Source organism: Saimiri boliviensis, chromosome 4 (assembly GCF_048565385.1).
Source record: "Saimiri boliviensis isolate mSaiBol1 chromosome 4, mSaiBol1.pri, whole genome shotgun sequence".
NCBI classification, from domain to species: Eukaryota; Metazoa; Chordata; class Mammalia; order Primates; family Cebidae; genus Saimiri; species Saimiri boliviensis.
Window position 1 is genome coordinate 11,646,784 of NC_133452.1, and position 576,716 is coordinate 12,223,499.

The following is a 576,716-nucleotide window of genomic DNA, read 5'->3' on the forward strand; positions in this document are numbered from 1 at the left end:
TTTTGTTTGTTTTGTTTTCGTTTTTGAGATGGAATCTCACTCTGTCACCCAGGCAGGATTGCAATGGCACAATCTCGGCTCACTGCAACCTCCTTTAAGTGATTCTCCTGCCTCAAGCCTCCCAAGTAGCTGGGATTACAGATGATTGCCACCATGTGCCGCTAATTTCTGTATTTTTAGTAGTTACAGGGTTTCACCATGTTGGCCAGGCTGGTCTCGAACTCCGCACCTCAAGTGATTGGCCTCGGCCTCCCAAAGTGCTGGGATTACAGGCATGAATCACCATGTACAGCAATTGGAGATAATTTACCTCTAAATTTTGTAGGTATTTTTCCATTGCCTCTTGGATTCTAGTATTGCTGTTGAGAAGTCCAAAGTCATTACAAATCCTGATTCACTTTATACAGACCAATTATATTTCTCTCTGGAAGGGTATAAGAGTTTCATTTTGTCCACCATGTAATGACATTTCAAGATTGTGTTATACATTGGTGTAGACTTTTGTTCTGACAATCTAAATATTTCAGCTTGAAGACATTTTCTTGAATTGTTTATTTGATAATGTCCTTTCCTCTCTTATTGCTGTTGTCATGCTTACTATTTATTTCTGGAACTCCAATTAGTTACATCCTGAATTTGTCCTCTAATATCTTAACTACTTTTGATTTTTTTTTTCTGTTTGTTCTAGTTTTGTTATTTTCCAATTCTTCTACTAAGATTTTCATTTCTACTATGATGCTGTTAGTATCCAAGAGCTTTGATTAGTTCACTGAATAGTTCTGTTCTTGTTTCATGGATACAATATCTTCTTTTCTTCTCTTTCAAAATTAATGATAATGTTAAAATATCTCCTTTTCCCTTTGTAATTTATTTCCTCTAATTTGTTTTTTAATGATTGTGTTTCTATCTTTCTTGTTAGAAGTTTTCTTCAGATGTTGAGTATTTTGGTTGAATCCCCTATTTAAGAGTAGAGTGCTAAAATGCTTAGAAGCCCTGTATGTATATTAGGAGCAGGTGGGGGTGGATGTTGACAGCAGGCTTTCTTGTAGGTAATATGGCTGAGCTATTTCCTTAGGGAACTCTTGGTATCAATATTGTTAGGTCTTTCCTCTTAGACTGGTGTCCAAAGGTCACCCACTTGGAATGTGACTGTGTGACTCCCCATCAATGGGCAGAATCTTGAAACTGAGCTGCTTTTGTACCTTTCTTGGACAAGTAAGATGGGTTGGAAATTACACTGTATGTCTTCTGGTACTAGACTTAACAGGTATTATAGTCTGTTTCTTTGTAAAGAAGTGTGGATTTTCCTATCGGAGAGACCATGTGAAGAGAGACCCTGAGGATGGGGGCTATATGGAGAAGACCAGAGATGCCCCTGTCCATAGCCAGCACCGACTGCTGGACATATGAGCAAGGCTATTGTGAATGTTCCAGCCCCAGCCTGGCTCTCGGCTGAAGGCAAGCACATGAGTCACACTAGGTGTAGAAAGAGAAGTAAATAAAGGTTCCTCTTCAAATTCTCTTAGCCTATTAAGAATAGATAGTAGTCTGTTTCTCTGGGTTAATCTACTCAAAGGCTTTTGTTACATCTGATAGCTAAAATAAAGAAATCAGTGTATTTTGTGTTCTTCGTTCTTACATTTCAGCCTAGGTATCTGCCCTGACATGCCTGGATAAGCTCAGGCAAGGCTTATGTCACAGCTTGTTCCTCTTTCCTTAGTTAGAAGTATTTTTGCTTCTCTCAGCATTCTGTAAGCTACTTCCTCTTTTCCTTTGTTCTCCTCTGCCCTTACCTCTTCAGGAAAGTTTTAAGTTGTTAGCCAATCGGGTATAGCCTAGAATGTGAGGTCTGGTTCCAGCCAATGGAATCAGGACACAGCAATAGGGCCGGATGCATTAGACATAAATATGCCCATTCTTCCTTTGCGAGGAATAAACCCAGATTCTTAGCAACATGAGGGAAAGAGAGACTTGCAGCGCTGGTGGCCAGGCAACCTCAGGCACGGGCCAAGGTAGGAAACGTTGCAAGAGGGTGACAAAGTACATCTTTGGTGGTCAACTTCTGGAGGATGGATGTGTGTATGCAGACGTGTGCAAAGGACCTTCAGAAGGGAAAAGGGAGGGAACAGGTCAACCTTCCAGGGCTGGAAAGGTGAAACAGTCCTAGCTTGAGGGGTTGGGCCGACCAGGGGCAGAAAGGCAGGACATCCCTAGCTTAAGGGTTTGGGTCTTCTACTGGTTTCAGAAGATTACACCCAAGCAGTACCTGATACGGGTAATGCTTCCAGTAAAACAAAGACAGGAAGTAAAGCTGACTCCAGTGATCAGATTCCTCCTGACAGCCCTTTAGGGCGTATGCTAACAAATTAGAAGGAAAACAAAAGGATTAAGCCTAAGAAAAAAGCAACAAATGATGAAATATTGCTGTTTTATTTGGACCAAAGAACTGATCCTCAAGCCTACAGTTGTCTGGCCAAAATTTAGGTCGGCTAAGGATTGGGGCCATCAACTTCTGATAATGTATATCAATAACAAGAGCCTGCCTTACAAGAGGAGATAGGCTATGCCCTCTGTTGGCAGCAGGGGCCTGCCCTCCTTCACCCATTAAGTGAGGGAGGGAAACAACCAGAGAGTAGAACAAAGTTAGGATAGGCCTCGCCTGACAAGGGTGAAGTTTTATACATGAGCAACCCTCATGTAAGTGGGACTCCCTAGATCGTATCCCTTGTTCCCACCACCACCCACCGGTCCTCCACTCCCGGCTCTTGCACCCCCACTCACACCCGCCGTTCCTCCTACCACGCTTCCTGTTTTCCTGAGCCAGCCGAAGCACCACCTGGGTGGGAGACACAACAGTGTGAAAGAGATGTCCAAGAGTTTTCCTTTTTCTCCTCTAAGGAATTAGCTTCAGTTTCAAAGCTTTTTCCTCTAAAGGAAGTGCCTCAAGGATGGGGTGCGGTTGGCTTTGTGAACTGCTTCTTTGCCTCTGAGGTCCGAAGTCTGAAAAGAGAACTTCAGCCATTACTAGATGACCTCAGAACACATTGATCGGTTCTTAGGGCCCCAATCGGAGTAAGTGCTTATTGGACGGAGTCAATGTCCATTTTAAGTTTGGTTGGTTGGTTGGTTTTTTTTTTTCAAGGGAGGAACAGAACATGATCTGTAGGGCTGCTATGGCAGCCGGGACCTGAGATCATCCTGCAGGCCGGGATGTCCCAGCTGCAGATACAAAGTTTCCAGCTCAAGACCCACAGTGGGAAAACAATCTTGCAGCCCATGGAAATAACATGAGAGATTTAAAAGAAATGATTTTTAAAGGAATTCGAGAGTCAGCCTCTTGACCTCAACATCTCTCTAAAGGTTTTGATGAACAAAGCCTTCTAGAACAAGGAATGTTAAAGCTGCATTTTGTTTTGTTACAAATAGCTGGCCAGATACGGAAAAGAAGTTACAAAAACTAGGCGGTTTGAAAAACCGGTCAGTAGAAGAGCTTTTAGGCGAAGCCCAGAAAGAGTATTTGCAGAGAGATAAAGAAAAGCTAAGACAGAAAGCAAGAAATCTTTTAGCGAAGTTCTCCAGGGCAAATGATGCCAAGGGCTAAATTTAGACCCATGCCAGCAAAGTTTGCCAAAGGAGGTGAAAGAGGAAGGCCCTAGAATTCTAGGATGCAAAAGGAACGTAGGCACGGCCAGTATTTTAAGGGAGAAGGTCAGAGTAAAGGTTGCAAATGTTGTGGATGCAAAAAGAAGGAAGAAGGACAAAGCGGCCCTAGGTTAGAGGCCAAGGTGTGCAAGTAGATGACGCTGAAACGCCCTCAGTTGGCTGTCTAAAGTATTGATTGATGATATTTATATATCATCTCACACACCAGGTAGAAGCCATTCCTTTCTGAAAGGCAACTGCCAGTAATGTAGTAAAGGCATTAGTTGAACATATACCTAGATTTAGACTAATAGAAAATACTGATTCAGATAACAAGACTCATTTCACTGCACATATTATTAAGAAGGTGGCCCAAGTGTTAGACATAAAACAGTACTTTCATATTCTCTGCCACCCCTCCTCCTTTAGAAGAGTAGAAAGAATGAACCAGGTCAGGCACCGTGGCTCATGCCTGTAATCCCAGCACTTTGGGAGGCTCAGTTGGGCGGATCACAAGGTCAGGAGTTTGAGACCACTCTGACCAACATGGTTAAACCCCTTCTCTAGTGAAATACAAAAAAAAAAAAAAAATAGCCTAGCATGGTGGCAGGCACCTATAATCCCAGCTTCTCGGAAAGCTGAAGCAGGAGAATTGCTTGAACTCGAGAGGCAGAGATCACAGTGAGCCCAGATCAAGCCATTGCACTCCAGCCTGGGCAACAGAGTAAGACTCTATCTCAAAAAAAAAAACAAACCCATTTGACTAAATTTCTTTTGGAAACACGGTTACCATGGACCAAATGGTAACCATCACGTTACTGAAGATAAGCACTCCTTCTCAGACACATATTGGTCTATCCCCATACGAAATGTTGTAGGGACTACCTTACCTACATTCCTCAGCTGATGTTCCCGTATTTGAAACAAAAGATCAATTTCTTAAAAATTACATATTTGATATATTTGGTCTCTCTTCTACCTTCTCTTTTCTTGAAAGTAAAAGTCTTTTAGCACAGGCACCACTTTTAGAGTTTCCAGTGCACCAGCATCAACCTAGGGACCAGGTTTTCATCAAAGGACAGAAAGGAAGGAAGCTCAGGCCAGCCTAGGAAGGACCCTACCGCGTGTTACTAACCACTGAGACTGCTGTTCATACAGCGAAGGGGCAGACCCATCACATTTGAGTCAAGAAAGCATCATCATCTCCAGAATCATGGGCTGTCGTTCTGGAGTCGAGCCCTACCAAGCTGAAGTTAAAGAAAGTTTAATTTTCATATATCATTTATATTGCTTCTTTCCTTTCCTTATTCTGTCACTAGCTCCTTTGTTATTAATGTAACTAAGTCTGAGTCACCTCAGACCATTGCCTCTGATGCTTGTTCTGTCATACCTTGTGGAGGTATCAAAGATCAACAACAGCTAATTGTTTCAAATAAGTATTTGAAATGATTTATGCCCTGGCCCTCTAATTGATACAGCTACTCCTAGTTCCCATCATTGTGGTCACCTGCAGCTGAGACTCTGATTTTCTGTTTCTACAACCTGGCAACCCTGTAGCAGCTAAGACTATGTTCTTTAGACCACTCGGGACCAAGGTTAGACTTCCACAGGAGGAGTTTGTGCTGATTTAAAGCCCTTCCTCTATTTCACTAAAGGAACTGCCCCGTCCAACCCTCAGTCTTGTCAATGGCACCCTGTCCTTCTCCCTGTCACCACTTCCGCCTGCCCTTAGTCACTTCTGTAGTATAAGGATTGATGTAAATGGAAAGGATCCCTGAGGCATTTTTTAGACACACGTTGGTCCCCCTTATTCTCCAACTTCGGTGGTCTCAGGCTAGGCCCGACACCAGTTGTCCCGCCCCTAATGATAAAATTAAGTTGTCTATTGTAAAAGCAGAAGACCTAAGGCACACCGTAGCCATTGAAACAGGACACCAACATGCAAATGCCTGGTTGGAATGGATTAAATATTCCGTCTGCACCTTGAATAAGAGCCATTGTTACGCTTGTGTGCATGGCAGGCCAGAGGCCCAGATTGTCCCCTTTCCACTTGGATAGTCTCTTCGTCAACCAAGTATGAACTGTATGGTGGCTCTTTTTCAGAATCCCACAGCCTAGTATAGTCCGTCATGCCAAGCTCTCTCTCTGCTGTTTCCTGAAGGTCAACATCCTGCAGCTCAGCCCCCTAAGGTAATCCAGCTTCCACCTCTAAATGCCAAGTTTACTTCGTGCCTCGCTCGGCAAGGGGAGAATCTGGCGTTCCTCAGGAGTGCAAAAGGATGCAAAGAACTCAAGCCCTTCCAAGCGCTTACTCATCACTCCACCCCCAACCATCCCAAGCAGATACATGGTGGTACTGTGGAGGACCTTTACTGGACACTCTACTGGAGCGGGACTCGTGCTCTAACCCTATTGGCTGTCCCTTTCACCCTGGCATTTCATCAGTCAGAAGGTTAAAAAGATAACACCAGAAACCAAGAGACACTCCTTCTGAGTCCTTTGATCCTTAAGTTTATATAGATGCCACTGGAGTCCTGCAAGGAATGCCAGATAAATTTAAAGCACGAAATCAAATAGCTGCAAGGTTTGAATCTACGTTGTTGTGGTAGGTAACCATTAATAAAAACATAGACTAGATAAATTGTATTTATTACAGTCAACAATTCTTTGTGAATTACACTAAGGATGCTATCAGAGGAATAGCTGCACAATTAGGACCCACCAGCCAAATGGCTTGGGAGAACAGAATAGCCTTAGACATGTTATTAGCAGAAAAAAAAAAAAAAGGCGTTTGTGTCATGATAAGGACTCAGTGTTGTACCTTTATTCCAAAAAATATTACCCCTGATGGAACTCTAACCAAAGCATTACAAGGTTAGTTTAAACCAAAAGCAAGTTTAACAGCTTTATCTGATGAACTCGCCAAGAATTTTGCAATCAGTGACACTTTTACTAAAATTATAGAAAAATGGTTCAGCGAATAGAAAAGAATTCTGACTTCAATTCTCACCTCATCCACTCTTGTTATTGGTGTACTCATTCTGGTAGGATGCTGTCTGATCCCTTGTCTTCAAGGCTTTGTAAGAAGCTTGTCTCTACTATTCTCACTAAACTGTTTCCTAACCCTCCTCCATCCTATTCAGAAAGATTACTTCTTTCAGAAGACGAAACAGAGCAACTAAGCCAAGACATGTTAAACAAGTTTGAAGAGGAATTATAAAATAAAAGAAGGGCAAATTGTAGTAAGTGAAATAAAGATTCCTCTTCAAATTCTCTTAGCTTATTAAGAATAGATAGTAGTCTCTTTCTCTGGGTTAATCTACTCAAAGGCCTTTGTTACATCTGACAGCTAAAATAAAGAAATCAGTGTATTTTGTGTTCTTAGTTCTTACATTTTAGCCTAGGTATCTGCCCTGATATGCCTGGATAAGCCTGGGCAAGGCTTAGGTCACAGCTTGTTCCTCTTTCCTTGGTTAGAAGTATTTTTGCTTCTCTCAGCATTCTGTAAGCTACTTCCTCTTTTCCTTTGTTCTCCTCTGCCCTTACCTCTTCAGGAAAGTTTTAAGTTGTTAGCCAATCGGGTATAGCCTAGAATGTGAGGTCCAGTTCCAGCCAGTAGAATCAGGGCACAGCAGCAGGGCCAGATGTGTTAGACATAGATATGCCTGTTCTTCCTTTGTTCAGTGCACTCTCATGGCAAGACTGCTGGTGAGCAGTGCCCTTTCTGCAGAAAGTAAAAGAAAGCCTTGCTGAGAAAACTTTTGTCTGAATGCTGATTCTTCCCTGCAACATCAGAAGATAAACTCTCATTCCCAACATTAGGGAGCAACATACAGGGCAAAGGAAATGCCCACTCAAGTCCTACAGACCGACAGTCATGATGTCGTTGAGGTTTTGGGTGAATGGGTTTGAGGGTGATTCGTTTTTCCACAACAGAAAACTGACACAGCTGGTCTAGTTCTGTAGAGGATTCTTCCAGTTCTCACTGGAGGGTAAAAGTCTGGGTGCCAGCATTCTGGAAGCAGAATGGAGGAAGATGGATCGCAGTTGTTGGGGTGGTATAACATTTGTAACGTGTGCAATTTTTTTGTTTTTTGTTTTTTGTTTATGAGACAGAGTCTTGCTCTGTTGCCCAGGCTAGAGTGCAGTGGCACAATCTCAGTTCATTGCAACCCTGCCTCCCATGTTCAAGCCATTCTTCTGCCTTAGCCTCCTAAGTAGCTGGGATTATAGGCATGAGCCACCACGCCTGGCTAATTTTTGTATTTTTAGTAGAGATAGGGTTTCACCATGTTGGCCAGGCTAGTCTCAAATGCCTGACTTCAGGTGATCCACCCACTTCAGCCTCTGAAAGTGCTGGGATTACAGGCATGAGCCGCCAGGCCTAGCCAATGTGTGCAATTTTTAATGTATATAGGATTTAAATTTTGTACATATATTCATCCATGTATCTCCCACCAAGGTGAAGATATAGGCCAGTTCCAACATCCCAGAAAGTTCTGTCTCATCTCCTCCTAGTCACTTACCTTCCAGTTACAACCACTCCTCTGGCTTCTACCATTATAAATGTGTTTTGCCTGTTTTTGAACATGATAGAGTCATAGAATGTTGATACAGTTTGGCTGTGTCTCCACCCAAATCTCATCTTGAATTGTAGTTCCCATAATCCCCATGTGTCGTGGGAGGGACCTGATGGGAGGTAATTGAATCATGGGGGCGGTTGCCCCTATGCTGAACTTGTGATAGTCAGTGAGTTCTCAAGAACTTTCCCCCCTTTGCTTGGCACTCCTTCCTGCCACCATGTGAAGAACGATGTGTTTGCTTCCCCTTCCACCATGATTGCAAGTTTCCTGAGGCTTCCCCAGCCATGCTGAACTATGAGTCAATTAAACATTTCCTTTATAAATTACCCAGTCTCAGGTATGTTTTTATTGGCAGCATAAGAATGGACTAGGGGGTGGGGAGTTGGGGAGAGATAGCATGGGGAGAAATGTCAGATATGGGTGATGGGGAGGAAGGCAGCAAGTCACACTGCCATGTGTGTACCTATGCAACAATCTTGCATGTTCTTCACATGTACCCCAAATCATAAAATGCAATAAAAACTAAATAAATAAAAATAAAAATAAATAAAATAAAATAAAAAGAATGGACTAATACAAATGTGCACTCTTTGGGGTTTGGCTTTTTTTGCTGAATATTATGTCTGTGGGATTTTGCATGTTGTTTCATATAGCCATCATTTTTAAAATGGTTATATAGCCGGGCGCAGTGGCTCAAGCCTGTAATCCCAGCACTTTGGGAGGCTGAGGCGGGTGGATCACGAGGTCGAGAGATCGAGACCATCCTGGTCAACATGGTGAAACCCCGTCTCTACTAAAAATACAAAACATTAGCTGGGCATGGTGGCGCGTGCCTGTAATCCCAGCTACTCAGGAGGCTGAGGCAGGAGAACTGCCTGAACCCAGGAGGTGGAGGTTGCGGTGAGCCGAGATCACGCCATTGCACTCCAGCCTGGGTAACAAGAATGAAACTCCATCTCAAAAAAAAAAAAAAAAAAAAAAGGTTATATAACATTCAAATAATTTATCAGCACCATGCCTACTCAGTCTTCTTAGGATTTATGCAGATGTCACCAGGCCAGCCCCCTGTCACTTGTCACTCTACTTATTCAACTTCTCACTTAAGCATATGACAAGAAAACAAACAAAAGCCCCTCACCTACAAGCGGGTGCAGACTGTGTAAAAACGGCTTCTCTCATCCGTGCCCAGTCCCTGTGCATTCTTCCTCGCAATCCTCCACAGCAACGCCAGACATATCCCTCTCCAACGCCAGAGACGAGGTTTCCTGTTGTCACCTGTGACTCTGCCTTCCCTCAGTACTTAACATTTTCCACAATGGAAAGTACACTGCATAAACTATTTGGAATCCTGCCTTTCTTTTTTTTTTTTTTCTTTTTTTTTTGAGACAGAGCCTCGGTCTTGTCACCCAGGCTGGAGTGCAATGGTGCATCAGCTCACTGCAACTTCCGCATCCTGGGTTCAAGCAATTCTCCTGCCTCAGCCGCCCAAGTGGCTGGGATTACAGGCACCTGCCACCATGTCCGGCTAATTTTTGTATTTTTAGTACAGACAGTGTTTCATCATATTGGCCAGGCTGGTCTCGCACTCCTGATCTGAGATGATCCGCCCGCCTCGGCTTCCCAAAGTGCTGGGATTACAGGAGTGAGCCACCGGACCTGGCTGGCTTTTCCACTTAACAATAAAAGTGAAGCATCATTATAAAAACTTTTTAAAATATCATTTTCAATGTTGCATAGCATTCTAACTCAGGGATGTATTGTAGTTCAGTCTCTTATTGTTCACTAGTCATTTGAGGTTTTTGCTGTTATAAATAATGCTGCAATGAACATCTCTGTGCACAAAACTTTGAATTTCAATTATATCTTTAGATTCAGAAATGAAATTACTGAGTCAAAAAGAGTATAACATTTGTTTGTTGTTTTTTAAACAGAGTCTCACTTTGTCAACCAAGCTGGAGTGCAGTGGGGTGATCTCAGCTCACTGCAACCTGCGCCTCCCACTTTCAAGCAATTCTCTTGCCTCAGCCCCACAAGTAGCTGGGATTATAGGCATGTGCCACAACATTCAGCTAATTTTTGTATTTTTAGTAGAGATGGGCTTTCACCATGTTGGCCAGGCAGGTAGGTCTCAAACTCCTGACCTCAAGAAATATGCTTGTCTTTAACTGAAAACAGACATCCAGTCAGGAATAAGAGGGACTAAAGGAATCAGGTGAACACCAAAGAAAATTAGTAAAATTAGTCTTAGGCATAAAGATAGCCAAATAACGAAGTGTTTTTTGTATATTTAACTTTTAATGTAATTACAGTAAATTACAGTGAACTCAAATCCACTCCAGGAAGTTGAAAGAACACACAAGCATGCAAGGGCATGTGCAAAACCAGAAGCTTTCTTTCCAACTAAATAATACTGAAGCCTCAGGCTTGTGATGGAGAAATCAACAAATAGGTCTTACTTACTGATAGAGACTAACAAGAAATTACTGATAATCGTCAATCACAAAGCTACCTTAAAGACTCTAGGAAAGTGAGTGGCTCCTTTTCTGATTTGGTTAAACCTGGTGAAAGTATCTTATTATAATGACAGAGTAGTCTTTGAGACTTGATCATATTGTTTGGATTTGTTGACCATCTGTCTCTCCCACTAGACTATAAACTCCTAGAAGGCAGGAACTGATACTTACTCAATTCTGAATTTTTAGCACCTAAAATGGCCTAGGACATAATGGGTATTTATATAAATGTTTATCAAGATTAAAAGAAGGTGGCTCATGCCTATAATCCCAACACTTTAGGAGGCTGAGTTGAGAGAACTGCTTGACACCAAAAGTTTAAGAACAGCCTGGGCAACACAGTGAGACTGTCTCTACAAAAATTTTGTTTTAAAATTAGCCAGGTGTGGTGGCCTGTACCTGTAATCCCAGCTACTCCAGAAGCTGAGGTGAGAGGACCACTTGAGCCCGGGACTTCAAGGCTGCAGTGCCCTATGATTGCACCCCTGCGTTTCAGCCTGGGCAACAGAGTGAGACCCAGATTCTAAAAAATAAAATTAAAAAGTGTCTGTCTCATCTTTGTTCCAATGTCCAATTAAAAGTTAAGATCATGTTAATGAGGTTTTGAAAAATGTGTGAGGCCAGCAATTCTTCATACACTGTCCATCTGAGTGAAATACACTGCTCGCCTAGATGAAAATTACACTGAATATAGTGTGTAAATATATTTTTGATGCATCTTTAAAAGGTGTTGGTAGCACAAAAAGAGAGGAAATCACCACTTAAAATTAACCCTTTGCATCTTTAAAAAATTTTTTTTTGAGACAGTGTCTTACTCTGTCACCCAGGCTGGAGTGCCGTGGTGCGATCACAGCTCACTGCAGCCTTGACCTCCTGGGGTCAAGCAATCCTCCCACGTTAGCCTTCCAAGTAGCTGGGACTACAGGCATGAGCCACCATGCCTGGCCAGCATCTCTGACTTTTTGAAATATAAAATCATGGGAGACCTCAGAGTGCTGTACAGTTACATTCGGTTCAGGCTCCATTGGGCTTACTGCTTTATTTGTTGATTAGATTTGAAAGGGCATTTCTTCTGAGAACATAAGGGACTTTGCAAAGGATTATCAAACCCAAAATACTCTTCAGATAATTTACATCCACTGAGAGCGATCAAATAAAGTCAGGTCGTAAGAAAATCTAACTAGAAAATGAGATGGAAAAAGCAATGAAGATGGTTGGTATAATTTACTACTGCTGAATCATAGCTAAATGTGCAATGCTTGCTCTACTTTCCATAAGAAACCACACAATAAGGCTGGGCACGGTGGCTCACACGTGTAACACCAGCACTTTGGGAGGCTGAGGCAGGCGGATCATGAGGTCAGGAGATCGAGACCATCCTGGCCAACATGGTGAAACTCCATCTCTACTAAAATACAAAAAAATTAGCCGGGCGTGGTGGTGTGCACCTGTAATCCCAGCTACTCGGGAGGCTGAAGCAGGAGAATCACCTGAACCTGGGAGGCAGAGGTAGCAGTGAGCCGAGATCACGCCACTGCACTCCAGCCTGAGTGACAGATGGAGACTATCTCAAAAAAAGCAAGAAACTACATAATAAGCGCCTCTCTGTGTGTGTGTGTGTGTGTCTCTCTCTCCCTCTCTTTAGAGGCAGGGTCTCACTCTGTCACCCAAGCTGAGTGCAGTGGCATGATCATGGTTCACTGCCACCTTCAACTCTCCTGGATTCAAGTGATTCTCCTGCCTCACCCTCTCAAATTGTTTTACTCTAGGTTCTAGACTTAAGAAAGTGATGAAGGCAATGTTCATAATGCAATTTAAATTTAAAATGCGTCATATCTGCAGCCATCACATTGTAAACAGGGCAAAAGAATGAAGGAAATCTGATCTTCAAAAACGGTTATCCCGGCCCGGCGCGGTGGCTCACGCCTGTAATCCCAGCACTTTAGGAGGCTGAGGTGGGCGGATCACGAGGTCGAGAGATCGAGACCATCCTGGCCAACATGGTGAAACCCCGTCTCTACTAAAAATACAAAAATTAGCTGGGCTTGGTGTCGCACACCTGTAGAGCCAGCTACTTGGGAGGCTGAGGCAGGAGAATTGCTTGAACCCGGGAGGCAGAAATTGCAGTGAGCCAAGATCATGCCACTGCACTCCAGCCTGGCATCTGGCGATGGAGTGAGACTCTGTCTCAAAAAACAAAAAAAACACTATTCTCCCATTTAGCAAAGAAATGGCTTAGGTCATTAACGTATGAGTAAAGTTCTGACATACATTTATGACGTTTCACTGAAGACATATTTTCGTTGTTTCACTTTTGTCTTGTAAAATATGTAAATGAAAATAACCAACATTCATGTTGGAGCTATGTTTACCAATTACAGTCATAGGTTGGCTGCAAGACCACATTTGGCAAAAATCAACAAAAGCATCAGCTATTAACTCTGGATATCTGGAGTTATAAGAAAGAGTATTGTATATTTTGTTACTATAATCATGTACCACACATCCTATGTATCAATACAATTTATAATGCTCAAGTAAGGTATATTTATTCATTCCAAGTTTGTTTGTACGTTTCTGGAGAGCTGGTTGTTAGCTGTTTACCAGCACACCACTGCACTTGCCAATTAATAACCCTCAGCTGAAAGTATTGTTCTCCTGAACAGGGTACGAGAAGGGGATGGAGCCCAGAAAACAGTGAGCACTGCACGGGAATCAGAGATCGCTGCACGGGGAGTGGGGGAGATGCTGTTGATCCAGCAGCAAGGACGTGGGCAGGCTGAATAATTTAAATTATTGTGAATACAAAGAAGGCTGAGTTCTGATCAAGGTGCCATTTACATTTTATACTCACCACCTGCTATTGCGAGGCTCACCGGCATTGGTTTTTGTTTATTTCCACAAACATACAACAAAAAGATTCTCCAGATAATCTTGGGGAACCTGACCCCCGGGCCTGGACAAAATGGACCCATCTTTGGAGCATCATCTCCGTCATGGGAAGTTGACTGCAAATGAGAAAGGAAGTTAACAGCCAAGGACGGGGCAGGCGCTGCCACACAGCCTCACCTGGGCTCGTCTGTGACTCATTCCCTGGAACGGAGGCTTCTATCTGAGGTGCTTGCTTCTGCTCCTTAGTGAGCTGGCGTTGGTTCTCTGTGGTTCAGGATGCTTCGAGGAGCACTTCTCAAGGAGGGGCTGCATCCTTGTGGCTCTGAGATTCGCTTCTGACTCTTTTTCAACACACACTGCTTGGATTAGAGGAATGCCACTTAGGATTTTCTATCTCAGGTTTTCCCATCTTTTAACTGGGACCAAACCTTTGCAGGGGAGGAAAGATTTCTTTTCCTCATCCATTTACTAAGGTCATGGCTGGGAGCCCCTATCAACATGAGAAAACCATACACATTTTATTTAATATAGCCATGCACCTCATAAAGATGCTTCAGTCAACAACAGACCAAATATACGATAGTGGTCCCATATGATTATAATACCATATTTTACTTGTACCTTTCCTACGTTTAGATACACAGATACTTACCGTTGAGTTTCAGTGGCCTGCAGTGTTCAGCACAGTGGCGTGCTGTGCAAGCTTGCAGCCTGGAAGCAATCAGCGGGCCCACAGAGCCAGGTGTGCAGCAGGTTGTGCCTCTAGGTCTGTGTAAGCGCCCTCTGTGAAGTTCCCACGGTGAGAAAATGGCCTAGCGACGCATTTCTTAGGACATCTCACATCGTTCAGTGATGCAAGTTTTACATCACATGAGAAACTTCAGAAATTAGAACCCAAAGAAACAGACGCCTGTTTTTTTGGTCTGATTTGTGATGGAGTCTTGCTCTGTTGCCCAGGCTGGAATGTAGTGGTGCGATCTCAGTTCACTGCATCCTCCACCTCCTGGGTTCAAGAGATTCTCCCGCCTCAGCCTCCCAAGTAGCTGGGATTATAGGCGTGTGCCACCACACACAGCTAAGTTTTGTATTTTTAGTAGAAATGGGGTTTCACCACGTTGGCCAGGCTGGTCTTGAATTTCTAACCTCAAGTGATCCACTCACCTCAGCCTCCCAAAGTGCTGGGATTACAGACGTGAGCCACTGTGTCTGGCTGACACCCGTGTATTTTTACACTGCTAAGTCTGATGAAGAAGTGGACAGGTATGAGGGACACCTGGACAAAAGGGGTGTGATCCGTGGGGAATGAGGGGGGGGACTCCGCAGGGCCCATTTGTGCAAATTCTTCTCCGTGCCCCTTCTCTGTGTCTTCAGAGATGGAGAGTTCCTCTCCTCTGGGGACAGGGAGGATACCTGTGGAATGAGGGTCCTGGGCCTGCTGCAGGGGCCAGGGGGTGAGGGGAAGGTGAGAGTGACCTTCCTGCTTCTGCTGTTTCCTCAAAACACCAAGGTGCCACATTCTGGGGTGATGTGTCCTGAACCCTGTCACCTTCCCCAAGAAGGACTTGTGGGGGCTTCCTGCTGTCAGAACAAGCTGCACTGTGGTTTGAGAATCTGCTGTTCCCATGGAGTTGGCTGTGGGTGTCATCTTTACCTTTGCTTTATTTTTTGAAAGTACAGGTATCCAAATAGAAAGAATGGAAACCCATCCATTCTTGCCATTTAGACGGGAGAAAACTTTGGCTAATGAGATGATGTTTAGCTGTGTCTCTACAGGTACTGAGGATTTTTTTTAGAAGTACCAGGCTCCAGCCACGTGTGGTGGCTCACACCTGTAATCCCAGCACTTTGGGAAGCTAAGGCAGGCGGATCACGAGGTCAAGAGATCAGGACCATCCCGGCCAACTTGGTGAAACCCTGTCTCTATTAAAAATACAAAAATTAGCTGAGCATGGTGGTGCACACCTGTAGTCCCAGCTACTTGGGAGGCTGAGGCAGGAGAATCTCTTGAACCCAAGGTTGCAGTGAGCCGAGATCATGCTGCTGCACTCCAGCCTGGGCAACAGAGCAAGCTCTGTCTCAAAAAACAAAAAAGAAAAATGAAAAATGAAATGAGATAGGCCAAGTTAGCAGAACCAGAGACATGGCCACCAGCTCACTGTGGTCCGGTCAGGGTGCCTGTAACGCTCTCACAGTCAGCATAGAGGACTAGGTCAGGAACGGGACAGAAGAGCCAGGCTTTTGCTGCTTCTGACCGCCCGGCAGACAGACTCTAAGCAGCAGGCTACACGGAGGCACCAAGCAGGTCTGGGCTGTGTGACGTTCTCAAGAGGCTGCTTTGGTCTGGTCTGACCCATCTGCTCTTCCTGGTAGCCATTTGTGGAGAAGTGTGGGCTCTGTCTTCCACAAAGTCTGTTGTGCCCATTCCCCCGCCATCCTCCCAGGAGCTCAGCTTGGCTTACACCAGCACCTGCTGGCAAGTGTGGGTGTTAGAAAACAAGAATGTTTACAAGTTCATCCTGTGGGAGGGAGCTCTGGATGCAAGGGTGAGACCCGCTGGAGTGCAGCACATGGGAACAGATGGGCTGGGGGCACAAGGCTGACTCCACATGGCCTAAGATGGGCCAGGGATCCTTAGGGTTTCATGAGCTGAACGCTCTGTGGCTTTTAGAGAAACTTCCCTTCCCAATCCACCTGAATCTGTAAGGTCATCAAAGGAACCACTCAGCGATGAAGAGATTTTTCTTCCACCAATGCAGGAAATGGGAACTAGGCCAGAGCTGGTTATTCTAAAGGGGGATGAAGGCAATCTCTTTCTATTAGAGGAATGTTTTCTCTCAAGTTTTTTTTTTTTTTTTGACAGTTTCACTCTTGACGCTCAGGTTGGAGTGCAACAGTGCAATCTCAGCTCACTGCAACCTCCGCCTCCCAAGTTCAAGAGGTTCTCCTGCCTCAGCCTCCCGAGTAGCAAGGATTACAGGCATGCACCACTATGCCCAGCTAATTTTGTATTTTTAGTAGAGACGGGGTTTCTCCATGTTGGTCAGGCTCATCTCGATCTCCCAACCTCAGATGATCCACCTGCCTCGGCCTCCCAAAATGCTGGGATTACAGGTGTGAGCTACTGCACCCGGCCTTCTCTCAAGTTTTGTAACCTAAAGGAAACTGATGAGAAACTGGTGAGAAACCACAATTCTGGGACGGAAGAGGCTCCTGCAGTCAGAAGCAGGTACTTGAGGAAGGCAGGAAGTGGGACTCAGAGGACCCTATGGGCTTAAGCACAGAAAGAAGTTATCACGTGAGGGTGTGTCTTCTTATCATAGGGGTTGGGGGTGCATGCATGTGACATGCATGTACTGTGGTGTCTGGACTGCCTGCCTTTTTACTGGGGAGAGAAAGAAAATATAACACTGGCCAAGCCCCAGTTTCAGCGACCCTAGACACTGAAATGAAAGAAAATGCCCCTGCTACTGGGTGAAAGTGCAAGATTCTGATCAGGGGTTCCTAGAAGACCCTCAAAGTAACACAGGAGATACTGAGTTGATTCATGTGAAAAGAGGAACCACAGACCAAATGAGCTGGAGGATGAACCAACAGAAGACACAGAGACTCTCGGTTCCCAGGACAGAAGGGGAATGGATCAGGGCTGGGCACTTCTCTACTTTTGGAGAAGAGTAGAAAGAGGAAGCACTAGGTTCTGTCCGTACCCTCAGGGTTGAAGACAGTGGGAAATGGCTGGCACAACTGGGAGAAGGCAACATGACTGTTTGCCTTTATCATCCAAGCTCCCTGCTCTTTCCTGAGACGAGAGCTATCCCGAAGCTGTACCTCTAGTGAGAATGCTGCGTAATCACCAGGTGCAGGGAGAGCCTGGGAGCCAGCCAGAGCTAAGTGGCAAATGGGATGCCGGGATTCCTAACAGTGACCTGGAGGAATGCATGGGCAGGTCAGAGGGCAAAGAGCAAGACGCTCTGCAAGCTGTCTGTATGCCGTCCTGAGTGGTGGTTGAAGCTTAAGAAATTCCTATGACTGCCGGGCACGTGGCTCATGCCTGCAACCCCAGCACTTTGGGATGCTGAGGCGGGTGAATCACCTGAGGTTGGGAGTTCGAGACCAGCCTAACATGTTGAAACCCCATCTCTACTAAAAATATAAAATTAGCCGGGCATGGGACAGGCACAGTGGCTCACCCCTGTAATTCCAGCACTTTAGGAGGACGAGGCGGGCAGATCACCTGAGGTTGGGAGTTCGGGACCAGCCTGACCAATATGGTGAAACCCCATCTGTACTAAAAATACAAAATTAGCTGGGTATGGTGGCACAGGCCTGTAATCCCAGCTACTTGGGAGGCTGAGGCAGGAGAATTGCTTGAACCTGGGAGGCGGAGGTTGCAGTGAGCCAAGATCATGCTATTGCACTCCAGCCTGGGTGACAAGAGCAAAACCCCATCACAAAAATAAAATAAATAAATAAATAAATAAATAAATAAATAAATAAATAAGCCCAGCATGGTGGTACGTGTCTGTAATCCCAGCTACTTGGGAGGCTAAGGCAGGAGAATCGCTTGAACCTGGGAGGGGGAGGTTGCAGTGAGTTGAGATAGTGCCGCTGCACCCCAGCCTGGGTGACAAGAACAAAACTCTGTTTAAAAAAAGAAAGAAAAAAAAAAAAAAGAAAACACTATGACTTATCTGTCCTTAAGACAAACTAAATAATACTCTTTTATAGTTTTCTAACTCCCCAAAGAGCATCTACCTTGCCTCAACAGTGAGTTTCAAAGAAAAGGTCTTGAACTTCACTGAAGGGTGCCATCGTCACTCAAGAAAAGCATGGAGAGAGGAGGCGTTTACATCCTCTGCAGCACAGGCGACACATGCCTTGTCGGGGGAAGTGATGGAGGATGCAGGAGACCCAGAAGGAAAGCAGATGGGGCCCCTTTCCACACCTAATGCCCAGTTCCCGCTGGGGCCTGTTCCACGCTGGGGCACCTTCTTTACTTGAAGCGATCACTCTGCCAGAAACTCTGAAATGGGTTCTAAGAATGAGCCGGTAGTTCACACGGATGGCTTCGTATTCTTCAGCGCATAGAGCAGCTGTTTCTATGAAGTGTAGAGAAACAAATCCACACAGACTGGCTTCTTTGTGAAGCCCGGGTGAGTAATAAAGCCGGTGAGCTGAATGTTCACTCTTTCCAGAATTCACTAACAAGAACACACCTCTCATTCTATAAAGTGGATGAGCTCACTTGATGAGGGGGGAGGGGTGGCCCATCTATCATACTTGTGTTCATGGAAGATGACTAAGTGTAAGTAGCCCATAGCGCATCACAGGCAAGTCACTACCACACACCAGAGTGAGAAGCTGGGAATAAACTAGGTTTATTCACTAATGTGACCCAGAAATCTTGGATTCTGTTTCAGGATTGGTTTTTGGCTGTAGAATCCAGAAATCATTTCAACCTCTCAGTGCTTCAATTTTCTTCTGAAAGAAAGTGTGGCAAAAGGTACCCACTTCATAATGGAGTTGAGATTTCATGCGACAGTTATTTCTCTTCTCTATCAACTCAGTATCTCCTGTGCTACCTTGAGGGTCTTCTAGGAACCATTGATCAGAACCTTGCACACAGTAGCAGGGGCATTTTCTTTCATTTCAGTGACTGGGGTCACTGAAACTGGGGCTTGGCCAGTGTTATATTTTCTTTCTCTTCCCAGTAAAAAGGTAGGCAGTCCGTGCGACAGTTATTTCTATTCTATATAGCACCTGATCTTTAGGTGCGATATAAAATCAGAAATTATGTATCTTTCATCCTTGGAAAACTACAATGGAATCTCCATCCAACAGTTATTTCTCTTCTATAGTGAGTTTGGGGCCTAGGCTAGGAGAGCAAAATTGATTCCTTATTCTTCGAAAAACACCAAAAAGGTAGTTCTGTGAATGTACACGTGCGCTATCACAGATAAACCCCCCAGGGTCACAGGGAACCTTAGGGCAGAGAAAGGAGGCTCACTCAGCACTCACGAGTAACAACAGTTAACAGTTAGTTACATTAGCACTTAGAGTTCAATTGCTTAAAACCTAGGTTTAAGTTTCCTACAAAGTAATAAATGTGTTATTGGCACCTCTGATCTTTAGGTGCTATACAGATGCATTTTTAATCAAGTCCTCTTTTAAAAAGCCATGAAAAACCAATCGTAAACCAGATCACCAAGAAGACAGCACCATCTCTGACTTCCCCAAGTGGGTAACACAATGACCAGGATCTCCGGGTCTCGAGTTGCTGCTACTGGCAGTTTCCGAGGGACCCAGGAAGCAACTGGAGGGTCGGGAGGTCATGCCAATGGAGGGAGGTGATTTCTCCTCAAAAGGCTCAAGAATTCTGCACATAATTTTTCTGTTTTGATCTGCAAAATTTTATTAAGCAATAGCTGGACAACTCTTACAACTTCAAATCATCAAGAAAAAAATAAGGAGATTAATCCATCTCAATAATAAAGACAGAAAATAACTTGGACAAACCACGTCGTTTTGAATGCAAACCATTAATGCCTTCTAGAATATCTCCTGCACAATCTAATACACAAAGTACGTAAGAAGAGAGGCAAAGAAGGATGAGCTCATTAAAACGCATCTGGGAATCGCAACAGATCTTGCTTGGAGAGTAAAACAAAGCAGGATGCTGAATTAAAAAACCAACAAACCAACACTGGAGGAACGAGGTGCACAAGCAGTGCACGCCACTGCCGAGGTCTGGACATGAACATGCTGGTGGTCTAGTTTGGTCTGGGACCTATGCACCTGCATCGCGCACTTAAGGTCAAAAAAAAAAAAAAGGGGGAAAAGAAAATGCCAGTAGTAATAAACTCAGAAATTATGTCCAAATTTACAGTACCAAAATAATGTATTTATAAACAAATGCAAAAACTATACCCCTTTGGTAAATAATACAGTGCCTTTTCAGTCAAACGCATAACCCATGCTTTTCTACAACACGAAAAGATTTTTATCTACAATAAACAAGATCTTAGAACCCCTCCCCTCCCCTTAAAAAGAACTGTAAACAGAAAATGTAGGTACAAGTAAAGTTACACAAAAATTGCACAAAGCCAGATAAAATGGAAAGAAAGTAAGCCACAACCCATCAGAGTTTTATCAGCCAGAGGTAAGGAATCACACAAATGCTGAAGAGTTCTGAGTTGTGTGCTGCTACAGAAATCCCAGGAACTCAAACGACATTTTGGACACATTTTTGTCTCCACTAACTTTGCTTAAAACCATTGACTTGGCCAAGTGATACAGGCCCACAGTGACACCATGGACTCCTTCTCCACAGTTGCGGGGCAAAACTTTCCTTTTCAAGACGACTTTTGAATTTGAAGACCGAGTAACACAGCAGAGCACACAGGAATTTGAGGTGGCCTAGGTATATATATTCCTGTGGTTTGGGGGACAAGCAGTGATTTATTTCAGGGCTATTCCCATGGATGTCCAGCTGAGCAGGGCACACCTGTGGAGACTCCTGTCTTACCAGAATACACAGAAGAAGAATCAGTACTTCTGTGTATTCTATGAGGACAAACACTTAGAGGTGCACTTTCTAAATCCAAATCATTTAGAGGTGCACTTTGTAAAGATAGTACTCTAAATGCACTGATTTATATTCAGTACATAGCTCATTAACACAGGAAAAGAAATATTTCTCCACACAAAGGCAATGTTGTGAAATCTACTTCCCATGAAAAGTGGAATGATGAGACTCCAGCGCGGCGCTCTTAGGCTGTTAGAGCTCTAAGGGAGTGTAGAGGGTTGTCCAGGTTGCCCCTTTCATTTCACAAATGGAGGACTAGCCAGCCGCAGGGACTTGCCCAAGATCACCCTCCAACCTTGTGGCAGAGCAGGCTTGACCCTGGGGTTTCCTGACTTTTTGCTATGATTGCAAAATGAACGTAACACGTTATTGCAGGTCCTTGTGGGACACTTGACAAGGGAGCAATGAGTATGGATAAAAAGATAAGCCTGCGAAATTCTTTGATTTATGCTGCCATTAGAGCTTTGAGATTCTCCTGCTTCTTTGGCCCCAGTTTTTCTCAGGATATACATTCAGTAGGTATACTGTACACAAATCTATGCTTTTGGTTTGATGAGGTTAGAACTAAAACAAATTTAGAATTGGTTATATTTGTTAATACGCCACACTTCCCTCAAAAAGTCATAGATTCTTTATACAGTTAACCTTTCACTGGACTGTTTTTAAATTTAGGGATTCACTGAGGTATCTTGATATTCATAACTATTAATAGGCATAACATTTTTAGAAATCTCTTGCATAAAGTATTAATTTTAGTAGTATTTAGTCAACAGACTGACTGAAGGAAAGCACAATTGAAAATAAGACCACCACCATTAACTGAAAAGTTACCCTCTGAGCGCCGCGCAGCCCGCAGCTTACGTCTGCCTTGGTACAGGAGGGCAGCCTGTCCTTCAGGCCCCTGGCTAGAGGGGAGGTGAGCAGTGGCTGCCGGGTCACTCCGGTACAAGCCCATGTGCACCAAACATCTGAGACAGAAGCCTGTGCCTCCAAGTGGGGAAAACATCTTTTGGGGAGTGAGCTAGAAATTCAGAAGCTTAGTTAATTATTTGCTAAAAAAATCCATTTTTTTCTTCTCGCATATATTTGTAGCTTTCATTTCAAGGATTTCTTCCTACATTTACTCTTATTAAACAAGCTTTAAAATGGGCTTCTTCAGGGTCCCTATGTCTCAAAAACAATTAAAACACAAAAAGTGAAGCTTATGACTTAATAATTCCTTCCTCTGCTACTCTCATTCTAATAGGTCTCCCCTTGTCATTTCAGATTAACCTTTATTTTTAAATAAAAATAAAAGTTTCAAAAGAAGAGAGAATATTATTTGAGTGTTATCTCAAAGAAATAGTCTCCTTTGCAAATAATAACACAAAATTAAAAAAAAAAAGATTTTTAAACAATAGAAATTTTTTTCCCAATTAGACGTTACAAATTGTCCAGCAAAAAAACTATCAGCTGGGTGTGGTGGCTCACGCCTGTAATCCTAGCATTTTGGTAGGGCGAGATGGGCGGATCACCTGAGGTCATGAGTTCGAGACCAGCCTGGCCAACATGGTGAAACCCCATCTCTACTAAAAATACATTAAAAAAAAAAAAAAAAAAAAAATATATATATATATATATATATATATATATATATATATATATATTAGCCAGGTGTGGTGGCAGACACCTGTAATCCCAGCTGCTTGGGAGGCTGAGACAAGAGAATCACGTGAACCTGGGAGTTGGAGGTGGCGGTGAGCTGAGATTGTGTCACTGCACACCAGCTTGGTTGACCGAGTGGGATTGCATCTCAGAAAAAAACAAAAAAAAACTTCTATCATATCCTCTTTATTTCTTGCAGCAAAAGATACTGCGACCAAGTAAGTTGTTTTTCTAAATAAATAATTAAATGGTCACAACTCACCAAAACATAACAACAAAATAATTCCTAAGAACACTATGAAAAGCAAGATAAATAATTATCTCTTAGACAATAAAACAGGGGACTTGTATTTAAATTATCTGACCAGCTATAACCCATATTGCACAACTAATAATAAGCACGGAAACACCATACCAAGCTACAGAAACTCATATTAAAAGAATTAATTCTGATAACATTGCTAAATTTGTTCTGGAAGAGTGAACCCACTAAAAATATCAGGTCCAATACTTTTAAATATTAGAATGGGAAACTCTGGTGTTAAATGGGAGCTCTCTGCCGCATGAGAAGCCTCGTCAGTATGTCTTCGGGGTTTGGAGAGAATCATGAATGATGTTGTGTCATCTTGTTCTGGGAAAAAAAATGGGCCAGTTTCTTTTCTCGTTTTTAAACCACAACAGCGGATTAAAACACCTTTTCAATTTGAAAATACTTTTCTGTGGCATCTTCTACTTGTCTGTTTTCAGATAAAATCCAAATTTAGAACCCAATGCCAGCAGACAGTGCCTGTGCTCCTGCACAGCAGGCCCAGGAGAGGGGCCTGGTCCTAAGGACATCACAGTAAGAACTGAAAAACAAAGCAACAACACAAGACTGGGTTCTGTCATCAGGGCTTGAACACCGCCCATGTGCTCTCTCGGGGAGGAGGAAGTGGGAAGAGAGATTCTAGGTAGTTTTTGTTTTTACAATTAACAAAGTGTGATCAACCAACTACCTAGGTACTACAATTTTAACAATGTTTTCTCAGTGGTTTGGTTCCTTAGTAAACAGTCTGTACAGTTAATAAACAACTTTTTTTCTGAGAGAAGATCATGAAAATTTTGTCAAAGATTTTAATACCCTGGTGAATACTTAAAATATGTTTTTGTTATGTTTCTAATTTGATAGAAAGCATTTGTGGTCAACTAAATTTTAATGTAGCCAAGAGGAGCAAAGGAGGGGTTTCCAATCAAGTGTCGTCCACACTTTTAGAACAGGAAGGCCTAGAACAGGATATCTAACGGGAAAGATCATGTTTACAGAAATGCATTCCAGATTAAAAAATAAAAGAGGCAGAGAGAGTAGAGGCTTTCTCGGCACGTGGGGATCTAGTGACTCCCAGCACGTTGTTTGAGAAAACTGCTACCACTACCACAGGCCAGGATCTTCCCGTTTTTGTGTCTCATCTTTTCCCAAAACCAGTCATACTGAATGATCATCACTGATCCTACGCAACTTTGACAGATGATGAAACTAGTGGAGTCTTTCAATGTAAACATCCTCCGAAGAGGAGTGTAGCCCTTGTACTGCTGCTACAGGTCACATGCTGAGTCACACTGCTGTCTGCAGAGGGATGTGACCCTGTGCACATATACAGTGTCTTCTTCACCTTCGTCCTCTCCCCAACATCCTCAATAAGCAAATCTCATTTCTACCTGGTGAGAACCCCCGTTAAGAGCCTACTCTGTCAGTCCAACACAGTGCATCTGCCCAAATGTCCTTTGTTAATTAAGTCACCTTTTGGGGAGTAACATCATTAGCATAAATTAAATGCCATCCCCACCCTGTCCCCTAAGAACCTGTATCTTCAGGATTTTTGGCTGTGTTTTGTAAAAGCTTTTTGCTTTTACACTAGTGGTGATGTCAGAGGAGTACCAAAGGCTAAATGTCGTAGAGAATGCACAATAATGCATCCCCCTATGTCTAAAAGAATAGCAGGCTATAAGGCAGTCTGTCTTTATTCTGAAGGGCCCAGTGGAGCATTACCACAGCCAAGCTACATTTCCTGAAGGAACATCAGGTGTCTGGCACGCTTTGCTTCCAAATGCCGCTGAAATGAAACAAACAAACAAACAAACAAACAAGAACAGACACTAAAAGGTAATAAAGCCCAACCAAATAAGCGACGACCACAGGTCAGCGCCCTCTCCTGGGCCTGCCGGGCTTTTCCAGTTTTACTGTTGCCTTCTGGTCCTCCCAGGCATCTGGCCCCTTGAGGGCTCCTCTGGCATCTCCGAAGACCTCTTCCCAAGGCTGTCTGCATCTCTCTCCTCCCCACAACTGTCTGTTCATTTGAGGCGCTGAGTCACGTTGGCCAGGGCGACTGCAAAGGCCTGCACGGCTGAGAATGGGTACTGGAAGTCTAGGATGTACGCGTTGCCATCAATCCGTCCAAACTGCATCACCTGGAGGCGGGCAGGGGAAGCAAAGACACTAAAGAACAAGGTGGGCAAGGCGACCGCCGGGTCTGCGCGGCTCTGATGGAAGCAGACAGCACAGTCTAGGAGATGCTTTTGCTAACAAAAGTGACTGAATCTGGTGAAGCCTCTAGATCAAACTCCAAGTTTGTAGGAAATAAGGAGACTGAGGAACACGGTAACACAACGAAGACAATGAGCAAGGTTCAGAGAGTGGGGACAATGGCCTCCAGCTCCTTCCATGAACAGTTACCTGTGGGGCACAACAGCCAACGTTTGGGTGATGGGCACACTAGAAGCCCACCCCCCATTACGCATGTAAGGTCCATGTAACAAGCACATGTACCCCCGAATTTAAAAGGAAAACCAAAGAATGTGGGGAATGCTACAGGCCACATGAAGTGGTTTCTTCACCTAGGGAGTGGAAAAGACAAAGAAAAGCAGAGAGAAGCTCCAGCAGGCCGGAGGCTCCAGAAGAGAAGTGGCACGGCCACTGTCCAACGCTGCTGCCTCGGGGAGGGACTTGCAGCCACCTCCTCACCAGCTCCTGTGCCCATATCCCAACAGACAGGCGCCACGGCCTAGCACACCAGCCACACTCATCACCTCCGGTCCCCCCACCTCTGTGTGCTCCACAGCGGCGGGGACTCTGCCTTCCTCACTGCCCTGACTCCAGTCCTATAGTAGGGGTCGACAAACTTTCTGAGCGGCTGATGATAAGTAGTATTTTAGGCTTTGTGGGTCATACGGTTTTTACCATCATCCTCTGCTCTGCTGCTATCCGGCCAAAACAGCCAGGGATGATACTTAGGTGAATGAGTGTTGCTGTGCTGCAACACAACTTTGTTTACAAAAAGAGGCAGCTGGCCAGATTGGCCCAAGGGCCAGTTTGCCAACCCTTGGGCTTAGAGTATTGCCAGACACACAGCAGGTTCCCAATAACATTTATTGAGTGAATTAATGAAAATATGAATTTAAATAGAGAGGGGAAAGGAATTTGCAGGATGGTGAAGGAGGGGAGCTGGCAGCAGGACAGATCAAGCCTTAGGAAGAGCTAAGGACCCAATGTATTCAGCTGCACCAAGAGGATTTATCTGGTCTGAGAACTTGGCAATGACTTCCCTATACAGAGAAATACGCAAACGAGCAAACAGTCAGAAAACAGGCAGGCAGTATGCACAGGGGAAGAAAAGTATGCAAAAAGGGAAATGTAGCTAAGCCATAATATATGGGTCCAACTGACTGGCATAACAAGGCAGCCAGTGACCAGTGATTTAATGGAGAAGGAAAAGCTTCATACTTGTGTGTGTTTGTGTGCATGGGGTGAGCAAAACTAACCCTCGCACTCCATAGGAAGTCACTATCTGATGCCAAAAAGAGAAAAGTCAATGAGTAGAAGTAGAAACATTCTTTACAAATATGATGGCAGGCCAGGTGCGGTGGCTCACACCTGTAATCCCAACTTTATGAGAGGCTAAGGCAGGAGGATTGCCTGGAGCCCAGGAGTTTGAGACCAGCTTGGGCAACACAGTGAGACCCCCATCTCTAAAAAATAGATATAAATAAAATTAGCTGTAGTCCCAGCTACTTGGGAGGCTGAGGCAGAAGAATCGCTTGAACCTGGGAGGTGGAGGTTGCAGTGAGCCGAGATCATGCCACTGCACTCCAGCCTGGGTGACAAAGACTCTGTCTCAAAAAAAAATAAAGATAAAAAAAAATATATATATATATATTATATATATATATATGTGTGTGTGTGTGTATACATATATGTGTATGTGTGTAATTAGTTGGGTGCGATGGTACACACCTGATCTCTCAGCAGCCTGGGAGGCTGAGATGGGAGGACTGCTTGAGCCCAGGAGGTTGTGATTGTGCCACTCCACTCCAGCCTGGGTGACAGATCAAGACCCTGTTTCTCAAAAAACAAATATGATGGCAAACCCCAGAGAAACCAAGAGTTGGAAGCAGCCGCCTCTGGGAGGGCAGGCAAGGTGAGTGGTGGGGCTGGTGGAGCCAGCTCATTTTCTTCACAGGTCTCGTACAATCATTTGACTTTAAATACTCAATCTGTGCATGACTTCCATTACAAATACAAGACAGCAGTGGGCACACTAAAAATCATAACCCATGAGCTCCACCCAAGAGGTATTCGTTGTTTACCACACTTCCCATTTGGCCTTTTGGAAAACGCTCCTTGAGGCTGAAGCACTGATGGCCCTCACCTCCTGGGCCCACAGTACCACCCGGTCTGAGGTCTGTCTTACCTGCCGCCCCTCTAACTCGATCTGGAAGTTCTTGGCGGACTCCTGGGTCACCCGCCCCCCGAAGTCCAGCTGGTAGACCTGGGTGGCCTCATTCCACAGCGGCTGCTTGTTGGCCATCACATACACGAAGCCTTGGCTGCCCAGCCGTCCGTCCTCCTTCTCGCTGGCCCGCCGGCACTTGGCCTCCTCCAGCTCACCCGCAGCCCTCGGGGCACGCTTGCTCTTCCAGCCCTTCCTGCTGCCCTGGCTCTGGTTCATGAGCTCATCCCCGCTGATGAACAGCTCAGGCTCGCTCTCGGAGCTGTCCTGGAACTCGTTCGTCTTATTCAACTTCTTTGACTTCATTTGGTCTTTCTGACTCTTCACTTTTTTCTTCTCTCTCCCCAGGTGTGGGCTGGAGATAAGGGAATTAAAGTCACTCAAAGTCCTGGCCTCCTTCCTCACTTTGCCCTCAGTAATGGCCTGTACGCTTCCCTCCTCTGCTCGGCTGTCCAGGCGCTTCCGGTTCTTCTTTCCAAATTTTTCTGTCCGCTGGGGGACGGGGCTTTCGGTCAGGGAGAGGACTTCCTGGAAGTTGTCCGCGGTCTCTACCATCACCTCTGTGCCCATGTGGCTCTGGAGGTCAGCAGGCGGTGGGGACACAAGGGGCTTCTCCACCACCAAGTGTGGCTTTGGGGGGAGCGTGCCCTGGAGGGTCTGCACGGGCGGGCAGGCGCTGTAGGAACTCCATGGGTGCAAGGCGACAGGTGGCAGCTGTAAACTAGAGCACGTGCTGCTTCCTGGGTACATGGGGGGCAGGGCGCAATAGGAGAGGCTGGGTGGGTACACCGGCTGAAGGACCACAGAAGGCTCCTGTTGTGCAAACTGTGTTGGGGACAGGGCGTCTTTGGGAGAGCAGGGAGCCTGCACTCCGGGCAAAGGGGGGTTGTTATAGCTTCCTGGATACGGCACTCCCATCCCATAGCCTGTTTGGAAAGTGGCAGTAGGGCTGGCGGGAGACTTGGGGGAGATGAAGGGCACTCGAGACACGTCCAGGTGCTGGCCTTGACTCAGCATCAGAGGGGACAGTTTTAAGGGGTTGGGCCCTGAAGTCTGTGCTGTCCTTTCTTGAGGAACCCAAACGTCCTCACCCAGCATGGGGTCCCACTGGTAAGGGGGTGGCCGTTTCAGGGTGACAGCAGCTTCAGGCAGGGGCGGGTGCCTCAGGGGCTTCTCAAGCGGACAGTGCTGGGACAGGGCCTCGTCCTCTGTGAAGGCGGAGTTGACATAGTCGGTGCGGTCGCGGGAGCTGTCGGGCGGGCTCAGGAGGCTGTAGGAGGACTGCGAGGCCAATGGGGAGGCACTGGCGGCATGGGCCAAGGCAGCCCCGGGCTGCGAGCCAGGCCCTGTGCCACTGCACTGGCTGCAAGTATACAGGGCAGGTGGGGGCCGCGCTGGGAGCTGTGTCACCACCCCCCCGGACCCGCCCTTGGGCTTGGCCAGGGGCTGCAGGGGGGCCCTCGGGCTGTCAGCCAGCTGGGCCATCTTGAGTGCAGCCTCGCGGTTGTTCCTCCGCAGGGTAGCGTGGATGAGGCTATTGTCGGACCTCTGGGCAGCCCCACGCCCCTGGGCAAGCTGGCTGGCAATTTCGGGATATGGGGGTGGGTCCCCGGTGGGGATGGAGTAGCGAGGGACGGTCAGGCGGTTCAGGGTGGCACTAGTGCAGGGCTGGGGGACCTTCTTCTCAGTGGCTGTGAGCCTCAAGGTGGCAGAGCTGCCCGGGCCGGGGAGGGTGTAGGTGTTCTGGGAGCACAGCATCCGGGTTCGAGGCCGGCACACCTCCTCCACGTTGCCACTGCTGTCGAAGGTGGTGATCCTCTCATAGCCCAGGGGCGTCTGGTAGTGCACTGACGTGGGGTAGAGGGAGAAGTCGCCCTTCTTCAAGCACACATCCACTGGGGGCTGTGGGGGCGGCAGAGGAGGTGGGGGTGCTGCTGTGGTGGGGGCGGCAGGGATGGTTCCTGGGTACGGGGGTGGAGGGTTCATCTTTGTCACCTGGACCTCCTGGGGGGCACTAAAGACCACTGCGTCCCCCTCAGCAGCCAGCTGCGGTGGTGGCCGCAGGGCCTTGGCTGATTTCTGCAGGTGTTCGTGGTCTCGATCTCCATGGCCCGCCGTGGACAGCTGCATGGGCCCCTGCGGTGGTGGGGGAGGCAGGGACAGTGGAGGGGGGTTCTGAATGATGCGGCCCGTCTCCACGCTTCCGAAAATCACCTGTCCAGGGTTGGAGTACCGGTTGGAGACTGGGTACTGGGTGGCACTGTCACCTGCATGTTCTGCTGCCCCTACAGCTGTCGTCTGGTTGGTCAGGACATCTAGCTGCACGTTCTGATTGGCCAGTAGGGACTGCACCAGCCCTATGCTCTGCGTGGGCGACATAGCCTGAGCCGAGCTGTGGATCGGTGCAATAGGGATGTTCACGGTACAGGGTGGGCTGTTCTCAGGGACACCAGATGCTCCTGTCACTGGAAGAAAATGAGAAAAAGGAACTGCTTACAAAAACACGGCCATTAAACCGGGTCAGGATAAGCAATACATCTGGGACTCAACCACTCTCCTTCTGCATACAAAATGCAGTTGCCAGAGACTGAGACATGTCTGCTTGGGGAAAGCTGGCCTGCTCACACAAGTAAGCTGGGTTCTGCAGGGCAGCCTGCTGCTGCCTGTTAGCTAAGGGTACTGGTCAGAGCTTTCCAACTAACTCACTTTTGAACCTTCTGAACTTGACACCAGTGCCTCAATGGCACCATCACAGATAATTAAATGCCCGAAGAAGCTTTTTACTGATGATATTTATAAAATACACACCCTTTTAGGCAAGAAGAGGGTAATGGTACAGGGAGAACCTCTCCTGAGGACTCGCAGTACCTAGGCCTCTGCATAGGCCTATTCATGATTATGGGATGGATAATGTGGAAAGTATCACGCAACAGATGTGTATAAGAAACGTTTGTACATTAGGTTTCTGTAAATAGAAGCATGTAAAATGTAGTAGAAAAAACAATGAAAAGAATCTTCTAGTGAATCTGAGTATCACATGAAGGATCATTTCCTAATTTTTTTTTTTTTTTGAGACAGAGTCTTGCTCTGTTGCCCAGGCTGGAGTACAGTGGCTCGATCTTGGCTCACTGCAACCTCCACCTTCTGGATTCAAGTGATTCTCCTGCCTCAGCCTCCCCAGTAGCTGGGATTACAGGCCTGTGCCACCACGCCCAGCTAATTTTTGAATTTTTTTTTTTTTTTTTTTTTTTTGAGATGGAGTTTCGCTCTTGTTACCCAGGCTGGAGTGCAGTGGCGCGATCTCGGCTCACCGCAACCTCCGCCTCCTGGGTTCAGGCAATTCTCCTACCTCAGCCTCCTGAGTAGCTGGGATTACAGGCACGCACCACCATGCCCAGCTAATTTTTTTGTATTTTTAGTAGAGACGGGGTTTCACCATGTTGACCAGGATGGTCACGCTCTCTTGACCTCGTGATCCACCCGCCTCGGCCTCCCAAAGTGCTGGGATTACAGGCTTGAGCCACCGCGCCCGGCCAATTTTTGAATTTTTAGTAGAGACGGGGTTTTGCTATGTTGGCCAGGCTGGTCCTGAACTCCTGACTCAGGTGATCCACCCACCTCGGCCTCTCAAAGTTCTGGGACTACAGGTGTGAGCCGCTGTGCCCGGCCTTTATCTGCTTTTTAGTATTTCTAACAGTGTGTAAGATAGAGCCACGCTGAATTAAACCCTGTAAATATATCCTCCTTGTACACAGTGGGAGTTTAACAGAGCCTGTGTCTGAACAGCAATCTACAGACAGGTGCTCAGAGCCACTGTCCGCACTGACCTGTTTAAAGTGCCCATTGAGCACTCTGCAAGTGGCTCCTCTAGGCCCTTTGTGCTACTCTGTGGCTTTTGCTCAGAAAAAAACTGTCACCAATCCAGAAATCGGAGGCATGGCGTAAGTACTAGGTGGCAGCTAGTCTATGATTAGGAAATGTGACTTAACAGGTGAACTGTGAAAGCTAGTTGACTTTCCATCAAAAGAACTACCGTATCAAGCCAGTTAGTTTGTCATAAGCTAAGCTGGCCCTTCCTTGGGTTCTCCTAGTGAGACACATAACTCTCCTCTGGCTGCACAAATTTGGGTCTGTCTCAGGTTTTCTATCACTCCTGTTCAGATGCCTCTTCCAGAAGCTCTCTCATCTGTATGAAACACTGACGGCAGGCATCTTTCACTTTAAGGAAGAAGAGTCTCTTTGCTGAGTCACCATCATTAAATGTAATCCCTGAGACAATATGTTCCCTGCTCACACTGGGAAGCACAGACAATAACGACAGCGGCATCAGCTAAACTTCGGAGAGAGCTGTGTTAGTCGCATTTTGGGAGAACAGGGAAAGCATTGGGGGAGAGTTTAAAAGCACTTCTAATTCCAAGATTCTGAAAGTGCAGGGGATGCACTAGAAAGCTCAGGTATGGGAGCCTTCACCAAGTTACAGGTATTTATGTGGTTGTAAATTGGCCTATTAGGACCACATAAGCCTAGGACATTTGCTAACCCATGCAGGAGAGGTATACCATCAGAGAACCAGGATGGCCATTGTTGGAAGGTGCAGTAGAAATCATTTTATTCAGGTAAAAAGACTGGGCTGTCAGAGAGGTAAACAGCTCCCTCAAGTTCAGAGCTCAAGTGAGGGGCAGGGCCTGAGCTGGAACGTGTGGCCCTCTATGTCCACTGTGAGGACCAGTCCCTCTGGCCACAAACATCCAGATACTGGAGAAGTCGTGGTCCATGTCGGGGTTCTCCTAGCTCAGAAACCAGGGACTTCCAGAGCTCTGCTTGGTTAGAAGTAGAGAAGTCTGTGTATCTAGAAAATCTCAGGTGGACTTTTACTTAGAAAAATAAGTTATTTTCAAGTACCAATTGAAAATAGGTACACACAGCTAACTGGCAGACTAATTTGGAAGTCACTACAATCTATTAACTGAACTAAAATCCCCCCTCCCCCGCCCTGCTGGGAAAGACATTAACTGAAGATGCTAGAGTTATCTATATTTACCATTTGAAACTGGAATTTAAAAATCGTATATACCAGATTTTATCTTGAACTCAGGCCAGGTCCCTGTGCACTGAGACATGCACATTATGGCAGAAGAAAGGAGGTTACAGGTAAAGGGTTTTGTGTCTTGGACACAGGGCAGATTTGAGAAACTGGGTTCTGTGGGTACTGCGGGAATGCTGGAGTGAGACAATATCTCATCAGGGGTTGAAAGGACGAAGCCTGGCCTAGATCAATGAGATTGGTCAGTTTTGGTTTTATTTAGTTCTGATCAGTTCTGCAAACTTATCTTAATCCAGACACATGACTAAGAGGACAGCTATGAGGATAAAGTCAGATGTGAGAACTGGGACTCCCTCCCTCCAACACTGGTACCAATCCATGACTTTTCTCCTGGGACCCACCAGCACATCTCCCAACCTTACTGAGGCAGAAACACTTTTTCCAAACCCAGGAAGCAGACGGAAATCCTCAACAACTGACCACTCTGCCCCTGCCAGCACGATTCACTGATAGCGGGATCGTGACAAACAAGCTGACGTTATGTGAACACACCTGGTAAATCATCTTCATCTTCACTGAAAACATTTGGGTTGAAGACAGGCAAATTAATATAGTCCATGGAAATTTTCCGAACTTCTGGGAGATAAATGGTCATCTGCCGCGGCTGGAGATGCAGGAGGCTGGTTTTATAGATTACTGGTGGGGAAAAAGAAGGGCACAATTAACAGAGACACACCAGAGCAGAGCCAAAGTGTCAAGAGAGTCATGGGAAGAAGAGAGGGCTGCAGTTTCCCTGTCATCAGAAGGCAGATCTGTGCAGGCAGGGCCCAGAGGCTCAGAGGAGCTCTCCATTTCTCCCTGGTCCTCAAGGCGGCCATACTAGCCATGGTTCGGGATTCAGTAATAGCATCTCCCTGGTCTAGCTTGGCCTCCTTGCCAATGGTTTGTCTACAGAACTACAAATTTCAGATGTTAAAAAAAATTTTTGCCAGGCGTGGTGGCTCATGCCTGTAATCCAAGCACTTTGGAGGCCAAGGTGGGTTAATCACCTGAGGTCGGGAGTTCAAGACCAGCCTGACCAACATGGTGAAACCCCGTCTTTAAAAAAAAAAAAATTTTTTTTTAGACACAAATCATTTCTTTTAGAATGAGCTAGGATATAAAAAGATATTTTTTAAAAACCTCATTTGCAATCAGAAGGATGATTGAATGGAAACAGTAAAACGCAGCCTTCGTTTCAGCTGGAACCTTGCCTTACTGGCTTTCAATTTTAATCTAATCACCAGGATAGGGATTTTTTTTTTTTTTTTTTTGAGACGGAGTTTCGCTCTTGTTACCCAGGCTGGAGTGCAATGGCGCGATCTCGGCTCACCACAACCTCCGCCTCCTGGGTTCAGGCAATTCTCCTGCCTCAGCCTCCTGAGTAGCTGGGATTACAGGCACCCGCCACCACGCCCAGCTAGTTTTTAGTATTTTTAGTAGAGACGGGGTTTCACCATGTTGACCGGGATGGTCTCGATCTCTTGACCTTGTGATCCACCCGCCTCGGCCTCCCAAAGTGCTGGGATTACAGGCTTGAGCCACCGCGCCCGGCCCAGGATAGAGATTTATAAGGAATTTCCACACGGTTGTTTTTTTAAACTTCAAGATTTAATTTGATTAACAGGGACATTTAGGAGAAGGCCTAGATTGCAACTAAAATATTTAGAGGAAGAAAAATATGTTTAAATATAATGAATCTGAATTTAAGTTTCACAGTAAAGTTGGGATGAAACTGCCCTGTGAATTTGCTTTTGTGTTCAAGAGTCTTTCCTGTGAGACAGGTAGCACACAGCTTCTTTATTCTAGCTCCATGGTGGTCACCTTGACACCGGTGGCTGGCCTCCTTTGTGTGGGGCCTGCTGTGCCCAGTCGTGCTGCAGGTCAGCCACTAGAAGCATCTTTGCAGCGTTGGACCTCCGACTGGTATGGGCTAAGGCGAGTTTTCCTACCCCACAGTAGGGAAGGCCTTACGCATGTGTTTCTCTCTCTTCCCCACAAAGGAAAGAGAATATGAATTTTGGTTTAAAAATTCTGTGTGGTTCCGTAAGACTTAAGTGCTATTCTTTGTTGTTCACGTGGACAAAGCAATTAAAAAAAAAAAAATTCTAGGAGGGATTTAAAAAAAATCACATCAGTTATCTCCAGGGAAGAAAACTAGGTGGCTGATGGTGAGAATGAGAGAGATTTTTTTACTGTATAAACCTCTGAATCTTTTGGATTTTGTAGAATCTACTGTGTATTGTTAAAATGCCAAAAATTCAAAATAAAAAAATTTCATGAGCCAGATCTAACTGAAGGAAACAAATTATCCAACGTGGGGAATAGCACTCACTTTTTAAGTTCACTGGAGTGTCATATATTGTTTTTGAAAAGATCATTTAATGGGGTACCACCTACCTTCTAGAATCCAAGAGTTAATTTCTGTTCTCTAGTATTAATAGAATCAAGTGGACAATTATTTTAGCTTGACAAAGTAGCTCTATGGACCAAAATGCTCTTTTTAAAAAGGTCAGGCTGGGCATGGTAGCTCGCGCCTGTCATCCCAGCACTTTGAGAGGCCAAGATGGGGGGATCACTTAAGGCCAGGAGTTCAAGAGCAGCCTGGGCAAAATATTGAGGTCCTTTCTCTACCAAAAATTTTTACAATGAGCTGGGCATAGTGGCACGTGCCTTGTTGATGGTCCTAGCTAGTACAGGCTGAGGTCGGAGAATCACTGAAGTGCAGGCGCTTGAGGCTACAGCAGGCTGTGACGGCACCACTACACTCTAGCATGGGAGAAGAGCCAGACCCTATCTCCCTGCACCCTAAAAAAGGGCAGCGTGTGTCTCAAAGGCTCTTACATGCTCTTATTTTAAGATCTTTACTGGCTTATTTATGGACCTACTCAACATCCAACAATGAAAAGACCTATTAAGTAAATTCTCACTTCCATTCCCTTTTTCAATATTTACCATAGGCAGATGGCTAAGTTCTCAGCTTACGGATGTGGGAATAATCATAAGAGTCAAACAGTGGTTATTAAAAATCAACTTTATTTATCAATAGGGCACTAATGAGTAACTGAACAACAGGCATCGTGGTCATCAGAGTTTCCGGGTTGTTGAAAATATTATGAGGAATTTGCATTATGTACAGGGATAGCCTATTGTGATTCCCTAAGTCAGTTTTATGTTTTACTTTTATTCCTCTTTTTCTTTGAGCTCAAAAACTTCAAGTGAAAAACTCAAATGCAGTGCTATTTAAAAAATCTCTGAGATGCCTCAGAGCAATAGGTCTTTCTAACATCTGATCTGTAAGAATAGTTTATTTTAAAGGATCTGTGTATGAGGTGTGTGCAGCAACTCATACACAGATTCAGAATTTCTCAAAAACCATTTTTAGTAGGTTACGCAGAGCATGTTCGAAATGGAGGGCCGCAGTCCCCTGGCTGAACGAGCCTTGCAGAGAGAACGCATACAGCGTGCAATGATTCAGCAACCGGGGAAGAGGCGGGGAGCAACACAGCTCCTCAAATCACACAGGGACCTCCCCAACAGAAAGAAGCTGCTCTGGAAGGACCTTCTGCCATTTTCATGTCATCACTGTCTCTGAGTAAATATGACAAGGTACTGCAACTTGTTTGGGCAGGAATGTAGATCAGAACACACGTTCGTGTTCTGGCCCGGCTTTCACTCCCATTGCTCAGTTTTCCTCTATGTTTCAAACTTGTCATGGACAGGGTATGTATCTGGTATTGAGAAATGAAATTTATAAAAATTTACCACTAAGAATTGTACCAACAGTCAGCTAACATCTTATAGTCTCTAATGCTTTCTTTTCCACTTTCAGTTTACCAAGAATCTGCAAACAGCAAAAGGCTTAGAAGTCAAAGTACCTCGAAATCGATGAGGGCAGTGATACAAATTTTTGCTATTTCTTATTGTTTTAGTTTAGTTTAGTTTTGTTTTTTGGTGAGACAGAGTCTCACTCTGTTGCCAGGCTCGAGTACAATGGCGTGATCTCAGCTCAATGTAACCTCCGCCTTCCGGGTTCAAGTGTTTCTCCTGCCTCAGCCTACCGAGTAGTTGGGATTACAGGCGCCCGCCACCATGCCTAGCTTTTTATTTGTATTTTTAGTAGAGATGAGGTTTCACAATGTTGGCCAAGATGGTCTTGATCTCTTGACCTCATGATCTCCTCGCCTCGGCCTTCCAAAGTGCTAGGATGACAGGTATGAACCACCATGCCTGGCCTATTTCTATTGTTTTTATAAGTCAGGCCTTATATCAAAAAATGAAAATGCCACTGGTGACCAGGTGCGGTAGCTCACACCTGTAATCCCAGCATTTTGGGAGGTTGAGGTGGGCAAATTGCTTGAGCTCAGGAGTTTGAGACCAGTATGGACAATGTGATAAAACCCTGTCTCTACCAACAATACAAAAATTAGCCATGTGTAGTAGCACAAACCTATAGTTCCAGCTACTTTGGGGGCTGAGGCAGGAGGATCACGTGATCCCAGGTCAAGGCTGTAGTGAGCTGTGATTGTGTCACTGCACTCCAGCATGGGTGAGACACTGTCTCAAAAATATAAAAAGATTTTTAAAAAACAAAATAAAATGCCACTGGCAAAATGCCCCTTTGAGTGAGAATTCTAATTTTTGTGAAATCATTGTGGCTGAAGTTAAGGTTTGGAGGTAAAATATATACTAATCTTTTGCTGTTTTAAAAGCTCACCTTCTACTTTAAACCACTAAAGGCTGAAACTGGACGTTTTCATTTGTTCCAGCTAGGACAACGACAGAACAGAACATGATTTTTACCTGCACCGAGGTTGGTTGGCAGGAAAGCAGCCAAGCCCACAATCTTAAATTTGGTTCCCCAGATATTAGACGTGACCTGAGCAAGATAGTTGTGCTGTGGTGGGGGGGGAAGAAAAGAACAAAGAAGAATCACAATCTATTTCCATATTTTCAATTGGTCACTTAGTAAGAATGTTAATATTTATTGCTTAACAAGCCGCGAGTGTGCACTGCCAGAAACACCCCTTCCCTACCTCATCTGCCATTTGCAAGATCAGAAGCTAACCAGGACGGTCAGGCAGGCAGCCATGAGTTGGGGCACATCGAGCTGGGGCAAGGTGGGGCTGTGTCCCAGTATGTCCACAGGTGTGTGATTTAAAGAGGCCTAGAAAGGTATCTAACTCTGAACCCACTTTTATCCTTGATATTTCTCCTGAAAACATCAGTTGCATTGATACCATTATGTCCTGAAACTACTCATCATCTGTTTTCTCATTCAATTAAATTTTTACAAATTTAATAAGTTATTATGCCCAAAGTATATATGTTTGTGCATGCATGTGTATGTATGGAAGGGCAAAAAGAAAGATGGACAAAATATAGCCCCGCAAGGAGCTTATAACCTGATGGAGGAGATAAGGCTTATAATGTACATAAAGAAGTCACTGAGCAATGTCATAAGGGAGTTCCACGCCAGATGTGTCAGCTACTCCTAGCTGAGCCAGGGCAGGAGGCCTTCACAGCAGCGGTGGTGGTGGAGTTCTGTCTCGAAGCATGGGGCAGAAACAAGGACGAGGAGGTGGGGTGGTGACAATCTAGGCAGGCAAGACCTGGGGCAGGTGAGAAGCAGGTGTGGCTGCAGCACCTGGAGGGTGAGGGGCCACTAAGGGGCCAGGAGGGAAAGGCAGGCGGGGCTGGCCTGTGGCGGCTCTGATGGAAGTGGGAGGTTGTCTCCCACCGTCACTGCAAGGTCAGAACCAGCTGAGGGGCACAGGTGGAGGAGCCAGAGCTCCACTTGAGGGCAGCTCCTGAGGTAGCAGGTGGCCTGCAGGATGTGGAGCAGAGCTCGGAGGAGGCCGGTAGTGGCAGTGAGCAGGGCGGGCTGTGGGTAGAAAGGGACCCTCCAGGCATAGCCCCCAGGAGGAGGAGAGTGAGGCAGGGCAGCTTCGGGCTCCTACCTGAGTGATGTCTTCAAAAGGAAACTCTCTCCGAGTCAGGCTGGGCGAGCCCACAGAGGGCTTGCGCAGGGGCAACCGCGGGGACCGGGAGAGCTCCTGAGCAGCCCGGGGCAGCTTGGGGGACTTGCGGGCCTCAATGCTGATCCTGGGGAGGCAAGGCCAGGAGGGGTCAGGCACCCATGGTGGGAAAGGTGAGCATGGCCCTGACTCCAGCACTCTTTTTCCTCTTCTGGACAGCCGGCCTGGGTGCTGGGCTCTCACCCTGCAGCCAGTGCCCTAATTTAACAAAGCTCTCCCTTGCTTTTGCTTTACGAATATGAGGAAAGAATGGCAACTATACATTGAATAATACGCATTTTAAAATAGATTGAGAAACTGGGTGTGGTGGCACATGCCTGTAGCCCCAGCAGGAAGACTGCCTGAGCCCAGGAGTTCAAGGCTGCAGTGAGCTATAGCTGCATCATTCCACTTGAGCCTGGGCAACAAAGCAAGACCTCGTCTTGAAATAGTAATACTGAGTATATACTGAAATGAGATCCAGCGATCTATCTGTAAGGAACTTAAAGAATTAACTGTCTTTCACTCTCTGCTGCGTTGGAGCAAGTGTGGCCTTCTGCCAGAGGCCTGCACAATCTGTCCTGGGAAAATGGCAGGTGGAACAAGTCATTTCTTACCCAAGGCCAGTGATTTTTAAAATTTCTTCTGCAACAGTGTGAATTTCAACAAATTTATCTAGTATTTCACCATCTGCAGTATTTAAATCAAATTGTCAAGTTTTTCAGCTACTTTTTTTGAGATAAAGTCTCACTCTGTCACCCAGGCTGGAGTGCAGTGGCACGATCTTGGCTCACTGCAACTTCCACCTCCTGGGTTCAGGCAATTCTTCTGCCTCGGCCTCCTGAGTAGCTGGGATTACAGGCATGCACCACCATGCCCAGCTAATTTTTGTATTTTTAGTAGAGACGGGGTTCACCATGTTGGTCAAGGTGGTCTCAAACTCCTGACCTCATGATCCGCCCGTCTCAGCCTCCCAAAGTGCTGGGATTACAGGTGTAAGCCACTGCGCCCAGCCTCTGGCTACCTTTTGATTGGATGTTCTATCTCTGCTCCTCAGTCCCTTTATTTATAACATGGAGACACATAGGTTTAATGACAGTCTACCCCAAAGAGAGTGTTATAAAAATGAGTATGGTAAGGTTTAAAACATCCTATGAAAGAAGTGCATTAAGTCTCCTATATACTGCTTTCAAGCCCGATGATAAACTCTGGGATTCCGAGGAATGGGAGGATGGCAGATTGAGCTCACTAAAGCTACGATCTGGGACAATTAGCCTGGCTGCTGGGTCCAAATGGTGCAAGGACAGCAGGAGGAGGTCCAGTCACAGGAAGATGGCAACTGAAGAGGACATTTACAAGTGAAAAATTTAGCTGCATGCATTAAATGTCCGCTCTGCTTACATAATGGAAAAAAAGCACCTTGGAAATATAGGAACGTTCATAACGTTACACGCAATTTTAATAAGCTCTAGAACAAAGATGAAAAAAGACATTAATCAGATTGCTGGAGTAACTGGATATCTGCATATTTAAAAAATGAGCATTTACCTCTAATTCATACCAAACACAAAAATTAACCTATAAACATGAAAGCTAAAACTAGAAAGCTGCTGGAAGAGAACCAAAGAAGGTCTTCGTGAACTTAGGGTAACCAAAGGTATCTTGAACGGGATACAAAATAGCACTAACCTCAGAAGAAGCACGTGACATGCTGGACTATATGTCCAGCCATACATATATCTGACAAAGGATTCAAATCTAGACTAAAGGAAGAACTCTTACAACTCAGTACGAGAAAAACAACCCAATAATAAATTGGGCAGAAGACTTAGACACTTCACAAAAGAAGATAGCCAAGTGGCCAAGAAACATGTAAACTAAGCAGTATCCATCACTGGAGATGTTAGAATTAAACTAAAATGAGATGCCATTACACCTACCACAACAAGGTCAAATTATTTCTAATAAACGACAACAAAGCTGTCAGGATAGAAGCCGGGACTCTCGAGGAATTCCCGCTTGGTGCAGCCACCCTGGAAGACTGCTTGGCAGTTTCGAATAGAGCTGAGCATGTATCTAACTCGTCCCTGCAGCTCCTTTCCTAAGTTTATGCCCCAGAGAAATGAGCACACATGTCCACAAAAAGACTTGTGTAAGAATGTCGATAATAGATTTGTTAATAATAGCCTCAAACCGGAAACTACCAAATATCCATTGACTGATTAACAAAATAAACAAATTGTATAGTATAATCGTTACAATGGAATACCATGGAGCAATAAAGAAAAACAAACTGCTGATAGATGCAACAACGTGGCTCTCAAAATCATTACGCTGAGAGGAAAAAAAAAAAAAAAAGCCAGATACAAAGAGAACATATTGTTTGACAGTATTTACATGAAATTCAAGAACAAGCAAAGCTGATGATGGAAGTCAGCACAGTGATTACTTCTAGGGAGTGGGCATCAAATGGAAGGAGCGTAAGTGGACCTTCCTTTATCTTGAACTGGGGGTGTACCTGTATGTAACTTATACCTTAGTTTTTCATGGCATCAGAAAAAAAAAAAATCGCAGAATTAAAACTAGAAATCTTGGTGAAGAAAAAGGTTCTACAGTGGATGCGATGTGTTGATGTTTCCCAGTTATGGCACTCTAGGCATCTTATCTGGCATTCTCTTCACATTACATTCACTGGAGAACCGTTTTCTTCCTTTTCTCAAACTATAAGAAAAAACACATTAGCCAGGAAGTATAGCCACACCTCTGCCACCCACCATCATTGCTAACCCCTAGAGAAGTTCTGAGGGTGTAGCAAACTTCTACTGGGTGTCTTTGTCTATCCCAAAGGAAAAACAAAAACAAATAGAAGTTGTAATTATTCCAGATAGAATCTTCTGGAAGAAAAGGCAGGGAGGATGCTCTTGCTCTTGCCTCTTCTGGTCAGTTTCAATGGGATTCTGTTTGCAGGCACAAACACACATGTTCAGAGGCACAGGAAAGGAGGCTCACCCCTGAAGACTGAGATTACCTTGGGAGTTTGGGTGATTTGCTAGCTCTGGAGATTTTGGGAGATTTCTTGGCAGCCCAGTCATCACTCAGCTCAATGTCACTGGAGTCTGAGCAGTTGCAGCTGTCGATCACAGTAGAAATCAAGCTGTTCCCATAGATTTCATCTGGTAAAACACCAACCAGCAGATTTTAAGGGAAGTTCTATCAATTAGCCCCTACCATTGATCATTACTATAAACTACAAGACAGATGGGCTCCACAGGCTATCATTTTAGACCTAGAGGTTGAAACAGGAAGAAGCTTAGCATTGTTTTTCTCTTTTACATTTTCTCAGCAGAAGTAGGCAATGATTTCTACTATTGTCAAAATGGGCAGGGTATTTTCATGTCTCTAGGAATGTACAAAATAGACATTGTTTGCTAACAGCTGAAACCAAACTGGCTGTGCTGTTGTGCCTCACAACACACAGGTGCTCACCTGGGTTCATGTGGACTTTCAGGTAGCCCCAGAACTTGGGCTGAGTGACGGGTTTTCGGACTCACTGATTCCCCTGAGGACCTGCTTCTGACCTGGGAAGGCCCTTGCTGATGACAGGCCTGCTTGAACTAAAGTCCTGACAGAGCCAGGTGCACTCCACTTCGGTCTGAGATGCTATAAGGCCCCTGAAATTGGCACAGGTCTCGTGGTGGGGGCCTGGCTCTCCCGCCTGGCAGAGCTGCTTGCCTGTGGAGCAAAGGCCTGTGTGGTGGGAACTCCCAGGGTGGCTCTGGGTTCTTTTGTGGGTGCTCTGTATGGGGTCTTCAGGCAGACGGGGAGATAATGTGCAGAGCAGGGCGACTGCAAAACAGTGGGGCAATGTTCCTCCTCCATGGAATTCCTCTCCCTTGCTGCCCATCCCCACCTGCTATCACATCCCCTCACCACTCAAATCCTCCACACATCCCCCTCTACCGCCCCAGGTCTGTCCTCAATGTGAGGACCCCATCCTTCCAGATGACTTTGTTTTGCTGATGAAAATCTCATTGCCTCAAGGCTCTAAGGGCCTTGCCAGGTAATAAAAAAGTGGAATCATTCAATCACAATGAAATAATTCATGTGAGTGATTTTACCATCCAAAAGGGCTGTTTATATTCTAAAGGATGAGTTTCTTAATCCAAACCAATCTAGAAGTTTCTGAGCATTTTGTTGGTGGCATCTGTGAACAGGGGCAGAAAAGCTTGGCAACACAAGCTCCTTGGAAAGGAGGCTGGCCCCAGGCTGTGTCCCCCACGTCACCCGCTTCTTAAAGCACTCACTGAATCAGGAGGCAGGACACCCAGATCCAGCAAGCCTTAGTGAAGCCACAGTGGTGTGTGCTTGGTTTCAAGCAAATAAAAAGGCTTAACGGATGAGCTCTGAGCACTGTTTCATACGATTTAATTTAGGAGTCACTGGATCAAAGGAATCTCAAGTCATGACTCAAGCACGCACACAAGTCTACAGAATGTGCCTGTGTGTGTGACTCGAGGAAACCCAGTAAGACACTGCCCACTCAGCTCCTGACTCACTCATCAATGCCAGAATCCCTCAAATACCATGTTCCAGGTCATTTTCTCTAGCCCTTCACTTATAACTCCTCTTTTATTTTTTCATAGAGATGGGGTGTCGCTATGTTTCCCAGGCTCGTCTTAAACTCCTATACTCAGCCTCCCAAAGTGCTGGGATGACAAGCACTGAGCAGCGAACTGCATCTGGCCATAACTACTATTTTATTGTCTGTCACCACAACCAGTGCAAATTCCACAAGGGAAGGAAAGTCATCTGTCCTGCCTCCTGCTTTAACCCCAGAGACTAGAACAATACCTGAGACTTGACAAATACTTTCTGAAAGAATGACGATTTTAGGGGTGGCATGAAACAGGCGTTCTGAAAATATGTCCAGTGTCGTAATTACACACGTGCAGGCACTGCCACTCTGACATCTGTCATCAGCACTAGAAATTCCGTGCCTGACATTAACTCCACATTTGGGGAGGCCAAGGTGGTGGTTGGGTGTACTTCATACCTCTAGAGATTCTGTGTCATCAATTTATCACGGACGTTCTGGAAAAAACATCTAAGTTCTAGAAGAACATAAGCTGGGATTGGTCTTTGATAATCTAAGGCTTAACTACAATGTCTTGGGCTTTATATCTCCATTCTGTCAGTTTTCAAGAATCTGCTCATTTTTTCTGGGTTGAAGGCTTTGTGGGTTTTTTTAGTTTTTCTTTTTTTTTTTTTTTCTTTTTAAGAGACAAGTGAACATTTATTTTTGTGCCTTTCTTCCTATGTGTATTTCAAGTCTTTTTTTACAACAAGGCCCCAAGAATCTCCAGATTCAATTATGTCCCTGGGCTCAGATGACTGCTGCAGGAGTTAGAGTTACTCATTTACCAACATGAAACCTGAGGATAGAAGATGCAACAAAGCAGGGCTCCTTCCTCCATGAAATGTGTTGATTTCAGACGAGGCGGCAGCCAATATAGAAAATGCCAGAATTTTCCCTTGGAAGTGGACTGTGATGAGGGGTGCTTGCCATGAACATAAGCTACTGTGTTTTCTTTTCTTTTTTCTTTTGAGACGAAGTTTTGCTTTTGTTGCCCAGGCTGGAGTGCAATGGTGCGATTTTGGCTCACCGCAATCTCCGCCTCCCAAGTTCAAGCGATTCTCCTGTCTCAGCCCCGCTGAGTAGCTGGGTTTACAGGCATGCACCACCATGTCTGGCTAATATTTGTGTTTTTAGTAGAGATGGGGTTTTACCATGTTGGTCAGGCTGGTCTCGAACTCCCGACTTCAGCTGATCCACCCGCCTCAGCCTCTCAAAGTGCTGGGATTATAGGTGTGAGCCACTATACCCATCCAGCATTGTCTTTTCTTTGAGCCTTCCTTTCTGGTTTTTTGAAGATAAAGCAGGAAATAATCTTCTCTGAAGATACTTGATAAAAATTCCCCAAAAACTAAAAACACATGCTTCCACTTAATTGATAAAAATTTGTTGCAGTTTGGCACCTGGGTCTAGTTCAGCTGGCCGATGAGCTGACTGATGTGCTCACCCTGATAGCCAGGTGTGCCCATCTCCTTGAGGAAGACTATTCTATTTTTGGTAGCATGACGGGCCACTGAGAGGTGGAAAGGGCATAAGAACCATGAGATCTCCTGGAAGTGCCTCCCCGGGAAGGCAATTTCATGAACGAGGTCTTCCAAGCAAATGACACCAAACTGGCCCAGGTGCTCCTCAGTCACAGTGTTGTCTGTCAGAGGGACGGTCTTATTCTTGGGCTTGGCTTGTCCGCGTTTCAAAATGAGTTACTGGACAGACCTTAAATTTGGAAATCTCCAGGTCACATAAGGTTCCACTATATGCAGCATTTTTAGGTTCTGGGGGGTGACTTTTACAAAGACACCATGAAAAATTTTCTTCAGGCGAAGTCTTGCCATGGTTTTCTGCACCAGTAAACTCACGCCATCAATCCTTTCGATGCGTACAACAAAGGCCAAGGAATGTTTATCTGGCAATTCCAAGGCATGAGGTTTCCCTTCTAGTCGTCTGACTTGTACCTTGTCACATGTCTGCCACTGGGAATCATGTGGGAATGATGATTCCAGTCACTTAAACCTGGGCCCTTTTCCTTTCCTCTGCTCTTTCTTTGCCAAAAGTGTCTGCATTACCTGGGTGGCTTTGAGCGCCTGATAAGCCTTTCTCTTCTTCAGGAGATTTTCTGGAACCAAAGGGATTTTTCTTTGCTCTTGCTCTGCCATTTTTCTAGTATTGCAGCTACTCTGTGTTTTTTTTTTTTTTTTTTTTTTGAGACAGAGTCTCGCTCTGTTGCCCAGGCTGGAGTGCAGTGGCATGATCTCGGCTCACTGCAATCTCCACCTTCTGGGTTCAAGCAATTCTCCTGTCTCAGCCTCCCAAGTAGCTGGGACTACATGCGTGCAACACCACACCCAGCTAATTTTTGTATTTTTAGTAGAGACGAGGTTTCACCACGTTGGCCAGGATAGTCTTGAACTCCTGACCTCAGGTGATTTGCCTGCCTTGGCCTCCCAAAGTGTTGGGATTACAGGCATGAGCCACTGCACCCAGCCATTTTTTGTATTTTAGTAGAGATGGGGTTTCATCGTGTTGCCCAGGCTGGTCTCAAACTCCTGAGCTCAGGCAATTCTCCCGCCTTGGACTCCTAAAGTGCTAGGATTATAGGGGTGAGCCACCACACCCAGGTTCCTGAATTAGACATCTTTTTAAAATAAAATCTTTAAAAACTGTTTAATGGCTTTTAAGTATACGCTCTGAACCTGCTTAGGGTGCTATAACAAAATCCCATAGACTTGAGTGGCTCCAAAAATAGAAGTTGTTTCCTCATACTCTGGAGGCTGAAAGTCTAAGAGTAGGGTGCCCGCATGGTTGGATTCTGGGGAAGGCTTTCTTCTTGGCTTGCAGTCGGCTTCTCCTCAGTATATGTGCATGAAGAAAGATGTCTCTTTCCTTGTCTTTTTATAAGGCCAAGAGTCCTATCAGATTTGGACCCCACCCTTATGACCTTCTTTAATTTTAACCTCCCCCTCCAGAAGTCCTATCTCTAAATACAGTGACACTGGGTAGGGCTTCCCAATATGAATTTTGGGAGTGCCATGGGGGCACAATTCAGCCCACAGGATTCTACCCCTGTCCACTCTCAGACTCCCATGCAAAATATATTCCTTCTATTCCAAAAGCCCCCAAAGTCTTAACTTATTCCAATATCAACTCTAAAGTCCAGAGTCTCATTTAAATATCACCTAAATCTGATTTCGGTGAGACCTGAGGTACAATTCATCCTGAAGCAAAACTGGTCTCCAGCTGTGAACCTGTGAAACCAGAGAAGTTATGTGCTTCCAAAACACAATGGTGGGACAGGCATAGGATAGACATTCCCATTCCAAAGAAGAGACACTGGAAGTATGGAAGTGGTGACAGGTTCCAAGCAAATCCAGAATCTGGCAAAGAAAATTCCACTGGATTCTGAGGCTTGAGTAGAGGTCCTCTTTGGTTCGATATCCTGCCCTCCAGGCCTACTGGGGTGTCAGCATCACCCTCACCGCTCTGGCGGGGGTCCTGTCCCCAAGGCTCTGTGCAAAGGCCATCTGGCCTGCGGAAACCAGGGAGGTGGACCTGATGATCTCTGAATCACCTGCATGGTTATTTTTTCCTCTTCTTGAAGAACGGTGCATGTTAGTGGCCAAACAGCTCCATCATCCCAGCTGGTCAAATATAACAAGTCCAACAGCCTTCCTTCCTCTCATCCTGTTTCCATCCACTTCAGTTCAAACTGGCAGTTATCTCTGCTCATACAACTTCATAAGCTCTTTATCAAATGACAGTCCAGCCACCACTTTGGTATTTTCTTCAAAATGTATTCAGCACTTATTTTTCTGCAATATGAATAGCCTAAACCTTTTCTAAATCCGAACCTTCATCTTTTATCTTAATAATTCCTTCTTCCATTCATCTTTCTCCTTTTGCATTTTACTATAAGCTATCAGGAGGAACCAAACTGCTCCTTCAATACTTCTTAGAAATCTCTTCAGTTACAAATCCAATTTAATCACTTGTGTGGGGAACGTTCCCGTGTGAGACCCCCAAAAGGCGTGGGTCTCACTATACGGTGAGCTTGATCCCAAACACAGTTTCCTGCTGGAGACAGTCAAACTATGAGAAAGAAGGAACTGAAAGATGGATGATCAGTTTCTACTATTAACCACGATGACATTTGGGCCTAAACTATGCGGTTCTGCTAGACTGAGTGGCTCCATACCGGCAACCAGTTTCTGCTTTTAATTTTTATGACTCTTTCTTTAAGAATAGCTCTAACCTTTTCTTTACTTGCATGACTTGCATGACATTATCTTGTACCCTAGATAATGGTTTGATGACTTAGCTTGTGACTTTCTGATATTGCTATCTGAACAGAGACCCCTTCTGGAAAAATAGATAAAACACACCACCTGGTCACTTTTATGAGCTGTGATCATAAACCTCCTGCACAACAAAATGTACTTGGGACTTTTTGATTTTGTAACTTTCTGTCCCCTTTTATTGTTCTTCGCATACTGTGAGGATGATGTCATTTACTTTGATCTTAAGATATATAATGAGACCCTGGACAAGAATAAACTTGCTGTTTGGGCACTGCCTATTCAGTCCTCCAGACCCTGCTTTCTGTCTCTCTTTCCTTCCGTGCACTCTCTCTTCCAGGTATTGGGACCCTCTTGCAGGTCGAGAGATCCCTGACAGACGTGCCGTCCCGACTGTCCCCGACAACTTGCAAGTTCTACCTTCCACGAAACACTGGAACACAGTTTACCCAAATAACTTTGCTCTATAACAAGGACCACCTTTACTCCAGTGTTCAATGTGTTCTTCATTTCCCACTGAGACCTCACCAGAATTGCCCTTAGCATTCATATTTCTAGCATCCACCTCAGAACTCTTCCAGCCTCGATCCATTACCTGGTTCCAAAGCTTCTTCCACATGTTTAGAGACTTGTTACAACAATACCCATTTCTTGGTACCGAAATCTGTATTAGTCAGGGTTCTCCAGAAAAAAACAAACAAATCAGTATTATGTGTGTGTGTACGTACACACACACACACACACACACACACACACACACACTCTAACTGGCCCATTAGATTATGCAGGATGAGCAGTCCCAAAGGTAGGGTGCCGGCACCTGCTTCCTGGTGCAGGCTTTGCCCCTGGCTTGCAGATAGCCGCCTTCTTGCTGTGTCCTCCTATGTCCTCTCCCTGGCGCTCTGCATGGCGAGAAATCTCTTTCTCCTTCTGTTCTCATAAGGCCAGTAACTAAATCAGATCAGGACCCACACATAGGAACTCCTTTAACCTTAATCTCCCCTAAATGTTCTACCTTCACATTGGGTGTCTGGACTCCAGTATATGAATTTTAGGGGAACATGATTCAGTCCATAGCAAGCTCTGGCTAAATATTCCTTTAGAAAATGTGTGGGCCAAGTGCAATAGCTCATGTCTGTAAATCCCAGCACTTTGATGGGTCAAGGCAGGAGGATTTCTTGAGATTAGAAGTTTGAGCCAGCCTGGGAAACATAGTGAGACCCTGTCTCTATAAAAAAACAAAATTCGCCAAGTGCGATGGTGCATGCCTATTACAGTCTCGGGAGGTTGAGGTGGGAGGACCACTTGAATCCAGAAGTTCAAGGTGTGCTATGATCATACCACTGCATTCCAGTCTGTCTCTTTAAAAAAAAAAAAGCAGGGAGGTGGCAGTAGTAGAGGGAAGTGGCTGGGCATGGTGGCTCACACCTATAATTCCAGCACTATGGGAGGCCAACATTGGAGGATCTTGAATCCAGGAGGCTGAGGCCAGTTTGGGCAACACAGGGAGCCCCCATCTCTACAAAAATAAATAAAATAAATGAGTCACATGTGGTGGTGCACGTGTGAGATCCTAGCTACTTGGGAAGCTGAAGTGGGAGGGTTGCTTGAGCCTAGGAGTGCAAGGCAACAGTGAGCAATGATTGTACCATGGTACTCCAGCCTGGGAGACAGAGTAAGACCCTGTCCAAAAATAAAAATAAAAAATAAAATAAAAATAATGGGACTCAAGGTATCTACTAAAAATATACACGCTGGTAATTTTGAGGAACATATCTGCCAAGGCACTTGACAGTGGATCACAAACTTCCGTGCATAAAAATCACCTGGGAAACCCATTAAGTTGCATGTTTCTAGGCCCCACCCGGCCCTAATGAAACATAATCAAAGGGTGAGCCTAGGAACCTGTTATTTAAATAAGCATCCCGGGCGATCTGCATGGAGCTGGTGGTGCATGGAACACATTTTGAGAAACAATGATATGGCAGCCTGAATGAATTAATCAGCTTTTAACGATAAGAAATTCCTGGACAGGCACAGTGGTTCATGCATGTAAATCTTAGCACTTTGGGAGGCCAAGGTGGAGACTGCTCGAACCCAGGAGTTTGAGATCAGCCTGGGCAACATGGCGAAACCCTATTGCTACAAAAAATACAAAAATTAGAGAGTGTGGGCCGGGCGCGCTGGCTCAAGCCTGTAATCCCGGCACTTTGGGAGGCCGAGGCGGGTGAATCACGAGGTCAACAGATGGAGACCATCCTGGTCAACATGGTGAAACCTCATTTCTACTAAAAATACAAAAAATTAGCTGGGCATGGTGGCGCATGCCTGTAATCCCAGCTACTCAGGAGGCTGAGGCAGGAGAATTGCCTGAACCCAGGAGGCGGAGGTTGCGGTGAGCCGAGATCGCGCCATTGCACTCCAGCCTGGGTAACAAGAGTGAAACTCCGTCTCAAAAGAAAAAAAAAAAAAAAAATTAGAGAGTATGGTACACACCTGTAGCCCCAGCTGCCCAGGAGGTGAGGTGGGAGGATTGCTGGAACCTGGGAGGTTGAGACTGTAGAGAGTTGTGACGGCACCACTGCACTGTGGCCTGAGCATCAGAGCGAGACCCTGTCCCCTCATCCCCCCCCAATAAAAAGAAAAAATCAATTCCTGGTTTCTGAATGTCAGGACTCTCTTCCTCCTCTGAAACAGTCTGTATATGTCATTCAGGTAGCAATTAGTCATATCGTGCCTTGTGACCTATCTTCTATTTGTGTCATCATGTATTTAAATCTTGATTTTTTTAATTAAACTTTTCAAGTGCTTACATTGTCTTATCACTCAAAAGGGTTTCCAAACTCCTTGAAAGCAGAGATGCCCTGCTATTGCTTAATAATAGGAGACTCAAGTACCCCACACAAGGTAGGCACTGACGAAATATCTGTCAGTGTGCTTTGCTTGATAGTTTTTAATTCTTTTAATTATAAAAATAGAACATCTTATTCCCCCAAAGGACTGTGGGCAACTGAGTGGGTCTGTGTTTGATACGAGCTGATAAGCATGAACAAGAAGGAAGAAGGCATTTGGGGTAGCCGGGCCAGGCTTCGGGCAGGCTTCGTCTTTGGGTACTCCACAGCACAGCCTCCTGCCCTGCCCACTTCTTCAGTGAAGGATTTATGCACGCGTGGGGAAATAAACAAGCTCTTTACCTAAGTTATCGTCAATATTTAATCTCGATACAGATTTTATAAAGTTGTACCCAGGGGAGGAACCTTAGACATCGTGAGAACACCTGCTGCAAATCTGGGCTCAGGGCCTGCCCCACGGCCCCCACCCCAGCCATCTCTAACCATCAGTAACCCTTCTCCTTTCCCCTGAAACCATGTTTTCCTCCCATGTGAACATGTCCTTCTCTCTCCTGTTTTTCCCACTGCACCCTCCCTCCTCCTGAATCTGTCCTCTCCCTCCTTTCAGTCTGCCTCCCTACCAGCCCCAATTATGCTAGTTGCTTTCTTTGTTCTTGGTACTAGCTTGTCACAGGAGTCAAAAGACAGAAAAAACGGACTAATAGCTAATATTGACAAGTAGTGTTACTGTTTTCAATTTCTCACGGTAGCATGGGTAGTAGAGTGTCACTGCAGATGCTGGGTAAATAAAGGCTGCCAGGCAGAGGTGGGGCAACTGTGTACAGCACTGAGTACAGGTCGAGAGTGAGCAAGCCCACCACACTGTGACTTGGGATGACTGCTCGGGCCACATGTCACACTAGCTCCAGGCCATAATGAGATACAGGGCCTAGACTAATGGGCAGGGGAGTGAGCTGGAGCAGAGGAAGCATGAACTAATGCAAACAAATCCAGTTCCACTGGGGGCACAAAGACGACTCAGTTCCTTCCCCTCAGGCCCACAGAATTCAGCGGGGCAGAGCCTGGAGCACGATGACTAAGTGTGCTGTTCATTCTGCAGTAGGTGACGGGCAAAGTTTCACAGGGAGGTGGCAGACTGAGCTGGCAGTGACTGATGGGTCCACGGACACTAGGCTAGCACCAAGTGGCACACATACACACAAAAGAACGGTCCCTTCCCTCTGAAGCTTATGACCTAGGATCCCAGAGAAGTGAGCAGGGAGCACCCTGAATACATTAACTGAGCAATGAAAATCAGCGTAGGGAAAGGGTTTTTTTTTTTTAAATTTAAAGATGGGGTTTCACCATGATGGCCAAGCTGGTCTTCAACTCCTGACCTCAGGTGATCCACCCAGCTCCGCCTCCCAAAGTGCTAGGATTACAGGCGTGGGCCACGGGCCCGGCAGGCAAAGGTTTTTAGGACAGGGTGGTGATTGTCATTAGTAATCAGCTAAAGGCAGTTAACACTGGATTAGGGAGAGGCAGGAGGCTGAAGGTTTGAAAATTTTAATTTTATCATCCACTCTGGGAGGGCAGGAACTGCATCTTTTGATTCTTTTTAAGTTGCCTCAATATTACATAAAGGCACTCGATGAATATTCAGTAACTGTGAAGAGGAAACCCTCACTCCCAGGAGGCCTGCGCCAGCTTCCTCTGGCCTGAGAGCCGATGGTTCCTCTACCTACAGCCCCAGCTATCCACTGCTCATGGAATATGATTAAAAATCTGTCAAAAAGGACCTTTAGACAACCGTTCGTTTCAATGGGATTTTGGAAATGTTGTAGCTTCAAGGATGTTCCACACTAGCCACCACAGGCTCACATTCCATTAGCAGGCATTCTCTTTGCATGGGGTGTAAGGCCTACCAGCCCATGCCCACAGAAGAACAAGGTCCCAGTCCCCTGGGCAAGGGGCCCACCTGGTTTGCTGTCTGTCCGCGGGTCCATGATGACAAACTCCGGCCGCAGCTTGCTGACGCGCCGCCCTTTGAGGATGGGCACGAGCCCGCCCAGGTACTCCAGGTACAGTGTGTAGCACGGGCCACCCACCTCCGGGTCGTCCTCCGTGCGCTTCATGGTGCAGTGGAGACGCTCGTTGCCGGCTGAGGGGTAGCTGACGAAGTCTCTCATGTTGTTCGGATCTGGAATTGGGGGCTAGAGGATAGGGGAAGAAAAGGAAGAGCTGGGACTCCAGAGAGGCAGAGAGGGAGAGAGCAGCACGAGGCAGGTCAACTAAAAACGCCACTGTTCCAGAGAGAGCACAGGCTGGGGCCCTGGGGACAGGCTAACTATGTGGTGTAGAACAGTGATTTACAATGGTAGGTGCATGTCAGAATCTCCTGGGAGCTTTCAAAACATATCTAAGCCAGGATCCCACCTCAGACAATGAAATCAGGATCCAAAGGGGAGCCCTGGGCATGTTTTCCAATGCCATGCAATACACCAGGGCTGAGATCCGCTTGTGTAGAACCAATAGTATAAGGCAACTTGAAAAAAAACAACAACAAACAAACAGCCAGGCATGGTGGCTCACACCTGTAATCCCAGCACTTTAGGAGGCCAAGGTGGGCAGATCTGAGCTCAGGAGTTCGAGACCACCATGGACAACATGGTGAAACCCCGTCTCTACTAAAATACAAAAAATTAGCTGGGTGTGGTGGCTTGCCTGTAGCCTCGGCAACTCGGGAGGCTGAGGCACGAGAATCGCTTGAACCCCAGAGGTAGAGGTTGCAGTGAGCCACGATTGCACCACTGCACTCCAGCTTGGGCTACAGAGTGAGATTCCTGTGTCAAAAAAAAAAAAAGAAAATTAGACTTTAAAGGGGCACATGGTCTCAGGACCTCCTGAGTGCTATGTCATGAGCAAAATAAATAAATAAACAAATAAATAAATATATTTAAAAACCCCAACAGATTCTAAAACTTTCATTTAGGAAAACTTTGTTTCAGGAAAAAAGTAACCAACAAATGGGTCTGCTACTCAGAAGCAGAGACAGATAGAATACAAAAGAAAATCCCTTGGGAAAACCCAAGGTTAGGGGGACCCACACTTGAACAGCAACTGGCAGATACATGCCACACGCTGCCTTCTAGAGTTCTCACTAGTATAAAAGGTGGCTGACTTTGAGTGCTGGGTGGGGTGGCTCTCCTCAGCACAGTGCTGAGAGCAGGTCCTAGAAGTGAGCTGTGTCTGATCCTGATTTTTCCCTCAACTTGCTAGGGAGCAAGTTACTTAACTTCTCCTAACTTGTTTCCTGCTTTCTTAAGTGGGAGTAATGGCAGCATCTGTCAGGAAGTCAGGACTGAACAAGACAGATTTTTTTTTTTTTTTTTTTTTTTTTTGAGACGGAGTTTCGCTCTTGTTACCCAGGCTGGAGTGCAATGGCGTGATCTCGGCTCACCACAATCTCCGCCTCCTGGGTTCAGGCAATTCTCCTGCCTCAGCCTCCTGAGTAGCTGGGATTACAGGCACGCGCCACCATGCCCAGCTAATTTTTTGTATTTTTAGTAGAGACGGGGTTTCACCATATTGACTGGGATGGTCTCGATCTCTTGACCTCGTGATTCACCTGCCTCGACCTCCCAAAGTGCTGGGATTACAGGCTTGAGCCACCGCGCCCGGCCACAAGACAGATTTTTAAAAATTAACTGGTGCAATGCTTAGCATATAGGAAATGCTGAAGAAATGGTCATCCCTTTGATTTTCAGAGGGACACAGAAGTCATGCCAGGAATACCAGCTTTGCTATGAGAAAGACAATAGCCACCACACAGAAGGAATCTCTCGTGGACATGGACCATCATGTTTGGACAGACTGCAGACCTTGCAGCACATGACAGGACCCTGCACAGCTGCACATGACCCCTGTGTGCTCGCTCTGGTACCCTCACCTGTCTCTGCCCTGGTTCTGTGAGGAGCCAGCATAGGGGAGGGAGGGAGAAGAGGAAGGTGTGGAGGGCTTTACCTTGATGGTGGGGATGAAGGCAGTGGAGAGGTAGGAGCAGAGGCGAGGGGGCAGGGTCAGCTTGCTGACATCCTTGTCCTCACGCAAGGTGCTGGCGATGGCCTGCTGGCATAGCAGTTGCAGGCTGGACACCCGGTGCTCCACACGTACCACGTACAGGGCTGGTCCTGATGCCATCAACAGCCTCGAGTCCCGATGACCCCAGCAGATGGAGATGATGGGGCGCTAGCAGGTAGTGAGGGGCAGACAATGCATAAATTTTGCTCTTGTGGGAAGCAAGAAGGAATAATGTACACTTGTCTTGAGCAAAATAAACTAAGCTGTTTTGACGATACTGGTTTTAAAAGCACAGTAGAGAACGTTAGACGCTGTATTATGAAAATTCAGTATGTTTATTAAAAATTGGTTAGAGGGCTGGGCGTGGTGGCATGAGCCTGTCATCTCAGCGTTTTGGAAGGCCAAGGTGGGAGGACTGCATGAGGCCAGGTGTTCAAGACCAGCCTGGGCAATATAGCGAGATTCTCATCTCAATAATGAAACAAAATAAAAAAAATTAGGTCCCCAGGCCAGAGCATTAAAGCACTGGAATAATTTTATAAAGTTCACTCACCTGTATTATATCTCATTTAATTTGGGGTCATGAAACCTGACTGAGCTCTTGGGTAGTAAGGTTTCTATTAGCAGAGGCAATTACTTTGTGGTGCAGTAACCCATATTCCTTACTGAAGTGCTAGTTATCTGGATTCCCAAATTACCCAGGGCTGGTTCCCATGGCTTGGGGAGGTGGTGATGAGGTAGACCAGATGGCCCTTCCCTTCTGTCCAGAGTCAAATCAACACTGGACTTGGGCTTACCAGCTGTGTGACTTGGGGACTATTCCCTAACCCCTAAAAGCCTCCCCCTTTTCTTATGAATCAAATGGGGGCTCTGGGAGGATTACAGGAGGTGATGCAGTCACAGCCTTTCTGGGGCCATCACAGGTTATAACCCACAGTCACTGCATTTTCAGCCACCCTTGGCACTGACAGGGCAGGGAAAGAAGCTCTCTGGAAAGGTGATTGAGGAGAACACAGTCCTACGGCAGCCTCGCTAGTCACGGCCATCACTATCTCCACAGGCCAAAATGCAGATATGCAATTTAGAAAATTCTTCTAACAATAATAATAATAATAATAATAATAATAATAATCCAAAGCTCAGGGTGCCATCTAGCCAAGGAAGAAAGACAGGTGAAGGGTCATGATGGAGAAGCAGCAAGAGATTTGCTCATTCTGATCCAGACAGACAGAGCACTAATTTAATGAGGTCTTGAGGGGTTTCAAAGATCACAAGTGGGAACACCAGATGTTTTTTTTTTTCTTTGAGATGGAGTCTCGCTCTGTCACCCAGGCTGGAGTGCAGTGGCGCAATCTCGGCTCACCGCAACCTCCAACTTCCGGGTTCAAGCAATTCTGCCTCAGCCTCCCGGGTAGCTGAGGTTACAGGCACGCATCACCACGCCTGGCTAATTTTTGTATTTTTAATAGAGACGTGGTTTCACTATATTGGCCAGCCTGATCTTGAATTCCTGACCTTGTGATCCACCCGCCTTGGCCTCCCAAAGTGCTGTGATTGCAGGCATGAGCCACTGCGCCCAGCCTACCCGATCTTTTACATAAATACAGATAGAAACAGAATCTTCATGACACTTTAGTGACAAACATCAAGAGAAAGGAACATATGAAAACATGAAGACACAAGTTTCAGGTTCAGCTAATCCTGGTTTCAACTTCAAAGCAAAATTCCAGGCTGAAGATGATTCATCTTCCCTTTCTGTCACATGAGGCCAGGCAGCTGCAGGGGGGGATGATGGCCACAGCCCCCAGTGGAGAGCCGTTTGTTGGCCATGGTCTGGAAAACTCAAGTCTAGGGGCTTCTGGGACACTTCCAGGATGTGTCTCCTTATGAGATGATTCCACACAGGGGTAGCCCTCATAGAGGGGGCTTACTAACTTACAGAAAGACATAACCACTGCTGAAGACAGGGCAAACCAACACAAAAAATACGCAGAAAAATTTCTCTGCTATCATCAACCCCTAAAAGTGCAGCTTAGGACAGAGGCTCTATTAGTACCAAAATCTTCCTTAATCTTAAAGATACACCCCTGTCCCTTTACCCCTGAGCCCCCTTAGACAATATTCGCAACTTAGAGCTCAAGTCACAAAAACGTGGTTTTATTTCTGTTTTTAACTTTTAGATTGAAAAGTGCACATGCAGGTTTGTTATACAGGTAAACTGTGTGTCACAGGGATTTGGTGTATAGATTATTTCATCACCTGGGTAATAGGCATAGTACCCAATAGGTATTTTTTCTGATCTTCTCCCTCCTCCCACCTTTCACCCTCAAGTTGCTCCCCCTCCCAGTAGCCATGTACTCTTGTTATTTAGCTCCCACTTACAAGTGAGAACACATGGTAATTGGTTTTTTGTTCATGCATTAGTGTGCTAAGGATAGTGGCCTTCAGCTCTATCCATGTCCCTCTAAAGGACATGATCTTGTTCTTTTTTGTGGCTGCATAGTATTCCATGGTATATATGTATCACATTTTCTTTATGTAGTCTACTGCTGATGGGCATTTAGGTTGATTCCATGTCTTTGCTATTGTGAACAGTGCTGCAGTGAACATATGCGTGTATGTGTCTTTGTGGTAGAACAAATAGTCCTTTGGGTATATATCCAGTAATGGCATTGTTGGGTCAAATGGTAGTTCTAAATTCTTTGAGGAATTGCCACACTGTTTTCTACAATGGTCAAACTAATTTACACTCACACTAGCAGTGTATAAGCGTTTCCTTTTCTCTGCAACCACGCCTACATCTATTATTCTTTGATTATTTAAATAACGGTCATTCTGACTGGCGTGAGAAAGTATCTCATTGTGGTTTTGATTTGCATTTCTCTAATGCTTCGTGATGTTGAGCATTTTTCGTATGCTTGTTGTCCGCAAGTATGTCTTCTTTTGAAAAGTATTTGTTCATGTTCTTTGCCCACTTTTTAACAAGGTTGTTTGGAAAAACAATTTTCAATCAGCACAACCTGACTGGCCGCAGAAACATCAGACACTTCTTCCATCTAATTTCCCATTCCTCTTTAGTCCAACTATCTGAAAGGCAGACACGCTGGATTTATCTTCTGCTCCCTGCCCCCCACTCCTAGTTCTGCTTTTCATAGTCTACATAGCAGTTGATGACATATGCTACATAAAATTATCCTAAGCATGTGTCTCATGTGTCTTGTACCGAGAACTTAAACCACTCATACAGACCTTCAACTAGATGAAGATCAGCTCTGTTACCTTTATATGTATAATTACCACCAATCATGACAAAAAAAAACCTTGTCTGAAAAACTATATTCCAACAGCAAGCACATCAAATGCTCACATCCGTGAATTCACTGTATCTGCTCTACTGTCACACATGGATATCATTATTCTCATCAGAGGCTAAAGCAGGTTAGGTATCTCGTTACGGTAATAAATGGTGGAAGAGCTGTGATTTTCATCCATCCCCAACTCCACCACTGGTCCTTATCTTACTTACTCTCTGAAGTGTCAGCATACTGATAACACAGCCTAAAGAATGCGTAATACCCCACTGAAAAATTTAACCATCTGTCAATCACATATAAAATAATAAGCTCAAATGGCCCCTTAGACCATTTGGTCAAGGCTACTTTACTCAGAAACAAACCAAACATGTCTACAGAAAAGGCAAATAGACAAGAAGAGAAACAGGCGGTTTACACAGCACATAAGTAAATGATCTGCGGGATTCATGACGGTGGAAAAGAGCCCGTAGGTAAGTAGCCAGGTAGCATTGTTAGATGAACACGGAACACGGTTGGTGGCACATCAGGAAAGTGAGGGAGGGCAGTGTGATTTCAAACCAGGTAGCACATTCGTTCAGGCGAGTTCATTCTCAGCCAAGGAGTGAGAAGACTTGAAAGATTCAAGGACGGAACACTAGAACCTGGGAGCAAAAGGGCTGAAATTATTCAGCCTGGAGAAGTGATGCCTGCGGGGTCTCAAAGGAATAATTATCTGTGGCAATGTGGCCAGGAAATCCCCTCTTCTAAATTAAATTAATTAGGCTGCAGTACTCACTCACTTGCCCATGTCAGTGAAAGCTTACTCTGGGGAACGGGGAGATACACTGATTTAATTTAGTTTGTGTAGCATATAGTCCATGTAAGATGATACAGCAGCAAAATAAATGCTGGTACCCTTGCCATAATAATTTTTAAGACGGTGCTAGAAAAACAGGGAAGGAGTGACAGATAACGAGAACTGCCCCTCCCACTTGTCTGAAAAGTTTGGCTCATCACTGACCGGGAAAAATGAGCGACTGTGATTACTGTTTGGTTAGAGGTCAGGCAGCGGGGCATGACTTCTCAGAACCCCTGTGAGTCCACAGAAAGTCCCTAACAGGTCATCTTACTTTTTAAAAGTTACAATTCTGCTGCTGTTATTTTTTCCTCAGCTGTTTACTGGTATTTCAGCCTATAAAGCCCTCTATACAAATGTCTGTAGTTTTGGTTAAGAACAAAAGTCCAATGAGGCTAACTGCCCATGGCCACAGTCACGGAGTGGGTGTTCACTAATTCTAGTTCTGATTTTGCTGCCTCACCATCGTCGCTTTCCATCACTCTGTCCTCTAGGTTCACAGGTGAAGGAAGAACGTGAAGCCACTGTCTGCTGACCCACAGATCTTGCCCATGCTGAGTGTGTCTCCATCCTGGGAGCCTCCACCTACTGAGCTGAGCCGCAGCAGAACAGCACAGCTCTTCAAAGCTCCCAGACTCCTGTCTCTGTTTGAACAGCTGCTGTCTGCTAGGGAAAAACTCGGCTGTAAGTTTGTGGTCTTAATCTCTTTCTCAAATCACGGAAAATGACTATTTTTAAAACTGATGGCTAGAACTGTGAAGCGGATGACATTCAAATCTTAATTTGCATAGGGAGGTTCACACATTTTACACGTCTAAATGTGAGGCAAAAGCGCAAGAAACTGAGCTGCATTTCAAGGAGCGTGAGTCTGGGGGAACAGGGGGAACCCTTGCTCAGCTGGAGAGGACGCGCTCTAGGCCAGGCACTGGAGGGAAGCGGCCCATGGAGGCGGGCAGGTTTCTCCTCTGGCTTCTCCTGCTCCGTGCTAAGGCTGAGCCCTGGAAAGGAGCAGGGGTGGGCTGGCTCTGCCTCACCTCCCACCATGGAGTTTGTCAATCAAGGCCCAGTGCCAGCTCCTTACTCTGACACCTCTCTTCCTGCTACTACACAAGACGCGCCATGTATCCAGCCAATCATTTTTTCAAATCTACTGAGCTGTCAGTCATTAAATAAATATTTGCTAAATGTATACAAATGGACAGACACATGCTAGGTATAAGGGAACTGACAGTGAATAAAGTACATTCCCTGCCCTTATGGAGTTTACATCCTGGCATGGCAGGGAGAGAGATAAATACAGGTTAAGTCTCCTTAATCTGAAAATCTGAAATCCAAAATGCTCCAAAATCTGACTTCCGGAGTGCCAATAAGACCCTCAGAGGAAATGTTTACTGGAGTATTTAGAATTTTCACATTTGGGATGCTCACCTGATATAATGCAAATATTCTGATATCCAAAAAAAAAAAATCTGAAATCCAAAGCAATTCTGGTCCCAAGCATTTCAGATAAGGAGTACTCAATCTGTATCTTAGAATCTGTGACAGGAAACCTCTTGATAATGTGAGATAATGAAATTCCATGAAGTAAAAAGACTGCTGACAGAAGGCCAGAGCAAGAGCAAGGGGGTCTTTCTGAAGACAGGCAGCAGGGAGGCTGCCCTGGAGGTGGTCTGAACAGAGGCCTGGTTGAGAGGAGGACTCTATTTAATTGTAATTGAAAGCTTCCTCACTATATTACTATTGTTGTATATAGCAGTGAGTGGGAGTCTTCTAAAAACGTAGGAGGAACAAAACCCAATGACACTGGTCCTGGGCAGGGAAAACAGGCAGTGCAAGCACTGGGTTTCCGGATGACTGAGGCCTCGGGCTGAAGACTGGCTACCCGGCCACTGAGGAGGCAGATTTCTGGGACAGTCAGAGGCCCTCCAGCCTCCTTCTTCACCCTTTGTTGGATCTTTCTGTAGCTCCCTCTAAAACAGATGGAGGATCTGTCTTAAAGAAAACGCACCTAGTAGGATGAAATGTTTTACGGTTGTATAAACATGTACAAAATAGTTCACTTTAAAACAGATGAAGAGCCGGGTGAAGTGGCTCATGCCTGTCATTCCACATTTTGGGAGGCTGAGGAAGGAAGATTGCTTGAGGAAAGGAATTCAAGACCAGCCTGTGCAATACAGCAAGACCCCGTCTTTACAAAAAAAGTTTTCAAAATTAGCCAGGTGTGGTGGTGCACACCTGTAGTCCTAGCTACTTGGGAGGCGGAGGCAGGAGGATCATTTGAGCCCAGGATGTCGAGGCTACAGTGAGCTATGATCATTTCACTGCACTCTAGCCTGGGAGACAGTGAGACTCTGTAAAAAATTTTTAAAAAGCCAGGCACAGTGGCTCACGCCTGTAATCCCAACACTGTGGGAGGCCAAAGCAGGAGGATCATTTGGGGTCAGGAGTTCGAGAATAGCCTGACGAACGTGGTGAAACCCCATCTCTACTGAAAATACAGGCATAGTTGTGCGTGCCTGTAATCCCAGCTACTTGGGAGGCTGAGGCAGGAGAATCACTTGAACTTGGGAGGCAGAGGTTGCAGTGAGCCGAGATCGTACCATTGCACTCCAGCCTGGGCAACAGGAGCAAAACTCTGTCTAACAACAAAAGCAACGAAAAACCAGATGAAGTTGGTGACTGGTCACCATGCGACTACATTGGTTGGAGCTGTAGACAGTTTTGAATATGAAGTTATAATTGGCTACCAACTAAATTGTAGTTTAAAGGCTAGTTCAGTGATCAGTCAACCAAATTTCAGTTTTAAAAGAACACAATCATCCTTGTATTTTGTAAGCAGACAACACCCACGAAAGCCCTTCTCATCTACTTACGAGAAAAAAATGGGAAAAGCACAACGGTGGCAACTCCAGAAGAACAGGCAGAGTGACTAGGTCAAAGAATGCAAGTCTGTTTTTGCTACAGAATTCGCCACCAAGAGTACAGAAGTCCATGACCACACATGCAATCTCTTATTTGATTTTTTAATTCCCACTTCTTTTTCCACCTTCTCTTCTAATTTTTTACCCAATATCTCACATTAACAACGGAATCTTACAGAATATAGGGTGACTTCTCCACAGACCTTCAATGCCAGAAGTCCATAAAACAAAACAAAACAAAAACCTGGCCATAAATTACTGAGTCCTACAAACTTCAGTCAGTAGTGCCAACTCTAAAAGCCTAGTATATTTTCAGATATGCGAGATTATATAGGGAGTCACAGATAACAGCTAGTGAGATAAGTTACAGAATTTTACATTACAACATGTAGGACAGGAAGGAAAATAAATTATAGCATATTTGCCTTAGAAGCGCTCCAGTCATAAGTATTCCTGTTACAAGTAAATCAGGAGAATCAATCTTAAAGCTGCTGCTGCTGCTGCAAGTTCGTCCCAGGCAATGGCTTTGTATGCAATAACCTACAATCTAATTAACTTGGAAATACATTATCCAATCTAAATTGCATTTAGTTCTTTTTATAAGCAGTCCAATAAATCGCCTAATTTCCTTTCTGCTATAAAAATGTCCCTGCCTTTGGACTCCTTGAATAGCACAGCATAGATCACATGTGATTTTAGAATCATTAGACAAGAGTTAAACTGGTGCTAAATACAATTAATATTGTACTTGATTTTTAATGGCATCATTATTTAACCTTGTATTATTGAGGCAATTTTTTTCAATAGTTGAAATGGACCCCCAATGAAAAAAAGAATCAATAATTTATTGAAATGCTGAGGTACTGTAGAGATATTTTTCTTCAAAGGAAGATCAGTCAAGGCCTTTTCTCTTATTTCTGAGCTCAAACATTTTAATTCAGGATCCATGTGAGTTTCATGTGATGGCTGATGAGAACTTTTGCAATGGTTAAGGCCATCGAACCTACAGTCTAGGCACTGGTCAGAAAAAGGAAGCCTCTGACTTCAGGAAAATAACCCAAGTAGACAGAAAAGTGTAATACATGCCAGAGGTGTTAAGCACCCTGAGGGTTTACAGAGGGGAGCCTAAATCCACTGGGCAGCTTTAAAAGAAAATGTGACTGAGCTGGCCCTGAGGAAGATCTATCTCCTCAGCTAAACCAGCAGGAAGAACATTCCCTGTGGAGGGAACAGAATGCTATTAGCAAGGGGGCCCTAAGTCAAAGTGGGGACAGTGCTGTGTTTCAGTACTTGAATTCACAAATATCCTAATAATCGTAAAAGCCTTATAAAGAATCAGCATGAGATTGATTATAAATGCCACATAGCCTACAGGTTCAAACAATCAACAGAAAGATGAAAGAAAGCCTATGTTGACACCACTCCATCCATAAACCCACAGAAAAAATATTAACTAAGTACCTACTATGTTCTAGGCAATGCACTGGCAGTGGGGCCACAAATAGAATTGAGTTAATCTCGCCTTCCTTCAATCCCAAATCCACAGGGACTCCAATATTTATGTTTATGTTGCCGATGCCCTGACCTTATACATATGGCCTTGACTCCGTTCTACTTCAGCTCTTTCCTGGGTTCACTTAGAATGACTTCACTTCCAAAATTTAAAGTCCCTGTCCAACCACAACTTCCCATTTTGTTTTTATCACCGCCTCTTGAACATGTCTTTTCATGACTTTACACTTCCTAGGTGATGAAGTATCTAACCACCGATGCCATGGCGGCCCAATTCCACAATATCCTTTGCGGTTTCCTAGACTACTTCTACTTCTTGGCCCTTCTACTACACTAACCTTTCCAGTTTCCAGTTTTAGGCAATTGGTAGTACTGACTCCAGGGTTACAGTGAAGGCATGAACATGAAATTTATTACCTTGAATGGCTCGTGGATGGCACTCTATGGCACCCCTGCCAAACGTTCCCTGTGCTTTTCATCCTGCCTTTAGTTCAGTGAGAAGACAGGTGCTGTGCTGTAATATGTGCTTTGGCTCCCTCCTTTACTTAAAAATCCTTTGTCTCTTTCTACAATCTCTCCTTCTTTTCTGTCTCTTCCACATTAAACCTCCCTACTGCCCTCAAACCCACATCTTCTAACCTGCACTGGGCTCTTGTCCCTTGCTGTTCTTTTTCTTGCTTCCTTATTTCTTCTTTTTGCCCCAAAGCCTTATTAATTGTGTATGAACATAGTCATGCCTCTCCGTTTCAAGTTATCATCCTCTCTCCGTCTTCCCCTCAAACCCTGTCAAAACAGTAGTTTATATGTGCTGCCCCAACTTCTTCACTAGCCGCTTGGTCGCCCATTCTTTATCCTGGCTGTCACAGCTGTATCTCCAGCACCTAGAACAATGCTTGGCATACAGATGGCTCAATAAAGACTGACTGACTGAATGAAAAATCTTTTACCATGTGACTTCCATCACTATTCTACTGAGACCATTCTTTGAACTTAAAACCTCAAAATCCAATTTTTCATGTCTACTTTTCAACTGCTGTTCTCTTGATTGACATATTTCCCTTAATGTTTCTTTTTCTCTCTCTCTCTCTGTCTCTTTGTCTTTCTTTCTTTTGTTCGTTCTTTCTTTCATTCATTCATTCTTTTTTTTTTAAATGGAGTCTTGCTCTGTAGCCCAGGCTGGAGTGCAGTGACGTGATCTCAGCTCACTGCCGCCTCCACCTCCCAGGTCCCGGTTTAAGCAATTCTCCTACCTCAGCCTCCCGAGTAGCTGGGATTACAGGCATGAGCCACCACGACCACCTAATTTTTGTGTTTTTTAGTTAGAGACAGGATGTCACCATGTCGGCCAGTCTGGTCTTGAACTCCTGACCTCATAATCTGCCCGCCTCAGCCTCCCAAAGTGCTGGGATTACAGGCATGAGCCACTGCACCTGGCCGCGTTAATGTTTCTTTATGACGTTCCTCTTCCATCTCCTTCCTTGTGCTGCTTGATAAATGAAGACTATCACTCCACTACCCAAAGTTCCATGCTTGGCCCTTTCCTCATTTCCCCTTTTTCTACTTATTCCTTTGGCATTAAATTCATTTCAATTCTCAACTACGGCTTCCATGTGGATGACTCCAAATTTTTGTCTCCAACCCAGCCCCTTGCCTCAGTTCCAGTCCCACATCTGCAACTGCCTTCCACCCTTAGACGTGTGGCTGCAACCAGTAACTAAGATGGTCTTTGGCCAGGTGTAGGCGGCTCAGACCTGTAATCCCAGCACTTTTGAAGGCTGAGGTGGGTGAATCACTTGAGGTCAGGAAATCGAGACCAGCCTGGCCAACATGATGAAACCCCGTCTACCAAAAAATACAAAAATTAGCCAATGTGGTGGCACATACCTGTAGTCCCAGCTACTTGAGAAATGGAGGTGAGAGAATCTCTTGAACCCAGAAGGTGGAAGTTGCAGTGAGCTGAGATCATGCCACTGCACTCCAGCCTGGGTGACAGAGTAAGATCCTGTGTCCAAAAAAAAGGTCTGCTTTCGCTGGTACCGACCTCCTCCTCCTTCTCCCAGTCCTTCAAGAGCCAAACCTCTTATAATCTCTGTGAACTCTGTGTCTCTCTTCCACTCTATTTTCACTTTTCTGGTTTCTCATCCTCATTCCTTCTTACTGAGATAACAACACTGCTGTCAGATTAGTCCCCCCAGAGTCCTGTCTCACCTCTCCCTTGCTCATAAAATAAAAATACAAAACAAAAGGCTAAATGAAGTTTAACACCTTGGCCAGTGCTATGTATGGTCTGAATGTGCCATAATTCTTGTTGTAATCTAGCCCCCACGGTGGTGGTATTAGGTGGGGCCTTTGGGAAGTGATTAAGTCATAAGGCCTCCTCCCTTACAAACAGGATTAGTGCTTCTATAAAAGAGGTTAAAGGGAGGCGCCTCTCTGCTTTTACCCCTTCTACCATGTGAGAACACAGGCACAAGGTGCCATCTATGGAGTAGACCAGACACTGAATCTACCAGTGCCTTGTTCTTGGACTTCCCAGCCTCCAGAACTGTGAGAAATAAATTTGTATCATTTATAAGTCATTCAGTCTAAGGTATGTTCTTATAGCAGCCCAAACAGACTAAGACATATTTGGTCCTAAGACACTTTTCTAGTCTTACTTTCTGTTGTTGCCCCTTACATAACCTATGCTATAATCAAACTATATTCTATTTCTAAAAGTGATTTATTATTAGTTTTTTTTTTTAAAAGAAATCATGTTATGACAGCCAGTGGCTAAAGAAACTAAAAAATAATATGAATGGCAAATAATTTTAAGTTATCAGATCTTTGGAAATTACATAACTCACCAAGTAATTCACAGCAATAAGGTACAATCTTAAGGCTCACTGATTCATTCAATCAGCATTTGCTGAGACTCTACCATACCGTTAGTCAAGATCTGTTTCAGGCATGGTGCAAAGCTTGGAAAAAAGCAGGCATCTGGTAAACTGAGAAACAGAAAAGTCCAGTTTGGCAGGGTCAGAGGAGAATGGAGTGGTAAGGGCTAATTCTAGAGAGGATGAGAGGATGGAGGGCCAGACTGTGGTGATCTTTTGAAGGCACAATGAATTTTTGAACTTTATCCTAAGGGCAGTAAGAAGCTACTGATCTGACTTGTGATTTTACAAAGGCTGTGACTGCAAAGTGAATAACGTTTGAAAGGGAAAGGCATGGCTCAAACACTGCAGGTAAGATGAGGGTGGCTTGGACTAAGTGGTGGCCACCGAAGACAAAGGATGTAGACACAAAGACATCTTGGAGGTAAAAATACCCACTGGGATTCAGTGGACAGGCTGACTGTGACTTCCGGCTTGAGCAGCTGGACCACAACCTGGAAGAAGAGCGTATCTGTGAGGTGGAATATTCTGAGGTTTGGGCATGTTGAATTTGCAATGCTTATGAGATGGCTGATGGGTCTGTAAAGGAAGCAAGTGGGTCTACACAGGCCTCTTTCCTAGGCTTCGGACCTTCATTGAGACTGGAATTAAAGCTATAAGAGTGGTTGAAATTGTCTGAGGAATGCAGAGTGAGAAGGGAGATCAGGCAGAGGTAGAAAAATACCCCCAAAGAGCAGGTGTAAGACTCTTTTCCTCCAGGTTGTCAAAGCACCAGGTAAATAGTCCTACTTCAAAATCAAAAGCATTTCTGTGTCATTACTTGCCTGTCTTCCTTAACCAGCTAGCGAGCTCCTGGGGGTGTGGAGCATGTCTCCCTTGCTTAGCTCGGAAACACGAGCACTCAGAGCTCAGTGCCAGCCACACAGTGGCTCCTCAAAATATCTTTGCTGGATGGTTGAACAAATGAGTGAACAAATATGCTTATTTGCCCAAGAAGATATTACACTGCTCAAAGACACAGTTTAATCCTACTTCCTAAGAAAAATAGATTTGAACAGACATTTCTCCAAAGAAGATATGTCACAACATCACTAATCAACATTAATCCTTAGGGAAATGCAAATCAAAACCACAATGAGATATCCCCTAACACCCAAGAGGATGGTTACTCTAAAATAAAAAAAGTCCAGGAAAAATGACAGTGTTGGCAAGGATGTGAAAAAACTAGAATCCTTGTGTAATGTTAGTGAAAATGTAAAACAGTGCAGCTTGTAAACCAAAATTAAAATCCTAAGGCCCCTATCGCCTGAATGGACCCTCTCTTGGCCAAGGAAACTCCAGAAAAACCTTAAAAACGGAATTCCCAGCCATGACAGGCAGGGAGGTTGGACACACATCATTGAACTCCCTCCCTTCTGGAGTTTAGGCTTAAAAGACCTGAGTAAATATAAAAATAGAGATCATAAGGCTGACAAAAGACTCGATGGCAACAAGATAGCAAATTCTTTTTTTTTTTTTTTTGAGATGGAGTTTCGCTCTTGTTACCCAGGCTGGAGTGCAATGGCGTGATCTCGGCTCACTGCAACCTCCACCTCCTGGGTTCAAGCAATTCTCCTGCCTCAGCCTCCTGAGTAGCTGGGACCACAGGTGCGCACCACCATGCCCAGCTAATTTTTTTGTATTTTTCAGTAGAGACGGGGTTTCACCGTGTTGACCAGGATGGTCTCAATCTCTTGACCTTGTGATCCACCAGCCTCGGCCTCCCAGTGCTGGGATTTTAGGCGTGAGCCACCCTGCCCGGCCCAAGATAGCAAATTCTAAACAATACTTAAGGCCAGGCAAGGGAAGCCTTAAGCCATGCCTAAAGGCCACCAATCTCGCTAAATGGCTCATATGTGGCTGACTCTTGACACAGCACACCAATGTTTTAACTTAAAATATTCCTTTCTGCTGACTCCTAAATTCTATACAAAATTTTGCTCCTTTAACTAATTGTAGATTAAAGATTTTCTGAATCTACTTGTGACCTGTATACTCCTCTGTCTCCCCCTGGCTTCAAGATATTCCACATTTTCAGGTTGAGCCAACGTATACCCTCCACATGTTGATTTATGTCATTGATTGTAACTCTTGCCTCCCCGAAATGTACAAAACCAAACTGTAATTCAACTCCTTCGGGTGCATTTTCTCAGGACCTCTCGAGACTGTTTCACTGGGCCAGGGTCACTGATACTGGCCCAAAATAAACCTCTTTAAAATATTTTACAGAGTTCAGTCTTTCTGTTAACAAGCTGCCATGAAAAAACAGTATGGCAGTTCCTCACAAAATTAAAAATAGAATTACCATATGATCCAGCAAGTCTACTTCTGGGCACAGATCCAGAAGACTTGAAAAGCAGGTTCTCAAAGAGGTATCTGTATACCCATGTTCACAGAAGAATTATTTACAACAGCCGAAAGATGGAAGGAACCCAAATGTCTATCAACTGGTAAACAAAATGTGGTATATCCATACAATAAACATTATTCAGCCTTAAAAAGAAAGAAAATTCTGACACATGGTACAACATGGATGAACCTTGAGGATATTATGTTAAGTGAAATAAGCCAGTCATAAAAAAGATAAATACTTGTAAACCAAAAATAAAATTCTAAGCCACCCAACCAGCTGAATGGGTCTGCTGTTGGCCAAGGCGATCCCAAAGGAGTCTAGAAAACTAGTTCAGGCTATGACAGGAAGGAAGGTTGGACATGCCTCCTTATACTGCCCCCGCCATCCCTTTGGGGTTCAGGCACAACTGACCAACATTAACATTAAAATAGAGGTAAGACTGACAAAACAGACTCTGTAGCAATAAGATACCAAATTCCAACCTGATTCTGATACAGCATCATACAACAGATAGCAGGCCCAAAGGAAATCAAAGTATTTTACCCAAAAATACATTTCATTGATATATTTTGAAATGGCCCTGCAAAGCCATCTTTTGTAGGGGAGATTTGCATTTTGTAGAGAATCTCCTTCCTTTTCTATGACTTTTCCTGATCCAGCAGACATTTAACGAAGAGTCTGACACCTTTTAAGGTCTGAAAGGAGACATTTACCATTTATTCACTCTGAAGCCTGCTACTGAAGTGGCTTCATTTGCATAACAAGAATCTTGGTGCTGGTCACAGTGGCTCACGCCTGTAATCCTAGCACTTTGGGAGGCCGAGGTGAGTGGATCGTAAGGTTTGGAGTTCCAGATCAGCCTGGCCAATGTGGTGAAAATACAAAAAAAAACCCCAAACAACAACAACAAAAAACCACACCAAAATACTAAAAATACAAAATAAAAAAAAAAATTAGCTGGGCATGGTGGTGTGTACCTGTAATCCCAGCTACTGGGGAGGTTGAGGCAGGAGAATTGCTTGAACCTGGGAGGCAGAGGTTGCAGTGAGCTGAGATTGCTCCACTGCACTCCAGCCTGGGGCAGAGCAAGACTCCTTCTTGGGGGTGGGGTGGGGCTAAGAGCCTTGGCCTCCACAACCCCCTTAGCTTCACTCAAGCACTTTTTCTCCTGACTTCAACTCTTTGGGCAAAGCTTAACTCTTTCAACCAATTGCCAATCAGAAAATCTCTGAATACACCTATGACATGTATGTGCACCTGCTTCAAGACGTCCTACCTTCCCACAGGCCGAACCAACATATACCTCATGAGTACTGATGTATGCCTTTGCCTGTAACTTCTGTCTCCCTAAAATGTACAAAACCAATCTGTGACCTGACTACTTAAGGCGCCTATTCTCAGGACCTCTTGAGACTGTGTCATAGGCCATGGTTGCTCATATTTGGCTCAGAATAAACCTCTTTAAATATTGTAGGGAATTTGGTTTGCTTTGTCAACATATTGCATAATTCTACTTACATGACATATATAGAGTCAAACTCATAGAAAAGATAGTAAAATGGTGCTTCTCATGGACTGGGGGGAGCAAGAAATAGGGAGTAGCTGTTTAATATGTGAAGAGTTTTAGTTCTGCAAGATGAAAAGGTGCTGGAGACTGGTTGTGAAATAATGTAACATATTCAATACTACAAAACAGTACATTTAAAAATGGTTAAGATGATAAATTCTATGTTGTATGTATTTTACCACAATTAAAAGAAGAAAATCTATATTTAAATATTTAATACGTGCATCTAATTACAGATTTCCCCAAATCTGGGATACCTGACTCTCTGACGAGCTGAGTAATGTTAGGACATAGATGCTTGTTCATTATCACCTCCACTACCAGCTCCCTCCTGGGCATGCCTCTATTAAGCCCTGCTGAGAATTTCACCCTCCACTATAACTGACCCAAACATCAAGTGGCCTAAAGATTTCTGGGAAATAGAAACAAATAGAAAGGGGGCCCGTCCGTGTATACTTTCTTAAAGACTTTTAAATTTTAAAATTATTGCTTAACAATAATTTAGTTAAAATATAAAGGTTCATCACAGGCATAACAAACATAAAATCAAGAGTGTGACAGGATTCAGGACATGCTTCCTCAGATATGACTGTAGGAGACCAGAATAAGCCACCACAAATCTGTCTCTTTGGCATAAGAATAATTTTGAGCTGGTTATTTTGAGATACACATAGGGTAAAGACACAGGGTAGGCTGGGAGCTCACGCCTGTAATCCCAGCAGTTTGGGAGCCCAAGATGGGTAGATCGCCTGAGGTCAGGAATTTGAGACCAGCCTGGCCAACATGGTGAAATCCCGTCTCTACTAAAAAAACAAAACAAAACAAAACAAAACAAAACAAAACAAAACAAAACAAAACAAAACAAAACAAAAACTACAAAAATTAGCCAAGTGTGGTGGCAGGTGCCTGTAATCCCCAGCTACTCAGGAGGCTGAGGCAGGAGAATTCCTTGAACTCAGGAGGTGAGGGTTGCAGTGAGCCGAGATTGTGCATTGCACTCCAGTCTGGGCAATAAGAGCAAAACTCCAGCTCTAAAAAAAAAGTCACCCTTTTGTAAGAGAAATTACATCTATAAAGAAAATCTCCATTTGTAAGGGCCTCTCTCTCTATACCAGGAAGAGAAGGATGACTGGATTTCTGGAGACTTTTATAAAAAAAGGAGAGAAGGCATTGGGTTAAATCTGCAGAACTAATATCACCTGTGCTTTAGGAGGCTTTTCTAAACTGGACCTTTTCCCACACTCTTCTTTCTCTGTTTCTGCAAAGCATTTAAGCCTGTAGTCTATGACAATTTTTTGAGCTGCTCTAGAGACTTCCTCATTTCTTTGGGTTAGCTCCTGAGTAGGCAGGAGATGTACATGTTATGAAACTTGTTTGTTTTCCTGTTAATCTGTCTTTTGTAACAGGGAGTCCCAGCTAAGAATTCACTAAGAGTAGAGAAGAAAATTATTCTTCCTCTCCTACAACTGAGTAAGTGAAGAAGCACCAATCACGTCTGCAACTTTCTGATTTCTACTTCAGACTGATGATAAACACCAGCTTTCTCTGCTTATTTACTATGTGCTCATCTGACTGGGAAATGGAATAAAGAATTCTGGTTAAAAAGCAAAAACTGCTGTCTCCATTTTTCCTGGTTTACAAACCACAACTTAACTATATTGTAAAAAAAAGATGAAAATAAAATTTGTCAACGATAATTATAATAACCTATTCACAGTATTTAAAAGAAACTAGAGGAATAGTCATACAGTGGTGCCACTCCTGAAAGCAGATACTAATGAAAATGTACCTGGTTCCTAAGAACACTCTTACCTGCACAAGAGTGTCCAGTGTGAAGATGTGCTCCCCACGAACATTGTAGAACTTGACCATGGCACTCTTCAGAAGGGGACCATTGGGAAGCTCTCCAAGCTGGGCCTGCCGTTCCATCCCAGCAACTGCCAGCAAGTCCCCCTGTGTGCACCACTGGGCCACCACCTCTGAAACAGAGGAGAGAGGGTCAGCACAAAGACATGGCTCTCCTTAAACAGACACTCAGCAAGGCTACTGCCTGTCTTCAGTAGTTTACAAAATACAGACACTGAGCAAAAATAACAAAATTTTTTTTTTTTGAGACAGAGTTTTGCTCTTGTCACTCAGGCTGAAATACAATGGCATAATTGGCTCACCACAACCTCCACCTCCTGGGTTCAAGCGATTCTCCTGCCTCAGCCTCCTGAGTAGCTGGGACTACAGGCATAGACCACCACACCCAGCTAATTTTATATTTTTAGTAGAGATGGAATTTCTCCATGTTGGTCAGGCTGGTTTTGAACTCCTGACCTCAGGTGATCTGCCCACCTTGGCCTCCCAAAGTGCTGGGATTACAGGTGTGAGCCACAATGCCCAGCTGATATATTAATGTTTTAGCTCAAAAATACAACGACCCATTTCTCTGAAGATGATGGATTCTATTAAAAACAGTCACATGAATGGGGATTGTAGTTTCCTGAAACACGACCAAATTAGGTAGAAATCAAGATATAATAAAGTTGGCATGTTAAATATCTATCTCCAATTCCTGTATTTCCATAATGAGACTCGCAGAACTCCCTTGTTTTTTAGAGAAAGCAAGACAATAAAACCTCTGACTGTATATTCATATAAGTGCTTGGCCCACTGTGGTGTCCTCCATTCCCAGGGATGACTCAGAGAGTTTATAAATGCCAAACATAAAAAGGAAATCGAAAACAAAGCCTAAGTTTATATTCACTTGATTTCTGGGCACTACTGGGCAGATAAGGTTCATATAAAGGACACCGATACATATGAGAATGCTGACTTTTATTAGCCATTTGATGATGTTGTGGGGCTTAGAAAATAAATACCCCTGCTGGGAGATAGTTTTTTCAGTGAAATTTCCACACTGGAAATTCAATGCCCACCTACAAACTACTCAGTGCTATAAGAAATGGTTACTGCCGGCCATGGCGGCTCACACCTGTAATCCTACCACTTTGGGAGGCTGAGGCAGGCAAATCATGAGGTCAAGAGATCAAGACCATCCTGGCCAACATGGTGAAACCCCGTCTCTACTAAAAATACAAAAAAATTAGCTGGGCATGGTGGCGCATGCCCGTAGTCCCAGCTACTAGCAAGGCTGAGGTAGGAGAATTGCCTGAACTCAGGAAGCGGAGATTGCAGTGAGCTGAGATTGTGCCAGTGCACTACAGCCTGGGTGATGGTGCGATACTGTGTCTCAAAAAAAAACAAACAAAAAAAAAAAAAAACAGAAATGGTTATTAAAAGATTTATCCTATCCCAGTGTGAACAATTTACTTATTTCTTGCTGGTAAAACAAAAGCTACTAGTATTAATAAGATTCACTACATATTTTTTCTCCCTCAAGACCCTAAAATCATAATCTAGTTTATACAGAAATCTCTGAATCTAAAACTAAAGTGGCCCACTTTGCAGAGAAGCTGAGTGGAACTTAAAGAAAAGGCTCGCCGGGCGCGGTGGCTCAAGCCTGTAATCCCAGCACTTTGGGAGGCCGAGGCGGGTGGATCACAAGGTCAAGAGATTGAGACCATCCTGGTCAACATGGTGAAACCCCGTCTCTACTAAAAATACAAAAAATTAGCTGGGCATGGTGGCATGTGCCTGTAATCCCAGCTACACAGGAGGCTGAGGCAGGAGAATTGCCTGAGCCCAGGAGGCGGAGGTTGCGGTGAGCCGAGATCGCGCCATTGCACTCCAGCCTGGGTAACAAGAGCGAAACTCCGTCTCAAAAAAAAAAAAAAAGAAAAGGCTCTGCCCTGAAGGGCACATATTTCAGAGGTGGGGCTAGAATTCAGTGGTCCCAGGCTCTATCAGCACACACATGACAATACCCCCGTTATTCATGCATGGTCATGATTTTGATGCTGCTACCAGAACATTATGAGGTTGCTGAAGCTCTTTCACCTCTCTTGAAAACTGGAATGGAGTGTGTCTCCTGGGGCAACATAGTCTTCCAGACCAGGGAACCCAGAACTTTCTCATGAAATTAGTTGCAGAGCAGAAACTAGGGAGACAAAGGGCTGAGCCAAAGCAGTTATAGATGAACAGAAAACAGAAAAAACAAAACAAAACAAAACAATTCTCACAATCAGGAAATGAAAAATCACATAAAAGAATCGAAAACATCCTGTGGATTCAGATTCTTTTACAGATGGGAGGGGAAGCTAGGATTCGTGCACATATTAAATATGCTCTGGGCATTCAATGTCTAGGTCTGTCTCAGGGAAAAGCCTGCTTGCCACCAGGAAACTGAGATGACGTTCTCTGGAGAGCAGCTTTGGGTACATGAGGAAACCAAAAGGTGAAGCAACTAACATAAACAGTCAAAGTAAGAAGAAAGATGACGGTGTCTCAAGCTTCTTAGGACAGAACTATCATTGTAATACTGTAGAAATAAAGCTGATGACATGACATTTCCACAGCTCCTCACCTGAGCGGCCCCATTCTTGTATTTATTTTAAAAATAAGATATTTTTAAAAATTGTATTGCAAGTTGGCTTTCCCCAACAGAAAAGTGGCTTGTTGCCCCTGCAGAGCTGATCTAGACGCATGATGCTTTCAGAGACTGCTCAGAGACTCAGCAAGCCACGTGGGGCACTCCCAGGCTCTGTCTACTAGATGGGCTCTATCTGTCGGATGCAAGAATATACCCAAATGTTTATAAGCAAACTCTCAGGGACGTCTTTTAATGCAGGTGTAAAGTTATAATGAGATGGCTGTCATCTGCAAAGGCGAATCACAATGACTCTTTCTTTTTTTTTTGAGACAGTCTCGCTCTATCGCCAGGCTGGAGTGCAGTGGTGCTATCCAGTTTCAAGCAATTCTCTTGCCTCAGCCTCCCGAGTAGCTGGGACTATGGGCACGCACCACCATGCCCAGCTAATTTTTTGTATTTTTAGTAGAGACAGGGTTTAACCATGTTGGCCAGGATGGTCTCTATCTCTTACCCTCATGATCCGCCTGCCTTGGCCTCTCAAAGTGCTGGGACAATCACTCTTTCAAAAAAGATTAAATTCCATACAAATAATGCTATTTCGTGTTCTAACGATTATGGAGCTAGATACATCAAGCGATATAGCAATATACGTGAGGGCCTCTGATGATTTAGCATAAAGCATTCCTGAGATACACGACAGGCAAAGCTGTGACCAGGGATATAGGCTATCTCATAAACCACTAGCACGAAAAATTCAGCAAAGGAACTAAGAGAGAACAACCCTGAATTGTTCAGTGTCAGCCAGGAGTATGTGAGTTTTCTGCAAGAGCTGAATTCCTAAGGCAAGAGTTTAAAATTTTCGGAAATTAGTGGGAAAAATGAAAGCAAAAGAAAATACTCATTCAATTTCTAGATGTCAGAAGGATACAGAAGCCTAGATATAGTCAGGACAGAACTTTTTTGTTTCAGAAACTTTTTGTAAACCATGCCTGTCTTATTAAAAAAAAAAAAAAATCCCCAGTATCTTTGCCCAAGGATTTAGCAATAATTTTGTTTGAAGCTCTGATTTTTAAATTTGTTTCAGAATACAACCTGAAAGAACAAACTAATGCTCTATTCAGTAGGCCTCTATTCCCTTTTCCGAAAGCTTGTGGCCCGGAGTCTCTAATCTCGCCCTCCCAGGCAAACAGGGAGTTCTGAAGCACACAAGGGGTCCGAACTCCGGAAGCATCTATTTTTCTCACTGATTTTGGGAGGTGTGGGTTTTTGGTCTCTTAGGTGCTTTACACAAAGAAATTCAGCACACGTACACTATTCTCCTTTAGGCAGAAAATCTTATGAATCTCTTTTTGTAAAAGTCTGGAAACTTATATGAAGTCAGTGAAAATTAAGTTCTTTTGTGTTAACAAGAAGCCCTTAAGTGGTGTTAGTGCTGGGTCAAAAAGAGGCAACTGAATTTTAACAGAAGAAGAAAGGTGAGCTTATCAAGCACGACTTACATTGTAGCTACCACTTGGAGCCTGAGGTTACCCAGCCCTTTGTCCCTTACATTACCATGTGTGTGATTCACCTCCTTATTAGTCATTAGACACATATGTTGTATATGTGCATATACGCCTGCATGTGGAGAAGTCGGGGGTGGAGGAAAGAGAAACGAATTAATTAGCCAAGTGTGTGATGATAAAATAACAGGTACTTTTTTTTCTTTAAGAAGTATGTTTTGGCCGGGCGTGGTGGCTCACGCCTATAATCCCAGCACTTTGGGAGGCCAAGGCAGGTGGATCATGAGGTCAGGAGATCGAGGCCATCCTGGCCATGGTGAAACCCCATCTCTACTAAAATACAAAAAAAAAAAATAAAAATAAAAATAAAGCCAGGCTTGGTGGCGTGTGCTTGTAGTCCCAGCTACTCAGGAGGCTGAGGCAGGGGAATTGCTTGAATCCGGGAGACAGAAGTTGCAATGAGCCAAGATCATGCCACTGTACTTCAGCCTAGCGAAAGAGTAACACTCCATTTCAAAAAAAAAAAAAAAAAAAAAAGAAAAAAAAAACTATGTTTCATTGCAAGGACTGAAAAAAGGAGCATGTACTCAGTGAGAACCACACAGGCAAATCTTATCCGGTCTGTCTGCAGGAGTAGACGGCGTCAATGACTGAAACCGCCCTGCCTCAAAAATTCCCTCCTTGGCTGGGCGTGGTAGCTCACGCCTGTAATCCAAGCACTTTGGAGGCCAAGGTGGGCGGATGACCTGAGGTTGGGAGTTCAAGACCAGCCTGATCAACATGGTGAAACCCCATCTTGGGGAAAAAAAAAAAATTCCCTCCTCATTTTCTCAGTTGTACTCAATGAAATGATAAAAGAGAAATTTCTGCAAAACAAAAAACAAACAAAGCCCAGGGGTTGGAGCTTTTAATTTCAAGGCACGTGTGGGATGAAATGGGTGCCTCTGGGAGCTTGCTTTACCATTGAGGGATGAACTGGCTTGGCCAGAAAATTCCTGAACTCATGTTTGAATTATTTCTACTCAGGAAAAAGTATAAGAAAGGATAAAAACCACAAGCAAAGATAATCAATTCCCTGCTTATTGTATGATGAACAGAAGTCCCCGATCTGAAGGAAGAGAATCTGAGGAAGGCAGAACTTCCTCAGAAAACCACTGACAAGCAAAACCTGAGCCTAACCCTCCCCAGATCCTGGCCTTTGACCCACAGACACATCGGCAGTGAAAATGAAGTGTGCTGACTGATGCAGAAGAGGCCTGGGCAGGGACTAAGAGTTATGTGGAATTCTAGGTTCTTTTGCTCAGGATGTAAATTCCAGTGCTGGTGATACGCTAAAACAATACTGTGAGTCACCTTCCTTTGCTGCAAAAATTCTTTAGTGAGATATTCCTCTAAGACAATAACAGAGAAAAACCAAGTGGATTGGAGATCTTTTTAATTTCCTCTATGAGACAAATGGCTGACCTGTCTGTAACAGAACAAATAACCCCATGGCTAAAAACATTGCCATGTGCCATCTCTGACAGTGTTCTGGTTGTCTCTTTCCAATATTTACCAACATAACCCCTAAGATAGTGGATAAACAAGTAAGTTACAAAACAAAAATGATTGCTATTCACACATAAAGGTGGAGTCCTTAAAACATCCCAAGAGAGAAAAGGTAAATTGCCTACATATAGCACCGCCGGGGCAAAGAGAACAAGATCCGAACTATGGTGCTTTGGCACACTGAGTCTTTTGAATTAAAGGCAACTGGAAGGCCTTAGAACAGGGGTGTCCAAACTTTTGGCTTCCCTGGGCCACACTGGAAGAAGAAGAATTGTCTTGGGCAATTCACTAACAATAGCTGATGAGCTTAAACAAACAAACAAAAAATTGCAAAATAATAATAATAATAATAAAATAAAATCTCATACTGTTTTCAGAAAGTTTACAAATTTGTGTTGGGCAACATTCAAAATTGTCCTGGGCTGCAGGCTGGATGAACATGCCTTAGAAGCTGTTTCAGAACCCAAAATTTTGGATCTCTTGCTTTCCCCAAAACACCAGGAAAGATTTAACCACCAGAGAAGAGAATAAAAGTTGTCAAAACCTTTAGACACAATGCAGAGTTTCACCCCTCACCTTCCCATAACTTACGAGTCCCATTCAGTTCCTAAGAATTATTAATAAGATAATGTCTACCTCCTGGGTCCATTCATTTCCCCTGGAAATCACTTACTACTAATCACAATTGCCTACCCACCTCCCCATTTCACTCTTTCCCATGGGAAGGGTATAAAACCTTCAGCCATGTGGGCTTTCTTTGAGTCTCTTACTTTATGGGGCTCCTATGCTTATTTACATTAACACATTTCTACGCCTTTTCTCCTACTATCTGTCTACTGTCAGTCATTTCAGGGAACCTTCAGAGAGGACAGAAGGGAAGCTTTTCCTCTGTCCCTGCAGCACCTAGTAGAGGGCACCAGCTCATGTCTACTTAGTCTAACTTTCTGAAACTGGGAAGACACAGAACAGCATCCTGCAAATAATTTTTTTCTTTTATTTATTTTTCTTTCTTTTGAGGCAAAGTCTTGCTCTGTTGCCTGGGTTGGAGTGCAATGGCATGATCTTGTCTCACTGCAACCTCTGCATCCCACATTCGAGCGATTCTCCTGTCTCAGCCTCCCGAGTAGCTGGGATTACAGGCATGCACCACCATGCCCGGCTAATTTTTGTATTTTCAGCAGAGACAGGGTTTTGCCATGTTGGCCAGGCTGGTCTCAAACTCCTGACCTCAGGTGATCCACCTGTCTTGGCCTCCCAAAGTGCTGGGATTACAGGCGTGAGCCATTGCGCCCTGCTGAAAGCATCCTATAAATAACTGAAAAAATTTTTAGGTTAGATTTAGATATCTAGTTAGGCAAGAATTAAAATAAACTTATCTGTAGTTTTAGAAGAAAACTCAAGAAAAAAATTTCTCATTTGAGAGGGCTCCTTTGGGTCACCTTCAAAGCTACTTAATGTATGCTTTTACCTATATTGCACATATGGTTGCAACACCTTAGAAATGCTGCTCCAGGCTGGGTGCGGTGGCTCATGCCTGTAAGCCCAGCACTTTGGGAGGTCGAGGCAGGCAGGTCACCTGAGGTCAGGAGTTTGAGACCAGCTTGACCATTATGATGAAACCCTGCCTCTACTAAAAATACAAAAATTATCTGGGCATGGTGGTGCATGCCTGTAATCCCCCACTACTCGGGAGATTGAGACAGGAGAATCCTTTGAACCCAGGAGGTGGAAGTTGCAGTGAGCCAAGTACCACACCATTGCACTCCAGCCTGGGCCACAAGAGTAAAACTTCGTCTCAAAAACAAACAAAAAAAGAAATGCTGCTTCCAACACCTAATTTATAGACATAGTACAAATGATATAGTCAAGGAATAAAAAATGCTTCCATAAGCAGGTAAAAATTGGAAAAATTCCCCCTGTAAAGAATAAAAAGGAACTGAGTGGTAATTATATTATTTTCAGCCTTCACCAGATATTTGCTAGAGAAACGAGTTCAGGATTCCAAAACTAGAGGCAGGTTCTCAATCAAATTAATGAACTTGGTTAAAAGGTTTAAAAATAGAATTTTGAAGAAAAAAGTTGAGCTTGGATTATAAATACATTAGTGAAGTTATGTTGACCGTCCTTGTGTTTTAGCTCCATGAAAGACAGAACATTCAAAAAAAATTTTACAGATAAGCAAATAATTTAAGTTCATCATCACCACAAAAAACATGTATTCAGCTCCTACTGGGGCCTATGTGTGGAATAAATGACTTATACATCGGTCATGTCCCTCAGGAGTTACAGCCTAAATAATTCCTTATAATTACAGTCCTGAAACAGTAGATTGGGATACCCAAAAGAGGGTGTGTAATATGCTTCTAAAAATGTTCTATAGTTTAAAAACAAAATAATTACTTGGGGGGAGGGTACAGAGGCAGGTATGATTCTTGCCAACCAACAGTTAAGTACAGAGACTTGATTCTTTACATCCCTGTGATTGCTGAATAATTAAAGCAAACAGCAGCAGCACGCGCTAATGACTCCCTAGAGAGATGGTCAGTTTTGAATGACAGTAGTTAGTTATCAAAGTTTGGTATCAAAGTTCCTGGCTAGTCTCCTACATCCTCATTCAGATTATGGGAGGTCCCTTAAACATCAAGGGTCAGAAGCAGCCCAGGTATTCAGTTTTAAAACCTTTTTACATTGTACCATTCAACTCTGAAGAGACAGATTGTTTTTCCAAAGAACTCACATCAATGGGGTCATAACATCATCAGTACTCTCGAACTGCAACATTCACAACACTCCAAATGCCTATGCCCATTGATTTTCTTTTGAGATAACAACACTCATAACAGCTATCAGGAAGGTATCAGCACTTGACTGCTGCCCTTCACATCAATGCCCCAGTCTAGTAATTGCAGAACCTCCACAAGTCTTTCAAGGTAACTTTATCACACAATGATCGGTTTCTTAATAAGCCTGCCAGATTCTCAGAATTACAGGGACTTCTGTGTAAATAATGTCTTGTGCACCATCTGCTGCCTTAGGGATGGCAGGTGCTGCAGTCCGTTTATTGTGCAGACAGGCGTGAGCCAGATGCAAACATACTTGTACACCTGATAGAGGATCATTCTTGTCATAGTGAGGAAAAGAGCAGGTGAAGATGAAGACTGAGTGTCAGGAATCTCCCTTTGAGATTAGACTAGGTATGGACTTGGCTGGGCGTGGTGGCTCACACCCAGAATCCCAGCACTTTGGGAGGCTGAGGTGGGTGTATCACTGGAGCTCAGGAATTCCAGATTAGTCTGGCTAACATGGTGAAACCCCGTCTCCACTAAAAATACAAAAATTAGCCAGGAATGGTGGTGGACGCCTGTAATCCTAGCTACTCGGGAGGCTGAGGAAAGAGAATCGCTTGAACATGTGTAGGGGGGTGGTTGCAGTGAGCTGAGATCACGCCATTGCACTCCAGTCTGGGTGACAGAGTGAGACTCCCTCTCAATAAATAAATAAACAAATAATAAAATAAAGACGAGGTATGGACTTGTCAGATAAGCAAAGGAGTGAAGAGGGAGTGGCTTTAGTTAACAGACTCTATGAAGCCCAGAAGAGGTCACCAGAGAGGACAGGAGTCAGTAAGTACAGGGTGCATGAGACCAGCCTTGAGGTAAACACTCACAGGCCTGGTCTGTAGGTTTGGGGTGTGTGCAACGTTTTGTACCTTTCAGCCCTGAGCGGATGACTGTGGGAGACAAGTCATCGTAGTTGTTCATTAAGCTGATGTCTCCCGAGGTGAAGCTGACGGTGAGCAGAGGCTTGATGTTCTGCACTGGGATGGGATACGCTGCCGGACCATCTGCAGGAACACAAGTGCCAAGTGAAAAGGAGGCAAGCACATCACCCAAATCCAGGTTCCCAAAGTTGCCATCTTGCATGGTGCCTTAGAAATTGCCTGACAATGCAGATCCTACTCTGGATTGGGATGCCACCTGAATGAAGCATTCTGTTTCATTCAGGAACCACACAGGGACCATCAGCTGTTACCAACAGAGAATTCTGGAGTAAGAAGCAGGATACTAGAGACACAGCCCTGGGAGCAACTGCTGAGTGGTGAGAATATGTGTGAAAGTTTATCAACTTGTATGTTAATATATTACATGGTTCTAATGATGTATAGACATAAATTATTTTAATGTCCTACAACATCCAAGGACAGTAGGAGGAGGGATGAAAACAGTTTCTTTGGTTTTTTTTTTTTTTTTTTTTTTTTTTTGAGACGGAGTTTCGCTCTTGTTACCCAGGCTGGAGTGCAATGGCACGATCTCGGCTCACCGCAACCTCCGCCTCCTGGGTTCAGGCAATTCTCCTGCCCCAGCCTCCTGAGTAGCTGGGATTACAGGCACGCACCACCATGCCCAGCTAATTTTTTGTATTTTTAGTAGAGACGGGGTTTCACCACATTGACCAGGATGGTCTCGATCTCTTGACCTCGTGATCCACCCGCCTCGGCCTCCCAAAGTGCTGGGATTACAGGCTTGAGCCACCGCGCCCGGCCCGAAAACGGTTTCTTAATTCTGGTCCAAGAGAGAGAAAAGTTGCTTTTCAAGACTAAATTCTCTTTCACTGAATGTTACAGGAAATCAGCAGCCATAGCGGCCAGCCCAGATTTGGAGAGAAGGCTGGGCTGGATGTGGCTCTTAGAGGCTTGCTGCACCTGCAGAGCACGGCCAGCAGATGGAAAACCCTGCCCTGGAGCTTCATGCAGACATTAAGGAAGGGGCCATGATGGACCATGGACTACTTGGTCTTTTACAGGTTGTTTGAAAAAGCAAAAGTAAGCCCTTTCTAGATGCCTGGATAGATCAAAGTTTTCAGAAGGCTCCTGTAGGCTTCACAGCCACACTGGGCTCATGTCGGCAGCCCTCGAGGTGGGCCTGCCTGCTATCTACCTGCAGAAGAAGCCCCCAGTGATTGCTCTGCTTTACCTCTTGACGCTGCACTGTGCCAACCTCTGCACTGAAACTCCCTAGGCCACTAAGAAGAACACTGTTACATACATACAACACCTGGCATCCTCTAAACTGCCCCACTGCTTCTGAGAAGGGCAACTGCTTCGAGGAGCAACTGGGGACTGAATTCTGTTCTGAGACTCACTCTGCACTTGCTTTATAAACTTGGTCTCTGGACCTCGTTTTTCTCAATAATAAGATGGGGGTAAGTAAATCTGGATTCGAACCACTTAAGAGGAGTTCTGGTTTTTTTTTTTTTCTTTTCTTTTTTTTTTTTTGAGATGGAGTTTCGCTCTTGTTACCCAGGCTGCAGTGCAATGGCGCGATCTCGGCTCACTGCAACCTCCGCCTCCTGGGTTCAGGCAATTCTCCTGCCTCAGCCTCCTGAGCAGCTGGGATTACAGGCACGCGCCACCATGCCCAGCTAATTTTTTTTTGTGTTTTTAGTAGAGACGGGGTTTTACCATGTTGACCAGGATGGTCTCGATCTCTTGACCTCGTGATCCACCCGCCTTGGCCTCCCAAAGTGCTGGGATTACAGGCATGAGCCACCGCGCCCGGCCCGAGTTCTGTTTTAAGAGTATGCTGAGTTCATGTGATGAAGACACTGATTTTACTATTATGAGGCTGAAGAAATATGACCAACACATCTCTTAAGGCTGGTATCCTGTTAGGAAAGGGGATGGTTAACTCCTAAATTGCTTTATGGGTGTTAGGAACACCCGTAAACACCCCCCAAGGCCTACTGGTCCTAAAATGCTTCCACTAATCCACTAATCTCAGTTGTTTTCATGTGTGAATGTCTTCTCCTAACATGAATAAATGAATGAGTATGTGTGTATACACACACGTGTCTGTTGCTGGGAAGCATAACGTGCTGTGACAGGAAAGAGAAGACAACATGAGAGCACTGCAGGTTCCAATACAGGCAGACACTGAGAGAGGAGAAAATTTTTATAATTTTCCCAGAACGGCCCTTCACAGGACGACATACTCCACGGTGGCAGGAAAGGTTAGAAACCACCCACTGTGCCCTTTGACCTTGAAGGGCACCGAGCAGTGTGAGCACAGATGTGCCGGGCTAAGGATAGAAGCCTGTGGCACTGTGACCACTTCTAATCAAGAAGCCAGTCCCATGCCCCAAAACGAGGTGGTCACAGCTAGAGAGGAAGGCTAAACCTTCTATACCACTGTAGGATGACTACAGTTAACGATAACATGGCTGAGTGCGGTGGCTCAAGCCTGTAATCCCAGCACTTTGGGAGGCCGAGGCGGGTGGATCACGAGGTCGATAGATGGAGACCATCCTGGTCAACATGGCGAAACCCCGTCTCTACTAAAAGTACAAAAAATTAGCTGGGCGTGGTGGCGCTTGCCTGTAATCCCAGCTACTCAGGAGGCTGAGGCAGGAGAATTGCTTGAACCCAGGAGGCGGAGGTTGCGGTGAGCCGAGATTGCGCCATTGCACTCCAGCCTGGGTAACAAACTCCGTCTCAAAAAAAAAAAAAAACCAAAAAAAAAAATAACATATTATATAGCTTCAAATACCTAGAAAAAGGATATTGAATGTTCCTAATACAAAGAAATGATAAATGTTTGAGATGAATACATGTTTACTAAAATGATCTGATCACTATACATTATATGTATCCAAATATCACAATGTACCTCATGAATATGCACAATTATTATATGTCAATTTTTAAAAGACAGATGGTTACAGAGGATGGGATGCTGGTGAAGAGCCAACTGAATAGGCCAGGGCTGTACACCGATTCTGGAGACCTGCTAGAGGTTATGGTGGCGGGAGTCTGAAGTTATCGCCACCAAGAGTATTCAGTACCAAGTGGGGTATACAGAGAGGCAGCAGGTCTTTTTGACCTGAGGAGGAAGAGAGCTTCTGCCTGAAATAAAAAGCATAGTCAGAAATGTGGAGTCATCTGCCCAAGGTGCTGGCCTTCATTACGGCAGAACAAATCCTTTTCTCATGCAACTAAGGCCGTGGGCTTTAATAACATTGGGGATTTGGATATACCACATATTAAGTTATAATAATAGCAGAGAATTTTTCATCTTTAGCTTTCTTTATTGTCACTAAGCAGCTAAGCTCCGTAATACCTCAGGGACACAGGAAGAGCCATGTGTCTCACTTTATATCTGGGAAAAGCTAAGCCAATAAAGTATAATCAACTCGACCAGTGATTCTGAGAAAAGGGACAGGAGCAGGGAGACAGTCACAGCTAGATGAGGCCAGTCCTACGCTGCATTTCAGCTCGAGAACTCTTCCCAGGAAGCCGGGGGCCATGGATGTGGTGACCCTTCACCCTCCCTCCTCTGCATTGGTCTGCTCCCCTTCCATGCCCTTCTCTTTCCTTCTGGTCAACAGCAAGGAAAGCAGGGCCAATGAGTACCTTGGGGAGGGGCGTAGTCATCTGAGTCCGTGTCGCTCTCGCTGCTGTCCTCCACCAGGAAGATCGGGTAGTTCCAGGACATGCCGAGGACGCCGTCTGACTCGTGCAGGAGGATGTGGGCCAGCATCCTGCCGTGGCAATCCATGACGATCACCTGCCCATCGGCCGTGCCGAACAGCACCTGCAATCCAGGACGGGGACCTCTGACCAAGCGGCAGCAAGGGCCAGTTTCTGGCACACCTTGTTGTCTCAGCTTGTTTTAGGAAGACAATATATATTTAGAAGTAAAAAATGCTAGTTAAGTAACTGCACGGTGACAGAAAACATTAAGTAAAACCTCTGCTGGCTATTCCTGCAAGAATTTTAGTCCTCTAATACTGACATGTGACTAACAGCAGAATGAATATATTATATTGCATGGACGTTTTCAAATAATACTAGCAAAATCACTGTTATACTATTTGTAGGGGTTTCGCTTTGTGTTTTTGATTGGAGGAGAGGGATTAAGAAAATATTCATTTACTCTTCTGGAAAATGAAGCAGCAGCAGAGATTTGTTGTTATAGTTTTCTCAAATTTAGAAGAAAAAGCTTAGGTTTATGTTTGACCAAAGAGAACATACATTCGGTTATGTAAGCATGTTATCTAACCATATTTGGAAAAGAAGGTGCTCTGAAACAATGTTTCATTTCTAATGTTTAATGTTTTACTTCACTGAGAATAATGGTATTAATGTATTAATTTATAATTAAGGATGTAGTAGTGGTGTTAAAATATTAAGTACTTACTTTGCACTAAGCACTATGCTTAATGCTTTACCTCATTAACTGTCAAAACCATGAGTTAGGTACTCGATTTGCTAGCGTGGCCCCCAGGTGGGCTTGCCATCACAGTGTGCTGGGGGCTGCTCCCAGACATCTTCCTTGGCTTCACCCATCTCAGAGCACATACTCAGGACCATGTTGGGTAGTACAGGTAGGTACATGGCCAGAGCTAAAGAACAATCTGGCAGAGGAAGACTGGATGCTCGCCTCGATGACAGCAGCAAAGGAGCACCTCACAGCTGCTGAACACCCCCTGCATCCCTGCTGTCAACTAACCAACAACACTAGTGGCACCAGCAGTGGGACACCCTGAAAGGAATCTTGGGACCTGGGCAGCAGGACTTCCACCGAGATGCATCACATTGCATTATATTCTGCTTTGTGTGGTGGTCTTTGCAATTTCTGCATTGGCTGCTATTAAAAATTTCACATCTTTTGTTTCTAGTGAGATCTGTCTATCCATCAGCATCTCATTGCAACAATCATGCAAGTTATCTCCATTTCACAAACACAAAAATAACTCAGAAGAGGCCAAGTAGGCTGAGAAAGTCATTAAGTGATCAAGCCAGGGCCGTCTGACTAGAAAGGCTAGAATTTACCCAAAGGGCAAGCCGGTTAAGGCTTTTTCCATTTTTGCTTCTTTTTACTTGAGATCTTAATGTTAAGCTCCTTGAGGGCAGAGATGGTCCATAGCCACATCCTTGGCACCTAACGGAGCTTTGTGTACTATGCAGGCATTCAATCCACATTTATCACTAGATTAAATGCATTAAAGTCAGTGACCAGCAAAAGGCAATTGTAGGATATAAATACTGATGACTGAGAGACTGACTGCAGAAAGTTCACAGAATTCACAGAGCTATTTTAGAATAAACTTTTCATCAAATATTCCTTTAAATATGATCTATATTTTAATGAATGAACACTAAAAAAAGGCTAAAACAATATGCCTCCAGAGGTAGCAATTAATTCATTACTATATGCTGTTTTCAGAAAGACATAACTACTAGGAACACCATGGAATTCATTTAGAAAAAGTTGAAATTTTAGCTGTCAACAAAAAAAAGTATCTGATGGCATATTTACAAATACAAAGCCTTCATGTGACACAGGCATAGGGATCAAGACACTGGAGCATGGGTCACAGACCTGCTGAAGCCCTGGAAGAGGCAGATTTTTTTTTTTTTTTTTTTTTTTTTTGAGAATGAGTTTCGCTCTTGTTACCCAGGCTGGAGTGCAATGGCGCAATCTCGGCTCACCGCAACCTCCGCCTCCTGGGTTCAGGCAATTCTCCTGCCTCAGCCTCCTGAGTAGGCTGGGATTACAGGCACGTGCCACCATGCCCAGCTAATTTTTTGTATTTTTTTAGTAGAGACGGGGTTTCACCATGTTGACCAGGTTGGTCTCGATCTCTTGACCTCGTGATCCACCCGCCTTGGCCTCCCACGTGCTGGGATTACAGGCTTGAACCACCGTGCCTGGCCCGAGACAGATGTTTTTAATGTGCTTGATGAGAAGTTTTCAAAGACAATACATATAAAAAATGACTTCTTGTAACTTTAATTGAGCTGTACCCATTGCCACATTTATCAGTATTCTCATCCTTTTACTGTGGGATTGTCTGATTTCTGTCTGACCCCTAGTTACACTATAGGCTTTTGAGGCAATGGACTGCTATGGACTGAATATTTATGACCGCCCCCCACCGAACTCCCCAATTCATGTTGATGGTATTGGAGTTGAGGTCTTTGGGGGATGATTTGGTTTAGACAAGGTCAGGAGAGTACGGCTCCCATGATAGTATTAGTGCCCATGTAAGAGAAGTCTGAGTGACCTGAGACTTGCCAGCCTCCAGAGTTGTGAGAAATCAATGTCTGTTATTTAAGCCCCTCGGTCTGCGGTATTTTCTTACAGCTGCCCAGGCTGAGACCTGAGCCACATCAGCTTTGCTTACCAGTACCTCGTGAGGCCCTATCACGGTATACAACACACAAGACTATTTGCAAAAAGGGAGGAAATGCCTCTGCATTGAAAGGTCTGTTGAATTAAAACTCATTTTTCCCTTTTAGAGAAGAAAGGACAGACGAGCGAACATTCATATAATTCCTGAATAAAGGACTGATTAAATTATCAGAGTTTAGTGTCACATTAAAGCAAAACAGAATAAAAAGGGCAGGCCCCAGATTCCCTACCACTAATTCATTCCAACTATAGCTCCTACAGGAAGACAAAACACTATTAAGATCAGAAACAATGGGAAAAGCAGCACTGACAGTTCAGTTGTCAAGCAATGATGGAGGAAGTTACTCGGTTTTGGAATGAGTATGTCACAGATAACTGAAGAACAGTGATACAACATGAAATCAGATTTTTAAAAATCTCTTCCATTACAAGTTCTTTTCATGCCTAATCTCTTTTAATGAGATAAAGCTTATGTGAGCAAAGGACTTCAGAAGAACAAGACCGAGAGTCTAATAATAATGAATACATATATGGCAAGCACATCGATCTCTGCTGCTTCTGCTCCCTAATTCTGGTCAAGTAATAAATGTGTTCTGAGTGGGCTGGTGCTCCTGTTTCTAGAATTCTCTGTGCTAGTGCTCCCCAGGTTTGGCTCTAGGCCCTCTTCTTTCTAGAAAACCACAATCATCCCTACAGCCTGAAGGATCCCATTCATAGCTGACTCCCTGCTCAGGCCTCTGTCCTAAGCCCCAGACTCTCATATTCGACTGCATTCCTGGTATCTCCCCTAGATGTGCCAAAGCCCCTCAGTGTCAACGTGTCAAGATGAAAGGCATGACTGAATCCTTTCCTGAGCAACACACACATCACCAGACTCTGTCAACCAGGGACTGAGGCTTGTGCTTTATCTCTAATGTCTAGTACACCATCTGGCTCACAGCAGGTGGCCAGACATCATGTGTGAAGGCTTCTGGGCCCCGCCGCACAGAATTAATCTTGCTCTAACCACGGTTCCCATAGAACTCTGAACTTGGCTCTGGTTTTGCAGCCTGTCTCCCAGTAAACCACAAGCATCTCAAGGGCAGGTCTGCACTCCCAGATTCTCATTCACTCAGTGACTCAATGCCTATAAATAAATTTCTGCCCAAATCTTTGCCCAACTTTTCCTACAAATGAAGGAGCAATTTCCTTTCATGTTTATACTATAAACCAATTCTCCCATAAAACTAACCCTCAAAACACTTTCAAGGATGGATCATGTACATTTCTGTCCCATATTTGCCTGCCGTTTCCTCTGATGAAGTGTAGGCTTCAGGTATGGACGAGGCCACTGCTTCCTCTGTAATGCATACTCCAGGACCAAATAAGCAGCAGGGACATACGGGTCAGGCCATACTTTGCAGCCTTGAATATACTCACTGCAGGGCGGTTTCTAATAGAAACACTGCCAGGCACCATGGCTCACACCTATAATCCTAGCACTTTGCAAAGCCGAGATGAGAGGCTCACTTGAAGCAAGGAGTCTGAGCCAGCCTGGCCAATAAAGTGAGATCCTGTCATTTACAAAAAACAACAAAAAAATGTATCAGGGCATGGTGGTGAGCGCCTGTAGTCCTAGCTACTGGGAAGACTAAGGTGGGAGGATTGCTGGAGCCCAGGAGCTCGAGGCTGCAGTGAGCCATGATTGCGCCAATGCACTCCAGCCTGGGCTGAGATTTTGACACATACGAAGCAATGCAATTATGATATCCACATATAATCTCTTCATTTCATTGTACTCCCTTCTAAACTATTTTTAGATGCAATTATTTAAAAATAAACACAATTATTATCAGTAGTTTAAAATAAACCAAGCCACAACCAAAAGGAGGAGAAGAAAGGGTATAAAATCATTCAAAAGATTTTTATTTTGGAAGTAGTGGTATCTCATCAATACCTTTATCTTTGGACTCCACCCATCTAAATTGTTGACTAAAACCATGTTGGGAAATGTCAGCTTCAATAATACATGCCTCCAAAAATGTTCACGCTTGTGTAATAGAGTTTAATTTGTAGCACTGGAACTAGTTCCCGAAGGAGGTGACTTTTCCCCATTTACTTGCTTTTATGATTGAAGGCTGAGGGAATACATTAAAAAACTGATTACAAATCCCCCTTGGTGACTTTAGCACCACTGGTGGCTCGCATGTGTAGCTGCAGACAGAGAAATGAAAAAACAGCCATAATGCCCCTCTTTTTCTTTGGAAGGAACCCTTTTTGTTCTGAGATGCAGCTAAAGTTAAAGAAAAAAATGGTAAGACCTCTCTGTTGGGTTTTAGAACACTGGCCTTCAGATGGGCTTCAAGGCCAGACCTGAATATTTTGCAACTAAAGAAACAGTCACTGAAATCAGACAGCTGTAAATGACAGAACTGCTCAGTTGATTAACAGAGTATTTCCTGTTTTTTTTTTTTAAACATGAAATGTAATTTCACAGTTGACTATAATAATCACTCCTAAATCTGTATCGTCAGACTAAACATGTAATTTTGAAGTCATCTCTTGACTGAAGAAAAGACCACTTGTAAACTAACCTATTAAGATGAGAGACTCTCTCACATCTAAAGACTTTCAGAAATCCTTCAGATATTCTGCATCTGGTCTCAAATTTAATGTTAAATGATTCCCATTACCAAAATATTTTCCAAATCTTTTGAGCTCCATTTTTAAGTTTATTCACCCTTCTAAGATACACCCATACATCAATCTCTGATTACAGGACTAATAAGAAATGCATTTAAGGCCAGGCATGGTGGCTCATGCCTGTAATCTCAACACTTTGGGAGGCCAAGGCTGGCGGATCATTCGAGGTCAGGAGTTCAAAACCAGCCTGGTCAACATGGTGAAACCCTGTCTCTACTAAAAATATAAAAAGTAGCCGGGCACGGTGGTGAATGCCTGTAATCCCAGCTACTCAGGAGGCTGAGGCAGGAGAATTGTTTGAACCCAGGAGGTGGAGGTTGCAGTGAGCAGAGATTGTGCCATTGCACTCCAGCCTGGGGAACAAGAGCAAAACTCCACCTCAAAAATAATAATAATAATAATAAAGCATTTAACTGGAATATCTGCAGAAGGGTACACAAGTAACTGGAACATGTCACCTCTGGTCAGCTTGGGAATAGGAGGGGCCTTTTCATCATACATCCCGTAAAACATTTAGAATTTTATACCACGTGAATATACTATTAAAAATACATCGAAATACACATTGAATGAGGAAGAAAGGCATGCTTCAGGAATACAGCCTACATCGGCTCCTTGAAGTAAGCACAACTGCCCAGGGTAGCCAATCACCAAGAAGAAGCCAATCACCAAGAGGCCTAGGAAGGTGCATGTGTACTTTGAGCAGAGGATGCCAAGTGATGCTGGAATCTGCTTGGCCTGTTGGTATGTAGTCCGAGCATGTTGGGAAAACATCCTTTCCTCTGCAAAGAATTCGGCCCTGGGAGTCAGCTAGTGGGGCTCATCCTACTTTGAGTCCCAGCACCTTAGTAAGGTTCATCATTCTGCTTCTCAAGTGTCAGACTCAAATCCCTTCCCATTTCAAAATGTTACAACTCTTCAAAATACCTATTTCTAAACATGACGAAAACAGTAATTTTCTTCCCATGGCTACTGACAAACTTCTCAACAAACGAGCTGAGAGAAAAGGATTTGCTGATCTGTGCTACCAGTGGCAGCTGGGGAATAGTGGTGCGAGCAGACCCAACAGCACTTGTGACCTGTGCCAATGACAAGCCAAGCTGGACACGAGCTAAGGTAGGAAGGACAACATTTAATCCATAATAACTGCTGCAGCAGGGAGAATGAGGGAGGAGGATGGAGGCATAGGCAGGAGTCAGGGAAGCAGAAATAAATGAAAAGCAGGAAGGGGGCTGTCAACACGATTAGGCTCTCTGGCTGTACTAACTGGAGCTTATCAAAATCAGGCCCCTGCTCTCTCACAAAGCCTGGGAGATGGGCCCTATCAAACAGCTGATTCTCTTGGCAGCCTCTTTCCCAGGCAGGAACATAAGAGCTGGGCAGTCATTCTCAGGACACAGCCTTGAGTTGTTAGAAACTATGCAGTGTGTGTTCCAGGATGTGTGTGTGTGGGAAGAGAAAAGATGGTGTGGATGAAACCATTTATGCTGGGAGTCTGCAATTTTTAGAGGCCAAGGTTGAGGTCAGCTGAGAAGAGGGCTCGGAGAGGTCTGATCAGAGTGTGATGCAGAAGTCGGCCTTTGTCTTGGTAGTGAACACATGTGAAACAGCACATCTCACCCCTCCTAAAACATACAAGGACATAATCGATGCCAAGGGCAGGGGCTGTAGAGCAGCAATGCCATGTGGAACCCTAGGAAGACTGATTTTGTATTTCATCATCTGGCTAAATGCTGGCATTTAGGCAAGGTCCCTGTGTCAAAACCAAGGCCATCATCATGCTGTGGTATTGATAAAGATACATGAAAAAAATCTAACATTGGGCCAGGCGCGGTGGCTCAAGCCTGTAATCCCAGCACTTTGGGAGGCCGAGGCTGGTGGATCACGAGGTCAAGAGATCGAGACCATCCTGGTCAACATGGTGAAACCCCGTCTCTACTAAAAATACAAAAAAATTAGCTGGGCATGGTGGCGCGTGCCTGTGATCCCAACTACTCAGGAGGGTGAGGCAGGAGAATTGCCTGAACCCAGGAGGCGGAGGTTGCGGTGAGCCAAGATCACGCCATTGCACTCCAGCCTGGGTAACAAGAGCGAAACTCCGTCTCAAAAAAAAAAAAAAAAAAAAAAACAGACTTTAAGAAGGTGTATATAGGCCAGGTGCAGTGGCTAATGCCTGTAATCCCAACACTTTAGGAGGCAGAGGCAGGTGGATCATGAAGTCATGAGATCGAGACCATCCTGGTGAACATGGTTAAACTCCATCTCTACTAAAAGTATAAAAATTAGCTGGGCACCTGCCTGTAATCCCAGATACTTGGGAGGCTGAGGCAGGAGAATTGCTTCAACCTAGGAGGCAGAGGTTGCACACTCCGGCCTGGCGACAGAGTGAGACTCCATCTCAAAAAAAAAAAAAAAAAAAAAAGGTGTATATAACAAGATATATATAACTTTAAGAAGGTAACAAGAGCTAGCATATATTAATAAACTCCTTTCATCTTTTATTCTTAATCTATTCAATGTAAATTTTTTTAAAAAATTGCATTTTAGGTTTTGGGGTACATGTGAAGAACATGCAAGACTGTTGCATGGGTATACTCATGGCAATGTGATTTGCTGCCTTCCTCCCCATCACCTATATCTGGCATTTCTCCCCATGTTCTCTCTCCCCAACTCCCCACCCCCCACCGTCCCTCCCCTATTTCCCCCGACAAGCCCCAGTGTGTGATGTTCCCCTCCCTGTGGCCGTGTGGTCTCACTGTTCAACACCCACCTATGAGTGAGAACATGCGGTGTTTGATTTTCTGTTCTTGTGTCAGTTTGCTGAGAATGATGGTTTCTAGGTTCATGCATGTCCCTACAAAGGACACGAACTCATCGTTTTTGATGGCTGCAAAGTATTCCATGGTGTACATGTGCCACTTCCTGTCCAGTCTATCATCGATGGGCATTTGGGTTGGTTCCAGGTCTTTGCTATTGTAAGCAGTGCTGCAATGAACATTTGTGTGCATGTGTCCTTATAGTAGAACAATTTATAATCCTTTGGATATATACCCAGTAATGGGATTGCTGGGTCAAATGGAATTTCTATTTCTAGGTCCTTGAGGAATCACCACACTGTCTTCCACAATGGTTGAACTAATTTACACTACCACCAACGGTGTAAAAGCATTCCTATTTCTCCACATCCTCTCTAGCATCTGTTGTCTCCAGATTTTTTAATGATCGCCATTCTAACTGGTATGAGACGGTATCTAGGGCCGGGCGCGGTGGCTCAAGCCTGTAATCCCAGCACTTTGGGAGGCCGAGGCGGGCGGATCACAAGGTCAAGACATCGAGACCATCCTGGTCAACATGGTGAAACCCCGTCTCTACTAAAAATACAAAAAATTAGCTGGGCATGGTGGCGCGTGCCTGTAATCCCAGCTACTCAGGAGGCTGAGGCAGGAGAATTGCCTGAACCCAGGAGGCGGAGGTTGCGGTGAGCCGAGATCGCGCCATTGCACTCCAGCCTGGGCAACAAGAGGAAAACTCCGTCTCAAAACAAACAAACAAACAAACAAAAATGAATCTAACTCAGGTATCTCAATGTGGTTTTGATTTGTATTTCTCTAATGACCAGTGATGATGAGCATTTTTTCATGTTGGCCTCATGTATGTCTTCTTTTGTAAAGTGTCTGTTTATATCCTTTGCCCACTTTTGAATGGGCTTCTTTCTTGTAAATCTGTTTTAGTTCTTTGTAAATTCTGGATATCAGCCCTTTGTCAGATGGGATGGAGTTTCATTCTTGTCACACAGGCTGTAGTGCAGTGGTGCAATCTCGGCTCACTTCAACCTCTGCATTCCAGGTTCAAGCAATTCTCCTGCCTCCCCCTTCCCAGTAGTTGAGATTACAGCTGTGCACCATCACACTCAGTTAATTTTATATTTTAGTAGAGACGAGGTTTCACCACATTGTCTGGGCTGGTCTCGAACTCTTGACTTTAGGTGATCCACCTGCCTTAGCCTCCCAAAGTGCTGGGATTATAGTCATGAGCCATCATGCCTGGCCTATTAAATGTAAATCTCAAGAAATATTTTTATTTAGCATATATTATAATTCATTAATACTGAGTGTTCTAACTGTTGATTCATCAATCACCTGAGTCCAGAGAGTCATGCCAGTCAGACAAAACACTGACAAAATGAAAAAGTACAAACACAGTAGCTGCACCTGTTTCTGCTAAAGAAATGTATTTTATTCCACAAAGTGCTCAACAGAATTTCTCAAATACATGCAAAAAGAAATAACTAAAAACGAACCAGTATCAATCGCTGGATAAAGATAGCCCTGAAGGGTGGGCGGCTGTCTCCCAGCCTCTTTCCTGAGCAATTCACTCTCCTAACTGTGATTCCTGGCCGGCCTCCTTGCGGATTTTGACAAGAACCATTCCTATATATGTTTAGTTCAGGGCTTAAAATAAAGATGGGCTTCCCTTGTGTAGTACACACACTACTAAAAAGTGCAGATCTGATGGCAGGGAAGAAAAAGTATCACTTATTGTGTTGGTTTAAACTAAATCTCACTGCAAAGCTGAGCCCCTAAGACCTACGAGCAGCAGCTCCACACTCCCAGCCTGTTAACCTACTTACAGCACACTCACCAGTCATTAACAAGGGTTTTCAGTGTAGGAGCTGACCGCTGAGGTTATACTTAAGTGGGTTTGTGGGTTTTTTGTTGTTGTTGTTTTTGAGACAGGGTCTCACTCTGTCATCCAGGCTGGAGTGCAGTGGCACAATCACAGCTCACTGTAGCCTCAACCTCCAGGGCTCAAGCAGTCCTCTCACCTTAGCCTCCCCAGTAGTTTAGACTACGTGTGTGCCCCCACACCCAGATAATTTTTGGTTTTCGTAGAGACAAGGTTTGGCCAGGTTGCCCTGGCTGATCTCCAACTCCTGGGCTCCTGTGATCTGCCTGCCCTGGTCTCCTAAAGTGCTAGAATTACAGGTGTGAGCCACCACGCCAGGCCAGATTTATTTATTTATTTATTATTATTATTTTTTAAAAGACAGGGTTTCACCATGTTGGCCAGGTTTGTTTTTAAAAAAAGAAACACTCTAGTACAGGAGCTTGCGTGAGAGAGATTACCATGTTCTTTTTTTGTATTGAGCACAGTAACTTTTAAGTCTTTGCAGGGAAACTAAAATCTACACAGTGCCTATCATCACAATCTTAAAGGACTAGGTGTATCAGAATTCAAAACCAGCAGGCTCCTGGAAGGAGGTGAGAGCTGCTCTGCAGCTCTGGGTGGGTGGAGGGAGAGAGATGCTCTAGGAGGAGGTGGAACTGTTTAGGGAGGAAGAGAGAGGCTCTGTGAGGGAGTGAGAGCTGCTCTGGGAGGGGCAGTTGTTGAGGCTGAATTGTGCTTACAGTCAGCCTTAAAGGGACAGCAGAGGAAAATGTTTTCTTAGGGCAAACAGAAAACTCCTTGCAAATAATGAATTATGACTTTTTGCTTTGTGAAGTTTGACTTCTTTTCCATCAAAGAATAGCCCTCTTGTATGTGTTAGCTGACATGCATACATCAAATATCGGTAAATTACTTTTATTATAAAACTGTAGGCCGGGTGCAGTGCCTCACGCCTGTAATCCCAGCACTTTGGGAGGCCAACGTGGGCAGATCACGAGGTCAGGAGTTCAAAACCAGCCTGGCCAACATAGTGAAACCCCGTCTCTACTAAAAACACAAAAATTAGCCAGTGTGGTGGTGCACACCTGTAATCCCAGATACTCAGGAGGCTGAGGCAGGAGACTCACTTGAACCTGGAGGTGGAGGCTGCAGTGAGCTGAGATTGCACCACTGCACTCCAGCGAGACTCTGTCTCAAAACAACACAAAACAAAAAAATACTGTGGTATTTTTAGGTGAGAAAGCAAAGGGTTATATGACTGTTGTAAAGTTCCCTTTCTACATCCTTTTCTTTCTGACTGCCAGACAAAGGAGGCCCTCAGAAGGAACGAATGCCTCCCTGGTGCTGCAGATGTGCTCCTCCAGAGCCAGGAGCAGAGCCAGTCCCCACCTCTGTGCTTCCATCCAACAAGAACCTTCCTCCAAGTAAGGAACAGATGAGGCGTGATAATGGCTCTGTGGTTATGGGAGGAAATGACATGTTTTGAGATTCACACTAAAATATGTACTGGTGAAATGATACGCTATCTGGGATTCGCTTTAAATATAGCAAAGAAGAAAAAGGGCTAAAAAAATGTAAAATATGTGGGTTCCTTATTTTTGATATGTTACTGAACATTTCCATAATCGAATTTAAAAATTACACAACTAAAAATCCATATGGAATCATTTTTTTTTTTTTTACAGATGGGGTTTCACTATGTTGCCCAGGCTGAAATGCAGCGGCTATTCACAGGTGCAATCCCACTGCTGATTAGCATGGGAGTTTCAACCCCTTTTAACGGGAGTTTCTGACTTGTGCCGGTTCACCCCTCCTTAGGCAACTTGGTGGTCCCCTGAACCCAGGAAGTAAACCGTATTGTAGATAACTGAACGACAGCACACCACAGCCCAGAACTCCTGGGCTCAAGGGATCCTTCCTTAGCCTCCTGAGTAGCTGGAGCTACAGGCACATGCCATCATGCCCAGTCAGAATTATTTATTACTGGGATACTTTGGGGAGCTAGGAAATCTCCTTGAATTTTAATCTGGTACTTTGGTCATGACTTTATCTTTATTTATTTATTTATTTGAGACAGAGTTTCGCTCTTGTTACCCAGGCTGGAGTGCAATGGCGCGATCTCGGCTCACCGCAACCTCCGCCTCCTGGGTTCAGGCAATTCTCCTTCCGAGTAGCTGGGATTACAGGCATGTGCCACCATGCCCAGCTAATTTTTTGTATTTTTAGTAGAGACGGGGTTTCACCATGTTGACCAGGATGGTCTCGATCTCTTGACCTCGTGATCCACCTGCCTCGACCTCCCAAAGTGCTGGGATTACAGGCGTGAGCCACCGCGCCCAGCTGACTTTATCTTTTAAAAGTGAATGAATTATTCTTTTCAACTGACCAACGTTCTAATGTGTACCTGCATATGAGTGTCTATGACAGTTCATTTTTTATCCCTTAATATTGCTGAAAAGACATCTGCATACTAATTATTTTTAAATTTTATTTTTATTTTATTGTATTTGAGACAGGGTCTCGCTCTGTTCCCCAGGCTGGAGTGCCGTGGCGCTATCACAGCTCACTGCAGCCTCGACCTCCCAAGCTCAAGCAATCCTCCCCACTCAGCCTCCTGAGTAGCTAGGACCACTGGAATGTGCCACTGTACTTGGCTAGTTTTTAATTTTTTGTAGAGATGGAGTCTTGCTACATTTCCCCACTTGGTCTTGAACTCTTGACCTCAACCAATTCTCCTGCTCTGGCCTCCCAAAGTGCTAAGATTACAGGCATGATTTTAGGCCTAACTTAAAATTTATTTTTAAACCACTGGAACTAAATGAATTAAAAATTCTATATCAAAATATTCTTTTTAATAATCCTGTTACACTAATTACTTAAGTCCTGATTCCACTCCACTCCAAATAGCAAATAAAGGTTATATTTCTTGCAAAACATGTATGTGAAAAAACTTTCATCTCACAGATGTCCCAGAGGTGCACAGGCATTCAGTAACTGTTACTGCTTCTCTCCCCAAGTGACCTGACAGTGCTTAGCTGCTGTGAAGACACAGTGGCCTCAGGGACATGATCACACTAGCACACATCAGATCACACAGGGTGCCAAACCTCCTTAGCAGACGAGAAGGGACTTTTGTATCCCAAAGCAAAAAGGATAAACCTCTCCTCCTTCTAGATTTAAAAAACACAAAACTAAATACCATCAGCACTGAAGCTAGAGAAGAAAATGCCATTGACTAATATTGCATGACTGTTTTAAAGTTCCCTTTATACATCTGAAAAGCTAAAAGCTGTATTGTGGTGACTATTTGATACTTATCAGCCCAGAGTCTTTCTACTTTATTTGAAATCATGCTTTAACAGTGTCTAAGAAAAGATCTGATTTAAAAATAGTATTTATAAAGAAATATTACCTCTATTCACATAAAACTAAAATCTAGATATTACTAGGAAAAACATGTATGAGGTAAAGAATTCTCATTTCAAAAACAACTGCCTTCTAAACAGGGGCAATTTCTACAGAAAATTCTTTAAATAGGGAGATTCCTGTAGGTGGGTAGTTAAAATATAATCATGCTTTCAAAAAGTCACTTTCCCTACATTCTTTCATCCACTATATAAAGTGAAGAATACCTGTACCTGTATTTCAGGAGAACCATTAACCCCTTCAAGTGACACATTCTGGTCAAGTTATATGAAACCTTAAATACTTTCAGTTAAGCTGGTTTGAGCACAGTCATCTATAACCTTTAAGTATAAATAAATAGTCCTGGATAGAAAAGTAGGAAATGGAATCAACAGGACCTGGTGACTAACTGAAGGGTGGAGGTACAGAAAAGAGAGTTCAGGCTAGGCATGGGGGCTCACACCTGTAGTCCCAGCACTTTAGGAGTTCAAGGTGGGCAGATCACTTAAGGTCAGGAGTTCGAGACCAGCCTAGCTAACATGGCAAAAACCCATCTCTACTAAAAATACAAAAATTAGCCTGGCATGGTGGTGCATGCCTATGTAGTCCCAGCTACTTGGAAGGGTGAGGCATGAGAATGGCTTGAACCGGAAGGTGGAGGTTGCAGTGAGCCGAGATCGTGCCACTAGGCGACAAAGCAAGACTCTGTCTCAACAGAAAAGAAAAAAAAGAGAGAGTCCAGTGCAATTTCCAGTTTGGGGCATAAATGATGAGCAAGAGAGGAGTGTAGCTGGGGGAAGAGTGGTGGGGTGGAACTCAACATCCTCTCCACCCTGCCTCTCCAACGGGGCACATTGGACTCGAGCAATGTCTGTTTATGCAGAGCTGCTCTGCAGGCATGGTGGTGGTGACAGTGATAGTGTCTTGGTGTGAAGGATGAGAGCGATGAGAGCAGGATGGGTGTGGGGAGCCAGCAGTGGACAGGAGGGAGCCGATGCAGCCGTGGAAGTGGAAGAAATCATCCAAAGGATGGAAAAAAGCGAAGAGGCTTGAGGTTGGAACCTTGGAAGAGGGACCGAATGGGAAAGGCATGCCATGCCAGAGCCGGGGAGGGAGATGGCAGGGATGGGAGGAGGCGAGAGCCAGCTGAGAGAGCCACTATCAGAAAGGACATGCCTGTATGTGTTGATAGGGTCAGAAGATGCCAACCAAGGTAGCCAAGCAGAGGACGGAAGCACCAGCCTGCCAAGGAGACCACACTTGAGGTCAGGAGCCCAGAGAGAAGCATGCTCCGGGCATCCTGGGGCAAGAAACACCACTGACGGGGGAGTGAAGCTGCCAATGCCTGGAAGCCCCACACAAGAGTCACATCTTTGCCTGACCCAGGACAGGGGGCCACCCTGACTGTGGGGGAAATGGGTGTCACCAACTTCCCTAAGCTTTGACACCTTGAAATTCTCTTAAGATGATTTTAAAAATGGTTCATGCACCCAAATTATGTATGTGCCGCATTCCAGGAGCTCTGTGGAGATGGGTTATCAAGGATGACATAGGGCCAAAGCCACAGCCTGGGAAGAGTTCTCTGCAGAAACCATTGTCCCCCACAGCAGAGAAATGCCCCGGGGCAGCTTCTTGGAGCTCCCCCAGGAAGGGCAGGAACAAGGAGACAGTTTTCTTCCCATGCCATTTTATGTGTGTGGTAACTTTGATTCAGAAGTTACTACAAAATTCTTCCTCATTCAAACTGGAGTCTCAAATTGAAGTTTAGGGTTCTTCTTCTGACCTATCCTCAGTGGCCTCAGTCTCATCAGCTGGTCACCACCCTAGGAGGACCGCACTCAGCCTGGAAATGCTGGGTGGCATATTAGCATGTCTACCTTTTACATGGAAACACAGCTCAGGTTCTCACTGTATTCTTTAGTTGAAAGGCTTTCCAAGTGAATTGACGGTTAGCTAAGATCCAAAACACGCTGGAAGAATATTTCAAAATGTCAATGTCTCAAATAACTTTCACACATCAAGGGGCAAGGTATTCTCCTAAACCCCAGGATAACACAGAGGCAATGCAACATTCTCTCCTTGCATACCCTGCTGTGATGCTGGGTGTTTCCAGAACTGCAAAAGCTTCACTGCTGCAACCTTACTCTGGATCAACTTAGGATGCAGATATTTTTCCTAGCCATACTTACAATTTATTTGACATTTTTTATTTGTGTCATTCTGGTTTGCTCCCAAGCCCTACAAAACCTGTTCTATTTATAAATATATCCTGAGTTTATCAAGCTGAGTTTATATCACTACTTCTTCAGTAAATTTTCTTTTCTCCAAAATGTTTTCTGTCAGTCTATTATAGACTGAACTGTGTGCCCCAAAATTCATATTTTGAATTTTGTTGAATAAAATGTGTTGAACCCCCAATGTGACTATTTTTGGAGACGGGGCATATCAAGAGGTAATTATGGTTAATGAAGTAGTATGGGTGGAACCCTAATAGGATTGGTGTCCTTACGGGAAGAGGAAGAGACACCAGAAATGTGGGTGCACAGAGAAAAGTCCACGTGAGAACACAGTAAGAAGGCAGATATCTGTAAGCCAAGGAGAAGAGGCCTCAGGGGAAATCAAACCTGCCAACACCTTGATCTTGGACTTACAGCCGCCATAACTGTGAGAAATACATTTCTGTTGTTGAAACCGCCCAGTCTGTGATATTGTTGTGGCAGCCCAAGCAAACTAATACCGAGTCCTCACTCACTAAATAAATTCCAGGTAGAATTACATTCCTTTCTTGCAATTTAATAGAAGACAACTTTTAGCCTGAAGTTGAACACATCCTTTGAACAAATTAGCTGTTTAAGTGTAGATGACATTAACAACATGATGTGAAAAATTGCCCAGACTGGAGTGCAATGGCGCAATCTCGGATCACTGTGACCTCTACCTCCTGGATTCAAGCAATTCTCCTGCCTCAGCCTCCCAAGTAGTTGAGATTACAGGTGTGCACCACCATTCCCAGCTAATTTTGTATTTTTTTGTAGAGACAGGATTTCACCATGTTGGTCAGGCTGGTCTTGAACTCCTGACCTTAAGTGATCCACCTACCTCGGCCTCCGAAAGTGCTGAGATAACAGGCGTGAGCCACTGCACCTGGCCTGAAAAGTAACTTTTGTTTTTACAAAGGTTAAATCAAATTCAGCAACCCTGAGACATTATATACTTTTCAGTGTGGTTCAGTATAAAGAATATGTTACCAGGCTGGACGCGGTGGCTCATGCTTGTAATCCCAGCACTTTGGGAGGCTGAGGCAGGTGGATCATGAGGTCAAGAGATCGAGACCATCCTGGTCAACATGGTGAAACCCCGTCTCTACTAAAAATATAAAAAATTAGCTGGGCATGGTGGCGCGGCCTGTAGTCCCAGCTACTCGGGAGGCTGAGGCAGGAGAATTGCCTGAACCCAGGAGGTGGAGGTTGCGGTGAGCCGAGATCATGCCATTGCACTCCAGCCTGGGTAACAAGAGCGAAACTCCATCTCAAAAAAAAAAAAAAAAAAAAAAAAAAAAGAATATGTTACTTTTAGAGTATTCTTACCAAAATTGTTTACTCCAACTCTAATCTAGACTTAACTTCCAGTTTATAGGAAATACAAGGGCCAGAAGTAAAATGATACTATGAATAAACAATCAGACAAATCTAGAGTGTGAGGACAGGCAGCCACACTGACCTCATAAAAAAGTCAATTTAAAAAAAGGAAACTGTTCTAGACTAAAAGCCTGAAGAGAGAGAACAATCAACTGCTGTACATGAATTAAATTGGATCCTGGTTCCAAAAAACAAAAAAAGAAAAAGCGTATAAAATACATTTTGGTAACCATTAGGGAAATACAAAGATAGTCTAGATGCCAGATAATGTCACTGCTAATTCCTTAGGAGAGCCTGTGCAGGCGAATGGCTTTATTCTCAGGATACACATGTTGGAATATATAAGGCTGATGTGCCACAATGTCTACAACTTACTTTCAAAAACAAGTACTACAAAAGCCTGTACGTGGGGAGTAGTAAGGAAACAGAGTGTGCAAATATGGCAAAATGTTTCAGGAAGGTGTCTTTTCTCAAATTTTCTGTACATTTGAACACATTCATAATAGAAAGTTGGGGCAATTAGCCCAAAACATCACCTCTATCTGGATCAGGGTGTGAAGAGGAGAATCCACAGATGGAATACAATAAATTCTCAAAGCTGTATGCAAAGTGAGCTATATAATCATATGTGATATATAATGTACACATGTGCATTCTTCCAGGTAAAAGGTTCAGTTTCTATCTGATACTCATCTAAAGTAGTCTATAACACCACAAAGGGTAATAAACCATCCTGTAGAATGAAAAAAAAAATATGACAAATAGGAAGATAGCTACACTTCAAACTTGATGCTTGAAAACATATACTGCTTATTATTATTATTATTATTTTGGAGATGGAGTGCCACTCTGGAGTGCAGTGGTGCGATCTCAGCTCACTGCAACCTCCACCTCCTGGGTTCAAGCAATTCTCTTGCTGAGGCAAGAGAAGTTACTCAGCCTCCTGAGTAGCTGGGACTACAGGCGCAAGCCACCACGCCCAGCTAATTTTTGTATTTTTAGTAGAGACAGAGTTTCACCATGTTGGCCAGGCTGGTCTTGAACTCCTGACCTCAGGCGATCCACCTGCCTCAGCCTCCCAAAGTGCTGGGACTACAGTCACGAGCCATCGTGCCCAGCCATGTACTGCTTGTATTTTTTAAAGTTGACAGGAAGTAGCCTAAAATACCATTATAATCCAAAATAGCTCAAGATGAGAGGAAGAGGTTTACTCCTGGAAGCTGTTTTAACTCACATTGAAGGCAGAAAGTTCTCAGGGAAGCAGGAGGAGATTCAGCCGGCTTCCTGCTGCTCTACCTTCATGTCCACAGTTCAGAGCCCCCTGAGCTGCAGGGGTGCTGCTTTCCACATCAAACTTCTGACATTACAAACATTAGACTGGTGCACAACCTGTCTTTGTACTCTTTTTTCATTAATAAAATCAGACCAAGCAAGAGATTTGAATGAGTGGCAGAGATGAGATTACTGTTCAATGTCCCAGTTCAAACAGGACTGACAGTACCTGATACACATATTCTCTGTGTTCAATTCCAAGGGTCCTTATTGCTTCAGTGACCTGCAAACCCTTTTTTTTTTTTTTTTTTTTTTTTAAGAGATGGGGTCCTGCTGTATTTCTTAGGCTGGTTTCGAGAACTCCCGTGCTCAAGTGAGCCTCCCACTGCAGCCTCTGACTAGCTGAGACTACAGGTGCCTGGCTGCAAACCTTTTATTTAAAGGCAGTGGGGGTACTTTCCTAGAGCAAAATCCCACCTCTTAGTAAAAGCAGTCATCAGGACAGAGGTTGGGGCCAAGTGCCAATTGCTTGCCACATCAGTTCTTTCCTCCCGCCAAGGTCCACAGAGTCAAGGCCAGGTACGCCAGCACAGCCTCCATTCATCCCACGGCCATGGTCTGACTGATTCCTCCCAACCCATGAGTCCCCCTTCACGTTCCACAGCAGCAGTAAACCACTCCCTGTGGCACATCAACACCAGGGTGTCGATACCCTGGAACTCTGCTCGGGCTGCTTGCAACAACGTCCCCCAGATTCAACTTGGGAGTTGCAGCCAGCCCTTCCAGGGAATTCCTTCCCAACACGTTGCCAAGCCATGGCAGCTGTGTTCTGTGTAAGGAGAGGTCTGTCTCCACAACAGGTTCAATTGTACTTCAAAGGCAAGAACCACATCCCTCTCACTGCTGTATCCCCAGTGGGTCTCCGGCCTGTCCTACATGTGCAGTCTGTTGGGGACACTGCCTGGCACAAGTCATCAGAGGACCATTAGATGAACCTCACAGATGGCTCACGGGTTCCATCACTCTAGGCAAGGAAAGAATGTAAAGCCAAGATTTCCACTCATAGATTCTTAAGGGCCTTCACGTCTGTTCCTTCATTTATCATAACAAAAGGCCTGGGAATTAGGCAGGAAATAATTCACAGTCCTTGTCACATAGAAGAAACTGACACAGGGGAGATCAGGTGCCCTGGGCAAGGTCACTTAATGCAACACACTTTTCCTTGAGGAGACTCTGGAGGTAGTAAAAACCTATAAAAATATACTTTTATAATAAACAAATCTAAGCATTTCATATAAATACACACAAATAGTGAGGGATAATTGGAAGTCTTTGGGGGAAAGCAAGGGATAAAACATGGAGTTGAAAATACCTTTGCAGAAATCTCCTAATACCAATTTTGAGAAGAGAAAAATTATTTGTCTTTTCACTTGAAAAATGAAAACATTAAATACATAGTGACCAGAGGAAACCAATTCAGTTAAAAAAAAGTGGCTCAAAAATGAAGGTTACAGTTCCATATTATACTGCTTGCTTTTTACCAATAATAAACTTAAATCTCTGGCATAAAACATTCTGGCATTACATGTATTCTGCTATACTTGGAAAACACAAGTTTTATATTTACAAAGGTTTTAACCAGTCAATCCTGATATCTAAAAAATAAATTATCTTTTATTACTTTTATTTTGTTTTATTTTTGAGCCAGAGTCTTTCTCTGTCGCCCAGGCTGGAGTACAATGGCATGATACCAGCTCACTGCAGCCTCCACCTCCAGGGTTCAAGCAATTCTCCTGTCTCAGCCTCCAGAGTAGCTAGGACTACAGGCACACGCCACCACGCCGGCTAATTTTCATATGTTTTTTAGTACAGATGGGGTTTCACCATATTGGTCACGTTGGTCTCAAACTCCTGACCTTAGGTGATCCACCTCCCTCAGCCTCCCAAAGTGCTGGGATCCACACGTGAGCCACCGTGCCCACCCTCCAAAATGAATTATCAATATAGAATTTTATTGTTATTATATGTTATTTTCTCATTTAAGTCAAACAGGCACATTAAAGAAAATTTTGAAATTTGATTTTTAAAAAATGAACCAGAGGCTCATTGCCATAAAAGAGCTGCTTGTAGTCTTTTGATTCACTTCCCTCTAGCTCTTTTTACCGTGTGGATGAGCTTCTTTGCTGTCTATGATGTAGCAATATACCACATATCCTATTTCCTATCCTATTGTTTTTTTAGATTAGTACTAACTTAGTGGATACATAGTATCAACTGCATATTTATGCAAATAATAATAAAACCCCAAATTTTATTAATAAAATAAAATTGTATGAATATTTTATATAATTAAAATGTTAACTTAATGTTACCATACTGGTGGGAAACACTGTTTCTCTCCAATTTGTGGTTCATTTAAAATTTTTGTTTTAATTTTTACCTGGACAGTTTTATTGTTCTTTTCCTTTGTGATTCCTCAAGCAGCTTTTGCACCAGCTCCCTGCTCCTGCCCCTTTCCTCCCTCCCAGCTCCCATGGTTTTAACATCACATACCCACATTCCAGAGGTGTTACCTGTTGGTCATCAGGAGTCCATATGCCGCACGTAATTTGACTTTCCAAGTTGATTTCAGATGACCAGTGTCTTTGTCCACTGACAGAACCAACCAGGACAAACCCATCTCGATAGGAAATAAGTGCTTGAGTCCCATCATGGCTCCACGTGAAATCACTCACCTTGGGAGACACACAGAAAAGAGTCAATTTGTAATCTGAAAAGGAAAGCACTTTTATCAAAGTCTAGACATAGTCATTAACTCAGCCTTTTGGCTAAGATGGAGATGGCCTTAAAATATAACATATCTTATTTGAAAGCTATAAGAAAAACTATTGAGGCCAGCTGCAGTGCCTCATGCCTGTAAACACAGAACGCTGGGAAGCCAAAATGAGAGGATCACTTGAAGCCAGGAGTTGGAGCCCAGCCTAGACAACATGGCGAGATCCTACCTCTATAAAAATTTTAAGAATTAGTCGGGGCCGAGTGCAATGGCTCATGCCTATAATCCCAGCACTTTGGAAGACCGAGGGAGGCAGATCACTTGAGGTCAGGAGTTCCGAGACCAGCCTGGCCAACATGGTGAAAGCCTATCTCTAGTAAAAATACAAAAGTGAGCCAGGCATAGTGGCACGTGCCTGTAATCCCAGCTACTAGGAAGGCAGAGGTGAGAGAAAGGCTCGAACCAGGGAGCCATTCTCATGGCTTGTAATCATCACCTCATCTCAATGCCGGTTGCAGTGAGCCAAGATCATGCCATTGCACTCCAGCCTGGGCAACAGAGAGAGACTCTTTCTCAAAAAAATTAGTCAGGAGTGTCGTGGACCGTCCGGACGGGTAGGCACGTCTGCCCGGGGGTCTCTCGACCTGCAAGAGGGTCCCAATACCTGGAAGAGGGAGTGCGCCTGAGAAAATAATAAAGACAGAGAGAGAGAAAGCGAGGCGTCTGGAGGGCTGATAGGCTGTGCCTAAACAGCAAATTTTATTTTTCAAAGGCCAGGAATAAATACACTTTCATGGCTCTGGTTTACGTCATAGTAAGAGGAATGTAAATGTATGCCTCACATGGCCTATACAATAGAGAAGTCAGATACACAATGGTTGCAAGACGAAATGTAAATGTATACCTTACATGGCCTATACAATTGAAAAGTCAAATACACAATCAGTGGTTGTAAAAAGTAACAGAATTTCCTGTAATCACAAAGCTTGTTTACATCCAGACATTATTCCTCCTGGCTGCAGGTGTCTCTGGTTTTGCTTATCAGAATATCTTTTATCCGGATTGTCCTTTGTCTACTCCTAACTCAACTCAATTTCCCCATTCAGGAATCTCTGAGTCAGGAATCAAAGCCATCCCTTATGGTGGCATTTTGCTTTGCAAATATTGACAGTTAAACCATTATCTAAGGTGCAAGGCAGTCTGGTAAGTAAGGTTTAAGGATTATACTTAAAGTCATAAAAAGGTTAAAAGCAGGAACCGGTTGCCGGCAGGGGGTAACTCGGTCTAGCAGCAATGCATAGTTTTAGGCCCAAAGGATATTGTGGTTGATATTAGAAACTGATCATTCATCTTTCAGTTCCTATATTCCGGATAGCTCGACTGCCTCCAGTAGGAAACTGTGTTTGGGATCAAACTCACCGTATAGTGAGACTCACGCCTTTTAGGGGTCTCACACGGGAGTGTTCCCCACACAGGAGCAGTGGCACACACCTGTGGCCTTAGCTACTTAAGAGGCTGAGGTGAGAAGATTGCTTAAGCCTAGAAGGTTGAGGCTATAGTGAGCTATGATTGTGCCACTGCACTCCAGCCTGGGTGACAGAAGTAGGTATTGTCTCTAAAAAAATTTTTTAAGAAAAATGACTGAAATGGACTTTAGTGCATACTGTGCATCAACAGTGTTCTATGTGTTTCATGTACATTAATTCATTAAGCCTCAAGTCAATAACCTGTGGAAGGCATAGTTCTCGTCTACAGAGAAGACTCAGTCAACACAGCAGGCAAGACAGAAACCAGAAAAATCCTAGGGATATCTGGCTACAGGGTCCTTCCTTTCAACCACTGTGATACTGCTTCTCACTTACGGTTAGTAATAGATTCTTCATCACTGTCTTCTGGTCCCTTACCAAAACAGTAAAGCTGTAGGTTTCTGATTATATTCTCTCTCAGTCTTGCTAACAATATCCCCTCAATCAGAATGAAGAAAAAAAAATCTAACTGAAAACACTACTTCATACCTGGGTGTTAAGTTTACCAAATGCATTTACTACATCTAGTCAAATGTATTTTTCCCTCTATTAATCTACTGTTGTGGTAAGTTATTTGTATGGATTTTAAAATATCATACTATTCTTGCATAGCTAGCAGAGTCCAATTTGGAGTATTGTCTTTTATATACACAATTGAAGCTGATTTGCTAGTGTCTTTAAATTTTCTGCATCTGTGTTCATGAATGTAGCAGACCTGTGATTTTGTATTTGTAACGTGAGTCTCTGGATTTAGCAGGGTTATGCTACCTCTCTCAGGATGAACTGAAGGAGTCCCTCTTTTTGTAATGCCTAAAAGAATTTGTATAAAAACTGAGATGATTTGTTGCTTGAAAGTTTGGTAGATCAGGTTGGGACCTGGAGTCAAAAAAAAAAAAAAAAAGAAAAAAGAAAGAAAGAAAGAAAGAAAAAGGAAAAAAAAGAAAGTTTGGTAGAACAAGCCTGCCAAATCATCTGGCTATGCATTTTAGTAATGGGAAGATTATTAACCATGTCTTCAATTTAATAGTTCTAGACTAAACTTTCAAGGTTTTTTTTTTTTTTTGAGTTGCCCAGGCTGGAGTGCAGTGGCATGATGTTGGCTCACTGCAACCTCTACTTCCCGGGTCCAAGTGATTCTCTTGCCTGAGCCTCCTAAGTAGCTGGGATTACAGGCACACACCACCACACCTGGCTAATTTTTGTATATTTAGTAGAGATAGGGTTTTGCCATGTTGGCCAGGCTAGTCTCCAACTCCTGACCTCAAGTGATCTGTCTGCCTTGGCCTCCCAAAGTGCTGGAATTATAGGCATGAGCAACTGTGCCCAGTCTAAACTGTCAGGCTTTCTACTTCTTGAGTCAGTTCTGACAATTTTGAAAAGGAATTTGTGCTTTCAAAACTGTTGGCAAGTAGTTGTTAGTATTTTCCTTTAAAAAATCAACTTTATTAAGGCATAATTTACATGCAGTAACGACCCTCCTCGCTCCAGGCAGTCAATCCCCAACCCTAGTCCTAGGCAAACAGTGATTTCTGTCACTGGTTGTTGATTCTAGAATTTTGCATATGGAACCATATGGTATGTTCAACTTCAGTGTCTGACTACTTTTACTCAGCATAAAGATGTTGAGAGTTATCTGAATTGTGTGCATCAGTAGTTCATTTCTTTTTACACATTATTCTGTTATATGAATACACCACAATTTGTCTATCCAAATTGCTATTCAGCAAAGTTTCTGGATACAAAATCAATGAACCAACAACAGCCAAACCAAGGGCCAAATCAGGAACAAACTCCCATTCACAACAGCCACAAAAAGAATAACACACCTAGGAATACAACTAGAGAGGGAGGTGAAGGATCTCTACAAGGAGAACTACAAAACACTGCTCAAAGAAATCAGAGATGATGCAAACGGAAACACACTCCATGCTCATGGGTAAGAAGAATCAATATCATTAAAAGGGCCATACCACCCAAAACAGTTTACAGATTTAATGCTATTCCTATCAAACTACCAATGACATTCTTCACAGAACTAGGAAAAAACTATTTTAAAATTCATATGGAACCAAAAAAGAGTCCTAAGAGCCAAAGCAATCCTAAGCAAAAAGAACAAAGCTGGAGGCATCATGCTACCTGACGTCAAACTATGCTACAGTGCTATAGTAACCAAAACAGCATGGTACTGGTACAAAAACAGACACATAGACCAATGGAATAGAATGGAGAACCCATAAATAAGGCTGCACATCTACAACCATCTGATTTTTGACCAAGCTAACACAAACAATGGGGAAAGGACTCCCTATTCAATAAATGGTGCTGGGATAATGGGGTAGCCATATGCAAAAGACTGAAACTGGACCCCTTTCTTAGGCCATATCCGAAAATCAACTCAAGATTATAAGACTTATATGTAAAACCCCAAACTATAAAAACCTTGGAGGATGACCTACGCAATACCATTCTGGACACAGGAATGGGCAAAGATTTCATGATGAAGATACCAAAAGCAATTGCAACAAAAGCAAAAATTGACAAATGGGATCTAATCGAACAAAAGAGCTTCAGGACAGCAAAAGAAACTATCAATAAAGTAAATAGACAACCTATAGAATAAGAGAAAAATTTTACAAACTATGCATCTGACAAAGGTCTAATATACAGCATCTATAAAGATACTTAAACAAATTTACAAGAAAACAACCCCATTATCAAGTGGGCAAAAAATATGAATTGACACTTTTCAAAAGAAGACATACATACAGCCAACAAGCATGTTTAAAAAGGCTCAACATCACTGATTAGAGAAATGTAAATCAAAACCACAATGAGATATCATCTCAGATCAGTCGGAATGGCTACTATTTAAAAGTCAAAAAATAACATGCTGGAGAGGTTGCAGAGAAAAAGGAACACTTACACACTGTTAGTTGGGTTGTAAATTAGTTCAACCATTGTGGAAAACAGTGTAGTGATTCCTCGGAGACCTAAAAACAGAACTGCCATTCAAACCAGCAATCCCATTACTGGGTATACACTCAAAGGAATAGAAATTGTTCTGTCACAAAGACACATGTACATGTATGCAGTAGACTGGTTAAAGAAAATGTGTATATATATATATATACACACACACACATATATATACACCATGGAATACAATGCAGCCATAAAAAAGAACAAGATCATGTTCTTTGCAGGAACTTGGATGGAGCTGGAGGCCATTATGTTTAGCAAACTAACATAGGAACAGAAAACCAAATACAGCATGTTCTCACTTCTAAGTGGGAGCTCAATGACAAAAACACACGGACACATTGAGGGGAACAATAGACACTGGGGCCTATCGAAGGGTGGAGGATGGAGGGTAGAAGGAGGGAGAGGATCAGGAAAAAGAACTAATGGGCACTAGACTCAACACCTGGGTGACCAAATAATCTGTACAACAATCCCCCATGACACAAGTTTACCTATGTAACAAATCTGCACATGCACCCCTGAACTAAAAAGTTAAAACAAATTGCTAGATAGTTGGGTTGTTTCCAGAATTTAGTTATTAAGAAACTATCATGAACATTCATGCATTCACGTGCAGGACTTTTTGTGACACGTGATTTTATTTCTCTTGAGTAGATACCTAGGAGTGGAATTGTTAGGCTATATGGTAAATGTATGTTTTACTGCACAATAAATCAGTAAACCATTTTCCAAAGTGCTTATGTCAGGCTGGGCGTGGTGGCTCATACCTGTAATCCCAGCACTTTGGGAAGCAATTCCTGGCCTTGTTGACCTTGCACCACATGTTCCTGGCAACATGGTTGCCCCCACATATCCCCACATGTATAGAACATTCAAGGAGCCCTGCATTTGTATATTAAAAGGCCAGAGTGGGAGGGCCAGCTTTTTCTGCAGGCTACATGAGCGACGTGCCTGGTCGAACCAATCCTCTGAGCCCTAAGCGAATCAGACATCACCTCCTCCAGCTTCTGCATATATACCTGGTTGGTGTCCACTGATGAAAACAAACACTGATGTTTGTGATCAATTACATATTGCTTACTGAGAGATGACGGCAAGGAACATGCTGCTGTTCCAAGGCAGAAAACTGCTTATGGCATTATAGAATAGTAAGCAATATGTACCAGTCATGCACTAGTGGAACCTGTTCTTAAAACTTAAAGAATGCTTTCTAGTTTATTTTTAACTAGTAGTGAACAGGAGCTAGCTGCTTACCTAATTTATCTTTATCTTTAATAAATGGTGCTGGGAAAACTGGCTAGTCATGTGCAGAAAGCTGAAACTGGACCCCTTCCTTACACCTTATACAAAAATTAACTCTAGATGGATTAAAGATTTAAACATAGGGCTGGGCGCGGTGGCTCAAGCCTGTAGTCCCAGCACTTTGGGAGGCCGAGGCGGGTGGATCACGAGGTCAAGAGATCGAGACCATCCTGGTCAACATGGTGAAACCCCGTCTCTACTAAAAATACAAAACATTAGCTGGGCATGGTGGCACGTGCCTGTAATCCCAGCTACTCGGGAGGCTGAGGCAGGAGAATTGCCTGAACCCAGGAGGCGGAGGTTGCAGTGAGCCGAGATCGCGCCATTGCACTCCAGCCTGGGTAACAGGAGCGAAACTCCATCTCAAAAAAAAAAAAAAAAAAAAAAAAAAAGATTTAAACATAAGACCTATCACCATAAAAACCCTAGAAGAAAACACAGGCAATACCATTCAGGACATAGGCATAGGCAAGGACTTTATGACTAAAACACCAAAAGCAATGGCAACAAAAGCCAAAATAGACAAATGGGATCTAATTAAACTTAAGAGCTTCTGCACAGCAAAAGAAATAATTGTTAGAGCGAACCGGCAACCAACAGAATAGGAAAAAAAATTTTGCAAGCTACTCATTTGACAAAGGACTAATATCCAGAATCTACAAAGAACTAAAACAGATTTACAAGAAAAAAACAATCCCACCAAAAAGTGGATGAAGGACAGAACAGACACATTTCAAAAGAAGACATTTATGTGGCCAACAAACATATGAAAAAATGCTCATCAACACTGATTAGAGAAATGCGAATCAAAACCACATGGATATACCATCGCATGCCAGTTAGAATGGCGATCATTAAAATCTGGAGACAACAGATGCTGGAGAGGATGTGGAGAAACAGGAACGCTTTTACACTGTCGGTGGTAGTGTAAATTAGTTCAACCATTGTGGAAGACGGTGTGGCAATTACTCAAGGATCTAACGATAGAAATATCATTTGATCCAGCAATCCTATTACTGGGTATATACCCAGAGGATTATAAATCGTTCTATTATGAAGACACATGCACGCATATGTTCATTGCAGCACTGTTTACAATAGCAAAGACTTGGAACTAATCCAAATGCCCCTCAAGGATAGACTGGATAAAGAAAATGTGGCACAAATAACCATGGAATACTATGTTGGCATAAAAAAGGATGAGTTCATGTCCTTTGTAGGGACATGGATGAAGGTGGAAACCATCATTCTCAGCAAACTGACACAAGAACAGAAAATCAAACACTGCATGTTCTCATTCATAAGTGGGTGTTGAACAATGAGAACACATGGATACAGGGAGGGGAACATCACACACTGGGGCCTGTTGTGGGGGGAGCGGGGGCTAGGGGAGGGATAGGAAGGGGTGGAGGGATTGGGGACGGATAGCATTAGGAGAAATACCTAATGTAGATGATGGTCGGGGTGGGGGACAGATGCAGCAAACCACAATGGCATGTGTATACCTATGTAACAGTCCTGCAAGATCTGCACATGTACCCCAGAACTTAAAGTATAATAAAAAAAAGAAAGAAAAACTAAGGCATGTACCCTGTCCACAGAACCATAATAAATATTCAACATATGTTAAACAAATTAGTTTTTAATTTTTGTGAGTACATATTAGGTATATATATTTATTCCTCAGTATCAAGTCTTCAAATTAAAATGTCTTTACATGACTCTTAAGAAAAACATAGGACACCTGCTCACTAAAAATAATCACTGTTCACAAAGAATAAATACACGGCTCAGAGTCTGCTCTGGGCTTTCAGCTGGGAAATGCTGTCAGTCCCCTGATACCCCACTCTGATTTCCCCCTTTTCCACTTTATTTTTGTTTCCGTTTCTTAATTCCTTCAGCGTCGCCTGGATTGGGGTCTCCATGCCCAAGCTGGTCTCGGCAGTCTGCTGCAGTCAGGAACCTCCTCTTTCAGCTTTGGAGCTTCCCCTCGCTCTGTCTCTGTAAGAAGGAGCCTGTTCCTTCTGCCTTCTTCCTTCTTGCCTATTCAACTCTCCGCTCCTTAAAACCTCTCCACGTGTGTCCGTGTTGTTTATCCACACGGCATGAAGACCAAGAACCCTGATGTTCCTCTACTTACTGCCTTTCTGGACCAAACTCATGCAGGGTATGCGGTAAGAATCAAGGTTTTCTTTTTAAAAAATATAGATATTCAATTGTTTCAGCACCATTTGTTGAAAAGATTATCTTTCCCCCAATGAACTACTTATGCATCTTATAATTACCTTTGGTTATCTTGTCATCTCTATTTATAGCTATGCCCCACTTTTATTATAAAATTGTTTATTTCTGTGTTCTCTTTTCTTCTCTTGATCAGTTTTGCAAGCAATTTATCTATTTTGTTGATTTGTTTCCAAAGAACAATTTTTTGGATTTGTTGATCTCTACCTTATCATGTTTTCCTTATTGTACTAATTTTCACTTTCATTTTTATTATTTCTTTTTCTCTCATTGGATTTACTCTCCGGTTAAATTAATAATGTTTTAAGATAAACACATATCTGACCAATGATCACAGTTTTATTGCTAATATAAGTAATTAAGGATATACATTTTTCTCACAGCACCACTTTAATTATGGCTCACAAATTCCGGTACATAATTAAGGACTAAACTATGATTTTTTTACCATGCCCAAATTTTTATCTAAGGGGTCTGGGAAGTCATGCCCCCAAAATCATAAATTCTCATCAGATAGGTTGGGTTTTACTTAATCCTATATATCATGATTTACTTTCCAACTTGACTCTGGCATAACATTACAAGACCAAGAAGAAAATCAAAATATTTTACCCAAAAACATGCTTGTTTGCTATATTTTGAAATGGCCCTGCAAAGCTGTTATTTGCGGGCAAAAAAAAAAATTTCATCTGTAAAGAATCTCCATTAACGTAGCTAGATCTTTTTCTTCCAGACTATCCCAGTCCTAGAGATTACCTAAAATCTTAATAGGAAACATCTGTCATCCTATTGTCTCTAAGGACAGCCACTATAAGACTTCAAAAGAACTTTGGGCTGCACAATCTTTATTTTAGCCTGAACAGTACCTTTCTTTCTTTCTTTTTTTTTATAATAAGAAAAAGAATAAAGAAGAGGAAGAAAGAGAAAGAGGAAGAGGGAGAGAGAATGGGGGTATTGCTTTATTGCCCGGACTAGAATGCAGTCTAAATATACCTATAATTGTCCTTAATAATGGAGACATGAAAGAAAATGAGGGAAGAGAATAACAAACAAGGAGCCAATCAACATTTCGTTTAAACTTCTAAGCTGATACGATGTGGTACTGATAAGAGTGTATATTTTGTGTATTTAAAATGGAGAGTTCTATAAATGTTAATTATGTTTACTTGTTCCAGATCTGAGTTCAAGTCCTGGATATCGTTGTTAATTTTCTGTCTCATTGATCTGTCTAATGTTAATATTAAAGTTTCCCACTATTATTGTGTGGGAGTCTAAGTCTCTTTATTAGTCTTGTATGTCTGGGTATTCCTGTATTGGGTGCGTATATATTTAGGATCTTTAGCTCTTCTTGTTGTTGCATTGATCCTTTTACCATTATATAATGTCCTCCTTTGCTTCTTTCGATCTTTGTTGCTTTAACGACTATTTTATCAAAGGCAAAAATTGTAACTTCTGCTTTTTATTTATTTATTTTAGCTCTCTGTTTGGTTGGTAAATCTTTCTCCATCCCTTGTTTTGAGTCTTTGTGTATCCTTGAATGTGAGATGGGTCTAGATGCAGCATACTGACGGGTTTTAGTTTTTTAACCAAATTACCTGTCTGTCTTCGGATTGGGGGATTTAGTCAATTTAAATTTAGAATTAATAATGATATATGTGAGTTTAATACTGCCATTGAATATTAGCTGGCTATTTTTGCCCATTAGTTGATGTAAATTCTGCATTATATTGATGCTCTTTACTTTTTGGTATTTTTTAGAAAGGCTGATACTGTTTGTTCCTTTCTATGTGTAGTGGTTCTTTCAGAAGCTCTTGTAAAGCAGGTCTGGTGGTGATGAAATCTCTGAGTGCTTGCTTGTTCACAAAAAACTTTATTTTTCCTTCACTTACGAAGCTTAGTTTGGCTGGATGTGAAATTCTTGGTTGAAAGTTCTTTTCTTTAAGGATGTTGAATATTGGTCCCCACTCTCTTCTGGCTTGTAGGGTTTCTGCTGAGAGATCTGCTGTAAGTCTGATAGGCTTCCCTTTGTAGGTAACCTGACCTTTCTCTCTGGCTGCCCTTAGTATTTTCTCCTTCATTGCAACCCTGGTGTATCTGATGATTATGTGCCTTGGAGTTGCTCTTCTTGAGGAATATCTTTGTGGTGTTCTCTGTATTACCTGGAGTTGAATATTATCCTGCCTTACTAGATTGGGAAAATTTTCCTGAATAATATCCTGAAGCGTATTTTCCAGCTTGGATTCATTCTCTTCGTCACATTCAGGTACACCTATCAAGCGTAGATTAGGTCTTTTCACATAGTCCCATATTTCTTGGAGACTTTGCTCGTTCCTTTTTATCCTTTTTTCTCTAATCTTGTCTTCTTGTTTTATTTCATTGAGTTGGTCTTCGACCTCTGATATCCTTTCTTCTGCTTGATCAATTTGGCTGTTAAAACTTGTGCATACTTCACGAAGTTCTCGTATTGTGTTTTTCAGCTCCATCAATTCACTTATTTTCCTCTCGAAATTGTGTATTCTTGTTAACATTTCGTCAAACCTTTTTTCAAAGTTCTTAGTTTCTTTGGATTGGGTTAGAATAAGTTCTTTTAATTCACAGAAGTTTCTTATCATCCACATTTTGAAGCCTGCTTCTGTAATTGGAACACACTCGTTCCCCATCAAGCCTTGTTTCGTTACTGATGAGGAACTGGGATCCCCTGCTGAGGGAGAGGCGTTCTGATCTTGGGTATTCTCAGCCTTTTTTGGCTGTTTTCTTCCCTTCGTTGTAGATTTATCCATCTGTGGTTTTTATAATTACCGTCTTTGTAACTGGGTTTCTAAGTGGACGTCCAACTTATTGATTCTCAGCACCAAAATCTGAGCAACCCACTGCGCCGACTATATCAGCGGCGTTAAGATTGATGGTGGTTTTCTGACTCTGCAGCAAGAACCGACGCTCCGAGGCACCAGCAAAACCACCTCGCCGGTCACAAGAGTCGCACTGGCGACCCGTGGGGCTCCTCCGCTGGGAATCTCCTGGTGCATGAGCAACAAGAATTCATGTGAAGGTATGGCGTCCTCTCGTTCTTTGCGCTTTCACTGGGAGCTACAATCCCGAGCTGCTAGTGATCAGCCATCTTGGATCTCTCTCCTGAACATTACCTTTCTATCAATCCTGGGTCTTTAGACAAACTCAACCAATTGTCAACCAAAAAATATTTAAATTCACCATTACCCAGAACCTCCCCTAACCCTTTGAGTTGCTCTGCCTTTCTGGACCAAACCAAGGTATGTCTTATATGTATTTGACTGATGTCTTACTCCTCTCTAGAGTGTATAAAACCAAGCTACAGCCTGACCACCGTGGGCACATGTTCTCTGGACTTCTTGAAGGCTGTGTCATGGGCCTTGGTGACTCACATTTGACTCAGAATAAATCTCTTCAAATATTTTACAGAGTTTAACTCTTTTTGTTGACATAGTGTTTTCATTATCACTGAGATCTACAATTTTATAAATGTCTATTAAATATATTCTTTAAACCATGAGCTATTTAACAATATATTTTAAAATGTCTAAACAGACAGGGATCTCTTATCTTTCTGTTACTAACTTCTGACCCAGCTGCACTGTAGAGATCTTGGTCTATAATCATGACACCTGACACTGGAAATCTGCTGAGGTTTTATTTACGTCCTAGAACAGGGATTCGTAAGCTATGGGCTATGAGACAAATCTGACCTGTCACCTGTTTTTGTACAGCCCACAAACTGAAAATGATTTTAAGTAGTTGAGAAGAAAAAAATTAAGAGAAGAATATTTTGTTATTTGAAATTATATAAAATTCAAATTTCAGTGTTCATAAATCTAAATTTAAATTTCATCAATAAAAATCTTTTGGAAATCTGATTTCCCTCTTGTTATATAATAATACCTATATAATATCCTCAATTTTGGCTCCTGGTCCACAAAACCTAAAATATTTACTATCTGACCCTTCAGAAAAGGTTTGCAGAATCTTGTCCCGGAACATGATCAGTTTTATAAGCCCTCCATCTGTGCTTGAGAAAGTGTCTGTTCTCTAATTGGTGAATTAAGAATCTATACATGTCCTTCAGGTCAAGCTTGTTAAATGTGTTGCTCAGATCATCTACAACTTTGCTGACTGTCGTTAAAATGTCTGAGCACGTCAATGGATTTATAAAATTTCCTTTCAGTTCTATTAGTTTCCTTCATTTATACTGATGCTATTAATAAGTGTATACATACTAAAAATATCTTTTTGGTAAACTATAGCTTACCAAATAATGCTTTCTGTCTTCTATGAACTAAATAATACTTTCTATCTTCAAATCTACTTTATCTGATACTAATAAATGGTTACATCAGCTTTATTTTTGTTGTTGGTATTTGGAAGATTATCTTTCTCATTCTTTACATTTATGTCCTTCAGTTTGAGGTATGGCTCTAACAGTATATACTGTTATCTAGATTTTTACAAATTTAACCTGTTAAGCTTTACCTTTTGATTGGTGAATTTAATCCCTTTACATTTATTCTAATTATCGTTGTATCTGTTCCTGTTTCTACTACCTTGGTTTACTTTTTCCATTTGTCCTACATTGTGCTTCTTTTTAATCTTTTCTAACAAAACAAATGCTATCTATAATCCTCACTGTTGTTTGCAGTTATAAACACTTAGCTTTAAAAAAAACCTCCTAGACAAGGATGCCCTCTCTCACCACTCCTATTCCATATAGTACTGGAAGTTCTAGCCAGAGCAATCAGGCAAGAAAAGAAAATAAAGGGTATTCAAATAGGAAAGGAAGAAATCAAATTGTCTCTATTTGCAGACGACATGATTGTATATCTAGAAGACTCCATCGTTTCAGCCCAAAATCTCCTGAAACTGATAAGCAACTTCAGCAAAGTCTCAGGATACAAAATCAATGTGCAAAAATCACAAGCATTCCTATACACCAATAACAGACTTAAAGAGAGCCAAATCAAGAACGAACTGCCATTCACAATTGCTACAAAGAGAATAAAATACCTAGGAATTCAACTAACAAGGAACGTAAAGGACCTCTTCAAGGAGAACTACAAGCCACTGCTCAATGAAATAAGAGAGAACACAAACAGATGGAGAAACATTCCATGTTCATGGCTAGGAAAAATCAATATCATGAAAATGGCCATACTGCCCAAAGTAATTTACAGATTCAATGCTATTCCTATCAAGCTACCAATGACCTTCTTCACAGAACTGGAAAAAACACCTTAAACTTCATATGGAACCAAAAGAGAGCCTGCACAGCCAAGTCAATTCTAAGCAAAAAGAACAAAGGAGGAGGCATCACACTACCGGACTTCAAACTATACTACAAGGCTACAGTAATCAAAACAGCATCATGGTACTGGTACCAAAACAGATATATAAACCAATGGAACAGAACAGAGGCTTTGGAGGAAACACAACATATCTACAACCATCTGATCTTTGACAAACTTGACAAAAACAAACAATGGGGAAAGGATTCCCTGTTTAATAAATGGTGCTGGGAAAACTGGCTAGCCATGTGCAGAAAGCAGAAACTGGACCCCTTCCTGACACCTTACACCAAAATTAACTCCAGATGGATTAAAGACTTAAACATAAGACCTAATACCTAAAAACCCTAGAAGAAAATCTAGGCAAAACCATTCAGAACATAGGTGTAGGCAAGGACTTCATGACCAAAACACCAAAAGCATTGGCAACAAAAGCCAAAATAGACAAACAGGACCTAATCAAACGCCACAGCTTCTGCACGGCAAAAGAAACAGTCAGTAGAGTGAATCGGCAACCAACAGAATGGGAAAAAATTTTTGCAGTTTACACATCTGACAAAGGGCTGATATCCAGAATTTACAAAGAACTAAAACAGATCTACAAGAAAAAAACAAACAAGCCCATTCAAAAGTGGGCGAACAGACAGTTTACAAAAGAAGACATACAGGAGGCCAACAAACATATGAAAAAATACTCATCATCACTAGTCATTAGAGAAATGCAAATCAAAACCACATTGAGATATCATCTCATGCCAGTTCAAATGGCGATCATTAAAAAATCTGGAGACAACAGATGCTGGAGAGGATGTGGACAAATAGGAACACTTTTACACTGTTGGTAGGAGTGTAAATCAGTTCAACCATTGTGGAAGACAGTGTGGCGATTCCTCAAGGACCTAGAGATAGAAATACCATTTGACCCAGCAATCCCATTACTGGGTATATATCCAAAGGATTATAAATCGTTCTACTCTAAGGACACATGCACACGAATGTTCATTGCAGCACTGTTTACAATAGCAAAGACCTGGAACCAACCCAAATTCCCATCGATGATAGACTGGACAGGGAAAATGTGGTACATATACACCATGGAATATTATGCAGCCATCAAAAACGATGAGTTTGTGTCCTTTGTAGGGACATAGATGAACCTGGAAACCATCATTCTCAGCAAACTGACACAACAGCAGAAAATCAAACACTGCATGTTCTCACTCATAGGTGGGTGTTGAACAACGAGAACACATGGACACAGGGAGGGAAGCACTACACACTGGGGTCTGTTGGGGGGAAACGGGGGAGGGATGGGAGGTGGGGAGGTGAGGGGAGATAGCATGGGGAGAAATGCAGCAAGTCACACTGCCATGTGTGTACCTATGCAACAATCTTGCATGTTCTTCACATGTACCCCAAAACCTAAAATGCAATTAAAAAAATAAATAAAAAATAAATAAAAACTCTGTGATATTATTGGATATATTACATTTCAGGTAATGAGAAACTAAATGAACAAACACTAAAAGAACATGAACTTTTGGCTGTTTTTAAAGCAGGGGTTATAGGTTTACATTGTGTGATCAGCAATGTCTCTATCATGACAATGGCATGGTTTGTGAGATAGCTCTTGAACAGCTGGTCTGAGATTACTGAAAAAAGTTTCCTCAGATCAACTCAGAACCTTGACTATACTGACTATGTTCCAACCAATGACACTGTCTAGTTTTTTTCATTAACATAAAACAATGTTTTTCAGAAACAATACATTACATTCTGGAATAAAATTTAAAAGCTCTCTCATTTTGCACAGATAATGCTATTTACTTGCATGCATTTTAACTATGTATCTTAAAAAAGATTTGTACTAAGAGAAAAAACTATTTCAGGAAATCTTAATTGACAGCCAAAACGCATTTCCAGTAAAAAGTAGCTTCTTAGAGATACCAGCAATTTTACGTAACAAAAAACAGATAAAAGAGGATGTTCACATGAACTAATTGGGTTTCTGTTTGTCTAGAGACTTGGTCTTGCTTTGTCACCCAGGCTGGAGTACAGTGGCATAATCATAGTTCACTGCAGCCTCAAACTCCTGGGCTCAAGCAATCCTCTGCTTCCGTCTTCTGAGTATACCTGGGACTACAGGGTTGTGCTACCACACCAAGCTAATTTTGAAAACATTTTTGTTGAGATGAGGTCTTGCATATTGTCCAAGCTGATCTTGAACTCTGGTCACAAGAGATCTTCCTGACTCAGTCTCCCAACTAGACACTTGGCCCAATTTGGGTTTATTAGGACAACATAAAGTGATAAGAATAAATCACAACTGGAAAAACAAAACCAGAGAAAACCTAGTATCAAATTGCTTTAAAAAAAGAAAGAAAGAAAAAAAAAGGCCAGTCATGGTGGCTTACACCTGTAATCCCAGCACTTTGGGAGGCCAAAGAAGGCAGATTATGAGGTAGGTCCAGAGATTGAGACCATCTTGCCAACATGGTGAAACCGTCTCTACTAAAACACAAAAAATTAGCCAGGCATAGTGGCACACACCTGTAGTCTCAGCGACTCAGGAGGCTGAGGCAGGGGAACTGCTTGAACCTGGGAGGCAGAGGTTGCAGTGGGCCAAGATTGTGTGACTGCACTCCAGCCTGGTGACAGAGCAAGACTCCGTCTAAAAAAAAAAAAAGTGGTCGCTAATGCCTGTAATCCCAGCACTTTTGGAGGCGAAGGTGGGTGGATCACCTGAACCCAGGAGTCCAAAAACTGCCTGGGCAATGTGGTGAAACCCTGTCTCTACTAAAAGTACAAAGAATTAGCCAGGTGAAGTGGCATATGCCTGTAATCCCAGCTACTCAGGAAGCTAAGGCATAAGAATTGCTTGAGCCTGGGAGGTGGAGGTTGTAGTGAGCCAAGATCATGCCACTGCACTCCAGCCTGGGTGACAGAGAGACCCTGTCTCCAAAAGAAGGGGCAGAAACCCCAGTTCTTGTGGTTGTTTCTCAACTGCAGAAGGTTGCAGTGTTCTTGCTTTACCAAAGAGAGTTCTTAGACATGGATTAATTGAAGCTGAGCAGCAGGCTGACCACGCCATTGACCCAGGCAGCTTTTCATCAGACTGTCTCAGAGTGTGTGTGCCTGGCACAGCCACCCCTAGTGACTAATACTGTAAAATAATGCATGTATTGTTCCAAACTCATTTTTGAAATAAAGGACTCTTAATCATTTCTTGAAAAACTGTTAAAGCATCTCTTAGCTTTTGCCAAATGTTTGATTACTTTGTGAAAATGAAAGGTATACTATATAATGAAGATAATCTGTCACTTCTTCTAAAAAGTAGTCTTTTTCTCTGAGCTGGTTTCAAAGACACTCCTCTTCTGAGCCACAGAACTTTTCCTGGTGTACAAAGCCACCACTCCCTTGACCAGTGATTCACTGTCTCCACTGTGCGGTGTCCTTTTAATTTGGATAAGATCTGACTCCAACACGATTAAAAACAACCAAACCTCCCCCAAAACGCCAGCGTCTAATGATGACAGTTGTTCCATGGGTTCTAGGATTTGAAAAATCTGAGGTCCCAATTGTACGAAACTCTAAATGATATCACAACATACAGTAATTACTTTAGTCAAACCTGATAGGGGCAGGCATTTGTGAGATTCTGGGGGCTTCCAGGTATTCTATGGCCCAGGTAAGCTCATTTGCCTCTAGGGCTGAACTCATCCTCCCCTTCTTGTTTCTAATATTTTCTCTAAACTCTCAATGGAAAGAAACACAAGGAATGTGCAGGGTGGTGGTGACTGTACAGCTGCTGTGGAGATGACAGAGGGCCCCTGCTCTTGACCACAGGTCCATCCACAAAAAGATGTCTACATCTGTGGCTCAACTTCAAGAAGGCCAGTTAATGGTCACAGGGCAGGCTTTGCCTCTTCCTTTTCTCACTCCAAGGAGGCCTGAAGGAAACTAGTAAGGCCTTATCAGTGAGTCAATATTATTACACTTACTCCACCACGTCAACTCAGAAAAAAAGAATGCTCTGTTTTCACACAGGGCCTTCTGTGATGATATCTAACAGAGATCCTCGGCCTGCTAACAGTCACTGACAATAATATCTTTATTCATTGTAATTTTATGTCACTTGACTGAATTGTAGCTTGGGAAGCTCACAGCTTATTTAAGCAACAGGAAGGAGAGGGAAGAATGAGAATCCAAGTCCCTTAGAAGTGTATGGAAAGGCAGCAACAGGGAAATCATTCTGAGAATTAAAATAGTCCAAGAAGCTCCTCATTAATTATTAATTGACACCCCCTAAGGACTCCAGTTCTTAAGTCACAGTTTTGTACACACCCCAGGATGGGAGCTGCCTGCTCAAACATGTGTCCTTAAACCCATATAAAAGGTGCACCATGAAGCTGTCCCATAAACCAGTTTATGGAACAGTTCTAGAAACAACGCAGCTCAGCAGGGTATCCTGAGTGCAACTGTTTCCTGAGAGTTCAGACAAACTGCATCAGAAAGGAAGAGCTGGAAGATGACAACAGGTGGTTGTGCTAACTGAAACCTGCAGAAGAGACAGTAGCACCCTTCCCTTGTTAAGCAGATTGTGAGAAGTCACGTGGCGTTCTCTGTGAAAGACCGATGAGATGACGAAACAGAGAAGACACTTTTTGAAAGGGGCAAAACCATGGTATGCCACAGGCCCCACATTTAACACGGAATCGTAATACTGAAGGGTGAAAAATGATTTCACAGATCTAAGTAAAGTTTAAAAGTTGGAGAGTTCTCACAACAGCAGCATGGTTGAAAAGGAAGCATGATCCTGCACTCTCTTTTTATCCAGTGTCATACGCAAGAGAAATGAAAAGCAGGATTCTAATTTGATTGATTTCTTCTCCCCATAGCTCTGGAGCGTGCTGGCTCTGGAATACCTGTCTGGGTGACCTGTACCCTGCAGCCTTTCACTGGCAGAGCTGCGCCTGCCACTCACCTGTGCCCCACGGTCGTTGACCAGCTCCACAGACCACCTGCCCTCGTACTGAATCCACACGAATATGCCTCCATCCGCATCGCACGTGGCCAGTTTCTGGTAGGGCTCATTCCACCTCACCAGCACAACCTAGAAAACCACCAAGAAGACATTTACCACAGGAAATAAATCCATGGGCTGGGGTTATTTCTGTGCCATGATCAGACTTGAAGAACTAATTAGAATGCAATCAGTAAAGGGAAAAGACTGGGGCCGAATGTGGGGATCGGGGAGGGAAGGGCCAGAGCTCACACACGAGAGTCTCACAGGGAACCAGCCCCACTGACACGGCTACCTAACAAAGAGAGAGAGCGCGAACATGTTCACCACTATAAAACAAAGAAAGGACCCGGGGCTCATCTGCACCCAGCACCTGCCTCTCACAGATGATCCTTCATCTGCTGGTCCTGTGCTGTGGGGAAATTATTTTAACAACATTTACTATGGATTTGAATCAGGGTATTATTTATTTAGTATGCAAAGAGGAAAGGGTGAGTATTATTTAGGTTCATTTTCCCCCGAAGCAAAATTTTCTGTATCTTTTCTGTTCTACCTTATTTCTGAATAGTTTAGCATCTAGATGTGGTTAATTTGGGGGAAAAAATACATATTTGAAACACCTATGTTGTTTACAAATTATCACAGAGGAAAGATGAAGAAATTATAAGCTTCAACATTTCTGAGTAAAAGAACTTTGTTTTTTAACTTGAAAAATTCTGATCATTTATCTAAAAGGGTAGAAACTCTGGTAGGTGGCTTCTGAGAACAGGTGAATGCTGGAGGAGTCGGAGGGCAGCCTCACAGAGCCCAGTAGAGTGGCAAGGGACCGAAGGTTATGGAATGGTCCCCAACCACCACGAGCCACAAAGCCAGCACAGCAGGGCTCACCCTGGAGAAGGCTCCCTGAGGCTGTTCCTGACTGGCCCACCCTGGCACTTACGAATGAATTCAGTCTGACATTCAGCACACATTTTTTACGTTCATGCTATGTGACTAAGAGTTGGTTGGTGACTACAAAATACCCCCGCTGCTCTCAGGTAAGTTCCAGCTGGGAAGTCAGAACCTCCAGACACGCAGCTAGATACTGACATACGCCAATTAAATGAGAGCTATTATTAACCAGCAAGAGTACTCTTGCTATGAATAAAAAAAAGTCTGGAATCCTTGTCTGCTCCCAGCATTTTGTACCTTATAGCTAATTATAATAGCTGTGAACATGTGGCACTGGTGTTAATAGTTTCCAAATTCTAATTTATATCTGAAAATAAAAAGGACTGATGGTCGAAGACTTCCACAATGCCCAGGCCCTCTCCTCATACCCTCTCCCAAGTATAATTTCTGCTTTCAGATCAACGCATAAACCCCATGACTTCTCAGCGCGATGCCATGGACACACCTGATGTTCGGTCTTTAGACTTGTGTCAAGGGCAGCAGAGGGCTAGGAGGAACCCCTAAAAACCATCTGATTTAGTCTGCCTTGAGCAGTCTTGGTTGGCCACACTTGGTGTAAAATGTGTAATAAAATCAAATTTTCCAAGAGGAAATTATTACCCACTTAAAGTGTGAAGAATATCATAGCCCTTTTTCAAAATCGCAAAAATCAGAGGCAGCTGTGAGGGTGCGATCTTTAAGACCTAGCGATCACTAGGAAACCTGAATCCAGTTGATGGCTCACCCCTCTAAAAAGCACCGTGCATGGATGTGGACACCAAGAACTCCCAGGTGGCTCCATCTAGCTGTATCCTCTCTGTTGAGACCCTATTCCTTGCTCTGGTCATACCTCCGGGGATGCAGTGCTTATGTAATCCGGCATAACTATCAGCTTGTGGACAACTCCCTGGCCCCCCAATCTGTGCTTCTTGAGGAAAGGGACAGAGGCATGTTCACCTTTAAATACTGACGCACAGCAATTTTGAACATGCTGTGCAAACAATAATACATCATTAGAAGTTATAATCCTTGTTTTATATATTTGAACTATATAGAAGGTATTGAAAACTATTTCAAGTAGTTTACTTTCAATTCCCAGAGGCATTTGAACAACAGCATATACTGCCTGTCTGCCTGTCTACCTATGATAAACCAGACACTGTTAGGTGCCTCTGCCTGCCTGTCTACCTATGATAAACCAGACACTGTTAGGTGCCTCTGCCTGCCTGTCTACCTATGATAAACCAGACACTGTTAGGTGCCAAGGACAGCGATTAAGATGTCTTGTCCCTGCGGAATTCAGTTTCCTATAGTTCTCTGTACACAGACACAGGGGGGGCTCAACACAGGTGGGGGGCAGGGTGACAAAGCCAGATTCACTTTTTAGCTTAGTTTAAAAAATCCTATATTAAAATTACTGAGTTTTTAAAGTTAGACCAACATCAACAAAATCCTCAAGTGACACTGAATGTGTCATAAAATTTGGGATTTCCAAATGGTAAATAAAAGCCAGCTTCACAGACTTCCTTCAGATCTGCCAGTGATTTGACCCAAGCACTACAATCTGCAAGTGTGTATGTGGCTACAATTTGGTCTCCAACACATTAGTTATTTAAGCCCACAGTCATTCATGTACTTCAGAATGGCTACTGTGGAATGGAACATGACAAAGTAAGAACATGATATTGGCTGGGCGTGGCGGCTCATGCCTGTAATCCCAGCATTTTGGGAGGCCAAGGCGAGTGGATCATGAGGTCAGGAGATTGAGACCATCCTAGCTAACACAGTGAAACCCCTCTCTACTAAAAATACAAAAACGTGGCCAGGCGTGGTGATGAGCACCTCTAGTCCCAGGTACTCAGAAGGCTGAGGCAGGAGAATCACTTGAACCCAGGAGGTAGAGGTTGCAGTGAGCTGAGATCGTGCCACTGCACTACAGCCTGGGTGACAGAGTGAACACTCCATCTCAAAAACAAAAACAAAAACAAAACAACAACAACAAAAAAACCCCACGATATTCATGACTAGTTTTAAAATTATTTCCTTATTTAAATGTAGTATCAATGAGTACTCATCTACTATGACCCTCTCTGTAAACTAATACTTGATGACAAGATGTCATACTCCAGAGGAGAGAGGCTAGTCACATTATCTGCATTTTTGCCTTTATCATCCATCAACAACAAACCTCTTCTTCATGGAAAAGCCTGCAAGGTCACAGCATAACACAGACACAAAAGAGTGGAGACAAAAAATATTTTTAAATGATTTCTAACGTGAAATCAAAGATTTCTTGGTCTTAGGACAACACAGTTGCTGTTGTTGGATAAATGAAATGTTCACGGACTCAAATTCATCTTTCAGAAATTCTTAAATCAGTTGAGATGCAGCAGTAAATGGAAACATGGTACCCACTTACACACTTCTTTACTTTGAGTTCCAACTAGTATGAATGAATAGGTGAGTAGCAACCTTAAATTAGACACAGAAATCTTTCCAGTGATTTTTGGTTTAAAAAGAAGGCCAAACTGCTAATGCTGTTATTCTCATTTTCTCTCCTGTCTACAATTCACAGCTGCAGCCTTATCTCCCAGTAGCTTACTTCCTGTTCTCTAAATCCCTCCAGCCTATTTGGCAACATTAGAACATACCAGAGTGTTGAGGAATTCCAACTGGAAGCCAGCTCCGTTCTCAGTTGCCTGAATTTTGTGCCATCGGGCTATGGATCTGCCCAGTCATCCAGAGATACAGCTTCCCTTCCCTTTTAAAGAAAATGTGACTCTCCTTGACTCTGAGCACCAAAGAACTTCTCTCTTGGGGTCTTAGCTATAAGTGTGTGTTCTTTGACTAAAAAGTCAGAGGAAAAGGTTAGTTTTGACCTAGGCCTTTAATGGTTCAAAAAAATACCAACCTATTACCTTCTCCAATATAAGACATGTTCTCTCATTTTAGAGTGTTACTGTTATCAGTAAAGCTATTAAAGGTAGGAAAATCTACACAAAAAAACATAGGGCAGAACTGCTAAAAGCCTATTTGGGCCATAATCTAAGGTTCTAAGTCGGTCACATCACTTCTTACACCTAGAACTATTTAGAGGAAAAGCAAAACAAGCAGCCCTTCGCCCATCCCAAGGATGTTCACCTTCTGAGTCAAGAGCCGTCCACATAGTGTTGATAGACAGGAAGCCACCTGAGGGAACAATGAGTGTCACCACTATTCAGGATTTCTTTTAACCTAAAACAAATGTAATTTGAACGAATACTAAATACACACAGCTCAAGTAAGAAATCTCTGTGATTATCACTCTGTTCTTATTCTGCAATTTATTAAGTGAACCAGCAACAACTACAATTGTGCAAGAAAAACAAAGTGATTGCCAATTACATTTTAGACACATTTGGTCATTTTGACAAAGAACCCAAAGCATCCTGAAATAGAAGCTGGAAGAAATTCAACTAGAACAATGGTTCCGCAGACTGCTGCCCCCAGAGATGTCACCGGGAGGTCAGTGCTGAGGAAGGCAGTCTCTGGAGTCAGGCTGCTTGGTCTGACTCCTGGTCTCGCACCCACCAGCTGCACAGCTGTGGGCCACCGGGACCCTCTTGCTGCCCCTTTCCTCATCTGTTTGATGCAAGCCACGGTAGCACACCCCTCGCTGAGCTGTGGGGAGTATCGTAAGGAAGGACCTCAGACCAGGGATAGGCACACGGCAAACATTCAGCAAATGAGAGCTCTGTGTTATTTATTCACAAACAAGAAATTCCAGAAGATAAAGACTGGTTCAGCACAATATTTACATATATAGTTTCCTCTTCTTTAATAAAAGGCAAACGTTTTGAAAGGTAATCTCCCTTTCTGGACCTGCCTCCTGCCCCTTGCACCTACTGCCCAGCTCTGTAACTTTAGAGCAACATTACCACATGCGTCACAGGAACACCCTTCTGCCCCTTGGTGCTGCAAGTTCCAGGCACTCCTGCTCGCTCTGAGTGCAGCACCTTCTGCACAGTCCCGGTGCATGCAGCACACTGCGCTCCCTCACACAAACACTCCACACCCGGCTGAGAGCTTTGTAGCTTTTGTTCTATTAAACTGTTCTTGAAAAATGATTAACCGTATCTGTCCTCTCTCTCTCTCTCTCTCTCTCGCTCTCTCTCAAAAGCAAGATGTTAAAACCGGTTCAGATGAGATGGGGGCAGGGGAGTGTAACAGCTTTATTGAGACAAAATTCACATATCGTACAATTCACCCATTGTCAGTGTACAATGCAATGGCTATTAGTCTATTTGCATAGTTGTAAATTAAAATATATTTTAGAACATCTGCATCATCCCCCAAAGCCCTGTACGTTTTAGCTACCACCAACCAACCCCAACAATATTTCCCTCCAGCCCTAAGAAACCAATTTTTCTCTGTTGCTACATATTTGCCTACTCTGGACATTTCAAACAAAAGGAATCATAAAATAAGTGGTCTTTTGTGACTGGCTTCCTTCTCTCAGTATGTTTTCAAGACTTATTCACATTGTAGCATATATCAGTGCTTACTTTTAAAATATAGCCCAGTAATATTCCATTGTATTGAGAGACCACATTTTGTCGATAGATTCATCAGCTGATGACCATCTGTGCTGTTCATCAACTTTTAGCTATTATGAGTAATACTGCTATAAAATTCTGTGTACAAGTTTCTTATACAAACGTATTTCCTTTCTCTTGGGTCTATGCCTAGGAGTGGAGTTGCTGGGTTAAATGATAATTCTATGTTCAACTTTCTGAGGAACTATGGGACTGGTTTCCGACTGTGCCAATTTACATTTCCACTAGCAATGGATGAGGTTCCCAGTTCCTCCAAATTCTCTCTTATACTTGCTGTTACCTGTCTTCTAAAAATGAGAGCCACCCTGGTGAGTGAGCAGCAGTTTGATTTGCATTGCCCTGATGGCTAACGATGCTGAACATCTCATGTGCTCACTTCTCAGGTGGTCATTTGTGTATTTTTTGAGAAATGTCTACTCAGATCCTTTGCCCATTTTTAGTTAGGTTATCTTTTCTATTATTCAGTTGTAGGAGTTTCTCTTAAGCCCTCTGAAACACTAACTACCTCTGAGGAAAATTTTAGGTTTTATTTCCAGATAGCCAAATTTATTTCTCTCATTTAAATGTTCACAAATCCGGCTGGGTGCAGTGGCTCACGCCTATAATCCCAGCACTCTGGGAGGCCAAGGTGGGTGGATCGCCTGAGGTCAGGAGTTCAAGACCAGCCTGGCCAACACGGTGAAACCCTATCTCTACAAAAAATACAAAAACATTTAGCCGGGTGTGGTGGCACTTGCCTGTAATCATAGCTACTTGGGAGGCTGAGGCAGGAGAATCGCTTGAACTCAGGAGGCAGAGGCTGCAGTAAGCCGAGACCATGCCACGGCACTCCAGCCTGGATAACAAAGTGAGACTCTGTCTCAAAAAAATAAATAAATAAAAAATAAAAAAATAAAAATTACAAATTCAGTTCTCATTCAAACACAATTCAATTAATCTCAGTTAGTTGACAAGAATCCGTGAATGAAATGGTCTAGAGACAATAAAGGAATTCAGAAAATACAGATAGATCTGTGTTCAGAGCTCCGGAATCCGGGGATCAAGGTTCCTCTAACTAGTTCTGAACCTGCATGTGCTGGGGGATGACCTTCTAGTCCCAGATTCTTTAGGACACTTTTCAGGAAACACAGCTACACATTCCTTCCTGTATTTTCTAAACTTTTTTGTTAGAAAATAGTGTATCTTCTTACCGGATAGACCTTATATTATTAGCCAGGCCTGAATTAGTAAAAAGAGAAGTCCACACCAAATCTCCTGATATGAATGCAAAATTACCATTCCAGCCTTCTCACCTCTAAGTGGCAGCAAGATTCTTCCATTAAAGCAAGATAAAACAATGTTGAAGAGCTACATTATAATTACGGTCTGCAGGAAACCCAACAGTTAATACTTTCCCCTTTTGACCATATTTAGGCATTCATCTGCTTCAAAATCCAGTGGAATAGTACTCCCTATGACTCTAACTTCCATTCTTTTCCACTAATCATAGCTGCTGTTTTTTGAGTAAAAATTCTATTGGAAGGTATGTTCAATCACATGCTCCATTCATTGAGCTTGCAAATCACCTTGAAAACTTGTGATTTGAAAACACAAATTCACATTTTTTCTCATCACTACTTTCCACTCACTCTCAACTAAATACCCTTGGTGTATATAGTAGTTATTAGTGGTTAATTTAGAGCTAACACAGACATCATAAACTAACCACTCTGGCTCACAGATGAGGAAAGGTAGGCTAATGAGGTGAACAAACTTTCCTAAGGTCACAAAGCAGGTCCAAGGTCAGGTCAGGGTCCAGCTCAGAGGCCCCGTCTCCTCTCTCTAGTTCAGGGTACCTGTCAACCAAGATGGTGTCTGTGGCCGTCAATCACTCAGCCAATGCATATTCAGGAAGAACCAAACAGGTGCACTCAGGGAGGAGGGAGGACACACACAGGGAAGAGATGCCTATCCTCAAGGAGCACCTGCTGGAACACTCAGAGGAGCCACCTCATTCTTTGCTTTTTAAGCGTGTGTTCTTGCTGTCATACTTCTGCAACGCAAAAATGTCCTAGAAAACAACTACCAAATAATTCTGGTTCTGAGGGGAGAAAATAAAATCACACTAAAAAGAAATAAACTAAGATGTTAGTGGTAGTATGTTATAAATTTTTATTTAGGCTTTTCCTTATTTTCTGATTTTCCCACAATGAACTTAGTTTACTTCCATCTTCTCGCACTTCTGAAAAAACTATCTTGGTTAGACAGTGAATCCGAACAATGCATTTTAACAACAATAAAAATTTAGGTCATTTTACATAATTTCTCATAGCTTACTTTATCTTCACAAATATCTTAGAAGGAGGTATTGCCATTACTATTACCTTATTTCAGACTAGTGAAGCTGAAAAAAAGGTTAAAATCTCTCCACAGACTTTTTAACTTAAAAATCTTAGGCAACATTTATGACGTATATAACAGTTTTTTAAAAAATTTACTATGAAATATTCTCATTCAGCTTAAGAAAATATCACCAGTACTATCAAGAGCACTGTGTATTCCTCTCAGACCTCAATCTTTTCTTGTCTGAGGAAAAAAATGACTTTATAGACATTTCATGTTTTTAATTCACAGGCATTTTTATACCTTAGTTATGTATGTTCATATCCTCAATACATTATTCTTATGGGTTTTTATTTTAAATATTATAGAAAAAATTTAACATACACCAAAGAAGAGCAACTGGGTTTCATAACCTACCGTGTATCTACCTACCATCCAGCTTTAAAATTATCAATATCTTTGCCTGCTATGAGCTTTAAAAAACTATATATTCTCTTTTTTTAACATTACGGAGTACATGAGATGTTTTGATACAGGCATTCAATATGAAATAAGCACATCATAAGATAATGGGGCATCTATCCCCTTAGGCATTTATCCTTTATGTTACCAAAAATCCAATTACACTCTTAAAGTACTTTTAAAAGGAACAATTATTATTGACTATAGTCACCCTGCTGTGCTAACAAATACTAAGTCTTATTCTTTCTATTTTTTGTTTTTTATCCATTAACCATCCCCACCCTCCCACCCCAACCTCCCACCACCCTTCCCAGCCTCTGGTAACTATCCTTTTTCTATGTCCACTAGATCAATTGTTTAGATATTTTGATTCCACAAATAAGTGAGAATGTGCAGTGTCTTGTCTTTCTGTGCCTGACTTATTTCACTCAACATAACCATCTCCAGTTCCATCCATGTTGTAGCAAATGACTGGACCTCATTATTTTTTATGGCTGAGTAGTACTCAGTTGTATGTATGCATCACTTTCCTTCCCTCCCTCCTTCCTTCTGTCCCTCCCTCCCTTCCCCCTCCCCCCCCCACCTAGTACTCAATTGTGTGTATGCAACACTTTCCCTTCCCTCCCCACCCCCACTCCTCCCTCCCGCCTCCCCTCAGTTTTGCAGTGGCGAGATCTCGGCTCACTGCAACCTCTGCCTTTCTGCCTTTCAGGTTCAAGCGATTCTCCTGCCTTAGCCTCCCGAGTACCTGGGATTACAGGTGCCCACCATCATGCCCAGATAAATTTTTTGTATTTTTCGTGGAGATGGGGTTTCACCAGGTTGGCCAAGCTGGTCGTGAACTCCTGACCTGAGGTGATCCGCCTGCCTCGGCCTCCCACAGTGCTGGGATCACAGGTGTGAGACGCTGCACCCAGCCTGTCACATTTTATCATTCATCTGTTGATGGACAGTTGGATTGCTTCCAAATCTTAGCTACTGTAAACAGTGCTGCAACTGGAGTACACATCTCTCTTTTATATACCGATGTCCTTTCTTTTGCATATATACCCAGCAGTAAAATTGCTGGATCATAAGGTAGCTCTAACAATTTGGAGGTGCTGAGGAACTGCCAAACTGTTCTCCATAGTCTGTACTAATTTATATTCCCGCCAACAGTGTACGAGGGCTGTCTTTTCTCCACTTCCTCACCAGCATTTGTTATTGCCTGTCTTTTGGATATAAGCCATTCTAACTGTGGTGAGATGATATCTCACTATAGTTTTGATTTGCATTTCTCTGATGATCACTGATTATGACCAACTGAGGGTAAATTCCATTAATCCTTAACGGTCTTCCTCTTCATTCCCTTTTGCCAACTCGCTATGGTTTAAAAATGAACTTGGCAGGGCCTCCATGCCTGGAGCACTCCTGAAATGGGAAGTGACGCTGAGGCTGCAGAGAGGCCGCTACAGCTTAAGAGCAGTGGGGAAGGAGGCTGTCCAATCCAGAAAGCTCTACCTGAGGTGGGTACGGGAGGGAGCCTGGTGCTTCTCCAACGTGCATCTTGAGTGAAGACTTGACACTAGTACAGGATTTCCTTCAAATGTCACTTGCTTTGTGAAAATGTCTCCAACTCTCCTAGGCAAGACTGACTGCTTCCTCCTTGGTGATCCCGAGGCCCTCCGCATGCCCTCCATTAGTTCACACTGCATGTCTAGAAGCCCCACTGCATGTAAGAGGCATGGCCAGACTTTCTGAGCAGAGAATGTGGCCTCCTCTTTTCCCATGGGGAGTCAATAGGCTCAGTGATGCTTACTGGAACAAGCAGGGCATTAACAAGAGCATTCTGGGTGGAGGAAGAGTATCGATAGCGAGGGAACTCAGTGTTACCTGGGAAGAGGACAATAGTGGTCTGAACTAAGTGGGGGTTTTATTCTGGGAAAAGCAGTAATGGTAGCTAACACTTACCATGGCACTTTCCTCCCTCCTTGATAAACCCTCTTTACTTGGCATCTTCGGTCAGGTTTCGAATCTTAGCTAAAAGCCTGAAACAGGGGTTCTTATACACTGAGTGATATACTCCAAGCTCTCAGGAAAAAGGCAGTATGGGTAGCGACTGGGGCTGGGGAAAGAGGAGGGAAGGAAGGTTGTGAGAGTGAGACCAGTTCCCTCAGCCCCACACCACAGCAAGCTCTCAGGGTAACCTGCACCAGTCAGTCCCACTTGGATGCAAGGGGCTGCCTCTTGTGCTCCTGTCAGTCATCAACTGCCGGTCACTGGCTGGGGATGGGGTGGGGCTGGTGGGTAGGAGAGGGAACCAGGTGGCAGCTGCAGCCCCAGCGGCCTACAGTCACTGGGGATGGGGGATGGGTACACACAACAGTGCCCACAGCACTTGGGTTCCAATATTCCCTCTCGGTCTTCTCTTTTCTAGGTCTTCTTCCATCCTCTAAACACTGAAGGGTTTAGACTCTCAGGGCTCAGTTGTAATCTTACTGTCTTTAGTTTACACTAATTTCCCAGTGATCTATCTGATCTAGTCTCACCTTAAGATCCAATGTTTAACCATCTAATAAGCACTGATAACTTCCAAATTCTTATCGTCAATCCCTGAACTCCATACTCTATCCAATCTCTCTACTTGGCATCCCTACTCGATTGTCTAATAGGCAACTCAATTTTGCACACCCCTAACAATTTTCTCTTGATTTGTTTTCCTCTAGGGCTATTCCCCCACAGTACTCTCCCTTGTTAATGACCTGTATCTGCTGTGAAGAGTCCTAGACAGCTCTATTTGGGTTGCAAAGCAGACTTCCCTCCCTGCCCTACAGGCCCATTAGCTGTGTGGGGGGCCTGTCTGGGCAGAGACATGGTGTTGCTGCCTTCCAGGTTAAGACAAGGCTTCAGGCAGTGCTGGATTCCTTCTGTAAGACATACATTAAAAAAAACAAAGCCAGTGCAAAAGAGATGACTCTTAGCTTGACCTTTATCACCCCAACTTTGTTTTAATAGTGGTTGAAACATGTAACTCCAATACACTTTTTAAAAAAATTTAATTAAATTGTTTTTTTTTTTTTTTTTAGAGACAGGATTTCATCATGTTGACCAGGCTGATTTGGAACTCCTGATCTCAGGTGACCCACCAGTCTTGGCCTCCCAAACTGCTGGGATTAGAGGTGTAAGCCTCCACGCCCGGTCCCACACACTTTTTACATATGAACTTAGCACTCCTAAAAATTATCTTTCCATAAAAGACACTCAAAGGATTTGTGAACGTGTTTGAAAACACTGATGCCTATATGAGTATTAGCTCTTTGAGTTACTCCCAAAGGGTAAACGACTTTTACAAAGTTTCTAATAAATTTTAAATTTTAGAATAGTTTTAGATCTACAAAAAATTTTTGAAGACAGTATATAGGTCCCATATGCCTCACACCTAGTTTCCCTTATTATGAAACGATTATTAACATCTTACATTATCATGTATCTTTGTAACAATAAACTAATACAAATATATTATTATTGACTAACATCCATACTTTATTCAGATTTTCTTCGTTTTTACCTAGTGGCCTTGTTTTTCTGTTCCAGAACTTCATCTAGGATACCATAGTGTATTTAGTTAACATGTTTTTTTAGTTAGAAGCTCTTAAATGCAAAAGTTCCGCAGATGTTCCTTGTTTTTGGTAACTCTAACAGTTTTCAGGAGGACTGAGTAGGTACTTCGCAGAAAGCCTCTCAACCGGGATTTGTCTAATGTTTTTCTTACACTAGATTATGGGTCTTAGAAGAGGACCACAGAGGTGACGTGCTTTTCTCATCACATTGCATCAGTGGTATCACCATGCCTTATCACTAGTGATACTAACTTTGATCACTGGCTGCAGAAATGTCAGGTTTCTTTGCTGTAAAATAACTGCTCCCCGACTCCCCATGGTTCTCTTTGGATGGAAGTAACTGCGCAGTCCACACTTAAGGGAAGATGAGTTCTGCTCCACCTCCTTGAGGGTAGAGGACCCATGTAAATTATAACTCTTCTGCCAGGGAGATTTGCCTATTCTTCCCATTTATTTATTTTATCAGTATGGAGTCATGAATATTTATCTTATACTTCGGGTTGCAGTGCAGTATAAGTTCATTTAGTTTGTTGTTCAGATTGTCCACTTATCATATAAAACTTCTCATGTTTTGGATTTTCCTAATACAAGGAAAACAGATGTTTTAACTTACAGGTTTAACCTATACATTAAAAGAGATTTTGAAAAGATACCTCAATCTAATGCAATTTATGGACCCTTTTTTGGATCTGACTCTTGTAACTAAAAAGTCAACTAAAAAGTTGACTCCTGCGTCCCTTTGATATTGCCAACTCCATCAATGTGTACTTATTTTGTTTTCTGAAAACTACATCTTACTTTCTGATACACCTTACTTCCTAGCCAAGAATGAGACAATTTGAGCATCAAAAATAATTCATATAACGCATCAAAACACATAAGCTAAAATCCATGAGTCCATGGTAACCCCCCAAAAATAAAATCCTCACTGTTAACCTTTGAAGAATGATACAGAACAAACTTATTACTCTGAAAACCAATAAGTGAATGGAAACACCAAAACCCACATTTATCCTGCCATTACTTGCTAACAGTACTCCATAAGAACTGAACAGTTGATGAAACAGTTTTTCTTTGTGTAAATATTCCAGTTCATAAGGAATGACAAAATTAGGATAGCATCATTTTGCAATGGCTAAATGATGCAACAGCCTTAGGCAATGACTGTCAAAGGCTATTGAAATTATCAGGTGGAGGCCGGGCTCGGTGGCTCAAGCCTGTAATCCCAGCACTTTGGGAGGCTGAGGCGGGTGGATCACGAGGTCAAGAGATCGAGACCATCCTGGTCAACATGGTAAAACCCCGTCTCTACTAAAAATACAAAAAAATTAGCTGGGCATGGTGGCACATGCCTGTAATCCCAGCTACTCAGGAGGCTGAGGCAGGAGAATTGCCTGAACCCAGGAGGCGGAAGTTGCGGTGAGCCGAGATCGCGCCATTGCACTCCAGCCTGGGTAACAAGAGCGAAACTCCGTCTCAAAAAAAAAAAAAAAAAAAAACATTATCAGGTGGAAGACTGATGGAAATGTAGTATGAATGAATCAAACTGATAAGTCCTAACTCACTGATCCACTTTTAACATCACACACACACACAAACCCATATTACACATCTTCTGATAGAGGTGCATGCAGTAGTCTCAAAACAAAACCAAAAAAAGTCAAACTTCAGCCACTAGATAGATGTAACTAGTTTACAAAAAATAAAGAAAATGGAAAAATACATTGAACAACTTTGTGGGGATTTAATCTGGAAAATCCATTTATCATATAAAATTTCTCATGTTTTAGATTTTCCTAATACAAGGAAAACAGATGTTTTAACATACAGGTTTAACCTATACATTAAAAGAGATTTGAAAAGACATATTAATGTAATGCAATTTATGGACCCTTTTTTGGTGGATCTGACTTTTATAACCAAAAAGTAAAAACTACTCATTTTTTTCTAAAAGGTAGGAGGTTTGAACAGACCCTTCACCAAAGAAGAAGATATACAGATGGCAAATAAGCACATGAAAAGATGTTCAACATCATTAGTCATGAAGGAAATGCTAATTAAAACCACAATGAGACAACTCTATACCTAAGAATGGTTAAATTAACTTTTGAGAATGCTTAGCATTTATGTAAGTCCTAGTTTTTCATAATTGATCTTTGTATTTCTCTGATGTAAATTTCAAAAGTATTAAGCTAGGTCTAATAGTGTCTTCTAACAGAAAGGCTAAAGGATTTAGACTTCATTGGTAATGGAAAGCCACATAAGGCTGTTACTCTTTTTTATATATGTATACTTTATACAAATAGCAAAGAAGTATGATACATATTACACATCAGGAGCATTCTTTTTGAGGCTTATGGTTACATTTTGGTTAGTATCCATTCAATTTTAAGGTTTATTACAGCCCAGCATTTATTAGAGTCAGTCAGTGCACCTGGAAGAGGAACTGGAGAACATATCAGTATCAAAAGATTTGGGTGTGTGTGTGGGAGATGTGGGAGATTTTAAAAAGCATATTAAACATAATTGCTTTGCTTTAAAAAAAAAAAAAAGCTCCCTATTGAAGTACAGAATATACAGGCTTTAACTGATTTCTAGTCATTTTCTTTAAAATTTAAAATATTTAAATTTTAAATTTAAATTTGAAATTTAAGAAAGAAAGACAAGACGGTTTAATTAAAAAAAAGAATTTTAAGAAACACCAGCTCCCATAACAGAACTAATGTATCTCAGAAAACATGACTGATGCACATAATGAAAAAGCTCAAAACCAAAGTGTCACATGAACCGACTTGAATTTTAAAACTGTATTAATGTTTCCTTTTACTCATAGGTATTTCTTCTCGGTCAACTTCCCAAAACACCCATAACTGAAACAATCCAGCTGTATACCTTGGAATTAATACATATACCTTAACAAGTAATAGGTATCTAGTTAGTGAGCCGGATGAGGAGTGTTTTAAAAAGATGGACTCATAGCTTGATTTTAAAAGTAAAGGGAAAGGCAAAAAAAGAAAAAGGTATCATGTTTGTTTTTATAGGAGAATGGGCAATTTTGTTTTCGTGCTTTTCAGTTTCTTCATCTAGTCCAGCTGTCTAGTTGGAGCCGTCCAGCTGGGATGTGTGCCTCTTTTTGTTGAACATTTCTCTCAACTCAGTCTTCCCTGAGCACTGCTCTGGGGTGAGAATGTCCCTCTCTAAGACACACTGGAGGCCCACCTGCTTAAGCATTTCTGGAACAGGATGGGGGTTTTGAGTTTGGAAAGGGATTCTCTGAAAACAAAGCAAATTATTGTTTGCAGCTTTATTTGCCAATAAAGCTGCAAATAAAAATTACCTTAAGTACCAAAAGAGTAGGATTAGGGAATCTTAAATTAGAAAATAAGATTTTCAAATAAAAAGCACTAGCACTCATAAATAATCAGCAAGGTCATTATTGTCTATTAGCAAATGATAAATTTTTTCCCTTTGCATTCAGACGTGATTCAAATTTGCAGCAGAGATCCTAACCCAGATTACAAGCTTCACACTGATCATCCACTAGTGTAGAGTACTGGATTGGCACAAAAGCAATTGAGGTTTTTGCCATTATAGATGTGGATACAGCCTTGATCTAAGCAAACATATCTCTGAGCTATGCAATATCATTCAGACATTTAAAAAGATTATTGAATTTCTTAAATTCTCTCCCAGTATCTACAGAAAAGAAAAGCATGAAGCATTAACCAGTCAATCTACCATATTAACAGGCTTTCAAGGTCTGCCAGACAGCCTCACATGTTTCTATCATATAACTTATTATTTAAGCCCCTGCTAAATCATCATACGTGATTCAAAATGTTTCATTCTGAAACAAGAGAGTTAACCTCTATATATGTATGGAAATGGACAGATTACAAAAGGACCTGATTCTCAACCCCATGGCATGGTATCTGGAGCAGGCATCATCATCTCCATTTTACAGATAAGGCAACTGGGGTTCAGAGGTTAACTGGCCCAAAGAACCCAATCAGCATAAGGCAGGCAGGGCCAGGCCCAGGAGCCAGTGTATCCATTCCGAGTCCAGTACGTTCTCCTCTTTTAAAAATAAGGTAGGTCTGAATCATTTGATGGTCCTGTTGTTTGGCAACACCTACTCATCCTACGAAAATGATTATATTTGTGCAGAATGCTCACATTTTTAAAATTAGAAAGCTGGAATTTCTAGCCTACAAACTTCTGATCATCCAAAATGAGCTACGAAAAGTATTCTGAGAAAACCAGAAAAAAGTCTTGGGGCAGAACTAGAAGACATAAGCACACATTTTAAGAAGTAATGTTGACTATGAGAGAGAACTTTCTAACAAGGAGAGTGGTCTATCAATGTCTTCAAAGGGGGCCTGGAACACAGCAGAGGCCTGAGAGCCACCTGTGAGAGGTGCTGGAAGCAGTTCCTCCAACTGGGGGCTTGCTGGCCTAGAAATGGAGGACTGCACATCATCACCCAATGCAAGGCCTGAAGCCAGAACACCATGCAAGAATTAAATATGTTCTTGACCTTAGTGATACTGTGGTGTGATGGCTTCAGGGGGAAAAAAAATGCTAATCTTAAGCATCTACCTACTGCTAATCCTTCACCAAATTTGCTAAAGGAAAATTCAATTAGTAAAGTAGTTGTCTATTTTGATTAAAATTTTATGTTTTAAATGTTATAAGTCTTATCTATCAGGTATGTATTTTAGTCATCATTTACATTTAATCTGATGATTTCCAAGATGTTTTTTTTCATTTCTTAGAGGAGTTAAGATAGGAGGATTCTCTATATTCTGCTCTATAAAATCTCTACCACTTAGCCCACCACGTTTAGCATTTGGATAGGAAATGGCACTGCTCTATACACACAACTACCACCTTTGACTGGAAGCCAGGTTTGCTTGGCTACCAACAGAGGCTAGATCTTAGCTTAGCATCTGACACCCCCAACTATCAACCCACACCAAAGCATGCCTCCGAGTCCCGCGTGAGCAGAGCAAAGCTAGAATCGGGAAATTCTTCTCCAGTGGCAAAAGAAAATGTGAATTCCAGTTTGGGTTTTAGCATTCCGTGTCTTCATTTTGCCTGAAAAGTCAATTTGACCTGGATACTTTCTAAGGATTCTTCTAGTTCTAGTATTTCAATTCATTGGATCTTATTCAATCAAATACTAATCAAATACAACATGCCCATTCCTAAGGGTAATATCTCAAAAAACTTAAAGATTCACCACTCAAGAAGAAAATCCAGCAGCTGGATCATAACACAATCACCTGGAAGCAGGAGAGCTCTTTTTCTGACAGCCTGGATTTGTGAGTTCAGGAATCAAGAGGTGGAGGCAGGTGGAGGCAGGAGTGGGGCAGCTCATTGCCCTAGGGATCCACTGGCAAAATCTTGCTTCCTGTCCTCACTTCGTTATGCTCCGCTGGCCTATAGGTCTGAGTTCCAAAGGAAGAAATACTTCCACCAGGAGATACAACAATGATTCCATGGAGCTGGAAGCTAAGGCTGCTGCCCTGGCCACTTTTGGTTCCTCAAACCTCTGAATCAACAGGCAAAAGAAGGGAGTTTCTGTGCTGGCTGCAGTGACTGACCCTGACAATCATGTGGACACTGGATTACTAACCCACTATGGAGGTAAGGAAGGGATGTCTGCGATACAGGAGAGCCCTTTCTTAGGGCATCTCTTTGGTTACCATGCCCTGGGATTAACATCAATGGAAAACTGCAACAACCCAACCCTGGCAGAACTAAGAATGACCTAGGCCCTTCAGGAATGACAGTTTGGGTTATGGTCACTGCACCAGGTAAAGGAAACATGACCAGCTGAGCTACTTGCTGAAGGCAAAAAGAATACAGAACAGAAAGTGGAAGAAGGTAGTTATAAATGCCAGCTATGACCATGCAGCCAGTTACAGAAACAAAAACTGTTATCGCCACAAGTGCTTCCTCCCTATTTTGTTATGTCTTGTGTGTGTAACAGTTAATCCCACAATGAATGTGTGTTCACCTCTTCTCTCTAATAAGTAAGCTCCTGATGCCCCTATCCAGTAACTCCATTTCTTGGCATCACCTTTGCACACGCTAATAATCTTGTTTTCAAATGATTAAAAAGGAAAAAAAAAGAAAGATTAAAAAGAAAAACAAATGATTTTACATTTCTGTATTTCATATTTAAATGAAACCACAAACTCATAGCCAGAGGATACCCTTCTCTCTCCTCTCTTCTGTCACAAGGCCCTAGAGTGAGGGAAGAGCAGTTCTTTTTAACCATCTAGGATTTCTTTGAAGAAATCCACAGGAGCCCTCCCTTGATGATGTCACTAACTGAGCTTCAACACAGTCCCTGGATAGTTTTGCTAAGGGCCTCTCTCAACCACACAGCTCTTCAGGTTCCCTAAGTATGGCTTTCGGTTAGATGGGGGAACCACAGGGGTGTCTTCCCAACGTTCTCACCTGTTGGCAGCAGGACGGCACAAACTAGCTGGTACTGACTGCTCATCAGACAGCACAGAGGGAACACAGCAACCCAGAGGAACATCTTCAGTGAAAAGCAACTGCCAGAGAATCATTTTCGCTCGGAAGAATTCACAAAGACACCATATATATGAATGCTAATCACCAAGTCGATTTTATCCATCAAGATGATTTTCTTTTCTTTTCTTTTTTTTTTTTTTTGAGACAGAGTCTCACTCTGTCACCAGGCGCCAGGCTGGAGTGCAGTGGCACAATCTCGGCTCACTGCAACCTCCGCCTCCTGGATTCAAGCAATTCTTCCCCCTCAGCCTCCCAAGTAGCTGGGACTACAGGCGCACACCACCACGCCCAGCTAATTTTTGTATTTTTAGTAGAGACGGGGTTTTACCATGTTGGCCAGGATGGTCTCGATCTCTTGACCTCGTGTTCCACTTGCCTCAGCCTCCCAAAGTGCTGGGATTACAGGCTTGAGCCACCGCGCCCGGCCAATTTTCAACTTCTAGTAACAGTCAGAGCAGTTAAATGGATTCATTTCTTCTCAAAAGTTATCTGTATCTGTCTTCCATGCTGGAGGAATGGGCGACAAACCTCACCCTAACAGACATGACTGCTGGCCACTTCCTGTTTCCCAAAACATTCCCTGGCTCAATAACACACCCTTCCTTATAAGCACAGGGTAAGAAAACAGAAACAAGGATGAAAAGATGGAAAGGAGGGAACCCAAGGAACGAATCCAAAGGTACTGATATTCACATCCACAGCTCATCAGCTTTCTTGTCCCGTCTGTGATGGTGCAGAGGGATTGCCAAGACTGAATCCCAGTGCCACTACTTACTGTGGCTTTGGACGAGGTCCTTACCCTGGTAGGATGGTGAGGATTAAACGAATTAATTCGGTTAACATAGAGCAGGGCCTAACAGATATTAGGAGCTGAGTAAGGATTAGCTCTTGTTGTTATTCCAGGTACCTTTCTATAATACCAAAAAAAGAAAAAACAAAACAAAACAAAAAAACAGGTGGTTGGAGGAACGTGAACGGTGCAGTCTTAGCTTTAAACACAAAAATTTATGTGAATTTTTTATGAGTAAAAGGTTGTACATATTTTTAATATAAAACGTTCTCACCAAAGGATTTTTTTCTTCTTGTGATTTTTTTTTTTAATAAAAATTCAAAGCTGGGCCAAGCCCCTTGGCTTCTTATTCCACAGGAGAGAACTCTCTCTACTGATCCCTGCTGTATTCCTTCTTCTCACCACAGCAGAAATGTTTTAAAGATTAAAGAATCAAAGCAGAAATTTTTACTCATTATTCCAGAGGTGGTGAGCATCCGAGAGTAGCATGAACAATAACAATATCTACTTCCTTTCAGGAGACAGTTGTCCTTTGCACTCTCCTCCAAACTTAGTAACAGATAAGCTGCTAGGTGGAGGCTGGTACTTCTGCCACCAACTGCGATGCTAGCTTCCCAAGATGACAAGGACCGAACTATGATGCTCTCATGTGATTGCGGCCTGCTGCTACTGCCCTTTTTCACCTGTGGCGGATCAGCATACATTCGCCACGTGCCTAAGAGATCCCTGGCCTAACATCTTCCAAGCATCTCACACAGAACACTTCAAACCTAAGAAGCAGGTATGGTTAGAAACTATCACTCAATACTTATGAAAGGGCTATGGAGCTTTCTACCATCTTTCTGCAGAAGTCAGGATCTTTTAACACCACAGGAGATTCTGCTAGGAAGAAAAATCTAAATGAAACCTGATTTGTATTGCAGTGGACATTCTGGTCTTAAAGGACATCCAATATCCTAAAAATACAATGAACTCACCACATGAAAGTTCCAGCAAACTGAAGAGAGATGAAGCATGAGTGCAGATTGACATTTCTGCATCAGACACTATTTGGTGGATAAGAGCTTTTGATTCTCCCAACCACCATGATGCAAATGTTACCATTCTTATCTTACAAAATAGGAAACTGAGACTTAGAGAGGATAGGTGCTTTGGCCAACATCCCACAGTCACACAGTGGTGGCATCAACCACTTAAACCGAGATGTAATTCCTAAGTTTACATTTAAAGACAACACACACATGAGTGAATCCTAATGAGAAGAGGAGTTGTTGTTTTTAGCTAGAAACCTAAACTAGATGACTGACTACTAAAGATCTAAGCGATTAAGGAAAAAGGAACATACCTGAACAATGAGCTGCCCAAATTAAAATAAATACCAGTCAAACAAGGCTAATTCGAAGTGTCCCTGGAGACACTCACTGCAGAAAAAGGGCCAGAACAAGGAACTTATCCTGGTGGACAGACTGCAGCACGGGAGCGGGGACAGTAGAAGAGGAGGCTAAACAGAGAGTGAGCCACAGTCCTCACCTGCTTTCAAGCACAGCTTGGGAGCTCAGTGGATGGGGTGGGCTGCAGGGAGTTGGTGTAGCTCAACTAGCATATAGCAAACCACTGGGAAGATATATATTTTTTTTTTTTTGGAGATGGAGTCTTGCTCTGTTACCCGGCTGGAGTGCAGTGGCATGATCTAGGCTCACTATAAGATTTTTAATGATTTACATTTCCAGTTAACGATCAGCTTTCCAGCAATGGCTGGATATTCATTCCCACAAGTTTTCCAGTAATCACTTTTGTTCATGTCAGCCACTTGAGAACAAGACCATAAATACATAAACTTGTTTTAAGTAAACACAACACAAATTCTCGAGATGTTTATTGTGTACTGTGATATCGGCTGTTATTCTCCCAACATAAGTTGTCAAAAAACTCCAAAGGCCAGCATTCTGGCACAGAAATAATCTGCTTTCTAATAACTCCAGTAGTCATCATTTATTTTTGGATATAGCTACAAAACTAACCTGAAGACCTTATGAAATCAACTGCCATTTCAAAATGTATTCTGTACACTTTCTAAACGTAAGGCTTGAAAGCTAACAGCTTAGTTCAGACCTTTAATATGGTATTATCTTCCTAATAAACATGTCTTTAAAAAACTGATATACAACAAAATGTACAATCTTTTAAAGTTTTCAAAGATACTACAACAATAATGTTTAAAATGCTGGAATCTTACCCTCTTTAATTGAGAAGTGAGAAAGTTCAGTTAATTTTAATATGACTATGATTCCTCATTCAGAACACCACAGTCTTCATTTGTTTTCTCAGTGTGTACTTCCCTCAGTTGATACAAATAATCTTATAACAGTAACGACAGTCAACACTATCTCCCAACTGAATTAAAAGAAAAACCAATCTGTGACTCCATCCACGTCCTCTCTAAACTTCCATTTAATTCAAACAACAGCTGATCATTCACCTTGTGCCAGGCGCTGGAGATACTAAATGTTGCAGTCCGGTGTTGCCACACTGGGAATAGGACAAAGCTGAAGGCTAGCTGAAGGTTGGGGAAGGGGTGGGAGAGGGGTATGGAGGCATGGGATACCAGGAAAGAAAAAGCTCTCTATGGGGAGTAAACTCTGAGCTAGGTTTAGGCAATGTTTTGTTTTTCTTTTAGACTTCTGGGAAGCTCAAAGCAGCTCAAATAAATTTATTTAACTCACCCCCATAATATCCACGGGAACCTTCATAAGTTTCCCATAAATCAGGGGGCATTTTGCACACAGAAAAATATACAAGTTTTGTCTAAGACCTTTCCAGCACTTATTTGTAGAGCTAGCACCAACATTCAGAATCCAAAACATGAGTGCAGAATACCACACTGCTTTTGACTTACTAATTTTCAACCATATTGAGATATAGATGGGAAACACTCTTACAGAAACCAATGATCACTCAAAATTATAAAGAAGTTCTATACATTTTTTTAAATTAAAAAAAAAAAAAAGATGGCAGGCGTGGTGGCTCACACCTGTAATCCCAGCACTTTGGGAGGCCGAGGTGGGTGGATAATGAGGTCAAGAGATCGAGACCATCCTGGCCAACATGGTGAAACCTCGTCTCTACTAAAAATACAAAAATTAGCTGGGTGTGGTGGCGCGTGCCTGTAGTGCCAGTTACTCGGGAGGGGCTGAGGCAGAAGAATTGCCTGAACCCAGGAGGCGGAGGTTGCAGTGAGCCGAGATTATGCCACTGTACTCCAGCCTGGAGACAGAGCACGACTCCACCTCAAAAATAAAAAAAGAGAGAGGAGGTGTTGTATCCACCTACTAGAACAATTCCAAAAGTACAGAGCCAGTCACAACACTAGCACCTGAGATGAAACGAATGCAGAGCCAGCACTCAGATGCACTATAGACGTGGATGAGCATCTTCATGTCCAGAGCTGACTCTACCTGCCAAACGCTTAGAAGGGCTTGACCACAGCCTAGGCCCACAGCTTCACTCCACATGGGTTTTCTGCAGTGCTTCCAGATGAAAGAGGCTTGGCACAACTCCATTTTTCATCATTAACCATTGTCTAACATTCACATTTTACTTCTTGGGTTGTGGGTCACTTCACACTTCTGACCCACAACATGTTCCACAGATAAAAGCAAAGAGTGTGTGCACACATATGCACTATGTTTTATAAAGTTCTTGTTAGTTGCCAGGGAAAAACAGCTTCATAAAAGGAGGCTGGCCAGGTGTGGTGGCTCACGCCTATAATCCTACCACTTTGGGAGGCCCAGGTGGAATGATGGCTTGAGCCCAGGAGTTCAAGACCAGCCCAGACAACATGGCGAAACCCCATCTCTACAAAAAATACCAAAATTAGTCAGGCATGGTAGTGCATGCCTGTAATCCCAGCTACCTGGGAGGCCGAGGAGGGAGGCTCAATTGAGCTCATGATGTCTAGGCTGCAGTGAGCTGTGATCATGCCACTTCACTACAGCCCAGGTAACAAGAGAACCTGTTTCAAAAGAACAACCACCACCACCACCACCACAACAACAAACCCAAACAAACATAAAAAGTGGCCAACCTGGAATTACCTGAAGGTTTATCTTCTCAATCCAGAAAAGCTATTTTCTGCTTACTTACTTCAGTACATAGCCTAAAATACCTGTATCAATGGTTCTCTGCTAAAAACTGAAGTGTCATGATTCTTTTACATTATACAGTACATTGTAAATAGAAATTTACACAAAATGAACACAAATTATGAGTGAAAAAAGGTTTCTGATCAAATTCAATTATGATTCTTTCATACTTTGAAAGGCTAGAAACGAAATTCTGTATTCCCTAAAATACTACCAGAATGATTTAAGTCATTTCCGACCAATGCAATTATTTACAGAAAGTACTGAATTGTCTAGACTCCAGAATTAATAGGTAAACAACAGTGGGCTAAATCCCAACTAAAATGTTTAAAGGATAGTGGAGATGCCTGAGGTACTTCTTACATATTATTGAGCTCTTAATGTATATGAGACAGCACGCTGAAGCCAAACAGACAGCTAAACATGGTGCATGTGGCTCACATAATCAGAGGATGCTCAGGATAGGGAGAAACAGGCAGGTAAGTAATTAGCTGAGTTCAGTGCAATCTAGAAACATGCAAAGTGTTCCAAATGCAGGGTCCAGCGTCAAGAGCTTTCTTACTCACATATCTGCAAGAAAGGAAATGTAAGATGTCTCTCAACATCCAAAACAAGGGAAGCTTTAGCACCCCCCACCCCCCACTAAAACACCAATTATCTAGGGTTCCTTAAACAGGCAAATGACTTCCTTCTACTAGCACTCCTTCCCATTTACAGTGAAAACTGGAGTAGGTTTATTAACAACTGCAAACAGAAATCTATCATTACACATTCCCTAACCTATTTAACACTTAAGATTCCCCCTCAAAATATTTCTCACTGGTTGATTTTCTGGGTATATGTGCTGCTACTGTGTAACTTAGCATCGGCTCTCAGTCATCAACCTGAATTACCTGGAATATACCTTCAATTTTTTTTTTAACTTAAAGTCCATTTTGTCAACTCTGTGTTTGCATTTAGTTACATGCTATGATTTATTAAAGCTCAACTTTCGCCCATTTTGCTGAAGAATCCATTATTCTACATATATCCGCTGCCTGTTGGCAGATGCAAGTGTAACATTCTTTTTGAAAGGAATTATCAAAGGCAGCATGGATGGTCAAATAATTCAGCTATCAATAAATTAAAAACAGGAGTCAATTATATTCCATCATGAGTAGGGTTAATAAAAAAACTGGACACATTTTTTATCAGCTGGGTGACTCTGGTGAGTTATATAACTTCACTGAGCCTCAATTTTCTCCTTTGTAAACAAGGGTACCAGCACTTAACTTACAGGACTACTGCAGAGTGTAATGGCTAAAAATAATAGTAACTACTAATCACTCTGGACTTACCACCTACCAGCTTCTTCACAAACATCTCAATCCCTATGTAAAACCTGTATAGGGTCATAAGGACCATTCCCATTCTGAAGATGAGGCACCAGTCTGTCCCAAATATATCAGCAAGTAGCGACAGAGAGGGATGACCCCTGGGGTGGACTGGACCCCGAAGCCTGTGCTCTGCATCGCCCTTTCTCTGACCAGTGCCTAGACAGCACAAGTCCCCAGAAACAGCATCCACACTAACAGCCACTACTGTGAAGCAGCACAGCACACGGTTTTCTTGATGTTCCTGAGAAATCCTTGCCCAAGTGCAGCCTGGGCATCTTGATCCCATTTTCTCATAATCAGACCAAAGTCATGCTTCTTCCTTCCTTTTGGGCCCCCAAGCCCACCTGTGCCCATCTGGAATCCCATCCTCTTCCTCGGTTCCACCGCATTCACTCCCACTCTCCTCCTTTCTGCACCTTGCTCAGTAATCCTGAAATCCCACACCAAAATGAGCACTCCCAAGGGTCACTTCCCTTGAGAAATAATCAGGTTCACTCCCAGGCCCTCAACTATCATCTGGGGGTCGGAGTCTCAAATGCCGGCAGATCTATCACTTCTGAGCACCGAGCACCCCACATGGATCATGGGGCCTCAGGGAGAAAAGCTGGAGGCACCGAGAGGCTGCTGGTCCCTGCCCTCCGCTGCTCCAGGAGAGAACGGGGACTGGACACTGAGGCTGGCTCACGCCACCTGCTCCTGCTCTCCTGAGAGCCTCCTTCTACACATTGTTGGGACAAGAGTCCCCATCTCAGGCTGTGGAACTCTGAAAACCTGTGACTGACTAGAAACTGTGTTCCTGTGGCCAGTGGTTCTCCCAGGTGAGTCTCAAAGTCAGCAGCACCAGAACTCACCTGAGGACTTGTGAGAAATGCACATTCTCAGGCCCCTGCAGCCCAACAACATCACGAACTCTGGGGTAGGGCCAGTAATCTGTGTTCTGGTAAGTCCTCCAGGTGACTCTGATGAAACCTGTTTAAGAATTGCAGTGCCCTCTGGAGGCAGTGGATCCACTGAACCCATTTAGTGGAAGGTGCTTCAGGAGCGGGTGCTGAAGCACACCAGGCCTCTACCACATGCCCTGGGGCTCTCTGGAGAGGCCTGGGCAGAAGAAAAACAAACAAAAACAGGAGAGAAAGGCAATGGGAGAAAGGTTCTTTGTACACATTTGGTGCATAATTATTTCCTCAGTGGAAACACGAAAGGGGAGATTCACTTCGTGAAATTCTTGGTAAGAAAAAAGAGGTAACTTGAAAAAGAGACAGCACTGTGATGTTAATAAAGTCAAGGAAAATCTGGATCTTTACAATGAGGACACTGAAGGCTGCCGCTGTCCCGTGTGCTTTGTAGAACACGGTCCCACTGTCCTGATGGACAACAGAGATGCACCACTTAACACCCGACCATTCTGAACATGAACTGATCTTTTGAGATGAGAGACAATTGAGGCTTAGAGACAGAGAGTAAACTGCTGACCCTCACCCTGATAAGGTAGACTAAGGAAACCTGTGCTAAACAGGTCGGCTTTTAATCAACGAGTAGCCTTGACAGAATTCAATCCAAATGGTCTGGACATGGAAATGGAATGCTACTAGGTGCCACTCCCCCCTGGGAGGCCTCCCAAAGTCTAGGAGAATTCAGCAGAGCTCACGCCAGGGAGACCCAGTGACCATTTCCTGACCAGTGATTTCCAAAGACAAGTGCAGGACCCCTTGGATGTACAAAGACAATGCAATTGGGTGAGGGAAGACAATATTAGCACTTCTCTTTCTAGTTAAAAGTAAACAAAAAACTAAATGTTACTATTAATAATATTAAATATGGAATAACAATAGCACCCTCCAGTCCTTACCTCAGGAAGGTACATAGGGCCCAGGTACCATCTACTACACACGCCTTGGCTGGCTTACTGTTCTGTTGCACACGTCCACCCAGCTAGGTGTGCGTCTGAGTTGTGAATCTAGCTTAACTAACTGCACAAAATGAGCAAGGACTTTCAAAACATCACTGCCAAAAAAAAAAAAAAAAAAAGTGAAGATAAAACAAATTATGTAAGCATTAGCAAAAACAAGAAAATGGCAGAGGTGACATTTTTTTCTGCTCCCAGAATGGATTCTTCACCAGCCACATATGGAGTAAATGCAAAGATGATCTAATCAGATCTGACAAGACATAGGCAAAAAAATTAAAATTATCAAGAAAGAAATGACCAAGATGACCATCTTAGACCTGGATCTACACAAACACACTACACCTTCAGATGTTACTGTGTGATAGAATGAATCCATCTGGTTGGCATGACATTAAAAACACCGTATTTCACTGGCATCTCATGCTCTCACAATTTCTTATGCGTTAACTTTAATGTACATGCTTTTATTGGCACAGTGGTATATAATACATAAATATGCCATTTACTGGGGTGCCTGCTCAATTTTTTTTTTTGTTTTCTTACCAGCAGGTGCTTAGTCAAGAAAAGCCTGCAAATCATGCTATATATAAAAATACCTTTGCAATAATGCATTTCAGTAAATTTTTAAACAATTTATAGAAAATGTTTTCTAATTTGGTAAACTTTATCAAAATGGTAAATCTCAGTAAATTAATAACACAGTTATTTCCAAGTTTATCTGGTTAAATGTGATTTGTATTACGCAATTTTGAGACAAAACAGACTATCAGACGACAGCCTACAATACTAGCTAGCGCCTTCTCTTGCCTGAACACTGAGATCTGAACAGCTTAGAGTTACCTGTGTGTCATGGGTGACTGGGAAGTTGGAGGCAGACAGAATTAAAATTCTCAGCCTCTTTGAAAGTGTTCCTTCATCAAACCCCACATGAATGCTAAAGAACTCTGAGTGCAGTGTAATAGTTCCAAGGATGGGGTCTGATGTCAGACAAACGTATATGAATCCTGGCTGCAGAATGTACTCACTTGGGACTTTGAGCAAATCTCACCCACAAATAGAGAGGTTCTGAGAAATAAAACGAAACTACCTGGCACACAGAAAGAATTCAATAAACATTATGTATGATTATTTTTTACATAAATGTACACATAGGAAGTGCCTCACCTCCCAACAGTTAGACTTGAAATATACTCTGAGGCAGTATGGTCTGAGGCCAGCATTTGGTGCCACCAGTTAAGTACCCTTCACTGATTCTGCCTCAAGTGTGGTCCTTGGACTAGCAGCAGCACCTGCAAGCCTGTTAAAATGCAGAACTTCAGGCTCTACTCCAGTTCCAATGAATTAGAACCTGCATGTTAACAGGCATTTCAAATGCACATAGAAGTTTTCAAGGCAACGAGCTAAAGGAGAACTAAAAGTCCAGATAGTTGGTTGTAACATCATGTAAAATGCTGAAACAGCTCAGCTGAAGATGAACAGTAAATGCTTCCTTCCTCAGGTCACTGTGTAGCTGTTCAGCATCTGTGAAAGCAAGTGAGATGAAAACTGCCAAGGGCTAGCAAGATAAGCCCAGAAGGTCATTCACTACCTAGAATCGACCCTTTCTGCCTCTGCCCTTTCTTCTATTACTTCAAAAGTCCTAAAACAAACTACCAAGTTTCAGACTCCCCACTACATTAGGGTTTAATCTATACAGCTGCAAAACTGAGGCAGAGAAAAGCACCCATTTTGTAAGTGAAAACCTCAATCTTGGGAAAGGAAGGTACTGGCACTTGCACACACCTGTGCCTACGCACCACTCACACATATATACACACAAACCCAGAGTGTTTTCTTCTCAGAAAATGTCCCACAACTCTTTAAGATAAAAATAACCTGAGCTTCAGACGAATACACTGGCTTGCCACTCAAGAAGTGGCAAAGTCATTTTACCAAAACAAAGCAAATACCAGTATACTGAGAGGTCACTTTGGTTTTGTAATTTTGTCGAGGTGTTTAAAAATAAGAAAATTCACTGGGTGCGGTGGCTCACGAGGTCGGGAGTTCAAGACCAGTCTGGCCAACACGGTGAAACCCTGTCTCTACTAAAATTAGCTAGGCGTGGTGGCGGGCACCATTACTGGAGAGGCTGAGGCAGGAGAATCACTTGAACCCGGGAAGTGGAGGTTGTAGTGAGCCAAGATCCCGCCACTGCACTCCAGCCTGGTGAGAGTGAAACTCTGTCCAAAAAAAAAAAAAAAAAAGGAAAAGAAAAAAAATTCTATTAATGGAAAACAATTTTATTGACTCTATATTGGTGGTTCTTACAGAAGAGCAATTGAATTTATACAAATTGCCTTTCCACATTAACTAATCATATTAAGCTGCTGTCTCCTATGACTGCCCCCTACACCTCAGAAAGATTTTTTTAAAAAGTAAGAATGGAGAGGCTAGCATTTGCAGCAATGCAGGCCGGTACTAAACAGAAGTATCCTCTGACTTCACAGTAAAGTGGGGGGCCCTCAAAACCCCAGTGGACAGAGCAAGTGTCCATGCTCCTTCCTCGTGGGGTGGTGAGCCTGGGTGAGGGCTGGAGCTTATGCCAGAGGTCACAGTGGGTGGGTAAGGAGAGAGGGAAAGGGGGTACATCGTGAACTAGCCAACAGGAGTCTGCTTGCTCTGGTTAGTAGCTTAGCTTGGAGAACTGCTGTATCTCTTCTCACGCATTGTATGTACTAGATTTATTGACTGTGCACAGATAGAATAAAGACTGTGGGTTCCAAAAGTATCAGCCACAGTACCTGCTGTATGTAGCTGATACTTTTGGAAAGGCCTTTGGCTGGTATGCTGGGGCACCAGGTACCAGAGGCATCAGCCCTGCACTGCCAGTGTCTATGGGAGAAAGGCCCAGCACAGACCTATTTTCTGGTGCTCTAGGATTGGACCTGTCCTCACTGCCTTACAAAACATCTGTTTCTATCCTGTTTTCGACCTTTTTACTTTCAAGTTTTCGTAATATATGAAAAATAGGAGTCCATTAGTATATTTTGTATACCAAAATAAACCTAGTATTTTCAATGAGGTAAGAGCTTAAGATTGCCAATCTTCAGAAGCTACATCAAAATTTCATCTTGGCCTAGCTCACCTGTAACCCATACCAGCCCCAGGAACAGGTAAATTGGTTCTGCAGGATTGAGGCTAAAGGATGAAACCAGTAATCAATCAAGAAAAAGCTATGTTTTGCTCCCATGACAAACAATGCCCCAAATCTCACTGGCTTAAAATAGCCAAGGTTTATTTCTTGATCATGTGGGGGCTCTGTTCCACACTGTCTTCACTCAGGGACACGAATGAGAGAGCCTCTAGTACAGGGGTGTCCGATCTTTTGGCACCCCTGGGCCATGCTGGAAGAATTGTCTTTGGCAACACATCAAAAACACTAGTAATAGCTGATGATCTTTAAAAAAAAAAAAAAATTGCAAACAGAAATCTCAATGTTTTAAGAAAGTTCACAAATTTGTGTTGGGCTGCATATGGCCCGCAGGTTGGACAAGCTTGCTCTAGTACCTCTTCTGCAGTACCAGGAAAAGGGAGCATGGACAATCAGGCAGAGATTTACGAGGTCAGGCATACTCCATTGGACAAGTCCAATTAGCTAAAAACATCTAACCTGACCGGAAAGGAGAAGCGTGATGACGGTACCCTGTGCCTGCATAGGGGAGAACTAGACAAGCCAGAGTAACAGCACAAGTGACCACATGCTTCCATCCCAGATTCCAGCAGGTACCTCCGACCCTGACCAGGACTGACCCTTGCCCCTCATTCAAGGGAGTTTCCATAAACTGCTGTCAGATGGACAGACACTTGCTGGTGGTGGCCTTCCAGGGCTACTTCCCATGGATTCCCTCTGGCTGCTCACTATTTGGTTGTCCATTTCTGCCTAAAATTCATCTTACTGTTGAAAATCTCTCTCCTGCTGAGCAAACATTCTCACCTTCCATAACTGCATCAGCTATCCAATCCCATCACAATCCACTTCCCTGCATCCCTAGTTAATGTCATGTAAAACCACGCAGCCAGCAGCCTGCCTCTTCCAGCCGCACTCTCATCAGATTACACAGAACAGCCCCCACCGATTTCTCAGGATTCCGAGTGCCAGTACCTGGAGGGGAAAGTACATACATTTCTTTAGGGAGGTTAAACCTTTCCTCCTTGTGACTTTTTAAATGAAATATCTTAAGTTATATTACAATGTGTATGTGTCTGTATAGAAAGCAGCCTAGGAGACATCAATGTAAACACTGGTTATTTCTAGGAAGTGGGGTTATGATGGAGTTTTACCTTCTTTTTAGGCATTTTACACTTTGCAAGTATATATTATTTAAATGCTTATATATATATATATAATTACATAAAAATTAGAGAACACTAAATTCCATCCATTTGGTATATTTTCAGAGGATCAACTTCATACTAATTAATTCCTTGTGTATGTATTACTTCTTCCACACTACCTTCTTAAAGTATTGCAGCTGAGGTAAGGAAAGCAAAAGTTGATTATCATGTTACTTATTTGATTTGATAAAATGGACTGCTGACTCAAAGAAAACATGCAAGGTTAAGCTCTGTGTAAATAATTCTTCATTGTCTGACTGAATTGCCTAAAAGCAAAAGCAAGGGTGATTCCAGCCGAGACTGCAAAAAGAGCAGGACAAAAAAGAAGAGCCAATCTGGGCTCTACCCTGGACATGAGTGACATGAGAGAATGGAGGTTGGAGAGAGGAAATACTAATAACAGCAATATAATAATGGCAGCTAATATTTACCAGGTACAAACACTCGGCTTGGTTCTCTACTAACATTATTGCATGTATTTTCTCATTGAACTATGAGAATTATTCAAAATAGTATGAACTATTTCCCCCCTACTTTTAGCACTGAGAAAACTGAGGCACAGGAAAATTTCATAATCACAGTTGTTGAATGGTGGAGCCAGACAATTTGGGTCAAGAGCTTATGGTCCTTAGCATTACACTAACTCACTCGACATCATATTTCAAATCAACTCTAGGAGGACTGTGCAATGTATAAAAATATTGAACCATGGCAAAATCCAACATAAAACAGAATTGTAGAAGTACATCTTTGAAAAATGACAGATTTCTCCTTTGAGGCAACAGAAGAAAATCAAAGAAAAACAGGCTCAACTAGAAGCACATAAATTTAGGTCTGTGGTTGATATTCACTGTTTCCACGTTACCACTCTTGGCTTCCACAACAGAAACAGTGACCCCCAGTCCATCCCAAGTGCTTCTGCCATGACACCCCATTACTTTACCTCAGGGCCAGCAAGCTACATGGAGGATTATGACTGAGGCCAGCCAATCAAGTCTTCCATACTTCTATTGACAGTGATTGTTCCAAGGAGTGAGCCACTGGACTCACTCCTGAAATTTTACAGATCAACCTGGGCAGGGGTGTGTGGCGCACAGGATGGTATGGTTTGAATATTTGTCCCCTCCAAAACTCATGTTGAAATGTAATCCCCTGATATGGTTTGGATTTGTGTCCCTGCCCAAATCTCATGCTGAATTGGAGGAGGGGCCTGGTGGGAGGTGACTGAATCACGGGGGGCTGATTACCCTCTTGTTGTCTCCATGACGGTGAGTTCTCATGAGATCTGACGTTTAAAAGTATCTGGCACTTCTTGCTTTGCTCTCTCTTCTGCCACCATGTGAAGAAGCTTGCTTCCCCTTTGTCTTCCAAATGCATGACTGGAAGTTTCTGAGGCCTCCCAATCATGCTTCCTGTCAAGCCTGTGGAACTGTGAGTCAATTAAATCTCTAATTACCCTGCCTCAGGTAGTTCTTTATAGCAGTGTAAAAATGGAAGCAATATAGGAAATTGGTACAAGGAGTGGGGCATTGTTATGAAGATACCTGAAAATGTGGAAGCGACTTTCGGACTGGGTAATTGTAGGAAATAAGAATAAATAAAAGGTTCCTCTTCAAAGCTTTCCTCTTAGTTCATTACGAATAAATAATAGTTTCTTCAAAGGTTAATTTACTTTAAAGCTTTTGCTAATAATCTTAAAGTAGCTGTTAGTCATAATAAAGAAGTAAGTGCATCCCGTGTTCTTAGTTCTTACACTTTAACCTAGATATTTGCCCTGACATGCCCAGACACATGCAGGTGAGTCTTAGGTCAAAGCTTATTCCGCCCCCTTCCTTATTTGAAAATGTTATCACTTCTCTAAGCACTCCTCAAGTTACCTCTTTTCCTTTGTTCTCCTCTGCCTTTACTTTTTAAGAAAATTTCCAAGTTTTTAGCCAATTGGGTCAAGCATAGAACGCAAGGTCCCATTCTGGCCAATGGAAACTGGACACAGTAGTAGGGCGACTGCGTCATATGAAAGTTATAAATGTTCCTGTCTCCTGTGTTCAGGTGTGCTCTCGTGGCAAGACTGCCAGCGAGCTGCACCCTTCCTGCAGGAAGTAAAACTAGCCTTGCTGAATAATCCAATGTCTCAGTGTGGAATTTTTCCTGATGTTCTAAACCCATTTTCAACAGTAACAGGAGGAGGTTAGAACAGTTTGGAGGGCTCAGAAGACAGGAGGATATGGGAAAGTCTGGAACTTCCTAGAGAATTGAATGGTTTTAACCAAAATGCTGATAGTGATACGGACAATAAAATCCAGGCCAAGGTCGTCTCAGATGGAGATAAAGAACTTACTGGGAACTGGAGCAAAGGTCACTCTTGCTATGCTTTAGCAAAGAGACAGAGGCATTGTGCCCCTGCTCTAGGAAACTGTGGAACTTTGAACTTGAGAGAGATGATTAAGGTACCTGGTAGAAGAAATTTCTAAGCAGCAAAGCAGTCAAGATGTAATCTGGCTGCTTCTAACAGCATGAAGTCATGTGTATTCACAAAGAGATGGTCTGAAATTGGAAATTATGTTCAAAAAGGAAGCAGAGCATAAAAATTTGGAAAATTTCCAGTCCGGCCATGTGGTGGTTAAAAAAGAAAAACCCATTTTCTGGGGAGAAATTCAAGCCACCAGCTGCAGAAATTTGCGTAAGTAAAGAGGAGCTGAATGTTAATCATCAAGACAATGGGGAAAATGTCCCCAGGGCATTCCAGAAATCTTCCCTGCAGCAGTCCTATCACAGGCCTGGAGGCCTAGGAGGTAAAAATAAATTAGTCGGCTGGGCCCAGGGCCCCTGCTGCTCTGTAAAGCCTTAGGACATGTCGTCCCAGCTGCTGTCCCAGCCGCTCGAGCTCTAGCTGTAGCTAAAAGGGGCCAAGGTACAGCTCAGGCTGTTGCTCAGAGGGTACAAGCCCCATGCCTTGGTGGCTTCTAAATGATGTTGTGCCTGTGGGTGTGCAGAAGGCAATAGTTGAGATCTGGAAACCTCAACCTACATTTCAGAGGATGTATGGAAATGCCTGGGTGTCCAGGGAGAAGTCTGCTGCAGGGATGGAGCCCTGATACAGAACTTTTACTAATGCAGTGTGGAGGGGAAATGTGAGGTTGGAGCCCAGACAGTTTCCCCACTCAGGCACTGCCTGGTGAAGCTATGAGAAGAGGGCCACTGTCCTCTAGACCCCAGAATAGTAGGTCCACTGACAGCTTGCACCATGCACCTGGAAAAGCCATAGACACTCAATGCCAGTCCATGAAAGCAGCCACTGGGGGCTGTACCCTACAGAGCCACAGGGGCAGACCTGCCCAAAGCCTTGGGAGCCCACCTCTTGCATCAGCATGCTCTGGATATGAGACATGGAATCAAAGGAGATTATTTTGGAACTTTAAGATTTAACGGCTGTTCTGCTGGGTTTTGGTCTTGTGTGGGGCCTGTAGCCCTTTTGTTTTGGCCAATTTTTCCCACTTGGAACAAGAGCATTTACCCAATAAATGTACTCCCACTGTATCTTGAAAGTAACTAACTTATTTTTGATTTTACAGGCTCACAGACAGAAGGGACTTACTTTTGTTTCAGATGAGACTTTGGACTGTGGACCTTTGAGTTAATGCTGAAATAAGTTAAGACTGGGGGACTATTGAGAAGGGATACTCATATTTTGCAATGTGAGAAGGCTGTGAGATTTGGGAGGGATCAGTGGAGAAGTATGGTTTGGATTTGTGTCCTCACTCAAATCTCATGTTGAATTGGAGCAGGGCCCTGGTAGGAAGTGACTGAATCAAGTGGACGTCCCCCTTGCTGTTCCTGCAACAGTGATTGAGTTGTCATGAGATGGTTTAAAAGCATGTAGCACTTCCTGCTTCGCTCTCTCTCTCCTGACACCATGTGAAGAAGGTCTTTGCTTCCCCTTTGCCTTTCACCAGGATTGTAAATTTCCTGAGGCCTCCCAGTCATGCTTCCTGTTAAGCCTGAAGAACCTCTTTTCTTCATGAATTACCCAGTCTCAGGTAGTTCTTTATAGCAGTGTAAAAACAGACTACTATATCCCCAATGTGGCAGTACTGTCAGATGGTGTCTTTAAGAGGTGACTGGGTCATAAGGGCTCTGCCCTCATGAATGGATTAATCCACTCATGGATTAAAGGATTATCATGGTAGTAGGACCAGCAGATTCAAAAGAGAGACCTGAGCCAGCAAGCTCAGTGCCCCCCTTACCATGCGATGCCCTGTACCTCCTCAGGACTCCACAGAATCCCAGCCCTTACATGATGCCAAGCCATGCCCATGCACTTCCCAGCCTGTAGAATTGTAAGGAATAAATTTCTTTTCTTTATAAATTACCCAGTTTCCAGCATTCTGTTATAAACAACATAAAATGGAGGAGGACAGAAGTTCTGCCTTTTTACTTGCCGTAATGAGCTATTATGGTCATGGAAGTCTGGTGCTACTGAAAGAACATCTACTATGGAGGAAGTTGACAAGAGAAACAAGTCAACACATGAGGAAAGCAGAGCTAAGATACCACCTAAATCCCGGGACTGAAATGTGTGCAAAGTCAGATCAACCTAAGATATTTCTGTTAAAGGAAACAGTTAATTTCCTAGTTTTTGCTAAGTTAGATTTATGAAACTTATACCTAAAAGTGATATGATTAATGCTAATTGAAATTACCAAATTACCAAAATTAAAAGATTAAAATAAACTAAGAAAAATGTGTTTATCAAATGCAATGAAGGATTAATAAAGGAACATATTAACTAAGTTTCCCTATTGAGCAAAGAAATACAAATTTAATGGCTGGGTGTGGTGGCTCACACCAGTAATCCCAGCACTTTGGGAGGCTAAGGTGGGAGGATTGTGAAGTCAGGAGTTCAAGAACAGTCTGACCAAAATAATGAAACTCCATCTCTACTGAAAATACAAAAAATTAGCCAGTGTATTGGTAGGTGCCTGTAATCCTAGATACTCAGGAGGCTGAGGCAGGAGAATTGCTTGAACCCAGGAGGTAGAGGTTGCAGCGAGCTGATATCGTGCCACTGCACACCAGCCCAGGCAACAGAGTGAGACTCTGGCTCTAAAAATTAAAAAAAAAAAAAAAAAAGAAATACAAATTTAAACAATAGGTATAGTGGCAGTGCAGGATGGTTGGTGGTATACCCAGCATTCAGTCCGAACATGCTTCACCACCCAGCTGCCAGCTGCCATAGTCCCCCCTAAACTCCATTTGTCTGCCTCTGCTGATTTCCACCCCTTAGACTCAACACTAGCTGTGTGACCTAATGCTGGCCACCGAGATGTGAGCTGAAATCTGCTGACATCACCCTATCCTGCTTTCTCCTGTCTAATGCTATCGATGAGCTACGGCAGTCGTCTTGTGATCATGAGAAAAAAGCCAGGAGAATCAGAGATGCTGCCCTGAGCTTATGACAAATGGTAGCAGCCACCTGCCTCTGGGCTTCCTATTATGTGATTCAAATTCCTATTTGCATGAGCTACAGGTAGGCAAATATTCTGTTACTTCATGATACGGGTTGGCTATGTCCCCACTCAAATCTCATCTTGAATTCTCATGTGTTGTGGGAGGGACCCAGCAGGAAGTAAATGAATCATGGGGCAGTTTTTTCCTATGCTGTTGTAATCATAGTGAGTAAGTGTCATGAGATCTGATGGTTTTACAAAGATTAGTTCCCTTGCATAAGCCCTCTCTCTTTGCCTGCTGCCATCCATGTAAGACGTGACTTGCTCCTCCTTGCCTTCCACCATGATTGTGAGGCCTTCTCGGCCAAGTGAAACTGTAAGTCCGTTAAACAACTTTCTTGTAAATTGCCCAGTCTAGGGTATGTCTTTATCAGCAGTATGAAAACGGACTAATCCACTTTATTCATTTAACAGTGTGAAAACAAATTAATCCACTTCATAATATTTAACATTATTTACTAAGTGCCTGCCACATTCCAGGCACTAAGAATAAAGCACTGAGCGAAGCAGGGAAGACCAGCTCTGGTGTGGCTTCCTTACACCTCAGAGGAAAGCATGCTTAGCTACTACGGGTAACATAAGGGGGCTCTCCATAAGTAAAACGAATGACGACAGCAACAAAAAGTCATTGTAAGATATAACAGCCATATCTAATGCTAGCAAAGGCATGATAAAACTTCCGTCTTCAAATACAGCAGTCTTATTCCGGTACTCTGGGACACAAGCAGGTGGCATGTACCAAAGTAGCCCATCCCCAGTCACAATTCACTCTCCTTGAGGGATTCCATGTTTATTACACTAGTTATAAAAAGTCATTTGAAAGCCCTTGCCACCCAGACTGCCCAGTCTATTTTAAATTTTGTCTTAGCAAAAAATGTCATTGATAGGAGAAAAATATTTTAAAAATTAGTCATCAACTTTGCCTTTGTATGTTTGAATTCACTGAGAGCATCCTCATACACTATAGTTGACAATAAACCATGGCCAAGCGTGAACTGGTCTACTTCAGAGCTCCCTGCCCTTTCCTGGGCGATATAATGCACGCTACACATAAAACTTTTTTTTTTTTTTGAGATGGAATTTCCCTCTCATTACCCAGGCTGGAGTGCAAGGGTGAAATCTCAGCTCACTGCAACCTCCACCTCCCAGGTTCAAGCAAATTCTCCTGCCTCGGCCTCCCCAGTAGCTGAGATTACAGGCATATGCCACCACACCCAGCTGATTTGTTTTGTATTTTTAATAGAGACGGGATTTCCCCACGTTGGTCTGGCTGGTCTTGAACACCTGACCTCAGGTGATCCACCTACGTTAGCCTCCCAAAGTGCTGGAATTACAGGTCTGAGCCACTGCCCTGGCACCTACAATTATTAAAACAAAAGACAAAAATAGCTAATGACCTTGCTGTATTTAACAGCTGATTTGTTATTCAGTTTTTCAACATACACACGTGCTACTTCACTTCATAAAATATTTCCTTATGGCTTTTATTTAAAATTTTATAAAAGGAAATAACACCCATCCCTTACCTACCCCTGCAAACACTACACTATGTGAAAAAGAAATCCTTATGACATTAAAGTTGTGTCACTCTATTTTATCATTTCAAATATTTTCATTTTATTTCTTCATTTTCATCTTATTATTATTTTTTTAGAGTTTGAGTCTCACTCTGTTGCCCATGCTGAAGTGCAGTGGCATGATCATAGCTCAGTGCAGCCTCAAACTCAGGGAGCAATCCTCCCACCTCAGCCTTCCGGACTACAGGTTCAGACTCCCACACACCTAATTTTTTTACTTTTTGTAGAGACAGGGTCTTACTATGCTGTCCAGGTTGGCCTCAAGCTATGCTCCCACCTTGGCCACCCAAAGTGTTGGGATTACAGGCGTGAGTCGCTGTGCCTGTCCTTTATTCCTGTATTTTAAAACAAACACAGGGCCCATACAAAATAAAATAAAACAAATATGTTAACTGAGTAAAATTCTTTGTTCTTGAGTCTTCAATTTCCATGACACCACTGAAGAGTGCTTTTCTCCTCCACATCATATGACTCTTCAATTACTTGATACACAGGCTTCGATCTTAGCATTACTCGCTCCTTCTCCTGTTATGATTTGACTGTCCTATCTGTTGAGCAAAGTAATAACTTTTCCTTATCTAGGAAACTCTTGTATGGACCATGCTCTATAAATGGCCTCTGAAAATACTTCCAGTTGCAAACTGGAATCCAGTTTTTCTTTTTGAATTTGAAGATGCTAATAAATCATTAAAAACAAAAAAATGTAAATATCTATCAATTCGTGGCTGAATGATTAAATGATATATCCATTCATCTGAATAACACTCTTTTGTTGTTTTAGATCTGGTGAGAAAGTAGTTCACATGTAATAAGGTGGAGGAAAAAAAAGCAAGCGACAGATGACCAGATATACTATGATTCAGTTTTGTTTTTTAAAAAAGCTGGATACATTAATGTGCATAACTGTGTGTTTTGTGCCTGTTTTTATATGTGCAAAACAGTTCATGGAGAATACCAAACTGTTAATGGTTGCTTCTTTGGACACTATGGAACTTACACCATTTTACATACTTTTTTATCCTTTGACTTTCTCACTGTGCACATAAATGACTCACATAATTTAAAATGATTTTTCTTTTTTTCTTTTGAGATGGAGTCTCGCTCTGTCGCCAGGCTGGAGTGCAGTGGCACGATCTTGGCTCACTGCAACCTCCACCTCCCGGATTCAAGTGATTCTCCTGCCTCAGCCTCCCAAGTAGCTGGGACTATAGGTGCGTGCCACTACACCCAGCTAATTTTTGTATTTTTAGTAGAGATGGGGTTTCACTATGTTGGTCAGGATGGTCTCAATCTCTTGACCTCATGATCTGCCCACTGTGGCCTCCCAAAGTGAAGGCGTGAGCCACTGCGCCCAGCCAAAACGTTTTAATACTATTAAAAAAACAAAAACAAAAACAAAAACAAAAACAAAAAAACCTAGCATAACTGCTGGCTCATAGGCCATAAATCTGATTAACCAGGCTTTATTTTGCAATAGATATTCCAACCTCAAACCAAAGGGTTTCTCTGCAAATGATGTGTGGGAGGTACAACTGGGCCAAGTCCACAATGAGAACACAGGAGCTGTGTCAAAAGTACTATTTGCCAGCTCAAAGAAAAAAGGCACACCACATGATTCATATGCCCTTTCATAGCATTTTGCAATAAATTGATTAAAACCTTAGAAAACATTTGTGCAAAATCCTGAAATTCACTTGCATTAATCTTCATATCAAAACACAATTTTTAAATGTACATGATTTTTAAAAAGTATGCTGTCTTACTTTTAGCTCAGGGACAAGTTGCTTTTTATGAATTATTATTATTATTATTTTGAGACAGGGTCTCACTCTATCTCCCAGGCAGTGGAGTGTGGTCATGCAATCTCAGCCCACTGCAACCTCCACTTCCGAGGCTCAAGCGATCCTACCACCTCAGCCTCCCAAGTAGCTGGGACCACAGGTGCATATCACAATGCACAGCTAAGTTTTTGTAGAGAAAGGGGTTTCACCCATGTTTCCCAGGGTGGTCTCAAACTCCTGAGCTCAAACAATCCACCTGCCTCAGCCTCCCAAAGAACAAGGATTACAGGCATGAGCCACCATGCCTGGTGCCTTTTGTAAGTTTTGTGATAAAATTAAATCCTTTGCCTATCAAGATCCTTTAAGCAAAAACACACATCTGGTAAAATTATGAAACTGTTGTTTATTTTGGCTTGATGATGTGGTATACTGATTCATAATGGAACTATAAATTTATAGTGAAACTACAAATCAGTACACCACATCATCTTGAGTTAGGACAGTCATTTTCAAAACTCAGACAAAACATCAGAGAGAAATGTAACCTGGACAGATTAAGTACAGTAAATTACTGTGTCCACCATGGCAGCCACCCATGGTGGGAAATGCCACCTCTGCTGGCACCACAGAGTGCTTCTGCAGAACCCAGGGACACTCTGGGATCCACTATGGTCTGTGTGATCCCTTCCTTTGTGAGATTTCAACTATGGCACTAATTAATTGGCCATAATTTAAGGTTAACTTACTTTGATGACTTTAAAATTTGTATTTTTAAACAGTAAGTTTATTTTTCAAATTACTGATTTGTTAAATAATTATGTAACTATATCTGTGCAGGATAACTATACATGTGATGCAGGTGTTTTTTTTTTTTTTTTAATTAGAAAATCAGCTGATTATTTTTCTCTAAACAATGAATATGAGAAGTTCAACTTTATTACCAGTCTTCTATAGAAACAAAATTACATGGTTAATTATTTGCTAGTTAAGCACAGAAATCACTAAGTCCTGTGCTATATGAATTAGATAGAGCCTGGTAATCTGATGAAGTAAACAGAAAACAGAAAAAGTTGAAATTACTCTGGCTAAACCATTTTAGATACTTGAATCCCTTAAAACACACTTCTCTCTCAGTAACTATGTTAATATGTACTAAATAAGACAGAACTGATTAGCTATAGAATTCACTTGTTGAAGAAGTTCCAGTCACATGTACTTTAACAAATATTAACTTAGCTATGAAAACTAAGTTAAATTTGCAAAGACTCATTGAAGGCAAGTCACTAAAAAGAGGTTTCAGTTAAATTAAGAGAGGAACTGTAAAAAAAAAAAAAAAAGAGAGAGAGATAATAATCTTAAGAGGCAGTGTACAGCACTTAGCTTCCACTTCCAGGTGGCTTTAGAGTCTTGCTCATCACAAACAGTTGTAACCGTTTAAACTGTAAATAAAAACTTGACATAGGTGAATTGCATAATGTGTGAATTAGTTTTAAGAAAAAAATAAGTCACAATGTATGTGTGTGTACACACGCAAAAAAGACAACCTGAAATCCCATGAGAACCTTTACTAAATAAAATATTGTCAGTGTCACGTTTTATAGCAAGTAGAACATGACTTGGATGATGGAAAAAACACCATGGTATCCATGAAGTCAGCATAAGAAAAAACTATTTACTGATCAAGCTGCTACTCAGAAATTATGCTTTAAGTTAAAGTAAAACGTATAAGGTGTTTATGCATTATTTTTAAATGATTTCCTATTTTAATCAACTTTTCTTCCTTTTCTTTCTTCTTGCAGATTAATCAACCACCATCCAGTCCAAATGTCTTCAAATTAGGACATTCATGCTGGGTGTGGTAGCTCACACCTGTAATCCCAGCACTTTGGGAGGCTGAGGCGGGTGGATCACCTGAGGTCAAGAGTTCAAGACCAGCCAACATGCTTGAGCTGGCCAACATGGTGAAACCCTGTCTCTACTAAAAATACAAAAAATAAGCTGGGTGTGGTGGTGTGCGCCTGAAATCAAAGCTACTCAGGAGGCTGAGGCAGGAGAATTGCGTGAACCCAGGAGGCAGAGGTTGCAGTGAGCTGAGATGACGCCACTGCACTCCAGCCTGGGTGACAGAGCGAGACTCTGTCTCAAATTAGGACAGCTATTACAGCATGTTGTATTGCAGAACTTCATGAAATTTTAAGATAGATAAATGGGACTGACAGATAGTCAGCTAATACTTAAGGCTTATACCAATTTGGATGTTCCTGACCAGCAGTGGTCTCAAGTTTAGATCTGCACTTTGACATTAATACAAGAAGCTTGTATTGAGAGTTTTAATGGACAGATCTATAAAATAGCCACCACACTTACAGTGCTGCTGTGGTCCCTGGGCCACGGCGTCTCTTTTCTGTGGACTGGGCAGCAGCACTGTGGGCCCACACATTCACCTGCAATCTCAACTGCATGGTATGCAGTTTCCCCCCTAATTTTATCATCTATTTTTATGTTTTTCCATTTTGACTACTTTATCCTAATTTTTTCTCACCAGTTTATTTCCATCAATCGTTTTGAGATGAGAGAAATAAACAGAAAATATACTAATTCTCTGACAATTTTCAAAGTTCTAGAAACAGCTAACACTTGTGTACGAGATACAAATTCTAACGACTTAGTAGGCATGCATTCATTCAGTGCTCACAATCACCCTATGAGATAAAAACTTCTATTGTCCCCATTTTACAAATACAGATAGAGAAAACAGAGAGGTTTGGTAACTTAAAGTTGTTCAGCTAGCAAATGGTGAAGTCATATTTCTAACCCAGGCAGTCTAGTTTATGCCTCTGTACTTAAACACTATGGGATATTACTGCCTTTCTCATTAAGGAAAATCTCATCTGAATTCTGTGACTACATTAACCTACAGTCAAGGAATTAAAGAGTCCTTCTTACATATAACAGCTACAATTATAATACATTATTTTATTTAAAAATAGATATATAGTAAGGAGTAAAAATTTTTATTACATTGCCTCTATTGGCACCTTATGCAAGTTTTATTCTTTTGAAATAGGGCTACAGTACATATCTATTAGTACTCTATAAATTTCATTTTGTCACCATGAAAGACTGGATGTCCTCCAAATTGTTTTAAATTAACAGGGCTTTACTTGTTAAATTTTGAGTAATAACCCCTTTATTAAGGTTTCAATACTGAAATTCCAAAAATATTACTCTATTCAGAAACCAACCTTACCTGAAATTTGTAATAAAACGTATAATAGAAGTGCTGATCTGAGAATTATGAGAATTATGAATTTTTATTAAATTAAAAAAAAAAATGTTTAGGGTGAGTATCTCAGCTAGCCAACTGGAATCTTTAATATGAAGATATCATACAATGTGGCAAGGCATAGTGGCACACACTTGCAATCATAGCACTGTGGGAGGCTGAGGTGGGAGGAACACTTGAGTCCAAGAGTTCAAAATCAGCCTGGGCAACACAGTGAGACCCTGTCTCTACAAAAAATTTAAAAACTATCTGGGTGTGGTGGTGCACACTTGTAGTCTCAGCTCTTCAGAAGGCGGAGGCAGAAGGATTGCTTGAGCTTAGGAGTTCAAGGCTGCAGTCACTATGACCACACCACTGTGCTCCAGCCTGGGTGACAAAGTGAGACTTTTTCTCAAAAAACAACAACAAAAAGATATTCCACAGTTGTAGACTTTTCCTGACATAAGCTGAGCTGTACATCATATTTGATGGCAAGACTATTTTGAAGACGAGAGAGTAAAAGTTATAAGCAACTTAAAACAACCCAGGAAACTTATATACCACACACTGTAATAAATTACATATATAAAACATATGTATATTCATATATATTGTACATGTATAATTATATATAATACGTATATAATTATATGTGTACATATGTATATACTGCATATAATATTGGTTGAATCCTCACAACTCCTTGACACAGATAGTATCACCATTTTACAGAAGAATCTGAAGTTCAAAGAGTAGCCTGCCAAAGGTGACATACTTATTCACCTGAAAATCAGGATGTGAAGCCAGAGTCTGCTGACTCCAGGGCCTGCTGACTCCAGAGCTCTTTTTGCCACAAAATGGTGCTTATTTTGACCAAAATCCTTCTCTGTGGACTATCATCTATGGTACAACCGAACTAAAGGGCAACACGCTGGAAGATCTGGCTGCAGAGAAGTTATACATAAAGGCAGCCAGGTGTAATAGAAAGTCAGCAAGAAGAGTCTTTGAATGTTTTACCTGTAATGAACTGTCATCATAAGTACCTGATATTTTGATATTTTTATCAGTATGGTAATTTTGGTGAGTATGGAGGGAGAAAGCCAATAGGTGACCATGCACTCTATTTTTCTTGGTAATTACTGAATGGTATACTCAGTAATGGGAACCTACATTCACAGCATCAACACACTGAGGCAGGTAAGGGTAACTTCTTTCCGGATAAAAGCATCAGTTCGCTCGTCTTAGTCAACTAACTCTTCACTCAATTAAAAGCCTGACTTTGGGATTGGGAGATATAATCTGGCATTTCTTTCGAACTTCTAAAGCTATCTCTGGGAAGTTTTCCAAGCAGACCACTTATTTTGCAGTCACTTTATGTTAAACCTACTCCAAATATTTATGAGATAAGCCCTTCAAACTACTCTCTGAACCAACAATCCCCTTGTCAAACGAGCCCCAGAATACCTTGCTCCCAGAGTCCCTCAGTTGTAACCAGCAAGGGCAAGGTCAGGTGTGAGGCCTCTGACTAGCACAGAGTCACTGCTCATGCCTAGTAGGGGTTATAATGTCACCTCAAACCCAATTTAGACAGCTGGCTAATCACCTGTCAAACAAATTCAAATACTTGGCCTTAGGAAAGGATCAACCACTGCCAACTAATAAAAAGATATAAAAATATAAATTACCTTGTCATAATGTATACTACATTACGGTAATAAAAAGGAATAAAAGAATTGGCTTTGCATGCTAGAGAAATTTGCTTTTGGAATATTCAAGGTGCTATATTGCAAAGAAACAAAATATTACTGTAATTAAGAAAGAGCTCACAGAATTTCACTAATGTTCCCCCCATCCCACCAACCTGACTAGGCAGTCACTGATAGACTCACCTCCTCTAGCCACAGTCTTGGGATAATGTTAGATTCTTTGGCATAAAGTCTGAACTGTTTACTTCCTGCCAAATCCAACTACTTTACTCTCATTTTCTTCCAAAACTTTATTCAAGCCACATTTAGCTCCTGGAAGACAGTCATCCCTAACAAGTGTGGCCATCTAATCAGCCCTGCTGAAAGTCATCATTTAATTGTGGAGACCAAATACAAATTCCCTTTGGTGGTCTGCACTCACCACGCTACCTCATTATGCCCAGCTGGCAAGTGACCACAGACCATGTGCCCTGAGAAGCCGTCCCAGGTTTTCACCTGGGCTCTGCCTTCACTCTCAGAATGGCCTGACTTGCTCTCAGGCATCCCTTAAGCTCTTTCAAGTCCAGTTTAATGCCAGCTCCCAATCACTGTGTACTCATCTGGTGTGAGCTAGTTTTCTGTCCATTCTAGAATTTTAAGGGCACATTTCTATTCCCTTTATAAGGCTCATCTCCTTACAGTTATTTACAACCTTGAAAATAGGCAACTATCTCAACTCAAATGATGTAAATCCATACCTCGATAGTATTAGGTAAAAAAAAGTGTAATTGTTGTATGTGCCACTTTTATTTTGATCACTGCATTATAATTCTCACGACAGTACCATAGAAGTAGATATAATCATCCCATGTTATAGCAGAGAAACTGGATGTAAGATTTCATAGAATTTACAAACTATTACTTTTATCACCCCTTGACACCTCTAGGAATGTGCATTGGGCAGGTGGAGCTTTTCTAAGTGAGAGCAGGGAAGCACACAGTAGTGAGAAACACCCTAGCCTGAAGTCAAAAGACTGAATTTAAAGGCCAGGCCCCACATGTTAATGGCTATGAGACTGAGGACGGTGCAACACAGAATGGTCTAAGGCAAGACAGGTTGCATTTTAGTCCCAGGTTCAACAAAATATGTCAAACTGCTCCAGCAAATGCTGCCTATGACTCATTAGGGGCTATATTGGCTGTGACCTTGAACCTTGAACCTGAGAGCTCATTCCATTTTTGGCACAGCGCTAATTCGCCTCTCAAGATCTCTTTTTGGACTTTCCAAGATTAATAGCATTTACGTTATTTGGCTCAGTTATGTGAAAAGGGCATCGTTCTAATTAGTATGTCAACCTTTGCTGTAATGACAACTAAATTTCTCAAATAAATGCCAGAGTTAGCTGTCTACGAGCCTCATGGCTTACAAAGAAATTATCAATGCTGAGACAGGGAAGTGCCATTTCTCCAGACTTACTAAGTGGCTCAACTCCTGTATTATTGAAAGTACCTCATTTAAAGACACACGATTTAAAGTCTCATTTCATCCTTACGACACACCTGTGAGGTCAATCTAATCTATTAATCACCATCCTTTCAAAAGTGAGAAGCTGACTCAGAGATTAATGGTAATTTCACCAAAATGAACTAGCAAATTGGCAAGCCAAAAATTCAACCCCCAGTCTGCTGGACTCCAGAGTTTTCTCAACCTTGCTGCTGCCTGGGGAAGCATGGCAAATGGCCAAAAAAAAAAAAAAAAGTGAAGAGGACGCAGTTCATTATCCACTTAGAGGAAGATAGCTATACTGTTGGAAGTTTTTTTTCCCCGCTCAGTTATGAAGCAATTCAAACGATGAGAAAAAGTCCTCCTAACATCATAGGGTACTGAAACCCATTCCTTGCCCTCTACTTCTCAAGGAGGTAAAACATGAGGTCAGCAGGCACAGGGACCCTGGATAAAGCCCAAAACAAAATAGACACAGATACAGATCAATTTTTCCAAATCTCAGAGCAGTCAGCCAGTTAGATGCATTCCCAGAAATCTGTTTCTTAAGGGTTTACTCATGACAGTTTAATACCACCGGTGATCACAATGACTCCTCTGGAAGACCATCATGCCACACATCAAGCCAGAGCAATGTACCTACCTCCTTTCCATACTCCTAGCTGCTTTTTCTAGAGACGGGTCAACATGACTGTTTATTATGCCAAATGTCAAAGATAAAAATGAAAATAGTATGTTCCCTCCCTAAAAGAGCTTACTGTCTAGGAAGAAAGACATGCCTTAAAAAAAACTGTATTGCACACAATCAAATGTGGTGGTGCCAACTCCAAGAAGACACAAGTGATTCAGAGAAAATTACTTGGGTTTTCATTAAGAGAAGATTTGTATTCATAATTTGAGCTTTTAGAGAAATAAATGAAACTACTATCATTACTGAAGAATAAATACACCTCAACTGATCTTCTTAACTAGGTAGCCATTTATTTCTATAGTTCATAATGCAAAATCCACCCTACACAGCCATTCAGTCATTTCTCCTCCAAACTCTAGAAGTCAATCCATAATTCTAATGATCACCAAGCCTATAAAGGAGAAGAAAATAAAAGCAGAGTCCTATGAATGGAGTATGGGTCCATAATGAATTATCCGTAATTCTGAAATCTAAACATCTCTGAAAACCAACTGTTTTTCACTAATTCATTTGATGACAAAACTTAAGCTGACTCATTTGGCTATAAAATCTGTCCTGAACTGCCTTAAGACTCTATTCAGCCTTTATTTATCCCATTTAATGAGCTTTGCTGAAATATTATGTTTAATTACAGGGTGATGCCCCAGCCCTGCTAGGAGTCTTTCATACTTTATGGTATGTGCAGCATACATCTTCTAAAATCCAAAATATTCAGAATTCAAGACAAGACTCTCAGATGATATTATGGTTCTGAATTTGCTTTGTGGTGGCATAGAGGAAGTCAGAATCAAAGAAACACTACTTTGAGAGAAAAAAAACTCAGTGTTAAGTTAAAAAAACAAAAACCGTAAAGCACCTATCTTCTTGCCTGCAGTCATTTCTCCCAAATCACCAAGAATCAGAGCAAAATGTACAAATAAATCACAACTCATCACCTTCAGGAAGCCTTGCTAACTCACATATACCATCACAGAGCTCAGAAAGACCTCTACCTGGCAGAGCCAACAGGCCACCACTGTCCACATCAGGACAAGAGTCTCAGGCAAAGATAGCTGTTTCCTTTTTCTTCTTATTCTGCTTTTCTTTTTTTTTTTTTTTTTTGAGACGGAGTCTTGCTCTGTCACCTAGGCTGGAGTGCAGTGGTATGGTCTCAGCTCACTGCAACCTCTGCCACCTGGGTTTCAGCAATTCTCCCACCTCAGTCTCTCTAGTAGCTGGGACCACAGGCATATGCCACCATGCCTGGCTAATTTTTGTATTTTAAGTATAGACGGGGTTTCACCATGTTGGCCAGGCTGGTCTTGAACTCTGACCTCAGGCAATCACCCCCCTCAGCCTCCCAAAGTGCTGGGATTACAGGCCACCACACCTGGCCTCCTTTGTCTTTTTATCTGAAGCCTAGCATTGCATCTGGGCCCTTATCAAATAGAAAGTCATCTGTGTAAGCCCCCAAGTCTATGCAATACCCCAACTTTCTATGCAAATAATCTTTACCACATTGCCCTGCCCACAAAATTGCCATGCACACAAAATCCAGGTCAAATGTAATTCTTTTGACCTTTTGTTTTACTTGAAAATTGTTGTGAGAGAGAACCAACTGAGCTATTTAAGACATGGCTGCTAAGCACAGAAAGGCCATTTAAGGGCTGAGAAACATTTATTCAGCATAATTGCCTCCAAACTCCATGTTATTGCCAAAGCAAAGGGACTGTGTAGTTTGGATGCTGACAAGGGGCTGTCCAGAGTTCCTGCTAAACCTTTGTGGAGAGCCTCAAAGTATACTCAAGTCTCAGTTGATCACAGTTTTAATGTATAAAATATTAAAATTAAAACTGGACAAGAGCCTAAAGTAAATGAAATTAAGAAGCTTTTCCACTTTTATCTTCAAACTCTTCGTAGGACGTAAGCAGCATCTTTAGTTCCTCCTTTCCCTTAAGACCTTAAATCAAGTCTGCCACCAAGTCCTTTTCATTGTTCTCTTAAATAACTCTTAAAATTCTCACACTCTATTCATGCTGCCACCACCCTATCCCAGCCCTAATCATCCACTAGAGTAACAACTGGGTGATTTCATCCAGTCTGATGCCCCAGTTTTAAATCTTCAGACTGTATCTCCTCCCTAAACTCCAGACTCCTCTGTTAAACTGCCCACTTATCATCTCCATTTTAATGTCAAACAGGCATCTCAAACTTCACAAGTTCAAACCAGAGCTCTTGAATGCGTGTCCCAAACATTGTAGGGTCCCCCAGGTCCCCCCTCCCCTCACTTTCTTTGTCCTCACTGAGAAGCACAGAGTGCCTGCACCACTCTGTCTCAGCCAGCTACACATTTTTCCCAGTAGGCTTGAACCCAAGCTGGAATCTTCAATACTCCCAGGCACTGATCCAGTTGTTTAGGTTATTCCCTGCAACACTGAAAGACCAACCACAAGGCTAAACACATAGAAACTAGCTCCCCTGCCCTGAGCCACATTCTTTATGCCATCATGTAAACATTACACTGCCCCATGGTTGTGGACGCGCCCAGGTAGAACCTCTTTTTTCTATCAGTCCAGTCTCAAGAACTGCTGCAGCACTCCATCCATAAGCCTCCTTAATAAATGCTCTGTACTGAGAACTCTAGTGTTTAGTGCTTCTTTCTCTAGAATCCCCACTGGCCCTACCTCAAGACAGTTGTGGCAGTTTTGAGAAAACTTCCCTGCCATTGCTTCTGGGACGACTCCAGCCACAGGTTCAAATGAAGGGAGCTACCTCAGTAAATGGCAACTCCATCACCCAACCCATTAGACCAGGAAGTTTGAGTCCTCTCACATGTCAAATGTGATTCACTGGTAAATCCTGTCAACTCTCCCTTCAGAATGCATCCTGAATCCTGCCAGTCTCATATCACACCTATGCCGCCAGCCTGGATGGCTCCAGCAGTCTCCTAACGGGTCTCTCTGTTCCACCCTGGCACCCCTAAGGACAGGCTGCTTCCCATACAACACTTAGATTTCTGCCCTTCTCCCTCTCAAGTGGCATCATTCTCATGAATCTACCCACCAGCCATGGGAAGATGATTCCAAAATGCTCTCTCTTGAGCCTTGACTTCTCCAGGTCCAAATTTTCAATTATATACAAGTTCACTACCACATGGATAACCTGTCACCTCAAACTCAACACTTCCAAACTGAATTTATCTTCCCCTCAAAACCGGCTCCCCTGGCTGGGTTCGGTGGCTCATGCCTGTAATCCCAACACTTCGGGAGGCCGAGGCGGGCAGATCACCTGAGGTCAGGAAATCAAGACCAGGCTGGCCAATGTGGTGAAACCCTGTCTCTACTAAAAATACAAAATTAGCTGGTTGTGTCACTGCACTCTAGCCTGAGCAACAGAACGAGACTCCGTCTCAAAACAAAAACAAAAACAACAAAAAACAGGCTCCCCCATCCTAACCGCTCAATTTTTATGTATAATATACTATGCTCCCAAGATAGAAACCCTAGAATTATTCCTTCCAAGTCTTAATATGCTTGGTATGCATTATTATAATAAAATTTGATATACAATTTTGCAGGTTGCAAAAATGGTCACGATTCATCTTCTTCCTGCCTTGCAGTGTGACTTTGCAGCTCCTTCCTTCAAGAGGTCAGGGCTATTTCTTTATCCTTTGAGTCTGGGGTTATCCTGTGACTTTGACCAACAGAAAGCTGCAGAAGAGAGGATGTGCCAGTTCCAAGCTGAGGCCTTAAGAGACCTACTGGGCTTCTGTTCTCTCTTGGAACCCTGCCCAGCTACCAGAAAGCAAGCCCAGGCTAGCCTATTGGACAAAGAGAGACATGTGGCCTAGCTGCCTCTGGCATTCCAGCTGACAGCCTATCAGCCCCCAGAGCAGAACTGCTTTGCTGATTGCAGCTGACCAGACACATGACTGAGTCTAGCTGAGACAAGACGAACCACCTAGCACAGCCCAGGCCAACTGCTGTCCCACAGAATCTTGAGCTAAATAAACAAGTTAAGTACTATGTTTTCGAATGGTTTCTCACACTACAATATATAATCATTACAAAATTTAACTTAGTTCATTAAAAGAAAACATATAAGAATATCCTAGTATTTGAGTCTCTGAACACAGTGGAAATAAAAGAAAAAAAGTCCTAGTACATAGTAGGCCCTCAATAAATGTCTTGTTCCATCCCAAATGTGGTCATGCAGAAGTCAGCCTCTCCACTAGACTTGGCTCTTCAAAGGCAAGAGTCCTATCACGTTCATCTCCATATTCTCAACACTCAGCATAGTGTCTAGTATAAATTTGAGCCTCAAAAAATGTGTTAAATAATTGTCAAGTGAAGATTTGAAATGTACGCATTTCTAGGACAAATTACTTTTTACATTACAATACATTACATTACACAAAACAAATGACATTTAAACTTAGGCAAACTACTCAACTTTTCTAAATACCTGTTTCCTCATCTATAAAAGCAATGGGGTAACAGTATCTTTCCATGTAATACTCCTAATATAAAACTATACATACGTGGTGGGCATCATCACTCACCCGTTTTTCCCTTTCCAAGTAAACGGTAAGTTACTTAGCCACAGAGATGATACTGAGTGTGTAAGGACAGAGCTGGCCATGTGGCAGACGTGCTAAGTGCTTCATGAGCACATGGATTGCTCTCTGCACAGAAACCTCAATGGCTTCCCACTGCCCATTAAAATTTCCACTACTTTTACATAGCAGTAATTTAAAAATCTTACCACCTCACCTATCCCATATTATGTAATATCACATACCAGATCAATTAGAAAGACATCCAGGTACAAGCAACAGAAAACCAACTAACAGCGTCTTGAAATAGTTTTACTTTTCCATCAAACAGGAAGCCTCGAGGTAGGCAGGTGCTGTAATTCTCCAGTGACTGTCACAAGTGTCAGAGACAGTTGCCCCGACTCCCTCAGCTGTTCCCTGTGGCCATGAGATGGTTGCCGCAGCTCCTGGTCTAACAGGCACATTCAACAGGGTAAGCACGAGACAGAGGCTGCCACATCTGCTCGTGTTATGTGGAAAGTTTTCCCAGGGCTCCAGCCAACTTCTCCTATGTCTCCTTGATGTCCCATAAGAGAGGCTGAGAAAGCATGCAGGCAGCTCTTCCAGCCTCTGAGGCTGCCGCAGATGGCATTTCCCAAAGACGCCCACACTAACAGATCTCACTCCAAATGCTCTTCAACTGTGACACTGAAACCTCCCTCTTGAGAGGCGGGATCTAAGTTCTTTCCTCTTGAATCTCATGAGCTTCTTGCTACAATGGAGGTGATGCTGTGTGACTTTCAGGGTGAGGTGGAAGAAATGGTGCTCCTTCCACCCATATTTCTCTCCTCCCTGGACATATGCCTTTGGAGCTGGGTGTGCGGAAGAGGCCACGTGGACGGGTCACACAGAGAGAGGCAGAAGTGCTCAGGAGGAGGCCTTGTCCAGTGTAGGCAACAGGCAATGGGACAAAGAGCCTTCCAGACGCCCAGCGCCATCCACTCACCATTTGACTGTCGCCTCAAGATAGATGCTAAGCCAGAAGTGCCCAGTAGGACTGCTCCTGAGTCCCTGATTCACAGAACCCATGAGAGAGAAATGGTTACCTGTTTTAAGTCACTGAGTCTGGAGTAACGTGCTATCCAATAGATAACTGCAACGTGAGTGGAGGCAGGTAAGAGAGGAGGGGCAGTGAGAAGGGAGCTGGGTCAGCAGGTGACAGCCGTTAATGCTCTGCCCACCCAGCTGCTGTCCTCACTTCCCGCACAGTCCACACAGTTTCTGGCCTTCATGCCTCTGCTCTCCCCTGACCTGGAATTCCAGCCCTAGCCAGCAAAGCAGAGGTATTCTGCAGGTCATGGGCCTGTCTCCTCACTTCCATTAAGCCACAGTGATCTCCCTTGTTTCTGCCCATGACAAATATTTTTAAGCTTAATTACTTTTAGTCACATTATTCTTTTCCCCCACTATTCAGGCTTTTAAAATCTAGCCTGGGTTCTTGTTCATGGGGATCCCAACATATTTCTGTATTATACATATTAGTTTACTCCAAACACCATACAAGGTCAGGAGTAGCTGTTTAATAAGCACTTACTAACGAAACTAAGCACCATGCATTTCACCCTACAGTGTCTCTTACAAACTTCTTCTTAAGATAAAGCTATCTTCTCCTTACCACTCAGTGATGGTTTGTCTTTTTTCCCTTCAAAACTCAGATCAAATGTAACTTTCTCTGTACATTTCCCCCTAACTTCTTGCATCCCCAGAGGAAATGCCTTTCATTTCTGTTGTTCTGCACCTTGCACACCCTCCTCATCCTCCTCACTTGTCTGGTTACACCAGAACTGTGTGTCCTGTCTCCTCACCAAACCACTCCATTACTTTTTTCTCTCACCTCTCATTTGTTTTATTCACAGTGCCAATGTTGCTACACAGCAGAAATTCAACAAGTGGTTGATGAATGGACGAAAAAGGAACATACTGAATTGCCAACAACAAAAAAAGAACATACTAAATTAAAAATTTCAACTTCATTGCTTAATTTCTTTTTTTTTTTTTCTGAGATGGGGTTTTGCTCTTGTTGCCCAGGCTGGAGTGCAGTGGCATGATCTCGGCTCACTGCAACCTCTGCCTCCTGGGTTCAAGTGATTCTCCTGCCTCAGCCTCCTGAGTAGCTGGGGTTACGGGCACCCACCACCACGTCTGGCTAACTTTTGTATTTTTAGTAGAGACGGGGTTTCTCCATGTTGGCCAGGTTGATCTCAAGCTTCTGACCGCAAGTGATCCGCCCACCTCGGCCTCCCAAAGTGCTGGGATTACAGGTGTGAGCCACCGCGCCTAGCCTTAACTTCTTTAACACTTGGCTTAGGTGAGCATAACAAGGCCACAAAATTAAATTAAAAAAAAAACACAAAAAACCTGTTAACTATGAAAATAAATTTTAAAATGTCCCTAATAAGCTACTTTGGATAAATGTTACATTTCAAACCTGCTTTAAAACAAAAATACGATGATTCTCAAAAGGAAGCATTCAAGAGTAAATTCACAGCTAAAAAGCCAAAACCAGGAACTCTTCTCTAATGGCAGCTGGTACAGTATGGTATTTCCTATGTTCATTGTCACTGCTATTGGAAAAGGATACTGCTCTTACAAACAACTTTGTCCAATTCGAAGACTTTAAGAAGTCAAACAGTAAGTTTTTGAAATTACATGAGAAAAAAAGGAATAAGCTGTGTTGCCTAAGTCAGCAGCAGGGTAGAAGCAAAACCCTGCACTCTTCCAAACCTGTGACAAGTCTCCTCCCTGATCCAGCAGAACACAAAAGACTAAAGAAGTAGCTCCTCAGAGCTTCATAACTCTTCCCCAATTTCTTTCCATTTTTGGAAAATCAATAAAGCCCAGAAAATACTACCCATATTTGCAATATATCCACACTATCAATTCCTAAGAAATGTCTGCTATTTACTTCTTTTTTTTTCTTTAAAGACAGGATCTCACTCTGTCATTCAGGCGGGAATGTGGTGGCACAATTATAGTAGACTCACTGCAGGCTCAAACTCCTGGTCTCAAGCGATCCTCCTGTCTTAGCCTCCCAAGTAGCTGGGGCTACAGGGGCACCACTGTGCCTGGCTGCTATTTACTTCTGATGATTATCTGCATGTGAGCAGGACTTTGCATCGTTATGTTATTACCAGTATCCTAATGGCACTATTAAAATAATTTAAGATACAGTTTGTGTGATCAAGATTCCCAACTAGCAGGACATGTCAACATAGAGATTCACAGTTTCGTAGTTTAACATGTCTTAAAGAGCTAAGAAAATTAAGCCTCTCTCACGCTCATCTCAAGACGACTGCACAACCTATTCTCATTAGTAAGGTCTTCTGTCTCTCCACCCATATGAAACCTAGAGAGTCTTCAAGGACCAATTTGTCCTAAATCCATGTCTCCAACCACCTGAACTATAAGGGCTTGATAAACATCTACTGAATATATTAACATGGAAAGACTGCTACAAATACAGTATATGACAAGGTAGTTGGCAAATGAGTGTTAGAAGTAAGTTCTGGGGAAAAATCTTTGTGGACTCAGGAGAATAAAGGCAACGTCTTGGAGGAGTTAGCCTTTCAGATACCTAAGCTGACCATATGCTGTTTAACCCAAATGCCTTTTCCTTGAAAAGTGTTAATTTCATTAAGATAGTATTACCACATGGAGATAAATCCGTAATTTGTAAGTGGAACTGAACAGATTGTTTGTCAATTCTGGTCCAGGTGCAAAGCCATCCGCAATGACAACAATGACTGATTCAACTGCCACACTCTCTTTATTCAGTCTCCCTGGCGGCAGTCACCTTGGCTTCCTCAGCCTGTGGCTTGTCAAAGGAATGCTCCAGAAGGAGACAGGACAGGAGGTGGTGAACAGCCCCAGCTTCTCCACTTTCCAAGTGCAGTGGGGGCAAGTCACTTAACCTGTGCCTCTGCTTCCTCATGAAGTCCCTGCCATGGAGGGTTAACTCCACAGGTCAATGCAGGTAAAGTACATAGAACGTAGCCAAGAACGTAGTAAGAGCTACATGGGTATGAGCTATTATTGTTGTTGAGATTCTTATTAGCATCATTAGTAGACTATATTTTCACTGATATTGAAGAACCTTCCCTCTAAGAACCTGACTTAGCCTTTATTTATAGTTCAACTCCCATCCCACTCTACTCATGACCTACTTTAATCTTCAAATTTTCTGTGTAAGCAGTGTCAAGCTGGTGAGACGTTGTTTGATATTAGTAGTACATGCTGAAACACAATGCTAAAACAGTTTCCATCACTGCTGCATAAAAATAATCTAAATACCAGCTTGATTTCCTAGTTCTTTATATGCCTAACGTTTTCTATTTGCTACTGTGTGTGCTACTTTTTCAGAATAGGAAAGTAATGAAGCAACAAATACAAAACCATATATTACATATTACACTTCCTCATAATAAAAACACGACACTTTAGAAATCTGGTAGAGCTGGGATGAGATCATTGTATGAAAGTCCTGAGGGGAAAGTCAAGATGATTGTGGATGGGGGCCGTTAGCTCCAGTGCACTCGAAACATTATTACTTTAAAGATCAGGTTAGCCAGAGTATACAAACTGCTTGGCATTTCAGAGTTCACTTCTATTATTAAGAACAATGATTCTCAACCATCACTGAAACACTCCAGGGCCCTCCCAATTATCTCACACTACTCAATTCTTAAAATAGAAATTGATTTTTAATTTAATTTTTTAAAAAATATGCCATACTGCACATTTAGGAAAGTGTTGACATGTGAAAAAAAATCAACAATGATATTTTCTGCTATTACATAACTCAATGAGTCTTGTGGTTCAATGTTAACTGCTTTACTAAAAAAAAAAAAAATTCTCCCTAGTTACTTGTTCTTCTGATTTTTCTGCCTTGGAGGATCTGGAGAAGAAGGAAGGGAAGGAAGGGTGGTTAAAATCATCATGCAGTCATACACTATGCTCTTCAGAGAGCCTGATCAGTCCTTGCCTGTTTTGCTATTGTTGAATTTTTTTTTTTCAAAGTTACCCAAATAGCAATAGCAGATAGAATGGAGATATATATATATATATATATATATATATATATATATATAAAATTAGAAAATAGCTTGGCATGGTGGCTCATGACTGTCATCCCAGCACTCTGATATGCCAATACAGGTGGATCTCTTGAGCCCAGGAGTTCGAGACCAGCCTGGGCAACATGGAGGAACCCCATCTCTACAGAAAATACAAAAATCAGCCCGGCATGGCGGCATGTGCCTGTAGTGCCAGCTACTCAGGTGGCTGTGGTGGGAGGATCACCTGAACCCTGGAGGTGAGCTGAAATTGTGCCACTGCACTCCAGCCTGGTGACAGAGCGAGATCCTGTCTCAGACAAACAAAACAAACAAACAAAAACCCAGAAAACAATAGGAGATTCAAATCTATTCTCAAATGCATACTTTCAAATGGCCTCTACTCTGGAACCTATGCAGATCCGGTGTTTCTTGGCTGTAAAATACCAAAAAAGACTTTTATTTTATCATAAAGAGTATTTGCCCTTACTTATACTAGGATAAGGAACAAAAGACATTGTTATAATCTCTCTTGTCAGTCTCCACTTCACTTTAGAATAAGTTATCAGTGGGCTGGGCACGGTGGCTCCCACCTGTAATCCCAGCACTTTGGGAGGCCAAGGCAGGAGGATTACGAGGTCGGGAGATCAAGACCAACCTAACGACATGGCAAAACCCCGTCTCTACTAAAAATACAAAAAAATAGCTGGGTGTGGTGGTGCACGCCTGTAGCTACTCGGGAGGCTGAGGCAGGAAAATCACTTGAACCTGGGAGGTGGAGGTTGCAGTGAGCCAAGACTGTGCCACTGCACTCCAGCCTGGAGACAGAGTGAGACTCCATCTCAAAAAAAAAAAAAAAAAAGAGTAAGTTATCAGTAAAATGTGAGGTGGACTTATGACTCAATTTTCTAAAAATGACTACAGAGTGCTTTCTATATGACAGGCAGTGTACTTCATAAATACATGTCATTTAATCATCAAATAATACTAATATTTAACTGATATCACCCTGCAACAGTTGGGAATTTTGATTTCTAACACATATGACAGAAACTAAAGCCAAAAAGTGAACTCACTGATTCCTGAAGGAGGCTAATCATCTCCAGGGGCAGAATGAGCTCCAGCTGTGGCCCAAGCCAGCCCAGCCAGCGTCACCAGGACCTCATTTGACTCCAGGCTCCCAGCTCTCCCCCATGCGGGCTTTGTCTCCAGTTCCTACAGTTAGAATTGTGGAATAATGCTACTCAAACCTCACACTCTACTCTCATTTAAGTCCAGGGGGAAAGAACAAGAATTTTTTTTCCTCATGTGCTATCCAAAGTGTCTCTGTATCTCACTGTTCTGACAAGGTCATGATCCCATTCCATCATTCCATTTCGCTGTTTCCAGGAAAACGTAAAGCTGAGGTGAGGTCATCAGCCATCCATAGCTTAACTGGGCCTCTAGTAGGAACCTGTAAGGAAGCTAAAACTGGCAAGAGGGGTCAGCAGATGCTGGATGTCAGGAACAGCGGATGTCTACCACGTTTGCCCTGTTTTCTAGAAGAGAAAATGGAGAAACAGAGATGTCAAATAAACTACCTAATGCCAGAGCTACTATCTGACTCCACCAGCATTTTACCTCTGCACAAATTACCCCAACAATCCGGTGAAGGTACTCCTGCTTAAACTTGGGCATCTGGGTTTTCTGTCCTAATATCCCACTTTGAATCAATTCTCTGATGAACAGTTTCAAGATTATCTTCCATATGCAGTTCACAATGATGTTCCCTAGCAATACCTCTCAAGTAAAAGAAACAAGAAATGCAAACAGACTCCATTATGTGAACAAGTCCACTCTGAAGACTCAACGTAATTTTATTATATATTAATTTTGTTTTTGTTTTTTTTGAGACAGTCTTGCTCTGTTACTCAAGCTGAAGCTCAGTGGCACAATCTTTTTTTTTTTTTTTTTTTTTTTTTTTTGAGATGGAGTTTTGTTCTTGCTGCCCAGGCTGGAGTGCAATGGCACGATCTTGGCTCACTGCAGCCTGTCTCCCAGGTTCAAGTGATTCTCCTGCCTCAGCCTCCCAACTAGCTGGGTTTACAGGCACCCACCACTATGCCCGGTTAATTTTTGCATTTTTAGTAGAGACAAGATTTCACCATGTTGGCCAGGCTGGACTCCAGCTCCTGACCTCATATGATCTACCTGCCTCGGCCTCCCAAAGTGCTGGGATTACAAGTGTGAGCCACCATGCCCAGCCAGTGGCACGATCTTGACTCACTGCAGCCTCAACCTCCAGGATTCGTGATCCTCCTGCATCAGCCTCTCAAGTAGCCAGAACCACAGGCATGTGCCATGATGCCCAGCTAGTTTTTGTATTTTCTATAGAGATGAGGTTTCTCCATGTTGCCCAGGCTGGTTTCAGACTCCGGAGGCTCAAGTTGTCGATCTGCCTGTCTCGGCCTCCCAAAGTGCTGGGATTATAGGCTTGAGCCACCTCATCCAGCCTGTTATTTATTTTTTGAACGTGTATCTCATGTACATGGTACGGAAGTCCAAGATGGAAAAGGGATGCAAAGAAAGCAAATCTCCCTCCCTCTTTGTCTCCTTGCCACCCAGTTGTCTGCCCAGAGGAAATCACTGTTACCAGTTTCTTGCATATTCTTCCGGAGTTATTCCATGCATGTAGAAGCAAACATGTATAGATTTTCTAAAACCAAATGATAGCATTGTCTATTCCGTACCTTGCTTTTAAAAACACATGACTTTGGCTCCTGCCTTTAAAAATCTCAAGTGAAAACGTCCCAATGCAAAATATAACAAGGTTATCCACCAAAATAGATGCTCTGTGTCTCAGGATCCCATTTCTGCCTCATTGTGCATCAGAGGCCAACTTAAAACCTCCTTTTTTTGTTGTTGTTTGAGATCAGGTCTTACTCTATCAACCCAGGATGGAGTGTAGTAACACAATCAAGGCTCACTTCTGCCTTTATGTCCCTGGTTTCAGTGATTATCTCACCTCAATCTTCCAAGTAGCTGGCACTACAGGTGTGCCACCATATCCAGATATTCTTTTATTTTTATTGTTTAGTGTTTTGTAGAGTTAGGGTCTCACTATGTTGACTCGGCTGGTCTCAAACTCCTGGGCTCCTGTAGTCCCGAGTAAGTGGGACTACAGGAACATCCTACCATGCCCGGCTATTTTTTTTTTTTTTTCTATATTATTTGTAGAAATGAGGTTTCATCATGTTGCCCAAGCTGGTCTCAGACTCCTGAAGTTCCTGAAGTAGGATATTAGGACAGAAAACCCAGAACTTAAGTGATCCTCTCACCTTAACCTCCCAAAGTGCTAAGATTATGGCAATTCTTTCTTCTAGTTAGAAAGTTCATAATGAAAGAATCTCTGAGAACCACCTGACTGGAATCAAAGTCATTCTTCCTCAGAACTTCTCCTTGCCAAATTTAATGTACTAGCTGTAAAAGTTTTAAATTCATAAATTTTTTTTTAAATTAACCATGAATTATTTTTATTAAGGTGGAAGGGTTTTTGGTTTGTGTTGTCTTTTTGTAGGTCTATTTTAAAAAACAGATTCTGCACTTCCAGTTCTAAACAGATACCATATGGCCGCTCCTTTACTAAGTTATTTATTTTTCAAAAAATGCTAACTGCAATTTTGGCAGTTCTTTATTAAACATTATTTGTAAAACATAAACAAAGAGCTCCAGCAATCATCCATGAAGAGACTTCAGAAGCTTGTAAAAAAGTATCCTCTCTCCTAACCTCTGGAGTCCCTTCTGGGCCATACTAAAATGGTCAGCTTGCTGAACAATGTGTTATAACTTCTTAGGTGAGTCCTCAGTGCCCAAGAAGCTGTTTCTGGGAGCATCCAGGTCTCTGAAGTCAGGCCAGGGGAAAGTAGGTGGGTACTGGGAAAGAAAAGAGGTGACAGTGGCCAACTCCATTCCCATGGATGTGGTCTTGGAGCCAACAGGGCTTAGGTGTTATTCAGATTTTTTTTTTCAATCCGAAAGCAAAGTCCAGCTTAGAAAATAATAATTGGAAAGGCAAATAAAACTGGAAAAGCTTCTGCAGAGGCCACAATACTTAGGACATCTTCTGCAATCAGTAATTCATGAGATTGTTTGGCCCAGATGCATAAGGACAGGAAAGTCATGTTCATAGGTAAATTCTCTTGCTGTGTTTATGGCAACTTAGAATTTTTGGAGCTGGAAGGGACCTTTGAGATTGCTCAGTAAAGATCAAGAAGCTAAGACAGAATTTCTGGGCAAAATGCCTTGTGAGTTCACGTTTTAAGTATCACTCACTACGCCAAATGGTAGCAATGATAGACGGAGGATGGAGGGAAGCAAGGAAGGAAGGCACGTTTACCAACAGAACAAACAAGATACGTGGTACAACAACGGAGCCTGGCGATAAGGCTGAAGCCACAGCTCTGCTGCTTACAAACAGGAAGAGGCCAAAGGCACATCCCAGTGATTAGGAAGGATGGGGGCAGAGGCAAATGACTCCGAGTAAGATGCTGCACAAAACCACTGTGGAAAGACACTGAAAAGAGGTCTGTGGCCACCACCTGAAACTATGGCTGAGATAAAGCCTATCCCTGGGGCAGCAGGAGAAAGCTCAAGAGCCTGCAGCCTGCATAGGGAACAGATTGGCCCACCACTCATTACTAAGAAGGGCAGGAGCCTGAACTTCCAAACTAAGATCAGGTACTAACCTAGGATCCTGGGGAGGACAACTGCAAAACCACTCCAGAGAGGTGAGGGCACAGAGGGGAACGAAGATGTCCACTTAAGGCAGGCTTCTAAACGAAGAGCCCAAAGCTTGTGAGGGAAACCAACTTGAAGAAAGACTGACAGAAACTCAACCATCAAAAGATAAATTTACTCCTGACAAAATGAAAACATGGCAAATTGAAAACAACTTTAATATAAATGTGTTAAAACTTCCAAAGAGATACAGAAGGAAAATAACCAGAAAAAAATTTTTTTTAGAAACAAAATCAGCCAGTAGATACCAAAACAAAAACCTACTGAAAATCCTGAAAATGAAATATATGGTCAATAAATGGGGAGAAACAACACCAGAAACAAAGAGAAAATTAGTAAATTAAATTCACTCTGAGTATAGTACAGAGATAAAATACATAGAGAGAAGTGAAGTAACATAACAGGTAGAGTAAGAAAAAACATACACCTAGTAGGATTTCCAGAAATAAAGCCAAAAGGAGTGGTGGGGAGGCAATATTAGAACTCATGCTAAAAATGTGCCATAAATGATGACTTGAATCTCAATGCTGAACGCTCGCAATGAGAGCCAAGCAGAGACTGGATAAAAAGAAATCTCCTACATAGATTGTCGTGAGGCTGCAAAACATTAAGGATAAAGAGAAAACCTTTAAAATTAGCAGACTGAAAAAAAAGTTAAAACAGAATGATAATTAAACTGGCAGCAGACTTCTTAACAGCACCAATGAATAACAGAGGCAATAACATCATAATTTCAAAGTTCTGAGACAAAACCAGCTAACCCAGAATTCCAAACCCAGGAAGAGTAAAGATGAAACAAAGATATTTCTGAAACATAAAGACTAGGTTTACCTTCTATAGATAGTTACTCTAAGAACTACTAGAAAAAAGATACTTCAATAAAAATAATTAAAACCCAAAGGGAAAGATGATGATACAAGAAGCTAAGGTAGAATAAAGGATTTGTTTTAGGTTTCTTAATTCATGGATAAGACCAAAAGAATCTGGGCATGTGGACTCCCAAGTTAGTATTCTTTCCTCTAAACTGACTCTATGCATCTTAATCATTCATTTTTACATTTTAATATTTTAACTTCTAGTTAGATATAAAACTACACTTGACAGTTCCTAAATATTATCAAATATTTTTCATAGCATTCAGATTATTTCTTTTTAAATTTAAAAACTTCCTTGAAGTGTGAGTAGAATACGAAAGAGTTTCAAGAGAAGTTATTTACTAGTCATTTTACTGACTGTACGTTTGTTTGGTCAAATTACCTGGTGCTCAGCGATATGTTCTATTTCTTCCATATTTAGTACAAAATTGTGGGATTTTTTTCCATTTATTTTGAAAGGCAAAGTGTTGATAAGTAATTCATAATTGCCTTTGAGTAGCATCTAAATAAAGAGAAATTCTGTCTGTGCAACTCTAAACAAAACTAAATTTTTCTTTTCACATGACATTATTTCTCCATTTTAATATATATTTATGAAAGTAAGATTTTGCAGATAGCAACTGTATGTGTACACTTAAAAAGAAAAAAAGAAAACATGTGGCCTGACACAGTGGCTGACACCTGTAACCTAGCACTTTGGGAAGCTGAGGTGGGTGGATCACCTGAGGTCAGGAGTTTGAGACCAGCCTGGCCAACATGGCAAAAACCCCATCTCTAGTAAAAATACAAAAAATTTAGCTAGGTGAGGTGGTCCATGTCTGTAGTCCCAGCTACTCGGAAGGCTAAATCAGGAGAGTCACTTGAACCTGAGAGGCAGAGGTTGCAATGAGCCGAGATCATGCCAGCCTGGGCAACACAGCGAGACTCCATCTCAAAACAACAACAATAAAAACAACAACAAAAAACCCCCATGTGATTATCATGCCTTCAACTCAGATGGAAATAGGCAGCAAAATAACAACTCAAAAAATCTAGCTGGTACCCTAAGTGAATAAAAAAACAGGTGCTTATTGGAAATAGATGTTGGAAATAGATGCCTGGTGCCGCAAAGAAAAATTGGCAGGACAGCTACCAGAAGTACCCTTCCTACAGCCCAGGAAGTAAAAATTGTATTGCTGAAAGATCCTTTGTCTCAGTGCTAATTTTTCTTTGCAGCACTGCGCATCTATTTCCAACATCTATTTCCAAGAGTGCCTTAACCCCTCAACAATGTAACAGTGATTTATATACAAATTTCAGTTCCTTTGCTGCAATCTGTGATAAGTTAACACACTCCCCAATAAAGTCATCTCAACATCCACATCTGGATCCCAGTTCAATTATCTGCCTATTTTTAGGCACCATAAATTATTTGTAACATTTGTACACACAGCCAGCAGGAGAAGGTTCTATAGTTTTTTATGTGATAGAACAGGCAATAAAAGAAGTATTAACTCCAAACAGTGAACAGCTGGACAATACTCCCTGGCCCTAATACAGAGACTGTGACTTTGCATGGAGTTTCAGGCCAGATTCACTAAACAACGCTGTGTGTGTAAGGGTTAAGTGCAGATGGACACAGTCTATCCCAGATACCGACGATCTCAGAGAAATATAATTATGAAAATCCCTCTGGCCAGGCACCATGGCTCACATCTGTAATCTCAACACTTTGGGAGTCTGATGCGGGAGGATCGCTTAAGGCCAGGAGTTTCAGACCAGCCTGGGCTAATTTACAAACATTCGCTGGGCATGGGAGTACACGCCTGTAGTTCCAGCTACTTGAGAAGCTGAGGCAGGAGCATTGCTTGAGCTCAGGAGGTCAAGCTTACAGTTAACTATGACTATATCACTGCACTCCAGCCTGGGCAACAGAGAGAGAGAGAGAGAGACCCTGTCTGTTAAGAAAAAAGAAAATCCCTCAACGTTGGCTAGTCAAACTTGGATGAACACCAAGCTCAGTCTGTTATGCTGTCAGTAACTACAACAGTATCAGACTTCACTGGAACAAGTTTGATGTTTTCTATAAAGGATCACTTTGCAGGATATACTGGAAGACAGTCTGTGGTCAGAGTCAGTACAAATAACCCAAAGAGTATGGGTTCATATCCCTGGGCAAGAGCTGATGCTACTCAGCAGTGTATTTTTAGACACAGGACAGTTATGCAACAGAGCTATTACAATGATGCTATGGGTATTTCTGTGTAGAATCCAATAAAAGTAATCACAAACCAGTCTTTCAACTATGAGAAAAATTTCTGAGGTTGAGGAGTTTGAACATTCTTGGGGCACAATGAATAAGGCACCTAAAATTTTATGCTGATCAGAAAATGTTCTAAGCCATAAGGAGAATTAGATGTGGTAGGTAGACTCATCTACAAATAAGCTAACCTTTAAAACCCAGAGGAAACTGGTATAACTTCAATCAATATACACTCTTTATTAGAAGGAAAAAGAGCTAGTCAATATAGAAATGATAATAGACAGCCAGCTCCTCATATGGCAAGAGATTTTCCTAATATGTTCTCTCTGGAAGGAAAACTAAGATGTGTACTCCATACAGTTCTGCATAGTTCAGGTCTTTTACAATGAGAAAGTACAAACATTAATTTTAAAAAGAAAATATGTGACTTGTATCTCAACAATTAAAAAATAATTAAAATGCTAAAATATTTGAGAAATAAGCTATGAGCCACAGATCCACTCTTGAGTCAATAAAATATAACACAAATCAACTAACAGAGAAAAAACTCACAAATAGGCAATCTGGCACATTGATTAAATTGGCTTTTGAAATTCTCTTTCAGGGACCTACGGCTCATCTCTCTCAATTATAAGGGACAACACGATGCTATTTTTAAACAGTGAAAACCACACACTCAGTTTTAAAAAACTTGCTGAAAACTAGAATTGAACACTACTCTATTAGAATAACCAGTGGGTCTGGAGTACTGCTAACAGCAACAGCTGTCCCTGATATTTCTCTGCTCAAAACCCTCAAGGGGTCCCAATCACATGCAGAGACTGAACCTGACAAGGAACAGTCCAAAGGAGTGGATAGATGGAACTACACTGTTGCAAGCTTCCTGTTGTACACCAGAAGTAATTCTGTATCAACTTTAAGTATATTGTGATAAATCCAAGATGAATGTTACAATCTTTAGAGGAATGACTTTAAAAAAGAAATAAAACTAAAAACCAACAGAAAGTTAGATACATGAAAAAAAAATTGGTTAGCACTAAAGAAGGCAGGAATGGAGGATGAAGAATAACAAAATAAGGAAATAAACAGAAAACAATAGCAAAATTGGAGACCTAAGTCCAACTATATCAATAATTACATTAAATGTAATTCTGCTACTGGTGGCATAAACACAGCAACAGGCTAATTTCTGACAGGCATATGCATTATGGATGACAGAGCATGAATTGTACTTTCTGCTAGACCTCTTCATTGTGTAGGGTTTCACTTGCTCAGGGCTTATTTGCACACAGCCTATTCCACCTGCTCTGAGCCTGTGGGATTCTTCTTTTTTTTGAGATGGAGTTTCGCTCTTGTTACCCAGGTTGGAGTGCAATGGCGCGATCTCCGCTCACCGCGACCTCCAACTGCCTGCCTCCTGGGTTCACGCAATTTTCCTGCCTCAGCCTCCTGAGTAGCTGGGAGGGATTATTCTGGTCATCTTCCATGTCTTCCAACATTAAGTAAACATCTCAGCAACAAATACCCGCCAAATAAACATTAACAGATTTTTCTTTCCTTTACCTGATTGTGTGGTTTTTGCTACCACTCATTTTTTAACAGAACCCAATTCTTTATAAACGCCACATTCTACCTGCTGCCTGTTGAGAAATGTTAAGTTTATGAATATTGAGAAATGCTGAGTGTATGACAGAATATATTGTTTGCTAGGAAGAACGATGGCAAGGAAAATCTAGCTGCTCTCCTGCTACCCAAGTAGAAAACTGCTTGAGGCATTCCAAAGTGGCAGGAAAATATATAACTATCATACACCAGTTAAAACAATTCTTTAAGGTATCTGACCCTGCCCCCGTGGCTCCCTTGTGAAATATATGTTTTAGTTTGTCTGTGATCAGTGGTAAGCACCAGCTACCTACTTGGCATATTTTGTGTTATGAGAAAATACCAAACATCTGTTTGTTGATAATGATCACCTGTTCGGAGAGAACAGGTACATGGGTTGGAGTCTGCTGGAGGCCGTCAGCCTGGAATGCTGTCAGTCCCTGAGGCTCTCAGCTGGGAAGGCTGCTGGCCCCTCAGATAGTCCCACTTTGTTGTTCTGAGTGTCTGCCTTTCAGTTCCTTCAGTGCTTCCTGGGTGGGGGTCTCTATGGCTGAGCTGGTCTCAGTAAATGGTACCCAGACGTGAGACTCGAACCCAGGACGAAGGGTCGCCTGAGCAATGGAGAGAGGGGAGGCTAAGCTGAAGGTATTCTGAGCAGTCTGGGAAAAAAAAAAAATCCCTGGGCTAAGTTGGGGGAGCTTGGAAGGGGCCTAGGAACTTTTGAAGGAATCTCCGAGGTGAGTTAGGGAGAACCCAGAAGTAAACCAAGAACTCTAGAAGAAAGAAAGAAACCTCCCAGGGTTAGTTGGGGGAGCTCGGAATTAGCCCAAGAACTCTTGAAAAAAATCCCTCAGGGTAAGCGGGAGGCGCTTGGTAACATTAGGGTAACATGGGACAAAAATCAAGCAAACGCAAGGCTTAGTGTGGTCTGTTTGGGCTTTGGTGCGTTCTGCCCTGGAGCTGTTTCAGACAGACGATGAGAAAGAACATCCAGGAGAGGTGAGGGAGTGTGATTAAGTACGAGGAGAAATTATGGAGCAAAAGGATAAGAAGTCAAATGAGGAAAAGGTGTGCCTATCAGCCCGACCCCCCCACCCCCCCACCCCCCCGCACCCCCCCACCCCCCCACCCCCCCACCCCCCCACCCCCCCGCACCCCCCCACCCCCCCACCCCCCCGCACCCCCACCCCCCCGCACCCCCACCCCCCCGCAGCCCCCCACCCCCCCACCCCCCCGCAGCCCCCCACCCCCCCACCCCCCCACCCCCCCGCAGCCCCCACCCCCCCGCACCCCCCACCCCCCCACCCCCCCACCCCCCCGCACCCCCCACCCCCCCACCCCCCCACCCCCCCGCACCCCCCCACCCCCCCACCCCCCCACCCCCCCGCACCCCCCCACCCCCCCACCCCCCCGCACCCCCCCACCCCCCCACCCCCCCACCCCCCATCCCCCCCCCCCCCCCCCGCCCCGCCTCAGTATCTTGTCGAGGGATGGCCAGATCCTCCCAGTATTTCTGCATTAAAGAAATTTGGAAGCTACCTCGTAAATGAAACTAGCTCTCCTGTTGCCATGTGTACTCTTAGTAATACGGTAACCGGTTCCATCCAAGCCAGAATTCAACAAGCAAGAAAAGAGGAAGATTTAGAGGCATCGCAATTTCCAGTTGTTGTACACCCTCAAGAATAGCAGGGCCAAGTACAGGTTGCTTCTGAGCCCTTTCCCTTCAAATTGCTGAAGGAATTTAAACAGGCCATTAGTCAATATGGACCTGGGTCTCCATTTGTGCTCGGATTATTAAAGAACGTAGCCACTTCTTACCAGTTGATTCCAATAGACTGGGATACTTTAACTCGAACTTGTTTATCTCCCTCTCACTTTTTACAGTTTAAAACCTGGTGGACTGACAAGGCTAATATTCAAACTAATGTGGATGCCAATGTTCAACTTCTGATTGATATTGCCATAGAACAGCTTACATGAACTGGTGCATGGGTTCTTTTGCAGGCCCAAGCTACTGTGGCCGATTTAGTCATAGAGCAGATTAGGAAAGTATGTTTGAGAGCTAGGGAGAAAATCACATCAGGAAGCAGAAAAAAAAATCCTTCTTTTGGAGCTGTTAAGCAGGGGCTGAAGGAGCCATATACTGACTTTGTAGCGCGACTGCAGGAAGCCGTGAGAAGGACCATGTCAGAAAGAGACTCAGGATGTTGTATTGCACGTAATGGTGTTTGACAATACTAATTCTGAATTCTGAATGCCAGACTGCTTTACGGCCACTTAAAAGGAAAGCTCACTTAGGAGATTACATTAAGGCGTGTGATGGAATTGGAGGAAATTTATACAACGCTACCTTATTGGCACAAGCAATGGCAGGTTTAAAAATAAACAAAGGAGGTCCTAGAGCTTGTTTTAGGTGTGGAAGGAGATATTCAATATAGAACTCCACAAATGCAACTAAATTTAGCAAGATTAACTTCAGAATATTTGAATTTGCCAAGAGGAGGATAATTAACAGTGGCTGAACAACACCTGAATAAACATTCCAAGGAAGAAACTGTAAGGCAATTAATCTGGTGGCGATATCCACTCACAAAAAATTGGAAAACGGTAATGTAATAATATGGGGTAGAGGATTTGTTTCTGTTTCTCCAGGTCCAAATCAACAACCAGTGTGGGTACCATTCAGACATGTAAAGCCTTATTATGAGCCAGATATTGAAAAAGAGACTTGCAGAGGACCCTCCAGTTGCAGAAATGGCGAGATTAACACTGAAATGAAGTACTGTTCCCACAAGGAGAACATGCCAAACATTGTCGCTGACTTGGGGTCAAATCAAGAAGCTTTCACAGATGGCTGAGGAAAACCTGAAGAAAGCAGAACAGCCTGTTTCGAGTAACTTGACTGGTAGCCATGACGGCGGTTATCACCATTAGTGAGTAGTTCCGGAGCTGCAGTAGAAGTAAAACGAAGTTTCACATATTGGGCATATATTCTTTCCTTCCTTTATTGGCATATGATCTCTGGCCTTAGTATTTCCTATAATTTAGGAAAAAAAAAAAACAGCGTTTCAGCCATCAAAATCTGAATACAGATAAGGCAAAGAATGGTCTGCTAAGTTAAAAACATTAATCTGGAAGATTGTGTTGCGGTAGAAGCTGAGGTAGAAGATTGTGTTGCAGTAGAAGCTGTGCAACAATTCCTATGGAATTATTATTGATTATTGGTCCCATAAGGGGATACTTAGCATTGATTGCACTGGGCAGTCCTCTTGCAGTAACATAGAATTTAGATGGCAGATAAAGAATTACAATTATTTAGAATTTATGTATGCTGAGATTAACAACTCTATTGTCTAGAGAAATGGGGGATTAGTAGGACCACAACCAAAAATTGCATGGCCAATGATAAGAGCTGAATTAAAAGAACTTTGAAATATACCTATGGCCTTAAAACTAATAAAAGTCTGGGAAGGAAAATATAAAAGAGAATCAGGCCCTAATTCTTATTCATTAGAATTTATAAGGAATAAAAGCTCCTTGGATTCAGAGCTGTGTTAAATTCCCCATATCTTTTGGTGGTGGGAGAGTTACAGATTGACAAAAGTGTAATGAGACTGAACATAACTGGGAGAGAATAAAACATCACCTGAAAGGACATGTTGGAAACCTATCACTGGATATGAGAAAATTAAAAGTTTTTCAAGCTTCCCAAGCACATCTAACTTTGATTTCAGAATCTGAGGTGCTTGAGGGAGCTGCTGATGGATTGGCAGCCCTAAATCCAGTGATTTGGGTGAAAACACTTGGAGGATCTATGATTGCTGTTGTGATTATGTTATTGATCTGTTTTGCTTCTCTTTGTGTAGTCTGCAGGTGCAGATCCTGAATCCTCTGAGAAATAGTTCACCAAGATGGAGCCGTGCTTGCTTCCCTAGCTTTGTTAATGTTAAAAGGAGAAGGGGTAAGATGCTGAGAAACGTTAAGCTTATAAATACTGAGAAATGCTGAGTGTATAACAGAATATATTGTTTGCTAGGAAGAATGATGGCAAGGAAAACCTAGCCTCACCCCTACCAAGTAGAAAACTACTTGGGGCATTCCAAAGTGGCAGGAAAATATATAACTATCATACACCGGTTAAAACAATTCTTTAAGATCTCTGACCCTGCCCCTATGGCTCCCTCGTGAAGAATATGTTTTAGTTTGTCTGTGATCAGTGGTTAAGTGGGCACCAGCTGCCTACTTGGCATATTTCGTGTTATGAGAAAATACCAAACATCTGTTTGTTGATAATGATCACCTGTTCAGAGAGCATAGGTACATGGGTTGGAGTCTGCTGGAGGCCGTCACCTGGAATGCCGTCAGCCCAAGGCTCTCAGCTCGGAAGGCTGGCCGGCCCCTTGGAGAGTCCCACTTTGTTGTTCTGAGTGTCTCCCTCTCAGTTCCTTCAGTGCTGCCTGGGTGGGGGTCTCTATGGCTGAGCTGGCTCTCGGTAGCTGCCATTGCCTTCCAACAATGGTCTTCTAATTCAGTCTTCCAAATCACTTAGGAAAATGGTATCAACTTGAAGACTGATTCTTAAAGCATATGACATATAAAAATACAGCCTCTGGGGCAGATATCAACATGTACACTCAAGACTGCCAACCTAACACAAGATGAGTTGAGGGTCAATCAGTTCCTGACCATTTCCATTTGAGGAACTGGACCCTGCCAAACCCTCCATGATGGACAGATACCAGAAATGCACAAGAGTGCATCGTGCTACACTCGGAGTGACACTGTACAGAAGCCATAAGAAGCGCTGCTTCTTGGCTGACAGGCACATTATGCTGGCATGAAATCTGTAATTTGTGTTATTTATTCTAGCCTCACTTTTTTTTTTTTTTTTTTTTTTTAGGAATAAAAGGGAGGGGGGAAGGATTCAATTGTCTTATTTTAACATCAAAAAACTTTGACCCTTAGCCCAGATGGGCCCAACATTCACCAAATCCCCCAAGGCCAGAGTCAAGGGCAAACGCCCTGCAGAGTCACAAAAGACATGAATAAGTGAATGTCCACAGGGACAGGCCCACAGAAAAGTCCGTCAAAGAAGCAGTCTAAAATTTGTGCCAAGGTCTATTTAATTGGGAAGATAAATTCTGAAAGTTTTAATTTTTTTAAATTTATGAGCTTCAGATGTATGATGGTTAATAATGAGTCAACTTGATCGGATTAAAGGATGTAGAGTACTGTTCCGGGTGTGTCTGTGAGGGTTTTGCCAAAGGAGATTAACATTTGAGTCAGTGGATTAGGAGAGGCAGACCCACCCACAATCTGCGTAGGTACCATCTAAAAAGCTGCCAGTGCAGCCAGAATAAAAAGCAGGCAGAAGAACATGGAGAGGTTAGACTGGCCTAGCCTCCCAGCCTCCATCCTTCTCCCATGCTGGATACTTCCTGCCCTTGAACATTGTACTCTAAGTTCTTCAGCTTTGGGACTCAACCTGGCTTCCTTGCTCCTCAGCTTGCAGATGGTCTACTGTGAGACCCCACCTTGTGATCGTGAGAGTTAATACTTCTTAACTCCCCCTTAATATACATCTATCTGATTAATTCTGTCCCTCTAGAGTACCCTAATACAAGATGATACTAGTTTCCTTTGAGAAAATAACCAGGAAGGTACACAGCAATAATCACCAAAGAAAGTTTTTTTCCTCCTTTCAAAAGGAAGTCTTTCTCCCAAATTCCATTAATATACTCACTGTAAACAAAGGGGACACCCATTTCTTTTCTAGGTAAGTGGAAGAGGGGAGAGTGGCTGGCATAGAAAGGCACACAAATTAGGGGCAGAATCTTCCTATGAAGGCTATCTTAAATGTATTACATTTTCCTCCTTATTCAATATAAAAGAATATGTAGTGAAGGGAAGCATGCATGTCATGAATATGGCTGACCAGTGCCCAGGAGAAAGCTATAACAGCTCAGGTTAGCACATGCTGCCCTGTGTGGCCCAGCCTGTCTCTACCCTCAGTACTCTGGCTCTCCGGCCCTCCAGCCCCCACCCACCACCAGCTGCTGGTCTTCTCACATCCTCTACAAATACCCTGGGCAGATAGCGCTTGTCTCCTTTTTAAATTTCACTGCTCAAAAGAAATGGGTTCTCTGATATCATCAAAACAAGCATTTTCCGCTAAGTTATCACACCAGACTGTTCCATGATTTATACATTACTACCTTACAAGCATGTCTCTGACCCTCAAGTAAGAGCTCTTTGAGTGCAGAACTGTTTCTCATATGTCTTTTTATACCAATGCTAAATAGATGTGGGATGTAACTAGCCTATAGAGGATTCTTGTTTTACTGCAAGAACTAACAAATTCATTTATTATTAATATCTGTTATGCACAGTGACACTAAGAAATACTTTGCCCTCAAGTGCTAACTGCCCCCAACAAGGCATAAATCCATGGGAGTCAATCGATTTTCCCAAATGAAGCAATTCAATTAAAGTGCTATGTAAATAAACCATGAGGACTGATGGGTTTGTTTAATAAATAAAGTACCTCAATAGGGTGAGGATAGAGTATTCTAAGCATAATATCACAAAGTACACTTAAAATTTACACATAGAATCACTTTTCTCTAAGAATAGTTCACAAAGCTGTATCAGTATCTTAATTTAACAAAGTCTGTAAGTCTCAGAGGTTCTCAGGTCCAAGTACTCTCTCCCTCCTTCCACTTCACCCCTGCGTGGTTTTGCAGAGAGTATTTTGAGTAACAGATCTTGAGAAGCATGAAAAGGACTGAAAGGTTGAAAGGTCTTCTCTGGATTAGTAACATTAAAAACAACTAACATGTGTACTGCTTTAAAATGTTCAGAGTTCCACTTCGTTCTCAGTTAACCTACAGAGCACTCCTACGTGTTAGGGCACACACAGCCATAACCCTTTGCTCACAGAAGTGGACACTGGGTCCAGAAGAATGAGTGTCACACTCAACCTAACCTCCTTACTAAATGTGTAATGAAGCGTCCAACCCTGATGGATCTTCAGCAATCTATGCCTTCTCAATAAAGCACGTAACTAAGGTCCTAAATTTTACAAAGAAAAAAAATTAAGAGGTGAGATGGTGAAGTCAGCAGCAAAGATGAAAGTGAAAATTCTCTGCCTCACAAAAAACCAGACAGACTGCAGAGGGCCAGCCTGTGCCAGTGCTGGTGTAGGAACCATGGGGCAATCACTCACTGTCCCACGGGGAAGGCCAGGCCTCAGCATTAGAGAAACATTTTAAGTTCCAGGAGACAATTCCCTTTCTGGGTACAAGATCAGAGCAAAGGTGTAGCTCCACCAGCCAGTAAAAACAATAGCAGAAAGTGCGGCTCTCTTTCTATTCATCTAATGAAATTGCTGGCCACCGCAGGCTTCCTGTGGTCATTTTTATGTAGGATCTTAGATATGCATCACAAGCCAATACCGATTCCTGGAAAAAAGAATCTTTTCAGGGTGGTCCTCCAACTAGAAGTGAACAATAACATTTCAAAATGCTGTTAAAAGATGGACCACAAACAAATGACTCCACCTGCAGCTCAGATTTAAACCTGACGTAGGCCTCTGCCCAGCCCGGGAGCAAATCCTTTGATGTTTCATTCAAAAATGCATTTTCTCCTCAGTCAAGCTCTCATTTCTAGACAAATAAAACCTTGACTCGAAGAATCACAAAGTCAACCACAAATACAACTAGCAATAGCGTATCCCGAGAGGGAGGCTGCAAACGGAGAAGCTAGGGGCCGCACTGCCCACCCCATCTGGAGGATGCTCCGGCACTCCCTGGGGCCTGGGGACTAAGGGCAGAGACTGCATCCTGAAGCCTCCTAGTGAGCAGAATAAAGAAAATGTCAGCCACTATTATTCTGTTTATTTGTGACAGAAATTTGTTTTTTGGATATGGAAGTGCCTACCCCCAAGTTGCTAGGCACAGCTGGGGAAAATTACAGTCTCTCCAATTAGAGCCACCATGTGGTTTCTGATCTAACTCCTAACCCTCCTTGGCAACCCCTTTACTCACTCACCGTCACCCCTTTACTCTTTCCCAGTTCCTAAGGAGTTACTTCACAGCTTCAGCTCCTCCTTACACCAGCCTGTCCACCAGGTCCCCTCCCTTTCATCACCTGGGCATCCATCTTACAGCACTGCCCTCTGCTTTCTGAGAAGGGGTAGATCTGCTTCTGTCCCATGCTCTAAGCCCCTGCCCATCATTACTCTATCTACAATCTGGCTTTTTCTACCAGAGCCCCTCAATGTATAGAAAATAAAAGGATCCTGACATTGTTAAGAACTGAACCCTGGATGCCCCAACCACCTAACTGCCCATTTTTCTGGTCTCCTGCATAGCCAGAATTCCTGAAAGAAGGCATCGGTTTCCCCTACTCTTTCTGGGCTCAACCACAATTTCATTGAAAAACAACTACCTCCAAACTGCTGAATCCAATCGTCCTGATCTTGACATCTTTGCAGTGAGGGAAACTTCCGCACCCTTCCATCTGTGAAATTCCCTTCCTTGGATTCATGTCACTCTCCTCTGGTCATCTCTAACCACTCCCGTTGTCTTCAAAGGCTCTTATTTCCCTCCCTTCCCCTTAAAGCTTGGGACCCCGTAAGACACTTTCTTTGGTCCTTTCTTTTCCTCAATATGTAGCTTGGATGATTTCATCGACTCCTGGAATTTCAGCCACAATTTAAACACCACTAACTCACAAAGTTTACTTATCTATGGCCCAGACCTCTCTAACTTGAATTTAAAAAATTAACTGAAGTACAATGTAAACAAATAAGATGCAAACATTAAAGTGTATCTTTCAATGAATTCTGACAATTTATACATCCATGTAACTACTACCACAATCAAGATATCTCACCCCAAAAATCTTCTTGTACCCCTACCACTCAGTAGCCCCAGGTAATCACTGATGGGCCTTCTGTATTTTCTAGAGTTTCATATAAAGGGAATAACATACTACATGTGGTCACTCGTGTCCCGCTTCTTTCACTCAGTATAACGTTGAGATTAATCCATGCTGTTACATGTATAAATTTAAATTTGAATTATAAACAGATTTCTCACCGGATCTTCAAACACAGTATGTCCCAAAATGAAGTCTGTGTTATTTGTATGAGTCAACGTCATCCACTCATAAGTTTGGAATCATTCTGGGCTCTACCCTTCTTACTTGCCATCTACATCAAACCTGCCTGTGATCTCACTAATTTTACTTCTTACGTGTCTTTCAAATTAACCCTCTCCATTCACATTTCCTGAGCCCACCCTTTTTGCCTAGATCCTTGGAAAAGACTTTTAACCAAAATCCTAGCTCCCAGTCCCTCCTCCTCTCTGATTCAGAACCTATACCTACACATGAAAAGAGCTTTTGTAAATGCAGATAAAACAGGTTATCTCTTCCTTGGTACTCAGGGCTTCATCCACTCTTCCAGATTCCTCCCCTACTACCCTGACTCTTGGACAAACCACTCTCCTCATAAACTTTCACTTACCCTTCAAAATTCTGTTTATAGGCCAGGCACAGTGGCTCACATCTGTAATCCCAGTACTTTGGGAGACCAAGGAAAGAGGATCACTTATGGCTAGGAGTTCAAGACCAGCTTGGGTAACAGAACAAGATCCCCATCTCTACAAAATAGGTTTTTTTTTGATTACCTGGGTATGGTGGCACATTCCTGTAGTCCCAGCTACTCAGGAGACCGAGGTGGGAGGACTGCTTGGGCCCAGGACTTCTAGGTTACAATGAGCTATAATCGTACCACTGTACTCCAGTCTAGCTGACAGAGCAAGACTTTGTGTCAAAAACAACAACAAAAACCAACAAAAAAAGTTCTGCTTATAATTCAGCTGGTCTGAACCACCCGCGGAAGAATTCCCTCCGAATTCCTCACTGCCTCCAAAACTCCGTGTATATACCTGTACCCAACTATTAATTTACTGCATGGCAATTTATTGATACTTGACAATGAACATCTTGAGGGTTTTTTGTTTTTGTTTTTGGAGATGGGGTCTTGCTCTGTCACCTAGGCTAGACTGCAGTGGCACAGTTACAGTTCACTGCAGCCTCGAACTCCTACGCTCAAGCAATCCTCCCACCTCAGCCACCCGAGCAGCCAGAACTACAGGTGTGCACCACTGTACCCAGCGAATGTTTTTTAAAGAGATGAGGTCTTGCTATGTTGCCCAGATTAGACCCAAATTCCTGTCCTCAAGCGATCCTCCCGCCTTGGCTTCCTAGAGTGCTGGGACTACAGGCATAAGCCACAATGCCTAGCCAAGGGCAAAGATTTTATCCTTCATACACATCTGTCAACAAGTCACCTCAATAGGTTCTTTTTTCCTAAAACAATGAAACAAGAAAAAGCTGATACTGTGTTAAGTATGCCTATTACAAATATTCCACATTTATAAGAAGACAGAGTTTTGCATTTGTTCGGCAAATGTGGCAGAATTAATGGAATGCCAGCCTGTGAGTACAACAGAATGTATACCCCATGGCTTTACTTGTTCAGTAATGACATCATGTAGTTGGATGCTCTCCAAATGCCTTAGAGATCAACTAAAAAATAAAAATAAAAACACATAAAAGCTATTCATATTTTAGCTTCTATCCTTATTAGTTCAGTCATTTGTTTTTCTGTCAACCAACAATTATTAAATCCTTCCTCCAAGGAGAAGTACAAACACTAAAGAAAAAGACAAAATTCTCTAGTAAAATTCCCTAAGGTCACCAGTGCTCACATCATTACCCTCCAGAGTCCTTCCAATGGCACTCCTCAAGAAATGGTACCAGTTAAGAATCCTGATGGGCCTTCAGGTGAGGACACATGCTAGATGACAACACCTCTTGTGTCAACAAAATTGCTCCCCGAAGACTCTGGGCCAATGACCACAGCAACCACTGCAGCTGATTCAGAGAAGATGCTGTTCTCTGACATTTCTCAACAGGTACCCACATAAAATAAAATCACTTTTAGGAAATGTCCATGTACTTCTGCCTTCATGAATAAAATCTAAGTCTTTATTTAAAATATTTTTATTGTTAGAGAATTCACTTTGTTTTTATTTCCAGAAACAAATGTTAGTGCTTGCAAGGACTTTAAGAATAATCTATTCGCAGATATTTAAATATAGAAGATAAAAGTGTATTTGAACATATTAACAAACAAGCAATGCAGTATTTTAAGATTCTGTATCTGTTTCTCCACAAATAGGACAAAATAAAGTGACACCTGAACTAATTAAAGAAGCTATAAACTTGTTGGCTGAAAGTAGGAAAGGTATTTTCAGGTAGAGCAGAAAAAAGAACACATTGAGAATATACTATGCACACCATCCTCAATTTACAAAGAGTACTGTAATAAATAAATTTAAATATATATCAATGTTTATTGTCCTTGGTTTTAAATTTTCAAAAAATTATACATAGCTACTGGACCTGAAAATAAAATTACAAAGCAATCACATTTGCAAAAGACCAATTTGGGAGAATTAACTTAAAGTAGGATATAAGCAATCTATTTAAAAAAATTTAAAAACTCTAATGGGAATAAAGGAAGACAAGTGGAGAGATATATGAGGATTCTATCTGGAATACTAAATACAGCAACAGAGACTTCTGTCCAATTCATATACAGGTTTGAAGCATTATCAGAAACTCTGGAAAGAGCCACATGGAGGTGAAGACTGGGAAACACAGCACAAATTACCGAAGCCAGGAGGTCTGGAAGGCTGATGAGAATAGCCATGCCACAGAGCAATATCAATCCTAAGGAAGGTTTCTAGCTGGTTCACCATTATTTGGGGCTTGAAAATTTTTTCATCAGCTGGAACCTGCTCTCTGTAGGCTTAACTACTTGGAATAAAGAAAAGATTGTAAAATTTATCAGAAAAATTAAGTAGACACAAATACCAAAGAGTATTTTGAGAGGAAAAATTCATTTGCTTTTCCTTTATAATTTAAATCATAATAAAAATCTAAAATAAATAGATGTATGTATCTACTTAAACCATAAAACAAAGCCAAATGTGATTATTAGAGATACAGAGGGTATGACTAAAGAAGAAAAGTTTTTTCCAATATTTAAATAAAAAACAATATTTTAATTGATGGGGAGAACATGATAAATCCAGCATTAAAAAAATTTACCATCCTTGCAAAAGTTAAAGAACTAATATCAGTCTGTATCATGACAAATGGATAATATTTAAAATTTCATCTAACGAATAAATGAAAAAATAAAAACTAAAACTTGATAAACCATTTTATATCCTTTAATTAACAATGACAACCAATTGAGACTTCAGAAGATCTAGAAATTTTAGACTCCAGAAGTCTTTTATTAAAAAACCTGGTATTTATCATTTTGCCAATCTTTCCAATGGATATCTGGAAATACACAATAAAAATTTTAAACTATTCAAGTTTTTAATCCTATTGATTCCACTTTTGAGACTGCAGCCCCAAAAGAATTTGTACAAACAGACAAACGCAGTATTTATTCTAAGGAAAATATAAATATATTTGTTAAATGCCCCAGTAAATATTTGTTTAAACAAATATTGGGACTGGGCGCAGTGGCTCACACCTCTAATCCCAACACTTTGGGAGGCCGAGGCTGACAGATCACCTGAGGTCAGGAGTTCAAGACCAGCCTGGCCAACATGGTAAAACCCCGTCTCTACTAAAAATACAAAAATTAGCTGAGTAGGGTGGCACATGCCTGTAATCCCAGCTACTTGGGAGGCTGAGAGGCAGGAGAATCGCTTGAATCCAGGAAGTAGTGGAGGTTGCAGTGAGCTGAGATTGTGCCACTGCACTCTAGCCTGTGCGACAGGGACTCCATCTTAAAAAAAAAAAAAAGGTACAGCAACACAAAAAGATGCTACTTAATTATTACAAATGACAGCGTTGTCTAAGTTTGTCAAGTCTACAAACATTGTTATAAAAGGAAGCAAATCCACCAAGTTTTTCCCAGGAAATGCCACCAGTGCTTCTTCATATCTTAAGAACACAATACGTATAACTTATAAATGGGCAATACAATTTTAATTTAACAACAAGCCTTATTCAACTTTTGGCTAATTTGCAAAAACAGGAGTTGCTGAAGCCCCTCTATTCAGAAGCCAATACTCTCACCAAGTCTTGCACAGCTTCAGCTTCATGAGCACAGACTTGACAGAGAACTGAAACACAAAATAGATAGTTTAAAACTAAGAACACTCGTCTCAGCCAGACAGGATGAGCCACAGGCAGTTCTGCACTAAAAGAATGGGCTTAATCAAGCATTCGTGCCTAACACCACTCTGTAGTTTTTCATCAAGGTGCCTACATAAGTATTAGTATTCGGGGTTCAGTACTGCCCAACTCAGGACCATCCGTATGAAAATGTAATGCAAAGTATCCAAGGACAAGCGCACATCCATCTGATCTCTGTGAAAGCATACACAGACACTGATAAAGACCAAAACACGGCTGGGTGTGGTGGCTCAAGCCTGCAATCCTAGCACTTTGGAAGTCCAAGGCAGGCGGATCGCCTGAGGTCAGGTGTTCAAGACCAGCCTGGTCAACATGGTCAAACCCCGTCTCTAGTAAAAATACAAAAAAAAACCTAGCTGGGTGTGGTGGCTCATGCCTGTAATCCCAGCTACCTAGGAGGCTGAGGCAGGAGAATTGCTGGAACCTGGGAGACAGAGGCTGCAGTGAGCCGAGACTGTGCCACTGCACTCCAGCCTGGGCAACAGAGCGAGACTCTGTCACAAAAGAAAAACAAAAAAAAAATACCACAACACAAAATAATGAACAGGGCCAGCAGATTTATAGCATTTATTAAGGTTTATGTTGTTTAAGTGATCAATTGCTAGAAACACAGAATCGCAGCAAGGAAAGGAACTCTAAATATTTTATATAAAACATAAATGTTCAAATGAGAAATTAAGATCAAGAAAAAAAGTCCAGGTGGAAGAGTTTTCATTTGATGAAATAAGCAATTTAGAAAACACTTTCAGATTTTTTTTTTTCTCATCCTACCTTACAGATTCTTAATCAGAGAAGTAAAATAATCCAAGTGTTATTTCAGGAAAAACAAAATCTATAAACAAGAAAGCTGGAGAAGGGATAATTTGTGATATGGTAGTCAGGGAAGGCCTGAGGAAGTCACCTTAAACACAGTAAAATCTAAGTCTCAAGAAGGCACCAGCTAGGCACGGGAGACAGCTGGCACTAAGGGCCTAGGTCCCTAGGAGCAAGCTTGGCTCAATTCAGGAAGGTCAGCAGGCTGGAGAAGACTTTACCTCAAAGAGATGGCAAAAGATGAAGTCAGGGGCGCAGGTGATCAAGAGGGCCTGGCAGCAAGGTAATGAGTCAAGAGGCCAGTAGAGAGCTATGCAAGTCAGAGGGTAGATGGGTCTCTGGATGTTTGAAAATATTATTTTACAGACTAAAATAATTTACAGGCCATTATACAGACTAAAAGAAAAGTCCAGAAGAGAAGCCTGGTAACCAATTAGGTCACTGCACTAATCCAAACAAGGGATGATGGTAGCTTAGACCAGGCTCAGCAGCAGAATGGTAGGAAGTGATTGCCTTAGAAACATTTCTGTATTTACAGATTTATATACATATGTTAATGGGTAATGTGCCACTTTTAAATGAGAAGGTTCTCATTGATATGAAATATGCAAATTTCTACTTTCAATTAATTATAATGCAATAAAATTCAATGAACTAAAAAACTTTGCTTAAGATAATCTTTTGTTAATAATTCAGAAGACACTGTGGATTCCTGTAATGCCCTTAAGATCATATTATTAACATCAATTATCCTCAAAGTACAGGAAAGTGCGAATTTCTGTCACTGAAAGCCCTATAAGAAATATTTTATTGCAATGGCTTATTTTAGAAAAAAGTACAACAAAAGTGATTTTGCCAGGGAAAAAAACCCTGCCTGACATTTCCACATGCTGGGATTGCAGAAGGAACTTTACCTTTCAGGTTTGCTGCAGCTGTGTCACATCTTTCATTCACATTTTGGAGGGCAAAAAAGATACACACACACATTAACTTGAAATTTAATGCCAAATTAGCATGTAGCAGATCAGAGAATTACAGAATCATCATTATCAAGTCATGAGGAAACGAGAAAAATGTAAACCTTCAAGAAGGAAGAAAGGAAAGGAAGAGTGGCTGAAGGGGTTTCATTTCAGCAAAAGCTTCAATCTATACCAGTCTTAAATCATTAAATACTCTCCCTAAACGAATCTTCAGAACCCAAAATACTGAACTTTTTGGTGCTAAAAGAAGCCCAAGTATAAAATTACAGATGCTTTTTAAATTTGATAAGCCAAACCAAAGTGATAGGAATAATTCACATATCAGCATAACTTGCAGATATTGCAGGTTTGGTTCTGGAGCACTATAATAAAGCAAATATGACCATACATCAAGTCACACTATTTTTTGGTTTCCCAGTGCATAGGAGAGTTACGTTCAGATGAGACGCAATGGCTCGTGCCTGTAATCCTAACACTTTGGGAGTCCCAGACAGGAGGATGAGTTGAGGCTAGGAGTTGAAGGGCAGCCTGAGCAACATAGCAACATATTGCCTATCAGCCAGGCATGGTGGCATGCGCCTGTGGTCCCAGCTACTTGGAAGGCTAAGGCACAAAGGATTGCTTGAGTCCAGGAGTTTGAGGCTGCATGAGCCATGACTGCACCATTGCAGTCACCCTGCACTTTTATGTTATAAAGATGGCTTCTTTCCTTAAACCTCAGGAATCAAACTCTGCTAGATACAAACTTTTCTTCTGAAGCTTCCTCACCTCTCTCAGCCTTCAAAGAATTAAAGAGTTAGGACATTCTCTCGATTAGTTTTTGGCTTATAGGAATGTTAGAGCTGTCTGATCGTCCATCCAGATCACTACAACTTTCTCCATATCAGCAATAAGCCTGTTTTGCTTTCTTGTCATTCATGCGTTCACTGGAGTAGCACTTTTAATTTCCTTCAAAAACTTTTCCTTTGCATTCACAACTTGCTTAACAGTTCGGCTCAAGAGGCCTGGTTTTCAGCTTGTCTTGGCTTTGGATATGTCTTCCTCATTGAGTTAACTCATTTCTAGTTTTTGATTTAAAGTCAGAGACCTGTGATTCTTCCTTTCACTTGAACACTTACAGGTCATTATAGAGTTATGAATTGGCATAATTTCAGTATTGTTGTCTCAGGCAACAGCAAGGCTCAAGGAGAAAGGGAAATGGGGGAATGGCTGGCTGGTGGAACAGTCGTAACACATACAACATTTACTGACTAGAATCTCTGTCTTATATGGGCACAGTTAGTGGTGCCCAAAACAATTACCACACAAACATCAAAGAGTACTGATCACAGATCACCATAAAAGATACAAAGATGAAAAACTTTTGAAACATTAAGACAATTACCAAAATGTACCACAGAGATATAAGGTGAGTATACACTGTTGAAATAATAGCACCGAAAGACTTGACACAGGACATTCAATCTGTAAAAAACACAGTATCTGCAAAGTCCAATAAAGGGAAGCTCAATAAAACAAAGTCCAGATGTACTTAATTTTATTAGTATTTTCTCCATGAACTTCACTTTGTTAGTATTGTCATTTTAAGACAAACTATTTGTCCCAATAAATTTGTTAAAGTATTTTAAGTCAGTGAGGAGGCATTAGTCTTTTCCTGCCTGTTTAAGTTCACGCTTCTATAGCAGAGTGCCACAGACTAGGCAGCTATAAACCACAGAAATTTATTTCCCACAGTCCTTGGGGTTGGAAGTCTGAGGTCAGGGGCCAGTATGGTGGGGTTGTGACAAGGGCCCTTTTCTGGGCTGCAGATAGCCACCTTCTCTTTGTATCCTCATGTGAAGGAAAGAAGGTGAGAGCTCTCTAGGGCTGAAGAATACCATTCATGATGGCTCCACCCTCGTGATCCAAATCACTTCCCCAGGCCCCACTTTCTAAAACTATGACTTTGGAGGTTAGGGTTCCATTATATGAATTTTGGAGGGAACACAAATGTTCAGCCCATAACACTCACCATTCCCTTTCCTGCATTACCTTCCGTTGCATTTGGCTTGGTTAGAAACACAAGAAAAGAAAAAGCATACCAGTAATGAGTTTGGAGAATCACCGAAGTTTGGAGAATCTAAATCACAACACCATTTTGAACACAGTTTCAACCAGAATCTGAGTTTCGGTCTAGCTCAGCCCTTTGACAGGAACTGCAGCTAACCTTACCTGTGGAGTCAAAGCCCCTCCCCTTCATAGACAAAAAACACACAAAGCCCAAGCTCGCTCACACAGGGATCCAAGCACGTACAACTCCTGCTCCTCCCGGAGGCCCCCAGGCATGCCAGCACTGGAACCCACTTTGCCCTCCACCTTCTCTGCTGTGGTGGGTACAGCTTCTCTGCACATCACCCGGGGGCTGTCCTGGTGGAGGCAGTACCTGTAACACACACACACACACACACACACACACACACACACACTTATTTTTAATCTCATTGTTCACTACAGGAAGCCTAGTAGTGATCATTTATTGAGCCTAATCTTAGGGTAAAATACTATACAGATATTTTATATATGAAATAAATATACACTATTCTACTTAATCCTCAAAACAGCCCTATATGATATTGTATCCCTGCTTTACAGCTAAGGGACGATGTTAAAGATTATACAGCTAGTAGGTAGCAGAGCTAACAACTGACTTAAGGTCTGACTCCAAATCCTACATTCTATTCCATGGTGCCTTTAACCACCCTTTCAAAAGATCAGTAAATACAGGCAACTGAGCACATGTCTTGCATTATTACTTTAAAGTATCAAATAGAAAATTTAAAACATATATTGCATGTTAGTTGTTTCAGTATTCTAGAACTTTACATGCTTAAGCTACCAGGTAGGCTATGCAATTGTATCTCTGAATGGATCAGTCATGTGGAACTATTTTTCCTTCCACAGAAAACCCAGGCTACATAAACAAAAACTTAGTTCTCAGCATTTAGATCTAAAGTGTGCAAATGAACAAGAAAGTGAAAATGTGACTCATGTTGATAAATATTACAAACTTATGTAAACTCATCCTTTTAACGTGCAGCAAGTTCTTAAGCATGCTTTCAAAATAGAAAGAGCTTTACAAAGACTTCCTAAGTAAGACCTCAAAAGCACAGGCAACCAAAGCAAAAGTGGACAAATCAGATCATACCAAGCTTGGCCGGGCACAGTGGCTCACGCCTATAATCCCAGCACTTTGGGAGGCTGAGGTGGGTGGATCACCTGAGGTCAGGAGTTCGAGACCAGCCTGGCCAACATGGTGAAACCCCATCTCTACTAAGAATACAAAAATTAGCCAGGCGTGGTGGCACGTGCCTGTAATCCCAGCTACTCAGGAGGCTGGGGCAGGAGAATTGCTTGAACCCAGGAGGTGGAGGTTGCAGTGTGCCAAGATTATGCCACTGCACTCCAGCCTGGGTGACAGGGCAAGACTCCCATCTAGGGGTGGGCGGCAATGGGGAAATCACACCAAGCTAAAAAGCTCTGCATTGCAAAGGACACAATTAACAAAGGGAAGAGAAACTCACAGAACGGAAGAAAATATTTGCAAACTACCCACCTGACAAGGGATTAATAACCAGAATATATAAGAATTTCAAACAACTTAATGGGAAAAAATTAAAAATAGTATTAAAAAATGGGCAAAAGATCTCAACGGACATTTCTCAGAGGACACACAAATGGCTATCAGGTATATGAAAAAAATGCTCAACATCACTAATCAGAGAAACGCAAATCAAAACTACAGTGGGATATCATCGCACCCCAGTTAAAATGGCCTTTACCAAGAAGAAAGGCAATACCAGATGCTGGCAAGAACGTGGATAAAAGAGGAAACTCTCATATATTGTTGGTAGGAATGTAAGTTAGTTGGAGAATTTTCATAAAACTAAAAATAGAACTACCATATGATCCAGCAACCCTACTGCTAGGTAAATATCCAAAACAAAGGAAATCAGTATGTCAAAGAGGTATCTGTATTCCCATGTTAACTGTAGCACTATTCAAAGAATTAAGATATGAAATCAACCTGTGTCCATCAACAGTTAAATGGATAAAGAAAGTGTGGCATATATACATGTGGGAATATTATTCAGCCATAAGAAAAAAAGTGAAATCCTATCATTTACAGTAACATGGATGGAACCAGAAGACATTATGTTAAGTGAAATAAGCCAGGCACAGAAAGACAAATAACTCATAGTTTTCACTCAGGAGCTAAAGAAAAAAAATTACCTCATGGAGACATAGAGTAGAATGACAGTTACTAGAAGCTGGGAAGGGTTGTAGGGAGGAGGGAATAAAGAAAGTATGGTTAATGGGCATAAAAAATACAGTTAGATAGAAGGAATAAGATCTAGTTCATTAGCATAATAGGAAAATCCATGGCTTTCAAAGACTTTAAAAAAAAACTACAGAGAGCCTTAAAATTCACCAACTCCTCAGTCTAGCTTCATTTATGTCCTCTCCAACAGCTCAGCAATCACTCAAAGGCTGTAGCTCAAATAACTGTTTAAATTAGAGATGCAAGATGTGCACACATTGCTAAAAAAAATGAGTTATCTGCCCAGCAAGTGGTACAAACAGTAAGGAATGACAGCCTATGGAGGATTCTCTGGAATCACTGGGTCCAAATGGTCAGGGTGCTTTGTGGAGGAGGCAGGACTAAGCAGAGTCACCTTTTCTCCTCTTAGAGAGAGAAAAGGTGCATTCTGAGGATGGAACTCCAGGAGGGCAGGCTAGGGAAGGACATCAGAACATGTTCTCAGAAGGCCCAGGACTCAATGCAGGTGCAGGGCTTGATTTGGGAGCAGTTGAGGCCACTCTGTGGAACCACCCCTTTCCTCTGGAGGGATACCAGCTGATGGCATGGGTATACCCACACATGCTCACCCTGCGTGCACACAGAGAGGAGGCCCCAATTAGCGTCAGGGGCAGGAGGGAAGACACTCACTTAGGCATACTCAGGAACAAATTTAAGAAAATAAAGCTAAATTAATAAGGATTTAATTCAATACATATGATTACACTCAACACAGGAGTGATCCTATAATCTGAATGTCTATACTACTATTTCAGGTTTAATGGCTAATTAATTACAAAACAATTCTGATACACTTCTTTCCCCCCAAAATGAATTTTTTTCTAGTCACCAAATTATCAAGCTTACTGTACACGTCACCAAATGAAACTGCAGACCTCTGAACATGTCCTACTGCATACACAGTAAGGTCAACCCACCTGGCATGAGCAGATCCACATCAATTAAGCTCATGTGGCCAATGCAATTAATGTATCCTGAGCTCCATGACCCCTCTCAGGACTCAGTCTTTTACACAAGCACAGGGAATGCTCGCTTGCTCAGGAGGGCTTATACCTGCATGAGAAGAGCAGTCATCAGAGACTCACAGGAGGGGAGTTCTGAGGATAGAGTAAGGCAACATTTCAGGAAGAATACTTGTTATAATCGAGACCTTTCTCAAAAGCAAGGTTCAGGAAATATGATCATTCTCCACCTGCAGAGTACCCTCTCTACCTGTAACTAACAATACCACCTGGTCCCTCTCTGGTCCTGGCTCTGCCCCAAAGTAGTAATTCAGGTCCCTGGGCCTGTTCACCTTCCAACCTGCTAGCCTCTCTATTCCCCACTGCAGGTGCAACATAACATGGCGAATTCAATGTCACAAATATTAAACCAGCCTCTAGTATGTGGAAATGTATAATGCTAAATTCCACAGGGGATATAGAGAGGAAATGGTCACTGCCCAGCTTTGGAGCAGTTCACACATCAGCAGCACTCCTTTAGCAGAGACTGGCCCAAAAGGAACTGGCAGGTGCAGATTGAGACATGAACTTCAATAAACTGGCTGCATGAGAATGTCCAAAATAAGGTTTAATTGCAATATCATGTTCACCAAATTATGTGTCCTTTAAACCTATCATGTTAAATGTCTGTTTTTGATTGTCAGTATTCATTACACTTTTAAGTATGATTCGGGCTGGGTGGGGTGGCTCACACCTATAATTCCAGTGCTTTGGTCTTCCAGCTACTTTCTAGCCTTTAATTTTCTTAATCTGAAAAATGAGGTGGTTTCTAAGGTCTTTCCAACTCCAAGATTCTAAATTCTCCTAGTTTCTTCTGTTTCCTACTTCTAGCACCTTTGTTACAGTCCCAAAACTGCTTAGCAATTTTGAGTAGGTTTAAAAAAAAAAAAAAAACAAACGTTCACTTCTTTCTAAAAATGCTTGGAGGTCTTTAGGAGTATTAAGTAGGCTGACTGACTGGTACTCAGTGTACTTGACACTTTGTTGTTTCTATTTGTTTGTACAATCTGTGGGAGCAGGGATTTGGCTTTGGTGCCTTAAAATAAAAGGTAAATAATGTATTTCTTCTTGTATTCACTTTAATTCCAGGAAGGGAATCAGTGCCAGGGCTTTAGTGACACTGGTGGCAGAAAGGCATCTGAGGATCTATTTTTAGTCTCCCACCTGTTTCACACACACATGCATTCACTATCCACTGCTTCAGTCTGTATCAGGGAGAAAAGGCTAAACATTTTTACAGCTGACCAGGTGTGGTGGCTCATGCCTGTAATCCCAACACTTTTGAGAGGCCAAGGCAGGTGGATTTCTTGAGTCCAGGAGTTCAAGACCAGTTTGGGCAACATGGTGAAACCCCATCTCTACAAAAAAACACAAAAAAATAGCTGGGCATGGTGGTGTGCACCTGTAGTCCCAGCTAAAGTGGAAGAATCTTGTGAGCCCTGAAAGTTAAGGCTTTACAGTGAGCTGGGATTGCACACCATTGCACTCCAGCCTAGGCAACAGAGCAATGCGAAAGAAAAAAAAGGAAGGGGGAGGGGAGAGAGAAAGATAGGGAGGGAGGGAGGGAGAAAGAGAGAGAGAGACACACACACAGACAGACAGACACACAAGGATGGACAGACAGAAAAGAAAGAAACACAGGAAGGGGGAGGGGAGGGGAAAAAATTTATAGCTCATAACCTTTTCTTTCCAAATAACTTCATCCCTGCAAAAAAATGAACAGAACTCTAAGACACTAGTGAGACTTGTATTCTATTCTGAGCAAAATGCTCTATGAAATCAGAAAGAAAACATCTTAAACAAAATGACCCATTTAACAGGCAAGAACCTTAAAAAAAAAAAAAAGTGAATTGGTCTTAGGGACTAATTCAAAATAGACCAAAAAATCAAAGTTTTAAAAAAATGACTTACATTCCCATTTCTGTCCCTAAATGAAATTCTTACTTTACCTGAATGGTTACTTGTCTCTCTGTTCTTTAGTTTAACTATTTTTAGAAGGAATTTAAAAACAAATTGTCCAGCAGATAAAAGTGCTTGATTATTATTTGTCCTGCTATAAGGAAGTCATGAATGAAAGATTCCCTAATGAGTACAAAATACATGTTGATTTTCTTACCAGTAGTATTTTTTATGAGTCTTTTCCTGAGCTATAAGAAAATATAGGTGAATTCCTCTATCACTTACATGTGGAAAAAGACTTTCTAATTATGACTCAAAATCCAGCGCAATAAGATACTGATAAATTTGACTATATAAAAAAATTTTTTTAAACCTTCTGCATGGCAAAAAATACCCTAAGCAAAGTCAAAGTTAACAACTGAGAGAAGACATTTATAATCACAGATAAAAGATTTAACATTACTATACCCAATATACATAGAACTTTTACCATTTGAAGAAGGTAAGGTGACCAAAATTCCTACAGAATAATGGATGAAAGATATAACTAGAGAATTCACAAGATTTTTTAAATGGCCCTTAAATGTCTGAAAAGATGTTCAACGTTACTCATAATAAGAGATATCCAAATTAAAACCACCCTGCAGTGCCCTATTGGCAACAACATAAAAGCTTGGTAATACGCTCTGGGTGAAGCTATGGGAGAAAATGGTATTCTCATAAATTGCTGCTGGGGATGCAAAATGGTTCATCATTATGCAAAGAAGTTTGGCAATATCTAAGAAAACTATAAATGTCTTCACATTATAATGCAGCAATCTCACTTCTAAGAATTTACCCTGAAGATACACCTCAAACATATACACAAATTATTCACTACAGCATTATTTATAATTGCAAAATACAGAAAATCCCTAAACATTCAAACTTGGAGAGCTGTGAGTAAAATATGGTACATACATGTAATGGCACATCATGTGCTATGAAAAAGAATGAGGAAGACATACATGAACTGACGTGGAGTGACCTCTGGATGTTAAATAAAAAAAGCAAAGTGCAGGCCGGGTGCAGTGGCTTACACCTGTAATCCCAGCACCTTGGGAGGCCAAGGCAGGCAGATTACCTGAGGTTGGGAGTTCAAGACCAGCCTGACCAAAATGGAGAAACCCCATCTCTACTAAAAATACAAAATTAGCTAGGCATGGTGGCGATGTCTGTAACTCCAGCTACTCAGGAGGCTGAGAGGCAGGAGAATCGCTTGAACCCGGGAGGCAGAGCTTGCTGTGAGCCAAGATCATGCCACTGCACTCCAGCCTGGACAACAGGAGCAAAACTCCATCTCAAATTTTTAAAAAGTGCAAAAAACAGTATATATAGTATGCTTTCCTATGTCAAAGGAAGAAAAGAGAGCATATACACCACAAGCACAGACACCTTACTATTTTGACAGAAGATATAAAAATGAATCAGAAAATAATGAAGTTAGTATATACAAAACAGGTAAAGTGGGAGGGATGAATGTAATGTTACTTGTCTGGATATTCCTTTTTAATGTGCTTTTGACTTTCAAATGTGTGTTAATGTGCTATATATTCAAAACATAAAATTAATAAAAATGAAGAAAAATCAAAACACCGAAAGCAAACTGAAACAAATAAAAACTACATATTTTAAATGAATTACTGAACCACATTAAGTAATTAAGCATAATTACTTAAGTATATCTGTTACTATAACAAAGTACCTGAGATTGGCTATTTATAAAGAACACACACACACACACACACACACACACACACACACACACACATATATATATATAGAGAGAGAGAGAGAGAGAGAGTGTGTGTGTGTGTGTGTGTGTGTGTGTGTGTGTGTTGCTCAGCTCACTACAACCTCCGCCTCCCAGGTACATCTGATTCTCCTGCCTCAGCCTCCCTAGTAGCTGGGATTACAGGTGCCTGCCACCACACCCAGCTAAATTTTTGTATTTTTAGTAGAGACGGGGTTTCACCATGTTGGCCAGACTGGTTTTGAACTCCTGACCTCATGATCTGCCCGCCTCAGCCTCCCAAAGCTCTGGAATTACAGGCATGAGCCACCGTATCCAGCCAATAACAGAAATTTATTTTCTCACAGTTCTGGAGGTTAGGAAGTCCAAGATCAAGACGTCAGCAGAGTTAGTATATCTAGTGAAGGCCTATTCCTCATAAATGCCACCTTCTAGGTGTCCTCACATGGCGGGAAGAGCAGAACAGGGAGACAAACCCCTTCCTCAAGCCCCTTTATAAAGGGTCTAATCCCATCCTTGAGGGTTCCACCCTTGTTACCCAATCACCTTTAAGGCCACACCTCTAAATATGATCACATTGGCTATAAAGTTTCAACATATGAATTTTAGAAGACACATTCTGACCATAGCACACAGTGAAAGGGGAGTAGAGGGTAATCAATGTAAGCAACTTAGGAACTTCAGTATTTAACTCCAGGTGATCCCTGAACAATGTGGGGGTTAGGGGTGCCAACCCTTATACAACTGAAGATCTGCATATAACTTTTGCCTCCCCAAAACCTATTTACTTGAGTCTACTGCTGACCGGAAGCCTTACCAATAACATAAACAGTAAATGAATATGTATTTTGTATGTTTAATGTATTATGTACCATATTCTTACAATAAAGTAAGCTACAAAAAGACATTATTAAGAAATTTATAAGGAAAATACATTTATAGTACTGTACTGTATTTATCCATATAACAAGCTTACATTGCCTGTTTACAAGATGAATCATCTGTCTGAAATGGCAGCCACCCCACTGCAGACCTGTATTAACATATGTATCAAGCAATTCAACTTTTGTAATGTCATGACTTTTCTCTGCTTCTTGGGAGCACTTCCAGCATCACAAGTGCCACTTCATATGGATCCCACAGTGTTATTCAAGGTTTACAGTACTGCATGAAACAGAAGGAAGAGTACATGAGAACAAGGAGAGGGCACTTTTTACTATGATGTACAATTCACTGGGGATGAACTGCTCACACTGGGATGATGAGTTTCACACAGTTTTAAGCAGATACTCATGATACCAGAGCTCACTGGAATGGCAACAGGAGGAGACTACAAAATTATTGCAGTACTGCAGCATGTGCTACAGTTACGTTCATGTAGTTACAATTTAATACTGCATCTTTATGTTTGTCTACATTCCCCTCAACTGAAAGTAGCACCATGTGTGGTCTCTGTGTGTACAAGTTTTGATAAACTTTAACACTTTATAATAAATTTGTATGTATTTGATGGTAAGCAGTAAATGACAAAATAGAACAGTACTTGCATTTATTGTATTCATTCATGACACACCTTTTTCTTAATTTTTAAAAAATATTTCTAGGCTATGTAGCTCATCTGTGAATTTTTTCAAATTGTCACAAATCTCTAAAAATTGTTCTAATATATCATTGAAAACAATCTGAGTATAAGCAGACTCACACAGGAGCCAACTGTACATACCCAGTTTGGGAAGGTGGGCAGAGGGAGGGTGAAGAACTGTAAGCAACTAAACTCTTCTATGTTAGTCTGCTTGTGCTGCCATATCAAATACCACAGACTGGGGAATTCCAACAACAGAAATTTATTTCTCACAGTTTTGGAGGCCAGAAAGTCCAAGATTGAGGTGCTAGCAAGGTAGGTTTCATCCTAAGGCCTCTTCTTATTTATAAGTGGCCACCATCTCACTGTGAGCTCACATGGCCTCTTCTTAGTGCAAGCTCTCTGATGTGTCTTCTTTTAAGGCACTAATCTCTTCATGAAGGCCCCACCCTCATGACTTCATCTAACGTTAATTACCTCTTAAAGGCCCCATCTCAGAATATCATCACATTGGAGGTTAGGGCTTAAACATACGAATTTTGGGAGGACACAAACATTTAGTCCATAACATCCTTTTAGTAGGTTTGGTTTTCATATTTGTACAAGTGAAGTAAACCTGAAATTATTTTAAATGTATTATGGCATTAAGCAAACTATGGAAGAAGAAAATACAAAAAGGAAATGGGGGAAGGTAAAGGGGTAGTCTGGAATTGGAAATGCTGGTGTAAATTCATGATTTCTAAAACAAATACATGTACATGTACACATATATGCATGTATGTATGTGTGTGTCAGTTTATTGCCTCTCAGCTCCAAACTCACCAATACATGCACTATAATAAACAATGGAATTCCTTTAAGCATTCCTTTAAGCATTTCTTTAAAGTGAGCACAAGGTTAAGCTTTCTCAAGAAAAGGGACTAGAGAGACACCGTAAGATGAAAATACTTCCTGCAAGTTCCAGGGCTCTTGGGAGTGGAACATGCCATGAAGGTATGAGAAAATCCAGGAAAGTCCGCCCATCCACTAGCCCAGTACACAGTCCTGTGACCTTATAGCAGGTGTCCCCAAACTTTTTACACAGGGGGCCAGTTCACTGTCCCTCAGACCATTGGAGGGCCGCCACATACTGTGCTCCTCTCACTGACCACCAATGAAAGAGGTGCCCCTTCCTGAAGTGCAGTGGGGGGCCAGATAAATGGCCTCAGGGGGCCGCATGCGGCCCACAGGCCATAGTTTGGGGATGCCTGCCTTATGGTTTTGGCCTAGTGACAGCCTTTCTATAGCTTCTCAATATGAAAACCAATTATCCTGCCACTTTTCCATACTCCCAGCTGCCAATGGCCTGAGGGTCACAAAGTGAGTGATCACTCTTTCTGCAAGCCCCTCTCCACCCCACACCCCTGCATGGGCCATTCACTTTGAAGGCCCTCTGCCCACACACCACCACTACCATGTATTGATGGCCTCCTCCTCTGCCTGCACTCCAAAGAATAATTTACTGATTGGCAAACAACTCTAGACCAGCTCTAGTCTGGCTAAACCAACAAACTTCTGTGTTATGTGCTAGGCTGAATCCAAATAAGATCTGAACCCCTTCCAAGTTTATCCTCCTTTGCGTCCTCTCCTTCAGCCCTAGGGTACCATACAGAGTCTCTTTAAATCTTACAGCTTCTATCTTTTCAGTTAATAATTCTTTTTTTTTTTTTTTTTTTAAACAGAGTCTTACTCTGTAACTCAGGCTGGAGTGCAGTGGCGCAATCTTGGCTCACTGCAACCTCCACTTCCCAGGTTCAAATGATTCTCTTGCCTCAACCTCCTGAGTAGTTGGGATTACAGGCGTGCGCCACCATGCCTGGCTAATTTTTGTATTTTTAGTACAGACAGGGTTTTACCATGTTGGCCAGGCTTGTCTTGAACTCCTGACCTCAGGTGATCTGCCCACCTCAGCCTCCCAAAGTGCTGGGATTACAAGTGTGAGCCACCATGCCTGGTAGTTAATAATTCTTTACATTAAACTTTCCCTGTTTAACCTACTATGTGGTTTTCGTCTCCTAATTGCACCCAGACTGCTACTGAATGTGTGTATGTAGGTATGCATATATATATATATGTGTGTGTGTGTCTGCTGAACGAGTCTAGCAGCAAATATATTCCAGGAACAATGAGTACCTCTAAAGGCCAGATGTTGGTTTCTAATACCATTTCCCACTGAAACAGCATTCCTCAGAGAACTTACTGCTTCCAGACCCAGGGAAGGGTAAATACATGATGCTGAAACATCTTGTTAAGCTAGAAAATAAATAAAGAGGTACCCACCCACCACTGCCAGTGAATGGGGTACACCAAAAAAACACATGAGCCAACTTAAAGGAGCTCCTGCTGACCAAATCTGGGACTCTCTGACCAAATTTGAATCCAAATAATCAAATGAAATAATCATTGAAGAAAAAAGTAGAACTACTTGAGTTCACAGATAGGTGGGTGGGTGGACAGGGACAACAAGAGGCTCTTGCTTACATTTGTCAGCTGCCAGTATTCATGGAGGGAGTACCAGAATTGGAAAATCATCCTTTTTGCAATCATTATAGAAAAGATTGGCTCATGGAAGAATCATCAAAGGATCTTAAATCTAGGGAAGAAATTCTGATAAGGAATAGGATATTTGCACAGCTTTGAAGTTCTCTCTCCACAGATTGTTTATCAAATATAGGGGTAAAAAAACAGTAACAACACAGCTGAGAAAACGAACAGCACTTTGGCCAGGTGATCAAAAAGAGTATCACCAATGAGAAGCCATAGCTACTCTGCACAGACCTCCACATGTGACACCCTGAAGAGGACACATCATTTATGTAGTATTCTGGCTTGGGATGATTAACCTGAATTTAATTAACAAAAAAAAAATAAATGAATAAATAAACACAAAATACCAAACATTCTATTAAAAAGAAAGAGAAGCATTATTCTAAAAGGTCAATGTCATGAAACGTAAGGAAAACCTGAAGAGCTGTTCCAGACTACAGGGGTCTAAAGATACCTAACAACTAAATGCAGTGCATGGTCCTAAACTGACCTTGTGTAGAGAAATAAAGAAAAACTATAAAGGATATCTCATCAGTTGACAAAAGTGGAGTATGGAGAACAGTTTAAGTATTGAATTTGTGTTAAATTTCCTGAAGTTGATAACTGTGCTACAGTGGTTATGGGAGAGAATGTTCTTGTTCTTAGGAAATACACACTGAAGTATTTTAGAGTAAAGGACCAAGATGTATACTCTCAAATGATCCAGCAGGAGAGAACATCTCATATATATGAGACATAGAAAGACAGAGAGTGTATTGTGCACATGGGAGTGCAAAGGATAGAATAAAGCAAAATGTTAATAGCTGAATTTGAGTAAGAATATTCTTTGTACTTTTTTCCAACTTTTATGTAAGTTTGAAATTATTTCCAAATAAAAGAGTTTTAAAATGCCTTTTATCCAAGGTCCTATCAGACATTCATTAACAAGTTCTCTGGGTAAGCATTCAGCCCTGCCACAGCCCTCAAAAAGAGACTTATCTAAAACTACACAGTCCAATATGGTAGCTACTAGCCACATGTGGCAACTGAGCACTTGCCAGGGCTAGTGTAAATTGAAATGTGCCAGATTTCAAAGACTTTGTATAAAAAAAAAAATTGGTTATCAAACTAATAATTTTTATATCAACTACATGCTAAAATATTTTAGCTATGAGTTAAAGTATATTAAAATTAACTTCACCTATTTCTTTTTACTTTTTAATGTGTCTATTTAAAACTTAATATTACATATATGGTTTATATTGTTTCTATTGCCCAGTGCTGATTTAAAACATAATAATGCTTTTTTTAAAAAAGAGGTATTGATCACTTAAACAAGTATTCCATTCCTAGGCGAAAATCTCAATTGATATCACAGAGTCTGACTCCCCTAATGTGTTTTCAATCTTGAAAATAGATAGTTAGGTTTTTTTAAGCATAATTAAAGGAAATAAATAAAATCTAAATAAAAAAATAAAATCTAAAATTGTGAAAAATATCAAGTGAATGGATAGACAATAGATGGTTTTTACACTTTTGTTTTTTATATAAAATTCACTTCCCAAGTCCTAAACATTAACTCATAGTGTCTTACAAACAAAGTCATCAAACATTTATTTCTGCTACCAAGGAGTTTACAAAATAGACCAAACTCACAAGAATGGTGCTTTTGAGGTTATTCTTTTTTTTAATATTAAGGTTCTGATTAATGAACTCTTTCTTTAACTCTAAAGATTTAAGAAGCAAAGAGAGAGAAGAATAGAGCTAAAACATAAACAACTGGGTTTTGCCTTAAACACTGTTACAGGGATTATTTACAGGGAGGAAAAAGAAAGGTTGGAAGTGAGCCTGAATAGAAGGATAAAGTCCCTAAGATAGAGACAATTTCCTCTGTATTTTAGTAGACCAAATCTAACTAGGCCAAGTGGAAAAAACAACACGTCAGTAAGAATTCCCTAAAACAGCAACAATGGGGAAGAGAAACCAAATGTAAGTTGCCAGAGGGTACAATAAAAACACCCAGCAATATAATCTTGGGCAAAATGCACAGGTGTGTTTGTTTTGGAAGTTTGGAGTCAAGAATGTAGGTGGACCCAGTTGGAAACACCAAACTGTTGCACAGTACAAATTCTCGTGTTTTTCCTTGTGGTACCCTTCCCACTCCGTCCTATACCATATCCAAGAGATATGACCAATTTCTAGACAAAAACCTCCTAGTAAAATAGGATACCCACTGCCCAGTGCACTAAGGACTCATTTCTGTGTTTCTGATTAAAAGCCTCTTTGCTGAAGGCCCAATCGGTAGCTCCACGCAGAGCTGAGGCCCAAAGTCAAGCTCTGCGGGCTTGCAAGGAGACAGGCAGATGAATGAACTCTGCACAAGATGCAGTCCAGAATGCCTTGCAGATTAGGCACATTAGTGCCCAGTGTCCCAGAATCCCAAACCTGTAACAGTACTGGCAAAAGCCTCTCCTCCCCATACAGCCGGGACACCTCCTACCTGATACCAACCCCTCACCTGCCTCCTGCCTCACATTCCAGCCCCACATTTAGCAACCATGAGGGTGCTCCTCTCCCCTGCTGAGCCATAAGAGATGTAACCAGGCAATTCTTCTCTCCACTAACATCAGGCACTGAAGGGTTATTCTCTGGGTTAGCCACAACTAGTCTTGGGAATCTCAGGCATAGCAGAGATGGTGACAAGGATTGAAAAAAAGAATGATGTAGTGAGAAGCCGAATGCATACAATCTACAAGGTTCCTGAGTTCAATTGCAGCTCTGTAAATTAGCAGAGATGCCTTACTTTGAGCAAGCTGCTTGATATCTCTGTACCTCACTTTCCTCATCTAAAAAAATGATGACAATAACAGTTGCAAAGCTGCAGAGCTGATGTGAGGACTGAGTGAGCTATAGCACTTAGGATGGTGTCTGGTACAGAGTAAATAATCAGTATTAGCTCCTCCTCCTCCCTCCTGCTCCTCCAACTTCTATTTAAGTAGCTGTAGCTCTTTCCCAGCACACACGCGCGAATGTGCACCTGCGCATGCGCGCGTGCGCGCGCGCGCGCGCACACACACACACACACACACACACACACACACACACAGAGGCTCTCACAGCGCTGACAACAGGAGTATATTCACAGGCATGTGATTGGAAGTTTCTTATTGAAAGAAATTGAACCACTTTGGAGAAAGCTGTTTGGATGCTGACATTTGGCAGTTCCAAGAAAACAGCTGGTTTTTCCCCAGATCATTATATAAATATAATAAAGCCCACCAGCTAAACACCACCTACACACGCACGCACACACGCACACACACACACACACACACACACACACACACAGCACAAGATGCCAAAGAGATTCGGATGCACTGTTTTTACATTTGAATAAATATTCAAGGATCATTAAACGTTTAAGGAAGACCTCAATTACAAAAAATCTGAGCCGTGGTGGTCAGACTGATACAGAAATCACCCCTATACACACTCACATAAACCTCTAAAAAAAAAGCCTCAAGAAAAGCAGATCTAATGCATGGAGAAAAAAAATTTGTTTAATACCATAATTTGTATACTCACAGAGGTATGAAAAAATATAGTGCCCATAAAATAAGAACTGGAGCAGCCAATGGATTAGAACAAGGTGATAGAAATAAAAAACATCATGGCTCTCAAATAATTTTGATTCGAAAAGCTTGAAAAATAAAGTAAGGAAATCTCTCAGAAAGTCAAACACGTAAAACTTTAAAAATTAAGAAGTTATTCTAAGAGGTTAAACATCTGACCAGTAAGTTAGAAAAAACAGAGAAAATCCAGGATGCAGGTGGGTAGTAATTAATAAAGCAACAACCACCACAAAAATGTCCTGAAACTGAAGAACACTGTTTCCACCAAACATTACCTGAAAAAAAGTTACTAAAGCACACCATTATGAAATTCCAGAATACCTAGGAAAAATAACAGATGTAGAAACTTCCAAATTTTTAATAGGTCACATATAAAGGACTTACAGGAATAATGGCCAATTTTAAAAGCCCTCCTCATGTGTCAGCTCCTTCTCTAAATGCTTAGATATAGCAACCAACTTAAATCCCACATGAGGAAAGTACTACTTATAAATCCATTTAGAAAACTGATACAGTCATCCATTGGTATACAAGGGCAATGGCTGCAGGACTGTGCACATATCCCCAAATTCTCATGCACTGAAATCCTGCAGTCAGCCCAGAAGAACCTGAGTAAACACAAGTGGATTTTGTATGTAATCCCCTCCATAGAAACATGGATTTTGCATCCTGTGAATACTGTATTTTTGATCCCTATTTGCTCGAAAAAATTCCACATATAAGTGGATCCACAAAGTTTAAATCCATGATGGTCAAGGGACAACTATAAAGATAAATCAGATAACATCTATGAAGTCATGGCATTACTAAGTGATGGAGCTAGAATGTAAACTGAGTCTACATTCAAGCTCCAGGGCTTGAATTCTTAACTACTATGCTTCTCACTAAAAACTCCAGAAATCTGAAGACAAAATTCTAAAGAAAACTACCTAGAAATCTGTGCCCAGCTAAACTATCAAGTGTGAAAGCAGAATTAGGACATTTATAGAGATTAAAAAGTCTTATAATTTATGACTTACAAATACTCTTTTAGGAAGATACTGGAGATTAAGTTCCCAAAAAAAGGAGTTAAACCAAAAAAGACAAAAACACAAGATTCAAAAAAAACAAGATGTGGCAGAAGTAGGGGGCAAAGACAATTCCCAAGATGACGATTAAAATGAAGTTCAGGAAATCACCTGGGCAGCAGGCCCACTGAGCAACCAATCTGGAAGGCAAAGGATGACAAAGGACTAGCAGGTGGAGGTCTTCAGGAAAAAAACAAAACCTTAAGGAACTGAAAAACCATCTAATTGGTCTGAATGTATGAAATTATACTGAAGATGTAGGAAGATTTTGCAATAGATTAAGAAACTAAACCACTGGGGGGAAATTTTTATCCTGAGGGGAAGAAAAGGGTTAAATAATAAGGGAATACAATCATAGTACCCTACTTGGCTCATCTGGGAATAAGAGTGACATAAATAGTATAAACACTGAATAATAACGAATACTTATGATACAGCAATACTGGGATGATTAGATATTAGGGAAAAGCTAGGCTGAGTGACTATGAAAGAAAGAGAAGCAAGTTAAACCTCCGCCCAACAAGATGGGAATGAAGTCAACAGACAAATCCTAAAATGTGATTCATCAGAAAGATAGTAATATGAGTCTTTGTTAAGTGGCCAGGACAAGAGGTGGGAGGAGCGGGGAGACAGGAGTTTAAACACTGCTATTTTTCCTTCTTAGCATTTTCCCATATGTATAACTATTATTGTGATAAAAAATAAAAATTAACTCACACTACTGACCTTTGGTATAAAAATAGATAAGCTAGTTTAGGTGAAATGAAATTCTAACTTAAATATAAAACAACAGTTCCATTTCTGCCTCTTTGCTAGAAAAGTTCCTTGTTCAAAATAAGAATTCATAAGGCATTTAAAAGAAGAGCTGTTCCTCAAATCCCTTCAGTCTACAATAACTGGCTATAATTAAGAGTTAGCCTGATGTATACGCTATCATAGTATCCTGGTGACTGACATCTGCTGCTTACTTAAGACTATTATTTCCATAATTGATTAAGTATAGCCAGTGCTCTCAACTCTCAGTTATCTACATTGGTGAATAAATGCACTGAATTGAATGGTAATTTTAATACTCACACTTGATTTTTCAACAATTCTATTTGAATATGAGTCTTCTTACGGTCTTGGAATACAACCCAGACCAAAAGCACAGTCTTTCATACCACAAACTTTTTTTTTTTTTTTTTTTGAGATGGAATCTTGCTCTGTCACCCAGGCTGGAGTGCAGTGGTGTGATTCAGCTCATTGCAACCTCTGCCTCCTGAGTTCAAGCAATTCTCCTGCCTCAGCCTCCCGTAGCTGGGACTACAGGCGCATGCCACCACACCCAGCTAATTTTTTGTATTTTTAGTAGAGATGGGATTTCCCAGTGTTAGCCAGGATAATCTCAATCTAGGCTTCCCAAAATGCTGGGATTACAGGCATGAGCCACCATGCCCAGCCCTTCATGCCACAAACATTTATTACTATCATTTATTACCATGACTTTTTATGTCTGGTCCCCTCTGCCCATCCAGCTTTGCTTTCCACTACTCTCCAACACCTCACCAAACTCTTCCATGTCCAAAACACACACCACAGTCATATGCATAACTCTGTTTAAGGGTGCTTCTTACCTTCACCTTCTGAAGCAGTGTCTTGGAGATTTAAAAACACACAGACATAAATTCAAATCTCAGGTCAGCCATCATGTGGCTCTGCAATCTCCTTAACATCTCAGAAACTCAGCTTCCTCAACTATATAGCAAGGATATTAATACAAAGCTGTAAAGAGTTGTTATGAGGGCTAAATAATGAACATAAAACCAAACACACACACAAATTATGGGCATATATATGCAGCAATTGTCATCAGCGGTAACAACATTATATCCATGCAAATGATATCCACCCTCTGACGCACATAATATGCTATCCATCTGGGCAGGAACAGTGCCTTTTTAATCACTGTAGAGCCAAAGCCCAACATCGTCCAGCTTAGAGCAGGCTCTCAAATGTTTATGGAACCAAAATGAATATTAAGGTCCGGCTCATTCCCTGACTCCCGCAGGAAGCCTCCCTGACCACACTGGTCTGCAGTGCTTCATCCTCTGACCTACTACAGCGCTCTGCAGTACTTCAGAAAAGTAAAACATCTGCCACCCATTTCTTCAGGCTTGGTCTAAAAAAAGAAGACAGACTCACCAGGACAATGAAGTTAACTATGGCTATATTCAGGGAATGTAAGAATATTTTTAAAATACCTACTTGACTTCATTCATACACTGCTCTACCCTTGCAGTCCCCTATACAGATCCTTTCTTTCAGTGTTCCCACTCAGGAAATCCTTAGTAATAAAGTTGGCAGATGAAAGCGGATCATCCACCAAATTCTAGTAAGTGCATTTTATCGGTTTAAATTCCTTTCCAGGGTAAAAATCGTAGGCAATTTCAGTTATTCATTTCGCTCAATGCAGTAAATTTATCTGAAAAAAAAAAAAAACACAGTTAAGTCCTCACTTAACTTCATGGATAGGTTCTTAGAAGCTGAACTTTAAGAATGACCTGCATAATGAAAATAATTTTACCTTAAGCTAATTGATAGAAACAAGAGTAAAGATCCTACGTATACACTACATACTATATGTCATTTTGCTTAAAGTTGCAGTTTCCAAGAACCTATCAACAATATTGACAACTTACTGTATAGAAAAGTCTGAGGGGTTGTGGTTTTGCAATTCATATCTAAAACATTATATGGTCTTGAAATCTGCCATGCACATCAGTGAAGCTACAAACATTCAACAATAATGTAGCCCTGAGCTTCTCAGCCCCTATTACTACCTACAGATGATCCCAACGAGGACTTTTCTCCAACTACACCCTCTCTGGATTCAATGCACCTCCGGGAGTGGGGCAGACCTCCTGTAATGGAATACCGAAATGCACTACCTAGGAAGGAAACAAAGCAGACGTGGTCACCTAGCACGCTAAAATATGCTCACACAAACAGAAACATTGCTTTACCAGAAGAATCGCATAAATTGAGTCATTAATGCTGAGTCACTAATAAATTATCTCTAACTCAGGTCACGAACACATGATTATGTAACTTTTCAAACTTGACTACAACCACATGCAGAATACATTAAGCACAGAAACAATCATATCTGAGCACTTGCATAAGTCAAAGTATCAAGGCAGCACCCTGCTTTAACCATCTGCCATGGATGGAAATTAATAAAAGGTGTAGCATGCTCAGATGGATAAAATCCCTATTACAAACCACAAACATTTCACAGCACAGTCAAAAGGCGCAAGGAACATCACTGCCCGTCCAACAAGGGCAATTTTGTTCCAGGGCAGGAAAAAATGCATAGGTCCTTGTCCTTGTCAGCCAGGTTCCAACACCATCTGATGAGGTGAGTACAGTCACATGCTTAGGTTGGGGCTGGGGAACAAAGTGTCCTTAATATCTCTCAAAAATGTGGCTTCATGTTGCATCACTGAGAAAAGTACTAAATCATAGGTATTTCTCAGGGTCCTGCTCAAAGGTCATCTTTACCACACAATCTCTAGGAAGCCTCATTCTTCATTCTTTGAACAATTCAAAGCTTTGCACTTCTCTTCCTAACGGAAATGCAAATAGAGGAAGGAGAATTACACACTTTGCCTTCATGCTAGACTGTAGATTCCATGAGGTTTAAGCTGGGATTTCTCCTGCCCCCGCTAAAGCACACGGCACACAACAGAGATGCAGTAAATGCCTGTTAATGCATGTGTTTTCAAATCTAAACTGAGAAACAAAAATCAACAAACACTGTTTCTGGCCTCATGAGTCAGAACAGTAATTGAATTTCCAGGTACTAATTGGTATTATGAGGACTGGAAAGGAAGAATGAATACACCTAAGTACAAAGGGTATAAAGTACTTTAATATTTCATCACTTACATACACGGCACTTCTACCATTTTCGCAGCCCTTCCAAAAACATAATATCTCAGATTCTACAACTCTGATAGAACAGAATTATTATTTTCAATTTACTACTGACTTGGGTAAACTAATGACTTGAATGACTTGGACAGGTAAAGCTAGAACTTCTTGGAATCAAGACATGGAAAAACAGAAACAGAAAGGAGAAAAGAACGGGCCATCACTAAAGGAAAGAAAACAGCCCTCCATCATATCCACCATTATAATACCCTAGCTGGTCATCACAAATCCACTACAAATCACTTTCCGTGTAGAATTTATAAGAGAGATAAAAGAGCTACAGTGAGTTTTTGCTGGCTTTAATCCAAAATGAGTCAACTTTTCTAACTAGAACTGTTGTACAGACTGTTAAGTAAGTGAAATACTGTGTAAATGTTTTAAAGTCAGATGGTTTTCTAATCTCTCCGAATGTTAATAAAGCTGGTCATCACAATGCGCAGTAAGATGGACATAAAACCTGGCTTGCCAGTCCCCAGTGGCTCTGGGCCTTCTTCAAAAGAGGGTGGTGAATCAGACAAAGGAGGGTCTTTTCAACTGCAAGGGAAACCATCCTTACAATCTAGAAATTCCCATTCTTTCTGGAATTAAGACGTGTCACACAGCGTTTTTAGGGGGAAAAAAAGTACCTTAGCAATAAATTGTTTATGGTATTTTAAAAACACTTAAAAAACTCAATATACATTGTTAAGGAGAGTCCTCCACAATGGGAAAATGGTAGAGTTTAAGTCAAGAGATTCATGAGGGGGTTTGTGCTAGGCATGGTGGTAAAGGAAGACAAAAGAGAGCACATTTCAGATATTACCTGGAAGTCAGATACAGTGGGAAGTCTTGCTAATAACAAGATTTGGGGACAAGGAAAGTGCAGGGAGATTCCTGAGTTGTGAGCTTGACTAATTGCCTAGACTTCGGCCATCTACTAAAATGGGGAAACAGTGCATGGAACTCATCTGGGGGTTCAAGGGGCAGGGGGGAACTGAGTTCTGTCTGGGTGATCTACAGTCTGTGAGCCCTGATTGGTGTCCACTTTTGTATCTCATATATCAAGTTGGAGAATGAAGTCTGGAACTAGAAGGAGATGGCAGACAGACATAGATATTTGGAGTCATCAGCATGTAGGTAGATTTAAAAGCCAACACAGAGAGGAAATATGGAAAAATATACATGCCTGGTGCCTTCTAACATTTAAAGATGAGGCAGGCACACACACACACACACACACACACACAAAAAAAAAAAAAAAAAAAAGAAAGAAAGAAAGAAAGAAAAAGAAAAACGGCAGAGCCAGCAAAAAAGAATGGAATGCAGAGGCCAGAACAGTAACAGGAAAACCAGGAGAGCCTGCTATCCTGGAAAGTGAGAGAAGGCAACATCTCAATTCTACTGATGCTACTGAGACATCAAGTGCAGTTTAAAAACAAAAACAAAATGCCAAAAACCTGCAAGCTTAGCAACGTGTGGTCATTGAGTAGATAATTTCAGCAGAACAAGGAGAGAAAGCACACTGAAGTGGCCTAAAGAGTTAAAGGAATTTTTTTAAAAATAAATAATTGATATTCTAAACAACAGGAGGTAAGAAAGTTAAGACTGACAGGGTACACTGATCTTCCAGTAAGTCTTACCAAACAAGGCAAGCAGACAACTACAATAAAGCATTATCAGTGCAACCAGAGATGTCTGTTCAGTGTACAGGAGAGACAAGGCGCAGGACCAGATAAAGCATCTCAGAGAAGGTATAACCAATCCAAGAATTCAGGCGAGACCATTGCTATCGTGGATATGTCCTTATAATGAAACCAAGTCCTGCAAATACACATGACTGCCTGCTTATTAAGTCAAAAAAAAATCCTGTTGGCTGGGCATGGTGGCTCATGCCTGTAATCCCAGCACTTTAGTAGACTGAGGCGGGAGGATTACCTGAGGTCAGGAGTTCGAGACCAGTGTGGCCAATGTGGCAAAACCCCATCTCTACTAAAAATACAAAAATTAGCCAGGTGTGGTGGTGGGCACCTGTAGTCACAGCTACTCTGGAGGCCTGAGGCAGGAGAAAGGCTTGATCCTGGGAGGCAGAGGTTGCAGTGAGCTGAACTTGCACCATGGCACTCTAGACTGGGTGACAGAGTGAGACCCCTATCTCAAAAAAAAAATCCTGTTAAATGACAATCAGTACTAACCTTGACTAATTTGCATGACATCTACAATATCTATAAGAAATTGTTTTATAGAATAAAAACATTCTCAAGTAACTACTTTCTGAAATAATCATTATAGAACATAGTCATTTGGCCTGACACACCTGCCTACCTGTTGGGGACTCTCTTAAAAGAAAAAACTCATCTTTCCTGAATTACCTTCACCGTAAAAGGACAAATAATTCTAAGAAAGCATCACTTCTCAGCCAGCCACGAAGACACCCCCTTGGAGTTTCAGTAGGTAAGCACACATCTATTCCTCTTCTGTAACACTGCTATCAAAGGTTTCAAAAGACATAATGTCAAAAGGATTATTCTATTTCTGTCCCCAAATGCCATAGAAAGTTGCTTTGGGAAAAGTAGGTTTGGTTGATCACCTTTTGTGGTAGTGGTTCTTTATGAAAGGTACTTTCAGGATTGAGGGTGGGAACATATTTTGACCATCTGATTAAACCCATTAACATACTTACCAAATATGAAACTATTCATTACAGGTTAAGAATTCCTCTACTATATGTTTCACTCCAGCAAATATAGCTTATATCATTTTATCACAAATTTCTAACAACAGAATACATGTTGTGAGAAAGGCAAACTAGTCTTGAAGACCAGACACAAACACTTACCACAGTATTTAATTTCAGATTCAATTTATCTAACTGAATAAATTTATAATTCCAAAACTGTTAGGAAGATTTGTTAAATACATAATATAAAACAGATTTTATGTACTAGCTGAGGGTGAAATAAATTATCTTTCATTCAGATTTTTTTCCTTTTTAACTCAGTTATGAAATTAGCAGACCACTACTACGTCTGACACCTTCAATTTAGTCATGTTCCATGGCCAGAAATAAAATCTTGCAACAGTTCTTCCAGCAGTGTTCTTAAGGCATGGCCAGTGGGGACACAAGGTTTTTTTTTTGCTTCTTGTGGTAGTGTTGTATTGGACCGAGCATAGAAAGTCAACACCAAGACAAAAGTATGCCAAATTGCAGGGTTTTATTGTGCCGGCGGCCACGGAGGACTCGAGTCTCTCCAAACCATGGCGGGGAAAAGGAGGGTGCCTATACTTTTTATACCCGAAAAGCCACCTTGGGAGTGGGGGTGAAGAGCAGGGATGGGGCTTCAGACATTCGGAGGGCTAGTGGATTTTGTAACTCATCTCCTGGGCGGAGACGGGGATCCGGACAACCTGAGGGATCGGGGACTTTTGTCATTCCGTTTGTCACTTAAGTGGTTTACAGAAGTCAAGATAAACATTAGTTTTTACATTATCTTGGTAGGATAGAATTTACAGACCTTAGTTACTTATTACAAGTCACAGGAGCCAAGATGGTATTAGCTCAGGATGCTTATTTTGGTTATTACAAAGGTTAGCAACTTTGGCAGTTACTGATAAGAGAAGGTAGCAGCTTTACCTTTTTGCATTCTGCAAAGTAAACTAGCAGCTGTATTTACAGAGGCCAAGGCCAGCAGTTATTGTGAGGAGAATGAGGCAGCTTTTACAACTTATTTTAAAAACAGCTTTTTCTTTTATAAAATGGCATTGCTCAGGTTCTAACTTTAGGGTAGCTGTGCTACAGTAGAAGGGAGTAAGGATAAGGTAATTAAGTAATGGACAGATATGAATTAAATGTCAGCCTTCCTGGAAATGAAAAACAAATTAAATAAAACCCAAGGTTTATTTTGATGATTCCCTTAAATGAAGACAAGAGTTCACAATCCCTGATTCAAAATCCTCACAGGCAAGTATTTTGAATTCAAAATTTTTTAAACCTTAGAAAAGTCCTACAAGGGCAGTTCCCGACAATCTAATGCCACCCACAGGTCTGGGCAGCCCCCATAATAAAACACAGTATTTCTGCAGCTGAAGTGATGGGATAATAACAATCAGCAGCTTCGCATCAGTCCAGGTCAGTTTTTGCCAAAAAATCAATTATACAAAAAACTTGCTATTTTCAGAGCCCTTAGGTTTAACAATTGTGAGCTGGGCACAGTGGCTCTTGCATATAATCCCAGCACTTTGGGAGGCTGAGGTGGGCAGATCACTTAAGCCCAAGAGTTTGACACCAGCCGGGGCAACATGGCAAAACTCTGTCTCTACAAAAAAAAAAAAAAAAAATCTGTTTTGATTAGCTGAACATTGTGGCACGTGCCTGTAGTGTGCACCTACTTGGGAGGCAGAGGTGGGGGGGATCACTCAAACCCAGGAAGCAGAGGCTTCAGTGAGCAGGGATCATGCCACTGCACTCCAGTCACTCCAGTCTGGGGAAAAGAGTGAAGCTCTGTCTCAAAAATTAAAAAAAAAAAAAAAAAAAAAAAGATTTAACAACTGGGGATAAGGAATTGAGGACTTGTATTTAACACAAGTTTTAAGAAAATAAGTTTTAACAAAATGTTAAACCCCTAGATTCCAGTTCTCCTCCATACAAGCTGCAGGAATTTAGGCAGGTTATTTAACATCTTTAAAGCCTGAATATTCTTCCCTATAAAACAAAAATAATGATCTTCCCATGAGTCTGCTGTGAATCATATGAGGTAATTAAGTTGGAAGATGCTTGAAACCACGTTGGGCACTGGGCAGTAGGATGACCATCTCAGTTTGCCTGAGATTTTCCAAGTATCAACACCAACGGTCCCACATCCTGGAAACCCAGCAGAGTTGGTCACTCTTCTTGGCAGGCATTCAGTAAACAGCACGTATTCTTTTTTTGCGGGGTTGGTGGGGACGCGGGGGAGAGTAGAGACAGGGTCTCACTATGTTAACCAGGCTAGTCTTGCACTCCTAACCTCAACCAATCGTCCCATCACGGCTTCCCAAAGTGCTGGGATTACAAGCATGAGCCACCACCCCCAGCTAAATGGAACACATTCTAACAAGAACAGAAATTTACTAAAAGTAAAAATGCAACATGAAAAAAAATCAAACAAAACCGTTTCAACAGTGAGAGAGTCAGACCACTGTCTGCGAATTAGAATCCTCTCTTATGTGGTAGGCAGAATTCTAAAACCACACTCTGGTGTGCATGCCCAGTATAATCTCCTCCCCAGGAGTGGAAGTGAGCACGGCCTGCGCAGGGGAGCCACTTTTTAGACACGGAAAGTCAGAAAGATTTGAAGCTACAGCAGATACTCTCCTTCTGGCCTTGAAAAAGGAAACTGCATGCTGTGGAGAGGGCCACATGGCTGGGACTAGTGAGGGCCTCTAAGACCTGAGGGCCTCAGTCCTACAACCACAAGGACCTGATTTCTGCCAACAACCTGAATGAGCTTCGAAGAAGGCCCGGAGCCTCAGAGGAGCTAGTAGTTCTGGCTGGTACCACGTTTCCCAGCCTGGGAAACCTAAGCAGATGCCTCAGACAGACCATATCAGGGCTTCAGAACTACAGAAGTGTGAAAATAGAAATGGGTAATGTTTTAAGCCACCAAGTCTGGGGTAATTGATTACATATGAATAAAAAAATTTTTTAAAGAGTATCCACGTCAAAGGTGCAGATATGTGTATTGGGGGGTGGGGGAGTGGGTACTGTGTACATGCCTGTATGTATATGCCCAATATATTAAGTATTTGTAAAACATAATTTCTTGCATAAAACCACTGTTTTTTAATAGAAAAAAGTTCAAATTCAAAAGAAGCTTCTTAATAAATTAAACTTGGTAGAAAAATGAATCTCAAAATACTCTTGGACTTATAACTAAAACTTTCATACATTGATGACGAGGTGTGAACAGTACAATCACTTTGGAAAATTGGCAATTTCTACTAAACCTAAACATATGCAACACTATGATTTAGAAATTCCACCTTCTGAATGCACAGGTCCATACAAAGACATGCACACAAATGTTCATAGCAGCATTAGTCATAACAGCCAAAAACTGGAAGCAATCCAAATACCCAGGAACAGGAGAACAAAAAAATCAGGTATCTTCCTTCAGTGGAAAATTAACATCAATTAAAAAGAACAAACTAATAATATATGTTAACAGGGATGAATCTCACAGATATCACATTGAGTGAAAGAAGCCAGACACAGAGAGTATGTAATGAAGGATTCCATTTCCATGAAGCAGTGACAGAAGTCAGAGTATGAGTTACTTCTCAGTAGGGGTGACCTAGGATCTGAATGTATGCATCCCCACAAAATTCCATGTTGAAACCTAATCCCCATTGTGGTGGTATCAAGAGATGGGGCCTTTGGGAGGTGATCAGGTCATGAGTGCTCTGCCCTCATAAATGGGATTCCTACCCTTATAAAACAGGCCCAAGGAAGCTCCCTTGCCCCTTCCACCATGTGAAGACACAGGAATAAGGTGCCATTTATGGAGCAGATTGCCCTCACCAGAGCGGGCAATGAACCTGCTGACATTTTGATCTTGGACTTCTCAGTCTTCAGAACTGTGAGATAAAATTTCTGTTGTTTATAGATCACCTAGTCTAAGGTATTTTGTTTTAGCAGCAGGAATGGACTAAGACAGGATGTAAATCTGGGAAGGAGCACCAAGTACCTGTAACTGGTGGTGGAAATGATCTGTATTTTGATCTTGTCAGAGTTTACATGGATGATCTTGTCAGAGTTTACATGGATGACAGCATATAAAAATAATCACTGAGAGTTAAGCTTAGCACACTTTACTGAAGGTTTATATTGCTATTATCTGAATGTTTGTGTGCCCCCAAAATTTGTATGGTGAATCTCCCTAGGCGATAGTAGTAAGAGGTAGGTGATTCAGTCATGAGAATGGAGCCCTCATGAATGGGATTAGTGGCCTCATAAATGAGGCCTCAGAGAGATGCTCATCCTCTTTCCATCAAGAAGAAATTAAAAAACCTACCATACTGGCTCCCTGATCTTGGGACTTTCAGCCTCCCAAACTGAGAGAAATAAATTTCTACTGTTTATATGCCATCCTGTCTATATTTTGTTATATAGCACAAATGGACTAAGACCTATACTTCAGAAATATTCCTGCTCCTTTACAATAGCTATTCAATAACCATTTAATGACATTTAAGATGCCTGAAATAATCATTAATTCCTCATTTTAAAAATACCCAAATAAGCTAATAAAGAGTAAAACATGAATATTGTGAAGGTGCTATACAAGTGTAACTTTGCAAGAAATTATCAATCATGCTCTTTTTAAAACACAATGCCTAACACTTAAGTATTGCTCAATAAATGCTGGTTGCATGAATTTCATACATAATCTCACTGCTTTTAATTTAGAAGCCCAGGAGGAATCTATATGTACACATACACAGCATAATAAACTCAGTATTATACACCCTATACATGTGAAAAACTACGTTTTTTGTCCATTAACTACTTCTTTCACCTCCAAGTACAAAAAAATACAAGCCAAGTGGTAAGCCATCACCAAAGAAACGTAAATGTTAATTGTGCAAGGTTTTCATTCTTCACACTGTCAGTCTTACATCAGAGGTGGAGGTAACTCTTTGCCATGCAGACTTGGAGCATGAGAAGTTGGTTAGGATCATCTCATTTAAGCCCCCACCCTGGTGAGAAAGCGCTCTAGCATCCCTACTGCTAGGCATCTGCCCATTGCCTGGACCCTTTGAGAGAGGCACTGGCAACTCTCATGCAGGGAGAGGAGAGCAGGGGTGCCAGGGACAACTGGCCCACTTGAGGTGGGGAGGGCTACTTTGAACTGTGTCCATCTCAGCATCTTTTCTGCCAGAGCATAAGAGACAGAACTCACAGCATGGGAAGTCTCACTTAGCAGCAAGTCTATGAAACTGAAATGAAGGAAGTTTTAAGTCCACAAGGGGCTCAAAAACACCACTGCAAGTGACCAAAACGTGAAATAAAACCATGGCTCACCTCGCTATTGTGGCCCCGGAGGTTAAAATTTATCCTCTGTGGAGTACTCCTGTCCCTGCGACAGTGGCTAGAGGTGAAAGTCACCCCAACCACTCCTCGTCCGTTGCCTGTAGCCAGCCAGCCCTCCTCGTAGTAGCGCCTCCTGCACACAGGCTTCTCCTTCTCACTCTTGGGGACACGCCCCTTCCAGGACAAACACAGGATGTTGGAGTCGCTGCAAAGCACAGGCCCATGTTCCACCGCTGCATACATACTTTCTTCAATGAACTGTTTTACTTAAAAAGTAATGCTAATGCTGTGAAATTTAAACCAATTTCTTTCATTGGTATAAATATTTCATTTTTGTGGTTTGCTTGTGTTGCTTTTTTTCCCCCTTTAAGACTGACCTGAATCTAATTAGAAGGTCAGTATTTATAAAGATCCACCAAATGCATAGTGAAAAAATTCCTCTATAAAAGATGATGGCAGTCTTCTAAGAAAAGGTAATGCTTAAAAAAACATAGGGTCCATTTTTATTTTCAAGTTCTCAGAGGAAGAACGTGCTGATCCTTTGGAGAAAGAGCATCGTTATTTAAGTGGTGATCAAGAAACTGTCTCCTTCTTTTTACTCCACTTGGTTATTCTCATTCAGCCTGAGATTCCAGTTTAGTGTAATATGATTCCAGAGACAAAGAGTTGCAAATACATAGATTTCAAGTAACTTAAGGCTTTAAGAATCCCTCTAGCTCAAATTTTTCTCTTCAAAGTTCGGAGGCAGGGACAGAATACACAGGATCATCTTCCTTCTGAAGCCACCCTCTAGCATGTTTTCTGAACTAGACAAATTGCTGCTAAAGCTGAAAAAGATTGCATAAAGGGAAAAAAAGGCACACAAACCGTGCAAAACAGACCAGAGTTTGTGCAGACAACAGTCCAAATTTTAGGAAGAAAAACAGACACTCTCCCCGTTGTTTCAGAACCAGGAACTTTCTACCTCAAAGCTTGGCCCTGTGTCCCCAGGGAATGCAGGGTTCCATCGGACTGCTCCTCCACCAGCCAGCGCACCCCTCAGTGCCACAGAGGCTGAAAGAAGGCCCTTTCCCCCAAGAAGCAGAACGTTCCAGCACCCTTACAGTGGTACCAGTGTTTGCCTTGGATGAGTCTTAGATTCTCTTGCTGACAAAACAGAGCCACACTTAAAGACTTTCTTTTGCTAGTCTCCCTTCTTGCTCCCCTAGTTAGCACCCCGCTTTTCTGTTTCTAAAGATCTTTTTCCATTTTGATGAAAAAGGCTAATCTTAGAATTAAGTCCATCAGGTCATCTTCTCATATGCAAGTCTTCTTGGACTTGACAGGGAAGATAATCCCTTAAAACAAAAGCAGAAGCCAGAGTCAGATTCCCCCAACTGTTTCCCTAGAGAGTGATGGTGTTTTGCTGATGGGTGCTTTCCTGTTCACATTCAGAGACTGTCTCCAAATACCACACCACTAGTCCAAGGAAAATAAAGCTCTGCTTGGATTTTCCTTGGTATTTATTTCATAAGTATTGGTTTCAATTGCTATTTTACAATATTATCCTACAGATGCAGGAAAAAAGGGGAAAACAATAAATTAAAATTTCTCAAATACAGTTAATTAAAACAGGTAAAGGAATCAGTTCATTATTCAAACTTGTCCCATCACACTCAAACTTGCTTTCCTCTAGCCATAACTACAGTAGGAGTTACTTTTCAGTCCAGAATTTTAATCCATCCAAATCACTAAACCCACTGAAAAATAAAGTGCAACAAGCACTGTGTGAGCCGCTGCAGCGTTTGAAATCACGCTTCTTCCTCGGTCACCTCCTCACTTAGTTCCTTCTTTAAGCTGGAGAGGTATTTTTGTGGCTTAATCTGTGCAAAATTTTTTTTCTTCTTTTTGCAGACTTTCTTACCCGTGCAGACCATATGGAAAATTGGCCATTAGTGATGTATTTTCCTCCCCAGGCTCCTGAGCCCAGTGGTATCAGGTTGCTCCATCTGATTCTTAAATTAATTTTAATCAGTTGTAAAACTCTCAAGTGTGCACAAGAATGAGCCTGTCTTCCTGTGTGAATGTGTAAGTACAGAAAGAAGGTTTTAAATGCACATAGACACACACTCTTCAACTGGCATACGAAGCGTCTGTTCTCCCAGTCATTTCAGGAACCATCAGATTATTCATGGCTGGAAGGCCCTGGAGTCTTACAAATCTGTTAAAAAAAAAAAAAAAGATATAAAAAAAACTTTAAAACACTGAAAAATAAAATTTTAAGAATAACTGCTGAAACTGAAATGAGAGACCCATCTTTACACTTACATCAAATGGAGCTACTGGCTGCACTGAACGGTAAAATCCAATAATCAAAAGGATACACACACACCTCACCTACTTCAAGACAACACACAACATATGAGAGCTCTGACTGCCATGAATTGTTGTATTAAATGTGTCAGTAGCTGGGCATATCTGAATGAAATCATTACTGCCATTCTTCCACACTGAACTGTCCTTTCTAAAATTCTGAACCCTGAATGTGAAACCTCCAAAGACCATGGTCAGTGTTTAAGCAGGCATCCTCAAAAAGGAGACTGAAATGACTCAGGCAACTTATCTGGATTGATTTTTTCACTATTACTAAAAGATATTCCCTCAAGACACAAAGCAAAGTAAGAGCCTTTAAAATTCATCCATCCCTGATGGCTGGCAGGTCTCAGAGCAAAGCACAGCTGTTTTCTAAGCTTTTAAGTAGACTATCAGCAATGAAGTTCTAGATGATCTATCTCTAGCAAATCCATCCCATCTTCATCCTACTGCTTAAAGTCCAGGCCGCATCACATCCTCTACAAACACTAGAACATTCTGTCCCTAACTTACTTATCCCACCCTCCTTCCATAAGGCAGAGTGACCTTTCTGAAATGTAGCAGTGACCCTCTCAGTCCCCTGGAGCTAGCTGAAGCAGCCCAGCCCCATCCCCAAAGGACCTGGACACTGCAGGGCTAGGGAGCGCCCAGGTGTCTGCATTTCTAACAAGGTCCCAAGAGATGCTAATGCTGCTGGTCAGGGAACCAGGCTTTGAGAACTACTTGCCTATAGCATCAAGTCCCAACAAAAGAACCTATTTTCATCATAATACTAAGACACAATTTGCCTTCTCTGTGTTCACATTTATATCCATGGTGCAAAGGCAACAGTGGGTCAAACTGCAAGCTCTTTAACACTAATCAAGGTAGAGGTACCAATTGTACCAGTAGTCACAGATTGAAAAAAAAAAAAAATGGGCTTCACTTAAGAATTTCCTTGATACAGCAGTTAAAATTATTAATTGTATTAAATATCAGCCCTTGAGTACATGGCTTTTAATACCTTTGTGCCCCAAAATAGTAAGTACACAAAGTACTTCTGTGGACTACTGAAGCACCATGGTAATCCCAGGAAAAAGCATGTGTTACACAATTTAAGTTGAAAAATGAACTGCTTGCTCTTTTCATGGAATACGACGTGACACAGTTTGAATGTTTGGCCCCTCTGAATCTCATGTTGAAATGTAACCCCTAATGTTAGAGGTGGGGCCTGGTGAGAGGTGTTTGAATCATAGGGGCAGCCTCTCATGAATGTCTTGCTGTCTTCTGATAGTGAGTGAACTCTCACGATTTCTGGTTGTTTAAAAGAGTGTAGCATCAGATGTTCGAGACCAGGCTGGCCAACATGGTGAACCCATCTCTACTAAAAACAAAAATTAGCCAGGCGTGGTAGCAGGCACCTATAATCCCAGCTACTCAGGAGGCTGCAGCAAGAGAATCACTTGAAACTGGAAGGCAGGGCTTGCTGTGAGCTGAGATGGCACCACTGCACTGCAGCCTAGGTGAAAGAGTAAAATTCCGTCTCAAAAAAAAAAAAGGAGGGTAGCACCTCCCGCCTCTTTTGCTGCTCCTCCTCTAGCTATGTGACAAGTTCCTCATCACCTCCTGCCACGTTTGTAAGCTTCCTGAGGCCTCACCAGAAGCAGATTCTGCTGAGGCCTCAAGAAGCTTACAAACGTGGCAGAAGGTGATGGATAATTTATAAAGAAATAAATTATAAATATCCATTTATTTATAAAGAAACAAATTATCTGTGGCAGACTGAATAAGTTATTAAGAAAACAGTTTTAATTGACTGATGGTTCTGCAGGCTTTATAGAGCCATGAGTCAATTAAAACCATTTTCTTTATAAATTATCCAGTCTCAGATATTCCTTACAGTAATGCAAATGGGCTAACACACCAAGTTTACTAAAAAGAATGAATGACAAATTATGGTTGTTCCAGCTTGGATATTGGCAGACATTTTCTTGAACATGAATAAAGTAAGGCTCCCACTTTAAGGAAACAACTGACAGAATTTGTTGTCAAAAATAAAAACTGACCTTTCAAGTTAAATGTACATAAACCAGCACCTGTCAATATGAGCTTGCTACCTCCCTATGTAACTGGGGGTGATGGTAATCAATGTGAATTTTTTATTTTTTATCTCATATTTCATTGTCTATCAATATTTGGAAGACTCACATACTTGTTAAACCAGTATTTTCCAAATGACCAATGAAGATGATAGAAATTATACTTGAGTAAAAGATCCATTCAAGGTGCACGACTTTGGGAGGCCAAGACGGGCAGGGAACACTTGAGATTCGAGACCAGCCTGGCCAACATGGTGAAACCCCATCTGTACTAAAAACACGAAAATTAGCTGGGCTTGGTGGCAGATGCCTGCAGTCCCAGCTACTTGGGAGGCTGAGGCAGAAGAATCAACTGAACCCAGGAGGCAGAGGTTGCAGTAAGCCAAGATCACACCACTGCACTCCAGACTGGGTGACAGTGAGACTCCATCTCAAAAAAAAAAAAAAAAGGTGTGAGGAAAACAAATGAATTTTAATGTAACCAAGGACAAAACATTCACTGATATATTTCATTCAAATTCTTATTACAACTAGCCTTAGAGAAACGGCCACTTGTTGAATTTTGGTGTGGTTATCAAAGAAAAATATCCATGATTATCTGAAGACTATTAAAATACTCCTTTCTTTTCCAATTATATATGTGTGTGAGACTGAATTTTCTTCATATACTTTAACAAAACAACATATTGCAACAGATTAAATGTAGAAGCAAATATGAGAAACTAGTCATCTTAAAGTAAGCCAGACATTAGATAATGCTGCCAAAATATAAAACAATACACTATTATTAAATGTTTTAGTTTTAGAAAAAGCAGGTGTTTTCATAAAAATATATAACTTCTAACATTTAATGGGTTTATATTTTTTAATAAATTAGGGATTATTTTTTATCAGATTTACTTTTTTGAGACACAGTGGTGCAATCATAGCTCACTGCAGCCTCAACTTCCTAGGCTCAAAAAAATCCTCCCACCTCAGCCTCCTGCTTAGCTGAGACAACAGGCGAACACCACCACATCTAGTTAACTTTCGTATTGTGTGTAGAGACGGGGTTTCTCCATGTTCGCCAGGGTGGTCTCGAACTCCCAGGCTCAAGTGACCCACCCCTGCTTGGCCTCCCAAAGTGCTGAGATTATGGGTGTCAGCCACTGCACCGGGCCAGTTTTAATTTCCAATATGGTAAACAGCAATAGACAATCACACAAAAAAAAGTTCCTTTGGAATTTCAATAATGTTTATGAATATAAAGGGGCCTTGAAACCAAAAAGTTCAAAAATCACAGACATATACTAACTCCCTAAAATGTAAATCTATCTATCTTTTCTTCTTTCTTTATTTTGCTATGGGCTCTCACTCTCACACAGATTGGAGTGCAGTGGTGCAATCTCCGCTGACTGAAACCTCCACTGAACCAGACTCCAGCAATCCTTCCACCTCAGCCTCTTGAGTAGCTGGGACTACAGGCGCACACCACCAGGCCCGGCTGTTAACTTTTTGTATTTTTGTAGAGATAGGGTTTCCCAGTGTTGTCCAGGTTAGTCTTGAAAACTCCCAGGCTCAAGTGATCTGCCCACCTCACCCTCCCAAAGTACTGGAATTAAAGGCATGAGCTACTGTGCCCAGCCAAATGTAAATCTTAAATAACTGTTTATATTAAGGTACATAGGATAAATTTCCACAGTAAAAGCACAGTGTTTCATTTTATATATACTGTTAAAAGGTTTTTAACCAAACTTTAAAATTATCTTTAGAATCATAAAATGCCATATACGTTAGACAAATATAGCCGTTTTTTTCTAAATGCCACTTTATTATGACTCAAAATGCAAAATGGATATAAAAACCTAACAACAAAAAAAGAACAATCATAGCATCCAAACTACTGAAAGTCTAGTGCCAATTTGATCAATACCATTAACAAAAATGAGTTGGTGTCAGGCATTTCACTTTCCTTCTTTCTGCCTTATTTTCTCTAAAGATGAGAAAATGGGAATTGTAACTAAATTGATTTAAGTTTCCAAGGAATGATAAGAATATTATCAAATCAACACTAGTAAGGGGGGTTGGTAAAAGATTAAAAAGCAACTATGAAATTGAAAGTGGAAACTTGAACAGATATTTGTATGCCAGTGTTCACAGCAGGATGATTCACAGTAGCCAAAAGGTGAAACCAACATAAATGAGTGTTTGTTTTTTTTTTTAAGACAGGGTTTCATCTGTCACTCAGGCTGGTGTGCAGTAACATCATCACAACTCACTGCAGCCTTGAACTCCTAGGCTCAAGGTATACTCCCAAGTTGCTGAAACTACAGCTACATGCCACCAGGCTCAGCTTTTTTTTTTTTAATTTTTGGTACAGACAGGGTCTTACTATATTACCCAGGCTGGTCTTGAACTCCTGGGCTCAAGCAATCCTCTCAGCTCAGCCTCCCAAAGGACTGGAATTGCAGGTATAAGACACCACACCTGGCAACAACCCAGATGTCCACCAGTGAACATGTAAACACACACACACACACACACACACACACAATGAAATATTATTCAGCCTTAAAAAGGAGAGTAATTCTGATACATGCTACCAAATGGATGAACTCTATGAGAACATCATGCTACATGAAACAAGCCAGTTACAAAAAGAAATACTATATGACTCCAGTGATATGAAGGACCAAGAACAGACAGATAGTAGTAGGATTCCTAGAAACAGTAAGTAAAAGGGTGGGTGCCAGGGGCTGAGGGGAGGGGAAATGAAGCATTAGTGTTTAATGGGCACAGAGTTTCAGTTTTGTAGGATGAAAAGAGTTCTGGAGGCATATGATAGCAAAAAAAAAAAAAAAAAAAGTGAATGTACTTTAATGCCACTGAATTGTACACTTTAAAAAAATGGTAAAAATGGACTGGGCACAGTGGCTTCCACCCATAATCCCAACACATTGGGAGGCTGAGGCAGGAGGATGGCTTGAACCTAGGAGTTTGAGACCAGTCTGGACAATACAGCAAGACCCCATCTTTACAAAAAAAAAAAAAATTAGCCAGACATGAAGGTGCATACCTGTAGTCCCAGCTACTTGCAAGGCCGAGGTGAGAAGACTGCTTGAGCCCAGAAACTCAAGGCTGCAGTGACCCATAATCACACCACTGTATTTCAGTCTGGGTGACAGAGTGAGACTCCATCTCCAAAAACAAGAGAAAAAAAGTAAAACTGGTAAATTTAATGGCATGTATATCTCCCCTCAATTTTTAAATTTAAAAATTGAGGGGAGATATACATGCCATTAAATTTACCAGTTTTACTTTTTTTTCCTTTCCTCTCATTTTAAAAATGAGATAAGTTGGTTAAAAAGCAACTATTCATATAAAGTCTTTCAACAAAAGATTGAAAGTAAATACAACTCAGCTTGTCATTATGTGTTTTACCCTGAACACTGCAACACAGGCCCAAGGGCGATCCTGGGTGTTCTTATTAAGAATAAATAATGCTGGCCAGGCGTGGTGGCTCATGCCTGTAATCTCAGCACTTTGGGAGAAGTAGATGGGCAAATCATGAGGTCAGGAGTTTGAAACCAGCCTGGCCAATATGGTACAACCCTGTCTCTACTAAAAATACAAAAATTAGCTGGGTGCAGTTGCACACGCCCATAATCCCAGTTACTCAGGGGACTGAGGCACGAGAATTGCTTGAACGTAGGAGGCAGAGGTTGCAATAAGCCAAGATCATGCCACTACGCTCCAGCTTGGCAACAGAACAAGACTCTATCTCAAAAAACACAAAAAAGAATAAACAATGCTGACCTCCACAGACTGGCCCAAACCTGTTTCTAATAATTACAGCTTATTTGCAGAACATTCCTGTAAATCAGCATAAAATCCACTCCTACTTTTAACATATTACAATCTTAAACCAAAGAATACAAGTGTCTAATTGAATTAATGACCTGCTAGGGTTCTAGATGCCAGTAATGAAACACGTAAGACGCTTCCCACTCTAGGTTCCATACGATCCAGTTCTAATTCAAAGGAGGAACCCCAGAACTTGCTTGGAAAGTTCAACTTAGGGACAGGATGGTGTAGCAGGTATGTTAGACACCCATGGAATAATCGACCACTAAATCTTAAACAGCTATGAATAGTATTAATATTATACATAAGGCCCCTGTGCTGTGTTCTCTCCTTCTCTTGTCCCCAACTAAATATTCTACTTTGCTAACTTCAGTTATTTTCACTACAGTTTATTTTGTGTTATCTGATTCCTACTTTCTACCAACACAGATAAAATTTACCATCAGTACTAGAGGTAAAAAAAAGCATTTTGTTTTGTTTTGTTTTGTTTTTTTGAGACGGAGTTTCGCTCTTGTTGCCCAGGCTGGAGTGCAATGGCGGGATCTCGGCTCACCGCAACCTCCGCCTCCTGGGTTCAGGCAATTCTCCTGCCTCAGCCTCCTGAGTAGCTGGGATTACAGGCACGTGCCACCATGCCCAGCTAATTTTTTGTATTTTTAGTAGAGACAGGGTTTCACCATGTTGACCAGGATGGTCTCGATCTCTTGACCTCGTGATCCACCCGCCTCGGCCTCCCAAAGTGCTGGGATTACAGGCTTGAGCCACCGCGCCCGGCCTGTTTTGTTTTTTTAATCATTTGAAATAATGTTAGAGATTGAAGATACATTAGGGAAGATATTTTCCACTTACACAATTTTCACAGAAACATAATCATTAAAAGTTGTAATGAAGCAGGAGTGGCGAGACACAAACCTCTCCAACACAGGCGTGAGCTTCCATGCCCAGCAGGGAGCTATGAGGAATAAAAAGCCACATCTTTCCTCAGTTCAGTGTTCGAGAGGTTTGTGTCTTGCCTTTCCTGCTTCAGTAAGAATGCAACTACTCTGGAAAATAGTTTGGTACTGGCTGGGCACAGTGGCCCCTGCCTGTATTTTCAGCACTTTAGGAGGCCGAGGTGGGCGAATCACCTGAGCTTGGGAGTTCGAGACCAGCCTGACCAACATAGAGAAACCCCGTCTCTATTAAATATACAAAATTAGCTGGGTGTCATGGTGTACACCTGTAATCCCAACTACTCAGGAGGCTGAGGCAGGAGAATCACTTGAACGTGGGAGGCAGAAGAACTGCTTGAACCTGGGAGGCAGAAGTTGCAGCAAGCCGAAACGGCGCCACTGCACTCCAGCCTGGGCAACAAGAGCGAAACTCTATCTCAAAAATAAATAAATAAATAAAATAGTCTGGTATTACTAGTATTACTGAAGATGTGAATACCCTGCAAACAGCATTCCCACTCCTGAGTGTGTGCACCAGACACATTCCCTGTAAGTGCTCAAGGAGAGATAGATACAAGGTGTTCACAAAGTATTCACAGCAGTGGGTTTATGCCAGCTCCAAACTGAAAACAACACAAGGGGTCAAATATGGTGTATTTAAAGAACAGAATTCTATATAACAATGTAAATGAACACTACACAGAACAAAATGGGTGAATTTCATAAACACAATATTGAGCAAAAGAATCTTATGGGCCAGGTGTGGCGGCTTACACCTGTAAAATATCACCAGGTGTGGTAGCTCACACCTGTAATCCCCGCACTTTGGGAGGCTGAGGCAGGAGGGATCACTTGAGCCCAGGAGCTTGAGACTAGCTTGGGCAACACAGAGATCCCTTATCTCCAAAATGAAAAGTAAAAATATTAGCTGAGCATGATGACATGTAGCTGTAGTCTCAGCTACTAGGAGGCTGATGTGGGAGGATGGCTGGAGCCTAATAGATTGAGGCTTGCCACTTTAAGCCATCCTGGGTAGCAGAGTAAGATCCCGAAGAAGAAAAGAAAAAGCAAGAAAAGAAAGGGAAGGGGAAGGGGAAGGGGAAGGAAAATGGGGAAGGGGAAGGGCAAAAAGGAAAGAGAAAGGGGAAGAACAAAGGGGAAAGGGGAAAGAGGAAGGGAGGGGGGAAAGGGGAAAAAGGAAGGGGAAAGGGGAAAAAGGAAGAGGAAAGGGAAGGGGAGAAGGGGAAAGGGAAGGGAGAAGAGAAAGGAGAAAAAGGAAGGTGGAAGGGAAAAGGGGAAAAGGAAGGTAGAAGGGGAAAGGGGGAAGGGAAGGGGAAAAGGGAAAGGGAAGGAAAAGGGGAAAGGGGAAGCAGAAGGAGAAAGGGGGAAGGGGAAAAGGGAAGGGGAAGGAGAAAGGGAAAAGGAGAAGGGGAAAGAGGAAAGGGGAATGGGGAAGGGAGAGGGGGAATGGGAAGAGGAAAGGGAAAGGGGGAAACAGAAAAGGGAAGGGGAAGGAGGAATGGGGAAGGAGAAATGCGGAAGGGAAAGGAGGAAGGGGGAAGGGAAAGGAGGAAGGGGGAAGGGAAAGGAGGAAGGTGGGAAGGAGGAATGGGGAGGGGCAAGGAGGAACGGGAAAGGGGAAGGGAAAAGGGGAAGGGGAAGGAAGCAGGAATGGAGAAGGGAGAAGGAAGAAGCTGAAGGGAAAGGGGATGAGGTGGAGAGATGGGGGGGTAGGGGAGAGGAGGGGAGGGGAGGGGTGGGGTGGAAAAAAGGGAAAGGGAAGGAAAAAGACCCCATCTTTACAAAAAATAAAAACATTAGCCAGACATGAGGGTACACACCTGCAGTCCCAGCTACTTGAAAGGCTGAGGTAGGAAGATTGCTTGAGCCTGGGAACTCGGGGCTGCAGTGAGCCATGAGGGAAAGGGAGGAGAAAAAGCAATGGGAAGGGGAAGGAAAAGCTAAAGGTAAAGAAAAGAGAGGAGAAAATAAGAAAAGGAAAAAGAAAAAAGTAAGGAAAAGGAAGAGGAAGGAAAGCTCTTATGAAAGAATACCTACAATATGAATCAATTACATAAAGTTCAAAGACAAGCCAAAATAATTTTATCAGTTAACAGTAAATATACTGGAAGTATGACTAAAAATTAAAAAGAAAAATATTACTAAAAACAGTGCAATGGTTACTTGGGGGGTAGTTACTGTGAGCTGGGAGAGGCACACTTAGGTGTGCTGCTGGTGTGCTTGACACATTTAATATCTTTACCTGGGTGGTAGTTACGGGGTGTTCACTTTATTCTTTATTAGATACATGCCTAACACATCCTTCTATATGTATATCTCACAGCAAATTAGTTTTTTTAATTTGAGAATTTTTTAACTTGAGAGATCTCTTATAAACAGGTTTAACAAGCTGTGAACTACATTAGCCATCAGTCCTCTGGGATTTTTAGAAAACTTAACTTAGTAAGAAAGTTTTTTAAAATTATCATATCCATCCTTAAGGACTACTCTCCCAATCTAGAAAATCCCAATAAAGCATAAAGATGCTATTTTAGTTCTCAAGCTAAGGTGTCTACAAAGAAAATGCATATTAACAGTAATGAATGGATATAACATTTCAGAATAAAGTCCTATTTCTTTCTAAAGGATAAAAATATAGGACAGTGGTTAAACACAAAAGTAGATTTGGAAAAAAATCAGATGAACACAAAGTAAGAAAAAATATAGAAAATGTTCAATAAAATATGCAAACACCCTAAAGTTTCAGCTTTTGACTACAGGCTTGTTTGGGGGTTGAGGAAAAGAAAGAGAGGAAGGCCAGGAGAGGTGGCTCGTGCCTGTAATCCCAGCCCTTTGGGAGGCTAAGGCAAGCAAATCACTTGAGGCCAGGACCTGGGCAATATGAGAAACCCAGTCTCTACAAAAAGTACAAAAATTAGCCGGGCATGGTGGCATATGACTTAGTCCCAGCTACTCAGGAGGCTGAGGTGGGAGGATGGCTTGTGCTTGGGAGAGGGAGGCTGCAGTAAGCTCAGACTGCACCACTGTGCTCCAGGCCTGGGCAACAAAAGCCAGACGCTGTCTCAAAAAAAGAAGAGGAAGGAGAAAGAGGAAGGAGGAAAGAGGAGGGGGGAAGGGGGAGGGGGGAGGGGGAGGAAGGGAAGGGGGAGAGGAGGGAGGAGGGAAGGGGGAGGGGAGGGGGAAGGGAGGGGGAGGGAGCGGGGAGAGGAGGTGGGGGAGGAGGAGAAGAAGGAGGATTTCCTGTTTTATGATTTGAATCCAACACATTCTAGTTTCTCCTCCTGAGAGGCTGACTCTGTTGCCTGAGGGACCTGCGGAGGGTGTGGACACAGGACGTCCTCACAGCTCTACCACCTAGGAACAGGGATCCTGTGCTTTCTGTCCCTTTCTCCTCTTCACACCCAGGCCTCCCTTCATTGCCCTTCTGTTCACAGATGGCAGCAGGTCCTGAACTCTGCACTTCTTTTTAAATAAAGTAAAGTAACTATGACAACTTGCTTTTTTTTTTTTGAGATGGAGTCTTGCTCTGTCACCCAGGCTGGAGTGCAGTAGTACAATCTCAGCTTACTGCAGCCTCTACCTCCCAGGTTCACACAATTCTCCTGCCTCAACCACCCGAATAGCTGAACTACAGGCAGCCACCACCACGCCCAGCTAATTTTTGTATGTTTAGTAATGACAGGGTTTCACCATGTTGGCCAGGCTGTTCTCAAACTCAGGTAATCTGCCAGCCTCAGCCTCCCAAAGTGCTGGGATTACAGGCATGAACCACTGTGCCTGGCCCGATGACCTACTTCTAATTACAATCACTCCTTTCAGAACTTTGAAGAACCTACAAATACCCACTGAGCATGAAGCAGTTTTGTTTCCTAATTAGTTTCAATGGCTGCCTAGAGGCTGGTTCAAATTTGCTCTCAGAGCCTGCCTTTGAAGGCTAAAATACTCTCAGCAGCTACTCGTTACATGGCTATTGACAAATGCAGGGAAACATACATCCAGAAGAAACTACTGCAAAGGTAAACAGATTTTACAATGATTTTATGTACTTACTGTATTATCATTTTTCATCTCTAGTTCTCAAAACATGCTAGTGAGATAATAAATACTGTGTGACTAGGTTTATTTGAAAGATGTGTTTCTAGTACACTGTGTTAGTCTCAAATCATTTTCCCATTGACTTGCGTTGTAACTTACAGAGATGGAGTCCACAGAATTCTGTCTTACTCACTTATGCCAGCTCCTTTAGATGTGGCACCGAGAAGCACTGAGCGCATGAGCAGACTCATATAGAAAGGGTCTCTCTGTCTGTGGTAGAGGTATTTGTTTTAATTAATTAATTATCCCTATCTAAATCATAAACTCCTAGACAGAGGCGATGTTTTACTCCAATTTTTATGCCACCTGCAATTCCCACCTGCATTTAATTAAGTGATCAATAAGGTACTGAGTATGGCACAGTGCCTCAGTTTAAAGAAGTGGGAAACAATAAACATTAACTGAATGAGTTTCTCTGTGTGAAAACCAAGTCAACACCAACCACTTGGAAAGCCCAAGGTTGAGGGCATTTCAGCCCTGTGAGCAAAAGCCACAAGGGCCAGGGATCCACTGCCAAGTTCACAGAAATCACAAAGAGGTGTATTTTCAAGGAAAGCTACTCCCTATTTACTTTACATGGCTGATTTCAACAGCCAATTCCGAGAATATGAACATGTAATTATCGTACAGAGAGGAGGGAATGCAGCTTGCAGACAAACCTCTTGATGAGTAGTTTTAAAGGGAAGTGGGAGCTAGATAATTCTGAGAGTGAATCTACAACTGATACTCAGATATTAAAATTCTGTGGTACCATTTTGGGGCTCACCAGTATCAAAAATCAGATACCTTCATTAAAAAGGGGGGCATTTTTGGGCACGGTGGCTCACACCTGTAATCCCAGCACTTTAGGAGACCAAGGCGGGTGGGGTGGATCACCGGAGGTCAGGAGTTTGAGACCAGCCAGGCCAACCTGGTGAAACCCTGTCTCTATTAAAAATACAAAAATTAGCTGGGCATGGTAGGTGGGTAATCCCACCTACTGGGGAGGCTAAGGCAGGAGAATCACTTGAACCCAGGAGGCAGAGGTTGCAGTGAGCCGAGATCGTGCCATTGCACTCTAGCCTGGATGACAGAGAGAGACTTTGTCTCAAAAGAAAAAGGGGGTGGGGAGGTCATTTTATTTATCAAAGCAACAAAGACTGAAAGAAATGATAATAGCCTGTGTCACATGTCACACAGGGTACACAGAAATGAGAGCAATTTGGTGATATAATTCAAAAAGACTTAAAATGCTGCAAAACCTTTTGATTCATTAATTCCACTTCTGGAAATTTATCATAAGAAAATAATCTTACATTGTACAAGGACTTGGCTACAAGGATTTCAACTTACAGCATTTCTATAAACGAAAAATATGAAATAATCAGTATGTTCAAATCGGGATATTGGTTGAATAAACGTTTATAAAGACATAAAACAGGATACTATACAACCACTAATAATTACATAGTAGAAGACTTCAGAACATGAATAGATGATCTCAATTAAGTAAAAAGTAAAATTACATATTACACTTTCACGATGCTCTGAAATGGCTTCTGCCCACTACCATATCTTGAGGAAATTACAACAAATGAAATTTTTAAATGCCAGAATCACAGGAAAGTATTGGAAATCTCTAAGGAAGAGATAAACATACATAAGGGAAAGCTAGGGTCAACTGAGAGGGGACACATGCGGATGCAAAACAAGCACGGGAATCAGAATTAGGACAACCAACAGTCACAGTTTACCAAGGAACTGTCCCAGTGTTAGCACTGAAATTTCCACATCCCAGGAAACCCATCAGTCCTGGACCAACCAGACAGTTGGTCATTCTATCAGATATCCAAACTCTGGTCCAACCTCTAGGTAGAGAGGCTGAGCCTGAGTCCCATACATTCAGCAGGACTCACAGGCTAAAGTTGTCCACGATTCTAGCATCCCTGTATGTCAGAGTAAATACAAATCTTACCTGCGTGCAAACATTCCCAATTTAGGAAATAAGGATTCCCCCAGATAAGGTTCAACCAAAAATCTGTTTACAGTTAAAAATTACTAAACAGACAAAACAAGTCACTATGGGTTCTTAGTACAAACAACAAATTTAGATTCCCAAATCTTTAGAAACTGAAACAGAACTTTAAATAATTAGGTTTGAAATGTTTAAAGGAATTAGAAAGCAAGACACTATCTAAAATGACCAGAAATAACCAAATCTTTTAGAAATGAAAAACTTATTTCTGTAATAAAATGCAGCATACAGTTGAGACATCCGCTAAAAAAGGAATTAATGAACTTAATCTAACAGCTCAAGAAATTACCCACCAATTTTTTTATAGCACAGAAACAGAGAGATAGAACTATAAGAGATTAAGAGAGATGACAGATTAAAAAGGACAAATCTAATTAAAATTCTAAAAGGACAGAACAGAGAAAATGGAAAAGAAATATCTGAAGACATAAAAACTGAGAATTTGCCAAAAACGATTAAAAAAAGCAGAGACACAAGAAGCAGCACAACATACGCCAAGCAAGAGAAATAAAGAAGAAATCCACACCTGGGCACATTTTAGTAAAACTCACAATAAAAACACAAAGAGAAAAGTTAAGAAGTAACCAAAAAGAAAAGACAGGTACTTACAAAAGAATGACAATTAGATAAAGACATCTCAACAGCGGTACTAGCCGCCAAAATTAATGAAATACTATCCTCAAAGCACTCAGAGAAAACAGAATTATATTCCCAGAAAATTGTCTTTTAAGAATTAGAGTGAAATTAGAAGACCATTTAAAAAGAACAAAAGCTGAAATTTAAAGCCAATTGAACTCACAATATAAATCTAAAGAATATTCTTCAGGTAGAAGGAAAATGTCTCAGAAGGAAGGTCTAAGGTAGAAGAAGAAACAATGAAAAGACAAACTGTTAAACATGTAGGTAAAATTAAATAATGTGTTCAAAACAGAACAATAAAGCAGTAACAGCAGACTCATATGAATGTATAGCAGTTACCAACTTCTAGGTATAGCCCTTAAAGCTTTATAGGTACTGTATTTCTCATTTAAAAGCCTTAGCCTTATGAAAAAGATCCTTTTATTGTCCACATTTTATAGGTGAGGAGACTGAGGCACAGGAAGGTTAAATGCTTGCCCAGCACCACTCATCTGGTAGGCAGGAGGAGTTGGGGGTCACACCAGGCTGCCAGTTTCAGTTTCTAGTTTATGTGCTTAACCACTAGACTGTGTCTATGGAGAGCGTGGGGGTGGAGGTAGAAAAAAGAAAAACATAGACAATTTGATCAAAAAAGGATGACCAGAGCCAAAAGTACTCTAAGGCCTTTATATTGTTTTACAAGGATAGTTAAAAATACTCAGCCTTATACTTAATTATCTTAGGTAATCATAATAAAATTTAAAGGGCAATCACTAAAAGACTAGAAATAAAGTATAAAACTTCCAAATCACTGGAGGAGGAAAAATAGAATGGAGGTGGATGCAGGGGAGACCAAAATTAATCCCTTAGAAAGAGAAAAACAAAACAAAAGGAAAAACAAATGGAAATTTTAAAAGCTTCTGTGCAGCAAAGGAAACAATCAACAAAGTAGACACAAACCACAGAATGAGAGAAAATATTTTCAAAACTATTCATCCAACAAAGGATTAATGACCAGAATATATAAGAAACTCAAATAACTCAACAGCAAAAAGACATTCCTCAAAAAGAGAAAACAAAACGAATGGTCAGCAGGTACATGAAAAAGTGTTCAACTTCATTGATCCTCAGGGAAATGCAAATAAAAACCATAATGAGACGTCTTCTCGCCCCAGTTAAAATGGCTATTACTAAAGAGTCAGAAAATGCTGATGCGGATGCTTGAGCCCAGGAGATGGAGATCAGCCTGGGCAACAAAGTAGGGTCCTGTTCCTACAAAAAATTAAAAAATTAGCCAGAGTGGTGGCATGTGCCTGTAGTTCCAGCTAGTCGAGTTTGAGCTAGGAGAATCACTTCAGTCTAGGTGGTGGCTGCAGTGAGCCATGATCACACCACCACACTCCAGTGACACAGTGAGACTCTATCTCAAAACAAAATAAAACAAAACACAAAACACTTCTTAGCTATGGGAAAGGCACTATTTTGAAAAAGAATTTATTGCCTTAAGTGTTTATGTTAGTCTGGGCATGGTGGATTACATGTGTGAATCCTAACACTTCAGGAGGCAAAGCTGGGAGGACTGCTTGAACCCAAGAGTTCAAGACCATCCTGGGCAACACAGTAAGACCCCATTGCTACAAAAAATCAAGAAATTAGCCAGGCATGGTGGCACATGCCTGTCACCTCTGCTTCTCAGAAGGCTGAAGTAGGAGGATCACTTGAGCCCTCGAGGTCAAGGCTGCAGGAAGCTGTAACTGTGCCACTGTACTCCAGCCTGGGCCACAAAACGAGACCCTGTCTCCAAAAAAAAAAAAAAAAAAACCGACTTATGTTATAAAAGAAGAAATGCTATAAATTAAGGAGCTAAACATTCAACGTAAGAAGTTAGAAAAGTACAGCATAAACCAAAAGAGAGTAAAGGAAGAAAATAATAAAACAGAAATTAAAGAAATTTTAAAACAACAACAACAACATTAGGGAGGCTAAACAAAGCGAAACACTGATTCTTTGCAAAAAGTAATCAAAGACACAAACCTCTGGCAAAATAGATAAGGAAGAGAGAGCAGTACAAATAAACACTGGGAGTGAAAAGGGGGCTAAAACTAACTACAGACACTGTGAAACTTAATACCATGAACAACTTAATGCTATAAAATTAGATAACATATGAAACAAATAAATTTCTAAGAAACACAATTTAACAAAACTACTTCACAAAGATAGTATAAACTGTTCTAAACCACTAAAGAAAATGAATCCGTAGTTTAAAATCATACCACAAAGAAACCAGGCCATATATTTCACAAAGAAGTTCTCCCAAACATTCAAGAACAGCCTACAGCAGTATTACACAAACTCAACCAGAATATAGAAAAAGTGGTAATAGCCACAATTAGTTCTAAGAGGTTATTAGAAAATCTGCTAGTCTACTAATTAGAAATATAATCTATTGGATATAATTCATACTATATGTTTCATTTATCCAATATAATCTATTGGCCATAATTCATACAAAAAGAGAAAAGAGCGGGGAAAATGATCACTGCAATACAAGCAAAAAAGTATCCTCAAATTCAACACTTTTTTTTTTGTAGATTGCAAATCAGGAAAAGAATTTCCTTATTCTGATAAAGGATATTTACCTATAATCTATAGCAAACATCACATTTAAGAATGAAATGATATGATAGAATATATTTGCTGGGAAGAGAAAAAAATGAAATGAAATAAAAGATGTCTGTATCATGCTATAGTAGAAATCCTAGGCAAAGTAGAAAGATGAGAACCCTCCTATCACACAGTACTGGAGGTCCTAGCCAGCACAATAAGATAAGAAAAATAAATACAAGGTACTGTAAGATTGGAAAGGAAGAAAACAAACCACCTAGGCTGAAATCCCAAACAAATACACATGCAAATTATTAAAGGTGATTTCATAAACGTTGTATCATTTAAGACAGCCATATAAAAGGAATCATTAGTCCCATTTTCTCTATTAGAAAACTGAAGCTAAGAAGGTTTTCAGCAACTTGCCTGAAGTTAAAGTCCCCCAGCATATTAAGTGCTGAAGCTGGAATTCAAACCAATTGATAAGTTCAGTGCTCTTCATGCTACACCACATGACCTCCCCTCCGGGTTAATACTCACCCATTTTACCAGTGGGCTAATGAACAGCTGCAATAGTATCATTTGCCACTTTAAAAACAGTGACTTGGTCACATTCACTGGCTAAGAACACCCTCCTCAGCCTGGCATTCAAGGCCCTTCACAGAAAGGCCATACACCTACCTATCATGCCAGTCTTGTCTTCCACCTGTGTCTGCTAAAAAATTATGCTCCTCTCAAAGTATTAACGTATTTACTGCCCATACTAAGCTCCAAGCAAATCCAACTAAGTACAATGTTCATTCCAAATTCCCCCAATTTTAGCCATCTTTCATGATGCAGCTTCAACATCACCTATTCCATATATCCTTGCCATTTCCTCCTTAGTAGGTACAGTCTTCTACAGAAAATGTTTCCATCTTAAGTTGCTCATTTGATTCTACACCATATTATGGGTATTTGGGCCCCTGTTATCCCTGCAAACTTGGAAGTTACTTAAGGGTAAGAACTTTTAAATGTCTATTCATCAAGACATCTAGCAAGCAAAATGTACATATATATTAGATATTCAATAAATGCATGTTCAATTGAATAAAAGTGCTTTTATTTGCTGTTAAAATTGTTTTCCTCTAGAAACAAATGACCCTATGTAGGAATATAAATAATTTTCCAATGATGTCATCAACTATATTATTTTATCAGCTAATAAACTACAGGAAAAGTCTTTTTACTGCCATGACAGAAATAAACACTACAAATGCATACGTTTGGCCACGCAAGTGCTAGACAGAGCTTAACACAACTCCATTCACCCTGAAATATGAACCCAGATCTGTATGGATCTCAAACCCATACACTCCAGGTTAGCCTCCCCTCTTCACGGTAAACATGCCATTGTGTCCTAAGACTTAACTTCCTTGTTTATCTTCCCTACTACAATGTGAACCTTCTGAGGGCAAGAAATACGTCTTTTTATCACTGAATCTCCAGACCTAGAAAATAACTCAGTAAATATTTGTTGACAAATAACCATTAAATGTAGGAAGCAGCCCAACATGCTGACCCTTCCAAAAGCATCACTGAGAGTCCTCACAAAAGAATAAAGAGATAACCCTGAATGGGAAATTACAAGTCCTATTATGTTCACTGTCTTCTCATTAAGAAGAAAACTGCATATTTTAGAAAATTTTCAATTGAAATAGCTGAAATAAAAATTTGGGGGTTCTTAAAAAGCTAAATTCTAGTCATATAAAACACTGTAGTCTTGGATGGCAATAAACCCTTCAAGCAGAATTACATAATAAAATTTGTCTTATTACTAATACCATTACAATAAGAGTTCTAGGCTGGGCACGGTGGCTCACACCTGTACCCGAGCACTTTGAGAGGCCAAGGAGGGTGGATCATGAGGTCAGGATATCGAGACCATCCTGGCCAACATGCGTCTCCACTAAAATACAAAAAAGTAGCTGGGCGTGGTGGCACACGCCTGTAGTCCCAGCTACTCAGGAGGCTAAGGCAGGGGAATCGCTTAAACCTGGGTGGCAGAGGATGTTGTGAGCCAAGATGGTGCCACTGTACTACAGCCTGGGTGACAGAGCAAGGCTCTGTCTCAAAAAAAGAAAAAAAAGAGTTTCAAGTAGCCAAAAATATCCCCAAGCTCCTGCCAATGTCCCACAATGCAGTGTTTAGGTGATAGCACCACACTGAAATTTACTAGGAATACAAGACCAGTAAGACTAGATCTTTTCACAGATGCATGGTAATACAGAAAATTTTAACTAGTCTATGGTCTAGCACACATAAAAGAATAAACAAGTTTAGATGTAATAAAGTTTACTCTCTTGGTTACAGGTACAGAGGAAATTAAAACACGTCTGCATTACTCCTACCACCACATTCCACATTCCAGAATATTATTATATCTGTACAAAGAAAGGTGTAATTTTGATAAATCAGAATTTTAAAATGTATTTTGAATTATTACTTAGAACTCATAAAGCTTAACTAGCACAAATTTCAGTAAATTTTTTAACTTACAATTTCAAGTTCCTTTAAAAAACTGAATTGAATGAATTACAACAGATAACGGCAGTTTGTAATTTTCCTAATTTTTTACAGCCAAATATTTTCATGAATACCTATACATTGTTAAACTAAAATAAAAACAAAACACCAATTTACATCATGATGAGTAAATCTGTTTTCACATCTGCTGCCATCTTTTTTACTTGCAAAAATAATCCCCTGGCATTTTCATGTTTTTCATATAGAAAGGACTCAAATGGAGAACTGAAACACAGCCAGCAACTGAACAGAGCCCTGGCGATAGCCCAGCCACAGTTGGGTTCTATGGGAGGGATGAATTCCAAGTGATTCCTTCCTGGTTTTGATGGTAAGCAGAAGTGCCTGACCGTCAGCCAACAGATGGACAAGGAACATACAGAGAACACGCCCACACTGTCCATCTAGGCCAGAGATCAGGGCAGGGCAGGGCGACGGGGAACAAAGCTAACCATGGACCTGTGCCCATACAAATGGATGCACTTCCAATACTAATACATGTGCTTACAACTACACGGAAGCGGCTGTGAGCTATTCATTCAATGATTTCCAACACACAGAGAGAATCCCAATGTGGTGAACAGCGCTCACCAACAGGCCTGGCATGGAAGGAGTAAGCAGGCCTGGACTGTAAGGCAAACTGCAGTAGGTATTCAGGTAGGAATCATCAGTCCAAGACTGAGGGAGGAGAATATAGATTCAACACCGTAAATGGCTACCAAAAGCATTTCCTTACTTTGCCAAAACTCTTACATAATGATTTTCTGGACAGAAATATTCTCGTTTCCACATTACAATGAAATTACTGTGATTAATATAATAAACAAATAATTGTTTATTGTTGCTTAACAATAACAACAACAACAAAATCTACCAACAGACCAGTCCAAGACTAGGTAACGTAAAGTTAACATAAAAATACAAGATCTGGACCCTGAAATGTAAACAGTTGACAGTCTGTTAGGAAGGGGAAACTCACATACATGAAATAATCAGAGAACAATTAAGAGTAACGGTGTGGAGCTCTGTGTAGGCTTGAATAATCAAAGACCTTGAGAATCATGCCAGCAACAGAAAAGTGTTTAACCTGAAAAGCAAGACAACTGGGTCCTTGTACTATCGGTGACTACTGAAGACCAAGACAAAGGAAGAATGGACATATCTGGAGCAGACAACATGCTGGTTAACCTTTCACGGCCACAGCAACCCTGTGAGGTAGGTATCATCCCCATTCTACAGGCAAGGAAACTGAGGCTCATACCTCGGGCAAGTTCTGTGGTGTCAGTTTTTTTATTTGTAAAATACAACCACTGTGGTCTCAGTTTCTTCGTTTGTAAAATACAGGAATTAACATAATCAGCAGTTTTTAAACTGGGACCTGCAAAGCACCAGTTTTCTAGCATTGAAGTGGGCAGGGCCATAGGCCAAATGTACCAAAACCTCTGGTCAGCAGCTCAGTACCCATTTCTCCACAGAGTGTTTTGCCATTATTACCACAGCACTGAGGACAGCATTCAGTATATAATAGGTGGTCAGTTAAAAAGTGAGGGATGAATGAATCAAGCAGATGGGACCTCATCACTGACTTTAAGCTGACTCTCCTTCATGGTGGCCCATTTCCTTACATGTCTAGCAATGTTTTTGTCATCAGCATATCCCCAGCTCTTCATCAGTGGGTGGAAGGTAGCATTCTTCCTGAGGGGATTTGCATTTATTTCTGCAGAGCATCCCTGGGCTCTTCTGACTCAGAAGCATTTAGATTCGTTTCTCAGCTTGGGGTTTTCCAGACCATGCAGGTAGCATAACAGTCTCAAAGAGACTTTTTCTTTTTTAACTCCATTTGATGATGGATGTTTTCATTTTGTTTTCCAGCCTAGTCTCCATCTGGCCTGAATAAGTCCCAGGCCCCGGACTTCAGTGCTTACTTCTTACTCCAGTTTTAGACCTTCTGTCTCAGAAACACTCACTCCTCTTTCTCTTTTCCCCCTACCTATGGATTTCTCTCACTTTCCTGTGATAAAGATTTTTAAAGAATGTTTGCTGTATCTTTTGCAGTACTTCTAAGTGCTTATAGCAGGAGAGGTTTCCAGAATATACGGTCAGCCTTATTTACAGGAGGGGTCCATAATCTACCGCTTTTAACTTCAGATGTGGCTTAGAAATCATTCCCTGAGGTAAGTGAGCACAGAAACCATAGAAGCCATCAAAGGAGGGGAGGACACCCCAGAGAACTCCCAGAGAGGGTGAAGAGAAACACAAGAGAAAGGCCAAAGCCGGCTGGGGTGGAGGAGGAGCCTGATGTGCAAGGGGCAGACCTGCTGAAGCAGAAGGCTGGAGGCAGTTCATTTCCTACTGAAAGGAGACCAACTTGCACTTCAGTAATTAGTTCGGAAGGATGACAAGTAGGTAAATGAACATAATGATTACATTTACTGGTACTTCCACCAATAAAGAGGATACTTTAAGAATATAGTAGTATCACTTGCATATATAACTCTATAAGGAAAAGCACACAGATCCAAATTCGAACCAAATTCAGGCAGGAAATAGCATAAAGGAAACCCCCAAGTACAAGGAAATAAGATGAATGAAGGGGACATTGTGCTCTGCTTGCTGTAAAATGGTTAGATTCAGAGCACAAGCCAAAACCTGATGTTTTACACAAGAATTTTGTTATACAGAGTAGAAAATAAGTGAACTACCACCAAGGGCCTTGAAACATTTATTATTCTGATTCAATTATTGTTGAATGTAGCTAAACACAGTGTTTCAAATTTTCTAAAAATGATTTTCTTTTACTGTAATAACCAATTATGGAAGGTATTAATAGATACAAGTCGGCAAAATGAGAGTAAAAGAAGCCATGTAAGCCACAGTGGCACCACTGTATCTAAGCTCTCACAGATGCACATCTTTATAGATTTTTTTTTTTCTTCTGAGACAGAGTCTTACTTTGTCACCCAAGGCTGGAGTGCAGTGTTGGGATCTCAGCTCACTGCAAGCTCTGCCTCCTGGATTCAAGCAATTCTTCAGCCTCCTGCAGAGCTGGAACTACAGGCATTTGCCACCATGCCCGACTAATTTTTGTATATTTAGAGGCGGGGTTTCAACACATTGGCCAGGCTGGCCTGGAACTCCTGACCTCAAGTGACCCGCCTGCCCTGGACTCCTGAAGTGCTGGGATTGCAGATGTGACCCACCATACCCGGCCTATAGATTTTCATGTAATATAATGTTCTGTATATGAAATAATTAAAATAATTCTATATAGAGAAAGGGTCAATATGAGATGGGGTTCATCAAGAAACCTGTGTTTCTGGAAGATCCAGACGCCTGCTTCACACAGGTGTTACTACAATAACACTGAAAAGAATTAGAAGTGTCAGGGAAAATTCAGTTGATTCTTGACTACTACCATGCCTGATAGGTGCATAAATATAACATGAGAAAATTAACTGCAGGATTTAAATCTTGCAGCCGTTCTTCCCAGAAAATAGCATTACCTCAAATCAGAGTAGACACTGGGTAGCAGGAAAAAAGATAATGATCTAAATGTGCACATTTCAGTCAAAGGTTACAATCACAGCTGGACATAATGAACATTAGTTTGGGGTTCAGCAATCATTTATATCACCTAGTTCTTAGAGGGTATTCATACTCACTTACCAAAAGCTTACCTCTTAGAAAGAACAAATGAGTTCTATTTCCTTTAAGTACTTATACCATAATCTTAAGATCTTAACAGGCCGGGCGCAGTGGCTCAAGCCTGTAATCCCAGCACTTTGGGAGGCTGAGGCGGGTGGATCACGAGGTCGAGAGATCGAGACCATCCTGGTCAACATGGTGAAACCCCATCTCTACTAAAAATACAAAAAATTAGCTGGGCATGGTGGCTCGTGCCTGTAATCCCAGCTACTCAGGAGGTTGAGGCAGGAGAATTGCCTGAACCCAGGAAGCGGAGGTTGCGGTGAGCCGAGATCGCGCCATTGCACTCCAGCGTGGGTAACAAGAGCGAAACTCCGTCTCAAAAAAAAAAAAAAGATCTTAACAAAATAGTATTTGTCCACCCAAACGTGGAGATACTCAACTTGACCCAGGACTAAACAAGAAATAACAATCAACTAGGGTTATCAGGAAAAGGTTATACAACCAAGAAGCATAAGTTCAAAGGAAGTACTTAATGTATAATGAACATGCACTGTTGTTTTAAAGAACCTATTAGAAACATGACTCTTTCCAAGAAGAATGTAAAGCACCTAATTAAAAGCACATACAAAATAAGATTGTTTATAACAACTTTTGAAAGGAAAAACAGAGTTAAGAAAAAGAAGATGGCAATAACGTTAATGTCAACTATAAAAATCTTGGCCCTAAGTATGCTCTTGATCAGAGCAAGGAGAGACTCAGGATGGCTAACACAAATCTTAACAGAAATAAGGAAACTGTCTAGTTAGCCAGGAAAGATATTTTTCCCAGTATTAAGTTTTGAAGAAATGTCAGCAATGAAGTACTACGGAAGAGTCATCAGATGATGAAAGGGATAAAGACAATAATCTCACACAAATGTAAAAACAGGGTTTACAATTCTTTCCTACAGCAAACACAAATAAAAGCTTAACATTAATGGGTAACTCAGTAAAAGCAATGTTTTAAGGGCTAGGTTAATGGGGTCCAAAACATGCTATGAACAAAACAGACAAGAGCACCTGTCCTTCCCCTTCCCCTAAAAATCATGACTCTTAATGAGACCAGTTAACAAGCTAAGGGTTGGTTCTAAGGCTCTACACTGTATTTCCCCACCTCCCTGCTTTGCTGTGAAATATGATCACCTGCCCCTGTCACCCCTTCAAGCTAATGGAAGGATAAAAACCAGAATGGGAATGCCTCACTATATTTAGGCCAGTTCTGTAAATAAAAAAAATTAAGGCAGGAATCTCAAACTAGGTATCTCTCTGAATTTCAGTAAAATGCACAAAAACAAATGAGATGTTCTTTCTTTCTCCTTCTTTTTTAAATATCCTTCCCGGGGAATGCTGGGAAGATGGCCGCCTAAGAACAGCTCAGGACTTCAGCTCCCAGTGAAAGTGCAGAGGGTGAGTGGACGCCGCAATTCCAGACGAACTCTTATTGCCCACAGACCAGGAGATACCCAGGCAGAGGGGTCGCCAGCGTCGCAGTCCCAGCCGGTGCGGCTGTTTTGGCCCCCGCGGGGCTGATTCCGTCCCCGCGGCTGCTATGACCACTCCCTGTTGCTGCGGTTCTCCGTACAAAAGCCACTGGTCTGGGAGCCCTCTTAGCTGGCGAGCAGAGCCCTGAGACGGCAGAATAGCCCATTCATCTGAAATAGCGAGTCAGGCCAGGAGATTCCTAGGCAAAAAATCCGCCAGGAGCCGGCGCCGCGGTTCGAGCCGACTCCGTGAGTCGCAGCACGGGAGATCCCGGCGCCTTTTCAACAAGCGACCAGAATGCGGGGTCGTTCAACTTAAAAGAAAAGACTCTGAGTCAGGGAGCCAGGTGATCAGGCTCGGTTGGTCCCACCCCTCCACCCCCAACAACAACGAAAACAAAAACAGTAATTGGAAACCCTCTGGGTTGAGCCCTTCAAACCAAGCACAGCTGAACCGGGAGGGTCCGGCTCCGTGGGGGAGGGGCTTCCGCCATTACTGAGACTCTCCACCGCTACGGAGGCAGGCTGCCGTTGCCGAGGCAACCTGCCACAACAGAGAGAGTCCACCATAACAGAGGCGGGGCCACCATTGCCAAGACAGTTCTAACTAGGCCCATATAAAAAGGACTACAGGGAAGAGCTCAGGGCAGCTGGGAAGAGCTCAGGGCAGCTGGGCGGAGCCCACAGCAGCTCAGCAAAGCCCCTGCGGGCAGGCAGAGGCTAGGCCTGCTGCTAGCTGGGCGGGTCCGACCTGAAAGAAAAATCAAAAAAGGCAGTAGTGCAACGGAAACTCATAAAGCTCCAACTCCCTGGGACAGAGACAGACAACAGGTGGATAAACCCACAAAAATGGGAAGAAACCAGCGTAAAAAGGATGAAAACTCCCGAATCCAGAACACCTCTCCTCCTAAAAGGGATCACAACTCCTCACCAGCAAGGGAACCAGACCGGATGGAGAAGGAAGGTGATGAAATGACAGAATCAGACTTCAGAAGGTGGGTAGTAAGAAATTACAATGAGCTAAAAGAACACGTTCTAACCCATCGCAAAGAAAATAGGAACCTTGAAAAAAGATTGGACGAACTGCTGACGAGAATGGACAGCATAAAGAGGAGTATAAGTGAATTGATGGAGCTGAAAAACGCAACACGAGAACTTCGTGAAGCATGCACAAGCTTCAACAGCCGAATTGACCAAGCAGAAGAAAGGATATCAGAGGTCGAAGATCAACTCAATGAAATAAAAGAGAAGGCAAGAACAGAGAAAAAAGCGCAAAAAGGAATGAACAAAATCTTCAAGAAATGTGGGACTATGTGAAAAGACCTAATCTACGTCTGATAGGTGTACCTGAATGTGATGAAGAGAATGAATCCAAGCTGGAAAATACTCTTCAGGATATTATCCAGGAAAACTTCCCTAACCTAGCAAGGCAGACCAATATTCAAATCCAGGAAATACAGAGAACACCACAAAGATATTCCTCAAGAAGAGCAACCCCAAGGCACATAATCGTCAGATTCACCAGGGTTGAAATGAAAGAGAAAATGCTAAGGGCAGCCAGAGAGAAAGGTCGGGTTACCCACAAAGGGAAGCCCATTAGACTCACAGCAGATCTCTCAGCAGAAACCCTACAAGCCAAAAGAGATTGGGGGCCAATATTCAACATCCTTAAAGAAAAGAACTTTCAACCCAGAATCTCCTATCCAGCCAAACTAAGCTTCATAAGTGAAGGAAAAATAAAATCCTTTGTGAACAAGCAAGCACTCAGAGATTTCATCACCACCAAACCTGCTCTACAAGAACTCCTGAAAGAGGCTCTACACATACAAAGGAACAACCAGTACCAGCCACTCCAAAAACACACCAAATGGTAAAAAAGCATCAACACAATCAAGAATCTGCATCAACTAACCAACAAAACAGCCAGGTAGCATCAAAATGACAGCATCAAATTCACACATAACAATACTATCCCTAAATGTCAATGGACTAAATGCCCCAATCAAAAGACACAGACTGGCAAATTGGATAAAAAGCCAAAACCCATCAGTGTGCTGTATCCAGGAAACCCATCTTACATGCAAGGATACACAAAGGCTCAAAATAAAGGGATGGAGGAAGATCTACCAAGCAAATGGAGAGCAAAAAAAAGCAGGAGTTGCAGTTCTCATCTCTGATAAAATAGACTTTAAAGCAACAAAGATCAAAAGAGACAAAGAAGGACATTACATAATGGTAAAAGGATCACTGCAACAAGAAGAGCTAACGATCCTAAATATATACGCACCCAATACAGGAGCACCCAGATACATAAGGCAAGTTCTTAATGACTTACAAAGAGACTTAGACTCCCACACAATAATAGTGGGAGACTTAAACACCCCATTGTCAATATTAGACAGATCAACCAGACAGAAAATCAACAAGGATATCCAGGACCTGAATACAGACCTGGAACAAGCAAACCTAATAGACATTTACAGAACTCTCCACCCCAAATCCACAGAATATACATTCTTCTCAGCACCACATCACACCTACTCTAAAATTGACCACATAATTGGCAATAAATCACTCCTCAGCAAATGCAAAAGAACAGAAATCATAACAAACAGTCTCTCAGACCACAGTGCAATCGAGTTAGAACTCAGAATGCAGAAACTAACTCAGAACCACACAGCTTCATGGAAACTGAACAACTTGCTCTTGAATGTTGACTGGATAAACAATGAAATGAAGGCAGAAATAAAGATGTTCTTCGAAACCAATGAGAACGAAGACACAACATACCAGAATCTCTGGGACACATTTAAAGCAGTCTCTAGAGGAAAATATATAGCAATGAGTGCCCACATGAGAAGAAAGGAGAGATCTAAAATTGACACCCTATCATCAAAATTGAAAGAGCTAGAGGAGCAAGATCAAAAAAACTCAAAACCTAGCAGAAGACAGGAAATAACTAAGATCAGAGCAGAACTGAAGGAAATAGAGACACAAAAAACTCTTCAAAAAATCAATAAATCCAGGAGCTGGTTTTTTGAAAAGATCAACAAAATAGACAGACCACTAGCCAGATTAATAAAAAAGAAAAGAGAGAATAACCAAATTGATGCAATAAAAAACGATAAAGGGGATATCACCACAGATTCCACAGAAATCCAAACCATCATCAGAGATTATTACAAACAACTCTATGCACATAAACTAGTAAACCTGGAAGAAATGGATAAATTCCTGGACACCTGCAACCTCCCAAGCCTAAACCTGGAAGAAGCCGAAACCCTGAATAGACCAATAACATGGTCTGAAGTCGAGGCAGCAATAAAGAGCCTACCACCCAAAAAAAGCCCAGGTCCAGATGGGTTCACAGCTGAATTCTACCAGACATACAAGGAGGAGCTGATACCATTCCTTCTGAAACTATTCCAGACAATCCAAAAAGAGGGAATCCTTCCCAAATCATTTTACGAGACAAACATCATCCTGATACCAAAACCCGGCAGAGACTCAACAAGAAAAGAAAATTTCAGGCCAATATCCATGATGAACATAGATGCAAAAATCTTCAATAAAATACTGGCAAACCGATTGCAACAGCATATCAAAAAGCTCATCCACCATGATCAAGTAGGATTCATCCCGGGGATGCAAGGCTGGTTCAACATATGCAAGTCCATAAACGTAATTCACCACATAAACAGAACCAAAGACAAAAACCACATGATTATCTCGATTGATGCAGAGAAGGCTTTTGACAAAATTCAACAACCCTTTATGCTAAAAACCCTCAATAAACTAGGTATTGATGGAACGTATCTCAAAACAATAAAAGCTATTTACGACAAACCAACAGCCAATATCATACTGAATGGGCAAAAACTGGAAGCATTCCCTTTGAAATCTGGCACTAGACAAGGATGCCCTCTCTCACCACTCCTATTCAATATAGTACTGGAAGTTCTAGCCAGAGCAATCAGGCAAGAAAAAGAAATAAAGGGTATCCAAATTGGAAAGGAGGAAATCAAATTGTCTCTATTTGCAGATGACATGATTCTATATCTGGAAGACCCCATCATCTCAGCCCAAAATCTCCTGAAACTGATAAACAACTTCAGCAAAGTCTCAGGATACAAAATCAATGTGCAAAAATCACAAGCATTCCTATACACCAGTAATAGACTTCAAGAGAGCCAAATCAAGAACGAACTGCCATTCACAATTGCTACAAAGAGAATAAAGTACCTAGGAATACAACTAACAAGGAACGTAAAGGACCTCTTCAAGGAGAACTACAAGCCACTGCTCAACGAAATAAGAGAGGACACAAACAGATGGAGAAATATTCCATGTTCATGGTTAGGAAGAATCAACATCGTGAAAATGGCCATACTGCCCAAAGTAATTTACAGATTCAACGCTATTCCCATCAAGCTACCAATGACCTTCTTCACAGAACTGGAAAAAAACACCTTAAACTCCATATGGAACCAAAAGAGAGCCCGCATAGGCAAGTCAATTCTAAGCAAAAAGAAAAAAGCAGGAGGCATCACACTACCGGACTTCAAACTATACTACAAGGCTACAGTAATCAAAACAGCATGGTACTGGTACCAAAACAGAGATATAGACCAATGGAACAGAACAGAGGCCTCAGAGGAAATACAACATACCCACAACCATCTGATCTTCGACAAACCTGACAAAAACAAGCAATGGGGAAAGGACTCCCTGTTTAATAAATGGTGTTGGGAAAACTGGCTAGCCATGTGCAGAAAGCAGAAACAGGACCCCTTCCTGACACCTTACACCAAAATTAACTCCAGATGGATTAAAGACTTAAACATCAGACCTAATACCATAAAAACCTTAGAAGAAAATCTAGGGAAAACCATTCAGGACATAGGTGCAGGCAAGGACTTCATGACCAAAACGCCAAAAGCAATGGCAACAAAAGCCAATATAGACAAATGGGACCTAATCAAACTCCACAGCTTCTGCATGGCAAAAGAAACAGTCAGTAGAGTGAATCGGCAACCAACAGAATGGGAAAAAATTTTTGCAGTCTACCCATCTGACAAGGGGCTGATATCCAGAATTTACAAAGAACTAAAGCAGATCTACAAGAAAAAAACAAACAAGCCCATTCAAAAATGGGCGAAGGATATGAACAGATACTTTACAAAAGAAGACATACAGGAGGCCAACAAACATATGAAAAAATGCTCATCATCACTGGTCATCAGAGAAATGCAAATCAAAACCACATTGAGATACCATCTTACACCAGTTAGAATGGCGATCATTAAAAAATCGGGAAACAACAGATGCTGGAGAGGATGTGGAGAAATAGGAACACTTTTACACTGTTGGTGGGAATGTAAATTAATTCAACCATTGTGGAAGACAGTGTGGCGATTCCTCAAGGACCTAAAAATAGAAATCCCATTTGACCCAGCAATCCCATTACTGGGTATATATCCAAAGGATTATAAATCATTCTACTACAAGGACACGTGCACACGAATGTTCATTGCAGCACTGTTTACAATTGCAAAGACCTGGAACCAACCCAAATGCCCAACGATGATAGACTGGATAGGGAAAATGTGGTACATATACACCATGGAATATTATGCAGCCATCAAAAACGATGAGTTCACGTCCTTTGTAGGGACATGGATGAACCTGGAAACCATCATTCTCAGCAAACTGACACAAGAGCAGAAAATCAAACACCGTATATTCTCGCTCATAGGCGGGTGTTGAACAATGAGAACACATGGACACAGGGAGGGGAGCACTACACACTGGGGTCCGTTGGGGGGAAATGGGGGAGGGGCGGGGGGGTGGGGAGGTGGGAAGAGATAGCATGGGGAGAAATGACAGATACAGGTGAGGGGACGGAAGGCAGCAAAGCACACTGCCATGTGTGTACCTATGCAACAATCTTGCATGTTCATCACATGTACCCCAAAACCTAAAATGCAATAAATATATAAATAAATAAATATCCTTCCCGTAACACCCAATAAGTGAGGTGGTTCACCCCGGCCCTATGTCATAATCCATTTACCCCAGTCATTGGCCCAAAGAAATAGAACTGCAAAAGCTACAGAGGAACTGTTATTCCTCAGATTTAATGTAAAGTATCTGCTACTCATTTCTTTTTAAGTATTTTTAAAAATAAAGACCAACTAAATTTATTTATCCATCCATCTGTCCATTTATTCATTCACTGTTTAAACACTTGAGTGCCTAACATCCCAGGCACTGTGCTAAGCAGAATAAAACAGCCTTAACTTTCTAATTTAGGTGACAAATTACAGCATTTCTCTCTCCCAATTTAAACAGAAGACTGCACCTTTCAAAGACCATTAGAATGTAAGACTGTGTCTCCTGCTTGGACCTCAAATACAAAATCAAATCTTCAATTAATCACCCAACTATCGCCACTCCATACGGAGAGCCAGGCTTGCAGATCTGTCTTGGCCACCAGCAGTTAGACAGCTGCACAGGCATAGGCTCAGGGCCTCATGTAAGTGGAAATCACACTGTGCAGGGACTCCTCCTGACCCGTTTTTCCTTTGGCATGAAGCACTTCTTCATTTCACTGAAGAATTTCTGTAAGATACCAATTTTCACAACAAAAATAAAATCTATATTCAGGTAGCCACTTGTTCCAAATCTCTAATAAAACAGAGTCCTGGTAAAGAAAAATGAAGAAAAGATGACTTTAAATAACTGTGGAGGAAAAGGTAATAAATAATCAGCTGAAATATCAAAAAAAAAAGGCAATTTAAAAAAAAAGATAAAATGGGCTGGGCACAGTGGCTCATGCTTGTAATCCCAGCACTTTGGGAGGCAGAGGCAGGCGAATCACTAGGTCATGAGTTTGAGACCATCTTGGCCAACACAGTGAAACCCCGTCTCTACTAAAAATACAAAAATTAATTGGGCATGGTGGCAGGCACCTGTAATCCCAGCTACTTGGGAGGCTGAGGCAGGAGAATTGCTTGAACCCAGGAGGCAGGGGTTACAGTGAGCCAAGATCATACCACTGCACTCCAGTCTGAGCGACAGAGCTATACTCCATCTCAAAAAAAAAAAAAAAAAAAAAAAAAGGTTGGCATGAATGCATAGTATCATGGACTTGGCATGACTTCAATTATCCATTTTATAATATATAAAATTTTTAAGTGTGTTCATATTACACTGGTCTTGCTACTATAGTAAAGATTAATGCTATACTATAATTCTAATTAAAATTCATACTGAGGCCCAACTCTCAACAACATTCAAATTGATAAATAAAAGGAAATGGAGATGGAATACATGAGAAATATGCAGCTTTCCTGCTTACGAAATTGTCAGTATTTACTCCCCAGTTATTGAGAAAGTCAAACTCTCCCATCTACCATGGTGCACCTCGCCTATGCATGCAGTTACTGGCGCACTTTAGCCTGGCTGTAAAGAAGCATCACCTCACTTCACAACTGTGTTCTGAAATAAAGCCCTCTGGTCTAGGGAAAAACCATCTAGGCAGAGGTTCATATGCTGAATTCTAAGCCAATCACATATCAAGTGTTCACAACTGTCTGCTGTTTTGAGAACTTCTTGGAAGAGAATGAATAGGTCTGCTGCATATCTCACTAAGAGTAAAGAGCAGCTACACCAAACTGGGGAAGAAGGAGGAGAGAGGCCAAAGACACATTCCCAATTATGCTATCGTCAAATGGCTGGCCTGGGAGAGGGACAGTCTCCATTTCCTTTTCTCTTTTCTTCTTAACATAATTATTGGATATTAAACACAGATTAAGTCATTTGAAACTACTTTTTGTGCCATGTAAGCCATGTGCTAAAGATTTTCCTCATAAATGTATATAGCTATCATAACTGAGGCTAGAAATTATCTTCTAACCATATTAGTGTTGAAAACAATACTGCTGTCTTCCTGTGACATTAAGATCAGAATACAGCAGTGAAGGGAAAAGAACATATCTTCATCCTATCATACTTGAGCTAAAATCTTAAAGGCGTACTAAAGCAATTTAAGTGTAAATTTAACAGTATCTTTTAAAAGTTTAAACTAGATGGTAGAAAGCATATATGACTGACGTTCTGAATATATTAACTGTTCTATATTTTCAAAAACTACGGCCAGTATTCTGGATCCACATGGAGTCTACATAAAGAAAGCTAAGCTCACTCAGGCAAGCTCCCCAAACAGAGACTGTGACTTATCTCCAACTCTCCTCCCTTTCACCAGTTCTATAACAGTGCCCTAAAATAGGAGGTTCTCTAAAAGTATTTGCTCAAGAAGATGCCTAAAGAGGAGAAATATCAGAATCAAATAAAGAATACTTGCTGGCATCTATTTTTAAAAAACTAATAAAATAGGTTAAATGATCAAGAAGAAAAAATCTCATTATTATCAGATCAACTGTTCTTCTCAACTCATGTCAAAATGTTCTCAAATTACATCAAACAAAGTATTATCAAAGTTAATATTACTTTTTTTTTTTAGGAAAGATCTAAAAATATATATATTGAAAATTAAGCTTTTCAATCAACTTAATGAATATGAGCATATACATAATAGTTTAGTTACAATAATAAAAACATCTTTTGGAACATGCTGGATCATTTTACATTTAAAGCATATGACCCAAAAAAAAAATCTCAGTATTTCCTTCTACATTTCCCCTCTAAACACTCCGAAATGCACTATATTAAAACAACTGTATGGAATGATACAGTGCTAGATTTGTTCTTTGTGAAGCTGTATTGTCACTACAGCTCACTTTACCAAACAGTACAGGCTGGACACTTTTGCAGTCTCAAAGGAGCTATGAAAACACAGACCCGACACCTCCCCGGATACTTCATCTAATACAGAGGGCAGTCCACTTGATTGACATACAACAGATTTAAGATCCCTTGAAGCTCAGTTACTCCATGCCTATGATGATGAATTTAGCAGAAGAGGAAGGGAGTCCACATTCACCTCCATCTATGCTGAGAGAACCCAACAAACAATTGAGCCTAGGCTCTGGTTTAAAGGACACAGCAGCAAAAGAGAATTCCAGGGATGAGGTGATGGGAGCTGATATGATGCTCTTTGAGTGAAGGAAACAGAGTTGTCTCAAGCCAAGCTTGAAATGGCCCAGAAAGACCACAAAGGTTACTGCTCCAGGAAAAGAAAAGAAGGGGTATCTCTGGTACCTGGGATTGTTGCAGAAAGTTGTTTCAGGATATCTTCATCACTGAAGGACATCATCTCAAGAAGTTCCCAAATTAAGATCTGTTCTTTAAGGTGCAGAGTGACAGCTTCCATACAAAAGCCAAAAGTTACCTTCCAGGCCGCCAGAAACTCAGTGTAACCAAGTCTAGTGTGACACTAGAAACAAGACACCTACCAACACAACCCACACTGAGCAGGAGGGAGGGCAGGGATAAGAGTTGTTCTGGTTACTGTGGCCAAAGCTAACCCTTGCTTCTGGTGGCCCTAACATAAATCTCCCCGATTAACCCACGGACTATGCTGTTAAAACCTTCTTATAAACAGATGGTTCAGAACTCTGAAAAAATATTTCTAGAGAAGTAACGTCATAAGCATTGTCAATGCTACATAAGACTAGTCTATAAAAGTCATTTTAACCCATGACGTACTTGAGCTGTAACGCCAAAAGTACTTTCTCTGATACTCTTTAATATCTAGAAGGAATCTCATTTTCCTGACCTCCCTGACTAAGAGGTCATTACAGGTGACATCATTCAAGACCAAGAGACAGGCTGAGCACAGCTTCTCATGCCTGTAATCCCAGCACTTCGGGAGGCTGAGGCGAGAGGATTGCTTGGGCCCAGGAGTTTGAGACCAGCCTGGACAAAATGGTGAAACCCCGTCTCTAATAAACATACAAAAAACTGCCAACCCAGGTGTGGTGGCACACGCCTGTAGCCCCAGCTTCTTGGAAAGGTGAAGTGGGAGAATCACCTGAGCCTGGGAAGTTGAGGCTGCAGTGAGCCATGATTGCATTACTGCACTCAGGCTTGTGCAACAGGAACAAGACCCTGTGTTTCAAGAAAGGAAAATAGAAAAAAGAAAAACAGACCAAAAAAAAAAAAAAGACCAACAGAGGTCTTGGCAAACAAACAAACGTGGGTTCTAGTAGGTTAGGCCCTCTCTAGTTCCGTAATACCTTGGTATTATTAACAAATACCCTATATATTTATGCAATATACATTTATGTAAATATACTGCTTGCATAACACCTTGGTAGGTCTGCAGAGAAGACAGTGCTGCTTTGCACGCACCACTTCCCAATTATTCTGAGTTTAAAGAGCATGCTCATAGCCAGGCCCAGTGGCTCATGCCTGTAATCCCAGCACTTTGGGAGCCCAAGGCAGATGGATCATGAGTTCAGAAGTTTGAGATCAGCCTAACTAACATGGTGAAACCCTGTCTCTACTAAAAATTAAAAAAAAAAAAAAAAAAAAAAGCCAGGTATGGTGGTAGTGCATGCCTTTAACCCCAGCTACTCAGGCTGAGGCAGGAGAATTGCTTGAACCTAGGAGGCAGAGGTTGCAGTGATCTGAGATTGTGCCACTGCACTCCAGCCTGGGCAACGGAGTGAGATACTGTCTCAAAAAAAAAAGAGAGAGAGAGAGAGAAAGTGCTAGGCAAAGGGACCCTATGACACAAGGGTGTCAAGCTGGGACCATCTATATTGACTTACTGTCACCTACATAAGTTATGAACTCAGGACCACAGAACAGTTGAAGCAGTTCTGAGAGTCATGTTTACCTTTCCATTGTCAACTAAGAACGTGTTTTTGTTGCTTTAGAAGAAAGGGGAGTTTGTGACCAGTGTGAGACTGCATGTCTACTATAAATAAAATGAGCCAGGGCATGGTTGCGCACCTATAGTCCCAGTTACTAAGGAGGCTGAAATGGGAGGATGACTTGAGCCCAGGAGTTTGAGGCTGCAGTGAGCTATGATCATGTCACTATACTCCATCTTGGGTGACAGAGCAAAATCGAGGAAGAAAGAGAAAAAGAGGGCCGGGCACAGTGGCTCACATCTATAATCCTAGCACTTTGAGGGGCCGAGGTGGGCAGATCACCTGAGGTCAGGAGTTTGAGACCAGTCTGACCAACACGGAGAAACCCCGTCTCTACTAAAAATAAAAAATGAGCTGGATGTAGCAGTGCATGCCTATAATCCCAGCTACTTGGGAGGCTGAGGCAGGAGAACTGCTTGAACCCAAGAGGCGGAGGTCGCAGTGAGCCAAGATCGCACCATTGCCCTCCAGCACTCCAGCCTGGAAGCAACAAAAGCAAAACTCCGTCTCAAAAAAAAGAAAAAGAAAAAGACGAAAGAAGAAAAAAGAAGAGGAGTAGAAGGGGGAGGAGGAATAACAGGAAGAAGAGGAACACAAAGAGAAAGAGGAAAAAGAAGAGGAAGAGGAAGAAGAAGAAAAAGGAAGAGGAAGCAGCAGCAGCAGCAGCAGAAGTAGCAGTAGCAGCAGCAGTAGTAGTAGTAGAAGCAGCAGCAGCAGCAGCAGCAGCAGCAAGTAGAAAGCAGAAAGCAGAAAGCAGTCTCCCAGCCAAGTGCAGTGGCTCACGCCTGTAATCTCAGCACTTTGAGAGGCCAACGCAGGCAGATTACTTGAGGTCAAGAGCTCAAGACCAGCCTGGCCAACATGGTAAAATCCTGTCTCTACTAAAAATACAAAAATTAGCTGGCGTGGTGGCGCACACCTGTAATCCCAGCTGCTTGAGAGGCTGAGACAGGAGAATCACTTGAACCCAGGCAGTGGAGGTTGCAGTGAGCTGAGATTGCACCACTGCACTCCAGCCTGAGTGACAGAGCAAGACACTGCCTCAAAAAAATAAAAAAGAAAGAAAAGAAAAAAGAAAAAGTCACCCTAGTTTATTATAGTCATTATTCTTGCTCAACATTTAGAAAGTATATGTGAATTGCCCACTCCTACATTCATAGCAGGGGCCTACCGTCCCTCAATACTTTCACAGAATGACACTTCTTTGGAAGTCACAGGGTCTTAAACAAGATGACAAGTTACTGTCTTCCACAGAAGAACTATAAACAAGATCTTAATTTGCTAAGTTATTGCTTATTTACTACTATTTCCCCAAATTCTATATGTGTGTGTGTGTGTGGTTTTGTCCCGCCCCCCCCGCTTACTATAGAAATTCTCCTAAGACCTACTTCCTTGGGCTCCAGGCTGAGAGGTTTGGTTACTGAAGAAAATCAAAGAACTTGCTATTAGTGTAGTTATGTACATCAAGGTGGGTTCAGAGGAATCCCTAGGGACAGTGACAAACAGCTGCCATGGGTTAGAATGGGCATAGAGAACTAAAGCAAGGAGTGACTGTGGCCATCCAGACAGCTAGACTTGTTACTCAATTTGCAAATCAGTCCAGGAGAATCTGAATTGGTGAGGGTCAGTGTGAGGCCTTGAAGACTACCATATCTCATGGTCTTTCACAGGCAGAAATACGTCCAAACCCTCTCAGGGTCAGCTTCTCTCCCTGTACATCCCTGGCCAGTTTTCTTCCACTATCCACACAACCATCACAATCACCACAGTTTGGACAGTAGCAGTCTCACGAAGGTCAAACACTGTGGCACAAGAGGAAGATGGGCAGGACTAAGAGGGAAACAACAACGAAAAATGCAGCTGCAACTGTGTAGGGACACTTGTAGCCCATGGGTTCCAGACAGTGGCCGAACTACATAAGCATTCCACAACTCAGCACTGGACTGTGTTCCAGTCTATGGAAGATTTGGCCCTTCTGGAGCTCAGAACACATTTTCCAAATTGAATACTGATGTAGCCTAAAATTAAACCTGTATCTATTCCTTACTTCTTTCCTTCTTCATTGATCAAGCTCTAGCCCTCAGGGAGCTTATTACATTCTAATGGAGAGAACAACAAAATGGGAGAGATAAATAAAAGGCTAACAAGAGGCAGGAAAGACTCTGGCATGTAGTAGGATACAGAAAAGACCAGGAGGTTTGGGGTTTGCTTAGGAGGGGCCTGTGGGCAACAGAATTCAGAGTGCAGTGGGAAGCCACTGGAAGGTTTAAATGAAATATTCTGGTTTTCATTTCAGGATCAATATTGCTGTGTGTGGAAACCAGAAAGCACGGGCAGGAGGCTGCTACAGTGATCCGGTACAGCTGATGGTGACCAGCACTAAGATCCTCACTAGACAGCGGGAGAAGAGAGCAGCTGCGAGGCAGGTTTTTTGGTTGAGAAGGAATCTCGCTCTGTTGCCCAGGCTGGAGTGCAGTGGCGGGATCTCGGCTCACCACAACCTCCGCCTCCCGGGTTCAAACAATTCTGCCTCAGCCTCTGGAGGCTGACTACCTCACTTCAAATCCTGGTCTGTCTACTTCCTGCATTAGAGCTATGTTACTTAACTACTCAAGGTCTCAGTCTCTCCAGCTGTAAAATAGAGGTATGACAAAACCTATCTCAGGCAGCTGAGAAGGGATTTCAAAGAATTAACTGTAACCTCTGTACAGGAACTCTCTGACAGTTTCCTCCTGCCTTGTGATTCTGTCTCCTCTGCTTGTTCCTCTGCATTGGGTGGCTTGGGATGCTGGGGTTCCACCGCGCTCACCACCAGATCCTCTTCTCCATCTCCAGCCTCTCCCTCACTCCGCTCACATTAGGCATAATTAAGTACTAAACAAATATGAGCTATTAATACCCTTATCTTGTACTGAACAATAATTCTTGGCAGTAATAAAATTATAGCAATAAGGGCAGGAAGGGAGGAAGAAAGAAAATAATAAAAGGAATCTGATGATAAAAACATTGGTGACCATTGGTGATTCCTAACTGAAAAATTCGACTTCTATATGCTTGAAATGCACCTGCTGCCACATCACATAGTCCTCAGCACCTTGAATTAAAACTAATGGATAAGGCTTTCTCCCCTACCCATCACCTCCCTGAAGACAGTAGCCACATTTGACTTGGTGACAGCATATGCTCAAGAACTGCAGAACCACTCCCTGGGTACTTAACCATCGTCCCCTTGCTCCTAAATTCACTCATAAATTTCTAATTTAGAAATTAAAGGTTCTAAAAATTTTTTCTGCAAATACTTTTAAAGCCTGCACTGCACATGTGCCTCAGTGAGTCCTTTCAACAACTTACCCCATCCTTTGTCTCACCTGAAGCAAATTCTACAGATTTTCAAATGTAGCATTTCAATGTCTCCCCCAAAACAGATTTATTCTCAGTGCTTTCCAACTTTAAAATACAACTTCTCAGAACATTTTATTTTACTTTAGGAGGAAAGTTACACCTGAATCAAAGCTACCCTTTCAAAATTTCTAATGTGGGGCCGGGCGCGGTGGCTCATACCTGTAATCCCAGCACTTTGGGAGTCCAAGGCAGGAGGATGGCTTGAGCCCAGGAATTTGGGACTAGACTGGGAAACAGAGTGAGACTCCATCTCTATAAAGTTTTTTTTTTTTTTTTGAGACGGAAGTTTTGCTCTTGTTACCCAGGCTGGAGTGCAATGGAGTGATATCGGCTCACCGCAGCCTCCGCCTCCTGGGTTCAGGCAATTCTCCTGCCTCAGCCTCCTGAGTAGCTGGGATTACAGGCACGCGCCACCATGCCCAGCTAATTTTTTGTATTTTTAGTAGAGACGGGGTTTCACCATGTTGACCAGGATGGTCTCGATCTCTTGACCTCGTGATCCACCCACCTCAGCCTCCCAAAGTGCTGGGATTACAGGGGTGAGCCACAGCGCCTGGCCCTATAAAAATTTTTTTAAAAATCACCAAATGTGGTTGCGTACCTGTAGTTCCAGCTACTCAAAGGCTGAGGTGGGAGGCTCACCTGAGCCCAAGAGTTCAAGGCTGCAGCCAGCTATGATAGCACCACTGCACTCTGGGTGGCAGAGCAAGACCCTATCTCCAAACACAAAAACAAAAAATTCTAAAATGAAAAAAAAATATTCTCTAAGCTACAAGAGACAAAGCCTATGAGGGTTAGATGTCTTCTTGCCCTTCCTCCGTGTCAACAAGTCATGACACAACTTGAGGAAGCTGGACCAAAATAGGTACCCACCTAACTTGGTCTTTAAATGCTTTCTTCATTATCACATGAGAAGCAACAACTGATAATGAAACAAACAAACAAAACAGGACAGAGCAGAGATTAGCACAAAACTGTTTATAAATAAATAAGCTAATTACAGTATCTTTTTTTTTTTTTTGAGATGAAGTCTCACTCTGTTGTCCAGGCTGGAGTGCAGTGGCATGACCTTGACTCACCACAACCTCTACTTCCTGGGTCCAAGTGATTCTCCTGCCTCAGCCCCCCAAGTAGCTGGGACTACAGGTGTGTGCCACCATGCCCGGTTAATTTTTTAATTTTTAGTAGAGAGTCTCATTTTGTCACCCAGGCTGGAGTGCAGTGGCATGATCTTGGCTCACTGCAACCTCCAACCTCCATCTCCCAGGTTCAAGCCATTCTCCTGCCTCAGCCTCCTGCGTAACTGGGATTACAGGTGCCCACCACCATGCCCAGCTAATTTTTGTATTTTTAATAGAGATAGGGTTTCACCATGTTGGTCAGGCTGGTCTAGAACTCCTGACCTCAGGTGATTCCCCCTGCCTCAGCCTCCCAAAGAGCTGGGATTACAGATGCAGCCCTACAGCATCTATTTACACTAGGCTGCTTTATAAACTCTGAGGCAAAAAATGAAGGCAGCCTTGAAAGTTGCCACATTTAAGCATAAGGAAGCCTGGAGTAAATCACCTCTAATTCAGGAGCAATTTCATCAGTGAAGGACCCAAAACGTCAGGAAGAATTTTGAAAATTTGAGAAAGGCTTAAAAGGCAGCATCACATCAACAGCTGATGTGTTAATTTTAGCTGCAATAGTCTAAAGTGCAGTGTGAAACGAGGAAAGCCGCCAAGCAACACTCAAGCCAGAGACACTTACTGAGTGCCCATCACAGGCCCTGGGACCGGGCCGGGTGCTGACAAGGCAAAACTCAGCAAAGTCCTGTTCCTAGCTCCGAGAAGCACCCTACATAGTGAGAGAAGATGGGCAAAATAAACCAACTTCCATACTTCAAGGTAAATCCTGCAATCAAAAGCCAAAAAAGTACTGTGGAGCAGAGTTGAGAGAATCTTGCAGGAATGACCGACTGGTCCTTGGCAGCATAAAGCTAAGGTAGGGTCTTAAGATGATGACAACAGAATAGCAAAACAAAGAAAGAGAGCTCCAAGTTGAATCAACTAAGGACAATTTACTCACAATATCCCAATAATGAAGCCCTCAAAATAATCCAAGAGAAAATTAAGCCAGAGTTCTTAAGATTAATAGAAGGATATTAAAGATAAACAGAAGACCAACTTACACTGCCTAGATAAGAAAAGGTCCTACTGCTACAGAGTAGAATTAGCATATATTTTTAACTTAGAACCTCTGTTGTAAAATCTATGGGAATCAAAGTGTGGATGAACAGAGGGTCTCAGTCGGTCGGTCGCATTTCACCCTCTGAAAGCAGCCAACAGCCATCCCTAGTCCACTTAAAAAAAAAAAAAAAAGAATTAGCATATATTTAATAGATATGAATGCTCTATATTTAACACTTGCTTTTTAACTTTAAAACAATTAGCCTTTTCAAAAACTCAGTGTTTTTGTTTTAACCAGCTCTAGAAGCAATAAAACAGGCTTGAGGAACACAGAATAAAGGGAACAACCCTGTAAAGACCTCGAAGGCAGCACAGTGACAGCGGCTTGGCAGCCAGACTGCTGGGCATGGGGCCAGGCTCTCCCACAACCTAACTGGGTGACCTTTCAAGTGTCTTCATTTCCCAAGAAGTAGGAATGTTGGGAAGATTAAATAAACATAGGTAAAGTACTTAATTACCTGCCCACATAGTAAAGTGCTCAATAAATGTTGAGTGTTGCTTTTGCAAATTTATTTATATTTTACCATTAAGCAATCTGAAAAATTTGGAATAAAATAGATGATTAAAGAAATATGCAGAGACAATTATCATTGACGCTGATTCCATTTGGAAATTAGGGACAAAGAATCACAAAGAAAAAATATTAAAATTATCTTTGATCAAAATTAAAGTCTATCGAAATCTTCAAATGGCAACAACTCTGGCTGAACGGCCTTGGTATGTGAATGCTCATAATGTCTCCATTACTAAGGAAGGGCCCACTTCGCATCTTACTTCATGTTCTCAATCTCTCAGTGAGACACAGTAAAATTCTTTTTTTTTTTTTTTTTTTTTTTTAAACAAATGCTGAAACTAAAGTTCAAAGAGTTTAAGGTTATGAAAAGTCACCAGGCTATTAGTGACAGAGCTAAGATTTGAGGCTGGCTCTAGGACTCATACTTTTTTCACCAAACTATGGTGCCAAAATTAACAACAGTAATTCCACTCCAGAACGCTGTTGCTTTGGAATAGGAAGAAAAAGTTGTGTAATTATCTGGTGAGAACAAAACAATGTATGAACCTAGGCCAACTCTGACTATTTTCAGACTCCAGAATTTCTAGAGGAAATAAGAAACGGCAAACCCAAATTTAATTTTAAAATGACAAGGGCCACAAATTTGGAAGAGGCTTCACAATGCTCTAGTCACTAAGCTTGGGTGTGGACATGGGTGACAAGCACTCTCCAGTTCTAGCGCACCTTTCCAGAAAGCAATTTGGCAATATGCAGAAAGCGACTATAGCCAACAGGGCTAGAGGCTAAAGTGAGGATTAAGCCAAAGATGCCCACCAAAAGTGCTATTCAGTATCATTCTAGAAATTACAAGCAGAATATTACAACAGGAAAAAAAAAAGTCGTATAAAAGCAGAGTCAAAAATCACCCTGATTTATAAGTATTATAATTTTCTATCTGGAAAACCCAATAGAATCTAATGAAATCAGAACAATTAAAGACTTCAGTAAAATGGGAAAATGTAACTGCTATGGTCCAAATGTTGGTGTCCCCACAAAATTCCTATTTTGGAACTTAATGCAACAGTATTAAGAGGTGGGGCCTTCAGGGAGTGATTAAGAAAGCCCTCACCAGACAACAAATCCACTGGTGCCTTGGTCTTGGACTTCCCAGCTCCCAGAATTGTGAGCAATACATTTCTATTGTTTATAAATCGCCCAGTCTAAGGTATTTTGTTATAGCAGCCAAACAGACTAAGACAATAAATAGTATACAAAAGTAAATTCAGGATGATGAATGAGCCATGTGTTTACCTATTCCCTCTCCCCATCAAGTCCCATTAAAATGATCAAACAAATGTAAAAGTACAAGAAAATTTTTTTTAAAATCTGTAGAAAACAGAGAGAGGTACCACTGATAAACCCTTCTAAATTTCTAAAAGACATGGAGGAGAAGGGATTCGACTGACAGAAAAGCACCTAGGAGCCTTCATTCAGCCAGGCAAATGCAAGCACACCACCCTCAACTGCAGGGCTTTAGGCAGTGTCTGGCCAACAAGCATGTGTCTGTACCAGCCCAGTAAGGAAAATGGGAGTCTGACCTTGGCAGGCCTTCTAGCACCACATCCACAAAGGAGCAAGAGAGAAAAGGGGAGCAACACTCCAGTTAACTTTAGATTGCCACACGACTTGCTAATTGGGAAAATATATAAACTATCCTGGCAGAGCAGTGAAACTCCTAATGATTTGAAAGAATTACTATGAGATGGCTGCTAACTGTACACAGAGGACTAACAGAGCAGCAGAAGTACAAGGGTCAGAAATCAAACTGAAAACCTTCTAGAATCCTCCCAGGTCCTACCCTCCCTCAATCTAACTACTGCATGAAAGATGAGGACAGCCTCCTTTGGTTACTTTGTATGAACCCACAATAGCTTCTTACATCACTTAGTTTCTTTCATTTTCTGTTTGACATGTTGGCATATCAACTTCAATATTCTTTGAGAGCAAGAATTACATCTAGTATGATTTATCTACTTGATGAGCTATTATAGTCTTTTAAAAGTTTAATTACCCAGTGTCCATCAATGGATAAATGGGTTTCAGCACTGTCCTGGATTATAGAAAGAAAGAAAAAACAGATGAATGAATTAACAAAATGTGTATCTACACACAATGAAATATCATTCAGCCTTGAAAGGAAATTCTGACACATGCTACAACACAGATGAACCTTCAGAACATCATGCAAAGTGAAATAAGCCAGATACAAAAGGACAAATACTTTATGATTCCATTAATATGAGGTATCTTCAAATTTATAGATAGAAATAGAATGGTGGTTATCAGAGGCTGGGGAAGGGATAATACAGAAGTGTTTAATGGGCACAGAGTTTCAGTTTGGGAAGACGAATAAAAGTTCTGGAGATGGATGGTGATGATGGCTGCACACCAACATGAACATACGTAATGCCACTGAATTATGCAGTGGACCCTCCATACCAGAGGGGGTTGGTTCCAAGACCCAAGTGGATAAATATCCTTAAATGCTCAAGTCTCTCATAAAAAATGGCATATTATTTGCATATAATCTATACACATCCCTCATATACATCATCTCTAGATTACTTATATTACCTAGTACAGTGTAAATGCTATTGTTCTACTATATTTTTGTTGTTGTTTTTTTTCTCTGAATGTTTTCAGTCCTCACAGGTGGAACCTGCGGATATGTAGAGCCAGCTGTATACTTTAAAATGGCTATATTTTACATAGGCAGCTGGATACAGTGACTCACACCTATAATCCCAGCATTTTGAGGCCAAGATGGGCAGATTGCTAGAGCCCAGGAGTTCAAAACCAGCCTGAGCAACATGGTGAAACCATGTCTCTACAAAAAAAACACAAAAATCAACTGGGCATGGTGGCATGCACCTATAGTCCCAGCTACTCAGGAGGCTGAGGCAGGAGGTCCGTCTGAGCCCAGGACGTCAAGGCTGCAGTGAGTCATGACTGCATCACTGCCTTTCAGCCTGCATGACAGAGTGAGACTCTATCTCAAAAAAAAAAAAAAAAAAAGAAAAGAAAAGAAAAAAAAGAAAGGTAAATTTTATCACAATAAAAAGTTTTTCAGGCTGGACACGGTGGCTCACGCCTGTAATTCCAGCACTTTGGGAGGCTGAGGCGGATGGATCACGAGGTCAAGAGATCAAGACCATCCTGGCCAACATGGTGAAATCCCTTCTCTACTAAAAATACAGAAGTTAGCTAAGTGTGGTGATACATGCCTGTAATCCCAGCTACTCAGGAGGCTGAGGCAGGAGAATTGCTTGAACCTGGGAGGCGGAGGTTGCAGTGAGCCGAGATCATGCCACTGCACTCCAGCCTAGGCAACAGAGCAAGATTCTGGCTCCCCCGAAAAAAAATTCAAAAAGAAATATAATTATGAAAACCACTTTAAAACATGAAAATATGCTTATGCTATGCTAATTTTTAAAAGCATACAGTGCTTATAAAAAATGCATATGAGAAAAGAATTAAAAAGAATGCCATGCTTAAGAGTTATAATAACGGTGGAGGCTAGGGGTGATCTTCCCCCTTTTACAAATGTACGATAATATTTTACTACTTTTCATGTTTAAACACACAAAAACAGTAAAATATCACAAAGTATAATACCAAAAAGGTAAAGGTAATGCGGCTATAATCACAAAGCTCCCTCATTTGTTACTCCTTTCTCCATTCGTATTATCCTAAATTTGGAGTGAAATACAAAGGTTTTATACATGCTTAATATTGAGGGGCTGTGCAATGAGCTCTGGCCACACAGGCAAGATTTAAGTTTAATCAAATAAATAGCTCTCTACTTATCCTCATTTTCAATGCTTAAGGAAAACAAACAAGTATTTGCCTTACTTGAGCCAGAATTTTCTATCAACATAACTTCCTCTTTAGTCATTACACTTAAGCGACCTCAAATGTTTTGCGGGAGAAGGTTAAGCTCTAAATAAGCAAGTAGGTAAAGTTGTCATAAAATAAAATTTCTTTTAAAAACGAGAGGTGGGGAAAGTGAAATGGAAAAAGAATCAGACCAGGAATCAGAAGACAGGTTCTGGCTAACCTGCTAGTTCCTAGCTGAGAGACCTGGCATGGGGCTCAGCTCCACGAAAGTCAGCTTTCCCATCTGCAAGTGAACAGGCTATCTGCTCTGCCCTTTTTCAAGAATGCTGTAAAGACCAGTGGTGATAGTGCTGGTAAAGAAGCAGAGAAAAATTTGAGGTTCTTTCAGAGTTAAAAGGTGTGCCCTGTCAAATGCACAGTAGTAACTTGACCGTTCTGTGTTGTCAGAGGCACCACCTGAAGTCAGTCCCTCACAGATGCTTTTCTCCTTTTATCTTAGTACTTCTAAATTGTCATTTTGAAGGCACCGAGAATCCCCAGTCCTTGGAGCTCCCCCAGCTCTATATTTTTGATGCAGAGGTATGGTTCAAGGCATCCCATTTAAGACAGGACATTTCAGGGGTGGCACTGATGGTCTGTAGAACTTAGAGGCCTGGAGAAGAGAGGGCCTCATGGGATAAAGGGTTTGCCACAAGCCACATGCAGTGCTTCCAATGTTCATTCAAAAGCAGGGCTCTTTCAGCACTACTCTGGAATGCCACTGGCTTTTCAACTCTTTAAAGCTACAAAAACTGCTTTTTAGTCTTTTGAAAGTAGGAAATTAGTAGGGTCGGGGCGTGTCCAGGCAGCTCTCCAGGGGCATCTTCCCCCAACTGATGCTTATTCAGGTGCCCACCGTGCCTCTCCAAAACTCTCGGAGGACGTCATACCACACAAGCCACATTTTCTAGAGAGGAAAAATGGTTTGCTTTAGTTTTAAACACACAAAGAAGCCAAGTGGGTAAATAACCTTTATGACTGATGTGCAAATCAATAGATCCTGGTGTGAACATGACAAACAACATACATATAAATTCCCAAATTCTCAAATGGCACCAACTCCCCGAAATATCAGACCAATCTTTCTTCAAATTGAAGTTCACTTCAGCAACAACACACACCACTGCCCTCATCACCTCAGAGCCCATATAAACTTCGGAATGGGCTCCTACACTGTTCCTGAACGTGATTCTGTCAAGGCAGCAGGACCTCTGCACCTGCCCAAACCCCTCTGCAGCATACATTTCACTCAAGTTTCGTCTTTTACTTCATGAATAAAGTTTTCTTAAGTTTTTTTCTTTATTCTATTTTTTTGTTTTTTGAAGAAAGAGTCTTGCTCTATCCCTCAGGCTGGAGTGCAGTGGTGTAATATTGGCTCACTGCAACGTCCTCCTCCTGGGTTCAAACAATTCTCCTGCCTCAGCCTCCCCAGTAGCTGGGATTACAGGTACCTGCCACCACGCCCAGCTAATTTTTGTATTTTTAGTAGAGACGAGATTTCGCCACATTGGCCAGGCTGGTCTCGAACTCCTAACCTCACGTGATCTGCCCGCCTTGGCCTCCCAAAGTGCTGGGATTACAGGCATGAGCCACTGTGCCCAGCCTGTTTTTTGTTTGTTTGTGTTTTTTTGAGACAGGGTCTCGCTCTGCTGCCCAGGCTGGAGTGTAGTGGTACAAACATGGCTCACTGCAATCTCAACCTCCCAGACTTAAACAATCCTCCCACCTCACTCTCCCAGGTAGCTGGGAAAACAGGCACTATGCCGTCACTCCCAGCTAATTAGTTTTTCCTTTTTGATAGCTTCATTCGCATTATAGACCCAAGCCACTACCAAATGTAATACCTATTCTTTAGCCAAAATTTCTATTTTATGGCTATTAAGTTTCAGAATCTTTACCTCCATAGATAGCACTAATAATTGCTATTCTTCCCTAGAGTATTTTTCACAAAGAAAGTAAGTCTTTAGCAGCTCAGGAGTTACTATTTATAAATTAAGCAGAGAATAATAAAACCACCTTGAGGTTGAAACAGTAAGTGGTTGGCTAGGCTCACTTAACCATTCACTTCACGAGTGTCTAGTTCTTAGCAGACAGTCCCCCAACTCAGGCCCAGTTGGAATTAGTGTTTTAGTCAAGTTACTAACAACCCGTCATGGCCTTTCAGGGGTCGCTGGTAAACAGTTCAAGCCCTGATATTAAATCCAAAAATGCCATACTGCTGAAAGTCTAAACAAAAGATCTTATGTCAACCTAAAAATGTATAACAAACTGGCAGCAGGTTTCTGAAGTACCACATGTAATTTAAACTGGTAGAATGTTCAATCTGGCACATCAATCATACACAGATACAGGGACACAGCAATACAGACAAATCTGTTTTACTTCCTTGCCTTCAACCTCCACATACATGGTATTATTATCAGAGATTATGACAGGTAAAGATCTTGAAAGATCATGCATTCAGCCACATAGATTGTAACAAGATTCTAGGTGGATATGGCAACTCCCTCTTCACAGAGGAAACATCGAAGGCCCAGAGTGAAATGACTTGGCTGAAGTGATGTGACTAGTCAGAGCGACAACTGAAAACCCAGCAAAAGAATGCTTAACTCCAATATACATTCCAAAAGCAAAACAATTCCAAAATGCCCACAATCAGCTGCACTGCTGAAAAGCAAGGCGACATCACATGGTGACAAATGATGTGGCACAGAGAGAGCTGCTTCTCCTGGATGCTCTTCTGCACCTGCCACTTCTGAACCTGCACATGCCTCCCATGACACTACCCTCCAGCTTTCTTCCAGCCTTCTCTCAGACTCTTCCAGAATGCTCGCTGAAAAAGATAACAGAATGTAGGGAGGGGAAACAGTTCAATTCTTTGTAGAAGAACTAGGAAAATTACTGATTTAAGCTCCTGAATGGGCAGAAGGCTTATCTAGTTTGTGCCCCTATGTGTGTCCAGCAGCTAGCTGTCCCTGCAAGGAACAATGTGCAGGAAGACTTCAGTGGTCGTTGGCCTGGGTGAAGAATATGATTCCTGAGACTGTGCCTCTGGAAACTGACTCTGATTCACACACTCTCCCAGGGAGCACTCAGGAGCGCTGCAGGCTTGTTACCGGTTACTTGAACCTAAGGAGCAGATAGCTCACAACTAAAGTCTCCGCAAGAGCTCTGAGAACCAAAAGGGATTGTTGTAAAAGCTGTGCCAACCTACGAAAGAGCTTGCAGAGAATGATGGTGTGCTGTTTTTCATAGCAGGTGCCTCCATGGACACAATGTCAGAGAATGAAGGCACTGGTGCTTCTCCCATATGCATGAAGGTATACCCTTTCCGCTCCAAGGCAGAGACTGCCAGCCTTCTACCCAATGTCCAGTCTCCCTTTCTTCCTCACCAACAGAATCCCAGTTTTATTTGGGGCAGCAAAATGCCCAGATCAAGGACTCATTTCCCCACCTCACCTGTAGCTGTGCTGATGAAGCTTAATAGGAAGCCAAGTTGTTGGGTGAAGAGGGAGTTTCCAGGAAAGATCTTTAAGGGGGACTAGCTCATCTGGAAGTTCAGTCCTCTGCCCTTCCCAACTTTCTTCTCCTCCTGCCTCGTCACAGTGTGATTAGTGAGCTCCAGCAGCCACCATGCACCGTCACGAACTCTGAGGCTAAAGATGGTGCATGAGAAAGGCACAGAAATCTCCTGGGACCCTGATGACCAAGGAGCTACCCCATTGGCCCACACCTACCTGCCTCCAGACTTCTACATGAAAAGTAAACACTCACCTTGTATGAGCCACTTATTTGAATTTTCTGTTACAAGTAGCTGAACCCTTCATATTAAAGAAATTCATATCCCTTGCCTATTTTTTAAAGACTTTCCATCAATGAAATTACTATCTCATTTTGACATTTATGGTTCGTTAAATATCTGAATAACTGGATCTTACCCTTGAAGCCCAAGCGATTTACCAGGTCCCAAGAGGTTCGGAGGCTGCTCCCAATTACCTAAGTTCTCTGTGGGGAACATCCTAGTCTTAAAACTACCCTAAAACTTCAGCCCTAGAGCCTGATGGCTGAGAGGAAAAAGTATACTTGTAGCCCTATCCTTCTTAACCCACTGACCATGTCCTCAAATCGAACTGCACTGTACAAAATGGTAGCCACTAGCCACATATGGTTAAATTAAGTACAATTAAATACAAATATATCAGATGCCCTAGCTGCATTTCAACTGCTCAACAGCCTCCATGTGTCTGGTAGCTATCTTACTGCATAACAATATAGATTGTTCCTATCATGACAGAAAACTCTACTGGAGAGCACTGGTCTAAAAATACACTTTTCCCTAGGCTTCTATGAAAGGCAGTTCTCCCTGTCTCCCTCACCAGGCATTTCCCAGCCCCCCATCTCTACTCACTGCTCAAATGCTAGCATTTCTCAGAGCTCTATCCAAATACACCTCTTCTCCACTCACTCCGCCTAGGGGATCTCCTTCAGCATCAACTGTCATCCTTATGCAGAAGGCTTAAACACTAATGAACATCATATCCTCAGAAACTTCCTGCAAGAACCCAAGGTTTATCTAAATCATGGATGTGGTAAAAAGAATGTATTTGAGTTTTGCCCTTGTTCCTGGCAGAGAGCTCCTAAAAACTCTTAAATGTTCCGGGTGACAGGACTGTCTTTTGTTATCTACAAAGAGCCACTTTTCACCTCAACTGAGTCTGCACTAATGATGTGACACAGGGTGGGCCCTTAGAGCATTTCAAGGGATGGGCTGGCCACTCCAGAAAGACCAAGCATGTGATGAGAGGGCTGGAACTTTCATTCCCACCCCTGACCTCTGGGAAGGAAGAGGAGCTGGAGACTGAGCTCAATCACATAACCAATGATGTCATAAGACCTTGATACAATAAACACCTGAGCTCAAAGAGCTTCCTGGTTGATGAACACATGGATGTGCCAGAGGGTGATGCACCCTGACTCCACGTGGAGAGGGGATGGGAGCTCCACATCCAGGACCCTCTCAGGTCTCTTAATTAACTGCCCTATGTGTCCCTTCCATTTGGCTGTTCCTAAGTTGTATCCTTTATCATAAAACCATTTTCTCTGAGTTCTGTGAGTTTGTTTTTGTAAATTATCAAACCTGAAAAGGTGGTAGAAACCCCAAATTTACAGCAAGTTAGTCTGAAGTGCAGGAATCCTGAGGACTTGAAACTGGCATCTGCCATGAGAGCAGCCTTACAGAGAGAAGCCCTCATATCTGACATTAAGTTCAGGTGGTTGCTGTCAGAACCGAGTTGAAGTGACACCCGGCTGGAGTCAGAGAACTGGTGTCAAAGCATTACGACCTCTTAGCCACTGTTCTGATAGTTAGTCAATAAAAAGTGGTTCAAAACTGCAATAATTAAATGATGCTTTCAATTCACCTTGGATTACTGCACCCAGGTTCACAATTCACACAGAATATTCAATCCCAACTTAATTCCAATTCATAAGAGTTCTCAAAATCATAGAGGGATATCTATGTACATAAGCAAACAGCCATAAGAGGAACAGCTATTTTTCATAACCTCAAAAGTCAGTGGAGTATGTGATCTACCCATGAATCAGTGACCCTAATGAGATACAATGACAGCAAGGGAGGACAAATCCACTGATACACACTGATTTAAGTGAAAATTCAAATTATAACATGAAATTAGATTTTAGAAAAGGGCCTTTTAACAGCAAGCTGTCCTTGTGCATTTAAAATTTAATTTAGTTTTTTTTTTGTTGTTTTGTTTTTTGAGACGGAGTCTCACTCTTGCTCAGGCTGGAGTGCAATGGTGCAACCTGGGCTCACTACAACCTCTGCCTCCCGGGTTCAAGAAATAATTCTGTTTCAGCCTCCCAAGTAGCTGCAACTACAGGCGCATGCCACCACGCTCGACTAATTTTTGTATTTTCAGTTGAGGCAGGGTTTCACCATATTAGTCAGGCTGGTCTCAATCTCCTGACTTCAGGTGACCCACCTGCCTCGGCCTCCCAAAGTGCTGGATTACAGGCATGGGCCACAATGGCCGGCAAATTTAGAATATTTTATTTATCCTGTTTTTCGGGTATATATGTCCCATGTCAAGCTACCCTCCTTGATTAAACTTCGGCCATAATTTCTCTGAGCCCAAATAATGGTGATATGAAAATAGGCTACAATTTATTTTACTAAAAAAGAACTTTGATTTTACAAAAAGCAGCTTTAGAATTTGTTTAGCAGGTTCAAATCTTCAACCTTGCAGGATTTCTTGTTAGCATTGGTGATGGTGGCATTTTGTTTTAATTTGGTTTTTGATTTGCTTTGTTTTGCTTTAAATATTAATGCAAGGTTTCGGAGTTTTCACAGCCCGAGTCCTTTCCTATCTGCTAATTGTTGGAGTGGTGTCTCTGACATTTTTATAAACTGCAGCAAGGATGGACCTTCTGTTGAACCTCAGCGACTTCCTTAATGTCTCCCGTCCTCCCATGGTTACCATGGAAGTCACCATTTTCTACACCAACTCATCAACTCTTCCCTGGACACTATAGAACACAGAGAAAATAGTCTCTCTCTGGACACCTGAGTCATAATACAAAAAACATGGGGCTGGCAGCCAGGTTCTACCACCTAGACCAAGGGGCAGAGAATGCTGGTCCATGATGGAAAAGAAATAACTCAGAAACACTGAGGGAGCTGACAGCTGGGACAGGGAGACAGAGGAGAAGAGAGAAGGAAAGAGTATCCTTCTGGCCCTGGCCATGCAGCATTCTATCCCAATCTCTGGCTCCTGGCCTGGATTCCGCAGACAGCCCAGAATCCTTCCAATGAATTCCCTTTTTTTGTGTTAGTTGAGTTAGGTCTCTTTCACCAGTAACCAAGAATCCCCTGACTAATAGAGGGTTCTACAGTCCTTTTCATTGATTGTTTTGAAAAAGGCAAGACAGAAACCTATGGGTGGTTGACTGAACCCAGCAGAGTCCTAGAGCCAGAAAGAGATTGGCCACCCCTTGGAACCTGCTCCTGCAGCCAGGGCTTAGACCGCATAACCCAAACTCACCGCTCCAAACCAGGCCACTGGGGGCTCCACAGCAACTTCTGGCAGGCCCTCAGGCCACAAACTAACTTCTCCAGCCAACCTACCAACTAATGCTAGGTTAAAGAGGAAATGAGTTGTTCTCCATTTCACATTGCTGCTTTGAGAGTATAATATGGGGGAGACAGAGCAAAGTGTTCAGGATACCATCAATGACACCATACATGGAGGGTAGATCTTCCCCAGCTGCAAGGGCAGCAAATCAGACCCAGAAGAAATGCGGGCAAAGCACAACTCCTACAGCAAAGGAAGTAAATGCAAGCTGCAAAACCAAACGGACGTTATGTTACAAAAAACATGCTGATGATTTATCATACAGAAGAAGCATTCACTTATTTTTTTTTTTTTTTTTTTCAGATGGAGTCTTGCTCTGTCAACCAAGCTGGAGTGCAGTGGTACCATCTCAGCTCACTGCAACCTCCGCCTCCTGGGTTCAAGCGATTCTCCTGCCTCAGCTTCCCAAGCAGCTGGGATTACAGGCACCTGTCACCACACCCGGCTAATTTTTGTATTTTTAGTAGAGATGGGTTTCCCCATCTTTGCCAGCTGGTCTTGAACTCCTGACCTCATAATCCACCGGCCTCGGCCTCCCAAACTGCTGGGATTACAGGTGTGAGCAACTGTGCCCAGCCAGCATCCACTATTTTTTAAGTCCATCAAAGTACCTGGTTAAAACATGATACACCATGATGGCCATACAATATAAATGTGCTTAATGGCTCTGAACTATACATTTAAAAATGATTAAAATAATAAATTCTGTTATGTATATTTTACCACAGTTTTTTAAAAAGACACATCATAAGGGTTTGAGAGAGACTGAATCCCCTCCATTGCAAACACACCACAGGCAGTGTACATGTGACAAATACATAAAAAATGTGTTCCCTGGCCTGAGGCAACTCAGTACAAAGCTGAGGCTGACTTGAGTGGTGAGTCTGGGTGGGCAGAAACAAAAAGAGTCCTGGCTTTTCGTTTTTTGGAAGGAGAGAGGGTAGGTGTTGTCAAACGAAGTAGGCATCTTCTGAAATGAGTTAACAACAAAAATCACTCCACAGTACATTTTCTTCAACCTACTAACACCTGATCAGCACGGTCTTAACATTACTAATTCCTAAATATTTCAACATAAATGGAACAGTTCCTCACTCCTCAGAAATCACTGCTGGTTTCCTATCAGCCACAAACAGATGGCAGCTCAGAAGAGTCCTGTTCCCATTATGCCAACTTGGCAGGAGGCTCACCTGCTGCCACCTGAAACACCAATTCCTCCCACCTTTACACAGAAGGCTCCCAAACACAACTAAAATCCTGCCTGGACGCCCACTGATCAGCATCCTTAAAAGCACCGGGGGTAAGTCTCATTACAACTCCACTAATTAATCAGCATAGGGAGGGACCACATCACGTCCTAATATAACTACAGGAATACTGTAGCTTTTCATTGCAGTTCCACTATATGGTTCAGACAGGTTCCCTGCCTGATTACACTGGGATGTAATCCAGTTTTGCTAATATATCCGTATGTGTAAGATTGAGAGCAGATCTTACCTGAAACCTGAAGGAAAACTTTTAGAAATGCTAAAAAAGTTCCATTTCAGACATATTAATACATCCTCAAAATTTTATTTACAATAAGACCACCCATCTTGTTTTTACAACCTCAACAGGTTTCTTGTTTCTTGGCTGCAACTTTGTAATTTAAATGATCAAAGACTAAGAGAACAACAGACTGTCACCAAGTTACCCTTAAGGTAAAAAACATGAAAGCTGCCTGTGTGTGTGGTATTTGTGTATACATGTGAGTATACATACCACATGTACACACATACCACAGTTATATATACACATACATACAGAGACACATACACACATGCACACACTTGCAAAGAAAGAAGAAAAGAGCCTGGGCTGTTTACTTCATGAGATTCCAAGCAAAGCTGCCCTTCTGTGCTTTCTGGACACACCTGCTAATCACCAGACCCTTAACCACTGACTGCTCCTTGCCTGCTTAGCAAATCAAACTCGGCTCTGGAATGTTAAGCCAACATGTTCTTTAGCAGGAGTAGCTTAAGCAACTAGAGAGTTACTTTAAATAATAAGAACTCACTGCACTCATGCCATAGCCCAGTACTTAAACCCATAAGAGGCTCTGCTCTTGCAGTAAAGACCAAAATCCTTAAATGTGGCACACAAGGCCCAGTAAAAAAAAGGGCTCTCTCCCACCAAGGCCTCTGCATATCCCTAGGGAAGCCACCTCTGACCCTCTGACTAGATCAATTCTGCCTTTATACCCTGTACCTCTCCTTCACGGAATGAAGGAGTGAATAAAAGCTATTGCATCAGTTAGCACATCTTCAGTGGCAAGGCTTAAACAATATGAAAATTTATTTCACAGAACAAGTCCAAGGTGGGTGGGTGCCAGGCACAGTGCAATGGGGCTCGGAGAGGTTCTCTCTGCCTTTGGCTTGGTTCAGTCCTTTCCTGATGTTGGCTTCATGCTCAGACTGGTAGCAAAACAACCGCAACAGTTCTAGGCACCACACCCAGACATGACAACTTTCAGAGGAAGAAAGGGACACCTTTCCTAGAGTTGTCACCATAAGGCTGAGAATTTTTCCAAAACCTCTGGACAGACCTCCTACTAATCTCATTGACCAGAACTAGGTCTCTGGTTCACCCCTACAGTAACCACCTATGGAGAATGGGACCAGTGTGATTAGCTGAAACCAGTCAGGATTTACCCCAGTGCTAAGGATAAGACCAGCTTCCCCAGAGTCACACAGGGGACAAGAGGCTCTCTAAACAAAATTCCAATTCTACTTAGAAAGAAGGGAAAAAAGAACATTAGGCATGCACTAGACAAGGTCTGCTAGTTAACCACAAGAGGTACATACTACAGTCCCCAACACTGTTCACAACTGCCAAGAGAAAGCTCCCACCAGCATCCCCTGCAGGGGGATCCATAAAAATGACAGGACCAATGCAGAAGGGAGGTCACAGGGTGGGAGTGAGGGAGTAAGAGAAGGGACACACAGTTTATTGTTGTTGTTGTTTTTGTTTTGTTTTTGAGACAGGAGACTCACTCAGCCACCCAGGCTGCAGTACAGTGGTATAATCTCAGCTCACTGCAACCTCAACCTCCTGGGTTCAAGCAATTCTCCAGACTCAGCCTCCTGAGTAGCTGGGATGACAGGCGCCCACCACCATGCCCAGCTAATTTTTGTACTTTTAGTAAAGACCGGGTTTTGCCATGTTGGCCAGGCTGGTCTGGAACTCCTGGCACAGGTGACCTACCCACTCACCCTCCCAAAGTGCTGGGATTACAGGCATGAGCCACAGCACCTGGCCAGGACACGGAGTTTTTGATCAGGAGATACAGACTCAAGTCTCAAGACTGCTGCTTAACATGACTACAGGCAAATCTTAGCCTTAGTTTTCTCATCAAATATGAAAATATGTGCTTGACACATTGTGCAAGGTTGCTGTGAAGACCAAATGAAATGGCATATGTGGAAAAATACTTTGTAAACTAAGTGTTAAACATACGTAAGCAATGATTATTACTTGCAATGGAAAAAGTCACAAACCATTGAGAAAAACTCCTTGGAGAAAAGGCCAGCACTCCTATCTGGAGTATGTATAAGCTGAAATATGTATAATCTATTAATGGACATCTACTTTAAAAACGGTGTTTCTGGCCAGGCATGGTGGCTCACGCCTCTAATCCCAACACTTCGGGAGGCCAAGGTGGGCAGATCACTTGAGGTCAGGAGTTCAAGACCAGCCTGGCCAACATGGTGAAACCCCGTCTCTACTAAAAATACAAAAATTAGCCAGGCATGGTGTGGCACATGCCTATAATCCTAGCTATTTGGGAGGCTGAGTCATGAGAATCATTTGAACCTAGGAGACAGGGGTTGCAGTGAGCCAAGATCGTGCCATTGCACTTCAGCCTGGGCTACAGAGTGAGACTTTGTCACCACTGATTTACCAATGACTGGTTGGAGGCAAAAACCAAGATTCCCTTCTCCACTCTTTCCTTGACCTCTCCTCCATAGGCATGCATAATAATCAGATTCTTACTGTTTTCTTTTTTTTGAGACAGAGTCTTATTCTGTCACCCATGCTGGAGTATAGTGGGGCAATCTTGGCTCACTGCAACCCCTGCTCCTAGGTTCAAGCAATTCTCCCTGCCTCAGCCTCCCAAGTAGCTGGGATTACAGGTGCCCGCCACCAAGCCCAGCTAATAATTTTTCTATTTCTAGTAGAGATGGGGTTTTGCCATGTTGGCCAGGCTGATCTGGAACTCCTTATTTCATGGTGAAACCCCGTCTCTACTAAAAATATAAAAAATTAGCCAGGCATGGTGGCATGCACCTGTAGTCCCAGCTACTTTGGAGGCTAAGGCAGGAGAATCACTTGAACCTGGGAGGCAGAGGTTGTAGTGAGCTGAGATTACGCCACTGCGCTCACTCCAGGCTGGGCTACAGAGAGAGACCTCGTCTAAAAAAAAAAAAGAAAAGGCAACTTTTAAAATAAAATACAGTTACCCTTAACTCAGCAGTTTACATTAGAGCCAATCTATATCAGCAATTTTTTGGTTGTTATTTCTGTGTGTTTTTAAATGTATAAGGAGACCACCAGAGAATTAGAAGAGATAATGTACTTCTTTCAAATGTCTCTATATATAACAGTTTACGTTAAGTCTAAGTTAGAATCATATTTAAAATACTAGTTACATTGTCAGATTAAGAATTAATCATATTAAGAATTAAGAAGCAGGTTGTAAATCTCATGTGATAATGGAGTTCCACACATGATGTAATATAGAAACCAAGAAACAAAAAAATATTTTCACACAGAACAGAGGATGATCATATGAAACCACTAAGCTAAAAATTTAGTAGCTGAAGGTATGCATCCCAGCTGATTAACAATCTTCTAATAATGTTAAACAATAAACCCATGCTATAAAATATTAATAGTTTGCTTCTCAAAATAATATTATGTAACAGACAGTACTTAAGGCCAGGTAGAAACAAACTAAAGAGAAAGGAATTGAACCAAATTTTAACCTCTAGGGGCTCTTTCGTGATCTAATTTGTAAATGAGTCAAGCCTCCCCTGTCTGCCTCTCTCTTGGAACATCTCATCTGGGATCCACTTTACCACTCTAACACCAAAGGAGCAAAACCAATTCTGCTAGTCATTAACAATCTAGTAAAAGGTTTAGCAATAAATAACGGATAACTGATGAAAATTAAAATGGTGAAGTAACTGGCTTAAACTGACCTCCAAAGATTATTGGTTTCATTCACCTGATAGTGTTTGCCTTATCTCCCAAGTTTGGGCTGTCTTGTATACATCAGAGTAATAGATCAATTCCCTATTAGTAAAACCACATGCCATTTTTCTTGGTCATGTTGGGGAGAAAGAACTTCACCAACTAAACATGGGTGAAGGATAGCCAATGAGATTCCATTTATATGACCATCAGTCGGCCAAAGAGACGAGTTATTTGTGAAACACAGAAAGCAAAGCTAAGAAAGGGAAGAAAATGTGATAACCCAAGGCTCTCAGAATTAAGAACAATACTTCTACCATTTCTGAACCACATGGTCAAACTTGAAGCTTCTCTATTTTATAATAAATTTATAGAAAGTTGATTTCAAAGCACCTCATAAACATTATTGCTTCTATGTATCTCTATAAAGAAAAGCATTTTGGTTGGGAGTGGTGGCTCATGTCTTTAAGACCCTGTCTCAAAAAAAAAAAAAAAAAAAAAAAAAAAAAAACAGCAGCAGCAATTTTTGCCTAGGAGGGACGCACAATGATACTTAACATTACTCTATCAAATTTCTTGAACAAAAATGCACATAAAATACAATTCTCACACGCTATCATTGACTACTTCTTATACTGTATCACAAATTTTTTCAAAGCATTTTAATTGCCAAAAACCTTAAACATATTCTGTATAGCAATGTAATTGAGCGGCTTGTTAATGGTCCAGAAAAACCTGAAAGTGATAATTAAAATTAAAGGTTGACATAATTAGATAAACCTGAATGAGATAAATAATTTGTGGAGCTCCTATCAGCACTTTGCTCTCCACTGATAACACAGACCTGGCTGTCATAGCCATTGAAGTTGTGAGGAGGGAAATGCAAAATCAAACACGAACAGAATGTCATAAATCCAAAAAGGCTGGGCACTGAAGCATTAGAGTAAGCTACAATGGAGATAGATTCTGGGCAGCATCCCAATCCTACATTATCTAATTTACTCCTGAGTCCCTTAGAAGCAAAGCTGGGTAAAAAGACAAAACAGGATGTGTGCCACTTTCATTCTCACTTCTCTCACAGTATTAAAAATAATTACTAATGGAATAAGATAAGCAAAATGTGAGCTTTCTGTCTTTTATTAAGAGTTATTGTGTATTACCCCAAGCATTTCTAATACTAGATTATTTATTTCATTATTCAGGCAACAGAAAATTAACTCAGAACTAAGTTCAGTTCCTACATATGAAACACAAGACTTGAGTTTCTCATTTCATGGGAAAAGATGACAAGAATAAAAATGGAAAAGGCTCAAATTACTTGTAAGGTCTGGAAAAGCTGACCTCAGAGTCAACCGCATTCCTCTTACAGGCTTCTAGGACCCAATCTCTTTTTTGGAGGAGACAGGTTCTCGCTCTGTCACCTAGCCTTGATTCCCTGGACTCAAGCAATCCTACCACTTGAGCCTCCCACCTAGCTGGGACCACAGGTACACGCCACTATACCTTAATTATTTAATTATTTGTAGAGATGAAGTAGGTCTAGCTATGTTGTCCAGGCTGGTCTCCAATTTCTGGGCTCAAGCAATCCTAACACTTCAGTCACCCAAAGTGCTGGGATTACAGGTGTCAGCCACTACGCCTGAGCAACCCAATCTCTTTAAACCTCACTCTCTCAGATACATTATATCCAGGCATCATTTATTTTTATTTATTTTTGAGACAGGGTCTCGCTCTGTCACCCAGGTTGGAGTTCAGTGGTGCAATCATGGCTCATTGCAGCTTTGACATCCCCAGGCTCAAGCGCTCATCCCACCTCAGGCCTCCCAAGTAGCTGGGACCACAGATGCGCCACCACGCCCAGCTAATTTTTAAATTATTTGTAAAGAGCAGGCCTGGCTATGTTGTCCAGGCTGGTCTCCAACTCCCGGATTCAAATGATCCCCCCGCCTCAGCCTCCCAAAATGCTGGGATTACAGGCATGAGCTACCACGCCCAGCCAGGCATCACATTTTAAAGGGATTCTCTAATCTGACTGTTAACATACAGTTAAATTCTCTGATTATTTAACAACTCTAAACAGTAACTCTGCCTAAAACATCAGCTTTGGCTGACAGGTTTTATGGGCACAGCATAAGCCTAACTTCTTATGATGTAGGTTTTAATATTCTAACAATTGGAGCTGAATTTGTCCATCCGGTTTTGTGGCTAAGAGGGTCATCTGAAGCTTAAGAAACTGATTGATTACATGTAAAGATAATCCTGTACATTTTCTCAGCATATGGTAACATTGTTGCTGATCAATTTTTTTATGAATATTAAAACTGTCCCAGCACTAACAGCTCAATTTGTTGTCTGAGGATCTCTGACACTACCATTTCCCCATGGTGGTAAATACACTTTTAATAGCCAAGACAGTGGAAAGGCACAGTTTCAGGGGAGAATAATATGGTACTATAAGAGTTTTCTACACAAAACTCTTGATTTCCATAACTGGAATTGAAAATTATTAACACACACAAATCAGAGGTATGACTGTCTCAAGAAGTTTAAACTAATCTTCCCTTTGTCCTTGACAAGAATCTAATAAAAGAAACATCCAGTAGGATGAAAAATTTCTGAACCCAGTGACAACACTCCATAACATCTAAGTAGAATTCAAAATCGCTGAGCAACAGTTTTGGAAAGCAGACACAAATGAGTCTTTAGAATGTAGTGTTCCAACTAGAAACTAGCTGATCAATAGCTGAAACATACAAATAAAAGCTTTCAGACTTCATAGCTTTCTTTCATAAAAATTTTTTTCAAGCTTTCATAAAAATCATAAAAATATTTCATAAACCATAATTCACTTAAAGGATCAAATTCTTAGACTTAACCAGACATTAACAGACATCTCACACTCCAAGCATTTTATCCCAGGGGTTCTAACATGCCCACTACAAACTGGGATACATGCTAAAACTACAAAAGGAAGGAACAGTAGCAATAATGGTAACAACATAATATCCCATGTAATGTGTTTCCAAATCTTTTCCCATCCATTACAGTCTAAATAGTCTTTAATTTTTAAAAAGTGAGAAATCAGTATTTTACATTATAGTATCTTTGCAAAGCTCTCTCAAATCTATTTTGACTCTAATTGTGTTTCTGATTAAAAATAACAGTAAGAAACATGTTCAAATAAATCTATATCCTCTGCATAGCACCTCTGCACACCTACAGAATAATTTCCTACACTCTATAACTTACCACGCCATTATTGCTGGAGCTTTCCATAAACAATACATTTCAATTCTATTCTTAAAATACTATTTCTCTCATGGGTGAGTATCCTTGATACCACAAAAGTATAGAGACTGGTATTTCTACTTACATCAGAAAAAATATCTGATTATAAATTAGATTATAAATTATTTATTTTAAATTCATGAATTCAAAATTTTATTTTTCACCAATTATTTTCTGTGAAAGCAAGAAAGCAAGCAGAGCTGACCCACCAGGATAGATCCTAACATGTTAAAGAGATGGTTAAAGGGAAAAGAAAGCACGCGTTTATTAGAGTTTGCAGTCATTTTACGAAGATGTGGTGATTAATGTTTCTGAGCAAAGAATGTATTTAATTTTAACTAAATAGGTAGTGAGCATCTATATCTTTGTCTTCCTGAAATGTCTTCCCTTTTCTTTAGCTAAAATAATCTCACCTCTTCTTGTGACTCCATCCCCATTCTATATGGTCTTTATGGAAATGCCAATTGACAGCAATCCTACACACACACACACACACACACACACACACACACACACACACACACAGAGCTAAAGAGTAGGCAAATTACTCAATCCTCTGCTCAGTCCAGGAAATTTGGATCTTATGACAGGAGAATTAAACCAGTTGGTGCAGTCTTTGAAACCATGGTGAACTAAACAAACATCTATTAGGTGGTTTCTGAAGCTTAGATCCTCTGAGCTCAGCCTTCAAAGCCTAGTTGTTCAGCATCTTCTGTGCCTATACTATTTCTAAGTACTATGCCTATGGTTATGTAACCTATCTTTTTCATTCAATAATATATCATGGGTATCTTTCCAGATTGGTTAGTATAAATGAATGTCATCACTTTCAATGGCTGCATGCAAGGAAGGTAATATAATCTATTTAAATCAATTCCTTATCTAAGGTTATTTCCTATTCTTTACTATGTACATATATCTGTTCTAACATTTCCTAGTATTTCTTCAGGATAAATTCCTACTTAATGTGGAGTTTCTGGATAGAAGGCTATACACATTTTGCACTGTGATACCTAATAGCAGCTATCTGGAAAGAGTGCATCAATGTCTACTTAGACCATCCGAGAGTCCATACCTCCCTTCATCTACACCAGCACCGAGAATTGCCATTATCCTTATTATTCCCATTCCACACTGGAAGATGCCCAGATATTAAGATTACCAAGAAAAGGAACAGCAGAAGTCATCATAACACCATACTTTATATTAAACTTTACCAAATCATTTCAAATCCATAGATCTAAATTGTGTCCAGGCCAGCTACGATGGCGCACACCTGTAACCCTAACACTTCAGGAGGCCAAGGCAGGAGAATCCCTTGAGCCCAGGAGTTCAAGACCAGCCTGGGCAACATAGTGAGACCTCATCTTTACAAAAAAAAAGTTTTAGTTGACCAGGTGTGGTGATATGTGCCTGTAGTCTCAGCTACTCAGGAGGTTAAGAGAGGACTGCTTGAACCTAGGAGGTCAAGGCTGCAGCAACCATAATTGCAGCACTGCACTCCAGCCTGGATGACAAAGTGAGACCCAGTCTCAAAAAAAATTTAAAAATTGTGTCTAAATTATATTGCCAACATAATCATTGAAAAATACTGTCTTGGGCTGGGCGCAGTGGCTCACACCTGTAATCCCAGCACTTTGGGAGGCTCAGGCGGGAGGATCATGAGGTCAGTAGTTCGAGACCAGCTTGACCAACTTGGTGAAACTCCGCCTCTACTAAAAATACAAAAATTGGTTGGGCGTGGTGGTGCACGCCTGTAGTCCTAGCTACTCAGGAGGCTGAGGCAGAATTGCTCAAACCTGGGAGGCAGAGGTTGCAGTGAGCCGAGATAGCACCACTGCAGTCCAGCCTGGGTGACAGAGCAAGATTCTGTCTCAAAACAAAAAAAAGAAAACAAAAATGCTGTTTTAGTCTGCTCAGACTGCCATAAAACCATAGACTGAGTGGCTTAAACAACAGAAATGTATTTTATATTTATGTTTTTAGTGTTTTTTTAAATTTAAATAAAAAATAAATAGAGACAAGGTCTCATTATGTTGCCCAGGCTGGTCTCGAACTCCTGGGCTCAGGTAATCCTCTCACTTCAGCCTCCCAAAGTGCTAGGACTACAGGCATGAGCCATCATGCCCAGCCACAAAAGAAATTTATTTCTCGAAGTTCTGGAAGGTAACAGTCTAAGACCAAGGTATGAGGAGGGTAGGTTTCATTCTTAGGCTTTTTCTCTTGGCTTGTAGGAAGCTGCCATCTCGCTGTGTGCTTTCATGGGGACAGAAAAGGCAAGCTTTTTGGTGTCTCTTCTTCTAAGGACACTAATCCCATCATGAGGGCCCCATACTCATGACCTCAACTAACCTTAATTACTTCCTAAAGATCCCACTTCCAATTACCATCACATGGGGACTTAGGGCTTCAACATATGAACGTGGAGGGTGGGGGGCTCAAACATTCAGTCCATAACACATGCTATCTACTTTTGCTCTTAATTTCATTTATTTAATCACTAGTAAAACTGACCATTTTGTTTATTGCACATTTATTTTTCCTTTTTTCTTTTAAAAGGTCTGCTCTGATTTCATGTCTGAAACAGAAAGTATGTAGGATGAACCTGAAACATTCATCAGTACCTGTGCTGTGGAGTGAACTGGTATGGCCAGAACCGTGACTTCATGTGCGCTCTCAAGATCATCAATAAGATACTACAGATCAACAAAGATGATGTAACCGCCCTCCATTGTAAGTGGAATTCCAGAATGGAAGTTTCAAGGAAGACTTAAATGTCATTAATATTTACACCAAAGTGTTAGCCAATAACTCACTCTCCTTTGAAAAGGCATAGTGTGAGTACAGGCTGAACAGAATTGAGAATGCCTTGAATACAACAGAAAGTGCCAACCAGCAGAGAGACAGACTGAAGGAGCTTTATGGAGGAGTGTTACACCGTTTGGAATGCTATGATGAATGCTTAGCAGTAGAGATCTTGTCTGAAACTCCCAAGTGATTATGAGGAGACGAAAACAAACCGTTCAGCAATTGTTGCAGCTGAAAGCAACTGAGAAAAAGTGGCTCCAGAGCACTTGGGCCTTCAAGAAGACACACATAAGCTGTGCTACAACACTGCATGTGCACTGATAGGCCAAGGCCGGCTGAACCAGGCCATGAAAATTAATTCTACAAAAAGCTGAAGACCTTTGCTGCACTGCTCAGTATCAGAAGACACTGATGGGACTGAGGAAGACCCACAGGCAGAACTGGCCATCATTTATGGTCAGATGGCTTATATTCTGCAGCTTCAGGGTCGAACAAAGGAGGTCTTGCAACTTTATCATCAAATAATAAAACTAAAACCAACAGATGGGGGATTAGTAGCTGTAGTTGCAAATAACATCATTACCATTAACAACAATTAAAATGTCTTTGACTACAAGAAAAAATGAAATTAACCAATGTGGAAGGAGTTTAAGCTTTCCAAGAAACAACTACACGCTATAGAATTTAACAAAGCTTTACTTGCTATGAACACAAACCAGGCAGAACAATGCTGCAAAATATCTGCCAGTTTACAGTCCCAAAGTCCGGAGCATCTCTTACCTGTGTTAATTCAAGCTGCCCAGTATTATTGTGAAAAGCAGCACACAAAAGCAATAGAGCTGCTCCAGGAATTTTCAGATCAACATCCAGAAAATGCAGCTGAAATTAAGCTGAAAATTTCTCAAGGTAGTATTTCTAAAGCATGTCTAATATTGAGAAGCACAGAGGAGTTAAAGCATAAGCCAGGCATCGTGTCTGTGCTAGTGACCATGTATAGCATGAAGAAGATATCGATAGTGCCACTGAAGTCTTCTCATAAGCTATCCAGCAGCATGAAAAGCATCAGCCCAAATCTCCCACTCATTTGTCCTTGATAAGAGAAGCTGCAAACTTCAAACTCAAATATAAGTGGAAGAGGGAGGCAATTAGTGACCTAGAACAGTTATGGAAACAAATCCAAAAGATATTCACACCTTGGCACAGCTTATTTCTGCTTACTCACTTGTAGATCCAGAGAAAGCCAAAGCTCCTAGTAAACACTCGCCATTGTCAGACAGTACGTCTCTAAAAGCAGATGCTGAGGCTCTTTAAAATTCTCCTGGTGCTACGTACATTCTGAAGGGTGGAAAAGTTACTGGAGATAGACAACCAAAGGAACAAGAACTGGGAGATCTAGTTCTTGAAAAAGAATGGAAAACTGCCTAAGAATTATGACCCAAAAGTTACCCCAGATCCAGAAAGATGATTGCCAACATGAGAACGTTCTTTCTACTGGGAAAGAAGAAGGATAAAAGGAAGGATCTGATTGGAAAAGGGACCCAGGGAGTAACTGCAGGAGCTTCATGTGAACTGGATGCCAGTAAAACTGTGAGCAGCCCACTCATCGCCCTAAGACCTGGCAGCACAGCCACAGTATCTGCTTCTACGAGTAACATCATACCCCCAAGACACCAGAAACCTGCAGGGGCTCCAGCAACAAAAAAAGAAGAAAGGTGGAAAAGATAGCTGGTGATGAGAATATTTTTGTTGCAGGCTGTTTTTAAACTAGTCTCAGTGTCACTAGGAACATAATAAAGGTAACACAGCAAGTAGCACAGAACCGCTCCCTCTTCATCTCCATTATTTTCATAAATAATTTCTTGTGTTTCAAACAGGGAAACATCTCTCAAAGTCTGCCTAGTAAGATATGGCCTACTGGTTGACTCACAGCTTTGTACAGATTATGAGGACTGAAAATAATTGGGCGTTTACCCATCTTGGTATCTGTTGTGTCCTCTATCTGCATGTGCTGATTGGATCTTTTTTCAGTTTCACAAACCTTATCTAAGGGTTCCCAGGATTTAAACAGAAACTACTTCTACTATTTCAGCTGGAGTCTGACAATACTTGTTTCTGTTCAAGCCCCACTTCAAATTGTGTCTTAGGAGAACTTAGGAGACTGGAAGTGTATTCTTCTGAGCATTCCAAAATGTCTGCTTAGAAATAACATGAGACAAAGAGGGACATTCTTTAATATATATATACACAGACACATATATATGTGTGTGTATATATGTGTATATATCTATTATTGCATTTTAGGTTTTCGGGTACATGTGAAGAACATGCAAGATTGTTGCACAGGTACACACATGGCAGTGTGGTTTGCTGCCTTCCTCCCCATCACCCATATCTGGCCTTCCTCCCCACGTTATCCCTCCCCAACTCCCCACCCCCTGCTGTCCCTCCCCTAGTTCCCCCCCACCAGACCCCAGTGTGTGATGCTCCAAGAGGGACATTCGTAATACACTGATGTTCTTCACTTAATTAAATGAATGACCACAAGAAAAATTTCTATGATAAACAGTTGATATGTAAAGATAAAAAGATCTGTTTATGTCCTTAGCCCGTTTTTCTAATGAACTGTTCATCTTTTTCTTGATTTTTACAGCTCTATGTAAATTGAGATGCTTAATATATGTTGCCTATTTTTCTAGTTTGTCGTTTGTCTTTTTGCTCACACCATTCTTTACTATTCAGACACTGAAAATAATGTACGCTGTAAAACCTGTTGTCAAATCTTTTACTTTATAGGTTTTCATTTGGTGTTAAGCTTAGAAAGACTTTTCCTACACCAGAATTCTATGAACATTTATCTACATTTCCCTTTAAGAAGTATTGAATTTTAAAGGAGCTCTATATATGAATATACCTTTCCGTTCAGCAAAATATACCACCACTATAACATTAGCCGGGAAATAAAAACATCATCTGCTTCAGCTGCAATTTCAAAAAGATGTTCTATAATGTCATTATCCATACGGAAGGGAAGTGATGGGACCCAACAAGGACTTAACACACTTATTGGTTTTATCCCCCATGGGTCCTGTATTTTAAAGAGTTTCTATGCATTAAATAATAACTAATTTGTTTTCCTGTTTTAATAAAACAAATGTTCTATAACAGGCATCCCCAAACTTTTTATACAGAGGCCAGTTCACTGTCCCTTAGACCGTTGGAGGGCCGCCACATACTGTGTTCCTCTCATTGACCACCAATGAAAGAGGTGCCCCTTCCTGAAGTGCAGCGGGGGGCTGGATGAATGGCCTCAGGGGGCCCCATGTGGCCCGCGGGCTGTAGTTTGGGGACACCTGTTATAACTTCTAGTCAGAGTTTATGACTGCCTTTTTGCTAAAATCAAGTACAAGGTTCCTAATCATCATGAAGTACCACAGTTATAAACATTTAGTATACAAAAATCTAGAATGTTTGGCCAGGCATGGTGGGTCATGCCTGTAATCTCAGCACTTTGCGAGGCCAAGGCGGGTGGATCATGAGGTCAGGAGTTCAAGACCAGCCTGGCCGAGATGGTGAAACCCCATCTCTACGAACAATTTAAAAAAAAATTAGCCGAGTGTGGTGGCACGCGCCTGTAGTCCCAGCTACTCGGGAGGCTGAGGCAGAAGAATTGCCTGAACCCAGAAGGTGAAGGCTGCAGTGAGCCAAGATGGTGCCACTGCACTCTAGCCTGGACGACAGAGACTCCATCTGAAAAAGAAAAAAAATCTAGAACGTTTATCAACAAAATACAGTACATACATACAATGGAATATTATTCAGTTTTTAAAAGGATGGAAATTCATCTGGGTATGGTAACTTATGCCTGTAAACTGAGCACTTTGGGAGGCCTAGGTGGGAGGACTCCTTGAGCCCAAGAGTTCGAGACCAGCCTAGGCAACACAGTGAGAAACTCGTCTCCATAAAACAACAAAAAGATGCAAATTCTGACACATGCTCTAACATGGATGAACCTTAAGGACATCATGCTAAGTGAAATAAGCCAGTCATGAAAGGGCAAAGACTGTGTGATTCCACTTATGTGAGGTACCTAGAGTAATCAAATTCATAGAGAGAAAATGGAGGGGTTGGTTCCAGGAGCTTCAGGGAGGGGAAGACAAGTTGGGGTTTAACGAGTCTAGAATGTCAGTTTGGGAAACCGAACAAAGTTCTGGACAGTGGTGATGGCTGCATGACAACGCGAATGTACTTAATGCCATTGAACCAGACACCTATAAATTAAGTTAGTTTTTTTTCTTTGAGACAGCATCCCACTGTGTCACCCAGAATGGAGTGCAGTGGCACAACCTCTGTCACTGCAACTTTATGGCAACCTCGGCGTCCCGGGTTCAAGCAATTCTTTCACCTCTGCCTCGTGGGTGGCTGGGATTACAGATGTGTGCCACCATGGTTAATTTTTGTATTAATAGAAACAAGAGTTTCACCACCATGTTGGCCAGGCCGGTCTTGAACTCCTGGCCTAAAGGAATCCACCTGCCTCAGCTTCCCAAAGTGCTGGGATTATAGGCGTGAACCACCACAACCCATCAGACTAGTAAATTTTATGTTATATATATTTTACCACAAAAAAAATCAGTATGTTTAGTATGTTATAATTTAATAACTAAATTAACATTATCTCAGCCAAATTAAAAGAAATTTGACATTTGAATTACATATTCCATGCAGTCTCACTAAAGACAAATATACAATTTCTATAAGGCTTTTGATAATACTGAAATGCTTCACAGAACCCTAAACGGAAACTCATGCAGTAACTGAATCACAGCATTTCATAAGAGGTTTTACTCAATTTTTAAAAGCATTTTACAAATCACATGCACGGTTGAGCCACTATCTTCACTCTTTCTATCCAGGAGGGAGATTGTTAACTGATGCTGTAAATAAGTGAAACATTTGGCAGCCACTTCACAAACCTTCCTCAATTCAGATCCTGGAATCTACAGCAAAATCAAAAAGAAAGCCTGGGCTTCACACTGTCCTATAAAGTATCCAGTGAGAGGGCTGAAATTTGGCCTGAAAGAAGGCTGCTATCTCTTGACCCTTATTTCAATACTCGAGATCTCAGCATCAATGTTGGATAATTCCATTTAAAACAGGATTCATGTACCACACATTGCACCGAACTACCACTCTTGGAGCTCCATATGCAAGGCTGAAAGGTAAATATGACATATACACACAAACATGCTAAATGAAGAAGACCAGGGCATTTTAAAACACAAATAGTAAATGCATAAGGTTATTTCTCAACCACCAGAAGTAATCATGACTTTCTAATCATCTTCCATGTATGAAAGCTCCATTGTGTTGAAAACAGTTTTCCCCATATTCCTCCAATTCAGTACTACAGACTTTAACTCTGGAAGTCAACACTTCCCCACATCATGTAAAAAACAAAACCAAAAATTAATTAAATAAATAAACCTGCTACTTCTACAACCCTAATACAGAGCTCTTAAAATTCTTAAAGGAAATTCACAGCTTCTAACAACTTTCATACAAATTAAGTACTATTCTTTAAATTGAGGAACCAAACATCAGATTTAGCTATTCACAATTTATTCATATAATCACTTCCATGCCAGTTACCTATGAAGGACTTAACTACAAGACAGGACACTTACGACTCTTGGATTCAGAACGTGGCTGTCACTGTACAAAGCGAGATGAGTGTCCCCATGGCCTCTCTGGATTGCAGTGTGGCTATGTGCAAGGTGCCCTGTCACTTCTCATCCATGACAACCTTACACCTCAGCAATCTGGCGCTGCGGAGCCTGGGGAGAACTTTCCAGGACCACCGTACCATTCCCAGCGGGTTTGTATGCAAGAACGTCAACTGAGAAATGGAGACCCCAGACACGGAGGAAGAGGCACAAAGGAAGGAACAACCGACACCCACCCCTACAACGGGCTTTTACGTTCTTCGAAACCTTAGCAATAACTTCCCCTGTTTTTTTTTTTTTTTTTTTTTATAAACCTGCTTATTATCATGACTTAATGGATATCCTTAAAGTGCTGAATTACTGTAAAACAAAAGGGAGGCAGTGGAGACCTCAAACAGAGAGAGAGCCAGGAGACAGTTCCTGGCGAGGGGTGTTGATTATTCCCGAAGGGAAAGTCTTAAGAGACTTTCTGATGACAACGGCAGTTCAGGAGGTAGAAGGACTAGGTCCCTAAGGCATATCAACCCCGGAGAAAGCTGTGTCACCCTCATTTCCTTCCACAAAGCCAGACCGCCCTCACCTTCCCACCCCTGAAGCGGTGTCGCCCGGGGAAGAAGTAGACACCTCCCAGCTAACTGCCCCAAGCGGGTCAAACTTTGAGATCGGCGTCCCGCTCCGCGTTGTGGAGCGCAGGGCAAAGAGGAAGGATTGGTGCCGGGAGCGGAATCTCCGTGATTTGCCAGAGGAAACAGCACAGACTCCAGACAGCAGAAGCGCCGGGATTTCCATGCAGCTGCCACGACAGGTGACCGGGCCCGCTCTGCAGACACCCGGCTCGCCCCGGGGCTTCGCGGAAGGTGGGGCGGGCGGGCTGGGGCGCCGGGCCCGGCAGGCGAGGTGGCGGCGCAGCCGGGGAAGCCGCTCGGGCCCGACGCCGGGGAGGAAGAGGAGGAGCGCAGCCCAGTCTCCCCGGGGAAACCGTTTTCAGGGATTTTCTGTCTCCACAATTAAGAAAAAAAAATGGCTCCAAGCCAAACGCCTCCCGATCTCACACACACACCACCCCACACGCACGCCCGCCCCGCGCTCCGCTTTCGCCCCATTTTCTCACATGGGGAGACAAAAGGCTCCCGTAGACAAACAGCGGCCACGGCCGCCGGGCCCGGGTCAGACGCCCCTTCGCGCCGCCCCCTCCCGAGCCCCCCGCAGCCGCCGCCCCGGCCCCCTCCCGCCGCGCCCACCCAGCCAGTCGCGCCGACCCCGGGGCCCGCCGCAGGGGGACACACGCCCGGCGGGCAGGGACGGCGCTCGGGCCGGCGCCCCCTCCCGCGGGACTGCGCGGCGCCCGGCCCGCCGCGGTGGCGACAGCGGCCCCGCGCCTGCTCACCTCAGGGCGGCAGCCGCCGCGGCTCCTCCGCGCCTCTCCGCCTCCAGCAGCCCCGCGCCGCCGCCGCCGCCGCCGCCGCCGCCTCCCCCCGCGTCTCGGCCGAGTCTCCGCCTCCCTCCACCGCCGCCGCCGCCACCGCCGGCCCGGCTGCGCGCCACGTGACCGCGCCACGTGACCCGGCGCGGCTAGCGGCGCCTCCCCGGCCCGCGCCCCCGCTCCGGCCTTCGCCGCCGACCGTTGGGGCCCCCCGGCCGCCCTCACGCCCCGGCCCAGGGCTCGAGTCCCCCATGCCACGCCGCGGGCCCGCCGCCACCCGCCCAGGCCACGTGCTCGAACCCCCGGCGCCGCCACTGCCGGAGACCCCCGGCCCGCCACGTTGCCCACGCTGCCCACAGTGCCCACAGTGCCGGGCCTAGGACTCCAGTCTCCTGGCTCGGGACGGCCTCACCACCCGGGCACCGCGCGGCTTGCGCGCGGTCTGAACTTCGTTCGAGCCGGAAGTGGACGCCCCAGTCCCATTATGTCTTACATGGAAAGCCGCTGCGAGCACAGAGGCGCGGGCACCACCGACCCGCGCAGCTCCCCGGGAAAACGGCACCCGAGTGGCCGCGACGGTGACATCCCAGATGGGGGACCTCATCTTCGATTGTCTGTGGAGAAGGGACCGGATAGCGTCATTTTTAACTCAGGGAAGAACAATTCACAGCCTTCCCTCCTCCTGTTAAATGGATGTCCTGCTAACAACGAAACTTGATCACCTCCTTTTACCAGCTTGTACAAAGAAATAGCATAGCTGACAGTGTGACTCTTCTTCACACGTGTAGTTTAAAATAAAAATTAAAAACAGACAAGAGCAGCATCCTTTTTCCTTGATGTGAAGCTTCAGAGGCCCCGTATCGTTAGGAATAGCAGCCACTCCTCCGCAAGGGCTCGCCATTGTTTTCGATTTTGCCTGTCTGCAAAAGTCTTCAAATCCGTTTCAGACTTAAGAATTCCTGATTCTGCGAATTTTTATCCAAAAAAAAGTTGGACCGAGTTTGTTAACTTCTGAAATTCCATGCCTCGCCTCAGTCTCCTGAGTAGCTGGAGACTACAGGTGCGCTCCACCACGCCCGGCTCACTGAGTTTTGTTTGTTTTTTTTTAAGTGTAGGAATCTCGCTTTGTTGCCCTGGCTCATCTTGAACTCCTGGCTCCAAGTGATCCTCCTGCCTCTGCCTTCCAGCGTGTTGGAATTACAGGCATGAGCCACCACACTTGGCCTACTTTTGCAAATTTTGACAAATGCCCCCTAGACTTATTTATTTATTTGAGACAGAGTTTCGCTTTTGTTACCCAGGCTGGAGTGCAATGGCGCGATCTCGGCTCACCGCAACCTCCGCCTCCTGGGTTCAGGCAATTCTCCTGCCTCAGCCTCCTGAGTAGCTGGGATTACAGGCAGGCGCCACCATGCCCAGCTAATTTTTGTATTTTTAGTAGAGACGGGGTTTCACCATGTTGACCAGGATGGTCTCGATCTCTCGACCTCGTGATCCACCCGCCTCGGCCTCCCAAAGTGCTGGGATTACAGGCTTGAGCCACCACCCGGCCTTAGACTTTATTTTTAAAAGGCAAGCATGGCGTGTAGTCCCAGCTACTCCGGAGTTGAGGCGGGTGGATTCCTGGAGACCAGGAGCTCGAAGGCTGCAGTGAGCTGTAATCATGCCTGTGAGCAGCCAGTGGACTCCAGCCTGAGCATAGCGAAACACAGCTCTAACCAAAAAAAAAAATTAAATTTTAATTTAAAAGTAACTAAAACAAGAATAGTTGCTTCATGTTTGAATGGACATAAATATAATGCATTTAACTGTGGTCCCAGCTACTCAGGAGGATCAGGCAGGAGAATCGTTTGAACCCTGGGAGGCTGAGGTTGCAGGGAGCCGAGATTGCGCCACCGCACTCCAGCCTGGGTGACAGAGTCAGACCCTGTCTCAAAAAGATAATACATATATATATATATATATATATATATATATATATATAATGCATTTAAGTATTAAGACTATTTGATAATATTTTATAAGCACTCTGAAACTTAATTTTGAAAACTTAAATAAAACTACATTTACATCTTAGAGTACCTTAAATAAAAGATAATCTCCACTCAATATAATCAGTATTGCAGTTCAGTTTAGTGCTCAATATTATGTTAAATACTGTGGGGAGATCAAAGGAAGAATACCATATGGCCCTTGCCTTTAAAATTTACAATTTCTAGACCGAATTACTTTAAAATATACACTTTTTTTTTTTTTTTTTTTTTTTTTTTAAGACGGAGTCTTGCTCTGTCACCCAGGCTGGGGGTGCAGTGGTGTGATCTGGGCTCACTGCAACCTTTGCCTCCCAGCTTCAAGCACTTCTCCTGCCTCAGTCTCCAAAGTAGCTGGGATTACAGGCACCACCACCACACCTGGCTAATTTTGTATTTTTAGTGGAAACAGGTTTCATCATGTTGGCCAGGCTGGTCTCGAACTCCTGACCTCAGGTTACCTGCCCACCTCGGCCTCCCAAAGTGCTGGGATTACAGTCGTGAGTGACCGTACCTGGCCAAAATATATACATAATATTTTTTAAACTCTTTATTTTTTTTTTCTCTCTCTCTCTCTCTCTCTCTCTCACACACACACACACACACACACACACACATACACACGCGCGCGCGCGCGCGCGCGCAGACGGATCAGGGATCAGCATTTATTTGCCTGGCCTGGAACAAAGTGTGGAAAATTTGACCCTTGCTGTCAGACTAACGAGTTAGCAAAAGCATTAAAGATGAGCTCTCTTGAATCAATAAATACAATCTATATAACCATATAAAAACAATATAACAAATACCATCAAGACTGAATAATACGGGTGTTCTTTCTGCAAAATGAAAAAAAAATACTAACCTTGAAACTACTTTTCTACTAATACCATAGTTTTTCCATAAGGCCCACAAGTATAAACTCTCTTTTATCCAAGCGCTCCTGGGTACAAATACAATTCTCAGCAAAACTGAGAAGTCTCTCAAGTTTGTTTTCTGCCTGTGTCATTTCGCACAGTGTCAGTGGTTTTGTGAATATCTTTGGAGCAGGTATCTTTGCTGAAGTCCTGGTTCTACCACTTACTAGTGACAAGCAAGAACAATATTCCAAACACTGTGTCTTTAGCCATACATTCAAAAAACAATATCTGCCTCACAGGGTTGTTGAAATAATCAAATGAGATAATTTATGTAAGCTATATGCCTGACACACAAGAGGTGCTCAATCAAAAATAATACTTGTGCCAGGCACACTGGCTCATGCTTGTAATCCCAGTATTTTGGGAGGCCAAGGTGGGCAGCTCACCTGAGATCATGAGTTCAAGACCAGCCTGGCCAACATGACGAAAATCCCATCTCTACTAAAAATACAAAAATTAGCTGGGCATGGTGGCACACGCCTGTAATCCCAGCTAGTCGTGAGGATGAGGCAGGAGAATCACTGGAACCCAGGAGGCAGAGGTTGCAGTGAGCCGAGATCATGCCACTGCACTCCAGCCTGGGCAACAGAGTGAGACTCCGTCTCAAAAATAATAATTAATAATAATAATGATGATACCTACAGCCTAGCCAACATGGTGAAACCCTGTCTCTACTAAAAATACAAAAATTAGCTGGCTGAGGTGGGAGAATTGCTTGAACCTGGAGGGCAGAGTTTACAGTGAGCCAAGATTGTGCATCTGCACTCCACCCTGGCTGACAGAGGGAGACTCCATCTCAATAATAGTAATAATACCTAAGAACCGGACACAGTGGTAGCATGCACCTGTAGTCCCCGTTACTCGGTGGCTGAGGTGGGAGGATCTCTTAAACTCAGGAATTGGAGGCTGCAGTGAACATGATCAGGCCACTGCCCTCCAACCTGGGCATCAGAGTGAGATCCTATTTTTGCAAAATAACAATAATAGTGATAGCTAAGTTTTATTAAATGCTTACCATGGGCCAAACACTGTGCCTTGTTTGTTATTTTTGCTGTTCTTTCTGTTCCCTGCTTCCCTGAGTAGGTGCCTTCTGTCCCCTACCTTACTCCTGCCCCCTTAGGAATCTACTCTTCTCTTCATGTTCACAAGGAAAATGGTATAAGGCTTTTAAAAGTCATTTATAATCATCTATTACATCTGTTGTGAATCTTCCTTGTATACTTTATTTTATTTATTACTGAATTTTGTGACTCAAATTGTTCTGTTGAGTTTGCCAACTGGCCACTTGGGAAGGACTATAGCAAGTTCAAGGATGGAAGATTTGGGGAAAAACTGTTTTCTTTTGTTTTGTTTTGTTTTGTTTTGTTTTGTTTTGTTTGAGATGGAGTCTTGCTCTGTCACGCAGGCTGAAGGGCAGTGGTGTGATGATCTTGGCTCACTACAACTTTCGCTTCCTGGATTCAAGTGATTTTCCTGCCTCAGCCTCCTAAGTAGCTGGGACTGCAGGCACCCACCACCATACCTGGCTAATTTTTGTATTTTCAGTAGAGACGGGGTTTCACCATGTTGGCCAGGCTGGTCTTGAACTTCTGATCTCATGATCCACCCACTTCGGCCTCCCAAAGTGCTAGGATTAGAAGCATGAGCTGCCATGCCCGGCTTTTTCTTTTTATTTCCTTTTTTTTTTTTTTTTCTTTTTTTTCTTTTGAGACAGGGTCTTGCTCTCTTGCCCAGGCTGGAGTGTAGTGGTGCAAACTTGGCTCAATGCCGCTTCAACCTCCAAGGCTCAAGTGATCTCCCAGCTCAACCTCCCAAGTAGGTAGGACCACAAGCATGTGCCACCATGCCAGGCTAGTTTTTAAATTTTTTTGTAGAGACGAGGGCTCACTGTATTGCCCAGGCTGATGTTGAACTTCTAGGCTCAAGCCATTCCTCCTGCCTTGACCTCCCAAAGGGCTGGGATTACAGGCATGAGCCTCCTAGCCCTTTGGGAGGCCTGCATTTTATACTTCTCTAAAAAAAAACCTTTCTAATTAAGAAATGAAAAATGTTGCTGCTTATTTAGAACTCCGAGGCACTTGGGAGCCATTAGGAGGGAGATCTGGCAATGGGGACCCTTCCACCGTCCTTTGAAATCCCACAGGTCCAATTAGTCTCATTTTGTTGTGTTTAAACACTTTAAACACTAGATTTTGGCACCACACTTGAAGAAATTAAAACAATGCATAATAATTGCAAAATGGTAATTGCTATAAGAAACAGTGTCCCTCATGTGACATTCATGATCATGACGCTGTTAGCTGGCTGTCCTGTAGCCCTAGAGTCAAATTTGGGAAAAGTTTCTTACTACCCTGACCAAGCTCCCAAAAGTTCTGAGATCTGTGACCTTTCTTTAAAAGTTACTCTTCAAATAACTTTCCTTTGCATCTGCCTTGGGTCACACAGTGAACTTAGAGCCAGCTGAATCTGACAGGCATTCTGGTAACAGTATATATTATATATTGGCCGCTCATTAAAACATGGCTGTGGTCCTGGTGGTGGCTAAGCACCACTGTCCCGCCCCAAGGCTAGGGCTGAGGGCATAAGGGATCCATGGTCACAGCCAGCTGGGCACCCAGGTTGGGCTCTGTTCCCTTCTCTCCACACTTCTTTGTACCCCTCCCTGCCCCTCACATTCCTCTGACATCCAGACAATGAAGCTCCAGCAGCTCTTCTCGCTAGGCCTCTGCCCTGCCTTCCTGTCACCGAGCAGCCTGCTAGGCGACTCCCCTCCCTCCCGGCTGCAACATAACTCAGAGCCCAAAGTTTCTGTTGACTCAGGCCCTCTGGCCACCAAGACACTCAGCACAGGGATAGGAAACTGGGTCCTGGACATAAGGAGATGGCAGAGGAGTCTGAGCTTTAGAAGAATAAGACACAAGCCCTTCGCCTTTCACGGTGTCTGAGAGCCAGAAATCCCAGCACCAGCTGAGGTTTCATCACTGGAAACCCAGCGTCCAGCAACAGGAGAAACGCTGTGGCTCTGCCGTGCTCTGCTCAGCCATACCACATGCAGACCGTCTCCTGCAGTTCTGGGTACCACCACAGCCACATGTCAAGAGACAGTGATGTGTTACAGCACATCATTTGAAGGGTGGCCAGGACGCTGAGGACTCTAGAAGCTGTCTTACAATGTCATACAGTTTTATAAACATCTGATGAAGAAAATAAGAATAACCTGGGAAGAAACATACTTACAAGACACTGCTCTGGCGAACCTCATCCCATTGAGAGCAGTGGTATGGCAGGCTTGTTCCTTTTTTTTTTTTTTCTTTGAGACTGAGTCCTGCCCTGTTACCAGGCTGGGGTGCAGTGGCACAATCTTGGCTCACTGCAACCTCTGCCTCCCAGGTTCAAGCGATCCTCCTGCCTCAGCCTCCCGAGTAGCTGGGTCTATAGGCGTGCACCAACATGCCCAGCAAATTGTTGTATTTTTAGTAGAGATGAGGTTTTACCATATTGGCCAGAATGGTCTCTATCTCTTGACCTTATGATCCACTGGCCTTGGCCTCCCAAAGTGCTGGGATTACAGGCATGAGCCACCGTGCCCAGCCGATTGTTCCTTTTTAATCATTTATTGAATTTATTGAGCTTCTACTTTGAACAAGGCATTGTCCAAATGAGAATGAGTGTATGGGAAGCTATTAAGGGGCTTTGGTTCAGAAAAGAAAGGGCCTCTGCTAGGGCAGTCACCAGGCAGGTGTGTGGCCTTGCAGAGGATCCCACCCACTTCTATCCTTTGACTCTGGTGGCCTGAGCTGGACACACAGAGTGCGACCCAGGGTCCTGCTCATCCTCTGCTTTAAAGGCTCAAGGCTCCAGTCAGCTAACTCTTCCCTTTCCCAGCTTGCCCAGAGCCTCCCAGAGCAAAGTAACACCTGGACCAAGATCTAGAACCAAAAGCACCACTTGGCTCACTCTGGAAAGGAGAAAATGGCTTACAAGAAAATAGAACTTTTGCAATTGTCTCCTTCCCCCTATCCAGGAGAAGACAGAAGGCAGGCGGGCCGCCGTCCTCTGTGCACAGTCGAAGCACCACTCCTCTTCCTCCCAGTCCTTTCCTTGCTGGGCTGGTCCTTTAGGGCCCTGAATTCTGGGCAGACTCTGAGTAGATGCACGTAGTTACGTATACATTTTCTCGTCTTGTTTGAGACAAGGTATTGCTCTATTTTCCTGGCTGGAGTGCAGTGGCGTGATCACAGCTGACTGCAGCCTCAACCTCCCCGGGCTCAGGTGATCCTCCTGCCTCCTGAGTCGCGGGATCACCACACCTGGCTAATTATTTTATACACACACACACACACACACACACACACACACACATATGTATGTATGTATGTATATATGTATATAAATGTGTGTGTATATATATATATATATATTTTTTTTAAGCTCTTTGGCGTGCTTGGTTTTTAAGCCTGTGATGATAGGAAGTAGTCCTCAGTCTTAACTGCTCCTCCAGGAAGGCCGCCTGCCCGTGGCTGCTGCTGCCACCTTGTGGCCGTGAGAGGACACAGCCAAGACAGTGAGGCCAGAGGACCAGAAGAAAGTCACTGTCCCTCCGAAATAGCCAACCTGTGTATGTGCCACATGCCTTCACTATCTTGAAACCTCTTGTTCTCTGAGATGGGAGACTCCCTTGTTCCTTAAACAATTTTAGGTCGGGCTTCCTCGGACTTACGAAATCTTCCCAGCTGTTTCAAGTTTGCCCTGAAGACCTCAATGACTTTTTTTTTTTTTTGAGGCGGATTACAGGTGCACACCACCACGCCCCGCTAATTTTTGTGTTTTTAGTAGAGACGAGGTTTCACCATGTTGACCAGGCTGGTCTCGAACTCCTGGCCTTATGTGATTTGCCTGCCTTGGCCTCCCAAAGTGCCGGGATGACAGGCCTGAACCATCGCACCCAGCCCTCAGTGACTTTTCTATGCATTGTGTTTGTTTCCAGGTGTTTGTGGATTAGTGACACTATTTTCCAAGTGAATACACTGAAGTCTCAAGAAAATACTTTAAAAAGAGATCACAGATTGAAATGTGATAAAAGTGTCATTCATGAAATTAACAGAGATCATCAGCACTGTAAAAAAGCAGATGTCAAAAACAGACAAGACCTGGTGAAAATACACTGGCACCCACACACTCTTAGAAAAATAAGCCTTCTCATTAGGACTGTGTGCTGTTATCACTTTTATTTTGTAAAATTGTTAATTTTTATGTAAATGCTAGCCATTTTCAGTTTTACTTAGCAAAAAAAAAAACCTTAGATTTTCTAACTGCAAACTTCAGACTCTGCAACTGATGCTTGCCAACAGGAATAATATATACAAATGTCATGTCATACCTTTATACTGTAATTAAGCATTGCTCCAAAGAGAATCACTTAGCAGACACTCAATAAATAACTTTTGTTATATAAAAAACACTGTAGCTCACCACTGTAATCCCAGCACTTTGGGAGGCCTAGGTGGGATGATTGCCTAAATCAGAGAGTTCAAGACCAGCCTGGGCAACATAGGGAAACCCCCATCTCTAAAAAAATGTTAAAAATTAGCTAGGCATGGTGGCACAGGCTTGTAGTCCCAGCTACTGAGTAGGCTGAGGTGGGAGGATTGCTCAAACTTGGGAGGTTGAGGCTACAGTGAGCCATGATCATGCCATGGCACTCCAGCCTGGGTGACAGAGCAAGACCTTGTATCTAAAAAACAAAAACAAAAGTAAACAAAGCAAAATACTAGATAGAGGAAGACAATCTCTGAAAGACTTAAACATTTAAGCATCATGTAAGTATCAGACCACAAAAGTAAGCAATCCCAGCAATGATTTACCTATGTTGAAATAATTTTACTCATAGCTGCAAAATCATGCAAGAGTTTTGGGTATTGCAGCAGAGATGGCTAATTGTATACCATGAGTCCTCTCATGAGATAGAGTTGTAACTAGGAAGTCTCTGCCCAGCCAAAGGCTTCATTTCCTGGCACTCCCCATCTCCTAGTGGGGCCATGTGACTGATGCTTGCAGTTGGAATGATGCATCTCACTTCTGGCCAAGGCAGTTAAGAAATGGGTGTGTTTCTCCACATGTTCCCTTCCCCTGGGAGCCAGCGAGGTGTTAAGACCTTGAGGCCCTAAAGAATGAAGTCACCAGATAGAAGGGGCCTGGATTCCTGAATCACTTCTGATGGAGGGCTGACTACCAACAAGAAACACCTACCTGGGACTGCTAAAGGAGTACAAAATAATCCCAGTGGAGTGGGAGCAGAAAAAAAAAGTTAAAAAAGAAAGACAAAAACAGATGAATAAAAAAATTTTTTTTTAATTCCATTTTGTGGCCTCTGAAAACTACAGCTAATATTAACATAGATACTAAGATATTTTGAAGCACCAAACCTCTAAGTAGGCATCAGAAACATTTTTTGGCCTTAGGAGAAAAAAACAGCAAGTTTCATGTTTACTATTGTATTTTATTCCCATGCCTAGCCCAGCAGCAGGTAGTGATTATGTGATGAATAATCGAATGGATGGTAAATAAACAAATTAGCAGATGAATGGGTGGATAAATTAGGAGTCCACATAAAAGTTGTCTTAGACCAGGTGCGGTGGCACGTGCCTGTACTCCCAGAAATTTGGGAGGCCAAGGCAGGTGGGTCACAAGGTCAAGAGACCGAGACCATCCTGGCCAACATGGTGAAACTGCGTCTCTACTAAAATTACAAAAATTAGCTAGGTGTGGTTGTGCACCTATAGTCCCAGCTACTGGGGAGGCTGAGGCAGGAGAATCGCTTAAACCCAGGAGACAGGGGTTGCAGTGAGCTGAGATCATGGCACTGCACTCCAGCCTGGTGACTGGAGTGAAATTCTGTCTCAAAAAATAAATAAATAAATAAAGGTTGTCTTGGATGGATAAATCAGGAGTTCACATAAAAGTTGTCTTAGTCCATTTTCTGTTGCTCTAAATGGAATACCACAGATGGGGTAATTTATTTGGCTCGTGGGTTCTGGAGGCTGGGAAGTCCAAGAGCATGGAACCAGCATCTGGTGAGGCTCATCCCATGGCTGAAGCCAGAGACCAAAGGCAGCCCCATGGCAAGCAAGCCCATGAAACAGAGTGGGGAACTGGGGCCGAACTTATCCTTGTGTCAGGAGTTCATTCCCTCTGAAACTAAGCCACACCCATAATAATAGCCTTAATCCATTCAAAGGCCCCACGTGTCAGTATGTTCACAATGGCAGTGACATTTCAACATGAGTTTAGAAGAAGACATTCAAACTATAGCAAAAGCTACAATTTTCTCAAATAAAATAATACTAAACATCTGTGGGACAAGTTCTACAGATTAACTAGTATTTATTTCTGTGTGTATATATATATATATATAGATATATATAAATTTTTTTTTTTTTTTGAGACGGAGTTTCGCTCTTGTTACCCAGGCTGGAGTGCAATGGCGCAATCTCGGCTCACCGCAACCTCCGCCTCCTGGGTTCAGGCAATTCTCCTGCCTCAGCCTCCTGAGTAGCCGGGATTACAGGCACGCGCCACCATGCCCAGCTAATTTTTTTTTTTTATTTTTAGTAGAGACGGGGTTTTACCATGTTCACCAGGTTGGTCTCGATCTCTCGACCTCGTGATCCACCCGCCTCGGCCTCCCAAAGTGCTGGGATTACAGGCTTGAGCCACCCCGCCCGGCCTATTTCTGTATATTTTAGGTAAAGAGAGAACTAGAGAAAGCTACCTTAAAAGGTAGTGAATTTTCCTGGTGATATTACAGACCAGACAACGACTTGGCAGGGGTATAAGATGTGACAGAGAAGGTTCAAACTTGGAAAGGTGGTTGGACTAATTTTGCCTTGATAGTCCCTGATCTTTTAAATAAAGCGATTGGAGATGCTAGTTAAGGATTCTATCTTTAGCAATTTTAATAGTGAGTGCTATTTTTAGTTTTTAAAATTATTTTAAGAAGTAAAAATATGAGATGAAAAATCCATATCTCTAAATGGTTTCAGATCACATACCAAACAAATCATCATAAATTGAGTACATTTAATTATAGGCAAGATTCCCTACAGGAAATCATCAACCACTGAAGGTCAGGCCTTGCAACCCTTAACACATACAGTGGCAATAATGACAATACTAAAAATGCTTGCCTTTGATATCAGTTTAAAAAGAAAATAGATTCCATATGAAAAATTTCAGACAGTGCAAAGATATACATTGACATTTGTTCATTTATTTAAAGTAGAATGCTAAAATTTTTTTCTATTTCTCTTCTTTTTACTCTTCCAACCTAATATTCTTGACTGAATAGAATGCTAAATTTTATTTCTCTTAATAAGACTGAAAGGTAGAGTAGGAAGTCAGCTTGGAGAATAAAACAACATGAAGTGGACAGATTAGATAGTTTTCTGGGCCAGGTGCAGTAGCTCACACCTGTAATCCCAGCACTTTGGGAGGCCAAGGTGGGTGGATCACCTGAAGTCAGGAGTTCCAAACCAGCCTGACCCACATGGTGAAACCCTGTCTCTAGTACAATTACAAAAATTAGCCAGGTGTGGTGGCACATGCCTATGATCCCAGCTTCTCAGGAGGCTGAGGCACAAGAATTGTTTGAACCCCGGAGGCAGAGCTTGCAGTGAACTGAGATTGTGCCAGTGCACTCCAGCCTGGGCAACAGAGCAAGACTCCATCTCAAGAAAATAATAATACTAATAATAGTTTTCCTAGAAATGATTCTATTTTAGAAAAAAAAATCTATCCATTTATCTATAGCTATATCTATTTATATAATATATATTTCACCTAAATAGTACATACTTTCTCCCAAGCTTTCTGGTGCTCCTGAGCAATAGAAAAGATGCAATGGAGTCGACTAGTTGCCTGGCAACCTGAAATTAGTGAGACATCTCCCCTTTCATTGACTTGATTTTAAATCACACTCTTCAAGGGTGACTATGAGATAAATGACAAAAATGTAAAAGCTCAGGAGGCCAGCACGGTGCAGTGAGATGCAGGAACAAGCTGCATATGTGGTCCACATGTTAGGGTATTGAGGCTTATTTGGAAAATAAGTTTAGTCCAGAATCTGCTATCTTTTTCCTGTGATGATTAAAATTATTTATTATTATTATTTTTTGAGACAGAGTCTCACTCTGTGGCCAGGATCCAGGCTGGAGTGCAGTGGCACAATCTCGGCTCACAGCAACCTTCAGCTCCCTGGTTCAAGCAATTCTCCTGCCTCAGCCTCCCGAGTAACTGGGACTACAGGTGTGCGACCACCACACCCAGCTAATTTTTGTATTTTTAGTAGAGACAGGGTTTCACCATGCTGGCCAGGATGGTCTCAATATTTTGACCTTGTGATCCACCCGCCTCGGCCTCCCAAAGTGCTGGGATTACAGGCTTGAGCCGCCGCGCCCGGCGATTAAAATTATTGAAAATTCTTTTTGCTGACGGGGATCTCAGAGTGTCTGGGTAGCTTAAATATATATATATATATATATATATATATATATATATATATATATATAACAGATAATATATAGTACGGATATATACAGATATACATAGTACAGATAATAAAATGCTGCTACTAACTATATATATAATTGTACATATATACATATGTACATATACATATATATGTACAGTCATATAGTTTCTTTGTAGACTTTTTGTTTTATATGGAAACATAAGGGTAAATCTGAGGTCTGAGGCCAAGAAAGCTTCATAAGCTCTTTTACACCGTGGTACAAAAAGAAGAGAAACATAAAGAGACTGTTTGCAACCTCCAAATATAGAAGTTTATAAATTAGAAAGGTATACTTTTTTCTTTTTACCAATACAACATAAATGCATATAAATGCATTATTTCTCTAGTGGAAATTAAATCTGAAATCCAGAACAAATTCATTTATTCCAATGTACTGCTATATGTTAGAAATATATCTATATTGAAAATAGTTGCTCGGTGCCACAAAGAAAAATTAGCACTGAGACAAAGGATCTTTCAGCAACTCAATTTTTACTTCCTGGACTGCAGGAAGGGTAATCTCACTAGCCATCTTGCATGAGAATACAAAGAACAAAGGAAAACACACAAATTTATTTCTTAAGCATTTGGGGTTGTCCTTACTGCTGTGTCTGATCTCTGTTGGCTGGAGCCAGACCTCACAGTCTAAGCTAAAACCCGATTGGCTAACAGCTTAAAACTTTTCTAAACAGGTAAAAGCAATGGAGAGCTGGGACATGCCTGTGAGCACATCCAGCACAGATATCTTGCTTAAAGTACAAGGACATAGAGTGTACTATGTGCCTGTAAGTGTGGCATATTTAACAGCTACATAGGATAGGGCTTAACAACGTTTTTAGCACATTTATTCTTTAACAAGAAAATTAACTTTAAAAAGGAACTTTTCTACTTCATATATGTATATATACATAATATATATGACAGAGCTAAGGACAAATTCTAGAGATATGGAAGGTACAGAACCCCAGGGATCTTATCCATGTTTTTTTTTTTTTTTTTTTTTTTTTTTTTTAACAGAGTCTCACTGTGTTGCCCAGGATGGTGCAGCAGCTATTCATTTCGCCTTACAGTCTGGAACTGGGCTGAAGCTTTCCTCCCACTTTAGCTTCCCAAGTTGCTGAGGCTGCAGGCACGCTGGGCTGTGTCTGTGCTTTTAAACTCTTGCTCAGCGCTCCCCCTACTGGAATAATGCCTTCAGTACCATGTCATATCAGACTGCATCACGATTCAACATTTTAATACGTGTAACACAGTGTTGCAGATTCACGACACCACAAATTCCTTCGTTGTGGCAGGGAAAAGATTTCACATTAACTGCTGATTTTTTTAAAAAACAATATCATGTCTTTCATTTACCTTATCATTGATCTGTACATTGAGATTTGTCTTATGGGGCTTATGTATGACCTGCCTAGCACTATTCTAAACTATTCACTTGATCCTACAACAACCGTATAAAGCAGATGCTGTTAACCTTCATTTCACAGGTGAAGAAGTGAGATACAGGAATGAATTATTTTAGAAACTTGCCCAATGTCACACAGCTGGTAAATGACAGAATTTGAGCCACGGTAGTCTGACTCCAGACTCCAGAGCTCCTAATCACAGGTTATGCTGTCACAGATTTGGAGTAACCAAAAATATGTCACCATGTGTATTGAACACATTCTAAAGTGTTAAGAGTCAATGATGTCGAGATGATCTTTTAAAGTAGCTTTTGTTGTTGTTCTTGAGATATAATTAACATATAATAAAATGAACAAAACTTAAGTGTTTAGTTGAATGATTTTCACAAATGTATCCATGTGTGCAAACACCACTCACAATAAAATTAGTTTATTTCTCATCCTGGCCAACATGGTGAATCCCTGCCTTTACTAAAAATACAAAAATTACCCGGGCGTGGTGGTGCGAGCCTGTAGTCCCAGCTACTCGGGAGGCTGACACGGGAGAATTGCTTGAACTCAGGAGGCGGAGGTTGCAGTGAGCCGAGATCGTGCCAGTGCACTCCAGCCTGGAAACAGAGCAAGACTCTATCTCAAAAAAGAAAAAAAGAAAAGAAAAAGTTTATTTCCACCAGTCCAGGAAGTTGCTCTATTGCAATCAAACCTCAGCCCTCTCCCTGCATCCCCACCTCTGAAAACTACAGTTTTAATTTCCATTACCATAACTTATTTTCGTCTGTTTCTTGACTTCATATGAATTATACGGTACATATACTTTTGTATCTGGCTTCATTTTCTCACTATAATGTTTTTGATATACATCCGTATGTTAATTCAACTTACTGAATTTGCATATTTTCTTCTGCAATTCTTCTGTTGACAGACTTTTTTTTTTTTTTTTGGACAGAGTCTTGCTCTTTCGCCCAAGTGGCAGGAAGTGGAGCGATCTCAACTCACTGCAACCTCCGACTCACTGGTACTAGCAATTCTCCTGTCTCAACCTCCCAAGTAGCTGGGACTACAGGTGCACACCACCATGCCCAACTAATTTTTGTATTTTTGGTAAAGACAGGGTTTCACTATATTGGTCAAGGGCTGGTCTCAAACTCCTGACCTCAGGTGATCTGCCCGCCTTGGCCTCCCTAAGTGTTGGGATTACAGGTGTGAGCCACCACACCCGGCCAATGGACATTTAAGATGTTGCTAGTTTTTCACTATTATGAATAATACTGCCATGAACATTATTGTACAGCTTCTTTGTAGAGTTTTATTATTTTTATTTTTATTCTTTATTTTGAGACAGAGTCTGACTCTGTCACCCAGTCTGGTGTGCAATAGCATGGTCTCGGCTCACTGCGGCCTCAACCTCCTGGGCTCAAGCAATCCTCCCACCTCAGGCCTCCAAGTATCTGGGATTATAGGTGCTCACCACCATACCCAGCTAATTTTTTTGTATTTTTTGTGTAGACAGGGGGCTTGCCATGTTGCCCAGTCTGGTCTCGAACTCTTGAGCTCAAGGGATCCACCCACCTTGGCCTCCCAAACGGCCAGGATTATAGGCATGAGCCACCAGGCCCAGCAACGTGTGTCTTGATTTCTCCTGAGGTAATACCGAGGAGAGGAATTGTGGGGCCGTGGAGTAGACGACCATTTAACTTAAGAACCGTCAAGGCTGGGCGTGGTGGCTCAAGCCTGTAATCCCAGCACTTTGGGAGGCCGAGGCGGGTGGATCACGAGGTCGAAAGATCGAGACCATCCTGGTCAACATGGTGAAACCCCGTCTCTACTAAAAAAAAATACAATAAAACTAGCTGGGCGTGGTGGCGCGTGCCTGTAATCCCAGCTACTCAGGAGGCTGAGGCAGGAGAATTGCCTGAACCCAGGAGGCGGAGGTTGCGGTGAGCCAAGATCGTGCCATTTAACTCCAGGCTGGGTAACAAGAGCGAGACTCCGTCTCAAAAAAAAAAAAAAAAAAAGAACCGTCAAATAGTTCTCCAAAGTGGATGCACCACTGACACAACCAGCAATGTATGAGTCTCAGCTGTGCCGCCTTCTCCTCACACTGGCTACTGTCAGTCTTTTTGCTTTCAGCCGTTCCAGCTAGTGTAAAATGGAATCGCACTGTGATTTTAATTTGGATTTCTCTAATGACTAATGATGTCGAGCAACATTTTACAGACTGGCTGGCCATCTGAATATTTTCTCTTGTTAAATGTTGAAATCTCTTGCTCATTTTATTATTTTTGTTTTGGTTTTTTGCTCATTTTAAAATTTGGATTGACTTTTTGCTGATTTGTGGAGTACTTCATATTCTGAATATGAGTCATTTATCAGATATACATATTGCTAATATTTTTCGTAATCTGTGACATAATGATTTTTTAAACAATGGTATCTACCGATTAGAAGAAATGTTAGCCTTATATTCAGTTTATTAATTTTTAATTTTATAGTTCTGCCTATCTCAATGCTGTAAAGATATTCTACAATATTCTCTTCCTTTAAGTCAGTGATCCATTGCAACTTAAAATATAAGAGAAGTAAACATCTGTCTAAGATTTTCCTTTCCTTATGGTCTTGGCCTGGCACTTCTGTCAAAACTCAACTGAACATATATGTATGGATCTATTTCCTAGGTATTCGATATTTTTAATGCTATGGAAATTATATTGTTAAAACTTTATTTTCCAGGACCAGACATGGTGGCTCATGCCTGTGTTATCAACCAACACTTCAGGAGGCCGAGGCGGGTAGATCACGAGGTCAGGAGTTTGAGACCAGCCTGGCCAACATCATGAAACCCAGTCTCTACTAAAAACACAAAAAATGAGTGGGGCAAAGTGGCAGGCGTCTGTAATTCCAGCTGCTGGGGAGGGTGAGGGGCATCACTTGAACCTGGGGGGGCCGATGTTGCAGTGAGCCAAGATTGCACCACTGCGCTCCAGCCTGGACAACAGAGCGAGACTCTATCTCAAAACAAATCCAAACCACTTCATTTTCCAATCTATTTTTTATTGTTAGTATGTAGAAAAATGATTTTTGTAACAGAGTCTTGCTCTGTCATGCAGGTTAAAGTACAGAAGCTTGATCTCAGCTCACTGCAAACTCCACCTCCAGGTTCAAGTGATTCTTGTGCCTCAGCTTCCCAAGTAGCTGGGATTACAGGAGTGTGCCACCGGGCCTAGCTAATCTTTGCGGTTTTGTAGAGATGGGGTTTCACCATGTTGGCCAGGCTGGTCTCAAACTCCTGACACACACACAAAATCAAACTAAAAAACCACAAAACTGTAGATGAGCTAGATCTGGGCTTTCTTGCAGCTTTAGTTAGACTTTGAGTGACTGTCGATGTTTTGAGCTGGAATTAAGACTTCCCTTTTGACAGGGCTTTGTATCTGAGCACCAGTGAGACTCCATCAATCTCCTCCCGCTTTGCAGCCCAGCCGCTGACTCCCTGCGGGAGATGTCTCTGTGCCTTACAGTTCAAGCATAATAGCCCCGATTTTTGGGTTGCTGAAGGGTTCTTTCCTTTTCTTCCCCCTCAAGTCCTGTTCTTGGCTTTCTGTGGTTGGGGGAATGTCTTTCCAGTCTGCTGCCGGTATCCTAATTTTCAGAAGGCCACTGAAGTGTACTTCGTGAAGGCCAGGACTCGATCAGAGGGACTGCCTTCTGCCCTCCCGCTCTGTCCCCAGCCTCTGAAGGATCACAGAAGTATGCTAGGTCAAGGCCCAGACGGATCCCTTTGTTCGGTGAGATTTTTTCTCCAGGCCTCATGCCCTGCCCCCACCCTCCTGCATACTGCCCTTGTACACTTTGGTGAATGCCTGTGGAGAAGAACTGGCAGGTGGTGACTAGACACGTGCTTGGTGACTGGAGCTCAATGCGTTGTGCCAGCTCACACGTAGCCATCAAAAGTCTGTTAAAGGATGTGAAGACATGATTTCCCCATGTCTCTGTCTGCGGCTGCCTCTTCCTCCCCTGGCCACTCTGCTGGGAATGAAAGTGGCTGTCGATGGTTTGCGCCCTCGGAAGGACCCCTCGCTTCTGGAATTCAGTCCTCCAGGTCTCTCTGCGAACTCAGCTTTCTGTTGAGTTCATAGAACATTTTACACTTTATCTGGCTTACTCTTGTTGTTGGAATGAGAGCAATGTCGTGCGACTTTTACTATATGAAACTGATGTTTAAATTGTTGTTCTGTTTTGTTTTTGAGACAGGTCTAGCTCTGTCACCCAGGCCGGAGTGCAGTGGCATGATCACAGCGCACCGCAGCCTTGACCTCCCAGGCTCACTTTATCCTCCCACCTCAGCCTCCCGAGTAGCTGGGACTACAGGCACATACCACGACACCCAGCTAAATTTTGTATATATATTTTGGTAGAGACGGGAGTTCACCATGTTGTCCAGGCTGGTCAAGTGATCCGCGCACCTCAGTCTCCCAGAGTGCTAGGATTTCAGGCATGAGTCATTGCGCCCTGCCTAAAAAAATTTTTTTTTGATGGAGTCTTGCTCTGTCACCCAAGCTGAAGTACAGGGGCATGATCTTGGCTCACTGCAACCTCTGCCTTCTGAGTTCAAGCAATTCTCCTGCCTCAGCCTCCTGAGTAGCTGGGACTGCAGGTTCATGCCACTATGCCTGGCTACTTTTTTTTTTTTTTTTTTTTTTTTGAGGAGGAGTTTCACTCTTGTTACCCAGGCTGGAGTGCAATGGCGCGATCTCGGCTCACTGCAACCTCCACCTCCTGGGTTCAGGCAATTCTCCTGCCTCAGCCTCCTGAGTAGCTGGGATTACAGGCACACGCCACCATGCCCAGCTAATTTTTGTATTTTGAGTAGAGACGGGGTTTCACCATGTTGACCAGGATGGTCTCGATCTCTTGACCTCGTGATCCACCCGCCTCGGCCTCCCAAAGTGCTGGGATTACAGGCTTGAGCCACCGCGCCCGGCCTGCCTGGCTAATTTTTTTATTTTTAGTAGAGACGGGTTTTACCATGCTGGCCCGGCTGGTCTTGAAATCCTGACTTCATGGTCCACCCACCTCAGCCTCCCAAAGTGCTAGGATTACAGGCATGAGCCTCCATGCCCGGCTTCTTAATGAACTCTGCTTCTGGTCTACTCCCACTCCATTCATTCTCCATACTCCTTTGCCTTTATAAAAAGATACCAGAAACAAATCTGTATTGGAATCTATAAAATGAGGGGAAAATGAAGGCAGATCATGAAATTATTTTGCTTAAAATGTTTCTTTGGTTTCCCATTGCCTACAGGATGAAATTCAGACATTTTATCATAAAAACACAAACTCCTACAGGATCTCCTCTCCTGCCCTTCTCCCAAACACACCCCATCGTCTGCAAGCCCAACTGAACAGCCTGCCGTTCTTGGAACATGACGCACTGCTATTTACCTCCATTGTTTTGTTTTCCCGTGTTGTTGTCTCTGCTTGAAAGCCCTCTCTTTTCCTGTTGCCTGGTGAATTACTCATTCTTTCCATTTCAGCATGCACGCCATCTCCTCTGTGAAGTTTCAGGCAGCATTAGATGTTCCCACCTGTCTCATACAGCATCTGATAAGTACTTAACGTGATGGTATTTTCCATGTTGTTGTCTCTTTCCTGCACTGGAATCTGAGCTCTGCAGCAGCAAGAATTTTATTTTCATCTCCCCAGACCCTAAGACACTACCAGTTTGTTGAAGGATGAAAGAAGACATTCTGACCGATGTACTGTGAAACCAGAATGCCTAGATGTCACTGGTGATATTTTCAGCTGGTACCATCATTTTGAAGAGCAATTTTAGAAACATATACAAAGGACCACAAAAATACTGAAATTCTGTAAACTAGTAACTCTATATCTAGGAATCTTTCTCAAGACAATAACTCAAAATATTTGGTACGAGTTATTCACCACTGTATTACTTAGATGCTCAAAATAAACCACTTCAATTCCAGCAATTGGGAAATGGCTAAGCAAATTATGACATGTTACAAAGATACATAACAGTCATTAAAATTTGATTTTAAAGAATTATTGGGAGACATGGCAAACATCTTCTTTTACACCAGACGACACACACTTGCATGCATACTCTGATTGCAAATGTTCCTCTAGGGTTGCCTCAGGACCTCGCTGAGAAGACGGCTGCTTTGGGAATTGTCAAGGGCAGGCAGAGTGATGAACTTAACTAACTTGAATCCAAACCAAAACGCTTCCAGGCCAGGTGTGGTGGTTCACGCCTGTAATCCCAGCACTTTGGGAGGCCAAGGTGGGAAGATCACCAGAGGTCAGGAGTTTGAGACCAGCCTGGCCAACATGGTAAAACCTGATCTCTACTAGAATAAAAAAAATCAGCTGGGCATGGTGGTGAGTTCCTGTAATCCCAGCTACTTGGGAGGCTGAGGCCCCTCGCTTGAACCTGGGAGGCAGAGGTTGCAGTGAGCTAAGATGGCACCATTGCACTCCAGCCTGGGCAACAGAGCAAGACTCTGTCTCACTGTCTCAAAAAAAAAAAAAAAAAAAAGGAAGGAAAAAGAAAAACCTTCCAGAATAGCAGAAAGTCAGAAGTCAGAGAAACCAGGCACAACTTAGGTTACTCAGGTTCAAAACGACCTCAGCTGGCTAACTTCTGCTCCATTTGGAATCCCTTCTGCAGGGCTTGGCCATCTGGCAATGTGGGGATCTCAAGATCAGCTCTTAGAACTAATAGGATGTTTTAAAAACTTGTTTGAAGATTTTCTTAATATTTAAAAAGCCACAATAAGATCTTTCAAAAGAGGATCCGTGGTGCATTAAAGGTTAAATGAGTACAAACAGAAAGGAGGGTTGGGCGCTGGCCGTGAACTCTGTTGCTCTCGGGAGGCCCTCTAGCTGACTTGACTTAGGCACAGCGTCCAGGCATACAGCAATCAAGTAAGATGATATATGTGTTTAGGAAAAGGACCCAAATTCCAACCGCTGGGTTCAAGGTAGGGAGGACTATACCATTTGGTTAAAGTGGAATTCATAGGAAGCTGGCCTGCGGTGCTGACTCACAGAGCACCAAAGTCAAGGTCAGAGACAACGGGAAGACAGCTACGCGGGGAAGGGGTTGGAATGAGGAGGGAGAGCGCCTATCACGGTGCTGGGGGATTAAAGACCAGCTCCGAGGTGAGTTTCGTGCTCCTCTTCCCTAAACAGGGCCAGGAGATGTCCACAGAGCAGCAGCGCACCCCCGAGGAGGCTGAAAGGAAATACACCAAAATGCTAATTTGCTTTAGATTAGAGTAGAGAGGTTGTAGCTGGTGTTTTTCTTATTTTTCTGTAATACGATCATATTGTTTTTGTAAGGAGAAAAATAACATTGAAAAATAAGAAGCAGCCATCATCAATAGATTCAAGTAAATTCTGTCACCGTGCTGGATAAGATCAGCAGATGACACTGTTTTCTTGACTGACATGGCCGGAGGGAACCTGAGTGACCCGGTGCAGGCGCTGGCCGCACTGCTCTCCAGTCACGTCTTTTCTGTTCTGCGGGTTTCCAGGTCACAGCTTAGGGCTCTGCCCAAGGTATCCTGCTGACAGGGTGCATGGGGGCGGAACCATGTGGAACAGGGCACCTCTTCCTTCACTTAAACGTGTAGTCACGTGGGTTCTGCCACCTTTTTCTCAGTCACACAAAGACACTGCATGTGGCGGGTCTGTGCGCCCCCTCGGTAAGGTGGGACATCTTGGAATGTATATTTCTTTTACTCATGTCACTTTGGCCCTATTGCTTCTGAAGGAATGAGCCTGGCTTTATTTTGCTAAAGGCGCGTGTGCCCCTGGTTGGCATCCTAAAGCCTCTTCACATTAATGCCAGTCCTTGTCTTTCATCCTCAAGTTTCCTCCCGGAATTGGGGTGGAAGTGGAAAGGAGTTTTAGGTCAGCGTTTGTGCGGCACTAGGTGGATTGACAGCTAGATAATGAGTGCCTGGGAGACCCTCATCTCCTTCATGATGCCTTAACCTGCCGTTCCTGTGGTGCCCCAAGTCAGCTTTCAAATCCTGCCCCTTGCCCCCACAGTGGCTCCCTCACGGCCAACTTTAATGTACGTCAGATTCAGCTGAGAAACCTGGTATGACGCAGATTCTGATTCAGTTGCTAAGAATGTGCTTCCAGCTTGGGGCCAGGGCTGCTGCTTTGGAAACCCTCTTGGTTTCTCAGGTCTCTGGAGCCTCCAGACGCCTCTGGCAGTGGCAGAAGAGAAGTTGGGGGCTCCCCAAAGAAATGTGGTTAGTGGAAGAAAAGGGTACTCCCTCCATGGAGTCACTGCTCCTCCGAGTGGATTGTGGATTCACCTGGGGACGTTCTAGAACACTCTAGCCTGGCAGTCCAAACTTTGGCTTTCCAGGAAAGAAGAGGCCTGTACTGTGGTGATTCTGAGGCTCTTGGCTTCATAAGAAAAGAGGAAGATGCAGAGGGGACGGGGAAGGGCTTTGCTCATCGCTCGAGGCCATGGAGTTTGTGGGCTTTGCTGAGGCTTCCTAAGAACAGCTGGTCTCCTGGAGACAGAGTCTCGCTCTGTCGCCCAGGCTGGAGTGCAGCGGTACAATTTCAGCTCACTGCAACCTCCACCTCCTGGGTTCAAGTGATTCTCCTGCCTCAGTCTCCTGAGTAGCTGGCATGACAGGCACCCACCACCACGCCCAGCTAATTTTTTGTATCTTTAGTAGATATAGGATTTCACCGTATTGGCCAGGCTGGTCTTGAACTCCTGACTTCAGGTGATCCACCTGCCTCAGCCTCCCAAAGTGCTGGGATTACAGGTGCGAGGCACCACAACCGGCCATAATTTTTATTTTTTTAAGAGATAGGGTCTCACTCTGTTGCCCAGGCTGAAGTGCAGTGGTGACATCATAGCTCACTGCAGCATTGACCATCCAGGCTGAAGCAGTCCTCCTGCCTCAGCCTCCCCAAGAGCTGGGACTACAGGCATGCAGCACCGTGCCTAATGTTGCTGTCCTTCCTTCCTTCCTTCCTTCCTTTCTTTCTTTCTCTTTCTTTCTTTCTTCTTTCATTCTTTCTTTCATATATAAGGGAGTGGGTCTTGCTGTGTTGCCCAGGCTGGTCTTGAATGCCTGGCCTCAAGTCATCCTCTTACTCTGGCCTCCCAAAGTGTTGAAGTTATAGGCCCGAGCCACCGTGCCCAGCTGGCAATTTTCTTTTTCTTGATTCTGGTTGCTAGTTCTAGAAGTGTGTTCAGTTTGTGGAAATTCAGAGATTTGTTCATTTTGACTTGTCCACTTTTCTGTTTTTATGTTACACTTCAATAAAAAGTTTGCTTAGGCCGGGCGCGGTGGCTCAAGCCTGTAATCCCAGCACTTTGGGAGGTCGAGGCGGGTGGATCACGAGGTCAAGAGATCGAGACCATCCCGGTCAACATAGTGAAACCCCGTCTCTACTAAAAATACAAAAAATTAGGCCGGGCGCAGTGGCTCAAGCCTGTAATCCCAGCACTTTGGGAGGCCGAGGCGGGTGGATCACAAGGTCGAGAGATCGAGACCATCCTGGTCAACATGGTGAAACCCCGTCTCTACTAAAAATACAAAAAAATTAGCTGGGCATGGTGGCACGTGCCTGTAATCCCAGCTACTCAGGAGGCTGAGGCAGGAGAATTGCCTGAGCCCAGGAGGCGGAGGTTGCGGTGAGCCGAGATCGCGCCATTGCACTCCAGCCTGGGTAACAAGAGCGAAACTCCGTCTCAAAAAAAAAAAAAAAAAAATTAGCTGGGCATGGTGGCACGTGTCTGTAATCCCAGCTACCCAGGAGGCTGAGGCAGGAGAATTGCCTGAACCCAGGAGGTGGAGGTTGCGGTGAGCTGAGATCGCACCATTGCACTCCAGCCTGGGTAACAAGAACAAAACTCCGTCTCAAAAAAAAAAAAGTTTGCTTAAGAAGTCAGCCTGAAGAGCCAGGGGCAGTGTTGTATATCTGCACTCCCAGCTCCTGGGCAGGGCTGAGGTGGGAGGATAGCTTGAACCCAGGAGTTCGAGAGTGGTCTGGGCAACATAGTTGAAAAAAAATTCAGCCTGAAAAAAGTCTGTTTCTAGCATCTTATTGATCAACTTTGGGAGCAGATTATTTCTTAAGCAATGCTTGTTTACAAACAGTTCAAAATGGGTTATTATTTTTAGTAGAATTTAGAACTAGAGGCAGGGAAAACTAGATTATTGCAGGAAGTCTCCAATTTATCAATATAAGCTATCTTTGTATAACTCATTTGTAATTCAATTGTTACAAATAATATTTATCCATGGGTTTACTTTCAGTTAGGATTAAGATCAACTCATAAAAATAAAAATGAAGCTGAAATACTATATATTTCCCATTAAACATAGGACATATAGTTTGTTACATACACATGTAAGACTGAAGTCGCTTTAAAAAATGAAGATAAAAATGAAAACATAGTTGAGGTTAAATGCCACTTTAAAAATATAAGATTAGTAAAAATAAAACGTTGTCAAGGAGGTGAAGGAATAGAAATGTGTGGTGTGTGCTGCGTCCCACGCTGCACAAGGATTCAAGGACCTGAGAGAGAACGGTGGGGGGTAAAGAAAGACACAGACACAGACATGGAGAAAGCTGGGCCAGGTGGTCTGGGAGGTGAGGATGTCAATCTCTTTGGCCCAATCTGTCTCAGTGTATTTTATTTTATATGCTTACAAAGCACATAGTAGAAGGAGGGTATAGTTATTTAGAACAGCCTGTGGATATTATTCTCATACTTCAGTTAAAAACAATCTTGCACCAAGGTCAGTGAAAGCTGGTTATCGCTCTCTAGGTCTGTCTGTTCTCTCTGAGACATACACATCCTCCTGTTATGGTTTCACTTCCCTGAAGTTCAACCAAAGTTCACAGCAGCCTTGCTGCTGATCCCCCACAGAGCGGGTGTGCTACTCCGGCTCCCTACAGAAATGGTTGAATTGGTTAACACTGCACTGTCCACATATTCCTGGTGCAGTGTTAACTGATTCAACCATTTTGGAGATAAATCGGGCAACATTTCTTGAAGTTGAAAATGTGCCTAACCTCTGACCCATAACTCCACTTGTGGGAATGAACTGAGGAACGCCTGTATATGTGCAAGAGGAAACATGTGCAAAGATGTTTATGGCAGCATCGTTGGTACCACTAATATTGGGAAGCCACTTAAATGGCTACTAAAAAAGGAAAAGGTAAGTAATTGGTATTTATGCATAGGATTGAACACAAAATAACAGCTATAATGAATGAACTGAAACCACAAGTAATCGACATGAATAGATCTCAAAAACTGTAAAAGGAATTGAATGGTAGTTTACAGCATGATACCACCCATGAGTTATTTATGTTTTTTCTTTTTTTTTTTTGAGACGGAGTTTCACTCTTGGTACCCACGCTGGAGTGCAATGGCGCAATCTCAGCTCACCGCAACCTCCACCTCCTTGGGTTCAGGCAATTCTCCTGCCTCAGCCTCCTGAGTAGCTGGAATTACAGGCACACGTCACCATGCCCAGCTAATGTTTTGTATTTTTAGTAGAGATGGGGTTTCACCATGTTGACCAGGATGGTTTCGATCTCTTGACCTCGTGATCCACCCGCCTCGGCCTCCCAAAGTGCTGGGATTACAGGCTTGAGCCACCGTGCCCGGCTATTTATGTTTTTTAAAATACATAATAGTGTGTATCTTTTATGGGCACATACTAAGACCAGTAAAAAATATGGATAACTACACATTAACTTCATGGTGGTACTGTCTTTGGGAGAGTAAGAGGACTGTGATTGGAGAAGAATGCAAAAGGGAATCCAACTCTCTGCTGTTTTATTTTCTAAAAAATAGCAGAATCAGGCCGGCCGTGGTGGCTCATGCCTGTAGTTCCAGCACTTTGGGAGTCTGAGGCGGGTGGATCACCTGAGGGTAGGAGTTTGAGACCAGCCTGACCAACATGGTGAAACCCCGTCTCTATTAAAAGAAAAAAGTAGCAGAATCAGCTGGGTGTGGTGGCTGATGCCTGTAATCCCAGCACTTTGGGAGGCCGAGGCAGACAGATTACCTCAGGTCAGGGGTTCGAGACCAGCCTGGCCAACATGGTGAAACCTTGTCTCTATTAAAAATAGAAAATAAAAAATTAGCCAGGTGTGGTAGCACACATTTGCAATCCCAGCTTCTTGGGAATCTGAGGCAGGAGAATCGCTTGAACTCAGGAGGTGGAAATTGCAGTGAGCCGAGATCACGCTGCTGTGCTCCAGCCTAGGCAACAGGGTAAGACTCTGTCTCAAAAAAAAAAAAAAAAAAAAAAAATAGCAGAATCAAACATCAGTGTAAACATTGAGTGATATACAGATGCTGATACATGATTCTATGGATTTATGATTGTCTGGATGCTTTCATACAAAGAATAAAAGAAATGAGGAATTTGAAGTGAAGGAAATTCAGGTATGAAAAGCCACAGCTAAATTAACACACTGACATGTGTATTAAAGGGCCTAGTTGTTAGGACAGTTGACTAACTGGTACTCTAGCAGTGTCCCTGAGATTAAAAGACAACATGAAACAATGAAATCAGTTAGGAAATATGCACCTTTGCTGTCTTTTAGAACGAAGACATTTTAATGCCCGCTGGGTCCTCAATTATTGTGTGATTGAGCTTAGCTACTCAAAATGTGACATGCCAGACGGTAGCATTGCCATTCCCTGGAAGCCTGCTAGACATGCAGAATCTCAGGCCCCAGTCCACACCCACTCAGTCGGAATCAGCATTCTAAGGACTTCCAGATGGCTTGTAACCACTTTCGAGTTGAAAAGCACTGAGAGAGAAGAAGCCCTCAATAGCATATTTGCCTCAGTCATGACCATACAACTTTATGCTGGAAAATTTCAGAGCAGCTTTTAGACCAATTGCCCAGTATAGTCATAGTTAGAGGTTTAAACATTCAAAGAATGTTTACTTTCAGACATAGTAGCTTCTACTACAGTTTCCAGAGTACAATAATACAAATTACAGCTGCAAGTAGCACCTGATTTAATGTGTTTGATAAGACTGACATAGACTGTGGGATGTAGGAAAGTTTCTCTTTAAAGTTTCCTTTCTTGTTAAAGAATAAATAAGTGTGCTAATAACTCTTTGTTAAGCCTTATCCTAGGTAGCTGTTAGACATGCCATGCTTACAGGCACGAAGTACATGATATGTCCCTGTACTTTAACCAAGATATCTGTGCTGGATGTGTTCAGAGTCATGTCCCAGCTCTCCACTGCTTTTACCTGTTTATAAAAGTTAGCCAATTGGGTTTTAGTTTAGATTGTGAGATCTGGCTCCAGCCAACAGAGATCAGACACAGCAGTAAGGATGACCCCAAATTCTTAAGGAATAAATATGTCTACTTTCCTTTGTTCATTGTACTCTCATAGCAAGATGGCTAGCAAGGGTACATTTCCTGCAGTCCAGGAAGTAAAAATTGCATTTTTACTTTGTCAAATTTTTACTTTACATTTTTTTTTGTCTCAGTGCTGATTTTTCTTTGCATCACCGAGCATGTATGTCCAACAAGACTAACCCTTTCATTCCATGTCTCATAGAAGTTCAAAACCTTCCAGGACTTCTGTGAATTCTTCATGTCACTCAATTAGTTGTGTTTCTATATCTGTCACGGTCCTGCCTCTGCTCTCCTTGTTTTTGTGCGTCAAACTCAACTTCTGTCCTTAATTTAATAAATTATAAATCACACATCCAACGACCTTGTGTAAGTGCAGATGTTACCGAGGGCTTGAGGGAGACAGAGGAGTGATGAGAGCTAAGTAAACCAGTTAATACTCAGTAAGACATCCACCTGTGAAAGACTCTGCCTGAGAAAGGATATGCTGACACCTTGAGTTTGTTTTGCTAAAAACAAAAACAAACAAAAAAAACCTTAACCAATTATGAGTGCTGCAATGACTTTCCTCCGTCTAACCAAAGTATCCTACCCAAGCTAACTACTGTCAACAAATAAGATCCTGCAACAACTTGGGGAATCAGTTATCTAATTAGTGAATTTTAACAAGAGCTGGCTCCTTGCTGGGCAGACTCAGCATTTCCTTGGCAGTAAAAGGAAACAGCTGAGCTGGTAGATTAGCCTACTGAAAACCAAACCCCAAACCAAAACCTCTTACCCAAAGTCTCCATTGTGCACACACTGGCCCGAGAGTTCTCAGCTCTGACTGCACGGCAGAAGCACCAGAGAGGCCTTTAAAAAATGTTAAGGCTTGAGTCCCATTCCAGAACAACTACATTTGAATGACTGGGGCCTGAGGCCAGGCATCAGCATCTTTAAAAAGCTCCCCGTGTAAAATCAGAAGAAAAACATTCCTCTGAAATAGAAACCCTGCTTCAGGTTTTTAATAAACAAAGGATGATGAAACATTAAATGAAAAGGCAAGTGTCAAGTTGTGTGATCTCATTGGGATGGGGCTTAGAACTCTTTACGTTCTTTTTTAAAAAGTGAAGATTGTCATTAGCTTTTTATATTTTTTTGAGACAGGGTCTCACTCTGTTGCCCAGGCTGAAGTGCAATGGTGCAATCACGGCTCCCTACAGCCTTGACCTCTCTGGCTCAAGTGATCCTCCTGCCTCAGCACCTCCCCCAACCCCAGTAGCTGGGACTATAGGCAGGCATCATCATGCCCGTTTTTTTTTTTTTTGAGGCAGAGTCATACTCTGTTGTCCAGGGTGGAGTGCTGTGGTGCCATCTCAGCTCACTGCAACCTCTGCTTCCTGGGTTCAAGCGATTCTTGTGCCTCAGCTTCCCAAGTAGCTGTGTGTGCACACCACCACACCTGGTTAATTTTTGTATTTTTAGTAGAGACGGGGTTTCACCATGTTGGCCAGGCTGGTTTCAAACTTCTGGCCTCAAGTATCACCCACCTTGACCTTCCAGAGTGCTGGGGTTACAGCACTGGCATAATTTTTATTTATTTATTTATTTATTTATTTATTTATTTATTTTAGTAGAGAAAAGGTCTGTTTTATCCAAGCTATTCTCGAACTCCTAAGCTCAAGGGATCCTCCTGCTTTGGCCTCCCAAAGTGCTAGAATTACAGGTGTAAGCCATCACACTGGCCTGTTATTAACATTTTAACTATGGCTACTCCTGAGTGGTGGGATTATGAATGAGGTATATTTTCTTCATTTCCCTTTTTCAATCTGCCTGCAATGAATGTGTATTGCTCATAAAAAGAAAACTTCAATTAAAAATAAAAACCAGGCTGTGACAGGTATAGTTTTTTTTTTAAAATTTTATTTTAGATTCAGGGGGTGCAGGTACATGCTTGTAATATGGATATACTGGGTACAGGTGGGGATTGGGGGTCTAGCAGACACATTACCCAGAGTGAACACTGTACTTGAGAAGTAATTTTTTTTTTTTTTTTTTTTTTTGAGACAGAGTTTTGCTCTTGTTGCCCAGGCTGGAGTGCAATGGCACAATCTTGGCTCACTGCAACCTCCACCACCCAGTTTCAAGGGATTCTCCTGCCTTAGCCTCCCAAGTAGCTGGGATTACAGGAATATGCCACCACGCCTGGCTAATTTTATATTTTTAGTAGAGATGGGGTTTCTCCGTGTTGGTCAGGAAACTCCCGATCTGAGATGATCCTCCCACCTCGGCCTCCCAAAGTGCTGGGATTATAGGCGTGAGCCACTGTGCCCAACCCAAGAAGTAATTTTAAAGGGAGTGCAATGTAACCAAAATATTAAGTCATGTTGGGAGCAGCAGAAACATGTTTTCAAGGAAGTAAATCAATCTTAGTGACGAATTTGAAAAGCATTCCTAAAACAGATAATTAAAAAACAATGAAAATAATGAGATAACAACATAAAGGTGTTGATCATGGAGAATTAACTAATAAATTTCTGAAGAAAACAAACAGAATACAGGTATTAAAGCTATAACAATTTACTCAAAAAATGTCAAAAGAATTCTCCCTAAAGCAAAACAAACCACTTGCTTGAAGAGATCAGGAAGACTCAACGTATTCCAGGCAACATTAAGAAGTTTTAAAACAATTAACTGCAGGCCAGGCATGGTGGCTGATGCCTGCAATTCCAGCACTTTGGAAGGCCGAGGTGGGTGGATCACCTGAGATCGGGAGTTTCCTGACCAACACAGAGAAACCCTGTCTCTACTAAACAGAAAATTAGCTGGGCGTGATGGCGCATGCCTGTAATCCCAGCTACGTGGGAGGCTGAGGCAGGAGAATGGATTGAAACCGGGTGGCAGAGGTTGTGGTGAGCCAAGATTGTGCCATTGCACTCCAGCCTGGGCAACAAGAGGAAAAACCTCTGCCTCAAAAAAAAAAAAAAAAAAAAAAAAAAAAATTAACTGCAGAGGAAACAAGGAAACGGAGGGAGGGGTGAAGAATGACAGCCAGCTAGAAAAAGAACAGCTAGGTAAGAAAACAAGAGATGAACTGAGAGAACGCTCCCACAATCCAAACAGAAAGAGTTCTTCAAAAGAATGAAATCCAGGCCCTGCAGGGTGGCTTAGGCCTGTAATCCCAGCACTTTGGGAGGCCAAGGCGGGTGGATCACTTGAGGTCAGGAGTTCGAGATCACCAACATGGTGAAACCCCGTCTCTACAAAAAATACAAAATTAGCCAAGTGCGGTGGTGCATGCCTGTAGTCCCAGTTACTTGGGAGGCTGAGGCACGAGAATTGCTTGAACCTGGGAGGTTGTAGTGAGCTGAGTTCATACCATTGCACTCCAGCCTGGGCAAGAGAGTGAGAGTCTATCTCAAAAAAATAAAAATAATATAATAATAAAGTCCAAACTAGACTCAGTAAATGTCTGAGGACAGTGAAAAAATACTAGTTTTGATGAAAATGGATTGTGATCCAAACATTCTATACGACTAATTATCATTCAAGAATGAAGCCAAAGATAAGAATGGTCTCAGAAATGTTAACTATTTAGACACCGTTCTGGTAGAGTTGCTCAGAGAGTTTTGAGATCAATGAAGTGTCAGACCACTGGTGGACTAACTACCCAGTGCTCTTTTTTCCAGGAATTTTCCTCCCCCTTCATCTGTTAGTTTCTGCACTGCATTGTGACACTCGGGGAAAACAATATATACGTGTGTGTGTGTGTTTGTGGGTGTGTATTTCTATTTTCCCCTTTATCATTGTGCTCTTCTAGATTCAAGGTAACTCAATTTCCTAACGATCTGCTTTATATATGAGGAGACTTCAAAAATTCATGAAAAAATGGAATTAAAAGATAAAAATAAAAAATATAAATTTTTATGTCTCAACATACACTCCATTAAGTTCAAGTAATGATACCAGCCATTCAGCCCATCCCTAAAGACCTGAGGGTCCTGGGAGTTTAACCATGTCAACACAGTCTTTTTTATTAACTGAAGAAAAACAGATGCACTTTAGAGATTTTTTTACGATTGGGAAACAAACAGAAGTCAGAAGGAGCCAAAGCAGGCCTGGGAGACGGATGCCTAATGATTTTTGATAGACATTCTAGCAAAATTGCCCTTGCTTCATAAGAGAAACGGGCAGGAACATTGTCCTGGTGGAGGAACGTCTGGTGAGGCTTTTCCAGGCGTTTCTCTGCTAAGTTTTGGCTTTCTCAAAACACTCTCATAATGAGCAGATGATATCTTTATTTGGTCCTCCAAAAAGTCAACAAACAAAATGACTTGAGCATCCCAAAAAACTGTTGCCATAACCTTTGCTCTTGGTCAGTCTGCTCTTGGTGTGACTGGGCCACTTCCACCTCTTGGTAGCCATTATTGTGTATTTTATCTTGCGGATCATACAGGTAAAGCCATGTTTCGTCTCTGTTACAATTCCTTGAGGAAATGCTTCAGGATCTTGATCTCACTTGTTTAAAATTTCCATCAAAAGCTCTGCTTTTGTCTGCAGCTGATACGGGCTCGATGGTTTTGGTACCCATTGAGTGGAAAGTGTGTGCAATTTTTTTCAGTCTGATTTGTATAAGCTGAACCAACTGAGATGCCCATGGTGCTGGCTGTTGTTTCTGCTGTTAATCATTGGTCCTCTTCAAGTAGGGCATGAATGAGATAATCTTTTCCTCACAAACTGATATGGTCTGCTGCTGTAGGCTTCATCTTCAACATTTCTTGTTTTCTTACAATTAATTATCCATTTGTAAACTGAATTCCTTGGGGAGTTGTTCCCATAAACTTTTTGCAAAGCATCAACGATTTCACCATTCTTCCACCTAAGCTTTGCCATACATTTGATATTTGTTCTTGCTTCAGTTTTAGCAGAATTCATATTGCTCTGATAGGGACTCTATTAAACTGATACCCTTCTTAGTGCCTCAATAGATCCCATTCAGACATATTACAATGTTGAGTTTATTTTGTTGCAAAAATGTTTGAAATTTATGCATAATTTTTTTTCGTAATATGCATTTTCCATGAACTTTTGGAGGACCTCTTGTATGTTAACTTACATTCATTTCAATAGTCTTTAAAGAAGGGTATCCCGTTTACACAAATGAATACTTGGAGGCACAAAGAAATCCAATCAGTGAAACATCTGTGATCCCAGAGCCAGTAAGCAGAGACCTGACACCTGGACTCCAGTGCTCTGGATTCAGTCAGTGCTCTTAATCACTTCCTATCTTGAAAACAGTGTTTTTAAAAAGCATATCCAATAATCTCATCTGTAGACATTTCAGTGTTATCTTTGCTGCAAATGAAATTGAGGTAGGTACACTTGAGAATGTTTATTGACTATATTTGCAAACTGCATTTCTCCATCTTTAAAATATACCCCTTCCCTATCTGTTAAGTTTGTTAAGATGGAATGATATCAGTATTTTAGTTACAGCAGAGGCTTTTTGTCAGAGCTTTCACTCCTAGTTTGTTAACTAAGTAAGATTTATTGTATAACTACAAAATAGAGTAGTAAGTACATTACCAACTTGTCAGAAAAAAGTACAATTATGTCAAGTCACCTGCTATAGATAATATAGAGAGCAATAAAACCATTACTCATTTGGATTATCACCTTTAAGGTCTATCAGAAATAAAATACAGTAGTGTTTGTTGCCTATTATCAGTAATGCTCAGTTACCGTTCACCAAAACTGAGTTCTCAATATACATTTTTACATCAACTATGATGTTACATACAATCCCTGGAATTTTAAATTAATCACATGAAATTTCACAAGGTAACTGGAGTTCAAGGAATTAAGAATCTTTGATCTGATACAGTAGTAAAAGAAAAAACCGCCAGGCGCAGTGGCTCAAGCCTGTAATCCCAGCACTTTGGGAGGCCGAGGCGGGTGGATCACGAGGTCAAGAGATCGAGATCATCCTGGTCAACATGGTGAAACCCCGTCTCTACTAAAAATACTAAAAAAAATTAGCTGGGCATGGTGGCGCGTGCCTGTAATCCCAGCTACTCAGGAGGCTGAGGCAGGAGAATTGCCTGAACCCAGGAGGCGGAGGTTGCAGTGAGCCGAGATCGCGCCATTGCACTCCAGCCTGGGTAACAAGAGCGAAACTCTGTCTCAAAAAAAAAAAGAAAAGAAAAGAAAAAACCTTTATCAAGAAATAGAACACTCAATGTCACACCTTCAGTCCATATTTCTATGACTGATCAGCTACCTTCCATAAATTATGATTATTTTATGGTTAAGAATTTTTTTTTTTTTTAAGAGACAATGTTGTACTGTCGCCCAGGCTGCAGTGCAGTGGCACTTTCTTCTTCTTTCCTCCTCCTCCTCCTCCCCTGTTTCTTCTCCCCCTCCTCCTCCACCTTCTTCTTCCTTTCTTTGAGACAGAGTTTCGCTTGTTGCCCAGGCTGGAGTGCAATGGTACAATCTTGGCTCACTGCAACCTCTGCCTCCCGGGTTCAAGCAATTCTCCTGCCTCAGCCTCCTGAGTAGCTGGGATTACAGGCATGAGCCACCATACCCGCCGAAGTTTGTATTTTTAGTAGAGACGGGGTTTCTTCCATGTTGGTCAGGCTGGTCTCAAACTCCCGACCTCAGGTGATTCTGCCCACCTCAGCCTCCCAAAGTGCTGGGATTGCAGGCTTGAGCCACCTTCTTAACTTACTGCAGCTTCAAACTCCTGGGCTTCAGTGATCCTCCCGCCTCCAGTTATGATATTTTAATACTACCTTTTCACAATACTTAGGACTTTGTTAAAAAAAAAAGAGAGCGAGAGAAAGAAAGAAATAGTAAATTTCTTAGTGCCAAGCATCAACATCCTTGTTCTGGACATTTAAAGTATGTCAAATCAACACTGCCATGTGTGTATGTACCTATGCAACAGTCTTGCATGCTCTTCACATGTACCCCCAAACCTAAAATGCAATAAAAAAATAAAATTAAAAAAAAATGTCAAATCAAATAACGCCAGTCAGATTCCAATAAACAGCCTAGGCAAAATGTCACTCATTTCCTGTTCACTCATGGTTGGACATGTCAACTAAGTGGTTACAGGTGGGCTTCCTATCATCCACATCACTTTTTTTTTTTTTTATTGCATTTTAGGTTTTGGGGTACATGTGAAGAACATGTAAGATTGTTGCATAGGTACACACATGGCAGTGTGATTTACTGCCTTCCTCCCCATCACCTATATCTGGCATTTCTCCCCATGCTATCTCTCCCCACCTCCCTACCCCTCCGTCCCTTCCCCATTTTCCCCCCAACAGACCCGTGTGCAGTGCTCCCCTCCCTGTGTCCATGTGTTCTCATTGTTCGACACCCGTCTATGAGTGAGAACATGCGGTGTTTGATTGTCTGCTCGTGTCAGTTTGCTGAGAATGATGGTTTTCAGGTTCATCCATGTCCCTACAAAGGACACAAACTCATCGTTTTTGATGGCTGCATAATATTCCATGGTGTATCACATTACTCTTTCTTAATCATGTCCAGAGAAAGAAATTTAACATTTGCCCCAACACAACTTTTAAAAAGTAAGAGCTAACATTTTCCTTCACTTATTTCACTTAATACCACTCTTTGCAGTCACTGGTCAATAGTTTTTTTCATAAATATCGTGTTTTCTTTTTTTTTAACCTCAGTGGCAAAAATCCTAATACCTTTTTTTTGAGACAGTTTTGCTCTTGTTGCCCAGGCTGTACTGCAATGGCACAATCTCAGCTCACCGCAACCTCTACCTCCTGGGTTCAAGCGATTCTCCTGCCTCAGCCTCCTGAGTAGCCATCATGCCTGGCTAATTTTTTTGCATTTTTAGTAGAAACGGGGTTTCTTCATGTTGGTCAGGCTGGTCACAAACTCCCCACCTCCGGTGATCTGTCCGCCTTGGCCTTCCAAAGTGTTGAACTCCCGACCTCTGGTGATCTGCCCGTTTTGGCCTCCCAAAGTGCTGGGATTACAGGCATCAGCCACTTCGCCCAGCCCCTAATACCTTTTTAACTGGGATTCTAACAAAAATTTTCTACATTTCGTGTTAATTTAAAAGGTTGTTAACAAATGCCTGAGGCACACTAAAAATTGATTTAGATATGCCTGAAATATAAGATACATTAGTAACATTTTAGTATAGCTGGAAATTCTTAAGAAGCATCTTTTTACTTAACAAGTTTTTAGTACCAGTCACTCATCAAAATTTTTTGCATTGCTATGTGGGAACTGTACTGATTGAGTTATATGGGTGGGAATCATATAAAATACATCTAACTGAAAACTTCCAGATTCAGTAATGCTGCATAAGTAAAAATGGTACACAGGTGCTTTGAATAAATATACCATAATGAAGCAGGTAAAATGGATTTGATGATTCTACATGTTATGAAAATTCCCTTTTCTTCTGGACAATTCCCATTACAGGAACCCATCCTAATGACACTATCTTCAGGAAGGGAAGGAAAGCATCCATCAGTGTTATTGTTTTTGCCTTCAATTGATCACAGAACTCTCTCTTGCTATATATACATATATACACACTTTTTTTTTTTTTGAGACAGGGCCTCACTCTGTCACTCAAGCTGGAGTGCAGAGGCAATGATCAAGGTTCACTGCAGCCTCAATTTCTGGGTTTAAGCCACCCTCTTCCCTCAGCCTCCCCAGTGGCTGGGACTACATGCACATGCCACCACAGCCAGGTAATTTATATATATACATACATATATAATTTTTTTTTTTTTTGTAGAGAGAGGGTTTTGACTCCTAGGCTCAAGTGATCTGCCTGCCTCAGCTTCCCAAAGTGCTGGGATTATAGGTGTGAGCCATCATGCTTAGCCTGCAAGTCTTTTAATGTAGTATGTCCTTTCCTGTTGGGCTGACTTTGCATATGTCTGTTCCTATTTTTCTTTTTTAGATAAGTTTGGTAAGTATTCTCATAGGGCAGGTGTCCCCAAACTACGTATGCGGCCCCCTGAGGCCATTTATCTGGCCCCCCGCCGCACTTCAGGAAGGGGCACCTCTTTCATTGGTGGTTAGTGAGAGGAGCACAGTATGTGGCAGCCCTCCAACGGTCTGAGGGACAGTGAACTGGCCCCCTGTATAAAAAGTTTGGGGACGCCCATCATAGGGATTAAGGTACAAGCAGAATTTTTTTTTTTTTTTTTGAGGCAGGGTCTCTCTGTTGTCCAGGCTACAGTGCAGTGGTTCGGACGCCTGGGCTCAAGCAATCCTCCCACCTCAGCCTCCTTCAGCCGATTTCTTAATAAAATAATACAGATTGGAAAATGTGACCAACAAAGCTTGAACAAGGAAAAACTAAAGATGCAAAGCAGCATGTGCCTTTCCCATTTGGTTGTTTCTAACACTCTTAAAAACAATACTCTATTTTCAGGGAAATGCAAACTATAGTTTACATTCGTTTTAAATCTTCTTTATCAATAGAGCTGACTGGTATGCAGATATGATTTGTGAGGCATACATAATGGCAAAGTTCCTGCTAACACAGCAAATCTATGACATTTCTAACTGAAACCACCCACCCACATCCACACAACAAAAACGCACAGTTAACACGGATGAGCAAAATAAATACCTATGCTACACCGACAATTTAAAAGCACACTCCATTATATTCTTAAGGTATTAAATTGGTATTACAAAGGCAGGAAAAGCATTAACATTTGTATTTTAATAAAGGATAAAAAAAGCCAAATTACAGCCAACTGTTAAAGCTTTTTTTATTATTATTTTTTAAATTATACAGCATAACAAAATCAGTTCAGGGGCTTTTTTTCTGAACAAATGATCCCTCGGTCTTTCCCGTGGCATGCTCCTAAAACAACGCTCTATGTCTAACCAGTCACCTAAGATATCGAGTGGCAAGTCTTTCACACCTGCTGCTTACAATTCCTAAATGGTCCATACTGAGTATTTTCACTTCTGGGTAAGGGAAAACGCATTTTGGTCCATTAATTCTCCCACTCGCTCCTGGAGGACATTAACCAATTCTGCTATTACAAAGACATGAGTGTCATCAATGTCTTGAATGATGAACTTCTTCCCCAGGGCATTAGACTCATCCAAGTACAGCAGAAACTGCTTCATGGCAGGATCACTGTGAAGACAAACCCATGACTGTAAGATACCTTGTTGTCAAATCACACCACAGAGACTTGAGCAATTAAATCTGAACAGGCGGAATTTTTAGAATGATTTTTAAAGTTCTGTTACTCAATCCCTTTATTCCTCTCTGCCGCAAGTGTCAACAACGTACAGACATGGCTTCATTTTAGAACCATTAGTATATGTTGAAGAGGCAGAGGCCAATGGCAAGATTTTTAAAGAATAATTTGTCACTAAGTGAAAAAACAGAAGAACCATTCAAAGCTTTGTAGTTAGTAGGGCCTAGAGTCACAGCTTTCTTAACGGATTTAAACAATGCATTTCTTTTTTGTCTATGCCCATTACATCTAAGGAACCAGTAGGTTTTCAATGTCTTACCAGTGACAAATTAATTTACAAAACCAGTTAAACAGTCACTTTGGTCAGGCAGGTATATAACAAGAGTCATACCTGGATTCAACCCCAGCTTCATCACTCACTTGTGTGACTCTGAGTATGTATTTAATCTCCCAGAGCCTCTGTTCCCAACTACCAAAGTGAGGCTACATAACAGAATTGTTACGGAAATTAAAGGAGATAAATGTCAAGGACAGTGCTTGGTTTGCAGTAGGTACTCAAGGGAAGAGAGCCAAATGGAATTTTATTAACTTGTGGATTTTAGTTTGGAAGGAATAGGATTGTCGTGAGGGAAAAGAGGGATACAATTTCTTCATGGGCAGTACAGATATACAGCAAAATGTCTCTAATATACAATGTGGTGAACAAAAGATGAATATAAAAATGTCAAGCTGCACCACAGATTTTTGCAAGAAAACAATCTCATATAATGTTTTGGTGTCCCGAGAAATTTCAGTATCAATTGTAAAGGTAACGATTTAATCCAAAAGATGTCACTGTAATTTACTGAAAACAAGAAAAGTAAGTTTTAAGTACAAGCACGTATTAAGTGATGCTAACAAAGGATTTACTTCTATCCCTAAATGAGTATCAGCCTCAGAACTGACTTGAGGGACTTTGGCTTTTACCAAGAGACATGATTTAACTTACAAACTGACTTAAATTTTAACTGCAAGGATCATATTAGCTGGGTTGAGAAAAGACTGGAAGTGGCAGAGGCAGGGAACCCATGAGGTGACATCCAGGCAAAAGATGATGATTTTAATGTCGGTGGCAATAGTGGAGGTGATGAGAAGTGGCTGAATTCTAGGTATTTACTGACATAAAACCAACATAATTTGCTAATACTGGACATGAGCTTTGAGAAAGAAGAACAAGGAAGCTCCAAGATTTTTGGTCTGAGCAATTGGAAGAATGGAGGAGATTTTTACTGAGATAAAGAAGAATGTGTGAGAATAGGTTTGCAGGTAAGATCCAGTTTACTTTTAGGTTGGGCATGGTGGCTCACGCTGTAATCCTAGCACTTCGAGAGTCCTAGGCTGGAGGATTGCTTGAGGTCAGGAGTTAGAGACTAGCCTGGACAACAGAGTGAGACCCTGACTCTATTAAAAAAAAAAAAAAAAGGTTGTTTTTTGATGTTATAATTTGAGATGCCTACTGGCCCCCAAGTGGAGAAGCTGAGTAAGAAGTGACCACTAGGCCGGGCACAGTGGCTGACACCTGTAATCACAGCACTTTGGGAGGCCAAGGCGGGTGGATCACGAAGTCAGGAATTTGAGACCAGCTTGGCCAACATGGTGAAACCTCAACTCGACTAAAAATACAAAAAAATTAGCTGGGCAGGTGACACACACCTGTAACCCCAGCTACTCAGGAGGTGGAGGGCAGGAGAATCACTAGAACCCAGGAGGCTGAGGTTGCCTCAACATGGTGAAACCCTGTCTCTATTAAAAATACAAAAATCAGCCAGGCAGTAGTGGCACGTGCCTGTAATCCCAGCTACTCGGGAGGCTGAGGCAGGAGAATCACTTGATCCTGGGAGGTGGAGGTTGTAAGTGAGCTGAGATTGAGCCACTGCACTCTGGTCTGGGTGACAGAGTGAGACCCTGTTTCAAAAATAAATAAAAAATAAAAATAAAAAATAAGTCACCACTGAGGTAGAAAGACAACCCAGAGAGTCCTGAAAGCAACGTGAACAAAGGCTACTCAGGAAGTGGGAGTGATCAATTCTGTCAAAGGCTTATAGCATATAGCAAGATTAGGACTGAAAATTGACTACTGGATTCAGAAAGTCACTGGATCTCGACAATAGCAGTTTTAGTGGAGTCATAATAGAGAAAGCATGACTGGAGTGCATTTCACATGCAGGGAGAGAAATCAGAGACAGTGAAGAGAACCAATCTTTACGGAGAAATTTAGCTGTAGCGACCAGAAAGGTAGATTGGAAGCTAGAAAGAGGTGTGGGAATCTGAACAGATGGGTCATAGGTCTGGCGAAGTTGAAGAAATGATGGAGTGAAGTAAGAGGGAGTGAAGGAAAGAGGAGGTGATGGTCGGAGTCGGATTCCTGAAATGAGACTGAAGAGCTGGCATGTAGGTAAAGGAAGGACAGGTCTAGCTACAACTATATGAATGAGTGGCTGTGATGAGGTGGAGGATAAGCTCAGTGGAAGAGGAGGTCAGGGAACTGGGAGAATAGGGTATCTAAAGGATTATCCACATAGATACTAACATCACTAAGGATTTGAGAGGAGAGCTACTGAATATAGTTTTTTCAAGGAAAAACCTTCAGGAAAGAATGGGGTGTCTGCAGATGATTCTAAAGAGGAGGGTTGGTGGGTAGTCCACTCTGATGATCTAGGATTGATAACTGGGGGTTTCTATGGAAGAGGAAGGGAGAATTTCTGGAAGTGGCAATAATAAGCAAGGTACCAATCCTCCTGGCCCAATGGTACAAGAGGGTGCTGTTCTAGAGGTAAACAGGCACCACTTGATAAGATGGTGGGAGAAGCAGGGTGCTCAGGAGAAAGCCAGGTTTTGTCCAAAAAACAACAAAAAACAAACAAAAAAACAACACACGGTAGGGGAAGGAAAAAGGAAAGTTCAGCGAAGAGGCTGAGGCTACAGGGTATGCTGCTGCCATCTCATGATGTCCTAGAGGGCAAGTGGAAGGGATTGGGGTGGGTAGGTAGGAGACGGTAAACGGGGCCATAGATCATGAACGTCCAAGAGACGGAGTAGCTTGGGAGTCTGTGGCTTATTGGGTGATTGAAAATTAGGAAAAATGGGCATATAAGGCATAATGAGAATTAGGGTCTCCAGGATGACACTGACATGAAACTGAATGGCAATAACAGCTGGTGACAGATGGGGGGAAGAATGGGGTATTTTATAAACACAGCATAATGGTCACAGATTTAAGCAGATACAGAAAAATGTTAAACTTCATATTTTCAGCAATTCCCTAATTTTATCCATCATACGGAATAAGAATTTAAATGAAAAGATTTTCTAGAACAGTAACACACTGTACTAGAACAGTACAGTGAAAGATTTTTCTAGAACAGTAACACACATTACTCTGACAAATCTCAGAGTAAATAATTGATTAATTATTGACAAAGAGCGCAGGTAAAAACATTTTTTGAAAAAAGCTTGAAGAGCAATTCTAGAAGGAACCCAGAGTTGATGAAGCAGGTTCAACAGGGTGCTTCCCGCTATCACAGAAAGGAAAATGAGGAGGCCCACGGGACAGGGAAACCAAAGTTTCAGTCTCTCTAAAACTATTGTTCTTCTACTCAGACTCTTTAAAAATTCGGTTTCTTCCCTAAAATCTTCCTTGCATATACAAATAAAGGTATACGGGGAGGGATCAGTGGGGAGAATAAAAGGAGAGCAATTCAACAGTAGACAGGTGTGATGTCTGGGGAAGGGAGAGTCAGACAAAAACCCTGGACTTCAGTGCTCTACAACTAAGCTTTCCTTGCAAACAAGAGACAAGGGAGGACTCATATGGTGACCCTGGCACCCACTTGACCCTCCAGGCCCCACAAGTACCTCAATATATTCTATAAAAATCCTAGAGTTTCTTAGGAGACATTTTACAAGATTATAAACCAAAAATAAAATTCTAAGTACCCTGCCCCCAACCCACCAACTCACTGATAGACCCTCCCCTTGGCCAAGGGCATTCCAAAGTTAACCTGAAAAACTAGTTCAGGCCATGATGGAAATGGTGGTCGGGCATGCCTCATACCTGCCTGCTTTTGAATTCAGGCATAGCTGACCAGTATTAATATTAAAACAGAGATCTTAAGACCCACACAACAGACTTTGTAGCAATAAAACACCAAATTCCAGCGTGACTCTTGTAGAGCATCACATGGAAGACAGCAGGCCCTGAAATTGTATTGTACCCCAAAATGTTTCTTTGACATATTTTGAGATGGCCCTGCAATGTGTCTCTTGTGGGGAAAATCTACTCTGTAGAGAATCCCCATTCCTTTCCAGGTCTTTTCCCTGATCCAGGAGACTCTGGCACCTTTTTACCTCTGATAAAAGCTCTGAAGCCTGCTACCTGGAGGCTTCATCTGCATGATAAAACCTTGGCCTCCACAGCTCCTTACCTTAACCCATACATTCCCATTCTATTGATTCCAGGTCTTTAGATAATAACTGTTTCAATCAACTGCCAATCAGAAAGTCCTTGAATCTACCTGTGACCACCTGGAAGCCTGCCCCCCATTCCCCTTGCTTTGAGTTGTCCTGCCTTTCTGCACTGAACCAATATACATCTTACATGTATTGATTGATGTTTTGTCTCCCTAAAATGTGTAAAACCAAGCTGTAGCCCGAACACCTTGGGCACAAGTTGTCTGGATCTTCTGAGGATATGTCGTGTGCATGTCCTTAACCTTGGCAAAATAAACTTCTAAATTAATTGAGACTTGTCTCAGACACTTTTTGGTTTACAGGATGAACAGCTGTTTTATGTTAGACCTTTAAAATAAACTTTGGGTCCAACAGTAAGACAAATAGGACATTATAACATTACTGTTCGCATGTGATATATTATCTTATTACAGTTTGAGCTCAGTACTTTCAGACGACACCAATTTATTCTCAGTAACTGACTACTACAAACAGGTATTAAAAATAGCAAGAGTTAAGTGGTTATGAAGACTAATCTCTTTGGGAATTTTCTAACTGGAATAAATTTACATAATGTTAATGAAGTTAGAGCCAAACCACTAAAACCAAGAGATGCCTCAGGACTCACATCTGTGCTGAATCATCACACCAGTGCTTTCAAAATGTCTGCCATTTGCATACCATCCTTGCTATTTTAGCCATCTCTTGTAAGACTTCCATTGCAAATCACTTAATATTTTTCTTTTTTGTTATTGTTGTTGGGCTGGCATGACAAAATAAATATTTTTCTTTACATTGCCTTTAAATCAACTAACTTTTCATCTGGTACAAAACCAAGAGTTTGATGTGTCAGTTTCCTTTTCTCCTCAAATAAATTAAACTGGTCATATAAAAAAATTTATTTCTCTTTTTTTTTTTGAGACAGAGTCTCACTGTCACCCAGGCTGGAGTGCAGTACGTGCTGTCATGGCTCACTGCAGCCTTGACCTCCTGTGCTCAGAAGATTCTCCCACCTCAGCCTCCTGAAGTACATGGGACTGCAGGCATGTGCCACCCCACCCAGATAGTTTTTTGTATTATTATTATTATTATTATTTTTGAGACGGAGTTTCGCTCTTGTTACCCAGGCTGGAGTGCAATGGCGCGATCTCGGCTCACCGCAACCTCCGCCTCCTGGGCTCAGGCAATTCTCCTGCCTCAGCCTCCTGAGTAGCTGGGATTACAGGCACACGCCACCACGCCCAGCTAGTTTTTTGTATTTTTAGTAGAGACGGGGTTTCACCATGTCGACCAGGATGGTCTCGATCTCTCGACCTTGTGATCCACCCGCCTCAGCCTCCCAATGTGCTGGGATTACAGGCTTGAGCCACTGCGCCCGGCCTTTTTGTATTATTTTTGCAGAGAAAGGGTTCTGTCAGGTCAAACTTCTGGACTCAAGCAATCCACCCACTTCGGACTCCAAAAGTGCTGGGATCACAGGTGTGAGCCACTGTGCCTGGCCTATTTTTCTGTTCTACTCCCCAAAAATGTGTGTTCTTCAAATCATCTTGAACACTGATGGTACTCCCCACACTTGGGGAAACATACAGACAATTGAGACAGCTTAGAGGAATGACTGGCCAGTGAACACTGAAATAACTCTTCAATGTCAATCACCTCAAACTTTGTTTTTTGAGACAGGGCCTCACTCTGCTGGCCAGGCTGGAGTGCAGTGGCACAGTCTTGGTTCACTGCAGTCTCAACCTCCTAGGATCAGGTGATCCTCCTACCTCAGCCTCCTGAGTAGCTGGGTCTACAGGTACATGCCATCATGCCCAGCTAATTTTTGTACTTTTTGTAGAAATGGGGTTTCACCACATTGCCCAAGCTGGTCTTAAACTCCTGGGCTCAAGCAATCCTCCAGCCTCAGCCTCCCAGTGTTGGGATTACAGGCATGTGCTACCATGCCTGGCATACCTTAAACATTTGAAAGACAATTTGAGATTGAATTCTCAAGCATGTACCAGAAGTAAAGATAATATGTAATGATTTTAAAAGACTATTTAATTACAAAAAACCAAAAAACAAAAACCTCAAAGTTTAAATGACATCTTGTTATGAAAGACAAAAGGCCTGGAATATTGCTATCTGAACACAGAGCTATTCCACTTCCATACTGAGGGAAGCAAAACAAAACAAAACAAAAACCCAAACCAAGTGTATATTTACATACTTGAAGTCCCAGGATCAGGGCTATTGTACAGAAAAGAAATGTCTTTGCCCTGGAAATGTGAAGGGCAGATATCATGAATAAACTCTCTCCAAAAGCAGCTTAATATAGCTCCTATAAAGTATGACTCTGAAAAGGATTATACCATGATAATCTACCAGGATGATGCAGTGAGCTGTAAAACAGTCTGGTCAAAGCTGTCAGCACTGATAATCCATTAGGACAATCTTGCCGTAGTCAATGCTAAAGTATCTTTCCTGATAATAACTGACCAACAGATAATATTACTTAAAAAATTTTTAAGTATTTCTTCATAAATTCCATTATGTCCTGGGAGTAGACTGTTTTAGAAAATTTGTTATTAAATGTGAAATAGCTTTGTTTATGATTAGTTTCCCTTTTTAGAAGCATTTTCCAAAGTGTTTTCTGAGTCTGGGTTTTGTTCACTCTGAGATAATGGGTGTCTAGATTAGAGCCCAGCATGTTATAGGTGCTCAATAACTATTTCATACATGAGGAGGGTCTTAAGAGAAAGAGATACCCATAGGGGACATTAAGTTAACCAGAAAACAGCTCCGTTTTCCCAGTAAGACATTTAATAGGGGTTTTACTGTTACAAAAGTCTAAAGACAGTATTGGACCCAGAAAGCCTACCCCTAGGCCCTAGCTCCGCCAACCTAAATATGTATAATGTATAAAGCCACTCACCCTCTCAATTTCTCAGCTTTCTAACTAGTAATGAGACTAGGAATTGGATCCAGTTCCTCATTCACATATTTTTTTCTTTTTTTTTCCTTCTCTTGTCCCACTGATCAGAAAACGCATAGCACTACCTCGCCGGTGATGTACCCACTAACCCCGAGGCTTTAGTCATATAAAGAAAATAGCCATTCTTCTGTGCTCTCATGTTTAACCATGACTTTTACTTAGGAAATCTAAGTATCAAACCAAGGTTGTGGAGTGTTCCACCTTGGAAAAGAAAGCTGAACAACTGATTGGCAGCCTGTGGCCACTGGCCAGGCCACCAGGTGGCCCATTACTCAAGATAACCACTGCAACCAGATGCTGACCGCATACTGTGCCCTTCACGTGCTTTGCCCAGCCCAGCCTGCATACCTTACCCCATGTAAATTTCCATGCTTCGCCTAATCAAAAAATCCCTACCAGCTTTTGTGGGGATCAGTGGCAGAGTTCTTGATACTTCACTGTCTCCCTTGCACTTGTGCATAAGCCCTGAAATAAAAGCCTCATCTGGGAAAACTGTGTAGCCCTGTGTAAATTTTTATTACACAGGAAGCCAAAGAGCCTGTGATCTATAACAGCAATGATAGTACCACAGCTGCACTGCAAAGTTAATGGACTAAAGAATATAGGCAGAGAGGTTTAAGTCACAATCAGTTCTATCCTTATCAAATGATTTACTATTTTGATTACAAAACCACTAATTATACCATATACATGGTATAATTCTAAGACATATGTATATCCTTTTAGAAAGCAAACACAATATTATACTTAGTTTTATATTGGAGAGATAGTATATGTAAAGTTTAGTAGCTTGGGCTCTGGAGGATTTAAAATCCCAGTTTAACAGCAGCCATGTAACTGAGCAATTGATTAATTTCCCTGCATCTCACTTTGTGCATCCGTAAGTGGAGATGTTAGCACCTACCTAAAGGGCTGTTGTGAGAACTAAATTAGTATTAGCAAGTGCTCAGTATAGCGTATGTCACATGGAAAACAGTGTTATTACAGGTACCCAGGTGTTTTCATTTAACATTATTGTGCAATATCATTTCCCTGAGTCACTTAAAATGTCTGCAAATATTTTTAATAGCTATATTATTTGATTTAAATATGCCACAACAAATTAATTTATTTTTCTAGTACATTAAATACATACATTTTTATTGGCAGTTCTGATCACTTCCTTTTTTTTTTGAAATGGAGTCTCGCTCTGTTGCCCAGGCTGGAGTGCAGTGGTATGATCTTGGCTCACTGCAACTTCTGCCTCCCGGGTTGAAATGATTCTCCTGCCTCATTCTCCCAAGTAGCTGGGATTACAGGCGTCCGCTACCATGCTCAGCTAATTTTTTATTTTTAGTAGAGACCAGGTTTCACCATGTTGGCCAGGCTGGTCTCAAACTCCTGACCTCAAGTGATCTGCCCGCCTTGGCCTCCTGAAGTGCTGGGTTACAGGTGTGAGCCACCACGTGCAGCAATTTCCTAAAGATAAACTTACAGAATGGAATTATTGTGTTAAAGGATATAAAAGCACAAAACACCCATCACAAGTTGCTTTCAGTTGTTTCTCAGATTACACTTCTATCAGCAGCTTGGTGGGGTGCTTGCTTTTTAAAAGCTGTAACTGGAAGACAACAGCCTCCTCATTTAAAACCAATTTTGATATATAACATGCTAAAAGGAGCCCCAGTATACACACCTGTTTTGAACTAAAACTTAAATCTAATTTGACAAGAATCTCATTTTATCCACTGTGAATCTCACCGTGGGAATAGAGAGGCTCTAAAGGAACATTAACTAATTTGGAATTTCAGCTGAGATCACAAACCTGGAGTCAATTCTGTTAACAAAATTCATTCACTAAACAAATATTTACTAAGCCATATCTATATACATATACATGTATATGTATATATACGTATCTCAGGCACTGTTTTGGGTGCCTGGAAAACTTCAGTGAACATGGCCCCACTAAGCAAAGGCTGAGAAAAGATTTATGCATGTTAAGAAAAAAACAGAACAATGGTTAGATTGGTTTTGTCATACTTCTTATCTGCTTCTCACAAACAATATAGGTTTAGAAGCCAAACTCATAAGGATAAGGGTGGTCTAATAATACATATTTCTCCAGATTCTTTGCTATTGTGATGTAAGCTGGTTGGAATTCAGCAACACATTTTTTGCTGAAACACTTGCCAAACCAACTGTAGCAACTGTTACACCAGAGGTCTGCTCCAGCACTGGAATTGGACACAGACATACCGTGGTCACGTGTTGCTTGCTTTGGTAATTGCTTGGGTGGCTAGATTTGGGAGAATACTTAGTGTGGGCCTGGCAATTGATGGTGGATTCCAAAAAAGAGAAAGTTTTCACCAACCTTTCAGTTTTGACATAAAATTGTAAATTTATAAACATAAACTTTCCAAAAAAATTTATAGCCTTTAATTTTAGTATTTAATAAGCCCTCGGGACTTAGGATTTTGACTATATCCAAGGGCCCTGATTTTTTAATCCACTGAAGGTAAGAATAAATGGTCATCATCATAATTTGGTTTGCTTCTTTAGCAAATCTCTGCAGACTCAAAATCAGTTAAACGTTATAGAGTCCAGCCCTCCAGTGTTCTGTGAGACCCTCCCTGCTGATGCAGAGACAAGAAACTATAGAAATAAAAGACACAGACACAGAGCTAGAGAAGAGAGTTTGGGCTCAGGGGTCCACTGCCAATCAAAGCTCGGAGAGCTGCAGTGGCACCAGTACCTGGACACTGTGACTTTTATTGAGTACAAAGCAGTGGGCAGGGAAGGTTGGGTGACGTAATCGTGGTAAGTGATAGGGTCAGGTAAATCACGTATCTTGGAGATAGGGGGCCCAATACTTTCAAGCAGTCGAAGTGAGGAGAAAAGCTAACGCGTCAGCACTCTTCACATATTTGTCAAAAATACCAAGGACACTATGTTACTACTAATTCTTATCTTTTAAGAAAAAGAGAAACCAGGAGCAGAAGCAGGGCATGACAGCAGACATGGAACTGATCACTGAAGCACAGCACCACATAGAGACAGTTAAGCCCCTGCATGTCTGTGGGTTTTCCTGACAGCCGTCAGGCCTTGCCACAAGAGCTTGGCGAAGCGGAGTTTTCTCCTAACTTCCCCAGGAAGGAGGCATCTCAGTCGTTGTGGACATCTCCTTCCCTAGCTGGCTAAACAGCGGGCGCTTTCACAGCACTGGCGCTGCCGCACAGCTGAGGCGCCCTCCAACAGCCCTTAGGCGGGCATGACAGGCGGCTTAGAGCATCTGGCCTTGGGATCACTTTGTTCACAAGATCTTGTCACCTCAGTTCCATGCTTCATAACCTGATGGTTATTAGTAAAATTAAAGGTTATATTGAGTATATATCTTTATAAGTAACTATAAGATTATATATGATTATACAAAGGAATAACTATGTTTTAATTCTAACTCTTTTCTAAATCAATATTTATATGGGAACAGGCTGAGGCTTCAGACACTTGTGGGGTTCCCCCCCCACAAAACGTAACTGATAAAAACGGAGTTTAAATAGGGCAGTAAGTCAAGCCAACCTAAGACATACGTGGAACAGCACTACATAAGCGATTACACATTAGCTTGTATTAAGACAATGATGGACTGGAATTTGAAGAGAGATTCTTGGGATAGTGGAAGCAGCTGTGAGATAGGAATTCAGCAGGACTAGTTCCCAAGACAGGAGAGACAGTAAACCACAGGTCAGAAGACGCCACCCATAAGCAAGGATACAGTAAAGAAACCAGCCAGAACCAAGATGGTGACAAAAGCAAACTTCTCTACTATCATATGCTAATCATAATGCATGAGCACGCCAAAAACACCCCCATCAGCGCCATGACAGTTTCTAAATGTCATGGCAAGATCTGGAAGTTACCCCGTATGGTCTGGACCGGGGACTCCTGGTTCCATGGAATCCCTGTCTCTTTTCTAGGAAACTCAGGAATAATCCACCCCTTGTTTAGCATATAATCAAGAAATGGCCATAAAATAGCCAGTTAGCAGGCCTGCCTGCTGCCCACCTGCCCCACCCCACTCTGCCTATGGGGTAGCCACCCTTTTATTCCTTTATTTTTTAATAAACTTGCTTTCCCTTTCACTGTCGCTCATTCTTGAATCTTTCCTGCATGAAGCCAAAACCAACTTGGCCTCCAGAGCTGAGCCTCAATTTTAGTGTCCTGCAACAGTTGTAGAAGATCCTTGAGTGGTTTGCCTATAAAGTCCAGACCTATCAAATCTTATACTCCAATACGCCTAAATGCTTCATGTAATCCACAGATATTATGAAGCAATAAACAGACTCATGCTGATACTGTATTAATAACAAGCTTCTCCTTGGCATCAAATACGTACATGAGGGAAACTGAGTGACTTTTCCAGTTACCATCCTAACATCTGCATCTGACTGTGAAGGAGAATCCACTAACACTGGCCGTACCCTTTGTGAATCTATGTTATTTCTTAGGCCCAAAATCTTTTTTCGAAGACTTGCATTTGGGGAAGACAGAGTTACTCTTTTGAAAAATTGTGTGGACTACACTTTAGAAATCACTTTGAATGGAAAAATTAGGTTTTCAAGGACGGTACCTACCTGTAAAATTTCACAGTCCTGGTGCAAAACACTTCTCCCTAGGGAAACTATCAAACTGAAGCTGATTAACAGTACTTCTTAAAATGTAAATGCATCTTAACAAGGTTTTTTTTTTTTTCTTTCTTTTTTTGGACGGAGTTTTGCTCTTGTTGCCCAGGCTGGAGTGCAATGGCGTGATCTTGGCTCACTGAAATATCTGCCTCCTGGGTTCAAGTGATTCTCTTGCCTCAGCCTCCTGAGTAGCTAGGATTACAGGCACCAGGCACCTGCCACCACGCTCGGCTAATTTTTTGTGTTTTTAGTAGAGACAGGGTTTCACTTTATTGGTCAGGCTGGTCTGAAACTTCTGACCTCAGGTGATTCACCTGCCTCGGCCTCCCAGAGTGCTAGGATTACAGGTGTGAGCCACTGAGCTTAGCCAACAAGGTCCTTTGTATGCACAATTCTGATTTAGTGGATTTAGGGTAAGGTCTGAGACTCTGTATTTCTAACAAGCTCCAGCTGATGCTATTGCTACTAGTCTGGGGATTATCCTGAAGTGCAAGGTGATGGACAGTCATTAGAGAGACCAGGCAGAATTCAGAGGCTAGATACGGGACAGCAAACTAGGCACTGAGCCTTCAGAGTCTCCCGAGTTTTGTTCTTTTCTTTTTTTGAGATGGAGTCTCGCTCTATCACCAGGCTAGAGTGCAATGGCATGATCCCGGCTTACTGCAACTTCTGTTTTCCGGTTTCAAGCAATTCTCCTGCCTCAGCCTCCCGAGTAGCTGGGATTACAGGCATGCACCATCACGCCAGACTAATTTTTTTTTGGTATTTTTCGTAGAGATGGGGTTTCACCATGTTGGCCAGGATGGTCTTGACCTCTTGACCTCGTGATTCATCAGCTTTGGCCTCCCAAAGTGTTGAGATTACAGGTGTGAGCCACCGCACCCGGCCCAGAGTTTTGTTTTTTAAGATGCAATCTAGCCACCTTTTTTCCCCCCCAAATTAAAACGTAGGTTTAATGCAATTCCAACTATCATGCCAAAAGGATTACTTTGTAAATAGACTAAATTATTTCAAGGTTATTCTAGAATAGGCAAAAACAACAACAAAAATGAATGTGGGAAGGGATGGGAGGTAACAGCAAGGGGAGTAAAATTATGTGATTAAGGAGGCATCAAGCATCATTAGGAAAGGAAATAAACAGTGGAGAACTGTTTAGCTATTTGGCAAAATGAACAGACAAAAAAGCTCAAAACAAAAAAGAAGCTAATTTAGATCCTCACCTCATAATACGCCTCTCCTTCCAATGAATTCTAGATGAATGAACCTTAAAACATCAAGAAAAACACAAAACCCCTACAAGAGAAGTGAATGTTTAACAAACCCAGGGGTGAAGATTAAACTTAGAATTGGAAGAAACAAAAGGAAAAAAAATTGATAGCTGACATTCTGTGCATGTGTATCCTCTGTATTTAAAAATAACACTAAAAGGCCAACCAGGAAAATGTTCATGTTATGACAACTTAATAGGAAAATAAGTACATCAAACCTAGAGTCTTCAAAAGACAACACAACAGTGTGTTCTGAACTTGCAGGATCCAGATCCCATCCCCTTTGCTTTTCCCCTAGTGGTTTATTCTCATCAATGTACATTCAAGTCTTTCACATTAAAATTAACAAGAACCTGAGCCCTCACCATGTCCTTCCTCAGCTAACTGTTTGCTTATTATTACAGCAAATCTTTTCCAAAGTCTTCATTCCCGCTTCCTCACCTTCCTCTCCTTTTTCACAGTGCTCCAATCTGGCATCTGCCCCACCACTCCATTAAAATAGCTCTCATCAAAACTCCAAACTTCATCTCACGCCAGTTCTCAATCAGTGCCCAATTCGGCCCACTCATCCCTGTGAAACACTTCCTCCTTTGGCTTTTCTCCCTCCAACCGCAGTGGCTATTTTCTTCTTAGCTGCCTTTGTTGGTGTCTCTTCTACCAAAACTCCAAATCGACACGGTACAAAAGGTGGCCCATTAGTCAGGTCACTACAGAGTCCTTGAAACATGGCTAGTCTGTGAGATGTGCTATAAAATTAAAATATGCATTTGACTTTGAAGACGATTTCTTTTGAAGACTTAGTACATGTTGAAAGCATAGTGTTTTGCATAGACAGGGTTAAACAAAAGAAATTAAATTCACCTGTTTCATTTGACTTTCCTATTAATGTGGCTAGAAAAAATGTAAGCCCATTATCTGTGGCTCCCATTAGATTTCTATTGGCTAGTGCTGTTCTAAATGTTGGTGGTGTCCTCGAGTTCCGTCTTGCTCCTCCTCAGACTTGCCATCATGGAAACAGTAACATTATCCATGCACTGGCTCATATTAGAGGAACAGAAAAGTAGACAGCAGTATTTTCAGACAATGGGAGTGTCCACAGAGCAGGATTCCCAGGGTTCCTATACATTGGATTGCTTTGAGGAATGTACCCCTGCCCGTTGTGGTTTTTAGTTTCTCCTTTTGACTGTATCTAAAGGAATTTAAGAAACCCTCCCCATCTGGCTCTCGTTTTTCCCATAGTTTGTAATGGTAAAGACGTATGCAAGTTCCCAAACTCTTTCAGGCCCTAGAATTCTAGTCATGTTTGAGGACAATGCAAGCACTGTTTCTCTAAAGACTCATCTAACAAATATGCTGCCTCTGACCACGCCAGTTCCATCAATTCAACAGAAGAGACCGAAATCTGGCACCAGGAACTTTGCAACAAAATCTGTCCCAGTTGTTATACAAAAAAACTGAAGTTGGGAAAGCAAAAGACTTGATTTCATTCATATCTTAAAAACAATAGGGTTTTGGAAAAGATATACATGTAAGTCAAGATTCAGTATTTAAAGTTAAAACTCATGAAGCATCAAAACTACTAACCATTCTATAAGCACTCCTTTCAAGACGTTGACCATCTTTTCTCAGTCAGAAGGTTCAGATGACCTCAAGAATGCTAATAAAAAGAAAAAGGTGACATTAAATTAAAAATCATTAACTTTATTTTGGGGATGCGCCTCTGAAATGAGGCAACATATTAAACATCAATATTTAACAGTTAAGTCTATGAAAGACAGTTAACATCAAAGAAAAGAGACATACTGATTTTTTAACAAAACTAAAATGAGTCTACTTGGAATATTAATGCCACGTCTTACTTGCTAACCATTCTACCCACGGTCAATTAGCTCTAATAGAAGCAAGCGGCCTAACTCTCCACCAGTGTACCCAACCCAGGTGTAAACCATCCAGTAATCAAAGGATTTCTTTTCCCATTCAGGAGAATGACAAAAGGTAAGATCCTGAAAAACAGGAATCAAAGATAGTTCTGAAAGGTGCTTCAGAAATTACAGTGAGCCCAACCACCTCATTTTATTGAGACAGGGTCTGGCTCTGCCGCCCAGGCTGGAGTACAGTGGCGCGATCTCAGCTCCCTGCAACCTCCGCCCCCCGGGTTCAAGCGATCCTCCCATCAGCATCCCAAGTAGCTGGGACTACGGGCATGAGCCACCAAGCCTGGTTAATTTACCGTATTGTCCTTGCCAACACAGTGAAATCCCGTCTTTACTAAAACATAAAAAATTAGCTGGGCGTGGTGGCACGCGTCTGTAGTCCCAGCTACTCGGGAGGCTGAGGCAGGAGAATTGTTTGAAGCCGGGAGGCGGAGGTTGTAGTGAGCGGAGATCGCTCCACTGCACTCCAGCCTGGCGCCTGGCGACAGAGCGAGACTGTCTCAAAAAAAAAAAAAAAAAAAAAAAAAATTACTGTATTGTGTGTGTGTATATACATACATATATATAATCTATTTTTTTTGTGACTCAGTCTCGCTCTATCGCCCAGAGTGGAGTGATCTCGGCTCACTACAATCACTGCCCCCGGGTTCAAGCGATTTCAGGCTGGTCACGAACTCCTGATCTCAAATGATCCACCTACCTCGGCCTCACAAAGTGCTGGGATTACAGGTGTGAGCCACCGCGCCCGGCCAATTTATTGTATTTTTAGTGGAGCCGGGGTTTCACCATGTTGGCCAGGCTGGTCTCGAACTCCTGGCCTCAAGTGATTCGCCTGCTTCGGTTTCCCAAAGTGTTGGGACTGCAGGTGTGAGCCACCGCACCAGGACCCAACCGCCTCATTTTACAGATGAGGAGACTAAAGGAAGAGATTAAGTCGTAGTTCCCGGGAAAGAAAAAAAAAAAAAAAAAAAGGACAAGCCAGATCTCGTGGTCCTTCATTAAATAAACCACGTCCCCCGCGGACCTAGGCTGGAAGGAAACCACTCAGCGTCCCCCACTTACATCTGGGTGCAGGGCTAGCTGCCCCACAGGAAACCCACGATTAAAAATGATTGCTGGATTGGCATGCAGCTCCGCCAGGAAGTGCCCGGAGAGAGTGCAGGACACCGCCCTGTGCCCCCAGCACCCGTTGGACACGCTTCTGGGGCTTTTCCCTTCTTCCTCTCTCTCTCTGGGACCTCTCAGTCTTCCCGCACCCCACCATCCCCAGCCGCTCCGACGCTCGCCACACACCTCGGCACACGGATGCAGAAGCGCCTCAGCGTCGCCGACAGAGTGCGCCTGCGCCTTACGTCATCGCGCTAGGGACGCTGTTGTGGGTGGAGCGAGCCGGCGGGAGGCGGGCCCGGAGCCGGCCGAGGGGGCGGGGTCGTGAACCGGCAGCCGCCGGGTGGAGGGCCCTGGTCGGCGACTGCGGAGAGGGCTCACCGCCGACGGGGTCCAGCGAGCTGTTGGGGACAGGCCGAGTCCACGTGCCGGCAGGTAGGACGTGGAGGCCGGGCTGGTGTGGGGCCGACAGGGGCGTCGGCATAGCTGGGCGCGGTGGGGAGTGGAGAGAAGGGAGGGCGGGGGCCTGGCACGGCCCGGCACCACCGTGAGGCGCGCGGACCCGACCGACCCGCCCACGCTCCGCAGGGCGCGAGGGCCTCTCTCTGGTCGTCGCGAGCCTGACTCGTCTTTCCTGGTCGCAGCCTTACTTTGGCTGCTGTCGAAGCCTCGGCGAGTGCACCTGCCGGTAGGTCTTACCGGGCTCGGTAGTCACGGAGAGATAATGAGGACGAGTAGGAAACGGTCTCACCGGTCACATCTGAGCCTTCCCGACCACCGCTTCCTGCTCCCTCTCTAACCCCATAGATTGAACAGATTGAATGCCGTGACATCTCTAAACTCGGCAACGGTCATTTTAAAGTGAAAGACCCCAGAAGGTTCTAAAGTTACTCTCTTACCCCAAATCTGTTCTGTAGTAAAAAAGGAACACTCTCATTATTTTTACTAGTTGAGGTATGAAGTTCTTGTTTCTGTTCCTTAGGTTAAATTGTATTTCCGCAATTAAGCTCACGCTGCTTTTTTTTTTTTTTTTTTTTTTCCTTTTCTTTTTGAAGATGGTCTGTCGGTCAGGCTGGAATGCATTGTTGCGATCTGGGCTCACTGCATCCTTGGTCCCCTGGGTTCAAGCAGTTCTCCTGCCTCAGTCTTTGTAGTAGCTGGGATTGCAGGCGTGTGCCACCACGCCCGGCTAATTTTTTAATTCTCAGTAGAGACAGAGTTTCGCCATATTGGCCAGGCTGGTCTGGAACTCCTGACATCAGGTGATCCGCCTGCCTTGGCCTCCCAAAGTGCTGGGATTACAGGCGTGAGCCACTGTGCCCAGCCTCATGCTGCTTATTTATTTATTTATTTTTTAACATTGTGTTTATTCATGTGATCTCTTGGGAACCCAGCTCTTCCATTTAGTTCCCTCTTTCTGTCCCTCAAATATTTTCCAGCTGGTGATTTCTGTATTGTTGCACTCTTTACAATAAAAAAATTGCCTCCAAGTCTTCTTCTTCCCAAGAATCTTTTATTTGCTTTTTTTTTTTCTATCTTGCAATACATTCTCTTCCTTGATCTCTTCATCAGTTCCATTTTTGTGCACCTGATGTGTACCAGCTATTCTAGGCACTTGGGGTACAATGATGAACAAGTAACTAATTTTGGTGGGGGCAGAGAGACACTGAAATCAGTTAAGGAGAACATACCATTTGATGATGTGATAAAGAGTAACTAGAAGTCTTATTTTGGCCAGGGGGATGTCAGAAATGACCTTCAGGAAGAACTCTGCATTTAAAAACCCTCTATATGCCAGTAACAACTAGGAGTTTTAATAATAAAAAGACACTATTCATAATGACATTCACAACTAAAGTTGTCTAGAAACAGATCTATCTAAACTCTGTGGCCCTTTAAACAGAAAAGTATAAGTTTCTGTTGGAACACAGGATGACCCAAGTAAATGGTGAGATATACCATATTCATGGATGGAAAGACTCAAAAAGAAGATACCAGTTTTGCCAATTTCTGTGAATTTAGTGTGATGCCAATTGAAATCACTGTAGGGTTTTATGGAACTTGACATGCTGAACTTAAAATTTACATGGAAAGGCAAAGGACCAAAAATGGGGAAGTCAGTTTTGAAGGAGAAGAAAAATAAGGTCTCTCCACATCAGATACCAAAGCTTAATATGAAGTTGTAATTATTAAGATGGTGTGGTATTGATTCAGGGATAGAGAAGTAGATTCATGGAGCAGAATAGAGAAACTAGAAACATACCTATTTACATATGGGAACTTAGTATACCACTGAGTGGTTTTGCAAAGCAGGGGGAAAGCATAGACTATTCAATAAAGGATGGTTAGATATGTGAGATATGTGGCATCATTATGGAATACAGCAGATAGGATTAGATTCTTGCTTTCAAACTATTGACAACAGTAGTTTCCAGATAGATTAAAAGACCTAAATGTGAATGGCACAGCTGCAAGATATTTGAAAGGAAATAGAAGAGACCATTGTCTCTGTGAAAGATTTCTTTTTTGTTTGCATGTTAAATTTTGTTACACATAAGATTCATCATGTTGGCCGGGCGCGGTGGCTCAAGCTTGGAATCCCAGCACTTTGGGAGGCCGAGGCGGGTGGATCACGAGGTCGAGAGATCGAGACCATCCTGGTCAACATGGTGAAACCCCGTCTCTACTAAAAATACAAAAAATTAGCTGGGCATGGTGGCACGTGCCTGTAATCCCAGCTACTCAGGAGGCTGAGGCAGGAGAATTGCCTGAACCCAGGAGGCGGAGGTTGCGGTGAGCCGAGATCACGCCATTGCACTCCAGCCTGGGTAACAAGAGTGAAAACTCCGTCTCAAAAAAAAAAAAAAAAAAAAGATTCATCATGTTAACCATTGTAAGATGTTGAGTTTGGTGACATTCACATTGTGCAACCAGCACTACTATCACCCAAACTTTTTTTTTTTTTTTGAGACAGAGTTTTGCTCGTTACCCAGGCTGGAGTGCAATGGTGCGATCTTGACTCACCGCAGCCTCCGACTCCTGGGTTCAAACAATTCTCCTGCCTCAGCCTCCTGAGTAGCTGGGATTACAGGCACGTGCCACCATGCCCAGCTAATTTTTTGTATTTTTAGTAGCGACGAGGTTTCACCATGTTGACCAGGATGGTCTCGATCTCTTGACCTCGTGATCCACCCGCCTCAGCCTCCCAAAGTGCTGGGATTACAGGCTTGAGCCACTGCGCCCGGCCCCAAACTTTTTTTAAAAAAATCTTTCTGAGGACAATTTCTTAAGTTACAGAAAGCACCATTGAGGTGACATTTTATTACTCCAAATGAAAGATGAAGGTGGCTTGAGCTAGACAAGAGTGTAGCAGTGAATACAGAGAAAAGTGGATGGATTTGGGGGTATGTTTTGATGTAAGAGAAGAGGAATTATGCATGATTTGAATGTAGGGTAAGGGGAAAACAAGGAATCAAGAGCAACATCTGTTTTTTTGCTTAAGAGGAAGATTACCATTTACAATAAAAAAGCATTGACCGTTTGGTGGATGGTGATGGAGAAGATTTGTGGAGGAAGAGTTTGGGGAGAAAAAGAATTCTGTTTTGGACCGTTAAGTATGAAAAGCCTATTGGACATCCAAGTGGAAATGTTCCAACAGCTGTTGGATAGATGGGTCAGGAAAGACTGTAGCTAGAGGTACTCAGATCACTGGCATATAGATATTAAAAACTGTGATGTGGACTGGGTGTGGTGGCTCACGCCTGTAATCCCAGCACTTTGGGAGGCCAAGGTGGGTGGATCACGAGGTCAGGAGATTGAGACCATCCTGGCTAACACGGTGAAACCCTGTCTCTACTAAAAATACAAAAAATTAGCTGGGTATGGTGGCGTACACCTGTAATCCCAGACACTCGGGAGGCTGAGGGAGGAGAATCGCTTGAACCCAGGAGGCGGAGGTTGCAGTGAGCTGAAATTGTGCCACTGCACTCCAGCCTGGGCGACAGAGACTCCATCTCAAGAAAAAAAAAAGAACTTTTGAATATTTGTGTTAGAATTAGATTCAGCTATATTACACAGCAAACAAGATAATATTGGCTTAAATATGTATATGATTGCATAGGTAGGCAGCCTCGCTTTTATGGCAGCAGCTCTGTAATCATCAGGGACTCAAATTCTTCTATCTGGCTGCTCTACCGTCCTTAATATGATGCTTCATGGTAGGATGACTGCTTTAATTCGAACTGACAGTTACTCATTCTAGCAAGATGGAGGAGGGAAGGAGAAAGAAAGGCACATAGCCTTCTTTTTAAGGATGCTTTTGAGAAATTGCATATGACACATCCACTCATATTTCATTAGCCAGTGTTAGTAAGTGCCCACAGTTAACCAGAAAGAAAGATGATGTAGTCTTTTTTGTTATCTGTGTACCCAGCGACAATTCAGGTTTTATCAATCAGAATGAAAGGATGAAATGATGTTTCAGTCTGGCTGCTGCTTCTACCAGGGCAACAAAGCTTCTGTTATGAAGATCCCAGTGACCTCCATAGTGTTAAATTTAATGGAATTTTCGAATATTTGATTTTTAAATTATCTCTTCCTTTTTACTTTCTCTTTCTTAGTCTCCTCAAAATTTCTCCTCTGTTCTCTACTTAAAATCAGTGTTTCAGATTTTATGTAATCACAATCATAGTCTTAAAGGTGCTTTTAAATAGAAATTGACATGCAGACTCTAAAATTATGTGGAAGTGCCAAGGACCTACAGTAGTCCATGTTGAAAAGGAAGGGCCTAGCTGGAGAATTTAATGCTACTAGCTTCAAGATTTACTTTAAAACTGCGGTAATCTAAACAGGGAAGTATTTATATAGGATAGATAAATAGATTGATGGAGTGGAATAGCTCCATATTTATAAATTCCATGAGGGTTTTTTTTTTTTTTTTTGAGACGGAGTTTCGTTCTTGTTACCCAGGCTGGAGTGCAATGGTGCGATTTCGGCTCACCGCAACCTCCGCCTCCTGGGTTCAGGCAATTCTCCTGCCTCAGCCTCCTGAGTAGCTGGGATTACAGGCATGCGCCACCATGCCCAGCTAATTTTTTGTATTTTTAGTAGAGACGGGGTTTCACCATGTTGACCAGGATGGTCTCGATCTCTTAACCTTGTGATCCACCTGCTTCAGCCTCCCAAAGTGCTGGGATTACAGGCTTGTGCCACCGCGCCCGGCCTGCCCCCCCCCCTTTTTTTTTGAGCTTTTAGTCTCACTATGTTGCTTAGGCTGGTGTTGGGCTCCTGAGCTCAACCAGTCCTCCTGCCTCAGGCTTCTGAGTAGCTGGGATTACAGACATATGCCATAGATATAGTCAGTTGATTGGTGTGCTCAAGCAATCATCCCACCTTGGCCTCCCAGAGCCACCCTGCCCGGCCTGGAGTGTCACCATGCTTGGCCCTATGGTGTACTTATTGTTATTTTATAGTGTATTCCTTTATTCCCTCTACTTATAAAAAAATAAAATTTACTCTAAAACAGTATACCAAATTAAGCTGTCAGCAGCCTCATTTATCTCATGTAAAGGAAGGTTTAGATCAGGCCGGGTGTGGTGGCTCATGCCTGTAATCCCAGCACTTTGGGAGGCTGAGGTGGGCAGATCACGAGGTCAAGAGATCGAGACCATCCTGGCCAACGGTGAAACCCCATCTCTACTAAAAAATACAAAAATTAGCCGGTCATGGTGGCACGCACCTGTGGTCCCAGCTACTTGGGAGGCTAAGGCTGGAGAATTGCTTGAACCCAGGAGGCAGAGGTTGCAGTGAGCCGAGATCACGCCACTGCACTCCAGCTTGGTGTCTGGCGACAAAGTGAGACTCTCTCAAAAAACAAACAAACAAAAATTACATGTCAGCTTTTTGAGGCATTATAAACCGTCTCAAAGGCTACCTGCTAAAACAGACATTTATTATTGCTTGCAGTCTAAGGGTTGAATACGGTTTTGTAGGGTGAGCTAGGGGCCGTGTTGTTTGATGTGGCTTCACATGCCTGGTGGCTGGTGCTGGCTGGCACATGCTACTTGTTGGCTTCATTAATGGGGATATTGGACATTTTTCTTGTGACCCAGCAGACTAATCTAGGCATCTTTACATGGTGCTGGTCACAGGGTTCTCAAGAGCAACATGGTTATAAGAAAAGGAATAATTTGTGGTCATTTAAAAAAAAAATCTGCACTTAATACAACAACTATGTGTAAAAAAGCAGCCAAGTGTGAAAGTGAGCCAACTGGAAATTTTAGAAATAAAAAGTTATTGAAATACTCAGTGGATGGATTGAATGATAGTCTAAACACAACTAAATAGAGGATTAATTAATTGGAAGATAAATTTGGGGAAATAATCTGTAATGCATGTTAGAGAGATATAAAAAAATGGAAGAAGTTGAGATTTGAAGGTTATATTTAATCTAGCGTACATCTAACATGAGTACCAGAAGGTAAAAGTTGAATGGGGGTCAAAGTGGTAATTGTTAAGAATATTGCAGAATCGAAGAAAAATGTGAGTTCTAAGATTGAAGGCGCATACCAAATCTTGAGTGGGGTATATAAAAACAAACCCATACATAGACATAAAGTAGAGAATTATAAGAACATCAAAAACAAACCAAAGATCTTCAAACTGCCAGATAAAATATAATTTTGATACCAATGATAAGTAAGATTTATTGAACATTTAATTTGGAATAGGCACTGTGTGTTTTACATATATTAACTCATGTAATATTTGTAACAATCCTTTACAGTAGTTTCCTTATTATCGCCATTTATAGATGAGGAAAGTGAGACACAGGTTAATTAACTAGCTCATTATCATATATCTAGTGTTTTAAAATATACCTGGATTTTGTTTTAATCAGGTATGGTAAGAAGACAGACACAGAGACAACTGCTTTGAAAGAAGAGTTTATGGCCGGGCACTGTGGCTCACACCTGTAACCCCAGCACTTTGGGAGGCTGAGGCGGGCGGATTACCTGAGGTCAGGAGTTTGAGACCAGCCTGGCCAACATGGCGAAACCCTGTCTCTAAAAAAAGAAAAGAAAAGAAAGAAAGAAGAGTTTATTATGTACCGGTGCCAAGGAATAATGGGCACACCACACCATACAAGGCCACATGGGGAAGTACCAGGGTCATTCAGGAGGAACATGAGCAATGTGAAAGCATGGGCCAGAGCTTGCTTTTGTTGTGGTTTTTGTGGGAAGGAATGAGCGAGACGGGGCAGACAAGCTGAACAAATTTAGGATGAGTTAGTTTGAATAATTTTGACAGGCCAGAGAGGTAGGTGGTCTGTAGTTGGCCAGTTCCTGGCTCTGAGGAGATACAGAGTAACGGAAGCATCATCAGCTGTGTGTGGTGCTTGGAGGTGTACACCTGGGATTGGTTGCTTTGCGTTTGAGAGGCATGCTCACAGGCAAATTGTTTGCTACCTATAGCAGTTAGCCATCCCAGAGGGGGCAGTCACTCTCTAGGTTCTTAAGGTCCTAAGATGTCAAAGCATCATTAGAAAAAAAAAAAATGGCTAATATGAGTTGCTGGTGGAACTGGATTTGAAACCAGGTAGTATGGTCCTACAGAGCACATTCTTAAACTTCTTTGCTATTATTTTGCCTGTAAAGAAACAATAATTAGACTTAGATTTCTCCTGAGCAACAAAAAATAGCAGTGAAAATATCATTAATGTAATGAAGGAAATCGGTTATTCTAAATTCTAAACCGAGAATTCCAAACCCAGCTATTATTTTCTGAGACAGAGTCTTACTCTGTCTCCCAGGCTAGAGTGTAGTGCATTATCACGGCTCACTGCAACCTCTGCCTCCCAGGTTCGAGCAATTCCCTTGCCTCAGCCTCCTGGGTAGCTGGGACTGCAGGTACATGCCAATGGGCCTGGCTAATCTTTTATTTTTTTGGAGAGATGAGGTTTTCCTGGTCTTGGAACTCCTGGTGGTCTAGAGCTCCTGGGTTCAAGCAGTCTGCCCACCTTGGCCTCCCAAATTGCTGGGATTATGGGCATGAGCCGTCACATGTGGCCCAAACACAACTATTTTTTAGAATATCTAAAATTGAGCATTTTTAGACATGCTGAGAGTGCAAGTGCTAAGTACATATATGCCTTCATGAAAACTATCAAAGGATGTACCTTCATCAGGAATGATTTGAACCTGGAAGGAAGTTGTGGATGCAAGAAACAAAACTAAGGGAAGAAATTGACAAAATGTTGGTAAATATTTAGATTGACTGCTTTAAAAAATGACTTCTTTTGGGCTGTTTAAAAATAAAATGGAATTAAAATACTGGACAAAAATGCCTAAGATAGGGGAAGATTGGATTTAAAGCATTTTAATTTTCTCATTTGGAAGGATAATTATATTGTTTAAATTCATACTTTATATAGCACATTTGAAGTGTAGCTATTTACTGAAGGAATAGAAATAAATGTTATAACTTTAAACCAATTTAAGAGTAATAAAATCATGATTTATCCGACATACGATAAATGTAAATGTATTAAATTCATCTATCAAAGGAGAGGTTTTGAAATTATAAATGATACTAAAAGATTATAACCATGATGGAAAAAGGTAAAATAGTTAAATACTTTAGAGAAAACTGGCATGGATATATTAATATATGAAATAGAACTTAATAAATATTAATAGAGATAAAGGAAGATAGGATGTGATGACAAAAGGAAGAAAGTACTAAGTTTCTAATAATCATGAATCTGTGGGTACCTAATGGCTATCTTTTCACATCATGACCCCTAAAAAGGGTAGTATTTGTTTGCCACACTGATAGGGATGTTCTGCACTAGAGCGTAAGATCCATGAAAGCAAGGGCATTTTTTTTTTCATTGTTTAATCACTAGCGTCTACAACAGTTCTTGGTTCATAGGGACTCAGAAAAGGATTTGCTTAATGAATAAAAAAGTAATGTACAACCAAAGGGGAAAATTGACAAGTATACAAATCAGGATGAAACTTTTAAAAAACCCTTCTCATACTGGTAGATCATGCAGACAAAAATTAGCAAGGCTACTCAATGGCTATTTGGAGCTGTGAAAAAAAATTAGCAAGACTATAGAAACAAAATTAACAAGCCTGGTATAATGGCGCTCACAACAAAATAATAAGCTTATATTATATATTTATAGATATTAACTGGAACCAGGTAACAAAGCGAGTCTTTATAATTTTAAAGGATCACATAGCACAATAGATATAATCTTTGCCTGTAATCCCAGCACTTTGGGAGGCCAAGGCAGGTGGATCACTTGAGGTCAGGAGTTCAAGACCAGCCTTGGCAACATGGTGAAAGCCTGTCTCTACAAAAAATTAGCCAGGTGTGGTGGTGGGCACCTGTAGTCCCAGCTACTTGATAGGCTGAGGTGGGAGGATTGCTTGAGCCTGGGAGGCAGAGGTTGCAGTGAGTGGTGATTGCACCACTGCACTCCGGCCTGGGTGACAGAGCCACACCCTGTCTCAAAAAAAAAAAAAAAAAGATAATCTTTAAAAATGTTATATATTGGCAGACTAAAAGCCGCACTCTTAAACAGTTCACAGATTAGAGAAAAATTGCAGTGGAATTTAAGAGCGAGAATTTATAGTCTTTTTTTTTTTTTTTTGAAACAGGGTCTCACTGTTGCTGAAGACGGCAGGCTGGAGTACAGTGGCATGATCTCAGCTCACTGCAACCTCCACCTTTCAGGTTCAAGTGATTCTCCCATTTCAGCCTTCTGAGTAGCTGGGACTACAGGTGGGTACCACCACAACTGGCTGATTCCTTTTGGTAGAGTCAGGGTTTCACCAGTTGGCTAGGCTGGTCTTGAACTCCTGACCTCAAGTGATCTGCCTGCCTTAGCCTCCCACACTGCTGGGATTATAAGGGGCGGGCGGGGGGGTGGGGAGGTGGGAAGAGATAGCATGGGGAGAAATGACAGATACAGGTGAGGTGACAGAAGGCAGCAAAGCACACTGCCATGTGTGTACCTATGCAACAATCTTGCATGTTCATCACATGTACCCCAAAACCTAAAATGCAATAAAAAAAAAAAAAAAAAAGAATTTATAGTCCTAAATGTATTTGTGAAAGAACAATAATTGCTTGTCTTAGGCATTATTGAAGAAGTTAGGAAAAGGACAGGGCGCACTCAAAGAAGAAAACAAGAACAGAAATAGAAAACAAAACAGAAGAGAGAAGTACCCTCAAGGTACCTTCCCTCCTTCCCCTTGTAGCAAAAATCTTACTACCCAAAGACAATCTGATGTGGTTCTAGAATACTGAGTTGTGTTCTGGGAATGATTGCATCATGTTTAGATCGTCTTCACTCAGTTGATTAATTAGTTGGGTGTCAGCTCTCCTTTGATAGAATGCCAACAATTAACAAATTTCAAAATTTTTAATCAATGTGGGTACTATCCTGAAGGAACTAGAGAAAAGCTAAATGTGTCTAAGGATTCTAAGGGTACCGTCCACGTAGAGCTGCTCATTTCTGTAGGGCCTTCAGTTATCAGAGATAAATACATAAACATATGTATATTTTCAAGGACATTAAATGTTTTTCTTGCCTATATTGATACTCTGATTAATAATCTAATTCTGGTTACCTGTTAATTCTGGTGTTCTGGGACTGACTATATCATATTTAGATCATCATTCCAATTGTGAAAACTATGCACAATTAGTTATAGTATGAGGAAGAGTAATGAAAATACTAACAATATATTATTTAATAAGTCTCTCTTAAGTTTTTTTTTTCGAGACAGAGTTTCGCTCTTGTTACCCAGGCTGGAGTGCAATGGCGGGATCTCGGCTCACCGCAACCTCTGCCTCTCTCTTAAGTTTTTAAGGGAGAAAAACTTTTTTTTTTTTTTGAGATGGAGTCTCACTCTTGTTGCCCAGGCTAGTGTGCAGTGGTGTGATCTTGGCTCACTGCAACCTCCGCCTCCCAGGTTCAAGTGATTCTCCTGCCTCAGCCTTCCAGGTAGTTAGGATTACAGGTGTGCACCACCACGCCCAGCTAATTTTGTATTTTTAGCAACGACAGGATTTCTCCATGTTGGTCAGTCTGGTCTCGAACTCCTGACCTCAGGTGATCTGCCTGCCTAGGCCTCCCAAAGTGCTGGGATTATAGGTGTGAACCACTGCGCTTGACTGAGAAATTTTTTTTAGTTGGAAAGTTTTTTTTGTGATCTTGAAAAAGCTAACTCTGTGGGTCATCCACTGTGATGGTAACATGTTCTTGTGGTTAATTTTGAATTAGATGCTAAATTAAATTTGTTGTAATTGTTCTGCTTACACAGAATGTCCCTGGCTGCTTATTGTGTCATCTGTTGCAGAAGGATAGGAACCTCTACTTCCCCACCAAAAAGTGACACATACTGGAGAGATATCAGTGAGTACAGCTTAAACAACTTATTTTCTTTTAGAAACAGGGATAGACTTGTGGCTTTTTCCAGGGTGGGCCACAAAAACTTATTTGAACCCATGATGAAATCTCAAATTAGTTTATGTCTTTCTGTACTAATAGTCCACCCCAAATTTATAGGACCAGAGCCATACATACTTCTTTTCCTTGAGAATTCTTTTCCCTCTTTTACTTCTGTCAAATTTCGTACTCATCATCCTAAACTTAAATATAACTGCATTTCCATTCAGCAGATATTTATTAAACTCTTGCAAAACGAAGTGCCAGGCACCCATATTAGGTTCTGGGCATGCAGTAATGAGCAAGGAAGATGCTGTCCTTGCCTTAGAGGGGCTTGGGATGTGGCTGCAGTCTACTCCATTTGTAGCCTTGCCTTCATTGAGGAAGCGTCTCTGACACCCCAGGCCAGGTTGGATCTGTTACTTGTGGTTAAATGTTTTGAATTAGATGCTAAATTAAATTTAGCATCATTCATCTATACTGAACCCACATTTTGTAGGTTCAGTATAGAACTTAGTTAATTATCTGTCTTTCCCCATATACTGTAAACTTTGTGAAGGCAGTATTTTATCTTGTTTACCATTATAACCTAGTTATTTATTATGCATGGCATATAGTAGGTGATCAAATAGTATTCGTCGAATGGAAGAATGAAATAACTTACCTTTTCTGAGCATATTTCCTTTATGTGTAAAATGGGAAGATTGGCCTGTAACATCTTTTAATCATTTGACAATAAGCAAAAATATTTAATTGACCATGTACTCTGCCAGGTACTCTGCTAGACCCTAAGAAAACAATATTGAATAAAACAAAGTTTTTTTTCTCATGGAGTTTCTTTTTGATCTTTAAGACAAATCTGTTTTTAGGGAAAGATCATTTTTATCTAGAAAATTCTGATACTGTGTTTTAAATACAAAAAGAGAAGTGAGCACAAATGTCATCTTGGCAGCATGAGTTGAATCTCTGAACAAAGCACTATCTCTATATGTGCAATAAATTATAGGTTAAGGCTGGGTGCAGTGACTGATGCCTGTAATCCCAGCACTTTGGGAGGCTGAAGTGGGCGGATCACTTGAAATCAGGAGTACAAGACCAGCCTGGGCAACATGGTGAAACCCCATCTCTACTGAAAATACGAAACTTAGCTGGATATGGTGGCAGATGCCTTTAATCTTAGCACCTCAGGAGGTTGAGGCAGGAGAATCGTTTGAACTAGGGATAGGGAGATTGCAGTGAGCCAAGATTGTGTCATTGCATTCCAGTGTGGACAACAGAGTGAAACTCTCTTTTTATATACGTGTGTGTGTGTATATATATATATATAAAATCTATTATATATAAATATATATTTTATTATATATAAATATGTATACATATATATACCCTTATATATATATAAAATATGCTATATGTAAAATTATATATTAAAATATATTTATATAAAAAATAGATTTTTATGGGCTATCCTTAGTACCTAATCATCATGAGTACCACATCAGTTAAGGTTGTACGTGGTGCATGCAATAGAAACTTGAGTCCAGTGGCTTAGGTTAATATGGTTTTCATTCTTCTTAAATCATAATAAGTCAAGGTGGAGACAGTTTAGGGCAGGAATTGCAGTTTAGCAATCTTCTTGTCTTCCTGCTCCATTCTCTTCATTGTCCTCATGGTCACAAGATGGTTGCTGAATCCTTGGGCATCAAGAAGCAGAGGGCCAAAAGCCATCTTGAGGCTTTGTCTTTTTATGTGGGGGGGGATCTGCCTCTATAGACTTCCGTCTATATCCAGTTGGCTACAATTGTGTTAGCCCTACCTACAGACTGCTCTAGGAATTTGATTATTTTTAGGTGGCAGTCAGATTGCATATTTGTAAGGACTAAAGGGCATGTGTATTGGGCAAGCAATTAGCAATGTCTGCCACAGGAATTTTTTAATATGAAAAAAGTTTTCCAAGACCCAAACAAACATTTATAAATAAACTTGTAGAATATAATCTCTATATTATATTATATTTTTATTTTATTTATTTATTTTGAGACGGAGTCTTGCTCTGTCACCCAGGCTGGAGTGCAGTGGCGATCTTGGCTCACTGCAGTCTCCACCTCCCTGGTTCAAGCAATTCTCCTGCCTCAGCCTCCTGAGTAGCTGGGATTACAGGTGCTGGCCACCATGCCTGGCTAACTGTTTTTTTTTTTTTTTTAAGTAGAAACAGGGTTTCACTGTGTTGGCCAGGTTAGTCTTGAACTCCTGACCTCAGGTGATCTGCTTGCCTTGGCCTCTCAAAGTGCTGAGATTATAGGCGTGAGCCACCGCACCTGGCCTAATCTCCTTTTTAAATGGGGCTATGTACATCTATACCTTAGCATCAATTATAACATAATTACTTTAGAAAACATTCTTTTGTGTCCCCACTTGACAATATAATCCTTCAGTATAGTACTAGTAGTGATAGGGACAGTGCTTCCCATTCCTTTATTTAATTGTTAACTAAAAGGGATCAGAAGGGAAGTGAGTTGCCTGCATGTTGCATTTGATGGAAGACCTGTAGTCCTGTCAGCATCAGTAGTGGAACAGGGACTAGGAAGTGGAGAAAGGGGAGAGTGAGTAGGAAATGTCATCAATACGCATTATATTTGCACTCAGTGTTTAATTGATTGATGTGTTTGAGGAGAGGAGACCATTTATTGATAGCAACTGATTATGTTAGTAGAAAAATAATGACTTCTCATCTGATAATATGTGATATAGGTAGAGAATTACCTGTTGCCTATTTCCTGTCACACTTTAAAAAATGAAATTCATCACATTGACTTTTTTTCTTTTGAAGGAAATATAATAAAGTTTACTGGATCACTTATTTTAGGGTAAGTTGTCAACTGTGGAATATTAATTGGCTTCATTATTTGAAATCTCAATGGAAGTGTCTTACAGGTTGCATGGGGTATTCAAAGGGTATAGATTTTGGAATTAGACTGGTGGATTTAATCACTGATTCCACTACTTAAATGTTGTCATGATGTTTCCTTACCTTCTGAGGAATGCTTTCTCCTGGAGCCAGCTGTGTACCAGGAACTCTGCCTCCCTGGCACTGCTGCTGTGAGAAAAGCACTTTGACACACACTCCTTTCAGGCACTCACTTAGCTGTGACACACTTAAAGTCATGTTGTATATTACTTTCTAAAGTGGGTGAAAAAAGGTACAAATTACTATAGTCAAAAGTATTTTGGAAAATCCCTTAAATCACCGTAAAACTCACATGAAAGGCAGTTGAGGCTGACTGAGAAAACCAGCAGATCGATATCTCCCATCCGATGTTCCCTCAGGAACACATGTGTGATGAATGCAGTGACACTCTTTCAGCAAACTGTTTTCACATTCCTCCTTTTTTTTTTTTTTTCTTTTTAGGGGAGGAATGTATATGTAATACCATTATACTGTGTTTGTTAATACTTTGTTTTACTAATACAAATATAGAATTAGCTCTTAGATGCTAAAATGATAAAAGAGATATATTTGGCATTTTATGCAAATGCAGACATTTCTCTATGACATTGTAATGTAAGGCATAATATATATAGATAATTTTCCCCTTTGACTCGTTCTGGCCAAAGGATAAATGTATACGTACCCTTTTCTGTAATGCAGTTTGTCTAGCTCACAATTATATTCAGGATATAGTGAAAATTAATTACAGTTTTTGTTATAGTAAATAATTTTGTCTTTCATAGAAAACATGATAAAAGTACTGAATACATTTACCCCTTTTGTTGGCTGTTCAGATACATCCTCAAGAGAGCAGAGGATTCTGTTTCTTTTTTTGAGACAGGGTCTTACTGTGTCATCCAGGCTAGAGTGTGCAGTGGTGTGATGTCCACTCACTGCATCCTCTGCCTGCCAGGTTCAGGTGATCCTTCTACCTCAGCCTCCTAAATAGCTGGACCACAGGTGTGTACTACCACACCTGGCTTTTTTTTTTTTTTTTTTTTGCATTTTTAGTAGAGACGGGCTCTCGCCATGTTGCCCAGGGTAGTCTTGAACTCCTGAGCTCAGGTGATCTGCCTGCCTTGGCCTTCTAAAGTACTGGGATTACAGGCCTGAGCAACCACCCCTGACCAAAAGCAGAGGATTCTAAAGAGGCTTCTTTGTGTTCCTCTGGTGCTAGCCAGTGTCCAAACTTTGTTTCACCTGCTTGCCTCAGGGTGGAAACCAAAAGTCAGAAGGTATAGGAAAACAATGTTGCTAAGCTCTGAATCCAGAGTACAACCTTTGTGTCAGGATTTAGGGAGTGTGTTGTCAATCTGATTAGGAAAAAAGAAATCTTCATTTTGAGATACACAACAAACAACATTTAAAAGTTAACTTCAGGTATTGTTGTTAGGAAAGGAGAAACTTTAATATGCGGATGATGGGAGTACACATTGGCTAATCTTTTTGCAAAAAGTTTGTCATTATCTAGCAAAATTGGAGATGTATACTATCAGAAGGTATGTAATTCTAGATACGTACCTTAGAGGAACATGTACGGGTATGCACAGTACAGATATATAAGATATGTCATTTTTTTTTTTTTTAAGAGACAGGTTTTCACTGTGTTGGCCAGGCTGGTCTTGAACTCCTGTCCTTGTGATCCACCCACCTCAGCCTCTCAGAGTGCTGGGATTACAGGCGTGAGCCACCACGCCCAGCCGAGATGTATAAGATACATAATAGTGGCCAGGCGCGGTGGCTCACGCCTGTAATCCCAGCATTTTGGGAGGCCGAGGCGGGTGGATCACGAGGTCAAGAGATCGAGACCATCCTGGCCAACATGGTGAAACCCCGTCTCGACTAAAAAATACAAACATTATCTGGGTGTAGTGGCGCACACCTGTAGTCCCTGCTACTCGGGAGGCTGAGGCAGGAAAATTGCTTGAACTTGGGAGGTAGAGGTTGCAGTGAGCTGAGATCGTGCCACTGCACTCCAGCCTGGCACCTGGTGACAGAGCGAGACTCTGTCTCGGAAAAAAAAAAAAAAAAAAAAAGATATATAACAGCATTGTTGTAATAGACTCAAACTAGAAATGTTCTCAATGCCCATCTATGGAAGAGTGAATAATTAAGTTGTAGTATATCCATCCGTGCAATGGATAATTGCATCCTATAGGAAAATCTAAGTTAAGGAAGTACGTTTTACATGCAAGAACATGGATGCATCACACAAACACAAGGCTGAGCAAAAGAATTCATGTAGTGTGAGTCCATTGATGTGCATTTCAAAAACAGGCAAAACTAAGCTCTGTTGTTTAAGGATGGACATATAGGTGATAAAACTGTAAAGAAAAGTAAGCACATTGTTATAATGAAAATCAGAATAATATATAGAGATGAGAACAGGTTATTATCAGGGAGAGACACACTGTGGGCTTCCGGGATACTGTTAATATTCTGTTTCTTGTCTGGGTATGATTATGCAGCTATTTATTATTATTTGTAAACTAAAATGTGTATATACACGTATATGCGCATATACAATCATGTGTCAATAATGAGGATATATTCTCAGTAATGTGTTGTTAGCTTATTTCATTGTTGTGCAATCATCACAGAATACACTTGCACAAACCTAGATGGTAGAGCCTGCTACACACCTAGGCTGTATGGGACAGCCTATTGCTCCTAGGCTCCACCCCTGTACTGCATGTGACTGTGCTGAACACTGTAGGCAGTTACAACACGATGGTAAGTATTTGTGTACCTAAACATATCCAAACAAAAAAATGTACAGTAAAAAAATTTTAAAATGTTACACTTACATAGGGCACTTAACATGAATGGAGCTTATGGGACTGGGAGTTGCTCTGGGTGAGTGAGTGGTGAGTGAACGTGAGGGCCTCAGACATTACTGTGCACTACTGTAGACTTTATCAACGCTGTGTACTTAGGCCACATGAAACTTTTTTTTTTTTTGAGATGGAGTCTTGCTCTGTCACTCAGGCTGGAGTGTAATGGTGTGATCTTGTCTCACTGCGACCTCTGCCTCTGGAGTTCAAGCGATTCTCCTGTTTCAGCCTCCTAAATAACTGGGATTACAGGCACTCGCCACCACACCTGGCTAATGTTTTGTATTTTTAGTAGAGATGTGGTTTTGCCATGTTGGCCAGGCTGGTCTCAAACTCCTGACCTCAGGTGATTCCCCCGCCTCAGCCTCCCAAAATGCTGGGATAACAGGTGTGAACCACTGTGCCTGGCTAAACTTTTTTTGTTTGCTTGTTTTTTGTTTTTTTGAGACAGAGTTTCACTCTTGTTACCCAGGCTGGAGTGCAATGGCGCAATCTTGGCTTACTGCAACCGCTGCCTCCTGGGTTCAGGCAATTCTCCTGCCTCAGCCTCTCAAGTAGCTGGGACTACAGGTGTGTGCCACCACACCCAGCTAAGTTTTCTTAGAGTGCTGGGATTACAGGTGTGAGCCACCTGTATTTTTAATTTGTATTTGTATTTTTCATAGAGACAGGGTTTCACCTTGTTGACCAGGATGGTCTCGATCTCTTGACCTCGTGGTCCACCTGCCTTGGCCTCCCAAAGTACAGGGATTATAGGCATGAGCCACAGTGCCTAGCCTTTTTTTTTTTTTTTTTTTAAAGACGGAGTCTCACTATGTTGCTTAGGCTGGCCTTGAACTCCTGGACTCAAGTGATCCTCCTGCTTCACCCTTGTGACTAACTGGGACTACAAGCATGCATCACTGCACCCAGCTACAATACTTTTATAAAACAATGTTTTTTTCTTCAATAATAAATTAACCTAGCTGGATGAAGTGTTGTGCGCCTGTAGTCCCAGCAATTCGGGAGGCTGAGGCGGAAGGATTACATGAAGTTTGAGGCCAGCCTGGGCAACATAGTTGAGACCCCGTCTCTAAAAATAAATGAAATCCTGGTTTTAATCATTAACCTCAGCTTACTGTATTTTTTTTTTTTTAGCCTTATAAGCTTAAATTTTTGAAAAACTTTTTGGCCTTTGTAATTACGCTTAGTTTAGAACACAAAGACATTGTATAGCTATATAAAAGTATTTTCTTTATATTCTTATTCTGTAAACTTTTGTCTATTAAAAAATCTTTTTGAGATGAGATCTTGCTCTGTTGCCCGGGCTGGAGAGCAGTGACTACTCATGGGTGCAGTCATAGCATGCTGCAGCCTCGGACTTCTGGGCTCAAGGGATCCTCCTGCTTTAGCCTCCTGAATTCCTGAGACTACAGGCCTCACTACTATGCCAGCAAATTTAAAAAAAAAATCTTTTAAAATGTTTTTGTTAAAAATGAAAGCACAAACCCATTAGCCTAGGCCTACACAGGGTCAGGGTCATGCATATCACTGTTTCCACCTCCATATCTTGTCCCACTGCAAGCTCTTCAGGGGCTGGGACACACATGGAGCTGTCATATCCTGTGATAACAACACTTTCTTCTGGATACCTCCTCAAGGATCCACCTAAGGCACTTTATAGTTAAGTAGAAGGAGTACAGTTTAAAATAGCAATGAAAGTATACCATAGTAAACACATAAATCAGTAACATGATCATTTATTAAGTATTATATACTATACATAATTGTATGTGCTAGGCTTTTATAGGACTGGCAGCACAGATTTGTTTACATAGCATCATTACAAACATGTGAGTCATGTTACGATGGCTACTCAGTCACTAGGAGGAATTTTTTTTAGCTCCATTCTAATCTCATGAAACCGCTGTCGTATATGAGGTCTGTTCTTGAACAAAAAGTTAGTATGTGGTGCATGACTGTATAAATGTTATATGCATATTACTGTATATACGTTGTTTCCCAATAAAAAAGAAAGAAGTTTACTATGATGAGCTTAATAGAGAAGAGTAGCTCTTGTGTTACATTTGGATTGTGTATTTATGATGAATTTTTTCTTTTCTCTTTAAGAGGTTCTTTATTTCTTACATATGAAGTTCTGGCACTGAAGAAGGCTCTGACATTAGATACTCAAGTGGTAGAAAGAGAAAAAATGAAGTCATATATATATGTGCACACGGTTTCTTTAGATAAAGGAGAAAATCATGGTAAGTTTATTGTAATCTTCTCTTTGTGAAAAACAGAAGCTAGTTATTGAAGTTAAAAACGAGTCTATTTAAAACACAGTATTAGTAATGTGGATTCAGCTAATTCTAAGAATCACCAAGCCCCATGAAAACCAAGTTTCTAAAGAATTAATTGAGGATCAAATTTTGGACTTCCGTATTTAACCTAGGTTTGCAGCTCTCTTAAAACTAAGTGAAGACTAACTGGCATTTTTAGTCTGAACCTGGAATTCCACATCTTAGTGGGACTGTCAATACAGAGGCTGACTTTCAGTTTGGCAAGTACAAATAACATGCTTTTGTCATTTAGCTCAGCAATATTTCTGTTTTCATGCAAAAAGGGATGTATTCATGCAAACCAAACTCATGAGATATATTCATAAATATGAATGCCAACTCATTTCTTTTAATTACCTGTCACCAAAGCTAGAAAACCTATCTTTACTAGGTAGGACTTTCCACTTCTCAGTATTAAGGTCACATGGAAGCCCTCGTTAGTGATCATATGGTTGCATGGCGAACATGAAATTTTAGAGCAGAGGAGTATATTTTCATCAAAATACGGGTAGCATGATGAGTCACACACTTGACTCACAGCTGTCTGTTCCTACGCTGTGAGCCAGAATTTGCCAGTTAACATGATGTTCCTTGAGTGGGTCAGGCTCTGCTGCTCTCCTGTATCTGCCACCACTCTGCCCTGTTCGTATTAGTTATTACATCACTTTCATGTATTGCAACATGCTTTTATGGCATGTTTACAGTTTTAATTCCATAGAAAATTGTTGTTGCTTATAGTATACCTGTGTAGTGAGACCTAATTTGGTTAGTAAAGTATCTCCAAACTTCAGTTTGAGGTGAGCTCATCATGAAGGACATTTTCCTGGATATTGTGAAACCTATGTTGTATATGAAGATTTTTATTTGCTTTAGTTAGTGTTTTTGTTTTTACTTTCCCCTGACTTAGAGAGCAATCTCTTTTTGGAATTGAGAGCTCTGCATTTCCATAATGACTTTAGTTGCATTGATAGTGACAATATAAAGACAACGATGCTATTTTGTATTTTCTTTGTGAAAAAATTTGGAGTTTATGCATTTCTCTTTGAAACATTGGAGCATAGTGTTAAAAATACATTCTAAGTTTTACTTAATTTTATAATCATTTTAGGTATTGCCTGGCAGGCAAGAAAAGAACTTCACAAAGCAGTAAGAAAGGTATTGGCAACGTCAGCCAAGATACTACGGAATCCATTTGCTGGTAAATATCAAATAAATGACTTGGAATCCTTATCAGTAATCTGAAAGTCATTGGAATGACCAATTCAAGACTTTTTTTCATTTCTTATACTAATATTTTTTATAACTATGGAAAATTAATTAGGCTGGGTGCGGTAGCTCATGCCTGTAATCCCAACACTTTGGGAGGCTGAGGCCGGTGGATCACCTGAGGTCAGGAGTTCGAGACTAGCCTGGCCAAGATGGTAAAACCCCGTCTGTACTAAAAATACAAAAATTAGCCAGGCATGGTGGTGGGTGCCTGTAATCCCAGTTACTCAGGAGGCTGAGGCAGGAGAATCACTTGAACTCAGGAGGCGGAGGTTGCAGTGAGCCAAGATCGTGCCAGTACACTCAAGCTTGGGTGATAGAGTAAGACTCTGTCTCAGTAAAAAAAGAAGAAAAGAAAATTAATTGAGTAACATTCTCTTGGACTGTATTTAATTTTAAGGGCTCCATGCTTTGGACAGTTTTCTTTCTTCCTTAGATAATTGTGAATAAATGTGGAGATAAAGTATACCCCAGGCTCTTGATGAGTGTTTTATAATTTTAAATTTGTTAGAAAATTACTCCCATGCCTTCTCATAATGAGCATAGTACATAAAAAAACATAGCTTTCTCAATCAGGTTAATCTACAATGTGGAGCTAGATGGAAAAGAGCTTATCTGATCTTAAAAAGTTGGCATGAAAATAAAAGGCAGGAAAACTTTCTACACTTAAAAGAGACTTTATTAAATCCTGGCTTTAAAAAACAGCTTTAAGGGTTTTTTTTTTTTAAATTGGGGAAGCATGATTTGGAAAGATTTTTGTTAGTGTTTTTGGGTGTGATAATAACATTGTGGTTATTTAAGAGAATGCAGGATTGTTCTTAGGAGATGCAGATTGAACTGTGAGAGGGTAAAATGTCATTTTGTCTGCATCATCCTTTCAAATAGTTTGGGAAAAATTACATATGAATATAGATGAAGAAAATATGGTAAAATAATAACAGCTGTTGAATCTAGATGTGATGTATGGATGTTAATTTATCATTCTTTCTTTCATATATTTGATCTTTTTGAAAAAGTTTTGGGGAGAAAAAGATTTTAAAAATGACCACATGTGAAAGACACCAGAATATATAAAACAAAAGCACGCATTGAGCCTCGGTGGTATAATGAGATCCTGTCTCTAGGAAAATAAAAGGAAAAGATTAGCTGGGCCTGTTGGTACACACCTGTGGTCCCAGCTGAGGAGGCTGAGGTGGGAGGATTGCTTGAGCCCAAGAGGCTGAGGCTGCAGTGAGCCATGATCATGCCACTGCACTCCAGCATGGGTCACAGTGAGACTGCCTCAAAAACAAAGCAAAACTGAACCCCTCTCCCCCCCAATAAAAAAGCACACATAATATTCATAACTGTAAAAGATAATATGACAGAATTGAGAACAAATAATATCAGTCTTTATCAATACCTATATACATGTGGATTTAACTCTCCAATTGTTGATTTCAAATATTTATAAATTACCAGCTTAAAGTGAAGATAAAAGTATTGTCTTAACTGTTCACATTGCCTTGGTTTCTGTTTCTTTTTGCAAAGATGCTTTTAGTACAGTTGATGTAGAAGATCATGAATGTGCTGTGTGGCTGCTCCTACGGAAGAGCAAGTCAGATGACAAAATGGCGCGACTGGAGGCTGTGCGGGAAATGTCAGAGACCCATCACTGGCATGGTAATGAGACCACCTGAACAGGTGGCAGTCCGTCAGCTGACTCTTGTTTTCGGATGTCAAAGACAAGGCAGTGAGATTCAGGAAGGAAAATAATTCAAGCAATCTTAGTGTATATAAAAAGTATTTTAAAATTTTTCAGAAGCTTCAGTGAAAAAAAAGTAGAAAGCCTGCTGACCTGGTAGACAAATGTGTTCGGTAAGAATAGTCTCAAAAATGAGGTGTATACATTTGTGTAACTTTCTACCAGAACAAAGTCATATTTGATTGCATACTTCTTTGAGAGAAACTCTTGATTGTGATAGTTGCCTAATGTACTTGGATTTTCTTTTGGTTTCTGTTTAATGAAATATATTGAATTGCTTGCTACATCATACAATTATATTTGCTTTCAACTTTTTACAGTCTACTTGGCTCTACTACTAAGAGTTAGTCCAATGTACCCAATTTGTATGTGTGTGTGTATATATATATATATATATTTTTTTTTTTTTTTTGAGACGGAGTTTCACTCTTGTTACTCATGCTGGAGTGCAATGGCGCGATCTCGGCTCACCGCAACCTCCGCCTCCTGGGTTCAGGCAATTTTCCTGCCTCAGCCTCTCGAGTAGCTGGGATTACAGGCATGTGCCACCATGCCCAGCTAATTTTTTTTTTCATATTTTTAGTAGAGACGGGGTTTCACCATGTTGACCAGGATGGTCTCGATCTCTTGACCTCGTGATCCACCCGCCTCGGCCTCCCAAAGTGCTGGGATTACAGGTTTGAGCCACTGCACCTGGCCGTGTATATATCATTTTTAATGGACCATTTGAAATATGTAATTGTGTTTAAAAATCACAAGTTTTACAATAAAAATACAAAGAACTCATATCTGCTCTGATTATAGTACATGGACTAAGCTATAATTTGTTAGTAAAGCTGTCTTGTAAAAATGGGCAAAATAGAAAAAAATAATTTTCTCAGCTGGGCACAGTGGTTCACACCTGTAATCCCAGAACTTTGGGAGGCCAAGGGAGGTGGATCAGTTGAGGCCAGGAGTTCAAGACCAGCCTGGCCAACATGGCAAAACCCTGTCTCTACTAAAAAAATACAAAAAAATTAGGCATGGAGGTGTGTGCTTGTAATCCTGTAATCCCAGCTACTTGGGAGGCCGAGGCACAAGAATTGCGAACCCAGGAGGTGGAGGCTGTAGTGAACTGACATTGCACCACTGCACTCCAGCATGGACAGCAGAGCAAAACTGTCTCTAAGTCTCAGAATGAGATCTCTGCAAATTAATTTGTTAATTGGTTGGCATCTACAATGATAATTTACAGTATAATTATAAGCTCACTTAATGTTGGTGGAGATTTAGAATAGAGATATTTTTAAAAATCTGCCTTCCAGGCCGGGTGCGGTGGCTCAAGCCTGTAATCCCAGCACTTTGGGAGGCCGAGGCGGGTGGATCACGAGGTCAAGAGATCGAGACCATCCTGGTCAACATAGTGAAACCCCGTCTCTACTAAAAATACAAAAAATTAGCTGGGCATGGTGGCACGTGCCTGTAATCCCAGCTACTCAGGAGGCTGAGGCAGGAGAATTGCCTGAACCCAGGAGGCGGAGGTTGCGGTGAGCCGAGATCGCGCCATTGCACTCCAGCCTGGGTAACAGGAGCGAAACTCCGTCTCAAAAAAAAAAAAAAAAAAAAAAATCTGCCTTCCAGGGCTCCATTCCAGACTTACTGTATCAGAGAAATCGGAGGAAGATCCCTGGCCTGTAGATTTTGAAAAAGTTCCCCACTTGAGATCCAGAAATACTCACCAAGGTTATTATTTTTTTCGAGACAGGGTCTTTCTCTGTTACCCAGGCTGAAGTGTAGTGGCATAACCTCGGCTCACTGCAACCTCTGTCTCCTGGGTTCAAGCTATTATCCTGCCTTAACCTCCCAGAGAGCTAGGATTATAGGTACCACCACACGTGGCTAGTTTTTGTGCTTTTAGTAGAGACAGGGTTTCACCATGTTGGCCAGGCTGGTCTCGAACTCCTGACCTCAGATGATCCTCCTGCCTAGGTTTCCCAAAGTGCTGGGATTACAGGCCTCAGCCACAGTGCCCGGCCAACCCCAGGTTATAAGCTGCCATTATTGAAAATAATGTTTGCTTTCATGGCTGGAATTTTGTTTTTGATATATAAAGAATGGCATGTTAATTCAAAGTACTGCTATCTGGAACTGCAAACTAAATATTCATGGACATTATGAATACCAAAACACCATATCATCACCATAGGGCAGTAGGCTTAAATGCAGTCTCATGTATTCTGAGTAGTGGTCAGAACAGCTTTTGAATGCTGGAATTATTTTAAGAAGAAGTTAAATTGGTTTGACCTACCAATTTTTACCTTGAGCTTCATTTTTTCCAAAAAGTTAGGCTGTGACCCAGTCCCCAGATATATGTTGAGAAGAATCGTGAGATCAGTCCTGGAAATGTGTCTAACTTAGAGGTATTGTAAATGTAGTTGTACTTGGGAAATTTTGGATTACAGAAATGCAGAGCAGTTTAAAAATTAGAGTGCTTTCAAGTAGTTTGTTTAGTTAAGCTTTATGAAATCTATAAGCTAGTTTTGGTATTAACAAAAGATATGCTTTTTCAATAGATTACCAGTATAGGATAATTGCTCAAGCCTGTGATCCGAAAACTCTTATTGGTTTGGCACGAAGCAAAGAGAGTGATCTTCGCTTTTTTCTCCTACCACCTCCTTTGCCGTGTTTAAAAGAAGTAAGTAAAACAATAATAATAATTTAGAGAGTGGAAAATGGTTTAATATATTATCTTCACTTTGGCTACAAAATACTTTCAAAAAGTAGTTGTTGGCTGCTTCTCACAAGCAGATAAAGTAGGATGTAAAATTGAAATCATAGTTTTTATAGAAAGATTTGATTCCTCAGGAGGTGCTGTTCCTCCTAGATTATATTCTGCTTTTGGTAATTGGAAGTCTCTGTAAAGCGTTGGGTGACTTCATAGCATATCAGCATCCATGAGTTGATCCCGTCTGAGTTTCTGTAGATCAGGTTTTCTCAGCCTCAACACTAGTGACATTTTGGGCCAGATAATTCTTTGTGATAGGAGGCTGTTGTGTAAATTGTAGGGTGTAGCAGCATTCCTGGACTCTACTCCCTAGATGCCGGTAGCACCCCCTGGTTGTTAACAACCAAAAAATGTCCCCATACATTGCCAAATGTTCCTGGGCAAAATAGCCCCTGGTTGAGAACCACTGTCATAGATTTAAAGCATGTTTCTTGAGTATCTTTTCTAGACTAAAAAACGAAGCTCTTAAAACTTCTGCGTTAGCAGTTTTTTGAAAAATAGTAAAATGAATATATGAGATTAATTATTAGAGAAAATGAGATAGTAACAAGTTCTCAATTTAAAAAGCAATAGCTTTAGGGGGCTGAGGCAGGAGAATTGCCTGAACCCAGGAGGCGGAGGTTGCGGTGAGCCGAGTTCGCGCCATTGCACTCCAGCCTGGGTAACGAGCGGAACTCTGTCTCAAAAAAAAAAAAAAAAAAAAAAAAGCAATAGCTTTAATTAGTAAAGATATGATAATTCATTTTGAGTCAAGATGTTGAGAATGTCAAGATGTCACTCATGAAAATTAAGAGTTAAAATTTATAATAGGTCTCTCAGTTTGAAGTAGCAGACATGAAAATACAGAACTTAAAATTAAATGATTGTTTATTTACCTGGGTGAGTGACTGTTTTCAAGACTGAAAGCAGTAGTTTATCTCTGATATCTCTTTCCCTATATCTCTATATCTATATCATATATATGTGTGTGTGTGTGTGTGTGTGTGTGTGTCTATATATATATATATAGAGAGAGAGAGAGAGACATATACACACAATATATGGCTTTGATATATATGGCAATACCAGCTTTGAGTCTTTGGATATTTTTTGTTGTACTCAGTTGCTGAGTATTTATGAAGAATTTCCTTTCCTTTTATTTCAGGATTCTTCAACTGAAGAGGAGCTCAGACAGTTGCTGGCTTCCTTACCTCAAACAGAGGTAGATGAGTGTATCCAGTATTTTACATCTTTGGCTCTTAGTGAAAGCAGTCAGAGTCTGGCTGCTCAGAAGGTTAGCTCATTTATTCATTCAGCAAATATTTTTGAGTGTCCACTCTTTCCATTGTATTGTTTCAGGGGCTAACATTCACCCAGTAACTGAGTAAACATAGTAACTTCTGGTTGTGCGGCATGCCCTGGGCTGGATTTCAGGGATGACAGAGAGGCAGGTAAGTAAACAGTCACAGAATGTGTGAGAGAGATACAGGTAACTTCAGAAGCCCTTCACTCTGCTAACGAGGTCATTTGCAGCTTCACAGGAGGTAACTCTTAAGTTGTATCTTAATCAATAGAACTGAACGCAGTGGCTCACAACTGTAATCCCAGTGCTTTGTGAGGCTGAGGCAGGAGGATTGCCTGAGGCCAGGAGTTTGAGACCAGCTTGGACAACACAGTGAGATCCCTGTCTCTATAAAACATTAAAATAAAAAATTAACTGGACGTGGTAGCATGTGCCTGTAATCCCAGCTGTTTGAGAGGCTGAGATGGGAGGATTACTTGAGCTCAGGAGATTGAGGCTTTAGTGAGCTATGATTGTGCCATTCCAGCCTGGGCAACAGAATGAGACCCTGTCTCAAAAAAAAAAAGAAAAAAAGGCTATCAGTGAATACTGAATTCTGGTATTCTTGGTATATCATGTCAGCAAGTTTTTATCTTTGTAAAAATCTCATAGAGAAATCAGAAACAAATAACCATCATTATTAACTGCAATAACTATGTAATCTATTCTATGAAAGGAACATATTTTGTCAGTAAAAAACCACAATATTCTATAATCTTTTACCAATTAAATGCATTTTCTCATTTTCCCTTTTATGAGAAATTAGGGACACATTAGTAGATATGACTTGTCTAGTATACTTTGTGTAATTTCCCCTTTTGGGCCACGTCTTGGAATTGCTTCAGTGAATTATAATGGTTTTTTTCTTTTTGATGGTGAGAATTCGATCACCTGGTCTCCAGAGCCCTTTCTGTAGGCTGACCTTCTCTATCCTTTTAAAATCTATTCCCAAAGTACCTGGAAGGTACCTTGGTTTTTTGACAAGATATCTCTGGCTCTTTTTGATTCTTCTTGCCCTGTAAGATTCACCTGCTTCTCCAAGGAGATCTGATTCTTCTTACAGGAGAAGATTAGAGTCCAAAACCCAGGCACTAGGTGTGCATAATAGTTCTACATAAAGGTAGAGCTGGTGGACCCTGGGGCTCCTAGACACCCAAGTAACAGAGCAGAACAATTACCTTTTCTTAAAAGGCTTTAAATTTATGGTGATATTTCCGGTTCAACTAGTTTTCTTTATAATCCATATACCATAAACCCTTTAAAACTATACAGTTCATTGGGTTCTAATATACTCACAATTATACAGTAATTACTGCAATCTAGTTCCAGAATATTTTCACCATTCCCCAAGGAAACCCTGTAACCATTAGCAGTCACTGCCCATTCCCCTCTCCAGCCCCTGGTAACCACTAATCTATTTTTTCTATGGATTGGCCTCTTCTGGACATTTCATATAAATGGAATCATGCAGTATGTGGCCTTTTTGTGTCTGACTTCTTTCACTTAGCATAATGTTTTCAAGGCTCCACCACATTGTGGCATGTCAGTGCTTCATTCCTTTTTATGGCCAAGTAGTATTCCATTATATGTCTATGCCTCATTTTATTTATCTGTTCATTAGTGATGGACATTTGGGTCATTCCTATTGTTTGGCTATTATGTATGAATAAAATACATTAAAAAAAGCAAAGCATTTTTCCTACTTTAAAAAAAAACAAATCGTTTTTCCTACTTTCTCACACCACTTAAAACTTCCGACACCACATGTGTGGAGCGTTTTTCTTTACATGCTCAGCGATTTTCCATCAGACACCAGCTTGGTGTCCTTTAATTTAGTTCATTTCTGACACTATCTACTTAGAGATGGTGTCAAAGCCCATAGGTTAAGGGCTGTGTCCCACAGGACTGCACCCCACTTCGGATGCCAGTTGCAACTTCCAAGTGGTGAACTGTGCCTCTGATCAACCAGCCATAAACCGGGAGTGCCTATGACCCTCTCATTGGGTCTGATTACTCATGGGATTCAGGAAAACACCTTGCTTACTCATTTATTATAAAGGATATGACAGAGGAGGGGGATGGACAGCAGATGGAAGAGATGCCCAAGGCAGGCTATGTGGGAAGGGACGCCGAGTCTTCATGTCCCCTCCGGGTACACAACTCTCCAGACATCTCCTCGTGTTCAGCTATCCAGAAGCTTTCCGAACCCTGTCCTTTTGGGTTGTCAAGGTTTTAATCAGTTGGCATGATTGATTAAATCATTGACCTTTGGTGATCACCTCAACCGTCAGCCCCTCTGTCCTCCCCAGACGTTGGTGAGTAGGGCAGAAAGTTCCTACCCTCTAATCATGCCTTAGTCTTTCTGACCAGCCCTCTTCTTGAAACTATTGAGGGGCCCTGCAGCCACCAGTCATCTCATTAGCATACAAAAGATACTCATCACTTTGGAGGGGACCAGGAGTAGAGACCAAATATATATTTCTTATTAGATCTCAATATCAGCATTCATGTGCATGTCTTTGTGTGACTGTATGTTTTTAGTCCTCTTGAGTATATACCTAAGAGTGGGATTTCTGGGTCATATAGTAGCTCTGTGCAACTTTTTGAGTAACTTTCAAATGTTTTCCACTGAGACTTTACCATTTTACATTCCCACCAGCAATATATGTCATTGTCCATCTTTTATATCAGCCATCCCATTGTATGTGAAGTGGTTTCCTCTTTCTGGTTTTGATTTGCATTTTCCTAATGCTTAATAATATTAAGCATCTTTCCATGTGCTGTTGGCCCTTATATATCTTCTTCGGAGAAATGTCTATTCAAATCCTTGGCTCAATTTTTTTTAACTCGTGTTTTTGTTTTTGAGATAAGATCTCACTGTGTTGCCCAGGCTGAAATGTAGTAGCTGTTCACAGGCAAAATCATAACTTGCACTACAGCTTTAAACTCCTGGGCTCAAGCAATCCTCCCGCCTCAGCCTTCTGAGTAGCTGGGGCTGCATGTGTGAGCCACCATGGCTCCCTTTGCTCATTTTAAAATTGGCTTACTTGTCCTTTTGAAGCATCTTTTCACGTTGTATCACCCAATTTAAAAATTCTTGTTGTTGTTGAATTTTAAGAGTTTCTGAGATATTCTAGATACAAATCTCTTATTAGATGTACTGAATTGTAAGAGTTGAAATTTTTTGTTGTTGAATTGTAAGAGTTCTTTATTTTGTTGAATTTTAAGAATTCTTTATATTGTTAAATTGTAAGAACTCTTTATATATTTTGGATACAAATCTCTTATTAGATATGTAATTTGCAGATATTTCTCCCATTCTGTGGGTTGTCTTTTCACTTTCTTGATAGTAACCTCTGAACCCCAAATGTTTTTAATTTTTATGAAGTCTGGACAGGTGTGGTAACTTATGCCAGTAATCCCAGCACTTTGGGAGGATGAGTTGGGACTATCACTTGAGCCCAGGAGTTTGAGACCAGCCTAGACAACATAGCAAGACTATCTCTACAAAGAAAAACACTAGCTGGGGCCAGGTGTGGTGGCTCATGCCTATAATCCCAGTACTTTGGGATGCCGAGAGGGGTGGATCACGAGGTCTGGAGTTTAAGACCAGACTGGGCAACGTGGTGAAACCCCGTCTCTACTAAAAAATACAAAAATTAGCTGGGTATCGTGACTCATGCCTGTAATCTCAGACACTTGGGAGGCTGAGGTAGGAGAATTGCTTGAACCGGGACCCTGGAGGTGGAGGTTGCAGTGAGCTGAGATCACACTGCACTCTAGCCTGGGCTACAGAGTGAGACTCCATCTCAACAACAACAACAAAAACATTAGCCAGTTGTGGGATGTGCGCCTGTGTGTCTTAGCCTCTCAGGAGGCTAAGACAGGAGGATCACTTGAACCCAGGAATTCAAGGCTGCAGTGAGCAGTAATTGTGCCACTGCACTCCAGCTTGGGCAACAGAACAAGTCTCTATCTCTAAAAAAAAAAATTAAACAATAAAAAACATTTTTTATGAAGTCCAATTTATACGTTTTCTTCTTTTGTTGTTTATGCTGTTGGTGTCAAATCTAGGAAACTATGGGGCTGTCATGTCAAGTAGTTTCTTATCTAGATCTATATTCTTCCTGTCTCTTCTCATGGCCTGCTTTTCATCTCAGGGAACCGCGTCAATTTCAGCAGGCATGTCTAACATCTAATAGTTTCAGCTTGGTGGGACCAAGCGATTTATAGACAGAGTCTTGTGGACTTGGGTGCTTCCCTGTATTCTGCCATAGTGTCTCCCACTCCCATCACTAACTTCTCTCCTGCACCCCTATGCTGGGCTCCTGGGACCTGGCCTGACATTACTATTTAGTTAATATTTCTCCACCTTCTATAGTGTTCTGTAACCTTACATTTTGCCAAGTGAAGAGAGGGAAAGTGGTTTAATACACCATGCCACTTTTATTTTTTTGAGACAGATTCTCGCTCTGTTGCCCAGGCTGGAGTGCAGTGGTGTGATCTCAGCTCACTACTACCTCTGTCTCCTGAGTTTAAGCAATTCTCCTGCCTCAGCCTCCCGAGTAGCTGGGACTACAGGTGCCCACCACCACATCCAGCTAATTTTTGTATTTTTAGTGTAGATGGGGTTTTACCATGTTGACCAGGATGGTCTCCATATCCTGACCTCGTAATCTGCCCGCCTCGGCCTCCCTAAGTGCTGGGATTACAGGTGTGAGCTGCTGCCCCTGGGCTATGACAGCTTTTTTGTTTTTAAAAAATCTATTCCAGGATCTAGTCTAGTATTAAGCATTGCATGTGAGTGTTGTGTATTTGGTCTCCTTTTTCCTGAAAATTGTTTCAGCCTTTCTCTGTCCTTGTGACATTGATATTTTTGAAGAGTACAAAGCAGTGGTTTGTAGAAAGCCCCTCAGTTTAGTTTGTCTCATGCTTCCTCGTGATTAAATTTGGGTGTACATTTATTACAGGAATACAATAGAGATTTTGTGTCCTTCCCAGTGTGTCACACCTGGAAGCACGTCGATTTGTAAGAGGAGGAGATACTTTGAGATTAGGAGACTGTCCTGTTGCTCTTCAGACTTTCAGCCAGTAGTTTTATTTAATAATAAACTTTTAATGAGTCTTGCCTGAATAACAGTTATTGCTAGGTGCTTGCAAAATGCTGAGATTTTCCCCCTAATTGTATTCTTCCTTACTCACTTATTTAGTACTCTTCTGTAAGGAAAGCTTTTTTCTCTTCCTATTTCTTCTTTCTGCCTTACTTTCTAATCCAAATGGGATCATGCATGGGTGTTTTTATTCCATAGATTATAATCTATTACTATCCTATTCATACTGATGTTCAGATTGTCCCAGGTTTGGCTGTGGGAGCCCCTGCCTGTTGTCTCCCATGTCTTTTGGAAATGGTTTCATTCATTATTTTTGGAGCACTTGCTTATTTTCTGGTATTAGAGAATGTTCATCTTAACCTTTCCCTGTTACTAGCCCTAGAATTAAGCAGCTTTGATTTCTTTTAGGGGTAATGGCATTTAGTAAACAAGTTCTGGGCTAGGTCAGCTCATTGCCGCTGTCATTGCTTTTAGGCCTTCAGTGTGTAGAGCTGGGGAAAGAGGCAGCTTCATATGGTTCCATTCAATGTATACATTTTTTAGTGACATACCAGTGTGAATACTGTTGCTGCTTTGCTGAATAAGAACATCGAACTGTGAACTAGTCTGTCCAAATATTGATCTCAAATCATTATTGCTGGGGAATACTGGAAAGCTGTGTAGATTTGGGCTCACTAGTATGAGAATGTGCAACTTCACTGTTTGGTGACAGTTGGCCTTGAAAGAAGTAATGAATATAACCGTGTTTTCAGATAGCTGCAAAATGAGATGTGATATGAAAATACCTGTGCTTTTCCTTACTGACAGAATCATAGGTACTGCTAGAGTTACTGTGGCTTGTTGTCTGTGTTCATAACTGAATACTATGCACAATTTCAGTCAGAGGTTGGAAAAAACAAAGATAATTTTTTTCCATCCAAGTTTATGTCCTACTTGCCTTGACTCCTACTTACCCAATACCCCTCAGGACCCTTGTTAAAAACTCCTGCTTTAGAATGAACATCATTTTATTAGCCCAGTTAGTTTGCACAAATCACAGAACTCTAAGGTTGTAACTTTTTATGAAGAAACACCAGATATTAGCTCTTACATGTTACTGTTGCCTTTTAGTTTTTCTACCTACTGGTTTTTTTTTTTTTTTTTGGGTCTTTTTTTGAGACAGGGTCTCACTCTATTGCCCAGGCTGGAGTGTGATGGCATGATCATGGCTTACTGCAGCCTTGACCTCCCAGGCTAGGTGATCCTCCCACCACAGCCTCCTGGGTAGCTGGGACAGCAGGTGTGCACTACCATCCCCAGCTAATTTTTCATAGAGATGGGGTTTCACTGTATTGGCCAGACTGGTTTTGAACTCCTGGGCTCAAGCAATCTACTTGCCTTGGCCTCCTAAAGTGCTGGGATTACAGGCATGAGCCACCGCATTCAGCCTGTACCTACTCTTTATCATTGTTTTTAATATTGTCATTCTCTCTAGCCTTTTCTATGCATTTCTTTAATCCTTAGGAAATTATTTTTTTGTTGCACTCATAGAATTTGATGTGTAGTGTTTCTTAAATCTTTATGAATTTATTTAGTCTTGTCGTATCTTAATTCAGTATAAAGCAGCAGTATGTATATTTATTTTTACATGGGTTTAGAATATAATCCATACCACCATAGTGTGAGTTTGTTCCTTTGTATTCATTCCTTTTTGCTTATACTTCTTACTGCCACGAAATCTACCGATTCATAAGTAACAAGCTTTGCTGACAATGAGAATGAAATGGGACCTGCACTGTACATCATACTGCCAAAATGGCCAAGACAATGAAAGTCCTAGATCATTTTTCTTTGCCTTCTCCCCTGTCTCTGTCCTTGGGGTATTTAGAGTAGAAATAGATCAGATGATTCAAGGGTACAAGCTGGGAAGAGGGGTTTGGAGGAGCCAGGATGTGGTGGTAAATCTTCAGGAAAAAATTCCTACCCTCTAACAGAGTTCACCAATCCACTATTTACCATTATCTCTGCCAGAGAAGGATGACTTTTCATGACTTAGCCATATCTCAATCCTCAATTTAAATAATGTGACTCTCAGATTCAAGCATGTTTAAATTTAGAAAAACAATATATATGAGAAGAAGGCATGAATAAAAGGTATAGAGTGGCCAAAATTTATTTTTAGTTGGTTTACTGAACCATGGACCTTATAAATTAAAATGCAGAACTTTATGGATTATATTTTCTATAGAAAACACTGGGCTTTATATTACTCTGTACATTTTTGAGCCATTGCTTTTTAGTTGTCCTTTTTTGCCAGCAGGTGGGCCGTAAGCGTGCAGTTATGACCCCTAGCTCAAAAGTGAAACACTTCCAAAGCACCTACAGCAATGCAGCAATACATCTTCTTTCCATGCCTTTCGTCTCTCCTACCCCAACACACACACACACACACACACACACACACACAGTCTCTCTCTCTCTGTACACTGTTCTGTACCTTTTTCTCACTTAAGGATTATTGTGGAGATTGGTATGTATCAATGTAAGAAGAGACAAAATTTTTCAGACCTGCATAGCATTCCATTGTACAACTGTACCATAATTGATTTAACCCCCATTGATGAATATTAGCTGGTTTTCAGTCTTTATTATTGTACAAACAATGCGACAGTGAGCAGACTTGCATTCTATCACTTTCCCTATGTGTGAGCATCTCTGTAGGATCAATTATTAAAGGCATGTGCACTTGTGATCTTGATCGCCAGTGTCAAGTTGTCCTCCATAGAAGTCGTGCCATTGATATCACTAGCAGCAAGGTGCTGTGCGTGCTTGTTTCCCCAGAATCTCGTCTGTCCAATAGATGACAAATGTAGTTTCTCAGTGCCCTTCCAATGTACACGCCCCCTCATTATGAGCAGTGCTGAGCGTTGTTTATGTATATTTATGAAATAAATATATAAACAAATATATAATTATATGTTATATTTATTTCATATATAATGAATTATATTTAGGGATATACCTCTAAAATTAAAAATACAGATAATTTACATAGCACATATAATTTACATATTATATAACATATATAATTTATAAATATAAAAATATATAGTATATTATAATATATAATAAATATATACTATGTAATATAAAATATATACATATATATAATTTATAATATATTTTTATATATTTTAGAGGCATTGTATTCATTTTCCTAAGAACTTTATTACTGTTGCTTATATTTCTATAATTGTCACTGACTTGGAGGAGGATATTGCATGTTAGTGACATTAGCTGTTGATCTATGATAAGAGTGGAAATGGAAATGTTTGTTCTATTTTATTCTTTATGTTTTAGTATCTGTTAGAATAATCCCTGCTACTCTTTTGTTCTGTAATTTTTGAAATGATTTTTGTTTATTCTTCCATATGAACTTGAAGTTCAACTTGAGAAGGATTAAAAGCTCTGTGATCATTGTCATCATGATCTTTCTTTTTAACTTGTCCAGTGATGCTTTATATCTTTTGAATTGTATTGATTATTAGACTTTAAGTAGGCTATTAGCAGAATCTGGAAAATAATAGACTGTACTGACTACTGGGGACTGAAAGAGATGACACTAGAACATTCTGGGCTTTTCTTGTTAAAGAATTGTGTGTTAGTCTTCCTATTTTCAGACAAAAGGACACAGAGGAGAGACTTGAGGGGGACACAGAGGTCATGCTCTTCTCGAAATAATTCCCTATGTTCTCTATTCTGATAAGCCACAGCTTGTATAAAGTTCCTTTAAAGTTTCCAATATATTTTGAGTCCCTACACATTAGTATTTTCTAATGCCATATATTAGTACAGAGATTTTTTTTGTCAGACAAAAATATTAGTCACTATTTTTTCAGTAAAACTTTTAATTATTTTAATTTCAGGGTGGTTTATGGTGTTTTGGAGGAAATGGACTTCCTTATGCTGAAAGTTTTGGAGAAGTTCCTTCAGCAACAGTGGAAATGTTCTGTTTAGAAGCTATAGTAAAACATTCTGAGGTAATTTACATTTTCAAAATGTAGTTTACTTTCTATTATTGGATTGAAATAATGTATAGATTGATTCTTGCAAGGGCAGTAATCATAATTTATTATAAAAGGAGAAAAGCTTTTTACTTGTTTTTAAATGTCTGCTTTCCTCCAGTTTTAATTGTTAGAATAATCTTGATTAGCACCAATAAATCAGATTCAGTTTTGCCAAGTATTTCTAAAAATTTATTTAATTTTAATTGCATAAAAAGAAAGTAGCCCATTATCTAAATGTGGCATTCACCTTTCAGGTATGCTGTCTTCTGCTGCCTTTCTGAGATCATTTTTACATAATATTTTCAGATAATTTCCATTAAAACAACTGCCAAAGATGTGACAAGATAAAAGAAAAAACAGTCCAGGTGTGGTGGCTCACACCTGTAATTTGAGAGACTGAGGCGGGTGGATCACCTGAGGTCAGGAGTTCAGGACCAGCCTGGCTAACATGGTGAAACTCCATCTCTACTAAAAATAGGAAAATTAGCTGGGTGTTGTGGCACACACCTGTAATTCCAGCTGCTTGGGAAGCTGAGGCAGGAGAATTGCTTGAACCCCGGTGGCAGAGGTTGCTGTGAGCCGAGATTGCACCTCTGTACTACGGCGTGGGTGACAAAGTGAGACTCTGCCTCAAAAAAAAAAAAAAAAAAAAAAAAAACCCAAAAAACAAAAACAAAAAGCCAAGGAAATACTAGATGACCATACTCTTGAACTATAACTACCAAGGAAAGAGCAACAAACCTTGTAGTGCTCATAGTGCAGAAACATCACTCAGGAAATGTGTTTAAAAATAGTACATTTTTTCCACTCATTTTTATCTAGTTTAATGTAGTAGATTTTGCATTTGTAGCCGGCACCCTGGTGAGGTGAATGCAAGTGATCGATCCCACATCAAGAGAAGCATCATCCTTGAGATTCTCAACTCTCAGTTTTGGGACACATTAGACATGGCTTAAAAGACATAAAGGTGTGAGTCATCTTTAGACTAGAAAGTCATCTTTAGTTCTCACCCATGAAATTAGGAACTGAGCACAAAGCAGAGGGAATACTGTGTTGTTGTACAGAAGGGACTTGGGAAAACGTGCTTGGGTGTGGTGTCTCCTGAGCTGTTTTTTTCTGAAGCAAGAGCTGCATCTTCAGTAAAAAGGGCAGTGCATGGAATATAATAGTTACCTTTCCAGAAATCTCAAATTACTGCAGATCTCACTTGATACATAGTATATCTAAAAGGCATACATTTTAAAGTACTTAAAATGTGCTATAATTTAATAAAAATCCAGAAAATGAAAATTGCTGTTTGTGCATATGGTATCATGTCCTTGAGTAAAGCTAGTGATGGGAAGAGGCAAGGCTGTGCCTAGTGACGTTAGAAAGACCGACTTGTTGGTCACTTCTCTTCCCTTAATATGCATGTTTTATTTTTCTTTTGCCTGTTTTTTCCATTAAAACTTCAAATCCCTTTTTATTTTTACTTGATCTTTCTAGCTCTCTTTTTTAAAAATTATATTTTAAGTTCTGGGTTACCTCTGCAGAACGTGCAGGTCTGTTACATAGGTATATACGTGCCATGGTGGTTTGCTGCATCCATCACCCCGTCATCTACATTAGGTATTTCTCCTAATGCTATCCCTCCCTTAGCCCTCCACCCTCTGATGGGTCCTGGTGTGTGATGTTCCACTCCCTGTGTCCATGTATTCTCATTGTTCAACACCCACTGAGTGAGAACATGCGGTGTTTAGTTTTCTGTTCTTGTGTCAGTTTGCTGAGAATGATGGTTTCCAGCTTTATCCATGTCCCTGCAAAGGACGTGAATTCATCCTTTTTTATGGCTGCAGAGTATTCCATGGTGTATTTGTGCCCCATTTTCCTTATCCAGTCTATCACTGATGGGCATTTGGGTTGGTTCCAAGTCTTTGCTATTGTAAATAATGTTGCAACAAACATATGCAATAAACATGTATCTTTCACTTATGTATTGTGCCAGATAGCCACACATTGTGATAAAATAGAAGCAAATGGAGGCCTGCAACTACTTCAGAGGCTATATCGACTTCACAAGGACTGCCCTAAAGTACAGAGAAATATAATGCGTATCATTGGAAACATGGCTTTGAATGACCATCTTCATTCTTCTATAGTTCGCTCAGGTAACAGCTTTATATACTGAGTATTTTTTCCTTTGTTCTTCTACCTCTACCCCTCATGATATGTTCGTTTTTCAATAGATGAAGTGGTTAGTTATGGGTCCTTAGAACATGTTATTTTGGTAGAGGCAAGGAATTGCTTGAGATTGTAGATAATCTAAGCCTAAGATAATCAGTGTTGTAGGTGATTGTAGGAGAGCAGGTTTGCCATGATGATCATCCAGTTGTTTACGTATAATTTTTTTTTTTGAGGGAGAGTCTCGCTGTGTTACTGAAGCTAGAGTGCAGTGGTGTGATCATAGCTCACCATAGCCTTGACACTTGGGCTCAAGGGATCCTCCCATTTCAGCCTCCTGAGTAGCTGGGACTACAGGCATATGCCATTGTGCATGGCTAATTTGAAAAACTTTTTATAGAGATGGGGTCCCACTTTGTTGCCCAGGCTGATCTCAAACTCCTGGGCTCAAGTGATCCCACTGCCTTGGCCTCCCATAGTGTTGAGATTACAGGTGTGAGCCACCATGCCTGGCCTGTGATTTTTGATGTGATTTGGTTAAGTAAGAGGCACAGTCAGACTTAAAAGAGATTCATTATATGATTAATGATTTTCTCCCTTGCAAGTGATAAACCAGCTGTGGGGAGATACTTAAGACCAAGCACATATCCTGCTTTCTATCCTCTGATAGTTCCTGCCCAATCTAATCTTTACCTTAATGGTTTCAGAATGAGCTCCAGCACACCCTCTGCATTTACTTTTCAGCATTTGACATTCTACTGGAAGCAAGAGCCCTTCTCTCTCCCTCCTTCCTCCCTCCATCTCCTATCTCCCTTCTGTGGATGGGTACATGAATTCCTGTTTTTAATAATTTATAATTTATTGCCGTACTTAATAATTTGGTGCCAAATTGTTCCAGCTTTGACTAATGGGAGCCCCAAGCAAACTGGCCCATGTCCTTTATGATATGCCTACATTATTTTGGGGAGGCATTTCTTATTTTCTGGTATAGCAAGATGTTTTGGCTCGTTTCTCTGAAGAAACCTCTATCCTTTTAGTGGAGAATGATTCTTAGAGACCAAGGTCTAAATGGTAGGAGTGCATATTGCTCCTGGGGTATCTTTGCTTCTTGCCTCTTTCAGTAGAAAGAGCTGGATAATACATATACATATAATTCAGATATACACACACACACATACATACACATGTATATATGTATATATATGTGTGTGTGCTGTGGGATGGAGGGTACACTTTCAAAACTTACTAATGTAATTATTGATATTGTTTGGTTATGTTCATCTTGCTCTTTGCTTTCTCTTTGTCCCCCTTTTTCTGCTTTTTCTAACTTTTCTTGTATTATTTGAGTGTTTGTTTTTAAATTCTGTTATTTCTCCTCTTTTGGCTTTTTATGTTTGTGTGTATTTTTTAATGGTTGTATCCTTAACTAGCAGTCTACTTTGAATTAAGATTATACCATTTCATATGATGTAAGATTATTACAACCCCATAATTCAGTTCACATTCCCTGCCATTCTTTATTTATTTATTTATTTTGAGATGGAGTCTCGCTCGTCACCCAGGCTGGAGTGCAGTGGCACAATCTTGGCTCACTGCAACCTCCGCCTTCCGGGTTCACGTGATTCTCTTGCCTCAGCCTCCCGAGTAGCTGGGGCTACAGGCATGTGCCACCACACCCAGCTAATTTTAGTATTTTTGGTAGAGACAGGGTTTTATCATGTTGACCAGGCTGGTCTCGAACTCCGGACCTCTTGATCCACCTGTCTTGGCCTCCTAAAGTGCTGGGATTTACAGGCGTCAGCCACCATGCCCGGCCATCCCCTGCCATTCTTTGTGGTATTGTTGTAATATATTTTACTCTTATTTATAGACTTTACAATACATTATCATTGTTATTATTTTTTGAGACAGGGTTTTGCTGTATTGCCCAGGCTGTCCCCATACTCCTAGGCTCAAGCAATCCTTCTACCTTAGTCTCAGGAGTAGCTGGGACTATGTATTTGGGCAACTGTGCCTGGTTACATTGTTGTGATTTTTTGTTTTAATAGCTGTCTTACTTCATTTTGTGCTGCTATAACCTGAGGCTGTATGCCGGAGGCTGGGTAATTTATAAAGAACAAATTTGTTGTCTCTCAGTTCTGAAGGCTGAGAAGTTCAAGATCAAGGTTCTGACCATTGGTGTCTTGTGAGGGCCTTATTGCTTTATCGTCACATGTCAGAAGACTGAAGGGCAAGCTAGCTTTCATGCTGCAGGAAGCCTCTTTTTTTTTAATTTAAAAATTTTGAATTTAAGATTTTACTGCCAGGCGCGGTGGCTCAAGCCTGTAATCCCAGCACTTTGGGAGGCCGAGGCGGGTGGATCACGAGGTCAAGAGATCGAAACCATCCTGGTCAACATGGTGAAACCCTGTCTCTACTAAAAATACAAAAAATTAGCTGGGCATGGTGGCACGTGCCTGTAATCCCAGCTACTCAGGAGGCTGAGGCAGGAGAATTGCTTGAACCCAGGAGGCGGAGGTTGCGGTGAGCCGAGATCGTGCCATTGCACTCCAGCCTGGGTAACAAGAGTGAAACTCCATCTCAAAAAAAAAAAAAAAAAGATTTTACGTACATGAGAGTTGTTCATATTTATGGGGATGTACATGTAGTGATATTTTGATACAAGCATACAATAATGTGCAATGATCAAGTCAGGGCAATTGAGGTAGCATTCACTTAAAACATGAAGCCTTTTTTATAAGGGCTTAATTCTATTAATGTGGGAGGAACAACTGATGGCCCGATTACCTCTTAAAGGCTCACCTTTTCGTACAATGACATTGGCAACACTTGAATTTTGGAGGGAACACATTGAAACTATAGGAACAGCCATGTGACATTTAAAAAATATAAGAAAGCAAAAATCTATTTTATTTGTGTATTTATAATCTCCAGTACGCTTTTTTTCTGTATGTGTGAATTTATATTTGATAATATTTCTCTTCAGCCTAAAGACTTTCCTTTAGTATTTCTTGTGTATTGGGTCTGCTGGCAACAAATTCTCTCACCTCATTATTTGAAAATGTCTTTAATTTGCCTTTATTTTATGTCCAGGAAAAGATATCTTCCCTGGATATTCTTTGTTGACCATATATATATGTATATGTGTACATATACATATATATATATGTATATATATAAAAATAAATATATATATAAAATTATACAAATACACATATATATAATACAAATATACATACATATATATTATATATATATATATATATATATGCTTTTTTTTTTTTTTTTTTCTGTCAGCATTTCTAAAATGTCATTCCACTCTCTCCTGGAATCCATTGTCTGATAAGAAGTCTCTTTGGATTCCCACTTCTGTTCTCTTATATATAATATCTTTTTTCTCTGGCTTCTTCTAAGATCTTTCTGCATGATTTTTGACCCTGAAATGCCTAGGCATTTCATGTCATATTTATCTTGCTTGGGGTCCACTGAACTGACAGAATTAACATATTCATTACCTCAGACATATCATTTTTTGTGGTGAGAACATTTAAAATCTATTCTCTCAGCAATTTTCAGTAATACGATACATTATATTGATGAGTTGATGGTTTTGATCAAATGTGGAAACTTTTCTGCCAGTATATCCTCCAGTATTTATTCTTTTGTCCTTTTATCTTCTTATCTTTTTTTTGGAATTTCAGTTAAGTATATTAGACTTCTTTATTCTGTTTGGCAGGTTATTGGGACTCTATTCATTATGTTTCAGTTTTTTCCTCTGTGCATTACTTTGTATTATTTCTGTTGACCTAGCTACAGGTTCATTGATGAAACGGAGACTTAAGGATTCAAAGCAGGATAAAGACCTGATCAAATCAGTACCTTATTATAGAAAAAAAAATCACTCTTTTCTGAAACCTGGCTCTACCCCAAGTCTTCAGTCTTCTTGGTTGGCTTCAACATCTCTTGGATAGCCCACTCACCACCCTGGCCTCAATTCCATGACCTTGTCATCTTCATTGACTTTCTGCTCTGCTCCTGAGTTGTCGAGTACTCTACTCCTAAGTCATGCATTGAACCTCACCACTGCCTGAAACCACTTCACCTAAAAATCAGCCCTGAGCACATCCTTCTTTCATTCAGGCTTGTTTTTGCATCTACCCCATAAGGAGTGGTTTTCTTTTCTACTGAAGTCTTCTATCCATAGACCCCTTTATCCTTTCCCAGTCCATCACTCTTCTTCTTTACTTCCTCCCTGAACCCAGCTTATATTCCATGATCTGTTATTTCAGTAACATTCTGCCAGTACCTACAACTCCCTTTCCCTTCAATCTTGTTAGTAGTCTCTTGGTCAAGATCTTGATGAAACCTACTGGCTGCTTACTCTGTGTCTGAACCTGGACTCATTGCAGACTGGTTTTCACCATGCTTATAAGATCACAAATTAAAGAACCTTCAGTATTGTTCAGCAATTATGTTTCTCCAGTCAACATGCCTTAACATTCTTACCAGTGACTATTGTAAACCTTCCCCATGTTCCTTAAACCTTCCACGTATTCCTTTCTTTCAGAGGATGACTTCTCCTACTTTACTCAGACAATTGAAGCCCTAAAAGAATTTTTGGCACTAACAAAAACCAAATCCTGTTCTTTCCTTTTCTTGATAATAGGAGAAGAGACACCTCTTTTATAAGGCCTCCAGCCATGTTTGGGTCACAGTCTCAGGAATGTATACTTTTTTTTTTGGTCTTAACGGTCAGCTAGCTCCTCCCTCTTAGCTGGACCTTCTGATCACATACATTGGAGGAAGATATGAAAAACATAAACTACATCCCCTATAACATTCTCTCCTCCCCGTTATAGCTAAACTTCTAAGAGCTACCCACCTCTGCCTTCTTTTTGCTCAGCCTTCAAAGAAGGGCATTACTTCTTAATACTCCAATTTGAATTCTGCTACCTTGCCCTGTTTGTTTGTTTCGCTTTAGGCATCCGGTGTCTTTCCCTGTTTTTATATATTTTCTATCAATCTTAGATCTGCAAATTTTTGCCTTTAGATTTACAAAAGTTGGAAACAACCTAAATGTCTGCCAATAGCAATGAATAATGGTTACACAATGGCATACTCATGTGACATAATACCATAGTTAAAAGGAATGAAGTTGATATAAATGGAGAGCTCTTCAAGACACGTTGCTGCAATACAGTCACAACAGTAGTGTGATTCCATATAGAGCTACATTTTTTTTTTGAGACCTCACTGCAACCTCCACCTTCCAGGTTCAAGCCATTCTCATACCTCAGCCTCCTGAGTAGCTGGGATTATAGGCGCCCACCACCACACCTGGCTAATTTTTATGATTTTAGTAGAGATGGGGTTTCACCATGTTGGCCAGGCTGGTCTTGAACTCCTGACCTCAAGTGATCCACCTGCCTTGGCCTCCCAAAGTGTTGAGATTACAGGCGTGAGCCATCACACCCAGCCCATTGTATACGTTTAAATTATAGGTATATGACTATAATTTTCAAAAGGGTGTCCACCAAACGTCTAGCTTTCATTACTCTGAGGATGTAAATGGAGTTGGGAAATGATGAGAGTACTAAAGCAAGGCTTTCATCATTAAATACTGCTTTCAGTTATTTCATTATTTTTTACAGTTAACATGTACAGACAGACATTGCTTAACAGTGGAGAAACATTCTGAGAAATGTATTGTTAGGCAGTTTTGTCACTGTGCAAACATCATAGAGTGCACTTGCACAAACCTAGACAGTAGAGCCTACTCCACATCTAGGCTGGATGGGACTATTGCTCCTAGGCTACAAACTAACTGTACACACGTTACTGTGTGTACGTACACTGTAGGCAGTTGTAACACATGGGAAGTGTTTGCATATCGAAACCTAGCTAAACATAGAAAAGGCACAGCAAAAATACTGTACTAGAATCTTATGGGGCCACCATAGTATATGTGTTTCATTGTTGACTGAAACATTATTATGTGGTGCATGAGTGCATTCAGATGTTATGCAGTTTTAAAATGCTCAGTATTAAAGAAAGATATAAGTTTTCCAAAGGGCATTTGATATTTTTCAAAGGTGGAGTGTGTTGGACATTGTGAACATATTTTGTCAACTAAAAAATGCCAGAGATGGCTTGTGCCGTGCTTTTTCTTGTGACTTCATTAAAAATAAAGCCATATTTTCATACATACCAATAACTCACTTGTCTATAGATAGACTTTTAAAATATTCTTATTTTACTATTTTAAAATCTTTAACAGATTTTGGAGAGGAATCTTCTGATGTTATAACTTTGAATATTGTTAAAGAAGTAGTGAGTCTGAAGCTTCTTTTAGGTTATTAAATGCTGGCTTCCCATCACCACAGTGACTCAACACTTTTGTCATAAAGAGTGGGAAAAGGACATGGGGACAGCTGTCATGCTGGGCCTGGGCCCACGATTTTCACATACATTAGTTTATTGAAACCTTTCTCTAGTTCGGTTGCTAAATAACTTGACTGAAGTTCCAGAGCAAGTAGTCAGGGAGCAGAAATTTGAGCCCCAGTCTCTCTATCTTCAAGGCCCATGTTCTGCTTTATTTTAAATTAAATAAATTATATAAATAGACTTTAAGTACTTCAGAAAATAGCTATAGCAAAAAAACTAAATGTACCTTTTTTACAGAGCCCTCTTCCACCCTACCTCTCTCCTAAGAGGTAATGACTATTAGTTTAGTGTATAGATCTTTGTGTGTTTGTGTGTATATGTGCACGCATGTACTCTTATATGTATTTATGTATATAAAATTTTAAAGACAAACACATTTAAAAAATGAAATCATACTGGACTTTTTCAGTATTATCTATGCATTTTCTGTTTGTCTCCCTTTAAAAAATGTTTTTTCCTTCCTGATCTCCAGATTCTACAAGAGTTTTGTGTCTCAAATTCACTATTATTAAGTAATTTCCTCATTCGTATTAACGGCTATTACTATGATTGCTGGTCAGGATGAAATAACTTTTAACCCACTGAGTTTTCTAATTCTTGTGAAAAGCAAAACATCATGGTATTTTGTTCATTTTTGTGAACACCTCTATAATTGCTATTAGTGTTAGGTTTTCTAAATTTAAAAAATGGCTCTTGAACCCCTCTTTCTTTGAGATCCCTTAAGGGGTGTGTGTTTGGGGATGGCATGGTATTGTGCCCCGGGACTCAGAGGATCATAGGGCAGAATGGGGTTGGAGTGGTCAGGCTTCTCTGCCAAGGACAGACACACGAGGTTTGCCTTGCTCACATCCCATGCAGTTTGAAACCTCTCTTGACAGTCTGTGATGGATTCACATCAGTATTTAGGACATATGTACTTTTCACCAGGCTGGGTTTCCATCATGGCAGAAGCAATGAAATCTCACCACATTATGGAGGCTTCACATGCTGCCAGAATCCTGGCAAATCTAGATCGAGAAACTGTGCAAGAAAAATACCAGGATGGCGTGTATGTGCTGCATCCCCAGTATCGAACGAGGTAAGGAAGCAGAAGAGAGTCGCTTTGCTCCCTTTGGGAATGTGAAGCCTAGAGGCCTCAAATTTTTTTTTTTTTTTTATTTTATTTTATTTTTTATTTTTTTTCAGATAAGTTAAATACCTTATAAGTCAAATATCTTGTTTTCTAAAATAGTTTGTCTGTAGTAACCTCAGAAGAATTGGAAGTGGTTGTGAAAAGTGTGTGAACTAGCTAAATTATCAGGGTTATTTTACAAAGGGCTTCCCCTCAGTAAGGTTGCATTCACCTTTGATAATGCGTCACACTTAAACTTTGTAACGCACATCTTCTTTGGTTCAAGGCATTTGCTTTTAGATCAGAGTTAATAGCTGATTTGGATTGTAGAAGTCAGCTGAATAGGAAGGAGATAAGACCTTGTTTTATGTGGCAGCCAAATTTGCCTGGGCCTAAAACTCAAGGAACTGGGGAAGGTTTATGCTAGTTATAAAAGCATCCATTGAAATGAAGAAGTTGTAATAAATTTGACTCATGCTCCTTAAGGTTATTTGTGGTCATTATATCTAGTTGTATAATTACTAAGACAATAAATATGGAAGGGACCACACTGAAAAAAATAACATATTTCTTGGTTTCCTCAGGGCACTTTACAAAAAATACCTCAGAAAATAGCAAAACTTCTTTTAAATTAAAAAATGGATTACCTGGTTAATCCATTTTTTAATTTAAAAGAAGTTTTGCTATTTTTTTTTTTTTTTAATTGAGACGGAGTTTCACTCTTGTTACCCATGCTGGAATACAATGGCCTGATCTCGGCTCACCGCAACCTCCGCCTCCTGGGTTCAGGCAATTCTCCTGCCTCAGCCTCCTGAGTAGCTGGGATTACAGACACGCGCCACCATGCCCAGCTAATGTTTTGTATTTTTAGTAGAGACGGGGTTTCACCATGTTGACCAGGCTGGTCTCGATCTCTTGACCTCGTGATACACCCGCCTCGGCCTCCCAAAGTACTGGGATTACATACAGGCTTGAGCCACCGCATCTAGCCAAGTTTTGCTATTATTATAATTTATAAATAAAATGTTATGGTAATGTATTTTATATGTGCGTTGCATAATTGTATGTGTACTATAAATAGCTTGCAACTCATATAACTGTCTACAATTTTTAATGGATCATATGCAAAGAATGAATGTTACTTTGAAATCCCATAAGTATTAGTTTTCTTAATACATTTCGAAAATCTCTTTTATGCATATTGACTTTGAAACTGTTAGTAGCATGTTCTTTAATTTCTTAAATACTTTTATTGATTTGTAGAGTATTCTCAAATGGAAGTCTTTAGAGGGTAATCTGACCATGACCTCTGTCACTTGATTGACTGCTAAAGCTCATTACAATTGATTGTGGTTGGTCTGCCTGACCAGATGTCTCCGTTTTTAGAGAGAGAACAGTGAACATGCTTTATGTATGTCTTTGGCAAAGCTCCTTCTAGGGTTCCTCAGCAAACCTGTGCTTATAAAGCTTGCTTTAATTCAGTTTTATTTTATGTCACATAAACCTGCTTAAAGCACCATCCACAGAGAATCTGTGTAGATTCTTACCAAAGCAATAATGCATTTATTCTGCTTCTTTTTAAAACTCTCTCCCCTATTAGTCAGCCCATTAAAGCAGATGTCCTTTTTATTCATGGCCTTATGGGAGCAGCATTCAAAACATGGCGCCAGCAGGACAGTGAGCAGGCTGTAATTGAAAAGCCTATAGAGGATGAAGACAGATATACGACATGTTGGCCCAAGGTGAGGGAGCCACTGACTCTGGCCCTGGTTGTTGGGTCCCTGAGTGTGACTTGCTTGTTTTTCTCTTTGTACTGGGATTTTTTTCTATGCAGTTCTTCTTTCCCTTAGGGACATTACTGGGCTGGTCACCCTATGTTGTATAATTTCCGTTTGGGGTAATGTGTATGACTCTGAGAAAATATTAGGTAAAAAATAGGGGCAAAAGCCAGTAATAGTTCACTTTTGTTGTAATATAATACAAAAAAATTGTATAACCACAATTGTATTTATAATAGTTACCTAATTCTATGACCTTAATAATTATAAAAATGGAAAGTCTTTGAAGAAGTAATTATACTTTGCATTTCTTGTTTTTTCTTTTCTTTGCATTTCTTGATTTTTTTTTTTTTTTTTTTTTGAGACGGAGTTTCGCTCTTGTTACCCAGGCTGGAGTGCAATGGCGCGATCTCGGCTCACCGCAACCTCTGCCTCCTGGGTTCAGGCAATTCTCCTGCCTCAGCCTCCTGAGTAGCTGGGATTACAGGCACGAGCCACCATGCCCAGCTAATTTTTTGTATTTTTAGTAGAGACAGGGTTTCACCATGTTGACCAGGATGGTCTCGATCTCTCGACCTCGTGATCTGCCTGCCTCGGCCTCCCAAAGTGCTGGGATCACAGGCTTTAGCCACTGCGCCCGGGCTTTTTTTTTTTTTTTTTTTTTTGAGATAGGGGACTCACTCTGTCACTCAGGCTGGAGTGCAGTGGTGCAGTCCTAGCGCACTGTAGTCTCAACCTCCCAGGCTGAAACAGTCCTCCCACCTCAGCCTTCTGAGTAGTTGGGACCACAGGCACATGCCACCACACCTGGCTAATTTATACTTTACATTTCTTTGGTATTATTTCTCCCAAGGAACCTTAATTCTGGAATGAATTTATTGAATGGAATTTACCTAAAGCTCATTTAAAAGCGATGCTGCATATATGTGTGAATAGTTTCTAGGGCATTTTTCCATTACTACTTATTCTCCTTCACAAAGGCTTATCAAGTAGAAGAATGATTTGTACTTTCTGGTGGCACTGAAGTACAGAGATGATGATAAACCTAGGGCACACAGAGATAGGACTCTGACCATTATTATTAGTGTGTCTGAATTCTCAGATCCAGAATCTGTCCTGAGATGATAGCTTTCTACTAAATTCTTTCAAAAAGGCAATTTGATATAGACTTTAAAATGCCTTGCTTTTGGCTATAGCAGGTTAAAATGGAAAATATGCTATATATTGGTACCATTTTGAGACCAGAGACATAAAAAGATAAAATTCTGGAATTGTTTTTACAGTACCTTCAAACCTTATTCCAGTGCTGTCTTTAATTATATAGTGCAAGAAGCCTTTAGTTATACATTTCATTTACTAGGCAGTAATTGCAGTGGTGAAGATTCATACTTGTTCTCACGTACATTTTATTTTACTCAGACATGGTTAGCAAAAGACTGTCCTGCTCTTCGAATTATATCTGTGGAGTATGACACCAGCCTGAGCGACTGGAGAGCAAGGTGCCCTATGGAAAGGTAACAGGCAAATTTTAGACCAGAAGGACAGGGAAGAATTCAGGCTGCAAGTTTAGGCCCTCTGGAATGGGAAGTGATTTTAATTTTTTGATGCCATTGACAGGATTTTCTTATGAAAACAATCTTTTCTTCCTCTTCCTTCCAGAAGGAGTTTGCTCTCAATAAGCAATGGAATAGTAGAAGATTTAGGTATATCATCAATGGTGGGCTGCTAACATGTTCATTTACAACTATTCTTTTTTTTTTTTTTTTTTTTTTTTTTTTGAGACAGAGTTTCGCTCTTGTTACCCAGGCTGGAGTGCAATGGCGCGATCTCAGCTCGCCGCAACCTCCGCCTCCTGGGTTCAGGCAATTCTCCTGCCTCAGCCTCCCAAGTAGCTGGGACTACAGGCCGTGCCACCATGGCCAGCTAATTTTTTGCATTTTTAGTAGAGACAGGGTTTCACCATGTTGACCAGAATGGTCTTGATCTCTTGACCTCGTGATCCACCCGCCTCAGCCTCCCAAAGTGCTGGGATTACAGGCGTGAGCCACTGCGCCCAGCCTCATTTACAACTATTCTAATGGTTAAGGACTGTGGATTCTCTAGCAAAGTCTCCTTTTTTATCAGAAGTAAAAATGATGTTTTTTGCTCTTGTGTCCTCAATCATACTGGCTAAAGGAAGCAAAGAGAAAGATGCTGAGAAATATCAGCTGCTCTATCCCTTGTGTGTCCTCTGTGCCAGTAGTATACATGGGAAGGAGTGCTGGATTTCAGAATTACTGGACTGAGAGTAGCAGGATCCTACCTTTGATTTGTTGTGCAGTCTTAGACCAGTCAGTTAACTTGTCTGGGAAGCTCTGTCTACAGATTGAGAGAGTTGGTCTAAATCGGTGTTATCAAATTGCTTTCTGAATGGACCTGTCATAGGTGCCTAAGAAAGGTGTCATGGTGAGTGGGCAAGACTCCAGGTCTCCCTCCCCATTTCAACCAGAGGAGCTCTGGAGAACCCTTATTTTGAAGAAATGTGTCTACAAATAAACAGCTTGAAACTACCAGACTAGAGAGTTTTGAAGTTCCTCTTTAGTTTGAAAATTATTTTGAATTCTCTGATTCTAATAGCATCCTGTTTATGCTAGTTTTAAAAGCATGCATCGGAAGGAATAAGTTGTAATAAACTTGACTAATCCTAGTATCTTTAAATAGCATCCTAGTATTTCTAAAGAATAAACCAAAATTACGAAAGCTTAATATTTGCAGCATAACTACCAGTAGAACTGAAACTCACAAAAGAGACCACAGTATTTGGTGATACTTTCATTGTCAGGCCTTGGATGAGAAAGGACATCCATATCCTAAGTTTTGGGGGGCGGTTGCAGGGAGACCCAAGTTTGACCTGAAAAGTTACCTGACACAGATGCTCCAACAGTGTTCATATAGTAAATGAATGGCCTATTCTGAGCTTAGATGTTCCTAATTATGCCAGTGTTAATAAGTTACAAGTAGAGAATGAACTATTACAGGAATTGAGCAGAGAGATCCCAGACGTGGTGGCTTATGCCTATAATCCTTGCACTTTGGGAAGCCGAGGTGGGAGGATTGCTTGAAGCCAGGAGTTCAAGTAACTAAGCAGAGAGAATAGGGGTATTTCTAACTCTAAATGTGGCATTTGTCCTGGAGACAAAGTTCTTACCTCTAAAAATTAGATAACAAATTGAGGGTATCGATAGCCTCGTGTCATGCCTGCTGTTTTTGTTTTGTTTAGAAGGTCCATTGCATTCAGAAGCAACGAACTTCTCCGGAAGCTCAGAGCTGCTGGTGTTGGGGATAGGCCGGTGGTTTGGATATCACATAGCATGGGAGGTAAGTGCAGTTTCAACTTTGTGAAGTGACTGTTGTGATGTGATTTTCAGCCACTGTGGCCAACCTAAAGTTACTGTATCTTTCCGTTTCACTTAATAGTGACCCCCTTACCCTCCGCTAAATTAATCTGTGTGGCTATGACTAGTAGTTTTTAAATTACTACTCTTGTTCTGTGCCGTTCCTTTCTCTAGAAAGGGGCAACCTGTTACCAGCGAAGCGCTTTCACATAGTGGTAATGAATAAACGTGAGAAGCAGCCCATTTCATATACACCCACCTCGTAAACGTGCCTCAGCATTCCTGGGTGGCCCCAATGGTGCCCCTTATTCTTCCTGCTCCCCTTCACCATTGCAGAGTCTGTGGTCACTTTAGTGCCCATAGTCCCAGACCTTGGTTACCTGTTCACACCAGGCCCAGAGCTGCTGAGGTGCAGGTGTGATTGAGTGTCTGTTCTTGGGGTCCCAGTGGTTGCTTATGGAACTGCCTCCCCTGCGACTCCCCGAGTCCAGTTTGAAATTTTCACCACCCACCTTGCAGAAGGCCTTTCTGCAGTCCATGGCCTAGTTTATCTGGTGAAGCACTTAGGAACTTAGGATTGCCTTTGAGGGGGCGCTTTTTGCTGAGACAAAGGTGGGTGTAGCCCTTTGTGTCCTCAAAGACCCACTGTCATCATCTTTGAGATCTTTGTGTTTCATTATTGGTTCCAAACCCAGGGTAGGGGGATGGAAGAGAAGGCATCTCCCGAGAAACAGTTCCCATGAAACAGTTCCCTGTGTTCCCCATGGGGGACTGTGTGCTGTGGGATCACAGCACCGTCCTAACAGTGTGGTCATTAGTGGGCCGCCATGGCAGGCTGAGAGACCAGCCACAGCACACTCATGTCCTCAGGGAGGTCCCAGTGCTGTGTGCCTCACGTTCCTGCAGTGGAACAGTAGATCCTGTGAGACAAGGATCTGCCCTATGAATGGGTTTCTAGAATCTTACCTGTTTGTAGACTTGCACTATAAGGATCAGGAGTATGATGAAGTGTTAATATTTTAAGGCCCTCTTTCTTATACTACTACACTGAGAATTATTGTTTAAACCATTTTAAAAAAGAAAGCATCTCTTTTTTTGTATTTCTTATTTGGCCTTTTTTTTACAGTAATAGAGGGAAGGAAAATGCCTTATGCATGGTTTTTCTTTCTTGTCTGTGGCTAGGGCTTCTTGTCAAAAAGATGCTGTTGGAAGCCTCTAAGAAGCCAGAAATGAGTACTGTTATCAACAATACCAGAGGAATAATTTTTTATAGCGTCCCTCATCATGGATCACATTTGGCTGAATACTCTGTTAATGTTCGCTATCTTCTCTTTCCCTCTTTGGAAGTCAAAGAACTCAGCAAAGGTAATACTTTCTGTCATAAAGGAAATTGGGGTTATTAACATCAGTTATACAGAGAAGAAGAAAAAAACCAGTTTATTCCTTGAATATATTATCTCATTTTATAATTTGTATATAATTGTGTTTACTCATGGAAGATTTGGGGCTTGGGCTTGATTTTTCTTTGATAACTTTTCATTTTGTTCTTAAGCCATTATTTACTCAAGCATGATAATAATTTTAATATTATCTAAATACTTAGAAAAATCACATAATGTTTTGCTTTTAAATATTATTCTGAATTACCTGATAAATGGCTTTTCCCCATGAGTGGAACATCATCAACTGTTAAAATGTAAATGAAACTTTGAGATTGTTAGTTTTAATTTTAAAGTATTTGTTTTGAATAATAAGCAGTTTTCTCCCTGGAACACCTGTGAATCAGAATTTGGACTCCCTGGCTCAAGCCTAAATATACCAGGTGTCTTTTTGCTCATATTTTCTCTTTGTTCCACTTATGGAGAATCTGTTGGTTTTTTTCTAAACCTTCCGTTGGACTTTCCTTTTGTGGAGTCAGATTTTGTTTTCCGCACGTGCCTTCTTTCCTGTGCCCTGGTTGTTCTGCGCTCACATCCTCTTGTCTTGTGGCTCCTTTATCTTTTCGAATAATTCTAAAGATCCTAAGTAGAGGGTTTGTGAGTTCCCTTCTCTTCCTCATCTAGCTGCTTTTTCTGTGGCCAGCTTTTGTGTTTGCTTATCTGATCTGCTCTTTGAGGTCACAGGCCTATCTGGTGCCTCTTGGTTGCCCTTTCTTATGTGAGGGTGAGGGATGGGAAGGGACAGGCACTCTGTGATTGTAGACAGGCTTTGTTGATGGGAGGCTGGGCTTTGGGGTGGGTGTAGTGGTACCATCATCACACTGGAGGACGCCTGTGGTCCCACACAACCAGACTGCCCTGGGAACTGCTTCCTGCCCCCAGTAATGTGATAAAGCCTCTCCTGCTGCTGACCTGTCAGTTCTTGGTTTTAGCTTTTTCCTTGAATCTTAATGGCTTCTTGGCAGGGGAGAAAATAAACATGTGTACTCAAGCCACCATCTTGAATCAGAATTCTAATTTCCTCCCTAAATTTCAGAGTTTAATGCATTGGGTAAAATACTTGTCACAGTCTTGTTCTGTGTAATTTTACAGATTCTCCTGCACTTAAAAAGCTGCAAGATGACTTTCTGGAGTTTGCTAAAGACAAAAACTTCCAGGTGCTGAATTTTGTGGAAACACTACCAACTTACATTGGCAGCATGATTAAGCTCCATGTGGTGCCTGTGGAATCAGCAGGTATTCACTCTTTTGAAACTTGTTGGCTGTTAGATGCTTAATTGTACCTAGAATTTAATTGTAAACACCAATTTTTATATCCAGCTTCTCAGTTTTAGGAGATAGTTCATGAAGATCTAGATTTGAATTCTGTTATTATTTTCAGCAATAGAATTAAATTTCTCTGTAAACATATAATGCAGGCATTACCTCTCCCCACCCTTTATGTAACTGAGTAGATGAGAAGGGTCAATTGGTTAACTCTAAGTTAGTCATCAACAGTGAACTCTATTGCAGTAAAGAAAGCAAGCTCTTCTATCAGCTAGATTGAAAGGGGCATTTATTTAATAGACTGATATTTGCATGCGGAACCCTTAAGAAAATCAACTAGAAGTGTGGAAGCTTTCCTAAATAGAAGATCTATGGGGAATAATAACGCTCCAGAAATATTCCAATCGGAAAAACTAGTGTTGAAACACAATCTCTTCATGATCCTGGGGTTGAGAGAAATGGCCGATGCCAGCTGTCTAGTGTCATGTAATGTCTTAAAGATTCTTTGAGGGAAGAGTTGCTAGATCTTAACGGTCTTCATAGCCTCCTCTATTACTCTGTACAGAGTAGATACCCCGTACATTTCACCACTGAATTGCTTTTGCCTCACCTGGCCACGTCTTCAGCTTGCTGGTTATCTCTGGGAACCTCTTTCTTACTCTGAGGCTGGCTTAGGTGCTGTCCTGGTGGTGCCCAGCCACATTGTGGGTCTTTCAATCTAGGGACAGCGTGCATCTGGAGTGCTTGCCAGATGGTTCTTTTGTCTACATAATGAGTTTTGTCCTAACTTCATTGTATGTTATCTGAAGAAAATGAAAAATATGTCATACTTTGCAGTAGAACTGAAAAAAGTTTTATCTTAAGGTAATATGCAATAGGGTGAGGAGTTACTATTTAGTAGTTGAAGAACTTGAAGAGTTCCAGGGAACAGCTGCCAGATGTTTTTAAAAAGGACTTTGGATTGAAGCAACAGCAGATTTTTTTTGTTTTTGTTTTTAAGAGGCAGGGCCTCACTTTGTCATTCAGGCTGGAGTTGAGTGGTACTATCATAGCTCACGGCAGCCTCAAACTCCTGGGCTCAAGCGATCCTCCCACTTCAGCCTCTTGAGTAGTCAGGACCACAGGTGCACACCATCACACCTGTCTCATTTAAAAATTTTTGGTATAGATGGGGTCTTGCTCTGTTGCCCAGGCTGGTCTCAAATTCCTGGCCTTAAGCAGTCCTTCTACCTTGGCCTCCCAAAGTGCTGGGATTACTGGTATAAGCCAATATGCCTGGCCTAAAAGCAAAGTTAATATCATAGACCAGCTGCTTGGAGTGGCATAGCCTTGTCCTAATACTGTTACCAAGAGGCTCTTCTTCCTTTATAATTGCCATCTGCATTCCTCACCTAGGTGGCCTCACCAGTACCTCTTACTGCTTCCATGCAGGGGGACTTTGTTAGCCTGAAATATCTCAAGCACTGAATCATTTTTACTCTGGAAGTGATCATTGGGATTTAGGTTTATAATGGATCCCGTGTGAGACATTCCCATTCATTTCATCAGGACAAAGGAACTTATTAGGAAATTTATAACAGAAACTCTTGAGTAACTTAGAAATAACCCACAAGTGTAAGAAGGTTTTGAAGACGCTAGTGCTGTCTGCTCGCTGTGAAATAAGGAAGTAGGCCAGAACACACACAAAAAGTTTATGGAAAGCATAAAATTACGGTTATACTGACTGGGAATCCATTCCTGCATGTTTTATCAAATGTAGTTTAGCTACAATCAAGCTTCAAGTTCCTTTATCTTTTAAGAGTCCCTTGTCACAACCAAGGCAATATCTAGAACTGCCCATTTGTCCTCTTTCAGTATTGCCAAGGGGAAAGCTTATATTTTTACTTAGGTTTATTGACTTTTCTGTTTTCTTCAGATTTAGGCATTGGAGATCTAATTCCTGTGGATGTTAACCATTTGAACATTTGTAAGCCAAAGAAAAAGGATGCTTTTTTGTACCAACGTACTTTACAATTCATCCGTGAAACTTTAGCCAAAGACCTTGAAAACTAACAGTTGTCCTCTTCCAATTTTCGTATGTGAGTTCAATGCAAGAAACTTGTTGTTCTATTTCTCTTTTTAAGCTCTAAGCAATCATGCAAACATAGTGATCATAGTGTCAACATGGTCTGGAGTGTGTTGCAGATTACAGAACATTGTTCTCCCTTAGAGCGCTATAAAGCACCAACCCGGAAATGGCAGACACAGAAGGAAGGGCTGGATTGGGTTCCTTTGGTATACAGGAGTCCCTTTGTGCCATTTTATGGTTCCGAGTTTTGGGCTTGGTGACTAGAGCAAAGCTGCTGTGATAGAGTGTCCTTTTCCATCTGTGATTCCTGCTGCATCCAGGAAGGGCACGGCAGGTTCCAAGGGGAGAGCCACCATTAACTCAACTTACCATAAAAATGCTAGTAGGAGAGTACCTAAAATGGAGAGAAGAATGAACGAGAACATTCAAGACTGTCTTAGCTCTGGGTATTGATTTGAGGTAAATTTTTAAAACGTGTCAATTTTTTGTTGTTGTTGTTGTTGTTGTTGTTTTTGTTTTGTTTTGTTTTTTTGGGACGGAGTTTTGCTCTTGTTACCCAGGCTGGAGTGCAATGGCGCGATCTCGGCTCACCGCAACCTCCGCCTCCTGGGTTCAGGCAATTCTCCTGCCTCAGCCTCCTGAGTAGCTGGGATTACAGGCACACACCACCATGCCCAGCTAATTTTTTTTTGTATTTTTGGTAGAGACGGGGTTTCACCATGTTGACCAGGATGGTCTCGATCTCTTGACCTTGTGATCCACCCGCCTCGGCCTCCCAAAGTGCTGGGATTACAGGCTTGAGCCACCACGCCCGGCCTAAACGTGTCAATTTTTTAAACTTTTAGTTTTTAACTTTGAGGTTTTTTTTTTTTTTTTTTTTTTTTTTTTTCTTCGGAGACAGAGTCTCAGTCTATCACCCATGCTGGAGTGCAGTGGCGTGATCTCAGCTCACTGAAGCCTCCGCCTCCGGGGTTCAAGCAATTCTCCTGCTTCAGCCTCCTGAGTAGCTGGGACTACAGGCGAGTGCTACCACACCCAGCTAATTTTTTGTATTTTTGGTAGAGATGGGGTTTCACCAAGTTAGCCAGGATGGTCTCGATCTCCTCACCTTGTGATCTGCCCTTCTTGGCCTCCCAAAGTGCTAGGATTACAGGCGTGAGCCACCGCGCCCAGCCTCATTTCTACCCTTTATCTGACACATTATTACTGGTGTTAACTTTGCTAGACCTATTCTCATGCATGGGTCAGTTCCTTGTATCTCTTTTAATATTGCTGAGAACAAATCTTTTTCTCTTTTAGAAAAATTTTAGCTTATAATAACTCTTTCTAGGCTGTAGTTACCTATGCTTGGAATTTGGCCTAGATAAGGATAAAGTAGCTAATCCATTATTCATCAGAGTATGAAATAAAACTATTCTCAGCTATTATATGGATTAGCAATTCGTAGTATCAGGATTCTCAGATTCCCTTTGGCTAAATAAACCTTTTTTCTTTGCTCCTTTGTAAGTGGTGTTAATTGACCTCTATAGCATGGGAGAAGTAGGAAATCATGTTGATGACTTTTTTTTCTTTAGAGTAACAGCATTATTGAGGTATAATTTACATACCATAAGAGTCACTGTTTTAAAGTGTACAATTCATTGGGTTTTTTTGTTTGTTTGTTTAGAGACATGGTCTCACTCTGTTGCCCAGGCTGGAGTACAGTGGCATGATCATAGCTCATTGTAACCACAAACTCCTGGGCTCAAGAGATCCTTTTGCTTCAGCCTCCCAAGCAGCTAGGATTACAGGCACATGCCACCACACCTGGCTAATTAAAAAAAAAAAAAAAAAAATTTTTTTTTGTAGGGACAGGGTCTCACCATGTTGCCCAGGCCTCAAACTCCTGGTCTCAAGCCATCCTCCTGCCTCAGCCTCCCAAAGTGCTATGATTATAGGTCTGAGCCACTCTGCGCAGCCTCAGTTCAGTGGTTTTTAGTATAGTTCACTGAGTTGTGCAACATCATTGCTATCTAATTTCAGAATATTTCATCTTTCCCAGAAGAATTAGAGAATTCCCATACCCATTAGCAGTCATTTCCCACCGCTGCTTTCCCCAGCCTGTGGTAAACACTAATCTATTTGCTGTCTCTATGGATTTGGGCATTTTATGTAAATGGAATCATACAATATATGGCCCTCTCTGCCTTCCATTAGCATGTTTTCAAGGTTCATTTATGATATAGCATGTATCAGTATGTCATTGCTTTTTATGGCCAAAGTTACTCCACTGTATGATATGCCATGTTTCTTTATCCATTCATCAGCTAATGGACATGTAGGTTCTATTCATTTTTTGTCCATGATAAATAATGCTACCATGATTATTTGTGTACAGACTTTTGTGTGGATAGATTTTTTTATTCTCTTGGGTGGAATTGCTGGTCAAATGGTAAGTCTGTGCTTAACATTTTGAAGATGGTGGACTTCTATAGGTTGGGATAGTCAAAGCTAAAACTGGAGTGCAGCATCTCAAGGTAAATGGGTCACCAATACACCCTATCAATACCTAATTGTTTGATTATACAACAACCTAGCAAACCCCAGTTATTATATTATGTAGATACAGCCAATATGACAGTTGCTAACAACGAATGTACTAGTTGATGTGATAACATGGGGAGAAGGGGTAGATATGTTTAGGAGAACAATTAAAGAATCTAGATGAAATGTCTTTGTCAAAGAGCTATGAAGAAAATGATTTGTTGAGAGAAATAAATCATTATTTTATCTCTATAAATAGAGTCCAGGAGGCAGGGCGTGGTGGCTCACGCCTGTAATCCCAGCACTTTGGGAGGCCGAGGCGGGCAGATCACCCGAGGTCAGGAGTTTGAGACCAGCCTGGCCAACATGGTGAAACCCCATCTCTATTAAAAATAAAAAAATTATCCGGGCACGGTGGCATGCACCTGTAATTTGAGCTACTTGGGAAGCTGAGGCAGGAGAATCACTGGAACCCAGGAGGTGGAGGTTGCAGTGAGCCAAGATCGTGCCACTGGGTTCCAACCTGGGTGACAGAGCAAGACTTCATCTCAAAGGAAATAGAGTCCAGAAAAAGACAAACTAACTGAAGAGGAGACCAGAAAGCAGACTATGTTGGCTTGAAGCAAGGGTGCCACTCACATATTTGGCAGCCCCTGTATACAGACAAAAAGCAAGTCCCCTGTGGGGAGATAATATAATATTTGTTTATTTATTTGAAACAGGGTCTCTCTCTGTCACCCAGGCTGGAGTACAGTGGCACAATCACAGCTCACCAGATAATTTTTAAAAGGCCCTTCCTCTTCCAGCTTATGGCTTGGAGCATAGAGCAGGGATTTGTATTTCTGATCCCACTTTACCTCTTTAGATGGGTCTCTTTGTACAAGGTCCCACTTTGAGGTCATTTGCAGAGCCAAAAGAAGCAACCAAGAGATGGAGCTATGGTTTTGGCAAATTCCCAAGGTAAGGGGGACAGAAGTTAAAGACCAGGGCTTGCCAGGAGAGTCTGATGGTCCCAAATATATTAAACTGGAACTGCAAAGGGCTGTTACACAAAGTAAGGATGACCTAGAAGCAACATACTATGCTCATGACTCCTGGATGATTCAAGAAATCTCAAGCCCACCACTTGAGTTAAGAGGATTCCAGTCTGGTAATGTCTCCAGGCATCTGACAGAAGCAAATTAGGAAGATATATTCATCCCAGCCTTTAAATTATTCCTACAAATAGTTTTTCAAATGCCATAATCAGTGAATAAAGATAACCAGGCATACAAGGAAATAAGATACCATAAATGAGAATAGCAGCAGAACAGACTCTTCTGTCAAAAAAATTAATAAAAAGAAAACGACCATGCTTAGCTTTTTTTTAAAACACAAGGTTGAAATATCTTCATAAACAGGCTTATATAATGACTTACTTAGATTTTAGAAAGTCTAAAACAGATTCCACTTAGAAATAGATTCTAGACAAGGAAACTAGTTGAAATTAGATTGCACCTGAACAAAGTTTGTGAACTGGAAGAGAGATCAGAAAGAGAAAGTATTCAGAATGTAGGGCAGAGAAACTAAAGGTAGAAAATATAGAAGAGAGGCGAAGGACATAGACAAGTAAAGAGAGTCTGCCATAAGACGGTTACTTGATAGTGGTAAAAGATTAAATTCAGGCCAGATATGGTGCACTTTGGGAGGCTGAGGCTGGTGGATCACTTGAAGTCAGGAGTTCGAGACCAGTCTGACCAACATGGCGAAACCCCATTTCTACTAAAATTACAAAAATTTTACTGAAAATACAAAAATTCTACTAGAAATACTAAAAATACAGGCATGGTGGTGGGTGCCTGTAATCCCAGTTACTTAAGACACTGAGGCAGGAGAACTGCTTGAACCTGGGAGGCGGAGGTTGCAGTGAGCAGAGACATGCCACTGCACTCCAGCCTGGGCAACAAAACTAGACTCCATCTCAAAATACTACATACATACATACATACATACATATATACATACATAAAAAATTAGCCAGTTGTGGTTACATGCACTTGTAATCCCACCTACTTGGAAGGCTGAAACGGGAGAATCGCTTGAACCTGGGAGATGCGGAGATTGCAGTGAGCCAACATCGTGTCATTGCATTTCAGCCTGGGCAACAGAGCAAGACTCCATCTCAAGAAAACAAAACAAAAAGATTAAATTCACTAGGAAAATGGTAAATTTTAATTGTGTATGAATGTGAGTACATGGTATAAAAATTATATAATACAAAAATGGAGAAAACTACAAAAAGAAACAGATGCCACAGGAGATTTTTAACACACTTTCGTGGCTTGCTGGAATATTTAGAGCCCTATACTGTATCCAAGGAATAGAGAATATATGTTCTTACCACATTTGACCAGATGGTCAATACTTACTTAGCTCATATGGTCAAATGAAGAAAAATGAACAGTGAAATAAAACCAAAGAAAATAGATGGAAGAATTTTTTAAAAACATAAATGAAATAGAAAAAAAAATAACATAGAATCTCCGCAAAACTAGAAGCTGATTATTTGAAAAGACTAATAGTTGACAAACCATTAGCACAATCAGGTAAAAAAAAGGCACAAATTGCCAATATTAGGAATGAAGAGGAACCATCACTACAATGCACACATTAAAAGAGGATATTAATGAATATTTTAGGCCAGTATTATTAAATTTTTAATAGAAAACCCCAAGGAAAATACAGCTTACTCAACTTGCCCATGAAGTAGAAAACTTAGTTTTATACCTATAAAAGGAATAGAATAAGTAATTTAAGAATATCACAAACTATAGGCCCAAGTGAATTCCATACACTATTCCTTACTGGTCAGGAAGGACTAGCCATATTTATTACTTTGAGATTATCAGTGTATTCTTATTGCTGAAAATCATCAGAGAACATTTATGACCCATATTTTATGTCTTAAAATTAGCTTAGAACAGACCTAGACAGAACTTGACTGGTGAGGGCTACCAGAAGTTTAAGGAGGAAGCAGTTCCAAAATTATCAAGTTCTTCCAGTTAAAAGAGTGTTGTTCCCAGCTCATTTTATGAGGTTAACAAAACATTGATACCAAAACCATTCAAGGGCAGTATAAAAAAGGGAAAGTTACAAGCCGCTCTCACTTACGGATGAAGCTGCAAAAATCCCAAGCAAAAATATTGACAAGCTAAATCTAGCAATATTTGAGGATAAAATAATCTGCCCAAGTTGGAGTTACACAGTGAATGCAAGGTTTGATTGGTATTGAAAAATCAGTCAATGTAATTCACCACATTAAATGAAAGGAAAAATCATAATCATTGCAACACACACAAAATATCTGATAAAATTTACTATTCACACAAAAGATAGCAAGCCAGGAAGAGAATTTTCTCAATAAAGGATATTTAAAGAAAACAACAGCAATAAACAATACTTAGTAAACATATTAACACCTTCCCTCTGAGAACAGGAATAACACAAGAATACCTACTATCAGCGTATTTAACATTGTACCAAATGTCCTAGCCAACTCTTTAGGCAAGAAAAAGACACAAAGATACAAGGATGAGAAAGGAATAAACAAAATTCATTGTTTGCTGGTGATCCAGCAGATCCACAGATACCATGTCTTATCAATTCCAAGACACATCTTACAATATTTGAACATCTCTGGAATTGGGCTGCATCTCACAATAGATCTTGAGTCATAATTTAGACGTCTTCTTAAGAATGATGGTACATAAATGGTAGATCTGATAAATGATGGCATATTAGGTATATCAAAATACAGTAAATTGTTAGAATTTTGAGAGTTTGGCAAGGTTGCTGATACGTTCAATATAAAAACATCTATATATAAGTATACTAGCAAAAAATAGCAAATGAATTTTAAAATAAGAATTATGTTAGATATAATAATGACATTAAGATTATGAAAGAAAATGAGATACATATTGAAAGTATCGAGGAGTCAAGTGTGATAGCAGAATTGCTTTAAATATTTCAGCAAAGGAAAAATATATAAAGCAAATATAGCAAAGTATTATTGTTAAATTTAGGTGACATATACGAGAGTCGAGACTGTTTGATTTCATGTATGTCTGAAACTTCTTATAACAAGTTAAAAACTAAGAAACATCAAGGAAAACCTTAAATGAAGAGATGTGCTAATAATGTAAAGCCAATCTATTCTATTCCATGCAGTCCCAAAAATTCCAACAGGTTTTTAAAAATGGAACTTGGATTAATTTTAAAATTGATGTAAAAATACAAAAACTCAAAAATAGCCAAGATACTTTTAAAGAAAAAGAATATGGTAGGAGTGCTTATCAGATATCAAAGTTAAATAAAATAAGACAATGTTGCATTGGCACACGGATAGACAAGGAGGCCAATGGGACAGAACACGGAGAGCCCAGAGGGGCTACGTTCCAGAACAGCCACATGAGAGGTTCAGGGAAACCTCTTCCCCAGAAAGACATCTATTAAACTGGTCAAAATTAGCAAAAGCAATCATTCAGCATCTCCAGAGATACTCCAAAAGGCTTACAACAAATTGTGAAACATTTATTCAGCAACATCTAAGGAATTCTGGTAGGAGAGGGCGAGGGCATCACTTTGGAACTAGCACTAGAGCCTTCACCACCCCCCACAGATCTCCCTTGCACAAAGACCTTTTCCAGCAGGTAGAGTGTAACTGACAGCAGATCAGTTACACACACACACACACACACACACACACACACACACACACACACACTCTCCATTCCCTATGACTGAAAAAAAAAATTATATTGATGAAACCACTTCAAAAATCAATCCTGCACGTGGTCACATCTAACTTTAACACGTTTTCAAAAGTAGATGCTTTTCTAGGTCATAGTCTCAGGTCACATGCCAATAAAATTAGGGGTAAGCAGTTTCAAATACCAAAAAAAAAAAAAAAAAATTAAAAACAAACCCTTAACTACTTGGAAATTATGCAGTCTCCTAAATAACCAATGGATCAAAGAGGAAATAACAACAAATTACAATCGAGTAATTCAGGACAAGGAGAAAATTTCATGCCAAAATGTATAGAGTGCAGTTAAAGCTAAAATCAAAGGAAAATGTATAACTTTAATTAAATATTTTTATTATTAAGAAAGACTAAAATTAAAAACCCAGTTCTTTTAATTAAGATTAGGAAAAGAACAAAATAGTACAAAACAGATCAAAATTAAAGTTAAAATTAGAGATGTTTGAAAAACAAAGGAAAAAATAAATTTCTAGACAGAGTCTTGCTCTGTCACCCCAGCTGGAGTACTGTGGCGCAATCTTGGCTCACTGAAGCCTCCGGCTTCTGGGTTAAAGCGATTCTCGTGCCTCAGCCTCTCAAGTAGCTGGGATTACAGGCATGTACCACCACGCCCAGCTAATTTTTACATTTGTAGTAGAGACAGGTTTTTCCCATGTTTGGCCAGGCTGATCTCAGACTACAGATCTCAAGTGATTTGCCTGCCTTGGCTTCCCAAAGTGCTGAGATTACAGGCGTGAGCCACTGTGCTGGCCAATGAAAAATATTTTTAAATACAATACAGAGGGAGCTAGGCATGGTGGCCCACACCTGTAGTCCCAACACTTTGGGAGACCAAGGCAGGAGGATTGCTTGAGGCCAGGAGTTCGAGACCAGCCTGGTGTCCTGCCCCTATAGTTTCAGCTACTTGGGACCTTAGGTGGGAGGATCGTTTGAGCCCAGGAGGTCAAGGCTACAGTGAGCTATGATCACGCCACTGTACTCTAGCCTGGGTGACAGAAGAAAAGAAAAGGCAAGGTACTGTGGGTCATACTGGTAATCTCAGTGCTTTGGGAGGTTGAGGCAGGTGGATCATGAGGTCAGGAGATCGAGACCATCCTGGCCAACATGGTGAAACCCTGTGTCTACAAAAAAAATACAAAAATTAGCTGGGTGTGGTGGTGGGCGCCTGTAGTCCCAGCTCTTGGGAGGCTGAGGCAGGAGAATCGCTTGAACCCGGAAGGCGGAGATTGCAGTGAGCCAAGATCATGCCACTGAACTCCATCCAGCCTGGCAACAGAGCGAGACTCCATCTAAAAAAAAAGATACAAGATAAAAAAGAAAAAAAAATAGGATATATAAATCCCAAAGCTGCTCTTTGAAAATGTCAATAAAATTGAATAACCCCTTAAGAAACCTAATTCAGGAAGCAAGAGCAATGGTTTATTACTGAATAAATGGTCCTTGTGTGAGCATCCCTCAGGAAGAAGTTGTTGGATCCTCCCTTCATACCATTTCTAAACTATATTCCAGTAGCTTTGAAGAGTTGCTATTAGCCCATCAAAGCATATAATCTTAGCCATTCTACCACACAGATTTATTCAGATGTTTCTATGACCAGCTTCTATGATACACAGAATAAAATCCTCAACTGTGATTTAAGGCCCTCTGGAAGTATCTTTAACATTGGCAGCATTCTTTCTACTAATCAACTCTGTTACTTTTCAAATTCTTAACCCTCCTTTCTGCTCTGCAGAAGACAACATCAAGAGAATGAGAAGACAAGCTACAGACTCAGAGAAAATGATTTGCAAACCATGTATCTGTTAAAGGACTGTTACCCAAAATGTATGAAGAACACTTAAAACTCAACAGTAAGATAATTAACCATTCATTTAAAAACTGGGCCAAATATCTGAACAGAGATACTTCACCAAAGACGACACACAGATGCCAAATGTACATGTGACAAGATGTTCAATATCATGTCATTAGGAAATTGCAAGTAAAAACGAGACACCACTACATACCTGTTAGAATGGCCAGAATCCCAAAACACCGTCAGCACCAGATCTGGTGAGGATGTGGAGCAGCAGAAACTCTCATTCACTGTTGGGGGGAATGCAAAATGGTACCACCACTTTGGAAGATACTTTGGCAGTTTCTTACAAATATACTCTCTTACCATATGATCCAGCAGCTGTGCTCCTTGGTATTTACCCAAATGAACTGAAAACTTATGTCCACACAAAAATGTAGAGATGTTTATAGCAGCTTTATTCATAATTGCCAAAACTTGGAGGCAACTAAGATTTCCTTCAGTAGGAGAATGGAAAAACTGGTACACTCAGACAATGGATTATTATTCAGCACTAAAAAAAGAGCTCTTGGCTGGGTGTGGTTGCTCACATCTGTAATTCCAGCACTTTGGGAGGCCGAGGCAGGCGAGTCATGAGGTCAAGAGATTGAGTCCATCCTTGCCAACATGGCGAAACCCCGTCTCTACTAAAAATGCAAAAATTAGCTGGGTGTGGTGTCGCACACCTGTAGTCCCAGCTACATGGGAGGCTGGGGCAGGAGAATCACTTGAATCCAGGAGGCAGAGGTTGCAGTGATCCAAGATCATACCACTGCACTCCAGCCTGGCGAAAGAGTGAGACTCCATCTCAAAAAAATAAAAAAATCAACTCAGGAAAACACTACATACTATGATTCTCCCAAATCTTCCCTAACCCTCTGTTCACGATGACTCTCTCAATTTGCACTCTTAATTTTTTTGAGACAGAGTCAAACTCTGGCTGGATTGCAGTGGTGCAGTCTCAGTTCACTGCAACCTCTGCCTACCAGGCTCAAGGGATTCCCCTGCCTCAGCCTCCCAAGTAGCTGGGATTACACTCATGTGCCACCTCACCCAGCTAATTTTTGTATTTTTAGTAGAGACAGAGTTTCACCATGTTGGGCAGGCTAGTCTCAAACACCCAGCCTCAGGTGATCCACCCACCTCGGCCTCGAAAAGTGCTGGGATTACAGGCATGCGCCATTGTGCCTGGTGTCATTTGTACTCTTATCTTAATTGAGATATAGGCAAACAATTTGCCTTTTATGAGACTGTGTTTTAAACCTATCTCCCCCACTCCCTTGGAAAGGAAGTTTCTGCAACTGGCTGCAGATTTATTGAATTCAATATATTTCCTTACTGGCCAGGCAGGACTAGCCATATTTATTATTTTGAGATTATATTATTTCTAAAAATCATCAGAGAACATTTATGACCTGTATTGTATTAATTAGCTTAGAGCAAACCTAAACAGAACTTGGAAGAGTGTTTCCTCCCATCTCCTGCCTCTATGTTGTAATAGACTCAAACTAGCAGTTCAGGCTTTATAAGTTTGCTATAAAATCATGCAGAAAATAAATTCTAGCAGCTCTCAAGTCTTGTAGATAACGTAGCATAAAGTTATTATATGTTGTGGCAGAGGTCCCTGCTAGTAGCATTCAAGTCATAAATTCTTAACCAAATGATTACTTTTGTTTTTTCAACTTAATTTGATAGTTAAAAAAATGAATCAAAACCCAAAACTCAAGAGGAATAACTAGTAATTGCACTTGATCCAGAACAGATGGCTAGTCAGATATTCCAAGTTTCTCTTCATATCTGAAAAGAAAGAAACCCAATTTTAAAAAAGACAAAAACATTTAATAGGTATCATGTGCAACTTCAGTACAAATTTTCACTTCAAAAAATATTACAGGATTTTATTAATCACTAGTTCCCCAATAATCTTTGCAGCTTTTCTTCCCAATGAAATGATTTCATTGTAAACTGAATGCTTTGATACATTACTTTGTTTATACTTATACACACATTAGGGAGAATTTTATTATGTGCCTTGAACTTCAACAACTTTAAACTGTTACAGGAATTGCTTGAGCTGATGTCCTAATTCAGCCATTAACCAAAACAAATTTTAAGAACAGGCAAGAAGTCTGAGAAGATGATGATGTAAAAGGTACTATGCTTGGATCAGGGAGGCAATGGTGAGTTGTCAAGTACCTAAAGCAGTCCATCACGTTAGAGAACAGCAGTAACAAAGTAAGCTACAAGGTCACAGAAGTCCTGGATGGTAGCATCAAAGATGAACCCTTTAAAAAAACCACAGGACGAAATCCCCAAGATGGCAGCTGCTCACTGTCAAGATTATTTAATCAGCTCTGCTGCTGACCTGGGAATGCTACCAACTAGTAAGCATTAATTTTAAAAATAAGGCAATTCCAATTGTCCTCTTTTTTTTTTTTTTTTAAAGAGAATTCTGGTTGAGAACCACATATCACCAACTCAAAATCCAATCTGTGTTGTTCACTAAATTTGACAGCCATCATCAAATAATATTTAACTCTTAAACTCCTTGTAACTTTTTGGATTCACTACTTAGGAGATGAGCACCTATCTTAACAGAAATTTTATTCTCTGTCCCATTTATTTGCTCTCCGGAACAAAGAGAAAACCTAAAAATGAGATCTATTTTCAGCACTGCAGGCAGTAGAGGAGCTCACTTTTCCTGACTGGTTGTTACATTTTTCTGTTTTCAAATTTACCTCCTTTTTGGTGAGAAAAGAGGTGATAAGGAAAAGAGCATTTGAATAAATTCTTCAATTTCACTTCATTTCTGACTCTTGCTTGTTAGTAGCGATGTGCATCTTGGCAAATCAGCTTCTCCAAGCAACCCATCTTGGGCGCTCCCCTAAACTCTATTAAGGACCATTCCATTTATTTCTCTTGTTATGGAGGTAAGTATCACATAAAGCACGTAAATGCCGCCAAAGGCATCCTGACCACCTAAACACCCCCTTTTATGTCTGGTCAACTATGCATCTTATCTGTTTAGCTCTGTGGATCATGGATTCCTTTTTCTTTTATCCTTTTCCCGGTATTAGTTTTCAGATGAAAAGAGATGCCTGTTGTAGCTTTTGTTTTGATTGCCAGATTTAAGTAATCTACAATACATTTTGATAGTGACAATGAAAACTAACTCTGAAATTCCAGAGGTCTAATTGGTAACAGGACAGTGGCACAGCCCGGGCAAGATGATCCTTACCGTCCTAGTGTGAGCATTTAGGACAGACATTCCCAGTCATGTGAGGAACGACACTTTATCACTGCTGTACAAGTCTGTGACATGAAAGGCTCCCAGATACGACAAGTGACACAATAAGATTTCACCAGTGAACTTCTTATTAATATCTGCTCCAAATGGATGCTAGACCTTGTCACATTACTATAGAAATGTAAAACATTATGGTAATGTCTTTTTCAGTTATCGAATAGGTGAGAAGTGGTGTTGGAAATGTGGGTAAAATGAATAGGCAAGAAATAAACCTAATAAACATACAGACAAGGAAACCCAGAAACACTGCCCTGGGGATTCTTAGATGCACGGACACATAGTACTTTCCACCCTGAAGCTCCAGCCGGTCAGACGAGGCTGAAATACTCTCCATTTTCTAACAACGAGAATCAATATCCCATGCCAGCATGAGTTTTCACACTGTGCTTTTATGTGGTATGTATGGAATATAAGTGGAACAAAGAATCCATGAGGTTTCATTTAATAAGGACTAGATGGTGGCTAAAAATTGGTTTCAGTAGCACGCCATGGCCCAGGATTATAGTAATTGATAGGGCATGCAATGTCTAAGAGATGGCACAGGAGTCTTCAGCTAGTTGAAGCTAAGGTTAAGCTAACAGTATATACTTTAGAGGCAAAACGGTGTATGACACCAGCTTCCCGGGGATTCACACATCAAGGTTAATACACATGGATACAGTTAAACACGAGGGCTCATGGGAATGTACAGTCTAGTCATGAGGCTGACCTATTTGCTGCTTCCTACTCTGACTTTTTGTAACCTTGTTTAAGTGGGCCAGGGCAGCTATTAATGGTCCCAAAGACCTCTTTCTCGAATCCTTACTTTATACATCAACCTTCAGGTAGCTCTCCAAAATGTTATTCCAAATCTGTAAAATACAAATAAAACAAAAGACAAAAGACAACATGAACTGAATGACCATTTAAAAATTCAATGGGCAAGAACTTCTCGGGCCTCATCAGCTAGATGTCCTTGCTTAAAATCCATACACCGAATTTAACAGGAAGGTTCCCATTCCTTTAAGAGGAAACTTCAGATGAACAAGTCTTGAATGAAATATCTTTTGGTGGCTAACCATCTTACTGAATAAGAGACACAATTTTTGTAAACTACGCAAGTGACAGATGCACAAATGTTTTAGCCAGTGTGCCTTTAAATGGGTGTGTCTTCTGGTGGAGCGATGCCTAGAGGGAAGAAGGTATGCATTCTGCAGGAGGGCGGCCTTCAAAGCCACGGAGTCATGTTTTTGCCAGTGGGTCAAATACCTGCAGTGCTGTCCTCTTGTCTTGGTCACCGATTGTCAACCAGTGACCCAAGGTGTTGTGTTCACGATCTGGTGGCAGCTCCACCTTGGCAGCTGAAGCTCTAGCTGATGCTGGGTCAATGGGAGCCCTTTTGGGGCTCCTGGTCCCTGAGTCCAAAGGGTCTGAGCTCTTAGAAGGCCAAGCGTTATTCAACAGTGTAGGGTGGTGAAGAAGGTTCCAGAAGGGGTCCTGATAATCGCCAAGAAGGGGGGCTGCCCCTAGCTTCATTGCTTTGGTGCCATCGCTGTCGGGGCTTCTAGCAGAGGAAGTGTTGAGAAAGTCCCCTTGTGGGAATGCAGTGCCCGTGTCAGGCGGGTGACCAGAGGCGCTGTCGCTGCTGTTGTAAGTGAGGCCCTGGAGGATCTGGCTATTGCTCTGCAGCACCTGCAGGTGGAAGGCTGCGGGGGCTGACTTCTTCCTCCTCGGGGGGACTTTGGGCACAAGAGATGGTGCCTCTGGAGGTGGTGGCATGGAGGCTCCTGCCACAGGAGGGGCTTCATCTGATGCTGGCTTTCCATGGCTTGGCCTCCTCTCTGCAACTTTCCCAGGCTGAAATGTTCTTGGTTTGGGAACAGGAGGGACTTGAGGAGCTGTGGCGACAGGAGGGGTCTCAAGGCTTGTCTCCGGGGGCCCGATTGTAAAATGGCAAGGCTGTTGCTCCAACTGTTCTTCCGGTGACAGGGGCTGAGAAAAAATAGGACAAAGAGTGTAAATGAGAAGCCAACCCCTGGGAAGCCGAGGACCAGAGGACACTGAGTGGTCAGCAGAGGACAGAGATGAGACCAAGCTGACATTCTAGCAAATTCAAGATTTGAGAACTTGTGGGATGCCAGAAATGTGACCAGGTAAGAAAAAGCACAGGAGAAACACACATTTATCAGGTCACACCAGCAGGTCCAATGAAAATGAGTGGAAATTTTAAAACCAGGGCCACAGTAAATAATCAGAGACAAACTTCTCTTTGTCACTTTAGGAAATGGGGTTATGCTTTTCCCTTACTGAAAGTAAGGGAAATTCTCTGAAAACACTCTTTGAAAATGCAGCCTGGGCTGATGTATGGTCTGGGCCACGCTAGGGTGAAGTAACTTGTGTTACAATACTAAACTAATTGAAGAACCAATGGATATACTTTCTCCTTGAATTTTTTTTTTTTTTTTTTTTTTTTTGAGACAGAGTGTTACTCTGTCTCCCAGGCTGGAGTGCAATGGTGTAATTTCAGCTCACTGCAACCTCCACCTTCTGGGTTCTAGCGATTCTCCTGCCTCAACCTCCCTAGTAGCTGGAATTACAGGCATGTGCCACCATGTCCGGCTATTTTTTGTATTTTTAGTGGAGATGGGGTTTCACCATGTTGGTCAGGCTGGTCTTGAACTCCTGACCTCAGGTGATCCACCTGCCTTGGCCTCCAAAAGTGCTGTGATTACAGGCGTGAGCCACTGCACGTTGCTCACTGAATCTTTTATACTTAAATATTGGTAAAAATGGAAACTTTTACACTGCCTTGGTTTTGATTCAGATCTATCACAAAGAAAACAATTGCACAGTCAAAATGAAGCTTTCGTACAGAAATGGAGATCAGTAGGCTAGTTAAACGTTGGCATTTCAGAATTTCTTTTGGTTCTTTAGAAAACAAATTTAAAAAAAAAATCTCTTTTCCAACAGCTTTTTACTCTAACTCCTGTGCAGCAGGTTGAGAAAATGAATCCATTTCTGCTTCTGGCTTTCACAAGAAAAGACAAAGCAGGTGGTCCCCGACTTAACAATGGTTCTGCTTAGGATTTTCCACTTTACCCCAGTTTGCAAGTGCTAATGTTCCATAGAAAGCATACTTTGAATTTTGAAGTTTGACCTTTTATTTTTAGTATTATAATATAGGCTGTGTTAGATTTTTTTTTTTTTTTTTTTTTTTTTGCCCAGCTGTAGGCCAATGTATGTGCTCTGAGCATGCTTAAGGTCAGCGAGGCTATGACGTTTGGTAGGTTAGGTGTATTAGATGCAGTTTTGACATTTTTCTTTTTTTTTTTTTGATATGATAATTTTCAACTTATGATGGGTTTATTGGGGACATAACCCCATTTTAAGTCGAGGAACATCTGAACAGGGAAAAGGGGGAGGAAAAAGGTCCACTTTGTAAGGAGGCCTGGACAAGGGATGGATGGCAATGAGCCAACGTGGGATGGAAGAGCAACCCAGGAAATACAAAGCAAGTGCTGCCGAGAGTGAAGCCAGAGTCCCTGCTCTCACCCCCTTGCGGGGGAGCAGCACCACACTGTGATGGCCAGGGAGGGATTACCGAGGGTCCGTTACTAGAACACTGAGATCAAACGGAAGATCCAGATGTGTCTACAGATGCCAGTCTTTGGGCTGCTACTGTCCTTACAAACTCATGTCTTTGAAGCAGTAAGCAAGGCTGAGAAGCTTGAGAGCGAGAGCAAAAAACAATCTGCAAGAAAAGTGTCAAGAAAAGCGGTGGAACCTCATGTAGACCGAGGCCGCACGAGAGCCTGTGAACCTGGCAAATCCGGGAATTGGTTACTGTTTTTCTAATGCCTTGAAACCACGTGCACACAACACAGACCACACACAAATGGACGGTACCAGAACACGTGGGGAAAAGCATCCCACTGTGGTTCCCTCTGGGGATCCAGAACACTTAGGAAGCATAATACCTCCAAGCTGTTCTTGTCACACTGACAATCTGCGAGACAGCAGACCCCTTGTTCTTCTCAGCCAGAGCCAAGACACAGTAGGGCATGAGGGAGGAAGCAGTTGTCAAACCCTTCTCCAAAGACACGGCGTGTCTGGAACTCATGAATGAGAGGATGTCCATAGGTAACTAGATTTTTTGTCTGTGAGACACAATGCTTAACAAGACATCCGAGCGACTTAGGAGTAAGAGGCTTTATGCTACAGGCTGTTACCTTTCCTGTCCTTCTCAAGGTTGGCTTCTTGATGGCAGGAACTCTGGGTGGGGGCCGGCGGGGCAGGAGCGGGGGTGCCTGTGGGGTCTCTGGTTTGGCTGCCCCTGGTATAGGCTCTGGTTCAGAGGATGCTTGGTCCCTCGGGGCCATGGTGTTGAAGGCTTCTTCTGAGGCGCCTGAAGCATAAAACCACATGGCAGCAGTGTCAAGGGCGAGGCAATTCACTGCATGATTTCGTCTTTAGACAGTCTACATCCTAAGGGTAATTTACGAATTCAGTGTATTTCAGGACTAACCAGCTAGGTTCAGCCCAGCTTTTTTCACTATTTATTTTTTAAGATGGGATTGTGCTGTGTCACCCAGGCTGGAGTGCAGCGGTGCGATCACGACTCACTGCAGTCTCAACCTCCCAGGCTCCAGTAACTCTCCCACTTCAGCCTCCTGAGTAGCTGGGATTACAGGTGAGTGCCACCATGCCCAGCTAATTTTTTTTTTAATTTTTAGCAGAGATGAGGTCTCACTATGTTGCTGGAACTCCTGGGCTCATGCAATCTTACCTCAGCCTCCCAAGTAGCTCGGACTATTGGTGTGAACTACCATGCCCAGCTAATTTCAAATTTTTTGGGCAGGGTGTGGTAGCTCACACCTATAATCCCAGTACTGTGGGAGGCTGAGGTGGGCAGATCATGAGGTTAGGAGTTCAAGACAAGCCTGGCCGCCATGGTGAAACCCCATCTCTACTAAAAATACAAAAAGTAGCCAGGTGTGGTGGTGTGTGCCTGTAGGCCCAGCTACTCGGGAGGCTGAGGCAGGAGAATCGCTTCAATCTTCTCCTCTGGGAGGCAGAGGTTGCAGTGAGCTGAAATTGCACTACAGCACTCCAGACTGGGCAACAGAGTGAGACTCTTGTTATAAATAAATAAATAAATAAAATGAAATAAAATAAATTTTTGCCTTGAACTCCTGGACTCAAGCAATGCTCCTGCCCCAGCCTCCCAAAGTGCTAGGATAATAGGGGCGTGAGCCACTGCGCCCAGTAGCTCCAGCTTTTCACATTCACCTTCCTAGCAGGGGTGGTGATCTGGGGTCTGTGGATAGTCTGGATATGGACCAGTGAGACCCTGAGATCATATGCAAAGTCTCATATGTACTTACCTTTCTCAGAGGAGATGATCCAAACACATCCAAATCTCAGTGGGGCCATGACCAAGAGCGTGTTAAGCTGGGACTGTAGGTAGATTTCAAACCTCTAGTAACACCTACATCTCTAGTTTTTGTTTTTTTAAACAGCTTTATTGTGATATAATTCACATACTGTGAAATTGACCCTTTTTAAGTGTACCCTTCATTGTTTTTAGTATATCCACAAAGTTGTGCAACCATCACTACCATCTAACTCCAGAACATTTTCATCACACAAAAAAGAAGCTCCACACCATCAGCAGTCACTCCCCACCCACGCCTCTTTCCAGACCCTGGGAAGCACGAAGCACTTTCTGACCCCATGAATTTGCTGGCTGTGGCCATTTCATAAAAAGGGATGGTATACTATGTGGCCTTTTTTGTTTTCCTTCTTTCTTTCACATAGCATAATCTTTCCAAGGCCCACTTAGGAGGTAGTGTGTATCAGCGTTCTTTTTTAATGGCTGAACAATAGTCCATTGTATGGATGGATCACATTTTGTTTATCCACTTATCAGCTGATGGCAACTTGGGTTGTTATATCCATAGTTTTAGTTATTTTTCTAAAATAAAAAAAGAAACCATTTGTGGCAGTATCATTCTACAACAGTAGTTTTCAACCTTTTAACTCATGCCCCCTTCAATATTATTTGAGAATTCCAAAGCAGTTAAACATGCTGACTAAAAGCAAATTAGGCAATGGTGACTGCTTACGCCTTTTCAAAGGGCACACTCGGCCAGGCGTGGTGGCTCACGCCTGTAATCCCAGCACTTTGGGAGGCTGAGGCGGGTGAATCACCGGAGGTTGGGAGCTCGAGACCAGCTTGGCCAACATGGTGAAACTCTGTTTCTACTGAAAATACAAAAATTAGCTGGGCATGGTGGTAGGCGCCTATAGTCTCAGCTACTCAGGAGGCTGAGGCAGGAGAATTGCTTGAACCTGGGAGGCAAAGGTTGCAGTGAGCTGGGGTTGAGCCACTGCACTCCAGCCCAAGTGACACAGTGAAACTCAGTCTCAAAACAAAAACAAAAACAAAAACAAAAACAAAAAAAAAACGGGCACACACTCCTCTTGCCAAAGGAGATTCTGGAACAAAGCCAAGGCCAAATGTAAAAGTGTAAATTACCAGTGATTATGAATGAAGCCGGGAGAGCCCAAGGTGACTAACGTGGGTTCAATGAAGTACCCGCAACAGAAAACAGACAGGATGATGGGAAAGAGGTCCCTGCCTGACACTAAAAACTTTACTTACACTTGCCAGCCATTTAAAAGGTAGATTTTGTGCCTGAAATTAGGACAAACACTGTAACTGTGTCTTTTTTTATAAAGCTAGCAGAATGACTCAGTGCTGGCAGCATTAACCTGTTTTTAAAATTCAATTTAGTTTATTTCAGTCTCTCCTCTAGATGCTGCTTAAGAGCCCTAGGATGATTTTCATAGACACACTGAATTTTAAATGGACAATCAGTATAGATTTATATAAAATCTTGCTAAAGGATGCTTTCATTTTATGTTGCCTCCAGAAGAATAAAGAGAGTTATTTTTGTTCGTAGACCACTTTTAATGGGGAGAGGAAAAGGAGATCGGGTTTCCCCTTCCAGCAGAACACCTACCTCCTCTGGCTTCCAGGAGACACCGGATTGCTGCTTCTGCCTCCTGGGCATTGGTGGTTTTGATCTGCTTGACATTATAAGGTTTACTTATTCCAGTCCGAGCCTTGGGCTTGAGGGCAGAATGAGGAAGAGCAGAGTATCAGCACAGGCAGGAAGACAGCCTCACGGATGCATGTGCTACCTGCGGGTCTGCACAGGGCTCCCCCAGACTATGCTGACCATACAAACTCCAGCCTCCACCACACCCTGCCATCCTCTCTTTCCCCAGGAGCACCCTCTTTCCAACAAGAGAGCCATACGCTAGAGACCTAATGACCCTTGTCTCCAAAGCTGCGTGGTTACAGATTTTTGTATATGGACTGACCATCTTCTGTCTTTATTTCAATAACCAGGTTAAAGTCAGAAAGCAAAATCAGAGGCCACTCTTTCCATGGTCTGGTTGAGTTATTAAAATACCTTCCAGATATGTGTTTCTTTAAAAGTGCTTTATTTTTATTTTTTGAGATGGAGTTTTGCTCTTTGTTGCCCAGGCTGGAGTCCAGCGGTGCAAACTTGGCTCACTGCATCCTCTGCTTCCTGGGATCAGGCAATTCTCCTGTCTCAGCCTCCCACGTAGCTGGGATTACAGGCGCCTGCCACTACACCCAGCTGATTTTTGTATTTTTAGTAGAGACAGGGTTTCATCATGTTGGCCAGGCTGGACTTGAACTCCTGACCTCAGGTGATCCACCTGCCTCGGCCTCCCAAAGTGCTGGCATTACAGGCATGAGCCACCACGCACGGCCAAACGTGCTTTTTCTTCTTCATCCAGCATCTGGGTTGCCTTTCATGACCTATTTTCACTACTGTAAACCACTGGCCTCCAGTCACCCCTCCACCTGTCGGGGCTGCACAAGCACCTGGCCAGGCCCAGCTTCCCAGAGGCATCCCGGGCACAGCATCCCCCCCAGCACCTGGCCTCCCCTCTCTTCCCTCTACTCCCCTGCCTTCACCTGCTCTCTTTCACAGCAGTTCATGGAACCCTCTGGAACCCTGCACCTCCACAATCCTCTACAGCTTTTACTCTTACTAGTGTGTTCCCCAACTTCATTATTTAGGTGTCTTTTTAGCCTGTTCTCTCAATTAACTTGACTCCAGAATGACCATCATTTTCCCGGGATGACACGGGATGACAATCTGAATTTCTCCCCTTTTCCCTTCTACCAAGCAATGCTCTGTCCGTACACTAAGGGCAGAGGCAAGAATGGGAAGAGAGAGAAATGGATGAATCTGGAAACCAGGGATACTTGGGATTTTTCATCAAAAGCAATTTTCTCTAGAACACTCCATACAACCATTTAAAAGCCCTATGGAGGACGTTCGAGGGTAGGTTATGGGGTCTGGAGATGCACTGGTGAGCAGGTAGAGGGTTAAAGACATCTAAATCTATATATTCGCTGGGAAGAGAGATCCCATACTCTACTGCAGCAAAACCCTTGGGTGTGAAATGAGTGCAGAACTCACTGGTTGCTGAAGTGCTCCTGGCAGGAGTCTCGCTGTCTGCAAAATCGAATACTGCCCATGGGTGCCGGAGGAGATGGAAGCATCTGAAGCTGACTTTTTCACCATTAAACCAGCTGTGAAAACCAAGGAGTGAAGAATCTCAATCTCAGTGAAGCACGGTTTCCCAGCCAGCTGCCAGGAGCCCGGCTAGACGGACGGATGTCCCAGCAGAACACAGGCACGGCGAGGTCTGAGTACTCACTCGGCACCTAGGGCGCCCACAGAGCCGGGCCCTCCTGGGCTCTCTATGGAGTTTCTCACTAGATTCTGCCAGCGTCTACCTATTGATGTCAGTGATTTAGAGACACATTACTAGAATGCGAACTTTAATCCTGGGGAGCCAGATCTGATATAAAAACCAATTGATTTTGAAATGGTTCCAAATACTATTACTAGAAACGCATTTTTTTTTTTTTTTTTTGAGATGGTGTCTCACTCTGTTGCCCAGGCTGGAGTGCAGTGGCATGATCTTGGCTTACTGCAACCTCCACCTCCCATGTTCAAGCAATTCTCCTGCCTCAGTTTCCTGAGTAGCTGGGATTACAGGCCCCTGACACCACATCCAGCTAATTTTTGTATTCTTTTTTAGTACAGACAGGGTTTCATCATGCTGGCCAGGTTGGTCTGGAACTCTGACCTCAGGCGACCTGCCTGCCTTGGCCTCCCAAAATGCTGGGATTACAGGCGTGAGCCACTGTGCCTGGCCCAAGGACCAGATTTTTAAAATATTGTGTGGGGAAGAAAATCTTTCAAAAACCCAAGCCTGGGCAACATGGTGAAACTGTCTCTACAAAAACAAAAACAAAAAAAACAAAAACAAACCCACCAAGACTGGTGGCATGTGCCTGTGTTTCTAGCTCTGAGGTGGGAGGACCGCTTGAGCTGAGGAGGTCAAGGCTGCAGTGAGCTGTGAGATCACTGCACTCCAGCCTGGGCGACAGAATGAGCCCATCTCCAAAAAAAAAAAAAAAAAATCCAAAGCAGGGGAATAAACTGTTAAATTACACTTTTAAATCATACTTGCAGCCATTAACAAATCAAGTTTTAGAACATTTAATGACACAGAAAATATAGCCCGTTAAATGAAAGACAATTGACCAGAGAAAATAGGTATTAATTCTGTTAAAAAAAAAAAAGTACGTTGGTACAGATACATGTAACCGGAAAAAGAAGTCTTTTGTAACAATTTTATCTGAAGTGAATTTAAAAATTTTGTTCTCTAAAATTTCCACAATAATAGATGACTTAGACATGTTATGTTTCGGTTATTTTTATATCTGGGCATGAGGCTTGCCATAGGTTACTACTGTGACGTCAGCCGCGATGAGCCCAACGGCTTAGGAAGATCTAAGTCTGATCATCGCGTTTTTGGGGAGGAAGAAGTAAACAGTAGCGGGAAGATAGAAGCTGATCAAAAGCACATCACAGCTTTGTTTTCTCGGCAGCAGAGCGAGGACTGCGCAGCAGCTGAAGAGAGACGCATCTGACTGTGAAGCTCACGTCCCTACCAGGCTGCGCCCCATTCTGCGTTCTCTAAGGCTGTCAAGGGACAGCAGCTTGACACCAAAGCCCAGCTCCAGGGTGAAGAGCAGTTTTGGAAAGGAACCATTTAACGTGCCATGAGAAACACAACTAGCCCTGACATCAAACACATCCTGGATTTACAACAAAAAGGAGCCCAAGGAGAAAGAGGCCCTGTGGGGACCCGAAGGCCAGGAGAAGTGGATTCCAAGCTGTGTTTTCAGTAGCAGGGAACGCGCAGTTATTCCCGGCAGGCATCCAGGGAGCTGAAAGCAAGCAGAGTCTTACTTGGAGGGGGGGGTCTCTGCGGGGGGTGAGGTGGCCGAGGCCGGTTGGGGACCGACAGAGACCTGCTCGGAGAACGGTGGCGGAACTCCCCGACGGCTTCCAGCTCCCGCTTGAGCTCCACCAGGTCCGCGTCATCTGGAGGACATGGTGGGGCATGAGTACAACGGTCTGGTCCACACTCAGGCGTGTCAGACACGGGTCTGAGCACAGGAGGCCGCGGGTGGCAGGGGGACCTGGTGCAGGACAGTTGAAGGCTCTGTCCAGAAATGGGCATTCCTGTCTGCTGGCGAGGGGTCAGGGTGGGGAGGGTACCCAGTGCCTGTTTAGAACATTCAGTGGACCATGGACAACATGTGTTTCTCAGGCTTGAGAGACGCTGAGCTATTTCAAAGCGTGTTTTCTTGTGAAATAACAAGACTCGCACAGAGTGGAGGAGACAGTTGCGAACAGCCCCTGAGGGTCACCCAACCATAGGGAGGCGTTTTGAATTCCTCACTCAACACTGAGGAAGCTGAAGGTACTCTCCATGCTCTGGCAGCAGGGCAGTCTGGCATGCAGTGGCCAGTGCTTAGGACTGGGCATCCTGCTCCCTTGTCAATTCCCAAACCCTGTGGGCCTGTGGCCGGCCTCTCCCAAGGGTCTGCCATCTTGACCTGCCCTGCACGCACCTTCCAAGAGGCTGAGGAGTGTTGAGGAGGCAAGGCTCCTGCTTCACTACAGATCAAATCAGCAGCCCTTGGGCTGCCCCACAGCCTGGCCCTCTCCAGTTCACTTTGGCTTGGATACCCCACTCCTCGTATCCAGCGGCTCCACCCCATGTGTCCTGGAGGCTGGAACTGGGGAAAAGCAGGATTTCTCCTACAAATGGGAATGGCTGAATAACCCCATAGCATCAAGGGAAGATCCTCTCAATGCCCACCAGGTAGCAAAGCTGCCCATGTGTCTCGTGCCGCTCTATTAGCTTCATGCAAAGGAGAACCTGTGCTCACACGTACACTGGCTCCAGAGGCTGCCTGCATGACGGTCATCCCCAAGAAAAGGGTCCTTCTCATGGGAAGAGCACATCCCTCCAGCCACTTAGCTCTAGGGCAGACGCCCCTGGCAGGAGCAACACACACAACCAGCTCGATGCTCTGAAGAAGGCTGCTGCTTTGGTTTTGTTCCCCACACCTGGCTGTGTGTCCAAATCACCTGGAAAGCTTGGTGAAATGCCAGGCTTCCAGGGTCCCACCCCACTCCTGCCAAATCCAGATCTCTCTAGCAGGGCTCAAAAAGCCATACATTTAAAAGCTTCTGATTTAAAAGCTTCTGATGGTTTGGTGTAGGCAAGTTATTGATCAGTGTGGGGACCAGCATACAGTCAAAGGGGCTTGGAGGTCTTTGCACCTCTCCTGGCAAAGTACCCTTCCTGAGAAGTATCTTAATTCACTTTCAGCCCTGTTCTCTGCTCTCAGCCCCAGCTCAAGAGGCCCAATGCATGGCTGAGCTCCTGTACCTGCTGGTTAGAGTGTCCTCCAACTCGGGACGCAATGACTCACAGCTAGAGGCATGAGTAACTTCTGGGCTTCAGAAGTTACTCAAAACAGTTATTGGCCAGGTGCAGGGACTCACGCCTGTAATCCCAGCACTCTGGGAGGCCTAGGTGGGAGGATCACTTGAGCCCAGGAGTTTGAGACCAGCTTGGGCAACACAGTGAGACGCTGTCTCTACAAAAAACTATCTGGGCATGGTGGTGCATGCCTGTAGTCCCAGGTACTTGGGAGGCTGAGGTGGGAGGTTCGCTTGAGCCTGGGAGGTGGAGGTTGCAGTGAGCTGAGATCGTATCACTGCACTCCAGCCTGGGAGACAGAATGAAAGCCTGTCTCAAAACAAAAAGTTGTATCATTTAATCTAAGGGTGTGTGGTTCAATCTGTGTGACCTTTCAGGCCCTCTTAAGTCTAAAATGATACAATGATATGGCCATGTAGCATGACTGTAGGACAATATGATACTATATAAATGTGACAATATACAAACAACTCAGGACATAGATATGAAATATGTCTCTATTGGGATTGAATTGGAAGGTTTTTTTTTTTTTTTGAGATGGAGTCTCACTTTGTCGCCCAAGATGGAGTGCAATGGGGAGATCTCTGCTCACCGCAACCTCTGTCTCTCAGGTTCAAGTGATTCTCCTGCCTCAGTCTCACCATGCCCTGCTAATTTTTTTTTTTTTTTTTTTGAGACGGAGTTTCGCTCTTGTTACCCAGGCTGGAGTGCAATGGCGCAATCTCGGCTCATCGCAACCTCCGCCTCCTGGGTTCAAGCAGTTCTCCTGCCTCAGCCTCCTGAGTAGCTGGGACTACAGGCTTGCACCACCATGCCCAGCTAATTTTTGTATTTTTAGTAGAGATGGGGTTTCACCATGTTGACCAGAATGGTCTTGATCTCTTGACCTTGGGATCCACCCGCCTCGGCCTCCCAAAGTGCTGGGATTACAGGAGTGAGCCACTGCGCCCAGCCGCCCTGCTAATTTTTAAAAAATATTTTTAGCAGAGAATGGGGTTTTGCCATGTTGGCCAGGCTGGTCTTAACTCCTGACCTTAAGCAATCCGCCCATCTCAGCCTCCCAAAGTGCTGGGATTATAGGTGTAAGCCACTGTGCCCGGCCAGATCAGAAGAGTTTTGTGGGGGGTGGGAAATAGTCACAAATAGACAACTATTTGAATGTCCAGAAGAAACAGGAATTATCTTGAATCTGGTGTGTTAGGGGGGTACAAGTTACTGTAAAAAAATAAAATAACTAGAGGAACTCAGGATGTGGGAGCTGGCTGCCTCTGAAGAGCTGTCTCCACCACTCGCTGGGCCTGCCTGGTTTAAGTCTCTCCTGGGACTTGCAAACTTGACATCATACAGTGCCCAACTGCTGAGAGAAAAAGAGAAGTCTATCCTGAGCTAACTCTGTGGCAGGGGCTCCTGAGAAGAAAAGGGTCAGGCTACCTTTGTACGTCGGATGCTGCTTCTTTTTGGTGAGTGCAGGTGACTTGCTGGGCAGAGCCACTGCTGTGGGGCTGGGGACATCAGAAAGGTCATCTCCCCCCAATTCACTGTCTGAGACCCCAGGCTGACTGAGTTCATCCACCAAGTAGTCTTCATCCTCTTCAAGAATATCCCCTGGGAGAAATGAATCACAATTAAGGTGAAAACAATGAGGGGAAAAGCCATGGTCTTTCATTAGTGGGACTAGTTCGGCTCCTGTCTGGACACCTGCACCCTGCCCTGCAATCCAGGGTCCGGGTGCAAGCAGGGATGGTACCCCTACTCCACTCGTATGCCCACAGCTCTGCCATCCTCAAAGCCAGTGTTTGTAGCATAAGTTTAGACATCTCCATTCCCAGGTACCATAGCATGCATCGTCCACACATGTGAACATGTTCATCACATGGGATGGAGGGCTTGCCCTGTGGGTGTCCTCTGTCACTTCTGCAAGGTAGGCTTTAGAAGGTGTCCTTAAAAGCTCAGCCTGTTGCTGGAAGAACAGCTTGCCCGTCCCTCCCTGCAGGGTGACTAACCTTCTGACTCATAGTCCAAACTTGTGAAGTCAAAGTTTTCCTCCAGCAAACAGGAGTTGGCAGTGGGAGACACAGGGCCCATGCTGTCTCGTTTCCGAATGATCTCCTCTCGCAAACCTTTCAGCCAGTCCTTCGTCTTTGGTCTAATCTTCACTGCTCTGCCTTTTACCTGGGAGGGCAGAGTGGCCACCCAGGAATAAATAAAAATCATGACTGGTCCTGTTGATGACACAGTGCTTCTCATCCAAACCCACACACCCGCAGTGAGGCCAATCTTTACGTTTGGCCATGAAAAACCAAGGGTCCAGACCTCAGAGGGACACAGCATAGCTTTCATACATCTGGTTGAAAAAAACTTGAACTAGGCCTGGTGCAGTGGCTCACGCCTGTAATCCCAGCACTTTGAGAAGCCGAAGCAGTTGGATCCCTTGAAGTCAGGAGTTTGAGACCAGTCTGACCAACATGGCGAAATCCCATCTCTACTAAAAACACAAAAATTAGCTGGGCATGGTGGTATGTGCCTATAGTCTCAGGGAGGCTGAGGCAGAAATGCTTGAATCTGGGAGGCGGAGGCTGCAGTGAGCCAAGATTGTGCCACTGCACTCCAGCCTAGGTGACAAGGCAAGACTCCATCTCAAAAAAGAAAAAAAATAAAAAGTTAAACTCTCATCTCTAGCTTCCCACTTGGTACAAACCTAAAGCCAAGATACTATAAAAATGGAAACTACCTATGAGCTGCATATTCCAAAATACATACTCTAAAGAGAAAGACTGGAACAGTCTCCCACAAGGAGATGTGAGCAAAGACACATCAAGTAACTCGGCGGGAAGTACACTCTAAAATGGCTAATCTGCAGCTGCTGGTACAGCGGCCATCCAGTGCAGCACACCATGACTGACATTCTTCCTCCCTGTTCTGTCTGTTTGGTTGGTTGGTTTTTTGAGACAGAATTTCATTCTGTCATCCAGGCTGGAGTGCAGTGGCGTGATCTTGGCTCACTGCAACCTCCGCCTCCTGGGTTCAAGTGATTCTCCTGCCTCAGTCTCCTGAGTAGCTGGGGCTACAGGCACAAGCCATCATGCCTGGCTCATTTTTGTATTCTTAGTAGAGATTGGGTTTTGCCATGTTGTCCAGGCTGGTCTCAATGTGCTGACCTTGGGTGATCTGCCCACCTTGGCCTCCCAAAGTGCTAGGATTACAGGTGTGAGCCAGCACACCCAGCCTTCTTCCCTATTCTGCAAGTAGCCAGAGCTGGACATGAGACACCTCAGAACCAGAGTGAAGAATCCAAACTCTATCCTGCATCTGGTGTCTACACACAAAGACAGATTGGTGGCAAGGCATGAAAGCTCGTGCCTGTAATTTCAACACGTTGGGAGGTTGAGGCAGGAGGATGACGGGAGCCTGGGAGGCTGAGGTTACAGTGAGAGCCATGACTGTCCCACTGTACTCCAGCTGGGGCTACAGAGCGAGACCCTGTCTCTACAAACAATTTGAAAAATTAGCTGGGCATGGTGGCATGCCTGGGTCCCAGCTACTTGAGAAGCTGAGATGGGAGGACTGCTTGAGTCTGGTAGTTCAAGGCTTCAGTGAGCTGTGATTGTGTCACTGCACTCTGGCCTGAATGACAGAGCAAGATCCTGTCTCAAACAAAAAAAAAGAAGAAGAAAAGAAAGGCACAGGTTGGGCCACAGGTCAGGGCAAGAGGAGGGGAGAAGACACGCCCATGTGAAAACAGGGCTTGACCAGCCCCCACCCACAGTGTGGCCAAGCACAGCACAGCGTACCTTCATGCCGTCCACATCTAGGACACTGAGAGCCGAGTGGCTGTCTGCAAAAGTCACCAGCATCTGTCCTTGGTTGATCCTGGAATAAATGAAACGCCAGGTCAATGCCAAGAATGACCCGGCAGCTCTCACGGATCCTCAGCGACATCCCCTGGACCCCACATCAGTCAGGGCGGCAGTTACCTGACAAGAACAATTGTCCCATAATTCCCCAAGGTCTGCATGAGTTCAGTTCGCAGGTCCTCGGGAAACTCATTTTTCTCTTCTAAGGTCGGTGACTGAAGGTTTACCACAACAGTGGCGTCCGGGGGGCCCTGGAAAGAGGACACTTCCTGGAAAACCCTCTCCCGAGCACCCACATCGACTTCCTGAACTTCCACCTCCACGATCGCCAGCACGGGTCTGCGTGAGACAGGAACAAAAGAGGGATGACAGTGAGCCTGGGACAGATAGCCACACCCCCTGCCTCCAGTCCCTAGCCTCTGTCTCCCAGGGCTCTCTGTAAACAGTCAACAACCTGAGAATGTGGCCGCTAGCAGGTGGATTTGCAGGCTAGCGGCCCTGCCCTGGCATTTTAGTTCTCATCTTTCCTTTATCTTAGTATCACTTTGGCATGTTAATCTAAGGATAATTTGAGGGGAAAAACAGAAAAATAGAGTGTGGCGCTCTAAAGATGTATCCCAGCACTTGGAAAATAACCAGCCATCAGCAAAGATTTTTGACGTGGTGATCCTTAGTACTGCCAAGGACAGAGGGAAGTGGGCACCTGCACTCTGCCCAGGGTGCAGGTTTTCAGAGGACTGTCTGGCACTTTACACAGAGTTTCAAAATTGTTCATCTGTCTTCACCTAGTAATCTCACTTCTCAGACTTGATGACAAAGATTTAACGCATGAGGTTGATCATTTACAGCATTATTGATGGGAGGGGGAAAAAAAGGGAAAATTTTCTGTTTATTTATTTATTTTTTTGAGACAGTCTCTCCCTGTCGCCCAGGCTGGAGTGCAGTGGTATAACCTTGGCTCACTGCAACCTCTGCCTCCCAGACTAAAGCAATTCTCCTGCCTCAGCTTCCCGAGTAGCTGGGATTACGGGTGTGTGCCACCACACCCGGCTAATTTTTGTATTTTTAGTAGAGCCACTATGCCAGGCCAACATGGTCTGTTTCTTAATGGGGAAACAGTTCTGATACATTTATATAACACACTATGCAATCATTAGGAATAATGTAAAAATCAATGACGTAAACAGGAAAACAGTCTAGCAGGAAATAATGCAAACCTTATAGTAATTATGACATAGAGATGGCTATTACTCTATTTACAAACATTTAGAAAATCCTATATTACAAAAACTACATAGCCTTATTGAAAACAGCTCAACTCAGCTGGACACAGTGGCTCACGCTTATAATCCCAGCACTTTGGGAGGCCAAGGCGGGCGGATCACGAGGTCTGGAGTTCGAGACCAGCCTGACCAACATAGTGAAACCCCATCTCTTGAGGCTAGGAGTTGGAGACCAGCCTGGCTAACATGGCAGAACGCTGTTTCTACTAAAAATACAAAAATCAGCGAGGCGTGTTGACGCACACCTGTAATGCCAGATACTTGGGAGGCGGAGACATGAGAATCGCTTGAACCCTGGGAGTGGAGGTTGTAGTGAGCCAACATCGTACCACTGCCCTCCAGCCTGGAGGACTATGTCTCAAAAGACAAAATAGGCTTTTTGGTTGACAACTGCTCCCCACCTTCCTTTTCTTAATTTCTTCCCTTGTAAAAGTTGAAACTGATGTGAGAGTTTTGGCAGCAGCCTTGGGAAGGTCAAACTCTTCCTTATTCACACGCTCAAATGCCATCCTCTCCTCTGTCTTTAACGACATTCTGCAGGGTGAGTCTCCCTTTGCCGCCATCCTAGTGCACAGGCACCAGCGCCCACTGCGCCCTCTCCGTGGCATCCACCCCATCCTCAATGCATGAAGGCACAGAGCATTTAAAAAGCCTGGTATACGAAGGCCAGATGTGGTGGCTCACACCTGTAATCCCAGCACTTTGGGAGGCCAAGGTGGGTGGATCACCTGAGGTCAGGAGTTTGGGACTGGCTTGGCCAACATGGTGAAACCCCATCTCTACTAAAAATACAAAAATTAGGCAGGGGTGGCACCTGTAATCGCAGCTACTTGGGAGGCTGAGGCAGGAGAACTGCTCCAACCTGGGAGGCGGAGGTTGCAGTGAGCCAAGATCACACCACTACACTCCAGCCTGGGTGATACATCGAGACTCTGTAATAATAAAATCCTGGAGAAAATATTCATCAAGAGGTAAATCGGTAAGTTGTGAGTTCCATGGATATATTTAGTGGGATACTAGACAGCAGTTACAAATGAATGAACCAGATCTCTCCACAGGGAACTGCATGCTTTGCCCATAAGGATGTGTGTATGCATGTGGGTGCTTGTGTGCATAAATACACCAAAGAACACAGAATGATAGAACAGATAGCTGTGGACCCACCACCAAGAATTCCTAAATATTAGCTGTGGAGAGAGAGACACTGCCTTCCCCAGCACAGGAGAAAATGCCATCGAAGTGAGGACCTACCTGTGATCAGACGCTTGCAGCTCCGCACGGCCATAGTACTGGAGGACGCCAGGAGACCAGGTGTGTCTGACTTTGGCGTCAGCATCTAGATCACTCTCTAGAAGGTTGAGTTCTCCAGCTACTCACAGAGTTTCCGTTCGAGAGAGCGACATAGAATTGTGTCAATATCCAGGAATGCGATCATGAAACCTCCACGGTAGAGGTCTGCGCCATGAACTACCCCGCGCCCCAGACTCATCCTCTTGACTCCTTGACCTTGGAACCAGGCTTCAGATGCTTTGAGGCCTTTGGTTAAAAACATTCCTCACACCTAATTATTCAAAACTGTCATGACCATGCCTGCGGTCCTCGCCAGCGGGCCGACTGTAGGTCTGAGACACAGTGTTGCTGCCGTGTTTCCAGGACCCAGGAATCCCAGGAGATTGGCAGCAATCGGGACAGAAAGAGCTGCAGGAGCTGAGAACAGGAAGACTCATTCCAGGCCCCGTCTCTCGGAGCCCTGGGGCCACACACGTGTTCACAAACTCATCTGAAGGAAAATCTACATTGTCTGTTTACAGATGCAGTTCCCTGGCTATTCTCTCCCAAAATGTGTAACTAATTGTTGTTTTTTAAATGTGCTAGTCACAGGCATTCTAACTTTAAATAAACTTCACTTCCTAGCTGGGCATAAACAGTTGTTTAAAATATACTTGACAACCAATTATTATTTAATTATTTAATTTTATTTATTTTTTGAGACGGAGTTTTGCTCTTGTTACCCAGGCTGGAGTGCAATGGCGCAATCTCGGCTCACCGCAACCTCCGCCTTCTGGGTTCAGGCAATTCTCCTGCCTCAGCCTCCTGAGTAGCTGGGATTACAGGCACGCGCCACCATGCCCAGCTAATTTTTTGTATTTTTAGTAGAGACGGGGTTTCACCATGTTGACCAGGATGGTCTCGATCTCTTGACCTCGTGATCCACCCGCCTCAGCCTCCCAAAGTGCTGGGATTACAGGCGTGAGCAACCACGCCTGGCTGACAACCAATTATTTTTAAAAACTTGGAGTTTTACTGTGTCTTGCACGTGCTCAATTTGGAATTAGGGCTCTAAGCAGGTGAGACGCAGCTGAACAAATCGGGCTGGATAAAGAACATGATGGGGAGTGTGGGGCCAGGCAGGGAGGCCACCTGGTGCTTCCCTGCTCTCTTTCCCCACCCAGAAAAAAGGAGCGGGGGAACGGGTGATGCAGGGGCACGGAGCCAAGAAGAGACCTATTTGCAGGTCACCATCTCTAGAAAGAAGCCAGAGGGGGAGCCCCATGAAAGCACAACTTCCAAAGCTTAGGGGTTAAGTCTGGGATGAGTTTGGTGTCATCTGGGTGATGAAGAAGACCCACTTATGGGGCGGAGCACTGGGCTGAGGGGAAAGAGACTTCCCGGCGTTTCTCATCCACCCTCCCTGGCTCTTGAACAGCCCCTCACCTGTTTTATCAAAGGGATGTTTCTTCCTCCACCACAGCACCCGGTCCGTCCAGGCCGGAGTGCGGCATTTGTCACTTGTATCATAGGCAGCTGAGCCGACGTCATACTTGTAGGTGGGTCCGAAGTTAATGGCTCCTTCCTGAAAGTCCTTAAAAATCTATCGGGAGAAAAAGAAGTCATGAGGCCACCTTCATTTTAGATCCTGAATGTTATATACAAAAACGAAAACGGAAAAGGCAAGTCCCTAGTCCTAAAAAGTAACAGAAGCTCCATTACATTTGAAAGTCTGTCTGAAACTGGACACGTGTGCCTTTTAGTTAGCAAAAGAGCGATCCTCAGCTCAGCCCACTGAGGGACACACAGTATCTCCCCACCCGCTGCAGCGTCTGATCGAGCCACTGTCTGCTTGCTGCTCCCCAGGAGACAGTGAAGCGTTGGAGGGAGGGGTCAGGTGCCCGTCTTTACAGTCCCATGCCTGCTACAATGTCCGGCCCACAGCCACCAAGGCCTTCATCCATGTTTGTTGAGTAAATGAGTTAAGTACACAGAAGTGTAGAGTCAAAGTCAGATCTCCTCCCCACCCTCTTCTCTCTCCCAGGGACCTCTTTCGCTCAGGTTGGAATGCAGTGGCACAATCGCAGCTCCCTACAGCCTCAACCTTTGGGGCTCATGTGATCCTCCTGCCTCAGCCTCCCAAGTACTTGGGACCACAGGCGCTCACCACGATGCCCAGCTAATTTTATTTTTTGTAGAGACAGGGTCTCCCTATGTCTCCCAGGCTGGTCTCAAACTCCTGGGCTTAGGCAATCCTCCTGCCTCGGCCTCCCAAAGTGCTGGGATTACAGTCGTGAGCCCCCAGGCACCGCCCTCTTCTCTTGGTTTAGCTTTGGATTGGCCTCGTCACCATAGGAAGACCCAGAGAAAACACAACCCTCGTTCTCTCAGACATCACTGAAAGGAGGCGAGAATCCTGGCAGTAGGAAGAAAGGAAAACCTGCCTTAGGAGGCTGGTGTGGTCGCCTGTCTATGTGGCAACCCTTTAGCTCTCCACACACTGGCAGGCACCGAGGCAGGAAGACAGTAAACCTCAAAGAACGTCCAAATCTTGCTTCAGGAGAGACCTTATCCGTCCTGTCCTACGCTTTTTTTCTTTTCTTTTCTTTTTTTTTTTTTTTGAGATGGAGTTTCCTCTTGCTGCCCAGGCTGGAGGGCAGTGCTGTGATCTCGACTCAATGCAGCCTGCGCCTCCTGGGTTCAAGCGATTCATGTGCCTGAGTCTCCCGGGTAGCTGGGATTACAGGCATCCCAAGTGATCCTCCCACCTTAGCCTCCCAAAGTGCTGGGATTACAGGTGTGAGCCACCACTCCTGCTACCGTGCCCAGCTAATCGTTGTATTTTTAGCAGAGATGGGGTTTTACCTTGTTGGCCAGGCTGGAGTGCAGTGGTGTGATTTTGGCTTACTGCAGCCTTGACCTCCTGGGCTTAGGTGACTCTCTGATCTCAGCCTCCAGAGTAGCTGGGACTACAGGCGTACACTACCACCCAGCTCATTTTTTTTCTATTTTTGGTAGAGATGGGATCTCGCTATGTTGCCCTGGCTGGTCTCAAACTCCTGCACTCAAGTGATCCCCCCACCTTAGCCTCCCAAAGTGCTAGGATTACAGGCGTGAGCTACCACTCCTGGCCCTCACACATTTAACCAGCTTCTTTCTCCACAGGTAGATGGAATTTAAATGTACTCCCCTCATCTCGATCTACCCTGCTAGAAAGCAAACAGGCACTAAAATAACAGTATTAGAAGGAGGAGAAGGTTGGCTGGGAGTGGTGGCTCACACCTGTAGTCCTAGGACTTTGGGAGGCCGAGGTGGGCAGATCACCTGAGGCCAAGAGTTTGAGACCATCCTGGCCAACATGGTGAAACCCCATCTCTACTAAAAATACAAAAATTAGCCGGGCATGATGGTGCACGCCTATAATCCCAGCTACTCAGGAGGCTGAGGCACGAGAATCGTTTGAACTTGGGAGGCGGAGGTTGCAATGAGCCAAGATAGCACCGTTGCACTCCAGCCTGGGTGACAGAACAAGACTCTGCCTCAAAAAAAAAAAAAAAAGAAGAAGAAAAAGAAAAGAAAGAGGGACAGGAAGGGTGTGTGAACGGCCCCTCCTGTACTGTGGCCTCACAAGCCCACCTGTTTCCTACAACGTCGGAACAGTGAAATCCGCTCACGGATCTGCATTTGCTGCACCAGCCTCTACATCTCGTAGACGTCATCTATCTTGAAGCAGCAGCTAAAAAAATATTTTTAAAGCTCAACTTACTTTTCCACTTGATTTCTGTAGCTGTAGTTGATCAAATTCCAGAAGTTTCTTCCAGTCTTGGCGTTTAACAAAATAGAAGACTTCTTCGTAAGTAAGATCAATGCGGTAGTTGAAATCACCACACCAAAATACATAATCATGAGAAAAAACGTTTCTCCCCTAAGTTGAAAAGAAAATCATAATCATTCAGCCCATCTGGCAAGGAAGGCGGGAAAGAGGAGAAAAACAAGCTCACTGGGCCAAGCAGGAGTCCTTTTCTTAAAACGTTACTTAGGATTTTTTTTCTACTAGAGCATCTTGTTTTTCACCCATCCCATAAACCTACGGAGGAATTTTTACAAGGCTTATTTGCTAATTTTAAATAATAGTGTTTCTGAGTGGTTCGAGGGAAGCTCCAACCCTAAGCGGAGGGGAGCAAGATGGCCAGCATTTCCTCTGCGAATCTCAGTCCTGAAGATCAGATGCACCCTAGCTTTGTAGTGCGTGCTCATAGAAAGCAGTATCCAGCATTCAGTGTTAGGAGAATGAGGTTTCAAAAGCAGAGCATACATGCTCAGGATGTACACCTTCGTATAACTTCCTGAGCTTCTTCACGTGACCCTTCTCTGTCTTTTTCTCACTCCTCCTCCCCATCCTACTCAGTCCTAGGAGCCAACGGCCCCAGCTCAGCCCTGGAGAGCTCCTGCGGTCCCTGCTTTCCCTATCTCGTCCCCAGGAATCACAAAGACAGCAGCTGCTGCGGATCAACTGTCCTCCAGGGCTGGGCTCTGTTCCAGGTGCACAAGCAAATACCACCAGCTCTCTCTTAGATTAAAAAAAAAACAAAAACAAAAACAAAAGTTTAGAAACAAAGGCATTTGCTGAAGGTTACACAGCTAGTGCCTGATACAGATGGGCTGGATTTCAGCTCCCATCTGCATAGCTCCAAAATCAGTTTCTATTTTCCTATGCTATGAGGCATTTCCATCACCCCCATGACCATAAGCTGGACAGAAGATTACATGGATCTCAACCAAATAAAATGAGTGTCTGGACAACAATGTCGAACAGAACTTTCTGTAGCACCAGCATGTTCTCTGTGCTGTCAGATGGGGGAGCCACTGGCCACATGAACACTGAGCATTTTCAATGTGGCCAGTAAAAGCAAGGAATTTTAAAATGTTATTTATTTTTAATTAATTTAAATGTAAATAGCTACTTACGGCCAATGACTACGATATCAGACAAAATCAGTGTACAATGTTGGCCGGGTGTGGTGGCTCATGCCTGTAATCAGCATTCTGGGAGGCTGAGGTGGGCAGATCACTTGAGGTCAGGAGTTTGAGACCAGCCTGGTCAACATGGTGAAAACTTATCTCTACTAAAAATACCAGAACTAGTCAGGCCTGGTGGTGTGTGCCTGTAATCCTAGCTACTAAGGAGGCTGAGGTGGGAGAATCACTTGAACCTGGGAGGCAGAGGTTGCAGTGAGCCAAGATCATGCCACTGTACACCAGCCTGGGCAACAGAGTGAGACTCTGTTTCAAAAACAAAAGCAAGGCTGGGTGCGGTGGCTCAAGCCTGTAATCCCAGCACTTTGGGAGGCTGAGGTGGGTGGATCACGAGGTCAAGAGATCGAGACCATCCTGGTCAACATGGTGAAACCCCGTCTCTACTAAAAATACAAAAAATTAGCTGGGCATGGTGGCGTGTGCCTGTAATCCCAGCTACTCAGGAGGCTGAGGCAGGAGAATTACGTGAACCCAGGAGGCAGAGGTTGCAGTGAGCCGAGATTGCGCTATCGCACTCCAGCCTGGGTAACAAGAGCGAAACTCCGTCTCAAAAACAAGAACAAAAACAGAAGTGAAGAATGTTAACAGGTCCCTCAATATTATTATTGTAGAAAAGAACCACATTACAAACCCTTTAATTACTCCCTCTCTTTGCAGTGTCTGCTCCCAGGAAGCAGCTCCCAGTATTCAGCTTTAGGAGAATAAGGTTTATGTTATTACGTATCCCAAGTTTACTATTTCGAAGTAGCATTTTTTTTTTTTCAATTGAGATGGAGTCTTGAACTGTATCCTGGGCTGTAGTGCAATGGTGCGACCTCGGCTCACTGCAACCTTCGCCTCCTGGGTTCAGGTGATTCTCCTGCCTCAGCCTCCAGAGTAGCTGGGACTACAAGTGTGTGCCATCATGGCTGGCTAATTTTTGTATTTTTAGTAGAGACAGGGTTCCACCACGCTGGCCAGGCTGTTTCGAAATCCTGATCTCAGGTGATCTGCCTGCCTCCGCCTCTCAAAGTTCTGGGATAACAGGAGTGAGCCATGGCACCCAGCCCCAAAGTAGCACTTTTTAAATGAGATAGGCTGGACTTTTTTTCCCCTAAACTACATTACACACAACTGAAAATTGCCCAACGCATTTGTTTCTTTTTAACATAAGAAACGACTCCAACAAGAATTATGGCCCTTCTTAACAAAAACTAAGGAAATGTTGCCTTCAGTGTTTGTGCAGCCCAGTAAAACGGGACGTCAGTTTTAAGGATCTGTTCTCATGGGGAAGAGCTCTGTGACCCAACTCGCCACTTCTCAGACACTGAAAGATTTTTCGGCATGAACAGATGAAGTCTGTCCTCACTTCGGGGAATATGTGGGTCTCATGTGCACCACACGCTGAAGGTGTACAGGGTAGCACCTTTGCACAGGAAGGAGAACATCAAAATCTGCGTTGGAAAAGAAAATCCTCTGGTTTCAGAATGAAACCCTCCAGACCGCCACGAGAGGGCAGTGTGCAGTTTGCTACTGCAGCTTTGAGAACAGGAGGATTTGGGTTCCTTGGTCAAAACCGTGTTCTTATCTGAGCCACCACAGAAAGTACATGTGAAGACTGTGACTCTCTGGAAAGTGGAGTCTTAGACGGTGTGGATTTGAATGTTCTTCACCACTTGGATCAGGACAAAGCACTAACATGGTTTTCTTTCCCTAAAGCATCACTTGAATTAGAAAATCAGAAAACGTGGCCAGGCACAGAGGCTCACACCTGTAATCCCAGCACTTTGGGAGACCGAGGCGGGCGGATCACGAGGTCAAGAGATCAAGACCATCCTGGCCAACATGGTGAAACCCCGTCTCTACTAAAAAAAAAAAAAGAAAAAAAAAAATATATATATATATAAATTAGCTGGGTGTGGTGGCAGGTGCCTGTAATCCCAGCTACTCAGGAGGCTGAGGCAGGAGAATCGCTTGAACCTGGGAGCTGGAGGTTGCAGTGAGCTGAGATCGCACCATTACACTCCAACCTGGTGACAGAGCAAGACTCCATTTCAAAAAAGAAAAAAGAAAAAGAAAACCAGAAAATGCATACACAAAAATCCAGGGGCCATGCAGACACTCAGGAAACGTACGGCAACAGGAGGGGAGGGATGCTGCAAGGCCGACCCCCCCATAGGCCCATGGCTAACCCCACCCCAGGTCAACTCCATGGAGTGACACAGCTTCTCCCCGTTCCCCAGCGATGAGCCCTCCAGGCAGGGGCCCACCCTGTGGCTGTGTCCCCAACACCTGGCTCCTGTCAACAGTCATGTCTGGGACTGCGGGGAGCAGGGATGTGCTGGCCGCCCCCACGGCGCCACTCACCATTGGGAAGCAGAGTTTCTGGGTGATCTCCTTGTAGTCTTCGTTCCGCTCCTTCACCTGGGACTGCCCGGCTGTCAGGTGGCTACATATGAAGCAGAAGCTGGTGCTGTGGAACTGGAAGCGGATGCCAACAGCGCCCTTGTTCCCCGCCTTGCCCCCCATGCCCGTCTTCACCGTGTCGATGGCCACGTCCCTGGAACAGAAGGAAGTGCGCATGCCGTCGGCTCCTGAAGGAGAGGCATGGCCCTGCTTTGCCACAGAGCAGGGCATGGTAGCAGCTTGGGACCTGCTGCTCTGAGCGCTCCAAAATCATCAGCTCAGAGTCTGTCTACTCGCAACACAGCGGCCACCATGGCTGTCATCGACTCCGGGTCAGGAGGCTGCCTCCCTCCAGCTGTCCATTGCTGCCTGGACACCTCCTCCATGCCCCAACCCAAAAGCGCTCAGTGCTCACCTAAGCACCCCAAGAAGCTGAAGACACGGCAATCCCTGCGTCCGCCCAGGTTCTCATGCCACCAGGAGTGGCAGGAACATTACCACCCGCCAACCCACCCCACTCCCGTGCAGCCATCACGCCATGCATGGGAGGTACCATCCGGGCAATCAACACTTTTTTTTTTTTTTGAGACAGTCACACTCTGTTGCCAAGGTGGAGTGCAGTGGCGTGATCTCAGCTCGCTACAATGTCCACCTCCCAGGTTCAAGCGATCCTCTTGCTTCAGCCTCCCAAGATTACAGGTGCCTTCCATCACACCTGGCTAATTTTTGTATTTTTAGTAGAGACAGGGTTTCACCATGTTGGCCAGGTTGGCCTCGAACTCCTGACTTTAAGTGATTCCCCCCACCTTGGCCTCCCAAAGTGCTGAGATTACAGGCGTGAGCCACCGCGCCCAGCAATCAAGGCATTTTAAGAGCTAGGAAGCCAGCAGCTGTTTATGCTGGGCTGGGCAGGTGGTCTCAAACGGACTTTTATGCAATGCCAGAGCCTGCCGGCATTAAAATGCCAACTCATAATGCATACAAGTCCATAGAAACATGGGCTACGGCACATTTTTTAACATTTCCGTGACTGTGCTACAGACTAAGGCTTGCTGCATCTGCTCCCTGGTAGACAAGGTGGGGGAAGAGTGACGGAAGGGGTACAGGTGAAGAGGCTCAGGGTCGAAGGCGTGTGGAAGCCGAGGACGCCGAGCCTGGGAAACCCGGCACTCCTCAGCTCTGAGCCCTTTCTCGAATGCTTCACCTCTCACCCTCACCTATCCTTCACACTTACTAGCCTTGACCTGCTAACTCGGGACACGACCAAGCTGCCAAAATATCACAAGGAGAGGGACAGGGACCTCAATATCTTCCCAAAGTCAGAGGAGAGGATGGCCGGCAGCACAGGCACAGCCTCCAGGTGCTGCGGGGGTGCACCGTGGCACTCCAGACAGGCACGGACCCTTCCTGGAACCCAGGGGCTCGGTGGGGAGGTCAGCTCGATGCCTGCCGCCGGCCCGATGCCTGCTGCCAGTCTGCAGAAAGGCCGGAGGAAATTCGAATGCCAGCCACGAGTAGGCCCAGGGGGAAAGATGAGGGCATCAGCAGGCTGCAGGGAAAGGTGAGTTCCTCCAGCATCTCAACACCCACACCCGCACCCCAGGAGGAACGCAGCCCCTAAGCGGACCCCTTTCCAGCAGCCACAAAGCATGCACCTTGGAGAAATGACAGTGAGGTCATAGTTGTAGAGGCTCACACATTCGACTCAATTAGAATTCTTTTAAAAAGAGACAAAAGAATTGGCATTTCCCAGTGAGTTACTCAGAGGTAACTCGGAGGTTACCTGTCAGAGGCTTCCTGTCTGTAAGATTCCAACAAGGAACGCCTTTCCTTGCACAGAACTGAGCCCGGACGATGACAATCATGTAACACTCTAAGAGTTCAGCTTCCCAAGGCAGACATTTCCCATGGTGGCTTTTTAGTTGCTAGACAATATTCTATTCAGCTCAGCTTTTCCTAGGGGATTTTGCTACATTTATCTGAAATAATGGCATGTTCCAATTCCTGCTACAGAGTGGGCAGGGGAGGAGGAGGAAGTCAAATAACAAAACCCAGAGGCTAACAAGTCTTTGTTGCCCAGATGTGTACACACCAAATGTTCTTACCTGATGAACGGGACATGGTACGGACGCACAAAGATATAAAGACAGACGCCGACCAGCTGTGCCGACGTCAAGAGAATGTATCTGTGCGAGCGTGAGATGGCTTTCTGAAGCTGCTCCCCCCACATCTTCCTGTTGGTAGTACTGGAAGAGAAAAGGAAAGGAAGACTGTTTACAGGTGGCTGGAAGTGCCATCTCCCAGCTGCCAAATGCTCCAGCCCAGGCCCGTTCCGTTTGCAGAACTGATGTCACTCTGCCCGCACCCCAATATCAGTGTCACGCTTCCCCTGTTCTACCAGAGGATCTGGGTATTTCTGGTTGCGTCTCATACATGGCGGCAGCCCCACAGAGTCCGTCTTATCTATTTGCTCAGAAAGTTCCTTGAAATAAAAGCCAGGCCAGTTTGGCAGGGTATAGGGCGGGCGGGGGGAATGTCCAGTTGACTTCGTATCAAATACAAATCCAGTGGATTTGATTCTCTCCTTCGCCCTGGTGTGAAGGAGGGAAGCACCGCTTCCCGGCACTCCGCTTTCTCACCTCTCCCCAGGAAACATGAGTCAGCCACTCTCCCAGTCTCAGCCCTGCCCTGCCCCTGTGCCCCAGGTCCACACATGCCAGCTCCCTCTGGCAGCGTAAATCAGCCTCAACAAGTGGCCGAGGCCAGAGCACCACAGAGAAAACACAGCAACCATCAGCCCTTCCTTCTACCTCTTTAAGCAGCAGGGAAAGAACAGGGCAGTGCACACGTGGTTACAGAGCCAGAGCCAGGTGAGAGATCCCCACACAGCCAGGACTACAGCTTAGCCGGCTCAGAAGCAGGCTGGCTCCAGGGGAGTCTCAGAGGCTCTGTTCCCAGCCAGGCATCTGAGTCAGGGAGCCCTGCCCGGCCCGCACCCCTGCCCCTTACCTGGCATTGACAATATTCCCTGCACTCAGCTCCACCATCTCTTCAAACCCCACAGCAAATATGTCAGCTGGGCTGCTGTCATCTGGGGAGCAAGGCAAGAGATGACAGAGGTCAGAACCGCCATGTCCTGTGTTACGAGTTCATGGGGTTCCCGAGTCCCCTCTCCCGAGCCACGCTGTCCACTGCCTGAATCCAGCTCCAGGGGGCTGCTACTGCTGCTGGGAACTGCCGGCGGAACCTGCTTCAGTAATGCCTGGCTTCAATGCAGCAGTGAGCCCGAGGGCTCCATCCATTCTTTCTGTTCCCTTTGAACAGGGGAGGTCAGAATTTCATATAACCTTGTAGCTGTTGACTGAATCTCTCCAGTCATGACTTCTGACATCCAGGCTCTGAGCAACCAAGCCCAGCCACGGCTCCAGCTGCTGCAGAAAGTGAAATACCTGCCTCCCCTGGCTCCTGCTAGGAGGACGTGGCCTCTGTCAGTGAGAGGCCAGTGAGAGGCCAGGCAGGCCATCCACTTCCTTCTCTGCTGGCCACAGTGGGCAACCTGGAACCTCTAGTTTCCCTGACTTAAAGCTTTATTATTATTATATTTTAAAGAAAACAATCCCCGTCCCTCTGTGGATCTGCTTGGCAACAGTCACCATAGCACCTTCCTCGTCTGGAACCTGGTGCATCTCTAGTGGGACTGCGGGGGAGTGCGCTAGTGTCTACCCCAAAAAGATCCCCTTTAAAATACCAGCCAGCTTGCTACAAACACGCACGCCTTCCTGCAGGGAAAAGGAGTCACGTTAGCATCGGAAGGGATGGCTGCTGAGCCACGGCTGTGCCAAGCACTCTCCGAGTCGACGGCACTCTGCCGGAGGGCATCCTGAATGGCTTCTGGAGGCACCACAAGCACCAACCCAGGCTACCCCCGACACAGAGAGCCCCAGTGGCTCTGAAGGGTGGACTCTGCTACCTGCCCTTGGAGGCAGAAAGTAAGGCACGGATGGTGCGTGCAGAGGAAGGGACGAGATGGGACTCTGGGTACCACCCAGGCAGCTGTGGGGCACAAATGTACACACGGCCCACCACATGTCAGCTAGATCACAGGTCACTCACCAGCAGGCTAAAAACTGAACCACAGGTCTCTTTCTAAGTCCAAGGAAGCGAAAAAAAAAAAAAAAAAAAAATTCCCTGAGTCAATGCTGATGGAACAAGAATCACTTATTCGGATCTTAAGTTCTGGGGCCATTCAACAGTGTATCTCATTAGATAAAAGGTGAGGTGTCAACATTTGGAATTATTTTATCCTTAAAAAGCACATGAATTGTTTTGTGACTGCTTAAAGCAGATGAATAGAACTGGTTTTAATGACAGGCAGGGATGAGCCATTCTTGGTCAATATCAACACTGAAGGCAGAGCCGGGTGTGGTAGCTCACACACCCAACACTTTGGGAGGCTGAGATTGCCTGAGGTCAGGAGTTTGAGACTAGCCTGGCCAACATGGCGAAACCTCCTCTCTACTAAAAATACCAAAACTAGTTGGGCCTGGTGGTATGTGCCTGTAATCCCAGCTACTAAGGAAGCTGAGGCAGGAGAATCGCTTGAACCCGGGAGGGGGAGGTTGCAGTGAGCTGAGATCGCCCCACTGCACTCCAGCCTGGGCGACAAGAGTGACACTCATCTCAAAAAAACCAAACCAAACCAAAACAAAAAAACACTGAAGGCAGGCCTGGCTCCCGTCCTTACAGTTACATGGCTGGAGAAGCCACACCCTCCGCCTGGTGACAGAAAGATGCCACTGATCAAAGCCTAGGGCTTCACCACCACTGTATGCAAATGGAAAAGAGAGATTCACTAGCTGCTGACTCTTCTCAACATCTGGGAAAGGAAAAAAGTCAAACAGTTCTTTTCGAGGTGGCATTCTCGAGAGTCAGACACCACAGTGCTATTTAAACCCTGTGAGGAGGGAAAACACCAAAGAAGCAACTCCACGAGACGACGGCCGCTGAAGGGGCAAGCCTGGCAGGTCAGGTTAGGCGCAACGGGACTCTGTCCGCCCAGAGTCACTGCCCTCACCCTGGGACTCGGCAGCTCCAGAGAGCCGGGGTGCGTCGAGCAGCCAGTCCGTCAGCTCCGCCGTCCCGAGCAGGTTGCTCCGGAACTGCTTGCCTCCGTTCACGTTCCAGGTCCCCATGGCAATCCGGATCCGCTTGAAATTTGTGAATTCCGACTGACGCTCAGTCATAGCTTTCAGGATCCTGGGAGTCACTGCTGGGGGCATAAAAAGGCACGTTTGTTTACAGTTCCAAAGCTCAGGCATCCTCCAAAGATACAGAAGAGGTTGCCTGGCAGAGACAGACAGATGGTTCATGAGCGTCTAGAGATAAACCAGGGTATGCTCCTTAGGAAGATGACAGAATGCTTAAAATCTTGGAAACCACGTGCCTCTTTATGGGATTTCTGAAATAAAGGTGTGAAAACACAAGACCCAAACCCCACCCTCTATACCCTTACCCCCACCTGAGGCCAGAAGGCCTGGGACATCAGATCACAGGGATCTCAGACACGATGAGGAAGAGCCTTGTCCTCGCTGTCCACTCCGTAGAACAAGGCACAGGAATTGAAGCACGCGGATGCAGTGACTGAGCAGATTTCGATGTGTACGCACCCATGTACACCATCACCTTACATGCCAACCCAGCAGCCACCTTTGCATCCCCCGCCTTCCATCCTGCATATCTGAAATGTTTTCTTTGGCCTCCAACTTAAGCCTTTAAAAAGTCATCACACAGAACCATCTCCATCCTCTGGATAGCCAAAATATATTCCGTCTTTTAAACTTGTGACATAACCCAAATCGAACTCATATCTGCCTTGCTATTAAATAAGACTCACCATACAATATGGAGCTTCATTAACCTTTCACAGAGAGCTGGCATTATTTCCAGAGTAGAAACTAAATATCACCTTGCCTACCAGAAGTCAAATAAGAGTGCCCCTGTGACGAAGGATGAGGGTGGAAAAGGGCCGTAAGTCTGGACTAATTCAGTTTTCAAAAACACCTAACATTTCTAGAGTAACTTACATATTTTTTTTTTTTTTTTTTTTTTTTTTTGAGATGGAGTTTTGCTCTTGTTGCCCAGGCTGGAGGGCAATGGCGCAATCTCGGCTCACTGCAACCTCCACTTCCCGGGTTCAAGCGATTCTCCTGCCTCAGCCTCCCGAGTAGCTGGGATTACAGGCACCTGTCACCATTCCCAGCTAATTTATGTATTTTTAGTAGAGACAGGGTTTCACTATGTTGGCCAGGCTGGTCTCGAAGTCCTGACCTCAGGTGATCCACCCACCTGCGCCGCTGAAAGTGCTGGGATTACAGGCATGAGCCACCGCGCCTGGCCCACTTACATGTTCTTATAAGGAAAAATGTTGGGTCTCTCCTCCTTTTCTATGAGACCTAATATGTTTACAGGCTCAGGTAAGAAGATGCCATTCAAATGCTCCCAAAGGAACCTCTAGCAATGGCTGGAATCACGATGTCTTGCCGCTGAGACCAGAGGCGCCCTCATCCCCAGGAGATGACAGCATCATCCTCTGTTTCTACGGCTTCCTCAGGGGCCAAAACAGAAACTGGAGGCCAACTTCAGGGAAGGCTCCCCAGGCCAACGGCACCTGCTAAGGGCCCAAGAGCCCACGCAGCTGAGAAGGCTTCTGGAGTGGGTTAGCGTTCAAAGGCACCGATGTGTTCAGGAGAGCGCACTGCCTCCCAGAGCCCACCTGGTGTCTCTCGCCTCCTCGGGATGGAAACACACATAGTCCAAGCCGAAACCGAGGGTGAGCTCCCAGGCCCCGCTGGAAGGCACAGGTCCCCGCTAGAGGCAGTGACCGCCTCAAGGTGCACTTCCACTGCTCAGACCCCGGGCACATCTGCCACCGATGCTCTGAATGGCACAGAGGCAGTGGGAACGTGGGGCTGGAGAGCACCCCGCCCCCCCACCTCCCCTGCCCGCAGCGGGCCCTACCCAGGAGCGCCGCGCTGTCCAGCAGCATCCCCGCTTTGTCTGCCGCCTCCTCGCCGTAGACGTCCCCGACCAGCAGCAGCTTGATGGCCTCCTGCTTCACCCCGTCGAAGAAGTTGGATTGGATGGTTCGAGACATGGACCGGGCTCCATCCTTCAGCTTCCCCACCTGCCGAGAGCCCAGATCATGGGCCGTGAGGGGGATCCACGGGGCCCCCACCCTGCCCCCTCGGCTGGGCCCTACCTTGGCCTTCCCTTCCAGGGCCCTGCTGCCCGTGAACACCTTGCTCAGGCTGTGGCCATTCAGAGACCACATGGCTTTGAAGGACTCCACGAAGCGGTCAATGATGGGTTTTGAACTCAGCCCCAGGGTCTTGAGCTGCCGGTGCAGGACCTGGGGAGGAACAGGGATGGCTGGCACTGGCTTCTCCCATGGAGGCTCCACAGCTGCTGCCCCAGGAGGTTCCTTATTCAGCAGCCTGTGGATTACGCTGTGCCCTGGAGGACCCTGTGCCCCTCCAGAGGAGGAGGAGTTCTTATAGCAGAGTGACTTCCCACAACTCACCCCAACTTTATCTATACGGTCTACCCAAGCCCTCCTCTCACCCCAACACCTGGCCACCCCTGCCCTCACCAGCCAGAGGCTGAACAGCAAACAGTGGTGGACAGCAGGGGGTGCTGACCCTGCCCCCGCCGAACCCCCAGCCAGGGGAGGTCAACCAGAAAGGTGGGGCCGCGCACACTAGGTCTCTTTCCAGCTTCAGATTCAGCCTCATCTGGCCAGCCTCACGCTGCCTTTGGCCAGTGGTGCATCCAGGATAATCATTACACACAGCCATCGTCTAGGAGCCTTTGGGCCACCACGTCTGGGATGCATTTCACAAGAGGGCATGTGAGAGTGTGCCTGTGACAGAGGAAGTGGCCGCCTGGGGAACCCCTCTCTGGATGTCCACCTTCCCCATCGTTAGGAGGTTGCCTCGGTGATGCCTCCCTCATCTTGCCGCTGAAGGTGCTCAGCCCAGCCTGTCCGGCTGAAGGCAGAGGACCCGGTACAGATGGCCCAAAAGGCCGCGGCAGGGACGCACCTCAAGCGCAATGAAGCTCTGCACGGTGTTGGTTCGGTACAGGCAGTCAAGACAGTTCATCCGCAAAGTGCCTTTCTGAAAACTTAGGACAAGAAGAAATGCAAACAGTTATAAGTTGTGTTCAGAGAAGCAGTGGCCATAGCACAGTGGCCCGTGTCTGACTGTCAACTCCCAAGGAAACGTTCTAAGAGCGAACCCCTGACCTCCTCCCCAAAATGGCCCCCCAGAAACCCCTGTGTCTATCCCAGTGGATCCCCAGCACCGCTGAAAAGGCAGGCAGACCCCAGGACACACACTTAGCAGCCTGCACAGCTGGGTCGTTGTAAGTTTGGCTGGTCTTTTTTATTTACAGCAATTGTGTTCTATAAAGTTGTATGAACACTGAATTGGACATGAACACAGAACCACAGCTCCTAGGAGAAATATAGGGTTAGGTTCCTGCAAGCCTCTGGTCCCGTTTTCTTCAACTGATCAATATACAACCTTGTTTTATGTACATTTCCACATCAAGACATCTTATTGAATATATGTATACATTATATATATAATATGTATATATACATTATATGTATCTGATATATGTATACTTATATATTAACACTTCATTAACACTGAACCATAGCCAATAGCACGGTAACTCATATCTGGACAAAGCTTATCTTAACGTGCATTTTCTCCATAAATAAAGCACATTACCGCCTTCTTTTGTCCAGAAGTACTAGACAGCTCTTCAGCACAATGCTTAGGGGCCATTCTGAACCATGAGATGCCCCAACAAAGGGGGACCCCCCCCCCAACAAAGACCCCACAGATGTGAAAAATGTGGTACTAAATCTCATAAAGGACAGGTGTTTACATACAAGGGCTAAACAAGAAGACAGTATTGCCTTGTTTGCTCTCAGCTGGGAGCATGAACATGTGACTCACATTGTCACTGCTCTTCACATGTCTGTGAATGTCCAGGAAAAGTGCTTTGAGTACTGACTTTGAGGTTATAAATAAGTTTTAGGGAGCAGGTAAATTAGCCAATATGGAATCTGCAAATGATGAGGACCCCCCGCATGTGAGCCAAGGGAAATGAACTCCCTTTTTCTGCTCTGCTCTAAGCAGGGCAGTCCATACCCCGCTCTCCTCGGGCGATCCGAGTTTATGCCAGCCATCCCACCGTGACGGTGATGCTCACTCTCACAGGCTGCATCGCAGCATGAAGCTCCATGTTTTAATGCAGCCCCCTTTATTAGTTCATTTCTTTCCCCAGAAAATCATGCCTCACCATCTCCTCGAGAAATGTGAAAGCCTGTCTCCCACTGTGGGAAGGGAGAGGAGAAGCTGGAACCCGAGATTCCCGACATCGCCAAGCTGACGACCCAGAAAACTGCAACGGTAGCTGAGTGCGGAGGGAAGGAAGCTGCCCTTCATAGGGCACGTGTCCTGGATGGCGCGGCCCCTCTGCCACCTGACCCAGCAGAAGGCGCGGTGCGCAGAGAGCCTCACCGTGGACTGACGTTCTCTCCCTTCGTGAACACATCGAAGTCCTCCCAGTGCAGCTTTAACTGTGGCCTCAAGAGGGTCTCCAATTTCTCTAGCTTCCTGCCTTTGGCAAACTGATGGAAGTCAAAATTGATCATAGGCGTGTCGCCTGCATGGCAAGAAGCCCAGAGCAGCTTCTGAAAAGAGGAGGGGCAGGCAGTGAGAGGAGCAGAGGGAAGCGGGGACGAGGAGGGCAAGCTCCTCGCACAGCTCGACCCCCGTGGCTAACCACAGTGACTCGCCTCAGGACATGCTTTGGCTGGAAGCTCACAGTGGACCAGGCAGTTGACTCCGAAAGGGAAGCACAGGACAAAGGCCGTGGGGGACAAACCCCACAAAGACCATTTTGCCTGCCAAAGGGCAGAGGGTCCCCCTTGGGCAAAAGCAGCCAGAGCCAGTGTGGCTCCCTGGGGACACCACACTCCTGTGGGGCTCTCCAGAGGGCACAGATGAGGAAGGACTGCTCTGTTCTTTAGATGGCCCAGGTGTCCCAGGCCCTCAGGGACAGCAGTGCTGCAGCAGGCTGCGGAGCTCGTAATCCAGCTCCCTGTTGCCCTGGTAACCGGCCCCATCCTGCTGCACACCAGCCTCTGATGGCAGCGCTCTGAAGAGGCCAGGGCTCCAGCTGAGGAGGTGGGCCAGGTGGGACCCGCATCCCAGTGCACGTTCAGGATGGCCAGGGAGCCCGGGCGAAGCTGGGGACAGACAGGAAGCGGGGCGAGGGGCTGCCGATGGCACCACCATGCGCTTAAGAGCCCTCCCTTCCACTTGAGGCTCCTCTGGTCCCTGGATTTCTTCCTAGAGAGCCCCGTGATAAAGGACAAACTGTCCGCCTCCCCAGGCCACCCGGCCTCCAGGCCTCCCGCACCCTGCACCCACGCCCGTACAGCTTCAGGTCAGGCCAGTCCAGCCTGTGCCCAGCCAGAGGTCCCAGTGACGTCAAGGACTAGAAGGAGTTGGGGTCACCTGGTCTGACTCAACGTGACCGCCTGTGATAGGCCTGAGTGTCAATCCATGCAACACTGCCATCGTCAAGCAAGTCTTGCTGTGAGCCAGAAGCTGGCAGAGGCTGACAGTGCCTGGTGGCTCAGTAACACGCGTTCCGGAGCCAGTGCCTCGTCCAGCAGGACTGATGGCCGCCGGGCCCGGGCAGGCTGCCGGGCCCCTGTCTGAGGGGAGCTGATGTGGCTGAGGGCCACCCCCGACAGGGCTGTGACCCAGGTCTCCAGCTAGAGTGCCCCTCCCTGCCTGGCCAGGAGCCCACCCTTCCCCGCATGAGGCGGCTGCCATCTCCTGCCCTCACTTCACCCACTGGTGGGAGGGGCCACAACTCAAGGCCTAGGGGAAAAAGAGTTGGAGTTCTTACTATTCTTATTTTTATTTTTTGGCTTTTTTTTTCCCCCTTCGTCCTTCAAATTAGCAGCCCGCATCACTGCCAAGATGGGTGGGAAGGGACACACTGCTGGAGCTTGTTGCTAATAGCAACAAACCAAAGAGGAAAAGCAGGTCTGGCCAAATAAAATTGGCAAACCAGGAAGTGCCTGCTCCAAGCACGAGCATGTGGCATTTCTAAGCAGAGGGAAAGGCTCAGAGATCGCCCTCAGCCCCAGAGGCCACTTCGCGCGCTCTCTCTAAGGGGTAGCCTTGAGCTTCAAACAACCAGACAGTTTTCTTCTATTAGGCAGGGGACCTGGAGGCTGGTAAAGGAACCGGGAACCCCCGCCGCTCATTCTGGAATGTCTTGCGCCTGGGGAGAAGGGAGCGGGGGCTGGAGGCCTGGGATCCGTGCACTGGGACAGCTCCTGGCCAGGCAGGTGGCGTCTCTTGCTCCCCCCACCTCCCGCAGCTCCGTGACCCTGTCCAGGATCTCTGTCCAGGATTGCCAGGAAAAGCCCCAGGGAGCCTGAGGGAGCCCTCAGAGACCAGCAGGAGCAAGTCCAGAAGCTCCCATGGGAGCCCAAGGAAGAGGGGAAAATTTGAAGGCTGGCCGGCAAGCAGGGGGAAGCCACGGAAGCTGCTGCCCTGCCTGAGCCCTGAGGCCAGTGCCCTGTGGGATTGGGGGAACTCACCCAGGACCAGCCCGGGCAGAGGGGAGGCCTGCCTGCTCCTGGGCTGGACTGAGGGTGACTCCTCAAGAAGTCAGAATCCCTAGAAGTCCCATGGGGAGGCCAGGGGACACACGACTGGGTCAGGAGATGCTGTTTTGACTTTGAGCAAATTCTCCCAACCATCAGCTCATAGAAATTACACTCACTGTATCAGGGGCCCGAATCACCGAGCACTGCCTGTTCAGTGGTTGGAACGCTGGGGAAGCCTCGGAAAACAAAGGAGGGCTGGGCTGGCAGCTCCAGTCCCTGCAGGAGCCTCCTCTAGACTCAAGGCCTCACCACAGCCATCTGTCGCCCCGTCCAGCCCGGCCCAGCTGTGACGGGGGCAGCCTGGCCTTACCTTGAAGGCTCTGTTGAGCACCTCCTCTCCGCCTCTGCTTCCCAGAAGGTTCACGACCACCTGCTGCCCGTACTGCTCCTTCAGAAGCACCATGTGCCTGCAAAGGCAGCGGGCGGGAGTGAGGCTGGGCACAGGCACAGGTCCAGACACTGCCCTGTTCTGCCCCTCAAGGGAAGAAGGGGCAGAAGAGGTCATGCTTTCTCAGTGCTAGAGCCCAGCGCCAGTTATCTGCCATGACCCAAAGCGTAGAAAGTGAGCCGGGGGGGAGCAAACCTGTCCCTCCCAGCTGCCGTTACCACCAGCTAGTGTAGACTGCTACATGAGTTTGGAATCAAACAATATCCCGGACCGTCTATAAACCACCTCCCATTAAATCTAGAACACCTAACCTGACCTTTCATCAACAGAGTTTTGCTTTTGAGACAGGCTCTCACTCTGTTGTCCAGGCTAGAGTGCAGGCAGACGATCATAGCTCACTGTTGCCTCAAACTCCTGAGCTCAAGCAATCCTTCCACCTCAGCCTCTTGAGTAGCAGGGACTACAGGTGCATGCCACCACATCTGGCTAATTTTTACTTAGTTTTCATAGAGACAGGGTCTTGCTATGTTGCCCAGGCTGGTCTTGAACTCCTGGCTTCAAGCAATCCTCCCACCTCAGCCTCTTCAAGTGTTGGGATTGCAGGCATGAGCCACCACGCCTGGCCTAGTCTTATACATGCAATGTGCACGTCTGAAATGAATCTCTTCTCTTGATTGGTACCCATCCTTCTCAAAACTAGAAAAACTGGCAGGAGACCTCTCAACTCAGCATCCTGTTCTCCACCTAAGTGCTGTATTTCATGATGCTAAACCACAGCAAGGAGATGCAACAGAACTTGCAGGCTTTGGGAAACTAGTCCTTGTATTAGACGCGACTTTCTAAATATGTGTGTTGAAATATTCGGGAGCGATTCCAACATTTGTCCTTGATTACCAGCTATTTTAAAGTAACCTTACAAGCTCAGTGTGAAACATGTTGAAATGTAGCGCCTTAAACAAAACAGGGAAGCGATACGATGCAAAAAGCAGTGTCAAATTATCATTGAACGGTGCAATCTTTATGCCGAAATATAGGAAAAAGACGAAGAAAACACATGACGTCAAAAGTGGTGGCATTTTATGTGATTTAAGTTCTTTTCTTCTGTACACATCTTTCTCCTTCCCAAATTTCTATAATGACGTTTCTTTTATGAGTGGAATTTTGTAAAGAGCTAAATGATCATGAAAAAAATCTTTTTTTTTTAACCCAGTAAGAGAAAACATTCTCTTACTAACTTTAGAGGAGAGTAGTAGAAAGAATATGGATTTGGAAGTGGGTAGTTTCAAGTTAGGCTCGTCTGCCGATTCGCTGGTCTAAGTTAAGGGTGAGCCCTTTCCCACCCCCGCCCGGGCTCCCATCTCCATGTGGAGGTCTGGGCCCCTACTGGGGCGTGACTGTGTGTGACCCAGCCCTTGTGGGCTTTCTTTTGGGTCTGTCTGCCCAGAGAAGGTGCATCCCAGGCCTGGCTCTCACACACACAGGCTCTGCCCCTGGTGAGAGAACCCACTGTGGCCACACATCCAAGCCACGTCCCACAGTGTGGCCCATCAGAAAAGGCCCATTTCTGATCTCTGTCTGTCTCATCCCTGCCCCTTCTTCTCAACTGGTTCCAAAGCCCAGGGCCAGAAGAAAACCGCTATTATTCATTATTACTCATGATTCCTCATCATTACTCTATGCTGTCCCCACCCCCAAACTCCCCTGATGACGTACTTCCTCCCCTCTGAGCTGGCTCCTTCATCTGCAGAGCAGGGCTGCTCCCCCTCCTGCAGAGAACGGCTGGAGGACTAGAAAGACAGTGAAAGTGACAAGGACAGTGCTTGGCGTGTGGGAGCGGGTTCTTCTTTCCTTCCCTGTATCGTAAACACACTCATTATTGGTGAGCTGAAAGGCCTTGCTGACCCAGGGTCGGTGACTGCAGGCTTCTTGCTGGGTCACTCTGAGCACGGGGGCCTTTTTTTTTTTTTTTTTTTTTCCCCACTTCCCCTGCTCAAGGGTTACTGTCATGGGAAGCTACTTGAAAAACGGTATTTTTCAGGACACTGAGGAATCAGATTTCCATTTGGAAGCATCCTTCTCATCTTCAGGGAGGGATCTAGCGTTCGACATACGCTGACGCGCACAGCGGCCGCCCGCAGAGCGGAGCGGGGAAAGAGCTTCTCTGTTCCGCGAGGGCAGCCTCAGGCACCATCCCGTGAAAGGTTAACCCTTCTACCGAGACTCATCACCACACGGAGATGACAGGACCCTGCTCTGGCAGCTGCAGCCAAAGGCCTGCTCCAAACAGCCCTCCTCAGATATGGAGCACACAGAGCAAAGTGACGAAAGACGGCCCCGGCTACTCTCAGTACCCAGGCAGCACGGGCAAGGAAAACAAGCATCCTCTGGGGAGAAAAACTATCCGCACGAAGGTTTTGCGGGGGAAAGAAGGGATTTATTCTCAATCAAATCCATCAAAGAACTGAAAGACTCTTGAGAGTGCAGTGATGTCCAAGAGAAGAGAATTGGGAAGTGCCCAGGACGGCGAAAATGCCAGTCCAGGGACGTCATCGGGGACCTGGCAGCTTGCTCTCAGGGGAACCCTCACGGTGCCCCACTGCGGCCACTAGACAGACATGTCACCTTATTTCCACACGTTGTCTCAAATGAGGGGAACATAGTCAGCAATTAACATGAAAGCGGCAGCTCCTGCCAGGGAACCGGAGGGCTCCTGCCTCTAGCCAGTGTTGTGGGAAGAAGCATTACAGAAGAGACTTCTCGGACACAGTAGCTGCCTGGAGAAAGACTCACCCTCTCAGCAGCTTGTCCTGTGATTTGCAGAAGAGATCTGAGTGTACCCCTGGATTTAGGGATGCTTTCCAAGGGGGCAGGCAGCCTCTGGGGTACTTGTGAGAAGAGAGAGGTCTTAGTCTCTCAGGTATGCGCATCTCACACACCTTGCATTACCAGGATGCTGAAAAATCTTCCGCCTATGCAAACATGCTTCAGCTAGATATATGTATTTTTTTTTAGCAAGCTCCTAAACATAGGAAGATTTTTGAAGCAAACCCAGCATGACTTTTCCTTTTGTTTTGGGTCAGCTTCTGGTAGAATTTTCTTTTGTTTTGTTTTGTTTTGAGATGGAGCCTCGCTGTCACTCAGGCTGAAGTGCAGTGGCATGATCTTGGCTCACTGCAACCTCCGCTTCTTGAGTTCAACCAATCCTTCCACCTCAGCCTACCAAGTAGCTGCGATTATAAGCATGCACCGCCATGCCCGGCTAAGTTTTATATTTTTCGTAGAGATGGAGTTTCGCCATGTGAGCCAGGCTGTTCTTGTACCCCTGACCTCAAGTGATCCACCCTCCTCAGCCTCCCAAAGTGCTGGGATTACAGATGTGAGCCACCGAGTCCAGCCAGGTAGAATTTCTTTTTCAGTTTCATGTTTACTATTTCCTAAGATCATTTAGTGTAGATCAATGTCAACTAAAAGAACTTCATGTGTAGAATGCTTAGGACACACTAATAATGTTCTGGAAAAGGCAGTGGCCTTGTCTATACTTGATTGGATATCTCTTTACAGAAAAAGCCCCTTATATGTAACATGCTAATCAGGGGGTCACAGCTGGGCTCATGTGACTAGTGGTATGTTTAATAAGAGGATGCAAGCAAATGTAAAGTCTCAATGAAGATTCAGGTAGAATGATTCAAACACTTAAAACATTACTTTTGAGAACTGTAATTACATTCACTAAGACAATTCTTAAATATTGAGTATTTAGAGTAAATAAGCAAATATTTTAAGAAGCTATTATTTCAAATACATATTACAAATAGTTCAGCTTTTCTTAAGCTAAAAAATAGGAGATGTGGGCCGGGCACAGTGGCTCAAGCCTGTAATCCCAGCACTTTGGGAGGCCGAGGCGGGTGGATCACGAGGTCAAGAGATCGAGACCATCCTGGTCAACATGGTGAAATCCCGTCTCTACTAAAAATACAAAACATTAGCTGGGCATGGTGGCGCGTGCCTGTAATCCCAGCTACTCAGGAGGCTGAGGCAGGAGAATTGCCTGAACCCAGGAGGCGGAGGTTGCGGTGAGCCGAGATCGCGCCATTGCACTCCAGCCTGGGTAACAAGAGCTAAACTCCATCTCAAAAAATAAAAATTAAAAATAAATAAATAAATAAATAAATAAATAGGAGATGTGCTATGATCCAATTTCTGTATATATATATGTATGTATAGTGCCACCATTGTTTTCTAGAATGACATGTAAAAACCTACCAGTAGCAAAATCGCTGAGAGTGGTAACTGCTGGGATTTAGGGTATTTTTATTTTTCACTTTATACTTTTCTATACTTATTCATTCTATATTATTTTAAAATAATATATTATTTTATATTATATATTATTTTTAAATAATTCTATATTTATTCTATATTATTTTAAAACCAAAACCAAACAGCTTCAAATATCCTTTAATTTAGATTATCCCTTATTAACCAGGGCAAAGAGATGAATCCTCATTGCAAGAAGCTGATAAGATAAAATAATTAGAAAGTGCCACCTGAACATTCCTTAATTTACCTTCGGGAGACCTGAGAACAAGTAAAAATCCCATTTTGTAATCTCCCTTCTTGCATAAAGGACCAAAGTGAAAGCATATTTAGATTCAGGGTTCAGGGTCCTCCTCATCCTGTCACACCCTATCCCTGGTGTCTGATGGGAAGAAGACGTCTGAGAATGACAATGACAGGCTTGGATGGTGTCAGACAATCCTTACCTGTCAAAAGCAGGGGCGTTGGCTTCCAGGCCTCTGTGGAGTCTCAGATGATGGGAGCCAACCTAAAGCAAAGAGAAGTAACGATAGTGATTCTTCCTGCTCTGCAAACCGAGGAGGCAGTGGTTTTTCCCATTCTCCTTCCCCTGCAGCCACCAGGCCACCTCTGCAGCCCTGTCAGGGCTCAGGAAGGCTGAGCTCTCTGGATTCAGCTAACAGTGCTCCAAATTCAGGTCTAGGAGCCTCAAGTCTGGCTTTGCTGCTGCTTAGTCCTAACTGTAACATGACCACGTCTGGTGCAATTCTTCCACAGACAGCAGTTCCAATGTAAGATTATGAGGTAGATACCGGATCCTAAGCTCTCTGATAGCACAGAGGTCAGTGAAGCCAACTAGGGAGACAGAAACTGCTTCTCAGCCTCCTTTATGCCTTCAGGGACATCAGTTTCCCCCTAAAATCTGAGTCATCCTAATGATCAAATTTACCTTATTATTTATTAATATAACTATTTAATACTCAACTTAAAAAAAAAAACATTTAAAATACATATTGTCACTGGAGCCAGCTTAAAGGGGCTTTCACTGGCCAAGTCTGGGATAATCTGAACATCAAACTATATGAGGATAGTAATGGATTATAACCTGGTGAATAAAATAGAAATCCATGAATCTATACTAATGATAACTGGATGGATGAATGGGTAGATGGGTGGGTGGATGGGTGGGTTGATGGATGAATAAATGAACAGATGGGTGGATGGATGAATGAATAGCTGAGTGGACGGATGGGTGGGTGGGTGGGTAGATGGATGGATGGATGGATGGATAGCTGAGTGGATGGGTAGATGGGTGGATGGATAGGTGGGTGGGTGAATGGATGGATAGATGAATGGGTGGATGGCTGAATTGATGGATACTGGGTGGATGGATGGGGGATAGATGGATAGGTACATGGATGGATGGATACTAGGTGGATGGATGGGTGGGTGGATGGATGGATGAGTGGATGCCTCAGTAGATGGACAGGTGGGTGGATGTGAGGATGAATGGATGGGTGGGTGAATGAGTAGAATAAAGATGAATGGATGGGTAAGTGGGTGAGTGAGTGGATGGATGGCTGGGTGGATGGCTGGCTGGATTGCTGGATGGGTGGATGACTGGCTGTGGACAAGTGGCTGGATAGGTGGGTAGGTGGGTGGATGGGTGGATGAGTGAGTAGAGGGGTGGGTGGATGGGTAGATGAGTGAGTAGATGGGTGGGTGGATGGGTGGATGAATAGATGGATGAATGGATGGGTGAATGGGTGACAGATGGGTGAATCAGTGTGCAGGTGGGTAGGTGTGTAGGTGGGTGAATGGGGAAGAAGAGAGCTGTACAGTAAAATACGAAGTGATAAATTTGGAGGAAATCATTTTAAAAATCATCATTTTACAACTGTCATAGTAAATAATTGTTCAGCAAAAGTTACCTGCTGATGATAAATCTTAAGGGAAAGTTTAACGAGAAGCAGGATACCAGCATGGTCTCAAAGTATCTCCCATAGATTGCTGATTAGTAGAAAGGGAAATCATTAACCATAAGTGGAGAAACTGAGTAGGACCTTGACTAGGTGACCAAAGTCAACGTCACCAGTGAGGGGCAGATGGACGCAATGTGCCTCCAGCTCTGGTACCCTATGAAGGACATAGCGTCATGTAGGTAGCATTCTGGCCAGGCATCCGTACACTGAATGTGCTCATAATGAAACACAGGAAAATCTAAAGGGAGGGACCCTCAATTTAAAGGAAAAGAAGACTTGCATTCTCCAAAACATCAGTGTTTTGAAAGACAGAAAGCCAAGGAACAGACATAGGTTAAAAGACTAGAGACATGACAAGCAAATGCAGTATGTGATGCTGGACTCAAGGGGGGAAAGGTGCTTCAACCGTCGTTGGGACAACTGATACATGTGGAATATTGCCTGCAGATGAGATTGACGTATTTGCCACTGTTAAATCTCCCAAATGTGAAATTTATACTATGGTGATGTAAGAGAGTGTATTTTGCACTTAAGAGACATTGATGTGGTTTGGACGTGTGTCCCTTCCAAATCTCCAGTGTTGGAGTGGGGCCTGGCAGGAGGTGTTTGGGTCATATGGGCTGATCTGTCATGAATGGCTTGGTGACAACCCCATGGTGATGAATGAGTTCTCACTAATTCATAGGAGAGCTGGTTGTTGAAAGGAGCCTGTAACCTCCCTCTCCTCGCTCCCTCTCTCACCATATGACACACTGGCTCCCCTTCTTCTTCCACCCTGACTGTAAGCTTCCTGAGGCCCTCCCCAGAAACACATGCTGGCACCATGCTTCCTGTACAGCCTGCAGAACCATGAGCCAAATAAACCTCTTTTCTTTATAAATTACCCAGCCTCAGGTATTCCTTTACAGCAAGGCAAATGGACTAACACAAATGTGATATATACAACCTACTCTCAAACGGCTCAAAAAATAATGTGTGTGTGGCAAAAGGTTAAGATTTAGTGAATCTGAGTGAAAGACATATGGGAACTCCCTCTTTTGTTCTTAAACTCTGTAGGTCTGAAATTATTTCAAGAATAAATTGTTAAAAATGCACTCTTCAGTTTTGCTTCTGTTTGAGTGTTGTAAAAGTAATGTAATTAGATTTATCTATGTTATGAGATGTGGCTATTACCATCCTTCGTGTATTATTTTATAACTCTCAACACTACGGGTGATACAACTGCCCACCTCAGACTCAAGAAAAGCACACGCCTAGAGAACTGGTTTCTCAGCAATAGATGTAAAGATTCTTTGGAGAAGGTTTCCTTTTCTTCTTTCTTTTTTTTTTTTTTTTTTTTTTTTGTGAGACAGGGTTTTACTCTGTTGCCCAGGCTGGAGTGCAGTGATGCAATCACAGCTCACTGCAGCCTCAGCCTCTCACATTCAAATGATCTTCCCACCAGCCTCCCAAGTAGCTGGGACTACAAGTGTACACCACAACACCTGCTTATTTGTTTTTTAAATTTTTTGTAGAGATAGGGTTTTACCATGTTGCCCAGGTTGGTCTTGAACTCCCAGACTCAAGCAATCTGCCCACCTCAGCCTCTCAAAGTACTGAGATTACAGTCATGAGCCATTGTGCCCAGTCAGGTTTTTCTGTATAAACAGTTCAGCAAAGTCCCAAATCCTTTTCAGTCCTAAGACACTTTGGTCACAAGCCAAGTGAGTGCAAAAACAAGGCATCCTGGCGGTCAGCTAATGGGAGCTCCTAGGAAAGGCTCACCCTAGACTCCGTCATTTTGCTGCCTGTTGCCTGTCCTCCTTTTCCCTGATGGCCATCAACACCGGGCTGAGGACATCTCAGATCATTTGAAAACTTTCACGGCCCTGCACCCCTGAGAAGGCTGCTCCATCCTGCACCCTGAAGGAAGTCAGCAGGTCTGTGACCTCTCAGCCACCCTGACAGGTCACCAAGGGCTGAAACCCAAGAGACTGGCTACCTGCTGGCTGGTTGTCAGTCATCACAAGAAATCTGTCCTGGCTTCAGGGATGAGCGGCAGCTGCTTATAGGATCATTCCCATGGGAGCACAGTAAGAAGAGAATACAAGCTCAGCAGGCCAGGGCTGAGGAGCCTGGGTCTCCATCATGACGAGTTCTATTACTGGACGCGTCTAACTCTCTCTCCGAGTCATAACCCAAAGCCTCTTCTTTTAATCAGGTGGAAATGGCTGCACAGATGGCTGGACCTAGCCGTCTCCAATCCCCAGGCTCTGTAGCTCCCCTGTTAACATATACACTGCATTATCAGTCAGCAGTCCATCCCTCAGTTACTGAGCGCCCTCCGAATCAACACGCCATTATGTATCGTGGAAAGGCAGGAAAGAGATGGGAGACGCTGAATCCCCTGCCCTGGGTGATTACACCCAACCAGGACCCTCCATGGAAAGACCCAGAAGCAGTTTCTAACAAGTCTGCACGAGTGCAAATCAGTTTGACAGAAACTGCGCCCTTGCGTATGGGGAGCAGGAGGCATAACAGGGTGAAATGAGGCACCTGCCGGTGATGTGGCTCCTTCAATCATGTCGGCGAGGACTCAGGAAACGTGGCAAACAGATGGCAAGCCCTGGAAGCAGCCGCCCACCGCAGAAGGGCACCGCCGGGACAGGGGCTGCAGCACATCTCTTCCGAGGCCTCCGGCTTGTCTTTTGTCCTGGACTTAGGCAACCATTCCATGTGGACAGGGCTGGGTCCTGCTGTCACAGGCATGGTCAATTCCCCCCGCAGTGGCTAGTCCGATGTCACTGCTGACAACAAACCTTTCTACCTGGGAGTACTAAGAAGTCAGGGGCACCACCCCTAGGTGAGTGAGCAGAGCAGGGAATGGGCAGAACGGACCTGTAAGTCTAGACCAGTGGTTCTCAGAGTGTGATGGCTGGACCTCTTCTGGGTGCTTGTTAGAAATGCAGTCCTGGGCCCATCCCCCATCTGCTGAGCCAGACTCTCCAGGGGTGGGACCAGGAATCTGTGTTTTAACAAGCCCAATAGGCGATGCCTATGCACACACACTGAAGTTTGAGTGGCTCTGGTTTTGACTTATTTCTGGACTTGTTACATTCCCCTTTGGCTCAGGTTGCAAATGCCCATGAAGGGGGTGGAAGGTACAGCAGGGAAGACAGCTCCAGGGACCGTGTGCACACGTACAGAGCTATGTCTACACCTGCAGAGCTGTGTCCACACTTGCAGAGCTATGTGCACACCTGCAGAGCTGTGTGCACACCTGCAGAGCTGTGTCTACACCTGCAGTTGTGTGCACACCTGCAGAGTTGTGTGCACACCTGCAGAGCTGTGTGCACACCTACAGAGCTGTGTCTACATCTGCAGAGCTGTGTCTACACCTGCAGAGTTGTGTGCACAGCTGCAGAGCTGTGTCTACATCTGCAGAGCTGTGTGCACACCTGCAGAGCTGTGTCCACCCTGCAGAGCTGTGTCTACACCTGCAGAGCTGTGTGCACACCTGCAGAGCTGTGTCTACACCTGCAGAGCTGTCTCTATACCTGCAGAGCTGTCTACCCCTGCAGGGCTGTGTCTACACCTGCAGAGCTGTCTCTACACCTGCAGAGCTGTGTGCACACCTGCAGAGCTGTCGCTACACCTGCAGATCTGTGTGCACACCTGCAGAGCTGTGTGCACACCTGCAGAGCTGTGTCTACCCCTGCAGGGCTGTGTCTACACCTGCAGAGCTGTCTCTACACCTGCAGGGCTGTATGCCTACCAGCAGAGGCAAGTCCTCACCTACAGTGCCTCAGGGACACCCTGACCAGGCCCAGCTTGTCACAGCTGCTTCCTTGGGCCTCAGGCTGGGTCCCTCCATCCCTTAAACAAGTTCTGTGACTGGGCTTGTCTAACTGACTCTCCCTGAGTCATAACCCAAAGTCACTTCTTCTAAGCAAGCGGAAAGGCAGCACAGGGAGGCCTCGGGCAAAAGCGGAGGGAGCTGGGGCCTCCTGTTCTCCCTGGAGCTCACCCTCCGGGAAGCATCCTTTTTGTCTGGGTTCCTAGGCCTCATAGGCTTCCTCCCTTCTGTCCTACTCTGACAATGACCAGCATCTACCTTCTCTGGAGTCACCTAATCCTGAGGTCAATGAGCGTCAGAAGCCACAGGAACGAGCTGCAGGTGGGGGCAGGGGCCACCACTGTGGCTGCATTGTGTAGCTTCCCTTCTCCTCTACCCCATCCTCCTCCCCTCTGAGCAAAGGGTCAGTTACTCTTATCTGGTCCCTAAACTCATTAGTTCAATCCTATAGCCCACGGGCTGAGTTTAGGGAGACAGCCATTAGGACAGTCAGGGTCTGGAGAACTCTAGGCTGCGGGAAGCGCAGCGGTCTCTCCATCAGCAGTCAGGAGGCCCGAGGACCGCAGACAGCACCTCACACCTTTCCCCTACACCCCACCACTCCTACCTTGCTTAAGGCTGCCCGAAAATCTCAGTTCAGCAGCCTCCCATCTGGTGTCTTTCCCCTCCAAACGAACGCTTTCTAGACTTCTGTCTAATCGTGTCTCCATCAGGCAGTCCTTTAGCCAGAGCCCGGCGTGTGCTGGAGCCAGCTCCTGCAGGTGTGCAAGCCGGCTGTGTACCCAGCCTGTCCTGACTCTGAGCTCAGTGACGTGGAGCTGCTAGGCTCAAAGTGGCCACGATGGGAAAACTTACACCACAGCAATGGACAAAGGCCACAACCAGAGCTCCCTGTACCTGGTCTGACCCCAGTAAAACTGCTCTGCCAGCACAGCTCTGAGAGGTTCCCATACTTTCCTGCATGCACACTGGAGTCACCTACGGGTCTTCAAAAAGGACAGCTGCCTGGCTCCTGGCCCCAGATATTGTGACTTAATCTGTATAGTATCAACCTGGGCATCAGGATTTTTAAAGCTCCCCAGGGGAGTCTTCTGAGCAGCAAGGTTGGGGAGTACTGCCTGAGTAGCTGGTATTATGGGATGTAGACTCCTCAGTGTAGCGTCCACAGGGCCTTGACCGGGCCCTGCTCACCTCTCCCATCTGTCCTCCCATTCCCTCATGCCCAGGACTCCAAGAAGCTATCCAGAGACACTCCCTGGATCTCTGTGATCCCAGGGGTTACAATATCTGCACCCACAGTTCCCTCTGCAAGGGCTGCCTTCCTTGCTCGAGTGCATCTTCCTCATCCTCCGCCGTCTGGACCCTTGGGCAGCCCCCCATAACACCCTCAGCCTGGGAGAGCTGCCCTGGGGTCCCTGCCTTCCTCCAGCACGGCTGTATCCACACAACACTGCCATGTCCTGGCCCCTGCTCCTTGAAGGCAGGGACTGTATCTGATCCCCCGTGCCCCATACACCTGGGAGATGCTCAGTGAACGGCTGGGGTGAATAAATGGCTTCAGCTGGAGTCACTGATTTACCAGGAGTCTGTGAGGGATGACAGATAAGACACCCCAGGAAGCTGTCTTCACATCATCACATGTCACGGCGTCCCGGCGAAGACAGGAGGAAATTCCCATTCAGTGCTCAGGACACCAAAAGCCATACTTCTCTGAGGCCGCCGGTGGCTTTATCTCCTGGGTGTCATCATTTGTTTCTATTAGTATCAATATCAGCTGCCATTTTGAGCACTTTTTAGGTTCTAGATACTGTGTTAAATTCTTATTTTTTTTAATTTTTTTGACAGAGTCTTACTCTGTTGCCCAGGCTAGAGTGCAGAGTGGTGTGATCTCAGCTCACTGCAAACTCCACCTCCCAGGTTCAAGTGATTCTCCTGCCTCAGCCTCCTGAGTTACTGGGATTACAGGAACCTGCCATCATGCCTGGCTAATTTTTGCTTTTTTAGGAGAGATAGGGTTTCACCATGTTGGCCAGGCTCATCTTAAACTCCTGACTTCAAGTGATCCATCCACCTCGGCCGCCCGAAGTGCTGGGATTATAGGCGTGAGCCGCTGTGCCAAGCCAAATTCTTATATTATGCTCATTAATCCTCTCTAGAACTCCTATAAGGTAGGTATTGTTAGCCCCATTTTACAGAAAAGCAAACTAAGGCTTGGCACAGATAAGATCCTCTCATGGTCACGAAGTGGGGGAGCCAGAGTTTGAATTTGAGCCCAGGTCTGCATAGCTTCAAAGCTCGTCACTTTCATACACTGGCTGTGAGTGCGGTTCTTTCTGCGGTGGCTGTGGGGACACTTGGAACAAGTGTCAGCTTCCTTCCCGCATGCACAGGACCTACGGCACGCACTGTGGGCACCAATTCCACTGTTTCCCTTCACCCTAACCTCTTCACTGATTTTTGAAACTGTTACTACTACAAGCCATCCATCTCATGTCTTTTTTGGAACAAACAAAGGTACACACCAAAGTGCCCATGCCGAAACCATGCATCCACGAACTTGGCGAATGGTTTCCAGCGGGGAAGAGGGACGACGGGACAAGAGGGGTCTGTTCTACTCAGCATCGTCCTCGGTTTGGTTCAGTTGCAGGAAACTTCAAAACAGAGACTGGACTTACCTTGGCAAGGCACGTGTCTGTACAGCCCTCTTAAGGGGAGGAAGATTCTACAATGACCAGGGGAGCAAAGTTGTCAGCCACAGACACAGATCATAAATAGATTCTCTAACCAGCTAGACGAGGGAGGAATTCGCTTGAAGGGTGAAATCTCAGTGTGGCTATTTATAAACTGCACAACCCATTTACACAGTAAAAATGAAATTTATTAAAGGTACACGGCTGCTAGAAATGGAGTCAGGAAGTACTGAAGGCACCGTTCCCAGGAAAACACGCAGAAAAATCCTCACCCACTGCCCTCTGCCCTATCCTGTTGGGCTCTGGGTCTCCAACGGCAGCCACCAAGAAGGGATCGCATTGCAACCTAATGTACAAGCTTCTCCTCCAGAATCTTTGCACTTTTCATCTAACCTAAGTAAAGGAGGAAGAGAAAAAGCTCAAAGTGGAGAAAAATAACCAGAAGCGACCTTGGGCTTGACAGTGACAGTTCAAGCCGGTGAGGGTGGCCGGCCACTTCCCTGCCCTCCTGGCCTCCTCTGAAGGTGACTTAGTCTCTCTTTCACGAAGAGTGGTATTTAGAGGCTAAACACGGGTATTAGGCCCAAAGGTTAGCAAGTCCTTAGTAAGATAAAAGGAACACTAAAGCCTTCTGCAACTTGTTTTGAAGAAACCATGGAGGCCAGGCGCGGTGGCTCATGTCTGTAATCCTAGCACTCTGGGAGACCGAGGCAGGTGGCTTACTTGAGGTCAGGAGTTCAAAACCATCCTGGCCAACGTGATGAAACACAGTCTCTACCAAAAACACACAAAAAATTAGCCGGCAATGGTGGTGGGTACCTGTAGTCCCAGCTACTTGTGAGGCTGAGGCAGGAGAATCACTTGAACCCGGGAGGCGGAGGTTGCAGTGAGCCGAGAGCACACCATTGCACTCCAGCCTGGGTGTGGGGTGACAGCATGAGACTGTTTCAAAAAAGAAAAAAAAAAAAAAAAAGGGGGGGGGAGGGAGGGAGGGAGGGAGAACCATGGAGGCTCTGGCACAGCACGAGTGTTAGGCATTTAAGGGGGTGAAACAGCTGCCAAAAAGCTGAGGCCTCGGGGTCCACTGCTCCTGGCCTCTGACGGACTGAGGCACAGTTATCCCACGGAGGGCCAGGCTGCACCTGAGGCAGCACGGAGGTCAAGGTGGAGACTGAAATGAAATCCCAGAGGGGAATGGCAGAAAGGCGTGGTGTTTTTAGATGAGGGAGATGAGAACACCAAGAGTCTTAGAAACAGGACAGAAGGCAGCCAAAGGAGTTGGGAGGCCTTAGCAAAGATTCAGGAGGAGACAGCCTCCCAGGGCCGAGGGCAAGTCACACGGAGAAGAATCAGACTTGCTCCTGCGTACCTGAAACACTTAGAGTCGGACAGACACAGTGGCGCAATACAGGACGGACTTGCCAAGAGTTGGAACCAGTCGTGGTCTGGAGGAAGGACCCCTGAACTGGCTGGGTGTGGTGGTCATGCCTGGCATCCCAGCACTTTGGGAGGCTGAGGCAGGTGGATCACATGAGGTCCGGAGTTTGAGACCAGCCTGGCTAACGTGGCAAAACCTCATCTCTACTAAAAATACAACAAAATTAGCCAGGCATGGTGGTGAGCACCTGTAGTCTCAGCCACTTGGGGTGCTGAGGGAGGAGAATGGCTTGAACCTGGGAGGTGCAGGTTGCGGTGAGCCAAGATCACACCACTGCACTCCAGCTTGGGTGACAGAGCGAGACTCTGTCTAAAAAAAACAAAAACAAAAGCAACCTCTGTACTGAGAGTTAGAGTGTGGACTGGATGAATTTCAGAGGGTCCTTCCCAAATCCTAAGAATCCATCACGACCGTGCCCCTAACGTCTGGATTTCTTACCAACTTTACATGAGACACAGCACAGTCTCCCTGTCTCCTTTCTGTGCCATATTCATCCGATCAATTCTTTCATTCTCCTGAAGACAGAGCTCAAGACGTTTCCCAAGGAACACTCCACTTTTAAAGAAAATCAAGTTTTGAAAACCCTTTTGGAATGTCTGGAATGGGAAATCTACAGGTAAAGAAAGCAGATGAACTGCTGAGGTGGCCCGAGGGAGACCTGGAGGGCATGGGAGAGACCGCTAATGAGGACAGTTTTTTAGTGGTGATCAAAGTGCTCTTAGATTACAGTGGTGTTTACACAACTCTGTAAATGCGGTGAAAGTACCAAGTTGTAAGCTTTAAATGGGTGTGTAACTTAGAAGACAATAAAGCTGTTTTTCCCGAAACCTCCTCTGGGCAGTCATCCGGAGGAGTTTCTACGTCACAACTGTCCTTGGGAGCGTTTCTCTAGAGGCCACCAGTTATCTCGGGTAGCGTGGTGGTCTCTTTCTAGTGGAAAGACTGAAAATTAATGAAGCCTTTTCTCTCCACCAGAGCGTGGAGCCTAAACGAGACCTCCATTCATCCATCTCAGTGCCCAGGCTGACCAGGTACTTCGCCAATGCTGTCAGTGCAGCATGCCAACAGCCATGGGGTCAAGTGACTCACCTGCTCCTGGCACAGGGTAAAGTCAAGAAGCTGAACCCAAGACTGGGGACCCTGAGTCCAGCGATGTCAAACACTCCCTGGAACCTGGCAGATGGCACTCTGGGCCCTGGTAGCCACTGGCTGGCAACCCAAAGGCAGTCACACGAGAGCTGTCAGTAAGAAGAGCCGAGAGGCGACAAAGGCCCCGCATCCACGTCCCCTCAGGACAGGGAGGAGACTGGAGATGACTGGGGAAGACCGTCCAGTCCACTTGGCCCATAACCCACCTTGTTAAAGACCCTGGTGAAGGAGGCAGCACGTCATTCCATTGACGACCAATGTGTTCTTGGAACGCATCCCTAGCCTGAGCTCTTCCCAGGAGAAAGAATGCCAAATCTGTCTGGCACTGACCGGAGCCCTGCTTTGGATGGCAAGGGCTATTTTTAGAAATCACGGGAAGGCTGCGCACGTCTCGCGTGGCCTCTTGACAGGCGGCAGCGGGTGCCAGATCTACGCAGCCACAGAGCCTGCCTGAAGCCCTCTACGAGAGTCACCGCTCTCAGAAACGGCCTCAGTGCACCAGACTCCGGGTCTCACCTCCGGCAGCGCTAGCCAGGCACACACTTCGTGGGACTCACCCAGCAGGCTTCACTCGCTCGAGTTGACGGCTTCACACAGCACGCTTGCCCACCAGAAACAAAGGGGTGTCTGTGTTTTCCACACACACGTGCACACACACACACACACACCCCACACACGTGTACATACTTCAACAGCTCAGCTCAACACATCAGGGCTGAGGAAAAAGACTAGAAATAATGCGACGAAAGGAACACGTCAAAAGAAACATTCTGCAGCTGCTGAAGGGAACGGCAGGGCGGACAACGTCACAAGGGGACATTTAAGATTTTTCATGACCTACCTGAAGCCCTGGCTGCTCCCAAAACAGTGGAACCGAGCCTCTGATCTGGACAAAAGATGACACTCCATCGTCCATGTAAATCGTCTGCGGCACAAGGAAACAGAAGGGAGAGGGCTTCTCAATGAAACCGAATGTCCTGGGCTGGGTAACCGGATCCAGCTGCCTGTGACCTGACACCAGCCGGAATGAAGGGCAGACGGTGGACTTCAGCGTCTTCTGCTCCCCCACCTGGCGTGGCTGGCGATGCTTCCTGACCTCTGGCTGGATGCTGGGTGGGCATGCTGGCTGTTGACCAGCCTCCGAAGAAGGGTCTGCAGGGGGATCGGGCCTCCCAGGGTCTCCAGAAATTCACACTTCTAGGGCACAATCTTATCACTGCCCTGAAAATCCCAGCCACAACCCTCTGCCACCTCTTTTGTGAATAGAAGCCAATGTGTTCTGGAATTTCCCCTTCCTTATAACCCTCTATTTTTACCTTGGCGAATAGCTAAGCAGCAGAGAGCTATTAGAGAAGGACTGGATGAAATAAAGTGCACCCGTGATAGCCAAAAGACCTCACGGACTGTGCCAGCCAGTCTTGTACTTGACAATACAAGACTCAGCTTGACTGTGTACTTGGTCCTGGCCCTGCCCCACTGTGTTCTTAAACACACCACCCAGTCAGCACACACGACACGGTTTCCAAAGGCTTCCAGTGCGACAGCACCTGCAGAGAAACAAATGATCCTTACACTTTAAGACATCTATCTCCACCCCACCCACATGCACAGCTATTTCACAGTGTGCCTGCAGGCCTCCGATGACTGCAAGGGAGTTTTAAAAGGACAAGAAGTACGATCCTGAGTGCCAGCGGGGGCAGGCGGCGGCACTTATCAGATGCGGGGCCTTTATCTGCGCAATTCTAGCCTGGCCTGGCAGGGTGGCCTGGGTGCTCCTGTGGTCCTTTGCGTTCCTCACCGGCCTGCTCCCTTACAGGGTAGCTTTCCGCGCAGGCGAGATCACACTCAGGTCACACAGGCATGAGTCACTCGGCAGTGGAGGACCTGAAAATTAGAGCCACTGTTTCCCCGGACCACAGGAATGACCAGAGCCTGGAATCTGTATTGTCAAACTGGAATTCTATTCTTTAATCTCTGAAGGGAAAAAGCGTGCGTTGAGAACTTGAATCTGTTTCCAGAGACTGAGTACCAGCAAAGTTGTGACGCTTCATTCTTCTACTAACAAAACAGAATAAAATAGCAGGTTGCCTGAATGGCTGTAGACGTAGTTAACTAACATGAAATTAGTTAGATACAACTGACCAGCATGTGCGACCTGCACAGGCCCAGGTTCCTGGAAAAGAAACCAGTGAGGTCAATGTTTGTAATATAAAGACAATGTTTAGCAATACCCAGGCTGGGCGTGGTGGCCCACGCCCACAATCCCACCACTTTGGGAGGCCAACGTGGGAGGCTGGCTTGAGCCCGAAAGTTCAACACCAGCCTGGGCAATAAAGTGAGACCCCCATCTCTACAAAAACAATTTTTTAAAAGTTAGCCAGGTATGCTGAGGCACGCCTGTAGTCCCAGCTACTCGGGAGGCTGAGGCAAGAAAATCGCTTGAGCCCAGGAGGATGAGGCTGCAGTGAGCTATGACTGCACCACTGAGCTCCAACTGCGGCAACAGAGCAAGAGCCAGAAAAACACTGGACAGCAGAAACCAATGGCCACCATCTATTTCGATGAGAAATGTCTCCCTTCACTCTGCCTGCCATGTGCTAACAATGCAACTTTCGGTGTCAGGCCAGGCTCCTCTTGAGCTGAGACTCGCCCAGGACCAGCTTCTAAAAACACTGAGGGCCGTCTGTGCTCTGCACACCCCTCCCTCCCCACACTGGAGCAAGAAGAAAGGAGCTCCAAAGTCCTCCACCCGGTCCTCTGCAGGGAAACGGGCTACCCATCCTATCATCAGGACTGTCTTCTCTGTTCCCAAGGCGAGGGGCATAACTCGACTGTCAAACGCAAGTGATATGTTTCCATTCTGGGCAAACAGCTCTTACTGCCAGTGGAAGAAGTGACATCTCACTTCACACATGCCATTTTAACAGAGGGCACTTGGGGTGGGGAGGCAGGCAGAGAGCGGAAGCAGGAGACAAAGTGGGCACTAGTATTGGCACAAGCTGAGTCCGAATGCCACTTTGCAAACCCCCATTTTCCCATCAGGGTGGCCCTGAGCACATGACTTAGCCACCTTCATCCTCAGTTTCCCTCTCTCTACAGGAAGTTCATGTCCTTGTGCACAGAGAGGGGACGGGCAGTGAGGGATAAGTGAGGGGCATAGTCCCAGCACAGGGTAGCCACTCAAAAAATGGAGCTGTTTTCTCCTCCCCGGAGGCGCTGAGCCTATGAGTCCACACAAGGGCACCTGCTGGGGTCAGAGAGAGTTGGGCCCTGGGAAGAAGGAGGGATCCAAGAAGGGACGGACGAGAGGTGGGAGGGAGACCAAGATCAGCAGGGCCACAGGAGGAAGAGACGGAGGCCAAGCCAGGGCTGAGATCCCAGACTGGGCAGCCAGAGGGTGACCCTGAGCGGCGCTTCCAGAGCAGTGAGAACAGAAACCAAATGGCCAGAAAGAGAGAGGCTTGGGGCAGGAAAACTAGATGTACATATCCCTTCTCTCTGAAAGGCTTTTCTGCTGACCTTCTACTTCCGGTTACAGCATCTGCAAACCATTCTCTCCAAGTCTGCATTCCTGGGAGGACACAGTCATCCTAACTCCCTGCATGAGTCAGTGGCCTTATCTTGAATAGCCAAATATTTATCTTCCATGCTTTTTGTTTTTTAATAGACGGAGGGGACTTTTTGGTCTTGTTTTTCTTCATGGTGAGTCAGCACTGCAGAGCAAGCCCACCAGCTATGACTCAGCAGAGCCAAAAAGACTCAAGGCTTCCTCCCAAGGAGACTGAGATGCTATCTACACATGCACACAACATCTGTGCGTGCACACACACATGTGCAATCCACACGTCTGTATACAACACACAAATGCACACATGTACACATACACATGATGCACAAACAATACATACAGCACACATGACACCACACACATGTACACACATCACATGCATGTAACATGGATAACACATCAACACACACCATGCGCACACCACATACAACACATCAGCACACACACCACATATACATGCAACATGCATAACTCATCAACACACACCATACACACACTGCACACACACACAACATGCACAACACATCCACACACACCACACACTGCACACACACACCATGCACAACACAACATACACACCATACACACACCGCATACATACACACAACATGCACAATACATCAACACACACACCATACACACACCACATACATACACACAACATGCACAACACATCAACACACACCATGCACATACTGCATACACATACACTGCACACATACAACCCCTGCACACACACACAAACACACACACACACACGGCCTGCCTTGGAGGAGGAGGATTATTTATTCCTCCTAAGAAACATGCTAAACCAAAGCGAAAGTGGAGGTGCCACAGGGCCCCCCTTTTCTGGCTCCCTGAGAATTAATTCCTGAGAAGCTGATCTGCCTGCCACCGCAGGGAGAAGTCCCCATTGCAGGGAACCGGTCTGCTCCCAGTCTGGTTCCATCATTTGTTTGCCAGACAATGACCGCACAGCCACCTGTGGCATGCTCCACTTCCACATGGCCAGCAGGCCTGGCTGGGGACCCTCTTTCCTCTGCAGAGGCCCCAGGCCAGTGTGACTTGCCTCCCCAGCACGGCCCTCCTTCCAACCGGAGGCTCCGCACTCATTTCCTCAAAGTTGCTGCCTGCACCCTGGGGAGAGGCCGCTGAGACGCAGAGCCTGCCACTTCCTCCGCTGTCAGGTGGAGGGGAAGCCACGCTGCCTGTCAGAATGAGTCTACCCGAGGGTCTACAGGAGCAGGTTCAAGGTCTCCAGAAGCACTGGACAGTCTCCTCTTGTACCATAAGCAAAGCTGCGAGCTGTGTATGGAGGGCTTGTGACACCGTCCCGACCCGGGCCCTTGGTGGAGACTTTGGGTCCCTCCCCTGAGGGACCACTCCAGAATCCCAGCTGATTGCCAGCGTCTGAAACAGGTGAATCTCAACAGGGTCCCAGGCAGGACCAGGCAGGTTCCCCTGTGCCCCACGCCCGGTCCTCACGGGGCTGCATCTCTGAGCTCAGCAAGGACCTGCAGGCCGAGCCGAGCTCCTCCCAGCCTTGCTCCCCTCTCCTGACTCAACCTAGAAGAACCATCCTCAGCAGGCGGCCACGCAGCCAGGGACCCAGGCACGGCGGCAGGGCTGCCACTTCACAGGAGCATACTAACTGTGCATTCCACTTAATATCTTTTTTTTTTTTTTTCAGACAGACTCTTGCTCTGTCACCAGGCTGGAATGCAGAGATGCAATTTTGGCTCACTGTACCCTCTGCCTCACAGGTTCAAGAGATTCTCCTGCCTCAGCCTCTCAGGTAGCTGGGATTACAGGCGCATGCCACCATGCCCAGCTACTTTTTTATATTTTAGTAGAGATGGGTTTTCACCATGTTGGCCAGGATAGTCTTGATCTCCTGACCTCATGATCCGCCCACCTTGGCCTCCCAAACTGCTGGGATTACAGGCATGAGCCACAGCATCCGTCCATGTGTTTCATGTTTTAAAAAACAACTTAGATCAACCTAAGCATCTGTACTGCTATAAAGGGCCATAAACAAAAACACTCAGTGACTCCAGTGACAGGAAGAGGGGGCTCCCTTGCCACATACAAATGAAGCAACATGAGTTTCTTGCTTTTGAGGATTAGCCACTTCCCTCCAGCCATCTCTGCACCTCCTGCCTCTGCAATGTTTTAGAAAAGGGGCTGTCACACCTGTGTTTTTGGCCTGGAAGAATGCTGACCCCACACTGGGCCCGTGCCCTGGTCCTATGTATGCAGGAGGCACGAGCTGTCTCTGCTCCTCCAGTTCGCCCGTGTTTTCTTTCCACTTCATGCCCCCCGGCCTGCGCTGCACACGCTTCTCCCTGCCCTGGCTCTGTGGTGCTTCCCCTCACCCTCCAGGCAGGGGCTGCCAGCTGAACACTGCCTGTGGGAAGCACCACTTGGAAGGGTGGCAGCACCTGCCAGGGCCAGCCTCACCTGTCCCACTCCCGCTACGCCTGAGTCACAAACACCACTGCCCCCCATGCCCACCCACCCGGGAGCAGAGCCTGGAACCTGGCAGGCTCAATCAGGCTTTGCTGAAGGCCACGCAGATAACCGTGGACTCAGCGCTGGGAAGTGGCAGCTCTGCTTTCCGGGTGGCCAGACTGTCCAGGGTCTCTGATGGATGGGAGACACATCCTGAAATGCAGGCATCCAACCAAGAGCTGCTGTGGGTGCAAGGCCACCTTCCTGGGACCCCACTACATGTCTCGTGTTAACGAAGTCACCACAGGTTAAGTTACGCTCTCTGCGGGGGCGGGGGCAGCGTCCACGGCCGCTGCATCCGTGGGTGAGTGGCAGATGGCGGTACCCAGCTGTCTGTCAACGCCTGCTGCTCCTCAGAGTGAGGTCGGGCAGGGACTTCGTAAAGAGCAACCCTCCCTGTCTAGCCCAGAGCCCAGAGGAAGAAAAGGGATAAAAGCCACACACTAGGAAGCCCACAAAGGTTTATGGGAGCCAAGAAATCCCTCCCCCAGCCCCAGCAAGGAAGGGAGGTGGAGCACTGCCAAGAGGGGGCCGGAGGGGCAGGCTGTCCATCTCTCTAAGGCGGCTGCATGGGGTGGGAGAGTCAGGTGATGTGGGGGCAAGGTCCCCACCTCTGAGCTTTAACAAGGGAGCTGGCAACACAGGAGACAATGCCAGTCAGCAGGCACGGGACACGAAGCGGCCAGAGCCCAGGCCCAGCCTGGTCTGGGGCAGGGCTCGCTGGTCTGTAAAAGTGACAAAGCAAAGATGGCAGCAGAGTTCCCGGCGGGCCACAGTCCTCTAACAGGAGCCACATCCGTGTCCCAGGAGAGCTGCGTCCCTTCCAAATACCATATGGTGAAGTCCCAACTCCCAGCACCTCAGAACGTGTTTGGAAACAAGAGTCTCTGCAGAAGTGACAGGTTAAGATGAGGACAGGTGGAGCAGGGTGGGTCCCTGACCCAGCACGACTGGAGTCCTAGAGAGACAGGGGCGGAGGCGGCCACGCTGGAGACACCCCGGCCCAGCCGACACCTGGATTGCAGACTTCCAGTCTCCAGTCTCCAGAACTGGGAGAGAATAAGCGCGTTGTTTTCAGCACCCAGTTTGGGGTACTTTATTACGGGCAGCCCCAGAAAACTCAGCCTGCTTTTCCGCCTTAGAACGTGCGGTGTTTTAGGAAGGACAGTGACGCTGAAGGACAGTGCTTCCCAGTGACTTACTCGATGAGACCCCACTGAAAATACTATTTGAAATCCAAAGCCAGTATTTTAAAATAAAAGTTAAAAATAAAAGGAACATGGTAATGAAGTGGGGCATGAGGCAAAGGGAAGGGACTGTCCCCGTGCAGACATCAGCCAGAAAAGAGAAACCAGCCCAGCTGTGGCCACAGCTTCTCTCTCCTCTTTTTACAATTTTTTAAAATCTAACTTTTAAGTTCGGGGTACATGTGCAGGTTTGTTATATCGGTAAACTCGTGTCATGTGGGTTTGTTGTACAGATGATTTTGTCACCCAGGTGTTAAGCCTAGTAGCACCCATTAGTGATTTTTCCTGATCCTCTCCCTCCTCCCACCCTCTGACAGGCCCCAGTGTGTGTTGTTCCCCTCCCTGTGTCCATGTGCTCTCATCATTTAGCTCCCACTTATAAGTGAGAACATACAGTGTTTGGTTTTCTGCTCCTGTGTTAGCTTGCTCAGGATAACAGCCTCCAGCTGCATCCATGTTGCTGCAAAAGACATGACCTCATTCCTTTTTAGGGCTGCATAGTATTCCATGCTGTATATGTACCACATTGTCTTTATCCAGTCTACCACTGATGGACATTCTGGTTGATTCCATGTCTTTGCTATTGTGAACAGGTCTTTGAGGAATCACCACATTGTTTTCCATGATGGTGGAACAAATTTACACTACCACCAATGGTGAAGAAGTGTTCCTTTTTCTCCGCAACCTTGCCAGCATCTGCTATTTTTTTTGGCTTTTTAACAGCCATTCTGACTGGTGTGAGGGGGTTTCTCATCGTGGTTTTGATTCTCATTCCTCTAACGATCAGTGATGTTAAGCTTTTTTTCCCATGACTGTTGGCCACATGAATGCCTTCTTTTGAAAAGTGTCTATTTATGTCCTTTGTTTAGTTTTCAATTTTTTTTTTTTTTTTCTTGGAAATTTGTTTAAGTTCCTTATAGATTCTGGGTGTTAGACCTCTGTCAGATGCATAGATCGCAAAAATCTTCTCCCATTCGGTATAGTGTCTATTCATTCTGTTGATAGTTTCTTCAGCTGTGCAGAAGCTCTTTAGTTTGATTAGATTCATATTCCTCAAAATAATAAGAGCCATCTAGGAGAAACCCACAGCCAACATCATACTGAATGGGCAAAAGCTGAAAAGCAGCACAGGACAGGGATGCCCTCTCTCACCACACCGATTAAACATATTAATAGTGTTAGAAGTTTTGACCAGGGCAGTCAGGCAAGAAAAGAAATAAAGGGCATCTCAATAGGAAGAGAGAAATCAATATGTTGCAGACAACATGATTCCGTATCTAGAAAACACCGTAGTCTCAGCCCAAAAGCTCCTAAACCTGATAAACAGCTTCAGCAAAGTGTCAGGATACAGAATCAATACACCAACGACAGTCAAGCAGAGAGCCAAATCAGGAATACAGTTCCATTTACAATTGCCATGAAAAGAATAAAATACCTAGCTATACAGCTGATGAGGGAGGTGAAAGATCTCTATGAGAATTACAATACTCTGCTCAAAGAAATTGGAGATGACATAAATAGAAAAACATTCCATGCTCATGGATAAGAAGAATCAATATCATTAAAATGGCCGTGATGCCCAACGCAATTTATGGATTCAATGCTCTTCCTATTAAACTACCATTGACATTCTTCATAGAACTAGAAAAAAACATTTTAAAATTCATATGGAACCAAAATAGAGCCCAAATAGCCAAGGCAATCCTAAGCAAAAACAACAAAGCTGGAGGCATCACACTACCCAACTTCAAACTATATTACAGGGCTACAGTAACCAAAACAGCATGGTACTGGCACAGAAACAGATACATAGACAAATGGAACAGAATAGACAACCCAGAAATAAGGCCATACACCTACAACCATCTGATCTTCAACAAACCTGACAAAAACAAGCAATGGTGAAAGAACTCCCTGTTCAATAAATGGTGCTGGGATAACTGGCTAGCCATATGCAGAATACTGAAACTGGACCCCTTCCTTACACTATATACAAAAATCAACTCAAGATGGGTTAAAGACGTAAATGTAGGCCGGGCGCGGTGGCTCACGCCTATAATCCCAGCACTTTGGGAGGCCGAGGCGGGTGAATCACAAGGTCAAGAGATTGAGATCCCATCTTGGTCAACAAGGTGAAACCCCGTCTGTACTAAAAATACAAAAATTAGCCAGGCGTGGTGGTGCATGCCTGTAGTCCCAGCTACTCGGGAGGCTGAGGCAGGAGAATTGCTTGAACCCAGGAGGCAGAGGTTGCAGTGAGCTGAGATCATGCCATTGCACTCCAGCCTGGGTAACAAGAGCAAAACTCCGTCTAAAAAAATAAATTAATTAAAAAAAAAAAAAAAGACGTAAATGTAAAACCCAAAACTATAAAAACCCTGGAAGACAACCTAGGCAATACCATTCTGGACACAGGAACAATCAAAGACTTCATGATGAAGATGCCAAAAGCAATCTCATTTTTAAGCAGATATTTATGTTAACAGCCTCGTTGATTGCCACAGTGCCGACATTATGAGAATTACAGGCAAGTGACTGCACCTGCTGCCCATGTTAGGGCCCCTGCTCCGATGTTCCTCTGAGTGGAGCCGCTGCCTCTCTGTGCCCACCCTCTGAATGCTGGAGCAGGCAGAGCGTCCCACACAGTAAAGGCAGGAGTTCAAATCTATGCTGGATTAAAGCGGCCGAAATCCACATAAGGAGTTCCTCTCGCAGCAGCGGGAGTGAGGAGAGACGCAAAGCCACACCTTCACTCAGTCAACACAGGGGGCCCAGCTTGCCCGGCAGGAGCACTGTACATGTGCCTTGTGGGGCTTCCTTTCTCACGGCTTATGCCATTGGTATTCCACATGGTGGCCTTATCTTACAGATTGCAAGTTAGAGCAAAAATTAAAAAGCTGTCAGGCAGTATCTCTGGGAATGAGAACAGAATTTAGAAAAAAATCCAGTAGAAATTAAGCAGATGGCTATATTCTAGGGGAGCGGTGGGAGCAGCTGCTTAACACGCAGATTTCACAGCTCCGGGTGCTAATACTGGCTTCCAGGAGAAGCTTCATCTGATTTAGAGTAAAAAATAATGGTTTCTTCTTTCATCTACCCATTGTATTGATCTATTTATTTTTGTCAAAAAATTTTTTTTCAAACCCTCTTTGTTCATCTGTCAGCTGCTCTTGGAATAACTTCCCACCTTTCATGACCATGGCAAAAATTCCTGATTCCTTTTGGTTAAAAATACCTCGGCTAAGCAGCGTTTTCCCAGCATGAGATGTGAATGAGAAACGATACACCATGCAAACCGGAGGTCATATTCTCACACGAAGTGCAATTACATGTGCTGTTCTCTACTTCCAGGAGGGAGCCTGATCGGAGACCATGACAGATACACCAGGGCCCCTTCTGCACCAGATGGAAAGCACGTGTGCAAGAGCGGCAGCCACTCTGAACCATCCGGTGCCACGGATGGGCTGGGGCACTCACCTGCTCTGTCTCCACGAAGTTGGACACGTGGCCATCGTCGTTCACGCCGCGGGTGTGGAAGCGAGCACCGACACGCTCGCAGCTAACGCGAGAGATGAGGCAGGCCTTGGCCTGCTTGTGGGAGGCGTACACGGTGCGGATGGTGACCACCCCACAGATGACCTTCAGCAGCCAGTCACAGCATCTCACCTGGTGCTGCCTCAAGGGCACGTGCAACAGCTGGTTCCTGCAAAACAGAGCCCCACACCAATTCTGGTCACCTGACATCCTGCAGCACATGCTGTCTGGAAAGCGAGTATGGCTGAAGAACAGGCTGGGTGGTGGCGGGGGTGCGCTGTCTGGAAAGTGAGTGTGGCTGAAGGGTGGTGGAGGGGGGTGCACACGGTGCAGCATTCTGGGTCAGCAAGAGTGTGCTGCTCCCCGATGGACTCTGCACTTGGGATGTATAGATCTGGGAAATTCATGTGCTTCAGAGAGAACCCAAATAGCAGGGCCACTGTGTCATGTACAGGAGGATGGCCGGGGAGTCCTTTCCCAAAGCTACCACCAGGTCATCACTGTCGGTCAACGGAAGCGGCGCTGGAGAGTGAGCCGGCGTGCACCTTTCGGGGAATTACAAAGGGGCCTCCGGTCAGCCCTGTGGGCCTCACAGTTTTTACTGCAGGCCCCATCAGTAAAAAATGAATTGGTAAAAACTTAAATGAAATAAGATGATAAATGATTAAAAATCATATTAACTATGGGAACCGTTATTTAAACGACGCACATATTCACACACATGCACCATGGGATGAATACGAAGAGAGCACTACAAAGCACTCCAAAATAAAAAAGGATCCGAGGAAAAGAAAATGTAACGAAAGCTCTAGTATTTCCTCTCCATGGCTAGTGGACCATTCTAGGCTCTGGAGTCCATGATGATAATGACATAATAATATCACTGTATCATGATATATATGACGTTATATACATGATTTATATGATGATCATTATATATATATGTGTGAATGACATAAGGATAAATGTCGAGTGACAGCTGACATTTATCCTGTGCACTGAGCCCCATTCTAAGTACTTTGGGGTGGATTAACTCATTTCACCCTTGAAGTGACCCTAAGTGAAAGGTATCATCTCTGACCCCATTTTACAGATATAGAAACTGAGGCACAGAGAAGTAAAGTGCTTGTCTAAGGCCACAAAGCCAGCCAGTGGTGGCATGGAGCTCGGAGACCATGCTCTTCACCTCGAGCTTTTCTTCATGGGGCCTACATTTCCATTTGCACCTGTGAACAGTCACATCGTACTCACATCCCTGAGACTGGCTTGGCCCACTTGCTTCAGCACCCAGGGGACCTGACTGGTACCATTCTGAGGCCCCATACTCACTCCCAGGGAGGATGACTCCCCCACGCCCTCTTCCAGGGCACTGAGTGAATCTAGATCACAGCGCCCTACTTGTTTAAAAAAGGAACGCAATTCCTGCCCTTGAGGCTTCCTCAAAGACAGCGGCAGCGTTTTCTCGCTGCTGGAAATCTGTACTGTGGGCTCTGAGGGGTCCCAGGGGGCTTCTCCAAGCTCCCTGCTTTCAGGTCAGCCTCCCCAACTGCGACCAAAGCCACACGCACCCCCACAGGGAACACAGCCTGCGTCTGACCCCATCTGAGGTCGTATAGCCACAGCGTTCCTCTGCTTGAAAAACGATTATGAAGCATTGCTGTACAAAACCACGTCCTTCTTCCAAATCGCTCTCTCAAATTCAGACGATCAGCCAGATCCAGAGACACACATATTAAATCTGCATGTGGCATCAAGGTAAAGCCTACAGAATAGTCCAGAGTCTGCCAGCTGTACAGTTATGGCCACTATCACCAGGACTCAGGAGGAGAAACCTTTTGCCAAGTGGACACTTAAATCAGCCTTGTTTCTAGTGACGCTGCCTGACCCTCTGGCGGGAGGATGGCTCATCCCCAGGAGGAAGATCCTCAAAGAGTTTCCTCCCAGGACCTGATTGTACTGGGAAGCAACTGTCAGTGTGATCAATTACCAGCCCAGAAAGGTGACATCAGCCTGCTGCTCACTCTCCAAGTGCTGGCCACGCTCAGCGTTGACCCCACCTGACTCCTACTGTGGGTCTCCAGACCTCAGGCGCTGCACCACAGCAAGAGGCGTGTAGGCAATCAAGCCCAGGACCACGCTGCCTGTGGTGACTCAGTTGTGGTCAGTTCTAGGGGCTCCACCCTGTGCCCCAAAACCACGCCCCGGCGTGTTACAGCTGAGGAGCCCGGCAACCTCAAGGAGTTACTTCCTCCTCTCCCTTCAGAAAGGGACGCCCTGTGGCTCCTCCTTCCCAAGCTCCCTCAGCCTCCACCTTGTGAATCCCCCCTGCCTCACTTTGTTAGCACCCCTGACACCTCCAGCCACAGAGCTGGCGTGGGACGAGAAGTTGCAGAGGTGCTGGTGCAATTCAGATACCCCGAGGATTCCCTATGGGTTCCAGGGACCCTCGCCGCCGCCGAGCGCTCTCACCTCCGCTCACCTGACAGTTCTGGTTGAAAATAGCTTCATGGTGTCCGCACGAAGACACCTCATAATACATAGCCCCTGTGTGTGTGAGTGTGGCTGCCGTTAGGGGAACACGCGCAGCTCCAGGGGCACCTGCTGGGCCCTGCAGAATGGAACTAGCGATTCACAGAAATGCCATCCCCCGGAGCCTGCCACTCAACCTGCGGTCTGCAGACAAGCAGCACTGAAATGCAGAGTCCTGGGCCCAGCCTAGACCTGCCATCCCAGAATCTGCATTTTTAATGAGATCAGCAGGAGATTCACAATTTTATTATTTTTTATTTATTTTTATTATTTATTTTTTAAAGACAGCCTCACTCTGTCACCCAGGCTGGAGTGCAATGGTGTGATCTCAGCTCACTGCAACCTCCACTTCCCGAGTTCAAGTGATTCTCCTGCCTCAGCCTCCCAAGTAGCTGGGATTACAGGCGCACATCACCAAATCCTGTTAATTCTTTTTTTATCTTTAGTAGAGATGGGGTTTTGCCATGTTGGCCAGGCTGGTCTCGAACTGTTGACCTCAGGTGATTGGCCCACCTTGACCTCCCAGAGTGCTGGGATTACAGCCGTGAGGCCTCTGTGCCCAGCCTTGATTCATAAGTGTTTTAGAGTCTGAGCACATTGCTGCCCCCAAATATCCACAATACTAGAGAATCAAAGAGGATGTGGGGGTGGGAAGCATTGGGATGGACATAGGGATGTGGGGAGGGTCCCCTTCTCCCAGCAGAAGTCAGGAATTCACTTGTGGGGCATCCAAAGCACCATGGCCAGAGGAAAACCTATGCATGCCTCTGGCAAAGAGAGAGAGGCACAAACAGGCCAGGAATACACCTCGCTAGTCCCATCTCAGAGCTGGGAAAACTGATATAGCTTCAAAAGGCAGGCGCTGGATTCTAAAACATTACGTTAGATGAGGTTCACTGGAACCACGCCCACAGCGGGACTTCCTCATTTTTGCTTCTGCCTGGCATCTTCAGGCATCAGTGCAAATGTGACGGAAACAGCATTATGTCCAGAAAGGCCAATAGATAATTTACGTATTTACAGAGTTGTCCACGCGTGTCTGTGTCCTGCCGTGGAGGAAAAAAGCGCCAAGAGACCCTAAACGTGCAGAAATCCAGCCGCCTTCCCCTGGGCTCCGGGACTAGCCTCAGCACATTGCTACAGGTCCCCTCGGGCAGGCTGACTCAGCTTCCCCGTTGATGGGGCTGGTTTAGCGTTGTGATGACCAGCTTGGGACCCAGAGCCAGAAGACCTGGGTTCAAATCCTGGCTCAGCCACTTACTAAGTGTGTGGAGTTTGGCAAAATTCCCTCGACCACTGATGCCTAAGTCTATCTGTAAAATGGGGTAACAGAGTCTCCACATAATTATTATAAGGGTTTTTCTTGTAAGGATGAGTTACTACCAGCAGAGAGAGTTTAGCACGGTGACCCGAACACAGTGCTCTCTAAGCATCAGCAGTAAACAGCTGCACACTGGAGGTAACCATGATTGAGAAGACTCAAAGAGCCAGCCCAGGCAGAAGCACTGAGCTCAGCACTCGGGACTGAGGGAGCACTCGGCGGACACTGGGTCCTGTGTTTTTTACTTATGGAGCAGGGTTTTGTTTTGTTTCTTTTCTTCCTTCTCTTTTTCTTTCCTCCCTTCCTCCCTCCCTCTCTCTTTCTTTCTTTCTTTTTGAGATACAGTCTTGCTCTGCTGCCCAGGCTGGAGTGCAGTGGCACCATCTCCACTCACTATAACTGCCGCTTCCTGGGCTCAAGCAATTCTCCTATCTCACCCTCCCAAGTAGCTAGGATTACAGGCATGTGCCACCACACCTGGCTAATTTTTGTATTTTTAGTAGAGACAGGGTTTCATTATGTGGGTCAGGCTGGTCTGGAACTCCTGACCTCAGGTGATCCACCCACCTTGGCCTCCCAAAGTGCTGGGATTACAGGCATGAGCCACCGTGCCTGGCTATACATACATACATATAATATATATACATACATATATATATATATATATATATATATATATATATATATTTTTTTTTTTTTTTTTTTTTTTTTTTTTTTTTTTTTGAGATGAGAGTCTCGCCCTGTCACCCAGGCTGGAGTCCAATGGCCCAATCTTGGCTCACTGCAACCTCCACCTCCTGGGTTCAAGTAATTCTCCTGCCTCAGCCCCCTGAGTAGCTGGGACTACAGGCATGCGCCACCACATTCAGCTATTTTCCGTAGTTTTAGTAGAGATGGAGTTTGGCCACATTGACCAGGCTTGTCTCAAACTCCTTATCTCAAGTGATCTGCCTGCCTCGGCCTCTCAAAGTGCTGGGATTATAGGCATGAGCCACCACGCCTGGCCAGGTTTTTTTCAAAATCTATATTGAACACATTTCCTGAGGCGGGTGGTGGGGAGTTCAGGGTTAGTTTTCCTCTCCTAGTGCTGAGAGCAGCCTGGGTCCTAACTCTCCAGAGGTGACCCATAACCCGGGGGTGGCGCAAGTGGAGGTCACGGCCTCGGGTGCCAACCAGAGCCCACCCTCTGCAGGGGACCCAGGACCCTCACCAGAAGAAGGAGTTCCCCCACTCAGAGCTGTCATCCCCCTGCTTCTGCGTGCGGACAGTCAGGTCAAAGCGAGACCCGTCGTTGGGCCATGAGAAATAGAACACCCCTGAGTTGAGGATTTTCTTCAAGGCTATGAGGCGCTCCTCCTCCTTGGCCTCTTCCTGAAGAGGGTAAAAGTCGGTGGCAGTGATTTTGTAGATTTCAGCATCTGGAATTCTGCCGACAGATGTGCAGCCTGTCACCAGCACCAGGAAGCTCAGAGATGTGCCACCTGGAAAGGAAATCAGACAGGAGAGCTCAGGGTGGCAGCCGGCCTGGCCGCCTGGAGCTCCGCAGGCAGCTTGAACAGAGCCCAGGTTCAACGGCCGCCAGGAACGCAACGCCTTCCCACAGCACTGCCCACCTCAGCAGCTCAAGAACTGCCCTGTCCCATAAGCCTCAGGTGGTGCTTCTCAAAGTGGGGAACCCTGGCCAGCAGGTCTGCATGCCCTGGGAGCCTGTTAGAAATGCAGATTCCTGTGGCACCCAGCAGCCTAGGGGTGGGACAAGCTCTGCTGTAACAAGCCTTCCAAGTGATTCTGATGCCCCCAGGAGTCTGAGAATTCCTGGCCTAGAGCCCTTCCAGACCCCCAGGACCTGCCCCCAAAGCCTCTCTGAACCACCTTCCCCAATGCCTCCTCAGGCACTGCCTTGACTCAGCACCCCCAGCCTGGGGTCTGTCTTCTCCGACTCTGTCAGAGGAGTGGCTTCCCAAAGCCATCTGATCATAGCCACCCACTTCCCTCCTGCAATGGCTCCATGTGACAGAAGCTCCCAAGGCCCTCCCCACTGCAGCTGGCCCCTGCTCCGCCCCCACCTGCCCCTGCCCCTGCCCCCACCTCTGCCCCTCCACCACACGGGTCAGCCATCCCAGCCGGCTCCCTCTTGCACTGGCTGTCATCCAGCTGCTCCAATGTGCCATAAGCATGACCTGGTATCCTGGGCTCTTGCCCAAGATGCTTCCCCTGCCTGGGACGTCCCACCACCATCTGCCCAGCAAGACCTCCACAACCCCTTCTCCATGCACCTCCTACCTGTCTCTGCCCCCACAGTACTTTGGGCTTTGGGCCCAGCATTCCATCCTCTGGAACAACACGAGTGCCCCCTTGTGCTCCGTGGGGACCATCCTGCGCCTGCCCTCCCCACTTCACTGGAAGAACTCCTCCTCATCCTTCTGGGTCAAGTTGGCAGCAACTCTTCCAGGAAGCCTTCTTTGCTTTCCCAAGACGTGGACAGGCGCCCCTTGCATGTGCCAATAGCATTCCTATCAGCAGTTGTCACACACAAAGCTCGTGACCTCCTTCTCCACCTGTGCCTCCAGGGAGGGGCTTCCTGGGGGCAGGACGGTTTCATGATCATCTCCCTACTCCGCATACACTCAGTTTGCTGAATGCTTCCTAAATAAATTCCTGCCAAGCGCTACCCAGACTGCCTTGGACGCTGTGGCCAGGTGAATGAGGCAGCCCTCTCTGGGGCCTCACCTCGCTGTTGCATCGGGGGTGCCTGGCAGTGCCGTGCCCACTCTCAGGACGGGGCCCAAGAGGTCTTCGGGTGGAAACCAGCCTTTGGGGGTTGGCATGGCTCTAGTCCCCAGACACAATTTCCACCCTGCCGGGGTCTGAAGGATCCACCAAGAGAGATTTCTGCAAACGATCGGGGGAGTTGGATCAGATTTCTCTACACTCTGGGAAGAGACCCCAAAAACCAATTCCAGCACCCCCACCCCAATTTCCTCATCACACTTCATACGGAGAAGCGTGTTGCTAGTGGCAGGGTGGCATGTGGTTGCCATTAAAGTGCATTCATTTAATGGGTGGCTCAGGGCTCCCAGGGCCCACTGATATGCCACGGGGTGGGGTGCCAGCCCGGCAGTGGGATTGGCCCCATCACATCTCCCGGACACATCCTCAGGAAACCACTTCCAAACCACCTAAGAACAAAGGAAGTTATCACACTGGGGACAGGGAGGGGGCAGAGTTCAGCTTCTCAAGTAGGACACGTGGGGTTACAGGGTTGGCAGCCTCTCATCAGAGCCTGGGCCACAGAGCGCTCCCAGTGCCCACCTGCCTCTTCTGACACACTGAGCACAGGGAAAAGCACAGATCAGCAGAAGTGCCCTCGCAGTGGCCGGAGGATGGCCCCCGTGGCTGCCAGAGGTATGGAAAATTTTCCATGACATCACTCCATGCGAGACATGAAGCTGATTTGTAGCACCACTTCCTCAACAGCCTCCGCGTGGGGGGCTGAGTGCCTGGCAGGAGTCCCAGGTTGCATTTCCTGGACAGGACCATGGCCTGGGGGAGGCTGGGGAGGGGGGCACTGTGGCGGCTGGGAGAGGCTCTTAACAACAGCATCGCCACTGAGCACCAGGGCTCCTGGGTGCAGGGAGGAGGGGGTCGGGGGTGGTGCATTGGGGTGAGGAGAGCCGTGTCTACTGAGTGCAGTGTAAGCAGGGGCTCTGCTCACAGCACTGCGCAGGCCCGGACTCCAACCTCCCACCCACCGGGAGGAATGCCCTTATCAGCCCTATATCACAGGGAGGGAAACAGACGCACAGAGAGGGTAAGCGGCCTGCCCAGGGTGACACAGCGGGGAGCTGGGATCCAAATCCACTTTCTAGCTACAGCACCTGGGCGAGTTACTCAAGCCAAGTCTGGCCTGAGAGCTGGTGCTCCCAATGACACCTCCTTGCAGATGACATCGCCAACCTGCTTAACCAGACTGCTGTCTCAGGCCCAGCACTGCCATTTCACACATGCGTGACCGTCCCCCAGGGAAGCTCAATCACCCGCCCAAGCACACAGCTAGTCTGCGCTGGAGCCAAAACGCAAACGTCGGTTTCACTTTAAGCTCATGCTCCATCTAGCCCCAAAGTCCCACAGTTTCCAATCAGGTTGGTTTGCTGTACCCTTTATATATATATAAAGTTTCACTCTTGTTGCCCAGGCTGGAGTGCAGTGGCGCAATCTCAGCTCACTGCAACCTCCACCTCCCAGGTTCAAGCAATTCTCCTGCCTGCCTCAGCCTCCCAAGTAGCTGGGATTACAGGCACCCACCACCACACCTGGATTTTTTTTTTTGTATTTTTGGTAGGGATGGGGTTTCACCATGTTGGCCCGGCTGGTCTCAAACTCCTGATCTCAGGTGATCCACCCACTTCGGCCTCCCAAAGTGCTGGGATTACAGGTGTGAGCCACTGCGCCTACCTGCTATACCCTTTAAAAGAGTGTGGTCAACCAGTGTACCTGCTATCGGCTGCATGTGTGCACCCCCAAGTTAATATGTGGAAGTAGGAACCCCCAAGGTGCTGGTGTTAGGAGGTGGGGTCTTTGGGAGGTGACTGGGTCATGGCAGTGGAGCCCGCATGAATGCAGTTTGTGCCCAGAGAGCTCCTTCACCTTTCCACTACGTCAGATGCAGAGCAAAGGCAGCATCTACGAACGGAGAAGCAGGCCCTCACCGACAGCCAATCTGTGGGCTGCTGATCTCAGACTTCCAGCCTACAGGATGGTGAATACATTTCTGTTGTTGATAAGCCACCCAGTCTACAGAACTTTATCACAGCAACCTACGTGGACACAGCGTTCCCTGCTCCTTCAAAAACTGCCATGGAAAGTTTTCATCGGTAGTTGAAATGGTTGTAAATAATATCTTGTGCAGCATATTCTAAATAGGGACACGTAAAACTCAAACCCCTCCAGCCTCTTAGCAGCATCCAGTGCAATCTCCACAGTGATGTGATACTCAGACGCCATCTATTATTTACAGGATCGCAGGAACGTGACTTTTTTCTACCGTGTGGAACTTTCACTCATATTTCCAGTCCTTCCCCAACAGAATTCCATCCTCATGTAGTATATTTTGTGCTTCTCCGCCCTGTTCTGATCACCCCATCAGCCCATGCAGCTGTGCGCTCCTCAACTCAAAGTGTTTAAAAAGAGCCTTGACTATTCCAATGATACCTAACCTGCCAAACGATGTGAAATACAATGTAAATAAAAATTTTGTCAAATTTATATATGTGTGTGTGTGTGTGTGTGTGTGTATGTGTGTGTGTGTGTGTGTGTGTGTGTATTCATTTGCCGTACCCTTTAAAAGAGTATGGTCAACCAGTGTACCTGCTATTGGCTGAACGTGTGCACCCCCAAATTAATATGCTGAAGTAGGAACACCCCAGGTGATGGTATAAAAAGGTAGGGTCTTTGGGAGATGACAGTCTTGCTCTGTCGCCCAGGCTAGAGTGCAGTGGTGCAATCTTGGCTCACTGCAACCTCTGCCTCCGGCGTTCAACCTCTGCCTTTCAGGTTCACTGCCTCATCCTCCTGATAGCTGGGATTACAGGCATGTGCCACCATGCCCAGCTAAATTTTTTATTTTTAGGAGAGATGGGGTTTCGCCATGTTGGCCAGGCTGGTCTCGAACTCCTGACCTCTATTGGTCTGCCCACCTTGGCCTCCCAAAGTGCTGGGATTACAGGCGTGAGTTACCACACCTGGCCGACAAATAACCATGTAATATGAAAAGTAAAAACGTGTTGGAAAGGCATCTCTTAATGAGATGAATAAATATTTTTTGAAGGAATAAAAGTAGGTTCTGCACCAATTCTAATTCTAATTTTCATTTTTATAGATACAAACATGAAGAAATCCTGTTCACATTAATAAATAGATGGGAACAGAAAGGCTTCATTATAGAAACGTCACTCGATTCTTCAAAGTCCTTCTGAGTTAGCGCTAAGAAGAAAGGACGGTAGCCCGCTGAGAAAGTGGCTGCTGATGCATCGGCTGACAGCCAGTTAAATTCTCCTTCCACGATGGGGGAAGCGAACAGCTGCTGTCACCTGACTTGCAAACAGACTGTCACCTCGTTCAGGACTTGCTTCAGCGCTGTTGACTAGCTTTTGAACTGTCCCTTTGTCTGGAATCCTAGGGGAAGTTACTCCCTGGAGCATGGAACGCGGTGTGCTTCCAGAAGAGACAAAGGCCAGCCCTCTGCCCTAACATGGGAGCAGGGCGACTGCAGGGGGAATAACACCGTCCTCCATCACAGGCGCTCCATGACAGAAAAGAGCCGAGCCCTGGAAACGTCTCCTTAGAACTGCCCCTGCCTGTGTGCCCCGGACAGGCGGTGGGACGGGTATGACCACAGGGCTCTGTGGGAGAGCCTTACCCAAGCCTCAGGACAGCCTCTCTAGGAAGGCCCCGCCCCGCCTACCTAGCCCAGCACCGACTGCTTCTCCTTCAATCCCAGCCTCACTCTGTCCTGCCCAATTTCATTGACAGCCCGACTACATTCTCTGTGTATCATGGGTTTGCTGTTTGCTTTTTTTTTTTTTTTTTTTTTTTAAATTTAGAGACAGGGTCTTTTACTGTCACCCAGGCTGGAATGCAGTGGCTTGATCTCAGCACACTGCAACCTCCCCTTCCCGGGTTCAAGCGATCCTCCCACCTCAGGCTCCCAAGCAGCTGGGATTACAGGCATGCACCACTGCTCTTGGTGCTGTAGTTACCACTGCTAAGTAGAGACAGGGTCTTGCTACACAGACCAGGCTGGTCTTGAACTTCTAGGCTCAAGTGATCCTCCTGCCTTGGCCCTCTAAGATGCTAGGATTACAGGTGTGAGCCACCATGCCTGCCTGTACTACCGGTTTTAAGGAAAGCATCCTGGTTCGAGCCTAACATCAGACTGTCGGGGGTCACTGACTCCCGGGTCACCTGCCAGTGTGGTACAGGCCACTGACCTCCACCTGCTCCAGGTGTGTGAGGCCCCTCCCGATGCTCACCTAGAGTGCAGGATTGGTTTTTGTGAGGCAGGATCAACTCTCTGACAGCTAAGAAGCTAACTAGGCTTGGGGAGTCTCGGCAGTCCTCAGCTGAGGAGGAGACAGGGCCTTGAAACCATCAAGGATTCATAGCAAGGGAAGAAACTCAGAAGACTGGGGCTCCAGGCTCTGCACACCTCGGGTTCTGTGTGGCCTCAGGCAAGGCTCCTGCCCTCTCTGGGCATCCAAAGAAGATGTGCCAGTAGTCTCGATGCCCCTCCAGGTTAAAGGCTGTGATTCCAGGGCTCTGGCCAAAGCAAAGCCATGCATGGGTCAGAAGGAGCCGCCAGAGTGAGGTCAAGGGAGGCGAGGGCCCCAGGCAGGTCCTCGGTCATTCATCCTCAGGCCAGGAAAGCTAGCTGTTGGGGTCATTCTGCGTGTTCACAGACACAAGGCCCTGTTTACCGGGGCCACCCTAGGCCTCCCACTGTGCTCTGGGCTGGCATTTGTGTTGAGTTTGCCTTCCCAGCCCCGTCTGTGCCAATTCCAACCCTGGGGGGCCTCCAGCCATCCTATCTGTCCCTCTGCTCACACAGACACCCTCACACTTAAATCTCCAAACACAGGACTTAAAACGTCCAGGCTTTCCCACCTGTGAAGGGGAAAGCTTCAGCCAGATGACCCTTGAGCCTCCCCCACCACCCACAGGCTCAGAACCCTAGGCGCCACATACCCACGTGGTGCGGCTCCAGGGTCCTCTTCCACCTCCCCTCTGCAGATCATGAGAGTGGTGCAGGCAGCGGCAGCTACAGCCGTGAACACCCACAGTCAGCACCCATGGTGTGGATCCTTCCCCAGCTCCACTCTGGGAACCTGAAATCAGCCCTGGCCAGTGAATTTACACCTTGGAAATTGGTAAATGCTGCATCTTCTCAGAGCTTCCCCCCAGGGAGCTGGGTGTCAACTATCTTGGTACTACCCCATCACTGCCCACAGGAATTAAAATAAATTAATCTAAGACTGACAAAGGCCAGTCGCTTCAAGACTTGCTAGAGAACACTGCATCCCAAAGCATGCCTCTTCAGAAAATTCTCCTTCTGAAGCAACTGCCCATGAAACCAGCCTCTGCTGGCCTCTGCAGAGGAGCTGCCCACCAGGCATCCACACCCTGAGGCCACACAGCGGCCCTCAACTCACACCTGTACAGCCTCAGCCCTCTGTAGGCCGGTCCCCTCCCACCAGCACCCTCCTCCCTCCAGCCCTCCCAGGGACAGAAGAGAGACAGCAGAGCTTCTCAGTGGTGGCAGCGTCCCCAGGCCACACTCTAAGAAACTGCCCATAGCCAGCCTGGCTGGTGTTAGAGGAGCACACCACACTCTTCAAGGCTACCATGTGCATCGCTCATGTGGACCTCCGAAGAACTAGGTAAGATAGGGATGAGGCAGTTTTCCTGGGGTTACAGACGGGAAAACAGCCCCAGAGAGATTAAATGCATATCAGCGGCGAACAGGGAACTAGAATCCAAGAGGGCCGTCTACTAGAGAATGTATGGGCTGTCGTGTACAGCTTCACAGGTTGTGCACTGCTCAACTCCAGGAGACACCATTCATTACAGTCTGGGATAGGAATGGAGTCCCTTGAGGCTATGAGACAGGGAGGCCTTGATAGCTCAAGTTCAAGAGACGTTAAATCACTATAATCACTAGGATACGTTTTTGTTTTCCCTTGCATTCTCACTTTTTATGCTTTGCATTGTGTAAACTTCAGGAAGCCTGACTCCCTGGCTAATCACGGGAGCTCCAACCCCTTCCTGCAGGCATTTCAGGAAGGAAGGGGGGACTCTGGGCTTTCTACAAAAACCTTGGAACCTGGAAAAAAGCTTTCGTGAATTTTTGTGCATGTTTCTCAATTTCTAATGTAAAAGGCTAATTTGGGCAGATTGAAATTTGTCCCAAACTAAGGAAAAACTTTTCGAAATTGAGCCTGTGGGGAAGCCTCTTTCTTTGCACAGAGATCCTTAGCCAAAAACATTGAAAGGGAGGCCTACTCCCAACTCAGCAGGTGGTCTTCATGGCAACGGAAAGTGGGAGGCACACAGCGGGGGTCATGCAGTGGGAGTCAGTCAGCAGTGGAGTTAGCCACGCCGTTGAAATCAGTCACACAATTGGAGTCACACGTGGAGTCAGAGTCAGTCACACAGCTGAAGTCACACAGAGTCAGTCATACAATTGGTATCACACAGGGGGAGGTCACACAGTTAGAGTCAGTCAACAGTGGAGGTAACCACACCATTGAAATCAGTCACACCATTGGAGTCACAAAGAGTCAGTCACACAATTGGGGTCACAGAGTGGAAGTCAGTCATACAGTTGGAGTCACGCAGGTGGAGTTAGTCATACAGTTGGAGTCAGTTACAAGGTTGTAGTTGGCCACACAATTGGAGTCACACGTTGGATTCACTCCATTGGAGTCACACCGGTGGAATCAGTCACCCGTTGGAGTCACACCACTGGAGTCACACAGGTGGAATCAGTCAAACATTAGAGTCACACCGTTGGAATCACATAGGTGGAATCAGTCACACGCTGGAGTCACACCATTGGAGTCACACTGGTGGAATCAGTCATGCATTAGAGTCACACTGCTGGAGTCACACAGGTGGAGCCACACCACTGGAGTCACACAGGTGGAATCAGTCACACCATTGGAGTCACACAGGTGGAATCAGTCACACGCTGGAGTCACACCATTGGAGTCACACCGGTGGAATCAGTCACACATTAGAGTCACACTGCTGGAGTCACACAGGTGGAGTCACACAGGTGGAATCAGTCACACGCTGGAGACACACCACTGGAGTCACACAGGTGGAATCAGTCACACATTAGAGTCACACCATTGGAATCACACAGGTGGAATCAGTCACAGGCTGGAGTCACACCGGTGGAATCAGTCACACATTAGAGTCACACTGCTGGAGTCACACAGGTGGAGTCACACCACTGGAGTCACACAAGTGGAGTCACACAGGTGGAATCAGTCACACGCTGGAGACACACCACTGGAGTCACACAGGTGGAATCAGTCACACATTAGAGTCACACCATTGGAATCACACAGGTGGAATCAGTCACATGCTGGAGTCACACAGGTGGAATCAGTCACACGCTAGAGACACGCCACTGGAGTCACACAGGTGGAATCAGTCACACATTAGAGTCACACCATTGGAATCACACAGGTGGAATCAGTCACAGGCTGGAGTCACACCGGTGGAATCAGTCACACATTAGAGTCACACTGCTGGAGTCACACAGGTGGAGTCAGACCACTGGAGTCACACAGGTGGAGTCACACAGGTGGAATCAGTCACACGCTGGAGACACACCACTGGAGTCACACAGGTGGAATCAGTCACACATTAGAGTCACACCATTGGAATCACACAGGTGGAATCAGTCACATGCTGGAGTCACACAGGTGGAATCAGTCACACGCTGGAGTCACACCATTGGAGTCACACAGGTGGAATCAGTCACACATTAGAGTCACACCATTGGAGTCATACAGGTGGAATCAGTCACATGCTGGAGTCACACCATTGGAGTCACACAGGTGGAATCAGTCACACGCTGTAGTCACACCATTGGAGTCACACCGGTGGAATCAGTCACATGCTGTAGTCACACCATTGGAGTCACACCGGTGGAATCAGTCACACGTTAGAGTCACACCATTGGAGTCACACAGGTGGAGTCACACAGCTATAGCTATACCCTGTGCTGCCTAACACAAAAGAAACAGCTGAACACAAAAGAAAACAGACCACAGTTCTGACTCAGGGACTTACAGGGGAAAAGAAAATCAAGTTAAACTGAAATGCTCCTAAGGTAGCCAGTGGGGACTGGAAAAACTTGATTTAAAGCGCTATCCTTCTATCCTTCAGATGCCTTAGGACACTTTCCAGAACGTGTTGAAAACAGGCCAAATTATCCTGTCATCCCAAAAGTCAAACTCATACACACCACACTCAGAGACAGTCCAACCCACCCTGGAGGGTGAATCTCACAGGTGGGCCGGGGCTGGGGGCACCCAAAGCCTCCGAGCTGGGCTGGTCTCACATGACCCACAAGGACCCTCATTCACTTCTGTGGGGTGTGGGGTGGTGCTGACTGGCTGGAGGCAGGGAAGCCTCGCCTAGGCAGCCTGGGAGGTGGTCTCCTCTCCGTGCCCTCTGCCCCAGAAGGCCCTGCGGACCCCCGCAGATACCCTGGCTCCCTCTAATAAGATTCCTTTGGGGCTGCCACCCTTACCGGTTAGGATCAATTCCCCACAGCCACTGTTAGATGACAGCCCTGGAAAAAGCCACTTCTTCCCTGGGATGGGGAAAGGGACAGCACTTCCTGTCCCCCTTGTCAGCTCAGCCACCTGTCCCTTTCAGATAGAAGCACAGCCTGGTGGTTGAAGGCAGTCCCTGGTGCCACAAGGCATGAGTTTAAAACCCAGGTCACCACTTGAGAATGGTGTGACCTTGGGCCAGTTACTGTCGTTCCTTCAATCCCAGTCCCCGTCAGATGCGAAACGAGTCATTCATGTATGGATCAAAAGCAGCTTCCAACTGTAACTGAAAGATGCCAAGACTGGGGGGCATCTTGGGGGCCCAGATGCCACCATGTGGAAAAACAGGCATCGGCATGGATGGAACATCTGCAAGGCAGGGTGACCACAGCACCTACCCCATAGGTGCCCGAGGGAGCCACATTAACAAATGCCTAAGTGAGTGCCACTCCAACTGTGTGACTTCCACCTGTGTGACACCAATTGTATGACTGACTCTGTGTGACTCCTAAGTGACAAATTCCTAAGTGAGCGCCACACAGGTCACCACTGTGGAAGGTGAGGTCCACGGGGATTTTCTGCAACTGCAGGAAGATCCCTGCAGAACGGAAAATCCTGCAGAAAACCCTCAGCAGCCTGCACATGTTCATGGAAAAAGCAAGCACTGGGAGGCAGCTAGAAGCCCAGCTAAGCTTCTGACCGAAGGCAAGTCACTTAGAGCTTCTGAGCCTGTTGCCTTTACCGTAAACAGGGACAAAGATGCATTATCACAGTAGCCTATTTTTAGGATTAAAGAAGTGAATGTATGTCTAGCTCTTGGCACGAAACAGACATGTCGTAAATGCACTTTGTCATGTGGGTACCATGTCTTTTTCCTAAGTGCTATTTGGAAATGATCACTGTAATCGTCAGAGTTTAGGACAAAACATTCCATGACAGAAAAGACCCAGGAAAGGAATGACCACGGAACAGCGCTTTTCCGGCAGCTTTAAAAAGCCCCAGTCTCTGGTAACAGCTGCCGTGAGCAGTGGAGGGAGATGCGTGCTCAGCCTAGGGAAAGCCTAGGCGATCCACACAGCCATTCCCATCTCAACCAGGTGGGACCGAGAATCAGGAATGCGAATGGGCTCTTGTCTCAGCCCCAGAAGTCACAGGAGACGTCCACAGCCAGGTCACAGATACCGAGGGGGGGCCTGAGAGAGGAGGACGAAAACGGGCAGTGGAAGCGAGGGCCCCAGGGCTCCCGACTCCAGGAACTCCAGAGGCTGGCTGTGACCACCTACGACAGCCGGCCACCCTGCTTGCCCTTGAGTCTCTCTGAGTGAACAGAGATGCCCATGTCTTCCTGGAAGTTCTCTCCCCTTCCTCTCCCTCCCACCCCACACTGCGTGACAGTCACGCATCGGCGGCTTTTCTCTCCTACTGACAACTCCCAGCCCACCCGTGTGCCCACCCGGCATCTGCCCTGGTCCCTCTCCTCACCCACCCACCTTGGCGCACCTTCTAGAGTATTGCAGACAACGCTCTGAGCAGACCCCCCAGACCAGATTTTGGAAACACTTAGGCCCTCACCAGCAAGCAATGAAGACGAGCTTCCCCGGCACAGGGTGGGGGCGCTGGGAGCCCCACCCTGCTCCGCAGGACAGGCAGGTGACAACCAGGCAGCACTCACCTTGACCTCCCCACCTGCATGGAGGAGCAGGTTCCAAGGCATAAAGAAACATCTTAAAAGAGAGGAGCAGTCGAACAGAACGCCTGCCCTGAGGCCCCTCCAGATGCAGACGCTCCTGCCCACCGGGGAGCCTGGCGCCTGCTGCTGCAGCCAGGGCTACTCACCAGATTTCAGCCTGAGCTCCCCCAGGCAGCCGTACGCGTCCGTGAGCTTGCCATACTGTCCTTTAATGACTTCCTTTTCTTCCGGAGCTGGGGGAGAAACACATTGCAGAAGGCATCAGTGAGCGTCTCCTGCTCATTCACACCCGGCTTGCCAAGCTGGCTTCCCACTCACTCCAAAAAGAAAACACAAAGACAATAGCTCGGCCCACAAACACCAAGTGTGGAGGTTTTGCGATTCGCGAATCACAGAGCTGCAAGGACTCAGACCTTCCCACGAACAGCTTGCTCTCTGGAAGCGCTGACAGCTTCCTGGGGGCTGGAGGCGCTGGGGTCCTGTGGTTCTGGTGCTAGCTGGGGGCAGATACTGGGGGCCTTATGACTCTACCTTGCTGTCCCTGTCCACAGGTATCATCCACTACAGGCTACATCCTGGAGGTGCCCACCCACCCAAGGTACCTTTGGAGGTGGTTAACTTGGAGAGGCTGGGCAGAGGTGCCTGGGTATCTCTGAGTGCCCAGGGCCTGGGTCCAACCCATCCCAAGGTAAGCTGCGTGCCTTGCCCACCGGGTCTTTGGCAGTGATTGCCCATGCCCAAGCCAAGGCATGGACTAGTTTTAAAGCAAAACTGACAGAGGGAAGAACCGTTAGGCGCAGGGAACCCTAACCTCTCCAACGATGCCACCGGCCCCTTTGGCCATGACGGGCAGGCCCTTGGACCCCTTCTCAGAATGGTGTTTTAAGAGCACAGAACAAAATACAAACAGAGATGAACCTTGAAAACATTATGCTACATGAAAAAAAAAAAGTCACAAAAGACCTCAGAAAGATTCCATTTTGGCTGGGCACAGTGGCTCATGCCTGTAACCCCAGCACTTTGGGAGGACAAGGTGGGCAATCACCTGAGGTCAGAAGTTCAAGACCAGCCTGGGCAACATGGTGAAACCCTGTCTCTACTAAAAATACAAAAATTAGCTGGGCATAGTAGTGGGCCTTTAATCCCGGCTACTTGGGAGGCTGAGGCAGGAGAATCACTTGAACCGGGGAGGAGGAGGTTGCGGTGAGCTGAGACCATGCCACTGCACTCCAGTCTGGGCAAAAGAGCAAGACTCTGTCTCAGAAAGATTCCATTTCGATGAGATGTCCAGAAGCATATTTCTAGAGAGAAGCAGTAGATGTTCTGGTTGCCAGGGGCTGAGAGGAGAGAAAGGGGGGATGGGGGTGACTGCTAATGAGTATGATGTCTCTTTTAAGGGGCACAAAAATGTTCTAAAATTAGACTGTGGTGATGGTGATGGTTGCAAAACCCTGAAAATATATTTAAAAAACATGGAGTTGTACACTTCAATGAGTAAGTTGTGTGGTATGGAAATTATCTCATTAAAGCTGTTATAAAATCAACAAAATAAATATGATCACAAAGAATACCAAGCTTATTGAAATCTAGTTATCAACATATTTTTTAAAATGTTATAGTATAGCAATATATTTGCCTTAACAGCATATTAAATAACAAAATCCAGTCGAGTGTATTAACCATCTCAATTTAAAACTAGTGATGAGAGCAAATACGATTTCAAAATATGTGAAACAACTCTAATGTGATGTGAAGATAGCTGTAATTGCAACTGGTGACAGAGTCACATATATGGCTAACCCACACTGGTGACAGAGTCACAGATGTAGCTAACGTATCAGTTTGGTTGCCTGCCTTCCTAATTAGAGGAAGTGATCAATTTCTCTCCCTCCCTCCCTCTCCCTGCCCCCCCTTTCTTCTCTTTTTTCTTTTCTTTTTTTTTTTTTTTTTTTTTTTTTTTTTGGAGATGAAGTCTCAGTCTGTTACCAGGCTGGAGTGCAGTGGCACAATCTCAGCTCACTGCAACCTCTGCCTCTCAGGTTCAAGCCATTCTCCTACTTCAGCCTCCCGAGTAGCTGGGACTACAGGTGCACGCCACCACGCCCAGCTAATTTTTGTATTTTTAGTAGAGACAGAGTTTCATCATATTGACCAGGATGTTCTCCATCTCCTGACCTCGTAATCTGCACTGTAATCCCAAAGTGCTGGGATTACAGGCACGAGCGAATGTGCCCAGCCAGAAGTGCTCCATTTCAAGCAGGATTTATAAAAATAAAAACAGACTTTTCTCCCCACCCAAGAAAACCAATCCTCAAATCCTATGCACAGGGCCCTTGAGGAGCTTTGGGCCCCACAAGAACCCTTGGGCTGGAAGGAGCCATTTCTATGTCATCATGGAAGTAAGAAAAGGGGCAGACAGCTCCTTCTCTGCCTCATTCTCTTAAGCAACAGGAAAGGATTCTTAGACTGCCTTGACTCCCACAGTTAAGGAATTTCAACTAGGAACTAAGATCCCAAAGAGAAATGTTAGAAAAAAATGACAGAAAACATCAGACCCTCATAGCAAGCCCTCAGAGCAGATGGACTGTGAACTGACTTCCATCACTTCCTGCTGTCTCTAAAGATATCGACTCAGAAAGGCAAGTGTAGAAAGCCTGATGAGCATTTGAAGCAGGTGAACCTCATTTTAGCTGACACGCACCCTGACACCCCAACTCAAAAGATCCACCGTGCCACATTTTCCAGGACAGACTCGATTTCCTGGTTCCTCTCAACCGTCCCCATCCCCTTCAACCCCATCAGACCACACGTCCCGACTGGGATTGGAAATTCGGTCATTCTGACAGTCCCATCCTCCCCTCTGAAGCTCTTTCTACCCTCAGCCCCTCAGAAGTGGGTGCTGGCAGCCCTAGACCTGCCTGTCTCAGGAGCCAGCAGGGACTGACTGCTCCCGCCTTGTTCTCCTCTAGCAAGCGCAGGAGGCCAGAAGGCAGGCACCAGAGCCTCACAACATGACCCGCTACCACCCACCAAACAGATGGCTCAGTCCAGGCTGGTGCTCGGGATGCGGCTGGCGGGGCAGAGAGTTGGGGCAGACCTTAAGACCACAGATCCTCCCTCCTCCATTTCTCTAGGCAGGACTGATGGTAAGACATGATTTAAAGAGCAGGACTGATTACCAGCATAGCTGGAGAGGCCAGCAACTTGAAAATACACACAATTCCCATTATTCACAATAACTATGTTCCATAGAGTTACCAGCAGATACTGAAGCAAGCAGCGCTCCTAGAGGAAATGCAGAGTTATGTTCCTGAAAGCCTCGGGTTGCAACATTTTTGTCAATCAAAACATAAAGTTGTTGTATGTGTTTTTCTATTTAAAAGACACTTTACTGAATAAATAGATGCTTCTCAACTTACAATGGGGTCATATCCTGATAAACCCAAGGCAGGCTGAACATATCCTAAGTTGAAAATGCATTAAATACACCTAACCTACCAAACACCATAGCTCTCCTGCCTTCCACATACCCAGAACACTTACCTTAGCCTACAGCTGGGCAAAATCATGAATTACAAAGCCTACTTTCTGACAGAGTGTTGACTATCTCATGAGATTTATAGAATATTGTGCTGAAAGTGAAAAACAGAATGGTCTCACGGGTACTTGAAGGATGGTTTCTACTGAGGGACTGTTGCTTTCACACTGTTGTGAAGTCAAAAAATCAAAACTGGAACTAACAATTGTAAGTCAGGAATCATCTGCGCAGCGCTGATTGTTAACACGGAACCACTGGCACTAGAATGCAAACCCGAATACAGTTGATCAAACACACATATTTTCCCCGTAAGGCACATCACTGCCTTCTTGCACTTGGAAACATTAGACAGCACTTTCAAATGGTGAAACTACGAAGAAAAACACCAAAAATGAAAAACATGGCACAAAACAAATCATGAAAACCACGCTCGTTTACACCGAGAGGCTGAGACAAGATGGCAGAGTGTCCTTTTCAGCTGGAACAGCCTCATCGGGTCACACATTTTCGCCACTCTGCTGGTGTCCGTGAGTACTAATATTGGGGTAATGAACAAATTTTAGAGAGCAGGTGAATTTACAAATATGGAATCCACAAATAATGAGGATCCACTGAATATGGTTTAAGGACCGGGCAAAGACCATGAGGAGACTTACCAGGAAAACAGTCATTCATCAGCCTCAATGGGCGTTAATGTGTACAAGGGCTCTTCACTGGGGTGACAGAGGAAGCCCCTGGCAGCCACTGGAGCTTCAAGAGATAGCTCCTGGGGGAATCTGTATACAAAACTGTATTCAAAATTGTATGCAATGTTTTTTTTTTTTTTTTTTGTGACAGAGTCTCGCTGTGTTGCCCAGGCTGGAGTGCAGTGGTAAGATCTTGGTTCACTGCAACCTCTGCCTCCTGGGTTCAAGCGATTCTTCTGCCTCAGCCACCCAAGTAGCTGGGATTACAGGCATGCACCACCATATCCAGCTATTTTCTGTAGTTTTAGTAGAGATGGAGTTTTGCCATCTCGCCAGGCTGGTCTCGAACTCCTGACCTCAAGTGATCTGCCCACCTCGGCCTCCCAAAGTGCTGGGATTACAGGCATGAACCACTGCACCTGGCCAAAATTGCACGCAAATTTTTGATATGTATTTTTATGGGGGCTAAAATCTCATTTTCAACAGAATCTCGAAGAGGTCAGTGCCCCCCAGAAAGGTTAAGAACCAGTTTAATGAATGAATATTTTCCCAATGCTCACTTGAATTCAATTGGGTTTTCTCTGGGGAAGGGAGAGGGCAGAGTAACCTAAAGATAATCAAGGAAATCATTAACCTCTATGAACAGCCAGAAGCCCCTTGTCTTGAGGACTAAGCAGACTTTGCTGGCCGTGGGGTGGGGAGTTGCTCACAGTAAATGAGGTGCCTGGGTTATTAGGCTCTCAGGTTCGGTACTTTTCTAAAAAAAGTACTGGGAAGCCACAGTCACACGTTTTCCATCAGCCTGCCTCAAAAGCTCACAATGGTGTTAGAATGACATATTAGTCTCCTTTACGCTTGCAACAAATTACTACAAACACAGTGTGGCTTAAGCAACACAGACTTATGACCTTAGTTCTGCAGGTCAGAATTCTGAAATGGGTTTCGCTGGCTGAAAGGAAGGTGTGGGCCGGACTGCATCTGCTCTGAAGGCTGTAGGACAGAATGCCTTTCCTTATCTCTTCCAGCAACCAGAGGCTGCCTGCATCCCTTGGATTTCGGCTCCTTCCTTCCTCTTCAAATTCAGCAATCGCAGCAATCAGATCCCTGCTTCTCTCTTCACATCAACTTCCTGCTCCCTGCCCGGCCTCTCTCTTCTACCTTTTAAGGACCCTGTGAGTACAATGGACTCATCCACATCATCCAGGATAATGTCCCCTCTCAAGGTCCTGATCACATCTGCAAAGTCCTCCTGCCATGTAAGTGCCACATTCGCGACCTGGGAAGTAGGACATGGGCCTTCCAGCTCACAGGTCTTCTGCCTCTGCTCACCCCCACACCCAATGCAGGGGGAGGGGGAGGAGGAGGCAGCAGCAGCATAGGTATCCCCTCCTTCAGCATCTGCTTGGAAACCACGACAAACACTGATACGGCACTTGGACTACGTCACGCACCTACAGTGCCCCCCTGGGAAGCGGGCCTATGAAACCCAAACTTCGCAGGCAGAAGCGAAGGTCACGCGCACCGCCGAATGTCCTCTCTAGCTGACAGGTCCTGTGGGCAGGGCCGAAGACAGGCAGATCAGCAGTGCTCCGTGCCCCGTCTCAGTGGATGAGCTGATCAATGCAATACAATAATTCTGACACCAAAAATACCTATTTGGACCCTAGCAGCTTTACAAAGCCTCGAAACAGAACCCTGGTACGATCTGGTTCTGACTTTGTGAACCATGAAACAAGGAAGCCTTTGTGTATTCATTCAATGATGCAAAGAAGCCTGCCCAGATCAAACAAAATGACAGGAAATTGCTAAACAAAGTGCTGTGGCCAAACCCGCACTTCAGGGGTGGGAAGATGACCCTGGGAGAAGCTATGCAAACAAAACTGATCCCTTGCCCTGGTGCATTACAGAGGACGGACGGAGGACTTCACATCCCTGTCACCGGGAAAATTCACCTCAAGTAAAATAAATGACTTTCTGGTCTCATATTTTAAAACAAACAAACACAGCCCAACAGGGCCGCCTTGACCCATTCCAACGCTGTCAATTATCGACTCCTTGAGAAAAACTTTACCTCTGACTTCTACAATGTGGGAGCTCAAAACAGGCCTCGACCATGGCAGACAGGAACGTCACAGAAAAGACGTTTCTCTACCATAAACAGACTCACTGTAAATAAACTGGGAGGCCCCAGGCAGCAGAGCTTTATTTTCTTCCCGGCCCAGTGGCCAGAGAGCTGAAATCCGGGAACTGGCAGAGTTCCTCCGAGACCCGCAGCGGGGACCCTGCTTCCCTGGCGCTGCGTCTGGGGCTTGCTGGTTGTCCTGTCCTGTTCCTCAGCTTATGGCTTCCTCACTCCAGGCCCTGCCTCAGTTGTCACATGGCCATTCCCCCCCCCATTGTCACGTGGCCATCCTCTCCCTGTGTGTCCCCCTCATTGTCACGTGGCCATCCTCTCCCCATGTGTCCCCCATTGTCATGTGGCCATCCTCTCCCTGTGTGCCTCGTCACATGGCCATCCTCTCCTCACATGTCCCTGTCTTGTCACGTGGCCATCCTCTCCCCACGTGTCCCCCATCGTCACGTGGCCATCCTCTCCCTGCAGGTCTCCCCCATTGTCATGTGGCCATCCTCTCCCCACATGCCCCCCTCTTGTCACATGGCCATCCTCTCCCCACGTCTTCCTCTTGTCACGTGGCCATCCTCTCCCCACGTGTCTCCCATCGTCACGTGACCATCCCTTCCCCATGTGTCCCTCTTGTCATGTGGCCATCCTCTCCCTGCATGCCCCCCCCATCATCACGTGGTCATCCTCTCCCTGCATGCCCCCCCCCATCGTCACGTGGCCATCCTCTCCCCATGTGTCCCCCATCGTCACATGGCCATCCTCTCCCCGTGTGTCCCCCATCGTCACGTGGCCACCTTCTCCCCACGTCCCCCACTGTCATGTGGCCACCCTCTCCCTGTGTGTCCATCCCATTGTCACATGGCCATCTCCTTAGAACAGCAGTCACACTGGATTTCCAGCCCACCCTACCCCAGTGTAACCTCATCTCAGTGTTACAACTGCAACGGCCCTATCTCCAATACGATCCCCTTCTGAGGTCCTGGGGGTGAGGACTTCAAATGTCTTGACGGAGGACACAATTCAGCCCTAACACGTGGCCATCTTTTCACTCAGCGGGCCCATCCTCTTAAAGCCTGACTGCCCCACTGACCGTCCACCCTCCAGGAAGTTTCCTTTCTCCCCGCAATGCCTTCACCTCCAAGTCCCCTCCCCGACCCTTCTTATGTATCAGGAGCATCCGCCCGCACCCCAGCAGGCAGGGCCCCTGGCAGCCTCACTGCCCACCTCCAGCACTCCCAGAGGCCTGGCTTCCCAGGAGGCCAGTTCCAGAATCACCCCACACCCGACTTGCTCCAAACAACTGTATGGTCTCAATTAGGTTTGAAAGAAGAAGGAATTATTTTTGCTCTCCAAAATGGAGGTGACAAAGCAATGTCTACACACACCAGGAAGGTGACAAATGAAGCTGACCAGGCATGGTGGCTCACATCTGTAATCCTAACACTTTGGGAGGCCAGGGTGGGAGGACTGCTTGAGCCCAGGAGTTCAAGACCAGCCTGGGCAACACAGCGAGACTCTATCCCTACCAAAATTTTTATTTTTATTTTTGAGAAGAAGTTTTGCTTTTGTTGCCCAGGCTGGAGTGCAAAGGTGCAATCTAGGCTGACTGCAACCTCCACCTCCCGGGTTCAAGCAATTCTCCTGCCTCAGCCTCCCAAGTAGCTGGCGTTACGGGCTTGTACCACCATGCCTGGCTAATTTTATATTCTTAGTAGAGACAGGGTTTCTCCATGCTGGTCAGACTGGCCTCAAACTCCTGACTTCAGATGATCCGCCCGCTTCAGCCTCCCAAAGTTTTTTAAAAAATTAGACATGGTGGTGGGAGCCTGTGGTCCCAGCTACTTGGGAGGCTGAGACAGGAGGACTGCTTAAGCCCGGAGGTCAAGACTGCAGTGGGCTGTGGTTGTACCACTACCCTGCCTTGAAAACAAACAAACAACAAGAAAATGAAGCTGCCGGAAGGGCCGAGGGTGAGCAGAGAACACACACCTGCCATTGGCTGGTGGGCAGCTCCTGCAGGTGCCAGCCATGCCCACAGTCCAGTGCTGCCAGGCTGCAGCGTGACCAGGAGACAGGACATGCCAGACCCTGCAGTGCTGGCAACCATCCCCATTTATTCTCAGCACTGCGGGGGCTGGACGCCCACCTCTGCACACTGGATCTGGCCTGCCCATTTGCCACTTCCGTCCCCCTTTCTTGATAATCTCAGAAATAGACAGACTCTTCCTGCCTCCCACGCTTTTGGTTGCATTTCCTGTAAGTTTTTCCACATGAGAACGTCTTTGCTTCCCCTCTGGCTGGCCACGAATTTCTGGCCTTTTGAGGAAAGCCCTCTCTTCTACCTCCTCGGCCCCCTTCCTTGACCCCTCTTGCCTGTGATTCAGCCACTGGCTCAGTGGATGCACCTTTGTGCCTTCTGTGGCTGGCACCCTTCCAGGCACAGAGACATTGCGGTGAACCAAACAGACGAAAACCATCCAGCATTTGGCAGTGGCCAAGAGGGACAGGAGGAATGAAGGGATGAGTGATGGCGGGGGGTGCAGACCCAGGTTGGGTGGGAGGCTGGGGTCGGGGCACCACCGAGGCACAGCCAGGAAGGGGCAGACGCTGTTCAAGCTTCCTGCCAGAGTGGACAGATAAGATCGATAAGCACAATACAGACAGGGACAGGAGCAGAGCAGAAACAGTGAGCAGGGAGCAGGGTACGAAGAGTGAGGAAGGGGAAGTGACATTTTAAATAGTGTGGTCTGAGAAGGCCTCATTGCAAGGGTGACATCTGAATGCGGACCTGAAGGAAGCCAGAGAGACAGCCACATGAAGAGCGGAGGAGCACTGTAGGCCCAGAAGGGCACGTGCAAAGGTCCTGTGGCAGACACACTCCTGACCTGTGCAAGCCCCAGCGAGGCGGGCAGTGGGACTGAAGGCTCACGGAGGAAATGGTGTGGGGGACACACTGCCCAGAGGTTTGAGGTCACAAAATGGTTTTGGGTGTCACTCTGAGTGAGAGTCGCCACAGGGGTCTGAGGATCATCCCGGCTGCTCTGTTGAGAACTGACTCTAGAGGAACTAGGAGAGAAGGAAGGAGACCAGTTAGGAGGTGCCAGCACCCCCGGGGCAAGAGAGGATCTCACCTGAGCCAGGGCGCAGCAATGGAAGAGCTGAAGGGGAGTCCAATTCTGGAGACAGACAGACAGACAGACAGACAGACAGACAGACAGATACACACACACACACACACACACACACACACACACACACACACACATTTTTAGTTGCTGAACTTTCCAAAGAAAAGTAGGGTACCACAATAAAACCTTGTACCCTCATTACCACGTACCTGCCAGCTCCACCTGCTCTCAACCCACACCCAACCCAATGTGCTCAAGCACTCACAATGTGCTCCTCAGACCAGCAGCGCCAAGCATCAGAAATACAAGCTATGGGGCCCACTGCAGGCCTTGTGAATCAGAAGCTCTGGGCTGCAGACCTAGAAAGCTGTTTTAATGAGGCCTCCCGGGGACTTGATTGTGTACCAAAGCTGGAGAAGCTCTGCCCTAGGTTATTTTGAGTAAATCCCAGGCATCGTATTATTTCATCTATAAATGTCTCAGTATGAATCTCTAAAAGGTAAGAGTTCTTTTTTTTTTTTTTTGAGACGGAGTTTCGCTCTTGTTACCCAGGCTGGAGTGCAATGGCTCGATCTTGGCTCACCGCAACCTCCGCCTCCTGGGTTCAGGCAATTCTCCTGCCTCAACCTCCCGAGTAGCTGGGATTACAGGCACGAGCCACCATGCCCAGCTAATTTTTTGTATTTTTAGTAGAGACGGGGTTTCACCATGTCGACCAGGATGGTCTCGAACTCTTGACCTCGTGATCCACCCGCCTCGGCCTCCCAAAGTGCTGGGATTACAGGCTTGAGCCACCGCGCCCGGCAAGGTAAGAGTTCTTAAAAACAAACAAACAAACAAAAAAAACCCAGCCATGGCCAGGTGCGGTGGTTCATGCCTGTAATCCCAGCACTTTGGAAGGCTAAAGAGAGCGGATCACATGAGGTCAGGAGTTCAAGACCAGCCTGGCCAACATAGTGAAACCCCACGTTGCTCTCTACAATGGAGGTGACAAAGCAAATGTCTACACACACTGGGCAGGTAACAAATGAAGCTGGCCAGGCATGGCTGCGCCCTACTTGTAATCCCAACACTTTGGGAGGCCAGGGCAGGAGGACTGCTTAAGCCCAGGAGTTCAAGACCAGCCTGGGCAACACGGTGAGACTCCATCCCTACAAAAATGTGTTTAAAAATTTGCCAGGCGCCGTGGCCCATGCCTGTAATCCCAGCACTTTGGGAGGCTAAGGCAGGCGGATCTCAGGAGTTCAAGACCAGTCTGGCCAATACGGTGAAACCCCGTCTCTACTAAAAATACAAAAATTAGTCGGGCATGGTGGCGTGTGCCTCCCAGCTGCTTGGGAGACTGAGGCAGGAGAATTGCTTGAATCTAGGAGGCGGAGGTTTCAGTGAGCCAAGACTGAGCCACTGCACTCCAGCCTGGGTGACAGAGTGAGAGTCCATCTCAAAAGGAAAGAAAAAGTAGCCAGGCGTGGTGGTGGGAGCCTGTGGTCTCAGCTACTTGGGAGGCTGAGACAGGGTGATTGCTTGAGCCCAGGAGGTCAAGGCTGCAGTGAGCTGTGATTGCACCACTACCCTGTTTCTAGTCTCTAATAAAAATAGGAAAATTAGCCGGGTGTGGTGGTGCATACCTATAATCCCAGAACTCCGGAGGCTGAGGTAGGAGAATCCTTAAACCTGGGAGGCAGAGGTTGCAGTAAGCTGAGATCACGCCACTGCACTCCAGCCTGGGTGACAATAGCAAAACTCTGTCTAAACACACACACACACACACACACACACACACACACACACACCATTATCACATCTAAAAAAGTCACCAGCAATTCCTCAACATCATCATATATCTGGGTATATTTTGAAGGTAGAAACACAGATAGATGGGCTATGGGATATGAGACAAAGACATGGTTCAAGGATGATGCCATGTTCATTGCCTGAATGATGAAGAGACGGGGTGGCCCTGGTTTGACAGCAAAGACTGAGAGGACAGGTTCAGGTAGAGCATAGGCTGGGAACAGACATGCTGTGGGGCTCTGGTGCAGCCCCACGTGGAGGCTGAGGACAGAGCTCAGCAAGTCTGGAGTCCAGCAGGAAGTCTGGCTGGAAAGATCCGAGGCGTCCTCAGCAGACAGTTATTTACAATCATGGGGCTGGGTGCGGTGGCTTCCGCCTCTAATCCCAGCGCTTTGGGAGGCTGAAGTGGGAGGCTCACTTGAGCTCAGGAGTTTGAGAACAGCCTAGGCAACATAGGGAGACTCCATCTGTAAAAAAATAACAAAAATATTAGCTGGGCAAAGTGTGCACAGCTGTGGTCCCAGCTTCTTGGGAGGCTGAGGTGAGAGGATCATCTGACCCTGGGAGGTTGAGGCTGCAGTAAGCCATGACTGCACCACTGCAATCCAGCCCAGTTGACTGAGTGAGACACTATCTCAAAAATAAATAGTCGGCATGATGGCTCATGCCTGTAATCCCAGCACTTTGGGAGGCTGAGGTGAGCAGATCACAGATTAGGAGTTGAACATCAGTCTGGCCAACATGGTGAAGCCCCATCTCCACTAAAATGCAAAAATTAGCCAGGCATGGTGGCATGTACCTGTAATCCCAGCTGCTTGGGAGGCTGCGGCAGAAGAATCACTTGAACCTGGGAGGTGGAGGTTGCAGTGAGCTGAGATTGCACCACTGCCCCCCAGCCTGGGCAACAGAGCGAGATTTCATTAAAAAAAAAAAAAATTAGCTGGGTGTGGTGGCATACACCTTCCCAGCAATAAAATAAAATAAACAAAATCATGAGCTTGGAGGGGATGCCCTCAGGGAGTCAGTGGAGGGCACTGACCTTCTGGGTGCAGCACTGACCTGGGTGAAGGTCAGGTTGGACTGAGAAGTGACCAAAGAGAAACAAGAAAACTCAGCAGTGCGTGGCAGCCTGGCGGCCAGGAGAGAAAAGCTTTCAAGGAAGCAAGAGTGGTCAGCAGGTCAGAGGCAGCTGCGTCTATAACCTGAGGACTGAGTATGGTCACTTTAGACGCAGATGACTAAGAGAGGAACAGTTTCAGTAAAGCTGGGGAGCAAAACCCTGAATTCGGGGGGAGGGAGAGAGAAAATGGAGACAGTGGGGACAGATGATTCTCTGAGGAATCTCCTGTGTGCACATGCATCACGTGTGTGCAAGTGCGTGTGTGCCTACGTGTGAGTGTGTGTGTGTGCGCGCGCGTGTGTGTAAAGCAGAATGGAGAGGCTGTTGGGGAGGGAAGAGGGGTCAGAAGATTTCTCTAGGACAGCGGCATTAACACCAGGCTTGCGTGCTGGTGGAAATGAGCCAGGAGAGAGGTCAGGACCAGCACAGCTGAGAGAAAGGTCAGGACCAATGTGACAGGAGAGGGGAGCTGGAAAGCCACGCCCTGGGGCAGGCCACGGGCATCCGCACAGGTGCTCTGGCCTCAAACGCAGACAGTGCCCCACAGGGAGCAGGTGGGGAGGGGGACAGAGGTGGTGGGCGGGCAGCAGTGGTGCTGGGAGCCAGTGGGAATTCGCTCCCAGTGGCTTCAAATTTTTTGGTGGAATGAGAGAGGACGAGGCCATCAGCTGCGAGTGAGGACGGGGAGGAGGCACAGCGCTGAGGCAAGGGGCAGGTGGAGTTGCCATCCGGGAGGGTGGGGGAGTGGAGCACAGAGATGCAAGCAAAGGGCCACCTGGGATCAGGGGCTGTGAGCTGACAGTAAGCTTTGCCCATGTGGTAGTGGGGCATTTCCAGAAACTTCTACTGCACAGGGGCCAGTAGGCGTGGACTTCAGGATGTAACCAGGGCTGAGGCTTCACCAGGTGGGGAGGACCCGGCGGGCAGGGAGGGTGAGTGCAAGGCAGGGCTGGTCACTGACATGGCAAAGAGGGAAGGCGTGGGCCAGGGAAGGGGCTATAAGAAAGCCACGGTCTTAGGCCGGGCGCGGTGGCTCAAGCCTGTAATCCCAGCACTTTGGGAGGCCGAGGCGGGTGGATCACGAGGTCGAAAGATCGAGACCATCCTGGTCAACATGGTGAAACCCCGTCTCTACTAAAAATACAAAAAAAAACTAGCTGGGCGTGGTGGCGCATGCCTGTAATCCCAGCTACTTAGGAGGCTGAGGCAGGAGAATTGCCTGAGCCCAGGAGGCGGAGGTTGCGGTGAGCCGAGATCGCGCCATTGCACTCCAGCCTGGGTAACAAGAGCGAAACTCCGTCCCAAAAAAAAAAAAAAAAAAAAGAAAGCCACGGTCTTGGCCGGGCGCGGTGGCTCACGCCTGTAATCCCAGCACTTTGGGAGGCTGAGGTGGGCGGATCTCGAGGTCAAGAGATCAAGACCATCCTGGCCAACTTGGTGAAATCCCATCTCTACTAAAAACACAAAAATTAGCTGGCTGTGGTGGCGCGTGCCTGTATTCCCAGCTACTTGGGAGGCTGAGGCAGGAGAATTGCTTGAACTCAGGAGGTGGAGGTTGCGGTGAGCCGAGATCGCGCCATTGCACTCCAGCCTGGTGACAAAGTGAGATTCTGTTTCAAAAAAAAAAAAAAAAGAAGAAGGCCACAGGCTGCAAGGGTCACCATCCCAGTGGGGTCAAAGGTTACTGGGACTGGGAATTACAGGCTGAGTGTCAAGATGAAGAGTGGGATGTTTGAGACAGACGCTGGAGAGTCGGGGCAGGGCATGGGAGTGAGTGGCTGCAGGGGCAGGGGGCTGTCACGGGTGGAGGAAAGGGGGCCAAGGTCCTCTGAAAGATCAACATGGCCTCTGAAGGCGCCAAGAATGAGGGCCGGACTCAGTGAGAAATGACAGAGAGAAAGGAGGACTCACCAAGGAACCTGGCAACCGCAAAACGGGGGGCTGTGGGGGGCGCAAGCTCATGACATTACTGGAAAGCGGCCCCGATTCAGACCCAAGAGAGGATTCTTAGATCTCATGCAAGAAAGAATTCAGAGTGAGTCCACAGAGTAACGTGTAAGCGAGTTTATCAGGAAAGTAAAGGAATAAAAGAACGGCCACTCCATGGTTGCCCATTTTTATGATTATTTCTTGATTAAATGCTAAACAAGGGGTGGATTATTCATTTCTGAGAAAGGGGTGGGCAATTCAAAGGAACTGAGGGTTCTTCTCCTTTTTAAACCATACAGGGTGACTGCCTGATGTTGCCATGGCATTTATAAACTGTCATGGCGCTGGTGGGAGTGTCTCTTGGCATGCGAATACATTATAATGAGTGTATAATGAGCAGTGAGTGTGACCAGACGTCCTTTCATCGCCATCTTGGTTTTGGTGGTCCTGGCCAGCTTCTTTATCATGATCTATTTTAGCAGTAAGGTCTTTATGACCTGTGTCTTGTGCTCACCTCGTATCTCACCCTGTGACTAAGAGTGCCTAACCTCCTGCTCATGTAGCCCAGCCGATTTCAGCCCCATTGTACCCAGCCCCTATTCAAGATGGAGTCACTCTGGTTCAAATGCCTCTGACAATCGTTTGGCAAGAGACTGTGACGGTGGGTTGACTTTCTAGTCCTATTTCCCTGGAAACCTGTGAAAACTTGTCTCAGCTACTTGAACAACATGGCTTACGATAAAAATAGTCCAAAATGGTAAAAGGCCTCTGAACTGAGAGCAACTACAGGTGAACTATAAATAACGGACTGGCCTTGTGGAGACTTAGGGAACAGGCTTATCCTTGGAGGAGGCTGGGAGCTCCCAGTCTCTAGGCCCAGTGCTCCAAGGGTGTGGGAGAGAAACAGTCACCGCTTGAGAGGCTCCCAGGGGAACGGTGGCTTGTTCCACAGCACAGCAAATGTGGCTCGTGGATTCTGGGTCCCAGAACAGAATTCCGTGGGTCAGACCATCTAAGGCAGAGGCTGGTTTTGGTGGCAGTGCCTGTGCACAGAGCTGCCCTGCGTGAGGGCTCAGCTCACCCGGAGCCAGTCCAGCTCAGTCACCAAGCAAACCGCATGCTCTTCTTTCTTGAATAATATTTTCTGCAATAACACGCCATAAGGAAATGCTGACGAAGCCCTGCCTGCAGGCCAGAAAAATGAGGAGGTCATTTACCAGTGCAGGCAGCCCGAGACTGCGCGAGCATTTGTGGCCACATTCTTGGACATGATATGAAACCATCTTCTTGTATTTCAAGGTCTCAAGGGGCCAAAGCCTCCCACATGTGCTAATTCGGAGCTCAGTTCTGACTGGCTGGTGGCTGCTCCTTGTTCAGTTCTGGAACTGAAGCGGCTCTTCAGAAAGACAATGGTTTTCCCGAGGCAGAGCCAGGCTGCGGGCTGGTTGCTAAGCAGAGGAGGAATCAAAACATCTGCCTGAAACAGAAGCTTCCAGCCATGACGAAGCCAGCTGGCCAGACACACATCAGCCCGCTAAGGGACTCTCCTGTCCTCCCCCTGCCGCTCCTTCACCAAAACGTCCAGGCCACATGAGAGCCATGGAGTTGAGGGGACACTCAGAACACATCCCCCTCAGCAAACGTGCTACCTCCCACCAGCGCCGTGCCGACATCACACCCCAGCCAGAGCCAGTGTGAGAAAGTTTGGTTTCCTGTAGTCAGAGCCAGAAGCCCATCTGCGGGGCGGGTGGGCCTTCCCCCAGCGTTCTCCGCACCCCTCTCTGCACTGAGCCGTGGCCAAAGAGGGAGGCCGGCTCCCCTAACACGAGGACTGGAGCACAGGACTGGCCACTGAGTCTCTGTAGTTTATTTTCCCTTAAAAATAAGAAAATAAGAAATAAAAAAATAACAGCACCTTAAAAAGCCAGGCCCAGTGCCAGACTTGCCTCCGGCAGAGCCAGCGGTAGGGCCCAGCGCCATGGGCAGCTGCGTGGTAACTGATGCTTCAGGACGGGGCAGCACGGGCAGGGCCGGGCTGTGTCTTCACTGGGCCTGGTGGCCCCGACCCTTCTACCCAGCGGGAACAAGAACGAAGCACAGAAGTACCCACTTCTCTCCCAGCGTGTGCACCTTCTCTTTCGACAAGAGGGAGGGGTGGAGCAATGTTTCCTCGCCACCAGGGGAGTCCTGGAGCGGGGCTTCCAGGCTGCACAGCCTCGTGCAGCCACCCCTAATTAGGTCCTAACAAATTAGGTCCTGCGGCTGGAGGTTCTGATCCTGGCTACTTTTCCGGTTTCTTTACTCACTTCTTCCTGAGCCTGCCAAACCAGTTCCTCGGTTCCTCCCCAGCTCTTCTTGCTCTCTCCGGAGATTCCTCTTGGGAAGGCTCCTCCCACCTCGGGACCTCCCCACTGTTTCCACACGAACAGGAACACGCACACACATACTCCTCCAGAAGCCATGTGGTGCAACCCCCGTATGCTTCCTTTTGCTACATGAGATCCAGGAAGGGGCACAGCTTTGGGAACTGAGGGAGCCTGAGGCGGGAAGCCACACACCCTGTCACTTCAATGTCACCACTCAACAAAGAGTCTAGATGTCCACTGTGTGCCAGGCATGGTTCCGGACTCTGGAGAGAAACAGGCAGAGAGGAAGGAATATGATGAGGAGAACAGAGCGTTAAGAGAAGCCAAGCGAAGAAAACGCCTCCAGAAGCAGGTGTGATCACCTGGAGGATGCTACTGGAGAAAAGACTCGGCAAGCAGAAGTTCCTGGGGACCCCAGGGAAAGGTTTCAGCAGCGTGGGAGGACAGAGCCTGGCTGGAGCCGCTTCAAGGGAGACTGGGAGGAGGGAAGGTGTGTAGACAGCCCCGTCACATGAGAAAACCAAGAGGTAGGAGCCAAGGTCAAGAGAGGGTTCCTTCACGTGAGCTATGACAGGCTGTTGGTATAATGGTGCAAATGACCCAGCTGGGAAGGAAAAGGGGAAACTGCAGGAGTCATGTCTTTTTTTTTTTTTTTTTTTTTTGAGACGCAGTTTCGCTCTTATTACCCAGGCTGGAGTGCAATGGCGCAATCTCGGCTCACTGCAACCTCCACCTCCTGGGTTCAGGCAATTCTCCTGCCTCAGCTTCCTGAGTAGCTGGGATTACAGGCACGAGCCACCATGCCCAGCTAATTTTTTGTATTTTTAGTAGAGACGGGGTTTCACCATGTTGACCAGGATGGTCTCGATCTCTCGACCTCGTGATCCACCCGCCTCGGCCTCCCAAAGTGCTGGGATTACAGGCTTGAGCCACCGCGCCCGGCCGTCATGTCTTAAAAGATGAGAGGGGACAAGGTCTGTGGACAAGGCGAAGAGCCAGGGAGCATGTGCGCCAGCTGGTGAAAGGTCTTAGTTACCTTCATTTTCTCAGTGAACTAGGAAGCAAAATCATCAGGTTTGAGCGGGGTGAGGTGTCTAAGGCTTGAGAAGATGTGAAATAGTCATCCTGGAGGCCATGCCTGGAGAAATGCAGTAAGGTTTTTGGATTCCACACAGCACTGGAAATCCCCGATGAAGTCTCACAAGGCAGTCAAGATCACTGTGTTTCTCCGGCCGCAGCCAGCAGCACCAGTGCCTGCAGGGTGCAGAGGAGGGCGGGAGGTGGCTGGAGTCACTCAGCGGGGGACATGGACAGGGTGACAGGTGAGGGGCCAACAGAGCAGGCAGGGTCAGCCTCCCCGTGACCTCACCCAGGACCAGGACAGAGGAGGGGAGGAGAGACCCAGTGAGCCAGGAGCTCAGCTCCTCAGTGAATGGAGAGGTGTGGCAAAGGAGGAAGATGGAGTCCAGCCGGTCCGTCTTAGGGAGAGAAGAGGAACCCTGGCCTGGAGCGGCACTGCGGGACAGGGACAGGGACAGGGACAGGGACAGGGTGACTACCCAACCTCCACCCCCACTCCCAGGGACGGCAGCGTGGTCTCAAGAGAAGGCCCAACTTCGGGGAGAGGGTGCTGTAAAGGAAGTGTTCAAAGAAGAGGCTGGCCATGGTGGGGCAGGTCAGGGATGGTGGGGGCGTGTTTACTGAAGACAAGACACAGTTCCAGAGGGCTGGGGGCAGAGTTGATCAATTACTAAAAGTCAGCTCCTACTCCCTATTTCAATCCAGAATTTAGAAAACAGGCCAGAATTCATTTTTCAGGCCTCTCTGATTTTTTTTATGTTGTTGTTTGGCAAGAAAATGAGCACGCATTAGGAACCCACTGGGACCTGTTCGAGGGGTTAGAGGGTTAGAGGGACCACGAAGACTGCCTGCTGCGGCCCAGCTCTCAGGAGCCTCTGAACACCAGGACACGTGGTCCAAGAAAGATGAAGGAACGGAGAGCCAAATCCAGCTCTGAGCAAACGCAAGACTCCTGCGTCCTTATTCACAGTCCCACACGCGGTATGCCTCGGGCACATATGGTTTGTGATTCTGGCCTTCTCTGTACGTGCCTGCTTATGTACAGAGGCCCTGTTTATCACCACGGGAAAACATCACGCTATTTTTCACAAAAGGGCAGAAGAAACCTTCTCAGGTGACCCTGGTGACCATCGTTTTGTGGATTTGCAAACAGCTTCCTCCACTTTACCAATGGCTTTTCTGTACCTGGAATTAGCTACTGCCTCAAAAACAAAAAAAAACCCTTTTGGCTAGGTGAGAACCTGGCCCCAGAATCTTAACCACGTCATTGCTAGGATTCCCAAACTGCATCCCGAGGTGCCCTGCTGGACCAGAAGCTGTGCGCTGTGTGCTGTGAACCAAAGGTCAAATTGTGTGAGAAATACTGGCCTGAGCAGGGCTTGAAATCTGTCAACCGCGATCAGGAGCTGCACAGCTCCAAAGAGACCAGGTCTCCCAGCCACCTGCACATGACGTCCTTCGCCCCAGGGCCCCTCCCCGGGGAAGCCCGCTAGACAGAACAAACACTGCCTGCCTGGGATGCCTGCCCCGACCCTGCCAGGGGCCTCCTTGCCCTCCCAAACCCTGGCCTTTCGAGGGTGGATGTCCTACCCACCACTTGCCCATTTCTGAATATCACGCCCCCCCTAGTGTCCTTGCCACTCCTGGTCCTGCACCACACCGTTGTCCGCCTCAAGCACCTGAGCCCCGCCTGGATGTTCCCAGCCCTGAGCTTGGCTCCCCCGGGCTGTGTCTCAAGGTCTCAGCTGGAAGCTACGCAGGTGTGCTCCATAGAGGGAAGGTTCAATCTGGGCTTGTCTGGAAGCCCATGGAACCAGCTCAGAGCCTGTACAGAGAGAACCAAACATCCCAAGGGAAAACGGTAGGGCTAGGGGGAGGGAGACAGGTGCCAGGCCATGGCTGTGAAGCCAGGAGCCGGGGTAGCTGCTCAATTAGCAGGGTGTGCTTCTGCCACCCGGGGCCTGAGCTCCATGGCCGAATCACAGCGGGAGATGGCAGGAGAGTGGGGCTGGAGACCGGGCATGCAGCCCTCACCCACCCAACAGTGGCCACACGCCAATGGCCGTGCTGGGCAGAGCCGGCCACACCAGCTCCATTGTCTCGGCCATTTGTATTTTTCCTTCGGAGAACTGCAACTGCTCATTATACCCTTTGCCAGTTTTCCTGTTGAACTATTTGTCTTTCTTCTTCATGATCTATGGGAGTACTTTTATACGCTACGATCATCCATCTTTGGCCTTTTTCTATGTTACAGAGGGCGGCACAAACTTTCCTTCTGGGCCATTGTTTGTCTTTTCAGTATGTCTATAGTGTCTTTTTTGATATACTGGAGTTTTCCATTTCTAGGTAGTCAAATCTATCATTCTGAATGGGGGGAGGGACGGGGATGCAAATGCTCTCTCCAGATCTGCACGCTGGCTATGCAGGTGTGCTCACTGGTGCAGATTCATGAAGCTGAACGCTTAGAGTGTTCATTTTTCTCTATGTGTTACACTTCAATAAAAATATTTCTTAACATTTGTCAGGTTTATTTCCTTTATGACTTCTGAGTTGGATGCTTTCCTTAGAAAGTCTTTCCATACCATAAGGCTGTGAAAGCATCTCCTATATCTTCTTCTCATACTTTGAAAGTTGTATTTTTTTTACATTTAAGTCAACACCTATGCATTTAGTGTGTGATAAAACGTAGGACTCTCACTTACCGTCCACATGGATAGTTCTGGTCACACACTTAACAAAGTCTTTCTTCCCTTCTATATGATAATTTGATGTTCGCTTAATTCCCTAGCTCTGGTTCCCTGGGGACCCCAATCAAGGTGGAGCGTGCACTCTGTTACTAGACAACACTGCTCGTGGTAAAATGACCTTGATTGGCAAATTGCCTCCGGACAGGGAAGATCTGTAAGTGAATTATAACCGCTCAGTGAAGATCCCAAGCAGGCTTCCTTAGGTGTGGTAACTCTTTTTTTTTTTTTTTTTTTTTTTTGAGACAGAGTCTTGCTCTGTCGCCCAGAGTGCAGTGGCGCAATCTTAGCTTACTGCGGCCTCCGTCTCCCAGGTTGAAGTGGTTCTCCTGCCTCAGCCTCCCAAGTAGCTGGGACTACAGGTGCATGCTGCCACGCCCAGCTAATTTTTGTATTTTTAGTAGAGACGGGGTTTCACTGCGTTAGCCAGGATGGTCTCAATCTCCTGACTTCGTGATCTGCCCGCCTCAGCTTCCTAAAGTGCTGGGATTACAGGCGTGAGTCACTGCGCCCAGCCAGGTGTGGTAACTCTTGTAACATGGAATGCCCCTTGCATAAACCCGGGGCTCTGTCAGGCTGGGAATTTTATAAGGGATTCTGGCTCCTGGGGGACCCAGGTCTCTTGGCTCCTGGAGGAGCCAGTGACCAGAACGACAGCTGTGTGTGCAGCCACCTGCGAGAACTGCCAGGAAGACCCCTCACTCCCTTGGATCTGGAGCAGCAAGCAGCATCTTGCTGGTCAGCCAAGGGTTCCAGCCTATTCTCCCAGCAGACCAGCCAAGGCCTGGGTGAATATCCAGCTGAATAGAGCAGGGGCCTCGTAGGCACTGCACTGATCAACCACACCAACAGCAGGTGCTGAGTACCACCTTACCTTTCCCTGACTGACCGAGGCCATCGCCTTTATAAGAAACGAAGTAATATTGCTCATACAAGCCTGTTCTGAGTCCTCCACGCCACTGTATTGATTGGTGCTGACAGCCCCCACGATAGTTAGGGCTTTCTAATATGTTTTGCTATCTGGTATATCAAATCTGTCTTTGTTGATCTTTTTCAAAATCTTGGCTATTGTTTGCCAATCCTTCATCATTCAACAGCGTTTGCTGTGCCTCCTTCCCACCCCAGGCAGTGTGAAGGTAAGGTATGGAACGAGATACCCGATGCCCCTGGCTTAGTTGCCTGGGTTGCTGTAACCAAGAACCACAGACTAGGGGGCTTAAAACAGCAGCAAACTTGTCTCACAGTCTGGAGGCCAGAAACCCAGGACGAAGCGTGGGCAGGGCCATCTTCCCTTGCGTGTCCCCGCTTCGGGCAGCCCAGGCATTCCTTGGCTTGTGGCACCGTCACCCCCATCTCTGCTTCCATTGCTACATGGGTGTCTTCCCTGTGTGCCTTCACATGACATTCGTCCCTCCACGTGTATCTGCCTCCATGCCCCTTTTCTTCTTATAAGCACACCAGTCACAGTGGATTCAGGGCTCACCCTATAGTAGTACGATCCCATCTTAACTTACATGTTAGTTGCGTCTGCAAACACCCTATTTCCAAATAAGATCACAAGGTATCCCGGGTTTATTTTTCTGGGACACCCAATTCAACCTACGCCCATGGAGGCTGCATTTTTGCAGTGGACAACGGCAGACTTCCACACAAGCACACACACAAGGCAATTTCAGTGATAAGCCCTAAGGAGGAAGGAAACCAGGCATGAGGCAGAGACAGCTGGTGTGTGGAGGCTGCAGGGTATTCCAGCCACAGAGGTCAGGAAGGTCTCACTATAGTCACTGAGCTGAGCCCTGGAGGAGGAGGGAGGAGGGAGGAGGGAGGAGGGAGGAGGGAGGAGGAGAAAGCATCCAGGCTAACCTTGGTGTTCGTGTGTTCATGCCCGAGACTGGTAGTTTATAAAGAAAAGAGATTTAACTGGCTCATGGATCTATAGGCTATACAGAAAGCATGGCAGCATCTACTTCTTGGGAGTCCTGGGGAGCTTTTACTCGTGGCAGAAGGAAAGTGGAGCAGGCATCGGATGTTGCAGGAGCAGGGCCAAGAGGGTGGGGTGGGTGCTACACACTTTTACACAATCAGATCTTGTGACAACTCACTGCTATGACGACAACACCAAGGGGGATGGTGCTGACCATTCATGAGAAACTACCCCCATGGCCCCATCAGCTCCCCCCAGGCCCCACCTCCCGCACTGGGGATCACATTTCAACATCAGTTTGGGTGGGGACAGAGATCCAAACCATATCCCCTGGGGGAGGGAGTGCAGGCAGGTGGGTGGGGGTGTGAAGATTCTGAGCAGGAACAAGCCAGGCTGCTGAATGCAGTGAACCCAGGAAATGGTGGGAGATGAGCGTGGAGAAAGAGGCAGGGGCAGAAGATAGAGGGCCATGTGGGCCTCAGGCAGGTCACTATGTGAGGAGCAGAGGAAGGGCCAGGAGGAGAGTCAAGAGGGTGCCAGGCAGACCAGGAAAGCACATGGGGCAGTGGCTACACTCCTGAGGTAGCAGTGACAACAGGGGGACTTGGTGGGGTTCGCGATCTGTTTTGGGGTGGTCAGGACTGACTGGTAGGTTGGATGAGGGATGAGGCTGAGGAAGGAAGGGGAGTCAGAATGACTCACAGGCTTTTGTTATTAGCAGTTGCCTGGATGGTGCTGCCATTAACCAAACTGGGAGAATGAAGGTAAGCATAAGTTCACATGTGGGAGAGTCCAGAGATACTGTAAAATCCACCTGCTACTTTTTATTTTTATTTTTATTTGAGACAGAGTCTCCCTCTGTTGCCCAGGCTGGAATGCAGTGGCACGATCTCGGCTCACTGCAATCTCCGTCTCCTGGGTTGAAGTGATTCTCATGTCTCAGTCTCCCGAGTAGCTGGGACTACAGGCGGGTGCCACTACACCCAGCTCATTTTTTGTATTTTTAGTAGAGACAAGGTTTCACCGTGTTAGCCAGGATGGTCTCGATCTCCTGATCTCATGATCCACCTGCCTTGGCCTCTCAAAGTGCTGGGATTACGGGAGTGAGCCACTGTGCCTGGCCCAACCTGTTACATTTTAGACAAGATTCCTGTTGGAATTTAATTGGATTTACTCATGGATACTTGCACTAGACTAACTGGAGAAGAACAGCCATCTCTATGGTGCTAATGTCCCCATTCCAAGAACATGGTATGCCTTTCCACAGACTTGGGCCTCATCAAGTTCTATAGCTTTCTTCTTTTAAGCCTTACACATTATGTTTATTCCCAGAAACTGTGGGGGAGTGGCATCTGCTTTTCCCATTACAGACTCTAATTGATTAATGGTGGCATACAGGAAGGCTATTGATTTTTATCTGTTGATGCTGAAAAGCAGCCAATTTAGAACTCCATCTAGTGAACCAGCAAGCAGCTTGTCAGCCGGCTCCCAGAGTTGTCAACATTTTACCACTCTTATTTCACTGACTCCCCATCCCCACTGTGTGTGTGCGCGTGCACGTGTCCTGGCGCACGCCAAACAGATCCCAAACATGGGACTTCACCTGCAGATGCTCATTCCATGCACAGATGAGCATTTCCCACGTAGATGCTTCAGGATCTAGCTCTTGGCTTTCCTGAGTGGTTAATCCCATCCTCCGCACCCAAAACACTTTAGGAGTGTCCAGGAGAGGAGAAGGCAGCCGCAAGATGGAGAGCTCTTCCAGGAAGGCCCAGGAGGGCGGAGGTGATGGAGCTGGAGTCTCAAGGTGCTCCTCTGAAGCTCACACACTTTTTTTTTTGAGCACCCCTCAAGTCTTCTGGGTATTTTATATATATGTATGTATTTTTCTCTCTCTCTCTCTCTCTCTTTGAAATGGAGTTTCCCTATTGCTGCCCAGGCTGGTGTACAATGGCATAATCTTGGCTCACCACAACCTCTGCCTCCCAGGTTCAAACCATTCTCCTGCCTCAGCCTCCCAAATAGCTGGGATTACAGGCACACACAACCATGCCCGGCTAATTTTGTATTTTTAATAGAGACAGGGTTTCTCCATGTTGGGCAGGCGGGTCTCAAACTCCCAACCTCAGGTGATCCGCCCACCTCAGCCTTCCAAAGTGTACATTTTCTCTTTTAAGCCAAAATTGAGACCCTCTCAGCAAACTAATTTTCCTAACAGTAAAATGAGCCCGAAACCTAAAAGGAGAAGATGCTGCCCAAGTCAGACACACTCAAAGACACACTCAGAGGCCCTGAAGTCTGGGGCCATTCATATGCAGTCAGATTTCATGGTATTTTCTCATTGCCTGTATATGGTCTGAACGTAACATGCTTTTATGTTTTAAGGGTGAGCTCCAAATACCACTTCTGCAGTTGGCTGAATCATTACCACTCAGGCTGGGAAAGGGCCTTTGCCCATTTCAGCAGGATGGGCAGTGTGGGGCCCATACAGCGCCTTCTGTGAATTAGAAGGGAGCACCGCAACCCCATATATTCAGACACACAGAGTCAAAGCCTGGAATGTAAGGTGGCGCAGGGCCGTGGAGGGGCGCTCCTGGCCAGGAACCCCCTGCAGCTCCCCGGGGGCTTCAGAACTGTATTTTCAACATCCCCATGAAAATCATCCCTCATTTATCTTCCCCTGTCAGTAAGAATCCAATTCTATTGCTGCTGGTTAATATCAGTGTATACCACCAGACAGCATCTCTCAGGCTGCACCCAAAAATGCCGTTTATGTGGTCTGCCTGGAGGGCACGGCAGATGTCCTTAGAAATGAAAACACGGCCGGGCGCGGTGGCTCAAGCCTGTAATCCCAGCACTTTGGGAGGCCGAGGCGGGTGGATCACGAGGTCGAGAGATCGAGACCATCCTGGTCAACATGGTGAAACCCCATCTCCACTAAAAATACAAAAAATTAGTTGGGCGTGGTGGCGCGTGCCTGTAATCCTAGCTACTCAGGTGGCTGAGGCAGGAGAATTGCCTGAACCCGGGAGGCGGAGGTTGTGGTGAGCCGAGATGGCGCCATTGCACTCCAGCCTGGGTAACAAGAGCGAAACTCCGTCTCAAAAAAAAAAAAAAAAAAAAAAAAAAAGAAATGAAAACACAAGCTTCTGTCTGTCCACTCTGGAGACGTAAGATTCCATCATGGAATTCCATTCCTGCAGCTTGCTGCTGGCCCTCCTGTTTCCCACTCAGCCCCCACCAGGTGGTCCAGGAGAAAAGAGAGGTAGGTCCCCGGACCCAGACAGGCCTCGTCACAGGGGCCTGGCTCAAGCCTGGGAAGCTCCAGCCTTAGTTCTCCAAGATTTCTTTCTTTATTCACACCACTTAAATAAAAACAAACAGCCTCCATTGTTGAAACAGACCGGGACAGCCAGAGTCACTGTTCTTCCCCGGAGCACGGGGACTGTCACCGCCTGTGACAGACTTCTAATCGCTGGTCTCTGCCCAGCCGGGTTCCACCTGACCTCAGCTTTGCTGAATCAGCAGGAGCTGCACAGAACGGTGCAGCTTGAAGAGAATGTTTCCAATAGACAGTTGATCAGTCATTGATAAGCTTCATGATAAAGCGGGGTTCATGCAACATATAAAACAGACAGTTCAAACAGACAGATAAAAAAGACCACACATTTCAGACACACGAACTCCCAGCTCCCTAGACAGTCCAGGTTACTTTAAAAAAAAAATGCGATGTTAAGAATGAAAGTTTTAAGGAAAGGAAATCAAGTTTTAAGGAAAGGAAATTAGGTTTTAAGAATGCCATGGCCCTCAAACTATGACGCTATTACAAGAAGGGGAAAACCCACAGGACATTGACCGGGGCAAGAACGTCTTGAGCAATACCCCACAAGCACAGGCAACCAAGCAAAAAGGACCAAGCGAAACCACATCAAGTTAAAAAAAAAAAAAAAAAAAAAAAAAAAAGCTTTTGCACAGCAAAGGAAACAATCAACAAAGTGAAGAGACAGCCCATAGAATGGGAAGAAGTATTTGCAAACGACTCATCTGACCAGGGACTAATAACCAGAATATAAAGAGCTCAAACAGCTCTACAGGAAAAAAAAAATCTAATAATCTGATTTTTTTAAAAATTAGCAAAAGATCTGAATGCACACTTCTCAAAAGAAGACATACAAATGGCAAACAGGCATATGAAAAGGTGCCCAACATCGCTGATCATCAGAAACGTGCAGACCACAGTGAGATGTCATCTCACCTCGGAATGGCTTACATCCAAAAGTCAGGTAATAACAAATGCTGGTGAGGATGCAGAGAAAAGAAAAACCCTTGTACACAGTCGGTGAGAATGTAAATTAGCACAACCTCTCTATATGTTACGTACTCTCTCTATATATATGTTACATACTAAACATATGTTATGTGCTATATATACTATATTAGTACAACTACTATGGAGAGCAATTTGGAGGTTCCTCAGAAAACTAAAAGTAGAGCTCCCATTTGATCCAGCAATCCCACTGCTGGGCATATACCCAAAAGAAAGGAGGTCAGAATATCAGCGAGAGATGTGCACTCCCGTGTTTGCTGCAGCACTGTTCACAATAGCCAAGATTTGGAAGCAACCTCAGTGTCCATCAACAGATGAATGCATAAAGAAGATGTGGTGCATGTACACAGTGGAGTACGATTTAGCCATAAAAAATGGATGCAACGAGAGATCACTACGTTAAGTGAAACAAGCCAGCCAGCCAGGCATAGTTGCTCACACCTGTAATCCCAGCACTTTGGGAGATGGAGGCGGGTGGATCACCTGAGGTCAGGAGCTCGACACCAGCCTGGCCAACATGGTGAAACCCTGTCTCTACTAAAACTACATAAATTAGCTGGTTGTGGTGGCAGGTCCCCGTAATCCCAGCTACTGGGGAGGCTGAGGCAACAGAATCGCTTGAACCCAAGAGGCAGAGGTTACAGTGAGCTGAGATGGCACCACTGCAGTACAGCCTGGGTGACAGAGCAAGACTCTGTCTCAAAAAAATAAAAAGAAAAAATAAAAAGAAAAAAAAAGGCTGGATGCAGTGGCTCACACCTATAAACCCATGCACTTTGGGAGGCTGAGGCAGGCGGATCACCTGAGGTCAGGAGTTTGAGACCAACCTGGCCGACATGGTGAAACCCCATCTCTACTAAAAGTACAAAAATTAGCCAGGCGTGTGGCAGGTGCCTGTAATCCCAGCTACTTGGGAGGCTGAGGCAGGAGAATCTCTTGAACCCGGGAGGCAGAGGTTGCAGTGAGCCAAGATCGCGCCACTGCACTCCAGCCTGGGCAACAGAGCAAGACTCTCTCTTAAAAGAAACAAAGAAACAAACAAACAAACAAACAAACAAACAAACAAGCCAGGCACAGAAAGACAAACATTGCATGTTCTCATTTATTTGTGGGCTCTAAAACTCAAAATTGAACTCACGAAAACAGGGAGAAGGATGGTTACCAGAGGCTGGGAAGGGTAGTGGGGGCTGGGAAGGAGGTGGGGATGGTTAATGAGTACAAAAAAAAAAAAATGGAAGCAATGAATAAGAACTGGTATTTGACAGCACAACATGGTGACAATATAATTAACTGTAGATTTGAAAATAAAAGAGCATAACTGGGCCGGACGTGGTGGCTCATGCCTATGATCCCAGCACTTTGGGAGGCTGAGGTGGGTGGATCCCGGGGTCAAGAGATTGAGGCCATCCTGGTCAACATGGTGAAACCCCGTCTCTACTGAAAATACAAAAATTAGCTGGGCATGGTGGCGCGTGCCTCTAGTCCCAGCTACTCGGGAGGCTGAGGCAGGAGAATTGCTTGAACCCGGGAGACGTAGGTTGTGGTGAGCCGAGATTGCACCATTGCACTCCAGCCTGGGTAACAAGAGTGAAACTCCATCTCAAAAAAAAAAAAAAAAGAGCATAACTGGATTGTTTGTAACCAAAAGGTAAATGTTTTAGGGGATGGATACCCATTTTGCATGATGTGGTTATTACATGCCTATATCAAAATAAATATCTCATGTATCCTGCAAACATATATACCTACTATGCAACCACAAAAAATACAAATTAAAAACAGTCATGGCTCTTAACAAGAATCTGCTAAAGCAGCCTTGGAGTTAGCACAGTCCATGATATTCTAGTCAATACCTTTGCATTCCCAAAGTTAGCTTTGATTGCTTTTTATAAGTTTTTGCTGGTTGTAGGAAAGGGTAGAATCAAGGAGAGATAATCTCACATTTTCATTAATTTATAAGCATCCCATAAAAAATGCACAGCATTAGATGTCTAGGTTTAGCTCAGACCTCAAAGCCGACTTCAATTTGCCTTGCCAGATCACTTCTAAGGCTCAAATTTCTGAGTGGTTTATAATTTTAGGTGTGGGAAGCAGTGATGGTGAGGGTGACACGTTTAGTTTTAAAACTTTTTTTTTTTTAGAGACGGGGTTTCACCTTGTTGGTCAGGCTGGTTTCGAACTCCTGACCTCGGGTGATCCACCTACCTCGCCTCCCAAAGTGCTGGGATTACAGGCGTGAGCCATTGCACCCAGCCCTAAATCCTTTTTTGTTGTTGTTGTTTTTAAGATGCATGGCACCTCAGAGTAGGAAAGGCAACATAGGTGGTCATTCATTTGTTTTCAGATTAAGATACTGGGGCGGTAAGATTTAAATTCCCCCAGTGCAAAGAAGAGCCTAAGGAGCCAGGGCTAGGATTCAGGTCTCCTCCCTTCCAAGCCGGTGCGAGATCCTGGTACTCGGAGCACGGTAGTGGACCAGCATCATTCGGGAGCTTGTTAGAATGGCAGGCTCTCAACACCCACCCCAGAGCCAACCAGGCAGGACCTGATTTGCCACCAGGTCTCCAGGTGAGGTAGACAATAAGGGACTCATGGTGAGGAGGGGAGGTGTTCTCGGCCAATGTCCTTAAGGTTCATCCCTCACCTGGTCATGACACACTCGCCACTTTCCCCAGCAAATGTGTGTGCCAGGCTCTAGAGGCAGAATCTCTCTCCCCCTCCTTAGAGTCATTCAGACTGCGCAGCTAAGCTGTGATAGACCGGCAGTCTCCGTCTGTGATAGACCCAAAGCCTCTCCTGGCCTGGCACATCTCCCTCTCTGAAAGTGAAGGTATTGACTTTGTAGCTGAAAAGGAGACCAGGGCTGGGTACAGACGAGGCAGGCGCTCAGGGCTGGGGTCTGGCTGTCCCATTGCCAAGGTTGTCTTGCAAGCCTCAGTTGTACCCACTGTGAGCAGCCACCTAGTTCCCTGTCCTCAGTGCAGAGAGGTGGGAAGGAAATCAGGTGAAGTGTCTGGAGGCGTAGCACGGGAACATTCTAGGGTCAGAGGAAAGAGAAGGAAGTCGTTTGCCTCTTCCAGGTTACACCCACCAGTCAGTAACAAGTCAACGCAGGACCACCCCTCGCCTTAGCATTCACAGACAGGCAGCGGCGGCAGGGTGAGAAGCTGCCCGGGAGGCCGTGCTCACCTTAAATCTGGCTATTTTGCTACATCTTGCCAGGAGCCTGGAGCAGCTCTGTCCTCCGCTGGGTCTGAGCAGTAACCGTGAACACGCTGCCCTCTCCCGCAATCCAAGTCCCACACCAACGCCAGAGCCAGGAGAGCATTTAGAGCCAGAGTTCTGCTCGGGGAGACCACATCCTACTTCGAAGGACCCTGGCGACATGTGCCTTCAATTCCTAGCAGCTTTGATGGAGGGGCAAGGGTGTGGGCCAAGGCCCTGTCCTCGGGGGGCGTGTGGGCTCGCTGAAAAACACACAACTCCATCCGAGATGGAAGGCTGGCTTGCGGCACAGTGGACGCGGGCTCCACCAGCCCCAGCCGCGGGGAGAGGGAGGCTGGAGAGAGTTGGCAGAGATGCAGGAATGCAAACAACCACGTACCTGGCCCGAGAGCCCCATTTCCTCAAAAACCTGCCTTAGAAGCTCAGACCTCTGCACTGGGGCCACCTCCCACAGTCTGGGCCTGGGGCACAAGCTGTCCTTCTGGCTCCGTGGCTGACAGGCTCCTAGCAAATTCACTGCTCCGAGTCACCTTTTCAACCAGGAGGCTCTATAAGCAGTGGCAGCCCGCCAGCCTCGCAGGCCCAGGGCACAGACGGCGCAGCCCACGGGACCTGGCCAGGGCATCTAGCCTCCTGGCGCAGCACCAGACTCACGCCCAGTGCCCCTGGGGCAAGGATGGTTCTGTCCACCCACTCTGCAGAGCCTCCCAGGCCCCCAGAAAAGCCCGCAGGGGCAGGAAGACATGCTCTGCAGGAGCCCAGCATCCTCCCGCAGACACTTCTCCAGCTCAAACCCAACCTTGGAGCTGACCCGGTCCAACATTCTGGGTTTGCCAGGCCTCATGTTCCTTGAGAAGCCTGGGGTCTTGTAGCATCCTCTACACTGGGGAGCACTTTCCTCAGCACCCTGGGCCGCATTGGCCTCTGTTCCCAGTGCTGGGACATCCATGTGGAGGCTCCACTCCGCCCGCAGGAGCACGGCCTTGAAGCCCACGTTTCTCCCAGAGATCGAGCTTTGTCTCTGTAGTGCCACACCCTCTGCTCAGAAAGGCGCTGGCTGTTTCCCCAGTGGGAACCGCCTGGATCAAAAGTGTATGCCAGATGAAAACCGAGATAAGCCAGAGACAACAGGACAAAGGGGGTCTTTTTCCATATATATACATATATATTCAATTTTTTTTCCTAAGAAACGTATTGTTCTCTGGAGCCTTCCATTGGCGGTGGAGACTCAGGCAAGTTCTTAAGCCTGTCTGTGCCTCAGTTTCCCCAAGTGTACAATGGCGATTACCAGTACCTGCCTTGACATAAAGATGAAGTAAGTTAATATGTATAAGCCACTTGGATCAGCACCTGGCAGATGGTAAACATGCCACAATGTCAGCTATTATGATCAAGTTGAATCAAAGTTCATTTAACCAGTTAAAAACTCCAAACAGCCTGCGACAAACATCCTTGAAGCAAAACGGGCTAGTGATCTGGGAATATTTCCTGAGATAAACTTCTGCGCATAGAATCCGGGGTTAAGCTCTTGCAGGCTGTTAAGGGTTTTCATTCACGTGCCTAAATTTCCCTCCAGAAAGAAAGAGCGGCTTACATTCAGGTCAACAGTGCCCCGGAAGGCTCCTGTCCGTGAGATCTGGAAAAGCAGCACGGCCCTGAACTGGGCTGTTTTGTATGGACTTGAGGGTGGACCCAGCCTGCCCAGTGACAGCCTCACGTCCACAGAGTGTGGTTGATGGCACTGCAGCTTGGGGGCGTTAAGTGTCAAGTGCACCCTCCCAGCCCAATTTGGTTTTCACCTTGAGGAGAGCCGGCCACGACACCACCGACCCCTGCCCAGAAATGCTAAGGGGACTCCAATCAAATTCCCAAGTCTGAGCCTGGCCAGTTTACCCACAGCTTTGAGGACAATTCAAGTTGAAAGAAAACAATATATTCCCCATCCTCAGTGACAAGTCGGAAGGAGCCAAGCGACAGAAACTGAGCAGCCCCCTGAGCACCCCAGGAGCACTCCAGAAGAGAGACATGGCAGAGAGACACAGGCTGGGACACGTGCCCAGGGCAGGTCCGTCTGAATATCTGCAGGGGCTGGGGCCAGAGCACCCATGAGCTCTGCCTCCTGTACGCCACACTGTTAAGTTTTAAATCAAGCTAACAAAGTAAAACAGTTAAATAAAATAGGTTCTAGCCTCCTACCATGAAAAGTATGCTGCCATGACTACCTGGAGGGCCAGGTTCATGCTGTGGCCAGTGGGGAGGGCTGCCCCAGCCTGGCCGCCTTCTCTTCCCCCACAGCACCCAACCTGGGCTTCATGGCCCCCTGCAGGGAGCCTCCTGCATACACACGAAGAGTCCCAGCTAGTGTGTGTCCTGTCCCACCTGTAACACGCCCTTGCCATACCTACGCCCAGGTCTGGGGTGGACACGTGGCTGCAGTCTGTCTGACACCGTGGGAGGGGCTGCACAGCTGCAGGATGTGCTTAGCACACTCCAGGGTCTCGAGCAGCAGAGGACACTGGACATGGCCCTCGGCCCTCTCTTACCCGGGGCTAGAGGCAGTGCCATCAAAGGGCCCAGACCTTGTTCTCCTGAGCTCACCAGCAGAGAGCATCCTGTTCTTCCAAGCTGTGGTTGACCCTTCCCACGTGGTCACTTTGCTTTTAAAAATGCGTCTTGGCCAATGTCTCAGAATCAGTTCATGCCACCGTTTCTGCTGTTGGCCACATGGAAATCTGCCAAGTAAATTTTGAGCTTGGATAACATGGTGACTATAGTTAATGTATATTTCAAAATTGCTAGGAGAATAAATTTCAGATGTTCTCATTCCAAAAAAATAAGTGGTCAGCTGCGATTAATAAGTGATAAGTGCTCATGCCTGTAATCCCAGAACTTTGGGAGGCTGAGGTGGGTGGATCACTTGAGGTCAAGAGTTCAAGACCAGCCTGGCCAACATGGCGAAACCCCATCTCTACTAAAAATACAAAAATTAGCCGGGCATGGGGACATACACCTGTAGTCCCAGCTACTCAGAGGCTGAGGCAGGAGAATCGCTTGAACCTGGGAGACAGATATTGCAGTGAGCCGAGATCATACCATTGTACTCCAGGGCGACAGACCAAGACGCCATCTCAATAAATAAACAAACAAAGCATCTGAGGTGGTAACTATGTTAATCATCTTGATTGAATCATCCCACATTGTACACATATATGATAACTTTGTGGTCCATAATATAAATAATTATAATTTGTCAGCCCATTGCAGTGGCTCATGCCTGTAATCCTAGCACCTTGGGAGGCCAAAGTGGGCAGATCACTTGAGATCAGGAGTTCAAGACTAGCCTGGCCAACATGGTGAAACTCCCATCTCCATTAAAAATACAAAAATTAGCTGGGTGTGGTAGCACACACCTGTAGTCCCAGCTACTCAGGAGGCTGAGACAAGAGAATCGCTTGAAGCTCCAGAGGTTGCAGTGAGCCGAGATCGCGCCACAGCACTCCCGCCTGGGTGACAGAGCGAGACTTGATCTCAAAAAACAGTAATAATTTGTCAATTTACTTTAAAATTTAAAAAACGAATTTACATACCTAAATGCTAGTAAGAAAAAAAAAAAAACCCAACCCAACAAATTAGAATCTTGCCTGGCATTAAAAAAAACAAACTTTAAGAGATTCATGTTTTCATCAAAAATAAAAGGACAAGTGAAATAAAATTGACAATATAGCCGGGCGCGGTGGCTCAAGCCTGTAATCCCAGCACTTTGGGAGGCCGAGGCGGGTGGATCACGAGGTCAAGAGATCGAGACCATCCCGGTCAACATGGTGAAACCCCGTCTCTACTAAAAATACAAAAAAAATAGCTGGGCATGGTGGCGCGTGCCTGTAATCCCAGCTACTCAGGAGGCTGAGGCAGGAGAATTGCCTGAGCCCAGGAGGCGGAGGTTGCGGTGAGCCGAGATCGCGCCATTGCACTCCAGCCTGGGTAACAAGAGCGAAACTCCGTCTCAAAAAAAAAAAATGGACAGTATATTGGTAACCATCAATGCTAAATGACAGGTTCACAGGGGATTCATTTTTCCCTCTACTTTTGTGTTTAAACATTTTCACAATTAAAGGTTAAAAGCAAAGTTTTTGAGCCACACAGCCGAAACAAGAACGTGGTAAGATTTGAAATCACGATATTATAGGTGAGTCACAAAAACCATGGGAGGGCTGGTCGCGGCGGCTCATGTCTGTAATACCCGGACTCTGGCAGGCCAAGGCTGGTGGATCTTTTGTGGCCAGGAGTTTGAGACCAGCCTGACCAACATGGTGAAACCCCTTCTCCACTAAAAATACAAATATTAGCTGACCGTGGTGGCGCATGCCTATAGTCCCAGCTACTCTGGAGGCTGAGGCAGGAGAGCCATTAGGACCTGAGAGGCGGAAATTGCAATGAGCCGAGATGGCGCCATTGCCCTCCCGCCTGGGTGACAGAGCGAGACTCCATCTCAACAACAACAACAAAACACCACAGAAGCACACGCTATCCCAGTTTGCATCTTGCAAATACTACGCTGAGACAACCTACCACTGAGAGAGGAGGCAAACCAGCCCTGGAGGCAGACAGGCCAGGACTGTTCAAGTTTCAAGTTTCCCAGGTCAGGGGCCCTGGAACCCTCACCTGGTCCTACCTGTGGTTCCCACTTCATCCAGGTGCATTTATCAAATGGCGATTTAGTTGATCCTCTGGTGCTCTTAGCAGATCAGAATTCCAGTCCGTGACCCAATAAATCTGGCCACAAAACCTGAGAAAGTGACCCAGGCACCAGTTCACACTGTCCTACTCTGCCCCGGGGCCACCTCACCAATTCAAACAAAGCTAAACTCAAGGTGTGGCCTCTGCGCACAAACAGCAGCTGGGAGAACCCGGAGGCCTGGTGTTTACACAGAACCTTTCCCCAGAAGCTCAGAGTAATTTAGGGACGCCCATTAATTAACTTAATGCAGTCTCTCAAGCCTCCTGCCCTATCCCTGCCTCCCTGCTACTGCAAAGCCAGGCTGGGGAGCAGGAGGCAGGCTTCACTCACAGGGACACCCTCAGGCCACCATTCCTGGGGTCTGTTGGAGAATCTTGAACTTTGGAACACAGTGGCTGACTCTGAAAATAAACAAAATCTGTTAACAATAAGTACTTTTCCCTAAGTTTACAACAGTCAGAGACAGGAAGAGTTTTTGTATGTGCAAATAAGGGAATATCTGTTTGCTAATTGCAGACTGTGGGCCAGAGAACCTGGTACCAACTACTGGGCTTCCCACGTGTGCTGAGAAGGCCTCCTACCCCGCAATCAGGTCCCCGAGACTTCTTAAAAACCTTTTAAATGGGTGCCAATACATTTTGACTTTTCTGCCTCTGGAATTTCTGCTCCCACTGATCGACTTAAAAGATAGATTCACAACCTAACTCTTTCAGAAGCAGGAATTTGGAATGATTCCTTCAACCATCCTGCTAGCAGTCCAGATGGCCTCCTGTGAAGAGCTCACTCTAGAATAGGACAGGTGAGGACAGGTGCAGAAGGGAGGAGTCCAACAGTCCACGACTCATGCACCATCAGTTTTCCTAAAAGTTACAGCCCAGTTCAAGCCCCTGACTGTCTCCAGGCATTGCCTGAAAATGATAAGGAACCACCCGGCCCCTTTGGTGAGAGGCGCTTTTCCAGCTGAGATCCCTCAGGAATAAAATGTACTAGGAAGGGTCAGCGCCTATGGTCATCAGGCCCACGCCCCTCATCTCTCGTGGCCCCTAGGTAAGCAGTTGCGGGCATCCGTAGCAGAGCAGGACAGAAGGTAGAATGACTCAGGGACCAGGAAAGACCATTACCCACAACTTCAGCCTCTCGGCCTTTCATTACTAACTAGGAGGACCCATCACAGGAAAACCACAGCTGAAGAGAACAGGAAGCTACCCCCAACCCTGAACTTCAAGGAAAAGGTGCAAGATCAAGATTAGACCACTAGCCACACCAGCTGCCACAGGGTACTGCCCCATACAAAAGTAGAGATTGCAATCTTCTTGTAAAAATCCACCTTCTGTGGCTGGGCTCGGTGGCTCAAGCCTGTAATCCCAGCCCTTTGGGAGGCCAAGGCGGGTGGATCACGAGGTCAAGAGATCGAGACCATCCTGGTCAACATGGTGAAACCCCGTCTCTACTAAAAATACAAAAAAATTAGCTGGGCATGGTAGCACATGCCTGTAATCCCAGCTACTCAGGAGGCTGAGGCAGGAGAATTGCCTGAACCCAGCAGGCGGAGGTTGCGGTGAGCCGAGATGGCGCCATTGCACTCCAGCCTGGGTAACAAGAGCGAAACTCCGTCTCAAAAAAAAAAAAAAAAAAAAAAAAAAAATCCACCTTCTCGGCTCATGCCTATAATCCCAGCACTTTGGGAGGCCGAGGCGGGTGGATCACTTAAGGTCAGGATTAGAGACCAGCCCAGCCCCATGGCGAAACCCCGTCTCTACTAAAAATACAACAATTAGCCAGGCATGGTGGCGTGAGCCTATAATCACAGCTACTGGGGAGGCTGAGGCAGGAGAATCGCTTGAACTTGGGCGGAGGTTGCAATGAGCTGAGATCACACCACTTCACTCCAGCCTAGGCAATAAAAGCAAAACTCCGTCTCACCCCCCTGCCCCCCCTACCACACACACACACGCGTGCACACACACATTAACTTTCTCAAAGAAACAGCTAGCTAGCCCTTTGGAACACAGATGGGAATTTCAGGTTCAGAGCCATTTTATCCAATAGTGATGCATTTAGGATATTTTAAAAGTTTGAAATGACTTTCTAGTAACAGAAGGCTCTCTCCTACAATCCTTCTCCGGACCAGCAAAGTCACCAAATGCTACAGCCACTTTTTAAAAAATAGTTTCATTTCACTTAAACAAAACAGACCTTTTTTTTTTTTTTTTTTTTTTTTGAGGCGGAGTTTCGCTCTTCTTACCCAGGCTGGAGTGCAATGGCGCGATCTCGGCTCACCGCAACCTCCGCCTCCTCGGTTCAGGCAATTCTCCTGCCTCAGCCTCCCAAGTAGCTGGGATTACAGGCACGCGCCACTATGCCCAGCTAATTTTTGTATTTTTAGTAGAGACGGGGTTTCACCATGTTGACCAGGATGGTCTCGATCTCTTGACCTCGTGATCCACCCGCCTTGGCCTCCCAAAGTGCTGGGATTACAGGCTTGAGCCACCGCGCCCGGCCACAAAACAGACTTTTAAAAAGTAAGTTTTCATGCCAGACATAGTAGTTCACACCTGTAATCCCAACACTTTGGGAGACAAGGCAGGAAGATCGCCTGGGCCCAGGAGTTCCAGACCAGCATGGGCAACACAGTGAGACCTCATCCAAAAAAGAAAAGAAAAGAAAAAATTAGCTAGAAATGGTGGCACGAGCCTGCAGTCCCGGCTACTCAGGAGGCTGAGGTGGGAGGATCACTTGAGTCTGGAAAGTTGAGGCTGTAGTCAGCTGTGACTGTGCCACTGCATGCCAGCCTGGGCAACAGAAGCAGCCTCTGTTTCAAAAATAAAAATAAATAAATAAAATTAAGTTTTCAACTGAATAATGAATGCTGGGTTAAATGACAAATGTGGACTGCACATGAGTTGAAGACGAGCCAATTCCTCTCCACATTCTCTGTTCTAAAATCTGGTATACTGTAATCACCAACGTGATGTAAACCTCAGGCCAAACTTCAGCTCAAATGGAAAGTATGCACTACATTACTGTCGTTAATCATTTTTAAATCTTCACTTTTGAAAAAAGTTTTTTTCCAAGCAGTTTCAAAGAACTCTTAAACGTGTATGAACCTTGCTTAATGTTGCCGTAATCCAACTGAAGGACATTTTAATCTCTTTGATGAAACAGTAGTTTTGTACCGTGAAATTAATCTTTCACTTCTGATAAATGTGGCATGAAGTAGACATCTAATATGGAATGGAAACTTCTGTGGTTTTCTTTCAAGGCCATACCAAATGACCAAACTTAGACTCTTCAGGACAGCACAAATTGGAATAATCTAAAAATAACGTAATCTACAATTCGCTGCACACCTTTGATGCTGAGAATACTGGAGACATTGTTTCAGTAATCAAGTGACTGAGAACAAGCTGGATAAATGCATGTTAATGAAATGATCAGGGAATCAGAAAGAGATAGTCCTTCCAAGACATACATCCGAACTGGAGTCGGTGCATATAAATGTGAAAACAAGGCTAGAGGCATCTGCGAGTCGTGACTGCCTGATACATTTGCGACCACCTCAAGTGCACGTGACCCCACGCTTCACCTTGTTTAGCTCGGAATACCGGGAAGCGGCTACAGCTGGACGCCTACTGGTGAGCGCCCACTCTCCCGTGTCCACATTTACAAGTCTAACAATCAATCAGGTCTGGTTTCACGTGCTTCGGTGCTACCCAGGCTTTCCTTATAATGGTTAGCACAAAACAAGGGACCCAGGAGGTTAGCGATACCAGGAAGCCACGCATTGAATGAGGTTATAGAAACAGCTACATGAAAGTCAGGTGGACGGCGTCACCTTGGCAAGCAACTTTCTTAGCCTCTTCGGGCCTCAGTTGGCTCATCTGCAAAATGGGGACAATAATAGCTCTTTAGTAGAATTGTGAAAATTAAGCGAGATAATGTTCTAAAGCCCATAGCACAATGCCAGTTTCAAGGCTTCTGAAGTCCGTAGGTGAAATTCGCTGGCTTACAGGATCTAACACAGCATAAAGGTAGAGTCATGGTAAATTTGCTTACAAATTCTGTACATCGTAGTACCCATGCTTCTCGACCAAGTATTTACGTGGGACAAAGGTGCCATCAGCAGTTTCTCCAGAGCCTGTGTTCTGGGGCTTTGGTCCCATCCCCTCCAGGAGTGGCGCCGCCAACACAAACCAAAGGGCAATCGCTGGTTTCATCAACAGGTGCCAAAGAAAAGGCGCCAGGCACAAGGTCAGGCCGGGTCCCAAGTCACCCCCCCCTCCCCGCACCCCACGCCAGGATTCTCTTGAATAAGCAAAGCGCTCCAGCCGGCTCTCCAGCAACCACATCCTGCGGCCGCGGGGACCGGAGATCCCCGAGGAGGGGCGGTCGGCCTCCGTGCGCCACGCCCAGCCGGAGTGCCCTCCGGAGTCCCCAGCCCCACTTCATTCAAAAAGCCACCCTCTGCCCGCGACCCCCACGCACCGGTAGTCCCCGCGCCGCCCGATTCCCTCGGGAAAGGGGGTACCCGTCTTCCCAACGCTGGGAGAAGGCGGGCGCCCTCGCCTCCGGGCCGGACTCACCCAGCGTGGCCACCGTGCCGGCCTCGAACAGCAGGCAGTCGCCGCGGCCGCGCGCCTCCAGCAGTACGCTGCAGTCCCCCGCCGTCCCCAGGCGCCCCAGCAGCCGCAGCCCTTTACTCAGGGCCATGGGGCGCCGGGCCCGCTGCGGCGGGGGCCGGGGCCGCGTCCCCGCGAAGGCACGCTGCCAGCGACAGCTCCCGGTGCGCCCTCAACTTCCCAGAGTTTCACTTTGCGCCGCCGCTCCCGCCGCGCCAGGCTCCTCCCAGGCCGCCTCCCCTTCCTCCTCCTCCCCACACCCGCCTCCCCGGCTGGGGCAGGTGAGGGCGCGCCGCCGCCTCCTGCCCGGCCCCGCGCTCCGCGCCCCGGGCCCCGCGCTCCCCGCTGTGGCCAGGCAGCTGCGCGAGGCCGTGCCCGGGGGCTGAGGCTCCCCGCGGGCGGGCGTGGAGCGGAAGGGCCTCCCAGATGCCACACATTCCTCGCCGCGGAGGAGGATGCCCCGCGCGGGGCGCCCCCAGGAGCCTGGCCGCGATGCTGGCCGCTCGCAGCCTTATATGGGCAGCCCGGCCCGCGAATGCGCCAGGCTGGACCCGCCGCCTGCTCCCGCGGGGGGTGCTGCGCCTCCCTGTGTGGTCGGCTCCTGCGACCCTGGACGAGTCCCTTAGGCCTGGTCTCCCTGCGGTGAAGCGGGGTCATCACTGCGTCTACTTGTGCGCCGAGGACTGAGTTAATTTGCGGAGGCGCGTAGCGGCTGCGGAGCGCGTGGAGCGGGCTGGAGAAAGGTTGCCTTTCGCTAGCCTTCTGTCCCCGAAGCTGTTGCGGTCACCGTCCCCGCCAGGGAGAGGTGTTGAGGGTCAACGATGCGTTGTCGCATCGTTGGGAGAGACCTGGGGCTGTGAACCAGACCTTGACTCCCACTCACCACGTGACTCTGCCTTCCCTGCGCTCCACTTTCCTCTCCTGTCAGATGGTGACAGTGCCTTTCCCACCAGCCCTGGACACCCGCATGTGTCCGTGCGTGTACGCGAGAGTGTGTGGCCTCGCAGCCCAGTCCCCTGAGGCTCGGCCTTGTGACTCCGGGTTCTAGCACCGAGGCCCGGCCTGCTAGAGCTGCAGGGCAGGTGGGTGGGGATGGGAGTTTAGGGCTGAGTTGGAATCACCTTTTGGGGCGTCTAGCGGCTTAATTCCCTTCTCTTGTGGTGGGTACCTGGGGATGGCCCGAGAGGCCTCCATCAGCTGCTTTCATCGGCCCCCAGACGAACTCAGTTCCTCTCTCACCCCATCCTGCTGCACTGGCCAAACTGTCTCTGGGACTTGTTCTAGAGCCAAGCAGAACATTGCCATATCCTTTCCAACATGCAGTAATGGCCAGACAAGCCATCCTCAGGGGACAACCTCTCAGGTGATGGCTGGGTAATAAATACGAACAACCCCAGGAGGTTGTTCGTATTTATTACCCAGTCATCTTGACCCTCAGCCCATTTCCTGGCCTACGAACTCCACCCAGGTCAAGCATGATGTGCTCAGTATCTCAGGCCTGATGCTCCTCAGCTGTCTGAGCAGCTTCTTCCTGTCTAAATGGAAATATTGCTACCTCATGAAAACAGTGTGCCCATTCAATGAGGCAGATTGGCCTTTGGCCCACTTTTTGACCCAAAGCTCACTTCTTCCAGGAACCCTTCCTGGAATGCTGAGGTCCCAGATAATAGTGCTTGTATAACATTCATATTTACAGACTTCCAGTCTCACCTACTTATATGTTGCTTGAGAAATGTTTTCATATCTTTTCTCTTAGACCTGTTTTGCAAATTAAGTGGTAAGGCCTTAGGGAGGGGACCCAGTCTTCCATTTATTATTCTCTCTCCTCTTTCCTAACTAGCATCATGTGGTGTAAAGTTCTGCACAGCGGCGTGGTGTACGTATTTTAGAAATGTTCCTGCAGTCAGGACCAGCACTTGAGCTTCACAGCTTATAGAATCCAAATCACCATCAACTGTAAAATGAACCACGATTTTATGTACCACTGAGAAAAAAAGAAAAAAAAAAACACCTTCCAATTAAACTAGAACAGGCCACTAATAGTCATCTCTGCCCAGATTCCGACAATGTTAAAATGCACATCTCAGACTCAAGGAATAACAGTGCTGTTCCTCCATCTCTGAGGATTGGCTGGGTGAGGCAAGAGCCTGCTGGGTTTGGGGCCTCTGCCCTCTGGTTTCGGGTAGGACAGCCCACCTGGGCAGCAGAGGCAGGACGCAGCTTCCTCACTTGCACATTGGCTTGACAGACCAGGGTACCCAGGCACCGGCACCTTTCGCAGATGGAGCAAGTAACTGACCTTGAGACATTCGAGGAAAAGGTTGGCTCAGTCACCTAAACCCCCAGTGGAATCTGGGCAAAGGCATTGGCCCATCTTCGGCAGGAGGGTTGGGCTTTCCACTTTCTCAGATGTAGAGTGCCTGGAGGGCAGGGAGTTGGGAAGGGGGGAAGGTAGGGAAGAGTAGGCCACAGAGTAGGCCACAGAGTAGGCCACAGAGTAGGCCACAGAGTAGGCCACAGCAGGAAATGTAGCTCAGCGAGGGGGGGGGCTAGGGAGCCAGCAGGTCAGCAGGCAAACAAAGAGGGGAAACTAGAGGAGAAATTACGCACTGAATGTTTGAGCCGCCCTACCCCTGACCCCCGCTGCCCTACCAAATCCATCTGTTGAAGCCCTGCCCCCGGTGGAATGGTATTTAGAGGTGGGACCTTTGGGAGTTTTTTAGGGTCAGATGACGTCATGCCAGTGGGGCCCTCACGATAAGAATGATAAGATTAGTGTCCTTTTAAGAAGAGACAGGCCAGCGCAGTGGCTCATGCAATAATCCCAGCACTTTGTGAAGCTGAGGTGAGTGGATCACTTAAGGTCAGGAGTTCGAGTACAGCCTGGCCAACATGGCCAAACCTCGTCTCTACTAAAAATAGAAAAAAATTAGCCGGGTGTGGTGGTGCATGCCTGTAATCCCAGCTACTCGGGAGGCTGAGGCAGGAGAATCACTGGAACCCGGGAGGTGGAAGTTGCAGTGAGCCAAGATCGTGCCACTGCACTCCAGTCTGAGCAACAGAGTACTACTTTGTTTCAAAGAAAACAAAAACAAAAACAACAGGAGACACAGAGGGAAGGGCCTGAGCATCCTCCAGCCAGGAAGACGGTCCTCACGGGAGTCACATCAGCTGGCACCTTGATCTTGGGCTTTCCAGCTTCCAGAACTGAGAGATACATTTCTATTGTTTAAGCCACCCAGCCTATGGTATTTTATTGTGGAAGCCTGTATTCGTCAGACGGGATCCCAGCATTTTGACAGTGGCAATTCCATCCCAGAGCGAGGAGAACTGGGGAGGAGGGGGGTTTAACTGGAGACAGAGCCTCGGGGAGCAGTTCGTCCAGTGGGAAGTGGCTACAGATGAAGGGCCAGAAATGAGTATGGCAGTGATCAAAGGGGAGTGGAGACAGACAGGAGAAGAAGGCGGGGCCAGAAGGAAAAGATGGCAAAAGTACCTGAGGGAGCAGAGGGGTCACGGGCATGACCCCGAGAGCTCTGGCTCTCACGTGAGGTGAAAACTCATCATCAAGAGGATGGCGCTAAACCATTCCTGACGGCTCCTTCCTCTTAAAAAGGAGCCATTTTTTAGCAGACCCGAAGGAGGTAAGAGGAGCAGCCATCAGACGTCGGGGGCCGCAGCCTCCTACACGCAAAAGCCCTGAGAGCTAACTGGTTCCAAAACCTCACGAAGGCCTCCAAGAATCAGGACTCAGAAAAGAAACTTGGTTTGGTGAGAAGGTAACAGGGGCCTTTGAGTGGGCAGCTTCACTAGAGGGTTGGGCACAAATGCCAGCTTGCAAAGAAATAAGGAAGAAATGGCACAGCGAGTGGAGTCTGCTGGGTCTAGAAGCCCGGCTGGGAGAAACACAGGATGAGTAGGATTGTGGGGGGCAGACGGGACAGCAGAGACCCTTGAGGACTGGCCCGGCCTGCAGGCAAAGGGCAGAGCAGGAGAGCTCAGGCCCTGGCACTGAGAGGCGCCTGTCTCCAGAGGGGAGAAAGGAAGGCCCCTGAAAGGGAGTGGCAGGATCTTCAGAGGGAGGGAGAGGAGGTTGGGGGGACAGGCACGGAGGCAGAGGGAGCGGGAGCTGGACGGGCTGGGGCAAGGTAAGGGAGGAGGCGCCGTCCTCCTGAGAACCGGCCCTTGCTGAGCTCCCCATGAGCACACGAGGGTGGGAACGGGAGTTAGGCGAAGTGGGAAAGGGCCGGGTCGCGGGCCACAGTGCAGGAATCTAGAAGTCATAGTCAAGATCCTTCGGGCCTGAAGCGAGGGTGGACTGGAGAGCTGGAGGCAGTCTTGGCTGTCAGGCTCTCTGGCTCCTCTGCGAAACGAGAAAGTCCAAGCCTGCCAGTTCTAACTGCAGATCATATCCAGGCCCTCCCCTGGCCACGGTTCACTGGCTCATTGTCTCAGGTTTCCCTCCCTGTGGCCTGCAGAGTCTGTGCTGGGGAGAAGGACGGAGGAGGGGGTGAGGAGGAGGCCTGGGGCTGCCTGAGTGCATCCAATGGTCATGGCTTCTGGAGCGGGGGCGACCCTGGACAGGGCCCCAGGGCTGTGAGTGATGCTCCCTCCAGGACCTACAGTTTGAGGTCGTGGCAGACACCCACTGTCACCACCTGGTGGCATCTTTAGCTTGGATCTAGTCACCCTCCTTCTCCCCTGGCCTTGCTGGCAGCCAGAGTGGCCCCCACTGTCAATCTGCACAGCTCACTCTGGAGGCTGAGGTTGGGGTGCTCCATGGCTTGGCCGGTCTCCCACCCCCACGCGCTGCTCTCTGCCTGTCGTGTTTGTGCACCAGGTGAGACCCCGCGCCGGGCATCTGCACGTGGGAGGCAGTTGCCCCAGATGCCCGATGGCTGCTTCTCTTACCTCCTTTGGGTTCTCAAGACACGGCTTCTTCGTGAGGCCTTCCCAAGCCTCTCTATCTAAACTCCCTCCCTGCCTCAACTCTGTTATGGGCTGAATTTTGCCCCCCAAATCCATGCGTTGAAGTCCTAACCCCTTGTACCTCAGAATGGGACTGCACGTAGAGGTGGGGTCTTCAAGTAGATGTTTAAGTCAAAAGGAGGTTCTTCAGGGTAGGCGCTAATCTGTGGGACTGGTGACCCTACACGAAAAGGAAATTTTGCCAGGTGAGCTGGCTCACTCCTGTAACCCCAGCACTTTGAAAGGCTGAGGCAGGAGGATCACCCGAGGCCAGGAGTTTGAGACCAGCCTGGACAACATAGTGAGACTCTGTCTGTACAAAAAATTAAGACTATGACTAGAAGTCAGGATCCTCTGGGCCTGAACCAAGGGTGCACTGAAGACCTGGAGGCAGGAGAGATAGTTCGAGACCAGCTGCCAACGTGCATCTGTGGCCCCAGCTACTCAGGAGGCTGAGGCTGGAGGATCACCTGAGCCCAGGAGTTTGAGGTCACAGTGAGCCCCGATCACACCGATGCACTCCAGCCTGGGTGACAGAGCGAGACCCTGTTTCTTAAAAAAACAAAGAACAAAGGCTGGGCACCGTAGCTTATGCCTGTAATCCTAGCACTTTGGGAGGCCAAGGAAGGTGGATCGCTTGAGCCTGGGAGCCAAGACTAACTTGCGTAGCACAGTGCAACCCCATCTCTAGACAAGATACAAAAAATCAGCTGGGGTGGTGGCGCTGGCATATACCTATGGCCCCAGCTACGTAGGAGGCTGAGTAGGAGAACCCCTTGAGCCCAGGGGTATGAGGCTGCAGTGAGCCGAGATCATGCCACTGCACTCTGGCCTGGCTGGCAGAGCAAGCAAGACCCTGTCTCCAAAAACTAATAGAATAAAAAATAAAAAGAAGGTGAAATTTGGACCCAGACATGAGCCCACAGAGGGAGGATCATGTGAGGACAGAGGAAGAAGAAAGCCATACCGCACAAGCCAAGGAGAGAGGCCTCAGAAGAAGCAACCTGCCACGCACTGGGGCTACAGCAGCAAAATAAACAGACAAAAACCCCTGCCACAGAGAAGAAATCAAAGTGCATCATGTGCTAATGGCAGTAGTGACATTATGAATGGGGAAAGGGGGGTGTGGAACTCTACGTGGGGGATAGCTGAGGCTTTGTGGGGAAGTGGCGTTTGAGTGAAAAAGAAAAGATGAGCCATGTGGGCATCTGAGGGCAGGGCATGCCAGGGAAAAACCGGGAGGAGGGAGAGGAACCCGGGGAGCAGGGTGGGGTGTGGTGGAAGAGGAAGCCACAGGAGGAAGGGGGCTGGGCTGTTGGCCACTGTAACAAGTTGGCCCTTTATGCTGAGTGACAGGGCAGAGAAAGAGACACGCTCAGATTTTTTTCCCCAAGCGTTCTAGCTGCTGAGCTGAAACTTGAGTGCAAAGGTGGAGGCACAGAGACCGGGCGAGACTAGGAGGGAGGCTGTGGCAATCGCGGGGGGGTGGTAGGAAAGGCTGATGGTGGAGACCGTGGGATTCCGGCTAGATTTCTGAAGGGTGAGTCAGCAGGAGTTGCTTTTATAGCAGATGCGGTATGTAAGGGAAAGACAGGGGTTTTGAAGACGGAGATTTTGGTCAGGGCAACCGGTGGTGCCGCAGCGGAGATGAGGTTGCATGGGGAGGAGCCTGCGGCTGGGGGTGGGGCGAGCAATTTGGTGCTGGCTGATTTTGAGATGCAGATTACACATTCAGTCTCAGGCATTGAGTGGACGCTGCAGTATGCAAGCCTGGGGTCCAAGGGCGAGATCCCGACACAGATGAAAACGTGGAGGTCATCAGTGCCAAAAATAAAATCAGATCAAATGTTAATATTTTAGAAGTGTATTGTGCATACAAAACAATAATTTGCAAACTGGGTTGCAAGTTGTTGGCAAAACAAACTTGGTAGGACGCCCCATCCCAGGGATTCCAGTACTGTTTATAAAGCATTAGGAGCAAGCATTTAGACCTTTTTATAATTGGCTATTATATGTTAACATTCTTTTTTTTTTTTTTTTTTTTTTGAGACGGAGTTTCGCTCTTGTTACCCAGGCTGGAGTACAATGGCGCGATCTCGGCTCACCGCAACCTCCGCCTCCTGGGTTCAGGCAATTCTCCTGCCTCAGCCTCCTGAGTAGCTGGGATTACAGGCACGCGCCACCATGCCCAGCTAATTTTTTGTATTTTTAGTAGAGACGGGGTTTCACCATGTTGACCAGGATGGTCTCGATCTCTCGACCTCGTGATCCACCCACCTCGGCCTCCCAAAGTGCTGGGATTACAGGCTTGAGCCACCGCGCCCGGCAACATTCTTTTTAAGGCAAGTGGAGCTGTTTACACTGACTTCTCTGTAGCTGATTGGTTTAATTTCATTGAATCCTGCTGACAAGGTTGTAAAGCTTCCGTTTTGTGCTTCTATGGTTAGAGCTAGCGTTTGGGGAAATGGGGATGACTTAGTTTTGGTTATATGGTTATGGGTGATTGGCCGTGGGGTCCATCTGGATCATATCCTCCATTTCTCTTCTAACATCAGCACGCAGATGGTGTTTAAAGCCTTGCACCTGAAGAGTTCACCAAGGGCCTAGTGCTGATCAGAAAGGGAGGAGGCCTGTGACCTGGCACACGCTGACGTGTGGGAGACAAAGAGGAACCAGCGCCCACCACTGAGAAGGAGACCAGTGAAGGAGGATGATGACCAGCAGAATCCCAGGGTCCTGGATCCAAAGGAAGGAAGCATTCCAGGGAGTGGCCAGCGGTCAGTGATGGCCAAGGCTGTGAGGGGTCCAGTAGGACGAGGTCTGGGAGTGGTCCTTGGGGTTTGGCAACGCAGAGGTCATGCTGACCGTATGAGAAGAGTCTCAAAGGATGGCTGGGGGTGTACCAGTACTGTCTCACAGCCCATTTCTTCCTGCTTGATCCTCTGTATATGTGAGGATCTAGTTATCAACCTGAGATCGTGAAAAGCATGCAGTCCAGGGAGGCCAAGGCATGTGGATCTCCTGAGTCAGGAGTTCGAGTCTAGCTGGCCAACATGGTGAAACCCCATCTCTACTAAAAATACAAAAATTAGCCAGGCATGGTGGTAGGCACCTGGAATCCCAGCTACTTGGGAGGCTGAGGGAGGAGAATTGCTTGAACCTGGGAGGCAGATATTGTGGTGAGCCAGGATTGTGCCACTGCACTCCAACCTGGGTGACAGAATGAGACTCTAAGAAAGAAAAAAAGGAAGAAGAAAGAAGAAAGAGAAAGAAAGAGACAGAGAGAAAGAAGGGAGGGAGAGAGGGAGGCAAAGAAGGAAGGGAAGGAAGGAAGGAAGGAAGGAAGGAAGGAGGAAAGGCACTAAGTCAACTTAGAGACAGTGATTCTGACCCGCTCCTCCGTGGCTTCTCCTGGTGACCCCTGTAAAGGCCTGTGGCGCTCCTGGCATCCACTGCTCTCATTACACTTGCTCTTCTTGGACTATCCTGAGTTCTCCCACGTCTGAAATGTGATGAACTCACCACACAGTTCCCTGAGGTCTGACTCATGCAGAACATAATGAAGGTGATAATTCATATGATGTTCTGGGTTGGTTTCAATTTTATGTAACTTGTACTTTCCTTAAAGGGGATTCATTAAATGTACAACTAATTATGATTAAATTTTTGGACCTTAATAATAGTTTTCATCTAAATACATTTATAAACTAGAAAATATCCTTTTGTCAGACCACATGTTCCTTTTGGAGGTTCAGAAAAGTATGATTTCTGGCTGGGAGCGGTGGCTCATGGCTGTAATCCCAGCACTTTAGGAGGCCAAGGCAGGTGGATCACCTGAGGTCAGGAGTTTGCTACCAGCCTGGCCAACATAGTGAAACTCTGCTTCTATTAAAAATACAAAAATTAGCCAGGCGTGGTGGTGCACACCTATAATCCCAGCTACTCAAGAGGCTGAGGCATGGGAGTCACTTGAACCAAGGAAGCAGAGATTGTAGTGAGCTGAGATCATGCTACTGCATTCCAGCTTGGGCAACTGAGTGAAACTCCGTCTCAAAAAAAAAAAAAAAAAAAAGAGCCAGGCACAGTGGCTCAAGCCTGTAATCCCAGCACTTTGGGAGGCCGAGGCGGGTGGATCACCAGGTCAAGAGATCGAGACCATCCTGGTCAATATGGTGAATCCCCGTCTCTACTAAAAATACAAAAAAGTAGCTGGGCGTGGTGGCACATGCCTGTAATCCGAGCTACTCAGGAGGCTGAGGCAAGAGAATTGCCTGAACCCAGGAGGCGGAGGTTGCGGTGAGCCGAGATCACGCCATTGCACTCCAGCCTGGGTAACAAGAGCGAAACTCTGTCTCAAAAAAAAAAAAAAAAAAAAAAAAGAAAAAAGAAAGAAAAAGAAAAATATGACCTTCATAAGAATACCAGCAAAGTAAAACAAGCCATCAGCAAATAATATATGGATTCAGCCTCTCTGTCTTTCTGGCTTTCCAAGATTTTAGCCCTAATTTTTTTTTTTTTTTTTAAGGATGGGTTTCACCATGTTGGTCAGGCTGGTCTTGAACTCCCAACCTCAGGTGATCTGCCCGCCTTGGCCTCCCAGAGTGCCGGGATTACAGGCGTGAGCCACCGCGCCTGGCCTTTTAGCCCTAATTTTAAAATAAAACTTCACAGTTTTTCAAAGTACTTTTTAATATAAATATATTAGATGTTAACAACGCATGAATATTTAAGGCAAAGAAATCCCAAAATTCTTAACTTATTCATCCACTTATTCAACCAAACTTCAACCTCCCATGAATTTTTTTTTTTTTTTTTTTTTTTTTTTTTTTTTTTTTGAGACGGAGTTTCGCTCTTGTTGCCCAGGCTGGAGTGCAATGGCACGATCTCGGCTCACCGCAACCTCCGCCTCCTGGGTTCAGGCAATTCTCCTGCCTCAGCCTCCTGAGTAGCTGGGATTACAGGCACGCGCCACCACGCCCAGCTAATTTTTTGTATTTTTAGTAGAGACGGGGTTTCACCATGTTGACCAGGATGGTCTCGATCTCTCGACCTCGTGATCCACCCGCCTCGGCCTCCCAAAGTGCTGGGATTACAGGCTTGAGCCACCGCGCCCGGCCGAGCTGTTTTCCTTTCTTTCTGAACTCGGAGTTTAAACATATCTGATGTGTTTCAGCCCATCGCCATACTGTTCTCACTGATGCTTAAATGTTCCCTCCGTGGCCAGCGGGAGCCTCTTCGAGGTGGCTCCCGGGTCCTTTTGACGTGACCCAGTGGCGTTTGATGGCTTCTTTGCCCTCTAGATTAGCAGTATCAACCTCGTCTTGTGCATTTTCTTCTCTAGACCTGAAACCAACCATCTTTCCGAGAAGCCTTGATTCTTTCTGGTGGAGAAAGGAATTTCAAGGCGACAGTGGGTGTTATGACATCTATTCATTTTACCCCCATGATCTCAAAATGTAACTGCCTTTTAATCTCAGAAGAGTTTTACAATTAACCTCGTTCCTCTAGGATGAGGATTAGAACTATTTTGTCCTTCCTCACATTTCCTATTCCCCTCTACCTCCTTCATCTCAGCAATCTGTCTTGCCTCATACTTTCCAGAGAAATAGAGTCAACGGAAAAGAACGCCCTCAAGATACTTTCCAGGGTCCCAACGGTATCTCATCATCTTCTTCCGAAGTCCCGCCTCCTCCGCCCCAGCCTGTGGTCTGATCTCCCTCTCCAGACGCCTGTGTCCCTTCCTTCATCCCGACGCCCACAGCACTCATCTCTCCCTCTCTCTTGGCTGGCTCATTCCCAGCAGGTACAAATGTGCTCTAGTGGCTCCCACCAAAAAGGGAACCCCTCCCTTAGCCCCACAGCCCCTTACACTATTCCCCCTAGATCTTTTTCATTGCTCATGCAGTGCTTTGTCGGTGTTCAGTGGCTCATGCGTGTGACCTCAACATTTTGGGAGGCCAAGGCAAAAGGATCATTTGAGGCCAGGAGTTTGAGACCAACCTGGGTAGCATGGCAAGACCCCATATCTACAAAAAAATTTAAAAATCAGCTAGGTGTGGTGGTGGGTATCTGTAGTCCTGGCTATTCAGGAGGCTGAAACAGGAGGAATTCTTGAGCCCAGGAGTTTGAGGCTACAGTGAACTAAAATCGTGCCACTGCAATCCAGCCTGGGTGACAGAGTGAGACTCAGTCTCTAAAAATAAATAATAATAAAATACAATAATAAAACAAGGATTATGAGTATCAAATGAAGCCAATCTGCAGGACTGTGGAATTTTCTTCCAACATTGTTTAGGGTTGTTGGAATTGTTTTAAAAAAAAAAAACCTATAGGAGACATTGTTTTAGAATGAGCTTTTGCACTAGGCCCCAACAAACCAGACAAAACCAAAGTGAAGTCACTAATGCTAAATGCCACAAAGTTAAATCGAAGCTTTTTAAGGAGGCAGCTAGATCCTAAACCAGACCAGTTTTTCCTGAAAACAGGAGATTCCAGTTTTTTTTTGAGATGGAGTTTCGCTTGTTACCCAGGCTGGAGTGCAATGGCGCGATCTTGGCTCACCGCAACCTCTGCCTCCCAGGTTCAGGCAATTCTCCTGCCTCAGCCTCCAAGTAGCTGGGATTACAGGCACGCACCACCATGCCCAGCTTACTTTTTGTATTTTTAGTAGAGACTGGGTTTCACCATGTTGACCAGGATGGTCTCGATCTCTTGACCTTGTGATCCACCCGCCTCGGCCTCCCAAAGTGCTGGGATTATAGGCGTGAGCCACCGCGCCCGGCCGATTCCAGTTTATCTTAGTCCATGTAATAAGGAAATGCTCATTGCCTTAACCTTTAAAAAAAAGTAATGAAAGAAGTTAACCAATCAGTTTTTTTTTCCTATTCTGTTTCCTTGTTCCCATTTTATAAAAACCAGTTTTCTGCTACTGCCCAGTGAGGGCTTTTATTTTATTTTATTTTATTTTTTGAGAAGAGTTTCACTCTTGTCGCCCAGGTGGGAGTGCAGTGGCGCCATCTTGGCTCACTGCAACCTCCGCCTCCTGGGTTCAAGCAATTCTCCTGCCTCAGCCTCCAGAGTAGCTGGGATTGCAGGCATGCACCACCATGCCCAGCTGATTTTTTTTTTCTCTCAGCTGATTTTTGTACTTTTAGTAGAGATGAGGTTTCACCATGTTGGCTGGTCTCAAGCTCCTGACCTCAGGTGATTTGCTGGCCCCCACCTCCCAAAGTGTTGACATTACAGGCGTGAGCCGCTGTGCCCAGCCTCATTTTGTTTTATATAAGGGAGGTTTCCCTAATTCCTGAATCCTGAATAAGAGCCAGTTAGATCTACATCTAAATTGGTTGTTATTTTGTCTTTTGACAGTTCTGGTGACTGCAAAGGGACCCAAAGGAGCTACTGACAACTCCCAAGACCTCCCGAGGAATGCAGAAGAGCCCTGCGGACTCTGGTTGAGGTCCCTGTCCTTAAGCAGCCCGGGGGGTTGCTAGGCAGTTCTTCTCAAATTAGACTCTGCTCTTTTTGCATTGCGGCCCCTGATCATTTTAGTTTTTGAATTAAGGATTAGTTTGTGACCTTGGAAAGGATACCAAGGGTAGTTTGTGCTGCGAGAGGGCACTTGTTCTCTGGGATGCTGTGACTGCTGAGTCACTAGCAAGAGCTGCAATCTTTTTTTTTTTTTTTTTTTTTTTGGAGACGGAGTTTCGCTCTTGTTACCCAGGCTGGAGGGCAATGGCGCAATCTCGGCTCACCGCAACCTTCGCCTCCTGGGTTCAAGCAATTCTCCTGCCTCAGCCTCCTGAGTAGCTGGGATTACAGGCACACACCACCAGGCCCAGCTAATTTTTTGTATTTTTAGTAGAGACGGGGTTTCACCTTGTTGACCAGGATGGTCTCGATCTCTCGACCTCGTGATCCACCCGCCTCAGCCTCCCAAAGTGCTGGGACTACAGGCTTGAGCCACCGTGCCCGGCAAGAGCTGCAATCTTAAAGGCAACTGACAGTGTTTGCAGTAAGTGGTTATTCCTGCAGGAGCAAGAAGTCTGACTTTCAGAATCCACAGGTATTTGTGTTTCTATCTTCTTCGTTTTTTTTTTTTTTTTTTTTTCTTGCATGCTTAGTTTGGGGGAAATCATTGGCTAAGTTGATCAACGGTATCTCAGAGCCAAAGCCGTAACTTTATTGGTGGGTGTGGTTCAGGCAGTAAAAGCTATTGGAGCACTTACCATGAAGACTTGCTGGGCGCGGTGGCTGAGGCCTGTAATCCCAGTACTTTGGGAGGCCGAGGCGGATGGATCACCTGAGGTCAGGAGTTTGAGACCAGCCTGGCCAACATGGTGAAAACCCATTTCTACTAAAAATACAAAAATCAGCTGGGCGTGGTGGTGCACGTCTGTAGTCCTAGCTACTCAGGAGGCTGAGGCAGGAGAACTGCTTGAATTTGGGAGCTGCAGGTTATAGTGAGCCAAGATGGTGCGATATTGCACTCTAGCCTGGCGACAGAGGGAGACTCTGTCTCAAACAAACAAAAAAGAATAAGGCTCTTGAGAAAGGATAAGGTGGTCATGGAATAAGCTAGCTGATGTTAGGTCACCAAGCAGCTGCAAGGAAATGTTCACAAAACTAAGTACACCGTGAAAGGACTGTATGAGCCAGAAACAGGATCCTTAACGTCTGGCCACGTCCGCCTTTCCATGGCCCCAGAAGCTGCAAATATGAAATGGCAAAAGATCTTTTAGAATCACGGTGTCATTACATTTTAGAATTACAGTCTATTTTGAAGATCCTACTAAAGATATTTTAGAATTACAGTGGCCAGGGAGGGAGAGCATCAGGACACACAGCGAATGCATGCGTGGCTTAAAGCCTAGATGACGGCTGACAGCACAGCACACGTAGACCCATGTCACGAACCTGCGGACTCTGCTCATGTATCCCGGAACGTGAAGCAAAATAAAATAGTTTTAAAAAAAAGAATTACAGCCGGGCGCGGTGGCTCAAGCCTGTAATCCCAGCACTTTGGGAGGCCGAGGCGGGTGGATCACGAGGTCAAGAGATCGAGACCATCCTGGTCAACATGGTGAAACCCCGTCTCTACTAAAAATACAAAAAATTAGCTGGGCATGGTGGCGCGTGCCTGTAATCCCAGCTACTCAGGAGGCTGAGGCAGGAGAATTGCCTGAACCCAGGAGGCGGAGGTTGCGGTGAGCCGAGATCGCGCCATTGTACTCCAGCCTGGGTAACAAGAGCGAAACTCCGTCTCAAAAAAAAAAAAAAGAATTACAGTGGCCATTTGTGAAATGTTTTAAACGAACAAGACTATCTAAGTAGTGAGCTTGAAACCCAAGCCTCCCACATTAGGTGAAGAGAACGGGATTTTTATTTTAATTGGCATTTAGAACTGGACTCGCGGGCCTTAGCAGCCTAAGGCCAGCAGAAATGGGCTGCCCGTCAGAGCGTGCTGACAGCCGCCAGTTAGGAGGAAAGCAAGTTAGTCCCGCTCTTGTTCCCTGGTGCCAGTCATCGGCAAAGCAGCTGGGGGGCTTTGCCAACATCACCCCACTCCCTGCCCCACGCACCCCTGGAGGTGTTAGGAGGACCCGTGCCGCACAGGTGAGGACGAAGCTCATTTGGCTCAGCTCCTGAGAAACCTGTCTGGGCGCTGCCAGCTGGACCAGGTGCTGGACAGCTGTGCCTAGGAAGGGCTGGTTTGGAAGTTCATTGTAAGTTGTAAAAACGGCATATGAGGCGCTGTCAGTCCATATCTACACACACACACGACTTGACTTATGGCCTGACGACCGGATGTAGAGACTGATCTCTCAGACTTGTACCTGAGTCTCAGCCCAGAGGCAGGGCTTTCCAGACACAAATTATCTTCCCTACCCTGCTCAGAGTGTGCCCGGCAGCCACAGGCTACCACGCACGCAGTGCCACGCTCTGCAAACTCCAGGCCCTGGGGATGGAGAGTGCGGGGCCTCCCTCCGTCCAGGTCCCTGGGTCCCGGCACCTTCCTTCCTCCTCGTCTGTTGCTGAAAATCAACAGGCCTGTCGGTTGGGTTGCTACAGAGATCACAGGTGCCCGTGGGCTCTGGGGACCAGGGGAGCTTATTCACTTCCGTGGTCAAGACCAGGCTCCCCATACAGGTGTGCCAGCCTGTTGGCCGGGCCCCAGGCCCCAACCAGTGTCCCCAGCTGGAAAAGCAACCCGAAGCACACCTGTCCCAGATATATGGGAAAGAAGGGGGCTTTCACATGCCAAGAACAGCAAGGTCTGCTTGTCCTTCATAGAAACATTGTTCAGATCAGTCCCACATCCGAGGAGAACCTACTAGGGACAGGAGGATTTTTCAGCTGGGGTCTGGCTGTTGCAGTATTGTCAACTGAGGAAGCTTACCAGGGCCTCTGACAATGCAGGTCTGTCCCTGAAGCCCCAGGCCCAGCAGGGGAGCTGGGCCAGTAGCTGGGCAGGGAAGAAGGGTGGGCACTCTCGATGAGCGCCCCCTCCCCAGCATTCCCTCGCAGCAGGAGGAGGAACAGGACTCCCAACGCGCCCTCACTTGGGGGCTGGCAGGCCTCCTTCCTTTCTGTACTTAACCTTCTCCAGAAATACCTTTTCTGATTGGCTTGCAAGATTCACAGAGAGAGAAAAATGCCGAGTATTTGATAAAAAGACTTGCACATCGTCACTCCAGAGCGTAGAGTAAAAGGTTACAGGGCAGTAAGTGTCGGTGGAACATGCGGAAGACCTGTCTGGCAATTCTAGGTGTGCCGTGCAGAAAGGGGCTGGCTTGGGTGGGAGCAAGCTCGCCTGCCCCGAGGGAGGAGACCAGCTGAGCGCTGACCGGCCTGGGCGGGTGGGAAAGGAGTCCCTTTTTTATTTTATTTTTATTTTTTTTATTTTGGTGCCGTGACTCGGATGCGAAGAAAGGAGTCCTTTTAAGATGTTTAAGTGTATTTAAAAAATGTTCAAAATAGGCCGGGTGCGGTGGCTCAAGCCTGTAATCCCAGCACTTTGGGAGGCCGAGGCGGGTGGATCACGAGGTCAAGAGATCGAGACCATCCTGGTCAACATGGTGAAACCCCGTCTCTACTAAAAATACAACAAGTTAGCTGGGTATGGTGGCGCGTGCCTGTAATCCCAGCTACTCAGGAGGCTGAGGCAGGAGAATTGCCTAAACCCAGGAGGCGGAGGTTGCGGTGAGCCGAGATCGCGCCATTGCACTCCAGCCTGGGTAACAAAAGTGAAACTCCGTCTCAAAAAAAAAAAAAGTTCAAAATAGAAAATTAAAAGATTATTCCTACATTTTGCTTCATCATATGGTTTTGAAAGTAAATTGCAAATTACTATATGGTAATTCCCTTTTGAGAAAAATCAATTTAGTTAAGTCAAGACATATAGCAGGCGTCCCCAAACTTTTTACACAGGGGGCCAGTTCACTGTCCCTCAGACCGTTGGAGGGCCGCCACATACTGTGCTCCTCTCACTGACCACCAATGAAAGAGGTGCCCCTTCCTGAAGTGCGGCGGGGGGCCGGATAAATGGCCTCAGGGGGCCGCAGTTTGGGGACGCCTGACATATAGCCTATAACATATGCTATAATATAGCACTTTACACTAGCAGGAACAAGGTGTACTTTGGAATCAGGTGTACTTTAGAAAGCTGTGGCTGGAAGTGCGAGAACATTCAACTATCAAAGTCTTAAATAGGCCGGGCGTGATAGCTCACGCCTGTAATCCAACCACTTTGGGAGGGTCAGGCGGGCAGATCACCTGATGTCAGGAGTTTGAGACCAGCCTGGCCAATATGGTGAAACCTCCTCTCTACTAAAGATACAAAAATTAGCTGCGTGTGGTGGCATGTACCGGTAATCCCAGCTACTCAGGAAGCTGAGGCAGGAGAATCGCTTGAACCCTGGGAGGCAGAGGTTGCAGTGAGCCGAGATCATACCTCTGCACTCCAGCCTGGGTGACAGAATGAGACTCTGTCTCACAAAACCAAACAAAAACCAAACAAAGAAAACAGCAACACCCGTCCCCACACCAAGTAAGTCTTAAACAAGAAGTCTCAAGGTAGGCCACCCAGAGCTGGGGTAGCAGCTCATCAATGTCATCAAAGACCCAGGCAAGCTCATTCTTCCTCTTCATTTTACCTCCCATGTTGGTTTGTTGTTTCACGATCACAAAATAGTTGCTCCAGCTCCAGACATCATACCAAGATTCAAGATAGAAAGAGGAGGGGAATTCAAACCAACTGTATCAATCCCTTTTATAAGAAAAAGGCCAAAGCTTCTCTCTAAGTCCACAACAAATTTCCACGTAAGACTCTTCGGCCAGAACTGTCATGTGGCCTCCATTAGACACGATGCAAACTTCTGCGGCCTTTTCAGTTGAGATGGACAAGAGAGAAAGGGGTTAGGAATGAGTGGGTTTTGGGTCAGACGACCAACAATGCCTGCCGCGTCTAGCGCAGCCAGTATCTGATCATCAGTCTTGTTCTTTTAGCATAAGGCTTAGCACTGCTTTAGAAACTTAGTTATAAATTCTTTCTCCAAATTGATGATAACAATACTCTTATTCCTATTAAAATGCATTCCTATGAAAATATGCCTCCTATCTTCATTTCCCCCATTTATTTCCTCTCCAGGGCGATCATGGTGAAGTAAATAAGACAGGGTTTTTTTCCGATTTGTGCAGAACATTGGAGCCCTGATTGGATTGCTATGAAGCACTGCGTCTCCAAACTGCTCGCCTTGTGGTTTGTTGCTGTTTTGTTATTTTATTTATTATTTTTATTTTTTGAGATGGAGTCTTGCTCTGTCATGCAGGCTGGAGTGCAATGGCATAATCTTGCCTCACTGCAACCTCTGCCTCCTGGGTTCAAGCCTTTCTCTTGTCTCAGCTTCCCAAGTAGTTAGGACTACAGGTGTGTGCCACCATGCCTGGCTAATTTTTGCATTTTTTTTTTTTTTTTTGAGACGGAGTTTCGCTCTTGTTACCCAGGCTGGAGTGCAATGGCGCGATCTTGGCTCACCGCAACCTCTGCTACCTGGGTTCAAGCAATTCTCCTGCCTCAGCCTCCTGCGTAGCTGGGATTACAGGCACATGCCACCATGCCCAGCTAATTTTTTGTATTTTTAGTAGAGACAGGGTTTCACCATGTTGACCAGGATGGTCTTGATCTCTCGACCTTGTGATCCCCCTGCCTCGGCCTCCCAAAGTGCTAGGATTACAGGCTTGAGCCACCGTGCCCAGCCTAATTTTTCTATTTTTAGTAGAGACGGCGTTTCACCATATTGGCGAGTCTGGTCTTGAACTCCTGACCTCAAGTGATCCTCCCACCTCGGCTTCCCAAAGTGCTGGGATTACAGGAGTGAGCCACTGTACCCAGCCTCATTTTATTTTTGAGACAGGGTCTCATTCTGTCACCAGGCTGGAGTGCAGTGGTGTGAATAGGGCTCACTGCAGCCTCGACCTCCTGTTCTCAAGCAATCCTCCCACCTCAGCGTCTGGTGTAGCAGAGACCACAGGTGCATTCCACCATGCCTGGCTAACGCTTTATCTTTTGTAGAGATGGGCTCTCACTTTATTGCCCAGGCTGGTCTCCAACGTCTGGACTCAGAAGATCCTCCTACCTTGGCCTCCCAAAGTGCTGGGATTACAGGTGTGAGCCATTACACCCAGCCTCATGCATTGTTTTTTCTGTTGGCCACACTGCCCCTCTGGTTTCCTATTTTATCTGTTTGAGATAACTTGTTTGTCTACTGCGTTGCCGTCTAAGTCAGCAGAGTTAAGAGGTCGTCTTCGTTCGCTAACGCACACATCGCTGCTCCTTTCACCACAGCTCAGGAAACAGGAGAGCCACTTAACCACGGTACCACTGATTTCTACTGCAAGTATGGAAAAAAGGGAAAGTTAAATAAAAAGCCAACAGCAATGAAAAAATATTACAGCACTTTTGCAGATCAAGCTATGTGACTATTTTAACCACAAAACTGAACATGAATCCATGGAAAACTTAACAAAAATGACAGCAGAAAAAGGATCTGCTGCAGTTTTGTGTGCACAGTAAAGAGGTCAGCTGCTTCCCTTCCATCTCTGGAGTCCTCACTTTGCGCTGCCCTAACGCAGCCCTTCTTAAAAAGGTATTCTGCTCGATCTTCAACCAGGGCATGGCTTTTGTACCATAAAAATGCCCTATAGTGTGTTTTTAGGTAAATTAATACATTAGGATTCAGTGGGCTCGCATGGCGGTCCACTCCTGTAATCCCAGCACTTTGTGAGGCTGAGGTGGGTGGATCACCTGAGGTCAGGAGTTTGAGACCAGCGTGGCCAACATGGCGAAACCCCGTCTCTACCAAAAATACAAAAATTAGCCAGGCGTGGTTGCAGGAGGCTGAGGCAGGAGAATCGCTAGAACTCAGGAGGCGGAGATTGTAGTGAGCCGAGACGGTGCCATTGGACGACAGCCTGGGCGACAGGGTGAGACTCTGTCTCAGGGAAAAAAAAGCCTCAGAGTGTGAGCAGGAAGACTCCAGGCCTGGCCCCGTGTCAGGAGCTGCAGCTGTTTTCAAGGCCGACTTGCCTCCTGCCTGAGCAATGCCCGGCAGTGCACTGCTGGCCTGCACGGATTTAGTTAGACGGTAACGTTTGACCAGACAGCCCGACTTTTCCCACTCCCCTTATATCCGGAAGGGTTTGCTCATAATTAGTTAAATCAGCTTTCTCTGCCTCTCAGTGCCAAGATGTTTATAGAAATCTCACTACTTCTGCTGTAGGCTATGCTTTATTTTCATTCTCTCTGCCACAACTTTCCCCATTGTTTCTAAAACCCTTCATCCAAAAATCTTAAGCTCCTCATGGAGCCAAACAGGGCAATCGGCTTTGAAAGGACACACACCTGTTCAGCACAAAGACCTTCTCTCCTTCCTCCTCGAGGCTCGGCTGCTTGCCCTTTCTCCTCTTCTTGGGAGCCAAAGGGTGAGTGGAGATCTTGGATTATCCGTCGCTTGCCGGAGCTGTTCTGCGCCAGAAAGATCCCCCCGGCGCCCATCACAGTGGTAGCTTGCGTTCAATACTATGTCTTGTTAGACAGCTGACCTGCTAATCAGACCACACTTTTGAGGGCTAACGGGAAGTGGACATCCCCTAACGAGTGAAATTATCCATCCCTGCCTTTCCATGACACTCTCCTTCGGCGCGTGTGTTGTCAGAAAAAGGAGAGAAGAAACAGTTCCAAGAAAAGTAACAGGATGTGGTCGATGAGATATGAAATGAAAGTCTGGGTGGGTATGGAAACTGACTTTGTCTTTTTTTTTAGACAGAGTCTTGTTCTGTCGCCCAGGCTGGACTGCAGTGGCGCAATCTCTGCTCACTGCAACCTCTGTCTCCTGGGTTCAAGTGATTCTCCTGCCTCAGCCTCCCAAGTAGCTGGGATTACAGGTGCACACCACCATGGCCGGCCTTTTTTTTTTTTTTTTTTTTTTTGGTATTAATAGTAGAGATGGGGTTTCACCATGTTGGTCAGGCTAGTCACAAACTCCTGGCCTCGAGTGATCCACCCACCTCAGCCTCCCAGGTACTGGAATTATAGGTGTGAGCCATTGCGCTGGGCCTGACTTTTGTCTGTAAGGCACTGGCTCCTAACCTTTGTTGAGTCACCCAGATCTTTAAAAATCTGATGACAGGTACAAATCCTTTCCCCAGAAAAAATGTAAAATATGCACTTGAACAATTTGCCTGTAGTCTCACGTGGTTCATTGGTACCCCTTCCCCCAACCCTCCAGAATTATCTGGACCACAGGTGACAAATTTCTATTTTAAGGCCAGGTGTGATGGTTCACATCTGTAATCCCAGCACTTTGGGAGGCTGATGGGTTGGATTGCTTGAGCCCAGGAGTTTGAGACCTACCTGGGTAACATGGCAAAACCCTGTCTCTACAAAAATACAAAAATTAGCTGGGCGTTGTACAAAAAATACCTGTAATCCCAGCTATTCAGGGGTCTGAGGTGGGAGGGTCCTTGAGCCTGGGAGGTCAAAGCCTTCAGTGAGCCAAGATTGTACCACTGCACTCCAGACTGGGTGACAAAGTGAGACCCCATATAAAAAAAAAATTCCTATTTTAGAAGCAGGTTAGAAGAAGCTGCTATTGCAAGTACCCCTTAAAGGTGGTTGGAAGGTAAATCTTAAATACAAAGAAATTTCCAATGATATTAGGAAACGCAGAGTTAATATCACGCAAAAGAAGAGAATTAGGAGCTGGGAGCTCCTCAAAAAAGATTTTTAATTCAGCAGCGGTCATTTCTTCTCCTGTTGTGGTTGGATACCTCCCATTTATGCTAATGAATTTGCTACCCTCTGCGGCAATGTGTGGTGAGGGAAGAATCATCTCATTTGCAGCCAACTGATCCATCTGGAAGTGATTTAAATATCAACAAAAGAATTCAACCTCAGGCCGGGCGCGGTGGCTCAAGCCTGTAATCCCAGCACTTTGGGAGGCCGAGGCGGGTAGATCACGAGGTCGAGAGATCGAGACCATCCTGGTCAACATGGTGAAACTCCGTCTCTACTAAAAATACAACAAGTTAGCTGGGCATGGTGGCACGTGCCTGTAATCCCAGCTACTCAGGAGGCTGAGGCAGGAGAATTGCCTGAACCCAGGAGGCGGAGGTTGCGGTGAGCCGAGATCGCACCATTGCACTCCAGCCTGGGTAACAAGAGTGAAACTCAGTCTCAAAAAAAAAAAAGAAAGAATTCAACCTCACAAAAATCATTTGTTTTGTTTGCTTTTGCAAATTCATGTTTTGTTTTGCTCCCTCTTGCTCTTAATTTTAGAGTGGATGGATAGTTTTCTATATGGCACATTTTCAAATACTCCTGCTTCATTACAGCAATATATTTTTAGACACATGTTTAGGGCAGAGTGAGCACGCACTCTGGCTCAAGATCAGTCAGGAGAGGCAGGAATAGTTCCTGCTGCATAACACACACATCCAAGTCTCAGTGGCCCAGCAAAGCAGGACGTGATTGCTGGCTTGAGCACATTCTGCCGTGGGTCTGAGCAGTAATCCAGGCCATCTCTCCTCTGTGTGCCTGCTCTGCCTTCTAATCTGCTGCAGCTCTTCAGCCCCTTTATGGCAACACTTAGTCCCATCATCACCATGGGAAGGAGGAGGGCAGCTGGAGGGAGGAACATCACCACTGCAATGATACGCTTCCACCTGGAACGATACACATCCCCCCAGCTATGTTTCTTTAGCCAAAGTGAATCGCATGGTGATGTCTAGTTTTACAGAGACAAAACTCCACAGGCAGTCTAAACAATTCCTGGGACTTACAGGATTGCAAATAGATCATATAATCACCAGCCAGAGTGTGAAGCCATCTTAATACAGGGCATCTGGCAGGATCCACTTGGTAGGAAGACAAAATTAGTTCTACCCAAAGAGACTGTTCTGATCCCACTCTATAAAATTTAAAAGCAAACCTTGAAAGGATCAAATTGATTTCAAGTTACCGAACTACATGCCAGAAAAACAGCTGAAAACTATTTAAAAGAATACAACAAAATCCAGCACCCGCCAATGTAAAATTTTACAATGCCAGCATCTAATAAAAAACTATCAGGCATGAAAAGAAACAGGGAAATATTAACATCACCGAGAGAAATATCAATCAACAGAAAGACCCAGAAATAAAATACAAGACAGTATTAATAGATAAGGACTTTAAAACAACTATTACAAATATATTCCATATATTCATGAAGGTAGGGAAAAATAGAAACATAAATGAGGAGAGAAATTAATAATATAAGAAAGATCCAAATGGAATGTACTAGAGATAAAAATACAGTATCTAGAATAAAAAATACATGACATAGGATTAACAGCAGAGAGATGCTACAGAAGAAAACATCAGTGAGCTTGAAGACATAGCAAAAGCAACTGTCCAAAAATGAAGCACACTGAGAAAACAAATTAACAGAGAATCCAGTGATCTGTGGACAAGATCAAGTGGTTTAACACGAATATCTCTGCAGTTTCAGAAATAAAGGAGGGAGACAGAAAGAATATTTGAAGAAATAGGGCAAACATTTTTTCACATTTAATGAAAACTTTATACTATAGATCCAAGAACCTTAACCAAACCAAAGCAGAAGGAGCATAGCGAAAACTACATTAAGGCACATTGTAATCAAATTGCTGGAAACTAGTGACAACGGGAAAATCTGAAAAGCAGGTCAGGAAAGAAAACTCATTGTGCACAAAAGAGCAAGGTAAGAGTGACGGCAGATTTGTCATCAGAAACTATGCAAGCCAGGAGACCACAGAGTGACTGAAAGGAGGCCAGGTATGGGAGCTCACACCTGTAATCCCAGCAATTTGGGAGGCTGAGGCAGGAGGATTACTTGAGCTCAGGAGTTTGAGACCAGCCTGGGCAACATAGCAAGACCTCTTGTCTACTAAAAATTAAAAAAATTAGCCAGGTGTGGTGGCATGGGCCTGTGGTCCCAGCTACTTAGGAGGCTGAGCCCAGGAAGTCGAGGCTGCAGTGAGCCATGATCACACCACTACACTCCAGTTTGCGTGCCAGAGCCAGACCTCGTCTCAAAAAAAGTACTGAAAAGAATGGCCGGGCGCGGTGGCTCAAGCCTGTAATCCCAGCACTTTGGGAGGCCGAGGCGGGTGGATCACGAGGTCGAAAGATCGAGACCATCCTGGTCAACATGGTGAAACCCCGTCTCTACTAAAAATACAATAAAACTAGCTGGGCATGGTGGCGCGTGCCTGTAATCCCGGATACTTAGGAGGCTGAGGCAGGAGAATTGCCTGAGACCAGGAGGCAGAGGTTGCGGTGAGCCGAGATCGTGCCATTGCACTCCAGCCTGGGTAACAAGAGCGAAACTCCATCTCAAAAAAAAAAAAAAAAAAAAGTACTGAAAAGAAAAAGAAAGCAATCAATCCAGAATTCTATCCTGTATAAAATATCCTTCAAAATCAGCTTTTCGGACAAAGGCAGGCTGAGAGAATTAACTACTAGAGAACCTAGATTCCAAGAAATGTTAAAGGAAACTCCTCAGGTAGCAGCAAAACGACACGAGATGGAAATTTGGATGTGCACAAGGATTCAGAGTGACAAATGCATCAGGAAATGTTGAAGACTTTTTAAAATTGAAAATACTCTTTAAAAGATTAACTGTTTAAAGCAAAAATATTAACAGCAGGTTTTTGAGTTGACAATATATGTAGAATAAAATATATGACAACAGTAAGGTACAGGAGGGGAAAACGGAAGTAACATATTGTAAGGTTCATATGCCTTGTATCCTCACACAAAGCACCACGTGGTACCATATTACTTGAAAGTAGACTATGATAAGTTAAATACATATAGTAAAGTCTAGAACAAACAGCAAAGAGGGAAAAGGGAGGTCGTATTGGAGGTAAAATAATAAAAAGTACTCAATTCAAAAGAGGGAAAAAAAGGAATGAAGAACAGATTGAACAAATAAGAGACAAATGGCAAGATAATGAATTTAAAGCCAACCATGTTGATAACAACATTAAATATAAACAGTCTCCCAATAATTAGGTGCTTTATGCCTCCAGTTCAGGAACAAACAAATATAAAGAAATTGTACGTAGGAAGTAAACAGTGAAGCCTACAAATGAGTGAGAACATGAGATGTTTGTCTTGCCCTGCGTGATGCATTTCACTTAACATAATGATCTCCAGTTCCATCCATGTTGCAAATTACTGGATCTTATTCTTTTTATGGCTGAAAGTGCTCCATCGTGTACATGCACCACATTTTCTTTATCCATTCATCTGTTGATGGACACTGAGGTTGCTTCCAAATCTTGGCTATTGTGAACAGTGCTGCAACCAACACGGGAGTGCACATCTCTCACTGATATTCTGACCTCCTTTCTTTTGGGTATATGCCCAGCAGTGGGATTGCTGGATCAAATGGGAGCTCTACTTTGACTTTTTTGAAGAACCTCCAAACTATTCTCCATAGTGGCTCTACTAATTTACATTCTCATCAACAGTGTATGAGGGTTCCTTTTTCTCAAAGTCCTCGCCAGCATTTGCTACTGCCTGTCCTTTGGATAAAAGCCATTTTAACTGAGGTAGATGACATCTCACTGTAGCTTTGGTTTGCATTTCTCTGATGATCAGTGATGTTGAGCACCTTTTCATATGCCTGTTTGCCATTTGTGTGTCTTCTTTTGAGAAATGCCTATTCAAATATTTTGCTCATTTTTGGATCAGATTATAAGATTTTTTCCTATAGAGTTGTTTGAGATCTTTGTATATACTGATTATCAATCCCTTGTCAGATGGGTAGTTTGCAAATATTTTCTTCCATTCTGTGTGCCGTCTCTTCACTTGGTTGCTTGTTTCCTTTGCTCTGCAGAAGCTTCTTAATTTGATTCCATTTGCCCCTCTTTGCTTTGGTTACCTGTGTTTTTGGGGTACTGCTCAACAAATTTTTGCCCAGACCAATGTCCTGGAGATTTTCCTCAATGTTTTCTTGTAGTAGTTTCATAGCTTGAGGTCTTAGATTTAAGTCTTAAATCTATTTTGATTTGATTTTTGTATACAGCAGAGACAGGGGCTAGTTTCTTTCTTCTGCATACTGATGTTCCAGTTTTCCCAGCACCATTTATTGAAGATACTGTCTTTTCCTCAGCATGTTTTCAGCACCTTTTTCAAAAAAGAATTCACCACAAGTGTATGGATTTGCTTCTGGGTTTCCTATTCTGTTCCATTGGTATATGTGCCTGTTTTTATGCCAGTACCATGCTGTTTTGGTTACTATAGCTTTTTTTTTTTTTTTTTTTTTTGAGACGGAGTTTCGCTTTTGTTACCCAGGCCGGAGTGCAATGGTGCAATCTCAGCT

At 44.0% G+C, this 576,716-nt stretch overlaps 4 protein-coding genes and 2 pseudogenes across 19 annotated transcripts; 2 read left to right on the forward strand and 4 right to left on the reverse strand.

Annotated features, from left to right (window-relative positions):
* Nucleotides 1-20,872: 20,872 nt before the first annotated feature.
* Nucleotides 20,873-308,575, reverse strand: TULP4 (TUB like protein 4). 3 transcript variants are annotated; one of them, XM_074397191.1, is made up of 16 exons: nucleotides 235,691-235,775; nucleotides 215,808-215,995; nucleotides 211,057-211,192; nucleotides 124,478-124,606; nucleotides 105,928-106,089; nucleotides 84,905-85,085; nucleotides 81,206-81,340; nucleotides 71,782-71,948; nucleotides 54,496-54,720; nucleotides 52,451-52,685; nucleotides 41,748-41,892; nucleotides 38,663-38,807; nucleotides 37,506-37,599; nucleotides 33,216-33,359; nucleotides 27,581-30,084; nucleotides 20,873-25,301 (listed from the first exon to the last, which is right to left on the reverse strand). In XM_074397191.1, exons 3-16 carry the CDS (start codon nucleotides 211,075-211,077, stop codon nucleotides 25,185-25,187), a joined length of 4,404 nt encoding a protein of 1,467 aa, XP_074253292.1. In that variant the 5' UTR covers nucleotides 211,078-211,192; nucleotides 215,808-215,995; nucleotides 235,691-235,775; the 3' UTR covers nucleotides 20,873-25,184. The 3 variants fall into 3 exon arrangements, with proteins under 3 accessions (XP_074253292.1, XP_039323657.2, XP_074253293.1); XM_039467723.2 differs by lacking the exons at nucleotides 211,057-211,192; nucleotides 215,808-215,995 and adding an exon at nucleotides 308,484-308,575 and having other exon boundaries at nucleotides 235,691-237,899; XM_074397192.1 differs by lacking the exon at nucleotides 215,808-215,995 and having other exon boundaries at nucleotides 235,691-235,777.
* LOC141584232 (ribosomal protein uL30-like) lies at nucleotides 41,903-52,444 on the reverse strand (annotated as a pseudogene).
* LOC101048655 (signal recognition particle subunit SRP72 pseudogene) lies at nucleotides 242,715-303,098 on the forward strand (annotated as a pseudogene).
* Nucleotides 308,576-345,593: 37,018 nt separating the features above from the next.
* GTF2H5 (general transcription factor IIH subunit 5) lies at nucleotides 345,594-362,752 on the reverse strand. Of its 2 annotated transcripts, none has more exons than XM_039467714.2 (3): nucleotides 362,687-362,752; nucleotides 361,044-361,116; nucleotides 345,594-345,995 (listed from the first exon to the last, which is right to left on the reverse strand). In XM_039467714.2, exons 2-3 carry the CDS (start codon nucleotides 361,076-361,078, stop codon nucleotides 345,815-345,817), a joined length of 216 nt encoding a protein of 71 aa, XP_039323648.1. In that variant the 5' UTR covers nucleotides 361,079-361,116; nucleotides 362,687-362,752; the 3' UTR covers nucleotides 345,594-345,814. The 2 variants fall into 2 exon arrangements, with proteins under 2 accessions (XP_039323648.1, XP_074253294.1); XM_074397193.1 differs by lacking the exon at nucleotides 362,687-362,752 and adding an exon at nucleotides 362,456-362,677.
* A 61-nt stretch (nucleotides 362,753-362,813) lies between these two features.
* On the forward strand, nucleotides 362,814-428,910 carry SERAC1 (serine active site containing 1). 5 transcript variants are annotated; one of them, XM_074397201.1, is made up of 19 exons: nucleotides 362,814-362,935; nucleotides 372,169-372,292; nucleotides 373,840-373,931; nucleotides 376,795-376,831; nucleotides 381,897-382,033; nucleotides 383,217-383,306; nucleotides 384,905-385,036; nucleotides 387,671-387,792; nucleotides 389,027-389,155; nucleotides 398,220-398,333; nucleotides 400,345-400,507; nucleotides 407,892-408,042; nucleotides 409,676-409,817; nucleotides 411,273-411,367; nucleotides 413,113-413,210; nucleotides 414,410-414,592; nucleotides 415,759-415,902; nucleotides 417,848-418,010; nucleotides 427,060-428,910. In XM_074397201.1, exons 3-18 carry the CDS (start codon nucleotides 373,841-373,843, stop codon nucleotides 417,982-417,984), a joined length of 1,965 nt encoding a protein of 654 aa, XP_074253302.1. In that variant the 5' UTR covers nucleotides 362,814-362,935; nucleotides 372,169-372,292; nucleotide 373,840; the 3' UTR covers nucleotides 417,985-418,010; nucleotides 427,060-428,910. The 5 variants fall into 5 exon arrangements, with proteins under 5 accessions (XP_074253302.1, XP_074253301.1, XP_074253300.1 ...); XM_074397200.1 differs by lacking the exon at nucleotides 427,060-428,910 and adding an exon at nucleotides 369,399-369,518 and having other exon boundaries at nucleotides 417,848-418,356; XM_074397199.1 differs by lacking the exon at nucleotides 427,060-428,910 and having other exon boundaries at nucleotides 417,848-418,356.
* Nucleotides 428,911-428,978: 68 nt separating this feature from the next.
* SYNJ2 (synaptojanin 2) lies at nucleotides 428,979-551,058 on the reverse strand. 9 transcript variants are annotated; one of them, XM_074397195.1, is made up of 28 exons: nucleotides 550,801-551,058; nucleotides 511,640-511,726; nucleotides 499,666-499,936; nucleotides 494,549-494,774; nucleotides 484,587-484,670; nucleotides 473,119-473,180; nucleotides 468,278-468,374; nucleotides 465,794-465,966; nucleotides 464,300-464,381; nucleotides 463,459-463,608; nucleotides 463,218-463,383; nucleotides 461,275-461,466; nucleotides 459,210-459,291; nucleotides 458,306-458,446; nucleotides 456,162-456,354; nucleotides 452,545-452,703; nucleotides 450,225-450,381; nucleotides 448,761-448,878; nucleotides 446,347-446,565; nucleotides 446,164-446,242; nucleotides 444,376-444,544; nucleotides 443,804-443,977; nucleotides 440,824-440,958; nucleotides 438,976-439,088; nucleotides 437,473-437,581; nucleotides 434,677-434,852; nucleotides 434,049-434,198; nucleotides 432,350-432,439 (listed from the first exon to the last, which is right to left on the reverse strand). In XM_074397195.1, exons 1-27 carry the CDS (start codon nucleotides 550,925-550,927, stop codon nucleotides 434,076-434,078), a joined length of 3,864 nt encoding a protein of 1,287 aa, XP_074253296.1. In that variant the 5' UTR covers nucleotides 550,928-551,058; the 3' UTR covers nucleotides 432,350-432,439; nucleotides 434,049-434,075. The 9 variants fall into 9 exon arrangements, with proteins under 9 accessions (XP_010342602.1, XP_010342601.1, XP_010342603.1 ...); XM_074397194.1 differs by having other exon boundaries at nucleotides 461,275-461,469; XM_010344300.3 differs by lacking the exon at nucleotides 434,049-434,198 and having other exon boundaries at nucleotides 428,979-432,439.
* Between the last annotated feature and the right edge of the window lie 25,658 nt (nucleotides 551,059-576,716).

Excerpts from the sequence above, each read along its gene's own strand:
- GTF2H5 (XM_039467714.2), bottom strand. The coding sequence starts at position 361,078 with ATGGTCAACGTCTTGAAAGGAGTGCTTATAGAATG. Across the intron at positions 345,996-361,043 it reads AAAGGAGTGCTTATAGAATG|TGATCCTGCCATGAAGCAGT; the intron begins GTTAGTAGTTTT and ends TTGTCTTCACAG.
- SYNJ2 (XM_010344299.3), bottom strand. The coding sequence starts at position 550,927 with ATGGCCCTGAGTAAAGGGCTGCGGCTGCTGGGGCGCCTGGGGACGGCG. Across the intron at positions 458,447-459,209 it reads GGGAATATTGTCAATGCCAG|TACTACCAACAGGAAGATGT; the intron begins GTAAGGGGCAGG and ends TTTCTCTTCCAG. Across the intron at positions 434,853-437,472 it reads TCTCCTGGAAGCCAGAGGAG|GCGCCTCAGAAGAAGCCTTC; the intron begins GTAGGTGTTCTG and ends TTTATGCTTCAG.
- SERAC1 (XM_074397201.1), top strand. The coding sequence starts at position 373,841 with ATGTCCCTGGCTGCTTATTGTGTCATCTGTTGCAGAAGGATAGGAACC. Across the intron at positions 387,793-389,026 it reads CTTTGCCGTGTTTAAAAGAA|GATTCTTCAACTGAAGAGGA; the intron begins GTAAGTAAAACA and ends CTTTTATTTCAG. Across the intron at positions 413,211-414,409 it reads GATATCACATAGCATGGGAG|GGCTTCTTGTCAAAAAGATG; the intron begins GTAAGTGCAGTT and ends GTCTGTGGCTAG.
- TULP4 (XM_039467723.2), bottom strand. The coding sequence starts at position 235,942 with ATGTATGCAGCGGTGGAACATGGGCCTGTGCTTTGCAGCGACTCCAAC. Across the intron at positions 52,686-54,495 it reads CCTTCATCCCCACCATCAAG|CCCCCAATTCCAGATCCGAA; the intron begins GTAAAGCCCTCC and ends CCTATCCTCTAG. Across the intron at positions 25,302-27,580 it reads TCGAGTTAGAGGGGCGGCAG|GTGATGCAGTTTGGACGGAT; the intron begins GTAAGACAGACC and ends GCCCGCCTCCAG.